The following is a 485,790-nucleotide window of genomic DNA, read 5'->3' as shown; positions in this document are numbered from 1 at the left end:
GTTGGGATTTGCAGCTGGATTTGCAGGATTGGTCCTATATGGGAACCACCTGGGCTGCTCCTGGGGTTGGGAATGGATGGATTTGGAAGCTCCAGGTGTGCTGTTGCCAGATTTTAATCCCTAAAAGTGTTTTGTTTTTTTTTTTAAACCCTGGAAGTGGTTTTAGCAGTGACCCTGTGGGGCTGTTGCTGCAGGTGGTGGTTGGGGGGGCTCAAATCCCGGGAGTGTTTTGGGGAGAAAAACCTCTGAAAAGTAGGATTTGCTGAAGGAAGGGCCTTGCCTGCTTCCAGGAGGAAGGGAACTGGCCCTTTTCCTTCATTCCTTGCAGTTAAAAATCTGTCCTTGGGATGGTTTTACCCTTCAAATTGACCATCAGGGCTGAGGGTTTAGGGGGGACCACCTTGATACCTTCCCAATTTCCTTGGCTTTTGGGAATGGAGGGATTTATCCACCTTCCAGAGCTCTTTAGCTTTGGGAATGGAGGGATTTATCCACCTTTAAACCTCTTTAGCTTTTGGGAATGGAGGGATTTATCCACCTTCAAACCTCTTTAGCTTTGGGAATGGAGGGATTCATCCACCTTCAAACCTCTTTAGCTTTTGGGAATGGAGGGGTTTATCCACTTTCCAGAGCTCTTTAACTTTGGGAATGGAGGGATTTATCCACCTTTAAACCTCTTTAGCTTTTGGGAATGGAGGGATTTATCCACCTTCAAACCTCTTTAGCTTTGGGAATGGAGGGATTTATCCACCTTCCAGACCTCTTTAGCTTTTGGGAATGGAGGGATTTATCCATCTTCCAAACCTCTTTAGCTTTGGGAATGCAGGGATTTATGCACTTTTCCAGTCTCAATCCCCTTGGCTTGTGGGGATATAAGGGATTTATCCACCTTCCAAATCCCCCTTGGCTTTGGGAACAGGGAGATTTATCCACCTCTCCAAACCCTCCTTGGCTTTTGGGGACAGAGGGATTTGTCCACTTTTCCAACCCCCTTTTACTCTGGGAAGGGAGGGATTTATCCATATGCTCTCAGCAAGCCCCTCACTCCTCATCCAGAGTCTTCCAGGTGAGGTGGGGCAGGTGGGAACCCCCTTCCCAAACATCCCTTGGGATCAGGGGGGGTCCTGGCAGCGCTGCCTCCAACTGTGCCTCCAGCTGAACAAGCACAACTGGTGCCCAGTAACACACTGGGATGCTCCCAGTGCTCCCCCCACCCCATCCAGGGCTTCAATCCCCCCCAAAAATAGGAGTTACACTGGATCCAGCCTTGCCTTTAGAGAGGGAAAGAGCAGATTTTGGCAGCTCCAAGGGCAGGAGCTGTGGAACCACCCTTGGGTAGAACAACAACAACAAAAAAAATGCAGCTTTGCTTAATTTTATCTTTATTTTTCCCCCCCCCCTCGTTTTTAATTTTTTTTTTTTTTGGTGTGTGCTTAATTTATTAAAATAGTTGCTGTATAATTTATTTTCGTAAACTATATTAAAAAGTTACTAAATGGTTTAAAAAAAAACGAAAACAAACAAAAAAAAAAAACCAAACAGACTTGCAGGCCAATCTTTCAGATAAAAAAAAAAGGAAAAAAAAAAAAAAGGAAAAAAAAAAGGAAAATGACGTTTTTTGATATAAACCACAAATGCACTTTTGGGTGTGTTTGGTTATTTTTGGGGGTGGGGAGGGGGAGCCTGGCTGTACCTGTGGGTTTGTCTGTATATATTGTATTAATAGGCATGTTTGGCCTCTCGTGGGGGATGGTAGGAACTGCTGCAGGTGCTGGGGGAGGGAAGCTGGTGTGGAATTCCTGGATTTGGGGGATTTTTGGGGTGTTTTGGTTTTTTTTTTTTCCCCCTGAGTGGTCAGTGAGGGAGAGCTGACTCGGTGTTTGTAACTCATTTCTGGCGTGGTTTTGACTGATGGGTTTGGGGGTTTTTTTTTGGTGGGGGGGGTTTGTTTGGGTTTTTGGGTTTGTTTTGGGGTTTTTGATTTGGTTGTTTGGTTTTTTTTTGGCCGGGGGTGGGTGGGAAGGGAAGAGAGAGGGGTTTGAAATAAAAGAATTGGAAGTTGTTGGGTGTTTGATGTGTGGTGGATCCTGAGGCAGTGACTCCCCCCCTCCCCACCCCCAGGGTCCCCTTTGGAGAATCCCAGTGCCCAGAACCACGACAGGGAGCTCTGGGGGCCCTTCCTGGGGTGCTCCTGATGCCCAGAAACACGTTTGGGTGCTCCCAGTGCCCCCCAAAATTGAGAGGGAGATATGGGGTGGCCCCCCCTGGGGTGTTCCTGGTGCCCAGAGAGACATTGGGGTGCTCCCAGTGCCATGGAAAAATCAGGAGAAGCCCTGGGTGCCCCTCCCCGGGGTGTTCCTCATGCCCAGAAAGATGCCAGTGCCCAAAAAGACATTGGGGTGCCCCCCTCACCCCCGGCCCTATGTGCTCCTGGTGCCCAGAACCACATTAGTGTCTCCCTGGGTGGTCCTAGTGATCCCTAAAAAATCAGGGGGAGCCCTGAGTGTCCACTCGGGGTGCTCCAGGTGCCCCAGAACACATCAGGGGGGTCCCAGTGCCCAGAACCACGTTGGCTGGAGCTCTGGGTGCTCCCAGTGCCCCCCAAAATTGAGAGGGAGATATGGGGTGGACCCCTGGGGTGTTCCTGGTGCCCAGAGAGACATTGGGGTGCTCCCAGTGCCACCGAAAAATCAGGGGGTGCCCCTCCCCGGGGTGTTCCTGGTGCCCAGAAAGATGCCAGTGCCCAAAAAGACATTGGGGTGCCCCCCCCCTCCCGTCTGCTCCTGGTGCCCAGAACCCCATTAGTGTCCCCCTGGGTGGTCCTAGTGCTCCCTAAAAAATCAGGGGAGCCCCGAGTGCCCACTCGGGGTGCTCCAGGTGCCCCAAAACACATCAGGGGGCTCCCAGTGCCCAAGAACCACGTTGGGGGGAGCTCTGGGTGCCCGCCCCCCCCCCCCCCCCCCGAGTGCCCAGAAAGATGTCAGGATGCTCCCAGGGTGTCCCAGTGCCCAAAAAGACATTGGAGGGAGCTCTGGGTGCTCCCAAAAAATTCGGGGGAGCGCTGGGTGACCCTCCCCGGGGTGCTTCCAGTGCTCCCAGTACCAGCATCCCCGAGGGGTGGGATGAGGCCCCAAGGGCTGGAGATGCCCAGATCCACCTCCTGTCTCCCAAAATCCCCCCCGGTGCCCCTCCCCAGCCCCTTCCCCGGCTGCGGGAGCCGCGTGCGGTGCTTCCCCACCCACCCACACCCCCCAAATCCTCCTCCGAGGCGCTTCGAACGCCCCCGAGTTCGGCGGATCAAAGGCGGCGGAGCGACAGAATGAGGCTGGGGAGGGGCTCCCAGCCCCGGGGAGGCTTCATCCCTCCTCCTCCTCTTCCTTCTCCATCTCTGCGGCGCCCGGGAGGGTTTCGGGGTTCGCCCCTCTGCTCTTGGCACGGGGTGGGGGGGCTGCCCCTGTGTGTGTGTCCCCCCTGCCCGCGGGGACAGTCCCCGGGTCGGGGCTCTGTGCGGGGACAAAGGGCCCTTTGACGGGGCCAGACGGACACTCCAGGCGGGATCCGACATCTGGAGCCTCCTCTTGGGGTTTTTTTCTCGGCTGGCGGGAGCCGAAATGACGCGGGTCCCGTCCCTCTCCCCCCAGGGATGTGCTGCTCCCACGGGTGGGATGCTCCGGTGGGAGAGAGGAGCGGGGAGGGTTTGGGGTTCTCCCAGCCCCGCGTGGGAGGAGCTGCGGGCACAGGGATGCTGCACCCCGGGATGTGCCCTGGGCGAGGAGGGTGCCCCCGGGAAGCCATGTGCCCGGGGGCAGGGCCGGGGCAACCCCCTCGTTGCCCCCCCCAAAAAAAAACCCCATAAAAAGCCGCTTTGTCCACCCGCCTCCGAGCGGCCCTGGAAGAGCCCCAACATGGCTGCGCCGCGCTGGAGCTTATTTTTAACATCTCATTAGCATCAGAAAAGCAGCAAATTTCCCCCTCGGCCCCCGCGAGGTTTCAGAGCCCCCGGACAAAAGCCGCTTTCTTCCCGCTCCGGCTCCCCCCGCCCGCCAAACCCCCCCCAAACCCCCGGGGTGCTGCTGCACCGAGGGGCCCCCGGGACCCCCGACTGCACCCCCAGCCCCGGTGGGTGTCCCGGTCAGTGGGTGCAGGGAGGTGGGGGGGACATGGGGGTGTCTCCTGGTGATGCCCCCCCTGTGCCAGCTCCGAGCCTGGAAGGGATCCCGGCCAAAAATAACCTTTGGGGTGTCCCGGTGCTGCTGCCCGTCCCTAAATCCCACCCTCGGGCAGCTGAGCCGCGAGGCCAGACTGATCCAGAGGTGGGGGACAGGGGGCCCGAGCCCCCCCAGTTTGGGGCTGGGTCTCGTTGAGGGGTTGGGGGGGGTGTTTGGCTCATCCTCATCCTCGCTCACACTGGTGTTCCCCGTGTTCCCAGCTCCCTGGGAATGAGGGACACTGAGGCACAGGCTGGGCCCATCCAAGGGAAACTGAGGCACGGGCTGGAAGTGTGCAGGGAAACTGAGGCACAGCATAGGGACATTCCATGGGAAACCGAGGCATGGCACAGAGCTATTCCATGGGAAACTGAGGCACAGCCAAGGTCCATTCCAAGGGAAACTGAGGCACAGCATAGGGCCATTCCATGGGAAACCGAGGCATGGCACAGGGCTATTCCATGGGAAACTGAGGCACAGCATAGGGACATTCCATGGGAAACTGAGGCACAGCATAGGGACATTCCATGGGAAACTGAGGCATGGTACAGGGCTATTCCATGGGAAACCAAGGCACAGCCAAGGGCCATTCTAAGGGAAACTGAGGAAGAGCCAAGGGCCATTCCAAGGGAAACTGAGGCACGGCACGGGGCCATTCCGAGGAAGCCGAGGCCGAGCGTGGAGCCATTCCCAGGGATCCGAGGGCAGGCCCAGGGCCGGGTGCCCCTGGCCAAGGCACGCCAGGCGCTGGCAGTGCCCCAGGGGTCACCAGGCCACGCTGGGCTGGCACCAGCACTGCTCCAAGCTAATATTTATCCAGGCTGGAGGGCTTGGCTGCTGCCATGGGAAAGGCTGTGGCCGGGCCAGGGGCCACGAACCCGCTGCCTGCAGGGGGCTAACCAGTGCCAGCCACCCCCTGCCCCGGTGCCACCCCCACCCTGGGCACAGCCACTGCCCCTGGAGCCCCTGGGAGCTCTGCAGGAACCTCGGGGAGAAGGGAGATGGGTGAGGGGATGGATGGAGGGTGAGGGGGAAGGAGGAGGGAGGGAGGGATGGAGGGTGAAGGGTGTGGATGGACAGATGGATGGGTAAAGGTTGGGGGGACAGGGGAGGGAGAGAGGGAGAAAGGGAGGATGGGGAGCTGGAGGGGCAGAGGATGTGTGGATGGGTAGGAGAAAGGAAGGATGAATGGGGATGGATGGAAAGATGGAGGATGGATGGAATGGATGGATGGATGGATGGATGGATGGATGAAGGGATGAAGGGATGAGAAGGGGTGGAAAAACGGACGGAGGGATGGAAGGAAGATTTGGAGTGGAACTGGGTGTGAGGGGCAGGTGGGATGCAGGATGCAGGGCTGGGATGCAGGGATGGAGAGAGGGAAGGGCGGAGGGAGGACGGACGGAGGGAGGGAGGAGGAGGGAAGGAGCGGGATGGGGACGGGGGGTCCCGGCGGGGGGCGGGCGGAGGGGAGGGCGGCGGCGGGGTCCGGGTGGGGCCGGGGGAGGCCCCCTCCCGCTGCCGCCGCTCACATGACGCCGCTCCCGGGATGCGCCGGGCGGCGCCGGGCGTGGGCGGCGGTGGAGAGAGGCGGCGGCAGCGGGGCCGCACCGGCTCCGCCACCGGCACCGGGACCGCCACCGGCCCATGGCCCGCGGCCGGACCGCCGCGCCCTGAGCGGCCCCATGGAGCAGGTAGGAGCGGGATAGGGATCGGGATTAGCACCGGGACCGCGGCGGCGGGACGGGACGGGTCCAGCACCCGCGGGCTCGGCGCCGTTCCGGGGGTCTGAGGCTACCGGGACTTCCCCCCCGGGACTTCGCCTGCTGCCGGGGGGGACCCCCCTCGCCACCCCTGCGCTCCCCACCTGCTGCTCTTTGCCTTCCCGCGTCCACACCCACCTTCCCCAGGGCCTCGCCATCACCCCCCGGCCCCTTCCAGCCTCCCACCTGCTGGCCCAGCATCAGCTGTGCCCCACCGCAGCATCACCCACCCCGGTGCCCCCAGATCGCGCACCTGGGACCCCCAGCCTCGCCCATGTGCTCCACCCAGCCCGGGTGGCCGGAGGGACGCGGTCCCAGCTCTGCCACAGGTTTCTGTCACAGCCCGGGGTGGGTCTCGCCCCACCTGCCGGGAGCAGCCTGGTTTGGGGAAGGGTTTCCTGCTCGGGGAAGGGGCTGGAGCCGCCGTGGAGTGTTTGCTGTGGGGCGTGGAAAAACCTCGGGGCGTGGGGGGTTGTTTCCTGTGTCTCCCCATCCCGTTATTCACCAGCCGGCGCCGTCCTGGTCGCTGTGCCCCGGCTGGGCTGTGATGTCCCCCCGTGGTGCCCATCCGGGGCTGGGGGTGCTCTCGGTCCCCCCATTCCGTGGCTCTGCGTGGACAAGAGGGTCCCCTGGGGTGGGGGTTCTCTCCCTCTGAGCATCCCCCCCCCAGCTGAGGGGTCCAGCTCCCTCCCCGCAGCCCCCCGGGCTCTGCCTCGTTTTTCCCCCCCTCCCACCCCATCCCTCCGGCTCAGCCGGGGTCTGAGCGCAGGATCTGACGCCTCGGGGGTACCCCCCACCCCCCGACCCTCCGCGGGGCAGGGGCAGCCCCGAGGACCAGGGCAGAGCCACCACGTTGGGCACGACACACGACACGTCCCCAGCTCCCAGCGAGCTCTGGCTGCACGTTGGGGGCCGCGTGCTGCAAAATGCCCCCCCCGGGCCGAGCCGGGAAGGGCCGTGGCTGGGAGAGGCAGCACATCGGGGGTCGGGGGGGGTCGGTCACAGCGTGGGGGGGTCACCGAGGTGGGTAAACACCCACCATGACCATCGCCACGGGACCCCCGGGGTCTCACCCACCCCACCGGAGCGGGAAAACCACCGCGGGGGCTGCACGTGATGCGCCGACACCCTCGAGTCCGGCATCCCCCCCCGGGGGGCTGTGAGGGTCCGGAGACCCCCCCCCCCCCCTCCTGCCCACCTGCCGTATCTCAGGGCTCGCTCGCCCGCTGGAAAAAAAAAAAAAAAAAAAATCCCCTCTCGCACATCCAGCTGCAATGCAGAGGAGCTCCCGAGCCGCCCGCACGCCTTCCCTGCCGCCCTGATTGGCGGCGACGCCTTTGGAAGGGGCCGTGGTAATTTTAGGCCGGGAGCGGCAGCAGGTTGGCATGTGCCTGCCGGCACCGGGCAGGGCTGGGAGGGCCCGGCGGCGCTGCCCGACCCCCCTCCCGCCTCCCTCCACCGGCACCCGCAGCCCGCGGCAGCCCGGGGATGATGCTCGGAGCGAGGGGTCCCCAGGGCACCCCGATTCCCGGCGGGATCTCAGCCCCTCCCTGATGTGGGATGAGCACGTAAGTCCTGGCGGCCCCCCCGCAGCTTTGCCCTGCTCTGCTCTGCCTCGCTCCCGGGGTTCCTCGCCCATCGCGGATCCCCCCGGCCGGGCTGGCTGTTGTTTATCCCGACGGACCCGCCGGCGGGCAGGGAAGGAGGGGTTGGGGCCGTAACCCTCCCGTCTCGCCGCCGGCTCAAAATGGCTTCGTGGCGCGGTGGCTGCCAGGAGGGAGCGTCTGCCCGGAGCCGGGAGGGTGCCGAGAGCCGGGGGGTGCCCCCCGTGGGACCCCACCCCGGTGGGGCACCCTCGGCACCCCCGTGGGCAGCGCTCCGGCCTCGGGCAGCGTTGGCCTCGCGGTGCTGCCGCCGTGCCCTGCCCCGGCCACGCTGCCCACCCCTCCCTCCCCCCCTCCCGGCGCGGCTCCGGCGCCCCACTTTTGCTTTTCTTCGTTTTAATTCCCGGGATTAGGTTAAAACCCATCTTCCAGGCTGGATTCCCCCCTCGCTCCCTTTGTCTGCGGCGCGGCAGCGGCTCCGCAGGGAGCGGCAGCCCCTGGGGCGGGCGGGGGGGCTGCTGCTCCCCCAGATCCGCGGCTCCAGCTGCCGGGATTTGGGATGGGGATGAGGGTGGGGGTTGAGGTGTGGTGGATCTGCTCTGCTGAGCCGGGCGGGGTGGGCAGCGAGGGGGGGGCGCGGCTGCCTTGGCGGCGGGAGGGTGTTTTTCGGGTGGATGGTCCCGGAATGGGGTGTGGGTGAGCGGCGGTGGCAGCTCCGGGCTCGGGGACGCCCTGGTGGGTGTGTGCTGTCCCTCCCTGCGCGTGGGGACAGAGGAGTGGGGTGTCCCCGGGGGGGCTGTGACGGGATCTTGGTGCTGGGGTGGGGCTGGGGGAGACAAAGAGGGTTGGGAGTGGGGAGGGAGCATCGGCTGGCTGGGGGCACGGTGACATCCAGCTCCATGGGAACCCCCGTGGGGAAGCTGCCCAGGAGCAGGGATGGGGGTTGGAGGTCCCCATTGATCCCCCCCAGCTGTGCTTCCCAGGATGGGGCTCATGCCTTGCTGGGATCCTTCTCCCTGTGAGGGTCTATCCCTGTCTGTGCCTCACACAGTGTTGGGGCCACCGGGGCCTGTTCGGGTCGTGTCACCTCCCTGGTTGTGTCACCTCCCCAGGGAGAGTGGCACTGGGGACACCACGAGGGGACTCAGGAGTCCTCCATCTAAAGCCAGGTCCTGCCATCAGTGGCTCTTCTCCACCAGGCTCCTGCCAGGCCCAGGGGCTGCCGGGGGGCTACAGGCAGGACGTGGCCACGTGTCCCCTCGTGGGGGACACAGCAGGAGGGACTCCCAGGAGTGGTGCTGCCTGGGGGAGAGTGGGAGCTGGGGGAGGTCTCTGCTCCTTCCCAAGGACTGTCTGCTGGGAAAGGATGGATGTTGGTTGGATTGGCCCTCGGTGCCAAACCCAGCTGGAGGGAACGTTTCCTGGGAAGTCCCTCTGGAGAGAGGCTGGGATGGGCAGTGCTGCGTGGCCGGGCAGGCAGAGGGCAGCCGTCGGGCACATCCCAGCTGGCACATCCCGGGAACCTGGAGCTCCTCTGCTCCCACACGGGCAGGAGGTGGCCCTTGCAGGGGGCCTGGGGACAGAGGGGACCCACCGTGGGGCCTGAGGGTGCTGAGTGTGGGCAGAGGGTGCTGGAGTTGGGGCAGAGGGTGCTGGAGTTGGGGCGAGGGCGTCCAACTGCGTCACCGCAGGGAGGAAACGTCCCGTCACTCACATCCCACTGTTTGTTCCCTCCAGCTGCTGGGACAGTTCCCAAGGCCGAGCAGGGGACAGGGGTGATGGCAGCGATCCCGTGGGTCCCCCTCGGGTGCTGGCACACGCACGTTTCCAGAGGGCAGATCCCTCCATCCCACCCCTTGGCTGCTGGGGGTGCTGTACCCCAGGGTGATGGGTGCTGTACCCCAGGGTGGCTGTTCTATCCCCATCCCTGTCCTCCTCCCTGGTTGTCCCCTGCCCATCCTTGTCCTGGTTTCTGGATGTCCTTTGCCTGGCCTGGTCCCTGTGTTTCCCTGTCCGTTGCTGTCTGTCCCCTCCCCATCCCTGAACGTCCCTTGCCCCCTCCTGTTCCTGGGTGTCCCCTGCCCATCCCGCTCTGGGATGGCAAACTGCGGGAGCTGCCATCCAGGCAGGACATTCCCGTGAGCGGGATCGGCCCCCTGCGGCCTCTTTCCAGCCCCGAATTCCCGGTACTTCCGCAGCAGCCGCCGGCAGCTCGGTCATTTATTTGTTCTAGTGGTGCCGAGGTTTCTCCAGGCGCCCGAGGAAGTCGTTGTTGACACAGAACTTTCTTAATTGTGTCACGGAAAACTCTGCGCTTGGCAGCTGGGGTGTCCCGGGCCGGCATTCCCGGGAATGCAGAGTGGCACGAGCTGGCACCCCTGGGGCTGGGGGGGCAAACCTGGGGGTGCAGGCAGGGAAACAGCTGCCCAGGAGGGACTTGGAGGGTGGGTTGGGGCTGGCACTGGCGCTGGGACACCGTGTGGATGTGCCAGAGCCCTTGGCACGATCCCAGCTGCGCCGTGTCCATGGCATTGCCCTGCACGAGTGGAATGCTGTGTCCCTCTGGCATCCTCCGTGTGCCCTGGGGGTGCTCTGAGGGTTTATTCCAGCCCCTCACCGTGCATCCCTTTGCCCCACATGCCGTGGTCACCTTCTGCCACCCAAGAGCCTTTGAGGAGCCGTTTGCACCCCGAGATTCGGGTGTGGGAATTGATTTTCTCCGCGGTTGCTCAGGGGTGGTTTCGGGAGGTTCCGCTCCATCCAAGCGGCCTGAGCCGGGCCAGGCCCTCCTGGCTGTCCCCCTCCTGGCTGTCCCCCTCCTGGCTGTCCCTGTCCTGGCTGTCCCCATCCCTCTGTCTGCCAGCCCACGCTCTGTCCGTCCATCCTGCTGTTTCCCGTCCTTGCCGTTTCCTTTCCCTGTGGGTCTGTGTCAGCCTTTGTCCCTCTGTCAGCCCCAACCCCGGGTGTTTCCGTCCCCACCTCTGCCCGGGCCAGTCCCCGTCACTCCTGTCCCTCTGTCCTGGCATTTCCTGGCTGTGTGTCCTTCTGTGCATCGCCTGGCCTTGGCCTCGCCCTGCCAGTGCCTGTCCAGCTGTCCTTGTCCTGCTGTCCTGTCATCCCTCTCTTTACTCCCTCTGTGCCCGTCCTGGTCGGTTCTGCTCGTGGTCCCTGTCCCTCTGTCCTGGCTTAAATTGTCCTGGGTGTCCCCTGCCCATCCCTGGATGTCCCGTGTCCATCCTTGTCCTGGTTTTTGGATGTCCTTTGCCTGATCCTGGTCCCTGGGTGTTCCTTGCCCATCCCAGGGTGTCCCATCCCCATCTTTGTCCTGGTCACTGGGTGTCCCCTGTCCATCCCAGTCCTTGAATGTCCCGTGCCTGGTCCTGGTCCCTGAGTGTTCTGTCCCAGTCCCTGGGTGTCCCTCGCCTGGTCCTTTTTCTGTGTGTTTCCTGCCCATCCCTGGGTGTCCCATCCCTGTCCCTGAATGTCCCGTGCCTGGTACTGGTCCCTGAGTGTTCTATCCCTGTCCCAGTCCCTGGGTGTCCCTCGCCTGGCCCTTTTTCTGTGTGTTTCCTGCCCATCCCTGGGTGTCCCATCCCTGTCCCTGGATGTCCCTTGCCTGGTCCTGTTCCTGGCTATCCCCTTCTCATTCCCGGGTGTCCCATCCCGGTCCCTGAATATCCCTTGCCTGGCTCTTTTCCCAGGTGTCCTCAGCCCATCCCCGGGTGTCCCATTCTTGTCCCGCTCCCTCTGTGTCCCACCCCGGGCCTTGGGCGTCCCGCACCCATTCCCGCGTGTCCCATCCCGGTCCCTGGATGTCCCTTCCCTGGTCCCGTTCCTGGGAGTCCCCAGCCCATCCCGGTCGCGGTGTCCCCCGCCCGTGCCTGCTCTGGTTGTCGCGGTGCCAGCTCGGTGCCGGTCCGCGCTGTCCCTGTCCCGGTGCCGGTGCCGGTTCCCATCCCCGCCGCCCCGGTGCCGGTGCCCGCGGCCGGTCCCTCCCGCCGGGCGGGCCGTTCCGAGCCGCCCCGCGCCCCGCCCGCCGCCGCGGGCGCCCGGAGGAGGCGGAGCCGCGACCGGGGCCGGGGCCGCCGCCGGCCCAGCCCGAGCCGAGCCCAGCAGAGCCGAGCCCAAGCCGGACCGCGCCGCGCGGGGCCGGGCCGGGCCGAACGCGGCGGGACCGGACCGAGCGGGGCCGGACCGCAGAGCATCCCCACCGCACCGGAGCGCACCGGGCGGGGCTGCGCCGAGCCGAGCCGAGCCGTGCGGAGCCGGGCCGAGCCGAGCCCGCCCGCCCGCGCCCCGATGAATGGGATCGCCTTCTGCCTGGTCGGGATCCCGCCGCCCACCCCCGCGGTGAGCGGCACTGGGGGGACTGGGGAGGCGGGGGGGGCTCGCGGGAGCGGGGACTGGGAGGAACGGGGAGCGGCTCCCGGGGATGCTGGGGAGACTGGGGAGGCTGTAGGCTCGGGAATTAGGGGCTGGGAGGGAATGGGAGATACTGGGTGTAGGTTTGGGAGAGTAGGGGTTTAGGGAACCGGGCGATGCTGGGGAGGATGTGGAGCAGGGACTGGGAGTGCTGGGTATGGCGCCGAGGTCGGGCAGTGGGGCTGGGGGTTGGGTGATACCCCTGGGGGGTGAGACTGGGTCTGGGGCAAACCAGAGCCCTGGAACTGGGTTGTGGGTCAGGGCCAGCGGGACCGGGGGGGGGTCCAGTCACCCACGCGATGCCACAGGCAATGGTGGCCACGGTGACCTGTCCCCATTGCCCAGCCCCAGTGGCGTCGCTGTGGGCTGGAGGGGCTGTGGTGCCTGGATCTGGCCTTGGAGCTGAGGGCAAGAACCCAGGGCTGGGCTGCCCCTTCCCAGGACCAGACCCACAAACACCCACACGTCTCCTCCGAAACTCCCGGCTGGGCTCTCTCGCTGTGGCTCCGGCCGATCCATCCCTTCCAGCTCCCAGCACTGGGCAGGCAGCAACTCCCCAACGTGCCAAACAGCCCCTCGAGGTCGAATCTAACCCCCCTGGCATTTACTGGCCTGTGGCGTGGGCACTGGCATCGCCTGGCGCCGCTGGACTGGAGGGCACCGGGGCGATTCCCATCTCCCCATCTCCCCGTGGTGCCAAGGAAGGCCGGCCCAGCCGCTGGCTAAATCCCCATTTCCTGCCCGTTTCATGCCAAATCCCGGCGAACCCTTGGGGTGGGGATGGGGACAGCACCGGGGGGACCTGGGGTGGGGGGTCCGGTGGCCGGAGGGGGCCGGTGGTAACGCCCGGGCGGGGATGCGACCGCGGCGAGGGACTGGCACAACGCCTGCTAATTTGAGCAGAGGTTGCACGTCCTCGCCCCAGAGCTGAATTTGGCCTCTGTTCCTCAGTTCCTGGTTTTTTGAACTCGGCTTCCTCGGCCCCGGCCATGGGGCTAATAACCGGCCTCAAAGGATTAATTGGGGTGTGCGAAATGGCTCAGAGATGAGGAGCTGCTCGGCGAGCGGCTGAGCATTAATCATGGTTTCTCCTCAGATTCCTCCCTGCTTACTCCGTACCGCTGAGCGCTGGCTCTTGGGTTTTCGGGGGGTGGGGGGGTGGTTTGAACCTCGAAATCTGCTTTTCTGCGGCGTTTTGGGGGCGAAATGTACCCTCCTGGGTGGGCGGCACCCGGAGCGAGACCCAAGTCGCTGGGTGAACTTGGGGTGCTGGGTGACTTGGGGCGCTGAGTGACTTGGGGGGGGTGTTATTTGACCCCCACATCTGGGGAGGACGGTGCTTTGCAGTCCTCCAGCGAGGCTTTAGTGCTGTGTAAGCAGAAATGCTGCCCAACGGCCGCCCCTGGGGCTGCGTGGCAGGGGCTGCGTCCCACCGTCCCCAAACCTTCGTCCGGTGCCTTCTGCCCTCAGCCCCTCTGGGGCTCCTTGCCCCTGTCCCCCATTTACTGGCTCTGCTCGACAAATTGAGTTTCTTAACGCCTTTCTTTTTTTTTTTTTTTTTTTTTCTCTCCTTTCTTTCTGAACCCTGAACTTGAAAGACAGGAAAAGCCTGTGCTCGGGGCTGCTGCCGCAATCCTGCCTCGCCAGCGCGAAACCTGGCACCGGCGCCGGGCTGGGGCACGCAGCTGATGCCACCCCGGGGTCCCGCTGCCCACCTGGGGGGGTTTTGGGGGAGTTTTGGAGGGGGTTTTGGAGCCCTCCAACCTCTGTGGTTTAACCTTGACCTGTGTCATGTGCCCGGCACCTCTGGCACCCGTCACTCGCGCCGCGGGGGGACTGATGGGTGATGTGTGATCCTAAACCCCCCCCCCGGGGCTGGCAGCGCTGCCTGGCACCATCATCCAGCGTCAGCTGCCAAGGAACCACTGCTGGGCGTTATTTAGGGCGTGGGTTTGGGGACCATGGGCCGGGGGGACAACTCTGGGTTGGGGTCAGTGTGGGTGCTGCTGCGGTGCAGGGGGGTGCTGCAGGAGCAGCTCCTGGGGTGCTCTGAGACAGAGCCAGGGGCCCTCCCTGAGTTCATACAGAGCCACTCACTGGGAGAAAACATGGAGGGATGAGCGGGGGGGTCATGCTGGGAAGCTGCCGAGCCCCGGGATGGCCTTTTTATTCTCATTAAAGAGGGAAAAAAAAAGGATTAGGTTTCAAGTCGGTGCCGTCCCATTAATAAACCAAGTTTGTCTTCAGCAGGCAGCAAGACCTGATTTAAAAAGGAGTGGAGATAGATGACCTATTTTAAGCTCTCAAGTTGGAAAATATCGACCTGGCCGCCCGTGGCCCGCGAGCAGCGGGGCCGGGCCCTGTCAGCCGCTCCAGGCTGTGCCTCCCGCTCCCAAAACCTTTCCAGGAGCCAGCCCCGGGTTGGGAAGCAGGGTGGCTGCTCTGAACCTGCTGCCGACCTCCGGCTGCTTCTCCCCGGGAGTTCATTAAGCCCCAGGAGTTCATTAAGCCTTCCCTAATTGCCCGCCCCGGCCGTGCTGCGCCGGGCACACCTTCGTGTTGCAAGACCCGCCGTCCAACAGGGGATTCCCGCCGGGATTGGTCTCCCTGGGGTCCACGGCCCTGGCAGAGGGTTGGTGTCTTGGGGTGGGAGGACACTGGGATGTGGGGTCGGCCCCGTTCCCGAGCCACGCTGGGGAAATGGGAGCTGGAGGGTGAAGATGGAGCAGGGCTCTCCTTAGGGAAGAGGGGCTGAGTCACCACAAAGTGGCCAGAACGAGGCACCGGTGACCGTGGGGACGAGCCTGCTCTTGCCCGGGGATGGAACCCAGTGGAGTCCCCCGTCCTCAGCTTCCTTGAGACCCTGCTGCAGCAGGAAGGAGCTTGGCATGGCAGGAGCCAGCACAGGGGAGGGAATAGGTCCCTGCCATAGCCCTGAGCCCTGGCACAACCCCGGGGGGCCATGTCCCCCCTGCCACGGGCAGCCAGGCAGGTCTGGGGGCTCTGCAGCCCCCCCCCTGCTCATCCACCACCGGTGGCACCCCCAGACCTGTCACCGCACAGCCCGGGGTGTCCCCCCCGCCGTCCCCCCGAGGGCAACAGTGGGTCCCTTGATGGGCCCGAGCGCGTGGGGCGGCCCCGGGGCGGGTGGGCCGGGGCTCGGTGGCTCTGGGGGACAATCGGGCCATTGTGGCTCATAGTGGCTCTTTCTGTGCCGCGCCGGGCGGGGGCCGGGCTGCGGTGCCAGCGCTTTCGGGGTGAGCCCCGGTCCCCAGCGGGGCTGGCGGTGACTGGTGTGGCCCCAGTGGCAGGACACCGCTGTCCCCGGGCGGGGAGGGGACGGAGGGCAGGCGGGCTGGACGTTTGGCCGCTGGACGAGAGTGGGCAGCGGAGAAATGTGGGGCTGCTCCTGATCTCAGGGAAATGTTGGGCTGCTCCCGATCTCAGGGAAATGTGGGGCTGCTCCCGATCTCAGGGAAATGTTGGGCTGCTCTCGATCTCAGAGAAATGTTGGGCTGCTCCTGATCTCAGGGAAATGTTGGGCTGCTCTCGATCTCAAGGAAATGTTGATCTCAGGGAAATGTTGGGCTGCTCCCGATCTTGGGGAAATGTTGGGCTGCTCCTGATCTCAGGGAAATGTTGGGCTGCTCCCTATCTGAGGGAAACGCTGCTGGGCCTTGGTGCCAGGGCACTGGGGCAGCGTGGTGTCCCCAAAGCCGCCTCCTGCCCATGCTGTGGCTGGAGGGAGGCTCAGGACCCGCCTTGGCTCTTTATTTTCACCACCCACAGGGATGTGGGATTTGGCGCTTCCGTGCATCCCCCCCATCCGAGCGTTGCCCGCCCTCCCCAGCCCTCAGGAGCTCCAGGGGGGTCCCCCACATGGGTGGGGGGTGCAGCCCCAGCCCGGGCCCCCCGGCCTTGAGCGGAGCAGAGGCTGGAAGGAGCAGGCAGCCTTGCCCTGACCTCCCCGGGTAGGATTTTCCGCCGTGGAGAAGCGGGAGAAGCGGGAGCGCAGCGCAAGGTGCCTCTCGGAGCCGCCGCAGGAAATGGCTCATTGTTAGCCCAGCTGAAAAAAACAGAGACCCAAAAACTTGCAATAATGAGGCCAGCTTCTATTTGAGGGTTTCCATGGGAAAAACAGGAAACGGAATCCTGTTACTTTTCTAGGGCCCGCTGCCGATAACGCCGTTTTTAGGATGGGGCAGAGAATAAGGAGGAGCCGGGGATGAAGGCAGCACCAACATGGTCTTGTTGGTTCCACTTCCTCATGGACTGGGAGATAAACTCCTCCTCGGTGTGGCTCTGGCTCTGAGTTTCCCAACCTCTCTGGCATGGGGGCCATCGGGAACATTCCCACTGAGGTCGGACCTGTTGTGGCTCCAATGTGTGTCCCCAGCCCTTATCCCTGTCTTGGAGCAGCTTTCCCTGCTGGCACTGGGTGTTAAGGGTAATCCCTACGGGCTGGGGACCTGGGAGACCCAGGGTAGGGGCATGGAGAGACCGCAGGGCTTCACAGGCTGTTGGTGACATGAACGGGGTGCAGTGTCCCCCAAAGTGCCTCTGGCCGGCCTGGGATGTGGCCCTGGGAAGCCCTGAGCGTCTGTGGGTCTGTCCCCTGTGGATGTCTCTGCTGTGGGGCTGGAGGTGCTGTGGTGGGCTTCGGGAGAGCCAGGACGGAGCCGTGTCCTGCCCTGGATTTGTGACATGAGTGGATTTGTTTTGTGAGCGGAGGTTCCACGTGGGCACACCCACTTCAGTCGTGACCATGTTGTGGTCACCAGCAGGGCTGTGAACGGGGGCAGTCCGACAATCCTGGCCCAGGAATCCTGCCAGGGATACCAACAATAGGTTGGGGAGCAGCACAGGCAGAGCCACGTGGCCAGAGAGCCACAGTGGGCACCAGGGCTGGCAGGGAGAGAGGTCAGGAAAGGGGATGAGTCTCTCTGGCCACATTCCCAAATTTCTCTCCATGTGGCAAGAAGGGCCCCCCCAGCTGGGGTGAGCCAGAGCCCTCTGGAACTGCTGCTTTGAGATGTGTCAGGAATGAGATCCCTGTGGAGCCTGGGATGGTGTCCTGACGTGGAAGCTGCCAGGAGGGAGCTCAGTTTGGCCACGGGACGGAGCCACAGGGGACTGACGAGGAGTCCGGGAAGGAGCTGATGAGTCTGAGTCTGTGAAGGAGCTGATGAGTTGAGTCTGTGAAGGAGATGATGAGTTGAGTCTGTGAAGGAGATGATGAGTTGAGTCTGTGAAGGAGATGATGAGTCTGAGCCCATGAAGGAGATGCTGTCAAGATAAAAGTTTGCCTTGGGAAGGAACCAGGCGATTTCCTTCCCTGCGTTAACACCCAAACCGGAGCGGGAGGAATGTCCAAGAGGCCGTTCGTGGCTCCTCTGCTCCGCTTCTCCCTGGCTCCGGTGTCACCTGGGCAGTGTCACCCCCTTCCCAGCTGTGTCAGGTGATGGGAATGCAGGTGTGTGTCCTTGGCTGGGCAGGGGACTCCGGTGTGGGGTGGGATTTGGCAGTGCCCGTCCAGCTGCTGGATCTCCCACGGGACCCCTGTCCTGTGCCATTCCTGGAGCTGAGGATGGGGACCCCCCCCCCCAGCCCGTACCCGAGCTGTGGGTCCCAGTGGCTGTTCCCAGTTTCCCTGTGAGGTCTGTGGGGCTCAGCCGTGCTGGGAAGGGCTCAGGGGGTGCTGCCTTGTGAGGCTGTGGGAAAAGAGGCTGTTGGGAATCTCGGTGGGTGCTCGGAGCAAACCCTGCTGGCATCAGCAGAAAGCCATTCCCAGGATTCAGGATTCCCACCCTCCCCCTGAATGGTGCATCCATCCTGGTAAGTCCCTGCCCAGGCTGGGACATGGCACAGAGGTTTCCTGGGGGGCCCTTGGGGTTCTGTCTCCATCATTGAGGTGTCTCTCTCTCCTGTTCCCAGCGCTGCTGCTCCCACGTGGGATGTGCATCTGCTCCCCGGGGCTCCCAGCCTACCTTCCTCCCATTCCCGGGGGGATACAGCAGTGTGGCACTGAGGGAGGGGACATCCTGAGGGGCAGGGGTATCCCAGTGTGCAGGGAGCATGCGCTGGCTGTGTACAAGCCAACGAGCACACCCCCAAATCCCCTCTGAGCTGCAAAGCTCCTCAGCCCTGGTTCGAGTTAAAGAGAATTAAAATGCTTTCTCCTGCGGGTCCGTAATCCCAGGGGCTGGGGCAGGGCCAGGAGGGATGCCCGGATGCTCCCGACGTGGTCACCTGGGTGCTGCCCCCCGTTCTCCTGCCACCTCATCCCCCAGGTCAGGTCCTGCTGCTGGAGCATCCCCACCCTGCCCAGGGTGCCTGGCGGGTACAGGCAGCCCCTGCCTGCAGGGGAGCCTCAATCTGGGCTCTTTTTGGGGGTGCTGCCTGGGACCGAGGGGTGTGGGTGGGACCCCCGTCCCCCTTCCCCATCGCAGGTAGGAGCCAGCAACAGCTTTGCCATATAAGGGCTGGAAGTCGGTTATTGTCTCACCAGGGCTTTCTCCTCCTCAAAAATCCTATTAAAACCTCATTTTTCTGACCCTAATCTCAGCTGACCGTTCGGGAGGGATTAGTGTTTGCCCCCACCCGGCCCCGCTGGATCCGTGCTGGAGGAGCCTCCTTCCCGCAGGGAAGTGGTGCCGGAGGAGGGTCGGTGGGTTCCGAGCCCAGCACCAGCAGCTGCCTGTCCCTGTCCCTCTGTCCCTGTCCCTCTGTCCCTGCCCGAGGGGTGACGTTATCCTCGCCGCATGCCAGGGCCAGTGATGGCCCTGCTGGCAGAGGCCGCAGCTGGTGGAGCCAGGACATGTCCTCATCTGGGACCACTGGCTCCATCCTGGGATGTCACTGGGATCACAGCAGGGGTGGGAGAGCTCTGGGAGCAGCAGGTGTGTGATGGGGGGGTGGCATTGGTGTAAAATGTAAAAAAGGCCCCCCCAAAGAAGGCGTGTTTTAGGGCACACGTGCCCTGTCTGGGACCACCAGCTCCGTCCCGGGGGTGTCACCGGGGTCTGAGCAGGGTGGGAGAGCTCCAGGAACAGCAAGTGTGGGGCAGGGAGATGGGAGACACCCCCCCCCAGTACAGGCAGGGGTGGGAGCAGAGCCCATCCCCAGCTGGAACCACTGGCTCCATCCTGGGAGCGTCACCAGGGTCTGAGCAGGGCGAGAGAGTTTTGGGAACATCAGGTGCGGGGTGGGGGGGTGGCAGTGGTGTAAAATATGGAGACCCCAGTACGGTGAGGCAGGGAGGGCAGGGGGCTGCCTTCACGCAGCCCCTCCGTGCCTCAGTTCCCCTTTGTGGAGGCGATGCTGGCAGGGTCCCTGCGACCCCCCCCCTGTCCGTGTGTCCCCGTCCGTGTGTCCCCGTCCGTGTGTCCCCTGCCCGCGCGTGTCCCGGCGTGCCGGCAGCGGGGCCGGTGCATGCCGGGAGCGCTGCCTTCCCCCTTTGCTCCTGTTTGGCTGCGTATTTAGGACACTCCTGTGCAAAACACAAGTATTTTGGAAGGCGTCCAGGCAGCGCTCGCATTCCTCGGGGTGGAATCTGCCCCCGCGAACGCCGCCTGACCTTTCCCGCTTTGGGCTGCGGGAACGGTCCCAGGGACCGTCCTGCCCTTGTGCCCCCACCCCAAGGGGTTGGGGACCCCGTCCCCTCCCCACACCCCCCCAGGCTGCCCGGGCACTGCAGGAAAGGCCGAGTGGAGGTGGCAGGATGGGGCCTGCTGTCTCCAGTGCTGCTCCAGGACCCCCGGGGGCACCCAGCCCACCACACCGGGCCCCTTTGCCCCCTTTCAGCTGGAGGGTGAAGCCCCCCCGGGCGCTGCTCGCACCCACAGCCCCGTCCGGTTGCTCCGGCCGGGCAGCTCTGCGTGCTGGGACGTGCCAGCCGCCTGTCCCCAGGCTGGGGCGAGGGCACGGGGCTGTCCCCGGGGTGGCTCCCGCGGGAGACCCCCGGCACAGGCGCCGGGTGACATCAGGGTGGCCCCGGGGCGGAGCTGACGGCGGGGATTTGGCTCCCACGTTTCCCCGTCCCCGTTTCTCCCCGGCGTGGAGGCCCCGCGAGGGTGCCCTGGGTGTGCTGGGGGTGGGCAGATGGGGGCACGGCTGCCACCGAGCCGCTCAGTGCAGCCCCTCCGGCGGGGTCGGGGTGGGCGCTGGGGCTGTTTCGAGGCGGAGCTGCGGCACCTTGGCCAGGGTGGGCGCTGGGCACCAAAGCGTTGCCAGCGTGCAGGGGGTTCGTGTGTGTCACCGCACCCCGGGACTGTCCCCTCGCTGGTGGCCAGTGCGTGGCATCACCCTGGTGGGCTGAGACCGAGGGTGCGGGGGGGTGGTGGCAGAGGAGAGGAGGGGGTGAGACACACGAAGGGGGGTGTCTGGCCCCGAGGCTGCGGGCTGCAATCCCAGCAATGCCCGGCATTTCCCCGGCGTGGCCGCACGTGCCTCTCCTCGGCCTCCAGCACGGCAGGAATGCGGCGCGGGACCCCCTCGTGCGGGGACAGGGACGGGCAGCGCGGGGGGAGCCGGGGCAGGGGGGCACTGCCCACCCCCAGCCCAGGCCCGGGCTGGGTGTCTGCGGGTGCCGGGCTCGCCGAGGTGCTGCTGGTTTTCCTTGTTCCTCCCATATTTTTGCTGCCGTGGTGGAGAGCAGGGGGAAAGGGGGGCACAGAGAGGGGCTGTGGGGTGGGCTGGGGAAGGGGATTTGTCCCCGTGGAGCAGAACCAGCGGGGAGGGTGGTTTGTTGTGCCTTGTGTCCCCAGTGTTGACTGGGGAGCCCGGATCAAACCGTGGGGGCTGGTGGCTCTGTGCTGGGGGGACAACAGGGACCTGCAACCCTGGGTGTCCCCAAAATGGGCGATGGGGCTGTGGGGGGGCTCTTGGTTCAGCTCCTGGTGGGAAATGCCCTTGGAGCCACCACTCTGAGCAGAGAGGGCCGGGGGGGATGTGTCAGTCTCTGGGGTAACATTTTTGGCCTCCAAAGGGCTGTTTTGGTCTCCACGGGGCTCTTTGGGTCCCGAGGGTGCTGCACCAGCAGAGCTTGGGGCAGGATATGTGTCTCTGCTGCCTGGACTCTGCTGGATGCCGGGGACAGAGAGGGGACCCGGAGTGTCTGAGAGCCCCCACTGGCTCCCCCCTGGCAGAACCCGGTGGTGGCAGGGAGGGGACACTCTGCACCCCCAGGCTGTCCCTCTCCCTGTCCCCGGCATCGCCCGGTGCCCTGCGGAGAGGAAGGAAGGAAGGGGCCGGGAGGAGGGAGAGGAGGAAGCGGGGAGGGTGGGATGCTGCCCGGGGTGATGGAGGAAGAAGGGGGTGGATTAAAAAAAAAAAAAAAAAAAAGAAAAAAAGAAGGAAAAAAACGTAAAAAAAGAAAAAAAAAAAAAGGGAAAGTCCTGGCAAAGTGACACCGCAGGCGGGGCGGGGGGGCGAGGGGGCTGGGGGCGGGGGGCTGGCTGGGGGCGGTGGGCTGGGCACTGATCCCTGCCAGCAGCTGGAACCCCAGCCCGCCAGCCCAGCCGGGACGTGTGGCTGGTTCATCCCTCCATCCATCCCTCCCTCCCTCCCTCCCTTCATCCATCCATCCATCCATCCCACCCTCCATCCATCCGGGAGGCTGGGGGGGTGGCTGGGTGGGGGCTGCGTTGCCGGGGGGGGTTTGTGAGCGAGCGATCGAGCGGCGATGCGAGTGTGAGCGGCACCGCCGGACCGGGAGCTCCGCGCAGCGCCCGAGCCCACCCGGGGGGGGCTGCCGGGACCCCATGGAGGGGGTGCCGACCACCGGCTGAGAGCCCCCCCCCCAGCGCAGCGGGATGGTGGAGGAGAGCGCGGGCGGAGGGGCGCGGAGGGGTCCCTGCCGCCCCCCGCCAGCCCCCAGCCCCAAAAGGCTGTGGAGCGTGGAGCGCTCTGGGAAGGGCTGGCGGCTGGAGCGCCCCGTCGGGGTGGATTGCAGCTCGCCCGAGCCCCGCTGCATCTGGCTGAGCAGCCTCCGCCGACACGCTGCCGCCCCCGACCCCCGCCCGCCCCCGGCCCCCCGCCCCGGCCGCGGGGGGAGACCAGACAAGGGCCGCCGGGTGAGAACCGCGAGCTGGGGGTCGCGACTGGTTTTGGGGGGGGCGGGGGGGGCGCCTTAAAGGGATGGGGGGTCCCACGGGGCAGGGTGGGGTGTGCCCGGGGGCTGTCACAGCCTCCGGGTTGCGGTGTGTCCCCTTCGTCCCCTCCCGTGCTGGGGTCGGGGGTGGGGGTCCAGGCTCCTGCTTGTGCTCCCGGTGCCCAGCTCACTGTGTTTGGGAGGGGGGGATGGATCCTGCCCTCCCGGGGTGCAGCGAAAACACTCCTTTGTTCTGCGGGAGTGGGACACTGGTGGGAATTACCTGTCCCTTCGTGTCCCCGTGGGGGTGGGGAGGTGACATGGGGTACAGGGACCTGGTGACACCTCTGCTGGGGGGTAAAGGACCTCGCGGGAATTAGGGTGACTTGGGTGGGGGCCTCTGGGTGTCACAGCCACTGGCACAAGCTGTGCCAAGGATCAAGGGGTTCCTCCCCATCCCCGCAGCCCTCATGGGATGGGGGCCCAGGAGAAGTGGGATAAGGAGGATGAGGACACAGCTGGTGGTATCGCAGCAGAAACCACCAGGATGAGGTTAAATAAAGCCAAAAATCTGGGAGGAGGAAGAGGGCTCTGAGGACAAACGGCTGAGGTGACAAATTGGGTGCCAACCCCACTGCAGGGGGGGGACACAGGAGCATCTGCAGGGCCGTGAACCAGCGTGGGGGGGGATCCAAACCCGCGGCTGGGGGGGGCTTTGTAGCCCGACAAAAGCTTCAAGTCAGGATGGGCGAGGAGGGAAACCGAGGCACGGGGCGGGCGGGACGGTGCCACCGCCGCACCCGGGGACCGTGTCACCGTGTCACGGCCGCCACGACAACAGCGGGGACTCGCCGCCGTCCCCGCCGGGCCGGTGCCGCCGTCGGTGTCTCCTCGGAGCATCCATCCTGCCCTCTCCCCCAGGCCTGTCTGTGCCGGTTAAAATCAGCGAGGGCACATTCAGCTGTCAGCTTAAAAATAATCCGGCGAGCCGGCGGCCGGCACAATGGAGGGCGCAGATGGGCCCGGGCGCCGCCGGGATGCTCCGGCCCCGCCGCCCGGGGATGGGGGTCCCGCGGGAGTGTGGGGTGCCTGTTGCCATCTGGGGTTGGGTTTTCCGTTGGGATTGAGTGGCACAAGGCAGGGGGGAGTGGCAGGGGGCTTGTGAGGGGTTTTGCTGCCTGTGCGGTGTCGGGAGGTACTGGGGTTTTTTGGCTTTCCCGTGGTGGGGTTTGGGGTGTTCTTTCTGTTCTGGGGTGTGGGAGCACCCGAAGCGGTTGTGCCCTCCCTCCTGGGTTGTGCTGCTGCACACACCCCCTGGAGGGGGTGGGTGGGTGCGATGCCTCATGCCAGAGGCACGACCTCACCCCAGGGACCCCATCCCCAGGAGGATGGGACCCCCATTCCCACCGTGGGCTCCGTGTGGGACGTGCTGGACAGGGGGTGCAGCCTGGCCCCGCCGAGCTGCCCTCAGACCTCCCCACCCGTCAGATCTCCCCACCGGCAGCGAAAAGGCCCACTCAGCACAGGCACAGACAAAGGCTTTTTGTGCCTTGTCCCTTTGTGTCCCTTGTCCCTGTCCCCTCCCCGCTCCCCATCCATCGCTTCCACCCAGACAGCCCCTGAATTTTAACACCCTCGTCCCAGGATGGGCTGATTCCAACGGCTGCAGCAGGGAAGGAGCTGCCGCTCGGGCAGGATCCCGGTGGATCCGCTGCTCTGCCTGTCCCTCCAGCTCCCAGATTGCCAATTTCTCCTGTTTTAGCAGAGCTGGGTGCTCCCAGGGCATCAGGCAGAGCCCTCTCCTCCCCTTGGCCACGGAGCTGCTCCCTCTCCAGCTGGGCTGGCGGATGTGCAGCCAGATGTGCAACCAGATGTGCGGCACAGGGAGCAGCACCGTCCCTCACCAGGGCTGTGCTAAACCCTCCTGAACCCAGCCAGGGTGTTGGGACTCCTGGATGCCTCTCCCAGCTCCCTGCCTCGGTGCCAGGAGAGATACCCGTGGCTGCTCCAGCTCCGCCACAACCCCATTACCCCTCCCAGCACTGACACTGGGAGCTGTGGGATGGAGCCACATCCCCTTTGGCCCCATCTGCTGCTCTGGGCAGTGCCCCTTGCCAGATCCCAACACGGTGCCAGGTCCCTGCTCCGGCTCGGGAAGCATCACTCATCCCACCACCTCCCGGACAGCTCCTTCCGACTCGCCCAAGGTTATTGCCACGGCATCACCAGAAGGGACCTTTTGTCCCCAAGTCCCTCAGCCATCCGCCCCCATCTCTCCTCCTGGGTCCCATCCAGACCCCCAGGCACAGCTCGTTTATTTTTATTTCCTTTCCATTCATCTTCTTCCCAAAGGTCCCACACGAGGAGTCTGGGGGGGGATGCTGCTGGGGTGGGTGGGCTGTGGGGGCTGGAATTTGCCGCTGGAGGGCTGGGAATAGGGAGGAATAGGGATGGGGGGGGTGTCTTAGGAGTGGAGCAGCCTTTTGGGCAGAGCTCAAGGGGTGGGCACGTGGGGGGGCTGGACCTGTACCCCCCCTCCCCTCTCCAGAAGTGACATCTTGTCCTTGTCCCCCCCTCACAGCCGACGCCGGGCCGGAGAGATGGAGCATCCCCGAACGCCAACGTGCCCCCAGAGGGGGGGTCCTTCCCCTGGGTGGGCCCCAAGACGGTGGTGCTGCGGAAGAGCTCCCAGGGGGGGTTTGGCTTCACCCTCCGCCACTTCATCGTGTACCCCCCGGAGTCGGCCGTGCACTCGGCCAAGGTAGGAGGACCAGGAGCTGGGGGGGCCTGGGGGGGTCCTGGGGGGGTCCTGGGGACGCTGGAATGGGGCTGTGGTTGGATGCAGTGTTTGGGCTGGGGGTGGGCAGGCAGGCTCTGGGAGGTGAGGAGCGAACCATCCGTCATCACCTGCTTTGTTGGGGTTCCTGGAGCTGCCCCCACCCCCCACGGGTGTCCCTGGAATGGAGGAGCCCCTGGAGCTGCTGGGAGATGTGGGAATCAGCAGCACCTCTGGATCCTTTTGGGATGGGACACGGCTGCTTGTGGGAACAGAGAGGATCCCTCGGCCCCGAAGGATGGCTCCAGCATCCCTGGGAATGGTAGGAAAAGGCACTTCAGAGCCCTCAAGGCCAGCAAGGCCCAGTGGATTTTTGGGTCCCAGGCTCCTGGCTGTTGGTGGGAGCCTTCCAACTGGATCTGCCCCAGGATCTGTGTCCAGTTGCAGCCAGACCCTCTCCAGGTGCTGCTTTTTGGGGGGACTCAGCCCTGGGTTGACCCTCCTGCACCCCCTGAACCACCAAGAAGCCCCAATCCGGGCAGCACCTTCCCCCCACCCCAGATGGAGGGATCCCATGAAAAACCACCCAGCAGCTTCCAGCCTGGATGGAGCCCTCTGCACCCGAAGGGACGAGCCAACTCTGATCTCCTGGAATTTGGAATCCCCTTCTTGCCCTGCTTCCTGCGGCAGCAGCTTTGTGTGGAGGAAGGGAGAAGAGTCTGGGAGCCAAGTGATCCGTCACTGCTCCAAGCCTGGATGGACCTGGATGCTCCCCATCACCCCTGGAGCTTCAGAGCTGCCCCACGGCTCCGGCTGCCCCACGGGCTGGCGTTGGCAGACAGGGAACTGCGGTGGGAAGTGAGTCACAGGGTGGGGAGAACCGACTCACCGGAATCCCCGCTCAGCATCCTCCGTCACGGCGCTTTTCCCAGGCTCCTCGTATTCTGCTTCCCCAAAATCCTTCCTGTCTTCCCGCCCTCGGGAACACGGACCTGCCCCGTCTCCGGCAGCGTCGCCCTGGTTCTGTCGTGGGAATGGCCTGGAGCTCCTCCAGACCCACCCGCTCGCTCCCGCCTCTCCAAAGGATCCTCCAGGAGCGAGGGGATCGATCCTGCCCCGCTGGGCACCTGGGCCGAGCCCTGCCGCGTGGGAAGGAGCCGGATCAGCGCCGGGAGCTGGGGATGCTCTTGGAAAGAGGCTGGGAATAGCTGCCGGCCGCGGAGCCGGCGGGGCAGGGCGCGGCGGGGCTGGCTCAGCACCCGCGGGGGGCCGGCAGCCGGCCAGGTCCGGGGGCTGAGTTTCGGTGGGTTGACTCAGCAGGGAGGAGGGTGACGGTGCCGGCGGTGCCGCCGCGTTCACCGCGCGCCGCGTTCGGCACCGCCCGGCCCTGGGAGCGCGGCTGTCGGGATGCCCCGGGGGCCGGGAAGGGCTCTGGGATGCCACGGGGCGAGGAGGGGCAGGGAGGGGGTGAGTCCGTGCCTCCAGGGGCTCTCGGTGGCCCTACGGTCCTGCCCTGGCACCGGTCCTGCCCTGGCACCGTGGCAGCCGCTCCTGCGTGCCGAGGCCGTGGAATGTGGCTCTTCCTTCCCACCACCGGGAGTGATGGCTCCAGCCCTCTCCTCCTTGCTGGGAATGTCCCCCTGTTACACTGGGAAGGACACTGGTCCCTTCCCAGCACCATGGAGGGACTTGGTGCCCTGGGGACATTAGTCTGTGTCCCCGCTGGCTGGGGGACAGGGCCAGGCTTGTGTCCCGCCCCAGAGATGGAAGGATCTGGCACTGGTGGAGTGAAAATTCCCGTCCCAGCTTCCTGGGTCCCTCCTTGGGACACGTGTGTGGGACTGAGCAGCCCGGGGTGCTCCATGCCTGCTTTGGGGGCTCAGCAGTGTGGATGCAGCACCCTGTGTCCTGTCCCAGCCTGGGGCCCCCCTGGGCAGAGTGGCTCTGCTGGGGGGTCCCCACGGGTGAATGTGGGATAGAAGGGTGGGGATCCACCAGCACAATTCCCACCCCACGGGGCAGATCCACGTGGCTCCCAGGGCTGTCCCCTGCCCGTGACTGGGACAGAGGTGCAGGACCCCTTTACCACCCCTCTGCAGTGCCCACTGCAGCCCTGGCAGCCCACCCCAAGCAGTGGGAGGCTGCAGAGATGGGGAGGGACAAGGATTCATCCCACAGATGGGATGGATCCCTCCCCTGGCACCGCACCGTGGGGGCTCAGGCTCTCCCTGCCCAGGCTTGGTGGCCCTGGGCGAAGGGTGAGATGCCACCCTGGAGCCCCTTTCCCACTCCCCTGCCCCAAAACCGGCCCCTTTCCCGTCAGCTGGGCGCGGGGGGCTCCGTTAGATCCCACTGCCCGCCGGGGCCACGTGGGCGGCCGGGATCCGTTGTCAGGAGGTAATTTTAGCCGGGGGCGGCGGAGGCCAGAGGGACGCGCCGGCCCCGCCGGGGGCTTCGTGGGGCTGCCACCCCAAACCCCCTGTCACAGACTCCACCACCAAATCAACGCTTTTCTCTTCTCTTGGCAGGAGGAGGAGAATGGGAACCGAGCAGGTGAGCGCTGGCACTGCCACGGGACGCCCGGGGTGGGCGCGGGGGGCACGTGGCTGTCTCGGGCCACAGCGGGCGTTGCTGTGGCTGTCGCTGTCACCACAGCCTTAAATTTCAGCTGGAGGGGAAGTGACACAGTGCTTTGGCAGCACTTTGGTGGCATTTGCGCCCTGGAGGGGCTCGGTGTCCCCAAACCTCAGGAGGTTTGTTGGACATCACGCCCTGGGTGGGGGGGGGAGGTCTGCCCGCAGTGAAGGGGGGGCTGTGGAGTGGCCAGTGCTGGTCCCCGCTGAGCACGGGGTGTTTGGGGACAGGGACACGGCCCCGCTGAGCTCCTGGAGGCTCCCGGTGACGTGAGTGAATGTGAAGGTGTCAGAACGGATCGGCGCTGGCGCGGTGACGCGGCGCCGGGGCCGCGCTCCCCGGGGAGCCGGTGCGGGCGGCGCTGCCAGAGCTGGCACCCAGCGCCCAGCGGGGCCGGGGGGCTCTGACCTTGTGCTCTGGGTGGTCCTGGGGGGGTTTGGAATCCCTCGTGGGCTCCGTGCCCACCCGGCACCGGTGGCTTTTGGTCTTTCACAGGGGACTGGGGGTGACGGGGACCAGGAGCTGCCCCGAGTGTTGGGCTTCGCCCTGGGCAGGATCTGTGCCCGCAGGGCAGGGCTGGGGGAGGCGAGGGGGTGACCACGAGGGGCCAAACGTGCTCCTTGCCGTGGGGTGGTCCTGGCTGTGCCGGCAGCTCCCTGATCGTGTGTCCCCACGGAGCAGGTCCCCCCCGGAGCCGCCTGGAGCCCATGGACACCATCTTCGTGAAGAACGTGCGGGAGGACGGGCCGGCCCACCAGGCCGGGCTGCGCACGGGTGAGTGGGGACACGGGGCTGGAGATGGCCCCAGGCTGCTCCTGGGATCCACGGGATGCTCCACCTCCTCTGCCAGGGACTTCCTTGCTTATTTTACTCTTTTTCTTGCATTCCTTCTTTTTTCTCCTCCCTCTCTCTGCTCCCTGTGAGTGCTCTGCTCTCTTGCTCTGCTCTGAGCAGTGTTGGGGTCCCCGTGGGTCGGGCTGGTTTTGGGGTCTCCATGGCTCCTCTTGGCAAAATCCCTGTTCAAAGCCTGCCCTGAGTGACCGTGGGGACATCCAGGTGCCACCACTGCCTCGTGGTGACACTGTGCCCTCCTGGGGCTCTGCAGGTGACCGGCTGGTCAAGGTGAACGGGGAGAGCATCATCGGCAAAACCTACTCGCAGGTCATCGCACTGATCCAGAACAGGTGAGTCCCCTTCCTGCGGGTGGGAGGTGACGGGATGGGGACACGTCACAGCAGGCACTGTCCCCCGGGGTGTCACTGGGATGAGAGGAGCCCTGAGGCAGGGAAACAGGGACAGGCAGTGACGAACTGTCACCGTCCCGTGGCGATGGGGACGTTCATCTCATGGGGGTGAGATTGGGGGCAGGTGGGGACCGACCCTGACTGACCTGACCCCTCTGTCCCCTCTCCCCAGCGACGATGTGCTGGAGCTCTCCATCATGCCCAAGGATGAGGACATCCTCCAGCTGGTGAGTTTGCCGAGCAGGTTTCAGGGACACTTGGGGACACTTGGGGACAGGGCTCCATCAGCATCCCGGGAGGATCAATGGGTGCAGAGATGGAGGTACCAGGGGTCCAGGAAAGGAACATGGGGGACTTGGCCTCTGTTTTTTGGGGACGTCCTCAGGCATAGCTGGAGGATGAGTTGCTCTGGGTCTCAGGGTCTGACTTACCCTTGGAGCACCCCGGGTGACTCTGCTGTTGGTGAACTGGGATCTGGGGGTGACAGTGGCCCTGCAGGGTGGCCTGAGCCAGGGGGTGTGAGGGGGACTTCTCCTGGTGCTCCTCTGGTCCTGTCTTGGGTATTAAGTGACACCACTGCTTGTCCCCAGCCTGGGGGTCCCATTCCCATGGAGTTTGGGGGGTCTTATAGCCCTGGCAAGGGGGAGGGTGTCTCCCATCTGTGCCTGCTCCAGGCTCTGGGAATCCCCCGGCGTGGAGTCAGAGGTGCCTGTGAAATGTGAGATGGGAGAGCTGGGCCGGCCGTGCCGGGGTATTTTAGGAAGGAGGGGAGGGGAGAGTGGAAAGGCTGGGGTTGGTGCTGGGGGGGGACACCATGGGAAAGCAGGACCAGGGTGGCAGGAGCCAGGTAGGGAGCACAGCTCGGGTAGGGAGGAGCAGAGCTCATTCCTACAGTGGGAATGGGGGGATTGTGACCCCGTCCCCCCACCCTGACCCCCCTGTCCCCTCACAGGCATATTCCCAGGATGCCTACCTGAAGGGCAACGAGCCATACTCCGGCGGGGCGCAGAGCATCCCCGAGCCCCCTCCCATCTGCTACCCACGGAAGACGTACCCCTTCCAGGCACGGGGTGCTGAGCCCCCCCCGGGCCAGCCGCCGGACCCCCGCGCCCACCGCCCCTCTGCCACCGGCCCCTCTGCCACGGGCCCCCGGAGCGACGCCGGCGGCAGCCCCGCACACCGCCCCGAGGATCCGCAGCCCGGGGGTCCCCCCCCGCGCCCCCACGGCCACCCCGGCTCCTTCTCCCGCCCCGGCTGCCCTGGCAGCGCCGCATCCTCCGTGCCCGACCGCTACGGGATGCCCCCCGCCGCCACCACCACCTCCTGCCACGCGGCCCCCAAGCACCTCCCGGAGCACCGGACTCACTGCGGCTTCCAGGAGGCCGTCGGGGGGCTGTCGGGGGCCGGGCGGCCCCCCCGGGACGTGACCCAGCGCGTGCCCGGGCGCCAGGAGTGCCAGCAGGCTCTGTCGCGCTGGTTCTGCAGCCGGGAGCCGCGGCGCAGCGCCTCGGAGGAGCGCCGGCACGCCCTGCCCCGCTACCGCAGCGTGTCCCAGGACCGCCTGGGGGGCTCGGCGGGCGCGGCCCACCGGGGGTGGCCCCACAGCGCCTCGCACGACACCCTCCTGCAGCCCACCCGCGAGGGCTGGGCCCCCCGCGCCCGCTCCGACCACGCCCTGGGCAGGTACGGGCGCTCCATGGAGGCGCTGGAGCCCCGAGCGCTGCTCCCGCCGCACCTCGACCGCTCCGCGTGGCCCCCCGAGAGGCTCTGCCGGGCCGCCGGGAGCGCCGGGCAGCCCGTCCCGCACGGCTCCTTCGCACCTCCCTCCTCCTCCTCCTCGTCCTCCTCGCGGGAGCCGGCGCCACCGGTACAGAAACACCCGTCGCAGCCCAACCTGCAGAGCGTGGACGACTCGGGGTACATCGGCTACCGCAGCTACAGCCCGTCCTTCCAGCGCCGCACGGGGCTGCTGCACGCCCTGTCCTTCCGCGACCCGGCCTTCGGGGGGCTGCCCACCTTCAGCATCGCCCAGCGGGCCGTGGCCCCGCTCACGGACAGCATGGTCACCCCCCTGCCACCACTGCCCGCCGGCCCCACGGCGGGCCCCGCCGCGCCCCGGGAGCAGCGGCCGGAGGGCGGCCGAGCGGCCGAGCAGCCCGAGGAGCGCAGGGAGGAGGTGGTTCTGCGGCAGAAGCCGCCCACGGGGCGCAAGATGCCGGTGCCGCTGCGGCAGATGAACTTTGTCTTCCCCGAGGGGGTGAAGGAGACGGACATTTGCGAGCCCTCGGCCCCCGGGGGCAAAGGGGAGAGGCCGGTGGCCGAGCGGCCGGGCCGGCGCATGGCTCCCTTGGCAGCCCCCGAGGACTCCCTGGCATCCATCCCCTTCATTGGTGAGTCCCAAATAGGTCTGGAGGAGCCACAGGTCTGCCCTGTCCTTCCCCTGCTTGCTCCCAGGGAGGGACCCCTGGGCTGGATGGGAAGGGAAGGGCTGGAGTAGGGATGGGGGGTGCAGCGGTGCTGCGGGTGAGGGTCTGGGTGCACCGGCAGCTCCTGGCTTTGCCGGGGGTGGGAGCGTGTCCCCCCCGCCTGACCCAGGCACCTACAGACCCACCACGGGGCAGAAGTGCTGAGGGGTCCCGGCAGGGTCTTCCCCTGCCCCAACACCCCCTACACCACTGCCCACCCCCCTGACAGACGAACCCACCAGCCCCAGCATCGACCTGAAGGCCAAGCACGTCCCAGCCTCCTCGGTGGTCTCCAGCGCCATGAACTCGGCGCCCGCCGTCGCCACCAGCCCCTCGTCACCCACCTTCGCCTTTGCCCTGTCCCGGCACTATTCCCAGGACTGCAGTAAGTGCTGGGTGGGGGGAGAACCATCCTGGGGGCCGTGGGAGGAGCAGCCCCCCACCCCGGAGCTGTGTCCCGTGCCCCTGGGCTGACCAGGGTGGGCTTTGCCCCCCTCCCCATCGCAGGCAGCATCAAGGCCGGCCGCCGCTCGTCCTACCTGCTGGCCATCACCACCGAGCGCTCCAAGTCCTGCGACGACGGTCTGAACGCATTTCGGGATGAGGCCAAGATCCTAAGGTAGGGCTGGACGCACCCCCCTTCCCGGTCCCACCACCCCCTCTCCTCCAGCTGTCATCCCCTCCCCACCGTCCCGCTGACGAGGGCTGCTCTCCCCCCAGGAGGATGCCCAGCCGGGTCCCCAGCCTCCGCATGCTCAGGAGCTTCTTCACCGACGGGGTGAGTTGTGTTGGGGGTCCTGGGGGTGCCCCCAAAGAAGGGTTGCCTGGTGGGGTGCTGGAAGAGCAGGGAGTATGGATGGCACCCAACACCTCCCTCCGGTCCCCCCCCCGCCCCCCGCAGTCCCTGGACAGCCTCGGCACGTCCGAAGACGCCCGTTCCAAAAGGCACTCGACCTCCGACCTCTCGGACGTCCCGTTCAGCGCCGTGAGGAAGGAGGGCTGGCTCCACTGCAAGCAGATCCTCACCAAAAAGGGGAAGGTAGGCGGGTGCCCCCCCGGAGCCCGGCGGCCGCGCGGGGGGGACGCTCCCCGCGGGGAGCAGCCCTGAGGCGCGCGCCCCGTCCCTTGTGCCCGCAGAAGGTCGGTGGAGGTCTCCGGCAGTGGAAGCGCGTGTTCGCCGTGCTGCGCACCCACTCGCTGTACCTGTGCAAGGACAGGCGGGAGGCGGTGACCTGCGCCCCGGCCCCAGGTGAGGAGGAGCCGCCGATCAGCATCCAAGCGTGCCTGGTGGACATCTCCTACAGCGAGACCAAGAGGAAGCACGTCTTCCGCCTGACGACCGCTGACTTCTGTGAATATCTCTTTCAGGCAGAGGATCGGGAAGACATGCTGGCCTGGATCAAAGTCATCAGGGAGAACAGCAAGGCTGAGGGCGAGGTGAGAGCCACATGGGGCTCCCGGCTGCCTCTGGCTCTCCCGGCACTAACCGCCTCGGCTCTCTCCGGCTCTTTGCCTTGTGCTGCTTCCCCAGGCCACGGCCAGGCCCGTACCGTGCTCGCAGGGCGGCGCGGGGGCTCGCGGGTGCCGTGGCATCCAAGAAGAGCGTGGCCCCGTGGCCTCGGCCAGGGTGGGGTGTGCGGGGTGCTCAGGGTGCTCGGCGGAGGTGCCGTGGCTCTCCCTGTGTTCGGTGTTGGATCTTGTTGGATCTGCTGGTGGTGTTTTGTTGTTTGTGTTTGGGACAGGAGCGCGGTGGCTCTGCCCTGGTGTGCCATGGTGTGACGTGTCTCTGCCATGGTGTGATGTATCTCTGCCATGGTGTGATGTATCTCTGCCGTGGTGTGACGTGGCTCTGCCGTGGTGTGACGTGGCTCTGCCGCGGTGTGTCGTGTCTCCTTTCACGGAGAGAGGTCTGGGCTCGGTGCCCGCGTGGTGCTGCCGGGGCTGGCGCCGGGTCAGGGCTGAGCCCTCGCCGCGCAGCCGTGGGCTGTTCAGTGTGTTGCTCGGGTCTGAGATGGGGAGAACTGTCCCTGGGGGGCCGTGGGCTCCAGAGGATGGATGTGCCGGCGCTGGGCTGGCTGTGCCGTCCCCCCACAGGGCTGTGGTGGCTCGGTTTGGTGTCGGCGATTGTGAAGGGTCGTGTCAGGCTCCGACCCCGTGGGGCGCGTTGAGCTCGGAGCAGTCTCTGGTTCTCGGTGGCACAGCCCTGCACCGGAGGGTGCTGTGGGCCCGGTGAGGGCGGCGGTGCTGGTGTTACCAGGTTGGAACACGCGGAGCCATCTGGGCAAACACCAAAGTTGTGGAGCTGTGGTGCCTCTTGGTGGGGCCGGGATCCCACAGGGATGGATCCGTGGCTGTGGATGCTGTGTGGAGCAGGGCTGGGATCCCGCAGGGATGGATCCGTGGCTGTGGATGCTGTGTGGAGCAGGGCCAGGATCCCACAGGGATGGATCCGTGGCTGTGGATGCTGTGTGGAGCAGGGCCAGGATCCCTCAGGGATGGATCCGTGGCTGTGGATGCTGCGTGGAGCAGGGCCAGGATCCCGCAGGGATGGATCCGTGGCTGTGGATGCTGCGTGGAGCAGGGCCAGGATCCCACAGGGATGGATCCGTGGCTGTGGATGCTGTGTGGAGCAGGGCTGGGATCCCTCAGGGATGGATCCGTGGCTGTGGATGCTGTGTGGAGCAGGGCCGGGATCCCACAGGGATGGATCCGTGGCTGTGGATGCTGTGTGGAGCAGGGCCAGGATCCCACAGGGATGGATCCGTGGCTGTGGATGCTGCGTGGAGCAGGACCAGGATCCCGCAGGGATGGATCCGTGGCTGTAGATGCTGCGTGGAGCAGGGCCAGGATCCCGCAGGGATGGATCCGTGGCTGTGGATGCTGCGTGGAGCAGGGCTGGGATCCTGCAGGGATGGATCCATGGCCGTGGATGCTGCGTGGAGCAGCGGGTGTGCCTGGCACAGGTCGGTGAAGGTGTCTGTGTGCCGTGGGGGGACAGGCGTGTCCCCAGGCCTCCGTGTCTGGCTTGGACACGTGGCACAGAGCGATGGAAGCTGCAGTGGGGTGGCGAGCGCTGGCGGGCACCGGCTGTTCCACGGCAGCGGGGACCTGGTGCTGCCCTCCCTGCTCCTGCCTGGCCGTTCTGGGGCAGCAGGGACCCGAGTGCTGCCCTTGCCTGCTCCTGCCTGGCCCCACGTGGTGCCTGGCAGAGCGTGGACTTGCCCGGGGTCTCCGGCGGACGCGCAGCTCAAGCTCTCCCTTCCCCTCTTCTCTCTGCCTCCCCAGGACCCCGGTTTTGCCAGCCAAGCACTTATCAACAAGAAGTTAAACGACTACCGGAAAGTGAGGTACGGACCGGGGCGGTGGGCTCCGAGACCCCCGGGGCTTTGGTCACCTCAGTTTGGCAGTGACGGAGCAAATCCAGCGGCTCCCAGGATTGGCTCCGGGCGCTGCAGGGTCCCGCTCGGCCGAGGTGGCACCTGGCAAATTTAAGCAGGGTTGAAGCAGCTCGGTGCTCCCCAGGGGTCTCCGTAGGATGCCAGGAAGCCCGGGAGCGATGCCGGCGTTTTACCGGGAGGTTTTTGCGCCGGGCTGGTGCCCCCCCGGCCCTGCCCCACCTGAGCCCCCCCGCTCTCCCCGCAGCCCCGCGGGCACCAAGCCCGACTCCTCCTCACCCAAGGGCCCTCGTGGGCTGGGGATCCGAGCAGAGTTCCTGAAGCAGACGGGAACCAGCGCGCCCCGGTCCCCCCGGCAGGATGCGGCCGTCACAAAAGGTGTGTGATGTCAGGAGGCTTCCTGAGGAGGGGGGGTCTCCCCCTGGCACTGCCATCCCTGTGGGGCAGCAGGGATGCTCTTCCTGCTCATCCCGGCTCACCAGCGAGTGACCCGGTGGGTTTTCCTCCCCAGATGAGAGCAGCTCCCAGAAAGCCCCGTGGGGCATCAACATCATGAAGAAGAACAAGAAGTCTGCCCCGCGCGCCTTCGGCGTGAGGCTGGAGGAGTGCCAGCCTGCCCCGGACAACAAGGTACAGCCAGGCTGGCACCGCCAACCCTCGGGGTCCCTGCGCCCCCCCCGGCACCCCGTGACCCCCTCCCTGTCCCCGCAGAACGTGCCCCTGATCGTGGAAGCCTGCTGCAAGGTGGTGGAGGACCGGGGGCTGGAGTACATGGGGATCTACCGTGTGCCCGGGAACAACGCGGTGGTGTCCAGCCTGCAGGAGCAGCTCAACAAGGGAGCCACTGAGATCAACCTGCAGGACGAGGTGAGGGCAGGGCGGGTCCCCAGCCCGCTCCCCAGCCCTGTCCTCATGCCTCTGGAATGCTCTCCTGGCTGTTGTCCTGATGTATGGCTCTGTCACTATCCCTGTCTCCATCATCAGCCCTGTCTCCATCATCATCCCTGTTCCCATCATCATCCCTGTCTCCATCATCATCCCTGTCTCCATCATCATCATTGTTCCCATCATCATCCCTGTCCCCATCGTCATCCCTGTCCTTATCATCATCCCTGTCCTCATCATCATCCTTGTCCCTACCATCCCCGTTTCTATCATCGTCCTTTTCCCCATTATCCTTGTCTCCATCATCAGCCCTTTCTCCTTCATCATCCTTGTCCCCATTATCCTTGTCTCCATCATCATCCCTCTCTCCTTCATCATCAGCCTTGTCCTCATCATCCCTGTTTCTATCATCATCCTTGTCCCCATTATCCCTCCATCCATCTCCCTGTCCCCATTATCCCTGTCCCCATCATCCCTGTTTACATCCCCATCCCCATCGCTGTGACCTTCCCTGGCGTGGCAGGGCCGCCTAGTGGTCGGTGACAGCACTGTAGGTGACATCTTGGGGACATTTTTGTCCCCTTTCCTCTCACCACATCACTGCAGTGGCACAGGGCCATCGCTGCCAGACGCAGGGTGGGGACAGCTGTCCTGCTGTCCCCCCATCCTCCCAGCCATGGTGGTTCTGGCTGGTGTCCCCCTCGGTGTGGGTGGCCTGGGGCACCCCTGGCTTGGGGACTCCCTCCCGCTGACCCCTGGTGATGCCTCTGAGCAGCCTCTTCTCTCCCCCGCAGCGGTGGCAGGACCTGAACGTCATCAGCAGCCTGTTGAAATCCTTCTTCCGGAAGCTTCCCGAGCCCCTGTTCACGGACGGTGAGTCCCTGCACCCCCTGGGCCACCAGAGCCCCCCGAGTGGCCACTGGTGACCCTGTGCCAATGGCTGGCACCAGGCAGCCCCAGGGCCTGTCCCACCCATCCCCGTGTCAGGGACAGGCCCCACACCCAGAGTGAACCAGTGCCCACCCAAGGAGGGGGACACAGACCTTCCCTCACCCAGAGTGAGCCAGTGCCCACCCAAGGTGGGGGGCACAGACCCTCCCTCACCCAGAGTGAGCCAGTGCCCACCCAAGGAGGGGGGCACAGACCCTCCCTCACCCAGAGTGAGCCAATGCCCACCCGAGGTGGGGGACACAGACCCTCCCTCACCCAGAGTGAACCAGTGCCCACCCGAGGTGGGGGGCACAGACCCTCCCTCACCGAGGCCCCTGGGCCAACCCTGTCCCTTCAGTGCCCTATCCCAGTGGGATCAGCCCCTTCCCCAGGATCTCCAGCTGGTTCATCCAGGGGTCCCCAGCTCTGGGGGGATGTCCTCTCCCCTCCACCCAGTTCTGACCCCCACCACGTCCCACTTTCAGATAAATACAACGACTTTATTGAAGCCAACCGGATAGAAGACGCCAGCGAGAGGATGAGGACGCTGCGGAAGCTGGTAGGGAGATGGGGCAGGGGCTCCACAGCCCTGGAGCCCCTCTTTGGGGCTGGTTGGGGTGGGAGGGGTGGTGGGGTGAGCAGAGGGGTGACCCAGTGCCTCCCCACAGATCCGGGACCTGCCAGGTCACTACTACGAGACGCTCAAGTTCCTGGTGGGTCACCTGAAAACCATCGCTGACCACTCGGAGAAGAACAAGGTACCGGACCCCGAACCCTGGGAATCTCCTGAGCCCCCTGCCCCACCTGGAGCCCCCCCCAGCTCGGGTTGAGCTGGCAGCACTGACCTGGCTCTGGTTGCAGATGGAGCCCCGAAACCTGGCGCTGGTGTTCGGCCCCACGCTGGTCCGGACGTCTGAGGACAACATGACGGACATGGTGACGCACATGCCCGACCGCTACAAGATCGTGGAGACCCTCATCCAGCACGTGAGTGGCACCAGCGGGTGGGTGGGCACTGCTGTGGCTGGGGGAGGGGGGTAATCAGCACCTCAGGCACGATAATGGGGCTCCCTGGCCGTGCCAAGCTCCCCCTGCTCCCGGCTGAGCTGTAACCCCCCTCCTGTCTCCCCACAGTCAGACTGGTTCTTCAGTGACAAGGAGGACAAGGGCGAGAAGGTGAGTCCTGTCCCCTCTGGGAGGGGGGTCTCACTGTGGGGCAGGGGGGGCACAGAGCCTTGGTTGGCTGTTGGCAGCCCCCTGACCGCCATCCCCGCTCCCCTGGCAGACCCCCGTGGATGAGAAGGAGGCTCAGTCCGTGCCCAACATCGAGTACCTGCTCCCCAACATCGGCAGGACGGCGGCGCCCGGCGATGCCGCAGGTGAGCAGCGGTGCCCGTGGCACCAGGCCCTGCAACCCTGGCACTGGGGCACCCCGGGGTGCCCTTCTGGATGCTCTGTCCCCCCGTGCCCACACCTCTGGGCAGCTGGCAAACCCACACACAACAAACCCACACACGCCACACCCGACTGTGCTGGAGCGGGACATCCCGGCGCCCTCCTCACTGGAAAACGGGATCAACCCCCCTGGGGATGCCAGACAAGCCCCTCCCTGCCCTCTCCCATCACCCTTCTCTCTGGTGGCTGCTCCTCATCCCTCCATGGCACCCCGGCAGCGCCCACCCCGCGGGACCCCCGCCCATGCCCGCGCTGCTCACCCCGACACCGGGAGACTTTGATGTTCGACTGATTTCTTACGTTCTTTCCTTGAACTTCTCTGTGCTGTCCTCTTCCTCCTCCTCCTCCTCTTCCTCCTCCAGCGGACCTCCTGGAGAGCTAGAGCGGGTACAGTTTGATCCTGGGTGCATTGATCCCGCACTAACCCCTCGGGTGACCACGAGAGAGCGGGAGCAGGGCGGGCAGAGGGAGGGGAGGGGGCCCTGTCCTGCCTGGCCGCTGTCCCCAGGGTCCCCAGCACCAGGAGGGGGCTGCTGAGCCTCTGGGGAACCCCAAATCCTTTAACCCTGTTATCCCCCATCGTTGGCCGGTGCTCACGGTGCCATTCCCTGGCAGGGCTGGGGGTTGGGTGTCCCGGGACACTCAGACTCTGGGATATGGGGGTCCCAAAGCCCTGGGGAGGGTCAGCACCCCCTTCCTGCCTCCCCCTCTCTCGTTGTCAGCAGCTGTTTAACCCCATCCCGGGCATGCGGGGCGGGAGAGGGTGTCTGTGTCTTGTCCTTGTCCTTCACACCACGGCAGCGGGGCCAGGGCTGCCCGTCACCCCCGTGTCCCCTCTTACCCCTCCCCTAACCCCCAGGGGAGCTGGGACGACCCCATGGCCTGTCCCAGCCCTCTCCAGCACAGCCCATTCCAGACCCTGCTCCGAGGCTGGCTGTGCTATGGAGCCACCTCCCCGTGCTCCATCCTGGTGACACGGCAGTGGCAGTGCCCTGTCCCTGTCCCCTCTGTGCCTCGTGGCCGTGGGAGGGTTGGGGTCCTGGCGCCGGGGTCCTGGGCTGTACTTCTCAGCTGTGTGTGCCTCTGTGTGTCCCCCTTATCCCCACTCCTCACCCTGGGTTTCTGCAGTGGGTGAGCAATGCCAGGGACCCCCAGAGCCCCTCCCGAGCCTCCTGGCACCTCCTGTACCCGCTGGCACACCCCTGCCAGGGGCCAGCCGGTGTGACAGCCCCGGCACGTCCCCATCCTGGCCTGGGGGAACAGAGCAGCATCTGTGACAGCCCCGGCACGTCCCCATCCTGGCCTGGGGGAACGGAGCAGCATCTGTGACAGCCCCAGCATGTCCCCATCCTGCTCTGGGGGAGCAGAGCAGCATCCCCAGCTCTGCCTCCCGGCCCCCTCCCCAGCACGCCCCCCATCCCCAGGGCCTCACTGACCCCTCTCTCCCCTCTGCTTTCCAGGCTCGACCCGCAGCGGCTCCGCCAAACCGAAGGTGAGGGGGGTCCCGGGCTGGGGCTGGTGGGGGGGGGACACACAGCGGTGGTGGGGACACTGAGCCTGTCCTCGTCCCTGTGTCCCCGCCGTCCCTCACCGCGGTGTCCCCGTTCCCCCAGGGCACGTGGCCGTCTCGAAAGGCGCCGCCGCACCGGGAGCTCCTCGGCATCCCCTTCGTCTCGGCCGCCGCCCGCAAGAGGAAGAAGAGGAGAGAGGCCGAGGGCGTCGGCAGCAGCACCGACGACGACGCGGAGCGCAGGGACACGCCGGGCCGGGACCAGGAGCGCAGGGACACGCCGGGCCGGGACCAGGAGCGCAGGGACATACCAGGCCGGGACCAGGAGCGCAGGGACACGCCGGGCCGGGACCAGGAGCGCCAGGGGACCGCGGCCGCCCCGCCGGGACCCGGCAAAGCCCCCCGCGGGACCAGCACCGAGCCGGCCGCCCCCGGCCCGACCAGGGGGGAGCGGGAGAGCTCCACGGATCCCGTGGTGGGATCCGGCTCCGAGCCGGCGCCGGACGCCCGCTCCATCGTGTCCGGCTACTCCACGCTGTCCACCATGGACCGCAGCCTGTGCTCCGAGGTGCAGTCGGTGGCCGGGAGCCGCGGGGAGGAGGCGGACGACGAGCGGAGCGAGCTCAGCCACATGGAGACGGACACGGAGAGCCGGGAGGGCGCCCGAGCCCGGCCGGGGCAGGCCGGGGGGGCCGGTGGTGACGAGGACAAGGGTCCCCTGGGCCGCCCCTCCTTCAACTCCCACCGCCTGATCCAGTGTGACACGCTGGCCCGCAGGAAGCTGGGCCGGCCGCGGCCCACCGGGGACCCCCCCGAGCCCGCCGGGGAGGAGCAGGGCTGGGCCCCCCCCGGGCGGCCCTCGCTGCGGGAGCAGCTCCGGCAGCACCTGCGGGGCTCCACCGACGACATGGGGGTCCTGGGGGTCCGGCTGCGCCGAGCCCACTCCCCCGAGACCCGCCGCAAGAAGAGCAGCTGGCGCCGGCACACGGTGGTGGTGCCCGGCGGCCTCAAAGACCTCAACTTCAACGAGTGGAAGGAGCCGCGGGGGCTGGAGGGCTCCCCGGGCCCCTGCCACGACAAGGACTCGGGGCTCAGCAGCCTTGAGTCCACCAAAGCCCGGCCCCCGGCCCCCGCCCCGGCACAGCCTGGCACCGCCAGAGAGGGGACGGGCACCAAGAGCCCCCCGGGCAGCCCCGGCCCCCCGGCCCCCCTGCGCTTCCCCCAGTGTCTCTGACCCCCCCGACCCCCCCCAGCCAGTGTTTAATTTAAGGACTCGCCCTTGTTCTCGTATTTAATTGTGCTCTGGACGAGCTGCTGTTGTTTAACAGGCGGCCCTGCGTGGGAGGGGGACAAAAAGCCACCTCGTCCCCTGGGCTTTGAGGGGGGGGGGTCCCACGGAGGTCCCATCCCGTGGTCCCGCTGTGGTCCCGTTGCACGGCCCCCCAGCCCCCCGGGCAGTGCCAGGAGGGGTGTGGGGGCTCACGGGGACTGTCCCCACCGCGGGCAGTGGTGGCCCTGCTGTCCCAGCCGTGGCAGTGTGAAGTGCGGGCACTTCCCTGGGCACTGCGGCCGCTCTGCCAGGGACTCCCCTGTGCTGGGGACCCTGGGGGACCCTGGAGGACCCTGGTGCCAGAGACCCCTGTGCTGGGGACCCTGGGGGGACCCTGGTGTCAGAGACCCCTGTGCTGGGGACCCTGGTGCCAGAGACCCCCTGTGCTGGGGACCTGGGGGACCCTGGGGATCCTGGTGTCACAGACCCCTGTGCTGGGGACCCTGGGGGACCCTGGAGGACCCTGGTGCCAGAGACCCCTGTGCTGGGGACCCTGGGGGGACCCTGGTGCCAGAGACCCTTGTGCTGGGGACCCTGGAGGACCCTGGTGCCAGAGACCCCTGTGCTGAGGACCCTGGGGGACCCTGGAGGACCCTGGTGCCAGAGACCCCTGTGCTGGGGACCCTGGGGGGACCCTGGTGCCAGAGACCCTTGTGCTGGGGACCCTGGAGGACCCTGGTGCCAGAGACCCCTGTGCTGAGGACCCTGGGGGACCCTGGAGGACCCTGGTGCCAGAGACCCCTGTGCTGGGGACACGAGGGACCTCAGTATTAGAGACCTTCCCTACTCTGAGGACTCTGGGGACGTTGGTGACAAAGACCCCCAGCTCTGGGGACTTTGGGGACCTCAGGGACAAAGACCTTCCCTGCACTGGGGACACTGGTGACCTTGGTGACAGGGACCCCTGTTCTGGGGGCCCTGGGGACCTTGGTGACCTCAATGTCAGAGTCCCCTGCTCTGGGGGGCCCTGGGGGTCCTGGGGGCCTCGGCACTGTCCCCCTGTTTTGGGGTGCTCTCTGTCAGGGCACGGCTGAGCCAGGGAGGCCCTGAGGGTCCCCATGAGCTGGGGGTCTGCAGGGGGGTGGGTGTGAGGGGCTGGCACTGTGGGGGGACACACACTGCCATGCTTTACCCCCCCACGAGCCCTGGCAGCAAAGGAACCCGGGGTGTGGCACAGCACCCTCCCACCCCATCCCCTTCCTACCCCCCAGGCCAGAAGCACTTTAGGAAGGGGGCTCAGGGGGGGCTGCAGGGACCCCCAGCCACCGGCTCAGTGGCCACGTGTCCCCTCCCTGTCCCTCCGTGTCGTTCTCATACGTTATGCAAATATTTGCTGTAAAGTTTGGTTTTTTCGTCTTTTTTTTTTTTTCTTTTATTTTACTTTTTTTCTCCCCCTCCCCACCGCCGCCCCCCCCCTGTAAATATCGTCTCTGCCCGTGTAACATATTCCAAAGGATTTATAAGGATTTTTTTAAGAAGTTTTGCTCGGAGGAAAGGCCAGCCCCGACCGGGGGACGTGCTGGACCAGTGGTGACTTTTTAAACCCTCCTGCATGTCCCCTCCCCTTTCCCGGCGTGTTGTCCCCCCGTTGGCCGCCGGGATATGCAAAACTGCAAATAAAAAAACACCCCAAAAACCCCCCAAAATCCCCCTGCTTTGCCCCCCTTCCCCCTCCAGTCCTGGTCTATATATTGGAAATAAACTGGTTATTCAAGGTGGTGGTTATTGCTGTTTTTTTGGGGGGTCTGTGGTGGGCCCCCATTTGTGCTGCGGGTCCTGGAGCACTGGCAGCATCCAGGGAAGGTTTATCCATGGAAGGGTTTATCCATGGGAAGATTTATCCAGGTTTTCTATGAGCCTGGGAGGAGGAAATGGACCCCCACACCCATTAGGGTGGTCTCAGAGTCGGGGATGTCCCACCCCATCCACCCCACAGTGAGAAAAGACCCCCCTTTTCCTTGTGCTGCAGGTCCTGGAGCATTGGCAGCATCCAGGTTTATCCATGCAAGGGTTTATCCCACTTTTCCACGAGCCTGGGAGGAGGAAATGGACCCCCACACGCATTAGGGTGGTCTCAGAGTTGGGGATGTCCCACCTCATAAGGAGATAAAATTCCCAACCTGGGGAAGGTTTGGGGGGGGGTGGGAAAAACCAGAGAGAGAGAGAGCAAAAAAAAAAAAAAAAAAAAAAGTAATTTTATTAAAGCCAGACACTCTGATAGAAAAGAAAAGTAATAAAGGGAAAAGGAAAATAAAAAGCAACCCTTTGTCATGGGATTTGCAATTACAATGGTCACGTTGTGCACAGAACTACCCATGGCATCCACAGCGACACGGGGGGGGGGCCACGGGGAGGGGGGCACGGGGAGAGGGGGCACAGGGGGGGCCCATCCCCCCAACCCCACCCCTCTTCACCCCCCACCTCCAACCCCGTGCAAGGCCTTTTTTTTCCTTTTTTTTTTTTTTTTTTTTACATTTTTCCTTTTTTTTTTCCCGTTTTTATTCCTTTTTCCATCCTTTTTTTTTTTTTTCCGCCTCTTATTTTTTTTTCTTTTAAAACAGTTCACGAGAAGAAAAAATTTCATGCGAAGAGAGAGAGAGAGAGAGAGACACACGACGTCGTAGAAACCCCAAAACAGCCTCTAAAGAGAATCAGGAACTCGTGGTTTTTTTTTTTCTTTTTTCTTATATATATATATATTAATTTTTTTTGCCCTTTTCAGAGTCGTAGCCTTTTTTAAACAACATCCAGACGAGTAAAGCAGGGGGTGCTCATGCAGCGGGTGCCTCCGACACATGCAGGCAGCGCTTGGTTCTTTTTGTTTTGTTTTTTTTTTTTAAATATTTTCGCGACATTTTCCTGTTTTTTTGGTCTTTTTTTTTTTTTTTTTTTTTCCCCTGGTTTTGAACCAGAATCGCTTTATTTGTTTGGGGTTTTTTTTTTGTTTGTTTGTTTTGTTTTTGTTTTGGTTTTTTTTGTTTTGTTCTCTTGCTTCAGCTCGGGGTGCTCGAGGGAGGGGTTGTTTGGGTTTTTTTTTTTTTTTTTTGCATGATGCCATGAAAGGACGGACGCACACGCTCACGGAGGAACCAGCCTGATGGGTGGGAGAGGGAGGAGGGGGAAAAAGGGGGGGCTTGGGGGGCTGGATTTGGGGGATTTGGGGTGAACACCCTCACCCAGCACTGTGCACCCCCTTGTTCGGTGTAGGGCACCCCAAAAACCCAGAGCTGAGCACCCCAAAACCCCAGAGCTGGGCACCCCAACACCCCAGAGCTGGGCACCCTAAAAACCCAGAGTTGGGCACCCCAAAAACCCAGAGTTGGGCACCCCAAAACCCCAGAGCTGGGCACCCCAACACCCCAGAGCTGGGCACCCCAACACCCCAGAGCTGGGCACCCTAAAAACCCAGAGTTGGGCACCCCAAAAACCCAGAGCTGGGCACCCCAAAACCCCAGAGCTGGGCACCCCAACACCCCAGAGCTGGGCACCCAAAAACCCAGAGGTGGGCACCCCAAAAACCCAGAGCTGGGCACCCCAACCCCCTCCTGCCCTGCAGGGAGTGCTGGCAGGGGGCTCCTGGGGCAAAGTGGGGACCTCCCCCCGCTGTGTGACAGTGGGGTCGGTGTCCTGGACACCCCTGGGTGATGCTGGAATAGGGTTTGCACTAATACAGCCCCCCCTGACACCTTTATGGGTGTCCTGGACACCCCTGGGATGGGGTTGCACTAATACAGACCCCCCCCAAAACCTTTATGGGTGTCCTGGACACTCATGGGATGGGGTTTGCACCAATTACAGACCCCCCAACACCTTTATGGGTGTCCTGGACACCCATGGGTGCTGCTGGGATGGGGTTGCACTAAGTGCAGCCCTCCTGACACCTTTATGGGTGTCCTGGACACCCATGGGATGGGGTTTGCACTAATACAGACCCCCCCCAAACCTTTATGAGCATCCTGGACACCCCTGGGTGATGCTGGAATAGGGTTTGCGCTAATACAGCCCCCCCTGACACCTTTATGGGTGTCCTGGACACCCCTGGGATGGGGTTTGCACTAATACAGATCCCCCCCAAAACCTTTATGGGTGTCCCCCTGGACACCCATGGGTGCTGCTGGGATGGAGTTGCACAAAGTCCAGCCCCTCCTGACATCTTTATGGGTGTCCTGGACACCCCTGGGATGGGGTTGCACTAATACAGACCCCCCCAAAAACCTTTATGGGTGTCCTGGACACCCATGGGATGGGGTTTGCACTAATACAGACCCCCCCAAAAACCTTTATGGGTGTCCTGGACACCCATGGGATGGGGTTTGCACTAATACAGACCCCCCCCAAAACCGTTATGGGTGTCCTGGACACCCCTGGGTGCTGCTGGGATGGGGTTGCACTAAGTGCAATCCCCCCAACACCTTTGTGGGTGTCCTGGACACCCCTGGGATGGGGTTGCACTGAGTGCAGCCCCCCCAACACCTCTGTGGGTGTCCCTGGGGGGGGTGGGGGGTGGCACTTGTGTCACCCTCCCACCTCCCCGAGGGGAAGGGGGGGTTTGTTTGTGCATCTGGGAAGCACCAGGATGGGGGTGGGGGCTGCAAAGCACGGGGGGGGGTGGGGAGGGGACAGGGCAGGGGGAGAGGGGAGGGGGTGACCCCCCCCCCATCCTGGCCTAAGAAGCTGCGGCTTTGCTACAATGATTCACTTTGGTACCAAGAAAAAGAATCCAAAAGGAAATTAAAAGCATCCAGTGACTGCTATTGCTGCCGGGAAGGGGGGGGAATGTCCCACCCCGGGGGTGTCGGTGTCCCCAGGGCCACCCAGCCCCGGGGATCTGAGGGATGGGGACGGGGATGGGACAAGGAAAAGTGCTGGAGGGAGGATGGGAACTCAGCACGAGGACGAAGAAGCCGCTCAGAACCGGCCCTCTCAGAAACCACAAGGAGCTCTAAAGTCTAACCAAGGGATAAAATCCACCCCCTAATATACCAGACGCGATTTATTTCTTCTCTTTTTTTTTTTTCTCTTTAAATATTTATATATATATTTATATTACGTATATTATATATATATAATATGTAAATATATTTTTAAAACAATATAAAATGTTAAGACACTTCACTTAAATGTAAAGAGTTGCTTTTTGCAATCCAAAGAAATTGCATCATGATTTTTTTTTTCCTTTTTTTTTTTTTTTCTTTTTTGTCTTTTTGGTTTTTTTTGTTTTCTCTTTGTTATTCAAAAAAGGCTTCGTTCTTCTGTACAAAAATGATCGAGATACAAAAGAAAAGAGGGGAGGGGGGAGGAAAAGAAGAAAAAAGAATTAAAATTAAAAAAAAAAACCACAAAAAACAAAAACAACCAACCCAAGGACGAATTCAGCCAACGAAAAGGAGTGATTCCATCTCGTGGTGCACTGGGCACACACGCAGAGCACACGCACACACACACACCTGGGCACACCTGGGCACACCTGGGCACACCTGGGCACAGCTGGGCACACCTGGGACACACCTGGGCACACCTGGGCACACCTGGGCACACCTGGGGCACACCTGGGCACAGCTGGGCACACCTGGGGCACACCTGGGCACACCTGGGCACACCTGGGCACAGCTGGGGCACAGCTGGGCACAGCTGAACACACCTGGTGCACACCTGGGCACAACTGGTCCACAACTGGGCACACCTGGAGCACAGCTGGGCACACCTGGTGCACACCTGGCATACACCTGGGCACACCTGGGCGCACCTGGGCACTCCTGGAGCACAGCTGGGCACACCTAGAGCACAGCTGGGCACACCTAGAGCACAGTTGGGCACACCTGGTGCACACCTGGAGCACAGCTGGGCACAGCTGGGCACATGTGGGCACTCCTAGTGCACACCTGGAGCACACCTGGAGCATAGCTGGGCACACCTGGGCACTCCTGGTGCACACCTGGAGCACACCTGGAGCATATCTGTGCACAGCTGGGCACACCTGGGCACTCCTGGTGCACACCTGGGCACACCTGGAGCACAGCTAGGCACTCCTGGGAACACCTGGAGCACAGCTGGGCACAGCTGAACACACCTGGTGCACACCTGGGCACTCCTGGTGCACACCTGGGCACACCTGGAGCACAGCTGGGCACTCCTGGGCACACCTGGCTCAGCTGTGGTGGGTGTGGCCACGGACAGGCATCACCTGGCCACGCACCCCGGGGACCCCTCAGGTCCCCCAGGCCGGGCGGGGCCGGGGCTGCTCCCCCAGGGTGGGCTCCCCACCCGGAGCAGGGGGCTCCGGGGACTTGTCCCACCTCCTTATCCCCTGGGGAAGGTGGCAGAGGTCGGGCAGGGTGTCCCCGTGCGGTGGGACCCCCCCCGTCCCCCTGTCCCCCCACCCCGGTGCCCGCTTAAAGTGCTTCGTTCCGCCCTGGGGCGGGGGGGCTCGGGCAGCCGCGGTCGCCCCCTCCCCGTTTCACACCCTCACCCTCCGGCCCCTCCGGCACGGCCGGGCACCCCCCGGCCCCTCCTGCCTCCCCCCCGGCCCCCGGGGGGTGGTGGCAGCGGTGACACCCCCCCGGGAGGTCACCGAGCCCTCGGCCGGCGAAGGACGTGGCGCGGCCGCGGCGTCACCGACCACCCACCGCCGAGGCCCGGCCGGGGCGCCGGGGGTCCTCTCCTCCTGCCGGGGGGCTCCCGGGACGCTCGGGGGGCTCCCGCTCGGCTCGGGGGGTGCCGGGGGCGTCTTCGGCAGGCGCCGTTTCCCCCCCTGGCGCGCGGGGCCGGGGGGTGAAGGTCGGAGCTCCTCTTGGCTCGAAGCTGGTGGGACCGGTGGAGTGAAGCTCCGAGAGCTCTTCGAACAAACAGGAAAAAAACCAAAACAAACGGCGGGGCGGGAGGGGCGAGGCGGGAGGGCGGGAGAAAAAACCCAAACCAACAGCGATCCAAAGGAAAGGAAAAGGGAGAAAGCAAAGAAAAAGAGAGAGAGGGAGAGAGAGAGAAACAGAAAGTGGCTGGTTGGCCATTGCGGAGCGAGATGGGAGACGGGAGTCGGGCCGTGGTGAGCGGAGGCGAGACACAAGTCGGGCCGTGGCGGAGCGGAGGCGAGACACGAGGTCGGCCACAGTGGAGCAAGACATTGATAAAACAGAAAGAGAGGGACAGGTGGCGATCCCTCCAGGTGCCTCAAGAAGACAAAGTCCCAGGGAGGAAGAGGAGCCCAAGGAAGAGAGAGGCCCGGCCCCCCGGGAGCGGTTGGGTTGGAGCTGGCAAGGATGCTCAGAATGAGATGGAGGAGTTCCTTGCCCCAAAGGAAGTCAATACGGGGATGGATGTTCTGCCAGATGCGGGTTTTTCTGAGACCGTGGGGGAAGTCTCACTGGCCTCTTTAGATGGTCTAGTGGCCTAGAAAGAAAAGTAAGATTCAAGGAGCAGGAGGAGGAGGAGGAGGAGAAAGGGGAGGAAAGTCAAAAAAACAGCCTCAATAAAAAAAAAAAAAACCACAACAAAAAAAAAAAGACAAAGAAAGGAAACAAGAAGAAGAAGAAGAAGAAGAAGAAAAAAGAACAGGACAGAAAAAACCCAAAACGACCAAGAACCAAAGGGAGTCTGTTCAGAAGCAGCATTGAGTCAGGCCTGAGGTCAAGCAGCTGGAAAAGGGCCACCACAAACAGCACGAGATGAGCTGGTCCCACGTGTTACTGGACGGGAAGGGGACGACCCCGAGAGCAGAGACAGACGGACAGACAGCCACGAGGACAGACAGGCACACACACACACACACACACACAAACACACACACAGGCGGAGGGGAGAGGGGGGAAAGGCAGGGGGGGACAAGAAGGGCAGTGTTAGACCGGGCACAGCACCCGGGGTGACGGTGCCCACCCTGTCCCGCCGGGACATCGCACTGGGGGGCACCACTGGCACAGCCAGGACCCCAACCCGGCTCATCCAAGAGCTGGTCCAGGGCTCCGGGAGGGAATGATGCTCATAAACCCTCACGGAATGGGGAGAGGGAGCTTCCAGCCCTGGGCTGCTGGACAGGGGGAGGGACGTGGAAAATTCCTGCCCGAGGAGAGGGCAGTGAGGACAAAAGTGCCACGGAAAACTCGTGCTCTGGCCACCCCAGCGAGGGCACGGGGAGGTGCCAGGGGCCAGGTGACCGACAGGGTGACACCGAACAGCCAGGACTGTCCGGGGTGTGGCCTCCAGGGAAGGGGACTTGGTGGCCTCCCTGAGGTGTCCGGGGCCAGGAGATGCTCCCCAGCCCCTTGGAACTCCCAGCACAGCCCCTTTGGCCGGTGTTTCTCCACGGCCCAGCCCTGGGACAGGGGGCAGAGGGAACCCTCTGCCTCTCCCTGATTCTGCAGGATGTGGAACCCCACGGGTACCCCCATATCCCAGGGGGGACCGGCAGGGAGACCCCGACCTTGAGGATGGAGTGTCTTGCCACTGTGAAGGACCCAGGTGATGGAACAGCCAAGGGTGGCACTGAGCCCTCTTGCCACAGCCAAAGGGAGTGCAAGATGCCCGTTTTGCTCATGCAACATTTGCCCAAACTGCACGAAATCCCCCCCAGTCCTGCTCCAAGTAGCTGGTGAAAAACCTTTGGGTTATCCAACAGGGTTTATGGATCCAACAGAACGAGCAGAATCGGGTTTATTGGACGGGGTTTTTTTTTTGATGCCAGGCCCCTGGAAGGGGATCAAGACACAGAGCAGGGAGTGGGGGGAGAGGAGGGGGTGAGCCCACTCGTGCTGCCCACTGAGGGGGAAGGGGTTGTTGGGATTAGGGGAGAAGAGGTGAGGAGGGAGGGAGGGCACTGAACTGGCCGTGGTCCCTTTGCCCGTGGCCTGAGCAAGCTGGGAATCCACGGCCAGCCCTGGGGTGTCAGCAAGGACAGAGCAGGAGCTGCCCCCGGGGATGGGAGAGGGGTGGGAGCTGGGTGTTGGGTGGGGGGGACGCTCCATCCCATCCCAAAATGCTTCTCTTCCAGCTGCTGTGGCCCACTCACCCTCTCCCCACGCTGCCAGGCACCCCAAATACCATCACCCTGCCTGTGACCCCCCTCCCAGGATAAGCTGCTTCTGTGGTGCACGGAGGGTCCCGGCTCCCCAGAACCCCCAGGACGGGCTGGGCAGCCCCAGCCGTGGTAAGTGAATCCCCCTGGAGCCCCTGTGCCAAGCACACGGCTCTGCCACGCTCATCACCGTGGCCAAGGGGCTCTTGGGGTCCCCCAGGGCGAGGGGACCGACGCTGGGGCTCAGCCCTTCCAGTGGGGACAGACAGGGCTGGGGGACAAACGACTCCGGCTTCGTCCTCACACCACACTGGGGGCGAGTTTGTCACTGCCAGCAGGAAATCATGTCCCTGACCCCCACAGGTGGGCACAGACCACGGCAAGAGCCCCTCCTGCACCCCAACATCCACGCCCCTGTGCCCCCCAGCCCCACCAAGGCGAAGGAGGCTCCGAGAGAGCCCGTTCTCCAAAAACACCACCCTCAGGGTCTCCCGTGCCCCTCACCCCGACTCAGGCCATGCCCGAGGCGATGCCAGGGCCGTGGGCAGTAGGGATGGACTACCTGCTGCTGGCCCTGGATGCGCATGTACTCCATCCGCTGCTTTATGTGCTTGCTCTTGTCGGGGCTGCCCTGCTGGCTCTGCTTCAGCCGCGACGCCGGATTCACCACCTTCATGGCCGGGATGGACACGCCGCCGCTCTGCCGGGACACAGGACCGGGGGGAAAGGGTTAAAACCCGCAGGTGAAGCGCCCCACAGGCACCGTTGGCAGCTTGGCACGGGATGCCCGGAGCTGTGCCGAGCCCCCCCTCGGCGGCACCGCCGGGATGTCCCTGCCCGGGGTGCCCGGGGTGGCAAAGCCGGGTGAGGACGAGGCCACCGGCTCCTCGTGCCAAGGGAGCTCCGGCGGGAGAGCTCCCAAACCACCCAGGACTTACCAGGAAGCCACCAAAGAGGGACAGACACGGCAAACACCGGGAGACGGAGGGCAGGAGGAGAACACCCCGCCGGGGCAGGGGTGCACGGCCAAGAGAGGGGGAAAGAGGCGACGGCAGGCAGAAGCAGATTCCAGGTGGGAACGGCGGCAGTGGGGATACAGAGGTGTTCATTGACTGGCTGGGCACGGGTGGGCACCCAAAGTAATGCAAGAGCAGCGGTGAGGGATGTGGTACCTGCACACACACACCCCCCAAAGCGGTGCCTCATGTGTCCCCCCGTGCCCGGGGCACCCCAGATCCTCTCCCTGCCATCACCTCCTGCCTGCCCCGTGCCAACGGGGAGAGCCAGCGGGTCACCGGGGTGAGGCCAGGCTGGTGACTCCATGCAGGCACAGCTCTCTGCCTTGTCTGCCCCTCTGTGATCCTCAGTGGTCCCGTGGAGGGGTCACAGGGATTCCTGCACCCCACAGAGTCGTGGAATATCCTGAGCTGGGAGGGACCGACGAGGATCACTGAGGTCCAGCTCCTGGCCCTGCACAGCACACCCCAACAATCCCACGTGTGCCTGCACCACACCACTCCCGACACAGCAGGCACTGGGAACCTTCCCAACCAACAGAGCATCCTTGGAAGGTGACACAACACCTGCCCTGCTTTAGGACGGGCTCAGTGCAGTCTCTCCAGCCTAACCCTGAGCTTTGCTCTGTGTGCACCCACACGTGTCACAGCCACAGCCATAAATCCAGCCCGCAGCTCCGCTCCTATTTTCCCAGGCTCCAGAGGTGCAGCGGGAGCCAATAACAGGAAAAAATGCAGCTACACCCACTTGCCAGCCCATTCACCCAGCGAGAGCACCCCGGCACTGCTGGGAACCAACGGCTCCAAACGGGAAAGGAGATTTATTCCCCCAGTGCTGACTGTTAATAAAGGAGCAGGTTGATGTCAGAGCAGCTCGGGGCATTCCCCCCCCCTTCCTTTTCCCAGCTATTCAGCTGGATTCCAGCAGAAAGCAATTTGGATGGCTTCAGGGAGCCCGAGCTGTGATTTAATTAGGAGAAACATCTGCCAGGCTCCAACTGCAGTTCATTAGGGAAGTGTTTATGCAAAACGGGGAAACGAAGGACGACGCTTCGTCACCCACAGCACCTGGCCCTCGCTGCACCCCATGGGATGCTCGTCATGGACCCCGTGGGATGCTAATCATGGATCAAACAGGACGCTCGTCACGGACCCCGTGCTCATCACCAGCCCCGTGCTCAGCCCCAAAACCTGCCAGGGCAGAGGACACCACCCTATGCAGGGTCTAACTGAGGATGGGACCAGGCAGCACTGCCTGGCACCATCTCCCTTCCTGCTGCCGACTCCTCCCTCAGCTCATTCCTGCTTGCCCGCAATTCCCAAACCCCTCCAAGTGACAGGGAGGAAAGGAGGTCGGTTTTCCACCTCGGCTCTGCCTGGAGGTAGAGTCACAGAGAGGGAGCAGGTAGAGGTGGAGGAAGAGACATCAAGAGTGAGTCCAGGGCAGAGCACGGCAAGAGGGATAATAGAAAATAAACCTGCGGGATGCCGGGGGGCAGCTGCGGCTTGGGGAGCAGCGGTGGCTTGGTCTTGCTTGGGGATGGGCTCCTGGGAGCATCATCTTTGGCCTGGCTGAGGTCCAGCACAGTCCCATCATCACAGCTCCTCTGGCTGAGGTCCCCCAGACCCTTCCTGGTCTCCTTGCCGGCCTCCTTGGGTCCCGCTGGTCCCAGCAGGTCTTTAGGGAACACCGACTCCACCGAGGGGTGGCTGCTGATCTCACTGATGGTCATTTCCAGCTCTCGGATCGTCTCTTCCAGGCTATCCAGTCTCTGGTACGTGTCTTCATAAATCTCCTTGCTGCCCGGAGTCGCGGGGCGGCGAGGGGACACCGGCCCTTGGCAGAGCCCCTCCGGCACCTTCCTCCCCATTCCGGTGTCCCCCCCGGCAGCTGGAGCCCCTCCATCCCATCCTGGAGTCGCTGTGCCACAGCCTGGCCTTGGGCACACCGTGACCTGCTCCGGGGGATGCTCAGCCTGGGACGGTCCCTTTCCCTGCGGGGTCGGATCCCTGCCCGGGAAAGCTCCTGGATTTGGCACTGGGCAGGCTGGGGCTGGTTTGGAAGCCCCAGCAGAATCTCCAGGAGGGAGTGGTGCCTCCTGCACACTCTGCCTGGCTCCTCCTTGGGGATCTCCATCACTGGGAATTTGGGGGATGATGCCACCGGTGGAGGGAAGTGCGGCCCCTCCAACTCCGGCACCCCCCCGGGGCTGAGGAGGCTGTGCAGCCACGGGACCTTGGTGACAAGTCTTGCTGCTGCCTCCTCTCCTGCTGGCAGCGTTCAGAGCCGTGTCCCCTCCTTGCCCCCCCGTGGGGTGGCTCGTTTTATCCCTTGGGAAAGAGAACCCCCAAATCTCTCCCGCTGCACGAGCACGACCCCGAGACGAGCTGCTGGGGGGCTGCGGGGCTGCAGCTGGGGGGTGCCCATGTGCCAACAGAGACTTTTCGGGGCCACCAGGAGCCACAGGGCCTTTCCTTGCCCCCTTGGGTGCAAACTCCCCTCCTGCTCCTCCGCTGCCCGTTTCCACCCACACCTCCGGCTCGGCTTCGGGGGATGGCGGCTCCGACACCCACTCGGTGAGCACAATCTGTGGGAGGGAGAAAGCCCGGCTCCCCGGGACTGCCAGGGCCAGCGGCTCCTAGGTAGAGAATTCAGACAGATTAGGAGCCAGAGGGGGGAGCAGGAGCTGCTGGGGGGCCACTGAGTGTCCCCACACACCACCGGGGTCCTGCGGTGCCGGTGCCTCCGGGCATCGCTGCAGGGAGGTGTTCGGGCAGGGAGGGGATGCTCATCGACCCTCCTGCCCAGCCCTGGTGCCCCACCAGCACCCCCAGCACAGACTGGGACTGGTTTTATCGTGCTCAAGGCAAGCTGGGCCTGGGAGATTTCGGCAATGAATCGCCCGGGGTTTAACCGGTAAAAACGCGACGGTGTCGCTGGCACCTCCCGAACGCCTTTGGAAATCCGACCGCCACCCTCCAGCTTGGATTTCTCCACGCTGGTGTAAACTGGCACAGCGGTGGTGCCAAGAGCAGAGCCCAGCTCCTGGTAGAGCTTCAGCAGGGGATGAGCCACCACAAACGAGCCGCCGAGGGGCAACCGGCCTTTAAAACCCTGAGTAGCAAGAAGTCAGCTGGAAAACGCTGCTCTTCCTCCCCCACCTCCCTGTTCCCATCCCCAGGGAGATCCAACGAGCTGTGCAGTGCCCGAGGAGCCAGAGCCAGCTGTGCCCTCCACGGAGCAGAGGGCAGGTGAGCTGGAGAGGTGCCCTGGCAGAAGAGGTGCCCCTGCAGCTCCCCCCAAGCCTGGGGCAGAGAGGGAGGGAAACCCCTGTGCTGGGATGGGCACAGAGCTCTGGGTCTGGAGCTGGACACACCTGACCTCTGAAGAGGGGTCCTTGCACGCAGGGACAGACAGACAACTCAGCCCTGGTGTCCCAGGAGAGGGGAGGGACCCAGCAGGACCCCTGCAAGGTGCCCAGACCCCCCAGCAGCAGGTGAGGCAGAGCTCCCCTCACTCGGTGCCTTCTGGCATCAGCAGGACCCTCTGTCCTGCTCTTTACCCCCTTGTTCCCCCGCTCTGGGCACCCCCTACTCCATCCCATCCACTCTCCAGGCACTTTCCTCCTGCTCTCCCCACCCTGGAGCCCAGGACAGAGGGCAGGAAGGTTGGGAGGGAGCCAGGGCCAGGCCCAGGCAGAGCCCAGCCCTTCACCTTCCGCCCTCATCATGCACAGCCAGGGGAGTCTCCCATGCATCGCCCACCAGTGACACCCCCTGGGCACCCAGTGCAGGGTGAGAGCAGCCAGCCCTCCCTGTGCCGTGCCCGCAGGGGTGCTGGGGTGGCCCCTTCCTTCCTCCCACCCCGACCTGGCCCTCACAGGAGCCACGAGGCCGCCGGGTGGGTCAGTGCTGGGTCCTGAGCCGTGTCAGTGCCGGCCACGCAGAGACGGTGAGCGAGGGGGTGGAGAGAAGCCATTAGTTTGTTAAACCAGAGGAAGAAGCAGAAGTGAGTTAAAGAGAGGCAGGAGAGGAGGTGGTGAAGGTGCAGCCCCGTTACCTTCCATCCTTGGGCTGCAACGGAGGCTCCGTTGGGCCACAGCTCTGCCAGCCCAGGGCAGACGGCCACGAGTGGCTCGTGATGGAGCTTGGGGAGGAAAGGGGAGGCAGAGCTTCTCTGAAACACCTGGGGAGTCAAACACGGGGGTTGGAGGAGGGAGGCTTGGGGTAAGGAGGACGCAGCCCCTGCCTGCAGGGATGGTCACACCACGACTGGGGCTTGGCAGCGAGCGAAAGAAGCTTTGGCTGTTATCAGATGCAGAGGCAGCCTCGTCCCCTCTGCTGCTGGCAGTGTCACTGCTCCCCAGGCCTGCAGCAGCACCAGTCCTGCCTGCAGCATCACCATCCCCCTGCCTGCACCATCCCCCTGCCTGCAGCAGCACCAGTCCTGCCTGCAGCATCATCAGTCCCCCTGCCTGTAGCATCACTGGTCCAGTCCCTCTGCCTGCGGTGTCATTAATCCCCCTGCCTGTACCACCACCTGTCCCCTGTACCATCACCAGTCCCACCTGCATCATCACCCGTCCCCTGCCTGTACCATCACCCATCCCCTGCACCATCATCCATCCCCTGCCTGTACCATCACCTGTCCGCTGCCTGCACCACCACTGTCCCCCTGCCTGCACCACCACTGTCCCCCTGCCTGCACCATCACCAGTTCTCCTGCCTCCTGGGGGAAACCCACCAAGGAAAAGCCATCCCTGGCCCACTCGGGTAGCTCCACAGCAGTAAACAGGGGCAGGACATGGGGCACAGCCAGCCAGGGGGTGCAGAGCCTGAGGGTGGCATCTCAGGGGGTACCTCTGCAGTGCCCCCTGCACAAAACCCCACGAACCTCCAGCTGCAGCCGTGGAGAGTTAAAAACCAAACGAGCTCGGCTTAAAGCCCGAGCTGGGGTGGAAGTGCTGAAGAAAGAGGGTGACCCCGGCGTGCAGCACCCGGACCCAGCGAGGGGTTCAGCCACTGCTCCGTCCCTGTGGCACCACGTTCCTGGGCGAGGAGAGGGAATCCCGCTGCGGCACCCACGTGTGGGACATCACACCCCACCCCGAGGTGTCCCCTGAGCTGGGCACAGCCCCCCCGTGTGAGCAGACAGGGCAGGGCAGGGCGGGCGAGCCGGGGGTCCCGCAGCCCCTCCCACGCCCACCTCCAGCTCGGCGATGATCCGATCCTCGTCGTCGTCGTCCTTGATGGCCGAGGCGATGATGGGGGGGGTGGAGGCCGGCCTGACCACCTCGGACACCGTCCTCCTCAGCTTCACCTGCGGCTTCTGCGTCTCCAGCTCCTCCGACTCGGCCTTCTGCCAGCGGGGAGCAGGGTGGTGAGGGGCGGGGGGCACCGGCAGCCGGGGCCGGTCCTGCCCAGCAGCCACCCCCCAGCCCGTGCTCCCTACCTTCATAAACCCGGGCTCCTTCTTGCTGGTGACGATGACCTCCCCGCTGCGGGTGGTGGTCAGCCCGTGGGACGAGGGGAAGCTCCGGCGTGGAGGGGGAGGTGGGGGGGATTTGGAGGGTTTCTCGGTCCGGTACCGCGGCACCGTCAGCTCGTCTGGGCACAAACGGTGCTGTGAGGGCACGAGACCTTTCCCTGCCCCTCTCATACAACACCCCCCCCCCCGGGCACAAACCTCCCCTTGGGGCAGCACGGACCAGCCCAGGCGGTGCCCCTGCGGCACCACACCCGCCCGGCCCCGCGGGCAGAGGTGACCCCAGGCCGTACCTGAGCCCCGGCGGCCGTTGGGGTCCCCTTTGCCCCCCGATTTCGGCGCGTGCTGCGGCTTGGAGGGTTTGTGCTCGGGGGTGGAGGCGGCGCTGCCGCTGCCCGGGGCTTGTTTGTGCTTGGCAGCGAATTCCAGGTCGGGGATGGCCTTCATGAGCTCGGCCTGCGTCTCCTCCAGGAGCCGGTTGATGTCCTTGGCACTGTACTGGGTCAGCGCTGCCCGTTTCTCCTCCCAGTCCCGCTCGGCCGCCTGAGGACGGCAGGCAGAGCCCGCTCCAGTCCTGTCCACGCCGCAGCTCCTCCTGCCCTCGCAGGCAGGATGTGACCCCCCAGCCCTGCTGCCACCCCCCCAACCCGCTGCCGAGCCCAGGAGGAGCTGGGGTGCCACTGTTGCCCCCCATCCCGAGCTGCACAACCCCCCCCACGTGCAATGGGGGTGCTCCCAGCGCTGCATCACCCAGGGCTCTCCCACCCACCAGCCACCCCAGCGAGGAGAAGGAGCTCCTGTTCCCAGTTTCAGCTGGAAGACACACATAGACCCTCTAGAAGAGCCCCCCCGAGCTGAGGACCCCCCCCCAGGCTCTCACCTCCACGGACACAGCTTTGTCCGCGCTCTTCTTGCTGGGGGTCTCCGGCCCCGTCTGTGTCTTGGCGGGCACCATCTCCGGGGCTCGGGCGGGGTTATTGCTCTTGGAGGGGTGGCTCTGGGTCTGGGGGGGGCTGTGCCCGAAGCTGGGCATGCCCAGGCTCACGGGGGGGCTGGTGGGCATCTCCAAATCCAGCCCTTTGCTGAAGTCCGTCTCGGGGGCCACCTTCTTGGGGGACTGGCTGAGGTTGCTGGGGGAGGTCCACACGCCCTCGTCCACTTGCCTGCCAGGGGCAGAGTGATGGTGTTGGGGGGGCTGCACGGCACTGGGGGGGCCACTGCACCCTCCCCATGCCGCAAAAAACCTGCTCTCCTGCTCTGATGGCTGGGAAGGGGCTGGGGCTGATGCTGCAGCCCGTTTTGGGGGAGCACACGAACGAGCCCCTCCACCTGGCTGCCCGTTTTCATGAACCTGGGAGGAAATCGGATCTCTCCAAACCCTTCCTCTCCATCAGATCTGGCTGAAACTGCCCTTTGGATCCAGGAGTTATCAGGGGTGAGGATGACAGCCAGGCAGTTCAGACACTGCATGATCCTACAGGCTAATTTCCGTGGAAAACCAGGCTAGTGATGAGCCCAAGGCAATCCCGGCGCCGGCCGAGCCCTGAGCCATCCCAAGAGGTCTCCTAATGGGAAGAGGCAGGTGGGCTCCATGGCCCAGCCTGCCATGAACATTACATCTGGGAGATGATTGTTGGGTTTTTTTTCTCCAGCAGAGCAATTCCCTGCTCCTCAGCAAAGGGATTTCTGATCACACCAAGGGCTGCCTTTCCTTCCTGAGATGCAATCCCTCCTTTTTTCGAAGCAATAAGGAAAAGAGGAGTTCCCACAGACCTGGAGAGGGCTGAGGGTGGTTTTGAGTTCCTTAGCAGAAAAATGAGCTGTTTACCAACATCCCTTGGATGCTCCTCCTGCCCTGACTTTGGGATTTGGGATTAATGCAGAGGACACCGACACACGTGGGGACACAGGGACAGCCGAGGTGTCCAAGGGGCTGGGTTTTGGAGCTCACCTGCGGATCTGGGCGAGGGTGTCTGTCACTGTCTTGCAGCGTTTGAGGAGCCCATCGAGCCGGTTCGGCTCCTCCTTGAGGAACTTCACAGCTTCCACCTCCACCCGCAGCACCACCCGCATCTTGCTCTGCAGGCTGGGGAACTGGGCTGGGGGGGGGGACATCGGGGGTCACCACGGCCCCTTTGTGCCGGGGAGACCCTCCCAGTGCCCACCCCACACCCACCAACAGCACCATGTCCATCATACCCAGGCAAAGGGCACCCTGCCAGGTTGGAGTGGGAGGGGTGGATCCTGGGAAGCCTGGGCTCTCCCCAGGCCCCTCATCCCGTCTCCATCCACCCACAGGCACCAATTTTAGCCCATGAAGGCCCCTCTACATCCACAGGCACCAGGACACACCCAGTGCTGACGGGCACCAGGATACCCACTCCAGGAATGCAGAGGGACCTGCTGGTGGGTGCAAACACTCAAACCCAGAGGCAACGGACATCCTGGAGCATCCCACACGCAGGGATGGAGCAGGGAAACACGGGAAGGCTCCGCTTGCCCCCCGGCCCATCCTCACCCTTCAGGTCTGTGAGCGTCTCCCCCAGCTGCTTGAGCACCACCGCCTTCTCCTCCAGCTCCTGCACAGGGATCAGCCGGTGATTGTGGGCCAGATCCTTCTGGATCTTCTCCACAGACTTCTCCAGGTCACTGCGAGCACAGAAGGAGGGTGGGGGTGTCACCGTTGTGCCACGACGCCGGAGAACCCCGGGGGGGGGCAGAAGGGAGAGGACCACTGGGTTTGGGGACCCCTCCTCAGGCAGGGACACGTCCCGGCAGCGGGCAGAGCCGCCGACCTGCAGCCAGGGAGGATCCGGCCCCTCGAGGGGGGTGCAAGGACCCCCTGCCCAGGCTCACTTGAGCTGCTGGGTGATGAGCTCCTCCTCGTTGAGGTAGCGGAGCCGCTCCTCCTCCACGAGGCTGCGCTGGCGCTGCAGAGGGTCCTCGTGCTTGCGCACGGTGTCCGTCACCCGCACGCTGATCTCCGTCTCCGTCCGCCGCAGCAGCGTCTTCACCGTCTCCTGGTTCTGCAGCTGCGGGGATGGAAAGTGGATTCAGGACGGGCAAGACCCTCCCCGGTGGGTGACGGGTCCCCACAAGTGGCCAGCGGGGCGTGGGGAGGGACCCCCTCGCTCTCCCACGCCGCGGGATGTTCCGAGCGGGAAGGGATCCGTGAGGATGGAGTCTGGTTCATGGCCCACGTGGGGATCAAACCCACCAGCACTGTGCCCTGACCAACTGTGCCACCCTCACCCCGGCCCCACGCAAAGCCACCTTCCCAAAAGCCACCTTCCCCAAAAGCCACCTTCCCCAAAAGCCATATTCCTCAAAAGCCATATTCCCTAAAAGCCACCTTCCCAAAAGCCACCGTCCCCAAAGCCACCTTCCCCAAAGCCACCTTCCCCAAAAGCCACCTTCCCCAAAGCCACCTTCTCCAAAAGCCACCTTCCCCAAAGCCACATTCCCCAAAAGCCACCTTCCCCAAAAGCCACCTTCCCAAAAGCCACATTCCCCAAAAGCCACCTTCCCCAAAAGCCACCTTCCCCAAAAACCACCTTCCCCAAAAACCACCTTCCCCAAAAGCCACCTTCCCCAAAAACCACCTTCCCCAAAAGCCATATTCCCCAAAAGCCACCTTCCCCAAAAGCCACCTTCCCCAAATCCACCTTCCCCAAAAGCCACCTTCCCCAAATCCACCTTCCCTAAAAGCCACCTTCCCCAAATCCACCTTCCCCAAAGCCACCTTCCCCAAATCCACCTTCCCCAAATCCACCTTCCCCAGGTCGCCATGAGCACAGGAGGAGGGCACAGGGGTGTCACCGCTGTGCCACAACACCAGAGAACCCCGGGGGGAGCAGCTCCCCGTGCGGCAGGAGGGGGAAAAAGAGGGATTTTCCTGTCACACCCCAGGCCGAGCCTGGGGCCAGGCTGGGGACCGACCCCCTGAGGGTCCCCACCTGCAGCTTCCTGAGCTGCTGCAGCTGGTTGCGCAGGTCGCTGGCGTTCTGCTGCAGGTCGTGGAGGTGCAGCTGCATGTGCAGGCGGGTGATGGCCGTGGGCTGCCCCGCCGGGGTGCTGCTGGCCGAGGGCGGCGGTGGCGCGGGCACCGGGGTGCCCCCGCTGCGGCTGGTGGCTGTGGGGGGACGGGGGGGGACAAGCAGAGAGCGTTGAAGGGTGATGTCCCACCCCAGCACAGGTTTCAGCCCCCGTTTCTCTTATTTCACCACCCAGTCCTTCAGTCCTGGTGGTCTCCAAAACTACCCCCCCCTTGCTTGCCCTAAGAGGCCACCCCAGAGTGGGATGGGGGGGTCCTGCTGGCTGCCAGGACATGGAGGGGTGCAGACCCCCACTCCTGCTCCCTCCCTGGGACACCCGTGGGCAGAGGAGGGGGTGCTGCAGGGCGAGGGGCTCATCTCCAGCCACTTACACGCCGACGGGGGGGTCCCACCGTTGGTGGCTTCTGTCTTCTCGCTGCAATGAGAGAGAGAGAAGGGGAGTGAGTGTGGAGGCACCTCCATCCTCACTGGATGGAGGCAGGGGCACGGCAGGGGCTGGTGTCCCCTGGGAGGGGGGCAGGACCCCCAGGATTGGCAGCAAACAGCTCAGCTGGAGGTCTCTCCCCACCCCAGGGACCCACAGGTGCCTTCCCGTTCCTCACCTGGGGGTCTCAGCCTCGGAGCCGCGGAGCAGAGCGCTCTGCACCAGCCCTGTCAGGCTGGCAATCTGCTTCTCCATGGCCTCCATCCGCTCCCTGCACGGGGAAAGGGAGAGGGGACGGATGGGTGAGGGGGTGAGGAGCTGGATCCGGAACCGAGGGCACCCTGAGGTTCGTCCCGGCCTCACTCACATCCAGCTGTTCCTTGCAGCCCCAGGAGAGACATCCACCCCCTCCATTCCCTCTCTCTCCAGCCTCCAGCACCCTCAGCCGCTCCCCTCCACCCTCACTCGGTGCCTCATTCCCCATCCCGGCACCTGCCACAGCGGGATGATCCAAAGCTTCCCTCGGCTCCTCCTCTCCCTCCCCAGCCGCCCCAATGGAAAACCACCGGAGCAGCAAAGCTCACACCCCCGGGGGGCTCCTCCCACGCCCCATCTCACCTCGTCTCCGTGTCCTTGGCGGGTCCGGGGGAGCCAAACCCTGAGAGCGGGCGCTCACCGGGGCCGGGGAAGAGCTCGGGGGGGCCGGAGGAGCTGGGGTTGCGCGTCTTGCCCACGGGGCTGTCCATGAACACCGAGGAGCAGGAATCCTTGCGGAAGGACTGGCGGACGGGCGAGGAGCGGCTGGGGGGCCCCGAGTAGGGGCTGTGGGGGCTCTGCCCCGGCTGCACGTCCACCATCTTCTGCGGGGACGAGGGGGGCACGCGGAAGCCCAGCCCGGGGCCGTACGTGTCGCCGTAGATGGGCGCGTTGGGCTTGTACAGCCCGTCCTCCAGCTCCGACTGCAGCGCCGCCGCCGAGTAGGTGCTGAGGGAGCGCACGGAGCCCCGCTTGTACAGCCCCCCCGAGTAGCCAAAGGGGTCCCCCATGCCCGCCAGGGACTGCGTGGAGGTGATGCTGAGCCGGCCCTCGTGCACCATCCCGTAGGGGTCGGCGTAGAGCCCCTCGTTCTTCACCAGCACCACGTTCTTCCCGGCCAGGTCCTCGTCGGGCTTCACGTCGCGGCGCTCCAGGATGGCGCTGGGGCTGGGGGACACGCCGGGGGCGGGCGGGAGGCTGGCCAGGCGCTCGCCGTGGTGCACGGGGCTGCCGGCGTAGGAGGGCGGGCGGCCCCCGCTGTAGGACATGCGGGAGCGGGACGGGGACGAGGACTGCAGCACGGGCGGGGGCGACCCCGAGGCCAGGTGGGACGCCGGGGACATGTTGTTGAGCCGGCGGGTGGGAGACGATTCCCTGGACGTGTACACCATCTCCCTCTGCGGGGAGGGGCGGGGGGTCAGCGCCGTGTCCCCTCCCCTGCTCCGCCCCGCTGGGACCCTCCACCCCTCCGAGCACCAGCAGCTCCCTCCTGAGCACCAACAGCTCCCTCCTTCCCCTCCGGCTGCGGGAGGATTTATCCTGATGAATTCCCTAAATACTGTGTCTATCACCCCAAACATCCACCCTCTTAAAGCAACACTTAAAAAACTCTTGGACCCAGGCGAGACGAATCCCAGTCATCCCTCCTGCCACAAACACGTGGAATTATCAGCCTCTGTTGCTTTCTCTCTTCCCTGGCCCCACTGCACTGGGTGCACCCACCTCCCAGGCTCTCCCTGTGTCCCCCCCTTACCCTCAGGTCACCGTTGGTGATGTGGGAGGCTGGGAACGAGGCGTAGAGTGGCTCTTTCCGGTAGATTTTAATGATGCTTCTGTCCTGGATGTCGCTGGAGGGAGAAGCAGAGCCTGAGCATCCCCGACAGCCGCCCCTGAAACTCCCAGCACTGCACCCACACCCCCATTTCCCACCTCATCCCGCTGATTTCCCTGCTCGTGATGCCCTCAAATAAAGGAAAATCGACACTGTGGTGGATTCCTGAGCCCTCCCTCCCTCCCTCCTCACCGGACATCCTCCAGCTCGTAGAAGACGTTCCGGGACTCGTCCTTGATGAGGATGGCGGTGTTGGGGGACTTCAGCATGCCCATGGTGAGCTTCTGGGGGAACATGTGCACGATGAGGGCGTGTAGGGTGTCCATGCTGCTGATCTCGTGCGTGATGTGCACGCGCCTCGTCTCGTCCCCGAACTGCAGGAAAAGGACCCCTGGAGGCGGAGGGAGCAGAGGGCGGTGAGGGGAGGGAACCGGGCCCTGTCCTGGCACACACACAGGGGTGTTTGGTGCCAGGCAGGTCCCTGGCAGAGCCCGAGGGTACCTGGAGATCGCAGCTTGGTCTGGCTGGTGGACCGGGACAGGGGCAAGCTCTGCCGGAACCGGTTCATCCTGTTGAACCCCAGGGGCAGCTCCGCTTCCGACATCGTTTCCAGGGATTCGGCCGAGGCGAAGGAGAGCTTGGCTTGGTCGGCCAAGCCAGGCTGGGAGCCCTGGGAGTGTCGGGAGCTCCTCGTCTGGAAAGGGAGAGGGGAGAGCTCAGAGGAGGATGGTGATGGGTATCCCAGCCCCGGATGTGGCGGGTGCTGCTCCCGCCTTTCCACGGAACGCGGCGCTGGGATGGAGAGGGAATCGTAGAATCATGGAATGTGCCGAGTTGGAAGGGACCACCGAAGATCATCAACTCCTGGCCCTGCACAGAACACCCCCAAAAATCCCACCGTGTGCCTGAGGATGAGGCTGAGCCGCATCCAGGGATGCTCCATCCCGGATTCCCACTGAGTTGGGGCCCTGATGTGATCCAGACACGGGGCCAGCTCGAAGCCTCCTCCACCTCCTGCTCCCAGCACGGACCCCCATTCCCAGTCCCCTCACTCCTGCCATCCCTCACTCCCGTTTCCCATCTCCCAGTGCCACTCCAGTGCCTTTGAGCTCCCGCACCAGCAACCACTGGAACAAACCCGGCCGGAGCCGCCGGAGCCGCCGGAGCCGGGACTCGCGTGCGAGCTCTGGAATAACCTTGGCAATTCCAGGAGGTTACACATCCATTACACCAATGAAGCAGCTCCTGGGAAACATAAATGCCCGGCTTATTCTGGAAGCAAAGCAGCGGCGAGGTTTATGGCTGTGTGAGCCTGGAGAAAGTAATGGATTGGGGCTTCCAGCAGGAAAAATTTAATAACTCCAGGAGCCCAATTTCCCAGCGTGTTCGCTGCGGGGGAAGTTCACGCTCCAGACACGGATTTTTCGGCGCAAACACCCCCGAATACGTGGCCGGGCCCCCCCCTTTGGCACAGGCGCCCGTCGGTATCCCCCCGAAAATACCAGGCTTTGGATTTTCCAGACACATGTTTAACGGTCGGCAAATCAAACAGAGGGAACAAACAGCTCCTGGGGTGTGGAAAAGGCGGCCCTGGAAGGGACAACAGCTCTATTTTAAGACCAGAAAGAAAAAAAAAAAACAACAAAACAACAACAACAACAAAAAAAATCAATATGAAATGATAACAGGCATCATCATCATTTAAATTAGACATTAATTGGAAGATTTAATTAATCCTGCGAGGCGGGGTTTTTGGAGGACTTGAAATGTTCTCGCCGGAGCTAATTGCTGGAAAATTGACTGCCTGGTTTGGCTGTTGTTGTTTCAGCACAAAGAGCTCTGGCAGCGCAGCTGCTCGAGTCTGACATCAAGGGAAGGATGCGGGGATGGACCCGGCCAGGACCAGCACCCCGAGGGTGCCCAGCAGGTGAGGGAGCTGCAGGGAGCAGGAGGTGATGGATGGACCCTCCTCCCCTCCCTCACGCTCGTGGCACGGAGGTCTTTGGGGTGCAGCAGCTGGTTTTTGGGCTCCCCACCCTCGCACACCCTTTAGGGCGGGTGGGTGCCCGTCTCCAGGAGTTTGCTCTGGGTTTGGGTGCTGCTGCCCAGCCCCCAAAGCGGGATGGATCCGAACAGGGAAGAGCAGGGATGTGGTTGGGATGTGACCAACACTGCCAGGGTTCACCTCAGCCTGGCTTTGCCCTCCTGGCTCCTTCCTGTGCTCTGTGCCAGAGGGGTCTCACCCTGCCCTGTACCCACCCATCCATCCATCCACCCATCCATCCTTTCCACTCCCCACCCCTAAATACCCCCCAATCCCAATGTCCTGGGGTCCCTACAGCCTCTATAACACCACACCCCAACACCCTGGGGTCCCTACAGCCCTTATAACACCACACCCCAACACCCTGGAGTCCCTACAGCCTCTATAACACCCCATCCCAACACCCTGGGGTCCCTACAGCCTCTATAACACCACATCCTGATGCTCTGGGGTCCCTACAGCCTCTATAACACCACATCCTGATGCCCTGGGGTCCCTACAGCCCCTGTAACACCCCACCCCAACGCCCTGGGGTCCCTCCAGCCCGTGGGACACCTGCAGGAGCAGGTGACAGGGAGAACTCCCCCGTTCCAGGTGAGCCCTGCCCTGCAGGCACCGCTGACCTCAGGTAATTAAGCCCATCTGCTGGAGATAATTATGGCATCAGTCAAACAACAACAACAACAAAAAAAAAAAGCAGAAAACAGGCAGGATGGGAGTTAATGGATTTTTAGCCCGGAAGGGACCGTTCTGGCCTGGTGCTCACACCATGTGCTCCCCCAGCCTGAGCAGGGAGCTGCAGCCCCCCAAAACTGTTGCTGGCACCGGGGTAGAGCCACAGCCCCCCTCCCCAGTGCCCCTCACTCAGGGCACCCCTGTAGGCACAGGACCCTCGTGCACCCCAGGGTGCTGGTAAGCTGGAAAGGGCAGGTCCTGCAGTGGGGGGACACGATTCCAAGCGCTCCAGGGGGGGAATCTCTGCCATTTTTTGCTTGGGGGAGCAGGACCCAGGCACCCCCAGAGCCCAGGGAGGGAACAGCAGTGGCTGCTCCGACCTTGGCCTCCAGCAGCCCACTAATGAGCCCCCTCGGAGGGAACCGGAGGTTTCACTGCTCTGCCTCGCTAATGATTCCTCCTGCTCTGGGATAATGCATTAAACCGACAGCTCAGCCCCCACACATCCTGCCTCCCGCCCCTGCCACCAGCTTGGCAGCCCCTGGCACCCCTGGGGGGGCTCTGCTGCCCCACAGCCCCCCTCACAGCCCCCCCTGAGCGGGTGGGACCCGCTCACAGCCACCCAGGCTGTGGATCACCCCGAACGTGCCAGGACAGGGCACCTTCAGGAGGCTCCATCCGTCCCTGTGGAGTTTAAATGACTCCACACCTGGGTTCCTGCTTTGCTGGAGGTGCTTTTAGGGGGGTCCTGATCCTGCCTGGAGGGTGCCACCCTGGGATGGGCAGTGCCAGGACCTGCCTGTGCCGGGATGGATGTTCCCTGCTGTCACCCCACCGAGGGTCACCCCGCTGTCCATCCAGAAGAGGGGGAGATGCACCCACCTGGGGCATGCAGGGTCCCACCCCACGCCCCTCCCAGCTGGGGAAGGCTCTGTGGGTGCAGGATAAATCCCTGCAGTGACCAAAACCCACCCTGCACCCCCAGCCTGGGCACAAAGGTCTTGTCCCCCCCCATTCCTCCGTTTTTACACCTTCAGGGACAGTTTTACCCAAGTCCAGACCTTCTCCCCCTTCAACAAGGGGCTCCTGCAGCTTCAGAAGAGCCCAAACACTCCCTGTGGGATCTGAAACCCGCCCGTGGTGGCAGGGAGGGGGTGGAGGGGAGGGGACACAGCCCCCTCTGCTTGTTGTCCCCGTGTTGCAGAGATGCCACGCTGGGAAATGACCCATTTCCTGCTGAACCAGCACTTACAGAGGGTTAACACGATCCCACACTGATTCCTGCCACTGATTCCTGCCACGGCAGCAGCAGCAGCAGCAGCATCGCCCCCAAACCCGGGATCCTGCAGCTGCCCCCACCACCCCCAAACCCGGGATCCTGGAGCTGCCCCCACCAGCGTGGGAAGCAGGGAATGCTCGGAAGGGGGAGGGAAGGAGTGCAGCCACCCAAAGCCAAACAAAAGCCACCCAAAGCCAAACAAAAGCCACCCAAGGCCACAGGACAAGGGTGCAGGAGGTCCCTCCCTGGGCAGAGTGGGCACCAAGGTCAGGGAGCAAACCTGCTGGTTGCCTGCCAGGGACTGAACCCCCACGGGAGGCTCCAGCATTCCAGCATTCCAGAGCAGAGGGAATCACGTTTTACACCCTGGGAGTGCCCACGGGTGTTGTTGTGGTGATTGTCCCAGTGAAAACCCTCTCCCAGAGCTCCCATCTCCCCCCCCAGCCCCCCTGGAGAAGGCAGAGGAGACAGGCAGTGGGAAGACCCCCCCACTGTGGGAGCCTTATATAAAAGAGGTGGGATGGAGAATGGAGGGAGACTCGGGGGGGGGGGGTTTTGTCTTTTATCTCCCCAGAGCTAAAAAAAGCCACAATTAAGTGATTCTTTTAGCTCCTAAAACCTCCAACAATCCCTTTTACTGTCAGTGCAGAAGCAGCTTCATTATATCTGCCTGGCTGGATAAGGATGCTCCTCTCCTCATCCCCGCCTCTCCCCTCTCCCTGTCCTCATCCTCCCTCCCTCCCTTCCTCCACACCCCTCTCCAATATTTCCCTCCCCAGCTTCCAGGGCTGAATTCTCAGAGTTGGAGGGAATCAAGGTGCCAGCAGTTTTTGAGGAATCTGGGTGAGGATTGGGGTCACCCCTCTGGATCCAGCAGCGATCGGACACCAAGCAGAGTTGCTGGATCTGGATGGAGAGGGGGAGAGGTCAGGAGAGGAGCAGAGGGACCAGGGGCACAGAGGAGACTGGCAGAAAGAGGGTGGAAGGGCACAGGAGGAGCAGCTCTGGACCTCCCACAGGCCACTTCAAAGAAGACAGGAGCGGAAAAAAAACATGGAAAAAATGCGTGGGGAAAGGCCCCTGGCCCGGGATGGAGCAGCTGTTCCCACACAACACTCCAAGCCACAGGAGCTCGTTAATATTTGCACTCAGTTCCTAAGCCAGGCAGGAAGGGTGACCCTGCCAAGGGACCCTCGGGGAGGGGGCACAGGGTCTGTCCCAGTGGATCCTCCACCAGCTCCTGCTCCCTCTCCGAGGGGCACACTGGGCTCGACCTGAGGAGACAACAGTCCCTCCAGGGCTGTTCCTGCCTGACCCTCACACATCCCACCCTCCCCAGCACGGCGGGGGCTGGGGGGGCTTCTAACAGTGGGAAAACATTATTTGCAACGAGGAGAGAGGGAGCAAAGGGGAGGGGGGGTGTCCCTGAACACCCCACTGAGACACACACAGGGCACACAGCTCCCCAGCCCAGCTCAGCCCGAGCTCTGCAGCCTCTCTGCCCCCCAAAAATCCCCCAGGACACCCAGACCCGGAGCTGTACTCACCACCAGGGATAAGCCCTCGCTGTCCTAATGCCACCAGCAGTGCCTGTCCCCGAGCTCAGCCCCTCCTCACCAGGAGAAGCCTCCTGGGCTGTGGTGGGCGGCTCCAGGGGGGGCTGGGTCCGGCAGCAGCCCCCTGACCCCCCCAGCTCACGCTCCATCCTGTGCCATGGGCAGGGGTGACACTCTGGAGCACAGCCGGGCATCGCCCCGGGGCGGGTGGACAGAGAGCCTGGAAGGTCCCGGCAGCTTCACCGCCCAGCCAAGCCACCACCTTCCCCACTCCTGCCCGTCTGCATCTCCTCTGCTGTGCCACATGATGGGGATAAAGGAGAGGGACCCCTGCAATCCCTGGGAAACAGCTGGCACGGCGCTGGCCAGGCCAGCCGTGGGCGCGGCGGCGCAACCGGTTATTTACCAAGTACACAAAGCCCTGCTCCGGCCCCTGGTTGGACACTGATCTGGATTAATCCCTCATAATCCCCCTCTCATCGCTTAATCCAGTATCCCACCACCACAGATCCCATCTGGTGGAGTGCTGAGCCCCCGGGATGGGCGCTGGGGCTCAGCATCCCGGTGGGAATGAGGAGACCCCACCAGCCTCTGGGAGCAGGGGAGGGCGTTTTGGAATCTTTGCTGTGTGGGTACTCCCAGCCCCGGGACCAGGGTGAGCCCTGCACCTTCCTGCAAACCAGCTGGTGCCAGCACAGCCCAAACTGCTCCGTGCCTTCATTCATCCCTTCCCTTCATTCATTCATTCATTCCCGACGAACTCCGCTCGTCCTTAATTATTGATGCTCCCAGAGGTGACTCAGCCAAGAGCTGGTGCTGTTTTGTAAGAGGAGCAGAGCCCAGGTAACAGGACACTTCCCCAGCACACCCCTCCCTGCCTCGGGTCTGGCTGCAAATTCCTCCTGGGAAGCATCCCCGAGCAGGACTCAGCATCCCCAACCAGAACCCAGCATTCCCAACCGGAATTCAGCATCCCTGGGACCCAGGCGTGCCCTCAGCAGCCTCCCAAGCCTGGGTGTCGGCCCTCCAGCTTCAAACCAGTCACAGACAGGGCATCCCAGTGTTGCACGTGCCTGGCAGTGGTGCCACCCTGCTCCCACACATCCCAGCTCAGGCACCTGATCCCGGCTCGATCCTGGTGAAACCAAACTTCTCTGTATCCTCACACAGCGTTTCCCCCCAGCTCCACCAGCCAGGAATGCTGAACTCCTCGTGCAGGAGGGAATTCCACCAGCCAGGAATGCTGAACTCCTCGTGCAGGAGGGAATTCCACCAGCCCAGCCCCTGTCCCTGGAAAGGGAAGAGCCGGGAGCTGCCCAGTCGGGAAGAAAAGGAGGGAAAACTGGAGGCAACTGGGGCTGCAAAGGTGGAAGGAATGAGAGGCCCAGGGTGTGACCTGAAGGGATATTCCAGGAGTCTCCCCCATCCAGGGGGGTTCATCCCCCTCCTCTCTCCCCCCTCCCAGCCCGTGTCTCGCCACCAAATTAAAAGCGTTGCCGCTCCCGGCAGCAATAATTCACCCCCCGTCTAATGCTCAACATTTTGTCAGGATTATCCCGATTAACCCAGAATTAATCCTGATCTCAATGTTAACAGGATTAACGTTAAAATCGGATTAGTTCTTTAAACCGGACCCCTTGACTAAAGCACGGGGCCCTCCCTCCCTCCCCCTCCAGATGTGCGCGGCCCGCCCCCGGCAGCCAGATGTGAGCGGGAGCCCCGGCGGGAGCTTCGCTGCCCTGGGATGTTTGTCCCTGCAGCCAGAACCGCCGCGATCCCGACATCCAGCACCTGCCCGACCCTCCCGGGGGGGGGGTGACGGCACTCGGATGTCGCGTTTCCAAGCTGAACCCCCCCCCCTTTGCCCCCGGACGCGGCTCCGCGGGGACGCGAGTGGCCGCTTGGCCCCTCTCTCTGCGTTTTCTCCCCTTCCCGCTGGCACCGACAGCCTTCGCCTGCCTGATGAATATTTAAAAGGCTGGATCCTCTGCAGCCTCATGAATATTGACGCTGCTGGTCGCCCAGCGCGATCCTTCACCCGGCAGCACCTGCCTGGCAGAGGGGACCGGGGTCGGACCAGGATACCCACCCGGGAGAAGGAAGGATCCAAGGGCTGTCCCCGCGGGTCCAGCCACGATGAGGAGGACTCTGCGTTCAGTCCACAAAACGCTCGTTTTCTCCCCAGAAACACAGGGGTGGAGCAGCCTCGCTGCTCGCAGTGGGGCAGCAGAAGGTCCCGGTGCCCGGGAACCTTGGGAACCATGGGAAGAGCTGCTCCATCCCTGGCAGGAGGCTGGAGCTGGGAACAGCCCCGGTGAGGGGACACTGTGCCCACTCATCCCACTCATCTCCCAGCACCGGGTGCCACCTTGACTCCCACGGGGAGGACAAGCATTAATCATTAACCTCCCAGCAAAGGCAGCCGGGTTTTCATTCCCGGGGTCGTTTTCCCCGTGTCTCAAACGGGAATGTCCAGCCTGGAAGCCGTGGGGAGAGGAGCATCCTGCCACGAGACCCTGGACACGTGGGGGACCAAATCCAGCAGCTCCCCTGAGGCTGAGGTGGTCTCAGGGTACGAGTTAGGGAAGGGAACGTGGCAGGAGATACTTTTTGGGGTGAGGGGGCCGGTCCTGCCTCCATCCCTGGCACCCCGACCCCCACCCAGCCCCTTCCTGGCCGTGCTCAGTCCCTGCTCTGGCGCCGCTGCCTCGTGTGACAGCAGCTTCCAAAAATAAGCAAATTACTGCATCCTTCAGGGACACTGGAGGATGGGAAGCAAAGCCAAGTGTGAGGAGGCAGCAGAGAGGGGATGGAGGGGGGAGAAGGGACGAGCCCTTGCAGGGGAGCAAGGGCTGCAGCACCATGGAGGGGACCTGCTCCAGGCTGGAAAGCAGCAGGGACACGGGGCAGCAGCGTCAGGGACTTCAGGGTGGCAGGTGACAAGGCTCAGCTCCCTGGAATCTGAGGCAGGATTTGCTGGAGCAGCTGTGGACAGGGAGGGCGGGCGCTGGGAAACGTGAAACGTGTGCCAGAGCCTCTCGGGGAAAAGGCTCGGAAGGGCCGGTTGGAAGTGCAAAAAAAAACCCCAAAGCTGACGACTTCAGCAGGATCAGCTGTAGGGAGACAGCCTCAAATCCAGGATTCCAGCCCAGCCACTGCTGCGGGTTGTGCTGCTGCATCTCCCCTGGGTGACCCGGCGAGTCCCACCACGCCTCAGCCCCCCCATTCCCACGCCAGGGATGCTCCTGTCATTCCCAACAACCTGATCTGGGGGGTGGCATCGCTGCCCACGGCACGGGGGTTGGAACGAGATGGTCTTTAAGCTCCCTTCCGACCCAAACCACGCTGTGATTCCATGACAATAAATACCCCCAACACCCAGGATCCACGGAAAACCGAGCGCCGGGGGAGCAGCTCCCACGGCAGGTCACAAAACCAGCCAGAGCCCCAAAAGCAGAGCGAGGAGGGGGGAGCAGGAGCCCAGCAGCTGCTCCCCCGTCCTGCCCCACCCCACAGCCCCCCTTCCCAGCAGGAATAACCCATCCCTGAGCGGAGCAGGGCCCCGGGAGGGCGCGGGGAGGAGGCTGGTGCGGGAGCAGCGGGATTACAGGAGCTAAGCCTGCCTGCTATTTGCTCATCTCCTGCAAGTAAATACCGCTGCCTGCCTGTAATTCCGGCCGGGAAAACGCTGGTGAGACGGAAATGGCTTCCCAGAAGGAAGCCCCGTGCCATGGAGGGGCCGTAACCAGCCATCCAGTGCTGCTGGAGCAGGAGCCAGGCACGAGCTCAGCGCGGGTGACACGGCCCCAGACACTTGTTTTAAAGACAAATGCGCCCTGTGTGTCCCTCTCTCCCCGTTCTCCCTCCCACATCCCAGTCGTTTTTTCCCTCCCTGGCTTTTGCTGTGCTGCCTTTGATGTTCCTTTAAAGTCCTGGCACCAAAGGAGCTCTTGCCGAGGCTCTGCCTTTGGATCTTCCCATTCCTCCTCCATCCTGCCAGGAGCCAGCCCACCCCCTGCATTAGCACAGCGGGAGCCCCCAGCCCTCCGTGCTGCCTCAACTCTTTCCACAGAGGTTCCCGGCAGGACTTTTCCCCTTGGATGTGCCCCTGGAACTCCCAAGCCCTGCAGGCCCCGGGGCTGAGATGCCCCTCTGACACCCAGCACACGGCAGGGATGGTGGCTGGGAGCCAGGATGGGATTCAGGGGATGGAAATGTAAGGAGGGGGAACACCAGGCTGTCCTGGCCAGGGGATCTGGGAATGTGCCTGGACACTCAGGGGCTGGCAGGAGTGTGACACCGGCCATGGAGCAGCCGGATCGATGGCTCTGTGTGAGCACAGCTCGTTGGGAAGGGACAGTCGGGAGCTGAGAGGGGCTGGCTCAGGCTGGAAGTGGGGGCAGGAATGCCAGGGATGTGCTGGGGCAGGAGGAGGGAGCGTGGCAGAGGTTGGGATGGGATCTGTGGGCACGAGGGGGTGCGTGGGATGGAATGCCCGGGGACAGTGGGATGTCCTGGACCCTTCTCTGCAACGACAGCTCTGCCACCAACACACAGGAGGATCTGTGACTCACAAACACAGCAGTGCAGGGACCCCCTTCCCCAAATCCCAGGCCCCAAAGCTCAGCCAGCACCTGCCACCACCTGTCCCCAGGCAGGGGGGTGTGCCAGGGAGGGGGGACAGCAGCAGCAGCAGCAACGTGCCACGTCCCTGGGTGTCCCTGGGAATCCAGCACAGCCCTTCCCACCATCCCATCCCCTCCACCCCCTGCCAGCTGCAGCCCCCCCCTCTGGGGCCAAGGGATGGAGGAGGGCTGGCTCTGCACCCCAGCAGCAGAGCCTGGCAGCTGGACACAGCCAGGGACCCCAAAGGGTCATGGAAGTTTGATTTAGGGGGGTGGGAGGCCGAGCCTGCAGCCACAGGAGGCCCCAGGGGGCACAGGAGGCTGCGGTGGCCTCGAGGAAGCCCCCGGCACCTGCCTGCTGGGATCAGCCTCCCCGCAGGGCTCTGCCCCTGACAAGCCATCCCCAGCTGCCTCTGCCTCATGCCCCACTTGGTAGCGGGGTCAGGCAGCTGGGGCTGGGAAGAGGAGGGGGATTTAACCCATAACACATTCCCACAACCCCGGGGAGAGCTGGGGAAGGTGCTCCCGTTGCAACCAAAGCACTCCCAGGGTTGGGTGGAAAAATATGTGATCAGAGAAAACACATCCCCGTGGCTGCAACCCCCGGGTTGCTGCTGAGGAGGAACCTTGCGGGGCGGGGGACCCCCAAACCTCGTGCAAGTTTCATTTCTAAGTCACAAAAAAACGGTAAAAAAATATAAAAACTGAGGATTTCGCGCCTTTCCCCCACTCCCAGCCCTAGGAATGCCCCCGGGAGCCACGTGGCTGTGAGAACCCAGACAGCTGAACATCCAGGGAGCTGCTGCTCACACACACACACCCCCCCCCCCCGGTTTTTTTACGCTGCAAACACTCCAAGAAGGAAAACTCGGGACAAGTGCCCACATTCCGCATCTCCCGACTCCCCCGCTCCGACCACTGGGACAGCAAAACCCACCCGGGGGACAAGAACGCCAAGGTCACCCCGCAGCACGGGCGACCTTGAAGCGTTGCCACAGCATCCCTGGGCGAGGAGGAGGAGGAGGAGGAGAAGGAGGAGGAGGAGGAGGAGGAGGAGGAGGAGGAGGAGGAGGAGGGGAGGGAGGCAGGGGCGCTGCGGGGACATGCGTAGTTCACCCCGCACACAATGGCCCGACTGTTCGCGAGGTGCTGGCAGGAGCCAGCGGGCAGGGACAGCCCCCGGGAGCTGCCAGGAGGCTCCCGACAGCAGCACCGCATCCTCTCCGTGCAGCCCGGGAGAGGTGGGCACGGAGATCCCGGTGCAATAAAAGCACAAAAGCAGGAATTCTCCCCCCCCCCGTTCCTCCCTGCAGCCCGAGGGGCAGCGCAGAGGGTGGGGACAGGGATGCTCCTTCCCCTCCCGGGCACCTCCAGCCCAGCCAAACAACTTTGATTCCTGCCCCAGAGATCCCCCAAGGCGGAACGCGAGCTCGCCGGGCTCGTTCCTCCTCCCTCTCCATCAATCCCGAGAAGTGCTGGCGCAGCATCTCCCGTCCCGAGATTCCCGAGATTCCCCAGCTCGTCTGGCGCCCGCCACCGTGGGATCAGGTGGGATTCCTGGGGAATGAGGGGCTCGGGAGAGGGAAGAGGTGCTGGGCATCAGCCAGGTGGAGGTGAGTGAAGGGGACACGGTGTGATGGGAAGGGTGGCAGGTCCCAGAGCTCGGCAGGGTCCCCGTGGGAGGGACAAGCTCAGCTCCACAGCTCGAGGAGGAGGAGGAGGGAGAGAAGGAGGAGGAGGAAGAGGCTGGAAACCAGAGCAACCCTTGTGTTTCTGCCTGGGAGCGGCCACCAGGAGGGAGCTCCACAGGTAGGCTTCCCACCCCACCCAAAACACGTTTTTGTCCGTCCTTTTCCCAGAATTCAGGCCTGTGCTGCAATGGAATAACTCCAAAGCAGCAGGATTGGACTGGGGGGTGTGCCCTGAGAATGAGGGCAGACCACAGACTCGTCCTGCTCAGAGACCAGGTTTGTATCTGCACAACTCAGCCCAAAACCATAAATCCTTCTCACGAGCTTAAACTGCTGCTGAGCTGGGAGCAAACTCCTTTGACCCAGGAATCCTCAACAAACTCCTTTGGCCCAGGAATCCTCAACAAACTCCTTTGGCCCAGGAATCCTCAACAAACTCCTTTGGCCTGGGAATCCTCAACAAACTCCTTTAGCCCAGGAATCCTCAACAAACTCCTTTGGCCGGGGAATCCTCAACAAACTCCTTTAGCCCAGGAATCCTCAACAAACTCCTTTGGCCTGGGAATCCTCAACAAACTCCTTTGGCCTGGGAATCCTCAACAAATTCCTTTGGCCCGAGAATCCTCCACAAACTTCTTTGGCCCAGGAATCCTCCACAAACTTCTTTGGCCCAGGAATCCTCAACAAATTCCTTTGGCCTGGGAATCCTCCACAAACTCCTTTGGTCTGGGAATCCTCCACAAACATCTTTGGCCCAGGAATCCTCAACAAACTCCTTTGGCCTGGGAATCCTCAACAAACTCCTTTGGCCTGGGAATCCTCAACAAATTCCTTTGGCCCGAGAATCCTCCACAAACTCCTTTGGCCCAGGAATCCTCCACAAACTTCTTTGGCCCAGGAATCCTCAACAAACTCCTTTGGCCCAGGAATCCTCCAGAAAAAAAGACACCCCCAGCTCCCACCCTCCCTCCACGGGCACAGCGATGGGACGAGGGTGGCCGAGCACATGCATTTCAAACAGAAGCATGAAAAATCAGAAATACTGACCTTAAAGCTCCAGTAGTTGGGTTGCTAACAAACAAAAAACAAAACAAAACAAAAAAATAAAACAACAAAACGAAAGAAAACACACACACACACACACACACAAAAAAAAAAACCATTAAGATTCTGCTTTGACTTTTGTTTTCCCTCTGAGAATCGCTGAGTTTAAACTGCCACGGTTCAAACAACCTGCTCTGGTTTCTGTCCCTCCCGAGGGGTTGGTGGAGGGTTCATGCTGAGGGGGGAGCAGGATCAGGCAGGCAGGGAGGGGTGGGGGGTTCCTGGGGGTCAGTGCAGGTTGGGGTGCAGAGCAACCCCGGCAGGGCGAAGCGGGGAGCGGGACGACATCCTGGCACACAGCACCATCCTGGCACGTGCTGGTCGGGCTGCTGCGGTGCTGGAAGTCAGGGTAATGTTCATTTTGAAAGGGATCTTCCAATCCCTCCCCCTCCCCCAGCACCCTTTGCCCCCCCTGTGGTGTTTTCGCCGGTGTCAGACCGATGTGCTGCCGCCGGTGACGGGAGCTGGCACCGCTCACAGCCCGGTGAGCTGGAGAGCTGGCAGCTCCCCTCTCCACAGCCACCCACTGGGCATCACCACTGGGACTCTCTGGGGATGCTCAGCTCGCTGTGACACCCACAGAGACTCAGGACCCCCTCCCAGGGCAGCCCCGGGAGGGCACGGCCGGGCCGGGGCTGCAGGAGCCCAGCAAGGCACAGAATCGTGGGATGGGTTGGGTTGGGAGGGATCTTAAAGCTCTTAAAGCTCATCCAGTCCCACCCCCTGCCATGGGCAGGGACACCTTCCACCGTCCCAGGTTGCTCCAAGCCCTGTCCCATCTCCAGCAGGAGGGAAGGGGGATCCAGTGACCAGGGGAGGGATCCACCTCACTGGGAAGGGGATGTGCAGCTGATGGGTGGGGTGGGAGAAACAGGTACAAGGGCAGCTTTTGTCCCAACAGTCTTTCACTGGGATCCAAGTTCTTGCCTGCTCTGTCCTCCCCTCTCACCCCCACCCCAGTTTCTAGGCAGCATTTATCTGTCCACCACAATCACTGTGCCTGCAAACCTGCTCCTCAGAGGATGATTTCTTTAACTGTTATTTTAAATCTAAACCGGGCTCCTGCACCAAGCTCCCAGTCCCCCCCAGTCCCCTCCAGTCCCTGCAATGTGCTGCCAAGGAGTCTCCCACCACAACGCTCAGGGAGAAGCTGCAATGACATCAGACCATCACAGGGTATTTATCCAAGGACTTTCCCAACCCACTGGCAGATTTGCTGCCTCCTTCCCCTTCGCTTGCTGCTGATTTCCCCCTTCTGCTGACAAGGTAAGCAGAGGCCCAGTCGATGTGTATAAACACAAATTCACTTGTTAGACTCATCCCAACCCTCAGCAGGACGCTCTGATTCCAATTCAAGGCTCTGCTGGCATTAATATTCCACACAACATCTGCAGTCCCAACCCAAGTTCAGCCTCCACCAAACCAAAACTGCTCTGAAAAGTGATCTGAGCCCAACGAGTGCAGTGTTCTCAGGCAGACAAGCCTCGAGGCACAAAGGTCTTTTCCAAGGGCACACCGTGACTCAGAGGCAGGACCAGGAATAGAACTTCCGAGCCCTGATTACCAGGCACTATTAGATAACAACCAGCAGGATCCCAGCCCATCCCTGGGCACGCCAAGCTTTTCCAAAACACTCCCTGGAAAGCGAGAAACAGCCTCAGAGTGGATTTGGGGAGTAACAAAGACACCCACTGCACAGAGCCACTGACACCAGCAGCTCCACGGCCTCAGCTCCAGGGGGAGGGTGCTGGGAACAGAGAAAGGGTGCTGGGAACAGGGAAAGGGTGCTGGGAACAGGGAAAGGGTGCTGGGAACAGGGAAAGGGGTGTTAGGTGAAGGGAAAGGGGTGTTGGGTGAAGGGAAAGGGGTGTTGGGTGAAGGGAAAGGGGAGCTGAGGGAAGGGAAGGGAAAGGGGTGCTGGGTGAAGGGAAAGGGGTGCTGGGTGAAGGGAAAGGGTGCTGGGTGAAGGGAAAGGGTGCTGGGTGAAGGGAAAGGGTGCTGGGTACAGGGAAAGGGGTGTTGGGTGAAGGTAAAGGGTGTTGGGTGAAGGGAAAGGGGTGTTGGGTGAAGGGAAAGGGGTGTTGGGTACAGGGAAATGGGTACTGGGTGAAGGGAAAGGGGTGTTTGGTGAAGGGAAAGGGGTGATGGGTGCAGGGAAAGGGTGCTGGGTGAAGGGAAAGGGTGCTGGGTACAGGGAAAGGGGTATTGAGTGAAGGGAAAGGGGTGTTTGGTGCAGGGAGAATGGAAAGGGGTGCTGGGTATGGGGAAAGGGGTGCTGGGTGAAGGGAAAGGGGTGCTGGGTGAAGGGAAAGGGGTGCTGGGTGAAGGGAAAGGGGTGTTAGGTACAGGGAAAGCGGTGTTTGGTGAAGGGAAAGGGGTGATGGGTGCAGGGAAAGGGGAGCTGAGGGAAGGGAAAGGGGTGTTGGGTACAGGGAAAGCGGTGTTTGGTGAAGGGAAAGGGGTGCTGGATGAAGGGAAAGGGGTGCTGGGTGAAGGGAAAGGGGTGCTGGGTGAAGGGAAAGGGGTGCTGGGTGAAGGAAAAGGGGTGTTTGGTGAAGGGAAAGGGGTGCTGGGTGCAGGGAAAGGGGTGCTGGATGCAGGGAAAGGGGTGCTGGATGCAGGGAAAGGGGTGTTTGGTGAAGGAAAAGGGTGTTAGGTGAAGGGAAAGGGGTGTTGGGTGAAGGGAAAGGGGTGCTGGGTACAAGGAAAGGGGTGCTGGGTACAAGGAAAGGGGTGCTGGGTGCATGGCAAGCGACTCTGGGCACAAGGCAGGCTGGCAGCACCACTGCCCACCCAGCAGTGCACGGGGGCAATGCCCAAAATCCAGCACTGCCACGTGCCAGCCCAAAGCACCAACCCTGGGCACCTCCCGCTCAGCTGGAGCTGTCTGGGTGCTGAGCAGGGTTGCATCAGCCCCTGAAGGCTCTGACATTCACTGGGAATGTCTCCAGGGAAGCTGCACAGGGCAGCAGTTCTGTAACTCTGCTCCTGCTCATCAGCCTCACCCCGACTCCCCACCCCGGGCTGGGATGTTGCCCCCCAGGAAAGTCTGCACGAGGGAGCCGAGACAAACCACACCCGACTTCCAACGGGCAGGAGCAAATCCTCCACCCCCTTCCCTTCAGCAGCCTCCAGCAGCTGGCTCTCCCCTCCTCCCTGCACCAGTACACCCAGGACCTGCTCCCCAAATTCTGCCTTCACACCTGGGGGGTGCTCAGGTGCCCACCCCCTCTCTCAGCTCCTGCGTGCTCTGAATGGCTGCAATGGGCCCTTCCCACAGATCAGATGTTTCAGCATCACTGGGAAGAGCTGTGGTCAAACCAGTCTGGCCCAGTCCCCAAAAGGACCCCAACCCAGTCCGTGGCAGGTGACGACGCCCCTGACTTTTTTCCTCTCTGCAACTTTTCTTTTTCCTCTCCCTGCTCTTCGTTTTGCTCTCGAAGAGCCTCAGTAATTTTCCTCAGCCCTGATATTACTGATCCTATCTCCTGCCAGCCCCGGGTGTGTACTTTATTTATTATTTTAGGATGACTGGACAAGCTTATCACAGAGCCCATAAATTACACCCCCACCGCACACAACCAGCTCCCCATCACATCACGAGCTTGTCTGAACCCCAAGTGCCAAGGGAGGGGATCCAGAATGTTCTGGAAGTGATTTGGGCTGGAGAGTGTGACCTGGAGCACATGCCAGGATGGCACAGCACCCCTCCTCTCCCAGGTCCCTGGATCCAGCCCTGGAAAAGCCCTTTCCCTGGGACCCCTGAGCAGCAGTGGGGGGACAGGGACACGCTGCCTGCCCTGCCCGTGCCCTGCTGGGTGGCAGGGCCGTGCAGGGCTGACAATCTGGCGCTGTCTGCCAGCGCCAAGCGGGCCCTGGACACCACCACGCAGACCTTTGTGGGCTCCATCTGTCCCCACAGGCACTGCTGCCGCTCGGGCACACTGCCCAGCTCAGCCTCCACCCATCCCAAACCCCCCAGAGCAACGAGGTTGGACCCCCAGCACCCCCAGCACCCCCAGCACGGGCGTCCCGCTCCGGGCACGGACACCAAGACAGCACAGGAATGGTCTTAAATGAACCTACATCCCAAAATCCAGGGGCAGAGCAGGGACAGCCCCCCCCAGCGCAGTGCCCAGCTCCCTGCCAGCCCCCCCCCCGGCAGCCAGCCAGGTTGGCAAGGGTTGGATTTGTACAAAGAGAAAGGCAAGAGGAGAGGGCCAAGGTAGAATTAACATATCGCTGGCTCTTCAAAAGCATCAAAGGGAGATAATGGTCCGAGGGAGGATTTGAAGCGACAGCCTTGTTACAAGCAATAAAGCAGGAGGCTCCTTGCAGCAGGGCTCTGCAGAAGGTAGGGAGAATTACAAAGGCTGAGATTATAATTACAATGAAAGTCATGTCCATGATGCTGCAAAAATGATGGACTAAACAGGACCAGGCCCCCTCCTCCCAGAGCACAGACGTGTGTGCACAGGAGCTGGAACACACGTGTAAGAGCAAGGAGGGGGTGGAGATGCTGCCCTGGACCCACAGAGGGATGGCTGGAGGGGTGCACACACACACACACACACACACACAGGCTGCAGAGAGGAAAAGCAGAGCTGGAGGGATGTGATCAAGGACACACCGGAGTTAAGTTCAAAATAAACCGGTCTTTGTGGTTGTCCCAGGAGGAGACAGGAGGTAAATGAAATCCAAGCGGGTCACTGCCCTGACCAAGGTGGATTTCCCTTGGTTAGCAAATAAAACACAAACCTGTTAGTGATTAACAAGGCAGGACCAAGTGTCCCTCTAAAATGGGCAGCAGCAGCAGCCCCAGCTCCCACAAGGGAGGACAGAGGCAGCTTCATCGGCTTTTTAATTAACTCATTTCCAGGAGTTCCAGTTCCTGATCGAGTCCCCCCCTCAGGCACGACGCCTTGACAAACAAAAATCTCCTTGAAAAATAACTGCGAAGCGAGTTTAATCTGTTTCTCCTTATTAAAGTTCTTTTTTTTTTTAACGCTTTTCAGCACAAGAGAAACTGAATTAAAGTGGAAATGGCCAAGTGACAAGACAAGAGAGAGTCGAATGCAAACAGTGACCAGGCAGAGCGGGGAGCGAGTGCTGCAGATATTGTCACCTGGGGTCTCACAATCATTGCAAGGATCTCTCAAACCCGAGCAGCAGAGAGGCCAGCGGAGACAAGACGGGATGCAGGAGGGCTGGGGCTCGTTCCCATCACACCTGGGCTCCTAAGGAGGCTCGGTGGGTCACCCAAACCAGACCCTTCCATGAGAAGGGCACCAAGGCGCTCGTTTTGCTGCTCCCCTTTCAGGCACTGGTATCTTTAGGCAGAGCCTTGGGGTTTGCTACCCCTGTCCCCACCCCCCAGAGGCTCTGATGGCCACCACAGTGTCACCAGAGATGCCACAGCCACTGTCACAGTGACTCAACGGGACCCTTGTCCCACCTGCACGGCTCAAACTTTCCCTCCAGGACCCTCCAGCTGCCCACGCACCCTCCTCCTCCTCCTCCAAGAGCAGCAGCTCTTCAGCACTAATTACAGCTTTGACCCAAGGCGTGGTGTCTCTGGGGCAGCCCAGGTGACACCAGAGCCCAAACACCTCTGGCCATCAGTGGATTTGCATCCCCTGCTCTCCCTCAAGCCCCCTCCTTTCCTGATAAACAGATCTGCAATGTCTGCTCGGAGCAATGCATCAGGACACGCTCTGCTGAGGAGCAGCCACGCCACTGCCTGCCTGGGCTCCAGAACCTCCCTTCTGCAGTCTCCACGTCCAAGGTCAGGGACCTCTCCCGTGCTGCAGGTGCCCTGGGGACCAGGTTTGGTGCCCAGCACACCCCCAGCCTGCTCAGGAGGGAGGGTGTGTGTGTGTGTGTGTGTGTCTCTGTTTCACCTCTACCCGGCCCCTGCACCAACAGGAGCTCCCCGCAGGGGTCAAGGTGTCCTCCACCTTCCATCCTGCTCCCGGGCCAAAGGTTTTGGGGGAAAGCAGGGAGAGCAGGCAGAAGTTGGGCAGATCAGATGGCAGAGTAGCCATGGCAACGGCACGGCGTAGGTGGACCAACACAATAGGGACGTGCAAGGTAAACCCGGCAGCGAGCAGGCAGCGAGCAGGCAGCGAGCACCGCTCCGCTCCCCGCCGCGCACGGCACCGGCAGCACCGCGCTCCGACCCCTGGCAGCCTCGGGGTGACCTCCCCCCTTCCATCAGGGCGCCCCCAAACCCGGGGAAGCTCATCCCTGTAGGTAAACCCCCGAGAAACCCAAGGGACGAGGGCCGGATCCTCGGCGGGGTCGCCAGCACTGCAACCGTGCCCTCGGGGGGGTGACGGCAGCCGCGGCCCCCCCGCCTCCCGCCGCAGGGTCCCGGGGGTACCGCTGCCCACCCACCCCCTGCCCAGCCAGCAGCAAAGCTGGGGAGGGGGGGCAGGACCCCGACACGCGGCTGATGGAGACCGACCTGCTCTTCCTCGCTCCCCTCCCGACGCTGCCGGTGCCGCCGGAGCGGGGCTGGAAGAGCCGCAGGGACGGCGGAGCTGCCGCTCCGGCTGCTGCTGCTGCTGCTGCTGCTGCTGCTGCTGCAGGGCTTTGGCGTTCCCTCCCCTCAGCCCGCTCCGCGCCAGCCCAGCGCCGCCACACCGGCGCAAGGACCCGTCTCGCAAGGACCCCCGAGGCCACGGGCAGAGAAGGAGATTGGATCGGGGTTGGGAACAGCGGGAAACTTCGGGGCAGGGATGGACGGAGGCGTTCACCTTGCCCGCGTGTGCCGGGGAGCAGGGGATGGATACGCGCGGCCCTTCCAGGGAGGAACCGCGGTGAGGAAGGGGGAGCACCGGGAGCGTGGCCGTGCCAGGAGGAGCGCTCCAGGTGCATCCCACCTCCAGTCCCCCGTGGGCATCTACCGGGCATCTCCCTGCCGGACGATTCCATGGGCTCATTCCTGCCCTTTCCAGGGCTGCCATCACTGTCACCAGCGTATTTTTTATCCACTTCTCCGGGACTTCAAGACCCGGTTCCATTAAAAAAAAACAACAGCCGAGCAACCAAGGAGAAGTGGGGTGACCCACAGAGCTTTACACGACCCCAGCTCCCCCGTTCCCAGCCAAACCACGGGCCAGGTCTCTTTTAATCAGCCAGGAATTTCTCCCAGTAAAGCAAAATGAGGGAATCGATAGGGACAGCTCCGGCTGCAGTCCCAGGGACACGCACACACGCTCGTGTTACTCCCGACAGCCACGCACACTCTGCTCCACCATTACAGCCCTTCCCGCCGCTCTCCACCTCCAGAGACCAACATGACACTTCAGGAACCACAAGGGAGGACCCTGCTCCCCTCTCCCACCACACTCGTGCCACCGGGGTTGCCTCGAGCAGCGCTCACAGGCCACCGGCCCCACTCTCTCTGCAAAGGTGGAGTGCCCAGGGACCCCCAAACCTGCCCGGGCCGGGTACCCCACGAGGACCAGGCGATGCCAATCCCATGCCGAGGCCACGGGCACCTCTCCGCGTGGCTCTGACCCCCCTCAGGGGGCTGGAGCGAGGTGAGGGTCAAACTGTTCCTCCCCTCGCAGGGGTCTGGCTTTGGGCACCCACCTGGGGGTCTCCCCGTGGGGCTGGGAGATGCCCTGTGGGGAGGATGCTCAGCCAGGCGAGCTGGAGGCAGAACAAACCCCCGCAGGGCACAGGGATGCTGCGTGCCCAGGCCACCATCTGCCCCTCTCCACTGCCCGGGAGGGGCAGAGGGGATCGGTGTCCCCTGAGGGGGCACAGGGACACGGGTGACAACGCAGAGCTGCCCTGGGACCTGGTGTGGGCACCACTGGGGGCTTTGCACAGCCCCCATGTGCACATGGAGGGGGGGGCACGGTGAGACTCCCCATGTGCTGCACCCCAAAGGGCAAGGCAGGGATGATGGCACCCACAAACTGCCACCTCCCCCTGCCAGCCTGGGAATGAGGGGAACCCCCAGGAAAGGGGAAAGGGGGGCTGGAGGGAAAGGAGGGGGGCTGGAGGGAAAGGGAGGCTGGAGGGAAAGGAAGGGACTGGAGGGAAAGGGGGGGACTGAAGGGGAAGGGGTGGACTGGAGGGAAAGGAGGGGGCTGGAGGGAAAGGGGGGGGCTGGAGGGAAAGGGGGGGGCTGGAGGGAAAGGAGAGGGGCTGGAGGGAAAGGGGGGGGACTGGAGGGAAAGGGGGGGACTGGAGAGAAAGGAGGGCTGGAGGGAAAGGAAGGGACTGGACGGAAAGGGGGGGACTGGAGGGAAAGGGGGGGACTGGAGGGAAAGGGGGGGGCTGGAGGGAAAGGAGGGGGTTGGAGGGAAAGGAGGGGGCTGGAGGGAAAGGAGGGGGGCTGGAGGGAAAGGAGGGGGGCTGGAGGGAAAAGAAGGGCTGAAGGAAAGGGGGGCTAAAGGAAAGGGGGGACAATCCCCTCTCTGGGGCCGAGCCCCGCTGCCAGCGCAAGGACACGATCGGTCGGTGCCGGGGTGGGGGAGAGGGCAACCAGCATCTCCAGGTGGCGACCGGGAATTCTGGGGAGGGGCATAGTGGGCTGGGTAGGAACCACACCAGGACAGCGGGGAAGGGGAGCTCGGGGGGGAGAATCTGACACCGGGGGGGGGGGGGGATACACCCGCTCCATCCCGCTCCGCCCGCCCGGTACCTGCGGCAGGTGAGCGCCGCGGGGTCCGCAGCGCCGCTCGGCCCCTCCCGGCTCCTCTCGGCCCCGTTCGGCCCCGTTCGGCCCCGTTCGGCCCCGTTCGGCCCCGTTCGGCCCCGCCGGGCTCGGCTCGGCTCGGGGGGCGCGGGCGGGGCCGAGGGGGCGGAGCCTCCCCCTCCTCCCGCCCCGCCCCGCCCCGCCCGCGGCAACGTCGCCATGGCAACCGCGGCACCGCGCCGCCACCGCAGCGCCGGCAGGGGGCGCTGAGCGCGCGGGGGGGCGGGGCCGGGAGGGAATGGCGGGAGAGGGGGGGGGGGAGCGTTGGGAACGCACAGGGATGGACACCGGGAATAACGGGGATGGACATAGGGAATAACGGGGATGGACATAGGGATGGACACAGGGATGGACACCGGGATGGACACCGGGAATAACGGGGATGGACACCGGGAATAACGGCGATGGACACCGGGAATAACGGCGATGGACATAGGGAATAACGAGGATGGACATAGGGATGGACACCGGGAATAACGGGGATGGACACCGGGAATAACGGGGATGGACACCGGGAATAACGGCGATGGACATAGGGAATAACGGGGATGGACATAGGGATGGATACCGGGAATAACGGGGATGGACACCGGGAATAATGGGGATGGACATAGGGATGGACACAGGGATGGACACCGGGAATAACGGGGATGGACATAGGGATGGACACTGGGAATAACGGGGATGGACACAGGGATGGGCACCTGCACCCCAACCCTCATCCCTTCCTGCACCCCGACCTTCATCCCTCCCTGTATCCCACCCTTCATCCCTCCCTGTATCCCACCCTTCATCCCTGCCTGCAGCCCCCCCTCCATCCCTGCCTGTACGCCCTGCCTGGCCCTTCCAACTTCATCCCTCGTGCCCCCCTCATGCCCCACACCCCCCTGTGCCCCCCGGGTGCTGCTGGGGGTCCCTGGGGGTCCCTGGGGGCTGCACATCCGCGCTGCCTCTGATTTATTCATTCCCCAGTCGGATTTATTCCGGGCAGCTGCAAACCTGCTGCCGTCAGGCGGCCGCCACCACGTTCCCAACACTCAGCTCCAGCCTTTTCAGCCTTTTCAGCCTTTTCCTGGCCTTTTTTCTTTTTTTTTTCCTTTCCCTGCAGCACAACTGGACAAGCTGAAATCCAAGATTCCAGACACTTTTTCGGGGGGACACCTCAGCTCCGGCTCAGCCCCGGGGCTCAACCCCACCCTGCAGGACTCCGAGAGGATGAGGTCTAATCACAGCACAGCTTTTTACAGGTTATGGACAAGGAATGAGTCCCTAATCCCTTTTTTTCCCCTGGGATTTATAATCCCTCTGCACAAAGCCACACGTTCCCGGTCCTTACGCACCCGCTGAGCCCCGTGTGGGAAAAGCAACAACCGAAAGCAACGGGAATATTAGAACCAGGGACGGACCACGATATTATTTTCCTAATAACATAAAATTATTTTCCATATTTTCCCACCTGTCCCTTATTTTTCTAACTCATTCCTCATTTTTCCAGCAGTTCCTAACTTTCTGTGTACTCAACACGAGGCGCCACAGAGAATCTCCGGGCGAATCCCAACTCCCAGAGCATCAACCACGGAATCACAGAACACTGGGGGTGGAAGGGACCTTAAAGATCATCTACTTCCACCCCCCTCCTGCTGGATTTACCCCTCCCAGGGCAGGATTTTCCCCCCAGTTCCCACAGCCAACACGCTCCAGCAGCCCCCCATCCCCATCCCATTCCCATTCCTCTCTTTATCATTAATATTCCCATTCAGCACATTCTCCCATCTGGATTTTAAATCAGCCTCCTCGGGCTTCTCCTCAGATCTGCCACAGGTCTGATGGGTGTTGCTACAATTATTCCCCTGCATTTTTTTTTTCTTTTTCCCTGCTCTGTTTTAAACACACAAATTATAAATGAGTATTTCTCTCCCTTTCCCGTTCCCGTGCATGAATCCAACATTTTTTTTTGCTGCAGGCTCTGCCAGGCTGAAAAGGGATTGTTGACATTTGTGGAATGTTACTATTCACCTCTGATGTTACCAACTCTCTCACACGTAATTTTGTCTTCAAAATCCCAATAAAACAGCAAAGCCTGGGATCTGAAACACCTTCTGGGCTCCTCTGGAATAGCAAAGCAAGTTTCAGATGTTTCAGGCAGAGCCAGTGCTGGATCCCAATGTCATTTAAAGGTTGGCACCTGAGGTTTCCAGGGTTTTTAGATTAATTTCTCCCTCTTATTATTTACTGCCTGGGGGGGAAGTGAAGAAAAAAAAGGGGGAAAAGAGGGCCAAAAAAAAAAAGAAGAAAAATAGGATTCTGTAGGATTTTGGGGTGCTTCTGATTTCTGTACCAGCTGCAAGTAGTTGATGCTTGTGGTGGGGGAGTGATGGGACCCAAAAATTCGGGCTGGCTTTGCCTGGTTCCAAGAGATGCCCAGACACCCCCCACCAGGCCACTGGTTCAGAAATAAAGCAGATAATTCCCGAATCCAGATCATCTTTCTTTCACCTTATAAAAACCCCCTGCAGCTTATCAGGCCCTGAGCCAACACAAGCTGGATTTTTATTTTTTTTTCGTAGCCGCCGCTTATTTAAAAAAAAAGAAAAGTCCTTAAATCGCTGTAATAATAAGGAAAAAAAGAAAATCCTATTTATTGACTGGGAAAGTACCACCCTGTGCCTGGCAATGTCCCTGATCCACCTGATAAGAGGCAGAGATGGAGTGTGCCCTGTGTGAGGCTGATTAATAATCACCCTTTAGCCAAAATTTGGGGTTTTGGGGGCGTGGGGGGCAGTGCCAGGCAGGTGACGGTTCCGAGGAGGCAGCGAGGCGGCGGCTGCTGCTGATTTTCCTGACACAGCTGGATTTCCTTCCGCTGTGCCAGGTCTGGGAGCCGTCACCTCCCTCCCTCCCCCCGGGGTCTGTCGGGGATGATCTGAGGTTTCCTCCCAGCCACTTCCTCCGGATGCTCCGTGTTCACCCTGTCTGGGCGGGGATTCATCGCCCAACGGCATCGCTGGCACCCAGACAAGGGGGATTTGGGGTCCCCCGCACCCTGAGGTGCTGCCCAGCCCTGGGGCACCCCCAGGCACAGGGATGGGTGTCACCCCCAGGGATAGTTCATCCCTCGGGCTCTGCTGCTTTCAGAAGGGCTCCCAGATGTGTCACCTGCTCCGAGGACCGGCTGGTCCCTGGGGAGCACAACCAGAGGATGTCCTGGCACGGGCACGGTGCCAACCCCCAGCACACCTCATCCATCTGCATCCCACAGCCCCTCCCTGCCTCTGCCTGGCCTGTCCTGCAGCCCCCTGAGCTCCCCAGCCCCTTCCTGGGCAGCCAAGGGGGGAGGCATTGGCATCCCAGAGGCAGCTCCCAGGCAGGGGGGTCAGGCTGCCCCTTCCCTGGCAAAGTTGGGGTTTGCAGGATAAATCCACGTGGGAGAGCCCTAGTCCTGGGAAGAGAGGGGGTGCTGCCCTCCAGGGATGGAGGATGCTCTTCCTCATGCCTGGGGGATGCTCATCCTCGTGCCTGGGGGATGCTCATCCTCACCTGGGGGATGCTCATCCTCACACCTATGGAATGCTCATCCTCACCTGGGGGATGCTCTTCCTCACACCTGGGGGATGCTCTTCCTTACACCTATGGAATGTTCATCTTCACACCTGGGGGATACTCATGTTCATATCTGTGGAATTCTCATCCTCACACCTGGGGGATGCTCTTCCTCACACCTATGGAATGCTCATCCTCACACCTGTAGAATTCTCATCCTCACCCCCAGGGGATGCTCTTCCTTGCACCTGTGGAATCCTTATCCTCACACCTGGGGGATGCTCATGCTCATACCTGTGGAATTCTCATCCTCACACCTATGGAATTCTCATCCTCACACCCGGGGGATGTTCATGCTCACACCTGCGGAATTCTCATCCTCACACCTGGCGGATGCTCCCCCCACCCCCGAGGCTGCTACAACCACCCTCCCCCCCCAATCTCACGCGCCATCCAAGCCCCCCCCCCCCCGGAGCCCCTTCCCCTCCAGCCACCCCTAAGGCACCACAAAAGGCTCCCTGTCCCCCCCCTCACCCCACACCCCGAGCAGGAGACGCCCCCTCACCTGGTCCCGCATCCTCTCCTGCTGCCCCCGCAGCGCCAGCGCGTGCTGCGGGTACTTGCTCTTCAGGTGGTCCATGAAGGCGTCCCTCTTGCGCTCCATCTCCGTCTTCTGGAGGCCGGTGAGGGCCTCCAGGCTCTGGGCGGCGATCACGGTGTGCCGGCGCTCCGAGGTGTGCACCAGCCCTACGTTGGAGAAGCGCCGGGTGCCGTTGCCCAGGGTCCGGTACTCCCGCGGGTACTCGGCATCGTCCGCGGAGATCATGTGGCCGCTCGTCCTTTCGGGATCTGCGCGGGGCGGGCAGAGCACAGCGCGGTCAGGGCCGGCCCCCGCTGCCACGGGGAGCAGAGATTTGGGGTGGGGAGGGTTTGTTTAAGCCAGGGGCGATGGGTGGGGCTGGCTGGGAGCGGGGTGGTCCCTCGGTGGGATGAACGGGGAGGGGGTGCGGGGTTTATCCCTCTGCGGTGTCCCCGCTCCTGGGCACGGGGCTGGCGGTGGCAGGAGGTGGAGGGGGCAAGGGGATGGAGGGGCCGGGGCAGTGGGGGGGATGTGAGGGCTGGGATGCCACCAAAACCACGATGTTCAGAGCGAAACAGGAATTAAAACAGCGTTGGGTCATTAAAACAGCACAGACAAGACACGGGAACTGAGCACTGCTCTGAGGCACAGACAGACAGAGGACACGACACAGGACAAACCAAAAAGAAAATTAAATCAGGCCGGGAGGGGAGGGGGAGGTTCGTGTCTGCCCGTCAGTGTGGGCACTGTGCCGGGGGGGCCAGGCCCCCCATGCCCTGCCAGAGACCCCAGTGGAGGGCTCAGCCCCCCCATCCTGCAGCTGCTTCTCCCAGAGACCAGCCCAGCCCACGGCAGCAAACCCGGCATTGCAGGGATGCCCTGCCCCATGCCAGCCCTCTCCCGGAGCTCAGCCCACCCCGGGCAGGCAGGGAGGGGGCAGGGGGGCAGCCAGGGGGGTCACACGCACAGTGAGGCAAAAGAGACTCGTCCCTTTGCTAATAATTCATTCCCTGCACGTTGTGACTCTGATTTCCAGGGAAGCTCAGCAGTGCTGAATGCCTGGAAGTCCCCACACGCTGCCAGTGCCTGGCACCTCCTCGGTGACTGCGGGACGAGGCCACCCCACAGCCCTCACTGCCCAGCCCCGTGCCCGCTGCAGAGCAGCTCCAGGGCACCCTCCTCCACCCCAAAAGCCACTGTTGAGTGTCTCATGTCATCAGAGCCGGTGTCACCCAGCCCTGGCCCGGTCCCAGCTGTCTTTGCCACCACTAACTAGTTTAGCAGCGGGTGCTGCAGGGCTCCACCGGGCTCAGGCTTCCCTTTCTGCTCCCCTTTTAACCTTGATCCATTATTCATCTCCCTCCTCGTCCTTTCTCCCCCCACTCCCTTCCTTCCCAGAGCTCCCGTCAAGCAAATCGTAGAGGGTTTCTCCTTCTCCCTTAATTATTTATCAGCCCAACATATTAGCTTTGTGTGGGTGTTATTAATGCAGGATGGGACTCCAGCGTGTGCTACGGACACGATTCCTCTGCTCAAGGTCGTACAAGGGGGTTTGCTCCGAGCCAAGCGGGGACATCACACGCTCAGCAAATGCCACGGGGACATCCCAAAGCCTGATTCCCGTTGCCTCCTCCAAAAAGCAACCAGTCCAGCTCCCGTCCTGCCGCTGAATGTGACCTTGGCCAGGCTGTCACCCCCTTTCCCAGAAGATCTGGGAAGATCTGCAGCTCCCGTCCCTCCCCAGCTCGCCCTGCTGGGTCCCCGTGTCACAGGGGAGGGTCACAGGGGCACATCAAAAACACCCTGAGCTCCCCCAGGGAAAGCAGTCAGAGGGGACACCTCGGTCCCACTGCTGGCAGAGGAAAAGGCAGCTCAGAGAGGGGCAAGGGCATCGCCCCGGGGTCCCACCGGCTGCGGAGCCGCTGCCAAACCCGGCACTGACGGGAAACACGGATGGAGCAATTTGTCCTGAACGCCCCAACCCAGCCCCAGGAGCTGCTTGCTCACCTCTCCCCTCATGTAACAGCCCCAGAACACATTTTTCTCCCTGGGGGTTGCTGATATCAGGCAGAAAACTCTTTCCCCCCCTCGTCCGGTTGCTCAAGCACTTGTTCCGTGACCACAGAGCAGCAGAGACGTGTTTGGGGGGCAACTGTGCCCAGAACCCAACACCCAGCCCAGCCCCAGCACTGGCAGTGCCCTGGAGCACCCCTGGGAGCAGCCAGGGTGCTCCCAGCTCAGTCTGGGGCAGTGGGACCCCCAGCACCCCCTGGCACAGGCACTGTGCCCACTGTGGTCCATCCCCCCCAAACCAGCCCCTCGGCAGAGCCGGACCCTGAGCGCCACAGGGACTCCCAGCCTTGTCCTATCCCATCGGAATGGTGCACTGGGAAGGCTGGGAAAGAGGGATGAAGGGCCACCCTGACAGCTCCAGCTGCAGCAGTGACAGGGCTGGGAGGAAGGAGCTGCAGCTCCTCTCCCTCACTGGGGAGAGCAGCTCGAAGAGGCCTCGAGCAGGAGGAGGACACAGGGACGGGGATCTGGGGGGTGTGAGAGGGGCTCCTTCCCTGCAACCACCTCCCAGGTGCCTCCACCAGCCCCGAGTTCAGCAGCCCTGGGATGGGGCCGCGTTTCCAGCCCCTTCCCACCCTCCTCCTCCTCCTGCTGCCGCTGCTGTGATCAGCATGCAGCTCCCCGCTCTCTAATTACATGCTCCGGGAGTGGAACGCGCCAGCTCTCGCTGTTCCCTCTGCCGGCTGCTAAAAAGGATGATTTGAACAGCCCTGCACGAGCTGCACAGGGGTCAGAGCCAAGCTGGAGCCCGTCGGGGGCTCTTCCACCCCCGGCCGTGCTGCATCCGCTCCCAGGGCAAAGGAGGGAGACACAGCCCCAACACCACAAACCCTGAGATCTGAGAACCTCTCCAAGGCAAGAGGAGGAAAAGCCACTGCAGACACGTGTACTGGCCTCACGTCAGCCACCTTTTCCCTCCAGATATCCCAGAGACGATATCGGACAAGGAAACAACCACCAGCTGGGACACGGGGAGGCTCTTTGGGAAAGGGACCCTAAAACACTCACAGTCGTGCTTCCCTGGCACTATCCCTGAGAAGAGGGTGCTAATCCTTCCCTCACGGACTCGCCCCGAGGGTATAATTCCATCCCGCCGCCCCAAAATGCCCCCACAAAGTTGTTTCTCCTCCTCCCCGGGCGCGGGGATGCCGGAGCTGTGGTACCCACACAGTGGTACCCACACACGGGCTGCCCACGACAGCAGCAGCAGCAGCAGCAGCAGCAGATCCCTGGAAAGTGCTTCCCGACGCTGCTTCCAAGTAGGTCACTGGGGTGGGAGAGCCGGTGGCCGGAGCCCGCACGGGGTGCCCACCTCGGCAGTGCCCCAGCCCAGCCCAGCCTGGCAGGGTGTCCCTGCGGGATGTGTCCTCCCCACCCCGGGGACCGTCCCATCGCTTACCCGCGGGCGCAGCTCGGCTCCCACGGCGGCCGGGGAACTGCTCCGGCGGGCTGGGGGCTGCAGCCCCCCGGGGCTCTGCAGGGGCTGGAGGCGGCTCCTTGGCCGAGCGCAGGGCTCCCACGACAGCCAAAATCCCGCGGTAAATCCTGGCCAGCCCCTCTCCGAGCAGCGGGAGGTTAAGGGAACGCGGTTCTCTTTGCGGATTCATCCATCCATCTTCCTCACCCGCCAGCAGAAGGTGTCACCCGCGCCGGGGCACGGCCCCGGGCTGCTAGCAGGGTCCGGCCATCGCCTGCTTCCCGGGAAAACAGAGGCGCCGGGGGCACCGGAGCCTGACCGTGCTTTAGGTGATGCTCTTCAGGGTGGGAAAGGCCCCCAAAAACCTTCCCGGTGCTGCGGGCGCTGCCCCGCGAGAGCGGCTGCGGGCTCGGCGGCGCGGTGCGCCCGGGTCCCCCCCGCCAGCAGCCCGGCGGGGCTTTATCATCAAAAGGATCTTTTCAAACACAGTTTATTACTGCAGTTTCATAAATCTTCATGAGGCAGCAAAGCTCACGCGGGTCGTGAAAGCGCCGGCAGTTAGCGGAGCATGAAAAATCGGCCGAGAGAGCGTTCGTACAAAAAGGGGCGAGGGGAGGGGAAGCGGAGAGTGCATCTGGGGAGAAAGGGAGGCGAGAGAATAGAAGCCCCTCGGAGCGATGCGTCTCCCCCGCACCCGGCCATTAACGCAGCCGGAAGAGCGGGATGCACTTGCTTCCTCCCAAAGGCTGCACTGCCGCACTGCCAGCGCTGCCTGCTCAGCACCCACGGAGGCTGCCCAGCACCCAGAGCCCTGCTCGGCACTAACCCCTTCCTTGCCAGGCTCCCAGGGATGAGAGGGAGGGATGGGAAGCGCAGGGAGAGCCCGCAGGGCTCCCGCGCCGCTGCACTTAACTCATGTCGTGCTGCAGAAACACCCACCCCTTCCTGAGCCGGGACCTGCTGGCATCAAATCACAGAATGCTGGAACGGTTTGGGTTGGAAGGGACCTTAAAGTTCCACCCCCTGCCGTGGGCAGGGACCTTCCACTAGATCAGGTTGCTCAGAGGCACCTTCAGAGCCACTGCTGTCCCCGCCCCTGGCTCAGCCACGCTCTGTCTGCACTCATTTTGGGATGGTCGAGTGCCCTCCAGGACCTGCCCCGGGCTCACCCTCACAGCCACATCCAAAGAGTGCTGGGAGCTGCCCAGCTGCCCGAGGTTATCCGACTGAAACCGTGCCCAGGAGCAGGGACAAGGCAGCCCCCACATCAGGGGACACACGAGCGCCCTCCCCCCGTGCCACTGCCATGTGCCGAACGGGTCCAGCCACCACCGGATCTGGTCACTTAAAATCAGCTCTCAGAGAATTAAACTCCTGTTTTCAGTCGAGCCCACGGGCTGTGGACGCCCCTGTCCCATGGGAATGCCGGGAGCTGGACACACCCAGGGTCCATCCCAGCATGGGAGGGTGGGAGTGAGGGGTCTGCTCTGTCTCCTCACTCCCTCGCAGCAACACGGGGAGTGAAAGCTGAGGGCGACTGGGCCGGAGCTTCCCCACCGTCCTCTTGCTCCTGGGCTGATGGACACCCTCCACCAAACCTCCTGGGAAAAGCCAGGGGATGCCAAGACCACCCCTAAGGAACCATTAACATCCATCCCAGGATTAATCTCCCTCACGCCCTGCAGCCCCACGGGATGGCAGAGCTGTGGCTCTCCCACCTCCTCTCCCCATCCCTCAGGATCCCCCAGCACTGCCTGGGCTCAGCAGCAGCCAGCGGGCTCCCTGCCGTGCCTTTCACTCCCAAATTCGAGCAGAACCAAGGACAATAAAACACACCCCAACTGTTTCCTCGGGAACTTCCCAGCTGGGTCAGCGCAGACCCCGCGGCCCCGGAGCCAGGATGCCACTTGGCTTCTGGGCAAGGGCAGGGGCACAGTGCCCGTGCACGGTGGTGGGCCGGGTGTGATCCAGCCTGTTCCCAGCCTCTACGTGCCCTGGATGCTGCCTGCACCCTCCCTGCATCCCACTAATTCCAGCCCTGCAGGGACAAGGAGTCCGAAGCCACTCCGGGTCCCGGTGCACACTGGCTGCTCCCAGCTGGAGCTCGGAGAAGTCCAGCTGGCATCTCTCCACGGCGCTGCCCTGACAGGCAGCTCCTTCACTTTTGGAAGCGGAGAAAACCACCGGATAAATTCGCATGTCATTTGTCAGAAACCCGAACCGAAGGAGAAATCCCATCTGGCCAGCCCTGGGAAAAGCAGCAGCCGCTTCCCACCTCGCCGGGTGTTATCCCGCCCACGCGGGCACATGGAAAAGGGAGAGACGAGTTCACCTCCTCGCTCCCGGGGGAACGGCAGCGCCGAGGGAAGGGCCGGAAGGGCCGGCACACCTGGATGCTCGCTGGGAGCTCGGGATCAGCCCTTCAGTGGGAAGCAGGAAGGAGCTGCCCTGGGTCAGCCGAGGGAAAACAAAGCGGGACAGGGGCTGAGAGACGGCGTGGGAAGGACGGCTGAGGAAAATCTCCCCGCTGCCATCGGCTTCCTCCCAGACCTTTGGCAGGAGGCCGAGGCCGGTGGCACCCTCTGGGCACGGAGAACATCCCTGCCCGGGGCCCGGAGGAGGACGGAGCCCTGCGTGCCCTGGCAAGAGGCGGCAGCACCCTGGGCTGGCAGGGAAGGCACAGCGGCTGGGGAGGTGCCAACAGCCGGATAAAAATAAAGGAGAGGGGAGGATGGCCAGGGCTGGGCTCCTCACAGCTCCAACACAAACCACCTTGTGGGCTCGTCTCCCACCCTGGGTGGCACAGCCGGGGCCTGGCAGGGGATGGGATGGGAATATCCCAGGAATAACTCCGAGCCTGGGGGTCCATCCTGGGCCCCGGAGAGCAGAGGGAAACTGAGGCACCGGCGGGAGGCACAGGCAGAGAGCACGGGTCCAGCTGCAGGGGGGATGCTGAGAGGGGAGGGGGCCCAACCCAGGGTGGGAGCAGGGGGATGTCACCGTCAGTACCGAGCCTGTCCCAGAGGGACCAGGAGTTTTCCCAGGATTTTGGCAGCCCCTGCCGGCTCCCGCTGTCGTGTGGCTGCCTCCGTGCAGGGCGAGTGTGGATGTGGGGCAGTGACTCACCCCCAGCCGTGTGGTGAAGCAGAGCCAAGTCTCCCTGTGAGCCAGATCCCCCCCCCCCGATCCTCAGCCTGGTGGGAGAAACCTTTGGGATGAGCCCAAGGCAGCAGCAGGAGCTGGACCTCGGAACCCCTGCAAAGCTGCCCCTGTAAAGCTGCCCCTGCAAAGCTGCCCCTGCAAAGCTGCCCCTGCAAAACTGCCCCTGCAAAGCTGCCCCTGCAAAGCTGCCCCTGCAAAGCTGCCCCTGCAAAGCTGCCGTTTCCATCCCCCCTTCCCCTGGAGGGGGGGAATTCTGCTGCTCAGAGAACCCACCCTGCCCTGCAGGTCTCCCAGGAGGATTCCCAGCACTGACCAGCACCACAGTTTGGGCTCAGCCCCAGGGACACCCCCGTCCCCACCACGCTCTGACAAAGCCGGTCCCAGCCCAGATCCTGCTGCTCCCACCTTGAGCTGTTCAGGCAAATCACCCTGGAAATCAATTCCAAGCTGTCAGGCATCAGGAAAGGGATAAACTGCCCCCTCAAGACACCAAATCGATGGTTCCTCTTCAGCCAGGCACAGGGAGCATGGGGGGATGATGGGGGGGGTTGGGGTCCCTCTGCAAGCAAGAGCTGGGTCCAGGTGGAAGGAAAGAGCCCCCAGAGCAGCTCCTGTTGTGGCACAGGGCAGGGAAGATGCGTGTCTGTGTACTGTGCAAAACTGTGCCATGGATGGATGGACAGGGAAAGCTCAGGAGGCTGCAGCTCCAGCCTTTCCCGACACCCTGTGACTGCACATATTTACTGGGATAACGGCAGGACCTCATCCCAGACCGCCAGCAGGGCTGGGGGTTGGATTCTTATTCTCATCTCTCTGCAATCAGAGCAAGAGAGCAGGGGCTGGAAAGGCCACGAAGCTGGGGAAGGCAGAGAGGAGGAGGGGGAGGAGGAGAAGGGTGGGCTGGAGGGGACACACATCGAGATCAAAAATCAATTCCTGACAGGACTGCTTCTTTCTCTAATGAGACACTGAGGAAGTTACTAAACAGAGCAAGGCCACCACAGTCAGGACGGTTTGGGTTGGGAGGGACCTTAAAGCTCATCCAGTGCCACCCCCTGCCATGGGCAGGGACACCTCCCACCAGCCCAGGTCGCTCCAAGCCCCATCCAACCTGGCCTTGGACACTCCCAGGGATGGGGCAGCCACAGCTTCTCTGGGCACCCTGTGCCAGGGCTTCCCCGCCCTGATGTTAGAGAATTTTTATCTAACATCTCATCTAAACCTCCTCCTTTCGGTGACAGGAGAAACAGGAAGGAGCAGAGTGGTGCAGCAGGAGCCTCCAGCCCGTCTCATGGACATTGGCAACCACCAGGTTAAAGCCAAGAGACGGGCACGAGGCCCTTTCCATCCTGCACCCCTCGTTTCCATCCTGCACCCCTCGTTTCCATCCTGCACCCCTCGTTTCCATCCTGCACCCCTCCTTTCCATCCTGCATCCTCATTTCCATCCTGCACCCCTCGTTTCCATCCTGCACCCCTCGTTTCCATCCTGCACCCCTTGTTTCCATCCTGCATCCCTCGTTTCCATCCTGCATCCCTCGTTTCCATCCTGCATCCCTCATTTCCATCCTGCACCCCTCGTTTCCATCCTGCACCCCTCCTTTCCATCCTGCATCCTCATTTCCATCCTGCACCCCTCATTTCCATCCTGCACCCCTCGTTTCCATCCTGCATCCTCATTTCCATCCTGCATCCCTCGTTTCCATCCTGCATCCTCGTTTCCATCCTGCATCCCTCATTTCCATCCTGCACCCCTCGTTTCCATCCTGCATCCCTCGTTTCCATCCTGCATCCTCGTTTCCATCCTGCATCCCTCATTTCCATCCTGCACCCCTCGTTTCCATCCTGCACCCCTCGTTTCCATCCTGCATCCTCATTTCCATCCTGCACCCCTCATTTCCATCCTGCACCCCTCGTTTCCATCCTGCATCCTCATTTCCATCCTGCACCCCTCGTTTCCATCCTGCATCCTCATTTCCATCCTGCATTCCTCATTTCCATCCTGCATCCTCGTTTCCATCCTGCACCCCTCATTTCCATCCTGCACCCCTCGTTTCCAGCCTGCACCCCTCCTTTCCATCCTGCATCCTCATTTCCATCCTGCATTCCTCATTTACATCCTGCATCCTCATTTCCATCCTGCACCCCTCCTTTCCATCCTGCACCCCTCAGGGGCAGCCCCGAGGGATTTGTGCCCACAGCCCGGGCACCACCACACCAGCTTGGAAACACGGGCAAGCTCTGCTTTGGAGAGCTTGGGATCAAAGGCAGAGCCAAACCTCAACAAGTCCACAGGGAGGAAGGCTGAAGGAGGGGATGCAGAGCCCCCAGGGCAGGGAAGGGCTGCGGGCAGAGGGGGATGCTCCTCACGGAGCCCAGCCATGCACCGTGCCCGCCCCACGGTTTCCCTGGATGCACCCGGTGCGGTTTTCCCAGGCAGCTGATCCGTGCCCTCAGCTCCTGCCATCAGTGCCCTCAGCTCCTGCCATCAGTGCAGTCACGCTCACCACACACTCACTGCCGGGAGGCCGGAGCCTCCTGACAGCAGCTCCCACTCCGTGCGGCGTCGGAGCAAATCCAGCTGGGAGCAAATCCAGCTGATGGATCATCACAGAGCTGAGGGAGGGGAAGGGGAAGGGGAAGGGGAAGGGGAAGGGGAAGGGGAAGGAGAAGGAGAAGGAGAAGGAGAAGGAGAAGGAGAAGGAGAAGGAGAAGGAGACGGAGATGGAGAAGGAGAAGGAGAAGGAGAAGGAGAAGGAGAAGGAGAAGGAGAAGGAGAAGGAGAAGGAGAAGGAGAAGGAGAAGGAGAAGGAGAAGGAGAAGGAGAAGGGAAGGGGAAGGGGAAGGGGAAGGGGAAGGGGAAGGGGAAGGGGAAGGGGAAGGGGAAGGGGAAGGGGAAGGGGAAGGGGAAGGGGAAGGGGAAGGGGAAGGGGAAGGGGAAGGGGAAGGGGAAGGAGAAGGAGAAGGAGAAGGAGAAGGAGAAGGAGAAGGAGAAGGAGAAGGAGAAGGAGAAGGAGAAGGAGAAGGGAAGGGGAAGGGGAAGGGGAAGGGGAAGGGGAAGGGGAAGGAGAAGGAGAAGGAGAAGGAGAAGGAGAAGGAGAAGGAGAAGGAGAAGGAGAAGGAGAAGGAGAAGGAGAAGGAGAAGGAGAAGGGAAGGGGAAGGGGAAGGGGAAGGGGAAGGGGAAGGGGAAGGGGAAGGGGAAGGGGAAGGGGAAGGGGAAGGGGAAGGGGAAGGGGAAGGGACCACCCCTCCAGCACCCCGACCAGGAGGGGGGATCGCAAGGAAGCCACGAAGGGAAGAATCCAAGCCAAACCCACGGCGTTGCCAGCCCTTGCCCCACAGTCTGGGCCCCTGCTGGAGTCACCAAAGAGCTCAGCTCCGTGAGGAATCGCTCGGGAAGGGGATTTTTCCCAGCTCGGAGCGTTGGGGACCACAGGGATGGAGGGACAGCCACACCACACAGCCCAGCACAACCCTCAGCTCATCTCTGCCTTGGCATGAGTGGCCCAACTCTTTTGGAGGCTTGGCACTGCCACCATCACAATGTGCTTGGAGGCACCTCCCGGAGCTCAGCAGGTCCAGCCACGGTGCTGAGCCCCCTTCCTACAGCCTCTGGGCAGGAATTGGGGGGCACTGCCTCTCTGGGGGGCTCCTGCCAGGAGCTGGGGGATTCTGGGCTCTGGCAGCTGCGGGGGAGAGGCTGGGAAAAAGCTGGGCTGGTGTCACAGAGGGGCTCAGGAGCCCTGGAATGCTCCAAACGGGGGTGTGCAGCACAGGCCCTATTTATAAGCGCCCAGGTAGCACGTTGGTGGTTGGTCACAGCCTGCCGTGCCAGCCTGGTTAGTCACAGCTAGTTAAAAATCAGAAATGCTGGGGAAAAAAATATCTCAGAGCCACGTCTAAAGCCTCTCAGATGCAAGGAAAACACACTCAGGAATGGCAAACATGGGGTGGGATCCAGCAGGGCTTCGCTGTCAGCCTGATCAGAGTGCACAGACCATGGGACAGGGATGCTGTGGGGACATGTGACATGTCCCCCCTGCCTGCAGGGCACGAGGACACTGAGCTGCCTGGTCCTCACAGGGCTCCCTGCCTGCTGCCACCTCCCACCTGGGACTGGGATGCTGTAGGTGACACGAGGACAAGGCCACTGCTCTGTCCCAGGGGCAGGTGCCACCCCTTTCCCCCCAGCACTGAGAACACCCTCCTGCCCTGCTGGGGCACATTGGAGGGGAAACCACAGCCCGTCCAGCCTGCAGCCCTCCCACCAGCGCCAGTCAGAAGCTGTCCAGGCAGTGAGGTTTAGTCAAGCAAAAGGAGGGCAGCAGCAGCTGCCTCAGCTCTGCCTCCTCCTCCCACCAGCGTCGGGCAGCCAGCCCAGTCCAGCCCAGTCCAGTCCAGCTCAGCCCAGTCCACCCCATCAGCCCCTCCTGGGGCAGAGCCCACCTGTGTGGGGCTGGGAACAGCCCCCTCCACTGTCCCCACGAAGGGCAGAGCCAGGGGATCATTCCCCAGCCCACACCATCCATCCCCTCCTGCAGCAAAGCCCCCCTGGGAGGGGTGAGACCACCCCCAAATAGACCACCCCCAGGCTGGGTTATTTGTCCCCTCCCCAGGGCAGAGCTCACCCGTGTGGGGCTGGGATCATCCCCAGCCTGTGCTATCCATGCCCTCCCAGAGCAGAGCCCACCTGTGTGGGGTGTGGATCACCCCCACGCCAGGCCATCCATCCTCTCCTGGGGCAGAGCCCACCTGTGTGAGGCCAGGACCACCCCCAGCTCACACCATCCGCCTCTTCCCAGGGCAGAGCCCACCTGTGAGGGGCTGGGACCATCCTCAGCCTGTCCACAGCCCCCTCCCAGAGCAGAGCCCACCTGTGAGGGGCTGGGACCATCCTCAGCCTGTCCACAGCCCCCCTTCCCAGGGCAGAGCTCACCTGTGAGGGGCTGGGACCATTCTCAGCCTGTCCACAGCCCCCTCCCAGAGCAGAGCCCACCCGTGCGGGGTGTGGATCACCCCCACGCCAGGCCATCCATCCCCTCCTGGGGCCAGGACCACCCCCAGCTCACAGCATCCACCTCTTCCCAGGGACCACCTGCGAGGGGCCGCAATCATCCCTCAGCCCACCCCATCCAACCCCTCCCGGAGCAGATTCCCCCCCCCCGCGAGGGGCTGGGACCATCCCCGGGGGACCAGCGGGACCAGCATCCCCCGGAGCCTCCGGAGCCTGCACCCCTCCCACGTCCACATCCCCCTCCCTCCCCCGGTCCATACCCAGGAGCAGGGCAGCGAGCCGGTAGTCCCCGGGCTCGGTGGGTCTCTGCAGCTCCCGCAGGCTCGGCAGGGCCCGGGGGGCAGCGCCGGGGGGCTGCCTGGCCCAGCGAGGAGGAAACATGGTCACGGTCGCGCCCGAGGCAGCCGGGGAGGAACCGGGAGACGGCTCCGAAAATCTGCGCGACAAACACACGCAGCTTATGGCATATGTTTAAGGCAAACGAAAGATGGTTTTTTGCTAATCACTTGGCATTTAAAGCAACGCGGCGGCGTCCCCGTCAAGTCGAATCTGAGGAGACGGCTCGGGTTGCGTTGGCTGTTTATGTTAATTAAACACGGGGCCGGGTCGTTATTAAACACGCGCCGCGCAGCCCAAGTGAGCAGTGGGTGGGTTGTTACCGACCTTATCTCGCGGCTCCGACCTCGCTCGGCGCTCAGCGACTGTCACCTCGCATCCACCGCCGGGTCCTGCGCGCCGGGAAGCGGAGCCGCGGCGGTGCCGGGTGGGCGCCGGAGCTCCCGAGCGATGTCCCCTCCCGTCCCTGCTCTAGCGAGGGGCTCCCAGGCCCGTCTCCATGGCCGTCATCGCTCCCTGCCACCACCACTCCTCTGCCGGCGCCCATCGCATCCTCCCGGCTCCGAGCCGGCGCTTCCCCTCACATCCTCTCCCTGCCCCGGCAACTTTTCCCCCCCTTCCCCGGGTTTATCCCTCCGCACCGCGCGGACGACTCCTGCTCTCTGCTCTCTTTTCTGGCTCAGAGCTCCCTGCGGGTCCCTGGGTATTTTTTTTTTTCTTTCCCCATCCCCCGGGAAATGTCAGCGTGCCCCCACAGACACATCACATGGGCGGGCAGCCAGTGCCGGGCCGGGCACTGCCAGCGGCGCGGGCAGATTGTCGCCCTGCCCTCCCTGCCCTGCCCAGGCATGGGGCTGCCAGCGGCGTGCCAGGAGCTGCCAGTGCCCACAGGCTGCCAGTGCCACTCCAGGAGCTCTTCCCCGTGCTCCCAGCACGCCCAGGAGCGAGCCTGGAGGGTCCAAGGCACCAGGGCCTGATGTCACCGAGCTGCCCAGCCCTGGGCACCGACACCCCGAGTCCTGTGCTGTCAGCTGCTCCCACAATGGCCCCGAGGGAGCTCGGGAGAGGGAAAACCAGGATCTGCCTCCCAGGAGAGCCTTGCTGCCAAGGCTCATCCCCAGGACACGGTGCTGGATCCAGAGCTCAGCCGGGTCGGGTCACACCCCGCTGCTGGATGGGTCTGGCAGGGGTCGGAGTGACCCTTCCCGAAGCTTTCCAGAGCCCTCCCCGGCCACGGCTCTCTCACGGATTCACAGCCACTCAAGCCTTGGCACCACAACCCAGAGAGCCCCAGGGGGGGAAGAGCTGGGAGCCCAGGAACCCCCACAGCAGAGCCCCACAGCTTGGCTTTGCCCCCACTTTGCGACGGGGAAACTGAGGCACGGGCGGAGCAGGGCCAGGAGCGCTCCTGGCTCGGGGCCCAGCGGTTGGCAGGGCAAGGAGGGAGAAACTCTGGAGGCCAGATCTCCCTGCTGGAGCCCTTCCAGGCTCCCCAACAGCCGCAGCCATGAGTCACGGCTGGCACAGGCACATTCATGACACGCTCTGCCATGACAAACCCTCCCAAAAAAATTCATTCTCCTCTTTGCTGAGCGCTTCTGGAGAGAGCTGAGCCTGTTCCTGCACCCCGAACACGCAGAGGGGGCTCTTTTTACCCCTCTCTCCCTTAGTTTGGGGCCAAAGGCACCTTTCCCTCCACATTTATATATTGTGACAATATTACCTGAGTGCTGCTTGCACTGGTGCACTGGCTGTGCCCACTGTGCCAGGCAAGAGGCAGGAGTTGCTCCAAAAAGCTTTGAGTCAACACAGGGCAGCAAATGGGTTGAAGAAACACGACCAAGGACAAGCAGCAGGTCAGTGGCAGGGCTGGGAAGCTTGTCCAGCCCTCCTGAGGGCCAGGACCTGGAGCTCCAGGGGAGATGCTCTGGGCTCCCTGCCACAGGAACAGCACAGGGATCACGGAGGAGAAGGTGGAGGAGATTCGGGGGCTTGAGGAGTGTGGAGTTACGGGAGGAAAATGCTGGAAAACAAACAGGGTTACTGCCGGCAGCAAGGATTAATTGTCCTTCCCGCTGATCCCTGGAACCTGGCTCGCTCCCTCCCGCAGTCTCGCTGCAGGGAGGGCCAGAGGATGGGGTGACCTTTTAATTCTGATTGCTCTGCTGATGAGGGGTAAATTGCCTCTATTGTGGTTGAAGAGCCGCTGGAAGCGCCCCGCCCGCAGATCCGGAGCTGCCACACCCGCGGCACTGACGGTCCCCACGGCCCGGGGGGTAGAGCAGTGCCTGTCCCTGTCCCTGTGCCTGTCCCTGTCCCTGTCCCTGTCCCTGTGTCTGTCCCTGTCCCCCAGTTCACAGGGAATGGAGCTGCCGCAGGTTTGGGGCAGGAGCCAAAGGGGGCTCCGAGCACCCAGGTTTACAGCAGGACACTTCCACCACCTCCCTCCCATCCAAGGTGCCACCAGAGTCACCTGCACCCGGCACTGCTGTGCCAACACCACGGGGACAATGGCCCAGACAGATCCCAGCAGGGTCCTGCCGTCACAGCAGGAAGGGACACCATCACTTGCACCCTGAAAACCCACCTAAACATGCTCAGTAACAGAGGCAAAAGCCTCTTTTTAAATCCGAGGGTCAGTTTTCCCACTTTGGGCCTTCCCAAGGCCACGACTTGCCTGCAGCTCAAACCTGAGCTGGCAGGGTGGTGACAGGAGCCACCCGAGAGCACACACACAACCCCCACTGCTGGGTGACACCTCACCCTCACCAGGGCCAGGACACACAACCCCCACTGCTGGGTGACACCTCACCCTCACCAGGGCCAGGACACACAATCCCCACTGCTGGGTGACACCTCACCCTCACCAGGGCCGGACACGCTGCGTGTCCATGAGGCAATTCCCAGGGAGAGGCTGGGAAAAGCAGTCGGGGTGAGATCTGCATTTACACCTGCAACACCAGACACGCTTTTGCTCTCAGCAGCTCCCAGGGAGCTGCTTCCAGACGGCACCAGCCCTGAAATGTGCCCGCGGGGGAGAAGGACGCCCCGCTCCCGGCTCCGTGCCCGCTCTCCAGTCGCTGGCACCGGGTCCTGGGAAGAGCAGCGCTCTCTCCTCCACACACCAGCCAATTCCCCCACAGTTCTTGTTAATCTATGAACTCCTCAGAACCACGGCTGCTCCTCACAATGCCCGTGTACAGCCCCCAGCACAATGAGCCCTGGCTCTGCTCCGGCGCCGATCGCGGCGGTTGGGATCGGAACAGTGGGACACTCACGGAGCGGGAATACAGCCGCCTTCCCGGAGCTGGGACAGACAGCACAGCTTTGTGCCCGCTCCCCTGGGGCGGCACACGCAGTCTATACAGCAATATTCACACATGTGGTGCCCTCACACACGCACAGAGGGTCTATTGTGCCTCGTTCCAACGACACGGTAGCCGGGGACAGACGGAGCGCTCCGCTCCTGGGAGGGGGGATGCTGGGAGGGGGGGATCAGGGATCTGCCACGCCAAGCAGCCAGGGATGCTCCAGAGGAAAAGAGGAGTTAACCAGGAGTGGGCTGGCACTGAAAGTACTGCAAGAACTCAGCCAGGCTGCAGGTGGTTTGATCTGCCTGTGCCCGACATCACCCGCAGGCCCTGCGGTGGGATGCTGGGAATGGATGTGCCCCATTCCCAGTGGCACTGGGAATTTGAGCATTTCCTGCAGCAGTTGGTCTGCCTGCCCTCATGAGCCTGGGCACAGACAGACACACAGCCTGGGCACAGACAGACACACAGCTTGGGCACAGACAGACACACAGCACTTCCTTGCTGTACCCAGGCACTGGAAGCAGGAGGTGGCTGGAGAAGGAGCCTCTGCTGCAGCACCCGCCCCAGGACGACACCGAGCTCCCGATGGGAAATCAGTGTCTCATCAGGAAGCACTTTTCCACGCCCAAATTCCCCTTCCTCACACAACAATGCCCATCACTGTGCCAGGAAAACCCACAGCAAGACGCGAGCTCTGCCCAAACCAGAGGACAGAACAGCCAGTGGCTGTGGGAGTGGTGACTGCGGGTCAGGCCGTTCAGAGCAGACCTTATCCCAACCCTCGGGATGCCACAAGTGGGAAAAAGACCCTCACCCAGGCACGATGGGGGCGTGGGGCAGCTTGGAGCTGGGTGGATGGAAAGGCCTTTCCCGTTGCAGGGGCAGGTGAGGGCACCGTGCCAGCAGACGGATCGGATGTGCCGCTCTCAGAAACGGGAGGAAACCAGACCAGGCAAAAAAAGAAACTCATGGAAGACCCTCTGGCATCACACAGGCTCGGTGCATGTCACAGCTGAGGGGCCAGGAAGTGCAGTTCCTTATCAAACCCAGCCAACTGGTGGCTGAGAAGTTCTCAAGTCACAAAAAACTCTCTGAGAGCCCAGCGAGAACCCGGAGGTGTGGAGGCAGCTCCCAGGATGGCTCAGGAGCGGCGGGAGCGGATCTGCGGGAGAGGAACCGGCGCCACGCGGCTGCAGGGAACATCTGCCGAGGCTGGCACCACCCGGAGCGCTGGCAGGGCCCCTCACAGAGCCCAGAAGGGACCTGCCAAGCGGTGGCAGGTGGAGCCGAGGGGAGGATTTGGCACCCGCAGGGCCCCGCCAGCCTCCCACGGGAGCCGGCGCGGCAGAGCTCGGCTCCGTCGCATCCCAAGCTGTTCCCGTGGCCGCCCCGGCACCCTCTGGGGATGGGGCTCTGCTCCCCAGCTGGTGAGGAAACCGAAACCCCGCCCGGAGGAGCCGGGAAGCGAGAGTTTCTTCCCCAAACTGCACAACCCGAGAGGTGCCTGGCGCGGCGTCCCGGCCCCCGAGCGGCTGCGGCGACACCTCCGGGGCCCGGCTGGCGCCCGCCGCGCCCACCGGCTCCCACCCGGCGCCGTGGCACGGCACCAAGTCCTTCTGCTCCCACCGAGCTCCGGCACCCTCTCCCTTTGCTCACTTGCTCGGCACAGACGCAGCAAACCCCGCTCTCTCCGGCACAGACGCACCAAACCCCGCTCTCTCCGCGGCGGGATGGGGAGCGGAGCCTCGTCCCCCCCCGTGAGGAATAAATCATCTGGTTTTATTACCAGCGGAGTGAATTCAGTGGAAAGCAGAGGGGCAGCGGGATTTTCTGTCCTTTCATTTTAATTCCGGGGTTCCTGTAGGCCCCTCGTGGAGGCTGGAAGGTGAAAGGCCCCCCCCCTTTGGGAAACGCTGCGGTCGGGAGAGGGAAAAATATAAAAATGGAAAAATATAGCCCTGGCCACAGGTTGGTCTTTGTGTGCAGAGAGACCCCCTGTGCATGTACAGAGGGTCATCAATCAATCGGGAGGGAGGGTGACACCCCCTCCTGAGCTCGAAAAATCACCTTTTAAGGTAAAATACCTGTCGCCTGTGCAATAATTAACAGCTTATAGAATCACAGAATCATAGAATCAGCCAGGTTGGAAGGGACCTTTGAGATCAAGCCCAACCCTTGATCCACGACCCCTGTGGTAACCAAGAGGGTACAAAAAGGACCCCACAAATGGTGGGGTGCTCGGACCAGGTCACGAGTTCGTGCACCCAGCACGCTGTTAATTAAGTTCTTTGTTTCACTCTATTTGACCGTCTTCTAAATTCTAATTAGAGATATTTCTCATGCCACACTCGGGGGGTCGCAGGAAAAGCGCCCGGTTCTGAGTTAAAACATCCACCACCGAGAGGGGAAACATGAGGGGACACATTCCAGGAGCAGCTGCAGCAGCAGCTGGTGCAGGTCCTGGGCCAGGGCCCTGGAAGGAGCTTCCAGTTTTAGCTCTGCAGAGGCAAAGCCTCGGCAAGGGCAGCACTGGGGTTTGGGGGGCACGAGGCCCCTCCTCCTCCCGGAGCTTCAAATCACAGAAAGAATCCCAAAATAGTTGGGGTTGGAAAGGTCCAGTCCCACCCCCTGCCATGGGCAAGGACACCTTCCACTAGCCCAGGTTGTCCAAGCTCCGTCCAACCTGGCCTGGGACCCTCCCAGGGGTGGGGCAGCCACAGCTTCTCTGCCCTCTTTAGTGAGGGCAGAATTCCCAAGTGCCATGGAAGAGGTTCAGGGCTCCTAAATCCTTTTGGCATCGATGAGCTGTGCCACTGCCAGCCCCTCCGTGTCCTGTGCTTTGAGCAAATCTGCAGGAGGGGGTAAATCAGGGGGGGTCACACCAACCCCTGGGAGCTGCACCCACCCAGACCCCCCCAGGGATGCTGCTGTTCACCCACCTCACCTGGCCAGAAGGGAAACCATCCCCTGGCTTAAAAAAACCCAAACCCCTATGTATTTCCTATATTTCCTCCAGGTGTAACAATTATTTCACAGGGCATGGGGAAAAAAAAAAAACCCACAGGGAGCATCCCTTGCACAGGGACTCAGATCCCAGGGCTTCCCTGGCTCTTTGGCAGCTCCCAGATCCACCCTCAACACCCCCACACCGGGTCCCTCCTCACCTGGGCACCTCTGCTCCCGGGGTTGATCCTCCTTTCCAGGCAGCCCTGGTTTACTCTGATTTAAATCAAAGCTCTGTTAGCTACAGTGCTATTACCACTGCCAAAAACAGCAACTAAATGGCATTTCCCCACCGCTCCAGTTATATTTCTGTGCTCTTTACCCATTTGTAAACTGCAGGAGGGAACAATTTAAGGCATCTGAGTGAAATGCTTAAATTAACAATTTACAAATAGCTTAATTGAGGTCCTGGTCTCGCTCTTCCTGAGCAGAAGCTGCTAAATGATTCTGAATCATTCCTATTTATTGGTTCTTGTGCTGTGAATTACAGGCCCTGGACTACGATAAAGGCTTTAATACCTTGGCACAGGCTGGGGGGAGTTGGGGCTTACACGGAGCACAGGCGGCCAGAGACAGGGACAGGGAGCTGAGGAACCAGAAAAGTGGGGAAAAAATGGGAGAGGGAAGCGGGAGATGAGGGGGTTGGACAGATCTGCCTGGAGCCGAGGGATGCTACAGGGTGTGCAGCCCTCCTGGGGGCGTCGTGTGGCTCCAAAACAGGCGTTTGCACCGAAAAAAAAAAGGCTTTTGGGGAGCAGTTAATGCTCGGATGGGGTTTGGAGGATGGGGAAGCTCAGCCCCGTGGTTTGGGATGAGTTCTGGGAAGAGGGAGGGATGTGGGTGCTGCCCAGAGGTGCAGCTCAGCCACACCCTGAGGGTGAGGAATTGGGGTTTCACCTGATGAAACTTGGAGCAACCTGGGCTAGTGGAAGGTGTCCCTGGTGGAACTGGATGAGCTTTAAGGTCCCCTCCAACCCAAACCACTCTGTGATTCCACGATTCCACGCAACAGCCGCCACCGACACCCTCGAGCCTCTCTCCACCCCCCCAAACCCCCGGAGCAGCGGCGCCCCCGTTGCTCTCCCGTCCTTCCCCAGCAGCAGAGGAGGGAAGCCGCGCCCGGGAGGGGATGGAAGGCTCCGCTCTGCCCACGGCCTCGCACTCGCTAAACCCCCCGCAGGCAGCCAAGGACACTCACGTCTGCACCAAACTCCTCGGCTCCCGGGCTAATTCCGGCACATCAGACAGTAATTATAGGTACAGCGCCGGCGCTGACACGTCTGCAGCTCGGCAGTGGGAGCTGCAGGAGCCCCGCGGGGAGCCCGGGAGGGGGGCTCAGCCTCTCCCACCCGCTCCCACCTCTGCTTTGGGGCTCTCTGGGCACTGCCCAGGCACCCACTGGCACACCAGGGGGCTCAGCCCACCAGCCCCAGCCCTCTCCAGGTCTGCTGGAAAGGGAGCCCGTGGGTGTCCGTGGATCTGGGCAGTGCCCTGGGGGAAGAACAGGCGCCTGCCCCCCGTGCCCACCAGCCCGTGGTCCTGCCATGCCACCCAACCACTGGAGCAGCGAGCCAGACCTTCCCCTGGCATGAATCACCTGCGGATCCGCCCCCGTTTACACCAGGGAAGGGTCTTGGAGCATCTGTTTCCATCACTTTTAATAAATCGGGCAGGAAAGAGCTGTGGCCATGTGGCAACGAGGGACAGGAGCCAACGAGGCTCCAGCCCAGGAGAGTCCGTGGTTGGGAAGCTCAAACAGCACCAGGGAGGAGGAGGAGGATGAAGAGGAGGAGGAGGAGGAGGAGAAGGAGGAGGAGGAGGAGGAGGAGGCAGGCTGGTTGTTTGCTGGATTTTGGCGGGGGGGAGGAAGATGCACGTGGGGGGAGAAGCAATAATTTTAATTAAAAGGCAAAGGACTGCACTGGAAGTTGTCTTGAAGCACAGAGATATTAAAAAGCTGTTGACTCCGTGAATTATTCCTCCCTGGGCTGCCTGACAGGGAGAAGGACTGAGGCAGCAGGGGCTGGTTCAGCGTCCTGGCTTGGGGAGCACCGGGGAGGGGAGAGGAGAGAGGGAACTGGTGGATGGGGACAACCCCTCCCCATATCCCGAGGGACACCATGGCAGCTGGGAAACCTTGTCCTCTGCTCTGTATGGGCCAGTATTTCTCCTGCCAGTGGCTACTGCCCCTTCACCTGGGCCAACAACAAGCCAAGCACCCCAAACATTCCGGGTACACGGAACTCCCCGGCTCAGCCCCGTCACGGACGATCCTTTCCTTCCCCCCCAGCTCCTCCTCGCAAGTCCCTGCTGCATCCTGTTGGCTTTCAACAAGACTTTGGGAACAAAAGCCAAGCCTCCACACCGCCAAGACACCTCAAAACCCTTCCTGGATGCCTCCAGAGCCTCTCCGAGCCCCATCCCCGCCGGAACCCGCCGCGGGATCAAAGAGCGGCGCCGGTTTCCGTCGCCGAGCTGCGGGGGTCTGTCAGTCTGAGCAGGTGTTTGCAACCCTTCAGGGAGGTCAAAGCCACCTTTTCTGCAGGGAGACAAGCTCATTAAGTGGCATCATTACACGGCTGCACGATGACCTTACAGCTGGCTGTACGTTCACCTCCACGAGGACGCCGCTTCCGAGAGCGGCGCCTCTTTAATCTTGTTCAGACAGAGGCAGGACAGGACCCGGGAGCTGGAAGCTGCAGCGTCAGAAAGGCAGACAAGAGACAGCAAACGTGCTGAACGGGGCCAGGCAGGGGGGTTTCTCCATCATTCCCACCTCTGAACCGAGGCAGAGCGTCCTTTGGGAAGATAAACACTCGCTCAGGACTGACGGTCACGACGCAGGAGCTGCTGCCGAGACTTTACAGCCTCTGGCTCACCGGGGTCAAACTGGGTGATCAGAAGGGTCTTTTCTGCTCTGAGAAGATCCCACAAGCCCAACAAGTCCCACAAATCCTACCTATGACCTTCACCCCCTCCCCTCGACCTTCCTACCTGTGCTGGTTTTAACACCTCCAGGCGCTGCCTGACCCATTCAACGACTTCAATCCCCCCAAAAAAGCATCACCATTATCCTGCTTTCCCCACCAGTGTGGGGGATGTGGGGAGGGAAGAGGGGCTGCACAGAGCTCACCCCCCCTCTGTCCAGACCCCCCAAACTTCCCCCCTGCACTGGCTGAGCCCGGGTGGTGCTGGATCCCAGAAAAACAGCCCAGAGCCACCTTGAGCCTTTGTTTTTAGGGAGGTGGGGTGGTGTTCTCCTCACCCCTGTGCCTGGAGGAGCAGGGTGACAAGGGCAGGACCGGTGGGGGACACAGACCTCGGTGCCCACAAGCTGATTCAGCATCAGCAGGACCTGCAGAGCTCCCAGTGAACACCAGTGATGGAACCACCAGTGCCTCCAGACTCCCAGCTCCCGAGGAGAGCGACAGGAGCCAGGGCCACCAGCACAGCCTCCAAACCTTCCTCCCCACATGGGCACAAGGCAGCAGCCCTGCAATGTGCTCTCCAGCTGGGGGGCAAACGTGCACACACCCAGCAACTCCACTGCACGTGTAATTCTGGGACAGCAAACGAGCTGGAACAGAGCTGGGGGCAGATTCCCACACGGATGCACGGCCTGTGCCTCCATCCTGCTCCCCCATTCCTGTTTTGGGATGATGTTCTCGTTCCAGCTGCAGGAAGGGCAATTAAATTCCAGGGGGCTGTTCTGGCACCTTGGTTTTCCACCGAGCAGGGTCTCGTGTCGGGAGGGCTGGGACACCCCACCTATCACAAGCTTGGTGGTTTCCTCCACCTCCAGGTTTTCCTCCCTGCCTGAGCTGGGATTCCAGCTGCCTGACAGCCACGGCATCCCTCAGGACAAACAGACACGCTGGTGCTGCTCCCCTCAGCTTCCAGCTGGCACCAACCCTGGAAGTCGACCTGCTCCAGGGCAGGAGGCCACCAAATTCCCAGAGAAATCAGCCTAAAGCAGGAGGCAGTGGGACGGTGCAGACTGATGTCCCTCCAGGGGTGCTGAAGGATGCCTGCAGCTCCCAGCCCTAGGGAATGCTACGGGATGGGCTCCTGGAGAACACAGATGGAGAGGAACAGGAGGTCTTTCTGAAAGCAGGTTGTTTCCTGATCACCTGGATCAGGGAATGGCTTTGGGATGGGCTCCTAGAGAACACGGATGCAGAGGAAAAGGAGGTTTTCCTGAAAGCAGGTTGTTTCCTGATCACCTGGATCAGGACTGACTGGTGCCACTGCTGCTCCTCTCGGGATTGTTTTATCTGGGAGCTGCTGCCCTGATTGACTCTGCTGAACTCCTCAGCCTCCCCAAGAGGAACTGCTGAAGCCTTTGCAGAGACTCTGGAGCAATCCCTGGCAATGGGAACACCCAGCCCATTAGAGGCCGACAGATGCCACCGAAATAAATTCTATTGTCATGACAGACCCAGCAGGAGCTGCTGCTGAACAGATTCCACCACACTTCCCCTCTCACAGCTTCCCTAAGCCAGCCACGCTTCCAGAGGCAGCTCCTGGGGAAGGCACCTGCCTCTCCACCTCACCCCCAGAGGGCCAACATCTCCCTGTGGAAGGTTTTTCCTCCCCAAACCCAAGGAGGAAAACCTCAAACCTCGCAAACTCCATTTGGTGGAGAGGCAGCTGATCCTTCCAGGAGCACCGGGAACCCCTCCGGGAGCAAACACACCACAAACCCATCCCCTTCCTGCGAGGAGGGCGGGAGCTGAGGCTTCGATGCAAAGCAGAAACCAGGCAGCCCCCTCCTATAAACACCCCCCGAAAAAAACCACCGAGCTACAGGTGCTGCCCTCGCCCAGCACGGCCCCTGCAGGTGGGAGAGGGTCGGGGAGGGAGCGAACATCAAACATGAAACGAGCAGGGTGGGGGGGAAGGACCCTGCCGGCCCCCGGCCCCGGTACTGACCTGGAGACTTTAAACAAAGGGAACAGAGTCCTGGCTTCTTCCCTCCTGCAATTCCATCGAGCCCTGGTTAGGGACAGGAAAGGAGGAGATTCATGAATGAACGCGGTCCAGGTGGGAACGTTTGCCGGGGATGGAGGGGAATAAACAAATAAATCAGAGCAAGCAAACAAATCATAAATCTGAAACAAAAGAGCAGCAGGAGGAAGGATCTGAGAGAGAAACACGGCGTGGACAGCGATGGGGAGCAGGGCTGTGCCCCCCCCGAGAGGGGCAGCCCTTCCTCTGCCCCATGGACACAACAAAGGCACTGGGGGTTTGTTCCCATGGGAAGGGAGGGGAACATCCCACACACGGCCCCCAAAACACCCCACTCTTGTCGTGGGGCTCAGCCTCCAGCCCCAGGTGGGTGTTTGGAAGAGCAAGGATCAGAGTATGTGGATTTATTGTGGGGTTTTTCTCCAGAATGCACAGACTGGACCCTTTGATCCCGAGTGAAGCTGCACGGCCTCGCTGTGCCCCAGTTTGTGCCCCAGCACAGCCCATCCTGGGGTCCTGCAGCTCCCAGGGGGGCAACGGCGGCTCCGAAACCTCGGCACCAAACTCCCCTTCCCACCCCCAGCTCGGGGGCTTGAACCCCCTCACACTCCCTGCCTCATCCCCACGAGTGAGGTGTTGTCCCTACGGTGCCAACAGCAGAGATGGGGGGATGTGGGGAGGGAAGAGGGGCTGCACAGGGCTCACCCCCCCTTCTGCCCAGACCCCTAAACATCCCCCCTGCACCGGCTGGATCCCAGAAAAACAGCCCAGAGCTGCCTCGAGCCTTTGTTTTTAGGGAGGTGGGGTGGAGTTCTCCTCGCCCCTGTGCCTGGAGGAGCGGGGTGACAAGGGCAGGGCCGGCAGGGGACACAGACCTCGGTGCCCACAAGGATCCCTTTCTTTGCCAGAGGGAGGGAGAAGCTGCTCTGGGCTCATCCATCACACCCACGGCCACGGGACATCGGGGACATCTGTCCCCTCCCCCCGAGCCTGGCTCTGCTCCTCGTGTCCTCACCCCCGAGTCCCTTCTTCCGTGAGAAGAACTCTCTGGGTTTTCTCTCTGGGTGAAACCAGGCAGCTGGGGGGGGGCTCTGTGGGCCCCCCTTTCCCAGCAAAGAGGAGGAGAAAAACAGGAGGAGGAGGGTGAAAGGCATTCCTAACCCCTGCATGGCTGCAATCCCAAAAAAACCAGCACTGAAGGGCTCAGCATCCTGCTGGATCTCTGCTGTGCACTCCCAGGGGCTCCACCAAGGCCTGTTCTCCCTGGATTTGGGTGGGTTTTCACCCTCAGCCTCGAGCAGAGGGATTTGGGGCTGGGAGGTGAAGCCCCCTCGCCGCTGCTGAGGCTCCACAGCCACTTGTATCCCTGCGGATCAGGGCGTGGATCCACAGGCTGCTGCTTCGGGAGCGGATTTCACGCCCAGTGTGAGTAAAATAATCTTAAAGGCGCAACGGCAGGGAAACAAAAAGCACGAAATACGAGTGGAAAATCCTTCCGAAATGCGCTTCGTTCCTTTGTTTTGGTAATTGGGGGTTTAATTATTTATGCCATGTTTTGCAGCGCGCCAGGAAACGCTCCGGAGCGAACCTGCAAGAATGTCCTTCCCTCTCCCCTGGCTCGTAATGAGACCTGAGTGACAAAACACAGGTTTTCTGGTGGGGACAGGAAAAGGAGGGGGCCAAAGGTGGCTCCTCTTTCCGTGGAGAACCAAGCTCTCCGATCCCATCCTCAGGATTTCCTTGAGGGGAGGAGGAGGCCGGGGGTGTTTCCAACCCTGAGACCCCCCCCCAGCAGATCCCGGCTCCTGGTTTTGCTCCCTGCTTCACCTGCCTGTCCCTGGGCCAAGGACTTGCCCTGGGAGCACCTTGGCTTCCCCACGTGTGGAAGGGAGATAAGAGACTTGCTGTCACAAAGAGCTGGGGCTGGCAGCTGGGAAGAGCTAATTATTATCTGCAGAGCACCACAACCTCCCCGGAGTTGTTCTGGCTGAGATACCAAGTCAGGAGGCAGCCAAAAATCCGCTCAAAGGTCCCCTCACATCCCAGCATGGAGACCGTGGCGGCACCCAAGCCGAAGCCATCCTGCCCTGATCCCGGGATTCAGCAGGAATTTTGACCCTTATTTGCTTTGGCACCCTCATGGAGGCCTCGAGGGAGCAGCACAGGAGCCCTGGTGCCCACCTGAGGGACCTCAGGGGTGGAGAAGATGCTGTTTCGCTCCTCCAAGCCCGAGCAGCTCACACGGGAGGGACAAAACAGAGGCGTGGATGGAGCTGTGGATGGAGCTGGGAGCCCGGGGGGAGCAGCCCTGGGGCGGATTCCCTGCTTCCTGCAGGGCAGGGAGAGGAGGAGGGCAGGGAAGGAGCCGTCTCGGTGTCCTTGAGTGTCCTTTGGAGGCTCTGCTTTTCACGCAGCGCAGCGGAAAGACCGAAAATCCCAAACTGCTCCTGCCTTTGATTCCCACCACCACGGAGAGAGTTGAAAGGAAGCGGCGAAGGCGAGAGAGAGGAGGAGGCGTGAGGGAAGGGAGAGGGAGGAACGGAGCAGGTCTGGGGGGAAGGGGCACTGCCAGACCCCTTCACCCCGGCCAGGCCTGGAGATCAGGTCCCTTTGGAGCGGGCAAGAGGTGCCCAGGAGCCTCCTACTCTCACCCAGGGCTTGGCAGCTCCACGAGCCACGGAGGGAGGAGAGGGCAGAGGGTGCACTGATGTCCCCTCCCCAGGGCACACCCATGCCTCGGCATCACCCCAAAAAGAGCTGGGTGGCTGCCCCTGAGGGCTCCCAGAGCAGCTGGAAGAGGAAGGAGAGGCGGATGGGCATTCCAGAGGCCAGCACAGCCCTCGGCCTCACCATCTCCCCCCCAGCCCGGCGGTGCCAGGGCCCGGCCCGGGGCGGGCAGCGGGCAGGGCTGGCAGCACGTGGCCCCGCCGTGTTTGGTGCGGGCAATGTGTTTTTAATGAGCCATATAATGTTCCTGAGATTATGCTGGAATCATTAATCCTCCTGAAACAAGACGGATCCCGGCGCCGCGGGCGCCGCCGGCGCTGCCTGTTGCACGTCCCCGCTGCCCCCACCCCGCTGCCTTCTGGTGGCAGGGGGGGGACAGGACATCGAGGTGACCCCCCCATGGCCCTGTCACCCCCTTGGACAGGGTCAGCCAGACCCCAGCGTGGTGGGGATGGAGGAGGATCACGGCCCTGCAGCGCCCACTGCGTCTCCTCTCTGCTTCCCTCCTCGATCCCGGATCCTGACAGCCCTGATCCAACCTGGATCTGGCCAACACCGAGCTCGTGCTCCTCCTCACCCCCTCCATGTACCCACCACCCCTCTCAGACACGGCTCCTGGTCCCCAGGGCTGCCGGGGGTGCTGGAGCTCCCCCCCCCAGCTGGAAACGCTCCACAGGGGCAAAAATAATCCGGGAAGCAAGAAATTATCTGGGAAGCAAAAAGTGACCCAAACCAGCCCCGCAGCGGTGGGGAGGAGGCGGTGTCACCCCGAGCCACCCTGCCCTCCTCCCTCCTGGAAGTGCTCGGGAGCTGTCAAGATCCAGCCCTGGCAGAGCAGCCTGGAATGCTCCCGTGCTTGGGATGTGGGAATTGGGTCTGGGAGGTCACTGCAAAGGGGATGTGGAAGCCCAGGAAAGGCACGCGCTGGCCGGAGCAGGGCGGGAGAGGGACACGGGGCGGGAGCGGCTCCGGCCCCTGCCACCTCCCGGTGCTCCCTCCCGGAGATCCGGCTCTAATTGCGGGAGGGAGGGGCTGTATTTTTCCATGCGTGAAGATCCAAAGTGACACTTTTTCCCTGCCTCTTTTCGGCGTGCAGGGGAGAGAGAGAGAGAGAGAGAGGGAGAGCTGGTTCATTAACATAAAACCACCGAGCCAAATAAAAACCCCTGAGTGCCGTGACAGCATCCCCGTGAATAACACGGCAGAGGGGAATTTATTCCTCTCCAGCTCTGCCCTTGCCAAAGCTCCCCCAAGCAGCGGGAAAGTCAACTGACAGGTGGTTGTTTCACACCCTCTTGCTGCACCAGCTCGCCTCCGAGCCGCTGACAGATGGATGGGATCGGGATCGGGATCGGGATTGGGATGATGAGCCCCGGCTCCAGCCCCTGGAGCCAAGGGATGCTCGGGAAGAGCAGCGTGACTGGAGCCCCCCGGGAATGCTGGCAGAGGGGTGGCTGAGCCCAGATGTTGGGCAGTTGGAGAAGGGTTTCTCCACGTATCCAAAAATACCAGGATCACTGTGGAGCTTCTGGAGATGGGCAAGTGCCACGAGGCTGACTGAGGGCTGGCAAGATCCAGGTGCTTTGCGCTCCCCAGTTCTGTGGGAATTTGGCTGGTGGAACGTGGCCTGTGGTGCCCTGCCTGGGATCCAGCTGGAGCTGGACATCCAGCTGCTCTCCCTCCCTGCACATCCCTTCCCTCCCTGCACATCACTGTGTTCCCCTCTCCGTGTTCATCTCTTTTGCCTCCCTCACCCCCTGCCTTCCCCACGGGGCTTGTGAAGCACCCACACTGGGAAAGGCACCCCCCCCAAAACCCCATCCCAGCTCTCCATTCCATCCCTCCTGGCTCCCACAACAAGCTGCCAGCTGCCTCCAAGCTCAGCTGGGTACAGGATCCAAACCTCCATCCTCCTGCACTCGGTCTCGTTTCAGCTCAAAAATATCCCACTGAAACAAAAACCACAAAGCCCAGACCAGATGCCGCAGCCACTTCTCCAACCCTTCTCCCTGGGAGTCCAGCTGGGAGCTGCAGCATCCCTTCCCCACCTCGGCCATCCCTGCCTCCCACGGGTAATTAAATCAATTAACAAGAGCCACTGGCCATAAGGTTTGGATGCCCAGAATCCCAGGATGCTCACAAGGAAAACATCAGGTGCTTTGGGAAAGGGAAGATCGGGGAAAATTCTGGCGGGTCAGGAGCCAAACACTGGGAAGCTGTTTTCCCACTGTGGTGGCTGCAGGGAGGTGGGGTCTGAGCCACGGCATTCCCTGGGGCTGGGAGACAACCCATGGAATTCCAGGGGGCTGCAGCCCTGGAGTGAGAGCTGGGGCTCAGGGGAAGGCAGGAGGAGGCCCAGGCTGCAGGACAGGAGCCATAAATCCAGACAAGCTCCTGAAACACGGAGGCTTTTAACGGTCTGTAATTGAAACAGATAAACTCGAGGTGGAGGAGACCTGACAACACCATCCAAGGCTGCCAAGGAGCTCGGCTGGAGCAGGGAAGTGCTGCACTCCAGGGAGGCCTCACCTCCACCCACACCCCATCCCTTTCTGGGTGTCCTTTTCCGAGCACTTCCATGCCACGGAGCGACCCAAGCCAGGGGATGGGTCTGGAAGAGAAGCTGTTCCTTGACTCCCCTTTCCCAGATCTGCTGGAGCACTGGTTCCCAGTTTGGAGCTGGAATGCAGATGCTACATTTCCCAGCCTGGAGCTATTAGCTGTTCTAGGAGCCCAAATGCATCATCTCCCTTCTGCAATCAGAACATTTCAGCAGAGGGGGCAAAAACACAAACAAACCATAAGTGTTCGTCCCCCTCCCCCTTCCTCTTCCTCCCGCCCCCACCCAACCCTCTCCATCAGCCCTTCTGTTGGAGATGAATTTAAAAAAAAAATTAAAAATCCATCATTTGCATTTATTCTGAAAGTGGAAACCGTGCAGGGGGAGGGAAAAAATAAAAACAGCTGACAGCAAAGTTTCATTATCCCCGTCGGGCGGAGAGGAGCAAATCAGTAATTTTTTAACAGGCATTGAAGCTCCTTTGCTGAGAGAGCCCTCGAGCCCCGGTGCACCTGCAGCCTGGCACAGCCAGGAGGGGGGTTAATGAGGCCCTTGGATGGCAGGGAGCACAGATGATGGTGCAAGCACAGCCCAAAATCCTCGTGGGGCTGAGCTGGGCCCTCCCAAAATCCATGTGGCTTTGGGAGATGGAGCCTGTCTGGGGGGTCTGGGGGGGTCAGACCCGCTGGCACAGACCCACCCTGGGGTTCAGGCCTCCCCAGGTGGGGCCAACAGGGCTGCTTGTGCTTTGTGAATCCAAGAATTCCTCAAAGCTCGGCCGAGCAGCCTCCACACTCAACCCCAGGGAGCCCGGGCCAGGCATTCCATAAAATCACGGGATTATTTGGGCTGAAAGCACCTTAAAGATCGTCCAGTTCCCACCCCCTGCCACGGGCAGGGGCACCTCCCACTAGACCAGGTTACTCAGAGCCCCGTTTCTCACCTCCCCCACCCAAAGGTGGTTTAATAATAAAGGTAAAATTCCAAAACTTGGCCACAGCTGCTGGGAAAGAGCCAACCGAGGAAAGAGCTGGAGATGGAAGGACTTCCCAGCCACGAGGGTGGCACCAACGGGAGTCTCCATCCTTCTTGCACCTCCCCTCCAGCCAGCACTGCCCTTCCCAAGCACAGCCCCCCCAGGGCTGTGGGTGCTGACCCCCATCAGGCCACTCTGCTGGAGGTCCAGCACCTCCAAGGCAAAGAGCTGAAGGGCTGGAGTGAGTGGCTTCATGGATTGCAAATTACAGGAATGCTGCTCCACCACGGGGACACAACATCCAGCACCAGGGATGAACCCCCAGCACCAGGGACGGAGCAAAATGTTGGAAAATTCACTCCTGCCAGGAGCAAGGACCACGGCACAGCACCCATCCTGCTCCCCATTTGCACCCCACGGCTTCCCAAACCCCAGTTGCACCCCTTCAGCCTCTCCAAAACACCCCTCCAGCCTTTCCTCTTTCCTCCCCAACGTGCTTGGAAAGGAAATCTCAACAGCAGGAGCCTCAATGGGCTCGTCCATGCCCTCAGCACCCTGGGGACACCCAGGATCACAGGATCATTGCAGTTGGAAAAGCCCTCCGAGACCATCGAGTCCAACCTGTGCCCAATCCCCACCGAGTGCCACTGAGTCCTTCCCTGGACATCTCCAGGGGTGGGGGGCACCAAACCTCTCTGGGCAGCCCCTTCCAATGTTTAACAACCCCTTCCATAAAGAAATTCCTCCTGCTGTCCAACCTGAGCCTCCCCTGGCACAGCTGGAGACCGTTCCCTCTCCTCCTGTCCCTTGTTCCCTGGGAGCAGAGCCCGACCCCCCCTGGCTCCCCCCTCCTGTCAGGGGGTTGCAGAGCCAGAAGGTCCCCCCTGAGCCCCCTTTTCTCCAGGCTGAGCCCCCCCAGCTCCCTCAGCCCCTTCCCCAGCTCCATTGCCCTTCTCAGGACTCGCTCCCACATCCTTTCCACATCTTTTCTGCCCCCGAGAGGACACAGCCAGCCCGGCCCCATCCCCGTCCCCCTTCCCTGCACACCAACCCTGGTTGGGTAGGGATGCTCCCACCGCCCCCGGCCACGCTCCCTGCCCATGGGACACGGCTCCCACCGCCCCTGGCCACACTCCCTGCCCATGGGACACGGCTCCCACGTGTCCCGGGTGTGTCCCCGGGGCGCAGAGGCGGCCGCCGTGTGTGCCCCGGCGGGGATCGATGCGCGGCAACGCGGAGGATCGATGGCTCTAATTAAACCCTGCCCCGGCGGCTCTGCCCCTCCTGCCCTGCAGATGTGCCGGGAGGGGGGGTCCTCTCAGCCCCTCCTGCCCTGCAGACGTGCCAGGGGGGTCTCTCAGCCCCTCCTGCCCTGCAGACGTGCCAGGGGGGTCTCTCTTGCCCCCGGAGGGTGGCAAGGCAGCACCGAGCCAAGGGCACCCGGGGCCGCCCTGTTCCCATGGAAAGGTTGGGAAGGGAGGGAAAAGAAAGGCGAGGCAGGCACGGGTGGGTGTTTCCCACCAGGGCAGGCAAGGAAGGATGGAGAGGGAGAGGGACAAACGTGTCCTCCCCACCCGTGTGTCCAGCCAGGATGGAGCAGGTTCATGACCCGGGCACACACCCAGCCCAGCACAGCAGAGATTCCTTTATCCCTCTTTTCACAGAGGGGAAAAAAACGCATTTGGGGGGAGATATGTGGTTTTCCTGCGTGGGGGACCAGGACTGAGCCTGGCACCAACATTAACACCCTCCCCAGCGTCACCCCACCACCTCCCAGTCCAGTGCAATCACCACACCAGTTCTCAGCCAGAGCCATCCAGGGTGCCCCCCACCCTCTCCCATTCCAGCCCACCTCCCCAGGAGGGGAACGAGCATCTCCCAGACACCAAAGAGGACAATTCATGAAAAAACAACCAGGGTGAGAATCCCACCGTGCCCACCCTGCTGGGAGGGGAGGGACGGACGGCTCCTGACAAAGACCAAACCTCCCTTCATACAAAGACCTGTGACAGCCCTGCCAGGGCCCGGGGCTCCTCACCCTCTCCCCGCTGCCATCCCAGCCCCCCCAAGGGGGGGGTCAGAGCCCACCGGCAGCTCCCTGTGGGATCAGACAGGGCTCCTGTCAGGAGCACGGAGCCGTTTCCACAGGCGGGTGAACGCTGGCAGCGTCGGGGGCAGTCTGGTGGGAGATAATTAGCACATCGGAAATGCATTCCTCATTAAAATGAGGGAAGAGCCACCGCTGGGGCTGCAGCGACAGTGTGGCTTCAGGCAGCTTCGGGGGGGGAGGGGGTGTACAGTGCCCTGAACCCCGGGATGCTTTGGGGGAGGAGGGGGGTCTGCAGAGCGGCCGCCCCTTTCCCAGCAGAGCTGTGAAAGCCACGGAGCAACCAGAGGGACTGAAAAGCCCCCGCGACCCCCAGGATCCAGGTGCTGGAGCACGTTTGGGGGCCCTGGGACTGACCCAGCAGTAGGGAAGGGCTGAACCCCCCGCCCCCCAGCCGGGACCCCTCCATCTCCATCCTTGAGGGGGAGGCAGCGGGATGTGACCCCCGCTCCCGTCTCTGAGGCGCCTGGGAAGGGGCGTAGCTCCCGAGGGTGCATTCCCGGATCCCAGCACCGCCAGAACCAACTTCCCTGGGAGTTGGGTGCTGGCACCAGGAGGCAGCAGCAGAGGGTGGGTGGGAGGGTGGGTGGGCACACGCGGGGGCCGAAGCGTCGCCACTCCCCAGCCTGTGCGAGCACAGCCCGGGCGAACGGGGAGAGAACAAAGAGGGGAGAGGCTGCGGGGCGAAGGCTGAGCTCCCCGCGGCGAGGGCAGACAAAGGGACCCCCACCCGCGGCAGAAAAACCCCGCCAGCGTCCCCGTCACCCACCGGGGGCTGGCACGGGGCAGGGCAGCGCTGGCGGCTGCATCACACACGCGTGTGCACACCCACCCACCCACCCGCACACACACCCACCCTGCTCCCGCGGGGGGATCAGACCCCGCCGGGGGGGCTCCCCTTCGCCCCCCGAACACGCGGGGAGCAGCTGGGCCGTGGCACAGGGCGGGCGACCTCCGGAGTTATTTTAAGTTTCCCTCCCCGACGCCTCCCCCCCACGCCCCAGCCCAGCCCGGGATGCGCCAGATTTTTTTTTTATTTTTTTTTTTTTTCCTCCCGCAAAGGATGCCGAAAATATCTCACAAGGGGCGACCTGCAGCCCTGTGGCTCGTCCTGCCCTTTGTGTCTCGGCAGAGGGTGAGGGGGGGAAGGAAAGCGGGGAAGGCAGCAGGTAGGGGAGAGCCCGCAGCCTCCCTCCTCGCCCATCTGTCTCCTCGAGAAAGGAAATCCAGAGCCCGGCAGCACCAGCCCGGTGCAAAACATCCCATTTAACGCCCAGCGCCGCGAGCGGGGAGCGGGAACAGCCATGGGCACAATCAGCGATCCATGGGCACAATCAGCGATCCATGGGCACAATCGGCGATCCATGGGCACAATCGGCGATTCCTTCGAGCTCCCCGGCGAGCCCTCGCCCCCCAGACCCCCTGTTTCTAGGACAGCGGCTCTCCAGCTACTTTGTCCCTTCGGAGCCGCCCCCCGACAACGAACAACCCCAAAAAGCAGCATCGCCACCGGCACCACCTCAGCACCCCCAGCACACCCATCCCCTGGGCGGGGGGGGGGGGGTTGTCACCACATCCCAGTGCCTGACACAGACCCCCCCCCCACCCCGGAGCGCCACCACCCCTCACACCCCCTTCCTGGGTGTCAACCCCCAGCCACCAAAACTCCAACACCGGCAGCAATGATTTTTTTCTTTTTTCCCCCCAATTCTCCCCCTCTTCCCCAACCCCCCTCCCCCCCCCGGGCATCATCACCGCTGCCCCCCCCGGCGACATGGGAGGAAGGGGGGGGGGGGGGGAGGAGGAGAAGGAAGGCAAAAAAACCACACGAATAAAAAAAATACCTGCTACTTAAGAATGGATGCACATAGTGAGAGTGACATGCCTTGAGAGGGTGTATTCCCCATTTCTGCTGGCCTCCGCTCGCGCTGCGGTGGGGTTTTTATTTTTTTCCTTTCCTTATTTTTTTTTTTTTTTTTTCCTCCCGGAGAAGGGGCTCGGGCCCAGCCGAGCGCTGGGATTCGGCGGCGGGAGCGGGAGCGCGCCTGTGTGTGTGTGTGTGTGTGTGTGCGTGTGTGTGTGCGGGGCGGGGGGAACGCGCAGCTCCGCGCTCTACAAAGGAACAAATGGGAAAAACACATTAGCTCATGATAGATTAATGTGCGGGGAGACGGCTCCCCCTCTCTCTCTCCCTGTCTCTCCGCTCCCTCTTAAAGGCCCCCTACGTTTTAGCCGGTGATAGGGCGGCGCAGCCCCCGGTGCCGGTAGCGATCCTCGGGTGGCACCTTCTTGTCACCGGGGGCCGTCACCTGCTGCCGGCGGAAGAGGCAGCCGGGCCCAGGGGAGGGCACAGGTGATGGGGAGGGAGGAGCGAGCGGGAGAGAGGATATCGGGAATCGCTGGGTGGTTCCAGGTTGGAAGGGACCATCGCCGGGGTCACCTGGGCCAGCGGGACCCGCCCCGGCACCGGGGAGCTGGCGGTGGAACAGCGGTTCGTGCCGCTGCCGGGTGGCACCGCGCCAGGGTCCTGCCCGGGCAGACGTGTTGCTTCTGGGGGAAAAAGAAGCAAAAATAGCGGTGGAAACGCTGCCGGGCTGAGTCGTGACTGCACCCGGCCGGGTGGGACCGGCAGCTCCCCGCGGACCGAGGTGACACGGCCTGTCCGCATTCCCAGGAATTCCCGGCACGAGCAGCCAGGGAGACCCTCTGCAGCAGAGCAGAGGTGGCACCGGGACAGCTGTACCCGGGGTGAGCCCCTGCCAGCGGTGCCCACCGCGGTGGGGATGCTGTGGTGGGGGGGCTCAGCTTCTGCCTGGCAGTGCCCACCAGGGTGGGGACCCGGTGACAAGGGGGCTCAGCCCTTGGTGCCCGCCGTGGCAGGGACACACCCAAAGGCTCTCGTGGTCCAGAGGAGAACATCCCCCCAGTGTGACGGGCACCCAGAGGTGCCCTGCTGGCACCTCACCCCGGCTGGCACCTCCTCGCCGAGAGAAACCAACCCCAGGCCCAACAGGGAGAAAAGGGGAAAAAAAACACAATAAATAAGAGGTTTTCGAGTTGTGACGTTTCCCAGGACCAGCGAGGAGGGGTTGGGGCTTTCCCCCTCCCTTCCGTCCGCGCCGGGGCCGCTCTCAGGAGCGGGAGGAGCAGAGCGGGATGGAGCGGGACCTCCCCGGCGGGGCGAGGGGGGGTCGGGGCTCACCAGCCCCCGCAGCGCTGCATTAGAGCCGGTGCCCGGCGGCGCGGTGGGACCGCGGCGGCTCCATTAGAGAACATCCAGGGGGCGAAAGCCTTTTCCAGCGCCAGCCGAGTGCGTCCTGATGGCCCTGACGCGCCGCTGGCAGCAGGATGCCCCGGCACGCACTGCTGGGGGGGGGGGGGGACCGGGGCACCTCGGGGCTGGCACAGGGGTGGCACCCGCTCTGGGATGGACCCCTGCGGCTCGTCCCGTGCTCCCAGGTAACCCCATCACCTCCCATCCCCACCGTGCACCCCTCTTGCCGCGGTGAGAGGGGGAGAAAGGGGGGGCTCTGCCTGCGGGGGAGCACCAGAGACAGAGAGAAAGGGAAAAAAACCAGATGAATGGAAAGTAGGGATGGGAAAAAAAGTTGCTGTTTAGACCTGGGAGCACTTCAGAGATGTGATAGGAGGTGGAGTGGAGTGAAATCCTCCAGTCTGTTCCTTGCTGGTAGGCAGATTAGCAGAGCTGAAGTTCCCCCCCCCCCGGCATTAAAAGTCTCTCATTTAATACCAAATCCTGACCTGCTGCTCTCCAGGAAAGTCGGAGCTTCCCATGGCAGGAGGGGGATCATGGACACACCCCCAGCTAAAGGGAATAACCTGCATGGGGCAGATCCTGCCCTCCCCACCAGCCCTGGGCTGATCCCACAGAGCTTCCCGATGTGATCCCGGAGAGAGCATCGGGTGGGAAATGCAAGGAGAGAGGTGTAAAACACTCCCTGGCCCAGTGGGAGCTGCCTTGGCCCCCAAGGAGCAGACTGGAGGCTTTTTGGGGTGTCTGGGCCGGGGATAAAGCTGAACAGCCAGGAAAGGCCAAAACCAGCAGTGCTGGGACCTTTCCCAGTGCCACCAGTGACGCTCCAGATGTTTGGCACCAGCAAGAGCAAAGCCAGGCCTGGAATGGGGGGTGATGGCACTGACAGCTCCCCGGCTCTGCAGCTCCTGGAAGAGGCAGGGTTTGATCACAGCAGATCCAAGGGAGGCGGTGAAACGTCTCTAAATGAGCTGAAACGCCGCCTAATCGGCACATCTATTTCCTAACAAGTTACATATTCCCTTCAGAGCTCCAGTCATCTTCAAAAACACATTAAGGAGAAATATTCGAGCGCTAAAATGTATTAAACAAGCACTTCATCCTCATCAGCAGAGAGGTTATGGCCCTTTGCTGGTCTCCTTCCAATAACCTTCCACGGGAGATGCCACGAGGCAATCTCTCCCCGTTTGCAAAAATCCATTAAAAACACGTGCGTGAGGGGCGGGTCCCGGGTGACACAACACCCCTGACGGCCTTCCCAGGGGCTGGCAGGGCAGGATGGGGAGGGGTTGTGGCCCCCAGAGGCTCCCCACGGCAGCCCACGGGGAGCAGCTCCCACCCAAACCCCCGGGGAGCGACCCGAGAGCATCCAAGGCTCCCTGGAAAAAAGCCGAGTGCGAGCGAGCACGGGGTGATTTGTTTCTGGTTTTCTGAGGCTTCGTGGAAGGGGAAGGGAGAGGGAAGGTCCTGCAGCCTCGAGAGAGAGAGGAGTTTAATTTGGAAGGGAAAGCTGATGTCACGTTTAACCACAGGCTACCAGGAACTGGCACTTCAGCAAAGAACCAACCCCCGGCCCCAGGGGAGAGCTCTGGGAATGGGGCTCCAAAAGAGCCTCAACACCCACCCCACTGCAGAGACCTGCAGCAATTTTCCTTCCCAGTAAAAGAGGGAAAGGGAAGCACAGAGACTCCAAAACTTTCTGGGTTCTCCCCAGCTTGGGGACAACTTCACAGCCACCGTCTCACCCTCCCTCTCCCAAACCCTCCCAGTCCCACAGAAGAGGCTCAAGGTCCTTTTGCTGCTGGGCTGGACAGGAGGAACACAAAATCTGAGCCTCAGCTCTTAATTATTTATCATATGTTTCTTTTTTTGTCTTACTTGCCTTAAAAAGTCCTTTGAAGCACCACCACGGGATGAGATTTGGGTGCTCCTTGCCTTTAATTAGCCATCCCCACAAACCAGACCATCCTCATCCTCATCCTCATCCTCATCCCCATCCTCATCCTCATCCCCATCCTCATCCCCATCCTCATCCCCTGCCGGGCAGCCTGAGCTGACCAGGGCAACTCCCACCTCCAGCAGGTTGGGAAGGTTTTGGGGAGCAGGAGCTGGTGACATCTGGGCCTCAAACAGCACCCACAGATGGGTGGGGGTCGGCACCACAGCCTCCCCCTCCCCAGGCCACAGCAAACCCCCCTGAGGTGCCCCAAAAGTCAGATACCACGATGCTGATTGGATGTTCTTGTCAGCTCTGGTCTCAGCAACCCCCCCCCCCCCCAGCAATGAGCTCCCAGTTAAGGCAGTCAGCAAAAAGGGGGTTTTCCTCTCACCAGTCTGACTCCAGTGCCACCCACTCCACTGGGGAGTCACAGGGAACTTCACAGCAGGCACTCCCAGACCTGCCCACCCCCCAAAAAACGAGCCCCAGCTCGTCTATGCCCCATCCTCCAAACCCACCAGCTCCACCCAAGGGGAGGAACCCCGTGCCTGGAAGAGGCTGTAGATGGGAGCATTGGTATGAGCATCACCTTGGCACCCCGAGCCTCACCTGAGCAGCCTCAGCATCACCTGGGTACCCTGAACCTCCTCTGGGTACCCTGAACCTCACCTGGGTACCCCAAACCTGCCCTGGGTACCCTGAGCCTCACCTGGGCAGCCTGAGCATCACCTTGGTACCCCAAACCTCCCCTGGGTACCCTGAGCCTCATCTGGGTACCCCAAACCTCCCCTGGGTACCCTGAACCTCACCTGGGCAGCCTCAGCATCACCTGGGTACCCTGAGCCTCACCTGGGTACCCCAAACCTCCCCTGGGTACCCTGAACCTCACCTTGGTACCCTGAGCCTCACCTGGGTACCCCAAACCTCCTCTGGGTACCCTGACCCTCCCCTGGGTACCCTGACCCTCCCCTGGGTACCCCAAACCTCCTCTGGGTACCCTGACCCTCCCCTGGGCACCCCGACCCTCCCCTGGGCACCCCGGGCCCTCGGGGGGTTGCTCTGACCTTGCCCCCCACATTAACGGTGGTCATCGATGCCATGTGTGTGTGAGCTCAGCCCAAAGCCCCCCCCAGCTCCAGGCAGGGACACATCCAGGCCCTGGACGTGGGAATTCGACCTGTCCAACCCTCGTGACCCGCCCCAAAAGCAGGAGAGGGGCAGAGCCCGTGGTGCCCCGGGCTCAGCCCAGCCCTCCCCTCTCCGCCTCTCCCGGGAAGCTCCGAAGCAAATCCTGAGCAGCTGAAGCTCCAGAGCCTGCCTTGCTCATATTTTTAATACATCTTCACACAGAGCCATCCCACACACATCTGTCCCCTCGGCACAGGCTCCCAGTCCCCCCCTTTCCCCCCCCGTGCCCAGCCCTTGCCCACGCCGGCCCCGCAGCCCCCGTTTCCATTTTTACAGCTCCCCGTCACGCTCCAGCCCTGGCAGCCTCAGCCTGCCCCACCACACGGGCCTGGGGATGTGCCTTCTCCGCTCCCCCCGCTCCAGACACGCTCCATCCTCTTCCAAAATCCACCTGGAAAGCCGAAGGAAGCATTCCCTTTAAGCACCGTTGGCGTTGCCTCCCAAAATCCGCCCGCCCCGGGGGGGGTCCTGGCCTGCCACGCCCAGAATTCCCACCCCTGAGCGGCCAATTCTGGGCTAAAAATAGCAGATTTTGCACCTATAATTCTGCAGCCTCTAAATAGAGTCGGTGTTATTCCTTTCCCAAGTGTAAAATGAGGAAAACAGGCACGGAGCAGGGAAAGGGGCTTTGCCTTCAGTGCTGGAGCCAGCCCAGGGTCCCTGCTCTGCCCCAGCTGCCTCAGCCCATGGAAATCTCCTTCTGGGAGGGCAGGGGAGAGGCTGGAGCACTCCAGAAACGAGCAGGAGAAGCAACAAAAATATCTAGAAGAGGAGAAATATTGCAGAACCCCAAAAAAATTCCCCATCCTGCCCCAAACTGGGACGAAACTGGGAGGAGCTGGATGCCCAGTTTCACAGGGAGTGCTGAGGGCACTTAAATATTGTGTGTTGGGAGATGTTTGTAATCAAAGCCACAGCCAGCAAATAGATTTTATTGTCTCAGAAAGGGACCCTTGGCTGCCTGTGCGTCCCTTCCCATCTGGAGCACATCAGGAAGCTGACAGTCCCTCTCGGAGCCTGTCCACACCTGATTTCCTCTGGGAACTGGTCTGTGAAGCTCACATGTGCTCAGCAAGCTCAGAGGACGGAGCAATCCTCATCCTCCATCCTCTCCAGCAAACCCAGACTCGTGGCCCATCCCCACCCCCTCCCCGTGGAGGCAGGAGGTGGAAGGAGGGGACGACCCCCAACCCCGGCAGCTCGGAGGGAAAGGGGTCAAAGCAGCAGAAATTCGAACATCAAAGGTGAAAAGGCACCTTGGCGGGGGAGTTTGGCCCCTCACCTTGGTTTTTCCCTAAAAAGTTCAGCCCCAAAGTGGAAACCTGGATGCCAGGGCCAGACCTTGAGCACCCCCTGGTCACCCCCAGCAGCACTGGGGTGTCCCAGCACAGCTGTACCTGTCCTGAGAGCAGCATTCCATGGCTGCATCCACAGGGATTGACCCCAGCACGGCACAGGAACCCCCACGAACACCAGCAGAGTCTGGAGCTGGGCCCTGGAGGGGACACTGAGCTCCCCTGCTCGGGGACACCGGGGTGACATGGTGGCACTGCTCCCCATCCCTGCCATTATCCTCTGCTTTCCTCTGGGCATCGGGAAGAGGAAAAATCTCCATGGCAACCGAGGACAGATGTGACCATGACTTGTAATCGCGCTCCAGAGCCAGCCCAGCACGTTTTGGGGCTGAACCACGGCCCCCCTCCCCTCCCTGTGCCAAACATGCTGCAAACCTTCTGCCAGGGGGACCTGCCACGAGCAGGGACGTAGAAGTGCCCAAATTTTACAGCAGAGAACGTGGGCAAGGGGGGAACTTGGGGTGGGCTCCCACTTCTAACCCCCAGCCCAGTGTCTCCAGCTCAGCAGGGCACTGGGGTGCCCTCTGCCCCCCAAGAGGAGGGTGGGCTGGGGGTGATGCCCAGGTTCAGCAGGCTGTGGCCACCTTCTGGGACTGGCACTGGGGAAAAGGCACTATCCAGTATCCAACATCCAATATCCTCAGCCAATATCCAGATTTCTCTTCCCAAGTGCCTTGTGGGCAAAGAGTTGTCGATGTATCACGTAATGACAGCAGAGCAGGAGGGGGTGGAGGAAGAGGATGGGCAAGAGAAGGGGTGGAAAACAGGTTGGGAGGGTCGGGTCTCCTCCCCTTTCGCTCCAGATTTGGCATCTCTCCGTGCCCTGGGTGACACTTTGACCCCTGAAGCCTCACAAAGCTCCACACCCTCCTTGGCACCACTTCCTGGGACCTCTGCCCACACCCAAGGGTTGTCCCCAGAGCCTGGCCATTAAATGGGGACAGAACCTGGCCATCAAATGGGGACAGAGCCCAGCACTGCTGCTCCTCGGGGGTGGAGCTGGTGGCCGCAGGACAGAGAGCTCTGCAGCCCCCCAAGGGCCACCAGAGCAGTCCCAGCCTCCCCTGGGGAAGGGGAGGCAGCTGCTTTGCAAGGTTTGATTTCTCCCTGCAGCTTTTAAGAGGATTTGCTCGTTAGAAGGAGCAGCTCTGCTGATTGCAGGGATGACCGACATTTCCACCAGCCAGGCAAGAAATCCTGCCCTGACCCCCCACAAACGAGGTGGCCTGGCTGGGGGCCAGGCTCGGGGTCACTGCCTTCATCCCTCCTTTCCTCTGTGGTCAGGACACCCCGAGCAGACCCCGTGGAATCCTCAGAACAGGGAGGGAAAAGCCCCCAAGGCCCCCCGTGCCAGCTGGGGATGCAGCAGGAGGCGAGGGCAGGCTGGAAAACCTGCCTGGATCATGGGGTGGGATCTGCCAGCACCACCCTGTCCCAGTGAGGGCAACCAGAAGGACAATTCTGATGGAAATGGCTTCGGTTCACCAGGATTTCCCAGTGCTCGGGGTGTCAGGGGAAGGTGTGGGAACCAGGAGCCATCAGAGAAGGTTCTGGGGGCTTCTCCAGGGCCTCGGGGCAGCTCAGGAGGAATCCACGGGCGTTTGCTGGGAAGTTCAGCGCTGGGACAGGAGGGCTGGGGGCTCAGGGCTGATCCCAGGCGGGCACTGAGCGCTCAGAGCGAGGGAGAGGTGATGGAGGGCCAGGAGAGAGGAAAAGCAGCGGCTGATCTGTGGTTTTTCCCTGCTGGGAGGAGGAAGGGCAGCAGAGAGGGAGCAAAGAGAGGAGCAGGGCAGCAAAACCACGAGGGTGAAGAGCCAAATCCCCGGGGCAGCAGCAGCAGCAGCAGCAGCAGCAGCAGCGTGGGTGTGCTCAGGGTGAAGCGATGCCAGGCGAGGTCGAGGGCAGCCCTGGATGGCTGGGGAGGGATGGGGAGGTGCTGCCAGCCATGGGATTTAGAGGGGATCGGGAAGAGAGGAGTTCGGGCGAGAGTCCGTGCCAAATAAAAAAGAGGGATGTGAAGATTAAGGCACCGGGGAAGGGGAGAGGCAAGGAGAGAGCTGAGTCACGGCTCACACCTCGCTCCGGGGAAGTGCCGGAGCAGAGCGGAGCTGTCTGCAGCAATCGGGAGAGAAAGGGAAAAGGGGAGGATGGAGGGCTCGGGCAGGGATTAAATATTATTTACCACGGCTGTGCTTGAGCTGATGGCCAGACAGCCACCAGGAGACAGCACAGAGGCAATCCTGGGTCATCAGCAGGGAGGTCGGAGCGCTCGCAGATCCCCGCTGCTCCTCCCAGTGCCCCGGAGTAACAGCTTGGGAGGGAGGCAGAATGGAATCCGAGCCAGCAATAGGTTGGATTCCTCCAGGTCCTCGCCCTCCTGGGGCAGGATTTCTTCTGTTCAAAGCCAGGGGGTCCTTGGGCTGCCCGTGACACCCTCGGAGAGAGGCCAAGGGGGTGACACTGTGTCCCACCCTGCACAGGGAGGGCTTCGGAGGGGGGTTGGAAGTGTCTAAAAAGAGCCACTTGAAGGCTATTTCTGCAGCAGGAGGAACCAGGAATCTGGGTCAGGAGGGGTAGGAGGCACGTCAGTGGCTGGCTGGGTGAGAAAGATGTGTTCCTCCAAAGTTGGGGGACGAGGAGCCCGACGGCAGCAGCTCAGCCATGGGGATGGGGGGCCTGGGGGTGTCCCCAGCTGGGGACCAGGGACTTGGTGCCATTTCCAGCGACACTCTGGGACTGCAAAGGGCACAAATATTGTTATTTGTGGAGGAGTTAAGGAGGTTACAGGGATCTGCCTCTTGCACAGGGGTCGATTCTCTCCCCAGCTCCACAGGCAGTCGATGCCGAAGGATGCCCGAAGTCCATCCTCCCCTGGCTCCGTGCTGGGCTGGCCCCGGGGGGGGCAAAGCCACGGGGGGGGCAGTTTGGGCTGACAATCTTCCCAAATCGATGAGCAACAGGAGCGTGGCATGAGGTTTTTCTTCTTGCTTCCCACTGACTCACTGCTCTGCACTTGGCAACTCAAATATTGTTGATTATCTCCCCCGTCACACACACACGAAAAAAAAGGAAGGGTTTTTGGCAAAGAGTTCTAGAAAACTTGGGTTCATCCCAGTACGAATGAGCAAAAGTTTTTTTGAAAAGTCGAAAATGTGCAGGATGGGAAAAAAAATCTTTTTTCCTGAAAAGCTGAAGCTGTCTGTCTGTTCCCCTCCTCGGCACTGGGAAGGCAGCAGCATCTTCCTGTGCTCGTGGTACTTTCTCCACTTGACTGAGACAGTAAACACCCTCCTTCCCAGCTTCCTTGCCCCTTGGGCTGGAGAGAAATTCCCTTGGATTTGGAAGAGGACGGGGAGGCACAAATGCACGGGGAACCCATTTCAAGGAGCTGCCGAGCCCCGAGGGAAGCAGCTCCCGAGGAGTTTTTCCTCCCTTGTTTTCTTGAAACGCGGCAGCAGCTGCCAGCAGACTGTACCTTTAAATCAGAGCCAGGCTGATCCCCAGGATAGCAGCTGGAAAGGGCATATCCACGGCTCCGACAGGGATAAGAGCCTCTGCAGTCCCTGGGAATTAGCAAACATGGGCGGGCGGAGGGGAGCCCGGAGCTGCCTGGCTGCAGCTCTTTGAGAGGCTCTGAGGGTGATGTTCAGCCCCGTGGGGTGGAGGGGAGGAAGGGCTGGAGGTGCAGAGGGAGCTGCAGAGGCCCAGCCAGCTCAGCTCACCCAGGGCTGGTGGCCACAGGACTTGGGGCTTGGCTCAGGCCACGACCAGGAGGGCTCAGCCTGGGCAGGGCTGGCTCCCTCCTCCCAGAGCTCAGTGCCCTGCATGGGGGAGCAGCAGCTGGAAGGAGCTGCCAAGTTAAACCCAAGCACATCCAGGAGGGGTGGGAGCGCTCAGGGGGGGCAGGAGAGCAGCCCCCTCCCAAATCCCTCACCCCAGTCCCAGAGCAATTCCCGAGATGGTGCCATTCAGGAAGGACATGGAGGGGCTGGAGCAGGTCCAGAGGAGAACAACGAGGCTGGGGAAGGGACTGGAGCACAAGTGCTGTGAGGAGAGGCTGAGGGAGCTGGGGCTGTTCAGCCTGGAGAAGAGGAGGCTCAGGGGAGACCTCCTCACTCTCTGCAACTCCCTGACAGGAGGGGGGAGCCAGGGGGGGGTTGGTCTCTTTTCCCAGGCAACCATCAGCAAGACAAGAGGGCTCGGGCTTCAGCTGTGCCAGGGGAGGGTTAGGTTGGATATTAGAAAGAATTTCTTTGCAGAGAGGGTGCTCAGCCATTGGAATGGGCTGCCCAGGGAAGGGGTGGATTCTCTGTTCCTGGAGATTTTTAAAAAGAGACTGGATGTGGCATCAGTGCCATGGGCTGGGAACCACAGCGGGGTTGGATCAAGGGTTGGACTTGATGATCTCTGAGGTCCCTTCCAACCCAGCTGATTCTGTGACTCTCTGATTCATTTGGGATGGCAATGCCAATCCCATCTCCCTCAGCCTGCTCTCCTCGGGGTTGGCTTTGCCAGCCAGAGCTGATTAAATCCTGGGTGCAGTCGCTGCTCCACTGAAAGTTTCTTTTCTGCGACAGCCGAGCCAAGGGTGGGGGCAGCCGGTGCTGCCTCGGATCCAGCAAGAACCTCTCCCACAGCCAATTCCCAGAGGTCCTGCTGCTCCCTGGGTGTGTGGGCAGGTCCAGAGCGAGACCCTCCTTCCCTGGGTCTGCCCAGGTAACAGTCCCAGTGTTTCCAAGAGAGGGACACACACCGGGTGACACTCCCGGGGTGGGAGGTGCTGCCTGCCTTTAGCATCACATCCCTGTGGGTGCACAGGGCATCCTGTGGGCACCAGGTCCTTTGTGAGACCTCAAGGAGCTTCTTTTGTCGGTGCAGAGCTGCACAAGCCGTGGCAGACACGGCCTGGACCCCAAATTAATGGTTGGCTCAAGAGATCACAGCCCAGGCACAAACCAGAGTTACCCGGGAGCCCACAGGTTGTGCTGGCGCAGCCTGGTCACTCAGAGATGCAAAAAACCCTTCACTTTGACTCCCAGCTGGGGGAAGGCAGATGGGAAAGGGAGTTTTCACCCCCTAACCCACCCCTGCCCAGAGGCAAAGCCATCAGACACCTTCCAGCAGCCGATGAGCAAAGGAAAACAAGGAATAAAGAGAACTGGGGGGAGCAGCGAAGCCCCCGGAGGTTCTGGGTGTCCCCCAGCCCTGCTCCCAGGCAGTGCCTGGCCCAGTTTCCACGAGGGGAACCCCCCCCCCCAGCCTCAGTGGGTGCTTTATGAGGAGATCTTCACCCCAGGACAGGAATATCCAAGTGCCATTTGCCCTTTGAAACCCGGGGATGCTCCGGGTGCAACGACTGCTCTCTTGTGCTTTCCTCCAGCTGATCCCCCCCTGCTCCTCGTGTGGAGCTTCAAGAGGACTTCCAAAAGGCATCACAAATATTGGGGACACCCCCCTAATGTCCCCTCCACACCACTGAGTCCTCACAGTGCTGGGGAGCCCACCCAGCAGGCAGAGTTAAAGCACTGACAGGAACCCGATAGCCAGGCACCCATTCCCAGCTCCCATATGCTGCCTCCAGGACTCTCCATCTCTATTTTTGGGCGAGCCACGCTTGCCTGCCTCCAGGGGAAGGTGGGTGGTGGGGAGGCTACCACAAGCTGTTGTGCCTCGAGGGAGTTTTTTCAGTGTTCTTGCGAAAGCTGGGCACCAGTTTGGGGAGTGAACTGGGCAGCCTGGTCATCCTGGGACGTGTGAGAGCTCTGGGAGCAGCAGGAGATGCTGGGGATGGGGGCTGAGGAGCATCGTGGGACATCCAGGGCTGGGCACACAGGGCAGGGGAGGGGAGAAATCAGACCTGCCAGGTTTTGTCTGGCTCCATTCACGAGATCGTTCCGTGGCACCGGGGCAGGGCAAGTTGTCTCTTAAAAAGCTCAGAGTCAAACAGAGGAGGGAGGAGAGGAAAGGAAAAAAATGTGCTTACATGCTCCCACCCCTAATTCAACCTGTCCAGAAAGCAGCTCTCCAATAGCCCTGTTCAATAGCACTTGAGTCCACGAGATGCAGCAAATAAATCATATCCCTGGGATGGAAGAGCCAACACAGCCAGAACCTGGAGGAGGGAGCGTGGAAAAAAACCTGTCTCGCTGCCTGAATCGTGCTCGGGGATTTGGGCAACCGCCTCACCCGAATGGGCAACCTGGGGGGGGGCCACTTGGTCCCCCTTGAGCCCCTTGAGGGTGGCAAGGAGAGGGGAAGGAGCAGGAGCTGTTCCTTGCTCTCACGCACAGGTGCCTTCCCTCTCACAAACGCTGCCAATCGGAGGAGAAAATGGGATGGAAAAACAGCTCCCGAGGGAGAGCGGGCGGCTGGAGACGGCGGGAGGAGGCAGGGGAGGAGTCCCGAGATGCCTCACTGGCGAGTTCACGGCGAGGGGAATCGCTGCCGATTTTGGAACGGGGAAGCGATCTGTCCGGATCTCGGGGAAAGGGGATGAAAAAAACCGCGGCTGGCAGGAGGGGTGGGGGCAGGAGGGGCCGAGGGGTACCAGGGCCGGTGCCCCCCGAGGGAGGAGAGGAACCGGGGGTGCTCGGCATCACCCCGGAGCTCCTCTTCCATCCCCGTATCCAGCCAAGGTGAGCACCCACCCGGCTGCAAAACAGCTCCACGCCGCTGGCACGGGGCTAAAACCGGCCACAAGTCCAGATCCAGGGGCAAGCACAGCCCTGCTCCCGGCCAGGGAACCTGCCAAGGGGTTTGTCCGGGCTCAAAGGAAGGAAAAATCGACCTGTTCACTAGAGAGAGAGGCTACACGTGACAGAAATTCCTGTCCAAAATTTCAGCTGGAAAGACTGAGGGTTTGCCCCTGGAGCCAAAGAAGTGGTGAACAGAATCTGGAGCAAGGCTGGACCAGCTCTGGGCAAGGCTGGACCAGGTCTGGGCAAGGGTGGACCAGGTCTGGGCAAGGGTGGACCAAACCTGGGCGAGGCTGGACCAGTTTTGGACAAGGCTGGACTAGTTCTGGGCAAGGCTGGACCAACCCTGGGCAAGACTGGACCAATTCTGGGCAAGGATGGGCCAGCCCTGGGCAAAGCTTGACCAGCTCTGGGCAAGGCTGGACTAGTTCTGTGCAAGGCTGGACTAGTTCTGTACAAGGCTGGACCAGCTCTGGGCAAGGCTGGACCAGCTCTGGGCAAGGGTGGACCAACCCTGGGCAAGACTGGACCAATTCTGGGCAAGGATGGGCCAGCCCTGGGCAAAGCTGGACCAGCTCTGGGCAAGGCTGGACTAGTTCTATGCAAGGCTGGACTAGTTCTGTGCAAGGCTGGACCAGCTCTGGGCAAGGCTGGACCAACCCTGGGCAAGGCTGGACCAGTTTTGGACAAGGGTGGACCAGCTCTGGGCAAGGCTGGACCAATTCTGGGCAAGGTTGGACCAGCTCTGGGTGAGGCTGGACCAACCCTGGGCAAGGCTGGACCAGCTCTGGGCAAGGCTGGACCAATTCTGGGCAAGGCTGGACCAGTTCTGGGCAAGGCTGGACCATTCTGGGCAAAAGTGGACCATTCTGGGCAAGGCTGGACTAGTTCTGGGCAAGGCTGGACTAGTTCTGGGCAAGGCTGAATCAACTCTGGGCAAGGCTGGACCAACTCTGGGCAAAGCTGGACTAGTTCTGGGCAAGGCTGGGCCAGTGCCACCCCCTCAGCCTGGCAGGGATTGCCCCAAGCTGGTTTAACAATCCCAGAGCTGCAGAGGAGCAGAGGGCTGGTGTTTGCTGAGCCCAGAACTCCCCACAGGGCCAGATTTAGTGTTCTGCACTAAACCCAGCCCCGTCTGATGGTTGCTCCCGTTGCCCTGGAGACAAGACAGGCTTTATTTATGCTTTTCCTGATGACCAAGACGGCACCAGGATGATGTGGCTCATTGATTCCCCCTAATGAAAACCTTGGTGAACCATAACGTTGGCCCTCTAAGTGCTGGGGAATCTCCCGAGCCAAAGCAGAGCCAGCAGGAGCTGCTGCTGCCCGGGGGTGGATCAAAACCAGGATCTTCTCCAACTGCACATGGGGAGCCAGGGGGGAAAAACCACACGTGGAGGGGCCAACATTCCAGGACTCCTGAGCCACGCTGCTTCCCTCAGGGACTTTATTTCCCACTAATGGTGCAAAACTGCAGAGGAACCAAGAGTTCTCCTTTGATAGAATGCCTGAAGGACGGGGTGTAAGGATCCCAAATCCCAGGGGTGCAGGGAGGAGGGGTGTGGGTGCCAAGCCTCTTAAATATCAATAATTACTGCGCTGGAAAAACACACACACTTTATATTTAAGAAACTTAGAAGAGTAGAGGGGTGGGTGTGGAAAAAAACCTCCGGCTGTGATCTCCTGGATTTTCAGCAAACTGCCTCCTGCAGAGCTGACAGGCAGAGGCAAAACAGTCCTTGCACCCCCAGGTGCTGCTGGGGGGAAGGGATCTGGGATTTAATCACCCAGGTCGTGATTAAATGGACAAATGGAGCTGCAGCCTGAGGAGGAGCAGCCCCAGGGGGGGTCAGTGCTGGGAGGCAGAGCTGGGTGGCTCCAGGGAATCCATCCCTGACCAGCAAGGGGTGTTCCATCCTCGGGATGGAGGGATGAGGGTGGCAGGACTGAGGGATTGCTGCCCTCTGGAATCTGGAGCTGGAGGAGTGTGGGGAGCCTCTTCCAGGCGGGCCCTGCCCTGTCTGGCCCACCCTGCCAGGTGCTTTCTGGAGGTGAGCAGCTTTCTGGCTGCCAGGGTTGACAGCTCCAAGTATTTTCCCGTTCTGGGTCGGGATAAAAAGGCGTTTTCTTTTACGGGGGGTGCCCGGGAGGAAGATGATGGGAGGGAAGGCACCGGGGTGGCACATCCACACAGGGACACCACCAGTCCACCAGCCTCGGGTCTGAGGCTCCACCACAGTCACAGCCAGATGTGGCACATCTGTTTGCAGCAGAACCCAGCCCTGCCCTCAGCAGCTCTCACAGTTCCACAGTTCCTGCACGAAGGCACCACCACCCTCCCCCCCAAAAAACCCTCTGGGGTGACCCTGCGGGGAAACCCACCCAGGCTGCAGCTTCCAGAAACCCAAAAAAAATCCATCCCAACTCTGCCTGGAGCTGCCCCTGCTCAGCTCTGCCCCTTTCCTGAGCAAATCCCACCCCACATCCCCACCCTGGAGCCTGGTGGCACCAAGGGCTTGTTTGGTCTGAGCGGGAGGAGGCAGAGGATGACATGATGAAGGTCCTCCAGGACGTAAAGGGCAGCAGCTGAGGACAGGAATAATCTGTTCTTTGTGTCTGCTGCGCAAAGGACAAGGAATAAATGGGCTTAAACTGCAGCAAGGGAGGTTTTGACTGGATGGTAAGAAAAACTTTCTAATAATAAGGATTATTAAAGCCCTGAGACAGCCCGGGGAGGGAGAGGGATCTCCGTCACCAGAGGCTTTTAAGAACGAGACAGACAAATATCTGTCAGAGATTAGATAGGAACGGCTGATCCTGCCTTGGGGCAGGGGATAAATTAAATTACCTCCTCAGGTCCCCTCCAGCTCTCCCTTTCTGCAGGTCCCCCACGTCCCCCCCCCCGGGCCGTGTGCCTTTAAGGAGGAGGCATCTCCCTGAGAAAACAAGCGCATCAATCACCGGGAGAGTGCTGCCATCAGCGGAGCTGGGCAGGGGCGAGACCCTCCAACCCTGGCACGAAAACGCGGGATCGATTGGCTCCGTCAGTCGCTCCACGTGATGGGATTCTGATTCCCTGGGAAGGTGCCCGGGAGCAGAAGCCCCGGGTGAAGGGCAGGATCCCCCGGCAGCAAGCGGGGAGGGGAAGGAGGGGTAGTTAGCAAAGTACTTCAGACAGAGGGGAGGGAAAAAAACCCCAGCACCAGGCAAGATGCTTTTCTCATGAACACCCTTCAACACATTTTGGGAGCGTTCAGTTCCTGGAGAAGTGTCACTGCTGAGCTCTGCCCCGGCAGATCGGCAGGATCTGCAGCTCCAGACGAGCCCTGTCTATCCTGGGAGATGCACCCACATGTGGGAAGAGGCTGCCTGGAAACCGGCAGGGGCCGATTCGCAGTTTCGAGCATCAAATCGTGCCCGCGGTGACAGGATCTCCCTTCCCCTCTCAAAGACAAGCTCTTCCTTCGCGTCAGCCCCTCGGCAGGAGCCCGAGGAGCGGAGCCAGCCCCGTCTCCTGCCTCCCGCGACCTCTGCTCTCGGGGGCACCGCTCCTTTTGGGAACATTATCTCATGTGGGGGCGAGGGAAGGGCTCCCTGACACCTCCCTCCCCCCAGGGATGTGTCTGCCCGGGGTCCAGGCTGGCTGTTTATTTGGGCATTTTGGAGTGGTTTATGGCCGGGCTGGAGCCAGCGGGGCTGCACCAACCCCCCCCCCCCGGCCCGGGGGCACCACGGTGATGCCATCCCCCCATAAATCTGCAGGGTTCTCTGGAGACAACAGGCCAGACACTGCAGAGGGTGGGCACAGCCCTTGGGAGACCTGCTGGTGAGGCTGGAGCCTGGAGAGACCCCCGGGGAGCCCGGGAGGGAAGGGGGGAGGTGACTTACCTGCAGCAAATCCCTGGTGCTGCCTTGTCCATGAGCAGCCTGGGAGAGTGGAAGGTGTCCCTGCCCATGGCAGGGGTGGAATTGGATGGGCTTTAGGGTTCCCTTCAAGCCGAATCCTGCGATTCCACAATTCCAGGATATGAATTCAGGTCTCTCTCTCTCGCTCCGTGGGTCTGAGAGGGGAGACAAAATCCAGCATTTCACAATATGTGCCCCCCATGAGGAGACACTGAGACCTCAGACCAGGTGGGATTCCAGACCCTCATGGGTCTCACCAGCCTCTGCCTGGTGCCAGAAACCTGCAGGATTTGGGGACACACATAAATTTACACCCTGCAGGGAGCAGCCCGTGCACACCAAAGCAGGGCAAGCACCCCTGAGTGCTTCCACCACACACTGGGGACCCTTGGGCACCCCCACACCCCCTCCCAGGGTGAGGACCCCTTGGGCACCCCCACACCCCCTCCCAGGGTGAGGACCTGCCGCTGCTTTGGTCCCTCTGCCTCTGGAGGGTGATGCTGTGCAGGAGAATCAGGGCCCTGGGGAAAGGCAGCTACCTGGTCGCTATGGAAACGGGCTGCAGGAGGATGGGGAGGGGGTGCAGAGCCCACCAAGCTGCTCCCCCAAAAATCAACCCCTGCTGACATCCCTCCCCTCCCCCAGTTTTGGAGGTGTTGAATCCCAAAGCCTGTGGGAATCCCACAGCTCTCCCTGCCCGGGGATGGGGGGAGGCAGGAGGGGCAGCCAAGGCTTTGCTGCTCCCAGGGGACTCCCCCAGTCCTCTCCAAGCCTCGGGGCTTCACCTTTGTGGAAAAAAAAAAAGGGGCCTTTCCCTGCCAGGTTGCTCCAAACCCAAATTCCTTGGTGGTTTTTTGGGCTGGGTGTAGGGGCAGGGGGGTGGTGGGTGACCGTGGCGAGGTTTTGGGCAGTAAAACAGAGTTGGAGGAGGGCACAACCCACCACATCCAGCCTCTTCTTCTCCTTGGGTCTTGGGATACAAGCCCAGGCTGGGCCTGGAGCTGTTCAGCGAGCCTGGAAAAGGGAGTGCAGTAATCACAGCCCCCACTCAGCCAGAAAGCCCAGAGAATTCCCACAGAAAGGGAGCAAAAAAACCCCCAGGAGCTGGGAGATGCCATTGCTGCTGTTTTAGAGGGGAGGGGGTTGGGGATGGGGAAGGGAGGCTTATGGGGCAGGGGGCACACGATGCCCGACCCCCATCCCAGTGCCCCCCTCCCCTCAGCTGCCCAGTGCCACCCTACAGATGCCACCAAGCCCCCGTGACCTCCAGATGAGCCCCGAGCCCCGTTTGGTGCTGGAGGGTGGAGGAACACAACAGGCTCTGGCAGGGCTTCAAATTAAGGCTGCCAATTAATGCTCCTCCCGGGGCTAATTAAATATTACTTTCCGCAGCACTTTTCTCCTCCCCTAAGCACTTTGCCAGCTCCTTCCAGAGCCAGCCCCACTTCCAGAGCCGGCCCCACTTCCAGAGCCAGCTGCTGGGGGCAGATGGCAGCGGGCACGGCACGGGGGGACCCTCCCTGGCACCCGGGTGGGCACCCCCGAACCCGCACCCCCCCTCCCCAGGGATTGGATTTTGGGCTGGGTTCGGTGGGTTAATCGGCCTTGTGAAATCGTTCCCTGGAGCCAAGAAGTTGGAATTCCTTCCTGTCTGCCCGGAATGCCCTCGAGGGTGGGCAGGGAGGGGACGGGGTGGCGGGTTCTCTCCTGTTCCCATCAGCGGGTGCCAACAGGTCCCTGTGCCACGGGCTGCTGGGACAAGGCAGCTTTAACCTTCTGCCACGAGCCACAAGTCCAGCAGCAGCTTCATCCTCTCCCCAGAGGCTCCCTGAGCCAGTTTTGGGGTCTCTGGAAGGCCGAGGGAACACCCCCTACCCCGCCCTCAGGGACTCGCCCCACAGCGGTTCCTCTTCACGGCAGCCAGGGAGGGCAAAAAAGTGGGAAATCCGAGGAAAAAGGAGCTCAGGGAGGACGTGGCTGTCCAAGCTGCCTCTGCCCTCGATCCCAGACAGATGCCAAATGCTGCTGGCACCTCCCAAATCCAGCACCAGCACCGGGATAGGGGCTGCTGGGGGCATCGGGATTGTGGGGTGGAGGGACACAGGGGCTGTGGGTACCTCAAAATATCTTGTAGGTACCAAACTGGGAGCTGGCAGAGGAAAAGCTGCACCTCCAAGGGTGCTGGAAAATGCTGAAAGTTGGGTTTTCCCAAGATTTTTTCCCGAGGTTCTGGAAGTGCACGTGTCTGGAGGCAGCCCGGGGCCATCAGGGGCTGGTCCTGGAGTTACCCCCCGGAGTCAGGAGCTCCAGGAGGGCCCCAGTGCCCCCAGTTAAACATTCCCAACACACACCTGAGCCTGCAGAAAGCCCCAAACCATCTCTCAGCACACACACACAGAGGAGTTTTGAGGGGGTTGTGTTTTTTTTAAGGCACGTTTGGATTCAAACTGCACCGGTGCTGAAGAGCTGAGTCGCTGCAGGGGGGGGTGGGGGTGATTCCCGAGCTCCTGCGCTCCCCAAATTCCCATTTGGGAAGCCAAACAGCTCCCAGCAGCTGCGGGAAGGGAGGAGACAGGCTTTGGGAGGGGGGCAGTGGGTGCAGATGAGGGCAAACAGAGGGCACAGCCCGCGGCGCTGGCAGTGGAATGTGCCGGGCAGTGCTGAGTCACCGAGACAAATTTCAAGAGGGTAAAAGGGGGAAGAGAAACAGGGGAAAAAAATATTAAAAAAAAAAGAAGAAAGACCGAGAGATGAGAAAACGTCTCTGTTGGTACAGCCGGCCCCCAGCCCCAGGAGAGCATCAGCTACTGGGCTTCTCCTCCCGTTTCCATGGCGACACAATTTGGTGCTCTTTAGAAGAGCTCTCGCTCCCCCCTCCCCCCCTCCCCCCCCCCGCTTCGCTGGATTTCGTGTTTGGAAATGAAAGTGGTTGGTGCGGCTTCTGTCTCAGGAGCAGCCCGGGAGGGGGGGAAAAAACGGGGATATCAACAGATCTGGAGGGGCTGCAGAGGGGAAAGGGGGAGCTGAACCCCCTCCCCACCCTGGAGGAGCAGATTTTTGGGTCCAGCTGAGGCACCCCCGGGGGGCTGCCTGGGGGGATCAGGGTGCTCTCCTCCCTCTGAGGGGATGGGCTGGAGGTGGGTGCCCCATCAGCCACCCCCTGACCTTGGAAAACCCCCCAAGGAACTCAGTTCTCTGCTGCCACCCCCCTCCTTGTGCCCGTCCGTGCCCACGGGACAGACCCCCCCTGGGGCTGGGCAGGCTCGGTGCCCACCCCCAGCACCCCCCACAACACCCCAAATCCCGTCCTGACCCACTGAATGTGGTAAAAGAACCCCAAAATCCTCTTTTTTCCCCAGGATGGAGGCTGTACAGGCTCAGTGCTCACCCCCAGCACCCACCACAACACCCCAAACCTCATCCTGACTGACTGAATGTAATAAAAGAACCCCAAAAATCCTCTTTTTTCCTTGAGATGGGGGCTGGAAAGGGTTAGTGTCCTCCCCCAGCACCCCCCACAACACCCCAAATCCCATCCTGACCTACTGAGTGCAATGAAAGAACCCCCAAAATCCTCTTTTTTCCCCAGGACGGGGGCTGTGCAGGCTCAGTGCTCACCCCCAGCACCCCCCACAACACCCCAAATCCCATCCTGACCCACTGAATGTGGTAAAAGAACCCCAAAAATTCTCTTTTTTCCCCAGAATGGAGGCTGGGCAGGCTCAGTGCTCACCCCCAGCACCCACCACAACACCCCAAATCCCGTCCTGACCTGCTGAATGCAACAAAAGAACCCCAAAAATCCTCTTTTTGCCTTGAGATGGGGGCTGGAAAGGGTTAGTGCCCTCCCCCAGCACCCCCCACAACACCCCAAATCCTGTCCTGACCCACTGAATGTAATAAAAGAACCCCAAAAATTCTCTTTTTTCCCCAGAATGGGGGCTGTACAGGCTCAGTGCTCACCCCCAGCACCCCCCACAACACCCCAAACCCCATCCTGACCTACTGAATGCAACAAAAGAATCCCAAAAATCCTCTTTTTTTCCCCAGGACAGGGGCAGGGCAGGCTCAGTGCTCACCCCCAGCACCCCCCACAACACCCCAAACCCCATCCTGACCTACTGAATGTAATAAAAGAACCCCAAAAATCCTCTTTTTTCCTTGAGATGGGGGCTGTACAGGCTCAGTGCTCACCCCCAGCACCCCCCACAACACCCCAAACCCCATCCTGACCCACTGAACGTAATAAAAGAACCCCAAAAATCCTCTTTTTTCCCAGCTCAGCTCCTCGGGAGCACTCGGGCATCTGCTCCTCGGGAACAGTTGGGCTGGTTGGGAATGTTTTGATTAAATACATTTTATATTTTTTTCAGAGGGAAAAATTCCAACTGGTCGAGCCCGAGCTCGTGTTTTTTTTGTTTGTTTTGGGTTTTTTTTTTGGTTTGGTTTGGTTTGGTTTTTTGGTGTTTTTTGTTTGTTTGGTTGGTTTTGGGGGTTTTTTTTGTGTTGTTTTTTTTTGGGGGGGGGGGTTTTTTTGTTTGTTTGTTTGTTTTTTTCCCCTGAAATAATTGGCGTGGAGAAACTTCCCCGGTTTTGAAGGGAAAAGGAGCGAGGGGGGGGGGAAAACGTGCAGGAATTTTCCATCCTTTAGACTCTGTTCCACAATTTGATTTGCAGGGAAAGAAAAGTTGAGGGCCATCAGGTCCGTGGTTTGAAGGGGTAGGAAGGGGAAGGTTTCAGTGCTTTCTTGCCGGCTTAAAAATAAATAAATAAAATAAATAAATAAATAAAATAAATAAAATAAATAAATAAAATAATAAATAAAATAATAAATAAATAAATAAATAAATAAATAAAAGGAAACATCTTTTTATCCCCACCCAGAAGGGGAAAAACACTTGGAGATGTCAACCCTCGTAGCCAAAACCTCCAGAAAGCACCTGGCAGTGGCCAGAGGGGGCAGATCCCGCCTGGAGGAGGCTCCCCACGCTCCTCCAGCTCCAAATTCCAGGGGTGCAGATCGTTCCCAAGTGGCTTCGTGGGACCAACGTGGGGCTGGGGCTGCCCCTGCAAGGTAAAAAAAAGGACAGGAGATCCCATTTTCCCTTCCAACATATAAATATTCTCCAAAAAAAACCCAAACCCAAAACCCCACAAACCAACAACCCCCCCCAAGCTCAGCGGTGGAAGGAGGTGGGGGAGAATTTTTTTTTTTTTTTTCCCCAAATAACCGACCTCTAAAAACCCCGTCTGAGCTCATTTTTTTGGGGCAAAACCCCCTCACCTGTGGGATCGGAGCCCGGGAGCGGCTGGGCCGGGCAGACATTGCCATCGTGTGGGGAGCGCTGGCAAGAGGCAGCGGAGCAACAGCTCCGGGAAACGCTCAAAACTCTTCATCAGGTTCTTTTTGGGCCGAAAAAAACGCCCCTGGGGGCGATGAGCCGCCCGCAGGGAGGGGTCTGGCTGTGCAGCCCCTGCCGGGATGGAGGGGGGGGGGAGCGGGAGGTGATGCAGCAAAAGCATCGTCGCTCCAAAATTTGGGCACCCCCAGGGTCGGTGGCGGCTCCGGAGGCGGCCGGGGAGGAAATAAGTTCGTTATCAGAGGGTTTAATTGCGCTGTGTGCCCCGGGGGGGAGACAAACTCGGAGGAGGAAAAGTCCTGGAGTAACAAGGAAAGGGAAGGGGGAGGAGGGAGAGGGGAGGGAAAGGGAAGTGAGGAGGGAAAAGGGGAGCTGGGGACTGCCAGGATAAGGCAAAGGAGAAGTTTGGGGCTCCCTCCACCCACAGACAGGGGAGGGTGGGGAGGCCCTGGCACAGTTTCCCAGAGAAGCTGTGGCTGCCCCTGGATCCCTGGGAGTGTCCAAGGCCAGGTTGGAGCAACCTGGGCCAGTGGGAGGTGTCCCTGCCCAGGGCAGGGGGTGGCACTGGGTGGGATTTAAGGTCCCTCCCAACCCAAAGCAGTCTGGGATCCCCGGGCTCTCTGATGAGAAGGGCAGAGGGAGCAGCGGAGCCATAAACCCGCCCTGGGAGCCCGACATTCCCTCAGGGGGATCCTGGGAGCCCGACATTCCCTCAGGGGGATCCTGGGATCCCAACATTCCCTCAAGGGGATCCTGGGAGCCCGACATTCCCTCAGGGGGATCCTGGGAGCTCTGGCACAGCAAAGACACCCCCCCCCCCGGGCTGAGGAGGTCCCGTGGGTGATGCTGGTAAGTCCTGCAGAACATCCTGGCAAGATCCCCATCCTGGAGAGCATCCCAGTGGGATCCTTGCCCTGCTGCTCATCCCAGTAGGATCCTTGTCCTGCAGTGCTCATCCCAGTAGGATCCTTGCCCTGTAGAACATCCCAGTAGGATCCTTGTCCTGCTGCTCATTCCAGCAGGATCCTTGTCCTGCAGAACACCCCAGTGGGATTCCTCGCCTTGCAGTTCATCCCAAGAGGATCCTTGTCCTGCAGAACATCTCAGTGGAATCCTTGTCCTGCAGCTCATCCCAGTAAGATCTTTGTCCTACAGAACATCCCAGTGGGATCCTTGTCCTGCAGAACATCCCAGTGGGATTCCTTGCCTTGCAGTTCATCCCAGCAGGATCCTTGTCCTGCAGTGTATCCCAGTGGGATGCTTGTCCCGCAGCTCATCTCAGCAGGATCCTTGTCCTGCAGAACATCCCAGTGGGATCCTTGTCCTGCAGCTCATCCCAGCAGGATCCTTGTCCTGCAGTGTATCCCATCAGGATCCTTGTCCTGCAACTCATCCCAGCAGGATCCTTGTCCTGCAGTGTATCCCAGCAGGATCCTTGTCCTGCAGCTCATCCCAGCAGGATCCTTGTCCTGCAGCTCATCCCAGCAGGATCCTTGTCCTGCAGTGCACCCAGCAGGATCCTTGTCCTGCAGTGTATCCCAGCAGGATCCTTGTCCTGCAGCTCATCCCAGCAGGATCCTTGTCCTGCAGTGTATCCCAGTAGGATCCTTACCCTGCTGCTCATCCCAGCAGGATCCTTGTCCTGCTGCTCATCCCAGCAGGATCCTTGTCCTGCAGTGTATCCCAGTAGGATCCTTACCCTGCTGCTCATCCCAGCAGGATCCTTGTCCTGCAGCTCATCCCAGCAGGATCCCCATCCCGCAGCTCCCAGGTCTCCCGGTCACCCCCTGGCTGTGACAGGGACGTGGCCTCTGTCCAGCTCTTCCCAAGGTCACCAAGGAAACCCATCCCAAAGCAGGAGCCCACCCAGGGTGTCCCAGGGACCAGTGACCCTCCCCTCCACCTGGGAATATTCCACATCCAAAAGTCCTCCAGCTCCGACCGGGCCCTCAGAACCCTCAGCTGGGCTTTGGCAGGGGGTGGGCAGCGGGAAAAAAGGGGCTTGGTGAATTTTTCCGGATGATCCGGAAGGAGGAAGGGTCAGAGCTGCCTCAGGAACGAGCTCCTGGAGGAATTGGGGGTCAGAGCTGCCTCAGGAATGAGCTCCTGGAGGAATTGGGGGTCAGAGCTGCCTCAGGAACGAGCTCCTGGAGGAATTGGGGGTGTCGGGGTAGGAGGGGCTGCAATGGGAGGTGGTGGCTCCTTGTTGCCAGGTCAGGCACCCCCCGAGGGCAGTGGAGCAGGGGGGGGAGCACTGGAAACCCCCCGAAATTCATCCCAACCTCACTGCAAACCCCTCACCCTCCCCCTGCCACCCCCAGAGTGTCCCCCCAGGTCCCCTCCAACCCCAACCTTCTCCTCACCCACTGGGAAAAACTCCCCCAGGTCCTCCCACCCCTACTGGGCTCGGGGGGGGGGGATTTATTGGTTTGTAGGGTTTGGGGTTTTTTTAGGAGAACATTTATAAAGATCTCATTGTTGGCAGGAAAAATGGGATCTCCTTTCCCTTTTTTACCTCGCAGGGGCAGCCCCAGCCCCTCTCCCCCGGTACAAAAACGCGCAGGAAAGGGCTCTCTTTTCTGCTTCATCGGATTCAAAGGGATCTTTGTCTGGGGGTAGGGAGAGAAAAGCCCTCCCCCCACCTCCCTTTTGACCCTCGAGGCTCTGTCTGGTTTTGTTTTAAGCCGAGAGAGAGACAGAGCTGCCCCCTTGGGATGTTATAAATACATATTCTGGGAGGGTGGAGGGGGGGGTGGCGTCATCCCGGGGCAGCTCCGATCCCGCGTTTTCCCCGGAGCACGAGCCAGGCTTTGCCTCCAGACCCACAAAAACATCCCCCCCTTGTCCCTGACACCTTCTCCTCTCCCTGTCACTGAATTATCCCAGAAGAAAAGCCAAAAAGAGGGGCAGAGAGTGAGGGGGCTGCACCTCCCTGCTCCGGGGTGAGGGGTCTGGGAAGGTCCTGCTCCCCCCTCCCCAACACCCCGGGACCCCTCAACCACCCCAAAAACACCCCAGGGCTCTGTGAGAGCGCCTGAAATCATGAATATGAACACGTGGAACTCGTGTCCACGTGGGATCTGAGCCCCCACCAAAAGTTTGCCGTGTGGAAAACGCACCAAACTCCCCCACAATTCGGGTTTTTCCCACGTTCCCCTCGCCCAGAATAATCTGTTTTGAGGACCACGGACCTCCCCTCACCTTTCCTGGAGGGGAGTTCAGTTTTGACAAGGAAATTTAAACACGTTGATATTTGAAGAGGGAGGGAAAAGAGGTAGAACATTAATTACTCAGGTGTTGGGAGGTGACAGCAGAGCCCGAACGATTTGCTGCCACAAACTGCTTTTAATGGATTATTTCTTGCTCCTCTTTTGCAGGGAGTCGGTGCCGGGGCTTTTCTTGCAGGAGGAAGTGCTGGAATTATCATTCTAATTGATTAGAATTGTAGGAGCTGTCAGGGTTAATAAAGGAGACAGTGGGAAGCAGAGGGGAATCTCTCCTGGAATTACAGGATTGGAAAATGAGTGTAGGGTGGGGGAAAGGGAAAGGAGAAAGGGAGAAAGGGAAAAGAGAAAGGGGGAAAGGGAAAAGAGAAAGGGGGAAAGGGAAAAGAGAAAGGGGGAAAAGGGAAAAGAGAAAGGGGAAGAGGGGAAAGAGAAAGGGGGAAAGGGAAAAGAGAAAGGGGGAAAAGAGAAAGGGGGAAAGGGAAAAGAGAAAGAGGGAAAGGGAAAAGAGAAAGGGGGAAAAGGGAAAAGAGAAAGGGGGAAAAGGGAAAAGAGAAAGGGGGAAAAGGGAAAAGAGAAAGGGGGAAAAGGGAAAAGAGAAAGGGGGAAAAGGGAAAAGAGAAAGGGGGAAAAGGGAAAAGAGAAAGGGGGAAAAGGGAAAAGAGAAAGGGGGAAAAGGGAAAAGAGAAAGGGGAAGAGGGAAGGGGAAGGGAAAGGAAAAGGGAGAAAAGGGAAAAGGGGGAAGGAAGGATCCACTGGTCCTGCAGGAACAGAGGGACATGGAATGGGACAGGAACAGCCCCATCCATCCCCAAAATTTCCCCCGGGCCCTCCCTGCCCCCTCAGACTTTATTCATTCCATGTATTTCTGTGTTTCTCCGGTTGGGAACCGACGGGACATTCCCCAAACAGGGAAAACTGCAGCAGGGGGGACCCAAATCCCTGTCACCCACAACTCACAGGGACCCCATTTCCCAGGAAAACCCCCTCGGTTTGGGATTTTCCAGCCTGGCAGCAGCTCTGGGAAGGGGAGGTGGCAGCATCCCACATCCCTGCCTGTGTCCTGGAGAGGGGATGTGCCCCCGGGATCTCCCAGAAAAGAAAGGGGGGGAAAGGGGCAGTTGGAGGGAAATGGGGGAGAAAGGGAAAATTGGGGGAAAATGGGGGATAAAAATTTAGAACTGGAGGAAAATGGGGGAGAAAGGGAAAATTTGGGGCAAATGGGAGGATAAAAACGTGGAATCGGGATGAAATGGGGGGAAAAGGGGCAGTTGGAGGGAAATGGGGGAATAAAAATGTAGAACTGGGATGAAATGGGAGGAAAGGGGCAACTGGAGGGAAATGGGGGGGGAAGGGAAAATTAGGGGCAAATAGTGGGATAAAAACGTGGAATTGGGATGAAATGGGGGGAAAAGGGCAACTGGGGGCAAATGGGGTGATGAAAACATGGAATTGGGATGAAATGGGAGGAAAGGGGTAGTTAGAGGGAAATGGGGGAGAAAGGGAGAATTGGGGGCAAATGGGGGGATAAAAACGTGGAATTGGGATGAAATGGGAGGAAAGGGGCAGCTGGAGGGAAATGGGGGGGGGAAGGGAAAATTAGGGGCAAATAGGGGGATAAAAACGTGGAATTGGGATGAAGTGGGGGAAAAAGGGGCAGCTGGAGGGAAATGAGGGGGGAAAAGGGTCAGGGAGCAAACGCTGCCCCGGTCAGGCCGTGAGTGACCCCCCCCCCATCTTCTGGGACCCCCAAACCCCTCCCGGGGGAGCAGCCCCGGAGGGGAGAAACCCCCGGAGGGGAGGAATCCCCCAGGGATCACCCTGGAATTTTGGGAACTCCCCCCCCCCCCCCTTCCCGCAGCCCCGGCCCCTCCTTTTCGTGCCAAAGGACGGACAAACCGACCCTGTCCCGGTTTATTTTTGGGGGGGGGGGGGAGGAGGAGGATGAGCCGGGTTTCCCAGGTGGCCTCATTTAGGGTAATTCCTTTCAATTGCTAAAAGCACAAACTCCACCTATTTGAGCCCCTGGATTTCTCTGGAACAGCTGAAGGATCCTCCAAAGGATTTGTGGGATGGCTGAGGGGGTTGGGGGGGGGGGCAATTCCCACCTTCCAGGAAGCTCGGAAAAGAAATTCCTTTTTTTTTTTTTTTACGAAAAACCCTTCTTTCTTTTCCCTGCTTTGGCCTCCTTTTTTTTTTTCATCCCTTTTTCCCCTTTCCCCCCCTTTTCCATTTCTTCTCCTTTTATTTTATGTTTCCTTTTTTTCTCCATTTCCTCTTTTTCCCCTTCTTTCTTTTTTTTCCCATTTCTTCCTTTTTTTATTATTTTCCCTTTTCCCCTTTTTTCCCTTTTCCTCCTTTTCCCTCCCTTCCCCCCTTTTTTCTTTTCTCTTTTTTCTTTTTCCTCCTTTTCCCCCTTTTTCTTTTTTTCTTTTTTCCTTTTTTCCTTTTTTCCTTTTTTTCTTTTTTCCTTTTCTCTTTTTTCCTTTTTCTTTTTTCCTTTTTCCTTTTTTCCTTTTTCCTTTTTCCTTTTTTCTTTTTTCCTTTTTTCTTTTTTCCTTTTTTCTCTTTTCCTTTTTTCTTTTTTCCTTTTTGCCCCCCCTTTTTTTCTTTTCCCCCCTTTCTCCTTTTTCCCCTTTCTCTTTTTCCCCTTTCTCTTTTTCCCCTTTCTCTTTTTCCCCTTTCTCTTTTTCCCCTTTCTCCTTTTTTCTCTTTTTTCTTTTCTCTTTTTTCTTTTCTCTTTTTTCTTTTCTCTTTTTTCTTTCCTCTTTTTTTTCTTTCCTCTTTTTTTCCTTTCCTCTTCTTTTCCTTTCCTCTTTTTTCCTTTCCTCTTTTTTCCCCTTTCCTCTTTTTTCCCCTTTCCTCTTTTTTCCCCTTTCCTCTTTTTTCCCCTTTCCTCTTTCTTTCCTTTCCTCTTTTTTCCCCTTTTCTCTTTTTTCCCCTTTTCTCTTTTTTCCCCTTTTTTCTTTTTTCCCCTTTCCTCTTTTTTCCCCTTTCCTCTTTTTTCCCCTTTCCTCTTTTTTCCCCTTTCCTCTTTCTTTCCTTTCCTCTTTTTTCCCCTTTTCTCTTTTTTCCCCTTTTCTCTTTTTTCCCCTTTTCTCTTTTTTCCCCTTTTCTCTTTTTCCCCCTTTTCTCTTTTTCCCCCTTTCCTCTTTTTCCCCCTTTCCTCTTTTTCCCCCTTTCCTCTTTTTCCCCCTTTCCTCTTTTTCCCCCTTTCCTCTTTGTCCCCCTTTCCTCTTTTATCCCCTTCCTCTTTTTCCCCCTTTCCCTTTTCTCTTTTTTTTTTATTTCTCTTTTTCCCCTTTTCCCTTTTTTCCCCTTTTCTTTTCCCTCTTCTCTTTCCTCCCTTTCCCCTTTCTCCCTTTCCCAGGGCCGATATTGATAACAGAGGAGTCAGAAGGAGCCTCAGAACTCACAATAAACCCTTGGCCCTTCCCTCCCCTCGCCCACATGGAAACACGGCAAATAAAAGACCTTTAGTGACACTTAATCCCTCACCCCCATTCCCCCCCTTCCCAATCCCTCTTCCCGATCCCTCTTCCCAATCCCTCTTCCCGATCCCCCCCAGCTCCTTCCCTGCCCCCAACCCTCCCGGGGGGGGGTTTCACTGCTTTTTTTCCTCCCAACTCGGTGTTTCCCTAATTTATCATTAACACCCTGACACTAAACTAAATAAATGCAGCCCCTTCCAGCCGGGCCTGCAGAGTTTTGGGGGTTTTTTTCCCCCTTTCCCAGCTGGAATTTTGGGGCAGGAACCAGCAAATCTACAGGTTTTGGGGGGTTGGGATCCCACGGTGGTCCCCACTAATAATTAAATTACCTCCTTTAAAAGATCGGGATAATTAATGATAATATACCAAAATAACAGTAATAATATTGCTGGTAATAATAATAATAATAATAATAATAATAATAATAATAATAATAATAGACTGAGGTCACTGATTCCTTCCCAGGGTGATCCCGGGCTTTCCCTCTCAAAATTATAAATATTTTTAAAAGGGGGCTCTTTTTTTTTTTTTTTGCCTCGGATTCTTTTTCCTCCTGGTTGAAAAGGGGGAGGGGGAACGGAAAAGCTGCAAATGTAGATTTCCAGATTCACAGATCCGTGTTCTCGTGGAATTTTGGGGTTCAGGGATTTTTCCAGGATTTTTGGGGGAGTTTTTGGAGGGTTTTCCCAGGTTTTTTCCCGGGGTCACCACCTGATTTTGCAGCAATCAAATGATACCGAGTTATTAATCACCATTAATGAGCTCCTCACCAGGGCTGGGTTTCTTCCCTCTTCCCATTTTTCCTGGTTGGGAAAGAGGGAGGGAAAGAGCCAGGGAAGCACTTCCCGGGTCAGAATCCCAACTTTCCCTGCTCAGCTCCCAAATCCCGAATTTCAGGCCCCTTTTCATCCCATCACACATTAAAAAAAAAACATTTTGGGTCCCTTGTCCTGCCCCACACTGGGATTTATGTTTGGATCCGGCTGCTCCCGTGGGATATTCCAGCCTTTTTCCTTGGGAAGAGGTTTAAAAACCTGATTCCAGGTTTTTTTTTTTCTCTCTCTCTGATTCCATAAGGGAATTTCCAGGCCCTGGAAATAGGGATGTGTGTTTGGGGAGCAGCTCCAGGGATGAGTCAGGGGGAAGGAGGGGGTGATTAAAATGATGGAAAAGAGGGAAAACGCTGCTTTTTTTGGGAAAAATCATCCATGGGAAGACTGGCAGGGCACGTGTGTGGCCAGACATGTGAAGGACACGCGTGGGGCTGTTGGACACGGGGGGACAGACACCCAAAATATGTGGGAATGTGGGATCCTATGGATCAGTGGAGGGGTGTGAGGGCGGGAACACACTTCCCAAATCCTGGGAATCATGGAAATCGTGGAAATTACGGAAAGAATCCACCCCCTGGGTGCTCACACACCCCCCCCCGACACCCAAAAACAGCCCCCCCCCCCCCACACACACACAAAAAAAAGGTCAGAAATCAGCGGGTTCTGTTAAAAAAAAAATATTTAAAAAAAATAATATAAAATAAAAGAAAAAAAAAAAGGGATTTATTTCTCAGCCCGGATTCCATATTGCACGCAGGAACGAAACACTTTTCACCGGCAGGGAACCGACAACAACGACGACTTTCAAATAAATAAAGGGACGGGGGGGATTTAAAGAGAAAACAAACAAACAACAACAAAAAAAAAACAACAAAAGGACAAAACAAAGCTGGAAAAAAAAAAAAAAGAACCGGGAAAAAGCTCTTTCCCCTCTTCCCCCCCCCCGGGTGGTTCTTTTTTTAAAGGCGGGTTTTGGGCCGAGGGAAAGGCAGCTGGGGAGGGAATATTCCCTCTCCCTGGGAATTCGTTATCCCTGGGCCAGAAGCATCCCCGGGGTGGGAATTCGAATGTTTGGAAGCCCAGAGAGGGATGGGGAATTTTTAAGCCAGAGGGATGAGATTTTTTGGGGGGGTTTTAGCCCGGAGGGATGGGAATTTTTAGCCCAGAGGGATGGGAATTTTTAGCCCAGAGGGATGAGATTTTTTTGGGTTTTAATCCAGAGGGATGAAATTTTTCATTTTTAGGGATGAGATTTTTCATTTTTTGGTCCAGAGGGATGGGAATTTTTAATCCAGAGGGATGAGATTTTTTTGTTGTTTTTTAGTCCAAAGGGATGAGATTTTTCTTTTTTTAATCCAGAGGGATGAAATTTTTCATTTTTTAGTCCAGAGGGATGGGAATATTTAATCCAGAGATATGAGATTTTTATTTTTAGTAGTCCAGAGGGATGGGAATTTTTTCATCCAAAGGGATGAAATTTTTCATTTTTTTAGCCCAGAGGGATGGGAATTTTTTCATCCAAAGGGATGAAATTTTTCATTTTTTAGTCCAGAAGAACGGGAATATTTAATCCAGAGATATGAGGGGTTTTTTAGCAGTCCAGAGGGATGGAAATTTTTAATCCAGAGGGATGAGATTTTTCATTTTTTAGTCCTGAGGAATGGGAATTTTTAATCCAGAGGGAAGAGATTTTTATTTTTAGTAGTCCAGAGGGATGGGAATTTTTAATCCAGATGGATGAGATTTTTATTTTTAGTGGTCCAGAGGAATGGGAATTTTTAATCCAGAGGGAAGAGATTTTTATTTTTAGTGGTCCAGAGGGATGGGAATTTTTAATCCAGAGGGATGAGATTTTTTTTTTTTTTAAATCCAGAGAAATGAGATTTTTTTTGTTGTTTTTCACTCCAGAGGGGATGAGAATTTTTTTTAATCCAGCGACGCAAAGAAAAAGCAAAACAAAAAGTCCCTGAAAACCCCCCTCCAGCCCCGAACGAAACCCTTAAATCCGTGTTTACAAAGCACCAAACACCGGAGCCAAGCTGAGATTTTTTTTTTTTTCCTGAGTCTAAAGCCGGCTGCGTTTTTGAAGGCAGCTCCTTTTTATAAAAGCTTTCTTTTTTTTTTTTTCTTTTATTATTATTTTTACGAGATACTTTCGGTTGTCTCCCCGCCTCCACGATACTTTTACAGCCAAAAAAAAAAAAAAAAAAATAAAAAAAAAAATCCGATTTTTTTTTTTTTTTTGCCTCTTTCGCACCCGTTTGGAAAAAAAGAGACGTCACTAAAGGTCCCATCAAGGTGCTTTTACGTCCTTTCTGCTTTGATGGTGATTTCCTTTTTTATTTTCATTTATTTTCCCTTTAATTCCATTCACTTTGGACGCAAACACCACCCCCCTCTCCGGTCTCTTATCTGAATATATATATATATTTTTTTTTTTTATCGCTTAATTTCTTTAAACCTCTCAAAAAAACGAACGGGAGGGTTATTGGGATCGATGTTAGGATTATTATTATTAATATAATTATGATTTATTTTTTTTTTTTGCCGCTCGAGGGGGCGGGTTTTTTTCTGCGTAGAAAAGCGTTGAGGTATTTTGTATTTTATTCACAGATATTTGACACCTCCACGGGGAAAAAAAAATAAGAAAAATCGCGGGTTAAAAAGGGGGTGCAAATACACATGGGGATAAATACCCGGGGAGCTGCACTCGAGGGGGTTGCAAAAGCAACTTTATCCCTTAAAAAATATTCCTGAGTTTGGTTTTTTTGGAGGGGTTTTCCTGCCCGTGGCAGATGGATGGAGCTGCAGGGTCGGGGGGTGGCTGGTTGTATATGTTTATATATATATTTATATATATATTTATATATGTATTTATATATTTTTATATATTTTTATATATTTATATATATAAATATATATTTATATACATATTTATATATATTTATATACATTCATATATATGTTCATATATATAAATATATATTTATATATAGAATATATAGAATTTATAATATATATATTCATATATATGTTCACATATATATGAATATATCTATTTATATAGAATATATAGAATATATAATATATATTTATATATATTCATATACATGTTCATATATATGAATATATTTTTCTATACATTCATATATATGTTCATATATATATGAAGATATATATTTATATATATAATATATAGAATATATAATATATATATTTATATATATTCATATATATGTTCATATATATGAATATATATTTTTATATACATTCATATATATGTTCATATATATGAATATATATTTTTATATATATTCATATATGTTCATATATATGAATATATATTTTCATACATATTCATATATGTTCATATATATCTGGATATATATATTTATATACATTCATATATAAGTTCATATATATGAATATATAATATGAATATATGAACGTATATATGAATGCATATAAATATATATTTATATATATAAATATATATAAAAATATATAAATTATATATAAATATATATATTACATATATATATATATATATAATTAGCATTAATTCCCAGCGCGGCTCTCGGGGGGTTTTTTCTCGCTCCGACCCCGCCCCACAGATTATTTGAAATTTTATTTATTTTCTTTTCTTTCATTTTTTTCCTAGAAAATACATTTTTAACCCGATCCGGATTTGGGGGAGGCGAGGGCGGAGGGAGAACGATCGCGGCTCCCGACTCCGCGATTCCATGGAAAACGGGAATTCTTTCCCGGGGGGGGGTTCGGGGAAAACCCCCCCCATGTGCGGGATTCCCCCGAGATGCTCCGGGGGGGACAAATCCCCCTGAAATCAGCTTTTTTGGGGGGTTATTTTGGGGGGGAACGGCTCTAAAACCTGAATATTTTCGGGGCGAGAAGGACCCCCCCCCCCTTCCTTTGCTCAGCGGGGAAGTCAACAAAAAAAAGCGCAGTTAACCAAAAAAAAAAACCCACAACAGCAACAGCAAAAACCCGCTAAAAACCCAAATAAAACAAACATTCAGCAACAATTCGCCGTCTCCAAGAAAAACAGCGCCTCGTAGATATAAAACGCGCTCGACCTTAAAAATATCGAATATCCCTTTTTTTTTTTCCCCTTATTTTTGCTTTTTTTGGAATTATATAAAAAAAAAAAAGGAAGAAAGAAGAAATCCGAACGGGCCGCGAATGTTTTCTTAAAAATCGTTCTCCTCGCCCTCCCTTTTTTCCCTTTCCGGGGATTTTATTTTTCAGGGTTTTTTTTGGTTTTTTTTTTTTTTTTCGTGTGTGTTTTCGGGGAGCCGATTTTCGGAGGCGAAAATAATTTAAAAAAAAAAATAAAAATAAAATAGAAATCCCCGAGCGGGCGCTGCCGAGAATATTTTCTGCGGGGGAAAGGAGGAGAAGAAAAACACGCTAAAAAAAAAAAAAAAAAAAAAAAAAAAGACAAAAAAAAAATCAAAATAACTTTGATTTGCTTCAGGTTTCCAAACCAGAGGGGACTTCAGAGAGCCCGGGGGGGGCTTTGATGCCAAAAGCGGGGTGGAAATCCCGTCAGAACCAGCCCCAAGAACCGGTTACAAAGCCACTGGTTTGGAAGAAAAGTTAAACCGGGATACGATTTCCGCGGCGGAGGAGAGAGAGACACATTCCCGCCGCATTCCTGCCCGCATTCCACGCCCGGAGCTCGGGAGGGATCAAACCCTCCCTCTGTCCCCCATCGCGAATGTTCCTGGATCCGATTTCTCGGGCCCGTAAAGCTTTTTTTTTTACAGGCCTGCTACCTTCGGGCGAGGTTATTATCCAACAAACTCCTCACTTTTTCCCTTCCTCCCTCCTCCCCTTCTCCTTCTTATTTTTTTTTTTTTTATTATTATTATTTATTTAATGTACGTGGAACGGTTTCAAGCGACTTCCTCTCCAAAAAAAAAAAAAACCTCCTGGTTTCTTTTAACAAACCGAATTTCCTGATTTTTTTTTTTTCTTTTAAAGTCGGTGTTTTCTTCCTGTCGCTTTAACCAACATGGAAAACGTGACATCGCTCTTAAGGAGCGGGATTTCACCGGGAGAGCTGCTCCCGCTTTCGCCGAAAAAAAAAAAGGTTTCTGTTGCCTGATATTATTTCTCTCGGCCTGTGATTATTTTTAATTTAATCCGACGCGTTTAAGGAGGAAAAGGGAGAAATTAGATCTGTTCTTTCCTTGGTTTTTTTGGCGGGTGGATGGAGGGGGGTTGGGGGTGGCGGTGACCCCTTCCCTGCGCTCCCAGCGAATTCCCTGCGCTCCCAGCCCTTTCCCTGCGCCACGAGGAGCCTGCTCGTCCCAAATCCCTTTGCCGGGAAGAACCCACCGCGTTTGGCAGCGGGGGCGGGCGGGGAGGGGGGGGCTGTGATTTTGGGAGGGTTGGGGTCGTCGCTCGCCGCCCCCCTGGGTTTGATCGCGCGTTTTAGCTCCTTAAACTCACCCCGAACCCAACACGGGCCCCCGGCGCGTACACGGGGACAAAAATTAATCCGTCCGTGTCCCCCCCACCCAAACAGAGCGGGGACCCCCCGTGTGTCCCCCCCCCCCGAAGCCGGAGCCGCGCACACGCTCACTCGCACCCCCCCGGGACGCTCCCGCACCCCCCGGAGCTCACACGGCTCCTCCGGGGAGCCCCTTCCCCACCAGGGCAGCCCCGGCTCGGAGCTCGGTGGGACGGAGGGACCCGCTCCCCACCCCCGGGACACCCCGGACACCCCGGGACACCCCGGGACACCCCGGGACACCCCGGGACACCCCGGCCCGGCCGCCCCCCCCCGCCCCGGGGCCCCTCCCGCTCTCCTCTGTTGCACGTAAACCTTTCCTCCGGGCCGTCCGCTGGTCCTTAGAGATCCTCCAAGCTATAGCCCCGGAATTTGAGGCTGGGGGGCACCGGGATGGCGTTGCCCCCCAGGTGCCAGCTCCACAGCGGGTGAGTTTTGGAGAGAGCCCAGGAGTTTTTGCCCCCGAGGGAGGAGGCAGGACACAGGTCCCCATCTTCCCCCACGACCAGGGAGGGAATACAGGGGAAGTTGCCCATGAGGCTGAAGGAATTCCGAGGCGGGGTTGGCCCGGCGCTGCCGAGGCGTTTGCAGGGAGTGTTTCCCTTTTTGGCATTCCTCCTCGGAGTCTTTTGTGGCCTCCCTTTGGAGGAGCTCTGTTGCCTTTCTGCCTCAGCGCCTCTGGCGAGGCGTCTGCGCTTGGCATTCCTTTCCGAGCCATTGCCTCTCAAAGCTTTGGATGACAAGGTGCTGGGGCTCTCCGCTCTTTTGGAGCCGGGGGATTTGAGCTCCGCGCCTTTCCAGGGCTCCGGCCTCCCCGCGTGCCGCAAACTTTTCCCGTCCAGGTTGAACCCTTTGGCGTAACACCACAGCTTGGATTGCCGGATCAGCCGGTCAAAGTGCTCCCGCCGGGGCTCCCCCTCCTCCCCGGGGGGCGCGGGGCCGGGGCTCCCCCCCAGCTCCGGGGGCTGCGGGGCCGCCTCCGGGGAAGGCGCCGGCCCGGTTAAGGCTCCGCTTTGCCGCTCGGCCCGTTCTAACGAGGCTCTATTGTTCGAGGCATCTTTGTGCAAATCCTTCCCTTTGGCGCAGGGCTCCGCGTCCCCAAAGCCTCCCTCCTTTTGTTGCGGGTCCCCCTCGGGGGTGCCGCTCGGGGAGGGAGGGGGGGAGGAGGAGGAGGAGGAGGAGGAGGAGGAAGAGGAGGAGGAAGGGGAGGCCTCCTGCTTCGCGTACAGCCCCGGCTGCGGCGGAGCCCCCGAGCCCAGGGCTGGAGCCGGGCTCAAACTTTCCAAAGTCGACGCTCGCAAAGTCCTGGCCCAGAGCTGCTGCGAGAGGAAGAGGAGGTCGGGGTCGGGCCGCAGGGCTTTGCCCGCGCTCGGGGGGGGCTCGGCCGGGCGCTCCTCCCCGAGGGGCTCCCGGGGGGGCTGCGGCGGGAAGCGCGGCAGAGCCGCCTGCCTGTACCGGGTGCTCTGCACCGAGTCCCCGCTGCACAGCGAGCTGCTCTCCGACTCCGAGGAGCTGCCTTCCTCGCTGCTACACGAGCTGTCCCCTTCCTCCTCCTCCTCCTCCTCTTCCTCCTCCTCCTCCGACGAGTCGCTGGAGGTGGCGGGGCTGGACCCGGCGAAGTCCAGGCTGGAGTCCGAGTCGCTGGAGTAGCCGGCGGAGGTGCCCTGGCGCTTGGAGCCGGGAAAACCGGAGGAGCGGCCCTTCCTGGCGGCCGCGGGCCCCTTCTCCTGCGGGAAGAGCCCCTTGGCGCAGCAGGGCCCCCGCTTGCGCCGGCCCGCGGGGGCGAGCGCGGCCGGGAGCGCGGCGGGATGCGCGGCCGCGGGGTGCAGGAGGGCCAGGTCGCGGGGGTACCCGGCCAGCACCCCGGCGAAGAGGCCCCCCCGGCCCGCCAGCCCGCGGCCCCCCCGGGGCGGGAAGGCCCTGTGGAAGGGCTGCGCGCCGGGGAAGGCGGGGGGCGGCCGGGGGCGGCCGGGGGCGGCGGGGCCGCAGCAGCCGCCGGCTCTGCAGGGCGGCAGCAGCGGGGGCCGGGGGCAGGGGAACAGCTCCCCCGGGGCCGGCAGCAGCAGCTGCTCCCTCCTCTTGCTCTTCCTCTTCCTCTTCCTCCGGCGGGGGCTGAGGCTCTTGCAGGAGGTGCAGAGAGCCTCCAGGTCCGCCTTGGAGATGAGCGAACATTTCACCGCGCGGGTGGGCACCGAGTTGATGGCCTTGAGGGTCCGGAGCTCTTTGAGATCGCAGCGCCGGCTCTTGATCTTTAAGGTTTCCATCTTCTTGCTGATGGTGGTCCTGGGGATATCCTTAAACAGGTCGCTGAGGACCTGGGCCAAAGCAAACATCTGGGTGCCATTGATCTGTAAGTATCCCAAGTTTATCCCTTCGATTTCTTGATAGCCGGCATGAAAATCCCCCGGCCGGGCTTCCCCATTGTAATCCATGGTGGCTGGAACAATTCCGAAGGTCCCTTCGCAGGTCAGGAACATTTTGCAAGGAGCGTTTACTTTGTCTCTTTCAAAGGGGGCATTGAAAATAAGGACATATTTGTTTCCACTCCCTGATCACACACATCCCTGCCCCTCCGGAGAGGGGGAAAGGGGGAGGGGAGGGAAAAAAAAAGCCAAAGCAGTCGATCTCCCTTTCAAACGCTCCAGTCAATGGTTCGCGACATCTTCCGAACACCCAGTTCCTCCGCCTGCACCGGGGCTTGACTCCTCTTCTTCCCCCTCCCCGGCAAAAAAAAAAAAAAAAAAAAAAAAAAAAAAGGAAAGAAAAAATAAAGAAGTCAAACATCTCGCATCCTCCGGGCTCCCCCCCGGCCGGCCCCCACCCGCGGCCGCGCACCCACCTTCCGCCTCCAAAACAATCTCTCTTTTTTGGGGGGGGCCGCGAGGGGGGGGGAAAGAGCAGAGAATCAACAAGCGCGGACACCCCCCCCCCCCCGGGCTCGGCCGCGCGAAGCCGCTGAGATGCTTTAAACAAACAAAGCTCCCGGCGAGGGGGGGGGGGGGGGGGGGGAACACGGAAAAATGGTGGCGGAGGTGGGGAAGGGGGGTTCGGGGGGAGCCGCGGGGCTCCCGGGGCGGCTCCCACCTTCCCCGGGCTCCGCACTCGCGGCCCCGCGCTCGGGATATTCCAGGGAGCGGGGAACACCCCACGGCGCCCGCCCCCTGATTGGGCGCTCGGGGCCTCTGATGTCATTAAAACCCCCAACATTTCACACACACGACCCCCTCCCCCATCCCCCCCCTCGTCCCCCCCACCCCAGAGCCCCGGGGGGGGCCGCCCCGCGCAGCCCCCCGCGCAATCCCCGCGCAATCCCCGCGCAGCCCCCCGCCCGTGCGCGCACACAATGGAGCCCTCCCCGGGCTGCTCCTTCCCTGCGAAAAGAGAGAAAAATAATTCAAAATATTCAAAATTACGCCGTTTTTTCGAGGCGATGGCAGCGCGGGTGCCTCCGCTTTGTTTCCGCGGTTTCTCTCTCCCTCTCTCTATATATACACACATATAGATATATATTTCTTTTTTCTTTTTTTTTTTTTTTTGCTCCACGTAGGGTTGTTTTAAGAGGTCGCTGCGCCTTCCCAAATCTGGATTCCTCTGGGATGGGTGTGTGTACGTATATATTTAATAAAGCGTGAAAGATATTCCTCTAAGCGAGTTGTTCAAAACGATTGACTCCGCCACAATTCATCCTTCAGCCCGGGCTGGAATGCTTATTAATTGCCAATTACTGTATTTATTAGCTGGAAGGAGCTCGGGCTGGAGCGCGGTATCGACAATAACATCGGCAAAGAAAAGCAATGTAAAGATAGTTATACATTCTTGCATTCTCTTTTTTTTTTTTTTTTTACTCACACACGGTCTTTATTCACTTCGTATCTTTTTCTTCCAAACTCTTTCTTAAAAGGAAAAAAAAAAAAAAAAAAAAAAAAAAAAGGAAAAACGGAAAAGAAAAAAAAAAGAGGAGGAAAAAAATAGAGAAGAAAATGTGGAAAAAAAAAATTAAGGGGCAAAAGAAAAAAAATAGGGGGGGGAAAAAGGAAATTCTCTCGCACGCCTTTGCGCTGCTAAACTTTATTTCAAACTTTAAATCCCAAGGTGTCTTCGGTGTTTGGTAACTCTCTCCTGCCTTACGAACCAGGCGATGTTTTCCAAAAAAAAAAAAAAAAAAAAAAAAAAAAAAAAAAAAAAAACAAAAAAAACCAAAACCCAGGGCTGCAGATTCCTCTTTCCAAAAAGGGGGGAAAGGGGGAGGAAAAAAAAAAAAAAGGCTCCCCGAGCCCTCACCCAGCCCGCAGCTCCATTGTCCCGTCCCCTCGATTTCTTTATAAACCTGAAGCTACTTGAGCGGAGCGAGTGGAGCCGCGGAGGCTGGACCGGGGGATTTTAACTCTCTGCTCAGGAGGCTAATTTTGGGGAAACAGTTACCTCGGAAACCTTTCTGGGGGAAGGGAAGCTGCAGCTCTGCAGCGCACGCTGCTCCCTTTCAAGCCCCGTCTGTCTCCCACATGAAAAGTTGCTTTTAGTTCTTCCTCTGCCTTTTTTTTTTCTTTCTTTTTTTTTCCGTTTCTTTTTTTTTTTTTTTTTTTGGTGTGCGGTTCAAATGGCAAAATCGGAGTAATTTGATAATAATAATTTGTCAAACTCTGTGTACGATCAACCGCAAACGATCCCGATTTAGCAACACTCCCGGAGGAGGAGGAGGAGGAGGAGGAGGAAGCGCATTCCTGAGTGTGCGTGTAAAAAAAAATTTAAAATAACTCCGACATCGCCTTTAATTTGGGAGCGGAGATCACCTGATCTGCTTTTACCGGCGGAGGGGAACCCCCCCCCCCCGTTGCCCAGATCGGTCCTGCTGGGAGGGGGATCCCTGCGGGGGTTTCCCCCCTTCCCGGCACCTTTGGGCTCTCGCCCCCCGCACACCCTCGGCCTTGCTGCGGGCAGAAACACCCCCCCCATCCTCCCCCCAGTTTTCCAGATCTTGCTGCATTAATCCACCACATTTCACCCTCGTTTTCCACAGGCAAGAGTTTCCTGTGAGTAAAGGTCCGCCGGCCAACACAAACACCAAATTCCTCTTTGTTTGGGCAGAGGGGAGGGGGGGAGAGTCCGCATCGCCGGGGACGGAAAGCGGCCGCTTTTAGGGGGACACCTCCCTAAAAGGGACCACACACAAAAAAAAAATCCCGATTTCGGCCCAGCCTGGAGCTTCCCTTCGCGAATAGAATGGAGATCCTGGGGCTCTTTTTTTTTTTTTTTTTTTTTCCTTTCCACATAAAGCCAGAGCCATTTTACCTATAGGCTGAGCTTTGCTCCGTGCCAGACTGGAGGAGGGGAGCGTGGGGTGGAGGAAGGAGCCGGCCGGGAATATCCCCCCCGAGGCAGCCGCGGGGGTTGGGAGGGGGTCTGGGAGACAAAACACAAGTCGGAGCAGAGCAATAAACTCTTCCCGATCTCTTAGGGGGGGGTTAGAGAGGAACCGGAGCCCCCCGATCGCCGGTCAGGAGGAAACAGGGCTCGGAAGGCGAATGTATGGATACGTCATTTCCCAGTAAATCTCTGTCCGCAGGAGCACAAACGGGCGATATTTGGGCAGGGCAGAAAGTTCAACGCGTGTGCGGGGATGTCTCCGCGGGGGACACGGACATACAGATAATTTACACCCCTATAAACGTGCGCAGAATGGGGGGCAGGGGGCGGGCGGGTGGTGGTTCGCCGGCAGAAGCGTTTGGGTCGCCCCATAAATTCTCCCCGTTCCCGCTCGGGGTGACCTCGCTGCGGGTCCCCCGCCGCCCTCACTGTCCCCTCCATGTCACCTTCGCCTCCCGCTTATCAGTTTATAGGTAATTATCAGGTGGGTTTCACACCCCTTCGCGTTTATTTTTATGGGGGCCGCAGGCCTGGGGTGGAAATATCCATGGATATTTCCATGGGGGCTGGGGGGGAGCTGCAGCGGGGCTGCCCCGATCCCAAGGGATGCAGCTTTGGGAATTGGGCGCAGCCGGTGCCTGGATGTGGATCTGGATGTATCCGTGTGTTTGTTCGGGTGTTTATTCGGGTGTTTGTGCGTTTACCTGAACACCCGAGTGTTTTGTGTAACTGAATATTTGTGCGTCTGTGTTTTCGTGCGATTTTATGGTTTTATATCTGCGCGTCTGCGGGTTTGTGTGTTTATGTGTTTGTATATTTATATATACATATATATATATATATATTTGCACCTCAGCTCCCGAGGGTCCGGGGGGGTTTCCAACAGGAGAACAACCCGGGGGTCCCCACCATAATCCCCACCCGGGACACAACCCTCGTACCTGTCAGGGCTGGTCCTTCCCTCGGGAAGAGATAAAAGTTCCCGGGATATGGCGATATCCCAATTCCAGAGGTCCTGGAATCTCGCTGCCAACTCCCCGCGGGCGGGGGCGGGAGGGGGATAAGTTGGGAGCGAGATAAAAGAAGGGGGGGGACTTCTCAGGTGAGGTTATTCCCGTAAAACTCATCCCCACGCGCCTCCCCGCGTGGGTTGGGTTTGCGGGAAAGGTGCGGGTTTGCCTGGCACGGGTTTGCCTGGCACGGAACGCGGACGCACCCGCGGAGCGCTGCGCGGGAGGAGGAGGAGAAGGAGGAGGAGGAGGAGGAGGAGGGGGAGGAGGGGGAGGAAGGGGATTCACGCGTGTCCGCGGGCTGCGGGAGCTCCCGGGAGGGGTGAGGGTCGACCCCTCTCCTCCCTCCCGCCGATCCCACCCGGGCTTCCCATGGGATTTCCACGTGGATACCACCCGGGCTTTCCATAGGATTTCCGCGTGGATCCCACCCGGGCTTTCCATGGGATTTCCACGTGGATCCCACCCGGGCTTCCCACGGGATTTCCTCGTGGATCCCACAGGCTCCTGGAGCTCCGGGAGGGATGAGGGTCGGCCCCGCTCCTCCCTCCCGCCGATCCCACCCGGGCTTCCCATGGGATTTCCACGTGGATACCACCCGGGCTTTCCATAGGATTTCCACGTGGATCCCACCCGGGCTTTCCATAGGATTTCCACGTGGATCCCACCCGGGCTTCCCACGGAATTTCCACGTGGATCCCCCAAGCTCCAGCCGGGGCTTTCCCCGCGGGAATTCCACGTTGTCTCCCCGGTGCCTCGTTTTCTGTTGGATCCGGGGCCAGGACACCAGAAATGGAAAGAAACCTAAAATAAATCAAAAAAAGGGGTTTTTTTTGGGGGGTGGGGGACGTTGGGGGAGCCGCTCTGGGGGTCGGGGCTGCTCCGAGGGATTTGGGATCGTGCCCGGGGGGGAATTGGGTGGGATGGGGGGTGGATTTTCTCGGACACCTCCGATCTGGCTCTCCCAAATTCAACCCCTCCAGCAGAGAGCAGGGCAGGGGAGACCCGAGCGAAAAGTGGGTGCCAGCAGGAAAACAAGGCAAGATTCCCGGCAGGAATGACCCGGGGGGAATTCACGGAGCAGCAGCAGTTCGGGGGGATACATCAGATTCACCAGGAGAAGAAAAAACACGTGATTAGGAATTAATTTTGGCCCAATTAAATCATTTCCGTGGCCAGGGACGGTTTTCTTTACTCCCCTGTGCTGCGAGAATCCTAAAGAAGGGACCACCCGGCAAAGACCCCTTGGAAAAATGTTCCCGGGAGACACCAAACTTTGTTTCCTGGAGCAGGATGGGCCTGGTGCTCCCAGCGGGAAGGATGGGAAAAGGGATGGAAAAAAGGATGGAAAAGCCCTTTGGCTCAGATGCGAGGGGTGTTTTCAAGGGAAATATTCAAATTCTGATTTTTTTTCCTCTCCCCCCTTAATTTCAAATAGTTCGTGACAGACCCGGGGGCAGAGGAGCTGAGCTCAGCCTAGAGGGTGAGAGGATTTAAGCTCGGCCCAGAGCTGAGCTCAGCCCAGCACCCGGCACTGGGAAAACCCCCAAAATTTTGGGGTCTTTTCCAACCCAAACGGTTCCACAATTTAAAGATTTTTTTTTTAATGGTTCTATGATTTCTCTGGAATATTTTAAGGATTTCCCTCCTTCCTTCTCGATGACCCGTTTGTGAATAATATTCAGTGAAACCACCTAAAAACGTCTCCCCGTCCTCAGTCCAAACTTGGGGCACTTTTCATCACTAATTAATAATATATTAATAAATCCTAACATAATATTTAAGTGTATGTATTTATTAATTTTCATATTTATCGGAGGTTTCTGAAGTGGCTGAGAAGAGTGGCCGAGTGTGGAGGTGGAATTATCCCAGCACCAAACCGGGATAATTCCCAGTGAATCCGTGCCGGGATGCAAATAATATTCCATTATTTTTGGATATTTTTTTTTTTTTGCCCTTCAGGTGCGAACAAAAGGCGTATTTACGGGCAATTTATAAAGACGTAAATCCCTTTTTTCCTCCTCTTTCGTTTCAAAACACACAAAAAAAGTGGATTCAGGTTTGAGAACGGCTCAGGGTCGGGCTCTTTTTTTAATCCGTTTAAAATAACGCGGGTTTGGGGGAGAAAAAAAAAACCCTAAAAAATAAAAATAAAACCCAATCCCGAGCGTCGACCCCAAAACCAAACCCCTCGAACCAACCGACCGACAGCAAACCGCACGAAACCACCCCCAAAAAATAAGGGAAAACGGGGGATTTGATGAAAATTGCGAGGTTTAAACCACGGGAGAGGCCTAGGAAGAGCAACAGGATGGCTCAGACCAAACGGGGCTGCTTAGACCGCGCTTAAAACTTTTGAAGCCCTGCTTTGGCGTAGGACGGAGAGATTTGGGGTAAAAGAGAGAGCTTTGGGGTAAAAGAGAGAGATTTCGGGTAAAACCAAAGAGATTTCGGGTAAACCCGGAGATTTCAGACAAATCCGGGCCGCAGATCCCGAAAGGACGGAGAAAGGAGTCGGTTTTTAATCGTCCGAGCGGGTTTTGCTCCTTGGCGTGGGTTTTCTGGAGGGTCCCGGGTCGGGAATTCGACGCTCCCGTCCTTCCCCGCCTTCCACCACCCCTCCGAAATTCGGGGGTTATTTCTGTCCTTCCTGACAAACAGCTTTTCAGCGTCGCCCGGCAAAGAAAAAAATCACATTTTTCCGCGCAGCAGCTGAAGGGAATTAGACCCCAATAAACACCGCCGATCGGGGAGGGGGGAAAAAAAATAGTTGTTTGTTTTCTTAAGCAAATAGAGCTAAATAGCGCCCAGAGGGATCCTTCCCCCGGGGAGAAATCCCGGCGAAAAACCTCGGACGAGGGTCCTGGTAAAGCCGAGGGGAGGCTGGAAGGGGAGAAACTCCCTTTTCCGAGATTATTTTCCTCCCCGATTATTTAAAATAATTTTAGTTATTTCATTTGCGGCGGCCCGGAGGAGTGAGTGTCTTCAAATCAACCCCGCCTCCCCCCCCCAAAAAAAAACAACCCCCCCGGACTCGTAATAAAGAGGAAAAACGAGTTTGTAGATGGGAGATTTCATGCCTGGATCTTAAAGCCGGCAGAGAATTTCCCATTATTCTCCCGTCGCCTTTTGATGTTTCCCATATTCTGTCGCGATTCGGTTGTTCCCCCCTCCTCGCTTAATCCGGGCTCTTACTCCTTTTATGCGGCAGCAGCTCCTAATAAAATAATTTGGAGATTTAGTCGGATGACAAACCCGGATTTTCGGGCGAATTTCATCCCCGAGTAATCTCGTTTCGTGGGGGGTTTGTTACATTTCCCTTTAAATTCAACTAAATTCTCGGCGTGCCCAACCCGCTGATTCGCTCCTAACGCGGGGGGTTTTCGTTCACTAATTCGGTTTAAAATTAAAAATAACGCCGGAAAACATTTTTGTTGCTAAAACGAACTTAAAGCAAAACTCTTCCTTGCCCTTTGGTAGGTGCTGGTGTCAGCGGGAATTAAAGGAGAGGCAAGAAAGCCACAATCCTTCAGTCAGGGAATGGTTTTGGACGCTGCTTTTCCCCCCCAAAAAAAGCGTTTTATATCCTTCGGGCGACATTATCAATTCTCATTTAAATGTCCCTCGTAGCTACAACGCTCATTCCTTAACTTTTAAGCGAAATTACGACTTAAAACCCCTCGCACAAAGATCCTCGCAGCGTTCGTGTCGTCGAACTTTAAAAAGGGGAGGGGAGGAAAAAAAAAAAACCCTATTTTTTTTTTTACCTTTTGCAAAGTATTTCTCCTGCCCCCCCCCCCCCTCCGGTATTGATTGACAAGTTTATTATTATTATGAATGGATTCTCCCATTTCCCAGTCCTCTTCAAGGCCTGATGTGGATTGAGGGCCGGACCAGTTGCTTATTGACCCGTGATGGCAACACAATGACCCCGCTGCCCCCGACCTGACCCCGGGACCCCCCGAAGGACCCAAATTCCCCCCCCCCGGGGGGCTCAGAGATGCAAAACCCGGAGCTTTCTTGGAGTTTTGGGGAAGGGGAGGGAGAGGGGGGGGAGGTGGTGAAGGTTTCCTTAACAAAAACGTGTTTATTGTAAATAAAAAAAAAAAGGCGAAGGGGCTGTTTAAAGGTTCCCGGTTCCCTTCGGGATGGGGAGGGATGGTTTTGAGACCAACACCCGCCTAATTGGCGACAATAAAAGGAAGAACGGCTGCCACTGGCCCTGCCGAGCCCCCCTCGCTGCTCAGTGAGTGTCGCTCCGGCCCCAGAAGTCGCTCAATTTGCTCGAATTTCCCCTTTTTTTGGAGGGGAAAAGAGGAATCCTGCGCAAAGGCCCCCTCGCCCCTCGGTTGTTTCCCCTCCCCTCGCGTGCGGGGGCTGCGAGAGATGGGGAGGAAAACACCGGGAGCTGGGGCTGGAGGACTCAGGGCCTTCTCGGATAAAATAAAAATAAAAAGGTTAGAACCGTGAACAAAAAAGGAAGAGTTGTAAATAAATAATAATTAAAAAAAAAGGTAAGAATCATTAACAAAAAAAAAAGATATCAGGATTAATGTTCACCCTTTGGCTGTTTACCCACTGAACGACGAAACGAAGGGGAAAAGCATCTTTTCCTGCCCCTGAACTGCAGCTTCGTCAGCGCCCGGGGCTTGTGGGGGGCACCCAAAAATGGTTTGGGAGGGCGTTACTCGCCCAAAAAAAAAAAAAAAAAAAGAAAAAAGCGTCTGTTTTGTGAAGCAGCATCTCGCTCCGTTTCAGAAGGAAAGAGGATCCGCTCCCCGCCCTCGCTCCCTCGTTTAATGGAGATACAGTTGTTTAAATGATTCCCCTCTTCCCCAAAACAAACGCGGGAGAAGGGAGAGCTCATTTTTTATCCCGATTGACGGATGGCCGAGGCCAAGCCTTTGAAGAGGGCGGCTGCCAGCGGCGGGAGAGACCGGAGCATCTGGCTTGGAGAGGTAGAAAGCGAGGAGCAACCTGCATTTCTTCGCAGGGCCGGGCGACCTCTCAGATTCTAAACCCCGCCGATGGCTTTTGATTTCGCCATAAAAACAGCAACAGCAGCGGCGGCGGCAGCGAGTTGTTCTGACACTCTCCAAACATCTGGACCGTAAAGTTCGCTGGTTTCTGGCAACAGCGACAATAATCATAAAAATCTCTCCCTGCGCGGGCAGATCCTCGGGGTTCCCACCAAAGGTTTAGGCTCGACCCGGCCGAGGTGTTTTGTTTTTGTTTTTGTTTTTGTTTTTTGCTGGAAATGGATATTTGTGCGCTCATCCCAAGCACTTCCCGGGCTCTGAGCATCCAGAGAGCAAAGCTTTGGGAATTTCTGAGCCGCGGGGCCCACGAAACGTGCAGGGAAGGGCAGAGCTGGGGGGGGGGGGGGGTTTCTCTCCGTGCGTGTTTAAACAGCCCGAATTTTGATTTAAATATCGATTTGTGGGAGAGATTCGCGCCAAATCTGGGATACGGGACCACAGGGTCACGTCAAACGCTCCCGGGGCCCGAAGTGTCCGTGTGTCCTGGGCACGCACGGACACACGGACACGCGGACAGAGGTGTGGGGTCTCCACGCTCGGCGCCACCCGGGGCAGGAGCTGCTCTACCTGCGGCTGAGTTGGGTTAAAGCCTGGAATTCGTGATGGAAAAAGAAGTCATGGAAAGGCTGAGGCTCGTTCTGAAGGGCTTTACTCCGCGGGGAGGGGCGGGGGTTGCATCTCTTGGTCTTTATTTGAATTTAATATTATTTTTTAGCCCGGTGGGATCTCCCAGCCGCCAAACGGTGCTCGGCTTCGGAGACGCTGAGATCTGGAGGGAGGTGGGGGGACCCCGAGCCGGGACACAGGAAAATGGGAAATATTTGTGTTTCGCTCCAAAATGGACATTCCGGCTTCAGGTTCCCTTCCGAGGAAGCTCCTGGCAGAAATATCCCGCCCCGTGGAGCGGGGAAGGGAGAGCCTGGGGCTGTGCCCCCTCCCCAGGAGCGCCCCGGGGGCCGAGGGGGGTTCGCTGGTCCCCAGAGGGAGACGAGACAAAGAGACGCCTTCGGGGAGCGGCTCCCCAAAGTCGTCACCCAAAAATCGAGGTGCCCGAGCGAGCGGACACCGAGACGGGGGTGGCACCGGGCACCGGGCACGGGGGTGGGCAGCGATGGCTCCCGAGCTGTGCGGGACGAGCGGGGCCCGGCTGGGGCGGTGTTTTCCGAGGTCGGGGGGAGCTGCCCGGCTTCAGCCTGGGCACCCCAGGATCCGGCTCTACTCGTCCTGCATTTTCCCTTCGATGCTTGTTCGAAGGGACCCCAAAAACACGCGTTCCTCCCCCCCCCGGTTGTTCTTCACTCCGGGGCAGGAGGCGTCGGGCGCGGGGTTCTGGGGGTCGCAGTCCCCTCCTGCCCACCCCGCTGCCAAAGCTGGGCATGAAGAAGCGGCGGATCCCTTCCCTCGGCCCCATCCCCTTCCCTCGGCTCCATCCCCTTCCCTCGGCTCCATCCCCTCATCCCACCCCCGTCCCGCTCCCGGCACCCGCTCCCGAGCTCAGCCTCGACGCCAACTTTCGCCGCTGCCCCCGGCGATGCTTTTTAACTCTCCCAACGGCAACAAAACCGTCAGAGGAGCCCCCCCGGCCGTCCCGGCTCCCGGTTGGGTTCCGAGAGGGGGGTTCCGGTGCCGTGGGTTCGTTTCCCCGCCGTTACCGGGCTCCGGGAGCCGCTGTGCCCTCGCCGGAGCCCGGGCGCCCCTTTGCACCCTCTTTTCGGAGATTTGGTACCCCAGGGAACCTCGGCCTCGTCCGAGGAAGAGCGAAGTCCCAGGGAGGATTTTCTCCGCTAAATCCCAGGGAAGCTCCGCTCCGGGAGCCGGGATGGAGAGGATCGGGATGCGACGGGAGGAGCGGGGGCTGGACAGGACAGACAGGGGACCCGAGCAGAGGACGGGCGGAGGGGTCGGTGGGAGAAATAATCGAGGAACAGCTCAGCCTCGTGCGGTTATTCCCAGTCCTGGAAGGTTTTCCCTCTCCCCCGCAGGGATCCAGGCGTTGTCCCTCCCTCTCCTCGCCCTCCGGGGGTTGGTCCCGGTGCCTGCCCGGAGGATGTGGGGGGGATGCGGGAGGATGCGGGAGGATGCGGGGGGATGCGGGAGGATGCGGGGGGATGCGGGAGGATGCGGGAGGATGCCGGGGGATGCTCTCCAGGTCCCCCAGGGGCAGCGGGGAGGGGGTGCCCTGCCCGGCGGGGAAAGACGAGGTACTGGCGCCCTCCGGAGGGCTCCCAGCGCCTGCCTGGCGGCAGGGCACGATTTTGGGGGAAAAAAGGGCATTTTAAGGCTTCGCCCAGCAGAGGTCCCCGGCTGCCTTCCCACCGGCGCTCCCCGGCACCCCGGGCCGCCTCCTGCACCCCCCGGCAGCGCCGCGATCCCCCCTCCCCGGACCCCCGGGGCATCTGCTCAACCCCCTGTCCCGGCAGCCTCTGGCCCCTGGGACCCCGGGGGGGCTGGTCCAGATTCCCCCTGGGGGGTTTCTCCTCCTGTTTCCCAGCAGAAACAGAAACTCGGCCGGTAGGGAGGAGCAGCGGAGGGAAAATCCCTTCTCCCTGCAGGGATGTGTTGCCGCCCGCTCCGTGCCGGGACACAGAGCTGCGGGATGACTTTACACGCGTCTCTGGGAGATTATTCCCTTGAATTGAGCAGCAAAACACGGGGCAGAGAAGTGGGAATACACCCGGCGGGTCGGGTGAGTAAACCCGGGCAGGAGAAAACGCGCCCGCCCCAAACACCACGATCCCGCTGCAGGGAGGGGGAAAACGCCGCTAAAACGTGTCCGGTGGGAGCTGACGCTTCACAAACCACACGGACCCGACTCTTTGTGTCTCTCCAAGTGACACAGAGCCGCACAAGGAGCCTCGCTCTCGATTTCAGGTCTTCTCACTATTTTTGTAATCCCGCTGTCACTGAGCCAAAGCAGAGCGAGAGGAAGAAAGAGAACAGAGTGGGTTTGTCTATATTAGGAAATTACTCTAAATACGCTGCTGTGCCTGTGCAGAGCTCTCACACAGACCCACCACTGCTTTGTACTCTGCTGATGACAGATTATTTTAGTTCAGCCGCGAATTAGATTGTTGTAAGGCTTCGTTAAAGCTGGTTTTAGTGCCCCCGAATAGATTTCACACTTGTGAATTCCCTCAGAACAGTCCAGCACAAACCATCCCCCTACAGACCTGCTCAAACCCACCCCATGGGGGCCTTGCCCTCAGGCACCGATTTTTGGACGGTTTTATCAATTATTCCCATTCCTGTGGGGAAGTTAAGGGCAAAAATCTTAAGTTAAGGGCAAAAATATTTCAGCACCGAGATGAATGTGAGTCACGGCTCGAGTGATTTATTGCAATTATTACTCATGGATCAGTTTTGATCCCTCAGCTCACGGGGGGAAGCATCACACAGAAGTGCTGCTGGTGACTTACAGGCTATTTTGGGGGTAAACCTCGAGGATGTCAGAATTTGGTCATCTTTTCTTTTCCAGGGGCCAAGCTGTGACTCACCAGTGACTGAGGAACAGGTTACAGCCTCAAAGTTCCTGATGAGTAAGAGGGGGTGTGAGAAGATCTAACTCATCCTGTAAGTCACCACACAGACACATGACTAAAAGCAGAGTCGGTGATAAATCACCGAAATTATCAGTAAAGGGCACAGTTTCTTCCTCTGAGACACAATTGGGGTGTTTATAGTTCACAGGCACCTCAGAGCAGTCCATGCAAATCTCACAAGAGCAGTGGTGAAGGGCCAAAGGGTTGATTACGTTTTCTTTTCCCTCCCTGCAGCCCTTTCTAAGCCCAGAGCTGCTTGATGAAGATGAGAAGTGCAGCTGCCTCAGCCCCCAAGGGCCTGCAGCCACCCCTGTCCCCCACCAGGCACCCTCTGTCCCCCACCCCACCACTCCTGGGAGGCTTTGGGGGCTCAAAGGCCTTTGGAGGGTTTGTAGTTTCGGGTAATCACAGAATGATTTGGGTTGGAAGTGACCTTTGAAGTTGTCTGTAATGTCCAGTGCCACCCCCTGCCAGGGACAGGGACTCCTTCCACTATCCCAGGTTGCTCCAAGCCCCGTCCATCCCAACCTTGGACACTTCCAGGGATGATGCAGCCACAGCTTCTCTTCTGTGTCGGGGCCTCCCCACCCTCCCAGGAAAACATTTCTTCCCAATATCCAGCCTGAATCTCCCCAGTTTTAATTCAAAACCATTCCCCCTTGTCCTGTCCCTTCAGACCCGTGTCCCAAGTCCCTCTCCAGCTCCCCTGGAGCCCCTTTGGGCACTGGGAGGGGCTCCAAGGTCTTCCCAGAGCCTCTTGTCCAGGCTGGACAATCCCATCTCCCTCAGCCTCAGGGGAGGGATGCAGGGAGGGATTCAAGGATGGATGGATGGATGATTACAGGGAGAGATGAAGGGAAGGACACAGAGAAATATGAAGGGAGGGAAAGGTGCAGGGAGAGATGAAGGGAAGGATGAAGGGAAATATGAAGGGAAGGAAAGGTGCAGGGAGAGATGAAGGGAAGGACACAGGGAAATATGAAGGGAAGGAAAGGTGCAGGGAAGGATGAAGGGAAGGACACAGGGAAATGTGAAGGGAAGGAAAGGTGCAGGGAGAGATGAAGGGAAGGATGAAGGGAAATGTGAAGAGAGGGAAAGGTGCAGGGAGAGATGAAGGGAAGGACACAGGGAAATGTGAAGGGAAGGAAAGGTGCAGGGAGAGATGAAGGGAAGGATGAAGGGAAATGTGAAGGGAAGGAAAGGTGCAGGGAAGGATGAAGGGAAATGTGAAGGGAAGGAAAGGTGCAGGGAGAGATGAAGGGAAGGATGAAGGGAAATGTGAAGGGAAGGAAAGGTGCAGGGAAGGATGAAGGGAAGGACACAGGGAAATGTGAAGGGAAGGAAAGGTGCAGGGAGAGATGAAGGGAAATGTGAAGGGAAGGAAAGGTGCAGGGAGAGATGAAGGGAAGGATGAAGGGAAATGTGAAGGGAAGGAAAGGTGCAGGGAAGGATGAAGGGAAGGACACAGGGAAATGTGAAGGCAGGGAAAGGTGCAGGGAAGGATGAAGGGAAATGTGAAGGGAAGGAAAGGTGCAGGGAAGGATGAAGGGAAGGACACAGGGAAATATGAAGGGAGGGAAAGGCGCGGGGAAGGATGAAGAGCCAGACGCGCTCCCGGGATGTGCATCCCCTGTGCCGCCTGCAGGGTGGGCAAGGGGCGGTCCGGGGCCCCCCTTCCCCTCTCCCCGCGCTGCCCCCGCTTCCTGCCCGGCTCCCGGTGCCGCCGGGGGCAGGATGTCGTTGCCTGAACCTCAGCTCTGCCGCTCGCCACCCGAAAAGCCGCCGAGGGTTTCCTGTCGCTGTCGACGGGGCTTTGCGAGCCCCGCGGGTTCCCAGCCCCGCAGCCCCCGGGCTGGCTCACCGGGGCAGCTCCACCCCAAACCCAGCAGCCCCACCGGAGCTTCAGGGGATGCCAGGGCGTAATTTTTGGGAAGCAGGAGGCGTTGGGGTGGGAGCTGCCAGCCCTGCCCAGCCCCGGGTGCAGAGCTCGGGCAGCCCCACAAATCACTTCCCGCGACGGATTCCTCGGCGGGCTGGAAAACAGCTCGAGAAATCATTATCTGCACGCGTAGAACGGATGTAGAGGTGCTTTGGGAGGAAGGGAGGAGGGAGCCTGGCCCAGGGCAGGTTTAGCACCGGCCCCTTGGCGTGGCAGTGGCAGTGGCAGGGAGGGATCGTGGCCCTCATCCCCATCCCTTCCCCTCCCCGTGCTGAGGGACCCGCCCAGCTCGGGGGATTTTCAGCCCTGGGAAGAAAATCTCTCAGCCTGGAAGGAGGCCTCGGGTTTGTGCCGTGGCTGCAGGGCTGACACCTCAGGTTTTTTTACCTCGGGTTTCCTGTCTCAGAGGCAGTTTCCAAGAGCCAGGCCGAGAGCTGAACACCCGGCTGCGAGTCGAGCTGATGCAACGCTCTGAACTCACCCGAGGACGTCAGAGCAGAGGCTTTAATTAAACTGCTTTGTAAAGCAATTAAGTGAGAGCAACTGGTGGGCGCGGGGGCAAAGCTTCAATCGCTGCCGAGGATCCTTTCCGGGCGTTAAAAACGCAGGAATGCGAGGAAAAAGTCCCAAGGCACAAAGGGGAACAGGTGCCTAAATCCCATTAAAGCAAAAATAAAAGTCTGTTTCTGATTATTAATCCCCACTTTGACATCGGGATCTGTGAAAGAACCCCCCCGGGGAGAGTGGGAATGCTCTCCCAAATCCTTGGTCCTGCTCCGTGTCATCAGCAGAGGTTTGGGAACACCAAGAGGTGGGAGCAGCTCCAAACCTGTTTTGGTTTTTGAAACCCAGGGCATCCGATTTGGATCCGAGAAATGAGCTTGAGAGAGCCTAATTCCAGCCTCCTTAAAAATCCTCTTGGTTTCTGGACACAGACCACATCACTTGGTTCTCCACTAATTGTTATGTACATTCGCTGCCTAATGTAAATAATAATAATAATAAACCCCATAATATGACACTAATCAGTCCTTGGCTCTGCCTCCCCGTGGGGAATTAGCCTAATTAGTCTCTTGAAGTTGCTTCCAAAGCCATGTTTGTGTGATTTTGGAACTCTCCCGTTGGGTTTGTTAAGCTGGACGTGTTTTAGGGATGTTCCCCAACTCCCTGGGCTGAAGCACAGCCTCTCTTTTGCAGGAAAAAGGGAATAAACAGCTAAATCCTGTTAAATACATGGTCCACAGGGATCCCAGGGGGAGAGGACAGTGAGGTGAGTGGGCTGGGAAGTGTCACAAACACGGGTGGGTCACAAAAGTGTGGGAGTTTGGGGCTTTTAGGGCAAAAGGAGACGGAGCAATTCTAACAATCCCTTAAAATATTTCCACTCGTAAATTTAATCCAGCACCAGAAAGCAAATTTGTCATCTTCCTGACCTACCTCATGAATCAGTTTTAGTGTTTTGAAGGCCTCAAAAGCCACGAAGACAAACATGATCCACTGTCTTGTTTAATTTAAGCTGCTGGAAGGGGGGGGGGGGGAAAGGAACTCTTTCAATCACTGATTTTTTTTCTCCTTCATAAGTCGTTAATGGCACGATTTCCTTTCAAAGCTGTTGATGACATCACTGTTTCCTTTCCAGGCCCTTAATGACACTGTTTAATGAATAATATACTGTGCTTTTTTCGGGGACAAACAACCCCAAAAGTGCTCTGCAGTGGGGAGTTGCTCCAGCAAAGGAGGGGGGGAAAAAAATGAGGCACAAAGGGAGGAAGTGACTTGTCCAAGGGCAGAAAATTCCTGACAAAGCAAAGCTGGGAGTGTGTGAATGTGTGTGTGTGTGTGAGGCTCTTGGCTTGCTTTACTCTCTGAATGCTCCTGTGGGTGTTTGTATGTCGGAAATGCAGCTCTCAGCCCACGACAAAGGCCAAAATAACCCATCTGATAAACTGCTAAGTGCCTGCTCAACGATCCACTCTGAAAATTGAAAAGAAATAACCGGGATTTTCACCCCTTTCACCCACCCACCTGTGAAAACTGACCTTTAGTTGCCAGGGAACAAAATCAGGTTTTGGTGGAGGCGAAAGGAAAGAGTTTCTATGCTTTAAAAACCCACTAGAGAGGAAAAAAAAACCAGCCCAGAAGTCTCTTTAGCAGAATTATATGTGGGATAGGCCAAAAATGAATTTGGGTGAAGTTTTGTGTAGGGCAGTGCATCACAGACTTGTCTCTAACCCCACCATCATTCTGGTTTTAATCCCTATTACAATTTAATTCCTGTTACAATTTAATCCCTATTACAATTTAATTCCTATTACAATTCCTATCAGCTGTGATGGTGGAACATGCAGAGATCTGAGCAAACCCCATTGATCCTGGCATGGGGCAGAAGGTGTGATAAGATGTCATTCCCTCCTTGAGCAACCAATAATCCAAACAGAGAAGAAGGGGGAGAGCAAAATAATTCACCTGAGGCCTTTGCAGGAGGTCAGTGACAGCCCCTGGAGCCCGAAATTCCCAGATTTTCAGGATTCCCTGCTGTGGATTATTTGCCTCTTCAAGGAAGGACTTTGAAATCACTTTGAAATTGCAACCACTGTAAACTTTCCCCATGTTTTGAGCCACCACAGTACCCAAAACAAGGGATGCAGAGAAAAAGCTCAAAAGCAAAGCTTTAAAGGAAGACAAACTAAATTATTTAGCCTTAAATAATGTGTACAAATAAAGTGGAGACTCCTCTGTGGTGATTTTGCTGGGAGATGAAGGAGCTCGACTCATCCACGTGGGTGAGAGGGATGAAAGCTGGGCCTGAAGTGGGAAAACAACCTCCTGGAAGGGCTGTGGTTTGGAAAACTCCTGGATTCTGGCACGTTCTCCCCGGTGGCTGAGGCTGGCAGAGGATGAGCCATCACTGCCGTGCCCTGGGGAGCTGATCCTGCTGTTCCAGCCCAGGGATTTTGACTCTAAAGCAGCGGTTCTTGCTGGTGACTCCGAGGAATTCGGCTGCCTGGGAAGGATTGCTGCTCTCATCCCCACAATTCCCTCTTTCTCCAACCTGCCTGAGAGGAATGAGGCAGAATCTGAAGGAGCAAAGGGGTTCGTGGAGCAGAGACACTGATTTTTGTGGGTGCAAAGAGCAAGTTTTAGCCCTGCTTGGCCCCAGATAAATCACAGTCCTTGCTCCTGATAAACCCAAGGGACGGTTTCTCCAGAAAGAAGGGAAGGGAGAGCCTTCATTCCCAGGAAAAGCTGTTGGAATACTGTGCAGAGAGGCAGTTTATCAAGTATTTGCATCCCAGTGTTCCCCTTTGTCTAAGCCAGGCCAGAAACACCACTCTGGCACAGCTCAGTCCTTAAATTCCCTAAGAGCAGCTGGAATTATCATCAGAAACATAAACTTTCTTAATTCTCATTCTTGCCCTTAACACAGGACGTGTGTATTTTACAGATAAAACAGCTGAAGTTTGAATAATCTGTAAAACACAACGTTGTGGCCTTACAGTGTATAGGAGCCTTTTATTTATTATATCTCGAGAATTTCCAGGTCAGGCACTCGAGGTTCACTAAGTTTATGTCGTTTTTAAATAACTATCAAAGTAAATGCAAAGGATCCCCCTGAAAATGAAACATCATTTGCAACCAAGACTCTGACAAGGCTCAGAGTTCTGGTGAAGGAACCTGTGGAGGAGCCAGTTCCCTTATCCACGATTTTCTGGATGGAGTAGTTAAGGACTAAGTTTAGTAACAACTTTTTTTCTTTGTAACTTCTGTCTGTGGTTACAACTGAGGCGCTCAAGGGCAGCAGTTCCCACGAGCCAGTACTTTTAATTTTGCCTCCCCACATTAAAAGCACCGACTGATAAACCAATAAATGCCCACCACAAATTAAATACCTCCACGTTTCAGCTTTCACGGCTTTCACTTCCCTCCCCCCCCCCAAATTTTTCTCAGGAAACCTCTGTGCCCTTTCCTCCCCGGCCCAGCCTCTCCTCACCGCGGGGATTAGTTATGGAAATCGGGATTTAATCCCCTAAAGGCAAATTTGCAGTTCAAGTCCAAGTGTCTCCGTGGCCAACTGGAACCGAGACCGTCGGGGCCGGGTGGATGTTCAGCACTTTGTCCTGGAGTTTAAGACAATTCCTGAACCACAAGGATCTCCCCCAGGTTACAAAGGCAACCAGCCAGATCTCTTCCCCCTCCCCACACCCCCTTTTTTTTTTTTTCTTTTTGCTTTTAACACAGCAGATAAAAGGCAGGGGGGAAAAAAAAAGAGGGGGGGGGGGAGAGGAGGGGAAACCCTCCCAGAAAAAAAGCGAGCTAAGGCTGAGTGAATTCCCAGCAATGCGGTGACCGTATTGTCCGCCCCTGCGGCTCTCAAAGGAGGGGGATAAAAGGAAGAACAGCGTCCCAGCAGGAGGCTGCTCAGGGAGCCGTCTGCCTTCCAGCCCCTGGATGTGACGCTCCAACAGGTGCCATCTAAAGGATGCTTAAAACTGGTGATTATGGGGCTGAGCGATGGGTTTCCTCTCCCAGGAGAGGGGTTTGTTTGAAAAGAAACTATATTATGGGGCACGCTGACCTTCCAAAGTCCACCTGTGGCAAGGGAGGCTGGGGTAGGAGAGGCTGGCCAGGCTAAAAGGGCTGACACTGGGTTTGGTCTCCTTTAAGCTGTTGTAAATCATAAAATCATGGAGCATCCTGAGTTGGAGGGGACACACTAGAGCCGTCAAAGTCCAGCTCCTGGCCCTGCAGAGGGTTAGGATTGCCAAGAACCCACGGGAACTGTTCCTGCTTTGGAATTTGAGCACTCTCAGGCAGGTGGGATGGAAGGTAGAGGGAGCAGGGCGGCTCCAGGGAATCCGTCCCTGTGAGACACATCCATCCCTCCTCAGCATCGGAGGTGCCAAGGGCTCATCCTCATCATCATGAGGACGGCAGCACCAGCCAAATTCCCTCCCTGCCAGGAAGAGGAAGGCACGAGGTGTGTACAGGAGGAGGACACAAACCAGCAAACAATTGTTCCCTGCTACATTTCCCACCGTTTCTTTGCCCGGTCTGGCATCGGGCACTTCATTTTTTTTCCATGATCACGGTGTGCTGGGTGGGGGAGGACCCACAGCAGAGATGATGAGACCCCTGGGAGCTGCTCTGTGTGTTCTCAGGTAGATGATTTCAGGGAGAGCCTGAGCTGTAGGAACGTGATACACGGACTTTTGAGGCCTCTTTTCAAAGATTTGTCGGTTTTGTGCTCCTTTTCTGGGTTTTCCTCATTTCTCCAGGAGTGTTCTGGATGACGTGTCCAAGACAAGGGTGATACTGTGTGGACTTGGGAGGTGCAGGAGCAATCCCACACAGCGTCATTCCCTATATTTTAGGATGATTTCTTTTTACCGGTTTCCAGCTGATTTCTGACACTCGTCCCGCTGGGCACAAACCCCCTCCAAGAGGGGGGGGGGGGACGTTCTAAGACAACAAAACAGGTGCCAACGGGTTAAAAGCTCTTCCCGAAGGAGCCGGGGGAGCAGGACAGCCGGTGGCGCTCGCGGAGCCCCGATCCGCCAGCGCGGAATTGGCGAGATAATGGGATTTTTTTTGCGGAGCGGTCCCAGCTCATCCCTGCGGAGCGATCCATGTTCGCTCGGCTCGGGCGCGCATCCAGCGGTTTGCACACACGGGTGGGGGGGTGAATAAAAAAAAAAAAATACCCACAAAACCCGCCGCCGGAAAGGGGGTTAAAAACAAACAAACAAACAAACAAAAAAAAAAACAATTAATGTCGCGCGGCCCCCCCCCCCCCCACCGCCCCCTCCCCCAAGAAGCGACGCGCGGAGAGCAAACGCGCCCGCCCCAGCCGGAGTGTGATCCGTGAACCGCAAATTTTACCGGGGCGCGCGGGCGGCGCGGCCATGATTGAAGGGGGGGGGGGGCTGTAAATATCTGTGGTGCGGCCGCGGCGCGCCCGCCGCCCCCGGGATTTCCGCCCCCTTTCCCCCCCGGGACCCCCTTCGCCTGCACCCCCCCCCCCCCACTTGGGGACCCCCCATCCGGCCCCGCTTTGGGGGTCGCACCCCTCGAACCCCCCCCCCCTTGCTCGGTGGAAGCAGGGAGGAGGCAGCGCGGAGGAGGAGGAGGAGAAGAAGAGGAGGAGGAGGAGGAGGAGGAGGAGGAGGAGGAGGAGGAGGGAGAGCAGGAGGAGGAGGAGGAGGGAGAGCAGGAGGAGGAGGAGGAGGGAGAGCAGGAGGAGGAGGAGTGTGCGCGTAGAGGGAGGCGGGGGGGGAAGGAAACCCTCATGGAAGTATGAAGGAGATGGTGGGAGGCTGCTGTGTCTGTTCTGATGAGCGGGGCTGGGCGGAGAACCCGCTGGTGTACTGCGACGGGCACGGCTGCAATGTGGCGGTGCACCAAGGTAAGCGCCGGGCACCCACCCCAGCCCCGCGCCCCCCAAAAACCCCCGGGACCCGCACCGACACCCGCCTCCCCCTTCCCCCAAAAACACCGGGCACCCCCGGGGAGGCCGGGGATGGAGGGGGGGGCTGCGCCGAGTGGTGCGTGTGGTGGTGGGGGCTTTGTTTTAAGCCCTATTGTTCCGAATAACGGTGTCGCCGCGGGGCCGGAGCCGCGCGGGAGCCGCGGGGGCAGCGCGGGGGGCTCGGGGGCAGCGGAGGAGCCCCCGAGGGGGGACACGCACCTCCGGGCTTTGGGGGGTCGTTACCGGGGGGGGTGGTGGTGGTGGTGCTTCTCCGGGCGCTTTCCCCCTGCCCGACCCCCCCTCCCGGTGCCCCCGCGGAGGTTTTTTTTTGGGGGGTGGGGGTGTGGGCAGCACCGCAGACCCCCCTCCCCGGGTGCGGGGCCGTCGGGGGATGGCCCCGGGTAACCCCCGGGGGCGGCGGCGGGGCCCGGAGCTGCTCCTGCAAGGGCAGGGAGGGAGGGAGGAAGGCAGCCCTCCTCCTCCTCCTCCTCGCAGCGCGACACGGGCTATTTTGCATTTTAAATGACTCCAGCACGCCCCTAACACACGGTATCGGGCCGGAAAGTTTGTTCCTCGGGTGTCTGAGCAAAAAAAATACGAATTAAAATAGGTATTTGCGTTCCGTTCCAAGCCGGCAGAAAGGCGCGGTGATTATCCTGCTTGGTTTGTTTGGAATAACACGAAGGTTTCTGGGCTCATCTGGCCTGTCTGTTTTCCCATCTATTATTATCCCATCCATCTACCAGCACATCTCCAGCCTCTTCCTGCACACTCTCCAGCCATTCCCGATGCTCGCTCCTGGTTCTTCCGGCTGCCCGTGGATCCTGCTCTGTCCCTGTCCCCGGGTCCTGCTCTGTCCCCGTCCCCGGGTCCTGCTCTGTCCCCGTCCCCGGGTCCTGCTCTGTCCCTGTCCCCGGGTCCTTCTTTGCCCCTTCCCTGGATCCTTCTCTGTCCCTGGGTCCTGCTCTGCCCCTTCCTTGGATCCTGCTCTGTCCCTGTCCCCAGGTCCTGCTCTGCCACTTTCCTGGATCTTTCTCTGTCCCTATCCCTGGATCTTTCTCTGTCCCTATCCCTGGATCCTTCTCTGCCCCTTTCCTGGATCCTTCTCTGCCCCTTTCCTGGATCCTTCTCTGCCCCTTTCCTGGATCCTTCTCTGTCCTTATCCCTGGATCCTTCTCTGCCCCTTTCCTGGATCCTTCTCTGTCCTTATCCCTGGATCCTTCTCTGTCCCTATCCCTGGATCCTTCTCTGTCCCTATCCCTGGATCCTTCTCTGTCCCTATCCCTGGATCCTTCTCTGTCCCTATCCCTGGATCCTTCTCTGTCCCTATCCCTGGATCTTTCTCTGTCCCTATCCCTGGATCCTTCTCTGCCCCTTTCCTGGATCCTTCTCTGCCCCTTTCCTGGATCCTTCTCTGCCCCTTTCCTGGATCCTTCTCTGTCCTTATCCCTGGATCCTTCTCTGCCCCTTTCCTGGATCCTTCTCTGTCCTTATCCCTGGATCCTTCTCTGTCCCTATCCCTGGATCCTTCTCTGTCCCTGTCCCTGGATCCTTCTCTGTCCCTGGATCCTTCTCTGCCCCTTCCCTGGATCCTTCTCTGTCCCTGGATCCTGCTCTGCCCCTTCCCACTGTCAGTGCAGGGGCTGGAGAAGAACCTTGGGCTTCCTTTTTCTCCCCCTGTTTTTGGTGTGTCCCTGCTCGGGGCTGCAGTCAGAAGTCACAACCAGGTGACTAAAGGGGAGGTAAACGAGGCAGTGAAGCTCACAGGGGGTTCTCTTCACCCAGAGGTGATGTTTGGGTGTCTGTTATGGAATCCCAGGATGGTTTGGGCTGGGAGGGACCTTAAAGCTCATCCAGTGCCATGGGCAGGGACACCTCCCACTGTCCCAGGTTGCTCCAAGCCCCATCCAACCCGGCCTTGGACACTTCCAGGGATCCAGGGGCAGCCCCAGCTTCTCTGGGCACCCTGTGCCAGGGCCTCCCCACCCGTGAATTCCTTCCCAATATCTGCTCAAAATCTCCCCTCTTTCCATTTAAAGTCCCGGGGGTGCCCCCGAGTGACCTGACAGGACAAAGGCCTCTCCAAAAGGACATTTATTTTCATTTTGCTGATGTAATTCTTCCCTTCTTCCCATAACTCATCAAACCCTATGCTAGAGAACAGGTTTCTCCACCCCTCTTTTTTTTGGGGGGGGGGAGGGAGATGAAGGGCTTTGGCATCCTTATGCCCATTCCCAAAAATATAAACACCTGTGTGTGCCGGCAGGAACAGTTCCCAAGGGTCAGGAACAGTTTCAAAGATGCAAGAAGAGTTTCAGAGGGGCAGGAACAGTTTTAAATATCCAGAAGAGTTTCAGGGGAGCGGGAAGAGTTGGAAATATCCAAGTAGAGTTTCAGAGGGGCAGGAACACTTCCCAAGGGTCAAGAACAGTTTCAAAGATGCAAGAAGAGTTTCAGGGGAGCAGGAACAGTTTTAAATATCCAAGAACAGTTTTAGGGAAGTGAAAACAGTTGGAAATATCCAAGAAGAGTTTCAGAGGGACAGGAACAGTTTTAAATATCCAGAAGAGTTTCAGGGGAATGGGAAGAGTTGGAAATATCCAAGAACAGTTCCCAAGGGTCAGGAACAGTTTCAAAGATGCAAGAAGAGTTTCAGAGGGGCAGGAACAGTTTTAAATATCCAAGAACAGTTTCAGGGGAGCAGGAAGAGTTGGAAATATCCAAGAAGAGTTTCAGGGGAGTGGGAACAGTTGGAAATATCCAAGAAGAGTTTCAGGGAAGCAGGAACAGTTTTATATATCCAAGAACAGTTTTAGGGGAGCGTGAAGAGTTGGAAATATCCAAGAAGAGTTTCAGGGGAGCAGGAACAGTTTTAAATGTCCAGAAAGTTTCAGGGGAGCAGGAACAGTTTTAAATGTCCAGAAAGTTTCAGGGGAGCAGGAAGAGTTGGAAATATCCAAGAAGAGTTTCAGAGGGGCAGGAACAGTTTTAAATATCCAGAACAGCTTTAGGGGAACGGGAAGAGTTGGAAATATCCAAGAAGAGTTTCAGGGGAGTGGGAACAGTTGGAAATATCCAAGAACAGTTCCCAAGGGTCAGGAACAGTTTCTAAGATGCAAGAAGAGTTTCAGGGGAGCAGGAACAGTTTTAAATATCCAAGAAGAGTTTCAGGGGAACAGGAACAGTTTTAAATGTCCAGAAAGTTTCAGGGGAGCAGGAAGAGTTGGAAATATCCAAGAAGAGTTTCAGAGGGGCAGGAATAGTCTCAGAGATTCTGTTTTGTGTAGTCAGTGCACAGTTTGTGCTCAGTTTGTGGGTGTAGGAAGCACAACAGTCTATTTAGGTCTGGTAAGAGTCTTTCAGGATGTAATAATTCATAAGAATGGAGCAGCGTGTGATGGATGTTCTCAACCCTCTTTTCTGAGCCTGCTCAGCCCCTGGCAGTGGTGTGGTGTTTTTTTGGGAGGCTTTTATTTCTTAAATAGAAACAAACCACTGCAAGGAATCCTCTGGCTCGTGTGGTGTCATTCCGTGCCATCTCACACGGGTTTGGTGTCTCTTTGTGCTGCCTGAACGTCCACAAAAACCAGAGTTGCCTTTTGAAATGATTGTGCAGCTCAAGAAAGAACCCTGTAGGTTTTTTTAAAAAAAAAACTATAGCTACATATTAGGGCTTAGGTTCTTAAAGATATCAGGATATCAGCCCCGTTTCTGTGCTGGTGCTTAAAGATCTTCCCAGGGAAAAAATTCAAGATGTGAAGATGGGAAATGGAGACTGGAAGAAGGTAGTGAGAAACATTTATAAATTGCATTTTCGACTCGTGTTCTGCATTTCCCCCCCCCCCTTGTTTTCTTCCTCTTCGAAGCAGAATCTTTCCAGTAAAAAAAAAAAAAAATAAGAAAAAAATTAAAAAAAGGCAGAACATGAACAAAACCATCTGATGGGAAACCGAGTCTCTAACGGGACAGTTAAGAACACTTACAAATCGTATTTTTCAGCTCATGTTCTGCATTTTTCCCCCTTGTTTTCTTCCTTGTTGCCTTCCCCCTTTGAAGCAGCGGGCACAGAAGCTCGTGGTGCTGGCTCCAGCTGAGTGCTTGTTTTTTTGGCCCCGAGCCACTGCTAAAGATGGACCCAAGCAGGCTCCTCTGGCAGGGCTTTCATGTCCTTTCCATTTCCCTGGGCCTTGGCAGCTCCTTCCTTTTAACTCCACAATTCCATTTGTTTCCCCCCCCCCCCCCGGGGCTGATGTGGGATAATGGACACTGGGGAGGTTGGAGGGAACCTGCTGTGGGGGGCTGGGGCTGCCCCAGGGGATCATCCTGGCACTGCCTCCAGCAGGGGAGTTGCAGATTCTTTGCCCAACCCAGTTTCAGGTGTCTGGGGTGACTGGGATTCCCTTCCAACCACCAGCTTGAAGGAGTAAGGAAGGGGTGATTTGTTCTTTGCTTGGAGGTGGAATAAGGGAGGGATAATTTGTTCCTCCCTGAGAGGCACAGCTTCGATCCTTGTGCTGCCTCTGTGGCTTTAAACCCACCTGTGTGGTGGCCAAAAGCCCTTTTAGGGTCAGAAACGCTTCTTTTGGGACTCACAAAGACCATTCTTGGATGCTTAGAGGGGGAATATCACCGAAGAAGGTGGAAGGTCTTCAAGCAGCAGAGGTGGGAGCTGGTTTTAAGGCTGCAGCTTTGCAGAGAGAGACCCTGAGAGCACCAGGAGTGATGCAGAAAGCCAGAGGGGCTGGATAAACCCAGCAGTTCTGTTGGGATATCAGCTGGAGATTTGTGTTCACACAGAACCAGTTCCCAGCAGGAGTTGTAGGAAACCTGAAGCTGGACTCGATGCTCCTCGTGGGTCCTTTCCAGCTCAGGTTATTCCATGACTCTGGGAATTCCCTGCTCCTGGAAGCTGCTGGAGGGGATGTGCAGGTTGGGGGCGTGCAGGGGGAATGGGAATTCCGGTTGGTGTCCATCTGAATTCCCACTGGGATGATTCCCCTCGTGATGCTGAGATTTTTATTCTTAGTCCTGATTGTGCTTTAGGTGCTTCCTGTCATCCATGTCACCAGTTTAATGCTTGGATCACTGGAAATAACACTTAAAAAGTAAAAAAATCACATTTGTGTTCACTAGGCCAGAATTAAGCACAGTTCCTGATTCACTCCATTCCCACTTAGGCCAGATTTTCACGGGAGTTTTTCATCCTGGACCATGGGCTGATCTGAAAACTTGATTGAATGTATCACACTGGACCTCTTGGAAAAAGCTGAATGGAGTTGGAAACTGGAAATGGGAGTAAAATATGTATTGCACACGTAATTTTTGATTTTGTCACCTGTCTCTGAGCAGCAACAGCTCCCACAGACACGGAATCATGGAATGGTTTGGGTTGGAAGGGACCTTAAAGCTCGTCCAGTTCCACCGTGAACAGGCCACCTTCCACTGGAGGAGGTTTCTCCAAGCCCTGCAAACTTTTATACACACCTGAGAAATGAAACAGTCGATTTAAAGATGCTCTAATGAAGTCTTTTTTTTTGTTTGCTTTTTTTTTCCCCCCAGCTTGTTATGGAATTGTCCAGGTCCCCACCGGCCCCTGGTTCTGTCGGAAATGTGAATCCCAAGAAAGAGCCGCCCGGGTGGTGAGTTCAGTCGAGCCTGGAGACCCCAATCTTCCAAAAAAAAAACTCATGGCATTCTTCTCAAAGGGGCTTTTTTTTCCTGCTCAGCAACTCGGGAAGTTTTGGGGAGGGGGGGAAGTTGGCATCACCTGAGGTCGTGTGCTGGGTTGGCTTTCACATCTCACTCCCAGATGGGGTGGTTTGGGTTGGAGGGCACCTTAAAGCCCCTCCAGCGCTCTTTGGGGTCATCACCAGGTGATGATCATCCCCCTGCAGCACAGAAAGTCCTCTGGGCTGTAAAACAGCAGAGAGAAAGACGACAGGAAGAGAGAGGGGCCCTTTCTGTCTCGGTAGCAGTTTAAGAGCAAAGAGCCCTTTCCAAATGTTCCTCATTAATTCCGGCATTTCCCGGTGAGGCAGGAGGGTGGGAGCAATCAGGCCAGGCCTGGGCTGTGTGGCCAAGTTATTTGTGCAGTAAACAAGGCTGGGGGGGGGTTTATGGCACAGCAGCTTCTCTGCCAGAGCTCCCCACGTGAGCCCTTATCAGATTCAGCGGCACCAACCAGCTGCCGAGGATCTGGAACGGGGGAGTTGTGCCAGGGATGCTGCTTTTCCTGCCCTAAACCATGGGAGGGTTTGGCTTGGAGGGCACCTTCGAGCTCACCCAGAGGCAGGGATGCCACTCAGGGGTGCCACTCACGACCCCAGGTTGCTCCAAGCTGGCCCTGAACACTCCCAGGGATGGGGCAGCCACGGCCACCAAAATGTGGGATAAATCTGGGAGAGCTTCTCCCCTTGGCTTCCTGGAAGGTGGGTTTGAATTAAACTTTGGCTTCCCTTCAGCACAGTCAGCACAAACAGGGTTTGTTGGTGGCAGTGCTGAGCTGGTTGAGCTGAGTTTGGGGTGCACACCTGGGAAGGGGACGGAGGTGGCCTCGGGATCCCTCTCTGGATCCCTGGATCTGCCTGAGCCAGAACTCCCAGCCCGCTCCAGCCCAGCTGGGCTCTGCCTGCTGCACTCCAAAAGTTGAATCTGGTTCACAGATGGGCGAAGAACTTGGCAGGGATGAGTGGATGGGGGAATTAGGGATCCACAGCCACGCTTCCCACACGGCATTAACCCCTTCCTGGTGCAGGCAGGGCCTTTGCCCACTGCGAGGTGCAGCTTTTATGTGCTCTGCAGTAAAGATTAAATGTGTCTGGGAGTGCTTTTACATCCTGCAGCTACTTCCATGGCAGGAATTTGGGTCTCGTGGGCCTCCTTGCCCCGTGCACAGGGAAGCTCTTCAACTTTACAGCTCGGTGTAAAGTCCTTGGACACACGAGTCCTCCTCACCTGTGCTCCTTGTGACTTCTTTTTTCCCTCCCCATGACTTTATGCACCTCAAACTGCCTCCAGGGTGTCAGGAAAACAACATCCCTGCGGGTGGCTCCTGATTTTAACCCCCCCTGGGTGGGTTAAATCTGTTGGGCAGCCCGTGGTGGGTGTCAGAGCTGCCGTTCAGCCCCGTGGTGTTCAGCCCTAATAACTGAGCAGGGATAATCTTCCTCCCCGGGCAGGGCTGGGGGGGGGGTGGTTTCCTATCTAAATCCCTCACCTTTTCAGCTCAGCACCAGCAGTCATAGCAACAGACATGCAGATGGGGAAACACTTAAAAGAACGGGGCTCTTTGATGTAGGAGCAGAGTGAGGGCAGTGACTCGGGTTGTGTGAGGTCTGTGAGTGGCTCTGCTGCTGGAAACAGGAGCTCTGGGGCTGGGAAAGTTGGGGCTGTCCAGCCCTGGGAAGAGAAAGTTGTGTGGAGACCTCACAGCACCTTCCAAAGGATCCAAAGGGAGTCTGAACAGTGTCTGAGGAAGCATCTGGAGAAGGAAACCAGAGGGGGACTTTGGTCAGGAACTGGAGTGACAGGACAAGGGGGAGTGGGATCAAACTGAAAGAGGGGAAATTTAGGTGAGATATATGGGAGAAATTCTTCCCTGGGAGGGTGGGGAGGCCCTGGCACAGGTTGCCCAGAGAAGCCGGGGCTGCCCCTGGATCCCTGGAAGTGTCCAAGGCCAGGTTGGACGGGGCTTGGAGCAACCTGGGATCATGGAAGGTGTCCCTGCCCGTGGCAGGGGGTCACTGGGTGGGCTTTAATGTCTCTCTCTGTGATTCTAAAACACGTCTGGTTTGGGCTCTGTGCAGGGGGTGACCCTTCCCCTGCCCTGGGGCTTCCCTACCTGGTTTCCTCCAGCTCTCCAAAGGCACTCTGGGCCTGCAGACACTGCCCCGAGGACTCTGAGGCAGAGACACTGCTCTTTGAGCACAAACCACACAAAACCAGCAGCAGGATGAGCTGATGTTTGTATTTCTTTCATAATGACTGTGTGGCCGACTCCTGCGAAAAACAACAGTGTTTTTCTTCGCACATCTGCCTTCATAGAAGGTTCTTAAGGCAGCTCACGGGCTCTGGCCATAACAAATGCTAATTTCCTTGGCTAAATATTGATAGTTTTGCTTTCAGAATGAGATACGGAGGCAGGGAGGGCGTTGCAGTGCTTAGAGTGTGCTTTAAAACACAGTTTTGATTTCTGCACCGTTCATTTCTGTGTCTCATTCGTATTCTGTTCAAAAGACGGGCTCCATCCCCTTTTTAGCCGCGGGAAGAGACCTCAGGAGCCCTGAACTTCCAGGTAGGGCTTTCACTTGGTAGATCCCAGACAAGCCCCGGGGGGGATCAGGAGATTTAACCTTCCCCATCTCAACCTGCTTTAAATCCACCAAGCCCCGCTTTTTATCTCCCCCAGAGAGCTGAAATAAAACCCCCGTGCCCGTGCAGGTGGGATAAGAGGCAGAGGTGCCCTAATCCCTGCTCCTGCCCCCTCCCCGGCTCCCTGAAGGATGCTGCGGGTGCTGGGAAGCGCTGGAAAGCCCATCCACTTTGTAATCCAATCGTCTGGGAAGCCCCGGGAGAAGGGATGGCCGGAGGGCTCTCGTGTGAGGATCATGTGAAGGCTTTAGCTGTCATTTCGAGGCAGGGCTATTAAAAGTCCTGTGTGGGGCCGATGGAGCTGTTAACCCCTCTTGTTACAATCAGAGCCGCGCTAATCGCGTGGTGGGAGAGCGGCTTTGATCTGAGGGCGGAGGGAGAGCGGAGGGGCCTTTTCAAGTGCAAATTTCTTATTACAGTGTCTCGGTTAACTCCCTTCTTGTTCTCTCTCGGCTCTGCCGGGCTTTCCATAGTAATTGTGGGAGCCCGGACCTAACCAGGAGCAGCGAGAAACATCTTCTGTGGCCGTGTCTCTCCGTCCTAAACTCGCTGAGTTGCTGGAAAGTGAGATGGATTTTGTCCCCTCGTCACTTATTTAACACTTGCACATCCCTGGAAGTGTCCAAGGCCAGGTTGGACGGGGCTTGGAGCAACCTGGGCTGGTGGAAGGTGTCCCTGCCCATGGCAGGGGGTGGGACTGATGGGCTTTAAGGTCCCTTCCAGCCCAAACCACCCCACGATTCCACGACCAGTTGTTGCTCAGTAAACTGGTGGTTTTTGGCACATGGATCCCCTGCCCTGTCACACTGGACCAAAGCAACGAGAGCAGAGAGCACCGGGTCCAACCTCTCACTCTTAACACCAGACACCTCATCTCAAAACTTTCTGAGGAAGCACATTTTTTCACGGAAAAGCAGTTTTTGTTTTGGTTTGGTGTTTCAGCAAGTCAGACGTTTCTGTCGGGGAAGGGAGAGGTTTAAACCCCGCAGGTTTTTGGGTCTTTCTTAAAGTCAAAGAAGGCAGAAAGCACGTGGAGATGTTCCCTGAGTGATGCTGTGAGGAGACAGTGTCTGTTTGGAGGCAGCTCAGCCTGGGAGGAGCTCTCAGGGCTGGCAGTGTGTTCACCCAAGTGTGAAAAAACACCCCAAAATTACCCTCACGCCCTCCCCTCCACACCTCAGCCTTTTGGGGTTTTGGTGGGGGGGTGTCACAGGGTACCCTCCCCCCAGTCCTTCAAAAATGCCACGATGGCCTCACCCACCTGTCATGGGACTGGAAAAAAACCACCACGAGAGCAAAGGAGAGGAGGAAGGAAGGAAAGAGGCAAAGATAGATGGTGGCTTCTTTTTATTTGCCTTCTGCTCTCTGAGTCACGACTTTCAGTTTTGCTCCCCGACCGCAGAGCCTCAGGCTCGTTCTAAAAAAGCCCCCGTGGAACCAAGGTTCACTTTGGGCCTGGGCTGAGGCTTTAAATACCTCAGTCAGGGCAATACTGAGCTGTGTCAGGGCACCTCTTTGCACCCAAACCAGGCTCAGCCCTTCTCCCACTTCCCCTCTTTGAAAGCGGCCTCGTTGTTCCCGAGCGGGCTGCGAAGGAGTCATCTCTTTTCTGCCCCCCTTCTGCCCCTCAGAGTTTGGGTTAATCTGTTGTTTCTGTTTCGTTTCAAGAGGTGTGAGCTGTGTCCCCACAAAGATGGAGCCCTGAAACGCACGGACAACGGGGGTGAGTAGCTGGGATGGCCCCGGGTGGAAAACCAGGCATGGGGGAGGGAAGGCTGGAGGCTCCAGAGGGGTGAAACTCTGCCTTTTCCTTATAAACTTCGCTTTCTGAAGCTTCTCCCTGGGGAGAAGACCTTTCCCTGGAGGGGGGGGACCTGCCTGACCTCGGGCTGGCTCTGAAACACAGCCCTGAAATGTGCAATTTTGGGGGTTTAACCCCACAGGAGTCGTTTCACAATGGGTGGTGTGGAAGTTGCTGAGTTATTTGCAGGGTGATCCATGAGTTCTCAGAGCCTCAGCACCAAGTCCCCATCCCAGTGTAGGGACCAGGGTGCAGGAAAGATGTTTTTCCATGCAGGATTTCCCTGCTCATGGTTGGAGCTTCTCATCCTCAGGTGCTGGGAAGTCCTGTTCCAGTGGTCAGAGCTTGTAGCTCTCGGTGCTGGGAATCAAACCTCATTGTTCCCAAAACCTTATTTTTCAGGAAGGCCTCTGCACCTGCCTGCCCCTTAAAGAGTGAAATTAGGCAAGGAGGTCTTTGTCCTGATAAATCCCATATTTGGAAAGTGCTAAGTCTGGGATATTTTGTGGAAGCATCTTCTGGAGCTGGTTACAAATGCCAAGAGCCTTTAATGCAGCACAAATATTGTGTTGGGGGATTGTTTTGTAATATTTATAATAATATAACATCTTCTTCCTGATGTGTTATGCCATGGTGTGGCCAGACAGGCCACAGACAGGCCCAAGGGCTGTTCCAGCCATGTCACTGTACAGAGTTGTGCAGCCCAAGGACTGGCAGTGCTGGATGATCCCATAATCCTGGAGTTTGCTTCCCCCCTGCCCAGGTGAATCCATCCTAATTCTCCCTAAATCCTCCCGGTGCAGAACCCACACTGGTTTGGATCAGCCCCCCAAACGCTCCTGACCTTCAAACCCTCTCCTTCCTGCCCTGACCAGATGGAATTCCAACTTCCCAGTGTGATTTTGGTGGATTTAGATCCTAATCTAACCGGGCTTGCTGAAAAGCCGCCTCCTCTCCCCGTTGATGAGAGCCCATAAAAAGGGAGCTTTGTTTCCAGGGCACGTCCAACCTGTCCCTTCAGCACCATTTACTGCCTGGATGCTTTCCCTGGGCTGGGTTTTGTCTGTCCAACCTGTCCCTTCAGCACCATTTACTGCCTGGATGCTTTCCCTGGGCTGGGTTTTGTCTCTCGAGTCCTGAGGGGGTGCTTTTAAGAACCACCAGTGCTGCACTTGTCTTTTCCCCAAGAAATCTCTGCTTGCTCAGTTAATCTGCAGGTGGTATCTGTCTGTTAGGATTTGATTCCTAACCAAGTTCCAACAAGCATCTTTGAAATCCAACATCTCCCTTAGGCTTGGCTGCAATCCTACACTCCCTCTCCTCCTCTCCTGTTTGGGTTGGAGGCTCTTCTTGGGGTGCCCTGTCTGGGTTGGAGGCTCTTTTTGGGGTGCCCTGTGTGACTCTCTGGTGTCCCCTTTGCCCCCCCCAGGCTGGGCCCACGTGGTGTGTGCCCTGTACATCCCAGAGGTGCAGTTTGCCAACGTGCTCACCATGGAGCCCATCGTCCTGCAGTACGTCCCCCACGACCGCTTCAACAAGGTGAGACCCTCCCTCCCCACCCCAGCTCGTCCCACCACGGCTCCTGGATGGGTTGTTTTAGTTCCCAGGAGCTCAGATCCCTTTTGGAAACACCTCACAAAGTAAATCTATGTGTTTGCAAGCGACCTGTTGGTCCTCTGTGTCTCTCTTCCCCAAATCCCTGCGGCCCGAGGAGTCTCTTGGCTGAGCCGTGGGGTTGTGTGTTGGTTCCCCCACGTTTTGATTGGACAAAGTTGTTTTTTGGGGAGAAAAGGAGGAGATTTTGTGTGTTTTACTGAGAAATAACACAGAGCTCTCACAGCAGGGAGACAACCTGCCCTAGTGGGAGGTGTCCCTGCCCATGGCAGAGGACAGAGGTGACCTTGAAAGTCCCTCCTGACCCAAACCACCATTCCATGAGATGTCTGGATGCAGAGTTATGAAATCCTGGAGGCTTTGTCTCCTGTTAAACAGCACTTTTCCTTTTTTTTTTTCTTTTTTTTTTCCCAGACCTGCTACATCTGTGAGGAGCAGGGCAGGGAGAGCAAAGCTGCCTCTGGAGCCTGCATGGCCTGCAACCGGCACGGCTGCCGGCAGGCATTCCATGTCACCTGGTGAGTCCTCAGGCATTCCATGTCACCTGGTGAGTCCCCTCAGGCATTCCATGTCACCTGGTGAGTGTCCTCAGGCATTCCATGTCACCTGGTGAGTCCTCAGGCATTCCATGTCACCTGGTGAGTCCCCTCAGGCATTCCATGTCACCTGGTGAGTCCTCAGGCATTCCATGTCACCTGGTGAGTCCCCTCAGGCATTCCATGTCACCTGGTGAGTCCCCTCAGGCATTCCATGTCACCTGGTGAGTGTCCTCAGGCATTCCATGTCACCTGGTGAGTCCTCAGGCATTCCATGTCACCTGGTGAGTCCCCTCAGGCATTCCATGTCACCTGGTGAGTCCCCTCAGGCATTCCATGTCACCTGGTGAGTGTCCTCTGGCATTCCATGTCACCTGGTGAGTCCTCAGGCATTCCATGTCACCTGGTGAGTCCCCTCTGGCATTCCATGTCACCTGGTGAGTCCCCTCTGGCATTCCATGTCACCTGGTGAGTCCCCCCAAACATTCCCTGTCACCTGGTGAGTCCCCAAACATTCCATGTCACCTGGTGAGTCCCCCCAAACATTCCATGTCACCTGGTGAGTCCCCAAACATTCCATGTCACCTGGTGAGTCCCCCCAAACATTCCATGTCACCTGGTGAGTCCCCAAACATTCCATGTCACCTGGTGAGTCCCCTCAGGCATTCCATGTCACCTGGTGAGTGTCCTCTGGCATTCCATGTCACCTTGTGAGTCCCCAAACATTCCCTGTCACCTGGTGAGTCCCCTTGGGAACACCTCCTGCTCTGGTTTGAGGCCACACTCCCTGGGTGCTGTGGGGACTCGGGTTCCTCCCCCTGGGGTCACTTTGGGCCAGAGGTTTCTCCTTCCTTGCTCAGCTGGGGAGGGGAAGTTCTGAGGTTTCTCCGGGGAGCTTTCCCTGCTCAGAGCAAGGTTGGGGATTTCCCTCAGGCTCTGTGGAATCCAAGAAGGGAAAGGGATGAGTCACAAGCCAGGAATGTTCCTTCCCCAGCAGAGCACATGCAGGAGCATCCTGTCGTCTGCACGGTGTGATTTTAAAGGTTGATACCCTCAAGTACCCTCAGAGCCTGAAAACAACATTCCCCATCAGCAGAAGGGGGGGATTCCCTGCTTTACATGGATTCTTGGCTCCTGAGATGCCTTTGTTGGAATTATTACCCATCTCCCAGGCCTCCCTTCAGAAAAAAACAAAAACCTGCAAGACAAACTGGTAGAAAAATATTGACAGTTTCAAAGATCTCGATGTGAATTAAAACAAGCTGAACTTTTTTTTTTCTGGCCAAGCAGAACAGGGAACTTCCAGACCCTGCCCTGGGTATCCTGAATTATTCTTTGCCCTTTTTGGTGGTGTTGGCTGTCCCAGTTCTCTTTATCCTCCTGCTGACTGCCTGTGTTTCAGTGCACAGATGGCTGGGCTCCTGTGTGAAGAGGAAGTCCTAGAAGTCGACAATGTCAAATATTGTGGCTACTGCAAGTACCACTTCAATAAAATGGTGAGTTTTTCTTCCTCTCTGCGATGGAATTTCATTTTTTTTTTTTTTTAGTCACATAAAAGGCATTGGCTCCATCTTTTAGGTTGGGTCTGTGCTCAGAGCAGTGAGACATGCCAAGAAAACACGAGCAAGGCTGCAGCCAGCTTCCCCTTTCAGCCATTCACTCTGAGTTACTCCATAATTGAGATTAATTAGCAGTTTTGCGTTTCTGTAGCATCTTTAAAGGCGTTTTCCAAACTGGGGGTTGAATTGTTTGAATTTTTCCCGTCTGTTTTTGGCTTCCCTGACCTGCTCTGTGTCCCGAGGAAGCAGAGCAGCCCTGGTGTTTGATGCTCCAGGGTTTGATGCTCCAGGGTTTGATGCTCCAGGGTTTGATGCTCCAGGGTTTGATGCTCCAGGGCTTTGATGCTCCAGGGAATCAGGGGTGTAGCTCAGGCACCCTCAGCACGAGGGCAACACAGAACAGCCAGAGCTTCTCCCTCAGGACAGAGCCAGCCCAGAAGGATGTGGAGTCACTCAGATTTTGAGGGATATTTGGGGCAAAGGATTTCTCCCGTTAATTACAGCGTGAGAGGGAAGAGAGGAACCTTTCTCCTGTTCTGCATCATGAGCAGACACCTTCTCTCCCCCCTCCAGCTAAAAGGAACCTTCATCCTCTCCCTGCAGCTCCATCCCAGAGGCTCCTTTGCCACTGGCCTTTCCCACTTCCCTTCCTGCTTGTCAGCACTGTCACATCCAGTGAGGGATGTCCCTCAAATCCACCTGGAGGGCCCCTCTCCTGCCCCTGGGTACCTGTGTCTGGCCCAAGTGTGGCTCTGTGTCGGGTTTCCTGGTGGTCACACAGCCAGCAGGACCTGGGGGGGGGTTCCTGGGGTTGGCAAACAGGGAGTCAGTCCTTCCTTCCCCAGGGATTCCTGGGGTTGGCAAACAGGGAGTCAGTCCTTCCTTCCCCAGAGATTCCTGGGGTTGGCAAACAGGGAGTCAGTCCTTCCTTCCCCAGGGATTCCTGGGGTTGGCAAACAGGGAGTCAGTCCTTCCTTCCCCAGGGATTCCTGGGGTTGGCAAACAGGGAGTCAGTCCTTCCTTCCCCAGGGATTCCAGCTCAGGACTGAGAGTTCAGGAATAACAACACTGCTGCTACCGCTTCCCTGGATAACAGGGTGGGTTCTTGGAAGCTGGGCCTTCCTTGGACAAGTGTCCTTGGGCCACCAGGAAGGGAGGATTGGGAGAGTTGGATCTCTGTGCTGTTTGTATCCATGGAATCCCCGAGTCAGGAACCCGGCTGGGTCTGCCCCGGAATGTAGGAGACAGACCATTTATTGTAACTTTGCTGATTGAAACAGTGAAACCTGGGCTCCATAACACTGTTTCCTCTCTTTTTTTCCCCCCTCCACCTCCTGTCCTTGCCCACTTCCCTCAGAAGACCTCACGGCACTCTGGAAGCAGCTCCTTCATCGCTGGGAGGAGGAGCCGCTCCACGTCCCCCACCCAGGAGAAGCACGTGTCCCACCACGACAGGCCAAAGAAGGTAAGATCCACGTGGGATCTGCTGGTCCAGGGAGCCACAGCCACGGGGGGAACAAGGGGAAGAGTGGTTTGAAACACAGCAGCTCGAGGAGCGGAGGTCGTTGTCCTCAGATCCCCCAGTCTTAAGTTTTAAAGGACAAAAAAAATGCTGATTAGTGCCCAGCAGGTTAACTGCAGGCAAGAACAATAATTAGTGTAAACTAGGGAGTGTTTTGTTAGTCAGATTAACCAGCCACAGGGTTCGAGTCTACCTGTGAAAATTAAGTTTATCTCCATTAAGCAATTATTTGGAGGAACACCGTGTGCCAGGTCTGAGTTGTTTAACTCTGCTGGTTAAGGTGTGCTCCTCAAAACTGCTGCAGGGTTACAGGGCACGTTAACAGCACACCAAGGTTCATCATTAACCAACTGGCTCACGTGACAAACGCTCATATTTCAAGGAAAAGCAGCAGGGAATGTGTAAGGCAGAGCCCCGGCAGGTTCTGACAGGGGCTGTGCCAGAAGAGATGAGGAGGCCACAGGCTCCTGTGGGGTTGTTATTTATAACAACAAATAGCCCCAAAAGGCAGGACATGTGGGGTGGTTTTTTGAGGATTCAGGTTCTGAGGCAGGTGGCAGCAGAACAAAGAATCTTGAATCTTTCCTGCCCCTTGATGGGTACGAATTTTGCAATGTGAAAAACCCACCTCCCTTCCTTCAGCTCGAGGCCATTCCCTCTTGTCCTGTCACTCCATGCTGTTGTCCAGAGTTCCTTTAGCTGCTGGAAGGTGCTATAAGCTCTCCCCAGAGCTTTCTCTTTTACCAGACAACCCCTGGTTATGTTCTCCTCCAGTCAAAAGCCAGATTTCCCTTGCACAAACACGGCTGATGACGTCCCTGCGAGTCCCAGCAGGGATCTTTTCATTCTGCCTGTTTGCTCCCTTTGGTTTGTTTTTGTCCCGTTGCACTGGGCATCCCCAGCATGTAAATCATCTGCAGTGGGAGTGACAGTGACCCACATCCCAAAGCAGCTCCGTGGCTCTCTGGTGGCTTCTGTGGTCTAGGCCTGATGGATCTCAGCCCAACTTCCAGAGGCTGAGGGCTTCCAGGCTTTCCAAAGGCAGTGTGGCCATCACTTAATGTGGCTGACACCGTCCTGGTGTGCCCAGCTGAGAGCCCATAAATCCTGTGGGCAGGAAAGACAGCTCTGCCTTTATTTGCAGAGGTTATCCCACAACATCCAGCTGGAAACGCTGCCCACCCCGGCCAGGAGGAGCTGGGAGAGCTGCCCAAGCCCTACCTGATGCTTGGGCAAACAAGGAAACCTCAATCCCAAAGAGCCAGGAAATATCCTGCCCACGAGGGCACGGGGAGTGTTTGCTCCTCTTGTGTGTTCAGCTGCTGGGAGAGGAGGAGGAGGAGGAGGAGGAGGGAGGGAGGGAAGAAGAGCATCTGTGCCAGGGTCAGGGAGCGCTTGGCACAAGGTGCTGGGCTGCACTGGAACGTGCTATTTTTATCCAGCAAGCCGAGGGAGGAGGGGGTGGAAAGGGCAGGATCAGGGTGATTGATGGGGGTTTGGAAGGCTCAGCTGGAATTATCACTGACAGAGCCAGGGCTGGGGCTGCTCCGGGGTTGCTGTGTTTGCACAGTCACGTGTGCCTGGCAGGTAGAGCAGGGGCTGCTCCCAGATTCGCTTGGAAAAGCAGGTCAGCGCCAGGGGGAGAGCGAAAACAGGAGGAATAGGGGGTTATTTATAGGCTCCCAGAGGCTCCTGCCGCTATTGTTAGCTCTGGGTTCCTCCCAAAACGTGCGGGGACTCCGTCTGGTCTCGCTGCTGCCTCCCTGCTCCCCCTCCCGAGGCTTTGGAGGCAGCAGATCCCGTGGAGGCCCCTTCCAGGGCTGGGATTGCTTGGCACGAGTGCAAAATCAGCTCCTTCCACCCGGGGAGGGGGAGTGGGCACGGGAAGGGGCCGAGGGGGTGAGCAGGGTGAGGAAGGCGCTCTCAGCTTCCAGGGGTGTCCGAGGGGGTTTACAGGTCTGGGAGAAGTTTTTGGGAGTGCAGGAGGAAGGTCTGGGAGTGTGCAGGAGGAAGGTCTGGGAGTGTGGCAGTGTGGGGACAGACCTTTGGGAGGGTACCCAGAGCAGAGCCAGCCCTTCCCAGCCGGGCTGGGAGTACGTGACCAGCCGTGCATGATCTAACTGCACGTGTTCCCCTGGAACTGGGAGTGCTCCTGGAGCACAGCAGCTTTTCCTTGAGCCTGTCCAGCTGTGCAGCTGCCTGGGCACGTCCTCCTGGAGCTGGAGGCGATGCCAGGAGCTGGTCACTCCTCGGTGAGCAGAGCACAGTGGGTGCAGCCTCACCTGGGCTGCAGGGGCTCCGTTTGCTCAGACTTTACCTGAGGAAAACTCGGAGTTAATGACTGAGGAGGGGCTCAGCATTTGGGATTTGGGCTCCTAAGCCCCGCTGTAATTCCAGGGTTTGTGGAGAGTCTTGTTCTCAGCAGAACAAGGGACAATTGTGACATGGGACTGCACGTCAGCCTCACATCCCCCTCCTCTTGCAGCATTTCCCAAGCGTTTCCTTCTGTGCCAGCCTTAAAAATGGGAAAGCTGCAGCCTTTGGGTTTTCCTCAGGCCTTATTTTCTTTATTTCTTTGGGGCTGGTATTGCAGTGTGTGTGTGTGTGTGTGTGTGTGCTCTGTGCCCTGTGGGAGCCTTTGCAGGGTTGGTTTGTTTTAAAAAAAAAAAAGAAAGACTTAAAAAAGAAGAGAAACAATAGCTGAATACCAGGGATGACGCACACGGGGCACGAATGGAGCACAGATGTTCTGTCACCTATTTTGTCTGCTTGAAAAAGTTACCACAGGCAAATCTGTGACTCCAGGAGCAGGCAGGAGCACAGGCACTGCTGTGTTTTTTGGCATATCCCAATCCCAATGTGTTTTTGTGAGGGAGACACTTGTCCAGTGTTGTTCTTAGGCAACACCTGGAATCCGTAAGTAAAATCAATCAGCTTGTGATTGGGATAGTGGAACGTTGCAGGGAGATGAAAAGTCCCTGTCCAGGGACACAGGAAAGAGGGAGGCACTTATAGAATCATGGAATGGTTTGGGTTGGAAGGGACCTTAAAGCTCACCCAGTGCCACCCCCTGCCACCTTCCACTAGCCCAGGTTGCTCCAAGCCCTGTCCAGCCTGTCCTTGGACACTTCCAAGGATCCAGGGGCAGCCACAGCTTCTCTGGGCAACCTGTGCTGAAATCTAATCCCAGTGGGTCTCCGAGGGGCTGGTGACAGAGGTCTGCCCTGGAATTCTGTGTCCACACAGGCACAGAGGGCAAAGGGATGTTTTTTTCCAGTGGCTGCTTGTGTGGGTTTGTTGGGAGCACACAAAGCCTGGAGAGGGCTGGCTATGTGTCCTGCTGGAAAACTCTCACACACTTGGAGGGTGTTTTAAGGCAAAGCCACAAAGCCCTTGGCACGGCCCCGGGTGCAGTGAGGTCGCAGGGAGATCCCTCGTGTCCTTCTGTCCCGTGCTGCCTTCCTCCTCACTCACTGCTGTTGCCGTGGCTGCAGCCCGGAGCCAGGCATCCTCCTCCTCCTCCTCCTCCTCCTCCTCCTCCGGGTGCGGGAGTTCAGAGAGCCTGGGAAAGAGGGAGGGAGGGAGCAGAGCCCACTTGGCTCTTCCCAGCTCCCGGCTCTTCCCTCTCTCCTTCCCTCTGCCCAATCTCCTTTTAACGATCCAATTGCTGGTGTCCAGCAGATGAGAAGAGAGAGGAGGCTCGGGGAAGGGGAGCCGGAGGTGGAGGAGCTGCTCCCGGCCCCTTTTTGGCAGCGGGAGCTCCCGTTTGGTTCCTCCTGCTCCGGGGAGCTCCGAAGGGGGGTTTTGTGTCGCCGTCACGCCCCCGATGCGGCCGCGCTCCCCCCGCCGCGGGGCTGCCCCGCTCCGTGCCCACATGCCAAGCCCCAGCTGCTCAATCCTGCGCGGGGAGAGGTTGTTTTCCATGAGGTTTGGTGCTGGGGGCAGGTTCCCGTTCCCTGCAGCCCGCAGCTCTTCCGCGGGGAACGCCGGGCGGCTGCAAGGTAGGGCTGAGCTGGGCTGGCAAAAGTGGGATGGGGGTGGTGAGAGGTTTCCTCTTCTCTCCTTCTTCCTCCTCCTCCTCCTCCCCTGATTCCTGCTTCAGGCAGGCCTGGCTCTTGCCTGTGGTTTATGTTGTCCATAAAGTCTCCTGGAAGTTTCCTGGCACCTCTGTGCCAGGGAGACAAGGTGGGGACCAAAAGGGGACCGAAGTGCTGCTTCCCCCTCCTCGCCTTGCCCTCCCCTCTCGGCGGCTCCTGCAGGAAGCTTTTGGAGCTTTCTGGTTCCTGGAGGGAGAACCCACAGGTTTCAAAGCCCCTGGGGCGAACCTGGGCTGGGTGAGGGTCTGTCAGGTGTCCAGGAGGGATGAGCAGCCCCAGCTCTCAGTGCCATGGCCATGACAGGCACCGTCACCTTCCCACCAGTGCCATGGTCTGGGGGCAGCCCAGCCCCACCCATGGGGTACCAGAATTGGCTGTCCTGCCTGTTTGAACACAGGACACTGCATTTCTCCAGGAATACTGAAGAATTCACCGGATCCTGTTGCCTTTTGAGTACCCAGAGGTGCCAGAGATGAACTGGAGGGGGGGACACAACTGTGCAAAGGCAGTGGGGCACCCAGGCTGGGCAAAGCTCGAGCCCAGAGAGCTCCTGGGTGCCCAGTCCTGTGGGTTCTGAGCAGAAATGACAGGGAGAGCCTGGAGAGGACGTGGTGTGGAAGGGGAGAGGTGCTTGGGAAGCCCGTGGAGGAGCAAGGTGTGAGTGGTGCTTCTGGAGCAGCCCCTGGCGCAGAGCAGAGCTTGGGCTCTGGGGGACAGATTTTCCCAAACAGTTTGAGTGCAGTTGCTCAGCACGTGCAGTCGAGGCCAGAGCTTCAAAAGGGCTCAATCCCCAGCGTTTAGATCTCTTTTTTTTTTTTCTTTTCTTTTTTTTTTTTTTTTTGAAAACCTGATCATTCATCGAAGGGTCTGAACGGGAGCTGAGGCGTCCCAGAAATCTGGGAGCTGAGGCATTCCAGAAATCTGGGAGCTGAGGCATTCCAGAAATCTGGTCCCTGTTGTGCAGGCAGGGTTCCTGCTGGACATGGACAGATGTACCCACCCCCATATAGAGCCAGCTCTGTGCTGGCAGCAAAGGGAGCTTTTCCAGGCCAGGATTTTGAAGCTGGAGGGTGTGAGTTTGGTGGTGAAACTTGGGGGAAAAGGGGGGGTTTGTGCTTCACTGTCGTGACAGTTGGGACATTCCTGCCTTTCCCCACACGTGTGTGGGTTCACTGTCATCCCCCAGAGTGGTTTGACTCTGCCTTGGCTCATCCTGCCCACGACATGTGGCATTAAATCACTCAGTGCCTCCTGCTCCCTCCTGTTGCAGCTTCCTCGTGGAAATCCATTTGGGATTCAGGGGGCTGAAAACGAGAGGATGAGCTCTGTGGTATTCAGAAAGTTTAAAGTCTGTGCAAGTTGCTTGGCAAAAGGTGCCATAATGAGGTGTCTGGCCCCTGGTTTCCATTCCTGGCTTCCCTGAGTGGCACTGGCAGCACCTGTGAAAGGTGGTAAATGTGTCTCCACGTGATCCCTGACTTTCCCTCTGAATTTATGGATGGCTTTCTGTGAAATCCTCTCATCCTGCATGCCCTGTTTTCCCCATTTGTAAAACGAGATGGAGATATTAAAAACCATTACTGCAACAGGAACAGTGAGCACTGGTGTGCACATGGTCTGTGAGGAGCTGCTTAATGAGCTGGGCCACAGTTTTCCCATCTTCCTGTCCCAGAAAACCCAGGGGACTTGGAATTTATAGCACAAGAGGCCCCCAAGTATTTAAAACATTATGAGTTTTAGTAAAGATTTAATTTGAATTTGTCTTTCAGCAAATTTAGTTGGCAGAAATCACATTTTCGAGCTTTCCTTCTTCACTGCCAAGGCTGGAAATGTGTATTTAAAAAAGGAGGGGAGGGGAGAAAATAGGGATTCTTATGAAATATTGTAGCTCTAGGAACAGAAGTTTTAACAGATATTCCGAATGCCAGGAGTTTTGTGATAAAATGATGGATATTGGCAGTGCTGGTTGGGCACCCAGTGAGGGCTGTGAAGTTCCAGGCTGGGTTTGCCTCCTTTTTTTCACCAGTTCATCCCAGTGAAATCTTCCTTGGCATCGTGGCAGGATCATGGGCCTCCCTCCTGCTCAGAAATTCAGCCAGACCCACCCTGGGAGGTGCTGATTTCTGGAGCACTTTTGCTTCACTTCACACCTGCCCTCTCCAGCATTTTCCTCCTGCCCTGTCCCTCCTCCTGCCCCCTTTTTTTTCCAGTTTATTCTATTGATTCCTCAGCTAATTACTCCCCTCTCTCCTCTCCTCCCTCAAAAACACACAGTGCAGCTCAGATGTTTGCTGGAACTGCCTCTTTTCCCTGACAGCATCCCAACTTTGGCATGTGCTGGCAGCTGCAGCCTCAGGGCTTTTCCTGCATCAGGGAGCAATCAGGAATCTTCCTGGAGAGTCAGGGAATTCTGATGTGGCTGTTCTGAACACACCTTCAGCCCAGACTGGGCACTTCAGCCTCTAGGAATAAACCACCCATGCCAGGGTAGTGTGTGCAAAAATAGGCATTTTCTTCCTCCCCCAGAAAAAGTCTGGGTGGTGGGAGGATGGATTTTTCCAAGCCCTGCATCTCATGCAGGTGTTTATCCAACAGCAGCTCTGCTGGTCCCCACACCAGTGACCACACTGGGAAGTTTGGAACTGGGCACAGGAGTTCCTGCAGCTCCAGTGGAGAAAGTCACATTTTTTAGCTGGTGTTTGTGGCGTGGAAAAGCTCCTGTGTCAGCTCAGTGTGGAATGTGAAGCTGAGGAAGGCAGGGAAGAAGCAGGAATGTGTGATGGGGCAGGTTCTGCCCGTCCACCCTGTCCACCACTCCCCAGGGGGATGGATTTAAAACCAGGGGCAGGCAGGACTCTGTTTCTCCAGCCAGGGCTTTTTCCCTGGTTTGCAGTTTGAAGAATCCCACATTTCTGGCGTTTCAGGGAGAGGATAAAAGGAGGATGAACAAACCAAACCCAACAGTCTGTGTCGTGTCAGCGGGGCCAGACCCGGAGCAGCTGTTGGGAGGGAGGGGAGGGGGCGTGGGGGGGTCTCTGGGGTGGGGTCTGAGCTCTCCACCACCTGCTCTCTCTACCTGTGCACGTGCAGCACGTGCTGGGATCGAGGTCCTCCCGTTTTCTGGACGGGGTGGATCCGGGAAACCCTGGAAAAGAGGCAAAGAGAGGGAGGGCAAAGGGGCACAGGGTCCCTTTGGGGGAATGGCAAGAGGAAAGCTCAGGTTTCCAGAAATCAGCCAGAGCTTGTTAAGTCCTTCCCTATCATCTTACCATGAAGTGATTTGGGGCTTCTGTTGATATTCTGCTCTCCAGATGTTGGCTGCAGCTGGGGCAGAGATAGTGGGGATGCTTCCAGCCAGAAGCTGGGACGTGGGGGGAAGGGATCCTGGGCTCGTGTGGATGGGTGGAGAAGGAAAGAGGGCTACGAATGTATGGTTGTAAATCCACCCCTACACACCCTCCTTTCTTTTCCCTTACAACTGTTACTCTCAGCAGAGGGAAAGTTACCCTTTCCAGTGCTCTCTGATTTCTTTTCCAGAGTCGGAAGGACAAAGAGAGACCTAAACAGAAGCACAAAAAGCGGCCGGAGTCTCCTCCCAGCAGCCTCCCCCCGGCCCCGGTGCCCGTCACCACCGACAAGGTACCACCCCTGGCACCCCTGGGATGGGAGTGTTTGGGGAGGGAGGATGGGGAGAACCACCCTGGCAGTGGCAGGGCAGGGCAGGGGAGCTCAGGAAGGGCTTTTGTCCATTGGGGTTCAGTCACATTCCTGCTCTCCCTTCCTCGACGCCCACCTCGGGAATTTTCCGGGCAGCTCTCCTGGTTTCTGTCAGCACTGACGACACAATCAGGGACTGAACCCCCCCAGGGATTGGGCTGGAAGTACCAGCCTGGTTTGCAGCAGATGTGCAGATCTGAAGCTCTCACAGAACAGATGAATATCCGGGGTTTGGCCTTTTCTGCTGCTCCCGTTGTGAACAGCCCAGGCAGGTGGGACGGCAAGGCAGGGCCTGGGGAGGGGTGTTACCCTTTGTTAGACTTACATTTTATATTTATCCTGGTTTATTCCTCTAATTTCCCTTATTAGGGAAAAAAAGAGACAACCTCAGGAGCATACAAGCTCTTCCAAGTGCTTCCAAGAGGCAGCTTTTCCATGTGAGCAGTGGGAGCTTGGGTTCTTAGCTCCTCCATTTCGGGAAAACTCAGGCAGGGGGGCACAGTGTGGGGGCCTGTTCTGCTCCTGAGGTGTAGAGAGAGCCCAGTTCCCTGCTGGGAGGGTGTCACCTGAGTGAGTTTGTCCTCTCCATGCCCAGGTGGGGCACAGTCAGGGTGTCAGGGTATCCCTGGAATTCCCTGCTGCTGACATGGGCTCACCCCCGGCTGTAAATCGGGACAGCCCTGGGATTTCTGTCACTCCTGACAGCCCCAAATCCTGGGGGGCAGCCCAGACACAGCTGAGCTTGCACACAGCAAAGTGAAGGCCCTGCAGTTGTTCAGGGTCAGGGAACAAGTGGGGTCACTCCAGTCCTTGAACCTTTGGAGCTGAACTCGGGAGTGGGAGTGGGAATTAATGCAGCTCCTGAGCAGGGCTCTTTGGTGTAAATGAGGAGGGCAAGGGCCAGGCTCCTGCTGGAACATCCCTTTGTGCCCAGAAATGCTGCTTGGAAAGGCTTGGGTGTCTTTTCCATGGCAGGACTGGCTGGTGGGAAGGAGAATTCCCAGGCTGGCAGTGTCTGGCTGTGTGGGAATCACTGCAGGGACAGGCTGGGAGGTGAAAGCACAGGGGCTTGGGGTTAGGACTGGAGAGGGTTTGTGTGAGGCCGGGGGGGGATGTAGGTCAGAGCTGCCCTGGCAAGGCTGGGAGCAGCAGAAAGTTGCAGCAGAACAACCTCTGAGCTCTGCTCCTGCTTCCCCTGCTCCAAAGAGCCCCTGATTTCCCCGGGGGGTGTGGGGGCAGCTCAGCTCTGGCTGTTGGGAGCAGTGGATTCACCCGGTTAACGGAGCTGACAGGACCTGATGGCCTGAGAAGATTATTTTCAAGCTGAGCTGAAACCCAAAACCTGCCTCTTGGCCAGGGAGAGCAGTTGTCAGACAATCACCCACTGTCTCCTCCACAGTCCTGCCAGCCCTTTATAAACACGGAGGGGAGGGTGTAATTCACTTTTACAGGCAGCTTTCAACTCCCTGCAAGCCGAAATTGGGGAGATCCTGTTTGCTGTGGCTGTGCTGGAGCTGACAGGGGTTTAGTGTTTCCCCAGGGATTTATTATTAACCCTCAGAACAGAGAGTGTGTTTTACTTTTTTGTGCATTTTTTTTTTGTGCCTACATCCCGAAGTTTTGCTCGGACTCTGTTGCCAAAGGTGCTCACTCCAGATCAAATTTGATCCTAAATTTAAGAGCCTGTTACCACCCTGAACAACCCCCTTGGAGGAGGAGGGGTTGTGTGAGGCTTTCTGGATTGTTCCACCAGTGCAATGTTGCATGGGATAATAGGAAACCTTGAGGCACAGCAAGGTGGCTTGTCCAGATTGACAGAGAGCAGGGTTAGGTGGGATATTGGGAAGAAATTCCTGCCTGTGAGGGTGGGGAGGCCCTGGTACAGGTTGCCCAGAGAAGCTGTGGCTGCTCCATCCCCTGGAAGTGTCCAAGGACAGGGCTTGGAGCAACCTGGAATGGTGGAAAGAGTCCCTGCCCAGGGGGTGGAACTGGATGGGCTTTAATGTCCCTTCCAACCCAACCCATTCCACGATTCTGTGGTGTTGTGGAAGAAGGTTGTGAGTGGCTCAGACACAGAGATGGTGCAGGTGGTGACAGGAATTCCTGACCCTGACCCTGTGATCCAGCCTGGAAAGGCTGATCCTCCCTGCTGAGGGGCTGCTGCAGTTCCTCAGCCACACCCTCCCTCCTTCCCCTCGCCAGCACTTTAATCCAGGGCAAAGCCTCTCCGTGTTTCCCACACATCCCCAGCCTCCCCCAGCCCTTCTGTGTTCCATCAGTGCCTCCCCGAGGAGCTCCTCCTGCCAATCCAGAGGCACAGGGATGCTCTGATTCCCCATAAATAGATTACCCAGGGAGGAGCTCGGGAGCTGCTCAGTGGCATGGGGTGGGGGGGATGAGGGAGCAGGGACAGCCCCTGGGGGACAGCAGGGATGGGGACAGCAGGGATGGGGACAGCCCCTGGGGGGACAGCAGGGGTGGGGACAGTCCCTGGGGGACAGCAGGGATGGGGCAGCCCTTGGAGGACAGCAGGGATAAGGACAGCAGGGATAAGGACAGCAGGGATGGGGACAGCAGGGATGGGGACAGCAGGGATAGGGACAGCCCCTGGGGGACAGCAGGGATGGGGACAGCAGGGGTGGGGACAGCAGGGATGGGGACAGCAGGGATAGGGACAGCCCCTGGGGGACAGCAGGGATGGGGACAGCAGGGATGGGGACAGCAGGGATGGGGACAGTCCCTGGGGGGACAGCAGGGGTGGGGACAGTCCCTGGGGGACAGCAGGGATGGGGACAGCAGGGATGGGGACAGCAGGGATAGGGACAGCCCCTGGAGGACAGCAGGGATGGGGGCAGCCCTTGGGGGACAGCAGGGATGGGGCAGGAGGTGTGTGCCCACCTCTGCTGAGCCCTCCAGGTGCCCCCATCCCACCTCTCCCAGTCAGAGCCAGGAGTTTCCCCATCAGTCTGTCACCCCCCAGCCGGGGCAGCGGGTTTTTGGGGTGACATTTTTCACGTGGCTGCTTTAAACAGACCTTTCTAAACGTGGCTCCTGCCTCCTCCTCTCGCTTCCTCAGTGGTTCCCTGCATTTTTTCCTGCCCCCACACCCCTGTGCAGCACATGGAATGCTGGTGGTTCTGCACACACGCAGATCACAGATTCCCACCCCCTGGAGAAAAGCTGATCCAGGGACTGAAGGCTCTGTTTGTGCACAAGGGATGCAGGTCCCCCCAGCCCTGAGCTGCAGAATCCCCTTCGTTAGGGGGCAGGACTGCAGCCCTCGTTACTGTAATTAATACTGGGGTGATGGCAGCAGCCCCCTCCCCTGCAGCCCAGGCTGTGTTGTGCTTGGCAGCCCACGTGTGTCTTCTGGAAGGTTCTGCAGCTCCACAGAGCTCACAGGGACAGCACTCGAGGCACAGGGAGGGGAAGGGTTTGGTGTGGTTGCACTTTGTCCCGCAGTGGTTGGGCTCTTCCCCAAATTCAGGCTCTGCTGGGAAGGGCCCTTTGTGAGGAGGAGGGTTTGTGGTAGGACCCTGCAGACCCATCTGCTGGGACCTGCTTGGCAAACAATATCTGGGATGCAGCTTGGCAGGAGGTGGGAAAATCCTGCCCCGAAGTGTCTGGGGTCTCTCAGGGAGGTCTTTGGGGTCAGGTCAGCCCCACACGTGAGTGTGTCCACACCCCACCTTCAGCTCAGCCCCTCTTTACCCTCTTTGTTTTTTTCCCTTAATTTTGCAATTAAGATTTATTTCCCAGCTCAGCTTTCCCCCTTCCCCCCTTGCACTCATCCCTCCCTTGCCCTCCCTGCGCTCCCCTCCTGACCCTCCGGATTTGGAACAAGTCTCCTCGTGTGGTTTCCCCTCCTGCACCTTGTGCTGAGCTCCAAACCAGCGAATTTTGGGAAGGAGAACCATCCCATTCCCGTGACTCCAAGAGCAGCCTCAGGCCTTCCCACAGCCTCCAGACCCTGCTCCCCTTTCCCTTCCCCAGGCACATGTGGAAAGGCGGAAAGATTTTCGTGCTCCCTCTGAGCTCATAAATCAAGGAGGTTTAATCTCCTACATCCAGGAGCCTGTGATGAGAAAATACAGATTCCTCCTCCTCTCCCCCCCTCCCACCCCCCAATTTCCACCACTCCCTTCCTCCTGTCTTTCATATTCCCGGCACATCTGGTGTGTGTTATCCTGCCAGCTGTTGCATTGTGCAGAGTGATTAAACCATGTGGGAGGAACCAGGGGGATAGATTTTTATCTGGGCATTCATGAGTCTGCATTTACAAGCCCCTTTTTTCCTCCAGCTCTCCCCAGGAAGAGGTCAGCTGGAGCCAGGGATGGCAGGAAGGGATTTGTGCTTCTCTGTTGCCTTCCTCATGAGGAATGGGAAGGTGTTTTCACTAATGCCCGGGTGTTTTGGGCTGCAGCCATCACAGTAGAGCCATATTTATAATACTGATTCGTTGCAGTGACACCTAAAAGAAGTGATCTTTGAACACTTAGGCTTGGCTTGGAACTGATTTGAAGGGGAAGGTTTCCCAGAGTGAGCACCCCAGGGAAGCCGGTTTTCCGTCCGTCCCCCTCTCCCCCTGCTGAACTCCCACACTTCTCTCTCTCTCATCCCAAGCTCCTGGATTTCCCAGCATCTGGCCAGCCCCTTCATCCCCCTTGCTTCCCTGTCTCCTGCAGGCTTATCTGGGGTTTGGGGAGCATCTGTTGCTGCCTGGTCAGACGCTGCTCTGCGGCGTCACCGGGGGAATATTTACTGCCGGAGATTTGGGAAGGCCTGGGCTGGCTCTGGGAAACTCCTGTGACAGCACAAGGATGAGCAAGTTCCCCCAGGTGGAATGACTGTGCTGAGAGCAGCACACCTGAGAGAGGAAGCTGAAATATGTGTTTGAATCCTGGCCAAATTCAGAGTTTACTTGGGCTGATCGGCGCGGGGAGTCTCCGCTGCCTGTGCCCTGATTGCAGTGCCCTCTTTAATTTCCTGCACTTCCATGGGATGAGGGTAATCCCTGGGCAGTATAAAGCCTCTGGCAGCAAGAGAGGGAAACGTTGCCTTTCCCTCCTGAGTAACCTGACCTGGCCAGCCCTGTGTGGGCAGAGGGGGCAATTACTGCTCTGGGGGGAAATTGGGAAAACGAGCCCCCGCTGGGGCCACATCTGGCTCGAGTGAGTCCCCCCCGTGTCTGTGCCTTGCCCAGGGCTCCACCAGCCACCATGAAGGGAGCAAGGAGACCTCAGAGGTCGGCAGGTCGGAGGTGAAGGGCAGGAAGTCCTCGAGCCATGGCAGCAGCCACAAGGGGAAGAAGACGGGAAGCGGGAAAAGCTCCGTTGGCTTCAGCTCGGCTTCATCCAGCGGGACCTTCCAGCCTGCAGGTGAGGGGTGAAGGAGGAGGGAGAGGAGAAGGAAGAGGGTGGGGATGAAGGAGAAGGAAGGGGAGAATGGTGGTGATGTTTTGTGTACAAAGAGACCTGTTCACCTGTTCAGCCTTAGCCAGTGGCGACCTCTTTAACCCCCTGAAGGGAAAGGGAAAAGTCTGGTTGCTCCCAGCTCCGTGCACAGAGGGAAGAAGGGAGGCAGAGGAGTGTTCCAGCTCCCCTCCTGCACGGGCTCGTGAGGAAAACCAGCTCCAGATGTTGGAGTGGAGGGAGGAGGGAAGGGATTCTGTGCTCAGACAATCTGGGCAGCACCTGCCCTCTGCTCTGTAGGTGGTTCAGGCTGCAGCCGTGGTTGAGGAGCACGAGAGGAGAGCCCTGAGCCCACACCTGACAGCCAGGCTCCCCTGAGCCTTGAGGGAGAGCCCTGCAGGGCTCCCATCTGCTCCGACCTCGCTCCGTTCTTCTCGAGCTGTTGTCACGTTCCATCCCCTGGGATGCTCCTGGGGGATGCAGGGATGGGAGGGGGGAACAGACACAGCACAGGTGGGGATGAACCTGCTGCTGGTGCTTCCCAGGGAGCATCCAAGGGCTGGGGGGGGGGATGTCCCAGGGATGGCTCAGCTCGGGCACTTTACTGGGAGGAAGGACCTGTGCTGTGCCCCTGTGCTCCTGTCGCCTCATGGGCTGAGTTCTGCCACCCCCTGCCTCCCCTGTACCCCCCCCAGGTACCTCCTGCAGCAGCTTGCAGTGCTCCCAGGACTTTGTGACCTTCCCCAAGCTCGAGCAGGACGACGAGAAGTACCGGAAACCTGTGTCTTCCTCATCCTCCTCCCACTGCTCCCCCCTGTACGAGGGCCAGAAGGGCGACGTCTTCGAGCAGAAGGTGATTTTCTCCGGCTTTGGGTCCATCATGCGCTTCTCCACCTCGGCTGTGAGCCAGCAGAGAGCCCGGGATGCCTCCCCCGTGGACTACAAAGCCTCAAATCCCACCAGTGGCCCCTCGGTGGGGACCAGTGGGACCAGTGGGAGCAGCAGCAGCAGCAGCAGCAGCCACAAGCGGATGCCGTCGCTCAGCCTGGAGGAGGGAGAGGTGCTGAAGGAAAAGAAGCACAAGGGTAGCAAGAAGAACAAGCACGGGCCCGGCAGGCCAAAGGGGGGGAAAAGCAAAGAGATTTTGGGGGCCCAGCTGGCTGGGTCCACCTCCACGTCCTCGTCCCCCTTCTCCGGGGGCTCCCTCGTGAGCTCCAGCATCGGCAACTCCTCCCGCTCCTTCAGCCACACCGGGAACCTGCCCAGCCTCAGCATGGAGTCCCCGCTGCTGGGCTCAGGTATGTTCCCCCTGGGGCTCCAGGTGTGCACAGCTGCCTTTCCCAGCCTTTTCTCATCACGTTTAGCTGCTGTCTGGACCTGCCTGCAGAGTCCAGTCCCCTGAATTCCGTCCTGTAAACATCCACCTCTGGGCTCCCCCTGTTCCGTCCTGGCCCTTCATCCTGGAATCTCCTCCAGATCAGCTGGGGCTGGGGCTGGGGTGCAGGTCTGAGCTGGGGAGGGGGGACATTCCAAACCCTTTTTGCTCAAGGGCTGCAAAGCCTCAGCCAGCCAGAGCTGAATTTCCAGCTCGATAAAGAGGGATATTCACAGGCCAAACCAGAACAACCACAGTCTGACCCCAAATTAGAGACTCTCCTCAGTGGTTCAAGTTTAACCCCTCTTTTAAAAGCAAAACCTCTCGTCCTGCTCTTACCACATCCACGTTCTCACAGCTGTTCCCAGTCTGAGCTGCCTTCCCCAGCCTGGCCTGGGTGAGGACAGCCAGGACACGGGGCAGGAAGGGGTTAAGACAGCAGCAGAGGAGGGGCTGAGGTTTGACACTGTTCTGGCAGCAGAACTTGTCATCGGTCTATTGTGGGTTGTTTGCAGATGCTCCAATTTAGGTCAGATTGCAGGGGGGGAGGTAGTTCTGTTGTGTTCCAGGAGCCTGGGCCGTTTGTCTGGAGGGAAGGAGCTGCAGGAATCCAGGCAGCTTCCCCAGCCCTAACCTTGGGCCAATTTTCTCTTTTTTTTGCCTCTCCCTGGAACAAACAAAGGGATGTTTCAAAGAGGAGGAGGCTGCCAGGCCTCCGTGTTCCCCCTGTTCTTGCTCGTTGCCCTGTTCTGCCAGTTCTCCCATTCTTCTCTCGTGCAGAGCTCTTGGCAGGGCTCCCCCTGCTTTGGGCACTGCATTCCTGAGCCAAGGGAAGGCAGACGGGTCCCCTCCCTCGGCAGCAGCTCTCTCCTCTCTCCCTCTTCCCCGTTTTTGTCTCCGTGGGCACCTTGGAAGGGGGCAGGTGTGTGAACTCTCTGAGTCCACTCCCCCCTTCTGCCACCGATTCGTGCCTTGGGTGAGTCTCCCAACGCTGTGGTTTCCCTGTTGGATTGCATCTGGATGCTCCAGGGAAGGGGCAAGGCTGGAAAACTCGGAGATACACCTTTGGATAGAGGGGTTGTGGGCTGAGACCACCCTGGCTCACGCCAAGCTGGAATTGCACTGGTGCCACTGAGCTCCAGCCCTGCTGAAAACCAGGCCCTGGAAGGGAGAGGAGGGAATCCCGTCTCTCTAACCCATCTCCCCCCCTCCCCCTTGCAGGGATCTACACCAGTAACAAGGACCCCATTTCCCACGGGGGTGGGGTGCTCAGGGCTGTGTGCAGCACCCCCCTCTCCTCCAGCCTCCTGGCACACCAGGGCACCTCGTCCCTCCCGCAGCTCAACCGCTCCCCCTTCGCCAGCACCATCCCAGCCTCCTCCTCCTCCGTGTCCACCACGCAGGTAAGAACAGCAGGACCTGCACAGGGGCTGCTCTGGGAGAGGGTTGGGCAGAGCCAGGGCCACCTGTGGGCACGGGGGAGCTGCTTTCCCACCTGGGAACAGGGCTGCTCTTCCTCCTGCGCTTGGGAGGTGTGGGGGTGGTTTCGTGTCACAGCCCTCACGACCTGTGTGGGTTTGGGAGGAACTGGAGCCTGAAAGGACAGGTGGCTTCCCACTGACTGGGAACTTCCCCCTGCTCTGGTAGCTGGGTCCTGCCAGCAGTGCCAGCCCTGCCTGCCCAGCAGCACAGACACCCCGAGGGAGGGCTGGCAGGTCCCGGCTGGGTGGGCTGTGCCAGGACTCGGAGCCTCATCCTTGTCAGGAGCTCTCTGAGAGGTGTTTTTTACAGAGTTTCGCAGTGTTAACACGGCTCCTTCAGGCTCCTGGCTCTGAGGCAGAGCTGGGAATATCTCAGCTGTCTAGCAAGACTTCCAGGGAGATATTTTTAACACCCTCTCGGGGTTGGAGTCGGGAAGAGACGGAATAATGAAGTTATTTTCCTCTTGTGCTTTCGAGAAGTCACTTCTCTGAGCCACATCTCCCCCCTCCCTCCTTGTTGTCCCTGCAGGTGTTCTCACTGGCAGGTTCAACATTCAGCCTCCCTTCCTCACATATCTTTGGAAGCCCCCTCACCTCTGGGCTGTCGATCAACCCCCTCCTGAACCAGTCGGAAAGCAGCCGGGCAGGTACGTGAATCCCAAGGTATGTGAGCCTGGAATTCCCGGGGGGGGCTCCCTGGAAGAGTGGACACAACTCTGGTCGTCTCCAGCTGCCCTCCCTGCCTTCTCCCCCCCTCTGTGTGAGAGCCAGGGGCTGAGAGAGGGGCTTGTGTTCACCCAAAGCACATCTGGTGTGTCCCTGGCTAGTGTGTGTGTCCCTGGAAAAGCACAGGAATGCCAAGTCCTTCCCTGGAGAATTTGTTGTCTTTTTTTCACGCAGTGAAAGCCACGACCAGCTTTCCTTGCTCAAAATACCTCAAAAGCTTTTCCTTGGGCTTTGTTTCCTTGGGCTTTGTTTCCTTGGGCTTTGTTTCCTTGGGTTTCTCTCTCTCTCACGCTCCGAATTTTCCTCTTCCTCTTCTGTTCTGAGTTACTTTCTTCCCTTCCCCTTTGGCTTTGTCCTGAATGCCAGAAAACCCACTGGTTTTCCACTCCCAAACACCAACGTGCCAGCCCTGAATCACTTACAACTGCTCTTTTTTTTTTTTTTTCCCACCGAGGCAAACTCATTTTCCTTGGAGAACTGCCTGGTTAATAAGCAGGAAAACTTGAAGCATCATAAGATTTCCCTACTTTTCTTCCCCCTCACAGACAGAGATTTTTTTTTTTTGGTTTGCACCAGCGGTTAAACAAAAGCACCCTCCTGATTTTCAGCTGTTTAGTCACTGGTGCAACAGCCTCCTGCTCCCCTAACCCAGAAATCTGGGAGCTCAGCTGTGCTGGATGCTGAATCCTGGGAGGTAAAAGCCTGTCTGGTGTCACGCTGAGTGACAAGCACTTGAAAACACAGCCCTCATTAGGGGTGGCTCAGAGTGCTCCAGATAATCCCACACCACTGTTCCCTCATTTGCCTTAACAAGGGGGCATGTGAAGCGTGAATGGACACGTGTGTTTTTTCCTCCTGACCTGTGCAAGCCCCTGGAAGGTCCCTCTGTGTGTCCCTGGCAGTATTTTGTCTGTCTGTCCCTGAGCTGGGAGGGGACAGCCACAGCTCAGCCCGTGGGAATCGCTGGGGCTGCGAGTCAGGAGTGATTCAACCACCTGGAATTAAGGGATGGAAAGAAGGGGGTGAAAGGAATTACCTTTCCCCCGACCCAGTGCTGCTCCCCCCCCCCCCCCCGTGCTGTTATTTTGGCAAGGTGCTGACAGGAGAGGGAAGGAATCACCTGTCAGGAATAATCCAGGTCCTGTTCCAGCCCCGGGGCTACTGATGAGTGAATCATGGAGGCAAAATCCAACATACAAAGTGCTCCAAAAAAACTAAACCCTGATCCTTAATTTCCTTTTCCAAGACTGCTTTTTTTTTTTTTTCTTGTTTGTTTGACAGGGATCTCAGAAGCTTCAGGATACTTTTTTTTTCCCCCCAATTCCAGGCAGCCTTAAAGAACAGCTCCTGGGTTTTGTCACGTTTAAGGTCTGTCCATCACTATCTCCTGCTGGAATTAGTGGCCCAGAGGGCATTAAGCCAAATTCACTTGTTTTTTTTTTTCTCCAGGGGGATTAATTAACATGCATTAAACCTCCTGTGTGGGGGCCCTTTTCACTTAAAAGTGTGGTGATGCCTTTAATCCCAAATCGTTTAACAGGATGGTTGTGGAGTTCTGAGTAATCCCACCTTGTCTTTAATTCAGATTCCTGTTCCTGAGAGTGTCTGTGCAGACAGATCCCGTGGAGACAGAGCTCTCACTGCAGCAATAGTTCAGCTTTTCCCCATTTCCATGTGCTGGGGGGAACTGGGGGAACAGAGGAGTTGTTTTCACTGCTGCAGGTTCAAACCACGCTGCCTTTGGCAGTACAGAGAGTCTGATTCTTATCTGAGCTACTGTCTAGTCCTTCCTCCCACAGTTTGTCCTGGATCCTGCCGTGTTATGATGACAGACCAAACGTTTTTATCTCTTCTGGTTGTCTTCAAGCCTCTTTTCCATGCTGGCTGCCTCGGGAAGGGCTGTCTCTGGGTGATAACTCAGTCATCTCCTGTTCTGGACACATCAGGGTGGTGTTGGCCAGGAGATAATTGAATGTGGAGCCTGGTGCTGCTTCAGAAACCAGAATCATGTGTGTGCAGCCTCCCTGGGCTGCGGCAAACGACGTTACAGGGACGAGCAGGAAGTCAAAGCTTCCCCGAATTTTTCTTTGGTTGCAAGTTAAAATGGTTTTGGGGAAGCTGCACAGGGCAGGCTGGGGATGTTTGTGTGGAATCACAGAGTGGTTTGGGTTGGAAGGGACCTTAAAGGGACCTTAAAGGGACCTTAAAGTCCCATCCAGTGCCACCCCCTGCCATGGGCAGGGACACCTTCCACTAGCCCAGGTTGCTCCAAGCCCTGTCCAACCTGGCCTTGGACACTTCCAGGGATGGGGCAGCCACAGCTTCTCTGGGCAACCTGTGCCAGGGCCTCCCCACCCTTATATTAAAGAATTTCCTCCCAATATCCCATTTAAATCCTCCCTCCTTCAGCTTAAGGCCATTGCCCCTTGTCCTGTCACTCCAGGCCCGGGTCCAAAGTCCCTCTCCAGCTCTCTTGGAGCCCCTTTAGGCACTGGAAGGTGCTCTCAGGTCTTATACTGGGAGACCAGTGTCGAGTGGCAACCGCTGGTCACCTCCAGAAAGCCACAGCTCCTGCCCAGAAGGATGGCCCAGCTGTAATCAGTGTCCAGAGGGACATTCCCGGGGGGATGAAGGAGCGAGGATCCCACTCCTACCTGTCTGTGAGAGCTGCTGAACAACAGCTGCGTTTGCTTGTTCCCAGCCACAGAAAATCCCCCTCTCCGGGCATCCCACTGTAAATCACAGCGTTCCCTGCAGGAGATTTCCGGGATTCTTGCACATGAGAAACTGTCTCGTGTTGTGTGAAGAAGAGGAGGGGCCCTGAGCCAGCTGGTGTGGGCTGTAGTCACAACATCTGACACGTCCCAGAGCGAGGGGAGCGTGTGTTTATGGGCTGGCAGGCCCTGGGGATGGGAAGCAAATGGCAGATAAATAGAGTTCACTCCTGGATTACTCCTTGGATGGGAGAGATCCTGCACGTGTGCACAGTGGCTCTGTCCCCAGCTTCCTGGGACAGAGGGATGGCTGGGGGGGGAGGATTCTGGATACTAAAGCATTTCCCCCCTCTTAACTGAGCACTGCTGAGGTCACAGCTCCAATCCTGGGGTCAGTTCTGGGCCCCTCATGACAAGAAGGACATCGAGATGCTGGAGCGTGGCCAGGGAATGGCAGTGGAGCTGGGGAAGGGGCTGGAGCAGCAGGAGCAGCTGAGGGAGCTGGGGGGGCTCAGCCTGGAGAAAAGGAGGCTCAGGAGGGACTTTCTCACTCTACAGCTCCCTGACAGGAGGGGGGAGCCGGGGGGGGTCAGGCTCTGCTCCCAGGGAACAAGGGACAGGAGAGGGAACGGCCTCAAGCTGTGCCAGGGGAGGGTCAGATTGGACAGAGGAGGGTCAGGTTGGACACAGAGGAAAATTTCATCATGGAAAGGTGGTCAGGCACTGGCCCAGGCTGCTCAGGGCAGTGGTGGAGTCACCAGCCCTGGAAGTGCTCAAAAAAACGTGTGGATGTGGCACCTGGGGACAGGGTTTGGTGGTGAACGTGTCAGTGCTGGGTTAATGTTTGGGCTCGATGACCTTGGAGGGCTTTTCCGACCTGAACGATTCCGTGAATCCATTTAAGCTCCTTTGGAAGGAGCTGAGCACCTGGAAACTTTGGAGAACCCCAGCTGGGTTTCAGGAAAGGATCCTGAATCCTGGCTGATCTCGGAGGTCTTTTCCGGCATAAACGACTCTGTCGTTCTACAGAGAATCACAGACTGATCCTCCAGGATTCCAGGATCGATCCTGGAGGCGGGAGGGGGGTGGATCTGCAGCGGCACCGGGCAAAGCCGCGCAGGGCTGGGCACAGGATTTATCCTCCCCACCCCCCGTTCCCCCGGCAGCTCCGGGAGAAGCAGCTCAAGGAACGGTTTTCCAGCTCCAGGAAAACCTCCTCCTCGCCCATCGCGGGGGCAGAGCGGGCCCGGGTGACCTCCCCGGGGTGACCCCCCCGTGCCGGGGGTGCCAGGCGGTGCCAGCGGCCCCTCCCCGGGGGAGGCGGGTCCGGCCCCGCGTTGCGCAGCGCGGGGCTGGCGCTGCCCGGGGCTGATCGGGGTGGATCGATCGGGGCCGTTCGGTGCGGTTCTGTGCGGGCTCGTTCGGGACCGATCGGGGTTGATCGATCGGGGCCGTTCGGTGCGGTTCTGTCCGGGCTTGTTCGGGACTGATCGGTGTGGATCGATCGGGGCCGTTCGGTGCGGTTCTCTCCGGGCTCGTTCGGGACCGATCGGGGTTGATCGATCGGGGCCGTTCGGTGCGGTTCTCTCCGGGCTCGTTCGGGACTGATCCGTGCGGTTCTGCCCGGTGCTGCCTGGTCGTACTCGGCGCTTCTCGGTGCTGCCCGGTGTCTCTCGGTGCCGTTCGGTGTCTCTCGGTCCTGCCCGGTGTCTCTCGGTGTCTCCCGGTGTTTCTCGGTCCTGCCCGGTGTCTCTCGGTCCTGCCGGTGTCTCTCGGTGCCGTTCGGTGTCTCTCCGTCCTGCCCTGTGTCTCTCGGTGTCTCCCGGTGTTTCTCGGTCCTGCCCGGTGTCTCTCAGTGTCTCTCCGTCCTGCCCTGTGTCTCTCGGTGTCTCCCGGTGTTTCTCGGTCCTGCCCGGTGTCTCTCAGTGTCTCTCGGTCCTGCCCGGTGTCTCTCGGTGTCTCGGTGCTGCCCGATGTCTGTCGGTGTCTCGGTGTCTCTCGGTGTCTCTCGGTGCTGCCCAGTCTCTCGGTGTCTCCCGGTGTCTCCCGGTGTCTGTCGGTGTCTGTCGGTGTGTCGGTGCTGCTCTGTGCTCCCATCTAGCGGGGACACCCCGGGCACCGGCCACCGCTCAACACCGGCCCCTTCTGTCCCTCTCCCCGCGCAGAGCCGGACCTGGAGGATTGCAGCTTCGGCTGCCGAGGGACGTCGCCGCAGGAGAGTCTCTCTTCCATGTGAGTGTCCTTCAGGAGTCCTCCCCGCCCGCGGGAACCCCGGGAAGCCGTGGGATGACACAGCAAGGAGAGGGAAAGGGGCTGGGGGAGGAGGAGGAGGAGGCTCCTTCCCTGCTCCTCGGGGCTGGGAAGGATGGGATGGGATGGGATGTGATCGGATGGGATGCGATGCACTGGGATGGGAGGGGATGGGGCAGCTTTGCTTTCCTAACACAAGCCAGGACTAACAGGAATGTGGGGCTCACCTGGGGTGGAGCAGAGGAGACTGAGGCAGGGGGGGGATGCAGCCACTCCCAGCATGAGGCACAGGAGCTGTGGGAGCAAGGAGTGGAGGAGGATGGAGCAGGGAAGCCTCTCTGACCCCCCCAACCCTCGCCCAGGTCCCCCATCAGCAGCCTGCCGACCCTGTTCGACCAGACCGTGTCCTGCAGCAGCAGTGGGCAGCTGGAGAATGTTCCCCAGGCCACCCCCAACATCGAGCAGCTCCTGGAGAAGCAGGGCAACGGGGAGGCCGGAGTGAACAGTGAGTCACTGAGAGAGGAGAGGTCCTTGTGTGTGTTTGTGTGGGAGCCAGCTGGGATTTTGCCCACAGGCAGCGGAGCCGGGTGGGGGACAAAGCAGCAGTGTGTGCCATGGGGGAGTAGCTGCCAGTGGGACTGGGGGTTGGGGCCAGTCTCCTCCCAGAGCGGGGTCTAACTGTGGATCCCGTGATCCCCTTCTCCTCTTTCCTCCGTCCCCCCTTCTCTCCCCTGCCCCTTGTCCCCTTCCTTCCCCTGCAGTTGTAGAAATGCTCAAGGCCCTGCACTCGCTGCAGAAGGAGAACCAGCGGCTGCAGGAGCAGATCATGACTCTGACGGCCAAGAAGGAGCGTTTGCAGCTCCTCAACGTCCAGCTCTCCGTCCCCTTCCCCGTGGTGACCAGCAGCAATGGCCCTGGCAGCCAGGCCCAGTACATCCTGCCTCCAAACGGTGAGGGGACAGGGGACACACACCCCCTGTGCCCCAGGGTGGGCAGGGGGGTCACGGTGGGGGGGTCTGGCCCGTTTACACTCTGTCCCTGGCTGTCAGGCTCCAGCCCTGACTCTGCACCCTCACTTCTTTCCCCCCTCCAGTCTGCAACAACGATTCCCTGAGCATCAGCAAGAGCCCCCCGTGCAAGAACAGCTTTGGGATTGAGAACTCCCTCTCCACTTCCTCTGAGGTAACACGGCCTCTGCACCCACCAGCCGGCCGGGAAGGGACTCAGGGAGGGAGCAGTGCAGTCCCAGGACTCTGACTCTGTAGCCAGCTCCTAAAGCCTCGTAGCCCAGGCTCAGAATCAGGAATTCTTTCCCCGGAGTGCCCGTTCTTCATCTCAGTGCTGAGGTCTGAGTAGAGTAGCTGAGACCGGGAGCGTGAGGTGAGAATGCTTCCAGGTTATCCTGGAGATCCAGCCAAAGCATGTCTGAGTTCTGGGACCCCTCTGACCTGCACCTGCACTCACAGCCCCCCTCCCCTTCCCACCTCCAGCTCCCGCCCTCGGCGCCCTCGGAGCTGAGCCGACGTCTCGCAGCCGCCCCAGTCCGATGCTCTTGTGTCCGTTTCTCCCCCAGGACCCTCACTCAGGGTGTCCCAGCAGGAGCAGCTCCTCCCTGTCCTTCCACAGCACCCCTCCGCCCCTGCCCATGCTGCAGCAGAGTCCTGCCTCGCTACCCCTGCCCGGGGTGCAGCAGGTGAATGGCCTGGCCCGGGTGGCCGGCGGCGGGCTGGGGGGAGGCACCAGTGCCAGCCACAGCCTCTCCACGGTGCCCATGGTGGACGGCCTGATGGGGACCCTGGCAGGAGGCCAGCAGATGCCCATCAACGGGATCCTGGGGAACCTGAACGGAGCCCAGGCCGCCCAGCCCGCGAGTGCGCCGACACAGGGGCCGGGTGGGCCCCCGGCCCTGCAGCTCTCCACCAGCCTGAGCAGGTGAGGACGGGGGGCTCGGGGGCACGGCCCTGCCCTCTCCAGCAGCAGTTTAGCTCCGGGAGGGAGGGAGGGACGAGCCCTGTGCGTGCAGGAACCGAGAGGGGCCGCGCTGACCTTCCCTGCCCCGCTTCCCTCGCAGCATTCCCAGCCTGAGTCCCCTGACGGAGCAGCAGCGGCACGTCCTGCACCAGCACGAGCAGCAGCTCCAGCAGCTCCAGCAGCTCCTGACTTCCCAGCCGCTTAATCCGGTGAGTGCTGAGCTGTTCAGCGGGAAAACCTCGCAGCAGAGGGCAAAACTTGGGGCTCCCTCCTTGCCCCGAGTCCCCTGCCCGCGGGGATGCCGAGCCGGGCGCCTTTTCCCGGCTCCCGGACGCTGTGGATGGAATGAGGAGCGAAGCTTTAGGCAGGAAGGTGCAGCACCTCCCAAGGAGGTTTTTCCCTTGTACCAAGGGAAAAAATTTAATCTGGGTTTCCCACGTTCCTGAGGGGGGTGAGAAGGTGGGAACTCTGAGCCACCGTAAAATCGGGGAGCGGGGAGTAAAATGCGTTGAGCTTTTACCTCCTCCAGCCATCCTGGGATGCAAATGGTGTCTGATCCTGCTGCCAGGAGGGGCTGGGCTCTGGGCTCCCAGGTGTGCTGAGGCCCACGGGAGGTGAGGAGCACTCTTGAGGACACTGTTTGAGGTTAGAAGGAGGTAAACACCAAATTGCTCTAGTCCTGAGGCGGGCGATCCGTGTCTGGGCACATTTACCCGGAGAACTGGAAATGCCAGCAGGACTCTGCAGGTGGCTGAGGATTTCGGGGTCAGGAAAAGGACCAGGCAGCTGCTCTGAGGCTCTTGGCTCTGTGCCTGCACCCTCGGGGGTCAAACAGCAGCCCTGTGGTGGGAAGGGCTGCGTGGAGAGGTGGCAGACCGAGTGTAAAACCACGGCCAGTGCCCTGCGGAGACCTCGGCGCTGTCCCTGCCCTGGGTGGAGCCACCCAGGAATGCCACCAGCTCCCATCAATGGAGCTGTGCTCTGCTCGTTTCTGTCTCCCTGGAACCCGGCCCGTTGCTCTGGATGGGTTTCTGGGTCAGGTTATTTATATAGCAAGTTTCCAAGGGGCTCTCTGTGGAGCAGCTGATGTCACCATGTCACCGTGCCATCAGCTGCATCCCCGGGGGGGCACAACAATGTCAGCCTGCTGCAGTGGTCGATGGTTGCCATAGCGATTCCTGCAGTTTGCTGGATTTGAGGGCGGCCCTCTGGATGCAGGTGAGGTGTGACCCTCATCCCCCCACCCCGGGTCCTGCTCACCTGCACCCCCCCCGTGGGTCAGGGCTGAGCTGGGAAGTGGGATGAGCCGGGGGAGGAAATTAGGAGCCAGTCTGGAAATTCAGGATAGTGAATGCCACAGACTTAAAATCCCTGGGTTGATGGATTGGGAATTGCTGAGTGGATTTGTGTGCCTGCAGGTGGCTGGGTGAGGGTTCACTAATCCTGTGTGTCGGGAAACAGCGGGGTTGGAAAGGTCACAGGCACGGGCTGTTAATGAACACGAGGCAGACTGATCCTCTCTCTCCCTCCAGAGATGGGATCAAGGGGACTTTCTCCCTGTCTCCTGTAGCATTGCCTGGGATAGAGTGTGTCATGGAATCACTGAGGTCGGAAAAAAACCTCCAAGATCGAGTCCGACCTTCAACCGAATCCCACCGTGCCCACTTAACCACATCCTAGTGACACCTCTGCTTGCTTTTTGAGCACTCCCAGGGATGGTGACTCCACCACATCCCTGGGCAACCCTGTTCCAGTGCTTAACCCCAGAAATTTTCCCTCCTGAGCCTCCCCTGGCACAGCTCGAGCCCGCGTGGCTCCCGCGTGAGGTGCCACCTCCTCCCGAGCGCTCTGTGCCCGCTGTGACCCATCTCCCTCCCCCTTGCCCGCAGGAGCAGCAGGCCCTGGTGTTCCAGATGATGCAGCAGATCCAGCAGAAGCGGGAGCTGCAGCGGCTGCAGATGAGCAGCTCGTCCCAGCTGTCCATGAGCTCCCTCCTGGCCGCCACCTCGGCCCCCGCCCTGATGACCTCGGCCCCCCAACCGCCCCCCAGCACCAGCTCCCTCCTGGCCTCCCTGTCCCCGCAGCAGCTCAACCCTGGCAATGCCCTCCTGGCCCCCCAGGCCACCCCACCGCTCAGCACTCCTGGGAACAGCCTCCTGGCCTCGGGAACGGGCCTCCCACCCGTCCTGACAGCACAGCCCAACCCCTTCCTCAACCTGCAGGCTGATGGCAACACCCCGAAAGGAACGGTGCGTATGCTGTTGGCACCCCCCTGACCCCGAGAGCCCTGGGCAGGCACACCTGTGCTCCAGGTTATTTGGGGGAGCACGCAGGGAGCAGGGCCGGGATGCTCCTTGGCTTTGCTGCATCCCTGCCCGGCCGGTGGCGCGTCCTGATCCCGCATCCAAGGATTCCCAGGGGCCCTGGCAGGCCCAGGGGCTCCCGAGGTGTCCTCACCTGTGTGTGCAGACACTCAGCTGACCCGCTGCAGCAGCCAGGCAGGGACAGGCTGTAGGTTTGGCTCCCTTCTCCCCAGGATTTGGATGGGATGAGGTGCCCCAGGCAGGGCTGGCCCCGTGGAGCTTTGTGAGGGAACACGAAGGTGGCTCCGTGTTGACACCCAGGGGTTAGGAGGAGTCTTGCAGCCAGGAGGAGAGGTGGAGAGGCTTCCAGCCTCTCTGTGAACAGCCCTGTGCCAGGACACCCGTGCCCAGGGGCTGGTGGGGCGACACTTCCACCTCCTCCATCCCTCCCCTCTACCTGTGCCTGTACCCGGGAGGTCCAGCCCTGGCTGGAGACATTTGGGAGCCACAGGCCAGGGCTGAGGGGCCAGTTGGGCCTGAACCAGGCAGAGGGAACCCTGGGGCTGCCGTGTCCCTTGGTTTTGGAGGAGCCTGAGAGGTGCCAGCGAGCAGGGCCGGGCGTGCAGCACATCAGGGCTCTGTGATTCCTGTCTCCTCTCATACCTGTCTCCTCTGCGTCTCTTTCTGTTTGTTTTTTTTGTTTTTTTTGTTTTTTAAAGAACATGAATGAAAAGGGAGCTCCTCTTACCCAGGACAAGGGCTAAGCTCCCCCCCCCCGACCCCGAAAAAACCAGCAGCCAACTCCTCTGCCCGGGGGAATGTGGCTTTTCTGCAGCCAACCTTGACACTGTTAGAGCAATGAGCACAAGGCTTCCGAGGAGCGTCCCCTGCGCTGGCCGATGCCAAGAGGTGCTTTTGGGAAGACAGAACGTCTGTGGCCGAGCCCTGGTGTCGTGAGGAGTGAAGGTGTGGGGGGGGGTTTTCCCTGCCAACCTGCTCCGTGTGGAGGAGGGAATTCCGGGAATTCCAGCGGATCCTGCCCGACCTCCTCCCCGCCCCGCCCCGCCGGGGGCGGTCGCCTGTGTATGTGTAACCCCCAGGATGAGCTTCCCGGGCATTCCTGGGGGCGGGAGCTCCCCCTGTGTCCAGCCCGAGGAACCTGGCAGTGCCCACGGAGGCAGCACTGGATGTGACGGCGCCGGGAAGGGGCGTGGTGGCCGTGCCCAGGTGGGGACATTCGGGAAAATTCCTGGAGCTGAGATTTCTCACCCGCTGGGCTCTTCCCTGTGTAGCCCCGACGGCTCAGCTGGAGCCAAATCCAGCCTGGAAAGACACGAGTGGGAGTAATGGCTGAGGAGTGGAGCTGGGGACAGGGTGAAGGCCACCTGCTCCTTGGAAGGACGTTGCCACGCCTGCCCTGCCAGCTGCTGTGGGGTCGGGTGCTGCCCTCACCTGAAAAGCACATTCCTGCTCTGGGCCGCCTCTTCCCTTCCAGAATTCCCAGAGGATAACACTGCAGTGTGCAAAAGGGGCTGGAGCCGGGATTTGTCCAACGCCAGAAGGTGCATTTGAGCCTGGAGGTGGATTCCTGGACCTGAGCTCGGAGATCAAAATGTGTTTGGGGAAGAGAGTCCCAAATCCCATCCCTGTTCTTTCCTACCCACCACAGATCACTCCAGTCCGGCAAAAACCGTGTTCTTCCACTGGTCCTGGGCTCTTGGGAAAAGGGGATCTCCAAGGAATGGGACAGTGACCAGGATCATGAGCCGGGACATCGGACCCTTCATCATCCTCCACCTTTTGACCTTAATTCCATCTTGCAGCCCGGAACCTCAGCCAGGAATGGGCTCCCTCTGAGCTTGGAGGGATGGAGGGAAGGATGGAGGGATGGATGGATGGAGGGATGGATGGATGGATGGATGGATGGATGGATGGATGGAAGGATGGATGGATGGAAGGATGGATGGATGGAAGGATGGATGGAGGGATGGATGGATGGAGGGATGGAAGGATGGAGGGATGGAAGGAGGGATGGAAGGATGGATGGAAGGATGGATGGAAGGATGGAGGGATGGAAGGATGGAGGGATGGATGGATGGATGGAAGGATGGAGGGATGGATGGAGGGATGGAAGGATAGAGGGATGGAAGGATGGAGGGATGGATGGAAGGATGGATGGATGGATGGGAGGATGGATGGAAGGATAGAGGGATGGAAGGATGGATGGATGGATGGATGGAAGGATAGAGGGATGGAAGGAGGGATGGAAGGATGGATGGAAGGATGGAGGGATGGAAGGATGGATGGATGGATGGATGGAAGGATGGATGGATGGATGGAAGGATGGAGGGATGGAAGGATGGATGGATGGATGGATGGATGGATGGAAGGATGGAGGGATGGAAGGATGGAGGGATGGAAGGATGGATGGATGGATGGAAGGATGGAGGGATGGAAGGATGGATGGATGGAAGGATGGATGGAGGGATGGATGGATGGAAGGATGGAGGGATGGATGGATGGAAGGATGGAAGGATGGATGGATGGATGGAGGGATGGATGGATGGAAGGATAGAGGGATGGATGGAGGGATGGAAGGATGGAAGGATGGATGGAAGGATGGAAGGATGGAAGGATGGATGGAGGGAGGGATGGAAGGATGGGAAGGATGGATGGAAGGATGGAAGGATGGAAGGATGGATGGAGGGAGGGATGGAGGGATGGAAGGATGGAAGGATGGATGGAAGGATGGAAGGATGGAAGGATGGATGGAGGGAGGGATGGAAGGATGGAAGGACAGGTGGGGCAGCTCTGGGGAAGGGGAACACGTCAAACGTACCAATGCCCCTTCTTTTCCTCGTGCCCTGGGTAACTCCAGAGCTCCTGGGGGCAGGCAGGGAAGGCTCCAGCTGACAAAAAAAAAACTCTGAGGGTCTTAAAAACCAAGTTGTTGGACCTTAATGACATTTTTCAGCACGTTCCCACTGCCTTTAAAACTAGTTTGCACTATTCAAATCTGTCAGCAGTGGGGCTGTGCTGATGTACTAGAAAAGCTTGTCCTAGGCAAAAACTCATCTGCTAAATATCTTTCTTCCATTTTTATTTTATTTTATGTTATTTTATTTTATTTGGTTGGTTGGAAGATTGTCACCACGATGGTTGAATTAAGGCTAAAAAAGGAGAGAGAAAACCTTTTCTGCTCTCAGCCTGCAGTTCTGTGAACTGGGCAGAATGCTGCTGTCTGCCCAGAAATATATATATATATATAATATATATATATATAATTTTTTTATATATATATATAAAGAAAAGCTAATGTTTTAACAAGGTTAAGAAGCTATTGGGAAGGTGGAGATGGCAGCTAAAAGTGGAAAAAAAGCAGGAAAAAGAAAAGCCTCCCTTCCTGGCAGGCCCTGCAGCACAGACCCGGAGGCTCTCGCTGGCACATCCCTGTCCCCAGACACCTCCCGAGGGACAAGGTGAGCTGTGCCACCTCCCCCCACCTGCCACCTCCAAGCTGTGACTGAGATCTTTCAGTTCAACCCAAGCATTTTGGCTCCCTGGCCCCCAAAATCGCTCTGGCACAATTGTGTCCTTGCACTTTTTAAACTCCTTTTGATTTTTTTTTTTTTCTCTCGTTTCCCCCTCCCCTCCCTCAGCTGTGTTGTTCCCCCTCCTTGGCAACCTCCAGAGGTGCCACCCGAAATCCCTGGCACGGGGACCCCCTGCTCAGTGCAGGAGCTGTTTTTTAAGGCTCACCTGGCTCAGGTGAGCTGCAAAAACCTCAGGTCTCACCTGGCTGCCCCCCTCCCATGTGAGGAATCTGGGGCTTGAAAGCAGCTGCTACAGAGAGCAAATATATTCAGCAAATTAGGGCTAAAATGCTAAATTTCAGGGCTGCCCCCTCAGCCCTGAAGTGCCTGGTTTTGTGTGGTGGCTGCACACACACACAAAGCTGGACCTGCCATCCCTCAGATCCTTGGGATTTGGGAGCAGACATCCCCCAGCACTGGTTTGGGTGAGCAGGAGTGTCAGCCTGGGCTCTGCCACCTCTGTTTGTCCAAGTGGGGAGGATTTTTATTTTATTTCTCACTGTTTGTTACTCTGAGATCCCAAATTCCCATGTTGCCATGTTGTTGCCCACGTGGTGCCCGTCACCTCCAGCCCAAGTTAAAACCCCTGAGGTCGTGCCCTGACTTGGTCAGATTCTTCCAAAATTCAACCTGGTTTCACCCCCTGGAATCAGAAACGTGCCAGGACCAGGGAGAGAGGGATGGGAAGGAGGGAAGGCTGTTGGGATCAATCCCTTGTGCAGCGAGTTGTGGTACAATGCACTGATCTCCCAAAACACCCAGAATCCGTGCTGGAATCCCCCTAAATTTGGGATTTGCTGCCCAAATCCCTGCAGGAGACACACAGGGGGTCAGTGAAAGGCACTTAGTGAGGAGGCTGAGAGGTGCTGGCTGGGGCTCTGCACCACTCCTGGGAGACTATTTGGGAACCCAGGCACTGGAAGAGGTTGGAAATCAAGGAATTGGGTGGGGTTTTTTTTAGGCAGGCTCACTGTTAAATCAGGGAGGGCTGAGCTGTGCAGCATCCCTGGCCCCCTGCTCGGTGGTGGCAGCAGTTGGAATATGATCCCCCCTGGATCTCCCGGGATTCCCGGGACAGGGTGGGATGAGGCCGGAGAAGACGAGGGGGATAAGAGACATAAAGCACTTACACACATCTCTCCAACACCTTCCAAAGGCTCCCAGTCCCTGGGAATTGTCACCTCGACCTGTCCCAGAGCCAAAGGTCCCTTTGGCAGATTGAGGGGAGAGGGGAGGGGAGAAGGGGGGGCACTGCTGGAAGGTCGCCAGTTGTATCCCTGTGGGAAAAAAAAAAAAAAAAAAAAGAGGGAGAGAAGGAGAAAGGAAAAAAGAAAAGCTAAAGATTATCTGTGTTTCAGTTGCACTGGGGTACGTTTCTTTACCCGTTTTGATGCTGATGTCTCATTTAGTATGTTGCATGTGTCTTTTTTTTTGGATTTGTTTTGGGGTTTTTTTAATTAAATAAAAGAGAAAAATGTGTATATTTTTGGCAATTTAAGGTAATGTAGCTAAGATATATTTTTTTCACGCTGCTTGACTGTTCTTTATTATAATAAATAATATTAATATTAATATCAAAGAGTTTTTTAATGCAGAAAGAGGTAAATTTAAATGAGAATAGGGGCTGTGGGATGAATTCCCTGAAAGGTGCCGGGTCCTGCTTTCCACAGGGAATGTGTGGCAGCATCGGGAGCAAGGGACGCTCTTGGGATGCAGGAGTGGGATCCCCGGGGGGATTCACTTTGGGAATGAGAGGAGACCAGGGCGAGGGAAGAGCAGTTGGTGGAAAGGTTTCCCCCCCCAAAAAAACAGGGATAAACCACACTGAGGGCCCAAAACCACTCGCTGACCTCACGAGCAGCTCCCCAGTCCTCCCCTCTCCCAAGGGTTTTTTCCCTGGAGGCACCAAAGCCAAGGTCTCCACGCCCCCCGTTCTCCGGGGGGAAGCTGAGGCACGGGGAGGGCTCGGGAGCCGGGGATCCTGATCCTTCTTGCCCGGGAAAGGGACCGGGGTCAGGACCGGGGATCGGGATCAGGGACGGGGTTTGGGCACCGACACCGCGTAAAAGGATCGGGCACCGGGATCGGGCACCGGGACCGCGCAGTGGGAGCGGGCATCGGGACCGGGACCGGGATCGGGAACCGGGATCGGGAACCGGGATCAGACAGTGGCACTGGGATCGGGGAGGGGGATCAGACACTGGCACCGGGGTCGGGGCACAGGGATTGGGACAGGAGCCGGGGTCGGGTACCGGGATCAGGGAGTGAGATCAAACACTGGCACCGGGATCAAGGCACCGGGATCAGGGATTGGGATCAGACACTGGCACTGGGATCGGGCACCGGGACAGGAGCCGGGATCAGGTACTGGGACCGCGCACCGGGAGGGACAGCGGGACTGGGCACCGGGAGCATCACTGGCAGCAGCACCAGGAGCAGCACCGGGACCAGCACCGGGACCATCATCGGGAGCATCACCGGCAGCAGCACCGGGACCATCACCAAGAGCATCACCGGGACCATCACCGGCAGCAGCACCAGGAGCATCACCGGCACCATCACCAGGAGCATCACCGGGACCATCACCGGCAGCAGCACCGGCAGCAGCACCGGCGACATCACCGGCAGCAGCACCGGGACCATCACCGGCAGCAGCACCGGGACCATCACCAGGAGCATCACCGGCACCATCACCGGCGGCAGCACCGGGACCATCACCGGCAGCAGCACCGGGACCATCACCGGCAGCAGCCGCGGATCCGCGCCCGGTGGAACGTTCCCGCACCGAGCCCGGCGCTCCCGCCGAGCCCGCCCGGCCCGAACCTTCCGGCGACGCGGGAGGAGGAGCCGCCGGGGGAGGTGACCGGGACCGGAGTGGGGTGAACCGGGAAAGGCGACCGGGACCGGGGTGCGGTGAGCCCGGCAAGGTGACCGGCACCATGCACCGGCTCGGCTCGGCCACGCTCGGGGCTCTGCTGAGAGCGCTCCGGGGTCGGGCCCCCTTCTTCTCCCGCTCCGCGACCCCCCCGCAGCCCGCGATCGCCGCCAAGGAGCCCTTCCCGGTGGAGCTGAAGGCGGGCAAGAAGTACGCGTGGTGCTCGTGCGGGCACAGCAAGCGCCAGGTCGGGCAGGGGGGACCGGGGGGGCTCGGGGAAATCCGGAGGGTGCGGGTCATGGGGGGCTCCGGAGGGTCCGGGGGTCTCCGGGATGACGGGGGGTCTGGAGAGGCCGGGGGGGTCGGGGAGGTCCGGGGGGCTCCGGGCTATGGGGGGCCCCGGGGGGGCTCCACCAGCTGGGGGTGGTCCAGGGACTCCAGGGGGTCCGGGGGCTCTGCTCCCTCCACTTGGGATGTGCGGGGATGCCGGTGGGGTCAGGGCAGGACCAGCCCCACAGGGACCCCCCTTCCTCCCCCCAGTCCCGGATTGGAATTTTTAGGGGGCACGAGACGCTGTTCCCTCCCCGGATTGGAATTTTTAGGGGGCACGAGGCGCCGTTCCCTCCCCGGCTTCTCCCGCCGCCCCCCCAGTTCCCGAGGGATGCGCTGCCCGTGGCTGGGATGGGGGGGGGTCGCGGCCCCCCAGTGTCTCACACACCCCGCGGGGAAGCAGCCGGGCACCCCCAGACCCCCCCCCTTTACCCCCTGCCCGCCTGTCCGCAGCCCTTCTGTGACGGCTCCCACATGAAGGCAGCCCGGGGGATGTCCCCGCTGCGCTTCACCCCCCAGGAGGACGGGCCCGCCTGGCTCTGCGGCTGCAAACGCACCCGAAACCCCCCCTACTGCGACGGCACCCACAACGGGGAGGAGGTGCAGGGGGCCCCCCTGCCCCCCCGGCCCTGACCTGGAGCCCACGGGAGCTCGGGACCACCGGGATGCACTCGGGACCACCGGGATGTGCGTCCCGCTCGAGGGCACGGAGGGAGGGGGGAGATGCTGAGCCCCCACCCCGATTAAATCTGAATTTCTGAGGAGCTGCAGCGAACCAGCAGCGGCTGGGAAAGAAGGAATCCTGTGGACAGTGGGGTTTTTCAGGAGCGGTTTTGCACTGCCAGAGCTGTGGGTGCCCGTCAGGATGCGGGATGGAGGGGCCTGTGGGATTTGGGATGGAGGGGCCTGTGGGATTTGGGATGGAGAGGCCTGTGTGTTCTGGGATGGAGGGGCCTGTGGGATTTGGGATGGAAGGAGCTGTGTGTTCTGGGATGGAGGGGCCTGTGGGATTTGGGATGGAGGGGCCTGTGTGTTCTGGGATGGAGGGGCCTGTGGGATTTGGGATGGAGGGATCTGTGGAATGTGGGGCGGAGGGACCCATAGGATTTCTTATGGAGGGACCTGTGGGATTTGGGATGGAGGGACCTGTGGGATTTGGGATGGAGGGGCCTGTGTGTTCTGGGATGGAGGGGCCTGTGGGATTTGGGATGGAGGGGCCTGTGTGTTCTGGGATGGAGGGGCCTGTGGGATGTGGGGTGGAGGGACCCATAGGATTTCTTACAGAGGGACCTGTGGGATTTGGGATGGTCAGACCTGTGGGGTTTGGGATGGAGGGACCTGTGGGATCTGGGATGGAGGGACCTGTGGGATCTGGGATGGAGGGACCTGTGGGATCTGGGATGGAGTGACCTGTGGGATCTGGGATGGAGGGACCTGTGGGATTTCTTATGGAGGGACCTGTGTGATTTGGGATGGTCAGACCTGTGGGGTTTGGGATGGAGGGACGCATGGGATGCAGGACAGAGGGACTTTTGGGATTGGGGATGGAGGGACCTGTGGAATTTGGGATGGAGGGACTTGTGGGATGCAGGATGAAGAAACCTGTGTGATTTGGGACAGAGGGACCTGCAGGATGCAGGGCAGAGGGACCTGTGGGATTTGGGACAGAGGGACCCATGGGATTTGGGATGGAAGGACCAGTGGGATTTGGGATGGAGGCAGCAGGAGCTGCCCCTGTGCAGGCGGGAAGGACAGTCTGCAGCATTTATTACATTTACAAAGCTGTATCCATACAAATGTGTAACCAAGAACAATACCTGGATACTGGGATATCTTACAGGACATTAAACCGCCGTACAGGATGCAAACACACAGAGCCATCGGGTCTGTACCACAGAGGGAAAACCAAAACCAGACCACCCCCTCCCCGAGCCCCACACAAACCCCAGCCCGAGGCAGCCGCCTCCCACAGTCCAGCCTGGCCTATTTACAAGGAGAAAAGGGGTGTCAAAGTCGAGACAAACGGAGCCCCCCCCCAAAACCTGGAGCCCCCCAGCCCAGGGGGTGGGGACAAGAGACAAAAGTGGCCCCGTGGGGACCCTTCCCGGGGCCTCCCCAGCGCCTGGGGCTGTGCTATAGCCGAGTCCGTGCTGGGGGTGCAGCACTTCCCAAAAACAATAGTTCCAAATCAAAAGCTACAGTAACGACATCCCGTGTCTTCCCGACCCTCGGAGTCGGGAATTCCACCTACAGTTCCCTACAGTTCCCACCTTCCTTTGGTTCTCACCGTGCCCGTGTGGGGGCCCTCGGGGCGCTGCAGGCACTTGCTAAATTGTTTTGTGTCCCTCCCCAGCAAGGACAGGAGAGGAGCCCTCGGGAGCTGCATTCCCCGGGGCTCGTGTGCTTTTTTTTTCTGTGCCTGTGGGAAGTTGGTCCCTTCCCTCGGGGCCGCCCCACTCCCGCCCTAAGCAGGGCAGCACCTTCCCACACTCGCCCCTCACCGGAGCCTCCTGGCTAAAGGCACTGTAGTCTGCTTTTTTGTATTTTATTTTATTAAAAAGCCAATGTGAGGGCAGGGGGAGAGGGTGGGAAGGACGGTGGGGAGGGGGGGGACCAAAAAATAAACGCTTGGAAATGGGCGCCCTGGGTTTGAAAGCCCCAACCATTTGGATGCCCCCAAATTTCCCGGCGGTGCCCGGAGCTGTTGGCACCCCCAGGGAGGAGAAAATATCCCGAAGGGTTGTCCTCCAACCCCCAGTGCCAGCAAGCTGCAAGCAGAGATAATTTTTAAGCCGGGGGAAAAAAAAAACGCGAAGGAGAGAACTTACTGTGCGAGGAGGGGAAGTGTCTGTGCGAGGCTTTGCCTGCCCAGAGCCTGAAACAGCATCCAGAGAACACGGGGAAAGCAAAGAAAGACCCAAACTCACGCGTGGCAAAGCTGGGGGTGGTGGGACACCTGGACCAGGGGGCAGCTGCGGGCACCAGGTAGGCCTAAAAACCCCCAAATAAACACAGAAATGCAGAAAAAAAAACCCAAAAAAACAAAAACCCCACAGCAGAGCGAGGCTGAGGGGCAGTTTTTGGCTTCTGTGCTTGGCCCCTTACCTGTGCTTGGCCCTTACCTGTGCAGCCAGGAGTCCCCACTCACGGCCCCCGTCTCGCTCCGGGCGGGACACGAGCGAGGAGAAGAGGGATGAGGAGGAGAGGGAAGAGCGTCAGAGAGAAACCAGGGAATTGTGGCAGCAGCACCTGCCTGGCTCCCAGCTCCGGCATGCAGCTCCCAGGAGGGGAAACCAAAGTCCACAAACCGAACCGACAGGAGAGACGACAAAAAAAAAAACCCAACAAAAACCAAACCAACCAACAAACCAACCAACCAACCGCAAACGAACAAACAAACAGAAAAAAAGAGAACATTTAAAAAATACCCACCCACGTTTCTGTGTCTTGTTCTGCGTTTTTGTTTTGTTTTTTTTTTGTTTTTTGGTTTTTTTAAATTAATCTGCTCGGTCGATAGAAAATAAGTATGTATAATTATTTCTTTTTTGTTTGTTTTTTTTTTTTTTCGTTCTCTCCCTATGTACAACATATATATTTATATAAGGTCTGTATAGAACAATCTACAGAAGAAAAGCCGGGCCCGGGGGTTGGGGGGGGGAGCAGTCCCTGCTGGGCGGGGTTTTAGGTCAAGGCCGAGCCCGCGCTGCCGTTCACAGTCGTTTTGCGGCACCGGGCGCCGGTGGGTGCCAGGGGGTGGCAGTTCGAGGTGCCGTTGAGGGTGGCGCCGGTGCCGGAGCTGGGCGAGCCGTGGGACGGGGTGCCAGGGCTGGGCAGGGAGGAGGAGGTGGCGGGGAGCGTGGCGGGGCTGTGAGCTTTGTCGCTGCCCGACTCGCACTCGGAGGCGCCGCTGGTGTTGGTGCCCTCGGAAGGGGCAGGGTGGGACAGCTTGAGCCGCTTGCAGGCGGGTTGGACGCGGTATTTCAGAGGCAAGGGGCCGTTCTGCGGGGAAGGAGGGGGGGGGGGCAGAGGGGCACGGCTGGCACCCTGGGGCGCCCACGGTACCCCACGGCACCCCACAGCACCCTATAGCACCCCATGGCACCCCACAGCACCCCATGGCATCCTATAGCACCCTACAGCACCCTATGGCATCCTACAGCGCCCTATAGCACCCCACGGCACCCCACAGCATCCCACGGCACCCCACAGCACCCCATGGCACCCCACGGCATCCCACAGCACCCCACAGCACCCCATGGCATCCTATAGCACCCCACAGCACCCTATGGCATCCTACAGCACCCTATAGCACCCCATGGCACCCCATGGCATCTTACAGCACCCTATATCACCCCATGGTACCCTATGGCACCCCACGGCACCCCACAGCACCCCATGGCATCCTATAGCACCCTACAGCACCCTATGGCATCCTACAGCGCCCTATAGCACCCCATGGCACCCCATGGCATCTTACAGCACCCTATATCACCCCACGGTACCCTATGGCATCCTACAGCACCCTACAGCACCCCACCATAACCCATGGTACCCTACAGTACCCCACAGCACCTGACAGTACCCTATAGCACCCCATGGCACCCTACAGTACCCCACAGCACCCAACGATACCCTATAGCACCCCATGGCACCCCATGGCATCCTACAGCACCCTACAGCATCCCACCATAACCCATGGTACCCTACAGTACCCCACAGCACCTGACAGTACCCTATAGCACCCCATGGCACCCTGTAGCACCCCACTGTAACCCATAGTACCCTACAGCACCCCACGGCACCCCACGGTACCCTATAGACCCCATGGGACCCCACAGCACCCCATGGTACCCTACAGCACCCCACGGTACCCTATAGACCCCATGGGACCCCACAGCACCCCATGGTACCCTACAGCACCCCACGGTACCCTATAGCACCCCATGGCACCCCATGGCATCCTACAGCACCCCACTGTAACCCATGGTACCCTACAGCACCCCACAGCACCCCACAGCACCCCACAGCACCCCATCGTACCCTACAGCATCCCATGGTACCCCACAGCACCCACAGTACCCCGTGGTACCCACAGCACCCCACAGCACCCCATGGCACCCCATGGTATCCCACAGCACCCACAGTATTCCACTGGACCCACGGCACCCCCTGGACCCACAGCACCCCACGGCACCCCACAGCACCCCATGGTACCCCACAGCACCCCATGGCACCCCACGGCACCCCATGGCACCGGTGTGCCCACGGCAGCAGCTCTGCTCACCCTCCTCCAGGGGTAGATGTAGGCAATGTCCATCAGGGTGTAATATTCCTTCAGGGGCTCATCCTCATACAGCACTTCCACCTGGCCCAGGGGACACGGGGGACACCGTCAGGGCCCCGGGGTGGGGACAGAGGCACTGCCACCCCCGCAGAGCCACCCCCGGGGGGGCAGGGGGTCAGGGGGTCACTGTCCCCAGGTGACTCTCACAGAGCCGGGGGCTCCCGGGGCTCCTGGTTACATGGAACAGGCCTGAAAGGATGGATCCATCCCCTGGGAAAGGATGGATCCAGCCCTGGGAAAGGATGGATGGATGCAGCCCCTGGGAAAGGATGGATGCAGGCCCAGGAAAAGGATGGGTCCAATCCTAGGGAAAGGATGGATGTAACCCCAGGGAAAGGACAGACGCAGCCCCTGGGAAAGGATGGATGGATGCAGCCCCAGGGAAAGGATGGATGCAGCCCCAGGGAAAGGATGGATGCAGCCCCAGAGAAAGGATGGATGCAGCCCTGGGGAAAGGATGGATGCAGCCCCAGGGAAAGGATGGATGTAGCCCCAGGAAAAGGATGGATCCAGCCCCGGGGAAAGAATGGATCCTGCCCTGGGGAAAGGATGGATCCAGCCCCAGGGAAAGGATGGATCCAACTCCAGGGAAAGGATGGATGCAGCCCCAGAGAAAGGATGGATGCAGCCCCAGGGAAAGGATGGGTGCAGCCCCAGGGAAAGGACGGATGCAGCCCCAGGAAAAGGATGGATGCAGCCCTGGGGAAAGGATGCATCCAACCCCAGGGAATGGATGGATGCAGCCCCAGGGAAAGGATGGATGCAGCCCCAGGGAAAGGCTGGCAGGGCAAAGCTGTCTGGGGGCAGCAGAACACGGCACCTGCAGCGGGGGCTGCAACACGGGGAGGCCAAAGCAGCACCGGCCCCTCCGAGCCCACCAGGGCACAGTGAAATATGGGCAATGAGCAGACCCCAGGCCCCCCCCCAGGCACCCCCAGGCACCCCCGGGGATCCCCTCACCTTGTACTTGCTGGGAACATCCATCTTGTTGCGCAGGAACTTGGCGAGGTGCATGACGGTCATGGCCGCGGGACAGCGCAGGAACCGCAGCCCGTTGCTCTGGGGCCGGGGGGAGACGGCACTGAGGCCACCGGGCAGGTCGAGGGGGAGCCCCCACCTCCTCCAGCAGGAGCTTTGGGGTGCCCTCCTGTGCCCCCCATACCCCAAAAGCCCCAAGGGCGGCCAGACAGGGAGCTCCCCCCGTCACAGTCCCACCACACTCACCTTCTCCTTCTCCAGGTCCCCGTTCTCGACGGTGCCTTTCTTCTCCTCTCTGGGGGGGAGGAAAGGAAACACAGGACAAAGTCTATGGAGGAATGAAGAGGTGGAGAGGAAGAAGAACCCCCCAGAAGGGCTGTCCAAGGGGGAGACACCCAGTGACCTTCAGCCAGGTTGTGGCTTCACCCCCCCAACCACTTCCATGCCCATTTCCAATCCAGGCCCCTGCAAACCACTGACTCCCTCCAAAACGCTGCTCCAGGTGCCAGTGGCATCCTCAGAGGCCACCACCAGCATCAGGGACACGGTAGCCCTTGGGAAAGAGCTTCCCTGCCTGCCTGGCGTGGAAGGTGTCCCTGCCCATGGAATGAGGTGATTTTTAGGGTCCCCTCCACCCCGAACCATTCCGTGACTCCACGATCTCAGTGCCAGACGGGGGACAGAAGGTGGGAGTTTCTTCCCAAGCCCCAAACCCAGGTGGAGGTTTGGGAGGAGCCCGAAACGGGTACCTGGAGCCCTCGTAGAACTCGATGGACAGGCTGACGATCTCGTCGTCCGTCAGGTTCCCCTTGTCCTGCTCGGACACCTCCCCTCGATCCTCGTTGGAGCCGTTGGGAACTGCGGGAGCAGAGGGAGGGAGGGGCTGAGCAGAGGGAGGGAAGGGCTGAGCCGCTGCCGGGGGGAGGACACGGCAGGGTCAGCGGGGTGGCACTCACCCTCGGCCATGGGATACGCGGCGTAGAAATCGCGGCGCCTCTTCATCTCATCTGAGGGAGGAGGAGGAGGAGGAGGGTGAGGGGGGAAAACACCTCTCCGAGGAGAGACGGGGGCAAAGAGTGGGGGGTGAGAGGAGCCCCCCAGACTGCCCAGTGCCCCTCCCCTGGGGAGCAGCTGCTTTAACAGGAGCAATCAACCCATAAACCCTCAGAGCCGCCGCTGTGACAAAGCCTTTCCGGCAGCTCAGCTGCTCCTCAGCCCTCCCACACCCGCAGACCCCACAATTTTCCCCCCCACGAGGCCGGGGGGGCACTTGGAGAGCAAACCCAGGCTCCTGCTCCCAGCTTTGCTTCCTGTGGGTCCCCTCAGAGCAGCCCCCGGAGCGTGGGATGAGCCCATCCCTGGCTGTGCACACACAGACATTGTCCTGCTGTCCCTGTTCCTGTCCCCAAAAAACCCCCCCAGTTACCCCTGCCCGTGGTTGTACCTTTGAAGAGCCCCGGGACCAGTTTGTACACAATGTCCTGAAGGGTTTTGTCCGACCTGGGAGGGGGGAAATAGGAAAGGAGAGAGAAATCAGCGGGATTAGGGAGCAGTTTATTCCCAGGGTTACTGGAACCTGCCCTGCACCACGTGCTCCCTGCTTCCCCCATCTCCCTCCTGAAAAACGCCCATCCCAAAGCCCCAAAGCCCCAGTTCCGCATCCCAAAATTCCAAATCCCCATCCCACAACTCCTGTCCTCACCACAAAGGGTTAACTCTGGGAAAAGAAAGAAAACCATCTCAAAAATCCCTGTAACTGCCGGGAATGATGACAGCAGGAGCCGGGGCCAGGAGCCGTTTCAGCAGTCAAAACAATCACAAAAAAACACACACCGAGAATTTTAAAAAAAAAATAAAATAAATCTAAGATCAGCAAATGTTTCTGCAAGTCTATATTCGCATCCAGTTTTATTTTTGGACTCCAAAGATTTATTTTGGAGCTGCAGCACCAGGGCTCAGGCTTTGATTTCCCTCCGTGGGAAGGAGGGCAGGGCAGTGCCCACTGCCAGGGCTGTTTCATGGGAAAGTGGATTCCCCAAAATGCGAATATCCCAAGGCAGGATCTCCCAAAGCACTGGAGGAAGCAGGGAAGCTCCAGCCCCATCCTCAGGCAGGATTTTGCTGGAAGGCTGGGACCTGCAGGCGGGGAACGTGGCACGATTTTAACACACCTCAAAAGCAAAGCAGGAGCAGTGGGCCTGGGGAAAAGTCAATTATACCCCCAATTATTTCCATTTCATAATAAGGCCTTTATTTGAAAGGCAAACAAACGACTGTGCCCCGTGTTATTTTTAGCCCAGCCACGTCTTTCATCCCGAATTCCTCAGTGACGTCGCTCCGGCTCACAAGGCCCCCGCTGTGATTTTATTTACAACAAATACCCAGAGAATTCACTTCATCATTCACAGCAAGCCGAGGTAACATCAGCCCTCGGCTGCTGAATTCCCAGCTCTGCCACCAGCCAGCCCCAACAAGCCCAGTGTGGTGGCAACTGAGGGGCACTGGGGTGGGCACAGGGGATGTGGCATCACACCCCGGTGTTGGCACCTGGTTTGGGAAGCAACGGTGCAGGGAATTTCCTGTGGATCAGGCCCCCCCAAGGACCACCCCCTCCTAAGTTTTCCCTAATCTGGGACCAAACAAAGTGTCACCAGGGCACCCAGGGCCTGGGGATGTGGGCACAGCAGTGCCAGCGGATCTGTCTGGATGTGTTGGAGGAGCCGTGGGAGCCCGAGTGTAAATATTTCAGAGTGAACCAGAAAGGGAAAAAAAATGAAAAAAAAAAAAAAAAAAAGAGGCAAAAAAAGTGTTACTACAGAAACGGATTTACGGGGAAGAGGCTAAAAAAAAAACAACCCAGGGTAAAGAATGGCTGGGTGATGCATCACAGCCTTCCCTGGTTTCTATGCCAACCACCTGCAGAGCCAGTTCCACAAACGGGCCTGGATTTCCCCAGCTGGGGATGTGACAGAGCCACTGGAACCTCACAGGGCCACTGTCACCTGTGCCCAGCCTGGCAGTGCCACCTCACACAGACACTGTCACCTGTGCCCAGCCTGGCACTGCCACCCCGGCACCCCCCTGGGGCACCAACCCCGTGGGAGACAGGGCTGGGAGCTGGAGAGCACAGGGGACTGTGGGGATGGATGGATGGAGGGATTGGTGGATGAAGGGATGGATGGATGGATGGATGGATGGATGGATGGATGGATTGGTGAATGGATGGATTGGTGAATGGATGGATGGATGAATGGATGGATGGATGGATGGATGGATGGATGGATGGATGGATGGTGGATGGATGGAGGGATGGATGGATGGATTGGTGGATGGATGGAGGGATGGTAGATTGGGGGATGGATGGATGGTGGATGGATGGTGGATGGATAGATGGAGGGATTGGTGGATGGATGGATGGATGGATGGAGGGATGGATGGATGGATGGGTCTGGGATGGGTCTGGGATGGGTCTGGGATGGGTCTGGGTCAGGGCACCTGTCCCAGCCTCTTCCTGCTGCCACAGAGATGTCCCCCAGTCCTGTCCCCCCCATGCTGGTGTTTCCCACTGTCCCCATTCCCTTCCCACCCCGACAGCCCCCCAATCTCCCCTGGCACAGGGGGTGGGATCAGGGGCAGGGGTTCTGTGCTGTGAGGGGGGGCAGAGCCCTATTCCCCACTCCAGGTGCTCAGGGCTGCACCCCGGAGCGGGCACAGGCTGCAGGGACACGGGGAGCCCCCCGAGCCCCCCGAGCTCACCTGATGCTGAGGAGGGGCCTGGTTTTGTGCACTTGGACGTCACACATGGGGCAGTACTTGTTGGTCTCCAGGTAGCGAACGATGCAGGTTTTGCAGACTGCGGAGAGAGACTCGGTGTGAGCAGAGGGACGAGGGGGCAGAGCCTCTGTGCCAGCCCAGAGTGGCACCCCCGGGCCCCCACACCGGCTGGGGGACAGGACCCCTGCCCGCTGCAGCCCCCCTCCGTCACCCCACAGCTCCACACGGACGCAGGGCGGGTCTGGGCAGCACGGGGGGGGGTTGGTGTGGCACAACCAGCCTTTGGGGGGCTCGGGGCACCCCTGGGAGCAGCGTGGGGGCCCGGGACACTCACAGGAGTGCAGACACTCCACGATGGTGGTGGCGTCGATGAAGTAGCCGCCGCACAGGGCGCACATCAGGTGGGGGTTCAGCTCGGTGATCTTTATCCTGGTGGTCCTGTGCATTTTGGAGCAGCACCACGGCGGGTCCTCCCTGCAGGGAAACACCCCCTTAACGGCAGCTCTGGGCAAGGGTGGGACCTGCAGGGCTCACTTCACCCTTCAGGGAGCAAATCCAGTGTCACCCTCAGTCCTGGGAGCACTGGGGCACCCTCAGCCCTGCACCCCTCCAGCCCTGGGGGTGCACAAGCAGCACCCCCACACCTCCCCCCGTGCAGCACCCCCTGCTCCGGGTGCTGCCCAGCTCCCTCTGCCTCATGCTTGTGTCTCCCTGGGGTCCCCAAGTGGGTCCCCAAGGTGCTGAGACACCTCTGAGTGGGGACAAATCCCCCCTGTCAGCCAGTCCCTTGCCCAGAGCTCCCGTGTGTGCACATACAGACACACAGACACACAGACACACACACACACAGACACAGAGAAACACACACACACAGACACACAGGCACACAGACACACAGACACACAGACACACAGACACACAGACACACAGACACACACACAGACACACAGACACACAGAGACACAGACACACACACACACACACAAAGTGTATTTTGGGTTTGGTCCATGGAAAAGGTGCTTCCAGCCACCATCCCACGGTTTCCATAGAAACCCCCCAGCCCTGTGCTGGCCACCTGCCCCTGCCCAGAGCCCCTGAGGGTGTGCCAGGCCAGGTGAGCCCAGGGGGCACGGGCAGTGTCCCCCAGCAGGGGCTGAGGACACCGGGAATCGCCGCCTTCCCGCTCCAGCGCTTCCACGTTTACAATGGGAGACGGCGGAGCCCGAAATCGCTGCAGTTTTATTGTTTCCATGGCAACCCCGATACTTGGAGAGGAGCCAGAATATTATTACAACCATCCGAGGAGAGGGGGAGAGGGGAGAAGGATCCCTGGGATTGTGTAAATGAGTGTGGGCGCAATGACAGCCACCCCTGTGGGCACCAACCCCCCCCCCAAGAGGAGGCACACGTGTGTAACACATGTACACACCTGTACACACCTGTACACACTTGTACACACATGTACACACCTGTACACACCTGTACACACTTGTACACGCACATGGGCTACACTTAAACACATGTATCCCCCCCACACACAGGTACACAGGTACACCTGCACCAGGGATGGGGACACCATTGGGACTGGGATGGAGATGCCACAAGGATGGAGACACCACTGGGATGCTGCAGGGATTGGGATAACCATTGGGACTGGGATAGAGATGCTGCAGGGATGGAGACACTGGGATGCTGCAGGGATGGGGACACCATTGGGACTGGAGTGGAGATGCTGCAGGGATGGGACATCATTGGGACTGGGATGCTGCAGGGATGGGGACACCATCAGGATGGGGCCCTCGAGACACCCCTGTGACCAAGCCAAGCTCTGGGATCCCCTTCCAGAGGCAGGGGAGGGCCAGGGGCGCTGGGGGGTTTGGGAAAGCCCCACTCCCCACCCCCTCAGGCTCAGCTCTCCCCCCTGGACAGCCCCCGGGGTGTGTCCCTTGTTGCCCCCGGGCAGGTGTCCCCAAGTCCTCCACACCCTGCCAGTGATGGGGGGGCCACTGCCAACCCCCTCCCCACGTCTGGGGGTGCTTCGATCCCCTGTCCCCAGCCCCCCCTGCCACGGGGCCGGGCCGCCCACGCGGGGCCGCGGGACCCGCGGCTGCATTTTGGGGGGGATTTTGCAGCTTTCGGCGCTCGCAGGCGCCAATGGCGGCCCCGGGGCTCGGCGGGAGGGGGGGAGCCCGAGCCACCGGCGCAAACCGGTTCTAATAAACCCGGTGATAACCACGGCGATTTCCTGCCGCGGGGGCGAACAAAGCCCCGGCCCCCCCCGCGCACCGGGACCCGCCGGAGCCCCCGGGGCCGCCCCGTCCCGCCGGCAGCGCCCGCACCCCCCGCCCCGCTCCCGAGCGGCTCCCGCGCCCCCGGCCCCGACCTTCGGGGTCTTTTGTCTCCGTGGGCGGTGGCGCGGCACGGTGTTCCCCCCTCCTCCCTTCCCCAAACCCCCCCCGGCCACGGCACGCGTGGGGAAGGACGTTTCAAAGTCACCGGTAACTTAGACCCGAGCGGCCCCCCCCCCCCCCCTCCCCGCGGGACCCTCCGGCGGCGGCGAGCGCGGGGGGTCGGGAAATACAGCGGGACGGCTCCCCCCCGGCACGGCCCGACCCCCCGCACGACCCCCACGGGGCCCCCCACGCACCGCGGACACGACGAGACGGCCCCGGAGCGCGGCCCCCGCGCCCACCGACAGCGCCCGCCGGGACCCGGGCACCGGGGAGCCGAACGCCGGGATGCGGGGATGGAAAACCCCGCGGGGAGGGCACGGACACGCGTGTCCACACACAGGGACACCCACAGGGACACACGGACACACACACACCCCCCGGGTCCCGGCGGTGGGACGTGTCCGCGGTGCGTGACACCCGGCGGGCAGGGACCCGCGACGGGCAGGGACCCGCGAGGGGCACGGGCAGGGGGTGGGCACCGACACGGGATGGACAAGGGGTGGACACGGAGTGGACACGGGGTGGACACGGACACGCGTGACCCCGCGCTGTGCCCGGTGGGGGGGGCGTTCACCGCCGGCAGCTCCCGCTGCGTTTCGGCGACACCAAACCCTCCCTCCCCCCCCGGCTCGGGGCAGCCCCGGTGTCCCCGGGGCGTTCCCGGTGCCCCGCAGCCCCTTTGTGCTCGGGGCCGGCTGTGACAGCCCGGCCCGGCCCCTCCGCCCGCCCCGGGGGGGTTCCCGGCGCGTCCCCCCCCCCCAATCCCCGCATCGCCCCGCGCGGGGCCCGGGGAAGGAGCGGGGCGGCCGCCGCCTCCCCCCGGGGCTGTCGGGGCTCCGCTGCCGGTGTCCCCGCGGAGGGGGGGTCCCGGTGCCCCGGGGCCGCGGCACAAAGCGGGGGGAGGCGGCGGCCCGCTATCGGCCATCTTTGAGCGCGGGGCGAGGCGGGCGCGGGGGGGCCCCGCGGCGGGGCCGGGGGCGGGGGGGGGCACCGGGCCCGGTCCGTACCTGGTGGCGGCGGCCCCGCGGCCGCCCCTCCGCTCCCGCCGCTCGTCGCGGCTCCGCTCGGCTCCGCGCTGCGGCCGCCGCGGCCCGTTTTTTTTTCTTTTTTTTTTTTTTTTTTTTTCCCCTCTCGCTCCTTTTTGTTTTTTTTTTCCGCCCTTTTTTTTTTTGGCTCCTTCCTCCGGCGTTTTTTTTTTTTTTTTTTTTTTTTCCTCCCTTTTTTTTTTTTTTTATTTTTTTCCCTCCTCCAGCCGCCGCCAGGCCCCGCCCGCCTCACGTGACCTCATTCCTTTGGGGGGTTGCGGAGGAGGGGAATGAGGGGCCGAGATTGGGGGGACACCCCCCCCCCCCAAACCCCGCATCCCCATCCCGCCCCGGTGGTCGCGGAGGGTCCCGCCGCTCCCTCCACGTTGTGCTCAGGGGGGAAATGAAAGCGCCCCAAAAACCGCTGGAACGGCCCCAAAATGCGAGTGATGCCCGGCGGCAGCTCCACTCCCCGTTAAGGGGTCCCGGTGTCCCCCCTTCTCTGCTTGGGTGGTGCCCCGAGACCCCCCCATCCCAGGGAATTTGGGGTCCCAAATGGGACAATTCCCACTCGGGACACGCGGGATCATCCCTGGGACTGTCGGTGCTCGGCAGGGAGGGGAAAGCAAAGGGAAGGGGGGGGAAAAGGAAGGGATGAAAAATAGAGGGAATTTTGGGAAATGGAAAATGGGGCGAAAAAAAAAGGAAAAAATATAGAGGGAAATTAGAGAAAGGAAGGGGGAAATGGAAAAGAAGAGGGGAAAAAGGAAGAGGGGGAAATAAGGGAAGAAAAATAGAGGGGAAATTACAGAAAGGAAGGGGGAAATGGAAAAGAAGAGGGGAAAAAGGAAGAGGGGGAAATAAGGGAAGAAAAATAGAGGGGAAATTACAGAAAGGAAGGGGGAAATGGAAAAGGAGAAGGAAAAAAGGGGGGAAACGGAAGGAGGAAAAATAGAGGGGAATTAGAGAATGGGAAAATGGGAAAGGAGGAGGAAAGGAAGGAGGGAAAAAGAAGTGAAGAAAAATAAAGGTAAATTAGAGAAAGGGAAAAATGGAAAAGGTAGGGGGAAAAGGAAAGGGGAAAGGAAGGGAAAAAATATTGGGGGAAAATTAGAGAAAGAGAAGGAAAAAATTAAAACGGGGGGAAGGTATGGAAGAAAAACGGGAATTGGAGAAAGAGAGGGAAAATGGAAAAGGAAGGGAAAGAAGGAAAAAAAAGAATATGAGAAAAGGAAAGAAAAAAGGGTAAAAGTAAAGGACGGAGGAAAGGGGGGAAAGGCAGGAAAAGGGAAGGAGAGAGAATAAAAGAAAAAAAAATGGGAAAAGCGGGTAAGAACTAAAAGGGGGGGAAAGGGGCAGGGAGAGGAGCGGGCGGTACCGGTGGCACCGGTGGCACCGGTGGCACGAAGCGCCCACGCGCGTCCCCTCGGCCACGGCTGCGGCCCCGCCCGGTGTCGGTGTCCCGGTGTCCTGTTCCCGGTGCCCGGTATCCCGGTGCCTGGTGCGGGTGTCCCTGTGCCCAACGCGCCCGTTCCCAGCGCCAGTACCCGCACCAAGGTCCCAGGGGCTCGGTGCCCCGTTTCCCGGTATCCCAGTTCCCGGTGCCCGCAGTCCCGGTATCCCGGTTCCCGGTGCCGGTGCCCTGCTTCCCAGTATCCCCAGCCCCAGTTCCCCGTTTCCCGGTCCCCCCAGCCCCGGTGCCCCGGTTCCCGGTGCGGGTATCCCGATTCCCGGTACGCCCAATCTCAGTATCCCGGTGCCTGAAGCCTCGGTATCCCAGCCCCGGTATCCCAATTCCCAGTTTCCCCAGCCTCGGTACCCCTATTCCCGGTTTCCACAGCCCCAGTGCCCGATTTGCCGGTACCCCCAGCCCTGGTGTCCCTGTTCCCGGTTTCCACAGCCCCAGTGCCCCGTTTCCCAGTACCCTCAGCCCCGGTACCCCTATTCCCAGTTTCCCCAGCCCTGGTCCCCCTATTCCCGGTTTCCCCAGTCCCAGCACGCCTATTCCCGGTTTCCCCAGCCCCGTTATCCCCGTTCCCGGTGTCCTGGCCCCATTATCCCTGTTCCCGGATTCCCCAGCCCCAGTACCCCTGTTCCCGGTGCCCCGGCCCCATTATCCCCGTTCCCGGTTTCCCCAGCCCCAGTACCCCTATTCCCGGTTTCCCCAGTCCCAGTACCCCTATTCCCGGTTTATTCCCGGTTTCCCCAGCCCCGTTATCCCCGTTCCCAGTGCCCCCAACCCCGTTATCCCCGTTCCCGGTGCCCCCAGTCCCATTATCCCTATTCCCGGTTTCCCCAGCCCCGGTCCCCCTATTCCCGGTTTCCCCAGCCCCATTATCCCTATTTCCGGTTTCCACAGCCCCGTTATCCCCGTTCCCGGTTTCCCCAGCCCCGGTACCCCTATTCTCGGTGCCCCCATCCCCGTTATCCCCATTCCCGGTGTCCCGGCCCCGCTCTCCCGTCACCCGCCGAGTGCGGCGGGCGCGGCGGCGCTCTCAGCGCGGTCTCTGTGGCGCAATCGGTTAGCGCGTTCGGCTGTTAACCGAAAGGTTGGTGGTTCGAGCCCACCCAGGGACGGTGCCACCCTTTTACCTCCGCCGCTCCTTATTTTTTCCCCCCTCTCTTCTCTTCCCGGGATGGACTGAGCCGCACCGGGAGAAGGCGCTGCCCGTGGGCTCCCGGCTCCCTCCGAGGCGCTGGATGAGAGACTAAAGCAGCCCCTGCTGCGCACAAAATCGGCACCTCAGCGTCCCGTAACGTGCAGGGACATTAAATCGGAGCAGAGACTTGAAAGCCTGTTTCCATCCAGATTTTCCATGTTTCGCCTTAAAAATAAGCTGAAGGGGGTCCAAAATCTGCGTTTGCTGAGCTTTCCCCCCCCCCCCCTTAAAAACTCTCGTAAAATCTATTTATGTTCCCTGCTTGCCCTGGTTTTATTTTCATACCAGAAATAATGATGTTTCTGGTTTAATTCAGGGCACAAAGCCACGCTGGGAAGATCCCTGTTATTCCCATCTGGCTCCGCTGCTCCGTCTCTCCCCAGTGCCTGGGATGTTCCCACCAGGCAGAATGTGGGCTCTGACTTCTGCCAGAAATATTTTACAGTGGAAAACATTTTAAAAATACACTTTAAAATGCACTTTAAAACAGCCACAGGCCGGGCTGTGCTTCCAGGACTTGGTCCCGGGATGGATGAACAGCCCCAGCCCGGGACAGAGGTTTCCATTGGAATCAGGGCTGTTTCCAAACACACGGATCTCTTTCCCTTTGGCACAACTTCACTCCCTGAAACGAAACATTTAATCCTGTTTCCTCCAGGACAGAGCCGGTGGGTGAGGAAGGGAATCCAATGCTCTGCAGAGCAAATTCCCCCCCCGGAATAAAAAACACCCTCCCAGCCTCGTGTCCTTCCCCTCCCCTGGGTGATCCCTGACTCCACAGAGAGACTTTGTGGTGCTGGCACTTTCCAAAGAGGTGTTTTCCCTCCGGGCAGCCCCGCTGGCCCTGCCCCAGAGGAAGAGTTTAGGGTTTGTCCCTGGATCCCAAACGGTGGGAGTGGGAGGCCTGAAATCCAGCTGATATCCCGATATATCCAGCTGTGCCATGTTTTGACAGTGCCACCTCCCTACCGGCTTATCCAGCTGTGCCATGGCCCTGTGAACCTGCAGCTGTGCCCCCCCTGCTCCAGCTGTGCCACCATGGATCCAGCTGTGCCCCCCTTGATCCAGCTGTTCCCTTGATCCAGCTGTTCCCCTGATCCAGCTGTTCCCTCATTGCTCCAGCTGTTCTCCCATCGCTCCAGCTGTTCCCCCCTCCAGCTGTTCCCCTGATCCAGATGTTCCCCTGATCCAGCTGTTCCCTCATTGCTCCAGCTGTCCCCCTATCCAGCCGTTCCCGATCCATCTGTCCCCCTATCCCCCTGTTCCCCACCCAGCTGTTCCCGATCCATCTGTCCCCCCTATCCCGCCGTTCCCTCTCCCGCCGTTCCCAGTTCCTCTGTTTCCTATTCCCCTGTTCCCGATCCCGGTGTTCCCTGTCCCTCCGTCCCCCATCCCAGTGTTCCCCGTCCCTCCGTTCCCGATCCTGCTGTTCCCGGTCCCTCCGTTCCCCGTCCCTCCGTTCCCGATCCCTCCATTCCCGGTCCCTCCGTTCCCTATCCCTCCGTTCCCGACCCCGGTGTTCCCGGTCCCTCCGTTCCCGGTCCCGGTGTTCCCTGTCCCTCCGTTCCCGATCCCTCCGTTCCCGATCCCTCCGTTCCCGATCCCTCCGTTCCCGCTCCCTCCCTTCCCGGTCCCTCCGTTCCTCCCTTCCCGGTCCCTCCGTTCCCGCTCCCTCCATTCCCGCTCCCTCCATTTTCCATTCCCATCATTCCCCTCTCGCTGTGACTCTTCACTTTTCCCCGCCCCTCCCTCCCGTTCCCCCTCAGCCAATCAGCTCCTCCCTTGGCCTCCCGTCCCGCCAATCGCGAGCGGCGCTTCGGCGCGAGGCCGCGGCGGCGGCCAATGGGGAGCGGCGGGGGGCGGGATCAGCGGCGCGGCAGCACCCGAGGAGTGTCTGAGCCGGGCCTGAGGGGAGTCTGAGCCGCGTCTGAGCCGGGTCTAAGTCGGGTCTAAGCGGGGTCTGAGCGAGCTCTGAGCGGGATCCGAGCTGCCGCAACCATGGTGAGGTCCGGGAGGTGCCCGCGGGTGCCCGGGGGAGGCAGGAGGGCGGGAGGCCGCTCCCCGCGGGTCTCCCCCGGGTCGTTCCGTAGCCAAAGCCGAGCCCACGAGGCCGAGCGGGGCCCGGGCTGGGGCGGCCCCGGCGGTACCGCTGAGCTCTCCCTTGCAGTCGATTATGTCCTATAACGGCGGGGCCGTCATGGCCATGAAGGGCAAGGGCTGCGTGGCCATCGCCGCCGACCGGCGCTTCGGGATCCAGGCGCAGACCGTCACCACCGACTTCCAGAAGATCTTCCCCATGGGAGAAAGGCTCTACATCGGGCTGGCAGGGCTGGCCACCGACGTGCAGACGGTGTAAGTGAGGCCCCTCCCGGCTCCGTGTTCCCGTTTATTTACAATAAATACCGAGGGGCAGCTTGTGCTGGGTGTATCTATGTGTGTTCATAAGGAGGGGATAACATACGTAATTGCACTCCTGGTTTTGGTCTCCCTTCTGTGAGAGCTTTTTAAATAAACCTGCGTGTGGTTTAAGGTCACATCACTACTAAAACTGAAGTTCAGGCATAAGAAGAGCTGTTTGTGCACCACCTGCCTCGGGTGCTGGTGTCTGTCAGCAGCAGAACAGCTCAGGCCTGGGTGAAGGGGAAAGGAAAACCAACCTGCCTTGCTTTAATCCCAGTTCTCATCTCTTGCAGCGCCCAGAGGCTGAAGTTCAGGCTGAATCTCTACGAGCTGAAGGAGGGAAGGCAGATCAAACCCCAGACTTTTATGAGCATGGTTTCCAACCTGCTCTACGAGAGACGGTAACTCCCAGGCAGATCCTCTGCCCCCTGTCAGGGAAGGGTGAGGTCCCTGGGGCAGGTTCTGGAGCTCCTGTGACAGCTGCTCGTGGTGTGGCCAGAGGAGGCTGGATAATTTAGTGATGCTTGTCCTGTTTGCCTTGCCCAAACCATTGCAGGGTGCTTCCAGTTTGCCCTGGGAGGTTCTCCCACCAAAAGCAGCCGTGGGATGTTTTCCTTGTCCGGATATTTACGTGGGAGGTGGAATTGCATTGACGGGGAGACCTCAGGGCTGCCACGGCTTCCTCCCCAGGGGCAGCCCCAACCTCTGCTCTGTGAGCAGTGACAGCAGCCAGGGAAGGGCTGGAGCTGTGTCAGGGAGGGTTAGGGTGGATCTCAGGGAAAGGTTCTTCCCCCAGAGGGTGGTTGGGCTGCCAGAGCTCCAGGAGCGTTTGGACAACGCTCTGAGGGGCAGGGTGGGATCGTTGGGGTGTCCTGGGCAGGGCCAGGAGCTGGATGGATGGTCCTTGGGGGGTCCCTCCCGGCTCTGAGCCGTCTGTTCCCCCCCAGGTTTGGCCCCTATTACACAGAGCCCGTGATTGCTGGGCTGGACCCCGTGACACACGAGCCCTTCATCTGCTCCCTGGACCTCATCGGCTGCCCCATGGTCACCGACGACTTCGTGGTCAGCGGCACCTGCTCCGAGCAGATGTACGGGATGTGCGAGTCCCTCTGGGAGCCAGACATGGTGAGCCAGGGCTGGGATCAGCTGGGATTCATGGATTCACCCTCCTGTGTTCACTGGGCAGCTGGGATGAGAAGCTGGGCTGTGTGAGAAGCTCCGTCCTGCGGCGCTTCCCGAAGGAGCTCGGGAGAGGAGGCCGTGGGTTAAACGGCCTGAGGGAAAAGTCCTGCAGGGTCTTGGATGATAACTGGGGGTTTGGACCAAATTCCATGCAGTTTTTAGGCCAACTTCTGCTGCTTCTGTTCCCCAGGAGCCCGACCACCTCTTCGAGACGATCTCCCAGGCCATGCTGAACGCCGTGGACAGAGATGCCATCTCTGGGATGGGGGTGGTGGTTCACATCATGTGAGTGCTGCTCCCTTCCCTGTGGAACAGGGGGAGAACTGAACAAGCTCTGCACTCAGTTCCCTGCAGGGATTGGTTTCCAGGGTATCCCTAACCCTGCTCCCTTCCACCAGTGTCTTTAGAAATGCTTTGTTCATTCTCAGTGTGTTTATTTGAGTGCCTGTCGCTTGAACTGCAGGAGAGGTGAAGCCTGGAGTCAGATTCTTGCTGCACAGGGATTCCCTGGCTGCATTCCCACTGGGATGTGGGAGCATGGTCCCTCACACACGGGTAGCAGTGGCCAAGAGGACGCTCTTTGCCTCAGCTGGGTGCAGTGTTAACTCCCAGCTCTGCAACTAAACTGGCTCCTGAAGCAGCTTCTTTTACTTCCCTGCAACATTCCAAGCCCGGGAGCTCCCCTGGGGTGGAGGAGGAGGGGGTTTGCTCAGTTCTCACAGCCACCTTGAGTTCAGGTGACCCAGCCTACCTGTGCACCTGCAGCTTCCTAAGGGAGGGACAAGCTCTATGTGGGGACTAAACGTGGATTTATTAACAATCTTCTCTCTTTCCCCCTCTAGAGAGAAAGACAAGATCACCACGAGGACCCTGAAGGCTCGCATGGACTAGCCCAGCACAGCTGCTCCCGTGTCACACCCGGCCTGGGACTTTTTTAAAATAAACCTCTGGCTTGGAGTGAACTTGCCTTTGCTTGGTCTGAACACGAGGATCGAGTTCTCCTCCCTAAAGCCGTGAGGAGCAGCTCAGGTTTTAGGTGGGAGCAGAGTTTACCTTTCCCTCTGAGCCCCCTGCACTGATCCCCTCAGAGCACCTGGATGTGAAGGGCTGAGCTGCAGCTCGTGGAGTGGGACAAATCCATTTGTTCTGGGAGCCAGGACTCGGTAAAATCAGTTCTTACTTAAGCCCCCCATCTTACAAACACTGTAAAAAGGCTTCTCCAGTTGTGGTCCAAGGAATCATGGGATGGGTTGGGTTGGAAGGGACCTTAAAGCCCACCCAGTGCCACCCCCTGCCATGGGCAGGGACACCTCCCACTAGCCCAGGTTGCTCCAAGCCCTGTCCAGCCTGGCCTTGGACACTTCCAGGGATCCAGGGGCAGCCCCAGCTTCTCTGGGCAACCTGTGCCAGGGCCTCCCCACCCTCCCAGGGAGGAATTCCTTCCCTCTGGCAGTTTAAAGCATCCCCCTTGTGCTGGGACACCTACCTGGCTGATGGCAGCTGAGCAGGACCCGGGCAAAGAGCACAGCAGGAAGGCACAGATGTACACAAAGTTTTAATTTTATTTTTCTCTGGTTGGAGACTCATCTTGTAACATGCATGCATTTCAAAACAGTAACAGTGTCTCAAACTGCTCCTAGCAAACAGACAAGCACAGAGGACTTAAAATTCCTATTTAAAAAACAGCAGTGAAAAAAACCTAGAATGTTTATTTTTTTTTTAGTTATTTTTTTTTTTTAGTTTTTAAACTTAATTTATTCACATTTGTTTTCTTTTCAGTTGCACTGATTAGCCCTGCCCAACCCTTGTGACCTGTGTGTAATCCACTCAACACGACTCCATCCAGCTGGTTTTTTTCTTTTTTTGGGGGGGGGGGGGGGGTGTGCAGCCAGAGAGCAGCACAACTTTTGGAGTGGTAACCGCTGAAACCACCCCAAAATGACGACCAGCAGTTGGCTCTTGAGCTTTTCCAACTCCAAAAGAGCAAGGAAAACGGGCAGTGGCTGATGGGGACAGTGAGAATGGCTCTGCAGAGGTGAGGGGGGGGAGTCCAGGGGTGCTGACCTCGGCAAGGGTGGGAACACCCCGGGCTGGAAAACTTCCTGCAGCTCAGGGAGGCTTGGAAAAGACTGCATAGTAGTCACAGGACTGGGAGCATCCACCACCACGGCCCCCAACTACCACACACCCTCACTTCCCCCTCGCTGGGCTCGGATCTGCTCCCCACCCGCTGCCCCCGTGGAAGGCAGAGCTCTGCAAAGCAGGGATTTTTTCCTCCCTTTCCCCCCCCCCAAAAAAAAAAAAAAAGGAAGTAAGACTCAAGTGGTTTAGTTTTCTCACTGATCATGCTAATCTGATTCCAAACCAGGATGCAGGAGCACAGCCTCCTTTTTTTCAGGCATCCCGAGTCACCTCCTGCCCCCCCCCCCGGGGATGAATTTCGTGATTTGTGGCTTTTTAGAATTAAACCCGGGTCAGGCAGAGGGAGCAGAGGGAAGGATCCCACCGTGCCATGAGGAGTGAACTCCTGCTGGTGTTCCCACAGCAAATTCCAAACCCCCTTCCCAGCACTGGCACCAAGGGTGGGAGCTCCTGGGACCCCTGGATCCCGTTGAAGGGTGACCCAACAGGCTCCCGAGTGGGTTTTATTGCACTATTGGAGCAAAGCTGTGGCTCTGCCCTTCCCTCTCCCACTCTTGGTGACACTGGAGGAGCTGAATCGACAGGGAAGGTGGAAATTCAAACTTCAAAGCAGGTTTTAGTTGCTAAATTTTGACAGATCAGAAAGAGAAAGAGAGAGAGAGACCCTGTGGAGTGTGGATCCCGCAGCTCCCTGCACAGCTCACCCTTCAGGCACTGCAGAGGTGCTGCACACTGATTATTTTGAACTCCAGCTGACCAAACTGCCCTGGTTTGTTTTTTTTTTTTTTTTTGTTGGAAAATCCTGCATTCTGATCCAAATCTGAGCAACCTGCAAGTCTGGCAGCCGAGGGGGGGGGGTCAGTCAAATGCACTTCAGTGTAAAGTGTTCTGCAGGGTACATGCTACAGACAGAAATATCTACATTCAGCAAACTAGAACTAAATTCACACCAGGAACAGACAACAAACTAGCACAAGCAGTTGTAAAACCAGAATTGAAAGGGCTGGGTTGTCCTTTTTTTTTTTTCTTTTTTTTTTTTTTAAATACTCCGAGTTAAAAAAAAGTGACCTAAAACAAGATAAAAACAAAAAAACCCAAACAAAACAAAACCAAAACGACAACAGCAACAAAAAAAAAAAAAACAAACGAAAGAAAAAAGTCCCTTTTAAAAACAAATCAAATATTTGCAGCTTCACTTCTTATTCTGGTAATAAAAATACTGTCTAGAAACAAAAAAAATTAGCATTTTTAACGTAATGCTACCTCTCAAAATGTAAACAATATACAAAATGCTTATGTTAAACAAAGTTACATACCTGGATAATACATCATTAAGTGAGAAAATTGCATTTAATTACTTTAATACACACAATATGGCAACTTGACAGAAGTGGCAGAATTGGGGAAGTGCTAAAGTGAATAGAGTTTGTGGGGCTTCTCTGATCACTTGAGCCAGAAACAGCCAATTCAATCCTTGCAGGAGTTTGGAGTGGAATAAGAAAATACAGTTAATTGCCCTCCAGCTGTTTTTCTCAGGACTTCTGTAAAGAGTGCTGCAGGGATTAACTGTATTTTAATTTTATTCCTGTTTAGGAAATCGGGTGAAGGAGATTTTTGCTCCCAGTTCCACTCGATTTTCTTTGGGTTGTTTGTTTTGTGGGGGTCTGCAGTTCACCCATTCCCTTCTCTCTTCCCCCAGCCCCCCTTTTTTTCCTCTTCTTTATATATATATATTGAAATAGATGATTTAAACAGTTCCAAAGCTGGTTTCCCCAAAAGGAGAAGGGCAAACTTACCAGGCCAAAGTTGCAGATATTCAATGCAGACTTTTTAAAACTGTCAGGAATAAAAAGTGATGGGTGTTTTAATCTCTAATTGACAGTAAACTTAAGTGCTTATTGTTTAAGAGAGAAAGCAACCAATCTAATGCCCACAAAAGGAAGCTGATGGTGCCCTGAAGTCCTCCCTTTTTGGTTTTTTTTTTTTTCTTTTAAAGGATTCTCAAGAGCTGCACAATTTGGGTTGTGGCTTTTCCAGCTACACACCTTAAGACACAGAGACTCTTCAGCCTCCCAGACAAGGGTGTGTTCACCCCCCCAGGACAGGGAAAGGACTCCAGGGGGGGCACCAGGAATTTGTCCCACGTCAAAGGGAATGACCGAAAAAAAAAATAAATATATTCATACCCCCTGTTACAAGCCCTAATTTTTGATTTCTTAAAGGACTCTATTTACAGTGCACTCTCGTTGGGCTCCTAAGTTTTTAGCCCCCTCTCTTTTTCTTTGTCCCATTTCCCAGGCTGAGACCTGCGGGATTCACGAAACGTGGGGATGGAACACGAAACTCCAAATAAAAAAAACAAAAAAAACCCCAAAAACCCCCCCAAAAAACAACCCCCAAGCCCACATTGAGAATCCAGCGTTAAAAGTCAGGGGGGGAGTTACCAGGATGTGATGAAGCACCAGTTATCTCTCGAAAGGACCAAATTCCCACACAGCAAAACTGTAGCACGTGTTACAGCACAGGACAGACATTCCAAACAAGCTTATTCCCGAAACAAAGGCATGTGTGAAAAACAGTTCCAAGGCAGATAAAAAGCGACAATGTTTCAAACTGCAAGAGGTGTTTGTTTTTTTTTTTTTTTTTTGTTCGCTAAAATCCTGCTCGGAAAAAAAAAGGAAACTGAAACCCAAAAAAAGAACCAAAAGGGGGGGGGGTCTCTGTAACTTGTGCAGCAGAACTAAGGAAACCCAAAGCAAGCCCGACAAGCTTGGCTGTGAAAAGTATTACAAGCATTCTGGAGACAAAACAGGACGTTATTCAGTCACTCCAATCAGTTCCAAATCCTCGGGGGGGGGGGGGGGGGGGGTGGAAAAATGATCTGGCGCAAAGCGTTCAAACGTTTCCACTCCTCGACTGTCGCCCTAGAGAGGGGTTTTTGGAGCAGAGGGGGAGTAAAACCGACCACAGCTCAAGTCCTGAGTCCTCTTGAGCAGTGGAATTTGCTCCACAGTCACAGCTCCCAGCACTCCCCACTGGCAGCGAGTCCAATTCCTTCGTGTGCAAGTCACATTGCCATTGGAAAAAAAAAAAAAGAAACCAACTAAGCCAAGAACCTCTGTCAGGAAACAAATTCAAGTACCTGTTGCAGATGGGGTGAGTAAGGAAGACTGAACATTAGCTAGATTAACACTGGCAGGACTGTGATGGTCAGCTGTGGCCTAAGAGACAACGGCAATTCCTGACCGAGGCGCGACAGGGAAACGTCCCAAGAGTCAAATGTTATCCCATAATATCTACAGGTACAAAATGCCTTTTTTTTCCTGGTTTTCTTTTAGGAAATCTTCAGAGTTGGCCAATTGAAAGCACAATGGGTCCGAGCACATCATTAGCTGAGGTTGGTCAATGCCACTACTACTTCTCACACTGGTTGTTTTTTTTTTTTTTAGGTTCTAGGAGTTACACCTTTTTTTTTTTTAAGAGATCATCTTTGGTAGATGTTCCATTTCCCTCGTCCTTCTTGTAAATCAAGTGCAGTTACAAAAAAGTTTGTTGGTTTTTTTTTTTTGTTACTTAAATTAACCAAAAAATATAAAGTGTCCCAGTCTGAATTTACCTAAAGTTCAGCGACTCCTCCTTATCAGAGTTATAGTTTCCGTCCTTGAAATGGTGAGCTATTTTCCTTCCAATTCCTACCAAGAGGGAAATAAAAGGGATTGTATGTCTTTCTGGTAAAGACAGTCCAATAAAATAAAAAGAAAAAAAAAAAAAGGAGTAGTTTGTGGAATCAGGCACTGCTTCACTCCCACTGAACATGATCTAGAGCCACCCCTTTATACAGTGCCACGTCATATCCCTCTGGGATCCTCTTGATCAGAGAGGAGAAAATGTCACTAGAAAGAGCAGTGCTGAAACAATGCACTTTGCTTGGTTTAAAAAGCCCTCAAATCTTAATGTCTGGGCACTTCTGTAACATAAAATCCCACTTTTCCTCCTGGGTCAAGTGGACTGTTGGAGGGTGCACCTAGAATGAGTTTTCTCTGAAGTCACGCAGTGCCACACACTCACCGCACACACCCACACACACCCACACACACACCCCACACACACCCCACATGCTGCTACAGTGTCTGTTCGAGTGTCACAGGCTGCGTTCTCTGGGTGAAGGAGCCCCTCTGCTCTTCCTTCCTCGCTGAAGGCTGAAGACAACTATGCCAGGATATTGGAGATAAACTCGTTGAAGCGTTTCGAGTACTGCTCGGGGTTCACGGTGGAGATCTCTGCCCCGGCCTGCAAGGCAGAGACAGAGCAGTCAAACACCCTCCTCCGAGGGCCAGGAGGGATCATGGCAGCACTGCTCTGCTGGGAAAGACCCGTAACAGTGTGCAAGCTCTAGGAGAAAGACCAACAGGTCTAGGGAGACCCCCATGGAAACTGCTTTTAGCTCCAGCTGCGTCTTCAGACCACGGAGACAAAGCACTGCCTTTGTTTCCTCGTGGTTTACAGGAGATTTAGAAGGAGCATAAAGAAATCATAATGGCTGGAGCTGGGCCAGGGGAGGGTTAGGCTGGATATTAGGAAAATATCTTCTTTCCCCAGAGGGTGGTTGGGCACTGACCAGGCTCCCCAGGGCAGTGGGCATGGCCCCAAGGCTGTCAGAGCTCCAGGAGGGTTTGGACAATGCCCTCAGGGACAGGGTGGGATTGTTGGGGTGCCCTGGGCAGGGCCAGGAGCTGCACTCCATGATCCTGATGGGTCCCTTCCCACTCCTTCTATATAAACTCCACATGGTGGTGGCGGTGGGTCGATGGTCAGACTTGCTGATCTTAAAGGTCTTTTCCAGCCTCAATGATTCCATGATCCCATGTCCTGCTACAACCTGGGCTTTTTTCAAGCCCTTTTGGGCAGCTCAGGATTGCTGCCAGGGAACAGGAGCCAGGGAACCCCCTGCAGCCAGTGAATTCCTGCACCTCCCAAACTGGGATGTAAATACAAATCATCCCCAAGCAGCCAGAGGGAAAATCTTTGTGGGACAGTGACGAGGGGAGAGCTGCTCCTGTGCAGAATTTCCACACTGGGAGGAAAATCAGTGCCAGGAGACACCCCCCCACACACACACAGAGGGCCATGCAGGCAGAGCAGAAGCCCCCCAAGGCCACCCCCCTGCCTGTGCCAGGCTTACCCCGTGTTTCACTGTTTTGGCAGCATGTGCAGCTTTCTTCTTCGCGTCGTAGGGCGTGAGGATGTCTATGATGGCCATGAAGTAAACTTCCTTCTTGGGGGCACCTGGCAAGGCAAGAGAGTCGCTGGCACCCTCTGAGCAAAGCCCAGCTCCGCTCCCCTCCTCCACAGACACCCAGCAGAGCTGGCAGGGAAAGCAGAAGGGCAGGGAACACCAGCGGGCCAGCACACCAGAAGCATCGCCGCCACCCCTTCCAGCTCAGCACAGCGAAGGGGAGGGACAGTCCTGCCACTGCACCGAGCCCAGGGCACCTCCTGGGGCCACCACAGCTCCCCCACGGGCCCACCACACTCACTTTCGTGGCTTTTCATGGCGTAGACGTCGACGGAGGGGTCGAACTCGCCGGGCCCGAAGAAGCGGGGGTAGTTGAGGAGGTTTCCGGGGCTGTCCGGGGGGGTCCCGTAGGAGGAGATGGGGTTTCCCCCCAGACCATCGTTCTCACACTCCTCGTCCTCTGCCCGATCCTCCACTTCCATCTCCTCCTGCTCTGCCCGGTCGACGTCGTGGATCCCAACCAGCAAACTGTAATCCATGATCTTCAGCTGAGCCAGAAACTGGGGGAGAGAGAGAGGAGTGAGAACGGCAGCCAGGTGGGATCAGAAATCCTCAGTCCTGCCCTGCCAGTGCCTCCCTAAGCAAGGGCTGTGGAGTGAGAGCTAAACCCTTTTCAGACTCCAGAGAATCTACACACGAGCTCCCAGGCCCACTGCCCTCAGCAGGAGCCTGACTGATCCAGGAGGGACTCGCTCTGCAGGCACTGCTGCACCCCTGGAGCCAGTGAGGATCCAGCCATGGGAGGCAGAAGAAGAGCTGTCCCCCAGGAAACTACCTCCACGTCCCGCTTCAGCTTTTCAAGGAAGTTCTTTTTACTCTCTTCTCCAACATGCAGCTTCTGACCCTCATTCAAGAAGTCGTTGTCCTTGAACGTTGGGAGATCCTTGGCCTGCAACGAAAAGCCTGTGTCAAATTCTCCAACCCTGGGGGAAGGGCTGGACCATGGATCCCTCAGAAATCATAAAATCACAGAATCAGCTGGGTTGGAAGGGACCTCCGAGATCATCCAGTCCAACCCTTGATCCAACCCCGCTGTGGTTCCCAGCCCATGGCACTGATGCCACATCCAGTCTCTTTTTAAAAATCTCCAGGAACAGAGAATCCACCACTTCCCTGGGCAGCCCATTCCAATGGCTGAGCACCCTCTCTGCAAAGAAATTCTTCCTAATCTCCAACCTAACCCTCCCCTGGCACAGCTGAAGCCCGAGCCCTCTTGTCTTGCTGATGGTTGCCTGGGAAAAGAGACCAACCCCCCCCCGGCTCCCCCCTCCTGTCAGGGAGTTGCAGAGAGTGAGGAGGTCTCCCCTGAGCCTCCTCTTCTCCAGGCTGAGCCCCCCCAGCTCCCTCAGCCTCTCCTCACAGCACTTGTGCTCCAGTCCCTTCCCCAGCCTCGTTGCTCTCCTCTGGACCTGCTCCAGCCCCTCAATGTCCTTCCTGAGCTGAGGGCCCAGAACTGGACACAGCACTCCAGGGGTGGCCTCACCAGTTCTGAGTCCAGGGGAATGTGTAGATTGAATGGACTCTGAGCTCTCTGGGGCTGTACCAGGGTCTTTTGGCTGTTTTTAAGGTGAAGTGGCTCATCCTGTCCACTAAAGATGAAAATGGCATCAGGCAGAGCACAATAATTATCAGTGAATGCACAGAAACTCAAGGGAGACACAGAGCAACTGAGCTTTAAACACTGCTGGGAAGATGTGCTGCAGGCTGGGAGCTGGACAGCTGGGCTCCAGCCTGACATGGCCCAACCAGCTCCCAGAACTGAAAAGAAATTCATTCTGTTGGCTTCTGACTCGGGGGAAAAGGGGTGAAGGCTTGAGAAAAAAAAAAATAAATGCTTTTTTCCCTAAAGACTTGAGTAAAAAAAAAATCAAACCCACTGTTTTTTGAGGAATCCACTCGCAGCAGGCCCTGAGGATTTCTCAGGGATGTGGAAGAACTTAAACTCCCTTGTGCAACTGGGAATTAAATGGCTTTGTTCTTACAGTGACACAGGAGCTTGTGGTGGCTTCATGATCTCGTGTGAATGGTCTGAGACAAGCTGCATATGCAGAAACAGCTCCAGGCAGCAAGTTGGGGACACTTGGGCATGGTGACACCAGAGATTTGAGTGTAAAGGGTTGTTCCCTGGTTTGTGCCAGAGATCCCATTTTAGGACAGGCTGGACAAAACCTGAAAATCCTACATTCCTGTGCAAAACATGAAGAACCACCAGAGTTACTGCTGAGATTTCCACAGGAATTTCAAGGCAGCATCACAGCTGAAGCTCTGCAGGGGCAGGATGCTCAGTCCTAAGTTCCCTGACAGGCACCAGAACCCAGACTTAGGACCATGCTGAGACATGGCAAGGGTCTGAGAGGAGCTGGGCTGGTTTATAAAAGCATCTGTTGGAAAATCCAACTGCTGACCTGCCTCAGTTTGGCATTCAGGGAGTTCTAGGGAGAAATCCTTCCATAAAGACACCACTGCTCTAATGTGGGGTTTGGGATTGTCCCCCACAAAGTTCCCCCCCCACTCCTGGCAGTGCCAGGGAAGCACCAGCACCTTCTCCCCCTGAGCAGTTACTGGGCACAGCCTGAAAGGTGGGACAGAAACAAGTTAGAACTCAGGGCCTGTTTTATATCCCCTGCTCAATACCCCTTTGGAAAAGGGAAATCAGTTGGATCCCATCTCCTTCCAACCACCAGGAGGAAGGAAAGGCTGGCCAGGGTTGCTCCATACCTTCTCTTTATCACTTGCTTCCCTGGATACTGTTGAGCCCTGGTAAAAAAAAAAAAAAAAAGATGAAGAAAATATCATTACCACACTGTGTGTCATATTCCCAATGAATTCACTGACAACATGCAGAAAAATTATGGAAGCATTTTTAAACTGAGTGCTCAACCCCCTTTCCACAATCTCCCTGGTTTAGTGTAGGTCACTTGGGATGGGGGAATGCACCAACATTTGAGCTCCAGGTGATGCTCCACCCAAAGCCCCCAAAACCTGATCCCTGGAACAAAACCCAAAGCCCACGACCCTGCTGAGTGGGTGTTACAAAGCTCAGCTCCCAGCCCTCTGCAGGAGCTCCCAGCCCCATTGGAGCCCTCCAAAGCCTCACCTTCAGGTCATATTTCCTGTGCACAGTCAGCCTGTGGCTGAACACGTTCCTGGTGACCACCATGTAGGTCTCCACGCCGTCCACCGTGAGCCGGTACATGCCCAGGAACTGGGGCAGGAGGGTGTTCCCGTGGCACTCCACGATGAACTGCAGGACAGCAGGGGAGGGAAGGGGCAGAGAAGGACAGTTCTGTCACACAGACCCCACCTCTGACACCACACAAGCTCAGCAGGATGCTGGGAGTGACTCTCCAGTTCCAACCCCCTGACACCGATGGGAAAGGAAAGGAGGCCTGAAACGTCCCCCGGGGTCCCAAGAAAAGGAGTCAAGGCATGGAAAGAACCTTCCAGCCCTCAGCTGAGACAGGGCATCCCATTCCCTGAGCAACCTGATCCAAGGAGTGGCATCCCTGCCCGTGGCAGGGGGCTGGAACTGGATGATCTTTCGGGTCCCTTCCAAACAAACCCATTCTGGCACTCTCTGACTGTGTGTGTGCCCAGCCTGCTGTGACAGCCAGGTGTGCCCTGGCACTGCCCAGCTTCCCTCCTTGTGGTTATCTCAGTGTACCTGACAGATGGGCTGGCACATAATGTGGACCAGGGTAGAACATTTCCAGCTGTCCCCCTTTGCCCCCCCCTTCCCTGCTCCTCTCCAGTCCCTCTGGAAAGTCTCATGCAAAGGACAGAATTTGGAGCATGTTTACAGGTCTCAGGTACCAGCAATCCATAATTCATTGATGTCAGGAACTGGGTGAGCTGTGAAGGGGCTCAGCAGCACGAGGAAACAGGCAGCTGGGCCACACCTGGCTCTCAGATCCCAAGGAACTCCGTTTTCTCCCACAAAACCTCTGCGGGAGCTCCAACCAGCTGCGAGCCCGAGCTCCGGATCCCGGGCAGATCCCGGGGTGTTTGCAGCCCATCTCCCAGGGTTCCAGACTCACCGTACCTGGTGGTACTTCTTGAGGATGTTGTGCATCTCTGCCACGTCCTCGCTGGACACGGCCTTGATGACAAACCTCCTGTCGTAGGTGGTGAGGAAGCGGGCGCCGCAGCGGCCCTGGCTGTCGCTGTTCACGGGGGCACTGCGGGTCACCGAGTTCTGGGGGGGCAAGCACAGGGGCAGGGACTGGCAGGGGCTCTGCCACCTCCCTGGGGAAGGAAGGGCAGCCTTGGGAGGCGAGGTGGGACACGGGTGAGCGGGGCCAACTCCTGGAACAGACACTCCGGGTGTGTTCCGTCCCCGTAACCATGTGCTGGGCAGGCTTTTTAAAAACCTGGACGGTTTTAGGGCTTCCATCTGGGCCTTTTACCTGCTGACATGTTTTACTCCAACACCTGGCAGGTGTTTATGAGGGCACTTTTTTTTTTTACTAAAGACACAGAATACACAGAGCTCTTGGCATGTCCTCCTGGAAACGGAACAACAGTCGGGGTATCTCTGGGGTTTGAGGAAAGCCAGAACAAACCGACTGAAATGGCCTGTTGCCTTTCCCATGTTTCCCATGGCAAAGCAGCTTAAACTGGCCAAAGTGGGAATTCTTTGCAGGTCATCCTGCAGCCAAAAGCCACTCTCAGCCCCTGCTATTCTTGCCATGGGACGTAAAAGATGGGAGTATAAATAGCCTGGTTGTTCTTCCGACAACCGGCAGCATCTGTCTTTATATCCCTGTCTCCACCCTTAGCAACGAGACATTGCAGTTCCCCTTCAGACTCACAGCACGACTGGAAAATCCCAGGAAAACTGCACAGCAAGGATCTGCCACGAGCCACGACACGAGCTCTTTGCTCTGCTGCCTCTCCCCAGGCAGTGGGAGCCTCATCCCTCAGTCAGAGCCACTGCTCTTCACACCTGCCAAGCCCAGCAGGTCACCTGTGTCCTGCTGGTCCCCTCCATCACTTCCAAGCTCCACCTTCCATCTCCACCCTGCCCAGTCACCAGCGTTTGCTCAGGAGCCATTTTATCAACCAAGAGCCTCCCACCAGCATTTCCCTGCCACAGGTCCAAGGAGAGAGTGCAGAGCTGTGGCTCTGAAGCACAGCAGTGCAAACACCTGGATAATTTAGCCAGATGCAGATCCAGCACCTCAGGGCTGGACAATGTGTTTCAGGATGGATTTTTTTTTTTTAGGTGACAGTCACACTGCTCTCTCCTCTCCCCTGAGCTCTGGAGAGCTGGCAGCAGAGGGAGCCTGCTCAGCTGCAGGCACAGACAGAGCCTGCTGTGAAAAAGGGATTTACCGTGTCACGCTGCAAGTGAGCCGAGAGGTTTCCTTTCAGAATGAAGCATTTAAAGCTTCTAAAACTTTAATGAAGCGGGGGGGGGGAAACTCTACCGCTGCCAACGGCTTTAGAAAGCGTCAGGAAAATAGAGGCAGAGGGAAAAATCCCCTTGTTTCTTGCTGACATTTGCAAGGGAGCCTGTGCTGCACAGTTTAATCAGGCCCTCACCTCAAAACCACAGAGCTTTTTCTTCTGGAGCTGGGAAGCAGAAATCATGACCACACAGAGCTTTACCAAACTCAGGGCCCTTCGGTTCCCTTCCTGTCCCTCCCACCTCTGCCACACTTGGGGTGTTTAATGTTTAGTGTTCTGGCTCCATTCCCACTCAAGCCATCACATTTTACCCACCTTGAATTTAGGTCAATTAATGTTTTCTTTTTAAGAAGCCGAACTACCCCAGAGGTGGGAGGAACAATCCCTCAGGACAGCAGGGGAAGTGTAAATGATGAAGCTGGCACTGAGAAGCACCAAGAGTGTTGGGCACCCTCGGGGAGGGTGTGACACAGACGGGTGTGCCGGGGGCACACACGCAGGACCAGAGGGAAGGGGTTTGGTGGGAGCAGCAGGAACAGCTCTGCTCCCACCTCCTCTCCCCACCAGGCAGTGCAGTGAGGAGCAGGATGCCCAGAGCACTCCCCCACGTGCCTCCCTGGCTGGTGGATCCCGGGGATATTCCAGCGGGTGCCCCGGTCCTGGCGCCGTGCCCCATCCGTCAGCGGCAGCGGGAGCCGAGGACAGCGGTTTGATTCCCGGCCACCCCGGCCTGCCAAAGGCCACGCTGCCATCAGAGCCTCCCTCCCTCTCTGCACGGGCTGTCCCCTCGTTTCTGAGATCCCCAGGCAGCCTCCTGCTCATCTCCTGCTCTGTGTGTGGAAGGGTGGCCCTGCTGCAGCAGCAGGAGCTGCGACATCTCTCTCTCTCTCTCTCTCTCCCTGGATTTAAGCCCCCAAAAAGTCTGTCCCCTCCAAGGCCTTAGGGGACGTGTCCCAGAGCAGGAGCCACCCTGATACACCCAACTCAACAACACACACACTTGTGTGTTGCTTTACAGATTCACCTGAATCTGTAAAGCAACACCAGACTCATTTTCCTTGCAGATGTTCCACACTGGATCTTTGTCATCCTCCAGCTCCTGCCTTTCCACTGTGGCTCCTATTTCATGCCTAGATTTAAACTCCTCAGAGCAGGGACCATCTTCTCCTTCTCCTCTTGCCCAGTGCTTGGCACAGCAAGCTCTCCTGCACTGCTGTGGGCCCTTGGGTTACGGCAAAACCACTCAAACAGCGATTACAAACCCAGAAGAGCTGATGATAACAATGTTTGTACCCTTGTTTCTCCACCAGTTTGGTTATTCTGTCCTAGGGAAGGGTGTCAGGAGGGCAGGGAGGGAAGAGCTGGTACCTGATAGTCCTGATCATCGATCCCAAATCTCTCCCGGAGGTTCCGGAACACCAGTGGACAATATTCCTTAAATTTAAAGCGACTTGGCAAGTTCTCCCTGGGGCAGAAAAGATATTTGTGTGCAACAACCATCAGCTCGGTGAAATCAAACTCGATTTTTCTCCCGCTTCTCTGCCAACCCCCCAGGGATATCCCATCCCCTCCCACCTCCAAGGGCCCCACTCTGCAGGTATTTCCCCTCACTAGGGATGTCTGCATGCCTGCAAAAGCCATCTCTCCTGACTGACAGGCTGCCTGGGTGAGGATGCCTGTCCTGCAGAACAATCTCCTCTGTCACAGGCACAGATGTGACAGGATCATTTCTCTCCCTGCCCCTCCTTTGCTGCCTCGTGCTGTGCAGTCCCACAGCTGCCCCCTGCACGCTCTGTTACTGGGGAGGATGAAGAGCTGCAGGAGAAGGGAGGTGGGTGGGCTCTGATTTCAGATCCCATCAGATCACTCGTGTGTCAAAGGAAAGGTCACAAACCCGGAGCACAGGGGGAGAGGGGGGGAATGAGCTCCAGCCTGGCATGTTCCAGACTCAGCTTTGCTGCCAGGCTGCCCCCGAGCACAGGACAGTGGGAACACACAGCATTCCCTGTCCCTGAGAGCTGCATCTGCTCCCTGCCCTGCCCTGATCCTGCCCAGAGAGGATGGTCCTGCTTGGACACGGTGGGAGACATTTTGGCAGCTCGTTGTGGGTGAGAATCCTTTGCACCAAAACGTGGGAAACTAAAATCTACGTAGGAGAAGAGGGAAGAGCAGATACTGCACGTTGTATGTGCCAGGGAAGGCAAACTTTCCAATCACACTCCCACTCTCCAAAGCTGATCCCTGGGAAACTCAGTGAAAACAAAGGATTAACCAGGGAGTGCTGCAGCCCTGCACTCACACAGAGCAAGGGTGGGGAACACGGCTCTGAGCACCAGCCACCACCAGGGCTCCAGAAGGGCTTCCAAAAACGGATCTTCTGGGAAAAGGAGATGGGAGTAACTCCACAGACACCCCATGGGCCAGGGGCACAGCACAGCCTGAGGGCTGTCAACAGTCTTATCCCTCAAAGGACAGAAACCAAGCCACAAAAGAGCACCTCAGTGACAGGCTGACCCCTGCCACGTCCTGGTGAGAGGCCTGAAGAGGGCACAGGCTCAGGGCTTGTGTCCAGCCATGCCAGATCCTCTTGGAATTTTGGCTGGGAACAACCCAGGCGGCCTTCACCACCCCTGCTGCCCCACAGCAAAGAGCTCCCATTGGGGACCAAGAGGTTGGGAAGCACCTACTTACTTGTTGAATAGATGATTGTCCACCTTAATCTTACTGTAGGCTTTAAAGTCATCAGGCATCAACATGACAGGGACGGGGACATTGCTGAGCTCGTTGATCTGAAAGAGAAGGGAAAAGGAGACTCAAACTTCTGTTCCACTGCCCTGCAGGGACTGTCAGTGGACTTACAGGGATGCCAAACACCCCAGAGGCTGGTTTGGGAGCACTGGAACCCATCAGACTGGAGCAACTGTGGTTAAAAGCCACAGCACCCTCTCATTCCATCACATGCCGAGTCCTCACCTCCTTCCATCCTTTCACCTTCCACTGACCATCCAAGATACAGCTGAGAACCCAGACACACCTACAGACCAAGAAACAGCAGATTCTATGTTTTCACTAAGCCCCCTTTGCCTTTATTTAGGAAATGTTGCATCAGCCAGTTTCTTAACTAGTTCTCCCTGTTACAGATCACTGATGACCCAAGTCTTGGCCGTGGATGGGCTCTGGGAGCTTTGGTGCAGCCCAGCACAGCTCCCCATGGATGCTGTTTCTATGCTTGCTGTCTCCTGTTGCTCTTATCCCACCTTCTCTGGAGGGATGAGTCACTCCACTAGATTGTTTTTGCTCCTTAGTCATGTGTGGCAGCCACAGGAACACAGGGAAGCAGAAGAATGAACGTTCAGCTACTATTGTACAGACAGGCTTGTGCTGCAGCACCCAGCAGTGACAGCACTAATAACAATAATTAAAGAACAACAGAAATCCACCTCTGGGCTGTGTCTGGCTGCCCTGCCCCACACAAGCCCGTGCACTGACAAGGCTGTGCCAGAATCAAGAGCAGGTCAAGAGGCACCGTGTTTCTGAGGGCCCTGGTGTCATCCACTCCCAGGGACTCCAGAGCACTCCCATCTCACTGAGCTGCTATAAACAGCCTGGATTTAGGAAGCGATTTCATTCCAACTCCGTTCCCATAACTACTGTGCCAAGCAGGTATTGCTGGAGAGAGAGGCAGACAACACTGGCAACAGCAGGGTTTGGCTACGAGTCAGGCCTGGGGTCTGTTCCCAACACCAAAATCTTCCGCAGGTCAAGTGACTTCCAGCACGCTTGGAAAGCTGCTGGAAAACTTCCCTGCTGTCTGGGAACAGGGGCCAAGTCATCAGGCTGAGAGGGAAGGGACTCCAGCTCTGGGATTCCCCGTTCCCTGCGTGCAACAGGACACACAACACTGCCCAAACTGCTGCCACATCCCTGCCCGACCCCGCCAGGACCATGGGATCCGGAGACCCGCTGAGACATTTCCATGAGGTCCCTGTTTATCACCCCCTTTTCCCCCCCATCATGAAAAACCAGACCAGATTTAACACACGTCAAGACTGGAGAGAAAGACACATCCACAAAAAGAAGATGGCTATTTTCAGAGCCAGCCATCCCACACACCAGATAAGCGGGAAGCGAACCGGCCACGGCTCCGTTGGGAGCAGAAAAGGGGCTCTGCACAGCCCTGCCCTGTTCTTCCTCAGGGCAGCACAAAGCACTCCCATAAAACGCTCTGGGATGCATGGAAAACACTGCACAGGGGAATGAATAAATAATGTCACCCCCCCAGAGCATCAGCGATCCCCACGGAGCAGGGAGGGCAACGCCAAGGCTCAGTCCTGCACTGAGCTGCTCCCGGAGCCAGAGGCGAGGAAAGGGAGGAGGATTCCAGGTGAGGAAGGGATCTCCCAGCTCCCAGCCACTGCAGGGAGCTGCATCCCAGTCCCACGCAGCAACCTCCCCTGGGGGTGAGGAGAAAACAACTAATTCTGTACCAAGGCAGAGGCGCTGCCTCCAGCCACTAATTATCGCTGTCTCCCAGGAGGGGGAAGCCCGACAGGGCGCAGCTCCTGCCACACGCCTGCTCCCAGCCCCCCTCCCGGCTGGGGAAGGCACCAACGAGCCGTTATCAGCTCCTTGCCGAGCGGAGGAAGGGTGCTGACGGCTGAGGGGGAACAGCGACTCGGAGACTGGCTCCTCCCCGGCAGAGATCCCGACACAAACGCTTCCCGGCGGCTCCGGGTGCCCCGGTTTCTGCCACGGCACGAACCTCAAAGCGAAGCGGGTGGCACTTGTTGCCGCACTGCTGACTGGCAGAGATGGTGCACCGGGATACCTTGTTTCCCTTCAGAGGTGCTCCCGCTCCTCCCGGGATGCAACAGCCACAAAAATCCCCCCCCCCCCCGCAGAAGCTTTTCCTCCCTTCCAGCTGCTCCCCGGGATTTCTGGGTGCTGTGGGATTTCGGCTCCGGAGGAGACAGGGAGAAGGACAGGGTTTGTGCTGGGCACCAAAACCTGGATGAAGAGCTGGACTGGCCCTTTCTGGTGCCAGCACTGCCCACCCGGTGGTCACTGGCCCTTTGCTCCTGACACCAACCTGGAAGCAAACATGGGTTTGTTTAGTTCATTTTTGCTGTCGTGTTAGTTGGTTTTTTTTTAAATTTGTTTGTTTTTTAAACACTGTGCGCTGCCACAGTAACACCTGACACTTCCCAAAGGGAGAGGAATGAGAAGCCCCCCCCCCCCCACCACCACCCTGGAACGGGGATATCCCAAACCCTCCCTTTCCCACAGCACAACCCTCAGCATCCAGTTCCCCTGCCTAAGGATTATCCAGCAGCAAGTGAGCCACGGGGAGCCTAAAGGATGGCCCAGCACCCATCACCTCTCCGGAGGGATCCCTCTGTGCTCGGGCTTATCCCGGTGGAATCTGAGAGCAGCCTCCGGGAGCAACGTGACTAACGCCTGGCACATGTTTGCTCTCTCGCCTTCTCCCCGGGGAGGGGCGTGGAGAGCAGATTATATATAGCAGAGTGTGTGTCTCGGGGTATTTATGCTACAGGAGGCAAGGTCACGGCAAGGAGCACGGCAGGGAGGGGCTCCGGGCAACCTCCGCTCCCGGGAAGTCTGCTCCCGAAAAAAGAGACAAGTATCCCGGTTGGAGGAAGTTGGGCTGCACCAGGATGTTTGGGGTGGGTACAGGGTGGGCAGTGAGGTCTTGGTTTTTTGTTGTGGAGGAGGCAGGTGCAGGGATCACATCACATCACACCCCCGGGGCTGTTTGGAGTGTCACCCCCGCAGGCACAGCTGTGCCCGGGGTGTTCCCACACCCCTACAAAGGCTTGAGGGGTCCCCAAAGTGCAAAAAGAAGGGGCAGTTTGGAGCACAAAGCTCTTCAGCCCAGGGATCTGCCCCCACACCCAGCCCAACGCTGGGTTTCTGTGAGGATTCCAGAGTTTTAGTCCCGATCTGCCCTTGGATCCGCCTGAAAAACGAGCCCCTGGTTTTGCCCAGTCCTGTCATGCCCCGAGTTTTCCACTTCTAGAAGCACAGACCCCTGAGAGGGACCAGCCCAGGCTGAGAGCACCATTACAAGTGCATTTTGCAGAAAGACCTAAGGCCCCGGCCCTGCCCCTCCCAGGTCAGCTTTCCCAGCGGGAATGGCACATTCCCAGAGCCTCACAAAGGGCTCAGACACACCCCGGGCTCGGGGGCTCTCAGGAGTTAAAACCAAGACCCATTTTACCCTGGAGCACTAAGACAGGGATGCTTTCCCATTTCTCAGCTGGTTCCACCATATCCTGAGAACAAAGGAGCAATTCCCAAGGAATCCAGGCAGCCTCGTGTGCCCAGAGTCACTCCAGCAAGGAAGAGAGGTGCAGATCAAAGGGACATAATCCCAGGGAAAGGCAGGCAGATGCCACCAAGGAGGGGCTTGGGGCAACAGCAGATGAGGGAGGGAAAAACCTTCATCCCACCCTCCTCTTCAGCAGCCTGAGAGCAGCGAGCTCAGCCCTGCAGCTCCTCCAGCTCCCCCAACTCCCTTCATCCTCAACCAGCACAGTTCAGCTGTGCCTAAGACACCCCTGGCCTCCCAGACCTGGAAAAAACACCTCCTCAAACACCTCCTCCCTCCCTCTCTCTCTCTCTCTCTCTCTTTCTCTCTCCAGCTTTTACTTCCTGGTCACTGGAATTCCTGAGCCACACCAGTCAGGAGTTCAGGGTTGACAATTTGTGTTTGCCACCAAAAGCCAACCCCCTTTTCCAGTAAGAGGCACATCATTATTCCCTGTCATTCAGGGACAGCTGTTGGGACAAACGGGCCAGGCGTAATTTTGTTTCAAAAACCTGACTGCAGCCTCAAAGTGGCAATTACCATTAGTAAATTGATGGGAAAATGCAATTTGTTTACTAACAAGATCCAGCTGATGGAGTGTGCAGAGCCTACTCTCCAGGATTCTTTAGGGCAGGAATTTGCTGGGGAAAATAAAGATACTTTGTTCCCCCCTCCAAGCCTTTCAAAGGCATCCCCAAGTACTTTGTGAGCGTTAGTTAAACTTTATTATCCCTCTGGGGAAGGAGGTAAAAGACACATGGCAAAAATCACTTCAGCACGGAGACAAACCCACATCTGCAGCAGAACTTTGCTGCTGCTTAACACAGTAAAGGAACTGGGTGATGGTTTGAGGAAAAAAAGCCTGTTTTCCATGAATTAGAGCATGATTAATCAGTATCCATGCTAACAACCCCCCATGCAACGCCAGGGAAAGCATGAATCTTGTAGTCAATAATTCCTGCCAGTGCTCTGGGGACAAGGGAATGCTCTAAGAGAGGGGGGAAAAAAAAAGCAGCCCCTGGTGACAGCAAACCCACCCCTTCCCAGAGAAAGTGCTTGGAAGCCTGTGGAAAGGGGCCCTGGCTGTGTCACAGGCAGAGGAGTCGGTGCCACCCTCCTGTCACCCATCCTGTCAGCACAGCTCCAGGACCATGGGAACCATCTCCCAGTCCAGGTGGGCAGAGCCATTGCTTCCCTTGCTCCTAAAAAAACCCCGAGGAATGGGAAGGTTCAGTGACCCACCCATGGCCACACCAGCCAGTGGCAGAGCAGGGAAACGAGCCCCATTTTCCTGGCTGAACTACCCAGGAAAACCTTCCTTTTCCCTCTGTGGCCAGCAAGGAAAAGGGCTCCTGGAATCCTGATTTAACTGGGATCACATTCAGAGCCACGGCCTCGGTCATTACCAGGGCTGTCATGGCCATATGCTGCTCTCTCCAGAGGTCAATTAGAGCCAGGGCAGACAGTGGGGCTGGGAAGGACAGATCCAGGCTGTTCCCACTGTGCCAGGACCAATTTATGGGATTTGAGCATTTGATATGTGGCAGATGCTGCTCTGGCTACAATTAACATGGCAACACCAAGCCCAACGCTGCGGAGCAGGGAGGAGCGAGCTGCAAATCCCAGTTCTGCTGTTTCCCTGGAATACTAACGAGCTGTGCTCTGGCACCACTCCTAAAGGTCCTGGGAGATGGGCTGCTGCTCCAGCCAGGAATCTAGAGCCTCTGGAGCACAGGAGGCTGCCTCAGGGAAGGTCCACACGGCCAACAGATCTCCCCCTTTGCACAAAAATGAGATGTTTATGCCACCCCCTGTCCCTGCCAGCATCCAGAGCCACAGGGAGCCTTTCCAGCTGAACTGGTACCTTGAGGAGCATCATCACAGCCCGGCCAACTCGACTGTTCATTTATCCAACAGATCCAGGAGCCACTCCCCAAACTCCCTGGGATCCCAGTGCCTCCCATAGCCAGCACCTCACAAGCGTTTCCATGGTTTCCAGAGCACCACACAACACTGGGTTCACCCTGCTGGGTGGGAGACAGCTGCTCCCTTCCAGAACCATCCCAGCCCTCCCATCCCGTGCACACAGACCCATCCAGGGCACGGATGGAGCAGCACACACACACATCCAACCCGAGGGAGCTGCAGCTCCTCTCCCAGTGCCATGACGACAGCAAGCGAAGCTTCCCGGGAACCATCTCCACGTCTGCTGGGTTTAGTGTGCTACAGCAAACTCAGAAGTCAAGGGGGAGCCTCTGTGGCTCCCCTTCCCTCTCTCCCCTCCCCTCCCTGAATTTTTCTAGCCCAAAATGTACTTGTTTGACTAATACCACCCACGTTTGGCCCCACTAACACGGGCCACGGCCCCACCCCGATCCCGATCCAAACACCGGCCGGGGAGCACCAGGACAGCCAAGACCCAGCTCCTCATTCCAACACTCCAAACTGCTGTCCCAGAGACCAGTTGCTGTTCTTGGGGTGCTCCTGATCCTCTCCAGACCCATCCCTGCCTGTGCTCACACCAGCTGCTCACGAGCTTGTTTAAAGGCGAGGCCGAGCCGTTGCCAGACTCGGATAATGGACCCACGGGAATTTCTCCAGTGGATTGCACAAAATGGTTGTTTGGTTGATTTGTCTGTGAAAAAGTTCATCTCAGAGGCAAGTCATTTTGACAAGACTCCTGCTGGCACAGCCCCGTGGCTGTGCTGAGAGCTGTTTTCTCCTCCTCCCACTCCAAGGATCCCAAGGCAGAACTCCCAGGACACGGCCAAGAGACTCACCCACCCCTCCTTGTCCAGCTCTGCTCCAGGAGCCAAACGCTGAACAACCCCCCCAGAAGACTTGTAACAAAGTTTAAAGGTATCCCTGAAATCATTTCCACCCGGTCCAAACCCATCTGAATTCCAGTTCCCACATAACCAGGGCACCAGGATCATCTCCCAGACACAGCCCAGGATGAGCAGCTGCTCGTGGTGAGTCAGTGGAGCCACCTCAGCTCAGAGCTCTGTCACAGCAGCCCTTTCTGGGCACTCAAAGACTCACCCAAGCCCAGAGAGCCGTGGCAGAGAGGTGGAGGGATTTACTGGGAAATCCTGGATGCCTATCCAAGGGTGAGGAGGTCACAGCTGAACTTTTCTCACCCCCTTTCCCAGCCCCTCAGGATACCCTGGCTCCTTCTGGCAGCAATTTCTTCCTAATACACATCCCATATAATCTCATTACCAGCTTAGTGTCGCCTTGGTTCCTCCCTTTGCCCAAATATTTCACAGCCAAGTGCTCCCAAAGTTCCACTGTCCTGATCCAGGGCCTCAAATCCCTGCCAGGCTCTGACTACCCAGACAGCTACAACAAAAAAAACCAACCCAAAACACAAAAAAAAAACCCCCGAAAAAGGCTAATTTCCACCAAGCAACAACCGTCCCTAAGAGCCCAGGGACTGGAACTCCAAAGAATCCCACCAATTTCCATTTCTTCAGGGCTTCTAATGGCACCACAGATCAAAGCCTGATTAAACTCATTATCCTGCTTCCTGGGCAAGGCTTTGAGCACTTGGAACATCCTTTGACTCCGTGCTGAACTACATTTGGAAGCTTTCACTCCAGCCAGGCAAGGCAGGAATGCAAGTCTGATCTTTTTTTGGTGTGCTATTTGTTTCTGGGGGAAAAAAAAAAAATATTAAGCCCAAATCCCTTTCACTCTCTAGGAAACAACCACTAATCCACTGGAGAAACAGGTGTGTCTGAGCCCTAAAAGTGGATTAATTCAGGAAGGGATGAGGCTTCTCGATTCTCTGACCACCTAGAACAGCATCCAGCACCCACATCCAGGAATCAATCCTCCTCTCCAGCACGAATTTGTGCCTGACATCACAGAATATTCCAGAGAAAACATAAAGATGGTCTTAGGAACTGCCAAAGGAGGTGGATTAGAGCTGAGCCAGCACAGACATTCCCAAGGGACCCTCTCCCACCTCCCTCCTGAAACCGGCTCCCACAGGAACAGAGGCCAAGAGCACAGGCATGGCCTGAGTCCTGGAAGCTGAAGCCTGGAACCAAAGGGAGACAAGGCTGGACAGACGGAGCCAAAAGGCCCTTTTTTTTGGGATGGAGATAACACAAACAATAACCCAAGTGAGGAGCAGGGGTGTCCCCTCCGGGCTGTGACACCAGGGGGTCCCTCACTGTGACAGCCACAGGGTGGGAAGGCAGGGGCTGGGACAGGGGACAGGGCTGTGGGTGACAAATTAGTGTCCTCAGGGTCCCCCCCAGTGCCACAGAGGGGGGTGTGACAGGGCAACAGGACCCGAAAAAGCATCGCTCCCCCTCCCCAGCCCTGGGAAAAGGTGCTGGAAAAGGTGCCAAGGGTGGGTGTGGGGGGGGCAAAGGGACGTGTCTGGGAAGGACCCCTGACCCCAAAGTGCCTGGGGATGGGGATGCTCCGGGCAAGGAGCCCCAGGAGAAAGGGCACCACCGGGAACAGATCCCAGGGAGGGGCTGGATCAGGGATGGCATGGAAAGGGGGGGAAGGCTGGGATTTAAGGGGAGAGAGGGTGTGGGGGGCAAAACCTGCTGTGGGGAGGGAGGGCTGGGAAAAGACCCGGGGTGAGAGGGAGAGGGGAAGGGTCTGACCTGGGGGGGGGCTTGGGCACCTTCTGAGGGGCAGGGCCGGGTGTGAGGGGGACAAGGGGGATCGGGGAGATGGGGGGGACGAAGGGGATAAGGGGCAAGGCCGGGTGTGAGGGGGCGAGGCCCCGTTCCCGGGGGTCAGTGCCGGGCCCGTTCCCGGCTCTGAGGGGGGAATGAGGGGAATGTGTGTGTGTGTGGGGGGGGGGGGGGGGGGGTGCCCGCGCCGCCCGCTCTCACCGTGTGGTTCGCCCCCCACATGAGGACGCTGAGCAGCGGCTCCGAGGCCCGGAACAGCTTCACCTTCTGGCACACGAAATGCTTCTTCTTGGTCTTGGTCTTGCTGGCGCTGAGGGCCGAGCCCAGCGCGGCCCCGCCGCCCCCCGCCGTCCCCGCGGCCCCCGCGCAGTTCGCGGCCATGGCGGACCCGACCGACCCCCTCCCCGCGCCCCCCTACCAGCGCCTCCGCATGGTTCCGCCCGGCCCGGCGCACACACCCCCCCCGCGCCCCGGCCCGCAGTGGTACCGCCCGGCCGCGGCAGCCCCGGCCCGCTGAGCTCCCCCTGCGCCGGCCCTCCGCCCTCCCCCCTCCCGCCGCCGCGGTGGTGCGGTCCTCGTGTGTCCTCCCTCCCCCCCCCCGCCCGCCCCCGCGGTTGGTTCGCTCCGCCGCGGCGGCAGAGCCCGCTCCGGCCCCGCGCTGAGGAGGCGCCAAGATGGCGGCGCGCGGAGGGGGCGGGCGGCGGGAGGTGCCATGGCCGCCCCCGCGGGCGGGAGGGGGGGGGGGAAAGCCGCGGGTAATGGCGGCGGGGTGGTTGCGGATCGGCCCGCGGGTGGAACGCGGAGAACCGCGGCACGCGTTGGGCTGAGACGCGGGATAACGGAGAGCGACAACGGAGGGAAACGGACGGAGATGGGGGGAGGGAAAGCATCCTTCCCTCCTCCCATTCGCGGAGATGGTCTCGCCCAGCCGGTGTGAGGCGCCCGCCCAGGCCACGCCCCCGCTGCCAGTGGGCCAATCAGCGGCGAGGCGGCTGGAATTATGAATGGACTGTTTCCCACGTCACGCGCCGCCGTTTAAAGGGCCAGAGCGCGGCCGAGGCCGAGCGGGGACCCCGCCAGGACAGACCCCCGGGACAGACCCCTCATGGCACCGGGAGGGTCCTGAGGGATGGATACACCCAAGAAGGGGCTCCCACAGCCTCCTACACCTTCACCAAACCTTCCCCCCGCAGCGAATTCACCCCCCCGCCCCACCCGAGAGCCACAAAGAAGCTTTAACAAATGACAGTGAAGTTTCTTAATTAAAAAGACAAAATAAATCTACACCGCTGTACATATACACATTACTTACAGTACAAAATCCCAGAGAAATGTCTGCTGTACCCAGCTACGCTCTGCTCATTTCCCTTCCCCTGGAAGCAGCTTCTTTTGGGTCAAATACCAGTGAAATCTGTGAGCAACCAAATAATGGCCACAGATACTCTGAGACTGGCCTAACATCACACCCTGCACACCTGAAATGGTGACAGGATGGACAGGGCTCGTGTGGTTTTATCAAATTCCACTAAATCAACTCACATGTCAATTGGTTCTGCTCTGATTTTTAAGGATTAATAAAAATAGCTGTTTAGCTCTGACCTATAAAGAGCTCAGTAGTAGGAAGCAGTGGCCACCTGGCACAGTTTGGTAATAATATACAAAAGTGACACCAGTCAAGGTGGGGAGAAGGAAGGAAAAGCTCTGGCAAGACGTTAAAAATGGACCACAGAGGCTCACGAGTTCCCCAGCCAAGGTCCCACCCACTACAAAAGTGCTCCCAGTGCCCCCAGTCCTGAGCACACTCCGGGCTCAGCACAGAGATCCAGCACCTCTGGGAGATGGGAAGTGTTCCTGGAGAGAGCAGTTGAGGCTGTGCTGGAGGGCTCTCACCTCTGGGAACAAGAAAGAGTCCATTTAACTGCTGCACAGGAGCAGAGGGAGAACAAGCCTCATCTCTGCATAAAGTTCTTTTCCAAGGCAGCAGGAGTTCTCTGCAGGGAGTGGATGTTCCTCTTCACACGGTCCTCCAGGGTGGAGGTGGAGGCACTCTCCAGCTTTAAACGGCTGCAGGGAATTGGAACAGAGGAAAAAAAATTAGACTTTTTAAACTGGAAGAGAGGAGGTTTAGATTAGAGATTGGATACTGGGGAAAAATTCCTCCCTCTGAGGGGTGGTGAGGGGCTGGAATGGAATTCCCAGAGAAGCTGTGGCTGCCTCATCCCTGGAAGTGTCCAAGGCCAGGTTGGAGCAACCTGGGCTAGTGGAAGGTGTCCCTGCCCATGGCAGGGGGTGGCACTGGATGGACTTTAAGGTGCCTCCCAACCCAAACCATCTCGTGGTTCTGTGATCTGCACTTAAGAACATGCTCTCCTCTGATTAATCTATAGAGCCTGGAGAATAAAACTGCCATGGGATCTTTCTTGCACCCTCTGGAAGGTGTCACTCCAAATCCTTTTGCCTGCCAAGGCTACAAGGGCTAAGTTACCACTAAGTGTGTTTAGGCACTTGCAGGCCTAAGAGTGTTTCAAGCACTTAAACCCAGAGAATTTCTAAATATCTGCATGTGAAACACCACCTGGAGGTTGGTGGTTTTTTATTTCTACAGGTTGGCAAAACACAGCTGGTTGCTGTTTCCTGAGTCTGACTGTCAAGGCCATCACAGAAATAAGCACCTTTTGGGCTAAGAGGAGAATCTGGGAGCAGCAGATGACACCAGTTCTACTGTAAAACACAGTGGAGATGGATCCTACACCATGATCTGGAACACCCCAAAGCTTGAGGCCCTCACTCAGAAGCTGTGGCCTGGATTTCCCCCGAATGAGAAGGAGGGAAAAGACTCACTGGAAGAACTTTCCATCCCTGGCGTCGAGTTTCTCCAGCTCTCGCTCCAGCTCCTCCTCCTTCCTGTGTTTCCTGAGGTTGTTTGCTCTCTCCTCTTCCCTCCACTTGGCATTTTCCATCATTTCCTGCCGTTTACGCTCCAGTTCCTCTGGGGAGAGCTTTCTGTTTGGGTAGAAACCACCACTGCTGTCAACCAACAGCACACCGGGCCCCGTTCCCCTCATTTTCCATTCCCTAAGATCATGGGATTGTTAAGGTTGGAAAAGACCTTTAAGGTCATCAAGTCCAACCACCAAAGATGACTTATAATGCCCCAAATTAGGGGTATTTAGCGTGGTTTTCTCTCTGGTGGCCAACCAACAAAGCTTTTAAATATTCAGCTCCATACATCTAAATATTCAGCTTCACCACGGCCCAGCAAGAGCCTCTTTTCTCCCCCTTTTCAGCCCTCCTGTGTTTAACTGACCTGTAAGATGATGCTGTCGAGGTCCTTTTTGCCTGATGGCAGCGAAACAGAACCTCCCAGTTAACAGCCCAGGGCACAAAGACACCTCACATTCCTTCCTGGCTGGCAGGAGGAACCGGCGACCACACGGATGGGTTTGGGAAGGTGTCCAAGGTGTCACCTAACAGCCAAGCCCAGGAGCACCCACTGAGCCCCTGAGGACTCCGTGTTTGACTTTCTGGACACCTGATCTGCTCTGCTGTGGTTCAAACCTGGTTCACAGGCTGGTTCTCAGCCTCCCTCACCTGGTGTAACCCGGGGGGTGCTGGCGCCGGTAGCTCTTTTTTGGGGAAGGGCTCCTGGCTCTCCCCTTCTCCTCCCGACTGCTGTGCCTGCAACCCCAAAAAACGCCCTTGTTAGCACAGATTGTCACATTTCTGAACATTCCCTGGCTTTCTTGGCACATTCTGAGGCCAGGACATCCCCCACAGCTGCAGGGCTGTTACCTGTCCACCCCGCAAACAAATTCTAATGAATCTTAATAGACTTTTTATAAATTTACTTTTTTACTCAGTTCTAATTATTTCATCAGCAAGCAATGAATACCTGCTACCTGATTTTATATGCATTTAAAAAACAAAATTCTACATCTTTTCTGTATCAATTCTAATTTATAAGTTATGAATTTTAATTTTAAATTATGAGTCTGAAGAGAACTGGTAGCCCAAATAAAGCAGAGTCACAAGCAATGGCCAAAGGGTGTGATTAGAGAGGGTGCCCCAAATGAAGAGTGGGATTGTCCCCTCCAGCAGCTCCCTGGGTGCTCCTGGACAGCTCCTGCCTTCCCACCTTTCCACCCAGCACTGAGCAACGATGTCAGGACACAAAAGTGGCAGGAGACGGAACAGGAGGGATTTTGATCCCAGGGAATTTCCCCCCCCCCCCGACCCAGGTCACCCACACTCACTGTTTGCTGTGTTTGGAAGGAGATCCCGAGCCCCTGGAGCCGGATTGCTCCAAGTTCCTCTTGCTGGAATGTCTCTGGGGGGAGCGGGAGGAGCTCCGGGAGCGATCCCGGGGCCTGTGGGGAGCCCTGTCCTGGCCAGGCCCTGGGGAGCTCCGGGACCTGTGGCTCTGCTCTGAGTCCCTCACCTGCAATTCAGAAGGATCTTGGAGGAGAACAATGGAAGGCCCCAGAGGAGACCTCAGCCAGGGAGGGGTGCACGTGTGGTTGGGGTTTATTTATGCCCCTCCCCAGGTTCCTGTTCACCCCTTGCCTAAAAAAAAATGTGTCTTAAAATGTTGTTTCTGTCTGATGTTCAGAAAGCTAAACAAGGCAGCCGAGCTGAGTGTTGGGAGAGACGAGGGAAGAAACTCCTCCCTGTGAGGGTGGGGAGGTGTTGGAATGGATTTCCCAGAGAAGCTGTGGCTGCCCCAGCCCTGGAAGTGCCCAAGGCCAGGTTGGAGGGGGCTTGGAGCAATCTGGGATAGTGGAAGGTGCCCCTGCCCATGGCAGGGGGGTTGGAATGAAATGATCTTTAAGGTCCCTTCCAACCCAAACCATCCCACTCTGAGAAACCAAACAAACTTTAACTTGAACTCTCAGCAGACAGAAGTCCCACCAAGATCTGGATAATTTTAATTTCAAGGCTTAGATGGCTGCAAATTGAATCTAAAATTTATTAAATCGTGTTCCCCTCATAATCCTCTTCCACTTGGTGCAGCAGACTTGCAGCAAACTCCCAAAACTCTTTGGTTTTCCCTCACTCAGGGCACTGGGACTGGGATACACACATACCTGCAAACCATATCCTGGGACTTTGTAAGGAGCAGGTTTCCAGGAGAAATTGTCCACCCTCTTCTGAGACCTACAGAGAAAACAGAACAGTCCTTTTGGTGAAGATGAACTGCAGGAATATGGTATTTTTTTAACATTAAATTATTTTTAGGGCACGTTAACGATGCAAAACCAACGAAGCAACAACACAGGAACATTTAAGCCAATTAAAGACTCGAAGAGAGGATTTGAAAACCAAATCATTTCATGAGGAAACGAGGTATTCTTGCCACAAAACCTCAAAACTTACTTATTTTTGCTTCTCTCCTCCTCACTGCTGGAGCTGTCGCTGCTGGAGCTGCGCCGTCGGTGCTTCTTGTGCTTCTTCTTCTTCTCTTTCTTCTTCTTCTTCTCCTTTTTATCCAAACTGTTCTGCAGCTGCAGAGCAAAACCCCCATTTCCCAGTCATTCATCATCACCATCCCCACCCCTTGGGGGCTCAGAATCACAAGGGAAAAAAAAAATAAAAATCAAGGAGTTCTCCGTGGAAAAGCTCCCGGAACAAAACCCGAGCCACCCAACAAGGTCCCCTCTCAAAATTAAGGAGTTTAGGTCAGGGAAGAGCTCAGCTAAACAGCAAAAATTCTGATTTCTGAGCCTCCCCCTGGGTCAGTGTGTTCTGTGCAAAGGAGCCCTGAGAAGCACCTACCAAAGCTTTGATTTTCTTCATTTTCACGGGGTTATTCAACACTTCCCTCTTCTTTTCCTCCTCCCTCTTTCTAAAGCAGGAAAAATAAAAAGATCAGTGTTTTTCAAGCACACAAAATATCACGTTGTCAGGAGAGAGATCAATCAAGTGCAAGCTCTAAAAACACATAAAGGATGAATCTGCCCTTTTCTCCTCCATTTAAGGTGCAAAAAACAGGACAAACAACAAAGATTTGTTACCATCAACCTGCCCAAAATGCCAATAAATGCCTGGTGCTTATTTTTAATACACTTGTATTTATATATTTCAATAAATGTGAAAATGTCTTTCCACTGTTTATAGGGTAAAGACCTTTTTTAAAACATAAAGATATTTACAAAGTCAAAGACACAAAGTTAAAGAAAAACACAAAGGTAAAGACACAAAGGCATTTATAAAGTTAAAGGCATTTATAAAGTTAAGGACATTTATAAAGTTAAAGGCATTTATAAAGTTAAAGGCATTTATAAAGTTAAAGGCATTTATAAAGTTAAGGACATTTATAAAGTTAAAGGCATTTATAAAGTTAAAGGCATTTATAAAGTTAAAGGCATTTATAAAGTTAAGGACATTTATAAAGTTAAAGGCATTTATAAAGTTAAAGGCATTTATAAAGTTAAGGACATTTATAAAGTTAAAGGCATTTATAAAGTTAAAGGCATTTATAAAGTTAAGGACATTTATAAAGTTAAAGGCATTTATAAAGTTAAAGGCATTTATAAAGTTAAGGACATTTATAAAGGCATTTACAAAACTAATCAATTTAAAGACGTATAAAAATGTCTTTCCACTGCTTAGAAGATAAAATAGATTTATAAAAATGTAAAGGTATTTCTAAAAAAAAAAAAAATCTATAGGCATTTATAAACCTGAAAGACATTTATAAAATCCCTAAATTTAAAGACACGCATGAAAACGTCTTTTAAGACAAATATTAAGACAAATATTAAGAGAAATATTAAGACAAATATTAAGAGAAATATTAAGAGAAATATTAAGAGAAATATTAAGAGAAATATTAAGAGAAATATTAAGAGAAATATTAAGAGAAATATTAAGAGAAATATTAAGAGAAATATTAAGACAAATATTAAGACAAATATTAAGACAAATATTAAGACAAATATTAAGACAAATATTAAGACAAATATTAAGACAAATATTAAGACAAATATTAAGACAAATATTAAGACAAATATTAAGATAAATATTAAGATAAATATGTTTTTAAGATATGTCTTTTAAGATAAATGTTTATAAGGTAAATACCTTTATAAAAATGTAAAGGCATTTATAAAAATCGACAGACACGTCCCAAATTTTTGATTTTCAAGGCATTTATAAGATGTATAAATTCAAACACACATATAAAGGTGTCCCTGCAGTGTTTCTAAGCCCCACAGCCCAGCTCCCAGCCAGGGCCTCCCCTCCCTGGAGCTCCCTCCCAGCACCTGATCATGAACAGCGGGTCCTCCCGGATTTTGTTGGCCATGTCCAGCACGGAGTTGGCCCCAGACTTGGCAAAGATGGATCCTGGGAGCAGCCCAGTCTCACTGGAACACCCTGCCTCCTTGTCCTCGGCCTTCTCGAAGATGAACTTGTCCACAGGGCGCCCCATGAGATATTCCTCCCTGTTCACCATCCCCCCGGGGCCCTGGTACATCCACTCCAGCTTCTCTTCCCTTTTCCTGTTGGGAAAAAAAAACAAACCACCAATTTATTTTCCTCCTTGCAGTTCTGAAGGTAGAGTTTAAAGCTTAAAGCATAAGGTTTAAGGTGAATAGAAACACTTTATCATTATTATTTTTGTTTTCCTCCTTGCAGTTCTGAAGGTAGAGTTTAAAGCTTAAAACGTAAGGTTTAAGGTGAGTAGAAACACTTTATCATTATTATTTTTGTTTTCCTCCTTGTAGTTCTGAAGGTACAGTTTAAAGCTTAAAGCATAAGGTTTAAGGTGAATAGAAACACTTTATCATTATTATTTTTGTTTTCCTCCTTGCAGTTCTGAAGGTAGAGTTTAAAGCTTAAAGCGTAAGGTTTAAGGTGAGTAGAAACACTTTATTATTATTATTTTTGTTTTCCTCCTTGTAGTTCTGAAGGTACAGTTTAAAGCTTAAAGCATAAGGTTTAAGGAGAGTAGAAACACTTTATCATTATTATTTTTGTTTTCCTCCTTGCAGTTCTGAAGGTAGAGTTTAAAGCTTAAAGCATAAGGTTTAAGGTGAATAGAAACACTTTATCATTATTATTTTTGTTTTCCTCCTTGCAGTTCTGAAGGTAGAGTTTAAAGCTTAAAGCATAAGGTTTAAGGTGAATAGAAACACTTTATCATTATTATTTTTGTTTTCCTCCTTGCAGTTCTGAAGGTAGAGTTTAAAGCTTAAAGCATAAGGTTTAAGGTGAGTAGAAACACTTTATTATTATTATTACTATTACTATTGTTATTGTCATTATTGTTATTTCCCCAGCACAGAAAGGACATGGAGCTGCTGGAGTGAGTCCAGAGGAGGCACCAAGATGATCAGAGGGATGGAGCAGCTCCTGTGAGGAAAGGCTGGGGGAAATGGGATTGTTCAGCCTGGAGAGGAGAAGGTTTAGGGATGATTTAACTGTGGCCTTTCAGTGCCTGGAGGAGCTCCAGGAAAGATGGAGAGGGATTATTTACAAGGGCCTGGAGTGGCAGGACAAGGGGGAAGGGATTCAAAGCGAAGCAAAGTTAGGTTTGGATGGGATATTGGGAAGGAATTCCTCCCTGAGAGGGTGAGGAGGTGGTGGAGTGGACTCCCCAGAGCAGCTGTGGCCGCCCCATCCCTGGGAGCGCCCAAGGCCAGGCTGGAGGGGGCTTGGAGCAACCTGGGCTAGGGGAAGGTGTCCCTGCCCGTGGGGTGGGACTGGATGTGCTCCCAGGTCCCTCCCAGCCCCTCCCACTCCCCGAATCCCTGCTCCCCAGCCCCCTGACCGCAGCGTGCCCATGTCCTCGGCGTAGCGCTGCATCTCCTCGCGCGCCCGCTCCTCCTGCAGCTCCCGCTGCAGCTCCTCGATCTTCCTCCTCTCGGCCTCATGCTTCTGCTCCGCCTTCCACACCTTCTCCACATTGCGCAGGGTCTGGGGGTGCCAGCTCTTCTTCAAGTTCTGGGGGCACGCGGGGACGGGGTTGGGATTGGCACCGAGGGCTCAGGGGGACGGGCAGGGGGGCTGAGCCCAGGGAGCGCCAGGGCTGCCTTGGAGCCCCTCTCTGTTCCTCCACGACCCCTCTCTTAGCCCCCCATCAGACCCTTCTCAGCCCCCCTCTTCCTCAGACCCCTCTCAGCACCCCCCCGATCCCTCTTACACCCCTCGTCCTCCCCCAGCCCCTCATCCCGCCCCTCAGCCCCTCTGAGCCCCCTCACCCTCCCCCGGTCCCTCATCCCCCACTGGCCCCTCTCAGCTCCCCCCGCAACTCCCCTCAGCTCCCCCTCCCAACCCCCCTCGGCCTCTCCCCAATCCCCTCTCAGCCCCCCTCAACCCACCCCGGCCCCTCTAAGAGCCCCCCCCCTTCCCTCAGACCCCTCTCAGCCCCCTCCGTTGTCCCTCAATCCCCCCCGACTGCTCTCACCCCCAACCCGCGACCCCCTCAGCCCCGCCCGTTCCCCTCGTCCCTCTCAGACTCCCCCCATCCCCCGTAAGCCCCTCCCGTCCCTTCTCAGCCCCCTCTCCCCGGTCCCTCACCAGGTCTCCCCCCCCCATCGCGGCCTCCGGGCGAGCGCGTCCCCCGTCGCTACCGGGACCGGAACTGCGTCATCACATCGCGCCGACGTCGCTCCTCGCGTCACTTCCGGCAGTCGGCAAGATGGCGGCGCTAGCACGGGGCAGTGCGAGAGGAGGAGGGAGGGGAAGAACGGTTTGGGTTGAAAAGACCTTAAAGCCCGTCCAGCTCCACTCCCAGGGACACCTTCCCCTAGCCCAGGTTGCTGCAGGCCCCGTCCAACCCGGCCTTGGGCACTTCCAGGGGATTAAGGCAAGATCGGTTTAAGTGAGGCTGGTAGGAGCAATCCCAGAGAAACGCCTGGGGATTAAAGTGAGTAATTCCAGCTGCACAGAAGCCACGGGACAGGTCTGGCAGGGAGCTGTAATTGCATTGATGTGCAGACGGGAAGGTTTGTGCCTCCGGGTTCGGCAGGGCTTGGGATCTCCCGAGTCAGAGCCTGTGACCTCCTGGGTTAGAACCTGGGAATTCCCATCCCAGGGTGGGTTAGAACCGGGGCCGCCCTGTCCCTTCACAGGTTAGAACCAGTGACCCCCAGTCTGGGTTAGAGCTGGGGACCCCTCTCCCCAGTTGGAGTTAGAACCACTGACCCCCACCAGTGTGGGTTAGAATTGGGGATGCCCATCCCAGCACAGATTAGAACTGGGGACCCCCACTCCCAGCCCAGTGACCCCCCAGTCTGGGTTAGAGCCGCAGTCCCCTGTCCGCAGTTAGAGTCACAACCAGCCCGGGTTGGAACCAGTAACCTCCCGGTCTGCGTTGAACTGGGGACCCCCCAGCCCCAGTTAGAACCAATGACCCCTCCCCGTCTGTGTGGGACCGGTGCCCTCCCGGCCCAGCGCGGGCTCGAACCGGTGTCTCCGCTGTCCCCAACCCCCCGCGCTGCCCCTGCGCCACCTTTTCCCGCCTCGCCCCCTCCCGCCCCCCCGGCCCCGCCCCGGGGGCGGCTCAGGGGCAGCGCCACCGCCCGCGGGACCCGGGGCCGCCGGTTCGAGCCCCGGGGAGGACCCACACACCGACCTGTGTCATCCCAGCCTCGGCTGCCCCCGGGGAACGTCCCAGCACTGCTGGAAATGCATAATCCACTGGTCAAACCAGGGGTAATTCACTGGTTAAACCGGGGGTAATTTACTGGTTAAATCGGGGGTAATTACTCCGACAGGAAGAACTGGAGCAGCAGCTGGGGAGTTGAGCCTGCTGGTGTGGACTTGGAGAACAACAGAGAGGAAATGTCAGAGCCTGCTCTCATCCTTGGCAAAACATCATCAAGTGATGCCCAAGGCCTCAGAGGGGTAAGGGGGTCTCTTCTGTGGGCCGTGTGTGAGGAGGTTGTGGGAGAAAGAAAGGGTGAGAAAGGACCAAAAAGGGGGCACCTGGAGTTGAACCAGGGACCTCTTGATCTGCAGTCAAATGCTCTCCCACTGAGCTATACCCCCCTGGCACTGCACCTGCACAGGGATGTTTTAAAATGTTTATGGAGACAGACAAGTTTGGATGGCCATGGTTTGCATTCCTTTACTCAACAGCCCCCTCTGCACCTTAAAGGACCTGCAACAGGCTCTACAGCCAGTTAAACAGCACAAATGATGCCAAATATCATCAATTATGCTAAATATGAGTACTAGAGAGAATTAACAACAGACAAACAAACTCAGCAGTTCCTCAGTGCACAACCCCTGCCCCTTCCCAACAGGGCTTCAGTTCCTTCAATCCCAAGGCTCCCAACCAACATTCAGTGCACAGCACAAACTCCCACATCCAACAAGAGCTCCCCACCTTCTTCCTGGGAAACATTTTGGCCAAGGGAAGAGAAAAAATGAAGGGAAAAGAGAAGGGGGCACCTGGAGTTGAACCAGGGACCTCTTGATCTGCAGTCAAATGCTCTACCACTGAGCTATACCCCCCTTGGTGCAGCACCTGAACAAAGGGATTTAAAAACCTTTATGAAGAGAAATACATTTCTATGTCCACTGCTTGGGCTCTTTTACTCAACAGCCCCCTGCCCCCTGCCTGTCAAAGGCTGGACAGGGAGTTAAACAGCAGAAATGATGGCAAATATGGTCAGTTCTGGGAAATATTGTCAGTTTTGGTAAATATGATTACTCCAGAGAGTTAGGAACAGAGGAAGGCACACACAAACTGTGAGGAGTTACTCACACAAGGGCACAGCTCCTGGAGCTTCCCAGGAGTCAGGGCCTTGGTGCCTTCAAAGGTGGAGCTCAGAACCACATGGAGAGAACAGCACAAGCTGCCAGGTCCAGGAAGGGGCTTTCCAGCTTCTTTCTGTGAAAGATTTTGGCAAAATAAAGGCTGAAGGAGAGGAAAAGAGGGGGCACCTGGAGTTGAACCAGGGACCTCTTGATCTGCAGTCAAATGCTCTCCCACTGAGCTATACCCCCCTGCCTTAACTGTGGGAAAAGGAGCAATAAAACCCCTTAAACACAGCTCAGGTTTGGTGCCTGCTGGCCACCCTGGGCTGCAAACCAGCACCTGCCTTGGCAGGGAGTTCCTTCAGGCAGCCTGGAGACAAACACAGGCAGGGGCTGATCCCACAAACCCCCATCCCCAGCGTTTCCTCACTGACCAAACTCCACCAGGGCTGAGCAAACCTCGTGCCTTGGCTTTGCCACTGTCCCAGGGGGTTCTGCAGGGTGTGCAGGGGAGTGCTCAGCTCTTTTGTGCTGAGCTTCAGAGTCCTGCTGCTCTGCACTCACTGGGGTTATAAAAGGGAGGAATCCCCCTCGTTTTTTCATGGGGAAAAAAGGAGCTGAAAAGGGGGCACCTGGAGTTGAACCAGGGACCTCTTGATCTGCAGTCAAATGCTCTCCCACTGAGCTATACCCCCCTGGCACTGCACCTGCACAGGGATGTTTTAAAATGTTTATGGAGACAGACAAATTTGGATGGCCATGGTTTGCATTTCTTTACTCAGCAGCCCCCTGTGCACCTTAAAGGACCTGCCACGGGCTGGACAGCCAGTTAAACAGCACAAATGAGGGCAAATATCATCAACTCTGCTAAATGTGAGTACTAGAGAGAATTAACAACAGGCAAAACAAGCTCAGGAGTTCCTCAGTGCCCAACCCTTGCCCCTTCCCAACAGGGCCTCAATTATTGAATCCTAAAGCTCCCAACCAACATTCAGTGCACAGCACAAACTCCCACATCCAACAAGAGCTCCCCACCTTCTTCCTGGGAAACATTTTGGCCAAAGGAAGAGAAAAAAATAAAGGGAAAAGAGAAGGGGGCACCTGGAGTTGAACCAGGGACCTCTTGATCTGCAGTCAAATGCTCTACCACTGAGCTATACCCCCCTTGGTGCAGGGTGTGAAAAGGTAGATATAAAAACCATTTATTTGGAAAGAAACAAGTTTTTCTGTCTGTGGGTTGGATTCCTTTTCTTGCCAGCTCCCTCTGTGTGCCTGCCAAAGGGAGTTAAGTACCATAAATTATGATAAATGTGATCACTGCAGAAAATTAAGAACAGAGAAAGGCCCAGACAGTGAGAAGTTGCTCACACAGGGCACAACCCCTGGAGTTTCCCCATAGTCAGAGCCACAATACCTTTGAAGCTGAAGCTCAGAACCAATGCTGAGTGCACAGAACAAACTCCCAGATCCACCAAGAGCTCCCCAACTTCCTCCTGGGAAAGATTTTGGCCAAAGGAAGAAGAAAATTAAGAGGAAAAAAAAAAATAAAAAAAGAGAGGGGGCACCTGGAGTTGAACCAGGGACCTCTTGATCTGCGGTCAAATGCTCTACCACTGAGCTATACCCCCTGATTCCAGGCAGCATTCCCAGCAGGAATCTGCCTGCTAATTGCCATCCCAGCAAAACTGGTAATTAATCCCAGGGCAGAAAAGCAGGTTCTCAAAGAAACACTCATCCCTCTCCTTGGGAACACTGAGCAGAGGCTCCTCTGCTCTGCTGGGGGTCACCTGCAGCCAGCAACCAGCACGAGAGTTCTGGGGGGGGGGGGGAAATGTGGGGATGGAGAGCTCCAAACCAAATTCTGGGGGACAAAAAGAAGGGGGAAAAAAAGAAAAAGGGGAGGGGGCACCCGGATTTGAACCGGGGACCTCTTGATCTGCAGTCAAATGCTCTGCCCCTGAGCTATACCCCCGTGAGGGTGGCAGGGCCAGGGAGGCTCCTTGTGGGCAGTGACACGGCCACATCCCAGGGCTGCTCCCACCCCTCATCCCTGCCACATCCCAGGGCTGTTCCCATCCCTCATCCCTGCCACATCCCAGGGCTGCTCCCACCCCTCATCCCTGCCACATCCCAGGGCTGCTCCCACCCCTCATCCCTGCCACATCCCAGGGCTGCTCCCATCCCTCATCCCTGCCACATCCCAGGGCTGCTCCCACACTTCATCCCTGCCACATCCCAGGGCTGCTCCCACACTTCATCCCTGCCACATCCCAGGGCTGCTCCCACACTTCATCCCTGCCACATCCCAGGGCTGTTCCCACACTTCATCCCTGCCACATCCCAGGGTTGTTCCCATCCCTCATCCCTGCCACATCCCAGGGCTGCTCCCACTCCTCATCCCTGCCACATCCCAGGGCTGCTCCCACTCCTCATCCCTGCCACATCCCAGGGCTGCTCCCACCCCTCATCCCTGCCACATCCCAGGGCTGCTCCCACCCCTCATCCCTGCTCCTCCTTCCACCCCAAACCCCAGCTTGAGGCTCTCACCACCCTCCCAGCCAACCCTTGAGGGTAAAGCTCATGAATTCTCACTTAATTTCCTCTAAAACACAAGGAAAAATAATGTCATTCACCATAACACACGGTGACATTAAGAATGACAGGGCAACCCTCAATATATTGCCCAAGATCTTCCTAATTCAGAGATTATTTTTTTTTTATATATATTATCCTTGGAAACTTCATACTTTTTTTTTTAACATCAGTTTCCTTTTACTTGTCCTGGTTTAAACCCAGCCAACAGTCAAGCCCCATGCAGCTGCTCACTCACCCCCCCCACCAGCAGGATCCAGGACAGAATTGGAAGGGTAAAAAGCTGGAAAACTCATGGGTTGAAATAAAGATAGTTTTAGGTAAAGCAAAGAAAGCAAAACAAGGAATTAATTCACCCCCTCCCCCCCCAAAAAAAAATTAAACCCAAAATGTTTAAATCCAAGAATCCAAGGCCACAGAAAGAAGAGTCTTCAAAAATCAGAAATGCAGCTGTTAAAGCATCAGGGGGGGAACAGGTTTGTTCCTTAGGCTTGAGCAGGTCCCTGCATCTCCAGGGGGAGTGGCAAGGAACACTTTTTGGGCCAGGGGATTTTGCAGGTTCGTGGTTAGGCCAGAGAGATGGTTAAAAAAACCAAAAATCAATCAAAAAATCAGTTAAAAAATTCCCAAACCAGTCAGTGCAAGGCCCTGGTGGTTTGTCCATCATTCCCTGGGTTTGTGCTTCCAAATCTGAGAGGCTTCACTCCGTTTCCCCACCCTCCCTGCACTGAAACCCCGGGAATGGCACCAGGGATTGCACAAAAACATCAGGAATCTCCAAGCAGAGGGAAAAAATGCACTGTGCTGAGGGAAAACGCCCTTGGTGCCAGGGCAGATGGAGGCAGGAATTGCAGCCAGGCCTGGGAGCAGCCCCTGTTTCAGGGAGGGTGTTCCAGGGCACCAGGGCCCAAAAGTAGGACAGAGTCACTGGTGAGCCCAGGGATGAGACATTTTCCTTGCTCAGGTGGGGCAGGAACACCCAAACCACTCCTCCCTGTGCTCCAGAAACACCAGGAAAACCACAGCCTGTCCATGGACATACCTCCCCACTCTGCTCCTGGAGCCTCTGGAGCTGATCCTGGAAGCTCAGCTCAGACCTTCCACGTGGAATTGGCATCCAGGGTTCAGCAGCTCCTGCTTCAGCCACTCCCTCGGGTCACAGCAGTGGCTTCCATGTGTCCTCAGTGTCCAAGGGACATTCCTCAGATCCCACTGTCCACCAGGACCTGCAGCTCATGGCTCAGCTGTTTCGGGCAGTACTTCTCCCCCACAGTACCTCTGAGTGGTTAAAATTATCCCTAAGCAGTTAAAATTGCCCGTTCTGGAAGAAAATTCCAGAAACTCCACAGTTTTGAGAGCTCCTGCACAAAGGCAGGGCTCCCACAGACCCCTCCCAGCTCCTGTCTGTGCACACCCACTGGATCAATTCACTGTTGCTAAAACTTAAGCCATTCCAGGTGTGTTTTTCCAGCACTGCAAGAACCTGCCTGAAAAACAGACTTAAGATATTAAAGCCCCAAATCCCGTTTTCCCGCTGAAACCCACGAGGAGCTCCATAAAAATCCTTCCCAGCACCACCTCCCTTCTTCCAGCACCTTCCTGCTGCACAGAGGAGACGCTTTGGCAAGAAACACAGCACGGGGTTGGGTACAAGGCCTTTTATTTGCTGCCTCTGCAGAGGCTCAGGGGGAGGCTCAGGCGATGCTCCCGGCGTTGGAGGCGATCCTGGGCCACAGATCCGCACATTCCTTGGCCACGGGGCCTGTGATGGCCGAGCCTGGAAAACAGGGATAAAGTGTTCCAGGTGGACGGGGCTTGGAGCAACCTGGGCTGGTGGAACGTGTCCCTGGGGGTGGAACTGGATGAGCTTTAAGGTCCCTTCCAACCCAAACCATTCTGGAATTCCACAGATGGTCCAGGGCAGCATTTTCCACTCTCTGAGTGGAACCTGGGTCCTTTCCCTCAGGAAAGCTCAGCCCTGTGGCTGAGCAATTCCATGAAGTGTTCCAGGTTGGACGGGGCTTGGAGCAACCCGGGCTGGTGGAAGGTGTCCCTGGGGGTGGAACTGGATGAGCTTTAAGGTCCCTTCCAACCCAAACCATTCTGGAATTCCACGATTAGAGGGAACAGATGGTCCAGGGCAGCATTTTCCACTGAGTGGAACCTGGGTCCTTTCCCTCAGGAAAGCTCAGCCCTGTGGCAATGCCCACCTCCCCACCTTCCCAGTGGGAATCCACCCGATTCCAACCCTCACCTTTCATTTCCCCTTTGTTATTTACAATCACTCCTGCGTTGTCCTCGAAGTAGAGGAACACCCCGTCTTTCCTCCTGTAGGATTTCCGCTGCCGGATCACCACGGCCGGGTGCACTGGGAAGGGAAAGGAGCAGCTCGGGGTCACAGACGTTGGGATAAACACTCCCTCCAGGGGGATGTCCCTCGGGAGCTGCTCTGCTGCAGCATCAAACCCAAGGCACAAACCTGGGGGTGTTTTTTAACTTTACATCTCGTATTTGTGGTGTTCCACTAAGAAGGGCTTCGGTTTATGGTCAACAGTGCCCTTAAAACTGAGTGGGTAACACTCAAAAGTTGCATCTACACCTGGATGATCCACTGTTTTCCCACATTTATTTCTAAATTAGCCATTAATTCACAAACAGTATTCAGCAAAAACTCCTCTGGAACGGGAACAAACCCATTCCCTGCCCGTGGCAGGGGGTGGGACTGGATGGGCTTTGAGGTTCCTTCCCACCCAAACCATTCCATGATCCAACTTTACAGATCCATGCAACATTGCTCCTCTTTTACAGATGGAAAAATGGACTCAGCAGAGGGTTTGGGGAAGGAATTCCTCCCTGTTAGGGTGGGGAGGGACTGGAATGGAACTGCCAGAGCAGCTGTGGCTGCCCCATCCCTGGAAGTGTCCAGGGCCAGGTTGGAGCCACCTGGGCTAGTGAAGGTGGGAGGGGAGGATTGAACTGGATCATCTCCAAGGCCCCTTCCCACCCACCCCATTCCATGACCCCAAGCCTGGCTGTCCCACCACTGATTGAAATCAGCAGCACGAGCTGCCACTTCACCCAAAAGCGGCGCCTTTGCTCTGCCCTTCCACGACAACTCCCTGAGCCACGGCACAGACCCAACGAGTGCTTTTCAGAAGGGGGGGAGAAAGAGGAGTCGCTCCGGGGCCTTTGTCCCCCCGCTTTCCGTGACAGGAACGGTGGGACTCACCCTTCTTCCTCAGCTCAGGCTTGCCCTTCTTCACCGTGGCCATCACCATGTCTCCCACGCCGGCCGCCGGCAGCCGGTTCAGCCGGCCCTTGATGCCCTTCACGGAGATGATGTACAGGTTCTTGGCCCCTGTGGAGAGCAGCACTCCCGTTATTCCAGAAAGGTGTTATCCCGGGATATCCAGCTTCACTGAGGGGACACCCAACAAGCCAGGCCACTGCTGTCACCTCCCGCTGAGCCACAGGCACAGCAAGGGCTTTCTGGAGGAAATCCGGGCTTTGGGAATTCACTCAACGCCTGGTCACCCTCTGCGTTACCCCGGGGGGCTCCTTCCTCCCCCATTCCAGGGGGACTCCTTCCCACGGGGCTCCCACAGTTCCAGGAGTGGTCCCTCGATTCCAGGGGGTGTCCTTCCCACCAGACTCTCCTGATTCCAGGGGTCTCCTTCCTGCAGGGCTCCCCCAGTTCCAGAGGGCTCCTTTTCCCGCTGGGCCCCCAGTGGGACTCCCCCAGCTCCACGAGGCTCATTCCCGAGGGTCTCCACCGGTTCCAGAGGAGCTCCTTCCCTCAGATCCCCCCCGGTTCCAGGGAGTATGTCCCGGTTCTAGAGGGACTCCTTCCCACTGGCCCCCCCAGTTCCAATGGGACTCTCCCGGCTGGAGGGGGGCTCTTTCCTGCTGGAACTGGCTCCCCCGGTTCCAGAGGGTCTCCCCCGGTTCCAGGGGTCCCTTTCCCGCTGCCGCCCCCTCGGTCCCAGCCCCAGCCCGCCGCTCACCCGTGTTGTCGGCGCAGTTGATCACGGCCCCCACCGGGAGACCCAGGGAGATGCGGAACTTGGCCCCGGACGAACCTCCGCGTCCTGCGGGTCGAGAAGAGCGTTAACCCGCGGGCAGGGCCCGATCAGGGCCCCGGGCAGCGGGGGCGGCCACACCGCCCGCGCCATCCGCGCCCAGCGCCTTTTGCCCGCGTCCCCCCCTCTCCGCCGCAGCGGCCACGGGGACCCCGGAGCGAGCCATCGGGACGCGGGAGGGCGCTGGCCGTGCCGGGATGGCGGCGGATGGAGCCGGATGGTGCCGGAGCCGGCCCGGGCCTCACCTCGCTTCGACATCTTGGCGCCGGAAGAGGCGGCGCCAGTCACGTGACGCGCCCGCCCCGCCCCAAGGCTGAGGGAAGAGGGGAACAGCGCCCCCTGCAGGCGGCGGGGAACGCCGCGCCCTCACACAAGCCCGGTACCGGAAACACCGGGATAAAACCGGGATAAAACCGGGATAAAACCACCGCGGGGGGCGAGCACAGCGCCACAGAATCACAGTCAAACAGAGTAGAAAAGCCCTCTGAGATGATCCAGTCCACCCTGTCACCCAGGCCGTGGCACTGAGGACTTGGCACTGACTGAACATGAGCCGGGGGTGCCCGGGTGGCCAAGGAGGGCAATGGATCCTGGCCTGGATGGGGAATAGCGTGGCCCAGCAGGAGCAGGCAGGTGATTCTAACCCTAGACTGAGCACTGGTGAGGTCACACCTCGAGTGCTGTGCCCAGCTCTGGGCCCTCAGTTCGGGAAGGACATGGAGGGGCTGGAGCAGGTCCGGAGAAGGGTCTGGAGCTCAAATCCTGTGAGGAGCAGCTGGGGGGGCTCAGCCTGGAGAAAAGGAGGCTCAAGGGGGAACCTTCTCACTCTCTACAACTCTCTGACAAGAGGGGGGACCCGGGGGGGGATCAGGCTCTGCTCCCAGGGAACCAGCACTAGGACAAGAGGATCTTAAGCTGTGCCAGGGAAGGTTTAGGGTGGACATTGGAAAAGAAGTTCTTCACAGAGAGAGTGACTGGGATTGGAATGGGACACTGGGCAATGGAATGGGCTGCCCAGGGAGGTGGTGGGGTCACCAATGCCTGGAGGCGTTTAGGAAGAGACTGGATGTGTCACTTGGTGCCAAAGTCTGGGTGACAAGGTGGGGTCACGGGTTGGACTGGACGATCTCAGAGGTCTTTTCCAACCTGGTTGATTCTGTGATTCTGTGACCTCAAGGGACTGGTGATCCCCCAACCTCCCTGGGCAGCCCATTCCGATGCCCAGTGTCCCATTCCAAAGCCCGATCGCTCTCTCCGTAAAGAAATTCTTCCTAAAATCCAACCTAATCCTCCCCTGGCGCAGCTTAAGCCTGTGCCCTCGTGTCCTATTGCCCGGGAGCAGAGCCTGATGCCCCCATAGCTTCTTGTTCCTGTCAGGGTGTTGTAGAGAGCGAGAAGGTCCCCCCTGAGCCTCCTTTTCTCCGGGTTGAGCCCCCCAAACTCCGTCACGAACTTGTCCTCCCGACCCTTCTTTGCACCAGCACCTTAAATTAAAGAGCCCAGAACTGCACGCAGCGCTCGGGGCGCAACAACTCGGGGCGAGAACCGCCTGAGAAGGGGAAAAAGAATTAAAAAAGGAAAAACGAGGGGGCACCCGGATTTGAACCGGGGACCTCTTGATCTGCAGTCAAATGCTCTGCCACTGAGCTATACCCCCGCTTGCACAAAATGGCTGCCGGGGCGCTGCTTTGCCCTCACGTTCCACGCCCCGCGCGGCCTCCCCCCGTTCCACGCGCGGGCGCTCCGCCCGCGCGTGGAACGGGGGGAGGCCGCGCGGGGCGCGCGGGATCTCCCCCGCCTCATTTCCACACCCCCCCCCGAGGGAACCCTCAAAAAAAAATCGGGTGGAAAAATCAAAACTCGCGCCTCCAGGGGGCACCCGGATTTGAACCGGGGACCTCTTGATCTGCAGTCAAATGCTCTACCACTGAGCTATACCCCCCCTGCGCTCCTCCCGTCCGCTAGGGGGTCCCTCTGCCCAGGGAAGGTGGGAAGTCCCCGGGTTCGAATCCCGCCTCGGCCCAAACATCGTTATTTCGCGGTTTTCAACCCCCTTTTAGCCCTTTTTTTTTATTATTATTTCGTGCATATTTAAGCTCGGCGGCGCCCGGCGCGTAAGAGGACGGACGGTTCGCGTAAAGAGGACGAGCCTGACGCGCGGGCGCCCCTCCCCCGCTCCCGGTCCCTCCCACTTCCCCCTCCTTTTTTTTTCCTCCCCCCCCCCACCCCTTCCCGACTATTTAAAGTCGCGACATCGCGGGCGGCGGCTCAGAAAGAAGAAGAAGAAGAGGAAGAAGGAGCAGCGGAGGAGGGTGGGAGTGAGGGTGGTTTTTTTTTTTTTTTCCCCTCTCCCTCCACGCGAGTTTTCAGCCATGAATCCCAATTGTGCGCGCTGCGGGAAGATCGTGTATCCCACGGAGAAGGTGAACTGCTTGGATAAGGTGAGTTTTGGAGAGGGGGTCGCACGTGCGTGGATTTGGGAGGGTTTTTCCTGTGGAGTTGCCGCTGGGTGGGATGGTTTCCCCCCCCCTCGCCCCAACCCCCATTCCCGGGGGTGTTTCCATAGGGTCGCATCGCTGTGGAATCCCGTTGTCCCCGGGGGTCCCCACGCTCCTTCTAGCTCTGGGGGGTGGTAATTCCTTGTGCTGCTCCAGGGGACGTGGTTCTCCACCCATCCCACATTCCGGGGGGTGTTTCCACACTGCCCCCTCTGGACCCCCTTTTCCAGGGAAATTTCCACGCTCCCCCTTCAGGACCCCCTTTTCCAGGGATATTTCCACGCTCCCCCTTCAGGACCCCCTTTTCCAGGGATATTTCCACGCTCCCCCTTCAGGACCCCCTTTTCCAGGGATATTTCCACGCTCCCCCTTCAGGACCCCCTTTTCCAGGGATATTTCCATGCTCCCCCTTCAGGACCCCCTTTTCCAGGGATATTTCCACGCTGCCCCTTCAGGACCCCCTTTTCCAGGGATATTTCCATGCTGCCCCCACTGGACCCCCTTTTCTGGGGATATTTCCACCGAGTCTTGGAGGTCACATCATTATGAGACCCCATTGTCCGGGGGGTCCCCCACGTTCTTTCCAGCCCTGGGGAGCACCAGGGAATGTGGTTCTTCCTTCCCCCCCCATCCTTTTCCCAGTGATATCCCCACGGGACCCCCATTCCCGGCGGTGTTTCCACGCTGCCCACCCAAATCCTGGGGGGGGGATCACATCCCTGTGGGACCCCATTATCCCGTGGGTCCCCCCCACTCCTCCCAGCCCTGGGGGGCTGCTGGAGGTGGCACTTCTCGTGCCACACTGGGCGACGTGGATGGAGCCCTTTTCCCAGGGTTCTCCAGAGGCATCCAGGACTTTCCCTTGTATATCAGATTGATATATTTATTGTAATATCTCTAATTAAAAGGCAGCACATCCCTGTGCCTGCGGAGGCCGAAGGAAAGCAACAGTTAATGCTTCCCTGGAGCTGGGAACCTCATCTGGTTTCCATTATCCAGCTTTTTCCCCTTTTTTTTCCTAAATCTTCCATCCCAATTGATACTTCCCCGTTCCAATCCCTGGGCTGCCTCCTTTAACATGGAGTATCCCTTTTTCTGAGTATTTTCCCATCAAAAACCACAGCTCTGGGCTGGAGGTGAGGAAGGTGGTGGTGGGTCTCCATTCCCTGTGCTGTTCCCATGGGATTTACTTCCCAACTAACCCATCCTGGAGAGCTGAGCTGTTCTCCTCCTCCCCCTCCTCTCCCAGGCTTCTGGGACGACCAGTTTAGGGACTAAAAAAAGTAACTGGAAGAATGCTGGGCTCTCCAGCGACATTCCTGAGCTTTGCAGACCCCGTTGCTCACATTTTTAAGGGATGATGTTTCCTCCTGGGGCTGGGAATGGCTTGGAGCTGAACTGTCACCCCTGGGTTTTGGGGGCAGTGAGTGGCTCAGTCTCCTGGAGCCTGGGCTGGCCTCCAGCAGCTGCAGGGTGTTGGGATTGGGGATAACTGGAAGGGAAGTGGGGTTGTGGATCACTGGAAAGGGAAGGGGGTTATTGGGACTGTGGATATTCGGAAGGGAAGGGGGGATGAGCCATCACTTCCTCCTGCTCAGACACTGTCTGGGGTCTGTGCTCCGTCTGGTCTGGTGACTGTGTGTCCAGGAACACCCGGAGATGGTGTTATTCCAGCTGTTGGGAAGCAGGCAGGAGCCTGCAGTCACCATCTTGTGCTTCTCGGGCTCTTTATCTGCTTCCTCTTCCTAAAAATCATGGCACTCGTGGGCCAACACACCCCACCCAGGCTGCTGCCCAGGGCTTCACCTCTCCTGGGGCTCCAGGCTGGGAGAGCTGACCCACTTCCCATGAAACCCCGGGATTGGCCGGGTGCTGCAGCGCCTGCCTCCCTGCTTTTCCTGCACCTGGAGCAAAGTCCGAAGGGCAGCCAGGGCGTGTTTGCAGAAGTTGTGCTGATTGCAAGGGGCTGCTGGGAGGGGAAAGGCGTCTGTGGTGCCTCTGCTGTGCCGCTGGGCTCGCTCTGAAACCCAGAAAGCCCATTTCCCTCCTGGGATCCGCGGAAAACTCGCTGCTCTGTGGGGCTGCCAGAGGGAGCAGAACCCTCCTGCCCACAGCCCTGGTGCTGCCCCTCGGCTCTCAGCCCGTCCTGGGAGGGTTTGGGGACGTGCTGCTGTCCCTGCCCCCACGGGAAGGTGCTGGGGAAGGTGCTGGGTGATGTCTCTGCTTCCGCAGGGGAAGTGACACCCCAGAGCCGTCCCGGGGCTGTGGCTGCTGAGCCCATGAAGGGCTGAGGAGCTGCTCTGAGAAGGGACGAGTCACCCTGAGCTCTGCAGGGCCTGAAACCCTGGCCAGGGTTGATCTGCAGCCCAGAAAGTCCTTCCTTGTGTTGTCCCCAAGCCCTGGAGCCTCCAGTGGTGCCTGTTCTGGGCGTGCAGTGATGCCTTGGCTTGGTCTGACCCAGGGGAGCTGTGGCTGCCCCATCCCTGGGAGTGTCCAAGGCCAGGTTGGATGGGGCTTGGAGCAACCTGGGATAGTGGGAGGTGTCTCTGGGGGTGGAACTGGATTGTCTCCAAGGTCCCTTCCCACCCAAACCATCCCCTGGTTCTATAAATAGATCCCAACGCTGTGGCCCTGAGCTCTGTCCCCAGACCTGCTCTGCTGGGAGGGGGGAAGCTGCCACTCCCAGAGGAGCCTTCCAGGGTGTCCATGGTGTGCTTCCCATCCAGCCCAGCCTGGTGGACCCGGGATCACCTCCAGAGGTGTACCTGGAATTGCCTCCAGGCCTTCAGAGCACTTCAGGCTGGGAATGGGAAGGGAATTGGAAAGCACAGGCGTTAATGCTCCTCTGAAAACCCACTTGAAGCCTGTCCTCTTTCTCTGCAGCCGTGCTGGAGTGTTCCAGGAAGCCTAAATAACTCCTGTTCCCCTGTGTCCAGCCGTGTTCCAGCCCTCCTTTTAGTGCTGCCTTAGAGTCTGTGGGTCTGCCATCAAATCCACCCAGTGTGAGGCAGAGTTTGAGGGCAGCAAAGGTTTAAGGTTTAAGGGTAGGGCAGCTTGGGAAGAGCCCCAGGACAGGAACACCACTGCTGAGCAATTCCTAATGGGAACTGAGGCAAGAATATCCTGGAATTGCTTGGCTGGGGGTAGACCCTGCCTGGGAGAATCATTCTGCCACGGTCAGGGGGCAGCTGGCCGTGCCAGATCCTCCTTGGCTCCGTGGGAGCTGGGGGATTCCTGAAGGAAAAGGCTCTGGGATCACACTGGCTGTCAGCTCATCCCTGTGGATTGTCAGTGTTTTGTGCACAGCTATTGCTGGGAGGGGTTAATTACCCCCAGCAGAAAGGCTTTGACCCCCAACAACCCCAAAGAACTCGGGATTCGGCTGTTCTGTCTGTCCCTAAAGAGTTCCAAAGCTTGGGATGGGGAGGGAAAGTCACCCTGGCCAGGCTGTTTGGGAAGGGGGGGTGTGGAGCAAAACCCCTCTGGCTGTGGGTGCTGGAGGAACTCGTGTAACCAGAGGGAAGGAACAAATATGTTGCTCAGAGCAACTGAAAGGAGGAAAATTGTCCTCCTGGGCTGAGTCACGTCTCCAGAGCCTGGCAGTGTTTGTGCTCGGGGTGTGGTGACACCAGGGCTTGGCTCCCTGCAGGAACAGGGCTTTGGGGTGGGGAAATGACTTCTCAAACGTCTGAGGGTGGAAATCACAGCCAGAACCCCCCAGCTGGGTGCCCTGGGTTTGCTTTTTGAGTGCTCAGCGTGGGCCTGGCTCCCAGGTCTCCCTGTCGTCTAATTGGTGGTTTGAGCTCCTAATTTGGGGGGTTTTTTTGGCTGATTTTTTTTTCCCCCCCTGATTTTGCAGGGTTTGGGTGCTGGAGGAGGGAGGGCAGCTCTGGGGCAGGAGTGATTTTTCCCTGTGTGAGTAAAGGTGTTGCTTTGGGCTGTGCATTCCCTGTTTCCCTGCTCCAGCTCAGCCCTTGCCTGTGCAGGAGCTTCCCTTCCTGGGCTGGGCCCTGGGAATTTTTGACTCCAGACCCCTCAAATCCCGATGGAAATACAGAATCCGGGCACTGGGTGACTGGCAGGACACTGACCTTGGTCTGTGTGGGGCTGAGCAGCCTCAGAATGACAAAATCAGAACCATTTTGGTTGGAAGGACCTCTAAGGTCGACCTTTAATTCCTTGGGAGCAGCTCTGAGCTGTTCTGACCGGGTTCCTTCCAGCCTGGAAACCCACTGGGGCCAACTCAGCACCAAGTGGAAATCATTTATTTAGGAGCAGCCCTAAAAACCACCTTTAGGGTTCACTGGGGGATCTCACCCACGATGTTGGGCCATGGTCTGAATTCTGCCTTCAGCCTTGGATCTCTGTGAGCTCCCTGTGCCTGCTTCCCACGAGAACCTTTTCCTCCCTGCCCGTGTCTCCCTGGCTGGTGCAGCCTCACCTGACCTGCTCTTCTGGCTGGCACCTGGCAAAGCTCAGCAGAAAAACCCTAAAGCAGCAACTCTGAAGCCTCCAAACCGGGGCTGTTGCCTCTGGTGCAGCTGGAGCTTCCCCCATCCCGTGTTTGGCCGAGCCCATGGATTCCTGGAGCTGTGGAAGCTCGGATAGGATGCACTGGGAGGCTCAGGGAGGTTCATTTTGCCCTCAGTCAGTCAGGATATCTCCTGTCCTCCAGATTTTTCAGGAGTCAGGGGTGGCACTGCTGATACCCCCGGGAGCTGCTGGGTTGGAATTTTTGGAATTTTGTGATTCCAGCGGGACCTGGGCCTGCCTGGGGGGGGTCACTGGTGTTAATGGTTGTCCTGTCTGTGTTTCAGTTCTGGCACAAAGCATGTTTCCACTGTGAGACCTGCAAGATGACCCTAAACATGAAGAACTACAAGGGCTACGAGAAGAAGCCGTATTGCAACGCGTGAGTCCCGGGGCTGGGGGGGCTGATCTGGGGTTTGCTGGACCCTCCTCCCTCTTAAACATCAGCCCCCACCCTGAAACGAGGGGTGAGGGGCACCCTGACCTCTCCTGAAACTCTTGTGGTGTTTGCTGGGAACGCAGGGAAAGTGCTGGATGAAGGGATCACACACCAGTTAACACTGGCTTTAAATTGGGGGTCTCACATCAGTTAATACTGGTTTTAAATCAGGGGCACACACCAGTTAATACTGGTTTTAAATCAGGGTCATACACCAGTTAATACTGGTTTTAAATCAGGGTCACACACCAGTTAATACTGGTTTTAAATCAAGGGTCTCACACCAGTTAATACTGGTTTTAAATCAGGGTCACACACCAGTTAATACTGGTTTTAAATCAAGGGTCTCACACCAGTTAATACTGGTTTTAAATCAGGATCACACACCAGTTAATACTAGTTTTAAATGGGGGTCACACACCAATTAATACTGGTTTTAAATCAGGGTCACACACCAATTAATATTAGTCCTAACCCAGGTTTTTCCAGGCCTAAATCCCAGCTGGTGGCTGCTTTCCAGGCCCAGCATGGGCAGGCAAGAAGGGAATAAAATTCCAATCCAGGCAGGCATTTCCCTGGAGCTGATCCCAACCTGTGCCCCCTTAAAGAAGGGGGAATCAAAAGGTGTTTTCTTCCCCCCTCCAGGTATCTGGGAGGAGGGGACAAGGGCCAGGGGGTCACCACGGCCTGTGCTCTGCTGGGCTGGGGGCCAGGGCAGTCACCTGGATTTACTGCTGCTCACCTGGGAGGGAAATGGATCTGGAAGGAAACAAAGCTTGAAGGCAAAATCCTTCTCTCCTGAGCAGGGAATGGAGGCAGGGCAGGGTAGAATGAGAGCAGCTGCCTGGTCCCTTTTTTGGTCCCTTTTTTGGTCCCTTTTTTGGTCCCTTTTTTGGTCCCTTTTTTGGTCCCTTTTTTGGTCCCTTTTTTGGTCCCTTTTTTGGTCCCTTTTTTGGTCCCTTTTTTGGTCCCTTTTTTGGTCCCTTTTTTGGTCCCTTTTTTGGTCCCTTTTTTGGTCCCTTTTTTGGTCCCTTTTTTGGTCCCTTTTTTGGTCCCTTTTTTGGTCCCTTTTTTGGTCCTTTCCATCAGTTTCTGAGCAGTGTCCCCCCCTTTTGTTTTCTTACCAAGGAGGACCCTTAATTCCTCACCCCTTTCTGGGCTGGGCCTGATGTGTCTCTTAATATCTATGAAGCAGCTTTGGAATATGATCTTTTGTAGCTGCTTCTTATCCACTGACAGTTCTTAGAAGGAAAATTAGATAATCTCATCCTGGTATTAGCACTGGTCTGTTCACAGAGTGCTTAAAAAACACTAATCCTGACAACATCCCTGCAGGATGGGTGTTGGAGCCATGGAATTCCAGGCTGGTTTGGGTTGAGAGGGGACCTTAATGATCACCCAGTTCCACCCCCAGGGACACCTTCCACCAGACCAGGCTGCTCCAACCTGGCCTTGAACACTTCCAGGGATGGGGTATCCATGGAATAATCTGTGCCAGGGCCTCACCACCCTCACAGGGAAGGATTTATCCCTAATTATCCCAGCTAAACTTACTCTCCCTGTGTGAGTTGTGTAGGAAAGAGAAGTGGTGAGACCGGACCAAACCCTCCCAGTCCCGTGGCTTTTATGGGTGGTTGTTGCTGATGGTGACTGTGGCTTGTCCAAAGTCCACCACTCCTCCTGGACTGAGAGGAGACTTGGAGCATTCCAGCTGTGGCTGGGAATGGCTATTTCCTGGGATCTCTCCCCCCTGAAGCACAGGGTGGTGATGGCGTGGGGAAGCAGCAAATGACTGTTAACTGGTTATTTAGGGGGAGCAGCTTTTGGGGTGAAACTGGGAACTTCTGGAGTCCCACGAGGGGGGGGAAATGTGTGGCCTGAGGCAGGAGGAGCTGTTGGTTTTAGGGGGTCTTTGGGCTGGGCAGGGGTCTCAGCCCACCACGGGGGAGATGGAGACTGGCAGGGATGAGACCCCTGAGCTGTCCAGAGTGTCCTGATCCTGTCCTGTTCCCTGGACCATGGGCACCCTGCCCCCAGGACATGCCCATCCCGGGGCCTGGGGTCCTGTGCTTGTGCTCTCCCTGCAGGCTGCTGGAAGGGAAGTGGGATAATAATGGGAAATTCCTGACATTCCGAGGAGTCTGCGCAACCTCGACCCATCTCAGTTTCTCAGCCCCCTCTCTCAGGGCTCCCTTTGATGCTGCTGCTGCTTTAACCCCTTCACAGCCTCTGCCTGTCCTGCCCCTGCCCCCCGGGGCAGCTCTGGATGTTTGGAATTGTGCACAGAAACTTGAGTTGGATCCTTTGTTCTTCCCACTGTGCCTGTCTTGGAGCAAAGGGAAGTGAGGAGCAGCTGGAAGCTGCTGGCACAGGAGGCTCTGCCAGCCCGGGGTTGCAGTTCCAGGGGCTGGGGGGGGTGAAGGGAAGCTCCAAGTTTGGATGTAGGGCTGGTTCCCTCTGGAGTGTCCTGGGGAATTAGAAACTCCAGGCAAGGTGAGAGTGCCTGGCAAAGGCCAGCCCAGGAGGAGCCCACCCTTCCCAAATGGAGCCGAGGGACGAAATCTTCTGTCCCCGGAGAAGGGGGTGGAAAAGCAACGTTTATCCTGGCAGGGAGAGAGGCTGCTTTTCTGAACATGCCTCAGCACAGGGTCTCCTCTGTTTGAGCCGTGGCCTCCTGCCAAATTCCTGAGTTTCTTTCTTCAAGAGAGCAGGAGGAAGAGGGCTGGGCTTCCTCCAGCTCTGACATTGCCCCAGCAATAAATCCGTGAGAAGCCTTTGGGGACAGTGGCTGGTTCCCTCTGCCCTCCCCGTGCCAGGGTGTGGGAATTGTCTGGTGGCAGCTGTGACTGTCTCCACCCTCCTCCCTGTCCCTCCCTGGGCTCCAGCTGGGCACTGGGGGGACTGGTTGCTCACTGGGAGCAGCATCCAGGGCTGGGCTGGACTCTGTGAGCACTTTGAACTGGAACAGGAAGGGAAAATCCAGCTGAAGTCTGAGACTGGTTTAAATGAAGGGTGTGGGGAGAACCTGGATACAAGGGACAGGCAAGACCCGTGTTTGAGGGCCCAGCTGCTCCCAAATCTACATTATATGTAGGTTTTAATATTTAACTGGCTGTGCTGGGGGGATGGCAGAGCTGTGCTGAGGCTGAGGGAGCGGGGAGGTCCCAGTGGAGGTGGTACCTGTGGCTCAGTGTGCAGCACAGATCCCGCCTGGAAAATCCTGTCTGGGAGTTCAAAGCTGAATGTTCAGTCTGGGGAGGCTTCAGAGCCATCCCTGGGCAGTGATGCTGCTTGGAATGCTGAGGGAATGCTGGGATGGGGAGAAGGAGCAGAATCCTGGGCAAGAGGCTCCTTCTCTGCCTCTCTTGGCTACAGGGGATCATCTGCTGCTCTCCCTTGAAGCCACCAAGACAAGAGCCAAGGCCAGGCTTTATCACTGCGGGTTTGCCTGAATTCCTGCTGCTGAACAAGCAGTTCCCAGTTGGATGCATCCCTGTCCAAAGCCCTGGCTGGGCACACACATCGGTGTGGTGGATCAGAGGCTCTGCTGCTGCTCCCGGGGCTGGGCTCGGGTTTCTTTCCCTGCTGCTGCTGCAGAGGAGCTGCAGGAAGTTCCTGCCTGACTTGCAGCATTCCCTTCTCCTGCTCCAAGGAGACCCAGCCTGGCCTGGCACATCCTCCTGTGGTGGGATGGTGCTGCCCACCCAGACCCCCTGCTCGGCTCCACCATCCCAGGCTGTCCCACCCCACCAACCCAGAGCCCCGGGACGTCTTGGTGCTGCTCCACCCCCACATCCCCCTCACTAAAAACTGCATTTTTTTTTTTTTTCCTCCTCGAAAAGGGGCTAAAGGTTGTGTGAGGCTGCCAGAAATATCCCCCGGGGGGGGGGGGGGGGGGTGTCGGCGGGTCCCCGCTCTCCATCTGCCGTGACTTCGGCTTTCCCTCCCGGAGCTGCTTTTTCCTGGTGGAGAAACCACACCCGGCATGGCCCCCGGAGGGGGTGGGGGGGTGGGATCGGGATGCGGGGCTGGAATTCCTCCCCTCTGAGTCAGGGAGAGCAGATCCCGCCCGGCTCACCTGGCGTTCCGGGAGCTGGGAAACCTTGAAAATCCCCGGGCATGACCCAAAAAACCCTCCCTGGCGGATTCCTCGCCGTTAAAAATCCTGCCTTTCCAAGGGATCCGATGCCTCCGGGCTAATTCCCGGCTTGGAAAAAGTTAGTGAGCAGCTCCACAAGGAGCCAAGTGATCTGCTCTTGGCATCGTTCCCTGCTCCATCTGGGAGCAGCTTTCCTCGCTAATAAAGTGATCTTCCAAAGTGGAGGGGGGAGCAGGAAGGGAAAGAGGAACAACTGTGCTGCTGGGATGGAGTCCAGGTGTTTATCCCAGGCTTTATTTGTGCCCAGTTCCTGGATGGGAGGAGCTGCCTCTGTGCTGACTCTGCTTCTGGGGTGCAGGGAAGTTGCTGGAACGCCAGAATTCCTGGATTTTGGGGACATGGTGTTGTGGTGGGGGCTGATCCTACTTCTCTGCTGTGCTTGGGGAAGGGCTGGCTGAGGAGGAGAGAGGATGTGGTGTGTGGGAAAGCGCCTGAGTAATGCTGGGATTTGATGGCTGGGAGGCTGGGAATGTTGGTGAATCCTCTTTGGGGTGGAGCATCTGTTTCTGGAGGGCTTGGGAAGGGCTGAGTCCTGGGGCTGTCGGTGCCGCTGACCTCTCCCCGCTGACACTGTTCCCCCTGGAAATCCCAACATTCCACAGGGCTCTCCACCCCATCCCTGGCTGTCACCTCTCCCTGGCTGGCTTCTCCTGGCAGGTGTTGGGATGAGATGAAACCAGGGATTGCCCCAGTGAGCCCAAACCAAAGCCTTTGTGGATGAAGCTGAGGTGGAATGGGGGAAAATCCAGCCAGGATTCCTGCAGGGACCTCCCCGGGCTCACCCTGCGCTTTGTTGCTCCTTTCCAACAGCCCTGGGTGTTTTCCACACACCTGGAAGAAGTTTCCCAGCTGCTCCTGGGGTGAGGAAGAGGGGAATATGTGCACAGTTGAGGTGATTTTCCCTTTCCCCCTGCCCTGGGAGCTCACAGTGCCCTCAGAGCCAGGAGCTGCCCGGCTCTGACCTCGGCTCCAGATGGATGTTGACTTTCCTAAACTTGCTTATCCATGCCTGGAGCCAAAAAAACCTTGTGGAAAATCCCAGCTCTGCCTGCTCTGTTCCCAGTGCTGGGAGGGCAGGACAGGGACTGCTCTGCTTTGGGGGCTCAGGGATGGGAGGGGGAATAGCCCTTTGCAGACATGAGTTCTGAATTCCCACCCTGGCAATTCCTTCCTCCTGCATTCCCTTGAAACATTTCCATTATGGCTTGAAGCAGGTTTGTGGAAATAGGCTGGTTTTTTACTCAGGCAGCTGCTGGAAGAGGCTTTGGAGACGGGGATGGGATGGATCCTGCTGCACCCACAGAGAGCAAAACCCTGTTCCCACTGTGTCCTGTGCCAAAACAGCCACGTGGGAGCCTGTGGGGATGGGATTGGCTTCTCCTGCCTCCTCCAGCCCTGGCACCAGGACACCGGGGGGGCAGCAGGAGGGGTCTTTGAGAAATTCCATCCCACAAAGTTGTGCTGTGCTCTGAGTCAGGTTTTGAGGTGGGCTGGGAGCAGGGAGCAGCTGCACACGTGGAGGGCCGGACCAGCCATTTTGGCAGCTTTTCCCCCTTGAAAATGCTGGGAGGAACTGGAATCTTTTCCCTGAAAACACTGGGAGGAACTGGAGCCCGTGGTGGGGTGTCTGCAGGCCCGGCGTGGGGCTGCTTTCCTTGCTGACAAAAGAACAGTTTATTTTTTAAGCTCAGCCCCCGAGAACCAGCGACTCTTTGAAAGGCAGGATGTGAACTCCGGAGCCTCCTGGCAGAGCACAGCCAATTGCTTCCTTTGTTTAGCTCCCCTGTCCCAAATCCCTGGCCCAGCTGCAGGGGGGTGACTGTCACCCCTCGGGATGGAGTGTTTGCATCCAGGGCTGAGGGATAAACCTGCCAAGAGCCCTTGCTTTAGAGCAGCCTGTGCTGGATATAAGCAACACTTGGAGCTCGAGAGGCCCTTCTAAACACTCAGTCCATGGAGTAAACTGGCCTTGCTGGAGGATCAGAGGGGGTTTGAGTTGTGCTGAAGTAGCAGAGTCTGGTCCTGTAGCTCCCAGACCCCATTAGTTGTCTCTGTAGAGCAGCTGGATGATGCCACGCTGCACCTAAAGGAGTTTTTGCCGGTGTTCCAGGAGAATTTAACCTCCTTTCCAGCTTGGGAGAAGCTCCAAAGGCAGAAGAAGCTCAAGTGCTGCCACTTGGCTCCTGGAGATGGGAATTCTTCGGGGGAAACGCTGCTTTTGGGGCAGGGCTGGGATGTGATGGGGTGCAAGTGCTCAGAGGTTCACGGTGATCTGGAAGTGGGATCTCTGGCAAACCCTTCCCACTGTTGCTGTGGGGCTGGGGAGGTGGGAGACGGGAACGATGGGAATGCTTCCCAGGTGTGGTGGCTTATGGATCACAGGGAAGGGGCTGTTCCCAGTCGGTGTGTGGGGAGGAGGGGGCCGTGTTTGGGAGAGATCCTCGCCCTGGGAGGGGGGGCAGGAACGGCTCGTGGCTCCCCGGCTGGATCTCTCTGCTCCGTGGCTGCAGGATCCGTGGAGCAGACGGGGCCCTTCTTCCCCCGGGAAGGCCCGAGCCGTTCACAGCCGGATAAACTTTCATCTGCCTCGGAATTGCCGAGCTCACACGGCCCCTAATGCGGGAGCCAGACGGGATCTCTGGCCGGAGGAGACTCCGCTGACCTGATTTAGCAGCGCCACAAAAAAACCGCCTCGGCGGCTGCGGCGCCTCCGGCGCGGCCTCCCGGGGCCTCAGGGCCACACAGCTCCTCTTTTTGGGGCAGGACCCGGGGGTTTCTGGGGGGGGTTGAGGGTGGAAAGGGGCTGTTTGCTGGGAGGGGGTTGCAGGCTGGAGGGATCTGGGCTGGGGGTGTTCGGGGGGCTGATGGTCTGTGCTGAGCTGGGGAGGGGGAAGCTCAGGAGAGTGGGGGGTCCCTGCTGTCACTGTGCTCCTTCACTGGCTTTCTGTGGGAAATCCTGAGCTGGGAGGGACCCCCAAGGACCATCCAGCCCAACTCCTGGCCCTGCCCAGGACACCCCAGCAATCCCACCCTGTCCCTCAGAGCGTTGTCCAAACCCTCCCTGAGCTCTGGCAGCCTTGGTGCTGTGCCCACTGCCCTGGGGAGCCTGTTCAGTGCCCAACCACCCTCTGGGGGAAGAACCTTTCCCTGAGATCCACCCTAACCCTCCCTGACACAGCTCCAGCCCTTCCCTGGCTCCTGTCCCTGCTCACAGAGGTGATCAATGCCTGCCCTTCCACCTCCCCCTGAGAAAGCTCCAGACCTGTGAGATCTCCTCTCACTCTCCTTCTCTCCAGGCTGGATCTGGAGGTGCTATTCCCAGGCTGTCTCTCCTGGTGGGTGCAGCCACCCGAGGTCCTGCAGAGCTGCAGATTCAGGGGGTGTTTTCCTGCTCCCTCTCCCCGAGCAGGGATGTGCTGGGGGCACACGGAGCCCTCGCTCCATCACATGTCCCACTGCCCCACATCCCCCCGGGTCACTGGGATTAATGTGACAGTGGGGGGAGGGCTCCATGTGTTCTCTGGCTCTAATCAGGGATGGCTGGATGTGGTGTCTGTGAGCAGACACCCCGAGGTGCCCGGGCCAATCCCCCCTGGCTGTCTGGCAGCTCTGCCTCCCAAGACACCGAGCTATTCTCCATCTCTCCTTAAAATAATCCCTGTCTGGAGCAGCTGTGGGATGCTGAGGCTCCACAACACCCACCCTGGGGCTCTGCAGCCCCTCAGCTCCATCCCTTCACACCCACAGCTCAGCTGCCACAGCGTCACCAAACCCGGCGTTCCCCAAAACCCACCGAAACCTGGATCCCATCCTGCTTCCCCCTCCTGCATCCCCCTCCCCTCGGGCAGGGAAAACACCCCGGTGCTCCTGCCAGCTCGGGTCCTGCTGGAGCATCACCCCCCAAGCAGGAAGGGGGGGACCCTCCCTCGGGCAGCACCCACGGGTGGCTTTTTTTCCCCCCCCCCGAATCCCATTTATTCTTAGAAGTTTCCTGGTTTTGCCTGGAGAGCTCTTCCCCAGCAGCAGACTTTACACAAATGTCACAGCCCAGGGTGCGTGGGACTAATTATTTCCTCGCAGTTTGTCAGGAGGGGGGGAGGGTTGAGGCAGCTTCCCCCCTCCCCCCTTTATCTTCCTGGGCTGCTCGTGCCTGGAGCCTGTGGAGTTTTCCTAAAGCTCTTCTGGGCTCCATCTTCCCTTAAGGTACCTTTTGTTCCCTGCAGCTTCCCGACCTGTTGCAGTAAATTGGGAATAAGTGAGTGTTTCTGCAGGAAAGGGGGTGAAGGGCGTCAGGGCAGGGGTGTTATAGGGGAGCACACCAACCCTAACTCTCTTCCTCCATGGATTTTGGGCTCAGCGCTGGGATAGGCACCCAAATTCCCGCTGGTCCCGCTTTGGGAAGCCTCTGGCTGGTGGGGATGCTGTTGTGGTGGTTTTAGGGTGGCTTTGGTGTGTGCTGCTTGTGCTGCTTCGAGGTGGTTGAGCAACAACCGCCCTCCCCCTCCTGCTTCCGCTGCCAGGACCTATTTCTGGTGATGCTGGGGGGGGCTCTGAGGACCCCCCCGGCTCTGCCCCTGCCTGGGTTTGGGTTGGGAGAAGGGGGGGAACCGGGTCGTGCTCCCCCCAAAGCACAGCCCCCGTTCCCACGCAGCCTCCCCCACCCCTCCCCTCCCAAGGCAGTTCCCTCCCTGCCTCCTCATTAGGGTTTAATTTATTGCTGACTCTCGCCGTGGCTGGTTCTCATGCAGAGGAGCTGGTTTGCCCCTCCCTGGTGCGTGGCAGGGATCGGGGGGTGTCTGTTTGGACTGGCTGGGCAGGGGAACCCCCCCCCCCCCCATCCTCCCCTGGCCTTAAATTCCCTGAGGACTCAAATGCCTTCTCCTCCCGGGAGCCGGGGAGAAAAGCTGCGGGGGGAAAGCGGTGCCCGATCCTGGGGGAAGACGCTGAATTTGTGCGGTTCCTCCCCTGCCTGGCGCAGACAGACAGATTCCTCCTGCCTCTTCCCCACGGGGGGCTCAAGGACTGGAGTCAAAGCTGCCTCCAATCCTTGGGAGATTTCCTCAGAATCCAACGGGAGCCTAATTCCAGCTTCATCCGCGGTGTCCATCTGCCCTCCCTCTCCGGGCTGGGCCGGAGCAGGACGCAGCACAGCCTTGCTGTCAGCCCGAATCAGGCTCTTGTTTGCCGGGTTATTTTTATTTTCCCCCCTCCTCCCGTGGCTTCCCGGTTTCCCTGAGCTCCACGGGGCTGGATTCCTGCGTTCCCCAGCCCTCGCAGGGACTGGGGTTTCCCTCCTCCCCGCAGCCAGAGGTTGCTGCCGGAGGGGGGGCTCGTCTCCTCCCAAGCGTTATTAGCATGCCCGGGGCATGGGATGCGGTTGCCATGGCAATGGGATGGTTTCTGCTGGCAGCAGCAGTGATCCGACGGGAGCTCCGGGCCGGGACTGGGGGCCGCGTCTCGCTCCTTGGATTTCCCGGGAGCTGTTAAAATTGGGAATGTCTGGAAAAGACAGCAGGAAAAGAATCCTCTGGGTTTGTAAAGACCCCGGGGAGAGGTGATGGGGTGTCCTCACAGTGCTGGGACAGAGCTCTGTCCCACTTCCCATGGCTGGGCTGGGAATGGTCCGTTATCCCGTGCCTTCCCAACCTGCTCTGCACATGGAGAATTAGGGATCTGGGAGGGTGTTTGGAAAATTAGTGATCTGGGAGGGTGTTTGGAGAATTAATTAGTGATCTGGGAGGGTGTTTGGTGTCTCAAAGAGGCCCAGAATGGTTGGGGTTGGAAGGGACTTCAAAGGGACCCAGTTCCACCCCCTGCCACAATCCAGGGACACCTTCCATGGTCCAGGGACACCATCCATGTTCTGGGACACTCAGGGATTGAGCTGCTGGTGCTCAGAAAGTGGCTTTGTTTGCTCTGACCTTGGTCTGAGTCAGGCTGGGACTTCTCAGACGCTCAGGGAAGGGCTCCAGGCTGGGAGCAGTGCCGGGGGCAGGAGAGGAGCCCAGTCTGTCCCCTCGTGCCCCCCCAGCCGAGGTGCTGCTCTCAGTGGATTAGTGCTGCTGTTAATTAAGCCCTGGCTCTGCCAGCAGCTCCCTCAGGGCACCTGGACACGGAATCCTGGTGGGGTTTCCTCCTGGCTCTGCCCAGCAGGTACCACCATCCCATAGCCTGATCCTACGGAATCCTTAAGGCTGGAAAAGCCCTCCGAGCTCACCTAGTCCAACCATTAACCAGCACTGCCCTGTCACCACTAAACCCTGTCCCCAGGTGCCACATCCACAGGTTTTCGAACACCTCCAGGGGTGGTGACTCCACCACTTCCCTGTTCCAGTGCCTGACCACCCCTTCCAAGAGGAACTTTTCCCTGATATCCAACCTAAACCTCCCCTGGTGCAATTCCCGACCGTTTCCCCTCGTCCCCTGCACTGTGGTGTCCTCCCGGTGTCCTGTGGCTCCTGGTGAGCTCAGGACCCTCCCAGAAAATCACATCGTTGGGGTTTTAATGCAGGAATTTCTCTGCAGCAGCCACAGGTAGTGACTCAGGGAAGTACCTGCCTTGACACTGGATCCCAGTGTGAATCCTTGACACGCCAGCCCTGGAGGCACTGGGAAGGAGCCCAAGCACACAGTATTATAGCCCCTCTAATCAGATTAATCCAAACGGAGATTAGGCTGAACCCTTCAAGCAGTTGGTGATCTGTTGTTTGGGTAAAACTGATTCTTGTCCTTCTCAGCCTTGCTGCTGGGCATTTGAGGGGCGGGGAGGGTTCATTTGGGCTTCTTTGCTGTGGTTGTGGCCACGTCCTGTGCGTCCCCACGTGCTGGGGACAGAGGAGGGCTGGGGGGTCATGGCCAAGATCCAGCAGCAGAACGTTTCCCACCCTTCTGGCACCCTGCTGTTGACTCCCAGATCCCCAAAGCAGTGGGAATGTCCAGCAGGACAAGCTGTGGAGCAGGGAGGTGTGTTTTTGGGGAGCTGGTTGGGGTCTCACAGCCCAGCCCCATCCGCTGCTTGTGGGCTGTCCCCAGATGGGCAAAACATTTCCCATCCCTTTGGCACCCTGGGATGGTGACAGTAGGACACTGGGGGTGCCCAGTGGGACAAGGTGTGGGATGAGGAGGTGGGGGTGTATTTTTGGGCTCCCCTGCAAGGCTGGGAGCAGGAGGAACCTGCAGTGAGGAGCTGAGCTGTCTTTTCCCCTTTGTGCAAACCACAGCTGCACTGGGTGGTTTCTGTGTGTGAGGTGGGTTCTCCTTCTGTCTCCAGCAAGGCTGAGGCAGCTATTTTTGATCTCGAGTTTCCTGCACTGCTGCCTGGCCGAGGTATGTGCTGCTCTGGCAGGGCTGTGGTCGGGGATCTGCTGCTGTCCTGCCCCGCCAGCGCTGCCTCAGCTCCCTCATCCCCCAGCTCCCTCATCCTGCCAGAGCACACAGCTCCCAGAGCAGAGCCCCAGGGCTTCCAAGAGCCACAGAGCCCCATTTCATGTGGGCTGGGGAGGGCTGGGAGCTGCAGGTGTCCCGGGCTTTGCTGCACAGCCCTCAGGGGACAACGTGGTTTGGGCTGCGTGGGCAGGAACGAGGGGGGATGGATGTGAAGGGACAGAGGGCAGGGTTAGATTGGAGGTTGGGAAGGAATTCTTCCCTGTGAGGGTGGGGAGGGACTGGAATGCAATTCCCAGAGAAGCTGTGGCTGCCCCATCCCTGGAAGTGTCCAAGGCCAGGTTGGATGGGGCTTGGAGCAACTTGGGCTATGGAAGGTGTCCCCATGGCAGGGGGTGGAACCTTCCTGATCCATAAGGTCCCTTCCAGCCCAAACCATTCTGGGATTCCCTGATGGAGATGTGGGAGCTGCACAGTCAGAGTTACAGCCCTGGGACAGGGATCAGGGTTGTGTCAGAGCCTTCAGATCCCCAAAAGCAAGTGAGGGCTCGCTGTCCTCTGCGAGGAGCTGCAGTTCTGCCCTGGAGCACTCAGCCCTGGTCACCTCTGAGAGCTGCTGCAGGGAGGGGACAGGGGGGTGGCCTGGCTTGGCAAGGGAATTCATCCCAAGTCCCTGCATGGATTTGAAAGTGAAACAGCTCCCTGTGCTGCCCCAATGCCACGTGTGCTCAGTGTGACCCGGGGCTGGGCTGGTGCCATCCCTGAACCTCCTGAAAGTCTGTGTGGAGGGGCTTGGAGGGAGCCCCGTTGGTGAATCCTGCTTTAACACGTGTGGAAGAGAAATCTCTGCCCCTTCCCAAAGCAGTTCCCCCCTCCGTGCTCTCCGTGGGGTGTGTTGGGTTTCTCTGCCAGCCCAGGGGCACAGACACCGTCTGCTCCGGGTCAGGTTCCCTCCCTGGGCTTTTCCTGGGAAGTGTTGTGCTCAAAGGGAGGGTTCTGCCTCCACAGCCAGGCTGGGAATGATGTTGCTCTTGCAGGCTGTTCCCTCTGTCCCATGGGCAGAGCTCCAGACACGGCTGCAGGAGCAGATCCGGCCGTGGGCAGGAGCATCCCCCGGGATGCAGGACAGGGCTGATCCCAGGGAAGGACCAGGACCCAGGTGGTGAAGCTCCACAGCGTTGGGACTGACTCAAACACCTCTTGGCAGCTGAGAGACCCCAAAAATAACAGCCCCTGGGGGGTCTGGTTGGGCCCAGCTGAGTGTTGTCCCACTGTTATCCAGGGATTTGCCTCGTGCTCTTTTCCACGTCTCCTGGGGGTGGGAATGGCCACGAGAGGTTCATCCATCTGCTTGGACAGGGCTGGGAGCAGCCTCCAGCTCGAGCACTGGATATTTACTCTCTCCCAGGGCTCTCCCTGGGTTTCTCCCTGGGCTCCTCTCCCTGTTCCTGCCTGTTTTCCCAGGCAGGGTTTTGCTGACGTGGTTCAGGATCAGGATCCTCTGCAGCACCAGGAAACCACAGCGTGAGGGTGGTGTGGCTGAAACTTCAGTCAGGGCAGCAACTAAACCCTCCCACCTCCCCCTGTGACCCTTCCCAGCTGAAACTGTGATGGGCCAAGTCACTGTGGACCAGAGTCAGCAGCTTTCCAGGGCTGATGGCACCCTGAGGGCTGGTTGAGGGATGCTGCTGGTGTGTTAAGGCCTCTCCAGAAACCAGGCAGGAACAGACATGGAATGGATTTGTCCCTGGGGGGAAAAAAAGGGCTCCTCTTGCCCTTTTTTTTTTTTTTTTTTTTTATAAACCTGAAGTTAATGTGTCGAGACTGGGAGAGAACCGAGTGGGAAGGCTGGGGAGGTGTCGGGCACAGGGAGGGATCCCACCGTCCAAAATCCCAGCTGAGAACTCCCCACCATCCCAAATGGCAGCTGCCAAAGCCACGAGGGGATGTGTCCCCAGCTCTGGCTCCTCCACAGCGGGACCAAAGCACTGGAAGTGTTATGGATGTGGCACCTGGGGACAGGTTTTAGTGGTGACACAGCAGTGCTGGGGAATGGTTGGGCCCGATGGCCTTGGAGGGCTTTTCCAACCTTGGTGATTCCATAATCCCGTGGTGTGGGACCTTGGGCCGTGTCGGAGCACCCGAGGTGATGGGGCTGGTGGTCCTGGGGTGGGAGGGAGAGGGCAGGGAGCAGGGGATCAGTGGGATTAATGATCTCCTTCCCTCCCCAGACACTACCCGAAGCAATCCTTCACCATGGTGGCAGACACCCCCGAGAACCTGCGCCTAAAGCAGCAGAGTGAGCTCCAGAGCCAGGTGAGCATTTCACAGCCAGGTGGGCCCTTCAGAGCTCCAGGCTTTCATACAGTATGAAAAAAAAAAACCCCACAGTCTTTTTCCATTATGTTTTTGTCTGGTGGTTCCACATTTTGGAAGTTCTGTCTGTGTCTGGCTTCGGGAGGCTCCTGAATTAATGTCCCCAGTCACTCACCCAGTGGCAACGTTGTGTTTGTCACTTCTCTTTGTACCTTTGGAGTGCTGATCTCCTGCTCCCTCCTGCTGGAGCTGCATCCTTTTCCCTTCCAGGATAATTCACCAGCACGGGAGGACAATGAGGTTGACTCTGTTCTCCAGGGGCCTTAACCCAGACCTTGGGATTTTGACCTGAGCTTGAGAGAGGGATTGGATATTTAACATGCAGAATATTGAATATTTAACATGCAGAATATTGAATATTTAACGTGCAGAACTCTTCACCTCAACCTGGGGAAGAACTTCTTCCCATGGAGGTGGCAGAGCACTGGAACAGCCACCCAGGGATCTTATGGGTGTCCCTCTCTGGAGACATTCCAAACCCACCTGGACACACTCCTGTGTCACCTGCCCTGCCTGGGCAGGTGGGTTGGACTGGGTGGTCTCCAGAGGTCTCTTCCAACCCTGACAACCTTGGGATACTCTGTTTTTGGAGTGCAGGTCCCTCCTCTCAGGTCTCACCCACCCCACCCGTGTTTGCTGCTCCCTTCATTCCTGGCTGCTGGAACCTCCCAGAGGTGGGAATGCCCCTCTCCCAGCCCTTGCCTTTCCCCAGGTGCCATCCAGGTGAGGTGGCAGATCCTCCACCTGGACAGGCGTTGACTCTCCCGGGGGGGTATTTCAGGTAAACCCAAAATCTCGTAGGGCTTGAAAGCTCTGGCAGGCAGGAATAAACAGATGGAGGGATAAGGACTGGCACAGATAAGGATTTCTCTCTCTAGTGGGAAGAGCAGAGCCTGCTGGAGAGGGTGTTGTCCAGACGTGTCCTGTTTTATCCCCTGGAGGTGTCCCTGGATCAGCAGAGTCCCCAGCCCTGAGCAGGGTGTGGGCTGGGAACTCCCAGTGACGTGCTGGGGACTGTCCTTGGGTGGGCCATGAAGTGATCCCGGCTTTCCTTTTGCTCCAGAACGCTGACAGCGGGAATGTGGGCATCAGTTTTGTGGGAAAGCTTCTGGAAGGGCAGGGTTAGGGCTGGAATGGGCCTTTGGGTGGGTGATGCTGCCTGGGGGTCAGGGCAGCAGAGCTGGGGAAGGGGCTGGAGCAGCAGGAGCAGCTGAGGGAGCTGGGGGGGGCTCAGCCTGGAGAAAAGGAGGCTCAGGGGGGACCTTCTGGCTCTGCAACCCCCTGACAGGAGGGGGGAGCTGGGGGGGGGTCGGGCTCTGCTCCCAGGGAACAAGGGACAGGAGGAGAGGAAACAGCCTCAGGCTGTGCCAGGGCAGGCTCAGGTTGGATATTGGGAAATTCCTTCACTGAAGGAATGGTCAAGCACTGGAAGAGGCTGCCCAGGATGGAATCACCATCCCTACAAGTGTCCAAGAAAGCCTGTGGCTGTGGCACTTTGGGACAGGGCTCGGTGGTGGCACAGCAGCGCCGGGTTAACGGTTGGACTTGATCTCAGAGGGATTTTCCCACCTTAGTGATCCCAGGATTCTCTGGTAGGACTTTGTTCTGCTGAGGGGCCGTGTTGGAGCATCTGAAGTGATGCCCTGAGCCCTTGTCACGAGCTGGGCTGTGACAGAAGTGCAGCCCTGAGCTCCTGGTGAAGCTGTGCCCGGGAGAAAACACGTCCAGAGGCAATTTGGGCTTGAGTCAGTGACTCAGGAGAACACAGGATGTGGCAACTGCTCTGGGAGTCTCTTTAACTCCTTTTTTTCCCTTTGAAAAGGGGCAGTAAGGCAGCCTGGGGTGCTGTCAGCAAGGCCTGGTGGCTCGGTGCTGTCCTGGGTGGAGGCAGCACAACCTGGCTCAGTTTTCCTCAGTGGTTTTGGGGTGAACGGTCATTTTTTTGGGATCAGTGCACTGAAGGATGCCATGACCTTCCTTGTTCTCTTCCCATCAGCCTGAGAGTGTCAGGAGCTGAGAAGCAGATTCCCTGGGAATGCATCCAGGAGGAGGGGGGAGCTCAGACCTCACCTGCAGCAGCCAGGGCTGGTGGTGCCCCTGGGGTTGTGAAACCTCGGCTTCTGTAAGGGCTCTTCCTCTCAGGGAGTTGCCCAACAGCTCTCCCTGCCTTGCCCGAGTGCAGCCTGGCTCAGGCTGAGAGCTGGAGCCCAGCCTGGGGCTGGATTTGTGTCCGTGGAGCGGTGACAGGGACAAGGGGACACAATTTCCATGGTAACCAGTGAGATGCTGCTGCACCGAGGAGGCTCCAGCGCCGGGGGCTCCGGGCTCTTCCTTAGCTGTTGGTTGTTAAAGGGCACCCAGGGGAGGGACTGTGCTGTGCCTGGGCTCTCCTGAGCCTGGGTGGGACTTGCAGCTCCTCGGGGGGTGGCTGGCACCAGCCTGGCAGGGGGAGGGGGTGTCTTTTTTCCACCCCTCACCTCCAGTTGGTCAGCACAGCCCAAACCCCCACGGCACCCCCGTCCCCGGGACAGGAACAGCCATGCCCGGCCCCCGGGGGTCTCCTGGGCTTTGGGGGATGGAGCTGGGATAGCACAGGGCTGTGAGAGCCCTCTGCAGCCTTGGCTGCACCTCAGGAGAGGGGCTGGGGTGCGGGCAGGGTCTGCCAGGCACCAGCACCCACCTCGTCAGAGCTGGATTCACCCCAGGGTGAGCTGCAAAGTGGGATTTCTGGGAGTGGAGGGGGGTGCTGGAGCTTTGGGTGTTGGCAGAGCCCCTGCAGAAGGGCTGGGGAGGGATGTAGGAGGGGAGGGATGCGGGAAAGGTGGGATGCAGGAGGCAGGTCGGTGGCAAAGCTGAACCAGGTGGAAGCTGCCAGGCTGGATCACCCCGAGCCCGGGGGAGGACGGATCCTAAACACGCTCCAGATAAGATCTTAATTCCTCTCTGCCTTTGTTCTGCCTACAAAGGGAGTCTCCCGTTTTCCAAGCTCCAAACATTTGTGTTTCTTGGAGCGTTCCAGCTGGAACCCCTGCAGCTGCTCTGGGTTATTGACAGTCCCTTCACTAATTGCAGGAGCTGAGCAGAGCCCTGGGCATGGAGTGGGTCACTCCAGCCCTGCCAGGGCAGGCAGGAGGCTTCAGAGTCCTGCAGATGAACTGGATGAACTGGGGCTGTTGGCTGAGACAGGGAAAGGCTCGTGGAAAAGGCTGGCTGGCTCTGCTGGCAGCCTGGCAGGAGCCTCCTGTGCCAGTTTGCCAGTTCCAGTGCCATCCAAAAAGCACATCCCAGCTCTGCCCGGGACAGGCAGGGTCTGCACGTGCATCCAGGGGTAAAATTCCCCATGGAGTAAGATCAGGGCTGTGTGAACTGTCACATCTTGCCTTCAGGCTTGTGTCTGTCAGCCAAACCCAGCCGTGGCCGAGCTGTTGGTCCTGTGTCCCTCTGGAGAATCCCTGGCTGGGCTTCCCTGTGGTGGGAAAAGGGGGTTTGCTGGGTCTGTGTCCTCTGCCAGGGGTTTCCAGCTGGGGGAGGGCAGTGAGAGGGATGCTCCCCAGCAGCTTTTCCCATTCCTCTGGAGCCAGGCTCCTGTGGGGCTGGAGAGTTGGGCTCCTCATGGATGATCCCGAGGGGGCTGATCCTACATTCCCTCCACCAGAAACACCCCCCTGCTCTGCCCTGGGGTGGCTGGGAAAGGGGCTGGATCACGGGACCATGGCTGGGAGAGGGGCTGTGGGTGCACAGGGATGGGGGGACAGGGACAGGGGGACAGGGAGAGGGACAGGGGGACAGGGACAGGGTGCTGGGCAGCTGCAGGAACAGGATATCAGGGATGGGGTGACAGAGATGGGATCCTGGGCACCTGCAAGGATGGGGTGACAGGAACAGGGTGCTGGGCACCTGCAGGGACAGGATATCAGGGATAGGGTGACAGAGATGGGATCCTGGGCACCTGCAAGGATGATGTGACAGGGACAGGGTGCTGGGCAGCTGCAGGGATGGGGTGACAGGGGTGGGATCCTGGGCACCTGCAGGGATGGGGTGACAGGAACAGGGTTCTGGACACCTGCAGGGACAGGATACCAGGGATGGGGTGACAGGGATGGGGTGACAGGGATGGGATCCTGGGCACCTGCAGGGATGGGGTGACAGGAACAGGGATCCTGGGCACCTGCAGGGACAGGATATCAGGGATGGGGTAACAGGGATGGGATCCTGGGCAGCTGCAGGGATGACGTGACAGGGATGGGGTGGTGGGCAGCTTCAGAGATGGGGTGACAGGGATGGGATCCTGGTCACCTGCAGGGATGGGGTGACAGGAACAGGGTGCTGGGCAGCTGCAGGGACAGGATACCAGGGATGGGGTGACAGGGATGGGATCCTGGGCACCTACAGTGATGGGGTGACAGGGATGGGATCCTGGGCACCTGCAGGGACAGGATATCAGGGATGGGGTGACAGGGATGGGATCCTGGGCACCTACAGTGATGGGGTGACAGGGATGGGATCCTGGGCACCTGCAGGGACAGGATATCAGGGATAGGGTGACAGGGATGGGATCCTGGGCACCTGCAGGGATGGGGTGACAAGGATGGGGTGCTGGACACGTGCAGGGGCAGGATGGCAGAGCCAGGGTGCCCGGGGTGGGGTGCAGGGCAGGCTGCCAGGCCCCCCATGCTGAGCCCCACAGCAGTGTCCCAGCAGTGTCCCAGCAGTGTCCCAGCACTGTCCCAACAGTGTCACGTCTCTCCGCTATTTGTGTCCCGCCGGGGAGGCGTCTCCCGTTCCGGTCACTGGAATCTGCCGGATAATTTGTCCTGTGTGGATAAATGTGTCCCCAAAGTGACAGCTCCGGTGCCCGCGGGGCCGCGTGCAGCCCACGCCTGGCAGGGAAATTGCAGGTTCCCGGCCCCTGTGGCTCCTTTTCCGAGCCCTTCCGTGGGTGGGTTTGGGGCACAGCCCTTCCTGCCCCGGGGTGGAGGGGCCCGTGGGTGGGAAGCAGGTGCCTGGATCCCGTTCCTGCCGTGCCAGCACCTCCGGGAGCTCCGTTGTCACCTCGGGGGTGGTGACAGCGCGGACGTGGCGCGGGGAGGGGTTGGATGTGCCCGAGCTGAAGGGCTGTGATGTGTGAAGGGCTGTTCTCCGGCTCCCTCTGGATGACACATGGATGCACACGTCGTCAGGAGCACGGAGAGGGAACAGTTCCTCTGGGAAAATTCGTTGTGGATGCCATTTTATTCCTGTTATGTGATTATCATCACGGGGATGCAGCCAGGCGTCCCCGTCCTGCAGGGTTTTAGGGCTGAATTCCTGTATCCCGAAAACAGAGGGGGGGGGGGGGATTTAGGAGGGTGAAAACACAGAACCGATCAGAGGAACTGCCTGGCAGTGGGACTGGCTCCTTGCTTGGTGATTCCTTATCTCTCCAGCCTGGATTTCTTACAGCTCATCAGCTCTGCGTGCGTGTGCAGGGGGTGGCTGTGGGATAAACCCTCTCCTTTTTGGGAAACAGAGACAAAACACAGCCCCTGTCCCTGGGCAAACTGGGCCTGGTGGTTCCAGAGCAGCTGCAGGGCTGAGTCACCCCCTCCTGACCCTGTCCCCGTGTGTCACAGGTTTTGTGTCACAGGTTTTGTGTCACAGGTTTTGTGTCACAGCTCAGTTAACCTTTAGTTCCTGGTTGTTCAAACCTCCCGAGCTGCTCTTTCCCCCCTCGGGGAAATTCGAGTTGCCCTTTACCCCTGACAGGTCGGAGATTTTGTCCTTTCCCTCCTGCTGCTTCAAGCAGAGGGAGGTTTGTGCCCTGTGTTTGTGCTTTGGCACCCCGGGGGTGGTGGCAGTGCCCCGGGGTGGGTTCTGCAGGGCCATCGAGCTGTGGGTCATTAAGCTTTTCAATGACAAATCAGAGTGAGAAATGGGGCATGACTCAGCTCATCCCATCTATCCAGGGGTTCTGTGGCCCCTGGTGGCCGTGGGGGAGGTGGAGGAGCTGGGAGATGCCCCCACAGCTTGATTCCTCCCGCTTTGCAGGGCGGGAAGAGGGAATGTTGTGTGTTGGACAGTTCTGGGGTGTCTGTACCACTGATCCAGTCTGCCCATGGAGTCTGGCATCCCCCCTGCTCCAGGCAAAATCCGAACGGTGGGTGCTGTGCCCCCCAAGCCCCCCCAGGGTCCTGGCAGGGCTGGATGGGGTGTGGGACACACGGAGCCGATCTGAGCCTGCAGCTTCTCTGCGACACAAAACCTACAGTGTCTCATTTTTTCCCTGGCAATCTCGTGTTTCCTGTGTCATTCTGGAGCAGAGAGGGGGCAGGACCTGCTCCATGGTCTGCCCTGGGCACTCCAGCACGGCTTGGATCCTGCTGGAGATGTGAGAGCCCGGGAGAGCCCGGCTGGCCATGGGGGTGTGTCTTGGCTCCTCCAAACGTTATAAAATCCTTGGCAGCCTTTCCTGAAAGGTGTTTCCGGGCCCAGCTGGACTGGGAGGCAGAGCTGGGAGGTCTGGAGGGGCAGGAGTGTGTGAGGTCCTTGTCCATGGGGGTGCCTGTGCCGGGTTCACGGGCTCGATCCCACCACGCTTCCAGCTCTGCTTCCCGGATTTATCTCGGCATGTGGGAGCAGTGTGGGATCTGCAGAGTCCTTCCTTGTGGAGCCAGCCCAGCTGCAGGAGAGCTCCAGGAGGGCTGGGCATGGCTGTGTGTCCGTGCTGGTGGCGTGAGAGCCCCCGGTGACCTTTTCACTGCAGCGACAACGTGAGACCTGCAGAGCTCAGGGGGAGCTCCGGGGAGGTGAATCCCTGGGAAACAGGGCTCTGCATCCAGCCCCTTACGGCTCTTTCCTCCCCAGAAGGGCCCCTGACAGGAGGGCCAGGTCCCCATGGGGGGTGGAGGGGGTTCAGGGTGCCTCTCTGCACGTCTGCTCCCCCCTGCTATGGAAATGGGGTGGGTTTGTGGCTGCCGGGCCCCGTTTCCTTCCCCCTTGGAGCTGTCACGTCCCTGGTTGGGTTTCAGCCTCTGCAGAAGCTGCTTCTGCTTCTGGGTGACCTGGTGGGAGCAGAGTCCTGCGAGGAGCAGCAGGGCCAGCAGCTCCCAGAGCTGAGGGCTGGGCAGCACATCTGGGCTGGGGCTCTCCGGGGAGAGCTGGGAGCTCCAGCCTTAAAACTGTATTAAAAAGGAAAAAAAAAAACGAAGCAAAGCCATGACTTTTGGGCTCCTGGCCGTGCTGGGAGGCAGTGCTGGTGTCAGGGGCTGGCAGACAGACAGAAGGACGGCCTGTGCTTCACCAGCCTCCACCCTCCACGCTCTGGTTTCATTGCAGGCCTTTTCCTTCCCAGAGGTGGCTGAACATCCCCTGGCTGGAAGTGCCTTTGTAGGGCTGTGGGTCACTGGATCCCGTGGTCCAGCTGCTCCTGGCAGCCCACAGGGAACTGGGAGCAAACCTGAGTGACCTCAACCCCTGCTGAAAGGGAAACAAGCCCTGCAGGCTCGGGGGGAGTTGGTTTTGTGTTCCAGCTCTTGGAAAATCCCCATTTTGCCATTCCTGGGAACCCTGGGGGGGGGGTCTCCTGGGCAAGGCAAAGCCCCTGTTAGGTGCTGCTGCCTCTCCTGAAGCCCGTGGGTCACGCTGAGGGGCTGTTGGTGCATCCAGCTGCTGGATCCAGCTGTGCTCTCCGCCCTTCCCCCCTGTTTGAACCCGTTTTTTCATTCTTTGTCCCCAGATTCGCTACAAGGAGGAGTTTGAGAAGAATAAGGGCAAAGGCTTCAGCGTGGTGGCCGACACCCCGGAGCTGCAGAGGATCAAAAAGACTCAGGATCAGATCAGCAACGTGAGTGGCTCCCAATCCCTGCTGTGCCCTTGCCGTGACCTTCCCGGGGCTGGGGAGGGGCTGGGGGGGCTCTGCTGTGCAGCCAGGAGGGGACCACTGGCTGTGACAGCTGCTGAGGGACAACCTGGCAGCCTGGCAGCTTTAGTTCTCCAGCCCAGTTTTCCTGGGCATCCTGTGACCTTCCTGTGCCCCTCCCTGCTCCTCCGAGCTGCTGGATCCTGCAGCTGCATCCAGAGGGGTGTCCAAGGTGCTCCACCTTGGCTGTGAAAAGCAGGAAGGGAGCAGCAGAACGTGGTGTTTTGGGGAGGGCAGATGTGGCCCAGGGGCAGTTCCATCCCCCCCCTGGTTGTCACCAGGACCCTCAGCGTGGGCAGCACGTGGGATCCTGGAACACCCTGAGCTGGGAGGGACCCACGGGGATCATCCCTTCCAACTCCTGGCCCTGCACAGGGCCCCGAGGGGGGCTCTGTCCCTCTCCTGCTCCCTCTGCCTTGTGTGTGTGTGCCTGGGGATGGCTGGGGATGCTGGAGTGTTGCCATGGTGACAGGGGAGGATGCACAGGCGCAGTAAACAGGAGGATGCACAGGGGGATGTACAGGAGGATGCACAGGAGGATGCACAGGAGGATGCACAGGGGGATGTACAGGAGGATGTACAGGAGGATGTACAGGAGGATGCACAGGGGGATGTACAGGAGGATGCACAGGGGGATGTACAGGAGGATGCACAGGGGGATGTACAGGAGGATGTACAGAAGGATGCACAGGAGGATGTACAGGAGGATGCACAGGGGGATGTACAGGAGGATGCACAGGGGGATGTACAGGAGGATGCACAAGGGGATGCACAGGGGGATGCACAGGGGGATGTACAGGAGGATGTACAGGGGGATGCACAGGAGGATGTACAGGAGGATGTACAGGAGGATGCACAGGAGGATGCACAGGAGGATGCACAGGAGGATGCACAGGGGGATGTACAGGAGGATGTACAGGAGGATGTACAGGAGGATGCACAGGAGGATGCACAGGAGGATGCACAGGAGGATGTACAGGGGGATGCACAGGGGGATGCACAGGGGGATGTACAGGGGGATGTACAGGGGGATGCACAGGAAGATGCACAGGAGGATGCACAGGGGGATGCACAGGGGGATGTACAGGAGGATGCACAGGGGGATGTACAGGAGGATGCACAGGAGGATGTACAGGAGGATGTACAGGGGGATGCACAGGAAGATGCACAGGAGGATGCACAGGGGGATGCACAGGGGGATGTACAGGGGGATGTACAGGAGGATGTACAGGAGGATGCACAGGAGGATGTACGGGGGATGCACAGGGGGATGCACAGGGGGATGCACAGGGGGATGTACAGGAGGATGCACAGGAGGACACACGTCCAGCTGCGGCACTGGGACTGGGGTGTGGCTGTCCCTGCCCCAAATCCCCCCCAAATCTGTCCTCCCCCCAGCAGAGCACAGGGAGACCATTAACCTTTGGCTGCTGGTGAAAGTCATGCCTGCTCCTCGCCAAAGCTGTTGGGAAACCCTGGGAAGGGAGAGGGCTGGATTCTCCCTGCCCACTCAACCCTTTCCATGAGAAACCTCTCTGGGGGCTCCACGAGCTCGTGGTGTCTGTGAGCTCCTCTCCTGCCCCTGGCTCTGCACTCTGTGCTGCTCTGGCTTTTCCAAAATCCGTGAGAATCCCTGCCCTGGGGACAGAATCCCTCCGTGGGAGCTGCTGGGATGGCCAGGGAAGAGGGCTGGGCTCGCTGGAATGCAGGGAGAGGGAGGAGGGTGCCTGTGCCCCGGGGAGTTATTTAATGCCCCCTCACACACCCCCCCAAGAAGCCCCAGCAGGGCAGGAGGGGGATGTTTATTCCCTCTCCTTCTGCTCCCTTTTCCCAGTTCCTTGGCAAACGCTGCTCCCTCCTCAGGGAGCTGTGGGCTGTTGTTGACCCACCAAACCCCAGGACAGCGAGGCTGGGCAAGGCTTGGGAAAAGGCCCTGGCTGGAAGGTTTTCCCTGGGGCAGCTTCTCCGTGGGCTCTGAGCTGGCAGGAGCCGAGCTCAGCTTCCCTGCCATGGAAGGGGCTGTGTTTGGGCAGAAGGTGGGGAGGTCTGGGGGCACTAAACCACCCAGCAGAGAGCTGGGCCCGGCCCTGGTCCCTCTGCTCAGCCCCCTCACCCTCTGCCAGCCACGGGCACAGTTGGCAGCAGCTTCCCTGGCGTCCCTGCCAGCCCAGGGTGGCCGTGACCCACTTACTGAAGACACAGAGACAAACCCTGTCCCTGCAGGAGCCTGTCTGAGCCTCAGCACTGCCCTGCCAGGGCAGCAACAGGGGCAGGAAAGGGGGTCCCAGCAGGGCAGTGCCCCAAACTGCCCTCAGGGGAGGTGGGGAAACCTTCCTGGGAATGGGGCTGTGCCCATCCTGGAGGCTGTCCCTGTTCCTGAGGCTGTTCCTGAGGCTGTTCCTGAGGCTGTCCCCAGCTTCCCCGGGGTCCCCACACCATCCAGAGGAGTGGGGTGCTCCCCTCCAGGCCTTCCCCCCCCCCCCCCCAGAAGGGTGGCTCTGCTCCAGCCTCCTGCTGTGGTGCCCTTCAGGAAATCACAGTTTAACCAGCAGATGAACAGGCTCCAGGTGCTTCCCAGTGGGAATGAATTCATTAACACCAGGGGGGGTTCATTTTTACACTGGTGCCCCCGTGGCTGGGTTAACCCTTCCCTCCTGTGTCCCTGGCTGTGGGATGGGGGGGTTGCCCCCCCAGGCTCGGTGTCTGCAGTGGGGGATCCCCAAAGGGGCTTTTGCTCCGTGTTCCCGTGGATTGGGAGCCTGGTCTTGCATCTCATCCTGAAAAAATTCCATATCCCACCCATAGGACACAGGAACCTCCTCCTTTCCATGCCACAAACCTGAGCAAGTGTCCCTGTGCTCCAGGGGGGGTGTGGGGGGGAAGAAGCTCCCCTGGGACTGCCAGGGAGGGTGGGAGTGGCTGATGCTGAACCCTTGGTCTCAGAAAGGAATGAGCTGGGATGAGGTGAAGGCTCAAAGAATAATGGACTCATTCAGGCTGGAAAAACCCTCAAAGCTCATGGGGAGTCCAGCCATTAACCAGCACTGCCATGTCACCACTAAACCCTGTCCCCAAGTGCCACATCCACATGTTTTTAGCACTTCCAGGGCTGGTGACTCCTGTTCCAGTGCCTGCCCACCCTTCCCATGAAGAAATTTCCCCCTAATATCTGATCTAGACCTCCCGTGGCCCAGTTTGAGGCCGTTTCCTCTCACCCCATTGCCTGTTCATTGGGAGGAGCCGCTGCCAGGGCCGGGCTGGGTGAGCCCTGACCTCTCCCTCCTCTGCCACCTCCTCTGCAGATCAAATACCACGAGGAGTTCGAGCGGAGCAGGATGGGCCCCAGCCCCAGCGAGGGCTCGGAGCCGGAGCGCAGGAATTCCCAGGAGAGCTCCGGTTACCGGAGACCCGCCGAGCAGCAGCACCAGCCGTCCCACCACGTCCAGCCCACCAACCCAGGTGAGGCCCGGGGGGGGTGGGGGGCAGCCAGGGCTTTGTGAGGGGCTTTGCTGTGCCCCCCATAACCCACTTCACGTCCTTGCCCCCGCAGTGTACCAGCAGCAGCCGCCGTCCCAATCCTATGGATACAAGGAGCCGGCGGCTCCGGCCTCGACACAGCGCAGTGCCCCGTCTGCAGGGGGGGTGAGTACAGCCCAGAGCAGCCCCCCAGCACCAGCCCCCTGCTTCCCACCCCCGGGGGGGTTCGTTCTGGGTCACAGAATCGGCTGGGTTGGAAAAGACCTCTGAGATCATCCAGTCCAGCCCGTGAGCCAACACCACCCTGTCACCCAGACCATGGCACTGATGCCACATCCAGGCTCTGCTTAAACACCTCCAGGGACTGGTGACCCCACCACCTCCCTGGGCAGCCCATTCCAATGCCCAGTGTCCCATTCCAGTGCCCAGTCACTCTCTCTGGGAAGAAATTCTTCCCAATGTCCACCCTAAACCTCCCCTGGCACAGCTTAAGATCCTCTTGTCCTAGTGCTGGTTCCCTGGGAGCAGAGCCTGATCCCCCCCCGGCTCCCCCCTCCTGTCAGGGAGTTGTAGAGAGTGAGAAGGTTCCCCCTTGAGCCTCCTTTTCTCCAGGCTGAGCCCCCCCAGCTCCCTCAGCTGCTCCTCACAGGATTTGAGCTCCAGACCCTTCTCCGGACCTGCTCCAGCCCCTCCATGTCCTTCCCAAACTGAGGGCCCAGAGCTGGGCACAGCACTCGAGGTGTGGCCTCACCAGTGCTCAGTCTAGGGTTAGAATCACCTCCCTGCTCCTGCTGGGCCACGCTATTCCCGATCCAGGCCAGGATCCATTGGCTTCCTTGGCCCCCTGGGCACCCCTGGCTCATGTCCAGCTGCTGTCACCAGCACCCCCAGCTCCCTTTGTGTCCCCCTCGTTGTGGCCAAAGCACAGCCCCCGGCACTTGGCCTTGTTGAACCTCCCAGAGCTCTGCCTGCTGCCCACCCTGCGCCGGGGGGGGGAGCCCTTGGGAAGGGGCCGAGCGCTTGGCTCTGCACCAGCATTCCCAGATAACCCCCGGGATCGGGATCGGGCACACCCCTCCCCCTGGGGCAGGGCAGGGCACCAGAGGAGGATCTGCCACCTCCCCCCCGTGTCCCCACAGAAGCGTTTCCGCGCCGTCTACGACTACAACGCGGCGGACGAGGACGAGGTTTCCTTCCAGGACGGCGACACCATCATCAACGTGCAGCAGATCGACGACGGGTGGATGTACGGCACCGTGGAGCGCACGGGGGACACGGGCATGCTGCCCGCCAACTACGTGGAGGCCATCTGAGCCCTCGGGGGGGAGGAGAGGGGGTCCAGCCCAGCCCCCAGCCCGGGGCTGTCCCCCCCCGGTGTGTGTGTGTGAGCCCCTCCTCTGCCCCAGCGTCCCTGCTCCGTGTGCTCCGGTGCCTCCGGACGGCCCGGCTCCCGTGTCCGTGTGTCCGCAGCCGCCTCCGGGCTCTCCCGTTCAGCTCCGTCGTGGCCCCGTGGGGACGGAGGGACTGTGTGCAGGGGGGGCACGAGGGGCTGTGGCTCCCCTGCTCCCCGGGGCTCCCTCCTCTCCAGCCCCCCCGGGCGCTCCGGCCTTTCCTGGCCGGGGGGAGCAGCCGGAGTTGCCGCGATCCCAGAAAAGAGAGGGGGAGACCATGTTAGGACCAAATTCCCCCCGCCCTGGCAGGGCTGGGCGGAGGTGCCCGTGCGGGTGAGCTGAGGGATGCTCATCCCCAGGGTGCCCTGGGCTGCAGGGATGGGCTGGAAGCCTCCACCTGCCCCGCCCCGGCTCTGGCCCATCCCATTGCTCCTCCCGGCCCCTCCGCGCAGTTCCCGTTCAATCTTTGCTCCCTTCGGTCCTCGAAACAGGAAAACATTCGCAGTTAGAATCTCAAACAAAGCCTTTGTCCTCGGGATCCCGAGGGGCTGCTCCGGGCAGCCCTGGGGGTGGCTCTGGGTGCTCCTGCCTCGGGCTCTGGCTGCCCCCTTCCACCTCTCCGATTTCCCTTGGGTGAAGGAGAAGCTTTGGGGTTGCTCTGGCTCCAGGGCTGGAGCTGGACTGAGCCCCCCTGCAGCTCCAGCTCCCCCCGACCGGGGTCTGGGTGTCCCCTGGAAGCCTCTTCCTCGCAGCACTGGCCGCTCCCCAAATTCACCCAGAACCTTCCTGCTTTTCTCTTGCTGCTGCCGCCGGGTTTTTGGGACCCTCCTGAGCCCCCCACCTGCTGGGAGAGCGGTGTGGGGAGCCAGCAGGATCAGCCCCTATCCCTGTGCCTCCTCTGAGCCGGGTGTGAAGGATCCTCCCCCTCTGGCACCACGCTGGGACTGACCTGGGTGAGTGTCCCCCTCCAGCACCCTGCTCTGGAGTGACTGGGCACCCTGAGCCACCCTGAGCCACCCTGCACCTCGTTCCCAGCCACGGTGGCAGCTTTTGGGACCACCACTGACTTGGAATCATGTCATGGACCAAAACCTCCGGGCACATCCCTGTCCCCTTCTCCTCTGGGCTCCCAAGGTGCCAGAGCAGGTCAGGATTGGGATAACTGGAAGCCTGTGTGAGGAGGGAGGAGTGGGACGCTCCTCTCCTGGGTCACAGGAGCAGGACGAGGGGACAGTGGTGTCCCCTTGCTGGGCTGCACCAGGACACTTCCAGGGGGACAGTGTCACCTTTGCTGTTCCCAAAGGAAAAGAGGGAATACAGGGACCAAAGCGGCCGAGTTGAGACATTCCCTGGCCCTGTTTGGGGCCGTGTCCCTGCCTCCTGCTTGCAGTCCCCTTCCTCAGAGCACAGGGGCTGCAGGGCTGGAGCGTGGATGGTGCTGGGATTGGGATGGTTGGGATGACTGGGATTGGGGCTGCAGGGCTGGAGCGTGGATGGTGCTGGGATTGGGATGGTTGGGATGACCGGGATCAGGGACCGCTGGAGCAAGGAGGGGGTCCCTGGCAGGGTAGAGACCCCCTGGGAGGGCCTGAGCCAGGGAAAGGGACTCCTGGCTCCTTCCCCAGCCGGCTGCAATGGGATGGGGGACGGTGCCAGGGGTTTTTGGGCCCCTGGGAGGGGCTGTCCGGGATTTTGGTGCTAAAACAAGTGAGCACAAGAGCAGGGAGGGGGTGGCCGGGCAGGGGGGACCCACATCCCCCTGCCAATCCTCTTCTTAATCACATTCTTGTCTGGGAATGAGGGGGGGAGTATCAATGTGAATAAACCGTTTTTTAATGGACCAAATAACACAGGCAATTCCGTTTTGGGATACAGACCTTTTTTTAATGCTACCTTGAGACCACTGTCCCTAATCCTCCCCCCTGCCCTTCCCTGGCCCTTTCTCTCACCCCCCCCCCCTGCCGTGGGAAAAACAAACCTCTTACTGCTTCATTTCTGCCTTTTTCTCTCAACTTATGCACTTTTTTGCCTTTTTTTCATAGCCGAAAAGCACCTAAACCTGTATTTAAAAAAAAAAAAATAAATGAATAAATAAAATAGTAAAAAAAAAAAAATTAAAAAAAAAATAAAAAGGAAAGAAAGAAAGGAAAGGAAAAAAAATGAGAAAAGCTGAGTTGCTTCTCATCACGTGTAAAATAGCCCTTGTCCACCCCCAGCTTCCCCGGTTGCGTCTCAGTGCTGAGCTTAGAACGTGTTTTCTTCAGGATCCGTCGCTTGATTGGGGTTTGTCCTCGTGTCCTCCTTCCCCGTGGGCTTGAGCACCCACCAGTAAAACATGTGATTTGGCCTTTTTTTTTTTTTTTGTCCCAAACCATTGAGTGGAACAATCCAACCCCGTCCTCTTCCCGGTTTACTCGGATGAAAAAAAAAATAAAAGTATAATTTTTACCTGCTGATTGTGCTGCCTTTTGGCTGCGGTGGCTTTTCCTGCTTCCCTGGGGCAGGGTGGGGATTTTGGGGACTTAGGGGAGGCTGCCAGAGCTGGGTCATCGTCTGGCCTGGCTGCCCTGGGAGTGGGAAGCACTGACATCCCTTGGGGATCCACCTGGGATGCAGCTCCTTGGCTCATCCCTGCTGCTGCCTGGTTCCACGGAGCCCTGGGAATTCAGCCTCTCCAGGTGGGATTTTCAGCAGCTACAGTGGGAAAAAAAATCGGGAAGGTGTGTGGAGGAGGAGGGTGTTATTTGGGAACAGCAGCAGCCAAAAAAAGCCAAGGGAAATAAAGCAGCTCCTTGTGTGTGGCACCGAAGGCAGAGGGTGGGGAGGCACTCCAGGAGCACCAGGCTGGAAGGTGAGTTCGGAGCAGTCCTGGTGTGCCTTTGCCATGGCCAATTTTCCTTCTTTCTCCATAGGATGGGCCCGTTCCCAGCTGCAAACGGGGGTCACCTCATAGCGAGCACCCCCGTGAACTGGGAAATTGGGGAAGGAAGGAGCAGGGACTGAGCCCTGAGTTCCCAGGCAGGGCTGGCATCAGGCCCCCAGGGCTGAGCCGGGTCTGCCCGCCGGTGTTTATCCCTTTATTTCCCTGCTGGAAAGCGGCTCCATCAGCTCCGGCATCATCTCTCCACCCTGAGCGAGCCGTGCTGGGCTGGGAGGGGAGGGAGCAGCTGGATCCCAGAATCCCTGTCTGAGCCACCGCAGGGAGCCCGGCAGCCCCTTCCCAACACCTCCTCCCCGTCCCGGCGCCTCCTCCCTCGCCATGCTGGACATTTTCATCCTGATGTTTTTCGCCATCATCGGCCTCGTGATCCTCTCCTACATCATTTACATGCTCTAGGGAGGCGCCGGGGGGGGGGGGATGCGGCTCAGCACCAGCCTCGCAGCCCGAGCGCCGTCCAGGTGAGCTCCTCGTCCCAGTTCCTGGGGAGGAACGTGCTCGGGGAAGGGGGAGAGGGGTCGGGTTGGGGTTAATTCCGTTGTCTTCGGCTGCCTGGGGCTGGAAGGAGGGCACGGGGAGGGGGTGACTTTATAAACCAGGCCACTCGTCCCCGGCCATTGTGCGGCCGCTGGTTTCTCCCTGCGGGATTCACCGGCCCCTTCCCACCTGGAAAAGCCGCTGTGAGCAGCACGAGCTCGCGGGTTTTGTTCCCGAGAGGGAGAGGAACGAAGCAGCGAGGAGGGATCCCGGCTGCGTCACCGCCGGGGAGGCAAAGGGGGGTTCCCCGGCGCCAAGGGGGGGCTGGGGCTGCTCCCTGTGCTCCCAAATCCCGCTGCCTCCACCATCCCGGTGTCTCCCCCAGCTCCAGGCCCAGCTCAGACCAGCCTGTCCTTTCTCTTCCACAGCCTCTGCCTGGTCCGTGTCCCTCGGAGCCTTCTGGAAGGGCGTTAACCCCTGCGAGCCCGGCGCGGAGCACCGAGGGGGAATGGGGAGGGGGCTGCGAGGGGACACCCCCCTGCTCGGACCTGGGGTGTCCCAGGGGGACGGGAAGGGTCCTGCCACCCCCCCCCTTGGGATGGACCCATCCAGGGTCGGTCATCTGGGTTTCATTTTAGGAGAGCACTTCTATTTTTAATGAAAAAAAAAAGTGGGATGAAACGGAATAAAGAGGAATAGCACGGGAGAGGGGACGTGGCTGCTGGTGTTGAATGCTGGAAGGCACCCCCTGCATCCACGGGGATGGATGGGGCACGTGGCTCCCTGGGGCAAATCCAGAGTCTGTGGAGAGATCCATGAGCCCTGGGAATGGTGGGAGACTGGAAAACCGGGATGAGACACCTCCGTGTCTCCAAGCACGAGAGGCACCCCCTGGGGAGGGGTCCCTGATCCAGGTGGGGAGGGTCCCAACGAGGCTCTTCCCTGCCTGGATGGTGCCCAGGTGTCTGTGCCCACCCTCTCCCGGGTCCCTCTGTGGTTTTGGGGGAGATCCTGGAGATCTTGGTTAATCTCAGTGATCTCAGTGTAGAAAAAGGAACATTTTTAACACGATGGAAATTTCTGTGGGACGGAAAGAACATTACAGGGCCTCATTTCCCCCTTTTTTTTGAGAGGCCTGGGGAGGTATTTGGGGGATTTTTCCTGTCCTTTGATGAAACTCTGCCTCAATCCCTGCCCTCACACAGCCACACACATGCAATGAATCAAAGTTTCACCCTCCCAGAAAGCAAAGTTTTCTTATGCCTGCTGTCTCCCAGGGATATATGTATTTTTTTAAGCCACAAACACCTGAAATATCCACAATGGGAAAAGGGACTCATGTCCCTTCAGCCGACCATGGAACCCCCCCACACAAGTGGGTGGGAGAGAACAGGACCCAGGGAGAGCAGGGGGCTGGAATCTGGTGTGACTTTCAGGAGACGGTGTTCCCAGAAAAAAAAAAAAAAAAAAAAGAGGGATTCCAGAGCCTGGGAATGCTGGATGAGTACTTGACACTGCAATTTCCTGTCAGTAAAACTCCGGAGAGGAACCCAAAGCCGGGTGGTTTCGCTCCCGAAAATCCCCCGTTGTTGCGCGGGGGCCGCCCGGGGCGCTCCCTCCCCCCCAGCCCCAAATACAGCCGGAAATCGGGAGCCTGGAATATTCCGGGAGGAATCTCTTCAGGCATTAAGTCATGTTCTCAATAACCTCCCCCCTCCCGGGGCTGCTCCTGCTGCCAACATCTGCAGCGAGCAGAGGAGGAATGCGTGGAATGGGAGCTCAGCTGAGTGTGAAGGCAGCAACAATCCTCGTCTCTGACTCCGAGGGCTCTTCTCCCCTTACAAACCCTCCAGCAACGCGGAACGGGCCCTTCTCCCGCCCCACACCCGCCGGCTCCCGGCTGGAAGGTGCAGGGACCCGGCCCAGCAGCTGCGGGGTTGGGAAAGGGGCCGGGGCCGAGGCAGGAGCGGGGTTTGCAGAGGGACAAACGGCCCCAGCTCTGGGGCAGAGGGAGCTGCTGCTCCGGGGCTCGGGATGCAGCGAGGTCCGGCTTTTATCCACCCCCCCAGCAGCAGGTAAAATTTGGCAGCGGAAGGAAAAGCAGTGTTCTCTCAGTTCTCTCAGGGATCCCTGTCCCAGCCCCTCTGGTGCTGCCGAGGTTCCCCCCCGGGCCCCACTCGGTGTTTAACTGGGAGAGCTGATCCAGGGGGACGCTGGAAAAGGAGGCTGTGTGTGTGTGTGTCCTATTCCAAGCCGGGAAACTTCGGGAAGTAAAACAGAACCCCAGGACAGGCTGAGTGGGAAGGGACCCGCCAGGATCATCCGAGTCCTGCTCTCGACCCTGCAGGTCCCAAATTTCAGTGGGAGGGGTTTGAGCTTCGATCCTTCGGGAGGGAGAGGGGTCGTGGCTGCTGGTGTTGAATGCTGGAAAGCACCCCCTGCATCCACGGGGATGGATGGGGCACGTGGCTCCCTGGGGCAAATCCAGCCTCTGTGGAGAGATCCACGAGCCCTGGGAACGGTGGGAGATTGGAAAACCGGGATGAGACACCTCCGTGTCCCCCAGCACGAGCGGCAGCCCCTGGGGAGGGGTCCCTGATCCAGGTTGGGGGGGGGGGTCCCAACCAGGCTCTTCCCTGCCTGGATGGTGCCTTTGGGAGGGAGAGCCGTTGTTTGACGGGAATGTTGCAAAAACCAACGCCAGACACTCTCTGGGCTCTTGTGCAGCCCCTACCAATTAATAACGCCATCAGTAATTCCCAGCGGGCAGCCACATCCAGCTGGCACGCCCGGAGGATCCGCTGCTCGTGCCGGCAGCGCCGGCATTTCATCCCTCCGCTGATCCCTCGGCTGCCAGGGAATCAAAGAGCTCCCTTTTCCCGTGTGGCTGCACTCGCACAATGCCGGCCCTTGTGCCGGGCTGGAATTCACGGCCCCTTCTGTCCCCGACCCAGGGGCTGGCGGGGGGACGCGGCTCACAATGGGCCCGGGCTCTGCTCCATCCCGCTGCCTTCCACCCGCCGGGATTATTTATGGGGAGCCATTCCCGAGGATAAAGGGAGGCAGAGCCAAGGACCCGCAGAATTGAGCCCCGGCGGCTTCTTGGCTGCGTTTTCCCGTCGCTGTTTTCTCCTCGTGGGGATCAGTCCGGACACGTTCGGTTCCTCTGAGCAGAAACGAGAGGCCGGAGTTTCTCTTCCCTCGGAAATCACGCGGAGCTGCAGCGCGTTCCCCAAAAAATCACCTTCGAACGGCGAGGGAAAAGGGGCGTTCCCAGGGTTTTCCGGCAGGGAAGGTTTCACCTCTGCCACCTGCCGGCACCTGCCAGGATCCTGCCTGGAATCGTGTACTCGACAAACGCGGAGGAATTCCTAACAAACTTCCAAGCAAATCATCCCGGCTCGTTCCTGGCGGAATCAGGTGGGGGCAGCTGAGATAAATCGCTCCCACTTCAGCTGTTCTGACGCTTCCAGAGCTGAACGTGGCTCCCCTTCCAGCCAAACCCCGGTCCCGAAGGAAGACTGAAACCTTCGGGAAGGGATTCCTGGGGCGGAGAAAGCGGCTCTTTAATGACCTGAAGGAAACAGCCCCGTTGGAAACAGCCCCCGGACAGTAAGTGCTTTTTATTCCCGTCACGTGCTTTTGTTTTGAAGGCAACAGAGCAGAAAATCCAACCCCTTTCTAAAGCAGGAAACATTTATACATTTAATGAACCAGTGACTTAATTTAATGTGCATTTAACGGGTGTCTTCAACTCGGCAAAGTCCTGGGGAGGCCAAAACACTTCAACAGTTGTTACCTGGGGCAAGGGGGAGGGATTTGGGAGTTCCTTCTGCTTTATGAAAACCTGGAGGTTGAGGGGGGGAAAAAAATGCCTTGCTTGGTCAAAGCACTTGAACTGCTTTCAGGAATCATCTCTGGCTGTGGCTGAGCATCCAAAGTCAGGAATGTTTCTGCCACAGAACCTCTGAGTCAGTGAGAGAGGCCCTGGCAGGCTGGAGAAATGTAGCTGCGCTCCTCTGATCCCATCCATCTCTTTCTCCTCGGATTCCCGAGAGAAAACACATTTTAAAGATCAAAATGCTTTGGGTTCTGAACTAAGATAACATTCCTCAGTTGGTGTCTGAGTATGGAAACCATGTCGTTTTTACTGTGTGTGCAAACATGCACAGTGGGAAAAGAATGCAGTTCATGCTCCCAAGGGAGAGGCCTCAGGCTGCTTCCCTGGAGAAGCAGAGCTCAAGGAACCCCACGATGGAGTCCCCAAAAGCTCCTGGAGCTCCTTCAGCTGGGCTGACTTGGGTGGTCCCAACTTCTGCCACTCCAGCTGGAATGGGAACCGAAGAAATAACTGGACACTTCTTTGCAAATGTTCAAAACCAAACCCAGGAGCGAGAGTCTGCAGAGCTCAGGTGCTGCTGGGGCTGCTCCTCATGGCCAGGAACAGGATTTCCTTGTGGAAGTTTGCCTGTGCGTTCACCAGGTGGAATAAATTCAGGAAGGTGTTGTCCTCCTCGTCGTGCCCCCCTGGCAGGGTAAAGGAAACCATGGAACAGGGTCAGTGGAACCAGATCAGTCAGTTAATCCCTCGGGGTGGATGTCCCTCAGTGCCCTCAGCAGAGAGAGGCACCAGCTTCACCTCAGCTCTGTGCTGTGATTCATGATCCTGATGCCAGGACAGCTGGGAAGGGGCACAGGGGACTCTCTCCAAAATTCCTTCCCCAGCCTGCCCAAAGGCAACAAGAACAACTGTGTGCTGGGACAAAAGCCTGTCAGAGCTGAGCAGGAGGTTTGGGCACAGCCCAAAGGGACCTTGGGCCCAGGGCTCTGCTGGGATGGGGTTTAGAACAGTGCTGGTGGCACCACCCCTGGCACCAGGAATTCCTCAGCAGGAGAAACCTGTTAAAATCAAGGTTTCTGCCCAATTATGGCACTTGATTGATTATTTGTGCTGCCCAGAGAAGCTGTGGCTGCACCAGCCCTGGGAGTGTTCCAGGCCAGCTTGGAGCAACCTGGGCTAGTGGAAGGTGTCCCTTCCCATGGCAGGGGGTGGCACTGGAGGAGCTTTAAGGCCCTTCCAACCCAAACCAGTCAGGGTTCTGTGGTTTTATGTCACCAAAACCCTTCAGGCTCTCCAGGATTGCTCTGCCTGGTGAGGGAGGGAAGGGCAGAGTGCTCCTCCATGCCATGGTCAGCCCCAGCTCCTGATCCAGGAGCTGCTCCAGGCCCAGAGGGTGAGTCTTACCAGCCAGCACTGCCTGCAGCATGTCCATGAGCATGTGAGCAAAGGTGTTCTCCAGGCACTGCAGGAAGTTGTTTCTCTCCCAGGGAGTGCTGAAAACCCTGCAGACCTTCTGCATCATTTTCACCACCCAGTCCATGCAGTAAAGGTCCTTCTCACACACCTGAGGGACACGGGAAAGGTCAAATCTGAGCATTAAATGTTGATTCTGCAGCGGTTGTGCCGTGGCCTGGAAAATTAGGGGGGTGTCAGGAGGGCACAGAGGTTGTTCTTGTGGGCATGAAGGGACCCCTCAGCCTTTTGCTGGTGGTATTTCCCCTCAAGGACGGGCTTGCCAGCTTCCAGGGATGTGCTGGACGAGGATCAGAAGGTGGAAGAGCACCCAGATTTTTGCTGGGCTTGCTCCTGCTTTGTGGGAGCAGAGGAGGAAAGTCTGAGACAGCAAATCTGGGGGTTGGAGAGGCTCTGCTCAGCTGTACTCACCAAAGCCATGAAGACCATGAGCCTGGCCAGCTCCACAGCCCTGCCATTCACAGCCTTGCTGGCCATGAAGGTGAAGCAGATGTTGTTCCCACTGAGGAGGAGGAGCCGAGCGCTGTTCTCCATGAGCCATTCCTGGGGTACAACTTGGTGGTGGAAGAGAGAGAGAGAGAGAGGGGAGATTTCAGTCCTCTTTGACCCAAAAGAGGAGCAGCAAAATCCCACAGGCAGTTCCTGCCAGCTCCTCACTCTAATTGGTGATAACCTCCCCCAGAGCTGTCAGAGGAGCTGTTAACTGTGGCTTGGACAGACCCTGTGTTTTCAGCTTGGACAATTCTTCCCTAATGATCCCAGGCAAGGCTGGAGTTTTAAAGGTTTGCAGGGATTCTTAAATGATTTCTCCCCGGGGAAAAGGCAGCCTGAGTGTGACCCTGGGGTTCCCTCATCCCACCTCCTGCCTGCATTCCCAGGGTGAGGGCTTTTCCAGCCAGGCCAGAGCTGCTACTGGGAGGAATTGTGCTGCCTGTTTGCACCCAGGTGTCTGAAACACCCCCCGAGCTGGATTTGGAGGATACATAATCCTGTGGATTAATGACAGAGGCAAAAACCACACCTGACAGCTCATCCACGAGGCTGATAACATCATCTGCTGTCCATTCCCTGGCTTCTGTGTCATACAGCAGCTTAATTGCTTCAGCTAAACCCTTCAGACTGCTCTCATCTGTTGGTCCTTCTATCATTTTCTGCCACACCACGTGTCCTGAGCGAGACATTCATCACAACTGCCCGTAAGTGATGGGGTTTTTTTCCAACAAGGGAGTTGCTGAACTGAGCAGGGGAATCCAGGCAACACAACTCAGGCTCTGTGACAGCCACCTTGTTGTCCCTCTGTCACTTTTTAGCAGGGACAGTGGGAGTTGCAGTGAGTCAAATGTAAAGGAACCCAGGGTTAACAATTAAGGGAGGAAACACATTTTCCCTCAGGGAAAGGGATGATGGTTTGAGGTGGATTTGAGCTGCCTCTGCCCCAAGTAGGGGAGTAGAGGGGGACAGAAGTGTCATTTAATTCCTTCACTTGAGTTTTAACTCAGAAATATATGTATGTGTGTGTATATATATATATAAAAATTAATATATTTTATGTATGACAGTGATGTCTGGTTGAGCAGAACCTTTTTCCTTGGCAACACAATTGTTTCAATGGCTTCAAACTGCCAGAGGGCAGGGTTAGATGGGATATTGGGAAGAAATTCCTTCCCTGTGAGGGTGGGGAGGCCCTGGCACAGGTTGCCCAGAGAAGCTGGGGCTGCCCCTGGATCCCTGGAAGTGTCCAAGGCCAGGCTGGACAGGGCTTGGAGCAACCTGGGCTAGTGGAAGTTGTCCCTGCCCATGGCAGGGGGTGGGACTGGATGAGCTTTGAGGCCCCTTCCAACACAAACTATTCTTTGATTCTAATACACTTACATTTCATTTGCATAAAAAATTGGGTTTCTGCTGCGTCCTGCAAGGGAATCTCCTTCTCAGGGCCCCAAACTTTGAACACTAAGCCCCCCCAGCTCCTCACCATCCAGAGAGGACACGGGCCCAAAGATGATGTAGAGCAGCCGGGCCTGGTTCACGATGGGCCAGGGCTTCAAAATCCGGGTGAGCCAAAAGGCAGAGTCGCTCCTGTGGATCCAGTGGTTGAGCAGGACCCTCCTGCAGTACAGCCTGATCCTCAGCTCCAGCTTCCTGGCACTGCCTGGGGGAGATGTGGCAAATCTGTGAAGCCTTGATCAATACAAGGAAATCAAAGAGGGCAATAAATAGGGGCAGCAGGAGGAAGCTGGGTGTGGGTGTGGGTGAAGTGTTCCGCAGAAATTCCCTGTTCCGTGCTGGGCAAAGGGAGGGTTTCCTGAGAGGCCTGTGCCACCTCAGTGCTGGGGTTCAGAAATGTTAAACCTCACTTTTTACTGCAGCATTTTATTCCCAGACTGGTTCCTTTCCCGTTGGTTTCACTGGTGGAGAGCGGGAAAGATTCAAATCCCTGCTTTTGCTGTCGATGTAGAGACACACAACCTGTGCTTTGGACTGGTGATGGAGCGATTCAGGAAACCCTAAAGGCCTCTCAAGGCAACTCTCCTCACTACAGGAGCACTTAGCTTTGGTTTTGGTGAAGAAAAAACTATCTGTGCTCGTTGATGTGAAGGCCAAGAACCCACTTCAGGATGCCCTGAGAGCCAACAGAACGTAGGTGAGGGTCAGGAACCGACTGGTGCCACAAGGCTGAGCTGAGCTAAACCCCCCTCAATTCCTGGAATCAAGACCCATTTCCTGCTTTCCCTGTGCTGGCACATTTTGATCCTTCAGGCCTCTTGGCTGCTCTGATTTACCTGCTCTGCTGCTGACAACTGTCTGCACTTTCCTGGCCAAGCTGCTCAGCTCCCAGAGGAAGTTAAAGACCCGGTGGCACTCGAGTTCATCCCAGCCTGCTGTCAGGATCTGAAGGGGACAGAAGGAATGGGGTGAAAAGGAGTGGACTGAGCAGAGATTTAGATCCCAGTGCCAGTCCTCAGAGCAGAGAAACACAATCTGTGCTGCAGCTCCCCCTCCTCAGGTGCTGCACGGGTTGTGCTTCAGCCCAGTGACTCCCGGAATCCAAAGCTGCTCGTGGTGCTCCAAGATTTTTGAACCTTATGTGGGAATGTTCACACAGGTATTTGCTCCAAAGACAAATGACCCCACACAAACAATCATCTCTTCTTCTTTAAATTTTAATTTTTTTTTTTTTTAAATTAATTTTAAGCTACCACAGGTGAACAGAACTGTTCTGGCCTGTGGTGTGTTGAGCCATTTCCTTTGGAGCTAAAGCATCTCTGCTCCTGGATTGGGAATTGGAAGCTGTGCAATGAAATGCTGCCCTTCTCCCGTGTCTCCTTAGACAGTAAACTGCTAATCAAAATCCTGACTGGTTGGGACTGAAATCCAGGCCAAGGAATTCTCAAGAGTCAAATCAGCAGCTTTCCCCAGCAGAAGGGAAATTCAGAGAACTGTGTGAATAAATGCCATCCCCCTACACCCCCAGACCAGCTTATGCTCTAAAAAAATCTTGCAAAGCACAGATTGATTTAGAAAACTACCTTAATTTTCTTCTATATTTGTGGTACTTGCCTTGTCTCCATAAGGATACTGTACCTGTAAAAACACCCCGTAGCACTTTAACCCCAGGCAGTGCAGAGGGCTGGCACAACCACTGAGCTTAAAGCAGGAAACCTGCAAGTGCAAACACCAGGGATTTATCTCAACTGAGCGTAATTGTTGTGACTGAAAACCCTCTGTGCTCCTCGTGTGCCTCAGTACTGACCAGGGAGGTTCAGGAGATTCCTTGTTGCAGAAGGAAACGAGTTATGGTTTAGCAACAAGTCAAAACTGTGGTCACAGGGGTGTGCAAAAGGCCTCTGGGAGGAGAAACCTTTGTTTTCAGGGGGGGAAATTTTGGTGAAGAGAGCTCCCAGTGGTCCACAAAGTGATGGAAAGGTGAGAACCACTGATGTTGGAACGTGAGGTCTGGGCAGCACAGCCTGGTGTGCAGCACACTGGCTTTTGCTGTTGGTTGTGTGAAGAGGCTGATTTCAAACCAATACACTGGTTTTTACATTAATACTGATCAGAGAGGTTCAGGAGGTTCCTTGTGGTGGAAGGAAACGAGTTATGGTTTAGCAATAAGTCAAAACTGTGGTCACAGGGGTGTGCAAAAGGCCTCTGGGAGGAGAAACCTTTGTTTTCAGGGAGTAAAATTCACTGGCTTTTGCTGTTGTGGGTGTGAAGAGGCCGATTTCAAACGAATACACCGATTTTTTTGCAGGGGTGATAAGCTCCAGCAAAGGGACTGCAAAATCCAGCAAGGAATTTGTCTTGCAGGGGTGGTGTTGCAAGTGCAAAGGCCAGTGAGAAACAGCAGGGGAGGGAAGGTGGGAGGACTTACTTCTGAGAGTACCTTGTGTACGTACTTCAGCCTGTCCCTGGTGGGCAGCAGCAACGTGCACCTCTTCAACAGCAGCCCTGGGACAGGGGGGGGGAAACAGGTACAACTGGGGGTAAACTGTCACAACAACTCGTTTGTGGTGTTGTTTACAGCCCCTGCTACTCCCAGCTGAAGTATTAAAAGCACTGCTCAAAGGGGGGGTTACAGCTGCTCAAAGTGTTGGGAAGCAGCGTTGAGTTGTTGCCCCTCAGCTCCCAGGGCCCTGTGGAAGGCTGGGTTTCCCCTCACACCTCGGGAAGCTGAGCTTCCAAAGGTTTGTTTGTTTTTTTTTTCAGGAGAGCCACACGAAACTGAACTCTTTTCGTGTAGAACACTGCTAGGAGGGAAATCTGTTTTCCTACCCAGGGTGTGTTTGGGATGGCAGAGCCTGGAGTGAGTTGTTGGGGGGAACAGCTGGTTGTGGGGTAGAATTTTTTCTACATTCCTGATGGAAACTGGGTTAACAGCTTTCACCAGGGTAAAATATATGTATATATTGGTTGTTAATTAGGCAAGGAATTCATGGAAAAGCATGTAGTTTTCAGGAGGGGAAAAAAGGATACTTTTCTCCTGAATTTTGCCTCCTGAAAATATATCATTTTTCCAAGGTCAGAAAGTGCTTTATGAATTTCTTATGGTTCTGAGCTGACCCCTTCCCTTCCTTAGGAGCGTGTCAGCTTTCCTGCGCGACAGCCATAATTTATTCATCGGCCTCAGACGTGACCCAGAGCTCAGCCAAGTCGATTTTTTTTTTTTTGTCGGCCGGGTCAGACTTCGGAGGGGAATTCCCCGAGGAGCAGCCGCTGGGATGACGGAGCTGCGCGTCAGGACGGAGCCGTCGGCGTGGGGGAAAACCAGGCTCGGTGAGAAGGGATTGAGCAAAAGGCACTTTTTTTTTTTTTTTTCACTCCGGTTTTTCCTGCTGCCAAGCAAATATTGATTTTTGCACCTGACCTTAACAAAGCCGTTCCTGCTGGGCCCCAGGTAGGGCTGAGGATTTTATATTTTTAATATGCTGAAGTTTTACTGCCGGAGCTGCTGCAGGGGGGGGGTTTCACACCTACTTTTAAAGAAGGAGTTGGCATTTTGTGTGAGGTCACTACAAAGCCCAAACTAATTTTTGGTTGGTTTGTTTGTTGGGTTTTTTTTAAGGATTATAAGTTTTCAGGCTTCATTTTAAAAAGAAAGCACTAAGATTATTTTAAAAAGGCATTTTAAGATCCCCCAAAATCTCCATGGTTTGCAATCTCCATGGTTTGCTTACAGTAGGTCTAAATGAATTTAGGTCTAAATGAATTTAGGTCTAAATGAATTTAGGTCTAAATGAATTTAACAGCTCTCCTTTACCATGTGTAATTTAATGTCTTTAATGCCTTTATTTAATGTCTAGAGTTCAAACCCTGTTTATAATTCTCCATCTAACCATGGCATCACTTGATTTCTCTGTCAAACACACATTTCTGTATCAGACAGGGACCAGTAAATACGGATCAAATGCTGGTTTAATCTCATTTCCTCCTCTGTCAGGACAGTGTGGAATGAATTAGGACTGACATGTTCTAAAAACCAGCGACAGTGTCCCAAAGGGCACCTGGTGCTGCTCCCTCCAGAATCAGGCTGGGCCTGAGTCCTGGGGCTGCATTTCCCAGACTGAGGAATGTGAGCTGCTCCAAAGGGATGCCCGGAGGGGAGGGGGGTGAGCAGCCAAATTCCTTTGCCTGGCCGGGCCTGGGAGTCTCTTCCAGCCGTGGTGTCCAAACAAACTAAATCTGGAAACACCTCCAGCTGGGAACTGCCCCTCTGCCTCCTCGCAGGGAGCCAGAAACACGCGGCAGGCAGGACAGACGGCATTTTTTTTTTTCCCCCCCACAGCTAAGAGGCTCTGGAATGATTCCAGCAATCCCTCCCTCCAGCTCGTGGGTTATTTGGCTCCGAGTTCAGAGGGAGCTGCACAAAAGGGGTTTGGGGGCCACGTTTTATCGATGTCTTAAAGCAGGGGGAGGCTTTTCAGCGGGCTCTGCCCTCACCTAGAGACTTGTAGTGCTCCAGGATGGAGGCTCCCTCCCTCCTGCCGGGGAGCTCCAGGTTGTGGAAGTCCTGCAGGAGGAGCCGGCGGGTCCCCGCCGAGGTGGAGATGTAGTGAATCAGCTGCTGGCCGAGGGTTTTGGACACCATGCTCAGCGTGCTGATGTCCTTCACTGCAAAAGCAAAGCCCGGGACGCTCCTGAATCCTCAAATGCCGATCAGGAGTCAAAACCTGCCCCCCCCCCCTTCCCTTCAAGAACAGAGGAGTGAGATGGATAAATAAAACACAAATTAATTACCGTGGATCTCCTCTGCCAGCAAGCTGTTGTGATTAGAAATGGAGACACCCAAGGAATATTTTTTTTTTCCCTACACCTCGTGGGCAAAAGCTGCTTCAAATGCTTCGTAATTGCAATTTAATTTTTTTTTTTTTTTAAAAAAGAATGACATGACAGTGTTTTGTTTTCAAAATGAAGGCTAAAAATATAATAATAATATAATAATATAATTTTTTTTTTAAATAAGGTTTCAGCCTTCATTTTGAAAACAGAACACTAAGATTGTTTTAAAGGGTGTTTTAAGATACCTCAAAACCTCCGTGGGTTGCTTACAGTGGGAGATGTTGGGTCTAAATGACTTCAACTTTCAGCTGGTTTTTTCATACATAAAAGCTGAAAACTCAGAGAATAAGCCACATAAAATGACTTGAACCAGCTGAAAGCTAAAGGGTAAGCCACAAAAAAATGACTTTAACCAGCCAAAAGCTAAAACATTTTAAATAATAATGGTTTTATAAATGAAAAAAAAAAAAAAGTTACTTTAACCAGCTAAAAGCTGAAACATTTTAAATAATAATGGCTTTATAAATGAAAAAAAAAGAAGTTACTTTAACCAGCTAAAAGCTGAAACATTTTAAATAATAATAATGGCTTTATAAATGAAAAAAAAGAAGTTACTTTAACCAGCTAAAAGCTGAAACATTTTAAATAATAATGGCTTTATAAATGAAAAAAAAAGAAGTTACTTTAACCAGCTAAAAGCTGAAACATTTTAAATAATAATAATGGCTTTATAAATGAAAAAAAAAAGTTACTTTAACCAGCTAAAAGCTGAAACATTTTAAATAATAATGGCTTTATAAATGAAAAAAAAAGAAGTTACTTTAACCAGCTAAAAGCTGAAACATTTTAAATAATAATAATGGCTTTATAAATGAAAAAAAAAAGTTACTTTAACCAGCTAAAAGCTGAAACATTTTAAATAATAATGGCTTTATAAATGAAAAAAAAAAAGCCACGGAAATTTTCAGATGTTGGGGTAACACCCTTCTGATCAGGTTCTCACCTGAGAGATATTTCAACACCATGTGGAAGATCTCTAAGGGGAGGGTTTGGAAGTGTCCCAGTGCTGACAGGGCCTGGGAATCCGTGTCCAAGGTGTCCCAGCAGCCTCTGGAGCGGCGGCGGCTCCGCCGGGGTTTGTGGCTGGGGGTGGAGGGGCAGCTGTCCCCTGCCCTGCAGCTCATCGTCCTGCTGCTCCCATAAATTCAACCTGGAGAGAGAAAAAAAACCCAAACAGATTAAAGTCTTGTTTTTCAGAGGAGAAAACCACCCAAAAGTCAGGCTGAGAGGGAAACGACTCCGTCCGAGGCACAGCCCCGAGTGGGAAAATCTGTTGGAATTTAGTGCAAGGGAAGAGACTCCATGAATAAGTTTTTTTTTTTTAGGGTGTAAATGGTAAAATGTGTTATAACTGATCATTTGGTGCATTGAAAGGTATAAGTAATTTTAATGGCTGGGAGGACGGAGTGTTCAGGGAGGAGGGAAAGATAAAAGCACTGGGGGGGCATCGTGGAGTGGGACGTGGAAAATGAGGAAAATGGTCCTAAAAAGGGAATTCCGGAGGAATTACACGTGGTGGTACAAGCTACAGTGATTAACAACATTGTTTTAATTTGTTGCACTAATTACCCCACAGGATGCTGAAGTTATAGGGCTGCTATTGAAATATCATGTTACTTGATCCCTTTAAGTGATAATTACTTATATGTGTGCTTGTGTATGACCACAAAAAAAAAAGATTGAAGGCAGCAAAGTGGTGCTTCAAACCTTTTTGTCCTAAGTTGATACGGGGCCTAACTTAATATAATGACTAAATGTGTGATAATAAAGCTAAATTACACAGCATTGCTACGTGAAAAAAAAAAAATGCAGTGACTCAGCCTTTCCCAAAATCACGAGGGGAAATGAAAATGAGCTTTAAACGATGGATAAATCGGATTATTTGATTTACCTCCTGGGTTTTGGGTCTCTGGAACAGCTACACTTCCCACTGTCGGGCAACACAGGGAGCGAGGGACTCTCTGCCTCTGAAATTTTATTTTATAGCTGAGATTTTTCACACTGTTCCTTGACTCCAGCAGCTGAGGCTTTCGGGGGGAATTGCCAAGGAGTGCTGCAGCATAATTACACAGGAGCTGGCAGCAGGGGGCTGGAACATCCCTGGAACCAGTCCAGAGCTGCAGGGTCACATCCCAGTCCCCCCTGAGTGGGAAATTCTCGGGCAGAACAGACCTCATTGTTGGAGAGATTAAAAATTTACAAAATTACGGACGAGGAGCTCCAAACCCCCCCTCCTGTTTATACAACAACACTCACGCCCGGCCAGACCCACAATATTCCAGGCAGGAAAAATTGCTACATCCACAATGGGAGCTCTGTTTGTGCTGAGGATGGGGAAGGGAATCGGGGCATTTTTATTAAAAGTGGGTCCGACTGACTCCGGAGGGAGTTTGAATTGTGCGTTTCAGGGGGTTTTGCTTCGCTGGAAGCGGTTTTTTAATCTGGCTGAGGGAGATTCCCAGCTCGCTAAAGCAGCTGAAACTTTCACAAGGGCTCGGGAGCAAACGGAGCTGCTGCTAAAATGAGTGTTTCTTTAGGATTTTACCAGAGAAAAATCGATTTAACACCTTCAAGAACGATTCAGAAACTGCTTGTGGGTAAAGTTATATGAAAAAACGTTTACCTTCTGAAAGCAAAGTGAGGAATTTTGTACACAGAATGGTAGACTCAGGATAATTTAAATTCCTCGAGTACAACACACAAAGCAGCTCATGTTCATAACAAGGCACCACTAAACTTGGCTAAATCTGGTGCATCCATGCTTTTAGAAATAAAGTTGCAATCCTATGATGCTTTCTTTTCATCCCCCACTCTCCTTTCTGTGCTGTGGGGATTTATGGGATCTTTCAAGTGTTTGGTTTTTTTTTTTTTAAAAAAAACCTCTTACCTTGGGTCTGTGTTATGTGGAAGGAAAAAATACTTTGCCACCAGCGAGGTTTTTTGGAAGTGTTTGTCCAATTCCAGTCTGCGTCTGCTCAATCTGATGGAAGTTAAACTGATTATCACTGTTTTAATGTAGAGCAGAGCTAGATAAAATTAATGTAAATCAAAATGAGTGCAAACAGCCGGTTTTAAAGCCTTTCCTGAAAGCTCCCACTCGCTTCCTCTCTTTGACTTAACGTGGTTTTTTTTTATTTCTTAGGGAGTTCAGCCAGGGCTGGGCAATGGGCTGTGCATCTCCATCTGCTGCTGGGACACCGGTGTTTGGAGAACTGCTTAATCCACACTGGAAATGGAGAGGTAAATGTTAAATATTTAACAAGCTCAACTCATAACATTAGCTAAGAAGGGTCATCCCATTTGCTGCTATAAACTAATTTGTTTACAGGGCAGAAAGCATCAACTTCCACCCCTGGTCCCCTTAAGCAGTCGCTAAACTCCTGCTAATGGATGCACTTTAGTGCTGATATTTCTCGGAGCCCTGTGTTAGCATTTGGCAAACATTTATTGCAGAAAGGGGTGTTTACTTTGGAGATTGCTTTGGGATGTTTCTGCTTCCCTTCCTCATCACTATGAGCATGAACTCAGTCGCCTCCAATATTAGCTCAGTTTTGATTTGTTTTTCCACGGTTTTCTCTTTGCCGTGTAAAAATAATATAGAGTAAAATAGAATGGAATAAAATGAAATAAAAAATAAATAAAATAAAATAAAATAAAATAAAATAAAATAAAATAAAATAAAATAATGACTTTAAAAGTACAAGTTTAAGTGAGGAATGACAGACCTCAGAGCACCGAGCGCACCCATGGAGTTACCTCAGTACTTGTTACCCCCCCGACCTACACTGAAAATTTACAAAAAACACGTGGTTTTGCTTAGGATAAAGTCTCTGTGTCAGATTGGTGGTGAAAATCTGTCCCCAAAAGCACCTAAATTGGTGAATGATGCGAATATAAAGCAGAGCTGAGGGGATTCTGGCCCTGCTGCTGGTGGTGGTGTGGGTTGTGGTGTGAGGAGAAACACCAGAATCTGCTTCTTTTTCCCTCATTCCAGGCTGGATTTGCTCCCTAAGCTGCAATATTTTATGGAATGGGTAATATTTGGCCCTTTTAGCTGTGTTTTTGGGTCAGATTGAGCCGGGGTATGACAGACCTTTAGGCCAAAGGATGGGCCGGGCTGTGCCCTCAGCCACGGCCCCTCTGCCCACAGCCGGCCAAAATTTGGGGCCAGAGGGCTGAAATCGGGGACCTGCACCCCAAAACCTCCATGAAGACACCAGAGAGGGTCTCGCAGTCGGTGGTACTCACGCTAAACACTTTATCAGCCGTTTTTTACCTCAGGGAAACCCCCTCTCCACAAACCCCCTCGGCCGGGCGCCCACAGGGAGCTCTGAGGGGAACAGCGGGGGATGAGGGGGGGGGTGTGTGGGGAGCACCAAACCCCGTGTCCCCGTGGGGGGAAAAAACAACCCAGACCCCCACTTCTTAATTACTATCATTAGCGAAAATCAAATTTTCAAAGTGTTATTTCGGTATCTGCTGGGGTTTAAGGGGGGGGTCTGGGCGTAGCAGCAGCGGCAGGTGCGCACGGGCAGCACAGCTGTGTTTGGGTACCTCACTCGGGAGCAGAAATGTTGGCAAACATTAAAAAAACCCAGCGTTTAAGTTTCAGGGCGTTGGTTGTCAGTGGGGCCGGGGGGGGGGGGGTGCGGCCGCAGGCGCGTTGGAGGGGTGGAATCGCCACAAACAACAGCAGTGTGTCACTCCGGCAGTGTTTCCGCGGTGTTTTACTCCAGCGGCGTTTCGTCAGCGTTATTATTAATAACTCCGCCCCGTTTTTACTCGAATTTAGGCGAATTTTGGGTCAGAACGACTTTCCCGCGCTTTCGCCCGCGGCGCGTTTCAGCGTGAGGGGGGAGGGGGCGGAGCCCACGGCTTTTCCCGCCCTCGTTGTCTCCGCCCACCTCATGAATAGTCAAATATAACCACGCCCCCTCCGCTAGCGGAAAGCGCGTCCCCTCATTACCAGGCGCCGCGTGGTCACGCCCACCTAATGAATAATTAATGGCTGCCGGGAGCGCGGCTTTGGGGGCGGCGGGATTTTGGGATGAGCTTTAGGATCCCTTCCAAAACCCTTCCGTGGTCCCGCGGCTCGGCCCGCGGAGTTGTCACAACGCGAAGTCGCGACCCCTCGTGCGTTTCGCCCTGTGGGAATGGTGTCGTTCCATGCGCCGCGGCCCCGGGAAAACCCCCTCTTGTGAGAGCTGCAAACCCCCAGCTCGCTGCAGACCGGTTTTAAAAATAACTGTTTCTCGTTATAAATTCTGCCCCCCCCCCCCGAGGTCGCTGACTATTCCCGAGTTACTCTCCCGAGTAACTATTTCTCTCGGGACAGCGACCGAACCTCCCGGGAGAGGTTTCCTCGCTGCTCCAAAGGCAGCTCCCATACGATGGCAGCAGAGGCCCGCAGCTGCTTTAAGGGAATTTTTGCCCGGTATTTTTATTTTTTATTTTTTTTCCCCCCAGAAGACAGTTGTTTGGTTTGGTTTTGTTCCTGTTCTGATTTTTTTTTCTTTTTTTTTTCTTTTTTTTTATTTCTCTTTTTTCTCAGGAACTTCATCAAAAGAAGAACTTTCCTTGGCAAAACTGAAGCAGAAAAAAAAACCCTCAAAAAATCACCCTCATATGTAAGCATGTGGCATGGTCTGATTAATTAACAAGAGCTGGGTTGCCATGATGATGTAACCGTGACTGCAATATTTTGGCTGAAAAGGTAAATCAGGCAAATGTGCAAGAATAATGTGCTTGGATTTGAGCAGAATGAGCCAAGCAGAGCCTGCAGATGCATTGTCCCTGTTTCTATTTCCACCCGGGACAGCAGGACCTGGCTGGATATCTCTCCAAGAAATAGCATCCTGCCTCCCTAAATCCTTCCCAAACGCTGCTGGGTGGAATCAGGGATCATTCTGTTCACCCCCCACCATCATTTTGCTGTTTGCAACCTCTGTGTTCCACCACGAATAGAAAACAGATACTCTCAGACCAGAAATAACCAGAAATCACCAGATCCCACTGAGGGAAAAAAAAATAATATATAATTTGGGGGTGTATCTGGAGTATCCTGGGGCACCTTTTTGGAGCCTGAGAGTGGTTTAAGGACTTCCTGAGGCTGCATCCTGTGTTTAACAGGCAGAGCTGGACCTGCATCAACACTGGAGTGATTGGGATAATTAATGGTAACGAGGGTGATACCAGGCTCGGGGATTTAATTGAGTCGAGGTAAAAGTATCACCCCGTGTTTGCTTTCAGTTGGCTGAAGGAGTCACTGATGGGGTTTATTTTTCACCCCTGTAATCCAGTCAGTGTTTGTGAACTGGTTTGAGGTGACGGGATGAGGAGTAATAAGGGGAAAATTGAGTCGTCCCAAATTCCCGGTGTTTCTGCCGGAGTGTTAACGGCTCATTCCCTGCACGGAGCAGCCCGGGAGAGTGGGAGGAGTGGGGTGGGACTTGGATGAGTTTTAAGGTCCCTTCCAGCCCAAACCACCCTGTGATTCCGTGAAGAAAAGCACCAAATGTGCTGGGAGTCAAAAGAAAATGCAGGAAAAATCGCACCACTAGGACCAAAGAACAGCATCTAGCGTGCTATAAGCATGGGAAAATGGAAATAATAATGATGATAATAATAATAATCTGCAGAAGAAAGACATAATTCCTCGAGTTTTGTGTCCCTTCACCTGCTGTCTTAGGCAGTAAAATTTCTTCTTCTGATCTCTTTAAATCGAATTTCCCCCCCGCTTGCCAAATGTTTCCTCCCTCTGAAGTGTTATTAAGGAGCTGAGCTGCACCCTTTCATTTTTTTTTCTCTTAAAAAAAAAAAGCAGTTTAAGGCTTGTTAGAAAATGATAAAAATATATGATTAATGGGATTGTTGACTCATCCAGCACAGGCTCTGCTGTGCTCTGTGTGAGGATACACAGGGAATTAAGGCACTGTTTCCTCTCATCCTGCTTAATGAATCCTCTGGATAAAAATCACCACGTCCTCCTTGGCTGGCATTTTTAAGGATTTCTGCCAGAGCAGGGCTGGTGGGTGGCAGAGGGATAAGAAGGGGCAGGGATGTGTGTATTCCCAGAATCCCAGCCCACAGGGGTTTGATCCTCTGAGGAGCTGATGAGACTTTGGCACAAAGTCTCATTTTATGGGTGTTCTGCTCGTGGAATCGCGCAGGGATAGGGATGAGATGCAGAGCAATTAAAAAAAAAATGGGGAAAAAAAAGGAAGAAAAACCCAGAGCTTCCAGATGGCCTCATTCCTCTCGGGATCATCGCTGGCTGTGTGGGGGCAGGAGTGGGTTTAATGTCGTTTTCTTGCCTCTCCCACCTCGTTTTGGACAGCGGTGGTGGCTGAGACAAACCAGCAGCGCTCTGTCCTTCCACCCTGCCCCGCTTCCAAGGGGTTTAAAATGCTTGGAAGTGCATTAAATCCCGGAGCTGAGGGAAGGTGCCCTGGGGAGGAGGTGTGAGGCTTCCCCAGAACGCTGAGGCAGGAGGAGCTGAGGGACTCCTTCAAGGTCGTTTGGAAGATTCCAGAGGCAGAATCCCGAGTCCCAGCTCTTGCTTTCCTGCCTTCAGGGGACGCTCCTAAACGTTGGGATGGAGGGAATGTGAGAGTGAAAGAGGGAAGGCAGGGATGGGGTGGGTGCAGAGGTGGAAAAAGGTGTGTCCTGGGTTTGTTGTTCGTCCTTTACCTTCACATCAAACTCGTTCCTCTGCAGTTGCCAAATCCTTCCCGAGGATCTGGCCTGTGTGTTTTCCCAGCCTGCTCCTCCCACCTAAATATCCCATATATTTCCCCTCATCTCCAGCTTTTCTCCATCTTCCCATCCTGCAGAAAAACAAGAGACCAGCTCCCCCCCCCCCCCAAAAAAAAAAGCAGCTGATTGCTAAGAATTCCTGAGCATCCTGTGATCGGAGGAGGAGCCGAGGGAGCCTGGAATTGGTGCTTTTCCCTTCTCCTGCTTTTTAAGATGCAACGTTCAGCCCCAAACAGATGGGAGCCTGTCAGCACAACACAGGGATAATCACCAGCAGAGCCATGGGAAGCTTGGGAACAGCTCAGGAGCTGCTCTGCTCTGTCATCTGAGCAGTTCTCGGGGGCTGAGAACCCCGGGGGGGGGCCTGGAATTCCTTTGGAGAAACCCCAAGGAAAACCTTGGCTTTGTGGGGGCTGCAAATCCTCTCCAAAGTGACTTGTCCTGTCCAGGGAGGGAGAATGATCCGGCCTGGAACAGAGGGATTCAATTAAATCTTAATTAACCTGATGATTGCTTCAGGCTTCTGGTTCGGAATCACAGGATCATGGAATTGTTGAAGTTGGAAAAGACCCTTTGTGATCATCAGCTGAGCACCACCATGTCCCAAAGTGCCACATCCACGGGTTTTTTGGGCCCTTCCAGGGATGGGGACCACTCCCAACCCTTCCCAGGAGGGCAATCCCACGTTCCCAACGCCAAATCTCACGGAATAGGATCACACCCATCTCATGGAATAGGTTTTTGAGGATCACACCCAAACTGGTGCATCTGTCAGAGCTGCCAGACCCCTCCAGGCATCCCAATCCCAGAGCCTCATTTATTTTTTTTGGTGGGTTATCCCCACCTCCACCAGCTGGAAAACAAGGAAGGAAGGAGTTAAGAAACCGTCACCTCGGGGTCTGTTATTATTCCATGGGTCTGTAAAGTGAAGGAGTTAAAAAATCCCTCAGGAATCATGGAAATAACCCTCCAGGATGGCACCAGGGAGGTGCTTTCTGCAGCATGAAACCCACCCTTATCCTCAAAAGAACAGCAAACCTGCTCTTTTCAGTCCTCAAAAAAAGCAAATATAAAAGATTGATTTTTTTTTTCCCCTTTTCCCCCCCCCCTCCCCAACCTTTTATCCTGGAATTTTATCAGGGATGTGTTTTCTTTTCTTTTTTTTTTTTTTTTGCAGGGGAAAAGGGGTTTTCGTGTGTTCTGCTGGAGGTTTTTGTCGGGGTTTAAAAAGAGGTGACAAAATCAATTTTTATTCCAGGCGAGGAAGGGGACCAATGGAATTGGGCTCAGGAAAATTGCTGCCTGCCCTGACCTACTTGTTAAAAAGGAAAAAAAAAAAAAAGAAAAGGTAAGAAAAACAAGTGGAAAATGTTCACAATTGGCTTCTCAGGTTCTTCCTCAGCCTTTTGTGAGGGGAAAATTGTGGGAGGAGATGGAGGTTGGTGCAGGATCCTCCCGTGGCAGCTGAATGGAAGTGTGCAGGTGGTTCCTGCTCCCTTGGATCCAGCCTTTTTTTTGGGATTGTGCTGGTAATTATTCCCCCCCCCCGCCCTCTCATCTCTCACCTCTGCCTTTGGGGAAGGGGGAAAAAACCCCCCAACATCTTTTTGGGTGGATGGGGGGGTCAACACACAGGGAATTCCACCCCTCTCCCTGCCAGTATCTCCCAAAAATTCCTGATTTCTCCACGAGAAATGAAAAAAAAAAACCCCTCAGCTTTTCCTTCCTAAGCGAGGCAATAAATCCATTTAATACCCAACCAGGGGAGGAACCAGGAGCCCAAATTCCCTGCTCCCACTTGTACCCAGAGCTTCGTTTCCCAGCGCTTGGAAAAAAAATGCAGATCCAGAGCATCTATTTGAGGTTTTTTATTCCTCCACCCACGGGCCCTGCTGGAACAATCTGCTCCCTTCTTTGCTGTCACTGCCATTAATTATGGCTCAAAACGCTGCTTTGGACCCGAGGTTGCATTTGCAGAGCACAAATCCTTGTTTATTTGCATGGCTGAGGTATTTTTCCCCCTATTTGTGGGCTGTTGTTTGGTTTGAGAGCTGTTTGTTGGGAGCTATTTAATTTTTTCCTTATGTGTGTGTTATAAAGTATTGACTTATATATGTGGGGGGGGTATAAATGGAACATATATCTCTCTCTATATATTAAAAAATGGAATATATATATTAAAAATTGAATATATATATTAAAAATTGAATTTATATATTAAAAATTGGAATGTATATTAAAAAATGGAATATATATTAAAATGGAATATATATAAAAATGGAATATATATTAAAAATGGAATATATATAAAAATGGAATATATATATAATGGAATATATATAAATGGAATATATATATTGGAATATATATAAATGGAATATACATATAAAAATGATCCCATTTTTATATATATATAATATAATGGAATATATATATATAAATGAATATATATATATAATGGAATACATATATAAATGGAATATATAAATATAAATGTGGAATATATATAAATATATATAAATCGAGCATATGTAGAAATGGAATATATGTAAATAAGGAAAATGGAATATATATGAAATGGACATTAAAAAATGGGACATATATAATAAACTGAAAAATAAAATTGAATAGGTGTAAATGGAATATATATATATAAATGGAATATATATATAAAAATGGAATATATATATAAAAATGGAATATTTATAAAAATGGAATATTTATAAAAATGGAATATATATAAAAATGGAATATATATATAAAAATGGAATATATATATAAAAATGGAATATATATAAAAATGGAATAAATAAAAAATAGAATATATATAAAAATGGAATATATATATATATAAAAGAAAAAAAAAATATAGTTTAATTATAAATCTGCTAATACTCCACTCAGAGAAATGGAACAAGGCACCAGGACAGGAGAATTCTTTTATCCTGATTAAATTAACTCCTGTTTTTATTGTGTTAACACAGCTTCTCCCAGCCTGGAAAAGGCTCCTGAGGAAGAGGGGGATGAACAGGCTGTGATGGGCCTGGGGAGGTGAAGGGGAAAATGGGAAGAAGTGGATATATTATGTATTTTCCTAATGGAAATAAATGGATACCTAAACCAGCAAAGGGAGCCTGAGTGTGGAGGGGTCTCAGATAATGACTTTTAAAGTGTTTTCTGTATTTTGAAATAGTTGGGGGCTGGTGCAGAGATCAAAACACTAAACCTGAACACTGGGAGGAGGGTAAAAGCTCCGAGGAAACTCCACTGGGCAAGATGAGAAAAAAAAAAAAAAAAAGAAATCCTCCCACCAAGCCAAGCAGAATAAAGGAGAAGCAAATGATAGTCTTAATTCAAAGCTCAATTACAGGAGTTGTGAGCCCTGGGAACTCCTCCTGCTAATGATGTGTCTGTGCTAAGACTGGGGAAAAGTGCCTTAAAATAAAATAAAATTAAAAAAAAAAAAGAAAAGAAGAAGAAATCCCCGTGTTTTTTTTTTTTTCAGCATCAATTAAAAGACTCCGAGATGAAAAGAATTCCCATCCTGCTCCAGGGCTCCCGAGCACTAATCCTGCCAACCAAGGAGTCCAAAAGGAAGAAGGTTTTTATTTCATATCCAGACTCTTATTCCATGCAGGTAAATCCATAGTAAATACATTGCAGTAAAAGACAGTTAAAGTGCCTTTAAAGTCCCTCAAAAGAGTCCAAACTGTGCTGGAAATTCAAGTATGTGGAAAATAGGCCTTTAGTTATTAGGAGAATATTTTTATTATTTTTTTTTTTTAAATGTTGAAAATGGGGGGGGGGGGGGGGTTGGTTGAGCCCCCAAATTTTCCTGGGAGCAGAACCAAATCCCAGGTCTGGTGTCCTCCCAGCTGCTGAGAACAGTCCAAGGAGCAGGAAGGGATGGAATTGTCCCCCTGGGACAGGGATCTGCCCCGAGGACACACCCAGCAGGGGTCAAAAACGAGGAGATTTGGGGTTTGCATCCCTTTTTTTTACCCCTCTGAGCCCGGCTGGGGGTCCCCAACCCCTCTGTGGTGACACAACAGGAGGTCAGGACACCCATGGACACCAAAACAAGCCTGGAGCCCACTGGAATCCAGAGGGAAAAACCTCGGGATGAGGGGTGAGAAAAGCAAAATCAAGCTGGTTCCATCAGAATCCAGAGGGAAAAACCTCGGGATGAGGGGTGAGAAAAGCAAAATCAAGCTGGTTCCATCGGAATCCAGAGGGAAAAACCTCGGGATGAGGGGTGAGAAAAGCAAAATCAAGCTGGTTCCACCAGAATCCAGAGGGAAAAACCTTGGGATGAGGGTGAGAAAAGCAAAATCAAGCTGGTTCCACCAGAATCCAGAGGGAAAAACCTCGGGATGAGGGGTGAGAAAAGCAAAATCAAGCTGGTTCCATCAGAATCCAGAGGGAAAAACCTCGGGATGGGGGTGAGAAAAGCAAAATCAAGCTGGTTCCATCGGAATCCAGAGGGAAAATCCTCGGGATGAGGGGTGAGAAAAGCGAAATCAAGCTGGTTCCATCAGAATCCAGAGGGAAAAACCTCAGGATGAGGGGTGAGAAAAGTGAAATCAAGCTGGTTCCATCAGAATCCAGAGGGAAAAACCTCGGGATGAGGGGTGAGAAAAGCAAAATCAAGCTGGTTCCATCAGAATCCAGAGGGAAAAACCTCGGGATGGGGGTGAGAAAAGTGAAATCAAGGTGGTTCCATCAGAATCCAGAGGGAAAAACCTTGGGATGGGGGGTGACAAAAGGGAAATCAAGCTGGTTTCACTGGAATCCAGAGGGAAAAACCTCGGGATGAGGGGTGAGAAAAGCAAAATCAAGCTGGTTCCATCAGAATCCAGAGGGAAAAACCTCGGGATGAGGGGTGAGAAAAGCGAAATCAAGGTGGTTCCATCGGAATCCAGAGGGAAAAACCTCGGGATGAAGGGTGAGAAAAGCAAAATCAAGCTGGTTCCATCAGAATCCAGAGGGAAAAACCTCGGGATGAGGGGTGAGAAAAGCAAAATCAAGCTGGTTCCATCAGAATCCAGAGGGAAAAACCTCGGGATGAGGGGTGAGAAAAGCAAAATCAAGGTGGTTCCACCACAATCCAGAGGGAAAAACCTCGGGATGGGAGTGAGAAAAGCAAAATCAAGGTGGTTCCACCGGAATCCAGAGGGAAAAACCTCGGGATGGGGGTGAGAAAAGTGAAATCAAGGTGGTTCCATCAGAATCCAGAGGGAAAACCCTCGGGATGGGGGTGAGAAAAGCAAAATCAAGCTGTTTTTTTAACGTCATCCCCACGTTCTTCGCTCCAGGAAGAGACTCCAAGGTCAACTTGGAGCCGGAGTTCTGGGACCGGGAAGGAGGGTTGGCTCCGGTGGCTCTGACCTGGGGCATCCAAACTCTCCTCTTGGGGATGGAAAAGCCATTTTTCTCTTCCTTCCAGGCACTGGCAACGTTCCCCTCGGGGGTTTTCCAGAGGTTTTTTTTACGGGCTTCTCTTCCGCCGCTACGGGGGAATATTCAGGACATCCTGCTGCCCCTGGAGGTGGAATTCCAGCACCCACAGGGAAAAAGGCAGGGCAGAGTGTTTATTCCTTGTTTCCCTCCTCTGGATGCAGCATCCCCAGGCTGGGCAGTGGGAGATGCCAGTTGGAGCCAAACCTTCAGCTCGGAGCAATAAATTTTCCACTTACGAGCTCTTGGAGAGGTGATGGATTGGAGCTGTTGAAGCCCCAAAACCTGACCAGTTCCTCTGGAGAAGGAAAACCAAACACCTGGAGCACAGCTATGGGAGGGCCTGGTTTGGTTCTTTCCTTAGAGGGGAAAAAAAAAATCAAAATAATTTAAAAATAAAGAGCCTTTTTTCACCCCAGGCACTCAGGATTTGGCATCTCCCCGAAGTTCAGGTGTTCCACGGATCCCAGTTCAGCCATTTCTGGGTTATGGTGTTATTTTTCCACCTGAATCCTTCCCTAATCTCCATGTTTTCTCCCAAATCCTCCCAAGATCCTTTCCTGCAGTAATTTATACAAATGCACACCACTTAGAAAGCCTGTTTTTCCTCTAAATTCGCAGCATTTCAGAATTCTTGGATCCTCCCCAGCATTTCTAGGGCTTGCAGGGGAAGAACCAAAATCTTGCTGTTACCATGTTCAGAAAAACAGCAAAACCAAGGCCTAAAACTACTCCAATTAACAGTTCAAATGTAACTATTTGGGGAAGAAAAAAAGTTAAATCCAGAGAAAATTCTCTTTTGAAAGGAGATCAGATTTGGGGCAAAAACTGGGTGACAGAATCCCTCTGAATTCTTTCCACTTCGGGGAAAGAAGGAGAAAAAAATTTTAAAAAATTAAAAAAAAAAATTAAAAAAAAATAAAAGCTTTATCTGGGAATTAAATTTATCTTGAAAATATCTAAAGAGAGACTGTCTGGGCCATAATAACCTGGCATGACTCAGCCTGAGCATTTTGGTGCTTTGCTGCAGCAAAAATCTCCCCCCAGTGGGTCTGGGGAAAGTCTAATCTGGGGTCTAAATGGCACCAAGGATCCGAATTTATCTGCAGTGGTTCTGGAATTGCAGCAGATGAGAAGGAAAACATGAATTAGCCTTTGGCAGTGACCCCCCCAGTGACAGCTGAACCAGCCCCTGGGTCAGAGCTGCACCAAACCTGATTATCAGAATAAAGAGCTGAGGAGCAGGAGAAAATTAAAAAAAAAAAAAAAGGGGGAAGGGGGAAAAGTCCCCCAAAAAAGGGGAGGTGGAAAGACCCATCAACCAACACCTTTTTAGGGGGGGAAATAAAATTTCAGCTGGGCCTGAAGTGTGGATTCTCCCTTTCTTTATACTCCGTCTGTGGAGTTGGGCAGAGGGGGAGTTTTTTGTGCAGGTTTAATCTCAGATTCTGAGGGTGTAGAAGGAGAAAAACCCCAAGAGGTCCTGGTGTGGAAACCTTTCCTTGGGGTCAGGTCCTGGAAGCACCAGATCCACACCTGGGGCTTGTCACAAACACAAAAATCAGGAAAAAAAATTCCACCGACTCAAAAAACGTGACGTTGACCAGGAGATTTTCACATTTTCTGTGCTGTCCAGGCATTCCTGATTTATCTGGAATGCCCATGGATGAGCTTGGATTTGCCCCAGGATTTAGCCTGTGTTTTTCCAGTGCTCTCTCCCCATCCTCTCTTCCATCAGACCCATCCTGTTCCCACTGGATCAGTGGCCATGAGGACGTATTTTGAAGGAATTTCAGGGGTTTTTTCCCCCCTACTCTCCGTCTCCTTTAGGGGAAGGGTCCTAATTAGCAATTTAGCAAACTAATTAGATGCCAAAAAGCGCATCAAAGCCGTTGGCTCACGAAAATCCTGGAGGTGAATCCTCTGCAGGGTTTTTAGTCCTTAAAATAGTTCAGGTTCCCGTTTCTCCAGAGGAGGGGTTGGAAGGTGTTGCTTTGAAGGGAGAGTTGGATCCAAGGTGGTGGAGGAGACCAGGACTTGAGGCTTCTGAGGCGTGAAGGCAAAATTAAATGTCAACTAAAGAAGGCAAAGGGGAGAAAGGGACAGAGCTGGGGGGTGAGGGGATGGGAGAGGAGCCCTGGAGAGTCAACCTGACCCCTCCTGGGCCACCACAACATCTGATCCCGCTTCCCAACCACTCCATGAGAGGGAAGAGGCCAACACAACATTCCTGAGCATTCCAGAGCCGCCGTGCCCCAAAAAGCTTCTCTTTGCTCCCCAAGAACCTGCTGCTCGAGGCACCCCAGGGAACAAGATTTTCCCCCCCCCCCCATTTCTGCTGCTGTTCAGGCTCTGGTGGAGGAGGGAAGAGGGAAAAACCAGACAAACAAAGAAAAAGCCCAAAAAACCCCTCACCAAAGTCAAAAGTTGGCTGCACGTTCCCCCCCCACACACACACACCCAGGAGGTGCCCAGGAGGATCCAGGCACATCCAGCCTCCTCCTTTCCTGCCCCATTCCTTGTGAAAAAAAACCAAAACCACAAAAAAAAACAAAAAAAAAAAAATCCATTTTTTGGGTCTTTTTTTTCTTTTTTCCCTCTCTCTCCTTGCTGTTTCTTCTCCAGGAAGGGGACAGACTTTGGGATCACGGGAGGTTCCGACACGTGGGACGCGGCAGGATCGGGATGCAGGAGGGAGGGAGGGGAAGGGGGGGTCGCTCAGCACTGCTCTGCTTCCACAAATCCCTCCTTTTCCTGGCTGGCTGCTTCCACCTCGGCGTAGGTGGCGTGGTGGGTGTGATTCCGGAATTTCATGGCGGGCCAGTGGTGTGGCCTCCGCTGGGGACAGAGAAAGGAGGGCACGTCAGGAGCTGGGACAGAGCCTCACTCCCCGATCCCGAGGGGAAAAACGGGCCCTGGGACACGAACAACGTTGTCCTGGGGAGAGTTGGAGGGTTTGGGGGGGGAAAAAAAAGAGCTTTAAAAGGTCTCTTAGCGCTTAAAAATGGGTTTGTTGTAACGCGCTGAAGTCACTGAGCTGAGGCACTGAAATGGGGAATGGGGAGGGAATGGAAAATGGGGAGGGAATGGAAAATGGGGAATGGAAGTGAAGTCTCCCATCAGCCTGAAAATCTGGGATGGTCTCTGCCTGGAGCAGCAGCTGAGGATGCCCACGAGTGTCCCCTGCAAAGGTCAGCTCTGTGTCCCCTCCCTGCCCCAAAGAGGGCCAAGCACTGCCCCTTCCCAGCTGGGTGTGGATGGATCCCTCAAACATTCCCAGTGCCCGGTGCTGGGCTGGCAGGGGCTGCACGGGTGGATTCCCTGCAGCCTCTCCCTGCAAACAGGACAGATGGGGGAGAAGCGCTCCGGGAACAAGCCGGGGAGGGATAAGGGAAGGCTGAGGGCTGAGTGTTGCTCATCCCTTGGCAGCAGCTCCCGTGCCAGGATCCAGCCCACTCCCGGCTGCCTCGGGCCCGGCTCCGGCAGCAGATGGGGATGGTTGGGCCCCCCGTCACCCCCAGAATTAAATTCCTGCCTCCAGAGCATTCCCACAGCCCTCCCACGGCAGCTGATGGCACCCATCCATCAGGGGCAGGCTGGCAATTTTAGGCAACAAAAATCCAGCGGGGTGATTCGGCAGAGCCTCCCCTCACCCCCGGGCAGGGCTGAGCTCTTGGAGCAGGTGGAAGAGCCCGACATTCCAGGGGGGAAAACAGGCAGCGTGTGACAAGGGGAGAGAAATAAAACCGTGTGGGAGGGAGAGAGGCTGAGTTCAAACACCCGTCAGCCGGAGGTTGGGAGATCAGCCGTGACTGGAGGAGCACGGAAAGGAGCTGGGATGTGAACCTCCCTGCTCTGGGATTTGTGTGGATCTGGAAGGCTGGGATTTGTGTGGATGGCAAAGGGAGGGAAAAGCCCGCAGGGGTGAGGTGCTGCACTCACCTCGATGAAGAAGAGGGCGGCGTTGGAGGTGGGGTGGCTGCTGATGTAGATCCCGGCCAGGATGATCCCGGCCACGAGCAGCACGGCCAGGACGATCCCCACGATGGTGCCGGTGGGAATCGGGGCTGTCTTGGAAGGAAGGCTGCTCCCCACGCCTGGAAAACAGGATCCAGCTGGGTCTGGAGCAGTGCTGGTGCCTCAGCAACTGCACAGAGCTGCAGAGGGTGGACGTGGCATCTGTTAACTGGGACATCACCAGGCATTTGGGAGCAAACTGGGAATAACGTGGATTCCAAAGGCTCCGTGGCCCAATCCCGAGCCCAGTTCAGGCAGTTGAACTTCCCTGAGCTCCTCCCAGAGAAAAGGGACACACAGGGCCTGAACAGGGCTTGGATCCTTCCCAGCCTCTGGAATTAGGAAGAGCATTATGGCAGTGGTTCAGTTCCCTGGTGGACAGACTGGGGCTGACCAAGGACTCAGGGAACAGAGAGGACACTTTATATTTGGATTTTATGGTGCTCTTTGGCCCAGCTGGGGAAATTCAGAGGGAAAAGGACTTTGTGTCTATGAAAATATGGCAAATAAAGGGAATTACACGGCAGGAGAAAACTCCCTGTCTGAGTTTGCACAGCAGGACAAACGGCACCAGGGTAAAACAGATCATTGCAGACTCTCACTTTTCACCCTCTGGAATTGCATTAACCAGGGTGAGGACAACAGGAATGTTATCTTGATGATGTCCCCAGGTTCCCCTGTCCCCCCTGCTGACCACTGGAATCCAGGGAAACCCGTGTTCCCTTGGAGCAGGCAGGGAGGGGGTGAAGGGCTTACCCTCTGCTCCTGCGAACTGGTTGAGCTTCGTGTCATCTGAAAGGAGAAAACAGAGCAGAAAAAAATAAAATCAGGGGCTTTCTCCGATATCCTGCACGTTTCCCACCTGCTTCCATCCCACTGCGATGGGATCTCTGGATAGTTTCAAATCTCTGCTCGTGGAAGAGGGAGGAACACAGGAAACAACAGTGAAAGCAGGTGGGACAGGGATCATTTTCCTTCACTGAGGTGGCACCTGGAGCACAAACACCTGGGAAAAGGGGTCACTCAACACACTCAGAGTGCAACGTCTGAACCATAAGTGGATGCTGGATGTGGGTGCCCATGTTCAGGCCACAGCATTTGGGGCTAATACATCCCAAATAAATCAGTGGGATGTTACACTGGGGGTGTTTTCCATGGGGGCCCAAAATCCACTTCCATTCTTGGCCTCGCTCTGGAAGAACCAGGATATTTTGTACAAGGCTTTGTCTCTCGATGGTCTCCACATCCCCACCCTCACCAGGGTGAGATCCTGACCCAGAAAATTCCCATTGCTTGGCTTCCACATGTGCTGGAGGCAGCGCTGACACACAGCCGGTGAGTCAGACACAGCCACCAGCATCTCCAGGAGCAGATCCAGGGAAAGGGCTGGCCGGGGAGGATGTGGATCCAAGGAAAAGGGCTGGCTGGGAGGGACACAGATCCAGGGAGCTGGGCTGGTTGGGGAGGACATGGATCCAAGGAACTGGGCTGGCTGAGAGGGACACAGATCCAGGGAACTGGGCTGGTTGGGGAGGATGTGGATCCAAGGAACTGGGCTGGCTGGGGAGGACACAGATCCAGGGAACAGGGCTGGCTGGGGAGGATGTGGATCCAGGGAACAGGGCTGGATGGGAGGGACACAAATCCAGGGAACAGGGCTGGTTGGGGAGGATGTGGATCCAGGGAACAGGGCTGGATGGGAGGGACACAAATCCAGGGAACAGGGCTGGTTGGGGAGGATGTGGATCCAGGGAACAGGGCTGGCTGGGGAGGACACAGATCCAGCGAGCTGGGCTGGCTGGGAAGGATGTGGATCCAAGGAAAAGGGTTGGCTGGGGAGGACATGGATCCAAGGAAAAGGGCTGGCTGGGGAGGACACAGATCCAGGGAACAGGGCTGGCTGGGGAGGACATGGATCCAAGGAAAAGGGTTGGCTGGGAGGGACACAGATCCAGGGAGGACGCCGAGGGCTGGGTCCCCCCGGTGTTGCTGTTTCCTTTGCTCTCTCCTCAGCCCCAGCCCTCCTCCCTGTTTGTTTCCTTCCAAGATCCCAAATTAACTTCACGCTCGACTGTGTCACAGAAAAAAAAGCCTCTTTTTCTTTTCTCTTTTTTTTTTTTTCCAAGAACTGGCGGTGAGCTGGAAAACGCTCTCCCTGGTGGTGTTCCACCCCCCCTCCCCTCCCCTCCCTTTAATTGCTCCTTCCAAAGTCAGCCCTTGGCAGCCCCGTTCCCCCACCCAGCTCCTTCCCGTGGCTGAAGGACAATCACTAATGTTCCTTTCTATTTATCCTAATTAGCAGGCGGCGTTAGGGACTATTAAGCAGGGAAATTGGAGCGATACCTGCCGGGAGGAGCCGAGGAGCCAGCCCCGTGTTAATGGGATTAGAGCACGGGGGTCTCCAGGGAAACCCGGGGCTTTATGTGGAGCTTTCCGAGGCTGGAACGAGCAGCATTCCCAAGGAGAGGGCAATCACCTGGATTAATTCCAGGCTGAGAGTCCTGGCAGCCCCTGAGCTAAACCCAAGCCCATGAAAAGCCTGAGCCCCACTCCGCAGGATTAACCCCCCTGGAGGAGGCTGTGGGCACTGCCCACCACGGATTGGTTGCTCTTGACCTTCACAAACGGGTAAAAAAAAGCTGCAACGACTCTAAAACTCTTCCCACTGGAGGGTTTCATCCCTCCCTGTGCCACATCCCCCCAGGTCTCACCCCTTGGCTGCCCTTCCTTCCCTTTTCCACCACCCCCTGCACTCACCCCTGCCCAAGGCCAGGCTGGACAGGGCTTGGAGCAACCTGGTCCAGTGGGACCACGGCAGGGGGTGGCACTGGATGAGATTTAAGGTCCCTTCCAACCCAAACCATTCCATGATTCCATGATCTAACTTTGCAGATCCTGGGAATGTTGCTCCTCTTTCACAGAGGGAGAAACGGACTCGGGAGGGGACACTGGGAAGAAATTCCTCCCTGTGAGGGTGGTGAGGCCCTGGAATGGATTTCCCAGAGGATGCCACATCCCTGGAAGTGTCCAAGGCCAGGCTGGACGTGGCTTGGAGCAACCTGGGCTAGTGGGAGGTGTCCTTGCCCATGGCAGGGGGTGGCATTGGACGGGCTTTAATGTCCCTTCCAACCCAAACCATTCCCTGATCCTCCTTCAAAACCCACGTTGTTCCTGGATTCCTTTGGACAGGAACTGGCTTTGTGAGGCCCTGGAGTGAAGGGCCTTTGCAGGGATGTGCCCCAGGCACGGGATGTCCCCCCTACCTTCGGTGGTGAGGCTGTCGATGAAGAGCGAGGCCGTGGACGAGGTGACGCCCTCGCTCAGAGGGGACAAGGAGCTGTCAGGAGGGGCTGAGTAGTGGCTGCCTTCTGCCAGATCCTCACAGGTCTTTTCATCTGACTGGAAGGAAAAAGGGAGAACAGCTGTTTTTCCCCAGGAATGCCAGGGCAGGGCTGTGCTTCCAAGGCTTGGGGCTGCTGAGCCCCCTGAGGTTCAAACACTGCAGGGGAAACAGGTCCAGAGAAGGGGTTGGAGAAGAAGAGGAAAATTTGGGAAGCACTTAGTCAGGACAAAGGATAATGACTTGGAAAGGTCCTGCAGCCTGGACTTTGTGCATCACTGGGTGACCTCCTGCAGGTCCAGTTTCCCCTCACTCAACCCTCTGGGTGACGGGGAACAAAGCTGAGTTTTCAGCAAGAAAAAAAAAAAAAAAAAATCAAACCAACACCACACACACACACAAAAAAAAAAGCCCAAAGCAGAACCAGATGTTTCTCTCTTGCTGATCTCTGTGAGACAAAGGAAGGAGTTCATCCAAGGAGGAGATAATTGTGCTCACAAGGACGAAAACAGGGCTCGTTCCTTCCTGCTCGGGAGTGAGTAAGAGTCATGCTCTGGGAGGAGGAGGAGGAGGAAAAACACCCCAGAGAGCTCAAACTGCACTGTCTGGTGACTCCTGGAGCTTCTCAGCACCTTCAGGGAATATCCAGCACCCAGAAAAGGCACCAGCAAGGAAAAGCCTGGATTGGATGGGGCATCCTTTGACTATCCCAATCCAGGCATCCTCTGTTAAGGGGTCCTGCTGTAATGGGAAAGGGATAGATAAAGGGAAAAAAGGGAGAGCTGAAGGGATATTATCCAAAGGGAATAAAGGGATATTATCCAAAGGGAATAAAGGGTTATAAAGGGGTATCCAAAGGGCATAAAAGAACACCTAAAGGGGATAAAGGGATATCTAAAGGGAATAAAGGGATATCTAAAAGGATACCTAAAGGGAATAAAGGGATATTTAAAGGGCTATCTTCAGGGAATAAAGGCATGTCCAAAGGGATACCTCAAGGGATATCTAAAGGGAATAAAGGGATATTTAAAGGGCTATCTTCAAGGAATAAAGGTATGTCCAAAGAGATACCTCAAGGGATATCTAAAGGGAATAAAGGGATATTTAAAGGGCTATCTTCAAGGAATAAAGGCATGTCCAAAGGGATACCTCAAGGGATATCTAAAGGGAATAAAGGGACATCTAAAGGGAATAAAGAGATATCTAAAGGGATGCTCAGTCTGACCCAGAACACCACGGGTCAGGCAGAGCTGAGCATTCCCTCTGAGCTGGGCCATGGCCATGGATTTCCCTGCAGAGCAGCATCATTCCCAGCCCAGGAGCTGAGCAGGGATTCCCCCAGGCTCACCTGGCCACAGCCATAGGACAACCACTCCTCCCGGTACCGGTCAAAGCCACTGGAGCACCTGGGGAGGAAAAGTGGGATTAAAGGTGGCAGGAAACTCTGGTGGCACTGCTCGTGGTTTCTAAGCTGCCCAAGAGTCCCAAATCCTGCCCTGGTGGGTGCTGTGTTCAGACACCAGGATAAACAAGGATGGGAAGGATGATATCCAAGGTGACACCCAAGGACATGGGGGTTTCCAGCACAGCTGTGCTGGAAGAACCCAAACATTCCCCTTTCCCAGAGGAGGAGAAGGGTCAACTCCACTTGTCCAAGGGAAAAGGAGAGGCAGAAAAATAGGAAAAATATATGGCCTGAGTTTGAGTTTCCATTCCCTGGACTCTGTGCCAGGGCAAGGCCACGAGCTCCACGAGGCCTGTTGGGTTTTTTCCAGCAACATCTGCACAGGAAAAACACACTAAAGAAATTATAGATGACATCAGGCAAACCAGCAGTGAGAGAAATCCCCGCAGGAACAGGGAATGGAACAGCTCCCTGACCTTTGGAAAGTCTCGGGGGGGAGCAAAATCTGAACCAGGGGTTCAGGTCACACAAACACCAATTTACCCCAGAAACCACAGAAAGCTTCAGATCCTGCTGAGATCTTCGCTTCGAGCACAGTTCCTGTCACAACTGTGGGCTCAGGAGAGGCAAAAATACAGATTCCACTGCCCAAGCAGAGAGCTGAGAGGACTCTGGGATGGAATCGTGGAGCTGGGATGGAGCTCCAGCCCTGGAAGCACCCACCCCCCCCCAGCTTCCTTGGGACAGATCAAGTTGGCTTTGCAAGACCAAGCTGGCTGAAAGCCAACAAAGATAGGGGTCTGTTTGCTCCAGCTTGCCAATCCCACTGTGGTTTTTTTCCATGTGATTCCCATTTGTAACCTGAACTCCTCAGGCTGAGCCGCGGTGACGGCGACAGGACGCGCCCGGAGTCACCAGGGCAGGAAGGGACAGGAGCAAACACCACCAACCACTGGGATTTGGGAAGATGAAAAAGGGTGGCTGGAACCCTTATGCTGCCAGAGGGCAGAGTTAGATGGGATACTGGGAAGGAATTCCTGGCTGTGAGGGCGGGGAGGCCCTGGCACAGGTTGCCCAGAGAAGCTGTGGCTGCTCCATCCCTGGAATTGTCCAAGGAGCAACCTGGGATAGTGGAAGGTGTCCCTGGCCATGGCACGGGGTGGGACTGGATGGGCTTTAAGGTCCCTTCCAACCCAAATCATTCCATGACATGATAAAATCAGATTTGCAAACACCGTAAATTTGGAACAATCGGAACAACCAAGTGTTTGAACCCCTGGGGTTCAGCCCAAACCAGACCCAGACGAAGCCACTGTACCCCAGGCTCAGTTTTGCCACCAAAGCAGGTGTGAGAACATCCCATCCTCTGCTCTGAAGCCACCACTGCCACTGACAAATGACATTCCCGTGGCTCGGGCTGTGTCACAGCAGGCAGGGAATCGATGCTGATTTACAGGTGGCCTTGCTGATGGCTCAGGATCTTTTCCTGTCCCCTGCTCACACCCTGCTGGAAGGAGGGGGGGGCAGGAGCCTGTGCCTTCCTGGGAGAGCAGGATTTCCATGTGAGGATCTGTGTTATTGGGTCCCCTCCCCTGCCACCAGCTCCAAATAAATAGTTCAGCACAATCTCATTAAGCTCCCGTGCTCTGTGTGGAGCTGCTGGAGCTGGAGGAGAGCAGGGGGCAGGACCAGAGCCTCCAGTCACCCCAAAAACAAGGTAGCAAGTGCTCCCCCACCCTGGCTATGCCTTGTCCCTCCCAGCTGGGGGGTGATGAGCATTCCCAGCTCCAGGACCTGCCTGGAGCCTGTCCCAGCCTCCCTTCCCTGCACCTCTGTCTGATCCCAGCCCAAGTCAGGACAAGTTTTCCCCCATGTTAAAGCTGACTGACAAAAATGTGAGTCCTGCTCCAGGTCTCAGCCTGTTCCTGGACCAAAAACCCCAGGAAATGTCTCCTTTCAGTGGCTTGTAACTGGAGATCAGGTCAGTGCTTAACCGTGACTGGGAGACCAGGAGCAGCACCCAACTAACCCAAAAAAGGCAAAAAGAGGGAAAACACTAAAAAACCCCCGAGCACCACTGACCCAGCCTCCAACCCTGGCCCTGTGCTCCCTGTCCCAGCTCTGGAAAGGGAAGAGGTGGGAAGGAATCCCAGCCCAGGTACCTCTGCAGGACGTGACACCAGCTGCAGTTGAAGGTCAGCTCTGAGGTCACACACGTTTCACAGCTCTGGTGCTGGAGACAAGCTGGGAAAGAGAGAGGAGAGATGTTCCAGCCCGGTGCCAACATCTGTGTGGGCACAGGGGAGCAGATCCGAGAGCTGGTGGCTCGAGCAGGACTGGAGAAGCAGCCACTGAGGGTCCAACCCAACCTCTCTGCCATGGACCTGCAGGATGGGCTCCCAGTCCATCCATAAACCTCCTCCTGCTCAGTTCAGCTGGGAATTCAAACACCTGAGAGGCTTTTTGCCCTTTCTCATCGTGCAGAGGGTGTTCCTCAGGAGGAAGGTCCAGCACAAACAGCTGAACCCCCCCTCGTGCTGTGTCCACACCAAGTGGTTCTGCAAGAACACCAACATTTGGTGTCCCCCTGTTTGGGAAAGATGGTCAGGAGGGGTTTGGCTGCAAAGAAAGAGAAGGAAATCAGCAGTTTTAACAAGCCCCTCAATGCAGAGCCGAGAGTGGCTCCAGTGCTGTGACATTCCCAGGGATGAAAGCCTCCACTCCTCATCTCCTCTCACATCCTGAGCTCTTCCCAAGCCATGTGGAGGCAGGGAGCAAACTCAGACCTCTAAAGCAAGCCAGTCCATTCCTTCTGCCCCGAACAAGGCCAAAAACTGAACCCCCAGAAGCAGCAGCAGAGTGGGGCTCTCTGTAGCTCCGTGGCTCCCGTGCAGACATCGCTCTCAGCTCCCCGAGCTGCCAGAGGGGAAAAAAAAACCAGGCAAAAAACAAACCAGGAGAAAAAAAAAACCCACACAAAAAACCAAACCAACAGAGTCACTGCAGAATGGTTATTTATGTTCTGCCTGCAATAACCTGCCTGCTGTTAAAATTGTCATAAAATACCCCGGGGAGAGCGTTCGGTGCAGCCCCTCCGTGTCTCCATGGCAGATTTACCTCCCAGCCCGTATCTACCGGCTGCTGACGACTCTCCCTCGTGCCCGAGTGTCCTTGGATCCAGCCACTAAAAACGGGGCCTGTTTCGCAGCAGCTCTCAGAAATTTCAGCTCCGTGTGGGGGCGTTGGAAATGTCTCGTGTGCGGACCCGGCGCGAACCCGCCGGGGCCCGGCAGGATGAGCTGCAGCTCGCGGAGCAAAGAGGGGGAATTTCGGGTGGGAATCGCTGGCAGTGCAGGGAGTGAGGGATTAAGGGGTGAGAGCAAGGGGAGCAGGAGGAAAGGTGCTGGTGGAGGAGGTCAGAGCACAGCGGCTCCATCCTGGCTGGCACCGCTGAGCAGAGGGAAGGTGGATTATCCCTGCAGATCCCTCCTTTATCAGCAATTCCTGTGCCAGCTCTGAGCTCTGCTGCCAGCCCAGGCTCCCATCTCGGCTATGGAGCACACCAAGGTGGGGTTTCTGCTGGCTGAGGTTGGCTCTGAGGGGGTTGACCCACACAGGGCTGGATGTATGAGAGGTTCAGCGACAGCCGGGCACGGCGAGGACCCCGGGGCAGAGGCAAACTGTGCCCTGCTGGCTCCCTGCACAGCTCCAAGGATCCCACCTGGCTCCCTGCACAGCTCCAAGGATCCCACCTGGCTCCCTGCACAGCTCCAAGGATCCCACCTGGCTCCCTGCACAGCTCCAAGGATCCCACCTGCCAGGCCAGGGATGGCATCCCCCTCCCAGCACCCCCAAACCCGGCTGAAGTCGGTGCTCCCCGGGTGAGATCCCGCAGGGAAGGGGCCGGGGCCGCACTCACTGGGCAGGGGGGTGAACTCCACGGCTGACAGGCTGCTGATCCTGCTGGTGTCCAGCTCCACACGGTGGTACTCGTAGATGGTCCGGCGCCGGGACTCTGCAACGCCGAGCCTTGGGGTTAGGCCAGGCCTAAACCCCCCCCCAGTGAAGGGATTTACGTGGGGGAGGCCGAGGGGAGAAGGGATGGGGAGGGGCTGGGGGGGCAGGAGGGGTGGTAAGGGACAGATCCTGCCCCCCTGTTCTGCCAGGAGGAGCTCAGGGCTCGCTGTCCCCTCTCCCTGACCAGAGGCTGCGCTGGTGGACGTGCTCCAGCCCTGCCTTGCTCCAAACAAACACATTGTTCCTCACTGACTCACGGGCTGGAGCCTCCTGGGGCTCCCCCCAAAGCTCCCCTTCCCCCCTGCCCTGTCCCCTTCCCTCTCTTTCCCCTTCATCCTGGGGTCTATCCTTGGATTCAGGCTTCTCCCAGATGGTGGCACCAGCCAAGATGCTCCTCTGGCATCAATCTCCGTGGACAATCCAACCTCTCCTCTCCCAGCACGGGCACGTGCTCCACACTTGGAGCCCAGGAGATGAGCAGGACGAGCACCCTCCCCTCCTGCCCCTCCTCCTCCACCCTCCAACCCTCATTTCTCCACCTCATGAGGCCTTTTCATGCCCAGTTCTTGCACTTCTTCTCCCCCCACAGCCCAGGGCAGGGCTTGGGAAGGCCATGGGGTGGAGGGAGCAGCCCGTGGAGGAGCAGCTGTGGGGCGGGAGGGGAGGAACCACCCAGGCTGGCCCCGGTTCCTGCACAAACTGCTGTGAACGGGTCATAAACTGGGGCCAGATGGCTCCAGGAACAACAGGGGAAAGCCACCACACCGGGAGGGAGGAGCAGGGCTGGGCTGCTCGTGACTGGAGAGGCTGGAAGAGCCTTTCTGGGGAGCTCAGCCCAGGCCTGCAGCTCCCAGCACGCGTGGAATGAGCGTGTGGACATGGATGGGGGTGTTCCCGTGTGCTGCCGACAGAGGTGCAGATCCCAGTGGTGGAAACACATGGAAGGACACCCAGAGCAGCAGCAGGGTGGCTGCAGACCCTCCAAACCCCCCATCCCTATGGGAACGGGGCACCCTGCACCCCCCAAGCCTCTTGTCCATCGGCAGCCCTGCTTGGAATCGGAGAAGAATTGAATTCTTCCCCTCGTCCTCATCAGCTGGGAACCAGGGAAGAGCTTGGCTGCTCTTGGAGAGTCTGAACACACCAAGGCCCACCCAGAGCACGAGGCTGAGAGATGGTCCTGGCCACGGGGAGATGCACCAGGGGGGTGCACTCCAAGAGGGATGCACTCCAAGAGGGATGCCCAGGGAACACGGGACATGAGGGACAGCCAAGCCCCACACTCCTCCTCACACTCCCCTGCTCCCTGTGATTCCAAGCAGCTCATCCTCACGTCCTGAACTGCCCAAAGGTGAGGATGTCTCACCCTTCCCTCCCCTCTCCCAGCTGCCAAGGCATCCCTTCGGGATCCCTGTGGGATCAGCTCCCTCCCTGCCCCAGCAGCTCCTCGAGGGCAGGGACTCACCAGGCACGTCGGGAGAAGGGTTGAGGACCATGAAGGCGTCGGAGAGCCCGGCCTTCACGGGGTGCTGGGTGGCACTGATCTGCAGCACTGGCACCGGGATCTGCAGCCAGGGAGACAGCACAGGATGGATCCCAGCCCCGCCCCAGCTCCTGGTGCTGCTGCAGAGGCCTCCAGGAACGTCCATCTCCAGTGTGTGAACAGTTACAACCCCGACCCCCTCTCCCAAATCCACAGGGACCCCCGTGGGGACCCTTCTGCCCCACCTTCCCCTGCAGGAGGAGGCACCTGATGCCCCCAGGTGTGCCAGGAGGGGGAGGATCTCTCACCTCCTTGTACCCAAAGACGATCCTCCCGCTGCTGTGCAGGGCTGCCTGGAAGGTGAAGCTGCCCATGTCCTCCTTCCCCTGCAGGTACACCTTGTCCCACTGCACCACAAAAACCGTCCCTGGGGGAAGGGGGGTGACCAGAGCGGGTCAAGCCTCTCCTCATCCCACCAGCCTGACCTCCAAGGCATCTCTTCTGCCCTCCAAGGCATCTCATCCCTCAACCTCCAGCACTTTGCTCGGAGCAGACCCCCCTGCCACCCATCCCAAATCCTCTGGGGGACCAAACACCCATCCCAAACCACCCTGGGGGGCCAAACAGCCCCTGATGTCCCCTGCCCACACCCCGCTGATGTCACCTTGGCCCAGAGAGCCGAGCTGTGCCCGGCAGGACGAGGCTGGAGTGGGGGCAGCAGGGGCAGGGGGTGCCCAGGGCAGGGGGTGCCCAGGGCAGGACTCACCGTTGTCCAGGTACTGGACGGTGGAGTTGCGGGAGTAGCTGGGGTTGAAGTTGGCCATGAGGGGGGCGATGTACTGGGTGGCCGTGAGCATGCGGTGGATCACGTCCCCCACGAAGATAAAACCTGAGCGGGCAGAGGGTGAAGCAGCACAAACCACCCCCAGGACCCTCCCTCCCACCACCCTGCCCCATTTTTACCCCCAGAGCCCCCTCCTGGATTTCCTCCAAGCTTGTGTGACCCCCCCCAAACTGCTGCAGGACCGGAGGCTCCGGCAGCACCCGAGTCCCCGAGCAGCAGCAGCGGAGCAGGGGGAGATTTGGGAGTGCAGGGAGAGGGTCAGAAGGGCTGTATCCCCTTCTCCGAGCTCCCTGGGGCTCTGGGGTGAGGTCAGAGAGAGCACCAGAGCCATGTCCAGCCCCTCCCTGCAGGAATCCCATCCATCCCATCCCATCCATCCCATCCCGACTCACCGCCCGTCGCTATCGTGACCTGCCGCAGGAGGTGTCCATAGAAGGGGAAGTCAAAGGAGAGGATGATCCTCTGCAGGAGGGAGGTGAGCTGAGGTGAGAACCACGCTCAGCCCTCGGGAAAATGCCCAAGGGAATGTGGGGGGGACTGGTCCGTGCCCTGGATGGTGCTCGGAGGGTGGGAGAGGGACGGGAGTGGGGTCCTGTGGGTGCTCATCCCCTTCACCCCCGCGGCGGGCGGGGGGACCCAAACACTTCCCACCTCCTGGGATGTGGAAGGGATTCTGCTGCCACCCGGACACCCCTGCTGGGAGAGGGGACACGGGGATGAGGCTGCTCACTGAGGCCTGGCGGTGAGTGTTGGAGAGGATCCCGTGGATCTTCACTTGGCTCCCGTTGGCCGCTGCCATGTCCACCCACAGCCCCTTCCTCTGGGCCTCCCCGGGGCCGAACACCCGCGACACGTAGTAGCTGTGGTTGTCCTCCTGCAGAGGAGACACGGTGGGATTACCTGGATGTGAGCCCCTGAGCAGTCTGGGCACAAAAGCAGAGATATAAATCCAGCCTGGAAAACCCCGGGCGCAGCCAGCGGGGGATGCTGAGCAGCTGGACAAGGTGCAGGGAATCCCACGGGATACCGGGCTGGGCAGAGCCAGGGGTGACTCATGAGAGAGAGCTCGGCACAGCACGGGCAACATTCCCGGGAAGAAAATATCCCGCCCCAGAGCCAGGGGCTGGGAGCTGCAGCTGAAGTGACCACGGCAAGCGGAGCAAACAACGGGGGCCGTGGAAGCCCAGAGGAAATGAGGAACCTTGGAACGAGCAGCTCGGGGAAAGCGGCCGAGCCGCTGCTGCCAGCGGGGAGGGAGGATGAGGATGAGGATGGGGGGCACAGCAGGGGGAGAGGGACGTGGGATGCGCTCCAGGAAGCATGGAACGGAGCCTCGCTCTGCCTGAGGGAGCAGATCCCCCCTGTTCTCACCCAGAGCAATGAGAGGCACCCTGGGGGTCCCCCCAAAGGCACCAGCAGCACCCCCGGGCCCCCCAGGTCCCCTCTCCCAGGCAAACCAGAGCGTGGCCCAGGTGCCAGCTCTGCCACGAGTCACCTCAGACCGGCCAGGGACACGGGCAGAGCAGTGTCACCGGCCCCCCAGTGGCCTCTCCGACGGGAACAGATGGAGGGACGGACACACAGCTGGGAGCCATCGCCTGTCAGGGGAGGCCGCTTCACACCGAGGGGGGGGGGAGGACGGGAAGCATCTTAATTTTCCCTGGGAAAGCGTCGCTCCAGCGCTCCGTGCCAGCGGCTGGCACGATGCCAGGCTCACCGCTCGGCCCCATCTGCTGCTCGGCCCCCTCCGACCCCCAAAACCCCCTCTGACCCCGGGACCTGCTCCCAGCCCCACTCCCTGCCCATGACCCCGGGTGCCGGAGGCAGGGGAGGAGCCCTTAGCTGGAATAAAGTGCTAGTTAGAAAAAAATCCTGTAACTTGTGGGTTTTTTCCCCGCTTCCCCAAAGCTCAGGGAGAGTCGTTGCACTCCTCAGCCTTTCCCGGCTCTTCCCCACGGGAATTACAGCCCCTGTTTGCTCCGAGGGGCTGATGCATCCCAGTCCCTGTGGATGGGGAAACTCAGGCTGTGCTGGCACCAGCTGCATCCCGGTACACACCTCCCCATGGAAAACCCCCGGGATGCAGGGCCAGGCTGCTGCTGGGTGATGAAGGAGAAAACCTCCCGTGTCCTCGTGTCCCCCACTGTGCCTTCCCAAAGTGTTCCAAATAACCCAGGGGGGAACAAGCAGGGCTGGAGCACAGAGGATCCAGCTGCCACGCTCCTGACCTCATCGCTGACTCACCGGGATGTTCTAATCCGTCACCTTGATTGGGTTACAGAAGGAATTAGGAGAGGAGAGGTTTGGGACACAGGGGTAAATGGGGCAGAGCTCGGGGAGGGACGAGACCTCCATTCTTTGGGACCAGCGTTGCCTCTCTGCACCCCTAACCTGGAATATTTTGGGAGGAGGGAGGGGAAAACCCCTCCAGACCCTGCACAGGCACCTCCCGAGGTGGGATCCCCCCTTCTGCAGGTGGGGCAGGGTGAGATGCACCTGTGACCTCACCCACAGCCCCCCTCCTGGAGCAGATCCCAAAGCCTCAGGAAATCACTGCCTTTTCCTCCCGGGAACCACAGGCACCGTCACACCCTCCCTGCGGCTCCCCGGCATCTCCAAATGCCCTGGTGGCCACCAGTGGTTTTGGGCTGGTTTGGGGTATTTTTAAACACTTCCACATCAGGACTTTCCCGGCTCCTGGCCCTTCTTCATCCCTGGTGGATGAGCTGGAGCTGGAGCAGAGCGGAAGCAGCCACAGCTGTTTGTCCCCTGCCTGCTGTGCCTCGGGGGCACCAAAAACACTGGGACAAGTCACCCTCCACCAAAACCCAGCCACCTACACATTCCCCCCCATCCCCAGAGCTCAGGAAACTCCTCTGGCTGCCGAGGGACACACGGCCCTGCCACAAATAACCGGGAGCTAATTGAGGGCGGGTAATTAGGCACAGCAGGGGAGGGAAGGTATCCCAGGAGGTGACACTGCTGCTGCTCAGCTCGTTAGTGGTGACACAGGGACAGAGACACCCCCCACCTCCCACACAGCCCCCTCACTCCCTCTTGGCCCCAGTAAGGTTACTGGGGGACAGTGGCATCATCCTCGTGGCACCCACAAGCAAAGCATTCCAGGATTTCCAGCCCAGGCACAGCGCTGGGACCTGGCAGGGCTGTGGAGGCCGCAGGGCCGGGAGCAATCCCAGGGCACTGGGCTGTAATTATCCTCTGGGATGTGGGATCCAGCTCCCTGCCCAGCCCGGGAATAGCTCCCGTGGTTGGGAACAGCCCTCCTGGTCAGGCACTGGGCGGGGGGCAAAGGGGGGACCCCCACTCACCACGATCCGGGTCTCGTTGGCGGGCAGGGTGTCGATGGCCAGGCTGCCCCCGCCCAGGTCGTGGCTGATCCGGGTCCCCTCCGACGTATCCCGAGTTCTCCGTCGCCCTTCGCCCACCGCCGGGCTCCCGGGGGGGCGTCCTGGGGGGGCACAGGGAGGGGTCAGGGGGGTGCCACGCCAGGAGGGCACCCCCGGGACCAACCCTGTCCCCCTGCAACGCTCCTGGTTATGTGACATGAGTTTGGGGGGGGTCTCAGCCTCCATCAGCAGCATCACTGCGAGGATGGACACACAGTCTCTCTGGAGGAGGGTGAGGACAGGTGACAGTGACCCCAGGCAGGGGAGGAGAGCGGGGATGGAGGGCAGTGAGGAGGCAGAACACCTCCAAAACAGCCCCTGCACACGCCAGCGTGACCCCGGGGAGGGGGAAGCTACACCAGCGTGGCCGTGTCCTCAATGTCCCCCAAACTCATCAGCCCCCTCCCCACACTGGGATGGGCTCCGGGTGCCAGGGAAGACCCCAAGCATCCACCCCCAAAAGAAACGTGTCCCTTGTCCCCTCCTGACACATCTCTCCAGCCCTGGGGAGGCAGCAGAGGCCGGAAACATGACTGAGGGCGGGGGGGGGGGGGGATAAAAAAGCCATTTGGGACCAAATCTGCGGAGAATCATGAGATTCCCGGCAGCCCGGCGGCGCGGGGGCGGTGGGGACGGCACGCACTCGCCCACGGGCAGGGACACGTCTGTCCCCAGCCAGGGGACAGCAAATCCCCCGGGGGGGACCGCGGGCAGCTCCCCTCGCCCTTGGGAGGGGGCTCCCACCTTCACCCCTGGGGAGATAATTGCTAATTGCTGCCTTAACGAGCTCCCGGACCCCTCCTGAGGCTGGATTCCGTTCCCAGAGCTCCGGGAGGGGAAACTGAGGCAGGGGGAGCGGGGCTGAGCTGGACGTGCCCCAGGGGGGCTCTGGGGTTGGGGGTCACACTCACCATCCCTGGGGGGACCGGGGGGGCCCAGACCTCACCCCCGCTGGGAGGTGTGGGGTGCCCCAAGGAGCAGAGACATTCCCCCCCACCAGTAAAAAGGCTCCCCAAAATCTCAGCGGGTGGCTGCACCCACAGCCGGGACAGCACCAGCCGTGCCACGGGGTGCCACGGGTGGGGGAATCCCGGGTGGGGGCACCCCCCAGCCCCCCCCTCTGCCCAAGGGGGCTGCCCTGCACAGGTGGGGGGGGGGGGGTCCGGGCACCCCATCTTTGCCGTGGAGGTGCTGGGGCAGGGGGAGGACACGGGGTGGGGAGCGGGACCCCCGCGGCAGGTCCCACGGCGCGGGTGGGTGCAGCGGGCTGCGGGGCACAGCGTGACACGCACCTGCGCGCTTGGGGGGGCAGGAACACCCCCCCAAAGCACAGCAGCAGGGGGGCACAGACCCCCGGGACCCCCGGCCGGGCCGTGCACGGCGCTGCCCACCCGGGATCCCCCCCGCGCCCCCGGTGCCGGGGTCCCTCCCGGAGCTCGCCCACCGCCCCCCCCCGGGCCCCCCTACCTGCGCCCAGCGCCCCGCGGAGCAGGAGGAGCAGGAGGAGACCCCCCCAGCGCATGGTGGGGGGCAGCGGCCCCGGCTGTGCTGGGGGTCGGGGGGCTCAGAGCCCCGCCATGGGCCGGGACCCCCGGGAGCCGCGCACCGAGCGGAGCCGGAGAGGAGCCGGGCGGGGCCGGGGGCGGGGCCGGGGGTGGGAATAGGGTTGGGAAGGGTTGGGATGGGATGGGAAGGGATGGGGATGGAGGCGCCAGCAGGACCCCTGTGCTCCCGGGGGGCTCGGGAATATCCCCCCATCCCCGGCTGGGCCGGCGCCCCCCACTCCGCAGCGACATCTCCGGGTGCTGACACCCCCCCCACACACAGTTTTTATGGGGGCTGAGGGGGGGCACAAACGGGGTTCGGGGTCCCCCACCCCGTCCCCACTGCGGGCACCCCGGGCTGCGAGGCGGGGAGGGGGTTGCTCGGCTGAGCCCACCGGCCCCGCGGGGGGACGTGGCCCCCCCAAAGCCACAGGACCATTGCAGCCCCCCTGTTTGGGGGTCCAGCGCCTCATCGCCCCCACTCCTCGCACCACGACCCCCCACCCCCACGCCGAGTCTCCTCATCCACAGACCCGCAGGAGACGCGTCTCCGCAGCAGGAATGTTTGTGCTCTTCCCAGTCCTCCCGGATTTTCCCTTTGGAGCAGGAGCAGCAGATATTGGGGGCTTGGGGGGGCACAGGGTCAGGGGCACAAGGTGGGGGTCCCACTGGCACTGCAGAGCCCCAGGAGCCCCGAACGCTCCAGCCCCCCCCCCCCCCCCCACGCTCCCTTTCAGCCAAACTGGCTTCTGGCCACCCCATGATTTGGGCAGCGTTTTGGGGTCTCCGGCTGCACCCCAGCCCCTCAGCCCTGGTGCCGGGGGGGCGGCTCAGCCCTGGGTGCCGGGGCAGGAGGAGGGTGCAGCCCCCCCCGCACCCCCCGAAGGGATGTGCCTGTGCCCAGGGCCTGGGGAGTGCTGCTGAACCCCCCCCCCCCAAAAAAAAAACCCTGTACCCCTCCCATGGACAATCCAGGGGCTGCGGGGGGCAATGTGAGGGTCCTGCGGCCGCTCAGAACTGAGGAGGCAAAGTGGGGGGGAAGGCAAAGCTTTTGTTGGGGGGTCCCTGAGAGCGGAATCCCCCTCGTGCAAGACAAAGCACCGTCCCCAGCGGGGACACCGGGGGCTGGGGGCGCGGGGGGAGCAGGACGCGCCCTCCTTTCGCTGCCGGGGGGTTGGGGGGTGAGTAAAAGGGGTAAGAAAAAAAGAGGGGGACACCCCCTGAGGGGGAGGAAAACGAGGGGGCACCCGGATTTGAACCGGGGACCTCTTGATCTGCAGTCAAATGCTCTACCACTGAGCTATACCCCCGATGGGGAAAAGGCCCCGCCGGTGTCCATAGGAGTGTTCCTGGGGCTGGACACACACCCACGGACACCCCCCCACCCGCGCACAGCCCCAACGCACCCACACACCCGTGTCCCCCCGTCTCACCCGCCCCACACACCCGCAGTGTCCCTGCACAGCAGGAGGGTGGTGGAGGGGAGCGGGTCCAGCCCCCCCCATATGTGCCCCCCACTCTCACCCCGAGTGGTCGTGGGGGGGACACGGCACCGTCAAACCCCCCCCCCAAGCTCCCCCTGCAGAGAGCGGGACCCCCGGTGTTCACACAGCGGGGCCAGGCTGTGCGTCCCCCCCGCAGGGTTTTGGGGGTGCGTGAGGCACACCATCACCCCCCCAGACAGCCCAAGGCGGGGGTTTGGGGGAGCAGAGCCGCCGTTCGGGGTCCCCGTGGCGCTGGGGGGGATTATCCGGAGCCAGCGGGGGACGGATGGGGACAGCGGCCCTGATTGTGCCCGGCAGCGGGGTCAATATTTGCTCCCAAAGCCGCTGGGCAAACACGCGGGGCGAGGCGGGGGCGGATCCTGGTGGCCCGTCCCGGGCACTGGCTCGTCCTGGGACACCGGGAGAAAGGTTTGGGGTCACCCCAGCGCGAGCCCCGTGTCCCTGTGTCACCCCGCAGCCTCGCCATCCCCTTTTGCACGGCCGGGGAAACTGAGGCACGAAGGCAGCGGGAATCACACCAAACCCAAGGGAGGGGGGTCTCCACGTCCCTGAAGACCCCAGTGAGCCCCACTCCCAGCGACCGCCCAGCTCCCGCCCCGTCCTCGCTGCCCTCGGAGACAAACCCCCCCCCGTAATGATGCCACAGCCCCCCACCCGTGCCCCGGGAACCGGGAATCACTCGGAGTGGACGGACCCAAAGTGTATTGGAGGTCCTGGCTGAGCCCCCCCGCGTGTTTGGGGACATGGAGGTGACACCGTCTGGGGGATGCGCTCGGGGGGGGCCGTGTCCCAGCGCCGGGCCGGGAGATAAGGGCGGGGTGGGCAAACACCACATTTGCAGGAGCGTTAGGGAAGGTGCGAATCCCGTCACCCCGGGCTGGGGGGGATGGAGGATGGGGATGCACCGCAGGGGACACAGGGGACACACAAACATGGGTCAGATGCCAACCGTGTGCCCACCGCTGCCCGTCCTGGGGGTCCCAGCCTTTGCCCCTCGCTTTATCCTGTTGCCTTCCCCTCGCCCCCACTGCCGAGTGTCCCGGCACACCAGGAGATGGGGGATAAACGAGGGAACTGCGGGGGTACCCAAGGGGCTGGGGGGGCACAGGGCACCCCAAGCTGTACATACCACCCCCCTGAGCTGTGGGGGGGCACAGGGCACCTCAAACTGTACATACCACCCCCCTGAGCTGTGGGGGGGCACAGGGCACCCCAAGCTGTACATACCACCCCCCTGAACTGTGGGGGGGCACAGGGCACCCCAAGCTGTACATACCACCCCCCTGAGCCGTGGGGGGACACAGGGCACCCCAGCCTACACCCACCGTCACCCCGAGTTGTGGGGGGACTTGAGGGGCTGGTGGGGACCCCAGGCTGCTCCCATCACCTCCCTAAGCCGTGGGGGGATCTGAGGGGCTGGGGGGAGGACCCCAAGACATGGGGTTACCCGAGGGGCTGGGGGAGACACGGGACACCCCAGGCTGCACCCACTGCCTCCCTGAGCTATGGGGGCACACAGGGCACCCCAAACTGCACATACGACCCCCCTGAGCTATGGGGGCATCCCAGGCTGCACCTACGGCTGGCGCCGGAGCCAGACTGCACCGGGGGGGCTGTTTGCTCTGGGGCTGATGCCACCCCCCGAGGGGAAGGCTGGCAATTATGTAAATCCCTTAACCCCTGATTGCCTCCTCCCGCCCCATTAGGTGGGCAAACAGTTTTAGCAGCGGGGGCCGAGATAGCCCGGGGCTACATAAACCCCTGGCCCCGGCCGAGCTGCCACCGCCGCCGCCAGCGCCAGCACCATGGTGACATCCCCGGCCATCCTCTGCCTCGTCGCCTGGCTCCTGCCCCCCGCCGCCGGGCACCTCTGGGCATGGATGTTCTCCCTGCCCCAGCACCCGCCGGATGCGGCCGCCCTGGGCAGAAACCCCGGCCCAGGGAGCAACATGGAGGAGGTGAGGGGTGCGGGACCCCCGGGAGAGGGGGGTCCTGGGGGGCAGGAGGGGGTGCAGGTACAGCAGGGTGGGAGACGGACAGGGTGGGCACAGGGGTGGGAGGTGGGGTGGAAGCCGGGGTGAGAGCAGGGCTGAGAGGTGAGTTTGAAGCAGGGTGGGCACAGAATTTGCAGCCAGGGTGGGCAGAAGGGTGGGAGGTGCATTTAAACCCAGAGTGGGCACGGGGTGGGCACAGAGGTGGGCGGGGGGCTCAGAATAGCGTGGGCAGAGGGATGGGAAACGGGTTTGAAACAGGGTGGGCACAGGGGTGGGAGGTGCATTTAAACCCAGAGTGGGCACAGGGTGGGCGCAGAGGTGGGCACAGGGATGGGAAACGGGTTTGAAACGGGGTGGGCACAGGGGTGCGAGGTGCATTTAAACCCAGAGAGGGCACAGGGGCGGGCGCAGAATTTGCAGCCCGGGGTGGGCGCAGCGGCGGAACGCGGGTTTTAGACCCCGGGCGGGCACAGGGATAGGCACAAAATTTGCAGCCGGGGGTGGGAGATGGGCTGGAAGGCGGGGTGGGAGCAGGGTGGGCACAGAAGTTTCACCTGGCTCGGCGGTGACCCCACATCGCGCTCCCGGGGGGGCTCGGGGGGTCCCTTTGGATCGGGGGGGGGGGGGGGCGGGGCGGGGCCGGCAGGGGGCGCAGTGCGGGAGGGGGCGGGGCCGGCGGGGCGCGCGGGGAGGGGCGGGGCCGGAGGGCGCGCGGGGGGCGCGGGCGGCGCCGGGCGCTCCAGTGGCGCAATCGGTCAGCGCGCGGTACTTATAGGGCGGTACGCGAGCGATGCCGAGGTTGTGAGTTCGAGCCTCACCTGGAGCAACACTTTTAGGGCCGCCCACGCGCCCGCGGTTTTTTTCCCCCAATTAAAAAAAAAAACCAAAACTTGGAGTCGCTACGGGTGGGGGATTCCATTGGGGATGGGGATGGTGCTCTCAGCCCCGGTCCCCCACAAAATCGCTCCCATACACCCCCACGCCCAACCGTGCTTGGCAAGGTGTGAACAGATGGGGTTTTGCCCCGGAGGTGGGATGAGGAGTGAGGTCGGGAAAGGGCTCAGGGATGGGGTGAGGGAAAGGGTCAGGAAAGGGCTCAGGGATGGGGTCTGGTCCTTCCTGACGCGCTGCGTCCTCCCCCCCACAGGTGACCCAGTGCAGCCCGGCCGCCCCCTGTGCCCAGGGCCACTTCTGTGACGAGCACTTCGGGCTGTGCCTGCCCGCCCGCCCCGCGGGGCAATTCTGCCGCCGCGACCCCCACTGCGCCCACGGCCTCCTCTGCATGTTCGGCAAGTGCCAGCAGCCCGTGCCCCCCGGGCAGGAGGGTGAGTGGAGGGTCTGGGGTGGGGGGGGGCACAAGGGGACCAACCCCCTGGTGTCAAAGGATGTCACGGCCGCAGGACGCGATGCTGATGGCGTGGTGCTGCACCAGGGGGTGATGGGGGTCCCCAAACTGGGGTCAGGGTGGGGGGGGTCCCCCTCCCCTAACCTGGTTTTCTGCCCTGCCAGGAGCCCGGTGCCAGCGGGACGAGGACTGTGGGGCGGGCGGCTGCTGTGCCCGGCAGCACGGGGAGTTCGTGTGCCAGCGGCGCCTGGCGCTGGCCCAGAGCTGCCACGTGCCCCCCGGGGGTCTCGCCTTCAGCATCAACCAAGTGTGCCCCTGCCAGGCCGGCCTGGTCTGCCGGCCCAGCCCACCCGGGAGACAGTGAGTACGGGGACCCCTGGGGCGGGGAGGGGGAGTGGGGGCCTCCGGGGTGTGCCCTGGGTTTTGGGGGAGGGATTGGGGTGGCATTGATGTCCCTGTCCCACTGATGTCCCTGTCCCACTGATGTCCCTGTTCCCACTGACACCCCGTGTCCTCTCCCCAGGAAGGCGTTCGAGTACCAGCTGGAGAAGATGGAGTGGAGGTGCCGGCAGCCCTGAGCTCCAACTCCATATTTATTCCCTGTAAATAGCGTGTCCACGGCGTGTCCAGACCCGGCCTAGTGCCGATAAACCCGGCCCAGCACCGTGCTGAGCCCAATGGCTGCCGGTGCCCTGGCAGAGGGGGGGCCAGAGCCCCCTGACCCCCACATTGGGTCTGTGCCCCTTGCCCGGAGCTGGGCAGGTCCCAGCTCCATCCCAGCCTCACACCCTCCCCAGGCAGGTCCCAGCTCCATCCCACCCTCACCCCCTCCCTGGGCACCCCCAAGGCCCAACCGGGGGGACATGTGGGGGTCTCTGCAGAGCTGAGCTGAGCCCCGGTGGCTGCAGGCCCCACCCCCCGTGTCCCCCCCCCCATCCCCAGACCCCACCAGGCTCAGCCGTGGGGACAGATCTCACCGAAATGTTTATTACAAAGAACCAAGCGAGCGGGGCGAGTCCCCCCCCCCAACCCCAAACACACACACACACACACAAACCAACGAGAATAAATAAATAAAATACACTTTGTCAGGTCTTTAAATTAAAAGTTTGCGGAGTGACATAAATACGGGACGTCCCTCTGCCCGCGGGTGGGGGGGGGGAGTCCCCACTGCTCAGGTTGTGGCCACCACGAGGGCGAGCACTGGGGCAGGGGGGGCTCAAAGCACTTGGCAGGCAGTGACACCGAGTCCCCCCCCCCAAAAAAAAAAGGGGGGAAACTGAGGCACACGTGGGTGGGGGCGGCTTGGCAGAGCAAGAGCTGGGTGCCCCCGAGCCCCCCGCCCTGGGCTGGTGGTCTGGGTAAGGCAGTGACCCCGGGGACCCCCAGGATTGCCCCGGGGTGGGGGGCAGGGGGCTGCCCCATAAAGTGAGACAAACCCAGCCCCACGGTGAGGGCTGGATGGGGGGTGTCCCCACCCCCACCCTGGTGTGGTCACCCCCGTGGAGTTGGGGGGGGGGGCACAAAGGAGGCCCCCGGGGCAGGCACAGGACAAGGCAGTGCCCCAGGGTGTTGGGGGGGCCGGGGGGGGACAGACAGAGGCTGACGGACGGACGGACAGACAAACATGGCTGGACAGGCACGGCGGGGAGGTTGGCACAGAGGAGTTTTGGGGGGGGATGGGACAGGGGCCTGGCACTGCCCAGTGCACCCCAGAGGTCCCAGGGCAGCGGGACCCTCCGGGCACCGCAGGGCAGGCCAGGGCTGGGCAGCTGTTAGCATGGGTTAGACCCCAAAACTGGCTCAGATTTACCCCCCACCCCCCCAGTTCAGGCAGAGCCCCTCCAAGGCAAACACATGCAAACTGCCCCCGCCCCTCCCCGGGCAGGCAGCACCCCGGGGGGGGCACAGCCGGGGGCAGCAGGAGCCCCCCAAAGCCCTGCACACACCACACACATGCACGCCCCCGGGGTGGGGGGCCGGGGGGCTGTGGGCAGGCACTGGCTGGGGTGGGGGGCAGCTGGCAGGGACCCCCCCACTGCCACGGCCAGCCCGGGGGGCCAAGAGCACCATGGAGAAGCGGGGGGCACCCGGGGGGGCAGCCAGCAGGCAGGGCTGGGGGGGGAGCACAGCCCCCTACCCCACACCCGGGGCAGGGGACGGGGACACGTCGGGTCCCCTTTGGTCACTTGCTGTCCCTGCCAGGCAGGGGGGGCCCGAGGCACCGCGAGATGCTGGGGGGGCTGTGGCAGGGGGGCACAGGGAGACCCCCCCTCACCAAAGAGTTGGGCAGGGGGACCCCCCCCAGGGCAAAGCAGGGGCTCCCCGTGGCACTGCTGGCCGGGCTCGGAGGGGGGGCACAAAGGCAACCGGGGAGGGTCTCCCACCCCCCAAAACCAGCACTGCCTGCACCCCCTCACCCTAACGGATGTAAACGTCCTGCCCCCAGCCCTCGCCCTCCCCCAGGCCCAGGGGCTCCTGGCCCTTGGCTCGGCCCCGCAGCCCCCGGCCCTCCTCGGCCCCGTCCCCGGGGGGCTCCTCCTCGACGGGGTCCATCTCGATGTCCATGCAGCAGGAATCCCCGGGCTCCGAGTCCCGGCTGCCCGCGGGCTCCGAGTCGAAGGTGTCCTGGCGGCACAGGCTGCGGGGGCCGGGGCGGGCGGGGGCCGGGGGGGCTCTGCCCTGCCCGCGGCCCCCCGGGCCCGGCCGGGGGCGACCCTGCTCCCCCTCCGGGAACGGACCCTGGGGGGGAGAAGCAACCACACCATGCGGGGATGGACGGGCACGGGGTTAGTGGGGGGGGTTACTGGCTGTGGGGAGGGGGGCACACGCTGCCCAGCACGGCCTGCCCGTGTTGCTCACTCGTGACACGAGGGCAGCAGGTCTCAGCCTGGGGGTCACCGGGGCAGGGAGAGGGGGGAGCAGTGCAGGGGTGGGGGGATGCAGGATGGGGGTGCAGGGTGGGAGGATGGAGCACCAGCAGCGTCCAGCTCGCTGGGAGAATTAGCGACAGACGACACAGGACACTCGTCCCTCCTCTGCCTCCTGCTCTCGGGGGGGCTGCAGGACCCCCCAGCACTGCCTCCTGCCCCCAGGGGGGCTGCAGGACCCCCCCAGGCTCAGGACCGTAATGGCCATGGTGGGAATGGGGGTTGTGCCCCCCCTGCCCAGCTGGACCACACCAGGACACCCCCAAAGCCTCGACCCCACCACGGCCCCCCTGCAGAGGTGTGGGAATGGGGGGTCTGGCACCCCAGCAGCCCGTAAGAGGCATGGAGGGGGGCTCGAAGGGGGCAGATCCTGGGGATTCCCAATCCCCAGACTGGGCTTCAGGCCTCGGGAGGGTCCCCAGGAGACCCCAAATGTAGGGCTGGCACCAGTCCCAGGCAGGGAGAGATCCCCAGGGCTGATCCCAGGGATGGCCCGGATCCGGGAAAGGGAGCAGGTCCTTGAGGTGACCCCAGTCCCAGGGATGGCCCCAAACCCAAGGAGAAAACAGGTCCCCAGGGCGGGGAGATCCCAGGGACAGTCCTACGCCGGGGGGCTCCAGTACCCCTGGGGGGGGCCCAGGTGCCCAAACGGAGCAATCCCAGGGATAGTCCCACTCCCGGGGGAGGGGGGCCCAAATCCCACAGGTTTCCTCAATCCCAGGGTGGAGAGCAGATCCCCAGGGCAGGTGACCCCAGGGCTGGCCCCACACCCAGGAGGGGGGGTGTGGCCGTGTTTCCCTGGACGTCCCCGACCCCAGGGGTACCCCGGGGGGGGGGGGGGGGTTGTCCCCGCCGCCGCCTCCTCACAGCGCGTGCTCCTCCACCGGGGGTCTGGGGGGGCTGGGGGTGGCCTCCCGGCCCCAGAGGTTGAGGTTCCTGCGCAGGGACGTGAGCACCTGTACCTGGAGGTTGGAGACGGGCGCGGGGCTGGCGGCCAGCGCCGCCGAGGCCATGGTGCGGTTCAGCAGCGGGTTCGGGGGGTTGCTGCTGGGGGGGTGCGTGGCCTTCCAGTAGGCCTCCAGGTACTCGGCCAGGTGCTCACAGGCCTCCTCCAGCTGGTTCTCGTCCAGCACGATGTCGAACATCTCCTGCGGGAGGGACGGCGGGGATGGGGTGGGGCGGGGAAGGGGTGGGGCGGGGAAGGACGGCGGGACTCGGGGCAGAGCAGAGGGACAGCATGGGACTGCTGGGGCGGGGGGCTATAGGACAGGGCGGGGCTTATAGGACAGGGCGGGGCTTAAAGGACAGGGCGGGGCCTATAGGACAGGGCGGGGCCTATAGGAAAAGGTGGAACCTATAGGACAAGGCAGGGCCTATAGGACAAGGCAGGCCCTATAGGACAGGGCGGGGCCTATAGGACAGGGTGCGGCTTATAGGACAGGGAGGGGCCTATAGGACAAATCAGGCCCTACAGGACAGGGAAGGGCCTATAGGACATGGTGGAGCCTATAGGACAGGGTGGGGCTTATAGGACAGGGTGGGGCCTATAGGACAGGGTGGGGCCTCTAGGACAGGGCGGAGCTAATGGAAAAGGGTGGAGCCAGTGGAAAAGGGCAGGGCCATTGGAAAGGGGCGGGGCTTCTGGACCAAGGGTGGAGCCCTATGGATGAGGTGGAGCCCTATGGATGAGGTGAAGCCCATGGGAAAGGGCGGAGCCTACAGGACAAGGTGGGAGCAGGGGGGGGGCACCTGGGCTCAGGGCGGAGCCTATGGGACAGGGCGGGGTCAGTGGGAGAGGGTGGGACCAAGAGGTGACAGAGGTTGGGACAGATGGGTGGGGTCAAGGTGGGTGCGGCCGCGGTGGGCGTGGCACACTCACAGGCGGGCACTGCGCCAGCTTGTCCGAGGCCACCATCTGCACGTTGAGATGCTTCGCCTGGGACTTGCCCCGGGACTTCACCAGGCGCTGCAGCACCTGGGGCACGAGGGGACAGCCCGGGGTGGCCTCAGGGACACGGCTGGACCCTGCCCGGCCCCCCCAGCACAGCAGGGAGGGGGCTGGCACTGCCCTCCGCCCGCCCCAGCACCCCCAGACCCACCTTGGGGGAGGTGATTTTGATGTAGACGATGATGGGGGCCAGGGAGGTCTTGGCCAGCTGGGCAGGGTGGTTGATGGTGTCGGCGTCCAGGGCCACCAACTGCAGTGTCCGGGCCAGCTCGAAGATCCGCTCAGTCTCGCTCTGCACCTCGGCTGGGGGGGGGCACGGACAGAGGGGTCAGGGGACACGGGGGGACAACAGCTGGGAGAGATGGGATGGGGGCCACGAGGGGTCTGTACTGGGACTTGGCCACTCCAGTGTCACCCTGGCCACAGGAGGGAGGGTGGACTGGGCTCCGGGTGGGTGAGGAAGGGGCAAAACCTCCCCTGAACCTCACACACACATGGAGGGGGGGGTCACCAGGGTGTCCCCAACCCCGCTCTGCCCGGGTGGCCAGACCCTGCTGTGTCCGAGTGGCAGGATGGGGATCCAAGGGGACACGTCCCCAGTGCCAGGGGTCCCGCGTTACATACCCAAGACATCTGTATCAGGAGCAGGGGAGGAAGGAAGCGGCACGGAGGGGAGGAACCCCAAAAGGAAAAGGAGAAACAGGAAAGAAAAAAAAACACAACAGAGAAGATAAAAGAGGAGGAGGAGGAGGGGGAGGAGGAGGGGAGGGACTGAGTCACGCGGGGGGAGCGCAGGGTTGATCACCCCACGCCCCCACACCCCGCGAGCACCCCGGGGTGGGCTGGGGGCTGATACAGATGGAGGCTTGGGGGGGTCCCGCTGCCCCGGGGGGGCTCGGGGGGTGCCGTACCCAGGCTGGAGCGGGTGCTGGAGCGCTCGATGATGGTGTGTTTGCTGGGGTTGTTGAGCACGGAGCGCTTGGCCAGGGAGATGTCGGCCGTGACCCGCGTGATGGAGATCCTGGAGGCACAGGGAGGGGTGAGACCCCCCATGTACACACCCCCAACCCACGGGGGGGAAAGGGGGACCCTCCTGCCACCCCCTTCCAGCCACCCCATGCTCAGGGCTGCTGGAGCTGCAGGATTCCCCATTAGAGTCCCCCCGTGACTTTAGGGGTCCTCCCCTGGGGTTAGGGGTCCTCCACAGGATTAGGGGTCCCCCTACAGTGTTTAGCAATTCCCCTGTGGGTTTATTAGGGGTTCCCCCATGGTTTTAGGGGTCCCATCCATGGAATTAGGGCTCCCCCCAATGAGACTAAGGGACACTCATGGATTTAGGGGTCCCTCCACAAGGTTAACCATCCCACCTTGGGTTTACGGTTCCCCACATGGGATTAAGGGTCCCATCCTGGATTTAGGGGTCTCCCCCTGAGATTAGGACTCTCCTCATGTGATTAAGGCTCTCCTCATGGGTTTTGGGCTCCTTCTATGGGGTTACAGGTCCTCCCATGGGTTTTGGGGTCCCTCTATGGGGTTATAGGTCCTCCTAAGGGTTTCAGGGTCCCTCTATGGGGTTACAGGTCCTCCTATGGGTTTCAGGGGCCCTCTATGGGGTTACAAGTCCTCCCATGGTTCGCAGGGTCCTTCTATGGGTTGGGGGTCCTCTTGTGGAGTTAGGTGTCCCTCTATGAGGTTACAGGTCCTCCCATGGGTTTCAGGGTCCCTCTATGGGTTAGGGGTCCTCTTGTGGATTTAGGGGTCCCTCTATGGGGTTACAGGTCCTCCCATGGGTTTCAGGGTCCCTCTATGGGTTAGGGGTCCTCTTGTGGATTTAGGGGTCCCTCTGTGGGGTTAGGGCTCCCCCAGCCCCCCCATCTCACCTGCCATCAAAGCGATGCTTCAGGAAGTCGAACAGGGCTTTCTGCATCATGTCCGTGACCTTGGAAGGGGGGGAAAGGCAGGGAGGGAGGGACACCGTGGGGCCGGGATCCCCCTCCCCGTGCCCCCCGGGGTGCCCCCCCTGTGCTCACTCACCTCGTAGCCCTTCAGCGAGGGCCCCACGAGGATGATGGGGCGCATGGAGGGCACCACGTCGTAGGGGGGCACGTGCTCGGCCTGGGGACAGAGCAGGGGGTCAGCGGGGCCGAGGGGGGGACGTGGGGGACATGCCCAGCTTCACCCCTGCAGGGGCAGCTCCGGGGGGGGGCTGCAAGCGGGGGGCACCCCACCCTAACCCCCCCATCCCCTCCCGGGGGTCCTGACGCTACTCACCGACTTCTGCTTCTGCTTCGCTACGTCCCGAGGGGCCGCGGGGGCCGGGGGGGCGAGAGGAGACAAACAAGGCATGCGTGTTACCCGCGGGCACGGGGGGCACCGGGGGCGGGGGGGGCGCGGGGACACGCGTGTCACCCAGGGGACACGTGTGTGACACCCGGGGGGTGCCCGAAGGACACGTGTGTGAGCCCCCAGGGGGTGTCCCAGGGACATGTGTGTGACCCAGAGGACACGTGTATGACCCAGGGGACACGTGTGTGACCTGGGGACATGGGTGGGACCTGGGGGGTGCCCAAAGAACACGTGTGTGAGCCCCCAGGGGTGACCGAAAGATACACGTGCCACCCAGGGGACACATGTGTGACCCAGGGGGTGCCCAAAGGACACGTGTGTGACCCCAGGGGGTGATCCAGAGGATGCATGTGTGACCCAGGGGACACGTGTGTGACCCCATGGGGTGTCCCAGGGACACATGTGTGACCCAGGGGTTGTCCCAGGGACACGTGTGTGACCCAGAGGGTGCCCAAAGGACACACGTGTGACCCCCCCCAAAGGATTCTCCAAGGACACATGTGTGACCCCCCTGGAGGGCTCCATGGGCACATGTGTCACCCAGGAAGTGCCTCAAGGACACGTGTGACCCAGGGGACACATGTGTGACCCCAGGGGGTGTCCCAGGGACACATGTGTGACCCAGGGGACACATGTGTGACCCCAGGGGGGTGTCCCAGGGACACATGTGTGACCCAGGGGACACATGTGTGACCCCAGAGGGTGTCCCAGGGACACATGTGTGACCCAGGGGACACATGTGTGACCCCAGGGGGGTGTCCCAGGGAACATGTGTGTGTTACACATGAAGCATCTCCCACTCAGGGTCAGATCTGGGGTTCCAGCGGGGGCTCTGCAGGGTGTGGGGGGTGGTTGGGACCCCCCAGATGTCCCTGCAGACTCCCCCCCGCCCCAGGTTGTGGTTGAGCCCAAACCCCCTCAGCTTGTGCCCGGTTTGGGGGGGAGGAACAGTCCATTCCCAGTCGCAGGGGGGGATGAGACAGCGGCCGTGCTGGCACACACCATGCACACACTGGGGGGGTCTGGGGGGGCCATGGGCTGATCCATCCCATGGACCACAGGGGTTCACAGCCACGGGCTGATCCATCCCATTGACCATGGGGGGGTCACAGCCACGGGCTGATCCATCCCATGGACCACGGGGGGAGGATCAGTCCTGGATGGATCCATCCCAAGGACCACTGTGGGGGGAGGGTGGACAGCCACAGACTGCTCCATCCCATGGATCATGGGGGAACGTGGCCATGGATGGATTCAACCCACGGACTATGGGGGGGTCACAGCCACGGGCTGATCCACCCCATGGCCCACGGGGGGGTCACAGCCCCACACTGCTCCCCCCCCAGCCCCTGGTGCAGGGGGTCATGCCCATGCTGCAGTGCTGGGGGTGCTGGGGCAGCAGGTGCCCCCCAGCCCTGTGGGGTGCCCCCCAGCCCCGTGGGGTGCCCCCAGCCCCCCAGCAGGGTTAGGGCAGGCAGCGGGTGCAGCAGGCGAGGCGGGGGCCGGCGGGGGGGCCCTTTTACCTTCCTAAAGAAAGGGATGCGCTTGTTGTGGGCGGGGGGGGTGGTGACACTGCTCACGCTACTCTTAGGGGAGCGCTGGGTCTCCAAGGCCTCCTCCTCCTCTAACTCATCGGGGTCAAAGGCAAAGCTGGGCATGTCCAGGGCACCTGGGGACGGCCCGAGCCGGGGCCGGGACACGGCAGGGAGAGAAGAAGAGCGATGATGGCGATGGAAGAAGGGGAAAGATGGAGATGGGGGGGCTGGGAGGGGCGGGAGGGTGGTGGGAGAAGCAGAGGAGAGGGGTCCCTGGGGGAAGGGGGTGTGCCCTGCCTGCACCCGGGGCGGAGGGGTGGGCTGTGGGTGAAGGGGAGGTGGGGGAAGGACCCCCCTGGGCTGAGGGGGGACACTCTTACCGCTGGCCGGGGGCGTGGGCCGGCGGGTCCCTGTCACCACGTCACCCAGGCTGGAGGTGGAGTTGTCCCCGGATTTGCTGGGGAGGGAGAAGCACACAGAGAGAGAGAGAGAGAGAGAGGGACGGGGGTGAGGGGGGGATGGAGGGGGGTTGTGGAGGGATGGGGGGGTCGGGGCGAGCCCCACCTCGAGCTCAGGCGGTTCTGCCTCATCTTCTGCTCCTGCAGCAGCCTCATGTTCTCCAGCTTGACGGGGCTGGGGATGAAGCCCACCTCGCAGCCCTCCTTCACCAGCCGCCCGATCCACCAGTCATTGTTGTACTTCTGCACCGGGGACGGGGAAAACACCTTAAAACTGCCCCCCAACACCCACCCCGGGGCTGCCACCAGCCCCCCCCAGCCCGCTGCCCACCTCCTTGATGTGCAGGAAGTCCTTGGGCTCGAAGCAGATGGCCATGCCCTGCACGGGCACGTCGTCGGTGGCCGAGGGGTTGTAGCCGACGTTGGTGCGGACGGCAAACGCCACCGGCTTCGTCTGCCCAAGGAGGAGAGGGGTCAAGATGCCCCCCTGCCCACCCCAACCCCCCGAGATCCCACCACACTGGGATCCCACAGGCCAGGCAGGTGATGGTGACAGCACTGGTGCCACCAGCGGGGCAGCAGGGCTGGCTCAGCTCTGGAGACCGGGCTGGGGACACCGTGGCCACAACCCCCCCACACCCCAGGGACAACGAGGGGCTCATTAGCTAATTGCTAAGAGGCAACGGGTGCTAGAACCCAGGTGCCCAGGCTCCCAGTTCCACCTAGCAGACCCCACTGCCCTCCCAGTGCCACTGCTCCGGGGGGTGGGATGCTGCAGGAATGGGGGAGTGGTCCCTGTGCCTGGCCAGCCCATCCTGCTTGGGCAGGGGGTCCAGGGGGGCTGCAAGGGTGGCAGGGGGGCTCCTCTGCAGCTCTCCCACCTTGGCTTTCTCCAGCTGGGCCATGGCCTGGCGCTCGGCCTCCTTCCGCAGCGCTTCCCGGTCCTCCTCCAGCGACACATCCGAGTCCGAGGGGCGGCTGGTGTAGGACTCTGCCGAGCCCTGGGAGAGCAGGGAGAGGGGGCTCAGCCCACCCTGGCCTCCCCCAGAGCAGGGAGCCCACCCCCGAGTCCGACCCTGCAGCCCTGTGACCCCCCCCACATCCCCCGTGCCCACCCCCGTGGGGGTGAAGCCCCCACCCCCTGCCCGGGGCCATCCCACCCACCCGCGGGGTCACGGAAGGCCGAGGGACAGGGCAGCTGTTCCCACTGCTCTGACAGGGAACGTGACACCGACCCGCTCCCGCCGGATCCCGGGGCCTCTCCGAGAGCTGGGAAGGCAACGGAGACCCCCCTGACCCCCTGGCTGCCCCCCAGCCCAGGACAGGCCAGTGGGGACAGTGTTGCCCCCCCAAAGAGGGTCCCATGGCAATGGGGGCAGGGCGCCGTGGGGAGACTCGGGGTCACCCCAGGACAAGGCTGGAGCTGGATTGGGATTGGGGACCCCCTGCTCACACCCCGGGCCTGGAGCCTGGCAGGGGACACCCACGGGATCCCCCAGCCCCAGGGTGGTGGGTGCCACGGGGGATACAAAGTCACCCACCACCTCCCCCCCAGCCCCTCTACAATCCCTCCCCAGCCCCACCAGACCCCCCGTCCCTGATTTGTCCAAACCTTTCCGAACACCAGGGATTTGGGGGTCGCTCAGCCCCTTCACGCAGCCCCCAGCCACGGGGCAACAGCCCCCCAGGGACTCCTCCCCAAAACCCACGGGGCAGAGACCTGCTGCCCCCTCTCCTGCCCCGTGCAGGGGGGACTTTGTGAGGAAGTCACCGGGATCCAGACACGACCCCCTCACCCCACAGAGCCCCACCAGCTCCCGGGAGCAACCCCAGGGAGCACCGAGGGTGGAGTGGGCACGGGAGGGTCCTGGAGGGGCTGTGGGGCCGGGGGGGGGTCGCTCACCGGGGCAGTGGGGTGGTCTTTGCCGGGGATCTCCATGGTGGCAGAGCCGGGGGCGAGCGGGGCGGGCGCAGGGCTGGGGCTCCGGGGGCTCAGGTTTCAGCCCCGGGTATATTTAGCCCAGTGCCAGGCTGGGGGGTGGGGTACGGGGCGAGGGGGGGGCTGGGGAGGGCGGATTGAACGCTGTGCCCCTTCCCTGGCACCCCGAGAGGGGGCTGCAACAACACCCCAAACGCTCCCGGTTTGGGGGACCCGCTGCAGGGCACGGAGGGGACAGGGGGGCACAGCCGGGTCTGGCTGAGCCACTGCAATGCCTGTACCCCCCAGGCCTGGCTCGGTGGGACCCCCCACTTTACTGCCCAGGGGGAAAAGGGCCCCTGGGCCCCCCCAGGAGTGCCGTGCCCCCCCTCACCTGGCGGACGAAGCTGTTGGAGGTGGTGTCGGAGGAGGTGCTGCCGTCCGAGCGCTTGAAGCGGCTCTTGCGCCTGCTGTACTTGCCCTGGGGGGGAGCAGGAGGACCACGAGGGCAGGCTGGACACCCCCCAAGCCCCCAAAACACCTCTGCTCCCCCCCCCCCAGCTCCAGCTGTCAGGGATGCCCAAACCCTCTCCCTGCAGGCAAACCCGGGGTGGGTTGAAGGAAGGGAAACTGAGGCAGGGGAGGGGACGGGGCTCCCCCACCCCAGGGACCCCCGTGGCGTTATTGGGGGGCTGCACCTCCCACTCCATGGAGAGGGAGATGGGGGGGCTCAAACTGCAGCCTCACAGTCAAACCAGCCCCCAACCAGGGGGGTCGACTTTTGGGGGGCACCTCAAATCCCACCACCACCCCCCACCAGCCCCCTGGTGCCCGAGCTCCCCCCTTCTGCCAGCGTGGGCACCATGTGCACCCCCATACCCACCCACACCCCCCACCCCAACGGGACCCCCCTGCTCCCTCCCACTGGGATGGACTGGAGGAGATGGGGAGGCCCCAGTGCCCACCCCGAGGCAGCTCCGGGGGGTGGGGGGCACCTTGGGTGGAGGGCAAGAAGGGAGACACGCTGGTGGGAGAGGGTTTGTCCCCCTCCCAGTGTCCCCAAGGGACAGGTGGGCCCACCTGCCCCCCAGCCCGGGGGTAGGGGGTCCCCACACTGGGTATTTTTAGGTCCAGGACCCCCCCAGATCCCACCCACAGGGGGTGGACGTGGCTGGGGCTCAGGGAGGGAATTCCGGGGGGGCCTCTGTGCCTCCCCCCCAAAAAAATCTGTCACCCCAAGTGGTTGATGCTCCCCAAGAGAGGGGGGTCTGTCCCCATGGAATGGGAATGAGCTGCTCCAGCAGCCCCCAGTGCCCCCCACCCCACTGGAACCACCGAGGGGCACATCCCTCCTCCCCCCAAACCCAAGGGGACACGCTGAGGGGGTGGCATCACCCCAACGGAGTTTTCCCAATTTCTATAACTTTCCCCGTGGGCACAACCCCCCCCCCCCCCCACCCCAAAACCCACCTCCCCATCCCGGTGGGCAAACCCGCGGGGATTGGGAAACTGGGAGGGGGGCAGATGGTGAATTTGGGGTCTCTCCCAGGGTTATGAGGGGGACACCCTTTATTTTGGATGCTGGGGGGGGGGGGGGGCGGGAATCACTTCCATTACGGGGTGCAGGGATCAGGGAGGAGGGGGGGGTGAGCCCCATCCATCGCTCCCGAGGCGATGTGGGAATTCCACGGGATGCGCCCCCCCCCCTCGCCGTTCACCCTGGGGGTGTGGGCGGTGCTGCCACCCCCCCACCCCCCCCTTCGCGACCCCCCGAATTCCCGGGGGTGTCACCTGGAGCGCGGCGTTGTCCAAGACGTCCATCTGGATGTCCTGCGAGGAGCTGTAAGGGGTCCGGGCCATGCCGCCTTCCCGCACCATGGAAGCGCCGGGCTCGGCGGGATTTTGGGATGGATGGGTGGGTGGATGGTGGGGAGGGGGGGGGGGGGGAACCACACAGAGGAAGATGATGACGATGACGATGAAGCTCAGGCCTGGCCCCCGCGGTGACGGAGAGAGGGAGGAGGAGGACGAGGAAGAGAAGGAGGAGGAGGAGGAGGAAGGAGGAGTAGGGATGGTGGAGGGGGGGGGGGGACAGGGATGGCGGGCGGCCGCTCCCACCACATTCCCGGGGGGATGGGGGGTGTGGGAATGCGGCCTCCCCGCTCCATTCCTCGGGAGGGGACCCCCAACACATCTCCTTCCCAAAGAGGGGGGCGATGAGGATCCCCCTTCCCGAAAAGGGGGGCGATGACGATCTCCCCTCCCCTAATCGGGGGGAGGGGGGGGCACAGTAGTTCCCACCAACCTTTAGATTCCTTGGCTGGGGGGGGACCCCAAAGAGAGTCGTGTCCCCCCCCCAGGCTGTGTGTGGTCGGGGGGGGGGGATATGCAGGGGCAGCCCCCACCCCCAAATGTCAGTGCCTGGAGAGGGATGTGCCAGTCTGGGGATTCCAGGGCTCCCTCGGGTCGAGGCTGCCCCTAAAATTCACCTTCTTCCCCCAAACCCTCCCCCCCTCGTGGGGAGCCCCACAAGCCCCCCCCAGGGGTGCCCCTACCCACACACAGAGCCATGGGGTACCCTGGGGACCCCAGGGCAACGGGGGGTCCCCACAAGGGCTGATGGACCCCCTGATGGACCCCCAAACCTCCCTGCCTTCTCCTGCAGCACGTGCCAGGCAGGACACAGTGTCCCCCTGTCCCCCCTCCCCGGGACCCTGAGGACAATCCCCCCCTCCCCAGGGACACCGGGATGGGGGAATGGACTCCCCCCTCCCCAGTAGGACCCAGTTGAGCCCCCCCCCCCCCATCTCCTCTGACGGTACCGGCTGTTGGAAAGTTAAAAATTCCTTTGCCCCCCCCCGGCCCCCTCCAGGGGGGGTTTTTCCTGCTCCTATCCCGGCTCCTGGGACAGCTGACACCACATTTTCCATCCTCAGCCCCCATCCATCACCAACACCGTGAGGTGCTTCCATAGGAAAGGGGGGGTTTGGAGGGGGAGGAGCTGCCCCAGGTCACACCAGCGATCCCGGGACACCACCCCAGAGCCCCCCCCGTGCCTGGAAAATTTCCAGGTTTGGGAAAATCATTGCCCCCCAACCCCAAACCTACTTGTCTCCCGCTTTTCCCACCTCTCCCAGGCCTGGACCACGCGGAGCTGAAATCCTTGGAGGGGCTGGGGGCGTCCCAGGGGGTGTTTTGGGGGGCTGGGGGGGCCCTTCCAGCCGGGATCGTGCCCGGGGGCGGGTGCACCATTCCCTGGCACCGCGTGGGAGCACAAGGGAATTACGGCACCTCCTTCCCGCTGCCGGAGCTGCTCCTGCTCCCCGGGGTGAGGAGGGGCTCCCCGGGCCTCCCCACTGCTCCCAGAAAAACCTCGGTGGGCATCCAGCCATGGATATGCCCGGGAAACCCAATGGAATGAGAACAAGAGGGATGGCAAATCCCCTGGAACACCACAACCAGCAGCACCCCTACCTGAAACTCCTCAAACTCGGGGTCAGGGGGGTCTCCTCATCCCAGAATCCTTGCAAAGCACGAGGTGACACTTCCACAGGGACAACATCCCACACATTGTCCCGTTCCCATCCCGGAGCTCCCCCGGGACACCGATCCCAGCGGAGAAACCCCCGGGCTGGCAATCCCAAGCCGAGCCCTCTCCTGCCTCAGGAGCCTCCAGATTGGGCTGTTTGTTTAAGGAAAATGATGACTCAGTTTTTAAACAGCAAAAGCCTGTGTTTATCCGTGTTTTTCTCGGAAAATGAACCAAAAATCTGTCGGCAGAGGCTTCTCTCCTCACACCATATGTTGGGAGCGCGGCGGCCGCCAGATCCCGAGGGAATTGTCAGCATCCCGTCTCCGGAGGGTTAACGAGGTGATCTTGGGGCTTAACAAGGTGCTTTTGGGGGGTTATCGTTCTCCAGCCGCTCCCAGCTGGAAGGAAGGAGGAAAAACCACTGCAAAACCGGGAATTGTTTCACATCAGGGCGGTGAAAAAAGCAGCGTTTTTGCTGGATTAAAGGTGGATTTAAGGCAGGAATTCAGCCCTGAAGACACCCCTGTGTTTTTAGGCCAGTCACAATCCATACATTAGCATCTCCCAAGCTTTCCCTTTTCCAGGAACTCTTTAACAATCTGTTCCCAAGGAGGCTCCAGCTCTTTTCTGGGTCACACCAGGAGCCGCCAGGCCCCTTTCCAGCCTCACCACAGCGTTTTTGGGGCAGGAAACATTGTCCAGCCTGGCCCTGCCTCAGTTTTCCAGCTGCAAAGCAGTGCCATGGATACACCCAGACCTCACTCATGTCCAACCACAGAAAACTGGGAAGGTGGAATGTTCTGTGCCAACTGTCATCTGCCCCATCAGGAGGTTATTTCCCAGGAAAACATGAATTCCCTTTTCCCAGCAGCGCCAGAATCGCTGGGAAAGAGGTGAAACTTGATCCTCAGCTGGGACAGTGCAGGATCTGAGATCCCAGCTGAGCCTTTGGGGTGAATTCTTGGGAAAGAAGGAAAGACAGGGATCCCATTCCCTGCTGGTGTTGAACTCATCTGTAAGGAACGTTTCCTGGAGGGTGAGTGTGGGATGGGGGGATCTCCCCAAGGGAGGGGCCAGAACAGGACCAGTCCTCCCAGTATGGGCCAGGCTGATCCCAAGACAGGGACAGACCTTCTATAGCACGGGCTGGGTTGATCCCAGGACACATCCAGGACTCCCAGTATGGACCAGTCCAGGCACAGCACAAGGCCAAGACTTCCAGTATGGGCCCGGCCGAGCCCTGCACCCTCGGCCCTGCGCTTCTCGCGCCACCAGCGGTGCGGAGGCACCCCCTGACCCCACTCCAGTCCCTCCCAGCGCTCCCAGTCCCTTCCAGTCCCTCCAGTCCCTCCCAGTCCCCCCAGTCCCCTCCACGTGCCTCCCACACCCTCTCCTTACCGCGCATGCGCAGCCCCCGCCCGGCCCTTCCCGCCACGCGCACGCGTCGGACTGTACCACCTCTTCTCCTCTGGAGGGGGGAGCCAGGATGGACCCTCATCCCTCCCGCACATCCCGCGTGGGTCTCCGCGCCACGCGTGTCCTCCCCATATGTAACCACGCATACTGTCACTATGTTTGTCCCCTCACCTCGCTCTGAGTGGCCTCGAGGCCGCTGCAGATTGCGGGGGGGGTGCGGGTGGTACGTGCCACGGGCCGTGGGCGGGGCCAGCACCGCCTGCCCCCCCCTCTCCCTCCGGCCCGGGCGCCGCAGCCATGAGGTGGGACCGGGGCCGGGGCAGCTCCCGGGGGGCTGCGGGGGCCCGGCGGGCACCGGGGAACACCGGGGAGGGTGGTTTGAGTACCGGGGAGGGGTCCTGGCTGTGCCGCGGGGCTGTCCCGGGCGCTGCGAGGCGGCTGCGGCCTCCCGGGGCCTCGCGGGAAAATGGCGGAGGGGGCGCGATGGCGGCGGGGGCCGCGCTGAGGGGCCGGGAGAGGGTCATGAGGAGGGTCTAGGGATGCGAGGGGCCCTGAGCGGGGAGGGCACGGCGGTCTCGAGCCCTGCGGGCCTTGGATGCGCCTCTTGGATCCCACGGGGCGTCAGGCAGGGCCCTGAAAGGGATGGGGGGGGGGTCCCTGAGGGTGGTGCAGAGCCCCCCTGATCCCTATCCCTCCCTCTCCCAGTATGCTCCGGCTCCAGAAGAGGTTGGCCTCCAGCGTCCTGCGCTGCGGGAAGAAGAAGGTGTGGCTGGATCCCAATGAGACCAACGAGATCGCCAACGCCAACTCCCGTGAGTGGGGCATTTCTCGGGGACTGGAGGAATGTCCTGGGCACTGGGGGGGAAATATCCTGGGCACAGCCCTGCCCGAGGGGCCCTGGGGGAAAGGGATCCACCAGCACAGCGGGAAGAGAGCTTTTGGGAGGCTCAGTGACAGCGAGGTTGGTTTAGAATCAAAAAACCATTGAGGCTGGAAAAAGCCTCCCAGGATTGTCAATCTCAGCTTCCCACTTAGGTGAAGTTCTGGCTCGGGTAAAATTCTGCCACTCGAGGAGCTTTTTTTTTTTTTCCCACCTTAAAGTGGGGTTTCCAGGGTTTTCAAAGCTCCCTGGTGCACTGTGAGATAATCAGTGAGGGAATTGGGAGATTAGGGAGAGAGAACGGAGCAGCTCCAGCAGCGTGAGGGGCTCCGTGGGGAGACCCACCTTCCGTGGCACTCTCAGCCTTCACCCAGGTGGGACAAGAGGGGGATCTGTGCTCACCTGAGGGCTCCAGAGGAGGCGTTGGCCGTGTTTTGCAGGGCAGCAGATCCGGAAGCTGATCAAGGATGGGCTGATCATCAGGAAGCCCGTGACCGTTCACTCCCGCGCCCGCTGCAGGAAGAACACGCTGGCCCGGAGGAAGGGCCGGCACATGGGCATCGGTGAGGGCTGCACCCCACACACACAGCAGGGCACGAGGGACCCCCAGGGGCAGCCCCCACCCTGGAGAGGCCACGTGCCAGTCTGAGGATTCCAGAATTTTAGGCTACCCCTAAAATTCAGTTTCTCCCCCCAAAGCCTCCCAACTGGGGACCCTCCCGAGCCCCCCAGTTTGGCTGTGACTGTTCAGTCCTTGATACTGAGCAGTTCAATCACCTCCATCACAATCCAAGGCTGTACTTTTTTGTCTTTCGAAAACCTCCCTGATCAGCTTAATTTAAAAATTATTGTTTTATAGGAAAATGTGAATATCAGTTCAACGTGGCTGACTCTGATGGTTGCAGATATACGTCCCCCACCAAACTAGAGTTTAAATATTTAAAGTAATATTAATGTTAAAAATAACGTTGATGGACTTCTCGTTTATCTCTTTCACATACTAAGCCTTTACTTATCTGTCTAGAAATTCAGTAAGGATTGCCACACACACAGGGACCCCCAGGGTTGATGGGGAGGGACCCCTGGGAATGGGGTAAATCATCCACTTCCCCTGGTACCTGGTCCTGCTGCTCCCTGGGTTTGGTCGCAGAGATGGAAAACCCTCGGCTTGGGCACGGATGGGTTTTAGCTCGAGCTGAAGAGGGGGATTAAACGCTTTGGGAGGAGTTTGGGGTTTAACTGGCGGGTTTTGGGGCTCGTCCTCCCCCAGGTAAGAGGAAGGGCACGGCCAACGCCCGCATGCCCGAGAAGGTCACCTGGATGCGGCGGATGCGGATCCTGCGGCGGCTGCTCCGGAGGTACCGCGAGTCCAAGAAGATCGACCGGCACATGTGAGTGTGGGCACGGGGCTGGGGGGCTCTGCAGGCCCAGGGGGAAGGACACAGGGTTTGGGGGGGCTCTGCAGGCCCAGGGGGGAAGGACACAGGGTTTGGGGGGGCTCTGCAGGCCCAGGGGGGAAGGACACAGGGTTTGGGGGGGCTCTGCAGCCTCGAGGGGAGGGACACGGGGCTGGGGGGGCTCTGCAGGCCCAGGGGGAAGGACACAGGGTTTGTGGGGGCTCTACAGCCTCGAGGGGAGGGACACAGGGTTGGGGGGGCTCTGTAGGCCCAGGGGGAAGAACACAGGGTTTGGGGGGGCTCTGCAGGCCCCAAGGGGAGGGACACGGGGCTGGGGGGGCTCTGCAGGCTTAGGGGGAAGGACACAGGGTTTGGGGAGGCTCTGCAGGCCCAGGGGGAAGAACACAGGGTTTAGGGGGGCTCTGCAGGCCCAGGGGGGAAGGACACAGGGTTTAGGGGGGCTCTGCAGCCTCAAGGGGAGGGACACGGTGCTGGGGGGGGACTGGAGCTCACACCAGGGAACCCCCCAGAGCTGGGTGAGGCCCCCACAGGACACTCCAAGCAGCTCCTTTCCAGACCCATCCCAGCACTGGGAATGGACAGACAGATGGGCACAGCCTCCCCCCTGAGCTCTGCACAACCTCTGGGCCCACCTGGAGGGGCTTAATAAAGGGAGGGGGGTCCCACCCCCAGGAAATGGAGCTGAGACCCTCCCACCTCATCACACGGGTGATGGGACCACCTGGGCACGGGGCTGGAGAGGCCCCTGTGTGTGACATTCCCCTTGTCACATCCCAGGGTCACCCTGAGTGGGGGCAGCACCCACGGACACCCCACCCCGGCGTGCACCCCACACACCCCCCAGTTTACATCCCACACCCCCAGACCCCCTTCCTGCCGCCCCAGCTCCTCGGGAATGGAGTTAAACCCTCCCTGGGCTGAGGTCCCGCCCCGTCCCACCCCCGCAGGTACCACAGCCTGTACCTGAAGGTCAAGGGCAACGTGTTCAAGAACAAGCGGATCCTCATGGAGCACATCCACAAGCTGAAGGCGGACAAGGCCCGCAAGAAGCTCCTGGCGTGAGTGCTGCCCCTGGGCAGGGGGGGTTTGTCGGGAGTGACCCCTCCCCGGGGCTCATTCCAGCTGGATTCTGGCCCTGGTGGGAGGGATCGGTCCCCAACTGGGCAGGGCTGGCTGGAAGCAGAGAAATGTGGGATCCTGGTGGAGTTTTGTGTCTCACTGGGGGGTTTTAATGCTCAGAGAGGGGGAAACTGGGAAAATTCCTGAGCAGCTGCTGGAGTCGGTGAATGATTGACCAGGGGAAACTGGGAGGGATCCCAAAATCCTTGGGGGGGAAAAAGCTGAACTTCACCCTGGGCTTCAGTAAAGGCCGTGACCCCACACAGCCCCTGCTGGCTCCTCCCGGGCCGGAGCGAAGGGAAAACCCCGAAATCCAGTGGGAGGGACGTGGGTGCTGGAGCAAGGCTGGTCTGGGACAGTGGGAAGAGGTTGGGGACAGGGGTCAGGGTGGTTTTGGGGCTGTTTGAGGTGCTCCTGGTGCACCCAGACCCCTCGATCCCGCAGGGACCAGGCGGAGGCGCGGCGCTCCAAGACCAAGGAGGCGCGGAAGCGGCGGGAGGAGCGGCTGCAGGCCAAGAAGGAGGAGATCATCAAGACCCTCTCCAAGGAGGAGGAGGCCAAGAAGTGACGGCGGGCTGTCCCTTCCAGGGAGCGTTTTCCAGCTTCCAGCACCCAATAAAAAAACATCCGGGACCCCTCCTGCTGAGTGTCCCTGTGTGGAGCGGGGAGGGATGGGATGGGAAGGTTTGGGAAGGGAAGGGAAGGTTTGGGAAGGGAAGGTTTGGGAAGGGAAGGTTTGGGAAGGGAAGGGAAGGTTTGGGAAGGGAAGGGAAGGTTTGGGAAGGGAAGGGAAGGTTTGGGAAGGGAAGGTTTGGGAAGGTTTGGGAAGGGAAGGTTTGGGAAGGGAAGGGAAGGGAAGGGAAGGTTTGGGAAGGGAAGGGAAGGGGAAGGGGAAGGGGAAGGGGAAGGGAAGGAGCTGCTGCTGCTCCCCAGTTTGGGGCTGGATCTACCCCTTCCAGGCAGGATTGTGGGGGGCTCAGGGAGCCAGGAGGTCCTTGGATCCATCCAAAATCCCCCAAAAGGCTCAGGGCAGAGCTGATGGCCAGGGGAAGGTTTTGGGGGTTCTGCACCCCCAGAGGGGAAAGGACCCAGGGCTGGGGGAGGGGACTTAAGGTGGAGCTCACACCAGGGAACCCCCCAAGGGGTGGGTCTGGTCCCAGCAAGACACCCCAAATTCTGCAAGCAGCTCCTTACCAGACCCATCCTGGCCCTGGGGAGGGAGGGAGGGACAGATGGATGGATGGGTGGACAGACAGAGACAGACACACAGCCTCCCCCAAAACTCTGCACCACCCCTGGGCCCACCTGAGGGGATTTATAACCTGGGGGGGTTATAAATGGAGCTGAGACCCTCCCAGCTCATCACACGGGTGGTGGGACCACCTGGGCGAAGGGCGGGGGGAGGGAGAGGTCGAGTGTCCCCAAAGTGTGACACCCCCTCATGTCACATCCCAGTGTCACCCTGAGGGGGGGAGAGCACCCATAGACAACCCCCCCTGAAATCTGCACCCCAGGGAGGGGCTGGTTCCCTTAATGCCGGGGGGGGGGGGGCTCAGTGAAAGACCCTTTTTCTCCCCAAAATGAGCCAAATCTGGGGGAAATTAAAGGAATTAAAATGAGGGACACACACACACACAGCAGGGGAGGGTGTCCTTGGCTGGGACAAAGGGACTCGGGGAGCCCCCCCCCCCCCCGTGTGTCCTCCCCTCCCTCTGTGACAACAAACACGGTGCCCCCTCCCCCCCCCCCCTACTATTTACTGTCAACACCTCAAACTGGGCCCAACTGGGCCAAACTGGGCCCAACCCCGCTTACATCACCCCTCCCTGTGCCTATAAAGCCATGGGGGGGGCACCCGCCTGTCCCTCTCTGCTGCCACCCTGTTCGTTGGGTGTCCCCCCCTTGAGCCCCCCCCAAAATGCTCTTCTGGCACGGCCAACCCGACCACTACTGGTCCAGCGCCGGGGACATGTACCCCCTCCCCCCTTCTGGGGTGCTCAGGTACCGCCCCCACCCCCCAAATCCGATGGTTTTGGGGGAAACCGAGGCACGGCTGGGTGCCCACCCTTTTTGGGGGGGGGGGGTGCTGTTTTCCCGCAGGGACCCCCCAGTCCTGCCCTACCTGAAGCAGGAGGAGCCCAACGGCATCTCCACGTCCCAGCCGGCATTCCCGGCGTTCCAGTACATCCTGTGCGCCCCCACCTCCCCCGCCGTGCGGCACCACGAGGAGACCCTCACCTACCTCAACCAGGGTGAGTCCGGGGGGGGCTCTGGGGGAGGGACGCGCCCCTTCCCCGGGGGCTCAGCACCCACTTTTACCCCCTTTTCTCCCCCCCCCTCCCCAGGGCAGTCGTACGAGATCCGCATGGTGGGGACCCCCCGGGGGGACCCCGCGGAGGGACGGAGGATGGTCAAGGTGAGCCGGGGTGGGGACCCCCAGGACGGGGAGGGACGTGGGGAGGCTCAGGGCAGAGCTCTGGGCTGCAGTCCCGGTTCAGCTGTGCCAGAGCCCCCGCCCAGACTCAGTTCTGTCCCAGTCCAGCCCCAACTCGGCCCCAGTTCTGTCCCAGTTCTACCCCAGTCCAGCCCCATCTCAACCCCTGTTCATCGCCAGTTCTGTCCCAGTCCAGCCCCATCCCAGTTCTTCCTCATTTCTGCCCCAGTTCGGCCCCACCTCAGCTCTGGTCCGGTCCCAGCTCAGTCCCATTCCAGCTCCAGTTCAGATCGGGTTCAGCTCCAGTTCAGCCCCATTTCAGCCCAGCTCAGCCCCAGCCCAGGCCTGTCCAGCACAGTCTCCTGTGGGGCCGTGTCCGTGGGCTCAGCCCGTGTCCGTGTGTCCGGCCGTGGGCTCAGCCCGTGGCCACCACTGTCCCCAGAGCGTGGTCCGGGTGTCCTTCCACGACCGGCGCCTGCAATACTCGGAGCAGCAGCAGCTCGAGGGCTGGCGGTGGAGCCGCCCCGGCGACCGAATCCTCGACATCGGTGGGTGCCGGGGCCGGGGGACCCCCGGGTTGGGGCTGCGGGGGCCGCGCTCACCCTCCTCCCGCAGACATCCCGCTCTCCGTCGGCGTCCTCGAGCCCCAAATCCACCCCACGCTGCTCAACACGGTGGAATTCCTGTGGGACCCCTCCAGGCGCACGTCCGTGTTCGTGCAGGTGGGAGCCAGGGGGGTTGGGGGGCTCTGGGGGACTGGGGGGAGGTCCCAAAGGCCACCCTCGACCCCGCTGTACCCCCCCCCCCCCCCGCAGGTTCACTGCATCAGCACCGAGTTCACGCTGCGCAAGAACGGGGGGGAGAAGGGGGTCCCCTTCCGCATCCAGATCGACACCTTCGGGGTGGGGGGCAAGGGGGACCCCCCCGAGCACCTGCACTCCGCCAGCTGCCTGGTCAAGGTGTTCAAGGTATCGGGGGGGGGGGCACCAGTGACCCCAGTGTGACCAGTGCCCCCTGTACTGGGAAATCCCGCCCTGAGCGCGGGGCAGCGCCCGCGGCAGAGCTGGGGGTGGGTGCGCGGGAGGGGGGGGTGGGTGGGGGTCTGGGTACCCCAGTGGTCCGGGTGCCTCAGGGATCCGGAGTCCCGGGGGTCCCGGGGCCTCCCTCACCCCCCGGCACAGCCCAAGGGGGCCGATAGGAAGCTGAAGACGGACCGGGAAAAGGTGGAGAAGCAGCCGCCGCCGGAGCGGGAGAAATTCCAGCCGTCCTACGAGAGCACCGTGCTGGCCGAGGTGGGACCCGGCCCCGGCCCCCCCTCCCCGCGGGCCGGGGGTGCCCCCCCCGAGCCCCTCTGGCCATGACTCCCCTCCACCCTCAGTGCGCCCCGTGGCCGGACGCGCTGGGTGCCCCCCACAGCCCCCCGGGCACCCCGGGACTGCCGACCCCGCACCCCTTCAAGCTGCTGAGCCCCGAGAGGTGAGTGGGGCCCCTCGGGACCCCCCCCCCCTCGCACTGTTGGGGTCCCCGCTGAGCCCCGGCCCCTCCCGCAGGGGGTGTGTGTCGCCCGCCTGCGCTGCCGAGGGACCCGCCGAGAGTCCCGGCGAGGTGAGGGAGCCCCCCGAGAGCCCCCCCGGGAGGGGCTGGGTGGGCTGAGGACGCCCCCCCTCTGAGCCCCCCCGTCCCCCGCAGGCGCTGAGTCCCTGCGCGTCCCCCCTGGAGACGCAGCAGTGGCTCCTCCGGCGCCGCTTCTCCGCCTGCGCCCGCGTGTTCGCCAACTTCACGGGTGAGACCCCCGGCCGGGGTGGGAAGGGGGAAGAGCCCACCCCCCCCATCTGCCGCCCCCTGACCCCCCCTGTCCGCAGGCGCCGACCTGCTGAAGCTCTCCCGGAGGGACCTGATCCAGATCTGCGGGGCCCCCGACGGCATCCGCCTGTGCCACGCGCTGGCGGGCAGGTGGGCTCCTTTTGGGGACCCCCGGGAGGCCCGGCCGCGTCCCGAGCCCCCCCTGCCAGACCCTTCTCTGCCCCCTCAGGTGCCCGCGGCCCCGGCTGACCCTCTACGTGGCGCGGGAGCCCGGCGGGGCTGAGGGTGGAGAGGACGCGGGCTCAGGTGTGTGTGGGGTGGAGGCTCAGGGGTGTGTGAGGGGGCTCAGGGATGTGGGGTGAGGGCTCAGGTGTGTGGGGTGGAGGCTCAGAGGTGTGTGAGGGGGCTCAGGGGTGTGTGAGAGGGCTCAGGTGTGTGAGGAAGGGGCTCAGGTGTGTGAGGAGGGGGCTCAGGGGTGTGTGAGGGGGCTCAGGTATGTGGGGTGGGGGCTCAGGGGTGTGAGGGGGCTCAGGGGTGTGTGGGGTGGGGGCTCAGAGGTGTGTGAGGGGGCTCAGGTGTGTGGGGTGAGGGGTTGAGGTGTGTGGGGGGGGTCAGGTGTGTGAGGGGGTTTACGTGTGTGTGGGGTGGGGGCTCAGGTGGGGGGGTGGGGGCTCAGGGGTGTGTGGGGTGGGGGCTCAGGGGTGTGTGAGGGGGCTCAGGTGTGTGGGGTGAGGGCTCAGGTGTGTGAGAAGGGGGCTCAGGGGTGTGTGGGGTGAGGGCTCAGGGGTGTGTGAGAGGGCTCAGGTGTTTGGGGTGGGGGCTCAGGGGTGTGTGAGGGGGCTCAGGTGTGTGAGGGGTGGGGGCTCAGGGGTGTGTGAGGAGGGGGCTCAGGGGTGTGTGAGGGGGCTCAGGTGTGTGAGGAGGGGGCTCAGGGGTGTGGGGTGGGGGCTCATTGCGGTGTGAGGGGGCTCAGGGGTGTGTGAGGGGTTCAGGTGCAGGGCAGAGCAGGGATGGAGGGTGGGCGCTTACAGTCCTGTCCCATCCCATCCCGTCCCATCCCATCCCAGGGCTGTACCAGGAGCTGCACCTGGAGCAGCTGACGGTGGCCGAGCTCACCGGGAAGCTCGCGGAGCTCCTGGGGCTCCCCCCGGGCCAGATCCTGCGGCTCTCCCGGCAGGGACCCTCCGGCATCCACGTCCTCGTCAGCGACGCGGTGAGGACACGGGGACACCCAGGGGGTGACAGACACGGGCCGGGCCCCCCCGGCCCCTCTCATGCCCCCCCCCCGTGCCCCACAGATGCTCAGGACCCTCCAGGACGAGACCAGTTTCGTGGTGGCGATCGCCAAAGGTACCGGGGGGGGCCGCGGGTGGGCGGGGCCGGGCAGGGGGCGATCGGTGGCCCCGGCTGAGCCCCGTCCTCCCCGGGCAGCCCCCGGCCCCGAGGGCTTCCAGCTGCTGCTGCGGTAGGACCCGGCCCCGGAGCTGCGGGAGCCCGGGAAGGGACAAATCCCACGGGAGTGGAGCTGGAGCCGGGCCGGGATGGAGAGAGGAACCCCGGGATGGAGAGAGGAACCCCGGGATGGAGAGCAGAGCCCTGGAATGGGGAGAGGAGCCTGGCATGGAGAGTGACCTCATCCCCGTGGTGCCCGCGGGGGTTTGGCATCCCCCCACCTCAGCTACATATATTATATATCTATATCTACACCTTTCCTTTCAGTTAATGCATTATTATACCCCCAGCGTCCAGGAAAAAGCACAGATCACACCATTAAAACAACATTTCCCAGCTCTCTGCACCACAGACCCGAGGGAGCACCGGGACAAGGCTCAGCTCCTGCTCCCAGTCCCTCAGACTGAGCCCCCCCCCGAGGAAAAAATGGGTTAAAAACCCCGACTGGGACAGAGCTGGAGTTGGGAAAGGGGGAGGGATTTGCACAGAGGAGGGAAAGAGGCTTCTCCTCAATTTTCTCCATTATTTTGCTCCCCCTAAGCTGCAGCACAAGGAGGCTCTGCCAGGATTTGGCACAGAGGGAGGGAGGACAGAAACCTTGAGGTGGAAAATAAAGCTAAAGGGAATACCCCCCCCCCAAAAAAAAAAAAAACCCACCCTTCAACCACACAGTCCTTCGCCAGAAGAGGCCAAAATGTTTTAAACCTCATTTTTCAGGACACTGTCACCAAGAACTCGTGAACAAGCCAAGAACTTTGTCACACTGACCCCCCCTGTCCAAAAAAAAAAAAAAACCAAACCCAAAATCAACCCAAACCCCACGACACCGTGGGCCAGCCACGAGCAACACAGAGAAAACCAAATAAAAATACAGAGGAAATTACAGTGAGGATCAGAAAAGAGGAATTTGTCCAAGTCCTTGTTTGAAACCAGCCTGTCATGCTCACCCCGTCCTCCCCCTCTGTGGGAGCACTCATGGGATTGGGGTAAAAAGTGCCTCAAAAGAGCAGAAAAGCCTCGTTTTTGGTTGCACGGGATCTGCTGGAGGATCTCCTAATCCAGGAAGTCCGGGGCTGATTCCCTGGAAAGGTCCCTTTGTCCAGGAGGTCCGGGGCTGATTCCCTGGAGAAATCCCTTTGTCCCTGCCCCGTCTGCACTCCGAGGGCACGGGGAGGCCCAGCGGGAGTTGGGAGCAGGGCAGGAGCTGGAAGGCAGGTCCAGGTCACAGGAAAACTCTGTTGGGAGGTGGGAACAGACAGTCCAGCCCCCACCCCAGGACTGGGGACACAACCTGGGAGGTTCCCAAGGGAGGACAGGGAACAGCTCCAGGGATGGACTCGAGGAGCTGCCCCAGCTGGGTTTGGCACCAGGGTGGGATCCTCGTCCAGGCCTGGACCTTTAACACCTCAAAAATCACAGGACGGGGCAATTCCTCTAAATTTTGGGAGCAGACTCCCAGTGCCCAACACCCTTCACAGCCACCTGAGGGGGGGCTGAGCCCCCTCACCCCTCACCAGCCCCTCGGGAAGGATCCCAGGGTTGGAGCAACCTTTGTCAGTGGAAGGTGTCCCTGGGGGTGTCCCTTCCCACCCAAAACATTCCATGACTCCATGCCAGGGGTTCACACACCTGGAGGTGTGTGAACCTGCAGGAGGTGGATTTTCCCGCCCAAAGTTATCCCTCGGGTGAGACAGGGCTTGGAAAATGGTGTTTATTGGTACTTATAAATACAAACATCAGGAAGAGTCCATTTGAAGACGGATAATTGATTTAAAAGGACACTGTCAAGTAGTTTTGAGCTACCTTAATGCTGCCACCCTGGTTGGCAAACAGAAAAAGAGAATGCTTTGGGTTCTGTGTTCTTGAGTTTTCCCCGGAAAACTCTGCTCTGTTCCAAAGGAATCCAGTCAGCCAACTACACCCCGCCCCCGAAATCCCACTTTTCACTCTCCCCTGCCACAGTATGAACTGAACAAAGTGTTTTGTTTTGCTTTTTTCCCAGAGTTGTGCAAATCCTGTGATTGCTGGGTGATCACCATCCTCTGCCACCCTGAAACCTGGAGAAAGTTCTGGAAATGAAGCCCCTCTCTCTCTCTCTCGAGGAGAGAGGGAGAATCCACAGCGCTAAAGGGGATTTGAATAAATATAAGGGATTAAAAGCATCTACAGGAAGGCATTGACAGTATCCTTTTAACCACAGCAGCCTGGAGTTCCTCCCAGCAGACCATGAGCACAGACTGGGGGGACTGGGGGGGAGGTGGAGGGAGTGCAGCCCCCGGGGACCCTCCTGTGCCTGGAGAGCCTGGGAGGCAGCTCGTTGTCCTTGGAGCAAACTCCTGGTGAGAAAACAACCCCCCCAGAGCCCGGGAGAGCCGTTCCTGGTGCTGCACCTGCTCTTCTCCCACCAAAGGAATTCCTCAGGACCGAGGGGAGGCCCCAGTTCCTCGGCGGTTCAGCCCCAGGCGGGCGGGAATATCCACGGACACGAGGGCTCCTTCCATCCAGCGGGAATGACTGACACAGCTCAGCTCCCCCCGGAGCCTGATCCAGGCCCTGCCCCGTTAAACCCTTGGGATCTGCCCAGCAGTTCCACCCCAGGCACCTGGAATGCCCGGATCAGTCCGTGCTCTCCGTGCTCCCCTGGAGCACCTGCGCTGATTTTGCCTGAAACGCCCCCAAAACCAGCCCCCAAACCCCCCCCCACCCTCCCTCCCCCCCCCCAGAGCTGGGCCTGGCTCATCCCAACCCCTTTCCATCCCTGTGGGTCCTCCTGGGGGCTCCACACTTACCTGTGGAAGGTGGGAAGGTCGGGAAAGCCCCCAGTGCTCCCTGGAGCCAGGGTGGATCCCAGTCCTGCTCCATCAGGGAATCCTTATTTCTTCAAGAGGGCAACAAGCAAAGAGGTTCTACTTTGCTTTTCCTTGGGGATAAGATGAAGGGATGGAGGGAAAGGACAGGAGGAGGGAACTTACAGTCGCTGGAACACAGACTAGAACTTTATCCCTGTATTGAGAATTATATATAAATATATATATATATTATTCCCTGTATTGGGAATTATATCCTTGTCACTGGGATAAAACCTGAAATCAGAATAAATTTGGACACCCAACCCCTGCTCAAACAGGCCAAGAAATCCCACGAGAGCCCAGCCTGGGGTGCAGCTCGACCTGTTCCTTAAAAACCTTCCTGACAGGCTCGGGCTTCTCCTGGGAAAAAATAAATTTCCTTTTTAAAACTGAAATTAAGGATTCATCACTTTGGGCTGGGAGATGTCAAAGAAATGACTGAATTAAAAACCCGCTGAAAGGAAAAAAAAAAAAACAAAAAAAAGGAAAAAAAGTAGGAGGTGGGGAGGGTCAAAAAATCCGACATCACAGATTCCAAGGTCTACCACAACCACCTGGGAAAGCCTCCGAGCTGGACAGTGTGGATATGGGAGAGACACGGGAGCTTCCCATGTGGGAGCACAGGGGATCCCTGGCTCCCAGGTACATCCTGGGTTCCAAGCAAATCCTGGCTCCCAGGGGAATCCCGGCCCAGCAGCTGCTCCTTCACTCCCTCGCTGAAAAACGGACGTGGAGCTTGTTGGGATTTTCAGGTTTGTTGGGGTTTTTTCCCTCCTGGACAACGGCTGCGGGGGTTAAAGCGAGTCCCTCTCCTGTCCCCCAGCCCCCACTTCCAAGGATTCTGGTTCCCATTCCAACCCCACCAGCAGCATCAGTCATTCCGGGTCGGAAGCCCTCCCGTCCTTCCCGCAGGGGGGGGTTCAGCTGAGCAAGCCCAGCGGGGATGGGCCGGGATTATCCCGATCCAAAGCTGTCCCAGCTGCGGCTCCCGCCGAGTCCCCGTTCCCGCCGGCACAGGGGGGATCCCGGGGGGCTCCGGGGGGCTCCCAGCCCCGCTCACTGGCCCTCGCAAACGACACCGGGATCGCCTCCCTCCAAGATACTGGTGTGTCCCCCGGAATGCCACGGGCGCAATTCCAGCCTCAGTTTGCCAGGATGAGCATTCCAGCGTCATAGGATGATGCAGCATCTGCAGAAGCGCTGTCGGCTCCCGCCCACCGAGGGCGGGGGGGTCACCGGGGCGAAGTAGGCGTGGACCTTGATGTTGGGGAGGTGGGTCTGGAACGGTAAAGAAGGGCAGGGAGAGGGGTCAGAGGGGGTGGAGCACACCTGGAGCACCTGGGCCACGCCTCAAATCCACGGGGAGCACTGCGGGTTCACCTGCGGGATCCCCCCCCCAAGGAGGGTTACAGGGAATGAGGAGGGAATGAGGTTTTTTCCTATCCCATTAATCCTCTGGTAGCTGTGGGGGACAGAACATCATCTCCATCCCTGGAGGTGTCCAAGGCCAGGCTGGAGCAACCTGGTCTGGTGGGAGGTGTCCCTGCTCGTGAACTGGACAAGCTCCAAGGTCCCTTCCACCCCAAACCATTCCATGATTTTATGACGTTACTTGGCAGACCCAAGTTCTCCCTGCAGATAAAATGTGATCAGGACTCTTCCTTTACAGAGGGAGACATGGATTTGGGAGGGGATACTGTGGAAAAGTTTCTCCCTGTGAGGGGGGGTGAGGGGCTGGAATGGAATTCCCAGAGAAGCTGTGGCTGCTCCATCCCTGCGAGTGTCCCAGGCCAGGCTGGAGCAACCTGGGATAGCAGGAGGTGTCCCTGGGGGGTGGAACTGGACGAGGTTTAAGGTCCTTCCCACCCAAACCACTCCACAATTCCCTGACTCCAGATCCACCAACGATGGTGATGAGGTGATGAGGGCTCCTCCCATGGATAACCCCCCTCCCAATCCCGGCCGGAGCGGCGCCTCCCTTCCCGCTCACCCTGAGTCTCTTGATCCCCGCCCGGGTGATCTGCTGGCAGTCGTACAGCTCTATCCTCTCCAGGCTGTGGCAGCTCTTGAGGTGCTCCAGGGAGGCGTCGGTGATGAGGGGACAGTTGTCCAGCTCGATCACCTCCAGCCGGTCGTGGGCGCAGGCGCCGTTCCCGAGGTGACGGATCCCGTCGTCCGTGATCAGCTCACAGTGGGACAAACTCTGCGCCCAAACACAGCGAGTTCGGGGGTCACACGCGGCTCCTGCCACCCCAAAATCCAGCCCCGACCTCCCTGGGGACACGAGGGAGGGTGGGCTGTGTTGGGTGGGGCTGGGCTGGTTTGCAGAGTGGGTTTTAGGACTGGTCTGTGCTCCCTCCCGGCACTGGAGCCACTGGGCTCTGTGGGCTCTGTGCATCCAAGGGGAAAACTTCCAGTTGGAGTGGATAAAAACCCTTCCCTGTGAGGGTGGGGAGGCCCTGGCACAGAGAAGCTGTGGCTGCCCCATCCCTGGAAGTGTCCAAGGCCAGGCTGGAGCAACCTGGGACAGTGGGAGGTGTCCCCGGCCACGAACTGGACGAGCTCCAAGGTCTCTTCCAACCCAAACCATCCCATGATTCTGTGAATGGGAAAGGCAGCTCTGCAGGGATGAGACCCACAGGGTGGCACAGAAATCCCACAAACACCCCTGCAACGGGAGAACCCACCTTTGGGACACCTTTGGCCTCACCCACTGTGGGAAGGGCCCTGGAATTGGGTCCAAGAACCAGCAGGAACACGATGGCACCACTTGGTGTGGTTTTTTTTGGGGGGGGGGATTCAGCAGATTCCACTGGGAATTCTGCTCACAGGGAGAACCCACGTCCCACAGCCCTTCTGTGGGATCAGTGGGAGCAGCAGGGGAGGGACAAGAGGTTCCTCAGGGTCGGGTTTCCAGTAGAATCTTCCCAGCGGTTGCAACACGACTGTGAAGTCAGAGAGGGTTTAAGATCCCTCTGTTTCAAGTGCTGGAAGTCTCCCTTGGAATACTCACCAGGACTTGGAGCCGTGGACAGTGTATGGAAAGCTGGATTAGGGTGCTGTCTGTTATCTGGAAGAGAAGAGGAAAGGGCCCCTTAACTTTGGGTGTGGTGCACAACGACTTAATTTTTCCTCTCTATGAATAAAAAAAATGGCAGAATTTTCCCAAATCCCTGAGTTTTCCCCACAGCCACTCTCCTGAAGCCCTCAGGAACTCATCTCCTCATGGAATCAGCTCCTGCCCTCTGCAGGCAAAGGGACCAGTGGGTTGTTCTTAAGTTCCTCAAGGAGTTGAGATCAGCTCACAATTCCAAGAGGCAAAGGAGCTCCCGGGGGTTCAGGAGGACTCAGGATCCCTCCCACAGCCCATGGATTGTTCCTGGTTTTCTGCAGGAAGAAGGAGACTCACACAATGGTTTCTAACCCCAAGGTCCCCCAGGGAGGTGCCTGGGACGGGTTTGTGTCAGGCCAAGGCTCGGCCCCGCTTCCCTCGTTCCTTTTTTTGGGATCCTTTTCCGTCCCTTCCCGTCTGGACGGGTGTCATTTCCTCCTGGCAGCTCCTGGGTTTGTGCCCTGGGAACCCCAGGAAGGCAGAACCCCAGGCCAGGCTGTTCCCAGGGAGGAACCACAGCCCTGTTCCCTCCTTGGGCTGGATCCACTTCCAGTCTACCCTTGGGGCTGGAGGTTTTTCCATGGGATCTCGAGTCAATCCAACCCTTTTCCCTGTAAATGCTGCAGCCCAGTTTGATTCCAGCCCTCTACAACCACCGTCCCAACCACCTGCCAGAGGAAAATCCCACCATTTTTAGCAACATATGGGTGTAAAGAGCATTCCCTGGGATTTCATCCCACATCAGAAATCCCACCTCACACATTCATGACATGACCTGACACCTATTCCCAATAAATATTTATCATTTACAGCAGCAGCATTAAAATGAAATACAAAACAAGGATAAAACCCAAATTTTCTTCTCTAAATCCAGCCAGTCTGACTGCTCAGGATTCTAAATTAGGTCCTAATCTGGAGACAATCTACTGATTTTTCACCAGCTTTCCACACTGTGCCAAAAGAGAAACATTTCCTACTGGACACACTCTTCCAGGTCCATTTTTCAAGCTCATGGCAGTTCTGGGAATAAAGAGAAAACCAAACACCCAAACTCAGTGTAAAGCTCAGACAATAAATATAAATATAGATATAAATATAAATATAGATATAAATATAGATATAAATATAACCACCACAAAGACAGTTTTCTTTAAAAATTAGGGGGTTTTCTCCATGAAATATCAGGACTGGAAGGAAATTTTCCCTCTTCTTTAAGAACAGCACCAAGGATAGTGAAGGAAATTTCGCTCATTTAAAAGCACAGAGGGTTTTAATGGTAATTAAGGTAATTAAATTTAGGGTCATGTGCAGGTAACACAGATGAACCTCAAAAACCAAGCAGCAAAGTCTGTAACTCCCAAGTATTTAATGTTCCATGTGGTTTGGATGTAATCCCTCCCAGACCTGTGGGTCCATGCCAGAGATCCCATAAACCCTTTTACAACCCAGATTCCATAAATCCTACTTTTTGCAACTTAAAGAGCCCGTAAACCCCAATTTTTGCAATTTAGACTCCACAAACCCTATTTTTTTTGGTAACTTAGCTTCCACAAACTCTTATTTTTGTAACTTAAAGATAACCACGAACCCTAATTTTTGTGACTTGGATTCCACCCAAACACCGAGATAAAAAATTTTCCCGAAATCTACTGGAGTTTTTTTGGTTTTTTTCTTTTTTTTTGTTATTTATCCCAGAAAAAAAGGAAGAGGGGAAGGAGGGAAGGAGCCCTTACCCTGGCCAGGGTGGTGAAGCCCACGTCGGTCAGCTGGGAACACCTCGCCACCTCCAGTATTCTGCAGGGAAAGAGGAGCCATGGAAGGGTCCCAGAATCCCAGGAGGATCCCAGGAGAATCCCAGGACATCCAAGGAGAATCCCAGGAGGGAGCCCTTGGGATCATCCAGGCTGGGGGACACTGGTGGGGTTGGAATGTCCGGAGAGGGGGATCCACGACCACCCTTGGGCAGCTGCTCCCCATGGAATGAAGCTCTTCCTCACGTTGAGGAGGAACTTCCCGAGTTTTAGTTTATGTCCTGTCACTGGGAAGAGCCTGGCACTGTCTTCCAGCTGTTTCCCAGAGTTGTAAGAGGAGAGTTACTCAGTGGGTACCAAGGCAGGAGCTCTTTTACTCCAGCTTCATTCACACGAGTTTAAAAACCAGAAATCTGATTTTCAACTAGGAATCTGGTTTTCAACCAGATTTTTAATCAGGTTTTAACCAGGAATCTGGTTTTTAACCAGGTTTTAACCAGGAATCTGGTTTTCCCCCCTGCTCATCCCATAAAACAAATCCCTGGATGAAGCTCAGGGATAAAACCTGCCCTTCCAGGAAAACCCTTCAGAGGCTGAAAATAAATCTGATTTTTAACCAGGAATCTGGTTTTTTTATCAGATTTTTAACCAGTTTAACCAGGAATCTGGTTTTAACCAGATTTTAACCAGCTTTTAACTAGCAATCTGGTTTCCTCTGCTCATCCCATTAAGAAAACACCTGGATGAAGCTCAGGGATAAAAACTGCCCTTCCAGGAAGACCTTCAGAGGCTGAAAACAAATTCTGGTTTTTAACCAGGAATCTGGTTTTTAACCAGGAATCTGGTTTTTCCTCTGCTCATCCCATAAAAAACCCCACCTGGATGAAGCTCAAGGATAAAAAAGGCCCTTCCAAGAAGACCTTCAGAGGCTGAAAACGAACCTGATTTTTAACCAGGAATCTGTTTTTTAACCAAGTTTTAACCAGGAATCTGGTTTTAACCAGATTTAACCAGGAATCTGGTTTTAAACCAGATTTTAACAAGGTTTAACCAGGAATCTGGTTTTTCCTCTGCTCATCCCATAAAAAAACCCACCTGGATGAAGCTCAAGGATAAAAAAACGCCCTTCCAGGAAGACCTTCAGAGGCTGAAATCGAATCTGATTTTTAACCATGTTTTAACCAGGAATCTGGTTTTCAACCAGATTTTTAACTAGTTTTAACCAGGAATCTGGTTTTTCCTCTGCTCATCCATAAAAGAACACACCTGCATGAAGCTCAGGGATAAAAACTGCCCTTCCAGGAAGGCTGAAAACAGCCCCGGTGGTACCCGAGCGCTCCCCCAGGACCCCCCGCTCCACGTGGAGGTGGGAATTCCGGGGAATTCCGGGGCACACCCACCTGAGGCGAGGGCAGTTCTGCCCCAGGGCGTTGAGGATGGCATCAGTGATGTTGGAGCAGCCTGAGGCACACAGGGACTGCAGCTTGTGGCAGCCCCTGCAGATGGTGATCAGCCCGTCGTCCGTGATTTGCTGCGGGACGAACGTGAGATTCCACATGAGATTCCACGGATTTCCCCTCCCACAGTTCCAGCCCCAGAAGGAGTTCTGGGCTCCCTCGACCCAAAAATGCACCGAGGGGTTTTGCTGGAGCAGCTGGGACAGGGAAAACCCCACTGGAGTGGCTTGGAAATGTTGGGGAAGTGATTTTCCGTGTGCAGGGAGATGTTCGGGGAGCAGGGCCTGGGAGGGATGGGGAAGGGGCTTGGGATTCCTGCCTTTGCTATTCCTGCTTGGAAAGACCATCCCTGGGCACAGGGCATCCATCCAGCCCCATTCCCAGACACAGGGAGTCCCATCCAGCCCCATTCCCAGACAAAGGGATCTCATCCAGCCCCATTCCTAGACACAGGGATCCCATCCAGTCCCATTCCCAGACACAGGGATCCCATCCAGCCCCATTCCCAGAACCAGAGATCCCATTCAGCCCCATTCCTAGACACAGGGATCCCATCCAGTCCCATTCCCAGACACAGGGATCCCATCCAGCCCCATTCCCAGAACCAGAGATCCCATCCAAGCCCCATTCCCAGACACAGGGATACCATCCAGCCCCATTCCCAGAACCAGAGCCCATTCAGCCCATTCCCAGACAAGAGATCCTATCCAGCCCATTCCAGACACAAGGATCCCATCCAGTCCCATTCCCAGACACAGGGACCCATACAGCGCCCCATTCCCAGACACTGGGGGTTTATCCAGCCCCATTCCCAAACACAGAGATCCCATCAGCCCCATTCCCAACACAGGGATACCATCCAGCCCATTCCCAGAACCAGAGATCCCATTCAGCCCCATTCCCAGACATAGAGATCCTATCCAGCCCCATTCCCGACACAAGGATCCCATCCAGCCCCATTCCCAGACACAAGGATCCCATCCAGCCCCATTCCCAGACACTGGGGGTTTATCCAGCCCCATTCCCAAACACAGAGATCCCATCAAGCCCCATTCCCAGACACAAGGATCCCATCCAGCCCCATTCCCAGACACAGGGATCCCATCCAGCCCCATTCCCAGACACAGGGATCCCATCCAGCCCCATTCCCAGACACAAGGATCCCATCCAGCCCCATTCCCAGACACAGGGATCCCATCCAGCCCCATTCCCAGACACAGGAATCCCATACAGCCCCATTCCCTACACAGGGATCCCATCCAGCCCCATTCCCAGACACAAGGATCCCACCCAGCCCCATTCCCAGAATCAGGGGGTTTATCCAGCCCCATTCCCAGACACAGGGGGTTTATCCAGCCCCATCCCTGGACACAGGGCCCACTTCCTTGGAAAAGGAAGAGGCTTGCCCAGCTGCTGTTCCAGACTAACTGTGTGATGGCATGCACAGAGAGCCCATTCCAAGCTATTTTTTGGCATAAATGCACATTTTGGCACTGCAGACTGGCTCAGGGCCCTTCTGTGCAGGAAAACTGCATTTTTGGGTTCAGTTCCACAAAGAGACGAGAGGAAAGGCCTGGTAGGGCCACTCTCCAGGACTGATGGAAAGAATTTTCCAGCTCATCCTGCAAATGAATTCGGGAGGGCAGGGAAGGGAGGGACAACCCTGACACAGCAAAGGCTGCTCTGGGGCTCATTCAACCCTCCTGAATGGCACCAAAAAAGCTGCTTTTCATCACTGTTTCAGCTGCAACTGCACCGGGGACGGAGCACATTCCACAGGGTTCTGCTCAGGGATGGGCTTGGAATGTTGGGAAGCCTCACTTACCAAGCAGGTTTGGAGGTTTAAAGTCACCAGCTCGGGGCAATGTGCTCCAATGTACTTCAGGGCCTCATCCTCGAGCTGGGGGGGGATCAAACACAGACACTGAGACAGCCTGGCACTGCTAAAACCCACCCACTGGAGCTGGGGGGGCCAAAAAAAAGGGCTTTGGGGGCCTTTGGGGGAGGAGGGAAAGGCAGCAGAGCCACAGAACCCCCCCGCTCTGAGGGAGCTCCTGCCCTGGGGGGGCTGGTTTGGGGCGCCAAGGACAGAGCTCAGCCCCACAACACCCCCATCCCTGAGCCAGGGAGAGCTGAGCTCATCCCACAGGGACACTTCCCACAGAAAGGGGGGAAATCACCCCTCCTGACAGGGATCAGGGGGATGTTCACCACCCAGGGGCCTGCGAGGGACACTTACATTGCAGAAATAATTATTATTGCAATAATAGTAACAGTAACAATAATAACAACATTCTTTTCTTATTTTCTTTCCTTTTTTCTTCCCATTTCCTTCTCCTCCTCCTCCTCTTCTTCTTCCTTTTTTCTTCTCATTTCCTTCTTCTCCTCCCTTTCCTTCTCCTCCTCCTTCCTTTCCTTTCTTTCCTTTTTCTTCTCATTTCCTTCCCTCCTCCTTTCCTCCTTTCCTTTTTTCTTCTCATTCCTTCTCCTCCTCCTTTCCTTCTTTCCTTTTTTCTTCTCATTTCCTTCTCCTCCTCCTTTCCTCCTTTCCTTTTTTTCTTCTCATTTCTTTCTCCTTTCCTTTCCTTCCTTTCCTTTCCTTTCCTTTCCTTTCCTTTCCTTTCCTTCCTTTCCTTTCCTTTCCTTTCCTTTCCTTTCCTTTCCTTCCTTTCCTTTCCTTCCTTTCCTGTCCTTTCCTTTCCTTTCCTTTCCTCCTTTCCTTTCCTTTCCTTTCCTTTCCTTTCCTGTCCTTTCCTTTCCTTTCCTTTCCTTTCCTTTCCTCATTTTCTTCTTCTTTTCTTCTTCTTCTCTTCTCCTCCTTCTTTTTATTATTCCAGCCATGCTGGAATTCCAGGAGTTGGCCTTTGCTGACCCTCGTGGGTCCCCTCCAGCTCAGGAGATTCTGATTCCACGGAACTTGAGGAGTCTCATCCCAGAGTGAGGAGCAGGAACACACCCAGGGTGATTCCTGAGGATAAAATCCTGCCATTCCTCAATCTCCAGGAGCAGATGGCAAGGAATGGATACCAAGGATGGATTGCCATCAATATTACTCACGACTCCCTAAATTCCTGGAAACTCAAGCTGTTCCCATGACCTGGATTCCCAAAATAGGCTGAGCTGATTCTGTCTTTGATCAAGTGAGTTTTACACCCGACTCAGGGGTTAAAAAGCTTTAAAAATAAAAGGCTTTATTACTCTTTATTAAGAGTAATGCTTTTAATAAAAGTATTATTTTATATTACGTGTTTACTGTACTATTTAAAATGTTTTGTGTTAATATTATTTATATTTTCTCCATTAAAATAAGGGGTTGATGTTCCCCCGCCCCAGTTCATAATTGATATAAATAAAGTTGTAATACAGGGAGGGATTTAATTGATCAACTTTTCAAGGTAGAGTAAAGAAACATAAAAGAAGGTCAGTTTAAATAACAAAAATAACAGTGGGGCAAGAAAAAAACCCTTTTAGCCTTTATATCCCAAAATCCAGGTATCAGACCCTCTCCAAACACACTCCAGAGCTTGAGGGAACAGGACTGTGGTTCCAGAGGTGTTTTCCAAGGAAAAGAGATTCCCTTTGAGTAACTACAAACCCAAAGGACACAGGGAGGGAATTCCCTGCCCAGGCATGAAAGGAGAGCCCTGAAATCCCTCGAGCCTTCCCAAAGGATGGGTCTGGCCACGGATAACACACTTGGAGCCCCTCCAGAAAATGATTTGCTCAATGGGAAAAGAGAAGATGGGGAAAAGAAGGATTCTCCAGCTGGGTCTGTGACTTATCCCACTGCTCCAAGCATTAAAGAGCTTCCACAAAGCTCCAACAGAGCGGGAGGAAATGTGGTGACAGAACTTTTTGGGAAGCAAAAGAAATGCCCAGTGTTTCCTCCCCCCCCCTGAGGAGCAGCAGGAACATCCCAGCTGTGCTTGTCCCCCTTTTCCAGAGCCATACCTGGTGCAGCCTTCAGGGACAGGGCTTTGAGCCCCCACAGCCCCTGACCAGGGCCTGGATCCCGTCCTTGGTCACTTGGTCGCACCAGGAGATGATGAGCTGTTCCAGCGGGCATCCCTCGCTTGGGGAGAGAGAGGGGAAAACATGGGAATGCTGGTTTGTTTTGGGAGGCAATCCTGCTTTTTCACCCCTGAAATGCCCACTCCTGGAAGCCCATGAGCACAGACACTCCCACACACCCCCTCCCCTGGGGGGGACAGTTCCCAAACCTCGGCTCCGGGGGGGACGTTCCCCGGGTGGTCTTAAGAGGTCTTTTCCCACCTTAATTCCATGATTTTGCTGGCACAGCCAGTGCTGCTGGCTCCTACCTCAGTGCTTTCAGGGACAGGTTGGTTATGGAGGTGCAGGAGGCCAAGTCCAGCTGCCTGAGTTTGGAGCAGAACTTGCTGAGGCTCGTGCAGGTGCTGGAAGAGAGACAGGAGACAACTCCTGCCATGGATCCATCCCAGCTCACACCATCCCATGGGAGGGGCACTCTGGGGGAGCAGGGGGGTGGGGACACTGGGATGGAATTCCCAGAGAGGCTTTGGGAAGTGCTGACGGGGCTTGGAGCAACCTGGGATTGTGGAATGTGTCCAAGGGTGGGACTGGGTGGGCTTTAAGGTCCCTTCCAACCCAACCCATTCCATGATTCCATGATCTCCCACACACCCAAGCCTGGCTTTCCCTTAAAAAAGGGATGGAGAACACACCCTGGAGCAGCCAGGGCTGAGGGAAGAGCTCAGGCTGAGGGAAGAGCAGCCAGGGCTGAGGGAAGAGCTCTACTCACGCGTCCGTGATCTTGGTGCAGCCATTGAGGTTCAACACCTCGATGTTCCTGCAGTTCTGGCAAAGGTCCTTTGGGAAAGGGAGGGAAAACACTGGGTTGGTCAGGGAACAGAATTCCAGTGCTTTACAGCAGTTGTGTGAAACGTAACACAGCACATTAAGGTTTTGCAGAACGGTCTTGAGCGTTAAAGAAGAAATAAAGGAGGAATAAAGAAAAATAAGGAAGAAATCAATAAAAGAAAAATCGATGAAGGAGAAAATCAATGAAGAAGAAAATCAATAAAGAAAAAATAAGGAAGAAAATTATAAGAGAAAATCAGTAAAAAAGAAATCAATAAAGAAAAATCAATAAAGAAAAATCATAAAGAAGAAACAAAAAAAAACATAAGAAAAATCATAAAGAAGAAAAAATAAGAAGAAAATCAAAAAGAAGATCAGTAAAGAGAAATCAGTAAAGAAGAAAATCAGTAAGAGAAAATCAGTAAAGAAGAAATCATAAAGAAGAAAATCAGTAGAAGAAAATCAGTAAAGAAGAAAATCAGTAAGAAGAAAATCAGTAAAGAAAAACATAAAGAAGAATCAGTAAAGAAGAAAATCAGTAAAGAAGAAAATCAGTAAAGAAGAAATCATAAAGAAGGAAATCAGTAAAGAAGGAATCAGTAAAGAAGGAAATCAGTAAAGAAGGAAATCAGTAAAGAAGGAAATCAGTAAAGAAGGAAATCAGTAAAGAAAAATCAGTAGAAAACTAATAAAGAAAATCAATAAAGAAGAAAATCAAGAAGAAAATCAAGAAATGAGAAAATAATCAAGAAACAGGAATCAAGAAAATCAAGAAAAATCAAGAGACAAGAATAAAAAGAATGAAGAAAGCAAGAAAATTGAGAAGAAAACAAGTAAAAGAAGGAAACCAAGAAAATACAAAAGAAAATCAAGAAATATAAGGAAATCAAGAAAATAGAAATCAAGAAAATAGAAAAGAAAATCAGAAAATAGAGAAGAAAATCAAGAAATAGAAAAGAAAATCAAGAAAATAAGAACAAAATTACGAAAATAAAGAACCAACCCAAGAAAATAGAAGGAAATCCAGAAAACCAGTGATTTCTGCTGGCCCATCTCGTGCCCTGGGATTTCCCAGCCCCGCTAAAGGCCTCAGCTGCCCCTCAGTGCCAATCCCTCCTGAGTTTGGAACAGCAGCTGACAGGATTTTAATGAGAACCGAGAAAAATTGAATTTTAATGAGACTTTTGAACCCGGGCTGAGGTTAAAAATGCCCAATTAAAGCGGTAAATGACAATGTCTGTCCCTGCCCTCGAGGTTTCCCTCACACACACACACACGGGGGCTGAGGGGCTCGGGCACGATGGTGCTGAATTATCTCAGTCCTGGGTGGATGGAGCCAAATCCCCCTTTCCCAGCCCATTCCAAGCAGGAAGAAGGTGCAGCTCTACCTTAAGGCGTTGTCCCCCACTCCCAGGCAGCCCCTCAGGCTCAGCTTCCGCAGGAATCCCCCACATCTCTTGGAAATGTTCTCGACCACCCGGCCCTGGGGGAGACAGGAAGGGCACCCTCAGCATTCCCAAAAAAAACCCAAACAGCTGGATTCAACAGCTGGCAGGTTAACAGCAGTTTGTTACTTTAGGGTGCTAAGGAAATAAAAATGCCATGGAGGAAAGGATCTAAGGGAAGGGGAAAGGGGGGGATTATTCAGCTTCTGAAGATGGAGAGACAAGGAGCAGTTCCCTGAAGCTCATCAGCCAAGGACGGGGAATTCTGAGGAACTTCCCCCAGTCTGGGGCTCCTGGACATTCACACAGACTCCCCAGGGAATGGGAGGGGAGCTACACCCTGGGCAGCAGGATTTCCAAGGGATAAACCCAAACTTCCACTCAGGAGCAGAACCAGCCCAGGAGTTTGGCGGGAAAAGGGATTCAAACGCTTGTGGCTCGAGAGATCCAGAAAAGGCTTTTTTTATTTCAAATCTGTGTTCACTGGAAGCCTCCAAAGAGCCCAGGATTCCCCTCTCTCCCTGGGAATGAAAGGCAAACCCTGGAGAATATCTGAGCAGTGCTCAGCAACTCAGAACCTCCCCTGTGCTTTGGTTGTTCATCACAAACCAGAGCATCCCTTGGCTCTCCCTGCACTAACTGGCATTTAAGAGCAACAGAAGATGAAGATGCTCCTCTGGAATCTCTTCTCCACTCCCCAAAAGCCCCCAAACCAAGGATCAGGCTCAACACAACATAATCCCACAACCAAAGAGGGACACTGAGATCTCCAAGTGAGTTTTGGGCCACAGGAGCAGCTCCACGAGCTCCACATCCCTGTAAAAAGCCTGGAGAAGCTGCAACACTACTCCCAGATTTTGCAATTCCTCTGGCAAGCCTGTGGATCCTGCTCGGATTATGGGGATCCAAACACGTCTGTATCAATAATTTACACCAACTGCTGGATTTAACTCCCTCCAAGCAAAGCCTGAGCACACCAGGCAGCCCAGCAGGTTCTGGAGGTGAGAACAACAAATCCCAGCATTTTCTTTTAAAAGGGGTTGGGTTTTTTCAGGATTTTTTTTTTTTAAACAGGATAAAACATTCTGAGGGGTTTTTTTTCCTCCTCCCTTTTCCTGCTCAAGGCACTTTCCATTTTAAGACCATCCCGTGAGTGCAGAGCCCACATCCACAGATCCAAGAACAAGGCAGCTCCAAAGCTGCACCTTTTTAGGGACAACTTCTGACCTCGTCCCCCCAAATCATCTTCACTGCAATTTCAATTTTTGGTATTAAAGATGGACAGGGAATTCCACAGACATTCAGCCTTCATGGTCTCATCAGTGCTGCGCTGACTGGGAGGAAGGAGAAACAGCCTCAGTTCTGCTCTACACAAGCAGCAGTTTTCCCCCAAAATGCTCTTTTTCTACTAATTTCTGTTTTCAGAACAGGCAAAACCACTTTCCTTCCATTAGCCCCCTTCAAGGCTTGATGCAGACATAATTCTGTCCATTTTCAAAAGCTGAATGGGTTGCCAAGACTTTAAAAGGCTCCTCGAAGCTGAAGAGCTGAAATTAATGATCTCTATCTCCAGGGAAGGTAAAAAAGGGTTACTCTGGGAGTATGAATCCACTCTAGGCTGTAATTACAGTTTAACAAGGGGAAAAAAAAAAAATGGGTTTGTATGTCACTTAATGATACCTCAATGTCCCTCTGGAAATCAAACAGGTCAATTCGCTGCCAGTTACTGCCATCCAGGGCCAGAACATTCCATGCCTTTATCAGGGGAAAAAATGTAAATGTGTGGTTAATATGATATAAAAAAATAAAAGGTCAGTGGGGGATCTAATCCCAGTTTTGTTCCTTGGAGGAACAACATTCTCAGCGTCCCAGGTGGAAAAGCCAACGGGGGAATTCCAACACGGAGAACTGGGTAGGAACCAGAAGCACTTGCTGGGACCCCCCCCCAGGGAATAACTTGGAATTCCAGGTCCCCCAGGCAGGGAATTGGTGCCCCCAGGGTGGGAGGACCTGTGGGCATCTTCACATTCCTGGCTGAATTAAGGTGAGTCCCCCCCAGGGGACCCTCAACGCTCACAAGGGGCTTTAGTTTTGGTCCAAACCCCCCGAATCTCACGTGGTTCCTGCTCCAAAAAGGAGGGGCAGGAGCCCAGGGCTGGTGATTCTGCCCTCAGTGAATCAGCACGGAGCTGTGTGTAAAGTTTTAATTACCCAATCAAAGTAAACAACCAGATCTGGTAATAACCAGGAGCTCAGCGTTGGGAAATCAGGGATAAGTACAGGTGGATTTTCCATCCCATCCCTCACATGCCCTGAGCTCATCTCCCAGCCCAAAACACCAGCTCTTGGGCAACAATTAGTGCAGTCAGAGCAGGGGGGCAGAACTGGGCATTAACTGATTTTCTTTGTGGTTTGAATTGCTGACATTTGTTTTGAGGTCCCAGGGAAAAGCGACGGCTCCGGTGGGAAGTGCACCGGTGGCTGCACAATTCCATGGGCAGGGAACGTTCCAGAGCCTCCCTGCACCTCCTGCAGGTACTTCATGTGCTGTGCCAGGGGATGAGTGATGCTGTTCCCTGTGCAAACAGGAGCAAGGGGCAGTCCAGGAGGGCACCTTGACATTGGCAGGATCCCGTTCCAGCCGGGACTGTCCTGCTGGAGCCACGGATTTCACCTGGAAGGTCTTTCCCTCCCCAGACCTGTGTTATCCAGGTGGGATGCCATGCCCAGGCCCCACACAGGGCCAGTTTTAATAATGTAAATAAATGTTTAAGCATAATTTTTTTGACTCCAACGTGCTGGACTGATGCACTGAGCCAGCACGAGCATTTTGTGCAGGGGTGACCCAGCCAGGACAGTGAACACTCCACTCCAACACCTTCCCTGGATGGACATCCTACCCTTCCTGTGGCAGTGCCTCCTCTGGCTGTTCCCAGAATGAACCTGGAAGCTCCAGATAATTTGACCTGCAGTTGGAAGACCTTTCCCAAGTGAATATTCCAAGCTGGATTTCACCAGCTGAAGCCCACAAAGGACAGAAACCACCCCAAACAAACCACTCTTTTTTTTTTTTTTCCATGCTTACTCCAACTACATCCAGGGAGGAAATAAACTTCCACTGGCTCTGCAGCACCCCCTGTGAATCAGAATTCCTGTATTTCCACCCAAACCGTTTCAGACTCCCAGCTTTGGGGTTTCCAGCAGCCCTGGGCTCCCTGAACAAACCCAGGCTGAGGGGAAGGTTTGGGAAAAAGTCAACCCCCTTCATACCTGGGACACTGGAAAATGCTATTCCAGGCTGGAGTCCCCTTCACTGGGAATTTTCCAGCGTTAACAGGGGACACCAAATAACAGTTCAGTGGCACAAAGGTCCCTGGTACAACCCCCGTGTGACTGGGAAGGGCTGGAGCAAGACTTTGCCTCCCCAAATCCAACCCCCTGCTAAAACCCCCAGGAAGAGGAGGAAGGTTCTTACCCTGGAAACTTGAGCACAGCGACACAGAGTGACCACATCCAGGAAGGAAAATTCTGGAAGAGAAATGAGAGACACCTTATTGGTTTAACACAGTGGAAAACAAAGGTGTGTGGGGGGAAAGCCTGGGGCAGCAAAACTCCTTTGTGATTCAGCTGAAAAGAAGTGCAGAGGCAGCAGCTCCCAAACCAAAGGGAAACAGCAGCTCCCAAACCAAAGGGAAATGCAGCAGCTCCCAAACCAAAGGGAAATGCAGCAGCTCCCAAACCAAAGGGAAATGCAGCAGCTCCCAAACCAAAGGGAAATGCAGCAGCTCCCAAACCAAAGGGAAATGGGAACCTCAAAGCTTGGAGCAGCTCCGGAGAGGAAACTCGGGGTCGTGGCCCCACATGGAGCCCCAGGTTTGGCCAGCCCACGGAGCACACCCTGGGATCCTGGGATGGCTGGCTCTGACTCCACCTGGGAGAGTCCAAGGCACCAGCACCTCCAGCAACAGCTCCCAGGAGTTGGGCAGTGCCACCATTCCCAGCCCAGGGATCAAAGCAAGTGACGGGCCCGGTTTCGGTGCCCGGATTAGTCCCGGGTGTCACCCCGGTGATTAGAGGGATGGAGCGGTGGGGAAAGGCTGGGAGAGCTGGGATTGCTCAGCCTGGAGAAGGGAAGGCTCCAGGGTGACCTAATTGTGGCCTTCCAGCACCTGAAGGAGCCACAGGAAACACGGAGAGAGACCATTTACAGGGGCCTGGAGCGGCAGGACAAGGGGAATGTGTGGAGGCAGGAATGGCTTCCAAGTGAAAGTCAGGTTTAGGTGGATATTGGGAAGAATCCCTCCCTGTGAGGGTGGTGGGACACTGGCACAGGGTGCCCAGAAAAGCACTACTTGGATAATTTTTCCCAATTTTGCCTTAACAGACCCAAAGGCACCGAGCTGGGATATTTATTTTTCCATCCAGGAAGGATTCCTGTTCTGCTCCCAACTCTTTTACATTGGTCTTTTCTCCCTTCAGAGTTGACAGCGAGGAAATAATCCACAAAATCAACTTTATCACCGAGCAGTGACCACAGCTGAAGGCAGGCTGAGCTTTCCCAACAGGAATTAAGGCTGGAATTGCAGCGGATTAAACTGTTTCACTGCAAAGTAACTCCCCCCGTGCAGCTGAACAGCTCAGCCCTGGCCAGTTTGGGTGAAACACACCCACTTAGAGCAATTTTCAGGTTTCACCCTCTTAATCCACTCAGGGTCTCTAGGACTCCTCACTTTCCCACTGTCCCTAACTGGATTAGGGTCAGGCCCCTGCTGAAATCCCTGGATGCTGAGGGCTCTGAGGTGAGCCAGCTTAGACCTTCAGCCTTCTAAAATTATCCACAGCAGCTCCTGCCAGTGAGTCACCATTCCAGGTGGATTCTGCTCCCATGGGCTGGGCAGGGGGAGAGAAACCACGGCTCTGCTCCCACCTCCTCATCAGCTCCCAAGAACTCCAGCTCCCCAGGGATAAACCAGGGTGGGCTGGAATGCTGGATGGCAGAGGCAGTGCTGGGGGTGTGCTGGGAAGGGGGAGCAGGCAGAGCACGGATCAAAGCTGCTTAGGCCAGGAGACAGCTGCAAACTGCTTGACCTGCCCATGAACCAGCCAGGAAAAGCCCAATTCCCGCTGCCTGCTCCCTGCTCCTGCCAAGGTGGGGGTGGTTTAACAGCCCCACATCACCCCAGGAGTGAAACCTTCTCCAGAGGCCACGGAAAATCCGGGCTGGGGTTTGGGGTTTGGCTCCCAGACCTCACGGAATAAAAGCACCTTTCCTGGGGCAGTGGGAATGGCAGCACAGGGAAACAGGGATGAGATGCCCTTCTGGGGACAGTATCACAGCTGGAGCTGACAGGGAGCATGGATTCACCCTCTGGAGACACCAAACTGCCCAAAGAGGAGCTGGAGCAGCCAAGGAATGAGGGCAGTGCAGGGAATGCTGGTTTTGGTGCTTTGGCTCATTTCTGTGCATGGGAGGGTGACACCTCCAAAGGTGTCACCTCCTGGCTCTCAGCTGGCAGGAGACAAAGCTGCAGCAGGAACAGCAGTGCCAGGACATGGATTTGGGATTGTCTGCTGAGGCTGTGGCTGCCCCATCCCTGGAAGTGTCCAAGGCCAGCTTGGAGCAACCTGGGATAGTGGGAGGTGTCCCTGCCCACAGGAGGGGGTGGCACTGGATGGGCTTTAAGGTTCCTCCCAACCCAAACCACTCCATGATTCCACAAACACTGCCAGACAACTGGAGAAGGATTTGTGGTAAAAGGGAGGGAAGGTCCTGCACCACACAGGGAATTCCAGCAGGACATCAGAGTTCTCACGCTCCTGTGAGAATTCCCTGTGGGAATTTTGTGCCTGTCGTGCCTGGGTGTCACTGGCCATCCCAGCCCAGCAAATCCAGGATCAGGGGGGAACCAGGGAGAAACCAGCAGTTGATAAACGTTTCGAGTTCATAAGTGATGGTTTGGAGAGCTGGCATTCACTGTCAACAGACTGCGAAAATTATGATGTGGATTGACAGTGCGGCCTTTGAAAGGGAAACTTGGATGGGTTTCCCTGCAGGAATCTCCTGTAAATGGGTGTCAGTGTCTGCAGGACAAAGGCTGGTGTGTCTGGGCAGTGCTGCTGGGGAAGGGCCTGTTCCCTGCCCCATCTCAGATGGGCTCCGTGTCTCCCGTGTGTGGCTGAGGAGTGGAAGCTGCACTTGAGCAAAATAAAGAGCAGGAGGATGTGAAAGGGGAGAGCAGCAGCCTCTGCCACCCCAAAGGTACAGGGGTTCTGTGGGGCTGGGGTGTGGGAGGGGACAGTGCTCTGGGGCATCACCCCTTTCCCTGTCCCCTGCTCAGCCCCATCTGGATTGGGGACGTTTGTCCTGCATTTCCAGAGGGCAGGAACTCTGACAGAGCTTTGCCTCCTGCCAGCTGAGAGCCAGCAGGTGACCCCCTGGGGGTGAATGTCCCTCCACACACGCAATGAGCCAAACCTCAACCCTTGGTCCCACTCGGATCATTCCACTTCCACCTCCCAGAAACCTCACCCAGGCCCTGCTCCTTGGACCTGTGGACACACACCTGTCCTTCCCCTGAAATCCATGTGAAATCTCCATTAAATTCCATCCCTGGCCTCTTCCTCCCTGCCAGATTCCCCACATTCCCTGCCTCACACATCCAGGCTCTTCCCAACCTGTCCCTGACCCGCCTGTGCCTTGTCACCTCCCCACCAGGACAAATCCTGGCTTTGTCATATCTGCTCCCACCACAAGAACAATCCACTCTCAGAAAAACCCAGAAGGACAATTTTTTTTATCACTCTCCAAATCCCCCTTTTTCTGTTGGACAGTCCCTTCCCTGTGTCCCAAGGCTCCAAACCCAAACACTGTCAGCAGGGAGGGCTCCACCAGCCACACACTGGGTGAGGAACACCGGGATAAGAGAACCTGGATCAGGCTGGATATAACACTCCAGAGTGGCAGAGCAGTGAAAACAAAACATAGTGAGGCCTTTTCCCTGTTCCCTCCATCCCAGCAGTGATCCAGCAGCAGTTCCTGTCTCACACTCCTCTCCCCAGACTTTACAGCCACGGAGTGTTGACAGACCCCCAGCTTCCTGCAGTGTGAGAACTGCAGGTGTTAATAATAACTTTACTGGTGTTAATATTTTCAGCTCCCTCCTGCCTTTGCCTTCCCCGTTTCCAGCCCAACATCTGAGCTCAAGGCACTGATAACCCAAATCCAACTGAGGGACAATCACCCCCTCACCCCCCTCCTGCTTCCCAGGGGCCACACGGGGCCAGAGCATCCTACAGGGGTGATTCTAAAGTCTTTCCAACCTTAACAATCCACAAAGCCTGATCTGGTGGATCTTTTCCCAACAGGACCATCCTGCCAGCTGCTGAACATCTGGCTCCTGCTGAGCAAGAGCAGGACAAAGCCCACTGGAGTGCAACCAGCCCACGCTCACCACTCCTCACTAAGGACTTGTTCAGTCCTACAGTCCCTCCACCTGTAAAACAGCCAAGGAGCGAATTAATTCAGCATTTTAACCCCCAAACTTGATCACACTCAGCACAAAACTGCTGCTGACGCAGACCTTGGACCTTGTGCTGGTTTTTGGGGAGTGACCCAGTCCAAGTCAAGCAGCAAAGCCCCAAATCCCACCCCCAGGGGCAGGGACTCACCGCAGCAGCAGCTCCTTGGGCAGTTTTTTGTTGATCACGGCCTCATCGTTGTTTGAGAACATCTGCAAGCAAACACAGGTCCCACAGGTCAGCCACACTTCCAGGAAAAGCCCAGGGAAGAAAGTGGCTGGTTAACAAGGCTGTTTCCAGACATCTGGTCCAGTAAGTTCTTAACAGGTAAATTTTGTGCTCCAGCTTTCAAACTGTGCCTGAACGTGGATCCAATCTATCACCTTCCCAGAGCGGGATCCAACCCCATCACCTTCCAAACATCCTGTCCCTGAGCAGGGATCCAACCCCACCACCTTCCAGATATCCTGTCCCTGAGCAGAGATCCAATGCCATCACCTTCCAAATATCCTGTCCCTGAGCAGGGATCCACCCCATCACCTTCCAAATCCTGTCCCTGAGCAGGGATCCAATGCCATGACCTCCCAATATCCCATCCCTGAGCATGGATCCAACCCCATCACCTTCCAAATATCCTATCCTGAGCAGGATCCAATGCCATGACCTCCCAAATATCCCATCCCTGAGCAGGATAATCCCATCACCTACCAACATCCTGTCCCTGAGCAGGGATCCATCACCTTCCAAATATCCTGCTCCTGAGCATGGATCCAATGCCATCACCTCATAAATACCCTGTACCTGAAGGTGGATCCATCCCCTTCGTAACATCCTGTCCCTGAGCATGGATCCAATCCCATCACCCCCAAAGCACCAGCTTTTGGTATCTCAGCTTGAAATCCAACGGGAAAATCCAACGTGCTGCCTTTTAAAAGCTCCCACCAGTGATTAAAAACTGGGAACTGGATAACACCATGGGCACCAGAGAACACCAAACCCAAGGCTTTTGGAGCCAGGCCCAAAAGCTGTGTTCCCAAACCACAGCCTGCCTTTGAATCATCCCAAGATGCCGGAGCAGGACACGAACTCTCCCACGTTCCTTCCCAAAAATCTCACCCAGCACAAGTGTTGTCTCCCCCCCCCCCAGACACTTTTATCACCTCCCACCAGAGACATCACAAGTTGGCAGGTCCTGAACAGGAACCAGACAGGCAATTTGCTGCTAATTAAGGGTGGAGTTGTGCCATTCCCAGCTCCCAGAGCTCCGGGAGGGCAGTTCCCTCGAGACAGGGGCACAGGGGCATCTCCCGGAGTCACCAGCACCACCCAGCTCCTGGCAGGTGACCCTGGAGTGCCACAGCAGGAGGGACAGACATTCCCAAGGCTGGGAAAGCAGCACGTGCCTGCCCTGGGATGGGATCAGCTGGGAAATCCAGGAAACCACAGAGAGCTCCAGTGAAGGAGAAAGGCAGAGGAATTATTCTCTTCCCCACAGTTACACCAACAGATCCATCCCCTTTCCCACCACTGTCCAGGCCAGCACCCTCCTCCCTAAAAAAAAAGGGGTAGGAGAAGTTAAAGGAGCAAATCAGAGCAGGAGGAGACTCCCAAAAAGGATCCAGAGCAGGAGAGAACAGATTAAAACAGAGATTCCAAAGCAGCCACAGCCTCCCTTCCCTCCTCCCAGGGAACTCCACTGCTGCCCATCAAACCCCTCAGCAGGAAAATCCCACCTGGATCCCAGCACAAATCCCAGCCTCACAGTCCCTTCTGCAGGAGTTTCCCTTTGACCAGCACTAATCTAAAGGAATGTTTGTTTTTCTTTTTTGTCTGGCTAAAAATAGTCCTTGGACTTAAAACCTGACGGGGGGGGTGTTGGTGGGCAGGCAGGATGTGCTCCACGGGAGAACCTCTGGAATTGCTGCTCTCCTGGGAGGCTGGGAAGTGCCAGAGGCATCACCAGACCTATTTTCTCAGAGCCTGGGGGCTCAGATGGCAGAGGCTGGGTGAAAACAGGCTGGAACTGGGATTTTGCTAAGTCATGGTAGCACGTACAGCTAAATATATCAGTGGACATGGTGACTCTCTGGCAAGTCCTCACAAAAATAAAACTGCTCTGAAAAAAAAAAAATGGAAGAGGCTGTTCTGGACTTCCAGGCTTTCCAAATGTTTCTAGGGATGAAAACCCCAGAGCCCTAAGTTTGCTTTCCCTAACATCTCTTTCATCATCCCTAATTCCAGGTGGTGTCCAGTGGAATGAATTTGTTTGGTCGGACACAGAAAAACGTTGTTTTGCTTGGATGTAGATACAGCAGCATGTCTGAAACACAGAATGTGCCACCCAGGGCCAGGTTTGCTGGTGTGTGAAGTCAAACTGGACATTGGGAAGGAATTCTTCCTGGGCTGGAATGGGAATTCCCAGAGAAGCTGTGGCTGCCCCATCCCTGGAAGTGTCCAAGGCCAGCTTGGAGCAACCTGGGATAGTGGAAGGTGTCCCTGCCCATGGCAGGGGGTGGGACTGGAGGGGTTTAAAGTCCTTCCAACCCAAGGCAGTCTGGGATTCCATAAACCAAGCAGGTTTATGAGGATGTACAGCAGGGACCAGAAGGCAGAGCTGTCACAGCCTCTCACCCAGCACAAGGTGTGACAGTCCCTGTGCTGTAACAACCCAGAACACTAAAATTTGGCTCTGCTCCCACAGCAGTCCCTACGTGCTCCCCCTGGGGCTAATTCCCACCTTTCCCTGCTCCCAGGGAAGACACGGAGCTGCTGCTCAGGCCTGGCTGTGTCAGCCCTTCATTACAGGGCAGAGCCACCCGAAGTGGGTCAGTGGTGACACCGCCCAGGTGACATCGGGTGACTCCTGTCCCTGCACAGGAACCGCCCCCAGCTGTGTCCCAGCTGCCATTCCAGGGGGATGGGAAACAGGAACAGCCTCTGCTGCCAGGGCTGAGGGAGGCACCTCGGCACAGCTGAGCTAAATCCAGAGCACTGTGCCATCCCTGCACCCCTCACTGGGCCTGGCACCGCCACGGGCCAGGCCCTGAAAGGCAGGGGGATTATGGAGGCTTGGCTCTCTCCTGCAGGTCTGGCTCAGGGAATCATGGAATGGCTTGGAAGGGCTTTAAAGATAATCCAGTCCCACCCCCTGCCATGGGCAGGGACACCTTCCACTGTCCCAGGTTGCTCCAAGCTGGCCTTGGACACTTCCAGGGATCCAGGGGCAGCCACAGCTTCTCTGGGCAACCTGTGCCAGGGCCTCCCCACCCTCATAGGGAGGAATTTCTGCCAGGTATCCCACCCAACCCTGCCCTCTGGCATCCTAAAACCATTGCCCTGGTCCTGTCAGTGCAGCTCCTGCTGGGCTGCAGCAGCCCTGGAGCCAAAGCCCACACAGGGACAGCGGGACACGGGCTCTGAACTCCAGCACTTCTCTCCCAGAGCAGCAAATTCAAAGCTCGGTGGAGAAAAAGGGATGAGGCTTATCCAGAGCTTCAGGGAATTAGTGGCTGCAAGGTTAGAGCAGGCACTGGGGTTGGCTGTGGCACTGAGACATAAAATGACCCACCTGGATGTTCATTCAAAGGAAAACAACACGGATTTGGCACCTTGAGAGCCCAACACACACTGGCACAGCCCAGGGAGACACAGAGAGGGAAGGGGAGACAGTGACACCCATTTTCAGGACAAAACCCACCCAACCACCTGCAGAGACACCCACAGAGGTGGGCAGGGGGGGAAGGAAAGCCACAGGCCTTCCCCAAACACATTCTCTATTCATTCCTCTGGATTATTAAAGGTCGAGCCAAACAAACAATGCAGAATTTAAAACCACAACCCCTGGGACATCAGCAAATATTCTCATTTTAAAACACCCCAACTTGAGTGCAACAGTGCACGACAAACTTCTTACAGACCCCAAAGAACCAGGTAACCACGTGCTGAGGATGAAGCTGGAGCTGCTCTGAGGCCTAAAGCTCCCTGTCCTCGTGGGGATCCCTTCCAACTGGGGATATTCCAGGATTCCACGGCCCCTGATCCCCGAGGAAAATGCTGGGCAGACCCTCCTCAGCTGCACCCAGCCACAGGAAATGAAGCAATTCAAAGCCAGCCAGAGGACAGGCTGCAATTACTAATTATTAGAGAGCAAATAACGCGCTCTCTGGAAACTGGTTTGGAGCTGGGAAAGGTGGGAATCAACTGCTGCCCGCAGAAATCAGGGATCACAGACACAGCTGGAATATTCCGGGGTTTACCTGCCACCCAGGCTGTGTCAGACACACTTTGGAGATGAACCTTCAGAGCTCTAAAAGCAATGGAACATCTGTGGGAATTCACTCCGAGTTTAAACCCCGAGGAGCTGGAGATGCACTGGGAGGTTTTTTCCAGCTAAACAGCTGCTGGCTCCCAGCCAGAATTCCAGCATTCCTGGTAGAATTTATATCAGTTTTATCTGTTATGGTCCACATGGAGATGAACAAGCCCAGCGCCACTGAGACAAGGCAAGACAGAGCAAACCTCACTCACAGCACCAACAGTAAAAAAAAGCTGAGCACAAACCACGGAACAACAGGAAAAATATGGAATTCGCTCAGTATTTCCCTTGGAAAAGCTCTTAGTGAAGCTTTGAAACGACTTCTTACAAACACTGTCCATATGAACTGACATCTTGCCTCCAGTTCTGCTGTTTTGGGGAAAAAAAAAACCAACCACTGTTCCAGGGCTCAAACAACCGAGACAGGATTCCCTTCCCAGCACTGGATTTCGGGAAGCAGCAGCTGGAGCAGGCTGAGCTGCCTTCCTGGAGGCAAAGAAGACTCACACTGCAGAGATCAGTCACTGAAGTGCCAGTGAAATCCAAGGCTCTCCAGAGGATCCAAGGCACGGAGTTGTTCACAGCCCCGAGCCGCTCAGGCCGAGGGAATTTCCGGAGTTACACGGGGAATTTGTTTAAACCCCATTAAGTCTCCAAGGAAATGCTGGCTGGGAGAGAGGCAGTGCTGTGAGAGGCTCCATCCTTGGCTGGGGGGATGCTCTGCTGGGATAAGGAAGGGTGGGAATGCAGCCACTGCCCTCCTGCCCCGCTGCTCCCAACCCTGCCCGGGTAAAATCCTGACTAAGCAGGACAAACCCCGGCCAAAAAGGCTGATTACAGGCTTAATATCCCTAAAAATAGCTCCAGGGGCCAATGGCTGGAGGGACAGAGTCACATCCCTGCTCCCTCAGCTCTGCTGGGCTGGGAAAGCTGGAATTCCTGGTCGGAGGGGGGGGAGAGGGATGAGCTGCCCCAGCCCAGCCTGCACAGGGGGCGAAGTTAAATAAAGAGCCTGTCTGGGGGGGATTTTTTTGGAATCAGGAATGATTCAAATCCCAGCAAGCCCCACAGAAACGCAGGCCGTGACAAAGCTCTTCCCATTCCACACCCTCGGACACGGTGGCACTGCCAGGGAGGGGAAACCCCTCAGGATGGGCAGATGGACACGGCCCCCACGCTGCTCTCAGGGAGGAGACTCCAGAGCCAGGACGTGCAGGTGAGACACCAAAAACCCCCCTGATTCCACAAATCCCACTCCAATGCAAGAACCACGTGGCCACACCCCATTTAACCCCAAACCCCCCTCCAGAACCTGCTGCCAGACCCCAAATGGGTGCTGTTTGTCCACCTGGTTCATTCTCCTGCACCAGGCAGCTCCCCCCAAACCAACCCCCCCAAACCAGCCCTGGAAGCTCCCTGTGCTCCCTTCCAACCCCTTCCAGCCCCCCCAGCCCCGAGTTACCCGCTGGGCTGCAGCTGAGGGGGACACACATCCGAGGAGCTGCCCCTGCCAGGATCTGGAGCAGCCTGGGCACAGCTCAGGGAGGCAGCAGCTCCCAGATAATCAGCTTTGAGTGCCCAGGAGTTGTGGCTGGGGCTGAATGAACCACCCCCATCCCCAGGGACAGCTCAGGGCTGGGATCCCACAGGCTGAGCACCCAAAAACCCCCTCTGTGCTCCCAAAGCTGCTCCAGCTCCTGCTTTTCCAGCGCCCATCCAAAACCTCAGCAACCCCACAGGTCGTGTTTGATGGCCCAGCACAGGTACCTGATTTAAAATGATGCTGCTTCCTCAGCCTCTCGAGGTTTTAAATATAGATGGTTGCCCATAAAAACCACATCCCCCAGCAAGAAAGAAGAGTATAAGACAAAGACTTCCTGACCTGCCAGGACACAGCCTACAACACCCACCACCACTATTTATTTTTACCTTTCTAGAAACTCCTTTTAGCAGGGCAGTGGTTTTTACTACAAATACACTTGGAATGGATTAAAAAACCCCAGCAAACACAGAGACTGAGGCATGATTCAGTATTTTCAGGTTAAAGCCAAGACTTACCCAGCTCTCCAAGGCTCATCACGACCCAAATAAGCTGCTTTGACAAATTTCTTTTATTCTGCCCCTCCCCAGCACCTGCAGCTCTGTTGTTATTACTGGTAATATTATTATTACTGGTATATTATTATTATTACTGGTAATAGTATTATGATTGGTAATAAGGTGTTTTTATTCACTCCTGGGTTTTTATTCAGCTCTTATGCAAGAGGTGTTGGATTCACTGGATGTTTATTTGGAGATGAAGCCCAGTGATGGTGCCTTAATAATAAAACCCACCTGAGCTGAGCTGCGAGGGGCACTGGGGGAGTTTGCCAGGCAGGAAAACTGATGGATTCCCCAGGGATTCACCACCCCAGCCACACAGGGACTGGCCCCTCCTCACAGGCCCCAGCAGGGAGGATAAAACCCTCCCAGGGCCGACTTTCCCAATGGGGTGAGTCAAAGGAAGCTCCCAGCCAGGCAGCCCAGCGAAAACAGTAATTAGTGCTGTGCCCAGGCCCCAATTAATAATGGGGTCCAGGACAAGGGAGCTGTGCCCGTGGCTCCGACTCCCCGCCCTGTTACACAAGTGGTGATCCCAGATGGGCACAGCCCAGCCCCTGGAGCCTGTCCCTGGGGACACTCAGGATCCCAAAACACCCCTGGCAGGGGCTGCTCTGCCCAGCAGCTCCCAGGGAAACCACCCTGGCTCTCGTTCTGTGGTCACCCAGAACCTGCCAGGAAAACCCTCACCGGAGTCGTACGTGGGATCAGGGAATGGTTTGGGTGGGAAGGGACCTTAAAGATGATCCAGTTCCAACCTAGGGATATCTCCCACTATCCCAGGTTGCTCCAAGCCCTGTCCAACCTGGCCTTGGACACTTCCAGGGATCCAGGGGCAGCCACAGTTCTCTGGGCAACCTGTGCCAGGGCCTGTGCCTGAATCCCAAGGCTTGGGAAGCTCAGGTTTTGCCTCTTAATAAAGGGAACTTGCAGGAAAGATGGGGCAGGAGTGTTTCCAAGAGCATGGAGGCAGGACAAGGAGTGGATCACACTGAAAGACAGGAGGTTTAGGTGGGATGTGAGGAAGTTCTTCCCTGGGAGGGTGGGGAGGCCCTGGCACAGGTTGCCCAGAGAAGCTGTGGCTGCCCCTGGATCCCTGGAAGTGTCCAAGGCCAGATTGGACAGGGCTTGGAGCAACTTGGGCTAGTGGAAGGTGTCCCTGCCCATGGCAGGAGGTGGCACTGGGTGGGTTTTAAGGTCCCTTCCAACCCAACCCATCCCATGATCCCATGGAATCGCTGTTTCCCAGGGCCCACATTTCCCCCATTTCCCACCCCACACACACAGCTCCTGGCACAGGGAAGAACAGAATCCTATTTGGGGCAAAAATAACAATTAAAAAGCTCAACATCAGTTCTGGCTCTGAGCTGAGGCAAAAAGCCATTTTCCTGCTGAACCCTTCCCCTGCCCCTGGGTCAAATCCCTCCTGCACAACCAACTGGACTTTTGCTCCCAAATCCCCCCGGATTCCCCCCTGCTCTCCTGCAGGAGGGAGCAGAGCCACGGGAGCAGCAGTGGAGGGGGAAACACAATTTGTGCTTTACATCTCTCACTGTCTCAACATTCAAACAACCCCTCTGAGCACAGTCCAGTGACAGTTTATGATCCATCTGCCCTGGTTCCAAAAGCACTACATGGAATTTGGGATGGCACAAAAAAAGGAGGAGGAGGAGCAAAAAAAAGTGTGGAAAATCCACCAGCCTGGACACCCCCCTCCAAAAAAAAAAAAAAAGATCAGTATTTTTAATAGTGTTTCTCATTATTTATGAGCCACATCGTTTGATAACAAAACTGTTTGTTATCCACCTCAGGGGCTTCCTGCACGATGCCAACAAGCTCCTCTTTCCCAAAAAAAAGTGACATTCCATGGTAAATGTAACACCAGTTTGTGCAAAGTCTTCCCTTGCTCTGTTTGTGCCCCTCTGTTTACACAACCTTCATTCCTTGGAACAGCAAAGCTGCCCCAGGACAGCAGGAAGCAGGGAAGAAGCCTGGGAAAGGGAACAGACACAACCCCAAAAGATCAGCTCTAAAGCCAAAAAAAAAAACCAACCCAAAACCCTGAAATACAGGGACAGCATTTCAGGGGCAGATTCCAAAATGGGATTAGGGTCAGTGGGATTATTCAATTCAGCTTTCTGCACACAGACAGGATTAATTATTAGAAGGCAACTCGATTTTGGAGCATTTGACATTTCCCATTTTTCGCTCCGCTGAGCTCGTTTCGTGGCTCTAAAACCAAAAAAGGCCTGGGAACTACAGAGGGTCAGAATTCCCTCCCACTGAGGATCCTGAATCCAGGAGAGAAATGCTGTGGAACCCCTTGGATTGGTGCATTCCTTGGGCTGACCAGGCTCACCCAGACTCTGGTTCCTCAGACGCATCCCTGGAGTTCACAGGGGTTTATTTTTAGGACAAACTGCCCCATAAACACACAGTTTAGAGCCAGGAGCAGCTCCTGCTAATTGGAGGGTCTGGAGGCTCCCAGAGGAAGCTGGAAAGGATGGAGCTTTTTGTGTGGTGGTGTTTTTAAGGATGTAGAGGAGACTACACATACAGCTCATAGTCTGGGGGGGGGGGGAGAAAAGGGATTGTAATGATTCAGTCCTGGCTCAGGGGGACTCTGAGATCCTGCCTGGGGGGGCTTCAGGCCTGGAGCCTGTCCAGGACTTGTCCCAGGGTCACCCCCAGCAAACAGGTCACTATTCCATACAAATCTGTTCTATAAATCCACATAAAACTGCTCCTGACCACGGGCTGGATCACCCCTTTCAGCTGCCCACGTCAGAGACCCCCGACCCCCTCCACCCAGCCCTGCAAACCAGAGGGCTCTGAGAATTCCCCGCCCCAAAAGGTGGCATTTATTTGGGATAATGAGCCTGTGAGAGCAGGGAGTGAATGACAACAAGCCTAAAACACTCCATCTCCCTCCTGATGCCATCCTAGGCAGGGGAGCAGGGACAAGAGGGATTAAAGAAGTGATGGAAGTTCAGGCCTTTGGGAGCTCTCCAGGAGCACCAGGAGTCACCCAAAGCTCCAGGAGGTGCCTCCCCTCCCCCCTGCTGCAATCTGGCCGGACTTCACCGGGCAGGAAGCAGAGAAATCCCAAATATAAGCCAGGCTTGGGATGTGTCAGGGCATGTCCCACATTAAACCGACACCACGAGAATTAGGAGTCAATCTGGGTAATGTTTTCCCTTTTTGTTTGCTTTGCTGCAGTAAGTGGTTTTTTCCCCGTGGTGGCCACACCTCCTGCAAAAGGGACTAATTCCAAATGTGCTCCTGGAGCCGGGCATGGCTCATTCTCCCATTTACAGGAGAGAATTCCCACTCTTCCTGGAAGCAGAAACCCACACTCGAGCCCGATTTCAGGAGCTCAGCCCATATTCCACACCATATTTTACTCCCAGGGTAGGAAATGGTTATTAAATCCCCATCCCGACTGGATTTGGGAATTACCCACAACAATGGCTCAGGAATCTGTTTACGTGGCCTCCCAAAAGACAATAAACCAAGTGAAAACCCAACCCCACCTCCCCCTCAACCACTCACTTGGTATTTAAAGGCTGAATCAGACACAATATATTAGTCACAGCCCCAGATCAGGCTATTTTTACCCCAAGATAAGACTCCAAAGGCCCTGTTTCCCCCTCCTCAGCCAGGGGAACTATCCAGAGGAAATGAGGAGGGAGAGGACTCTTCCCCAGCCCTGTGCTGCTGCCTTCATGACCTCACAATATTCCACATTTCTCAACAGCAGCTTCCATTCTCCCCAATTTCTGCCCAGTTGTCCTCCTGTCCCATGAAATTCAAGCTTCCACAGGACTTTTTCCTTCCAAGCAAAACCTTTACAAGCTGGTTTTTAGGAATTTCCACCCGTCCTGCCCCTCATGTAAAATAAACCCATTTACAGGTGTGGACACACTCACAGTTCTGGAAGCTCTTCAACCAGCAGAACCTCACTGGAAATCCATGGATTTAAAGGAAAACAGCTCCAGACTCATCCTTTCCAGGTTATACAGGTGAGTGGGGCAGAGATAATCAAAGCCATGCCTTGGATTTGGAATGAGGGAATGCTTTGGGTGGGAAGGGATCTTAAAGCCCATCCAGTCCCCCCCCTGCCATGGGCAGGGACACCTTCCATGATCCCAGGTTGCTCCAAGCCCTGTCCAACCTGGCCTTGGACACTTCCAGGGATCCGGGGGCAGCCCCAGCTTCTCTGGGCAAAACACAGTGACTAAACCAGCCAAAAACCAGGATAATGTTTAAGGCACTCCTTGCAGCCCCAGATAAGCCTTTCTGCAACACACCAACTCTTCCTGTACAAATATAGCCCTTAAAAATTAATTTAGGCCTCGATAACTCTCCGAGCATTTTGCTCATTTCCCAACTCGATTTTACCACGAGAAGAAAACATTCCAGCAAAAAAAACCCCAAAAACACCAAACCCCCACCCCACCCAAAGCAAGGCAAACAAAGCTCTTCCCCACTGCTTTTCCCCAATGAATTGGGTTAATCATGTCCTGCTACAACCCTGATGAAACCTCTCCCCAAACTGGAAGGAACTCCAGGACTGAGGAGGAAGGATAAGGAAGCAAAGCAGGTCGATGCTCCCCCCAAAAAGCCTGTTACCAACCTGGTTTTACTCTTTGCTCTGCAACCAGCCACTCTGCAGGAGTGAACAATAAAAGCTCTCGGGGTAAAAAAAAAAAAAAAAAAAAAAGAATAAATAAAAAAGTCTGTGCAGCCAAGAACAGCCCAGAACAGAAAAACAATAACCCTGGACAACCCGGGGCTCACGTGCAGGCTCCTCTCCCGGAGTTCCCAGGGTTGTTCCAAAGCTTTTAGTTAGCACTGGATGCTACAGAAATATTGTAACACTAAAAAAAAAAAAAAACCTGTAACACTCAAAAAAACAACAAAAAAAAACCCAAAAAAACAAAACCGAAACAAAAAAACCAAACCAGCCCAAACACAGACCCTGCTACGGGTTTGATAGAGGAAGAAAACAATTCCAGGTGCGGTATCACCATCCCACCCCCGGCACTTCCTGCACCTTTCTCAGCTCCAGGGCCGATCTCCCGCGGAATTCCACGCCAGACGCTCTCCGGATTCCCACACCCGTTTCCCCGGCTCTCCATCCCGTCCCTCTCCACGGAGGGGGAACAGCCGCATCTTTACCGTTCCAGGCTCTTTTCCTGCCGCGTTTCAGTCCCTCCCCGCGGGCCGGGCAGTCCGGAGGAGCGGGCAGGAGGGAATTCCATCTCCACGGCCTCTCCCCGGCGCTTGGGAAGCAAATCCTGGTGCTGCCCTTCCTCCGCTGTCCCCTCCTCCTCCCCCGGGAAGACAGCTGGGACAACAATGCGGGCTGGAATCGCCCTGGCTCCGCGCTCCGCTTTGTGCCGCGGCCTTTTCAATAGATCCCATTGTTCCCCCTCCGCTCCTTCCGTCCCCTCCATCCCCCCCTCCACACCCCTCTCTCCCTCTAATCAATTTTCCCGGCTACTGCCCAAAAAAAGCCGCGCTGGGCCACCGACACCCCCTGCCCCCCCTTCTTCCCTTCCCTTCCAAAGGCTGTGGTGTTTTCCAGGCGCAATTCCCACCTGCTGCTCCATCATCAACTTCGCTGCCAGCAACACGTTGGCAGCGGCTGTGCCCCCCCTCCCCGGGGGGGTTGGAACAGGTGGGGGACCCCCAAAATTGGGCGGGGGGGGCGGAGAAGTTTCACACCAACACCCCCCCAAAAGCAGGAGGGACCAGGCCTGAGACTCCCCCGGTCTGCAGGGCTGGGCCAGAGCCCCCCCCCAGCCCCGTTCTTAGAGGGGCCCCCCAAGGGAGTTTAAATCAGAAAGGGGAACACAGAGACCCCCAAAACGGGGCGGGGGGAGGAGTTTCACACCAACACCCCCCCACACCCGGGGGGTCGCAGCCCTGAGCCCCCCTTTGGGCACCCAAACACACCCCTGGACACGACCCCCCAGCCCTATTCACAGAGCCACTCCACAGCCCCCCAGAAACATCACTCCCCCCGAAATGGGGACCAACACCCCCAAACCGGGGGGTCACAGCCCTGAGCCCCCACATACACCCAAACACACCCCCAGAAAACGATCCCCCCCCCCCATTCAAACAGGCCCCCGAATAAACATCCCCCTCTCCAAAAATGGGGCCGTTTCACACTAACACCCCCAAACCGGGGGGGTCACAGCCCTGAGCCCCCCATGGGCATCCAAATACACCCCCAGAACACACACCCCCTCCCCATTCAAACAGGCCCCTCCAATCATCCCCCTCTCCAAAAATGGGGCCGTTTCACACCAACACCCCCAAACCGGGGGGGTCACAGCCCTGAGACCCCACACATACCCAAACACACCCCAGAAAACGATCCCCCTCCCCATCCAAACAGGCCCCCGAATAAACATCCCCCTCTCCAAAATGGGGCCGTTTCACACCAACACCCCCAAACCGGGGGGGGTCACAGCCCTGAGCCCCCAAACACGAACCCCCCCCATTCAAACAGCCCCCCCGGCCGATTCACAGAGCCCCTCCACAGCCCCCCAAAAACACCACCCCCCGAAATGGGGACCAACACCCCTTAAACCGGGGGGGTCACAGCCCTGAGCCCCCCTTTGGGCACCCAAACACACCCCCAGAACACGACCCCCCCTCCCCATTCAACCAGCCCCCCAGGCCGATTCACAAAGCTCCTCCACAGCCCCCCCAAAACCACCACACCCCCGAAATGGGGACCAACACCCCCCGGGGGGTCACAGCCCTGAGCCCCCCTTTGGGCACCCAAACACACCCCCGGACACGACCCCTCACCCCTATTCATACAGAGCCACCCCCAGCCCTCCAGAAACACCACTCCCCCAAAATGGGGAACAATACCCCGCAAACCTCATCCTCACAGCCCTGAGCCCCCACATACACCCAAACACACCCCCGAACAGGACCCCCCCCCATTCAAACAGCCCCCCCATAAACATCCCCCCTCTCCAAAAATGGGGCCGTTTCACACCAACACCCCCTAAACCGGGGGAGTCACAGCCCTGAGCCCCCCCCCACCCAAACCACCCCCAGAACACGACACCCCCCCTTTAAGCAGCCTCTCCCGGCCGATTCACAGAGCCCCTCCACAGCCCCCCAAAACCACCACGCCCCCGAAATGGGGACCAACACCCCCTAAACCGGGGGGTCACAGCCCTGAGTCCCCACATACACCCAAACACACCCCCAGAACACGACCCCCCCATTCAAACAGGCCCCCCCGGCCGATTCACAAAGCTCCTCCACAGCCCCCCAAAACCACAGAAATGGGGACCAACACCCCCCAAACGGGAGGGTCACAGCCCTGAGCCCCCCTTTGGGCACCCAAACACACCCCCAGAACACGACCCCCCCCCCTTCAACCAGCCCCCCGGCCCCCCCCCGGCCGTGCCCCCCCAGGGCCGCGCTGTCCGGGGCGGGGGTCCGGGGGGGCTCAGGGCGCTCGGGGGGGTCTCACACCCCCCCTCCCCGGTCCCCCCCCGCCCCTCGCCGGGCCGGGCCGGGGCTCCCCCCGCGGGGCCGGTCGGGCCTCACCTCAAAGCGGCTCTTGGTGACCCCGTTCATGTCCCTGCGCATGGCGGGGGGGGAAGGAGGGGTGAGGAGGGGCCGGGGGGGGTCCCGGGGGTGTCCCGGGGGGGGTCCGGGGGGGTCCCGGCGGTCCGGCCTGGGCCCGGCGCCGCCGCCGCGTCCGCTCGGGCCTCAACTTCGACCCAAAACAAAAACACGGCGCACCCGCCAGCAACGGGAACCACCATTGGCCGCCGAGAGCGGGGAGGGGAGCGGGAGCGGCGGGGGGGCGGCACGGAGCGGGAAGGGGAGCGGGAATGGGGGGAATAGGGAATGGGGGGGAATAGGGAATGGGGGGAATAGGGAATGGGAATGGGGGGGAATAGGGAATGGGGGGGGAATAGGGAATGGGAATGGGGGGGATAGGGAATGGGAATGGGGGGGAATAGGGAATGGGAATGGGGGGGGAATAAGGAATGGGAATGGGGGGGGATAGGGAATGGGAATGGGGGGGGAATAAGGAATGGGAATGGGGGGGAATAAGGAATGGGAATGGGGGGGAATAGGGAATGGCAGCAGGAATGAGGGGAATAGGGAATGGGAGGGGGAATGGGAGGGAAGAGGGAATGGGAATGGGGAATGGGGGGGAATGGGGAATGGGGAATGGGGAATGGGGAATGGGGAATGGAATGGGGGGAATAGGGAAATGGGAACAGGTAAATGGGGAACGGGAATGGGAATGGAACGGGGAAATGGGAATGGAACGGGAAATGGGAATGGGAATGGGGGGGAACTGGGAAAATGGGGGGGAATAAATGGAATGGGGGGGAATAGGGAATGGGAAATGGGGGAGGAATAGGGCATGGGGAGGGAATAGGAATGGGAATGGGTGGGAATGGGAATGGGGAATGGGGAATGGGAATGGGAATGGGGAATAGGGAATGGGAATGGGGAATGGGAATGGGAACGGGAATGGGGAATGGGGAATGGGGTTGGGGGGAATAGGAATGGATGGGGGGGAATAGGGAATGGAATGGGGGGAATAGGAATGGGGGATTGGGGGAATAGGAATGGGGGATGGGGGAATGGGAAAGGAGCGAATGGGAATGGGAGCAGATGGGAATAGGGGGAATAGGATGGGAGAATGGGGGAACTGGGGAGTGGGAATGGGAATGGGGGGGAAAGGAATGGGATGGGGGAAACGGCGAATGGGAATGGGATGGAAGGGGCAGGGAATGGGAACGGAGTGGGGGATGAAAGAGGGGGAATGAGAACGGAATTAGAATGGGAATGGGAAGAGACAGGGGGAAAAGGGTAGTGGGAATGGGACAGGGATTGGAATAGGGGGGACAGAAGGAATGGGAATGGAGGGTGAAAGAGGAGGGAATAGGAACGGAATGGGAATGGGGGGGAGGGACAAAGGAGGTGGAGAGGGACACACACACAGAGGTGCCCCAGGGGGAAGGAGGGTAGGGGGAGAAACGGGGGGGGGGCAAAGAGGGGGAAAGGGAAGAGGAGGGTGAGGGGACACACGGTTGGGAGAGGATTGGGATGTCCTGGGAGGGAAAGGAAGGGGGAGGTGGAGGGAGGACACACACACCGTGGAGATGGAAGAGCCGGGTGGGGGGATCGGAGCTGCCCCGGGGGGTCCGAGGGGACGATGGCGAGAAAGAGACCGGATGCCTCAGGGTGAGGGGGAAAGGGAGGTGGACGGGGATCCGGGGAGAGGGGGGCGAGGGGAAGGAGAGGAGGGATCCGGGCGGCGGTTGGGTCCGGGACAGCGGCCGGCTCGAGGTGGGCGAGGGCCGGGGACCGGGACTGGGAGAGGGGCTGCCCGGAGGGGGGAGCGAGGAGGGAGAAAAAAAGGAGGTGATTCGTGCCCGGGTGTTGGTCGGGGGGAAAAGGCGGGGGGCCGGGGCGTCCCGGGGGGGGGTCAGAAGGGAGGGTGCTCAGGGACACCCCGGGGCTGCCCCCCCACCTACCCAGGCCGCCGCCCCCATCGCGCCGCCGCCGGGGTCCTGCCGCCCCTCCCCCGGCTGGGGAAGGGGAGGGTTAGGGTTAGCCCCCCCTTTTTCCCGGGGGGCTCCGGGACCCGCAGGATCGTCCCCCCTCCCGGGGGGTTGCGGGATCGGGGGGTCCGGCTTGGGGGTGGGGGGGGGCGTCCCCCGCCCTCCCTTCCGGGACCGCCGCGCTCCCCAATCAGCGCCGCGCGTCCGCGTGACGTCACGATGATGTCATTCCCGCGGGAAAATCAAGCGTGGCGGGGATCGCCCCCCCCCATTTCCCCGCCCCTCCCTCCCCCAAAAACCCCCACGAGAGCTCTTTACCAAAGGGGTTTATTCGCATGTAAATAAACGTGATCTCTGCAATATCCAAAAAAGGTCAAATTCCACTTTCCGCCCCAAAAAGCTGCCGCGGGAGCCGGGATTATTTACAATTCCAGCGCTTTTTCCAGCCCAGGGGTTTATGTACAGCATGATCAGCGAGGAAAGAACCAGCTTCTTTAATCTCCGTGTTGGCTTCACCACCTGAGATTAAAAGATTTGGCTCGCTATTTTTTTTTATTTTCACTTTATCTTTCCAAATACTGAAAGATGTAAAATCATCGAGAAAAGCAAAATAGCTCAAAAATAAACCATTTCTCGGAGCCCGAGAGCCTCTGTGCGGCTCACACCTCAGTTCTCACAGGACTTGCCCTTGGAAGGGGACAGGGCACCAAAATGGGGGAAAAGCTTTAAATTTGGGACCTGCGCCTCTGGCAGCGCCGGAGGAGGACGTTGTTCCCTCTGTTCCCCACCTCCACAGGGGGGAATTTTGGAGGACTGAGCTTTGGTCTGGGTGAGGGGAAAGGAAACGTGTGCAGTTTGGTTCCTCTACACACACATTTTTTTTGTGTTCATTTCGGCTGCTGGACGGGATTTCCTTTCCCAATTTGTTCCGTGTGTTTCCAAGCAGGAAACACGGCTCCTGGGGGATTCCCAGCCTGGATTCCACTGTGAAAGCTCATCATTCCCAAGGCAGGGTCTCCAGGTAATTCCTCTGCACTGTATTCCTTACATCCTCGTCGTGGCCAGTCACATGATTCCAATGCTGTGTGGGATAACGGGATTTGCTCCAGGTTGGGATTTGTTTCCCATTTTCCTATCGTTCCAGCCCCCTGGAGCGCCGGGAGGGGGAGGCTGCAGTGCCCAGGACAAGGATAAATACTGGATAATACAGGAAGGGAAAGTTCTGGCACAGCTGGGAGGGATTGGGAAACTCCAGACTCCCACATTCTGGAATTCAGCTGGAGGCAGGAGGAAGAGGTGAAAAATCCCTACAATTAACGGGACAAAGACATTGGCCTTTCCAAAGAGCTGGAAAAGAAACAGCTTTCCTGGGGTATCCCTGGGGTGAGCCCAGGATGGGAAATCTCAGTGGTTTAAGGGAACTCAAATCCTTGACACCTTTTCTCGCTGAGGCCCCCAAGGGGAAGCAGAACCTCGTTCCCACGGGGAATCCTGGTCTCCAGGAACAGACAGCAAATTCCAGCGGGAGCAGGAGTCCGTGATCCCGCTCAGTCCGTGATCCCAAAGGAGACGTGTTTGCAGAACTCCTGATTTCCACATTCCTCTCGAGTGAATCAGATGAAACTGCTTTTTAAAATAAAACCACTCCCCTGAGCCTCCTTTCCTTCCAGGGACCACGAGAGCAGCCAGGACCCAGAGGACGCCTGAGTCATGCTCCTCAGTCCAGCCAAAAGGGCAAAACTCCATCTTTTAAGGAAATCGGTGCTTCTGCTGCCAGCTCTTCTCCCAGTCTGAGCTGCTCAGGGACTGTTCTCCAGGCACTGCCAGTGCAAGCAGGACACCAGGACTAATCCCTGTGTGTGTGACCGCAATTCCCAGCTGAGGAGCACGAGGGGATTCCAGGGAAGCTCCCAGGGAAGCAGGGATGGAGACAGGAGTCCCTTTCAGCTGAGATTTGCTGGCATGCCACCGTGCCCGGACGTCCACCAACATCACCAGAGCTGCCCAAATTCCCTTTGGGGGTAACAAGGAGCACAGGGCGTTCCCATGTGGAGCTGAATAAATAGCTAAAAGGGAAGGGAAGTCAAACCCAAGGCAGAAACCCTTCAGTGCTGTGACCTGGGATAAAATCCTGATCTCCAGGAGGACGCAGAGGCCCGCCCTGAGCTGGGCATTGGGCGGAAGAAACGACACGGAAATCAAATAAATTAAAACCCTTATGCTTTTCCTTCTTCCAAAGAATAAAACCCAACCCCTAAAACATTTCCTAAAATAACAGCTTTAAAACTTCCTACATCCAAAAGGAACTTCTCATGAATGGGATGAGGGCAGAGGGACTGGGATGTCCCAGACCAGCCTATGTTCTGTGTTGGCCCCAGTTTGGGGGCTGCTCCCACATTCCCACAATCAGCTTCACCCCCAGGACTCCACCAGTGGGATGATAACACTTGTAAGTTCAGCATGAGTGGAAGTGCCCGCAGGTGCTGCCACTCACACCTTCTGCTCAGACCCTGGAGATCTGAAAATCTTGGAAATACCATGGAAATACTTTTTTTTCCCCTCTCCAAACCACACCCGTGGCGGATTTGGGATGGATCCTTCCTTCCTTCCTTCCTTCCCCCCCCAGGACCCTGCAGACAGCTCCTGTCAGAGAACTAATTGCCAATTAGAGCCACATCCATGAGATCATCATCCTCCTCCCCGATGAGGAACTCGGGGCTGGCCCGGGACGGCCTCTCGGCCGCCAGGGATGGCGCTGCCGGCCATGGAGAGCGGCTGCTCCGCCGAGATCGGGGACTTGGACCAGCTCTCCCGGCTTCATCCCGTGGGACTTCTTCTTGTCCCTGTCCTTGTCCCGGTCCCGCTCTCTGTCCCGGTCTTTGTCCTTCACTTTCTTCTTCTCCTTTTTGTGCTTCTTGTGCTTCTCGGCGCTGTAATCGGGCAGGGGCCGGATGCCGTCGTACGGAGCTGGGGCTGTTCTGGTAGGACTTCCTCGGCGATGGAGGAGCCGGACTCGCCTCCGCTGTCGATGTTCTGGGGGTGTAGGCCGGGGACTTGCTGTGGCTGGGGGAGCAGCGCTCGTGCTTCGGGGTGGACCCGCTGATCAGGGGGGACCCGTAGCTTTTGGACGAGGCCATCTGGGGCCTGAGCCCGTCCCCGCCGCCCTCCCCGGGTTTTCTGCAGGGTGGACTTTGGCCTTGATGCTGGGGGAGCCGCCGTCGTGTTTGCTGATGATGATTTTGGCCACCCCGGTGCTCCCGACGCTTTTTGGAATCCGAGTTCTTCTTGGAGGAGTCGCCGGACCCTCCGGAAACAGAGACCTTGGATTTCTCACTTGTCGCTCTTCTCCCGTTTGCCCTGGAACTCCCCCCGGACATGTTGTGTTTGGAGGACATGGCATGGCCTGAGGAATTGGAGCTGGGCCCCATCGTCGTCCATGGGGTCGTCCCCGCCGGGCCCACTGGTGACCACCCCGTGCTTCAGCTTGTCTATGACTGCAGTCAGGGAGGGCTTCTTGTTCCTGCTCGGAGACTTGCCCTTGGAACTTCCATGCTGGTTCTGGGAGGAGGACATGGAAGACCCGCTGGACGAAAAGGAAGAGGAAGATGCCGTGGAGGAATTTGACGAGGGAGGTGGTTTTCTGCGACATGGACCCAGAGGATCCCATTCCTGAAGAGGATTTCATGCTCGAGCCTGACCCAGTCCCGGACATATGGGACCCACCAGAGCCTGAACTGATGGGGGACTTCGCTTTAGACGACGGGGGAGTGCCTGGGACGGGCTTCATGGAGAGGCAAGTTGTCAGACCCCCCGAGGGCCGCGAGTGGGACGGGGAGATGTTGGGTTTGCTCATGGAAGGGTTCATGAGCGACGATGGCTTTCCTTGAGGTTTCATCTTGGTGCTGCCAGAGCCGGTGCTGAGGCCGTGCTTGGTGATGGGGGAGGATCCCGGCTTTCCCACCGACTGGGCGAGCCCTTGGACTGACCCGACCCGGAGCTGCCCTGGCCGGAGTAGAGGCTGCTGCTCATCTTTGAGCCAGAAGACCCTTCTGATTTGCTTTTAATTTTGCCTGAGGTTGAAGAGGAGGAAGAAGAGGAGGAGGAGGAAGAATGGCTGTGATGGCTTTTGCTGCTGGAGGAGGTGACAGAACCACTGCTCGTGTACTGGCCGTGCGACGATGGTTTGCCAACAGTCACTGTTCCTTTGGGGATCTGGATGGTTATTTTTTGGAATAGGGGGAGTGGCCACCCCGGGAGGAGTCTGAGATCTGCCTGAACTCCCTGGAGATTTGGACCCACCTGTGCTGGCCGGCGGTGTGAAGGGCCTGTTTGATGAGCTGTGAGATGGAGATTTCCCATCTGTCTCCTGCTTCTTCCGCTTGGGAAGCTTCTCCTTACTTTTCCCATCGCTGGATGGTGTCCGGCTGCGCTTCCCTGGCTTCCCGTCTATCCCTGCCCCTGCCATGGCACTTCCAGACCCATTGCCTTCCTTTACCCGTTTCTGAGACTTCTCCTTTCCCAGATCCCCTGTGTTCAGCAAGGGGCTCTGACCTCCACTGTGGTGCTCCATGATGTCCGAGGAGCCCAGAGCTTTGCTGGCAGCTGCAATAATACTGAAATCCACCGTGTCCGATGGATTGCTCCCCTTAAATTTATTTTCCCCCCCGTCAGCCCCCAGGACCTGCACCCCTAAGTTAGTTAGAGCCTGGGATGCATAGCCCTTGAAATCATCAGTGTCTCCACTCTGACTGCTCTCATCAAAGTACTCCTCCCCAAAACCACTCTGGCTCTGACTGTTGAGCAAGTCAGGGTTGAAATCTACTCCGTCCGGGAAGAAATGGTTGGAGGAGTCGCTGTTGGGGCTCACAGCGGCGTCAGCGATCAGGTCTGCGGGGTCTGTGTAGGGGTTCTCACTGCTGTTGGCCTGAAACACGTCGGGGTCAAAGAGGGCACTTTTGTGAATGTCCTGAACTAGAGGAGTCTCGGACCGGAGTCCCCATGGGTGGGCAGTCCTCGGTGCTGGGGGGCAGCTTGGAGGCCTCCTCCGCTATGTCGGAGAGGATGTCGGTGACGTCGGCCCCGATGCTGTCGGAGCTGGACAGACGGACCATCCTCTGGATGCTGGGCTGGGCGTGGGGCAGCGCCTGGGGGTAGGTGGCGGGAGGAGTGCTGCACTGGCTGGGGGCTGGAGTAATGTGGGGGGTGTCCAGGGTGTCTGCGGTCATGTTCACGTCAAAATGGGGTTCTGGGAGTCAACGTCCATGGAGAAGAGCTCCCTCTGGAAATCGTCCTCAGTCTGGTGCTTGGGCTTGTCGGCCGGCACGCGGGATTTTTTTTTCTTTTGCTTATTCCCCCCGGGGCCCATCTCCATCCTGGGGGAGCCAGAGGAAGAGTTCTGCCTTTCCAGGGGGCTGCTCCCATACAGGGTGGAGAAATCCTGAGGGGGATTCTCCTTAAGGAGGTTCATGAGCATGGGGTGGTTCTTGGTGTTGCTGGCTGGTGAGGATACTGGTGGTGGTGTGTGGTGGGGGGGGGTCGGACTTGAGCCAAGGGTTGACCCCACATTCCCTGTGATCTGCAACAAACTAGTGAGAATAGGGTTCTGAGACACTTTGCTGAAGTCCTCCCCATGGCCCACCGAGTCATGCCTCTCTTTCATGCTTATGCTCATGTTAAACAAAGTAGTGATGGGCCCCCCAGGAAAAGTGTTGGTTGGGGTGGTGGTCCCGCTCATTGGGTTGCTGCCTGTGGTCATGCCATACCCTGGGCTGCTGGCGGGGGGCAGGTTTTTCTTCACCATGTCTTCCACTGTCTCTGCAATGAGGGACAGGGCTGGGGTGTCAGCTTGAATGGTTTCTGCTTTCCTACGGATCGCCCTCATGGTCACAGGGATGGACATGCACCTGCAACACACAGCAAGGGGTCAGCAAAGGGCACTGCAGGGCTTTGCACCTTCACCAGCCACAAAACAACCACTGAGGGGCTTGCACAGGAGAGCAGCAGGTCCAAGGTTCCACAGTAGGTAAATGTCCTCCTGTTCTGCTTGGATTTACACTTGTCCCACCACACTTACCCAGCCAGGAGACACCCGTGCCTTTATGCACCTCCTTGCAATCACAGAGAACCAATTAACTCCAACAACTAACAGCTGAGAGATCATCAACTTGTAGTTCAAAAGCACAGGATGCAATGATACCATCATGGAATGGTTTGGGTCTGAAGGGACCCTAAAGCCCAGCCAGTTCCACCCCCCTGCAATGGGCAGGGTCACCTTCCACTAGATCATTGATCAAAAATCAATGATACCACCACATTGTACTCAGGGAGGACAAATCTGTGAGGTGCTGGAAGCAAAACCAGCTCTTCTCACTCCAAAGGTGACACTTTAACAGCTGTCCTTGCCCTGGGAATGTCCTGCTCTGTTCTGAACGTGGCTGAGGTGAAGGAACCCCGATAAAAGTCCTGTGCAAACAACCAACTCAAAAATAACCATCTACAGGTCAACACCTGGGATGGAATTTTCAGGAGGGCTCTGAGTTTTCCCCTCTTCCAACCACCCACCCACAGAACAGCTCCAAAAGTGCTGGATAAACATGAGGCAGAGCAGAGCTCTCATCCCTGGGACTGGGAGTGTGAGGAGGGACAGGATTCCAGCTTACCTTTGAACAACTTTGGCAATGAAATCATCTGTACAGATAAGGGCATCAGACAGCCCCTTGTACAGCTTACAGTTCACGTGGGTGGAGTCCTGCACATCCATCACCACTGGAAGAGAGAGTTTGGGAGAGGTCAGAGCCCTGCACACAGGGCAAGGAGACCCTGCCAGCCTTCCCAAAACCCCCTCCTGGTGTCACTGAGCCCACTTACCACACACCAGGGAGTCGTTCACGGGGTGCTGGAAGGAGACACTGAAACAGGAGTCGGAGAGAGGGCAAACCTCAAACTGCAGGATCCCGGGAGAATCTGAAAGACACGGGCACTGGTAACTGAGGGAACGTGGGAGATGAAACCAGGGAAAAAAAAAGTAAGGCAAGCGGCTCAGACCTCATTTTTTATTCCTGCATCTGGAAAAAGTACCCAGGGTTTATGATCCCCACATCAGGTCCCACTGGCTGTGGCACCCACCTTCCTTGAGGACTGTCCTCTTGACGCAGCTGCCGATGAGGGTGTTGTAGGCCACCTGGTGCCTGATGAGGTTGAGGATGAGGGGAACCCTGCCCGGGTGCTGGAAGGCGATTTTACTGATCAGAGTGCCCTGGAGGCTCCTTCCATCCGGGAGAGGGGCGTCCTTGTTCAGGAAGTAACAGTGCTGCTGCCCTGGAAGAGCCTGACAGACAGTTTGGGCTTTACTCCAACTGGGTGGAAGGGGATAATGGACATTTAGAAGGACAGAGCAGCGTCCAGATCCCAGTGGCACCAAACCACCTTTCTGGATGAAAACATGAGAATGTTTTCCTTCCAATCTGAACAAGGAAAACGTGATTTTGGCTGCTCAGAAGTGGAACTGCCCAACAGCATTCACTGTTCCCACCAAAACAGCTTCACATGGTATGGCAGCCCTTCCAAGGGGAGAATCCTCTAGAGTTGACAAGAGATAAATTTAAGAATCAGGATTTCTCCCAGGCTGATGCAATTCATTCAGCCACACACCACAGCCTGGACAAGAGGAAGGGACAGATGCTGGGAAGGCTCAGCCCCACACCTCTGCTCTCCTCTCTGCAGCTGCACCCCAACAGCAAAGCATTTCTCATCACCTGATTTTCCTAATTACCATGGTCATTATGGAATGGTTTGGGTTTGAAAGGACCTTAAAACCCATCCAGTCCCACACCCTGCCACGGGCAGGGACACCTTCCACTAGCCTAGGTTGCTCCAAGCCCCGTCCAACCTGGCCTTGGACACTTCCAGGGCTGGGGCAGCCACAGCTTCTCTGGGCAACCTGTGCCAGGGCCTCATGTTTGTACCGGAATCCTAGTGCTTGGATAGCTCAGGTTAATAATGGATAGCTCATTGTTAATAAATGCTGAACCTTATTTGGAAGACACCTGAAGGAGCTGAACCCCCCCAAAGGCTGCCCCAAGTGTCTCAGGCTGGCTGTGACAGCACACTTACGGCGTAGAAGCGCATGTTGTGGTTCAAGGGCAGGGGATCGGCCTCCTTGGAGAGCTCAAACTGCGTGATCAGCTCGTACAGGGGAACAAACGTGGGTGGGGTGTCAAACAGCGGGATCCCTGAGGGCACAAGAGGGCACAGAATGACGGCAGGAGCCAGGAAGAGACACCAGGAAGCCCGTCCGGGTTTTGCCGCGAACACCACAAAACCTCGAGCAAAAATCCCCTGGCACACGTTGGAAATCGGCAGCACTTATGGACAGAAAGCAGAGAAACGTCCATAAAACCCCAGGGAATGTGTCTTGACAGGTCTGCAACCCACCTGTGCAGCTCTGAAGTTTCTGAATGAAAGCTCGAGACACCGGGATGGGACGCGGGAACTTCAGGAAGAAACAGGCCGGTAAATCCACGCTGTTGGCACTGGTGATGGAGGAGAAGGACGGGGTCCTGGGACAGTGGGGGGATAACAGGTGGGATTAGGAGCAGGGCACGGCTCTGGCCTCTGCTGTGAACACCTGACATTTATGTTTGCTCAAAGACACATTAAAAATAAAGACGCTGCTCCAAAGCAGGTCAGAGTCCTGAAATAGGTGTTTCTTGGCTTAGAGACAGCACACACATCATTTATACGATGCAGCCACCTCCCCTCTCTGACTGCAGCTGAGGATGGAGTGTGGGACTCCTGTCCTGCCCTTACCCTTTGCTGTCCACGGGGTGGGAGCCCATGATCAGGGGAGCAATGGGAAGCTTGTGCATGGTCATGGTGCCCTCGACTGTCACGGCCACGTTCATACCCAGCGAGCGAGGAACTGCGGGGGAACAGGGAAAGAACCCAACTGTAATGTGAGCTGATGGGGAAAAACACCAATGTGAGTTTTATACGTTAAATACTTCATGAACTAAATAAACTTCCCATCCCTGGAAGAGTCCAAGGCCAGGATGGACAGAGTTTGGAGAAACCTGGTCTAGTGGAAGCTGGAATAGCAGGAGGTGGGACTGGGTGGGCTGTAAGTTACTTCCAACCCAAAGCATTCTGTGTGATTCTATGTTTCTATTCCAGTAACAAAATAAATCATGGAATCATAGAACATCCTGAGTTGGAGGTGACCTATCAGGATCATTGAGTTCAACTCCTGGCCCTGCCCAGGACACCCCAAGGATCACATCCTGTGCCTGATTCACTCTGTAATATGGAAGTAAAGTTCAGTGACTGAAGGAGAACCAGAGAGCTGAGATACTGGCTGTGCAGTTTCAAAGGATTACTCTGTTTTAAAATGAGATTCTGCCAAATGAAAAGGCTCTGTCTGCAGACTGTCACCCCATCAAGAGCCCAGTTCTACCTCCAGCACAGCCACAAGGTTCAAGACAGTGGTGGCCTGGGCCAGCGTTTACACCCGGGCTCACTAAACCCGTGTCCTCAGTAAGCCAAGCTGTGACTTCCCCAAGGTGACAGCAGAGGGGACCCAATCTGGACCTGTGCTTCCTCCTCCTCTCCCTCAAGCAACAGGAGCCCACCCCACTGGCAGAGCTGACCTACCATTGTTCTCGTGCAGGATCACGGGGGCTCCGGTGCCGTCCTCAAATAAATCGTAGGGGGACACGTAATATTTGAGGTTCATCAGCAGACCTGGGGGACAGGAGCTTCTGGTCAGGCATCCTGACAATCAACCTGGTCACTGCCAACCCCCAAGACCACACAAACACCCAACCACCTCGTCCCCCTTTTAGTTTGATTATTATTATTATTATTTTCTAGCTCTGCCATCAGCTCGTGTGAAACCAACGCCCGCAAAAGGGGCCCCGAGCAAGGGAATTTAAATTAATTCCTTTGTTAAGTATCAATCACAGGTACCTCCACTCCTGGGGGTGAGATAACCAACACTGCCATGGAGAATCTTGTCGAGGGGGTTGGCATTGGTGGCTTGCCTGCAAGAGAGGAAATCAGTCTGCAACAGGCCAAAATCCGCATGCTGAGTCCAGGATTTTAGCTCAAAACACACATTTCTGGGTCCCACAGAGGGACTGATTCTAAACTTTGCACTGTTACAGCCAGAACAAAAGCTGCTTTACTCTCTAGAGCACGGCTGGTTTATCCACCAAACCTACAGCAGTGAAACATGGTCAGAAGTTTCCCAGTTTCTTGGGAATCTATCTGTTTACAAACTTATTACTTTGCCTTTTAGACTCTCTCTCAATTGAATTCTGCAGTTTAAAAGGAGTTTCTCAGAGCCCTGAGCACTTATTTACACACATAAAACCCACCCATCCTTACCAGTACATCCCAGCCATCTTTTGGAGATCCAACTCCAGGGACTGCAGAGCCAAGTACATTTTAGTTTTAAGTTTGCTGAGGAAAAAGAAAAAAACAACAACAGAACAACATAAGAAAACTTGAACTGCTCAGTGCACACCTACAGCTTGGAAATTTGTTTCCTTTAAATATGTGAATACAACTAAATGTAGTCTAGGCCTGTTTGATTTTATGTGGGGGGATATAAATACATCCCAGACTCACTTCTCTCCTGGCAGCTTGTACAGGTTCACGAGCCCCCTCAGATGTTTAGAAAACTCATCAAAGTTCTTCTCTCTGAAAGGAAAAAGGGAGGGAAAGTTACCAAGTATTCAAATTTGTAACAGAGAAGGGGGTTTTTATAGAAAGTGTTGTTAATACAAAGTCACTTCACAGGAGACTTTTGCTACATAAAAGCTACAAAATGTGTCCTTTAAAGGATTCAGTGGCTTTGGAGACACCTTGTAGAGCAGCCAGAATCACAAGGATCTGAACCAAAGCCAGCAAACCCTCTGGAGAAGGGGAGAGACTTTGTGGGGAAGGAGCAGTTATGAAATACTTTGTGTTTCCAGACAGAAAATACCATCAGATCACCCCAGCAAAGAGAAACCTGTCAGAAAACACAACCAGCAAACCTTGTTACTCACCTCAGGTGCTGCACCAGTTCTGGACAGCTCTGGAAAGGAAAGAACAAGGATATCAGTGTGGGATGCAGTGATTTCAGGCTTTGTGCAGCACAGCAACTGGAAAATATCAGGAGGGTAAAATTCCTGAGCACCAGCTCTTCCCGTGGAACAGCCCAATGCTCACAACCACACCTTGCTCTGGTTCTAGTTCTGCTCGTTAAGCCCCACTGGGACAAATTCAAGCAAGAATATTTCCTCTTAAATGACTTACCTGAAATAAATTTTTCAAATTGTGAAGCCTTAAGCTAGAAACCTATGACTTTATGTAGATATTAAAGATGTCCTGTCTTCAGAAGAAGCCAATCTAATACCAAGTTCTAACTCTCCTCCACGTGCAGAAGGGCAATAAAACCATTTTCTTCCAGCTTCTTCCAGCATTCCCCCTTTTAGTACTTCCCATTCCATTAATTTCCCTTTCCTTTCCTCAGAAACACAGCGATAACTTCCACAAAATTCTCAGAATCACAGAAAGAACTTCCTTAAGTAACTTTTCCAGCTATAAATCCACTCTGTGCATCAATCAGATTATCCCACAGCAGCAAACTACTCCATGGAGGGCTTTACTTCCCACCAGAAAGCAGCAGTTACGCAGCAAAAGGTGTGACTCCAGGTGTTGGGGAACATTAAACACAACCCATTTCCTCCGCTCAAACGAGAGGGAGGTGAATGGCAATCCCAAAACCACAGAGGCATTCCCACCCTCTTTCCTGGGAATACCCACCACGGGGTTCTCTCCATGGTGGGCCACCTTGACATCACAGAGCAGCCCGGTGGGATCCAGCTGCACTTCCACGTAGAACATGTCCGAGGTGATGTAGCACTCGGTGCCGTTGGCGCTCAGGTGGGACCCCAGGCTTTGCAGAGGAAACAGAACAGAGGTTGCTGTGAGATGCACACGAACCCCCCCGGGCCCAGCAGCAGCAGGAGGGGCTGATGTGGGCAGGGAAGCAGGGAAGGTGCTGCCCAGGAGCTCGGGGGGACCCACCCGCTCTGCCTGGCGATGGACTCCAGGCGGTCTGTCATGGCAGGCAGGGACGAGACTGGGGAGAGAGCAGAAACAGGGCTCACTGCAACGAGCTGACACTCCTCGAGGAATAAATCAGCAACAAACCCAACCCCGACGAGCCAGGCCCTCCCCCCTGTCTGCTCACTCCTTCCCACGTGCAGATACAGAGGATCTGTGCTCCAGTACAGGTAGAACCACCTGCACAGAGAGAGCAAAACCTTCCCAAACTGCACAGAGAGAAGGGAACTTCTGCTGCAAGCAGAATCCAGGGATGGATTAAAAATTCCCTGTACCTTAAAACCCATCCAGTCCCACCCCCTGCCATGGGCAGGGACACCTTCCACTAGCCCAGGTTGCTGCAAGCCCCATCCAGCCTGGCCTTGGACACTTCCAGGGATGGGGCAGCCACAGCTTCTCTGGGCAAAGAGAGGATTTTCCCAGTAAAGGCAGCACAGCCAGTCCTGCCTGGTCCTGCCTGGCTCTGAGCTCGGTGTGCTGATGTTCACGTGAGCACCAGGAGATGTGCCTGCAGCACCCCGGGGGTTTTTATGGAGTGTTCCCACAGGATTTCACCACCCAGAGGACACACCAACCTTTCAGGGCCTTCTGCAGTGTCTCCAAGCAGCTCACCAGGTGCTGGTGCCCCCCCGAGTTCAGCACAACTCGCTTTTCCTTGGTCACAAAGAAGAAGAAAAAAGGTAATTTTTGTGTATTCCTCAGGCAGTGGGAATTATTGCAACTTTCATGGAGCCAAGTCAGGTTTATTGAGGTAACTAAAAGCAGGTTAGATTTCATCCCCAAATCATATCCTCTTGATTCCTGCAAGAGAACAGTACCTGCTTTGGGAGCAGGCAACAGAGGGAGGCCTGGAATTGATTTATTTGCTTTCTGGCAACTTGCTCAGCCAGAAGAACAGATTGTAGCAACTTTTAACAGGTCTAAACTCAGAGTTATAAGAGAGAGGGCAGAGAAATAAGGAGCCAGGCACACTTTTAGCACCTAGATATGTGCAAAGGGCTTTGCTGGAGCTCTCCTCTGCCTCCTGCTCCTCCTTCCCTCCTCACTCTCAGAGACTAATATTTCAAAGTAATAGTTTTTCAAACTAACAATACTTCAAACTAATTTTTGGCAAAGCCAACACTGAGTGTTCAATGTCACTGAATGGGGAGCAAACTGCTCTACAAAACAGTATCTTGAAACAGCAAATAAAAAACCACAAGTTTGACCCCTTTCCTGGCACCGAGCTGAAAATTAACATGTAATTATCAAAGGCAAAGGCTCATCAAGCAGGGAGGGCTTGGACATTCCTCCCTCCCCTGTGCCCTGCAAGGACTGACACCCCTCAACCCCAGTGACCCAGGAGGGAGTGAAAACCTTGGGCAAAACAGAAACACCTTGAGGAGATCTGAGAAGCCACCACAAAAAGAAAGCAGAGCCTGGGAATCCTCACCATGACCTGCCGGACCAGCTTCATGGTCTCTGTCCAGGGCCTGTTCTGGCTGTACTTGGCGTGGAGCCTCTCCAGGAGGGAGCTCATCTTGTTCAGCTTCTCCGCCTCTGGGGGACAGGAACAGTCAGGGAAGAGCACGAGGCAACGCTGGAGGTTTTACAAAACACCTCCCACCTTTGGGCTAAAGACAATTTCAAAGAAATTTATCTGCTGCTGATTCACCCCCAGACCTCAGGGCCGAGGTGGGTTTGGAGATGTTTGTGTGGACTGATGGGATCCCCTCTCCAACTGGGTACTTCTATGGGTATTTGACATATTTGTATGGATTGATGGAATCCTCTCTCAAATGAGGCATTTGTACGGATATTTATTTGTACATATTGATGGAATCCCCTCTCAAATGGGGCATTTGTATGAGTATTTCATATATTTGTGTATTTTGATAGCATCCCCTTTCAAACGGGATATTTGTATGGGTATTTGGGATGTTTGTATATATTGACGGGGTCGCCTCTCCAGCGGGATGTTTGTATGAGTATTTGCGAGATTTGTACAGACTGGGGGGCTGCCCTCTCAAATAGGATATTTGTATGGCTGTGGGTGTGGGTTCACGAGGTCCCCTCTCCTCCTCTTTCCTAACCAGCCCCGCTCACAGAGAACCCCCAGACCTCTCACACCTTTGCGACCCTCGCTCTCCACGCCTTCCAGGGCGACACCTCAGCCCGTGGCTCCTCAGACCCGGCGCCTCGACCTCCGTCCCCTCACAGGGCGCTCCCGCGCCGCACTCACTCACTCACCCTCGGCGCTGCCCGGCGCCGCCTTCATGTCTGGGTGCTGGTGCCGGTGTCGTGGCCGGGGCCGGGGCCGGTGTGGCGGCCGGGGGGCCCTGCGCTGGGGGCGGCGGCGGGGCCGGGCCGCCCTGGCCCTCCCTCACACGGCCGCGGCCGCCGCCGCCATTGCTGCTGCGCCCGCGGCTGCGCCCCCCCCCCGCCCCCGGAGCTCTCGCGAGACTTCTGGGGCGCGCGCGCATCGGCGGGCGTGGCTTCGCCGCCAGCCAAGGCCCCGCCCACCCCCTCACCCCTCACAGCCACCTCGCAGCGCGGCGGCGGCTTGCGGGAGCCTTTTAACGGCGCGTTAACCGCCCGTTAGCGGCCGGTGCGGCGGGGCGGGGCACGGCTCCACGCGGCGGCGCGCCAGCAGCCTCGGAGGGCGCGGCGGGAGAAGCGGCGGGAGAAGCGGGCGCGGGCGCCATGGCGCTTCGCGGCGGGCCGGCCGCCAGGGGGCGCCGCCGCCGCCCCACGCCCCAATAAAAGTTCGCTGAGGGTGGGAGCGTCATCCCGGCGGATCTCGCGAGAGGACGAGCGCGCTCGCGCACGGGCGGCGGCAGGAGGAGGAGGAGGAGGGACCGCGGGGAGAGGGAGGGAGGAGAGGGGGTGAGAGGGAGGCGCTCTCGCGAGAGTTGCGCGGGCTCTCGCGAGAGCCGCGGTGCCCCCCGGTCGGCGCCGCTCCGGGTCGGGCAGCGCGCGGGGGCCGGGCCGGGCCGGGGGCGGCTGCGCCGGGACCCGCCCTTCGCCCGGGGACCCTCGCCCGGGGATCCGACACCGCCGCCCGACACCGCGGGGGGGGGAGGGCAGCGCTCCGGGGACCCCCCGGCACCGCCTCCCCGCGCGCCGGGCCTGGGCCCCCGCGGATGAGGCGGTGAGGCCGCGGCCCTTCCCCCGCCCCCTCCCGGGGCCTCCCTTCCCCTCCCGGGTCCCCCCTCCCTCCCCGTCCCTCCCGCCTCCGCCGGGGCCTCGCGGCCCGCTCCCCATGTAGGAGGGAGGGCCGAGGCCCCGGGGCGGGCGCGGAGGGAGTTTGAGGGAGTTTGAAGCCCGGGGGGGGTTCCCAGGAGTTCCCCTCGGCCGTTCCCGAGCGCAGCGGGGGAAGGAAGGAATGCCCAACCCGGAGAGACATGGGGGCAAGAAGGACGGCGGCGGCGGGGCCTCGCAGGCGGGCAGCTCCAACAGCAGGGAGAGGCACCGCGCGGGCTCCAGGCACAAGAGGCACAAATCCAGGCACTCCAAGGAGTCCCCGCTGGCGGCCCAGGAGGCGGCGGCGCCCCTGGGAGCCGTGATCAAGCCGCTGGTGGAGTACGACGACATCAGCTCGGACTCGGACACCTTCTCGGACGACGTGGCCCTGAGGCCGGACAGGAGGGACAGCGAGGACAGGAGGGAGCGCGGCGAGAGGGCGCAGAAGCACCGGCACCACCAGCACAAGCGGCTGCGGGAGCTGATGAAGAGCAAGCAGGCGGAGAAGGACAGGAAGCTGGAGAAGGGCCTGGAAGCCTCCAGCAGGTCCGCCAAGGAGAGGGTCTCGGGATCCTCCAAGAGGCTCCCGGAGAGCGACGAGCACCCCAAGGCTCCCTCCTCCAAGAGCGGCAACAAGGAGTCGCGCTCGGCCAAGGCGCACAAGGAGAAGTCCAGGAAGGAGCGGGAGCTCAAGTCCAGCCACAAGGAGCGCGGCAAGAGCCACCGCAAAAGGGACGCCCCCAAGAGCTACAAAACCCTCGACAGCCCCAAGCGCAAGTCGCGGAGCCCCCACAGGAAGTGGTCGGACAGCCCCAAGCTGGACGACAGCCCCTCGGGAGCCTCCTACGTGCAGGAGTACGAGCTGAGCCCGCCGCGCTCGCACACGTCCAGCACCTACGAGCCCTACAGGAAGAGCCCCGGCGGCTCCTCTCGCCGGCAGTCGCTCAGCCCGCCCTACAAGGAGCCCATGGGCTACCAGTCCAACGCCCGCTCGCCCAGCCCCTACAGCCGGCGGCAGCGCTCCGTGAGCCCCTACGCCCGCCGGCGCTCGTCCAGCTACGAGAGGGGCAGCGGCTCCTACAGCGGGAGGTCCCCGAGCCCCTACGGGCGCCGCCGCTCCAGCAGCCCCTTCGCCTCCAAGCGCTCCGTGAGCAGGAGCCCCATCGCCAGGTGCGTGTGGGTGGGAGAGGGCCGGGATGGGGATGGGAATGCCGGGGGTCAGCCTGTGAAGGGAATTACGGGAGAGGTGGGGCAGGAGGTTTTGGAAGGGGATGGAGCGATGGGATGAGCGGGAATGGGTTCGTATGGGAAGAGTGTGGGTTTGGGTGGGATATTAGGAAAAAATTCCAGGGCCTCGTGTCTGTGTCTGAATCCCAGCGCTTGGAAAGCTCAGGTTTTGCCTCTTAAGAAGTTCAGTGAAGGGAACTTGCAGGAAAGGTGGGGAAAGATTATTTCTAAGAGCATGGAGTGACAGGACAAGGGGGAGTGGACTCACATTGAAAGAGAGGAGGTTCAGGCTGGATATAGGAAGGAATTCCTCCCTGGGAGGGTGGGGAGGCCCTGGCACAGGCTGCCCAGAGAAGCTGGGGCTGCCCCTGGATCCCTGGAAGTGTCCAAGGCCAGATTGGACAGGGCTTGGAGCAACCTGGGATACTGGAAGGTGTCCCTGCCCGTGGCACAGGGAGGGACTGGATGATTTTCAAGATCCCCTCCAACCCAAACCATTCCATGATTGGGATGGTTCCTCCTCCTCCCCACTGGTGCTGAGTTTGGCCACGGAGTGGTGTGTGTGGAGCTGCTTTGGTTGGGGTGGTGGCAATTCCCTTGGAACGGTGTCCACACTTTGGGAAACGCCTCTGAGCGTGGCAGGAGGCAGCGTCCATGTTGGCTCTGGGCAGGGAGGCTGGATGAGCTCTGGGATTAAGTTACACCCACCTCTGGAGTGGCCTCTGGGCTCGGGAGCGGGATCTAAGGTGCTTTACCTGGTGGGAAGCTCATCTGGGGGGAGCCTTTCACCTCTTTCTGGAAGCCTTTATCTGTTTACTCCATGTGGGAACCTGATCCCACTTCTCAGGAGGGCTCATTTTGGGTGGATTTTGCTCTTTCTGAACTGATTTGTCTTGTCTTTCCCCTTGGATCAGAGGTGGCCACGTGCAAACTCCATCTCTCAGCCTGAACTTTCTTTTCTCAGTTTCTTCCTTCCCCTCTGAAATCTGGGCATTCTGGAAGGATGAGGAGCCAACCAGCTGGATTTTGGTTTAACTCTCATTTTTTCTTTTCTCTTTTCTTTACTCCATAACTTTGCTACAGAAGGAAACAATCACTTCAAGGTAGTTCTGTGTGTTTTATTTCAGATGTTCATTAATCATCCTGTTACATGGCCAACATTGATCCTTTTTTTTTTTTTTTTTAATTTTTTTTTCCCTGGCTTTGGCCTGTGTTCAGTGAGTTTCCAGTTGTCACCATGGATGCTGTGGAGCTTTGGCTGGAGCTCCATGGCAATTCAGATGTGACCTGCAATGTAATGGCCATAGGAATGCTCAGCCCCTTGGTTGCTGCGCTGCATCCTCCAGATCAGCACTTCCCAAAGGCTCTTGGAATTTGGTCTTTGTCACTAAAACTTCCCTTCAGGAACGCTGCCTTCCGTGTTGGACCTGCCTTTGTCCCTGCTGGGAGGCCTCTGTTGGTTTTACCCCCTGGAAGCTGTTATGTAAAATCTCTTTATTCCAGGCTGCTGCTCCCCTGCCCTGTTTTCTCTGTGTGCACCTGGGAGGCCCTCAGGGATAGGCCTGGAGGGTTTTCCCCTCCTTCCCCTCAATCCTTTTGGCTACTCTTACACGTTATGTACCAATATTTGGAAGATGAGGGATACAGTGGCAGGATGTGTCTATAAATTGATAAAATTGTGTGTTTTGGCACTTGAGAAGTGTCAGTTCAGCCCTAAGCAGGGAGAAACCCTTGGGAACTGCAGTGGTATCCCAAGAGGTGTGTGTTTTCCCCTCAGGTTGCTCCACTTCCCAGGAGAACCTGGAGCTTGCTCTGTGCAAATGGTTGGTTGCTTCTGAGTTTTGAAGTCCAGTTACATTTTTCCTGATTTTAAGGGAGCAACTTTGTGCTGCTTCCCTGAACTGCCAGACCCACTTTTTAAGGACATCTCTGACTCGGTGTTGGACCCCAAACCAAAACAGGTTGCAAAGGTTATACACTGTTTACACTCCCCTTGTACTGAGGCAGCTGACTTTGGGCAGTGACTCTGTCATCCCTTCTCTTGGTTCCTGTGGAGGGGCAGGAATATTTTTGGGAGAGAAAACCTCTTTTTAACTGGCACACCCGAGCCCTGAACACCTGACTGTGGCTTACGTTCTTCGGGCTTTTCTGGGACACTCAGTTATTTCCACTGAGTGACAACATGAGGGTTTTTTGGTGCATTCTGCATTTTTCTTTCATCTCTGTGTCCAAAACACGGTGTTGGGGGACTGAATCCGTGTGCTGATTGGAGAAAATCCAGAGGGGTTGCACTTCCAGCAGCTGTGGAAAACAACTCTCTCTTCCCATCAAGCGGGAAACAAGGAGGATTTGGTCAGCAGGGAAAATAACAGATGTGCTTTGCCATTCTGTGTGGAAACTGTTGTCATTGCAGCTAAAACAGGGAGATGGAATTCCAGAGTCCTCCAGCTTGCTGGAGGTGTGATGTGCTGGGTGCTGAGCGTAGTGGTGAGTGTGAGTGAGCACATCCTGGAGTTTGGGGTTCTTGCCCGTGGTGAAAGGTCTTTGGGCATTCAAAAAAATGAAGAAACAGAGCTTGTTTCCTGAGAAATTCAAGCACTTGGGCTTCCCAGGTACCACTTTCCACTTTGTTCTTAACTTCTGTTGTGGTTTGGAGCAGGTGAAACGTTTTGGTGCCTGCAGGTGTTCCCTGGGAAGGTTGTTAGTGGGTGATGTGGGGCTTTGCCACCTGATTGCAGGTTCCCTCTCTAACACCCATTAACCAGGGCCCTGCTCAGCATGAGGAGTCTGGAAGGTTCCAGCATTCCTGTCTCCAAAGGCCATTCCAGTCTTCTGCTTGTGTGAGTTAAATGAATGTCATAATGGTTTTTATTTGGATTTTTAGGTGAGGCATCATCCTCAGCTCTGTGTTCACTCTCAGTCCTCGTGGTTGGTATCTTCCCTTTCTGGTTTCCAGTTCTAGAGGGACAACGAGGTGGTTTTTAGTCCCAGGGCATTTTTATCCAGAAGATCTGCATTTGACACTGACTTGCCCCTTATCCATCCTGGATAACCCTGGCAAAGCAAATAAGGTGTGGAGTCCTCATTAATACACATTAGAGGGTGAAAGGGGTAAAAGTACTAATAAGTGGCTGCAGGCAAAGCCACAAAAGATGGTTCCAGAGGGTGGAAAGGGTTCTCTTCCAAAAGCCAAACCTCCCTGTGCACCTTGTGTGCCTCGTTGCATCTGTTTTGAGATACCCAGTGGTAAAAGGCCCCTCAGCAGGTGCTGTGGGTGTTGGGTGTTGGTGCTTTTGGGGCTGCTGATGGTCCAGTGATGGGAGATGAGGTTTGTTGGAGTGGTGTGGAGCTGGGAAAGCAAGAAGGCTTCTGGATGTGGGGCCTTTTTCAGGTCTGACAAAGCAGCTGTAAACACCAGCCTGGAAAATGGGCTTGGACACAACAGCTCTTTGTGTGATCAGGGTAGGTGATTGTTGTTAGTGAAGAGAAAACCTGGGCTGGTGGAAGGTGTCCTTCCTGGGACTGGATGGGCCTTAAGGTCCCTTCCAACCCATTCCATGGATTGGAGTAACTTGGGGGGTTAATGGTGAGGGAGGGTGGGAAACAAGGAGCAAGAAGTGGAGTCTTTCAGCACCTTAAACAGCCCATCCTGGAAGGATTGCAGGAGGGAATGCCAACCCCAAACTGTGGTCCCACAGGGTTCATTAAGAATGTTTTCCTCAGCCCCAGGTATCTTGGAGTGTGGTGAAAAAGTAACTGCTGTCCCAGCTCCTGGTGGCAGGTGAGCTGTGTCCCAGATCATCAGTTCCCTGAAAAAACCTTGGAAAAAGAGACGACCCTGAGGCAGAACTCATGATGTGTTGAAGAGGCAAAAGAGCTGAGTGGCTTTAGATCCCGCTTTTTCCTCCTTGTGGTTGTATGTTCATTTTGTGAGTTTAAAGGTGAGGACCTGCCTGCAGCCCTGGTGCTCTCTTGGGGTTGTACCACTGAGAGAGAGAGGAATGCTGATCCTTGGAGCAGCGAGGGAAGGGGGTTCTGGTGAACCTCCCCCAGTCCCAGCTGCCCATCCTGGCAGGTGTTTGTGGTGATGAGCTCTGTGTTACCTCAGCTCTCCAGTTTGGTTTGCCAATATTGATTGTCTCGGGATAATATTGATTTGTGTGGCACTACAAAGAGTTCAGGCCTTGTTGTTAGTTGTGTTCTGTGCGTGGTTACAGGCGATCCAGGGCTGCCTGCCTGTGTTTGGACCTGTTTGGGATGAGGTGTGTGTTTTATATCTGCTCTGGGACTGTATTCTGAGAGAATTCCATGTTTTCCAAATATGCCCTAAATAATCACTGACTGTTGTGTCTATGACAGTATTTATAGGGTCTGATCTCAGAATGTTTGGTTTTCCCATGCCATTAAACCTTCTGTCTCAGCATCCAATCCTAGTTCCTGCTGGAGTGGAGGAAGCGGTTCTGGTTTATCAGGAATTTTGATGTGGACTCTGGAAGTTCTAGTTTCCACTTCCATTTTATTTTTTTCATCCAGTTTCCCCATCAGTCTCCCCTGAGCTGATGGTGGCTGCTCTCTCCTGAGCAGGTTCAGCCTGATGGTGTGAGGTGTTCCCTGCCTTGCTTCGCTCACAGCACAGGTTTTCTGTGATTATTTCTGCAGAAATACGTGACTTAGAGCCCATTTATTGTAGAGGAAGACCAAGACCTCAGAAAAATTGCTGGGTTTTTTTTTTTTTTCATTTCTCCCAAATCACACTGTGCAAATTGGAGTTCTGACGGCAGTAAAAGAACCAAGGGGGGAAATGAGCTTGAAGTGTGTGATTTCCTGAGGCAGATTTGCTCTTGTTTTATCCCTTGTTTCCTTTAAAGCTGTACCTGATTGCTGTGAAGGATTCCCAAACTGCCAGCTCATCCTCTGGACTGGGATCTCCTGTTGGCTCCGTGATCTCCTCTTTTCCTTGGGGATTGTCCAGCCTTGGTCCTTGGTTTCTGTGTTACCGGTGCGATGGTGAGGGTGGTCCTGACCCAGGAAGGCTGGATGGTGGTGGTGTGAAACCACTCCTGATTGACTCAATAACCCCTTTCAGCAGCTTTAATCTCTCCTGACGGGTGTTGAGGACCCTCTGACCTGCCCGAGCCTGGGTTCAGTGGTTGGTGAGTAGCTCAGAGTTTGACAGACGCTTCCTTTCGTGTCTCTCTCCCCAGGAAGTCCGTGAAGTCCCGGAGCCGCAGCCCTGGATACTCAAGACACTCATCTCACAGCAAAAAGCAGAGGTCTGGGTCCCGCAGCCGCCATTCCAGCATCTCCCCCACGAGGCTCCCGCTGAACTCCAGCCTGGGAGCAGAGCTCAGCAGGAAGAAGAAGGAGCGAGCGGCCGCGGCAGCAGCTGCGGCCAAGGTGGACGGGAAGGAGGCGAAGGGCTCCCCGGTGTTCCTGGCCAGGAAGGAGAACAGCCTGGCCGAGCTGAAGGAGGCCGGGCCGGAGTCTAAAAAGGCCACCAAAAGTGTTAAGTTGGAGAAGGCTCCGCCAGACCCAGAGTCAGTGAACTTACTGCACAGCAACGCCGAGCCCAAGGGCCCCGCGGAGCCGGCGAGGGCCCGGCCGGAGGAGAACGCGGAGCGCAAACATCCCGCGCCAGCTCGGGACTCCAAACCCTCGGGAACAAAGGACTCGAAGCCCGGAGCGGCGGCGGAGGACCTGGTATCTCCAAAGGAGACAGACACAGCGGAGAAGGAGATCCCACCCCCCCTGCCCTCAATCAAGTCCCCCCCTCCACCCCTGCCCACCACCACCCCTCCACCTCCGACTCCGCCGCTGCCGCCTTTGCCTCCGTCTCCCGCCGTCCCGCCTTTGCCTCCAGCCCAAGTGACTCCTGTCCAGGCCCCTCCTCCAGCCCCAACGTCTTTGCCATCCTCCTCCCACCCAAGGACGTCTACTTTATCCTCTCAGGTGAACTCCCAGTCCTCTGTGCAGGTGGCTACAAAAACCCAAGTGTCTGTGACGGCTGCTATCCCACACCTGAAAACTTCCACCTTGCCTCCGCTTCCGCTGCCCCCTATTTTAGTTGGGGAAGATGACTTGGATAGGTAAGGTCACGCCAGAGCATCCCCTTTGCATTGAAATAACGAGGGGTTTGAGGGGAGTTTGGCAGCTGGGAGCTTCCCCTGCAGGGTACAACTGTCCCTGGGATAGATGTGTTATCCCAGGGCTGCTCCAGGTGGTGGCCCTGGCAGGTTTCTGTGGAGAGTTTGGTGATCCCACGCAGGTAGTTACCTCTTATCCCTGTGGGAAGCAGGAGTTTGGCTGCTGCTTAGTGAAGGTTTCCCCTCTTTGGTCGTGTTTATTGCAGGAATGGAACGTGGCTCTGGGATTTTGCACCTCTTTGTGTTGCAGCTGTTTGCACAGACTCACTTTTTTAAATCGCTGGGTTTTTTGTTTAATTCCTCCAAAACTTGTACTTAAGGAACAGGGAAGAGCTTAACACTTCCAATCCAGGGACATAAACCAGAGCTTTTTCTGTTCCCAGTTCACCAACCATGCAGGTCATGCCCATGGGTAAAACCAGCACTGGTTGAACTTAAATATTGTCTTAATTATTGAGTCATTAATACAAACCTTTACTGCTTGAGAAGTAGGTATTGCTTAAAAATGAGTGAAACTGCACCTACTTCAACTTGATTTCCTGTAATTCCTGATCAAAACATGCAGACTTGGCTCTGTCCTGGAACTGGAGCTCTGGCTGGGCTGGGGGTGGTCGTGGCTTCTGTGATGGACTCGTCTGGAAAACCTCATTGTGGGGCTTTTATTTTTGGTGGGAGGAAGAGGGGAAAGGAGCAGGATAACCAAAATGGAGATGGAAAAGAAGAAACCCAGATATTTATATTTTCTTTCTCTCCCTTCTAGCTGTTGGTGTGTTGTAGTGCTGTTAACTCCAGGTCATAAGCAATATATATTTATTCTTTTTCCTACTTGATTTGTTTAGCCTGTAGTTCCCTAAAAACTTCTGTATATTCCCAACCACTAAAGATGTGCTTGATTTTGGGCAGTCAGCTTCTGACTCGATACAAAATCACCCTGTGGTCAAGTGAACTCCTTGTGTTCCATATTCTGATTACTGAATTGATTTCCATGGGTTATCCTGGTATTGATGCCAATCAGGGAAATGTTCTCTCTGCCACCAACCTAAAAGTGAGGTTCCCATGTGGTTGTTGCCCTCCCTGAGCTGTGTGATGTTGTTCAGCAACTAATACTGAGTTTAAATGTCTCTGTGATCAGCAAGAGCTTTGAACAGTTTTTCCCAACCCAAATGCCAGTCAGAGCAAATCCTGCTGCTGCATTCCCTCGTTTCCAAACCCAGAAGCTGTCCTGCAAATCTCTATTGTATTTTTTTTTTTTAGCCCCTTACACCCAGAGCTCTTTTTTTACCACCCAGGTGTGGCTTAGTTTTGTTTTATCCCTGACCTCAGGGCTGGGGGTGATGAGGGGATTGGAGCAAAGCTCAGTAAGTGGCTTTATGTGACTTTTCCCCCAATTAAAGGGTGGGAAATCCTGCTCGTTTTGCTGAGTCTGGTGGCAGTTCCATGTGGCAGAATCTCCCCCTTAACCAACTGCCTTCACATTTATGGGCAAAACTTTCTGAGCTGGACTTTTTGTTGTCCTTGCTGAGCCTGGGGAATGTTCCAGCCCTGAGCACAGGGCTGGAAAAGGGCTTGGAAGTGTCCAAGCACGAAAAGCACCTCATTCAATTAGAGGCTCTTTAACCTCTCCAGGCTTACAACCTCCTGCAATGCTTTTAGACCTCGCAGCAAGTCCAGGGGATTCACCAGGAGAGCAGGAAAAGCTGTTTAGGAGGAAGAGGCACAAACTCTGTGTGGGTTTGGTGTCGTACTCCGAAGGGGCAGAGCTCCTGTAGCTTCCTGGGAACATCTGGCTGAGTGATGACAGCACCAGCCTGGTTACAAGCACAGATCCAGCTGCTGGCAGTCCTTCCTTTCTAGGGTTGGCATCCCTGCTATTTTAGGGGAGAAAGGAGCTCCAAGGAGTCTTTGTCAGGCTGTCTGTGCTCACCCTTTCTAATTCCTGTGCAGCTCCAAAGGGTCTGTTTGATTTCCTGGCTCTCAGAGATGTTCTGGGGCAACTGAACTTCCAGTGACCCAGTGCTGGCCTGCAAGTAGGAAACTGAGCACGGATAATGGCAAGGGAATGGGAATTTTTTAGGAGAAGGGGCCTCCTGAAAGGCCAGGCACTGCAGGTTGACCCTACCCCCTACACCTTCACCCACCAAGGTCTTGCAGAGAACTGGCTTTTGAGGGGTGTCTGTAGAAAGGCTGAGCCTTTGAGAGGTGGTTTGGTGGTGAATGTGACAGTGTTGATGGTTTGACTTGACCTTAGAGGGCTTTTCCAGTTAAACAATTCCATAATTTCCTATATAGATATTTAAATACTGTTATTCTGCTCCTCAGGAGTTTGCAGTCAATGGGGGGTGAGTTTTAGCCTGTCCAGCTCTCCCACTTCAGGTGTTTCTTGTCTTCCTCCTTCCTTAACTTGGTTTCACAAGAGATTGTCATGCAGATTAGGCAGAGTCTAATAAAATAATTGGGAAAATGACCTACTTCCATCAGTTCATCTGTGCTGAAGTGTCACAGCTGATGGTGCTGACAAACACCAAACCTACTCCTGCCCTAAAAACACGCCTGGGAAGGTTGTTTGCATCTCTTCATCTTTTTATGGTGAAGCAGAGAATTCCTGACTGTTCAAACCCAGGAATTCTCCTTGCTGAGGACACGAGAGGCAAAGTGAGTTCTTTCTGCTCACCTGACTCTTGCCAGTCTGAACCAAACTTCTGATGCCACTGGGAACTGGATTTAAAAAAAATGAACTCTTGGTTTCTCAGCAGCATTCAGGAGTTAAAGGCACATTTCAGGCTTTGCTGTGAAGTTAAAAGTTGCTCGTGGAGAGAGGTTTAGCTCTGGGTCTGTATTTCTGGCAGGCCTTACCAAGTCATGCATTTAATTTCGTGATGATAAGTGAAGTAAATAGGGGAAGTAAAGGTCAGAAAGTGGGTTCTGACTGATGCTCTGAGCTGTCTCATAGGAAGCTCCACATGACTACTGATTTGTGCAGATGGAGCAAGTCCCAGTGCAGACCTGTGTGTTTATTGAATGCCCTGTTCAACTCTCACACTTTTCTCTCCTGTTGTACGGGCACTCGAAAGTTTAAAGCTGTTTTATTTTATACTTGGGCCGTGCTAATTCTGACACTTCTGGTTGTCAACCAGAGCTGTTGTCCTGCAGCAGCTTTTTTCCCCCCTGTGTTGAGTCTGACTCGTGTGTTGTGTATTAACTTTCCGGAGTTTAGTCCAAAGGAGATTCTTCCTCCGAAACCTGTGAAGAAGGACAGAGAGCAGAGACCACGCCACTTACTCACGGACCTCCCGCTCCCCCCGGAGCTCCCCGGGGGGGACCCATCTCCTCCCGACTCCCCAGAACCAAAGGCAGCCACACCACCTCAGCAACCCTTCAAAAAGAGACCAAAGTAAGCCTGGCTTTTTTTTTTCTTTTTTTTTTTTTTTTTTTTTTTACTGATGTGAGAGCTCTTTATTGAGGGAAGTGAAATGGGGAGGAGACAAGTTCCTATTTCTGTGTTTTCTTGTATAAACACCATTTCCCGTGGGTTGTTTCATATTTGGACCCTCATTTATTTGAGGATTAGTGGCAGAAGTTGCTGGAGTGTGCCATGTTCAATCTCCAGCCACATCTACCCCAAAAGCTCTTTGATTCAACCATGCCCACAGCCCTGAGAAACCTCCTTGTGAGCACCCCTGTGTAAAGCTCGTGGTGCCTTTAGAAGTTGGTCATTCCAGATAGATGTCCTTGTTTTCTTGATGCATTTCATGATTGAAGTGTTGGGGATGGAGCTGCCCTGGCACAGGTTGCCCAGAGAAGCTGGGGCTGCCCCTGGATCCCTGGAAGTGTCCAAGGCCAGGTTGGACAGGGCTTGGAGCAACCTGGGATACTGGAAGGTGTCCCTGCCCATGGCAGGGGTGGCACTGGATGGGCTTTTAAAGGCCCCTTCCAATCCAAACCATTCCACAATTCCATGATTCCATGTTCCAGGCACAGAGAACTTCCCCTAATAACAAAGTTCAAGCAGTTTTTGAGGCAGCAAACTCTCTTAGTGTTCTGTACAGAGCATTACACTGCCTTATAAATAAAAATCAAATATCCAGCATCTTGTGAAATAGCACAGACATTAATTTCTGTCCTACTGTAGCATAATAATTCTTTCCAGGATAATATTCCTGCCTGTGCCTGGAGCAGTTGGGATTACACAGCAAAATTCATCGAGCTGTCCCAAACATTCAAATTTTTGGGAGTGCGAAGCCGACCTTGCTGAGCTTTGCCTTTGGGGTTTGGGGGTCAGTTTAGCAGCCAGGCAGGTGGCACTGGGGTGACACTGGGGTGTCTCACAGGCCTGTTCCCTCTCCCAGAATCTGTTGTCCTCGGTATGGGGAGAGGAGACAGACGGAAAGCGACTGGGGGAAGCGCTGTGTGGACAAGTTTGACATCATTGGGATTATCGGAGAGGGGACCTACGGGCAGGTCTACAAAGCCAAGGACAAGGACACAGGTAAGGCTGGAGAGTGGCTCCAGGTGAATTCCACCTTTGGAAGTCTGTGTTGCTGTGGGTGTGCTCAGCACCCATGGTGTGGCTGGTTGGTGACCAGTCCCTGTAGAACTAGAAATGGCTCCTGGAACAGGCACTTCCAGAGGGCTGGAAGAACAGGAGCTCTGAAATCCTGAGCTAGTGCCCAGCTTCCCACTCTGCCCGTGAGATCCTGTGCCCTGGGTGTGTGGTTTGACCCTTGGTCAGGTGGTTGTGGCAGCCACAGGTACCAATTAAACCTCTGCTTTTTCGATGGGTCCGTGTCAGACTTGACTGTAGCAGAGAATAGTGGGAAATTCCGGGGTAAATGTGTGTTCCCCTATGTGAGTTCCTACTGGAACAGCTTAGGAGGAGCACAGGTGTCACCAGTCCAAGCGTGATAACTCCTGGCAGAGCAATTTAACTGAATTTAGGGGGGTAACTAAAGCTGCCTCTGCCGCCCTTGGTGGGTGTTGGTGCTCGTGGCTCCTTCCAGCTTCCCTGGAGCCCCGGGGAGGGCTGGTGAGGAGGGCAGGGCATGAGCCAGGTGTGCCTTGGCAGGTGAGCTGGTGGCCCTGAAGAAGGTGCGCCTGGACAACGAGAAGGAGGGATTTCCCATCACAGCCATCCGGGAGATCAAAATCCTGCGGCAGCTCATCCACCGCAGCGTCGTCAACATGAAGGAGATCGTCACGGACAAACAAGATGCACTGGATTTCAAGAAGGACAAAGGTACCTGGTTGCTCCAGGTGTGGGTTTTCCAGCAGCCACGGATGTGGTGCAACTCGTTGGTTTAGTGCAAAACTCAAAATCTGAACTCTGGGGTGGCTTTGGGGTTTTTTTTGTGTTCCTCCTTTCTGAGCAGTTCCAGGGAGTTTGGCAGCCGGGCTCGGCCTTTCCTCAAAGGATAGATCCCAGTTAAAGTGAGTTGTTGCACTAGAGGGATGACTTCATTCCTGCAGAGTCACAGATGAACAGGCTTTAACAAAAAAAAGGCCTTTACAGGGTCACTTCTAACACTGATTAGTGGCAACAAACTTATCAATAGTGTGAAAAGTCTTGTGTCTGTCACTGTGGAAGGAGAGTGTTTTATAATCCCACTGGCTCTTGTTTGGGACCTTCTGTTCCATGAGAGAGAAGGGAGCAACACAAACATGAGTTCAAACCATGCATAGCAGTGGTCTCCTCAGCAAACTCTCCTGAAGGGAAATAACCAAAGCAAACATGGGTAAACATGGCCAGGATTTCAGAGGAATTTATCTGGAGTGCACATTTAATTTCAGATGTCAGCTTGGAGGGGCTACTTAGTTGTTTTGGGGTTGTTTTTTAACCCCTTGGGGGGAAAAAATTCACATAGGACCTTTAAGTCCTAAACATCCCAAGGCTGTTAAAGACAGCAGTGCACAGAAAAGACTGTTTCAACAATGGAATTTACTTTCACTCCTCCTTTTTTTGTGTCTCTGCTCTTCAATCTTTTCTTTGTTTCTTATCCCAGGTGCCTTTTACCTTGTGTTTGAGTACATGGACCATGACCTAATGGGGCTGCTAGAATCTGGCTTGGTACATTTCTCAGAGGACCATATCAAGTCTTTCATGAAACAGTTAATGGAGGGTCTGGACTATTGTCACAAAAAGAACTTCCTTCATCGAGACATTAAGTGCTCCAACATCTTACTGAACAACAGGTAACCTGAGGGTGGATCCACCTCTCTCCAAGCTCTTCCCTGTGCTCTCCCTGAGAGGACACATTGTCCTCACCTTGGCTGTGCTCAGGGGCAGGAGGTGTGGGAATAATCCTGTCTGTAATTCCACCCCTGTGGCTGGATATCCACCTCAAGAATTCCTCTGGGATATTGGCCCAGTGGGAAGGGTTTGTGGTAGAGATGACACTGAATTATTGGGGTTTTTTTTACATTTCTTTGAAGCATTAAATACAATCTGGGAAACTCAGACTGGCATATCCAGCAGTGGTTCCTGCAGACGTGGCTTTGGGAGGCCTTTCTGCTCCGGGGGGGGTTTCCTTACCCTTGGACTGGGGTTTAACCAGGAGCAGGGCTCTGATCCTGCTGGGTCCCTTCCAGCTCACTGGGTTCTGTGATTTATCTGCTTGACTCCTGCTGGGGTTCAAACCAGGGCCTGGTTTTTTGTCTCTTCCAGTGGGCAAATCAAACTCGCAGATTTTGGACTCGCCCGACTCTACAGCTCAGAGGAGAGGTGAGGAGGGGACAGGGTGTACACAGCTGGGGTGGGCTCCTTTCTCCTGAACATCCACGGGATCCCTGCGCTTGGAAGTCCTGAGAAATGATTCCCAGTGTATCATCCAGCTCCAGCTGTTGGACAAATACGCTCCTGGCTGCCATTAATAACTTTTCATTGCAAAACCAGATGATGAGGAGCCAAAACATCTTTTCTGTTGGCCTTGGAGCTCGTTTGGCTCCCAGATCAGCCACTACTCAGTGATGGCAGCACATTCAGCCTCCTGAGGGGCAGGAATTCAGTCTTGGGTACCTCCAACTCGAGTCCTGAGCCCTGTAAAACCCATGCTACCCCCTCTTCCCTTAACTCAGGGAAGTGGAGGCACCTGCAGTGCCCCTGCTGCTGTTGAGCTCCGCAGCTGGGCAGTGAAAACAAACTGTTGTGAAGGGTTTTGTGGCTCCTGCCGTCAGTTTCTGTTTGTGCTTTGCCTTCCAGCCGGCCCTACACCAACAAAGTGATCACCTTGTGGTACCGACCCCCGGAGCTGCTGCTGGGGGAGGAGCGTTACACCCCTGCCATCGACGTGTGGAGCTGTGGGTGAGTGATCTCTTGGCTCTGAGGAGCATTTCCTGGGGAATCTGAGCTCGTTCCTGCAGCTGGATCTGTCCCAGCCATGCACAGGGTTCTGATTAAAAAAAAAAACAAATGTTTAAAAAATACTGTTTTAAACGTAAAACGTTTTATATTCACATTACAAATATTTAAACTAGATTTAAATTTATTATTAAGAATAATAATAAAATTTAAGTGTATACTACTATTATTAATGGTATATGTTTGTATTTAAAATATTATGTTTAAATTATATATTAAGTTGTATATTATATGAGTATATATTATATATTATAAAATTATATATTATTAATATAATTATATATAATGTATTAAATTATATTAAATTATATAATATATATGTGTATGTGTATATATGTATATATTATATATATAGATATAATATATAAAATGTATATTTTTATATATTAAATATATATTTTTATATATAATGTATTTATATATATTATATATATTTTATATATAGAATATATATTTTTATATATAGAGTATATATTTTATATATAGAATATATTTATATATATTATATATATTTTTATATATATATATATAGTTTGTTTATTTTTTTGTGCTGGATTGCCCAAAATGGGAACACTTCCTATTGGGGTATTCACAGCTGAACTTCAGCAGAGCTTAGAACACAAGCAAAGGGTTGTGGAAGCCAGAAATTAATCCTGATTCCTGCTGGGAATTCTGGCAGTGAGGTCCAGTTGCTGCTCAGTGTCCTGTTCCATGAGAGGGGTTGTCCCTGTTCCAGCAGACAGAGGTCTGTGTCCCCCTCAGCTGCTCCTGGCACTGATTCCTGCTGGCTTGAGGGATGTTGAGGCCTGAAGGAGTCAGAGCTGTGCCCTCCCTCCTCTTTCCCAGCTGGACACAAGTCCATGTCCCAGGACACACAGGTTGGGGCAGCTGAGGATAGTTTGGGGCAGCACAGTGAGGTTTGAAAGCCGAACCTGGAGGAAACGAGATCCCCTGGCTCTTTTTCCTTGTCACATGGACACATCCCCCTTTCCCTGCAAAGAGTTAACACGTCAAGGGCTTCCTGCATTAAGCAGCCACTTGCAGGGAGGTGATTCCCCAGGAGCCCAGCACGGGGGTTCTGTACACACAGGTCAGTCTGTCAGTGCTCAACTACAAGCCCTGATGCAAATCACCCTCCTCGGGCAAAGCAGAAACCCGGCACTGTTCAAACGCTCCTCCCAAGGGTTTGCTGTCGTGACCTCTTGCTTTTCCTCTTTCCAGCTGTATCCTCGGGGAACTGTTTACAAAGAAGCCTATTTTTCAAGCCAATCTGGAACTGGCTCAGCTTGAATTAATCAGGTAAAGCGTTGCACATGCATGTCTATGAGAGGGAGGCGCTGCAGGAGCTGCTCGTGCACACAGGCCGTGTGTTAGAGGAGCCCTTGTTCTCTCCCCCTGCCTGCAAAATAGGGCCAGAAATGCCTGGAACTGCAAGTGGGAATAGTCAGGTGTCCACACCCCCATCAGGTGTGTGTGGCTTTTCATTTATGTGCCCGCTGTGAGCTGAGTACAAAAATCATGAACCTAAATTACATCTCACGCTGAAAATTAGAATCACAGACTGGTTTGTGTTGGGAGGGGCCTTAAATGTCATCCAGTGCCACCCCGTGCCATGGGCAGGGGCACCTTCCACTAGCCCAGGTTGCTCCAAGCCCTGTCCAACCTGGCCTTGGACACTTCCAGGGATCCAGGGGCAGCCACAGCTTCTCTGGGCAACCTGTGCCAGGGCCTCCCCACCCATATAGTAAAGATAATAAAAGTTAATAAATCTTTAAAATTTAAAGTAAGAAATTTTAAAAATGTTAATGTTTACAGTAAGAAAAATTCACTGTGTTGGGTGGTTTATAAACTCAAGCTCAGCATTCCCCTCTCCCTGATACCTCCTTCCTTAACACCCCACCGAGGTGTGCCCAGCCCTTGGTCATTGCTGCAGTGAGTTGCTCAGGAAGGAGCTTTTCTCTGGGGTTGGGGACTCTTCCCCTGTGTGCCACCTGCCTGACCCTGCTCTCCTGCCTCCCAGCCGGCTCTGTGGGAGCCCCTGCCCAGCTGTGTGGCCAGATGTGATCAAGCTGCCCTACTTCAACACTATGAAGCCCAAGAAGCAATACCGCCGGCGCCTGCGCGAGGAGTTCTCCTTGTGAGTGGCCTGGGAGGGGTCGTGGCCTCTGTGACTCCCCTCTTCTCCTTTGGATGTGGTTTGTGGAGCTTCTCCCCACCCTGGGGAAGGCTGGGATGGGGTCACTGTGCCCTCCCTCAGCACCTTGATGTGGCTCAGGTGCCTTCGGAGGGATTCCCTGTGGGAGCACCCTTGGCAGGAGAGCATCCTCCTGGTCTGACTTCAGGGAGATGTTCTCTGGGGGAGAGTCTAATTGTGGGATAACCCTGTGGGATTTGTAACCCAGTTGCTTTTCATAAATGGCAAAAATTAAAGTGGGAATAGTCGTGAGCTGGAAATATAGTGGAATATATATCCAATCCAGCTCTGGTCCTGCCCAGGACACCCCAACAATCCCTCCCCTGTCCCCAGAGTGTTGTCCAAACACTCCCTGAGCTCTGGCAGCCTTGGGGCTGTGCCCACTGCCCTGGGGAGCCTGGTCAGTACCAACCACCCTCTGGGGGAAGAACCTTTCCCTGAGATCCAACCTGACCCTCCCTGGCACAGCCCCAGCTGCTGCATCACGAGTGATAAACTTTGGCTGTGTGGATTCCTCTCTGGCCTGAGGAGTCTCTCTCTGGAAGTGGCTTCTCCACGTGTTCCCCCTTGACTCCTCTGTGTTTCCCACTCTCTCCCCAGCATTCCCTCGTCTGCTCTGGACCTGCTGGACCACATGCTGACTCTGGACCCTGGCAAACGCTGCACAGCAGAGCAGGCCCTGCACAGTGACTTCCTGAAGGACGTTGACCTCAGCAAAATGGCACCTCCAGAGTAAGTCCCAGCTGCCAAAGCCATGGGCTCTCTGCTGGAGGGGAGGAGACCCTCCCTGCTGGAGGGATTTTTTCAGTCAAAATTATGATTTCTGGGCCCTTTTCTCTACTCTGCCCTGGTATTTTGTCTTGTGGTTGAGCAAGTCACTCTTCCTGTGCTGTTGGATTTCTGCCTGATAACAGCCTGGTTTTATAAAGCCCAGTTTAATGCTTGTGAGATGCTCTAAAACTCTGTTGGAAGTTGTGCAAGAGTGGGATGTAACACATCCCTGTCTCTGTGCCATGGAGAACCAGTCAGGCCTCATTAAGGCTGTGTGTTAATTGAGTGGAAGAGTTGAGCAGTGTCACACTGCAGCAATTTCCTCCCACTCCAGTCAAGCAGATGATAAAACTCTGGCTGGTTTGTGTGCAAGTACAGCCACAAAATTCCTGTTTCCTTCAGAGTTCCTCAAGGCAGGGCCTTCCTTAAATCCCCCAGACCCTCAGAGCTTGGTGGACTTGCCCTCACTGGGGTTTGTGTGAGATCCCAGGCCACTCAGGGATGAGATCCCAGTGCAAATTAAATTAATTCCCTGTAATTAGGCTGCCTTTCCTGTTTCCAGGACTTGCCCGTTCTTGGTTTGGCTGCAGTCAGGGGAACGTAGAATCATGGAACGGGTTGGGTTGGGAGGGAGCTTTAAGTCCACACAGTTCCAACCCCCTGCCATGGGCAGGGCCACCTTCCACTAGGCCAGGTCCAACCCTGCCCAGCCTGGCCTTGAGCACTGCCAAGGACAGGAGTTCAAGTGTTCAAACCAGGGCCAACCTGGCCTTGGACACTCCCAGGGGCGGGGCAGCCGCGGCTTCTCTGGAACCACATCCCCTGCGCTTCTCTTAGGGCTCTAACAACTTTTCCTGTGGGTTTAGGGGATTCCCCTGGTTTCCCAGGCGTGTTTCTCACTGCCCAGTGTTGCCTTGCAGCCTCCCCCACTGGCAGGATTGCCACGAGCTGTGGAGCAAGAAGCGCCGGCGGCAGCGGCAGAGCGGGATGGCCGTGGAGGAGCCTCCGGTGGCAAAAGTTTCTCGGAAAGAAACTACCTCTGTTACAAGCACAGACACTGTGAAAAACAACAGCAGTCCTGTGCCCCCCCAGCCTGCCCAGCTCAAAGCAGAGCCTGGGGCTGCAGATGCAGTAGGTCAGTGCCCACTTTGCTCTGGAAAAGGCTCCCGGTGTGTTCCCTCCCTGGGTGTGGGAGGTTCGTGTCTGGTTTTCGAGCCAGTCTGGTTCTTTCACCTCTGTTTCTGCAGAAAGGGCATTCCAGACTCTTCCTGTCCTCATTTCTTTTATTCCCCTTTTTTTTTTTTCTTCTCTCTCTCTGCTGTGGAGGCACACAGGGTTCTGTCTGGTCTTCAGAAGTCACTGATGAGCCGAGTGTGAATTTGTTCTGAGCTGTGCTATTAGTTCTAAAAGAGGCTGGATGATGAAAGGAGTCACTGAGTCACTTAAGCCAGGGAAGGAACAGATCATAGGCTGGAAGGTGCAGCCACATCCAGGAGCTGAAGTTTGATCTTGTTGATCAAATTATATAAAGCTTAGGTGTGGGGTATGTGCAAAAATGTACATTATCACACTTAATTGCAGAAAAGGTCGTCAAGACTTGCAGGACTAGAACTTGTGCACTGTGACCAACCCGTGACCAACCTTCCTGTGCCTAGAAAATAGTTGGAGGGGAGGTATTTTGATTCCTGGGAATGTGGAGTTACACAAAGCTGCCCTGATTGTTCTGTGGAAGCCTTATAAAAACCCAGATATGGGGGCTAAAGCTTCCTTTGTGTCCAATGCTGTGCTGACAAGTAATGAGGAAGACAGTTCTTGCTCCAGGGAATGCACAATCCATGTGTTCAGTGAAACATGGCAGATGGACAAAAGGTGGTGCTTGGATTAACAAACAGCTGGGAAAAGAGTGTCGCGTTCCTCGTCCCCCACCAGCAAGAGGAGCTCCAGTTTAAGCTTCTAAAACCAAACCTTGGCATCCTTATTCCCAAAAAGTTCCAACATCAGTGTCACTGTGAAGGGGCACCCTTGTCACTTGTCACTCCAGTGGGCTGCAGGGGGAGGTGGTGCCACTCCAGGGATGTATTTTAGGATAACCTGGATCCTTGCAGGTCAGGACAGAGCCCTGTGATCCCAGGCCAGGAATTGCCTTCTGCTTGACCTAATTCCTTCTGCTGTGTCACTGAACACACCCTTCCTGCATCCCAAACTGCAGCTCAGCTCCATCCTGGGAAACCTGCTTCCCAGTGCAGGAGGGGATGACTCTGATCCATGGGGACCTGGGGAGGGGCTGAGCTGCTGTGATTGCTCTGACCTGGGTTTTGGGCTTCCAGCCTCATAAACATGGTATCCTTGGGATGCCCTGGCTTCCCAAACCCAGGAATGGGGAGGTTTGGCTCAGCTGAGCTGGGTTTTGGCAGCAGCCCCGTGTGCAGTGGTATTTGGGAGGTCAGAGAGGCAGCAGCAGCTCTGTGGGTGCAGTGTGTGCCCAGCACCACGGGGTGCTGCTGCCGTGCCATGGGAATCCCAGCAGGATATCCTGAAACCCTCCTCCTGGAGCCTCCCTGCCTTCCCCCAGCCTGGGGACGTGGAGAAAGGGGTGTTCAGTGCTGTGGGACAGAGAAAAGGGGTGTTCAGTGCTGTGGGGATGTAGAGAAGGGATGTTCCTGACTGTGGGACACAGAGAAGGGGTGTTCAGTGCCGTGGGATGTGGGGAAGGAGGATTCCTTGCTATGGGATGCAGATTATGGCTGTGGGACATGGGGAAGGAGGATTCCTTGCTATGGGATGCAGATTATGGCTGTGGGACATGGGGAAGGAGGATTCCTTGCTATGGGATGTGGATCATGGCTGTGGGACATGGGGAAGGAGGATTCCTTGCTATGGGATGTGGATCATGGCTGTGGGACATGGGGAAGGGCTGTGGGATATGTGGAAGGAGGATTCCTTGCTGTGGAATGTGGATCATGGCTGTGGGACATGGGGAAGGAGGATTCCTTGCTATGGGGTGTGGATCATGGCTGTGGGACATGGGGAAGGGCTGTGGGATATGTGGAAGGAGGATTCCTTGCTGTGGAATGTGGATCATGGCTGTGGGACATGGGGAAGGAGGATTCCTTGCTATGGGATGTGGATCATGGCTGTGGGACATGGGGAAGGGCTGTGGGATATGTGGAAGGAGGATTCCTTGCTGTGGAATGTGGATCATGGCTGTGGGACATGGGGAAGGAGGATTCCTTGCTATGGGATGTGGATCGTGGCTGTGGGACATGGGGAAGGGCTGCTCACTGCTGTGGGACATGGGGAAGGGGTGTCCATTTCCACAAGCAGTGCCAGGACCCCAAAGCCCCCCTGGCAGTGACGCTCCCCTCTCGTCCCCTCCCGGGGTGTCCCGCAGGCCTCGGGGACATCACGCAGCAGCTGAACCAGAGCGAGCTGGCCGTGCTCCTGAACCTGCTGCAGAGCCAGACCGACCTGAGCGTGCCGCAGATGGCCCAGCTCCTGAACGTGCACTCGAACCCCGAGATGCAGCAGCAGCTGGAGGCCCTCAACCAGTCCATCACGGCGCTGACCGAGGCCACGGCGCAGCACCACGAGCACCACGAGCCCCCGGCGGCGCCGCCAGAGGAAGCCATAGAGGAGCCCCCTCCGGAGGTGCCGGAGGAGCAGCAGACTCCGGACGCAGCCAGCGCTCAGGGAGACATGCAGAACGTGCTGGCGGTTCTGCTGAGTCAGCTCATGAAGAGCCAGGAGCCCGGGATCCCATCCCTGGAGGAGAGCAACGGGGAGAAGAGCAGCGAGCAGCGGGCGCCCCGGAAAACCCCCACGAGGCACCCGGAGGAGAGCTCAGGTAAATAAATAAAACCTCCACGTGTTTGAGGAGTTGAAGCGTCCCAGGGAGCGGGGTAGGTCTGGTTTCCAGGAGGAATGAGAGCTTGGAGAGGGAGGAGGGAAGGGGATGGGTAGAATCTGCTCAGACCTCAGGTTTCAAAGTGCCCCCCTCCCCGCGGTGAGTGCTGGGCTGCTCGGGAGGTTTGAACTACAAACAGCCAAAACATGCAAATATTCACTCTAAAATCCTTTAGTGCTCCACTGTGAACGGGTCAGTGAAGATTAATTAAAGGTTTGGGGTTTTACCCAAAAATGAAAGGGAAGTCTGGAGGGTCGGTTCTTCTCAACCCACCCCCAGCGAGCAGTTGGCACATCCAGGGAGGGGTTTTTTTTTTTGCACAGGAATCTCTCTGGATTTTCCCATCTTATTGATGGCCCCAAGTATTTTTCACCGTGCCCTTCCTGCCCTCTCGAGAATAAAAAAAAAAAAATAAATAAACAGTCAGAGATGATTTTTAAAGGAACTGAAATGCTGGTGAGTGCTGAAGGGAGAGGGATTAAGTGGCAGTTGTGAGATAAAACCAGGTCAGTTTTTGAAGCCCCGAAATCCAGCTTCTCCTAGTGAGAGAGTTTAAGAGCAGCAGTTGTGTCGGTGAAGTCTCGGATTTTCCTTGCCAAAGGTGAGTGTAAATGATTCTCCATGTCTCTTGTTTCTGTTGATTTTCTGAATTTATTAGCCACAGCCTGTGACGACCTCACCCAGTTGTAGAAGCGCCTCCTGGGTTTGTCTCAGACTCTCCGGGGAGCCTGTTTTGGCCCGATCCCACCTCCTGCAATGTAGCTGAACGTGCTGTGTTCTCGTGCCTTCAACACCCGCCCACCACGAGCCAGTTGTGATCGTGCTTTTTATTTTTTTTTTTATTATTTTTTTTTTCTGTTGTTGTTGCCCTAGTCCTGGAAGATAACTAGGTTACTGTAGAGCAGATGGAATTCCATGCCGTTGTTCTCTGTTGATAACTCTTTTTGGAATGAATTGCTGTCCCCAAATCAGCTTGGCTTTACAAATTTACCTGAAGATTGTTTTTGTTTTTGTTTTTTTTTCCTTTTGTTTTGTTTTTTTTTTTTTCTCCTGGATTTCAATACAATCTAGTTTTCAAAGTGGACTGATGGATACGGGTGGAGGGGTGGTCCTGGAAGACTACTGGTTTTCACAATAAAGTTTGACCTTTTTAATAACCAGTTTTGCCAGTGATTTGAGGATGTGATTCCAACAAGGTGTCCGTGGCCTCTGTAATTCCTTCACCTGTGGGTGAGGGGCAGGAGGCAGCTCAGGTGTGTTGCTCCAGAGAGGAGTCAGGGCTGGTTTTGGGAGCGGAGCAGGTCGTGTCCCTGGGGAAGCCACATCCTCCCCTCTGTGGTGTCACCTGTGGTGTCACTCACAGGTGTGGCACTGCCTCAGGGGAGGGTCAGGGCTCTGCTCCCGTCTCCCACTTCCCAGACAGGCCCACTTGTGCTCCCTCTGCCTCAGGGGCTGTGCCAGAGCAGTGAGAGCTGGGGGGGCCGGGGCCTGATGGAGCTTTGTTCTTGCCAGGAGGGGCTTGAAACAAGTCCTGATTGGAAACAAATCCTGATTTTTTGGGGGGAAATAAGGGAGAGAGGGGCAGGGGGGAGGAAGCAAAAGCTTTTTCTTATGCTCAGGCCACTCTGTGCAAATATTTGGGGGGTGAGATTGTTTTGGACTCTTGTGTTGGAAAGGTCGGGAAGCAGGGCTGGGGCCGGTGGGAGGGGACAGGAATGGGTGTCCTGCTCCCCGTGGGATGCTGTGGGAGCAGTGAGGAGCTGGGCTCTGTGTGGTTGGGCTTGGCTTTGTGTCTGTCTAATCCAGCACGTCCTGGCCACGCTCCGGAGCCGGGCGGCTCCGCGTCCCTCCGGCTTTGGGGAGCGCGGGGCTGGCGTGTGGCTCCACGTGTGGCTCTACATCCGCCTTTTTATCCAGGAGTGGGAATTCCCTCCCGGGTGCCTCGGGTGTTTTAGGACAGCTGTTGCCGTGGGGCCTTTTGGGTGACGCTGTTAATGAACACATTGCCCTGATCTCTCAACCAGGAGCCTTAAAACTCCCCCTCCGCCTCTTCCCGGCGCCAGGGCCCGGCGGGGATCGGTTTGGTTTGCTTGTGAAATGTCTTTGTGCGTGTGTGTGTGTTTGAAACGGTGTTTAAAAGGAGTCACCCTTCCACAGCGTGTCCTCCTGGCATTGTCCCTCCAGAGAAGAGACCCCCCGAGCCCCCCGGACCGCCGCCGCCTCCTCCCGTGCCCGAAGGGGATCTCTCCGGAGCAGCCCAGGAGTTGAATCCGGCCGTGACGGCTGCGCTGCTCCAGCTCCTTTCCCAGCAGGACACGGAGCTGCCCGGCCATGCCACGCAGGAGCCCCCGGCCCCGAGGGACTACGGCCGCTCCCACCCCTCCAGGACTTACAGCGCCGACGGCTCCGAGGGGGGATTCGGTGCCGAGGAGCCGAACTCGGGCCAGACGCTTCTAGAACCTTCTGCCCAACCCCTGGGGAAAAGCAGGACCTTCTTGGGCTCCGTGAGCCACCTCGGGGAGACCAGCAACTACCAGGGCACGGGATCGGTGCAGTTCCCAGGGGACCAGGACCTGCGTTTCGCCAGAGTCCCCGTCGGCCTCCACTCGCTCGGGCAATCCTTCGGCAAATCCGAGGGGAGCAACAACGCGCTGGGACACCCCGAGGCCAAAATCCAGAGCTACGGCGAGTTGGGGCCGGGAACGGCCGGTTCCAGCGGGGCAGGGACGGGGCCCAGCTGGGGAGCCCCCACCCAGGCACCGTCTTCCTACGGGAAGGCGTTCCGAGGGCCTGGCAGAGTGCCTCCGAGGGGGGGCCGGGGCCGGGGGGTTCCCTACTGAGCATTCCCGGGCCCCCCTCCCCACCCTCGCCTCTCCTCCTTCAGCCACAGGACTCGGTTTCCTTTTGGTTCTTTGGCCAGAGCAAGGTCTCGTCCACATTTCAGCTGCTGCAGAGCTCCCCCTGCATCCCTCCCTCCTCCCTTCCCTCGGGATGTGCCGCAGGGTCCCGCCGGGGCCGGACCCTCCCGCGCTGGGTTAGTGACAAAAACAGTCCCAGGCTGAGCCAGGGGAGGGTGGAGGGGGGGATTGATGGAAAAAATAGGAATGAGAGGAAGAAGGAACTAAAATAAAAAACAAAAAACTGTTTCCCTGTGGTCAGGGAGGGCTGGGGGGAGGCTGCTTCCCAAAGCGTTTTTTTTTTGTTTGTTTGTTTGTTTATTTTCCCAATTTCCTTCACAAAAAAAGGAAAAAAAGCAAATTAAAAGGGGAATATTTTGATGCAGAGGCACCTGGAGGGGTTATCCCAGTGCTGGGGGCCCCGGGATGTGACACTGGTTGTGCTCAGTTCATCCAATGTTGTTTTCTTTCCATAAGGCCTCCGGTTTTCCCTCTGCTCCGGGGCCAGATCCTGCCCCCTGTGGCAGCAGCCTTAGTACACTGATTTTTTTGGGAAGGATCTCTGAGGGTTGAATCTCTCCTGCTGTAACTTTGCAGTGGGAATTGTCTTATTTTTCCTGTTTTGCTTTATTTTTATTTTTTTTTAAGAGCCGAGGCGAACACCTCCCTGAAAAAAATGGAGATTTCTGTCACTTGTAACTTCCAGAACACTGAAAGAATTAAAAAAAGGAGACAAAAATCTTAACTCCTGGTGGGATTTTCCACCAGATGGGAGTGATTTGCCCCCAGAATCCCGGGCTGGTGCTGCCCACCCTGCCAAGGTTGGTCACATCTCATCCCTGTGAGGTTTTTCCAGGTGTTCCTGTATCATTTCTATCAGCATATTTCTATTTTTGTTGTTGTCAAGGAAGTATTTACGATGAGTTTTCTCCTCCAGCGGACCCCTTGCGCTGTTCATTTCAATGAGACTTAAAAAAAAAGAGATGAATAAAACAAAGGTACCTATTTATCAGCTTTTTTTTTTTTTTGTTTCTGAGTAGGCCTTTCCTATGGAAAACATTGAATTTTACAGCTGACAGTTCTGGAGTGTTAAAGGAGGAGAGGGGGGAGGAACCCGGGGGGGCCTTGCTACTAACAGGATTTAATTTCTTTTTATACAGAGAGAGAGAGAGAAATTTAAATAAATGCACCTCAATAGGTGATGCTTCTCCACCTGGGGAAATCCTGCCTTACCCAGCTCTGCCGTGGGAGGAAGGAGGGGAGAGAAAAGTCAATAGAAATGGATATATTTTGTTTTTATTTGCCAGGGCTGAGGAGCTGAATTGCTGAATCCCCACTGTCAACCTGTGGGGATTTTTTTGTTGGGGTTTTTTTTTGGTGTTTTGTTTTGTTTGTTTGTTTTTTTTAATTGTTAGTTCATCCTGATGTGCAGAGAGGAAAAAAAGAGAAGTTCTGTGAGACACACAGTGCACTGAACCCGCCGGGCACCTCTCAAGGGGGGGAATTTCCCTGTTTTCCCCTTCCCTGGCTCCTGCCAGCTCTTGGTGCTGTGGAGCTGCTGCTGCTTTTGTTGTTCCTTCCCAATCCCATCCAATTTGGAAGGAAAAGTCATGTTCCTGTGCCCGAACCCTCTCGGGGAGTGGAGGCCTGTTTATTGTCTTTCCAAACTGGCGCATTCCCAGGAAAAGCTGCCGGGAACGAGGCCCCCCCTCCCACGAGCTCTGCCCCCTCCTCAGTGCCGGTGTCATCCCGGCCTTGGGGTCCCAGTTTAGGAGTCACTGGTCCCAGTTTAGGGGTCACTGGTTCCAGTTCTGGGTGTTTGTGTCAGTTTAGGGGTGGTTGGTCCCAGTTTGGGGTGGTTGGTCCCAGTTCAGGGTGGTCTCTCCCAGCTGGGAGAGCTGTGTCCCCCCCTCCCCCTGGGGACACTGCCACTGCTCCCTGTTCCAGCAGGGGCTGGGAAGGGGCTGGGGGCTCCTGTTCCCTGTCCCACCCCCAGCCAGGGACAGACATTCCAGGTGTCTGTTCCCTGCGTTTGCCCTCTGTCCCCACGGGGCTCTGGGTTCCACCATTCCCTTCTCCAAACCCCCTGAACCCCCCAGGAGGGACACACAATTCCAGCTCCACTGGCCTTTTCTAACTGGTCCCAGCACGAGCCTTTCACTCCCTGCCAGGGCACAGGAGCAGGGGAGGCTGGGGATGTCCAGCCTGGCCAGGTCACGGGGGCTGTGGGGCCACTCCTGTCCCCCTACAACCTCTTTTTCTTTTATTTTTCCCCTATTTTTAATTTTTACCTTTTTTTTTTTTAATTTTCCCCTAAACACTCTGCACAAAGAAGACAAAAGGATTTTCTGGTTTTGGAGGGGGATTTTTTTGCATTTGAAAGGATTTAAGCCTCGGTGCAGGTTACAGAAATGGAAGGGGGGGGTGGTAGCTCCCTCCTCCTTCCCCCCATCCCGGTTTTGGGGTCAATCCTACATCTCTCCCGCTGTAGCAATTCCCAGCAGAGAAGCCTCTGGTCACACTCTGACTGTACCTCTCCCGAGTTTCCTTTGGAGACCGAGCGCGCCTTTTTTCGGTTGTACCTTTGTCTCTGTACAGATATTTTGTAATATATTAAAATCTTTTTTCTTTTCAGTTTATAAAAACGGAGAAGTGGAGATTGGAAAATTAAATATTTCCTGTTACTGTATCTCTCCTTGGTTGCCTTAAAAGCCTTTTCTTCCCTCTTCCTGCCCTCCTGGGGAGGGTGGTGGGATTTGGCATCGCCAGCCCCCAAGTTCCACTCTGCTAATTAAGATCCAAGCCCTCATTAGCCCTGGGGTCTCATCCCACTTGGAGGGGTGTTGGGGGTGATACCCGAGCTGGAGCAGGGGATGGTTTGGTTCAAGTGGGAGTACAGAAGGAGGAAACCTGGAGCTGAGGGGAAGGTGGGAGAGGGAAGGATTGAGGTTAAGGTTTGCCTCCCAGCCTTCTCCCAGCTCCTGGCAGCCCCTCGGGCACTGGAGAGGAGCCAGGGGTGTCTGGAGGGGATGGATTCTGCTCCATCCCTGAGCCATGAGGGCACACACACGGAGCTGTGGCCGTGTCCTCCATCCATCCATCCATCCCTCCCTCTCCTTCCTCCGCAGAAATCCCTCCCTGCTCTTTCTCTGTGCTGGTCCCAGCCCCAGCCTGGCTCCCGGAGGGGGTTTTGCCCCAGTCCTCCTGCCCTGGGCAGGAATTTGGGATGGCAGGAGCCCCGTGGGCAGGTGCTGCTCTGTGTGTCCCCAGCATCGGCTCCTTCCTGCTCGGGAGGGCAGAGAGAGCAGGGGGTGCTGAGGGGGTGCTGAGGGGGTGCAGGGGGGGCTGAGGGGGTGCAGGGGGGGCTGTGGGCCCGGTCCATCCCCCCATTCCCCCCTTGCCTCCCTCTCCAGCCGAGCCCGGCCCTCACCCCCCGTTCCAGCCCCGGCTTTCTTGCTCTCCTTTCGCCTGGTTTAACATCCCCGCGCTGACACGTCTTAAAATACATCCCTGTGCAGATGGTGGGGGGGTGGCGG

General features: G+C 57.5%; 20 protein-coding genes, 3 long non-coding RNA genes and 12 other non-coding genes across 72 annotated transcripts; 13 read left to right on the top strand and 22 right to left on the bottom strand.

Moving 5' to 3' along the window:
* Positions 1–11,856: 11,856 nt before the first annotated feature.
* ARHGAP23 (Rho GTPase activating protein 23) lies at positions 11,857–41,073 on the top strand. Its single transcript, XM_032711302.1, has 25 exons — positions 11,857–11,925; positions 24,669–24,848; positions 27,392–27,416; positions 28,179–28,271; positions 28,603–28,681; positions 28,914–28,968; positions 29,694–31,131; positions 31,436–31,591; positions 31,714–31,825; positions 31,927–31,984; positions 32,108–32,245; positions 32,344–32,643; positions 34,492–34,553; positions 34,849–34,979; positions 35,113–35,231; positions 35,313–35,468; positions 36,281–36,359; positions 36,902–36,975; positions 37,085–37,174; positions 37,278–37,403; positions 37,551–37,592; positions 37,702–37,795; positions 39,332–39,363; positions 39,485–39,647; positions 39,735–41,073. The coding sequence occupies exons 1-25, from the start codon at positions 11,875–11,877 to the stop codon at positions 40,613–40,615; spliced, it is 4,734 nt and encodes a 1,577-aa protein (XP_032567193.1). The 5' UTR covers positions 11,857–11,874; the 3' UTR covers positions 40,616–41,073.
* Positions 41,074–44,169: 3,096 nt separating this feature from the next.
* Positions 44,170–46,202, bottom strand: LOC116798690. Its single transcript, XR_004360933.1, has 3 exons — positions 44,927–46,202; positions 44,725–44,789; positions 44,170–44,654 (listed from the first exon to the last, which is right to left on the bottom strand). It is a non-coding gene; the product is annotated as an uncharacterized LOC116798690 (long non-coding RNA).
* Positions 46,203–46,255: 53 nt separating this feature from the next.
* On the bottom strand, positions 46,256–122,322 carry SRCIN1 (SRC kinase signaling inhibitor 1). Of its 12 annotated transcripts, none has more exons than XR_004360930.1 (21): positions 121,874–122,322; positions 111,624–111,686; positions 88,358–88,641; positions 63,064–63,256; positions 62,755–62,953; positions 62,485–62,578; positions 61,314–62,128; positions 60,874–60,966; positions 60,643–60,686; positions 60,173–60,348; positions 59,073–59,248; positions 58,735–58,865; positions 58,168–58,315; positions 57,097–57,379; positions 56,510–56,759; positions 56,184–56,338; positions 55,938–56,090; positions 54,792–54,917; positions 50,278–50,415; positions 46,814–47,546; positions 46,256–46,488 (listed from the first exon to the last, which is right to left on the bottom strand). XR_004360930.1 is itself a non-coding variant. In XM_032711274.1 (20 exons), exons 1-20 carry the CDS (start codon positions 92,050–92,052, stop codon positions 47,169–47,171), a joined length of 4,068 nt encoding a protein of 1,355 aa, XP_032567165.1. In that variant the 5' UTR covers positions 92,053–92,606; the 3' UTR covers positions 46,740–47,168. The 12 variants fall into 12 exon arrangements, 4 of the variants coding, with proteins under 4 accessions (XP_032567165.1, XP_032567167.1, XP_032567169.1 ...); XR_004360925.1 differs by lacking the exons at positions 111,624–111,686; positions 121,874–122,322 and adding exons at positions 75,480–75,503; positions 91,845–92,606; XR_004360926.1 differs by lacking the exons at positions 111,624–111,686; positions 121,874–122,322 and adding exons at positions 75,480–75,503; positions 91,845–92,606 and having other exon boundaries at positions 46,468–46,488; positions 46,751–47,546.
* A 34,786-nt stretch (positions 122,323–157,108) lies between these two features.
* EPOP (elongin BC and polycomb repressive complex 2 associated protein) lies at positions 157,109–159,411 on the bottom strand. Its single transcript, XM_032711395.1, has one exon. It carries the CDS (start codon positions 159,305–159,307, stop codon positions 157,172–157,174), a length of 2,136 nt encoding a protein of 711 aa, XP_032567286.1. The 5' UTR covers positions 159,308–159,411; the 3' UTR covers positions 157,109–157,171.
* A 20,541-nt stretch (positions 159,412–179,952) lies between these two features.
* MLLT6 (MLLT6, PHD finger containing) lies at positions 179,953–222,684 on the top strand. Of its 2 annotated transcripts, none has more exons than XM_032711226.1 (20): positions 179,953–180,124; positions 185,747–185,826; positions 190,226–190,280; positions 191,788–191,897; positions 192,387–192,490; positions 193,911–194,004; positions 195,428–195,532; positions 203,224–203,325; positions 208,607–208,781; positions 209,510–210,112; positions 211,411–211,592; positions 212,200–212,317; positions 217,276–217,342; positions 217,723–217,865; positions 218,122–218,310; positions 218,454–218,542; positions 218,934–219,292; positions 219,432–219,540; positions 221,221–221,580; positions 222,354–222,684. In XM_032711226.1, exons 1-20 carry the CDS (start codon positions 180,016–180,018, stop codon positions 222,396–222,398), a joined length of 3,198 nt encoding a protein of 1,065 aa, XP_032567117.1. In that variant the 5' UTR covers positions 179,953–180,015; the 3' UTR covers positions 222,399–222,684. The 2 variants fall into 2 exon arrangements, with proteins under 2 accessions (XP_032567117.1, XP_032567115.1); XM_032711224.1 differs by having other exon boundaries at positions 195,425–195,532.
* Positions 222,685–228,040: 5,356 nt separating this feature from the next.
* On the top strand, positions 228,041–229,232 carry CISD3 (CDGSH iron sulfur domain 3). Its single transcript, XM_032711231.1, has 2 exons — positions 228,041–228,349; positions 228,886–229,232. The coding sequence occupies exons 1-2, from the start codon at positions 228,167–228,169 to the stop codon at positions 229,063–229,065; spliced, it is 363 nt and encodes a 120-aa protein (XP_032567122.1). The 5' UTR covers positions 228,041–228,166; the 3' UTR covers positions 229,066–229,232.
* A 2,740-nt stretch (positions 229,233–231,972) lies between these two features.
* Positions 231,973–242,048, bottom strand: PCGF2 (polycomb group ring finger 2). 4 transcript variants are annotated; one of them, XM_032711228.1, is made up of 10 exons: positions 241,989–242,048; positions 238,863–239,002; positions 238,511–238,607; positions 236,199–236,254; positions 235,711–235,761; positions 235,504–235,612; positions 235,001–235,049; positions 234,737–234,835; positions 233,717–233,797; positions 231,973–232,431 (listed from the first exon to the last, which is right to left on the bottom strand). In XM_032711228.1, exons 2-10 carry the CDS (start codon positions 238,972–238,974, stop codon positions 232,114–232,116), a joined length of 972 nt encoding a protein of 323 aa, XP_032567119.1. In that variant the 5' UTR covers positions 238,975–239,002; positions 241,989–242,048; the 3' UTR covers positions 231,973–232,113. The 4 variants fall into 4 exon arrangements, with proteins under 4 accessions (XP_032567119.1, XP_032567121.1, XP_032567120.1 ...); XM_032711230.1 differs by lacking the exon at positions 241,989–242,048 and adding an exon at positions 241,176–241,194; XM_032711229.1 differs by lacking the exon at positions 241,989–242,048 and adding an exon at positions 240,912–240,933.
* Positions 242,049–244,509: 2,461 nt separating this feature from the next.
* On the top strand, positions 244,510–244,583 carry TRNAN-GUU. The gene has a single exon. It is a non-coding gene; the product is annotated as a tRNA-Asn (tRNA).
* Positions 244,584–246,515: 1,932 nt separating this feature from the next.
* Positions 246,516–249,210, top strand: PSMB3 (proteasome 20S subunit beta 3). Its single transcript, XM_032711223.1, has 6 exons — positions 246,516–246,667; positions 246,834–247,018; positions 247,360–247,467; positions 248,014–248,191; positions 248,439–248,533; positions 249,091–249,210. The coding sequence occupies exons 1-6, from the start codon at positions 246,665–246,667 to the stop codon at positions 249,137–249,139; spliced, it is 618 nt and encodes a 205-aa protein (XP_032567114.1). The 5' UTR covers positions 246,516–246,664; the 3' UTR covers positions 249,140–249,210.
* A 774-nt stretch (positions 249,211–249,984) lies between these two features.
* Positions 249,985–272,479, bottom strand: PIP4K2B (phosphatidylinositol-5-phosphate 4-kinase type 2 beta). 2 transcript variants are annotated; one of them, XR_004360924.1, is made up of 11 exons: positions 272,286–272,467; positions 263,787–263,884; positions 262,464–262,560; positions 259,729–259,881; positions 258,784–258,930; positions 258,405–258,443; positions 256,462–256,575; positions 255,928–256,186; positions 255,573–255,676; positions 254,501–254,680; positions 249,985–254,082 (listed from the first exon to the last, which is right to left on the bottom strand). XR_004360924.1 is itself a non-coding variant. In XM_032711257.1 (10 exons), exons 1-10 carry the CDS (start codon positions 272,463–272,465, stop codon positions 254,600–254,602), a joined length of 1,272 nt encoding a protein of 423 aa, XP_032567148.1. In that variant the 5' UTR covers positions 272,466–272,479; the 3' UTR covers positions 249,985–254,599. The 2 variants fall into 2 exon arrangements, 1 of the variants encoding a protein (XP_032567148.1); XM_032711257.1 differs by having other exon boundaries at positions 249,985–254,680; positions 272,286–272,479.
* Positions 272,480–273,327: 848 nt separating this feature from the next.
* On the bottom strand, positions 273,328–281,710 carry CWC25 (CWC25 spliceosome associated protein homolog). Of its 2 annotated transcripts, XM_032711402.1 has the most exons (10): positions 281,604–281,710; positions 280,855–281,027; positions 279,347–279,583; positions 277,857–277,926; positions 277,458–277,585; positions 277,169–277,238; positions 276,338–276,522; positions 275,676–275,762; positions 274,926–275,087; positions 273,328–274,148 (listed from the first exon to the last, which is right to left on the bottom strand). In XM_032711402.1, exons 1-10 carry the CDS (start codon positions 281,619–281,621, stop codon positions 274,034–274,036), a joined length of 1,245 nt encoding a protein of 414 aa, XP_032567293.1. In that variant the 5' UTR covers positions 281,622–281,710; the 3' UTR covers positions 273,328–274,033. The 2 variants fall into 2 exon arrangements, with proteins under 2 accessions (XP_032567293.1, XP_032567294.1); XM_032711403.1 differs by lacking the exon at positions 281,604–281,710 and having other exon boundaries at positions 280,865–280,971.
* LOC116798781 lies at positions 281,700–287,408 on the top strand. 3 transcript variants are annotated; one of them, XR_004360945.1, is made up of 4 exons: positions 281,700–281,952; positions 282,803–282,932; positions 284,576–284,663; positions 287,388–287,408. It is a non-coding gene; the product is annotated as an uncharacterized LOC116798781 (long non-coding RNA). The 3 variants fall into 3 exon arrangements; XR_004360944.1 differs by lacking the exon at positions 287,388–287,408 and having other exon boundaries at positions 284,576–284,710; XR_004360946.1 differs by lacking the exons at positions 284,576–284,663; positions 287,388–287,408 and adding an exon at positions 283,167–283,548.
* On the bottom strand, positions 283,005–283,076 carry TRNAC-GCA. Its single transcript has one exon. It is a non-coding gene; the product is annotated as a tRNA-Cys (tRNA).
* TRNAC-GCA lies at positions 283,473–283,544 on the bottom strand. The gene has a single exon. It is a non-coding gene; the product is annotated as a tRNA-Cys (tRNA).
* TRNAC-GCA lies at positions 283,968–284,039 on the bottom strand. Its single transcript has one exon. It is a non-coding gene; the product is annotated as a tRNA-Cys (tRNA).
* On the bottom strand, positions 284,414–284,485 carry TRNAC-GCA. The gene has a single exon. It is a non-coding gene; the product is annotated as a tRNA-Cys (tRNA).
* TRNAC-GCA lies at positions 284,883–284,954 on the bottom strand. Its single transcript has one exon. It is a non-coding gene; the product is annotated as a tRNA-Cys (tRNA).
* Positions 285,347–285,418, bottom strand: TRNAC-GCA. Its single transcript has one exon. It is a non-coding gene; the product is annotated as a tRNA-Cys (tRNA).
* On the bottom strand, positions 285,691–285,762 carry TRNAC-GCA. Its single transcript has one exon. It is a non-coding gene; the product is annotated as a tRNA-Cys (tRNA).
* A 617-nt stretch (positions 287,409–288,025) lies between the features above and the next one.
* On the bottom strand, positions 288,026–290,769 carry RPL23 (ribosomal protein L23). The gene is made up of 5 exons (XM_032711404.1): positions 290,707–290,769; positions 290,387–290,470; positions 289,612–289,740; positions 288,637–288,750; positions 288,026–288,159 (listed from the first exon to the last, which is right to left on the bottom strand). The coding sequence occupies exons 1-5, from the start codon at positions 290,717–290,719 to the stop codon at positions 288,077–288,079; spliced, it is 423 nt and encodes a 140-aa protein (XP_032567295.1). The 5' UTR covers positions 290,720–290,769; the 3' UTR covers positions 288,026–288,076.
* A 1,277-nt stretch (positions 290,770–292,046) lies between these two features.
* Positions 292,047–292,118, bottom strand: TRNAC-GCA. Its single transcript has one exon. It is a non-coding gene; the product is annotated as a tRNA-Cys (tRNA).
* A 213-nt stretch (positions 292,119–292,331) lies between these two features.
* Positions 292,332–292,403, bottom strand: TRNAC-GCA. Its single transcript has one exon. It is a non-coding gene; the product is annotated as a tRNA-Cys (tRNA).
* Positions 292,404–292,709: 306 nt separating this feature from the next.
* On the top strand, positions 292,710–327,059 carry LASP1 (LIM and SH3 protein 1). The gene is made up of 7 exons (XM_032711440.1): positions 292,710–292,902; positions 297,777–297,871; positions 311,702–311,786; positions 319,561–319,668; positions 323,046–323,202; positions 323,294–323,385; positions 324,360–327,059. The coding sequence occupies exons 1-7, from the start codon at positions 292,834–292,836 to the stop codon at positions 324,531–324,533; spliced, it is 780 nt and encodes a 259-aa protein (XP_032567331.1). The 5' UTR covers positions 292,710–292,833; the 3' UTR covers positions 324,534–327,059.
* Positions 327,060–331,142: 4,083 nt separating this feature from the next.
* On the bottom strand, positions 331,143–345,070 carry FBXO47 (F-box protein 47). Of its 7 annotated transcripts, none has more exons than XM_032711407.1 (12): positions 344,732–345,070; positions 343,065–343,403; positions 341,121–341,327; positions 339,779–339,949; positions 337,713–337,789; positions 336,923–337,000; positions 336,121–336,229; positions 335,313–335,489; positions 334,362–334,508; positions 333,752–333,894; positions 333,272–333,431; positions 331,143–332,553 (listed from the first exon to the last, which is right to left on the bottom strand). In XM_032711407.1, the coding sequence occupies exons 3-12, from the start codon at positions 341,299–341,301 to the stop codon at positions 332,435–332,437; spliced, it is 1,362 nt and encodes a 453-aa protein (XP_032567298.1). In that variant the 5' UTR covers positions 341,302–341,327; positions 343,065–343,403; positions 344,732–345,070; the 3' UTR covers positions 331,143–332,434. The 7 variants fall into 7 exon arrangements, with proteins under 7 accessions (XP_032567298.1, XP_032567303.1, XP_032567305.1 ...); XM_032711412.1 differs by having other exon boundaries at positions 337,725–337,789; XM_032711414.1 differs by having other exon boundaries at positions 339,779–339,871.
* LOC116798785 lies at positions 331,387–354,302 on the top strand. Its single transcript, XR_004360947.1, has 6 exons — positions 331,387–331,638; positions 343,320–343,417; positions 345,729–345,890; positions 349,110–349,280; positions 351,438–351,569; positions 353,248–354,302. It is a non-coding gene; the product is annotated as an uncharacterized LOC116798785 (long non-coding RNA).
* PLXDC1 (plexin domain containing 1) lies at positions 353,097–373,519 on the bottom strand. 2 transcript variants are annotated; one of them, XM_032711405.1, is made up of 14 exons: positions 373,370–373,466; positions 371,825–371,964; positions 369,226–369,369; positions 368,888–368,957; positions 368,418–368,540; positions 367,960–368,078; positions 367,634–367,733; positions 366,071–366,166; positions 364,314–364,395; positions 362,095–362,152; positions 360,670–360,805; positions 358,163–358,198; positions 357,332–357,486; positions 353,097–353,748 (listed from the first exon to the last, which is right to left on the bottom strand). In XM_032711405.1, the coding sequence occupies exons 1-14, from the start codon at positions 373,422–373,424 to the stop codon at positions 353,599–353,601; spliced, it is 1,464 nt and encodes a 487-aa protein (XP_032567296.1). In that variant the 5' UTR covers positions 373,425–373,466; the 3' UTR covers positions 353,097–353,598. The 2 variants fall into 2 exon arrangements, with proteins under 2 accessions (XP_032567296.1, XP_032567297.1); XM_032711406.1 differs by lacking the exon at positions 353,097–353,748 and adding an exon at positions 354,575–356,227 and having other exon boundaries at positions 373,370–373,519.
* Positions 373,520–374,684: 1,165 nt separating this feature from the next.
* TRNAC-GCA lies at positions 374,685–374,756 on the bottom strand. Its single transcript has one exon. It is a non-coding gene; the product is annotated as a tRNA-Cys (tRNA).
* A 2,000-nt stretch (positions 374,757–376,756) lies between these two features.
* On the top strand, positions 376,757–379,105 carry LOC116798556 (dickkopf-related protein 3-like). Its single transcript, XM_032711055.1, has 4 exons — positions 376,757–376,909; positions 378,093–378,270; positions 378,455–378,650; positions 378,814–379,105. Exons 1-4 carry the CDS (start codon positions 376,757–376,759, stop codon positions 378,866–378,868), a joined length of 582 nt encoding a protein of 193 aa, XP_032566946.1. The 3' UTR covers positions 378,869–379,105.
* On the top strand, positions 377,682–377,771 carry TRNAI-UAU. Its single transcript is given in 2 exon segments — positions 377,682–377,719; positions 377,736–377,771. It is a non-coding gene; the product is annotated as a tRNA-Ile (tRNA).
* A 151-nt stretch (positions 379,106–379,256) lies between the features above and the next one.
* On the bottom strand, positions 379,257–391,482 carry CACNB1 (calcium voltage-gated channel auxiliary subunit beta 1). Of its 11 annotated transcripts, none has more exons than XM_032711329.1 (15): positions 391,217–391,482; positions 389,820–389,906; positions 388,389–388,508; positions 387,839–387,961; positions 387,614–387,750; positions 387,430–387,506; positions 387,038–387,183; positions 385,203–385,283; positions 385,049–385,107; positions 384,080–384,189; positions 383,793–383,801; positions 383,320–383,471; positions 383,100–383,195; positions 382,183–382,368; positions 379,257–381,032 (listed from the first exon to the last, which is right to left on the bottom strand). In XM_032711329.1, exons 1-15 carry the CDS (start codon positions 391,301–391,303, stop codon positions 380,712–380,714), a joined length of 1,791 nt encoding a protein of 596 aa, XP_032567220.1. In that variant the 5' UTR covers positions 391,304–391,482; the 3' UTR covers positions 379,257–380,711. The 11 variants fall into 11 exon arrangements, with proteins under 11 accessions (XP_032567220.1, XP_032567223.1, XP_032567221.1 ...); XM_032711332.1 differs by lacking the exon at positions 387,038–387,183 and adding an exon at positions 385,440–385,459 and having other exon boundaries at positions 391,217–391,480; XM_032711330.1 differs by lacking the exon at positions 383,793–383,801.
* A 3,085-nt stretch (positions 391,483–394,567) lies between these two features.
* Positions 394,568–398,429, top strand: RPL19 (ribosomal protein L19). The gene is made up of 6 exons (XM_032711341.1): positions 394,568–394,675; positions 395,079–395,185; positions 395,694–395,816; positions 396,524–396,644; positions 397,619–397,729; positions 398,235–398,429. The coding sequence occupies exons 1-6, from the start codon at positions 394,671–394,673 to the stop codon at positions 398,356–398,358; spliced, it is 591 nt and encodes a 196-aa protein (XP_032567232.1). The 5' UTR covers positions 394,568–394,670; the 3' UTR covers positions 398,359–398,429.
* A 1,235-nt stretch (positions 398,430–399,664) lies between these two features.
* LOC116798736 (transcription factor CP2-like protein 1) lies at positions 399,665–403,812 on the top strand. Its single transcript, XM_032711340.1, has 15 exons — positions 399,665–399,791; positions 399,891–400,042; positions 400,136–400,206; positions 400,667–400,772; positions 400,840–400,946; positions 401,040–401,192; positions 401,406–401,516; positions 401,603–401,700; positions 401,775–401,829; positions 401,914–402,007; positions 402,087–402,177; positions 402,257–402,333; positions 403,095–403,240; positions 403,326–403,377; positions 403,459–403,812. The coding sequence occupies exons 1-15, from the start codon at positions 399,709–399,711 to the stop codon at positions 403,494–403,496; spliced, it is 1,434 nt and encodes a 477-aa protein (XP_032567231.1). The 5' UTR covers positions 399,665–399,708; the 3' UTR covers positions 403,497–403,812.
* Positions 403,813–407,498: 3,686 nt separating this feature from the next.
* FBXL20 (F-box and leucine rich repeat protein 20) lies at positions 407,499–440,494 on the bottom strand. Its single transcript, XM_032711054.1, has 10 exons — positions 440,453–440,494; positions 426,601–426,662; positions 416,968–417,063; positions 416,648–416,720; positions 414,474–414,548; positions 412,592–412,722; positions 411,174–411,234; positions 409,342–409,398; positions 408,319–408,531; positions 407,499–407,606 (listed from the first exon to the last, which is right to left on the bottom strand). Exons 1-10 carry the CDS (start codon positions 440,492–440,494, stop codon positions 407,499–407,501), a joined length of 918 nt encoding a protein of 305 aa, XP_032566945.1.
* A 4,594-nt stretch (positions 440,495–445,088) lies between these two features.
* MED1 (mediator complex subunit 1) lies at positions 445,089–456,869 on the bottom strand. Its single transcript, XM_032711326.1, is given in 28 exon segments — positions 445,089–445,181; positions 445,183–445,245; positions 445,247–445,396; positions 445,398–445,619; positions 445,622–445,702; positions 445,704–445,866; positions 445,868–446,067; positions 446,069–446,403; positions 446,406–446,661; positions 446,663–447,388; positions 447,390–447,673; positions 447,676–448,337; positions 449,094–449,199; positions 449,302–449,397; positions 449,560–449,761; positions 450,547–450,665; positions 450,868–450,992; positions 451,243–451,354; positions 452,083–452,172; positions 452,398–452,471; positions 452,818–452,892; positions 453,061–453,132; positions 453,483–453,511; positions 454,243–454,375; positions 454,507–454,561; positions 455,121–455,199; positions 455,978–456,084; positions 456,775–456,869. Coding segments are annotated over 28 exon segments (4,737 nt in total). The 5' UTR covers positions 456,803–456,869.
* A 653-nt stretch (positions 456,870–457,522) lies between these two features.
* CDK12 (cyclin dependent kinase 12) lies at positions 457,523–482,308 on the top strand. 2 transcript variants are annotated; one of them, XM_032711327.1, is made up of 14 exons: positions 457,523–458,937; positions 464,199–465,080; positions 468,352–468,528; positions 469,484–469,623; positions 470,200–470,370; positions 471,134–471,323; positions 471,796–471,852; positions 472,330–472,431; positions 473,710–473,787; positions 474,509–474,625; positions 475,283–475,414; positions 476,374–476,588; positions 478,845–479,297; positions 481,515–482,308. In XM_032711327.1, the coding sequence occupies exons 1-14, from the start codon at positions 457,910–457,912 to the stop codon at positions 482,195–482,197; spliced, it is 4,425 nt and encodes a 1,474-aa protein (XP_032567218.1). In that variant the 5' UTR covers positions 457,523–457,909; the 3' UTR covers positions 482,198–482,308. The 2 variants fall into 2 exon arrangements, with proteins under 2 accessions (XP_032567218.1, XP_032567219.1); XM_032711328.1 differs by lacking the exon at positions 481,515–482,308 and adding an exon at positions 480,016–480,517 and having other exon boundaries at positions 457,526–458,937.
* The last annotated feature ends 3,482 nt before the right edge of the window (positions 482,309–485,790 follow it).

Source organism: Chiroxiphia lanceolata, chromosome 26, assembly GCF_009829145.1.
Source record: "Chiroxiphia lanceolata isolate bChiLan1 chromosome 26, bChiLan1.pri, whole genome shotgun sequence".
NCBI classification, from domain to species: Eukaryota; Metazoa; Chordata; class Aves; order Passeriformes; family Pipridae; genus Chiroxiphia; species Chiroxiphia lanceolata.
Note: the sequence above shows the minus strand (reverse complement) of the source record. Positions and strands in the feature narration are given on the sequence as shown.

Coding starts and splice junctions, on each gene's coding strand:
- ARHGAP23 (XM_032711302.1), top strand. CDS start 11,875: ATGAATGGGATCGCCTTCTGCCTGGTCGGGATCCCGCCGCCCACCCCC. Junction 32,644..34,491: donor ACAGCAAGGCTGAGGGCGAG/GTGAGAGCCACA, acceptor CTGCCTCCCCAG/GACCCCGGTTTTGCCAGCCA. Junction 34,980..35,112: donor GGATGCGGCCGTCACAAAAG/GTGTGTGATGTC, acceptor TTTCCTCCCCAG/ATGAGAGCAGCTCCCAGAAA.
- SRCIN1 (XM_032711274.1), bottom strand. CDS start 92,052: ATGAATCCGCAAAGAGAACCGCGTTCCCTTAACCTCCCGCTGCTCGGA. Junction 58,866..59,072: donor CTCATCACCCAGCAGCTCAA/GTGAGCCTGGGC, acceptor CTGTGCTCGCAG/TGACCTGGAGAAGTCTGTGG. Junction 58,316..58,734: donor GACGCTCACAGACCTGAAGG/GTGAGGATGGGC, acceptor CCCCCCCCCCAG/CCCAGTTCCCCAGCCTGCAG.
- EPOP (XM_032711395.1), bottom strand. CDS start 159,307: ATGTTCCTGACCTGCGAAGGGACCTTCGGAATTGTTCCAGCCACCATG.
- MLLT6 (XM_032711224.1), top strand. CDS start 180,016: ATGAAGGAGATGGTGGGAGGCTGCTGTGTCTGTTCTGATGAGCGGGGC. Junction 190,281..191,787: donor GAAACGCACGGACAACGGGG/GTGAGTAGCTGG, acceptor TGCCCCCCCCAG/GCTGGGCCCACGTGGTGTGT. Junction 208,782..209,509: donor CGGGACCTTCCAGCCTGCAG/GTGAGGGGTGAA, acceptor TACCCCCCCCAG/GTACCTCCTGCAGCAGCTTG.
- CISD3 (XM_032711231.1), top strand. CDS start 228,167: ATGCACCGGCTCGGCTCGGCCACGCTCGGGGCTCTGCTGAGAGCGCTC. Junction 228,350..228,885: donor GCGGGCACAGCAAGCGCCAG/GTCGGGCAGGGG, acceptor GCCTGTCCGCAG/CCCTTCTGTGACGGCTCCCA.
- PCGF2 (XM_032711227.1), bottom strand. CDS start 239,949: ATGTGTTACACACGTGTGCCTCCTCTTGGGGGGGGGGTTGGTGCCCAC. Junction 235,762..236,198: donor GGTCCCGGGGCTCTTCAAAG/GTACAACCACGG, acceptor CTCCTCCCTCAG/ATGAGATGAAGAGGCGCCGC. Junction 232,432..233,716: donor ACATCTACCCCTGGAGGAGG/GTGAGCAGAGCT, acceptor CCTTCCCCGCAG/AACGGCCCCTTGCCTCTGAA.
- PSMB3 (XM_032711223.1), top strand. Junction 247,468..248,013: donor AACCTGCTCTACGAGAGACG/GTAACTCCCAGG, acceptor GTTCCCCCCCAG/GTTTGGCCCCTATTACACAG. Junction 248,192..248,438: donor CCCTCTGGGAGCCAGACATG/GTGAGCCAGGGC, acceptor TCTGTTCCCCAG/GAGCCCGACCACCTCTTCGA.
- PIP4K2B (XM_032711257.1), bottom strand. CDS start 272,465: ATGGCCGCGAACTGCGCGGGGGCCGCGGGGACGGCGGGGGGCGGCGGG. Junction 259,882..262,463: donor TCGATGATCAGGACTATCAG/GTACCAGCTCTT, acceptor TTGCCCCCCCAG/AACTCGGTGACCCGCAGTGC. Junction 254,681..255,572: donor CCAAAACAGTGAAACACGGG/GTAAGCCTGGCA, acceptor TCTGCCTTGCAG/GCCGGGGCAGAGATCTCCAC.
- CWC25 (XM_032711402.1), bottom strand. Junction 277,586..277,856: donor TGAAGAAAATCAAAGCTTTG/GTAGGTGCTTCT, acceptor TTTGCTCTGCAG/CTGCAGAACAGTTTGGATAA. Junction 275,763..276,337: donor CCTTCCAAACACAGCAAACA/GTGAGTGTGGGT, acceptor TTGGGGTTGCAG/GCACAGCAGTCGGGAGGAGA.
- RPL23 (XM_032711404.1), bottom strand. Junction 289,741..290,386: donor CAACTGCGCCGACAACACGG/GTGAGCGGCGGG, acceptor TGCTCTCCACAG/GGGCCAAGAACCTGTACATC. Junction 288,751..289,611: donor GCCTGAGCTGAGGAAGAAGG/GTGAGTCCCACC, acceptor TTCCCTTCCCAG/TGCACCCGGCCGTGGTGATC.
- LASP1 (XM_032711440.1), top strand. CDS start 292,834: ATGAATCCCAATTGTGCGCGCTGCGGGAAGATCGTGTATCCCACGGAG. Junction 311,787..319,560: donor AGAGTGAGCTCCAGAGCCAG/GTGAGCATTTCA, acceptor CTTTGTCCCCAG/ATTCGCTACAAGGAGGAGTT. Junction 319,669..323,045: donor CTCAGGATCAGATCAGCAAC/GTGAGTGGCTCC, acceptor CCTCCTCTGCAG/ATCAAATACCACGAGGAGTT.
- FBXO47 (XM_032711407.1), bottom strand. CDS start 341,301: ATGAGCTGCAGGGCAGGGGACAGCTGCCCCTCCACCCCCAGCCACAAA. Junction 339,950..341,120: donor GGTGTTGAAATATCTCTCAG/GTGAGAACCTGA, acceptor TTGCTTTTGCAG/TGAAGGACATCAGCACGCTG. Junction 333,432..333,751: donor TCATGGTCTTCATGGCTTTG/GTGAGTACAGCT, acceptor CGTGTCCCTCAG/GTGTGTGAGAAGGACCTTTA.
- PLXDC1 (XM_032711405.1), bottom strand. CDS start 373,424: ATGCGCTGGGGGGGTCTCCTCCTGCTCCTCCTGCTCCGCGGGGCGCTG. Junction 360,806..362,094: donor TGTCCTATGGCTGTGGCCAG/GTGAGCCTGGGG, acceptor TTTTCCTTCCAG/TCAGATGAAAAGACCTGTGA. Junction 358,199..360,669: donor CGACAGCCTCACCACCGAAG/GTAGGGGGGACA, acceptor TTCTCCTTTCAG/ATGACACGAAGCTCAACCAG.
- LOC116798556 (XM_032711055.1), top strand. CDS start 376,757: ATGGTGACATCCCCGGCCATCCTCTGCCTCGTCGCCTGGCTCCTGCCC. Junction 378,271..378,454: donor CGTGCCCCCCGGGCAGGAGG/GTGAGTGGAGGG, acceptor CTGCCCTGCCAG/GAGCCCGGTGCCAGCGGGAC. Junction 378,651..378,813: donor CCCAGCCCACCCGGGAGACA/GTGAGTACGGGG, acceptor TCCTCTCCCCAG/GAAGGCGTTCGAGTACCAGC.
- CACNB1 (XM_032711329.1), bottom strand. CDS start 391,303: ATGGTGCGGGAAGGCGGCATGGCCCGGACCCCTTACAGCTCCTCGCAG. Junction 389,907..391,216: donor TGGACAACGCCGCGCTCCAG/GTGACACCCCCG, acceptor GCTCCCCCCCAG/GGCAAGTACAGCAGGCGCAA. Junction 381,033..382,182: donor CGCCCGTCTCCAACCTCCAG/GTACAGGTGCTC, acceptor TCTCCCCCCCAG/GGTCCGTTCCCGGAGGGGGA.
- RPL19 (XM_032711341.1), top strand. Junction 396,645..397,618: donor AAGAAGATCGACCGGCACAT/GTGAGTGTGGGC, acceptor CCACCCCCGCAG/GTACCACAGCCTGTACCTGA. Junction 397,730..398,234: donor GCCCGCAAGAAGCTCCTGGC/GTGAGTGCTGCC, acceptor TCGATCCCGCAG/GGACCAGGCGGAGGCGCGGC.
- LOC116798736 (XM_032711340.1), top strand. CDS start 399,709: ATGCTCTTCTGGCACGGCCAACCCGACCACTACTGGTCCAGCGCCGGG. Junction 399,792..399,890: donor CCCCCTTCTGGGGTGCTCAG/GTACCGCCCCCA, acceptor GTTTTCCCGCAG/GGACCCCCCAGTCCTGCCCT. Junction 400,947..401,039: donor GCACGTCCGTGTTCGTGCAG/GTGGGAGCCAGG, acceptor CCCCCCCCGCAG/GTTCACTGCATCAGCACCGA.
- FBXL20 (XM_032711054.1), bottom strand. CDS start 440,494: ATGCGCAGGGACATGAACGGGGTCACCAAGAGCCGCTTTGAG. Junction 416,721..416,967: donor CTGTCCCTGAAAGCACTGAG/GTAGGAGCCAGC, acceptor TCTCTCCCCAAG/CGAGGGATGCCCGCTGGAAC. Junction 407,607..408,318: donor CGGGGATCAAGAGACTCAGG/GTGAGCGGGAAG, acceptor TTACCGTTCCAG/ACCCACCTCCCCAACATCAA.
- CDK12 (XM_032711327.1), top strand. CDS start 457,910: ATGCCCAACCCGGAGAGACATGGGGGCAAGAAGGACGGCGGCGGCGGG. Junction 468,529..469,483: donor CCCTTCAAAAAGAGACCAAA/GTAAGCCTGGCT, acceptor TCCCTCTCCCAG/AATCTGTTGTCCTCGGTATG. Junction 469,624..470,199: donor AGCCAAGGACAAGGACACAG/GTAAGGCTGGAG, acceptor GTGCCTTGGCAG/GTGAGCTGGTGGCCCTGAAG.